Genomic DNA, 566,654 nt, shown 5'->3' with positions numbered 1-566,654 from the left:
CACGTGATCTCAGCAGCCTCTTCAAATGGCCCCCTTTGCGATTTCAGTCAAAACCACAAAAATGAACTACATTTTCGACTTCTGTTTCCGGAACACCCCGTGTTTACGCGGACAGCTAGGGCAGCTGAAACACCCAGATGCACTTTAACAGCACGGGGTTCATACCAAGGATGCCCCACGTCAAAGGCGCTCGGCAGCGGGCGATGGCCCGCCAGCACCATCCCGCGCCCATTTCGCTCAGACCCGCGCCTGTGCCTCGCGGAGTCTCGGGCTGATTGATGTGCCCTCTTCCTGCGAATATGGAAGCGACAATCCGCTGAACATTCGTTGTTTTCTTTTTAGTAAATGAGTATGTGCCGGACTTTTACTGCACAATAAACCCGGCATAAAGTGAATTTGTGCCCGTGCTTCCTCACGCTTTAAAACTCCCAGCCCACCCCCCGCCCTGGTCCTTGGTTGGCACCCAGCCTGGACCTTCACCAGGTTATCGGCCAGGCGATGGCAGGCAGCCTTGAGCCTCAGAGCCGTGGCTGAGCCTGGAGGCCCCGCTGTCTGCCCACTCGGGGTCCCCTCGGCCTTGGCAGAGGCCATGATCAGTTTGCAAGCCCCCCGGGGGCTTGGGCACTGCGGATGCTGCTTTTATAGACGCTGGTTGTTTCTGACCCTGTTTTTTATTGCATTCCTTTGCAATTCTAGCAGCTGTTTTTGTCAAGCGTCTTAATAAAGTTGGAACTGCTAAACAAACTTTATGGAAATTGGTCACAGAAGAAGTCTATAAGGCACATTTCAGAAAACCAGAGGCAAAAAGGCCCACAGGCTACCTTTCACGGTAACGGTAGTGGCCAAGCTAACGGAGAGTGTGGGTGAGGGCGGGTGGCTTGCAACTGATTCCTAACTGGATTTCCAGACTAGTTTTCTGAGTGACAGCTCTCCACTCGTATCCCTTGCTCTCTGTTTACCCCAATTTATCAAAAGTCCCCAGCGGCACAGGCCACGCTCGGAAGATGCTTAAGGACCCTCACCTCCTAAGAGGGTCAGCTCAAGTTTGGTTTTTCTTTTTTTGGATTTTTGTCTTCACCTGCTTCAACTGTATAAACCTAAGACAGTAGAATTAAACACACTCCGTTTTTTGGTCGATGAAAGGAAACTAAAGTATCTGAGAGGCTGTTTGTTTCTCCCTCTCGTGGTTTAATGTTACGGAAGCACTGCTCCCTTTTGTAAGGACAGTATTTGGCTCAAAGCTCACTTGACCTGCATGAGCCGGTGAGGAGCGGTGACCCTGTTCCAGACTCGCCGTGGGTAGAATGGTTGATCCTCAACCTCACATCCTGGGGATTCGGAAGAATGACTCCCCAGCAGAGCAAAACTAACTTCATCTGCTTGGGGTGTGACTTCACGCTCGTCTCTGAACCAAACAGACTTCAAGAGCAAGCAAGCGAGGTCTGAGCAGGCTTGACCGGGCACCTGGGCACCCTCCCCCCAACGCCCCCATCACAGTCTGTCCTTCATGTAACACGTCTTCGAAAATTCCTTTTGCCACCAAGACCAAGAAGTTTAAAAGTGGAAAGAGCTATGAGGTCGTGAGCAGCAGTGCGGCTGGCTGGGAGGGAGCATGTGCATGGAGAGGACAGGGTGACCTAAGACAAGTCGGCTCGGGCTGGCAGTGTGGAGGAGGGCTGGCCCAGGCAGCCTCGACCGCCCCGGACAGCCGGACGTCCAGGACCAGATGAGAGCTGGGCCACCCCCGCCCGTGGAGGGAGGGCCTGCCGACATCCCTCTGTGGGGGGAGAGATGTCACTCCATCCAGGGGGCTGTGGCTGAGCACCTGACGCCGAGGTCCCCCACCCCCACAGCCAACCGAAACCCACGCCCGTGGTTATGGGGCCAGTGCCGAATCCAGCTTCCTTTCGCCCTCGGGACCTGCACCTGATTTTGATTTTCTCTCTGTGGGAATCTCTTCCAAGGCAGAGGAGAAGGAAAACAGAATCACAGCAGAGAGAGCCTCCCGCTGCGCGGTGACGTCGCACGGAAACCCTGGGACGACGCAGCGGTCGGTGCTTCCGGACCGTCCAGAGTCAGCGGACCTCCTGTACTCCCGACTTGCAACCCCCCACCCCTCAAGGCCGGTTCCGATCACTTCCTTAGGTTCTGACACCCAGCGCCTGGGCTTCAAACAGACAAACGGTCTGGGTGAGCTCCAGCCGCCGCCTCCCGCCGGCTTCCCCAAGTTCGCGTCCCCCGGCGGACAGCGGGGGGCGCTGTGGTATCGACGTGCTGCCCAGCTGGAGCTCAGAAGGCTGGCCTTTCTCACGGAGAAGGGCTCTTTCCCATCCTAATGGGAACATGCTGTCCGGGAATGAAAACAATAGCTGCAGGGGCGTATTTTCCCCAGAAGCCGGGGACTTTCTTTCAGTTATGAGACCATGAGTGGCCCTTGGGAAGGGGCGGAAGTCCGACTGAAAACTTTCCAGATGAGCACCTGAGACCCAGGCCCTGCAATGTCACCACTTCCACTGCTGCGCATCAGCACTTGCACGACTCGTCTCTGCACTGCAGTTTAACGCTAACGGAGCCGCAATAAAGGAGCATAAGCAGCAAGATTAACATCTGGCTGCAATCAGAGTCTGGGAAGACGCTCCCTCCCGAGTCCTTCACGGGGCACGGGCCTGGCGAGAGTGAAACAAAGACAGTTCTCAGCGGCGCTGTGGCAGCTGAGCCTGAGCTCAGCCACCACCCTCAAGGTCGGATCAGCGCGAGGCCACTGCCCTCCCCCGGCCCGAACCCCAGAGGCCCACCGTCACGCTCGCCTTTGCTGCTTCCTCAGACCAAAACCTTCCGTGTGGTTTCTCACACCAGATCCTCCTCGTGGCACATAACAATCCGATAAGTCAACGCGGAAGCCCAGGCCTGCCGTGGCGCCCGCCAGACTCCAGAGCTAACGCAGCCCAAGTGCAGACACGTTTCATGACCAAGGACGGTCAACGGATAAACACAGGACACCCGTTTAAACTTGAGTTTCAGATAAACAGTAACGTTTTCTCGGAAGTACGTCCCATGGGATATTGAGGAGATACTTTTGCTACGACATTATTGTGGAGTTCCCTGGACGTCTAGAGGCTAAGGATTCGGCCTTGTCACCGCTGGGGCTCAAGTTCGATTCCTGGCCCGGGAATTTTCGCATGCATGGGCATGGCCAAAAAGAAAGCAAAACACATTATTTGCTGTTTACCTGAAATCCAGATTGAAACGTACTTCCTGTATTTTTATTTCAGTCTGGCTGCCCTTCTGCCTAAACACCAGGGGCACCTAAGCTGAGAATGGCTGCGGGATGCGGTCTCCGTAGAAGTTCGGATTTAAAATCCAATCTGTCTATGTTGCAGGAAGATAGAAAGAAAAGTCTGTGAATTCACATTTACAAACTTGCCAGTTTTTCAGCTTTTGAAGAAGGCAGGAGACAGGTTTTCTTTCCTTTCCCAACCTAGTCTGCTTCCAAAAGCCAGATGGAGACAACCTGGCTAATTTAATATTCTGTTTGATGGAAGACTCAGCTCAAGGAATACGGTCTTTGTGCAGCCAGGCTGACAGCTCACAGCAGGATTCAGCCCAGGATACTGAGTGTGTGTCATCTGCCAAAGCCAAGAGCCGCCTGCGGGTCACAGTGACGGCCTGCTCGCCGCGCCTGGGCCAGCTGCGGTCACTTGTTCTCTCTGCTCCCACCTCGGCCGTCTGAGCAGCATGTCCAGCTCTGGCTGCTTCCTGGTTTTTCCAGGAACAGGGCTAAGCAGGTGTCACGGGTGGTCCCTGCCCTAGGATGGGACAAAGAGTAGGCGGGTCCCGGCAGCCACAGGACCAAGGGTTCAGGGATGCAGCTCGGGCTTCTGACAGCGGGAGCAAGAGAAGGCACTGCAGTCCCTGAGCCACTAGCTCCCATGGGGTCATGTGCCCCAGAAACCCAGAGGAGCCCAGAGAGCAAGAACTGGGGGGCGGAGCAGGTGGCACAGGGCACAGAAAGCGAAGAGATCCAGACCATGGTAGCGTGGACGCTTAAGTCCCCCGAGATGCCACTGGGCCATGAAGTCAAGCAAAGTTAGCGCATCTGAGCTCCCGCAGAATGGGAATGCCACCTCGACCGGTCTCACCACCTGGTCCCATGGTGAAGGCGGGGCCCCTTTGGAGGGCTCTGGGCCTGGGCTCAAGCCCCAGAAGCTGGGCTTCCAACAAAGGGACGGCAGGGAGCACAGGGGACCCGGACTCTGGGGAGACATGGGATGCTTGCTGCCACTGACCTCCACCTGCAAGCCCTTCCTGCTTCCTGAGCCCCTTCCTTCTAGAAGATCACAGTTCCCTCTGCGCCCATCCCCGCCCCGAGAGGGGCCACGCTCTGCTCCGTCATCCCGAGGCGCGCAGCGGCGTCCACCCGAGAGGCCAAGGCCCAGCCTCGCCTCAGAGGCCCTCCTCCCGGCCTGGCCGCGGCGGGAGGCCTGAGACACGATCGCCCGGCGTTCCTAAGGCATTAGGAGGCCTCAGGCCGCAGCCACGCTCCCTTCCCAGTCTAATCCATCAAAACACTGCCGAAATCAAGATAACACTGATCCAGACTCTCAAAGTAGGACATGGAATTATATCTTGGTGACGTCCCTGACCCGAAAGAAAAATGCAAAGCCGGCCTTCTTAGGCTTATCTTCGTGTTAACGGAGGTGACGGCGTGTGTTTAAAACACGGAGCAGAATGAGGCCGTCTGACCTTCTCTTCGCAATCTTAGAGCTCTCCCGAGCTACGGTATTTGTTTAAATCATCAACTCCCGCGACCCTCCTCGCTGTATTTATTATGTTTGGGGTGAAATAATATTGTGGGCGTTCCTATTTTTTAAATTCCAGGCTACCATACAATATACACGGGACCCATCACGATTTTACCAATCTGCTTCTGACTGTGAAACCATAAATTTGTTAGCTTTCAAATCTTCCCTTTCTGAGAGAAATAAGATAAACTCTTTTTCATTTATGTTGGAAAGTGTTAGTGTCTTTGTTTTAAATGGACAGCTCAGATTCATGTTTTCTTTTTAATAGAAGTTTCTGTTTTTCTTTTGGACAATCCTCTCTCAAAAACAGAACCACGTTTGGATAAATGCTGGTGCCACAGATGAAAAGGGAGGAGTGTGATTCTTTAAACATTAAAGGGAAGATTTTTCTTTGTTCTTAATAACAGCAGCAATACAAACATCTTTGTAACAAGTATAACTTCTTTTTTTTTTTTCATCTTTTTAGGGCCGCACCCAGGGCATGTGGAGGTTCCCAGGCTAGGGGTCAAATCAGAGCTGTAGTCGCTGGTCTACACCACAGCCACAGCAACCTGGTATCTGAGCCACGTCTGCAACCTACACCACAGCTCAGGGCAATGCCGCATCCTTAACCCACAGAGCGAGGCCAGGGATCGAACCTGTGTCCTCACGGATGCTCGTCAGATTCGTTTCCACTGTGCCACAACAGGAACTCCTAACTTCATTTTTACCTAATCACAAATTATGTATCTATGATTGAGTTAAGCCCAAAACAGCCTAAAATACATAGGGTAAAATTTGCTGATCTTTCTTTTTAAAAAAGATGACATTGGTTTTATTCATTTAGGTGGAGATAAACTTTATTTACAGAGCTGGCGTATCAGTGTAAATGTCGACATGGTGTGTATTTGTGAACTGTTGGCAACACTGAAAAGAGCTGAAATAAAAACTGTAATATCTCGCCCGTTAAGATTGCCACTAATTAGAAGACCGCTTATATCTATTATTTCTCCCCTGTGCAGCGCGGGATCTCTTTCTGACTCGGTGGGGTCCTGGATCTTGAGATGCGACACTTAGAACACAGTTTCTGCTGTCGGCTGGACAAGGCAGCCTGGCAGGCGCTAAGGCTCCATCTCGGGAGCGAAAGATGCAGACGAAGAGGAAAGCACTCAGCTGGAACTTACTCGTCCCACTGATGAAACCACAACTTTTAGAAGTGGTACCAAAAAAATAGGTCACTATACCTGGCCCGTCTACAGGAAGAAAGTGCAGAAAAGAGACACGGGGTTGGACGACGTGATCGGAGTCACGGCCCAACGCGCCGCGCGTGTGTAGACAACCCCATCCTTTCGAACCAGCGTGCAGAGAGCAGACCAGCACCCGAGTTTTGGTAATCCGCAAGTGTGGGAACGTCTCTGCCTTAAAACAAATTGCCAGCGTTTAAATTCCGACTTTAAAGGCATCCCATAGAAGGAGTGGGGAGACAGTGTCTGGTAGGGGTCAGCTTCTACTCTGAATTTTATTCCAGCCGTTTTATTTTATTTTTTTTATTTTTGTCTTTTGAGGGCCGCATCCGCGGCATATGGAGGTTCCCAGGCTAGGGGTCTAATCCGAGCTACAGCTGCCAACATACACCACAGCTCACAGCAACGCCGGATCCTTAATCCACTGAGCAAGGCCAGGGATTGAACCCGCAACCTCATGGTTCCTAGTCAGATGTGTTTCCGCTGCGCCATGACGGGAACTCCCTATTGCAGCCGTTTTAGATGCTGGCTCCGAAGCCAGCCGGGCAGGTTTGCAGGCTTTCAGGCCAGTCGCCGCCCCCCCCCCTTGACCCCCCTCCAGCCCCACGCACTGTGAGTCTGCGCCCCCCCCCCAAGCCCCCGCAGCCCACGCTTCACCCAACAGCAGCTTCAAACTAGCACATCGTTTGTTTCTGAAATGCTGGCAACATCGAAAGCGGCTCTGTCTCACAAGGGGCACCATTTGTCTTCGGGAGAATTGTCAGCACAGGTGAAACAGCTGTGTGCAAATTAAGAGAAATTAGCTCTTGAGCCGAATTCCCGGAGTTCGGGGGTGACGTCTGCGGACACAGACACGTCCTCCCCGGTGAGACCCGGGGCGGCATCCGTGACAGCAGCTCACCTGTGACGGATGGTCCGTCAGAGCACGAAGCGGGGAGTCACAGTCTCCGACCTCGGGGCTCCTTCCACTCCTGGTAACGAGGGGCTGGGGCCCTTGCCGTTAAGTGGGGGGTGGGGACACGGATGGGGATTGGAGGACACATCGCAGGGCCACCGAAGAGGGAAGCTCTGTCTCCCTTCATCCCAGAGGCTCACCCTGCCAAGCTCGAGGCCGGCTCCATCCTCCGCGTGATTGAAGAGCTGTTGTGAGAGACAGTTCGGAAGGCGGGAGCGTAAGTCCTCAGCCCGGAGAAAAGCGTGAGTCCGGGCTGCAGACTTGGCTGCCGTCTGGGAAAAACAGTAACAAGGGCTTGCTTTGTGCCAAGAGATGAGCTACAGAGCAGGGCGTAGAAAGAAGACAACAGAAAAGATGAAAAGCCTGGAGTCGGAGTGGATGGAAGGGTTTGGGTGGCTGAACAGCCTGGAGAGAGATGAAAACACAGCCGGGAGAATGGGAGCATCTCGGGGCTAAACCGTGTGTTCGGGGCAGCATTTCCCGAAGTGTGTTCCCTGGACCACAAGTCACCTATGTTTAGAAATGCGTCTCACTCCCACTCGGTGTTTCGCAATGCCTGTCTCTATATGACATTTTCTAGGAGGCCCTGGAGGGCAGGACATTCTGCTGTTCGTTCACGGTAGAGGCCAGTCGTGTTGAGAGCTGGCTGGTAGCAGCTCACGAGAGCTGATGGTTAAATTTTCAGAAGTTTGCAAACAGGTTTTTAAAAAGAGCCACTAGTTTTGTTTTTTTCTTTTTAAGATTATACGCACATGTAATTTAATACATTATCTTAGAAACAGATTAAACCATCTTCTCAAAATTTTTTAAAACTGAAGTATAGTTGGTTTACAATGTTGTGTTCATTTCGGCTCTATGGCAAATTGATTTAAACACTTTCCCATTATGTTCTACCATAGGTTAAATTATCTTAATAAGTCCATCCAGTGAGTTTTTTATTTCAGTTATTATATTTTTCAGCTGTTTCTTTCTACATGTTTGAAAAGTGTTCACAACTGCTTTTTGGAACATTTTAGTAATAGTTTCTCCATCATCTTTGTCATAAAATTCCAACATCTGTGTCATCTCACTGGCATCGGGTGACCGCCTGTTGCCATGCCAGCTGAGAGTTTTCTGACTCTTTCTGTGCCAGGTAGTTTGGGGTCGTATCCACTTAACTACTATGTTATGAGACTCTGAGTCTGGTTGAACGCTACAGAAAATGTTGATACTTTCGTTTCGGAGGACAGGCAGCCCGGGTAGGTTCAGGCTGCAAGTGCCAAGCCAGCGTCCTGGCGGTCTCCAGACCCTTTGCTGAGCTCTTTGGACCTGCTCGGTGACTGGCTGCACAGTGAGGACCTGGTGGCAGGGACCCTGCATTCAGTCCTCAAAACCCTTCTGGTGTTAACGCCCGGCCACGTCTCCTCCAGCACCTCACCCCCGGGCTGGTCTTGAAGCAGGTCCCTGCCCTTTTCTTCCTCATCCTGCGCCCGCAGGGAGAGGCCTTTAAACCAGGAGAGAGTCTCCACGGAAGGTGACATCGACCCAAGAGAACGTGAACCTTGATCTCAAACGCAAGCCGAGCCCCGGAAGGAAACCTGAGGGCCAAGAGGAGACGAAAGGCCTGCAGTCCCAGGACCTGTTCTCAGAGTCTGACGGCGTTTGCCTTTTAAATAAGACACAAGATTCCATCACCACCCCTTTTTTTCTACTCAAACACCAGAAATCAGACAGTTAATTGAGAAACGAGACTGATATTAGGGGAAATCTAACCACCCCGAAAGGTTAAACATGAAAGAAACATGTTTGAGCCGCACTGGTCCGTGGTGACAACACTTTTTAAAATACATGGGCCGTGACCATATTTTTAAAGTTTATATTTATTTTGCTTCGTTCCACGAGATGTAAACTGGGATATTCAGTTATAAAACAGCGTTTTACTGCTTCTGGGTAGTTCCCCCAGAGAGGAAAATAAAGTTTATTTCCCCCCCAAAAAGTGATAAATGTGTAAGGAAACATCTAGCCCTTTCTCCTTAAAGGTCAGGCGTGACTTTTTAGACTATTTTTATAAGCATCTGATTTCTTCCACCCGAATTTAGCTGATGAATCAGAATCCAGGTGTGAGGGGGGTAGAAAAGGAAGAAATAGCTGGGCCTCTGAAGCAGGATTTATTCCTCAGGGCAGGGAATGGTCCCATCAAAAGCTGTTCTCAGGAAGGACCACAAACGGCTGGGACAAAACACCCCCGGAAACGCAGCGCAAGGTGCAGCACCTCAGCTTCCGCTCAGCCTGCCAGCGCCCAGAGAGGGAAGGCGTGCCTGTCTCATGTTTCACACGCACAGACACCTCCACACGCACACGCTGGAAAGGGCTTTTCGGGCATCAAGTGGTTTTTAACCCAACCCGTTCCCGGAAAGTATAGAAGAAGCCAGCACCCGGAACCGTGGTCGGGATCCCACGATTAAACCGTAATGGAAAAGAATATGAAAAAGAACAGATGAATGTATAACTGAGTCGCTGCTCGACAGCAGAAATTAACACATTGTAAATCAACTATGCTGCAATCAAAACATTTTTAAAGAAGTACAAATATTTAAAGAAAACAAATAAATAACACCAGAACAAATGTCAAATGTTTCTTAGAACAAACAGTTTTCCAGGCCAAGGAGGGAAAAGCCTGACCCATGCGGGCTCTGCCAGAGGCTACAGCTTTCCGAGACAGGTGTTCTAGGCCCGGGGGTGGCCAGGGCAGCTCCGACCCTGCCCGACGGGCGCACTGCAGCCACACCACCGGCCTGCTGGGGCCGATGCAAACTGTGCTCCGTGGGGAGGCACCCCTTCCTCCCTGTGCCCTTAGTTCCCGCGTGGCAGTTCTCTGCCATCTGTCTTCATGCCTCTTGTTTCCATTACGCAACAGCCAGGAGGAGTCGGCTGTGAACCTCCCGTGTCTCGGCTGCAGGGTGGCCAGCCTCCCCACTACCTGAGGACCTCCTTGGCCAAAGCCCTGCCCCTTCCACCCTGGGCCGGGGATGGGGACTCGGACTGGGCTGGGGGGCGGGGGCAGTGGGGGCGGGAGGGAGGCTCCAGCCCCAGGCCGCGGCCCCACGGTCCTCTCCTCCTCCGGTGTGTTTGCTCAGCTGGTGGCACGCGCTGTCTGCTGCAGCACCGCCGGGCCTGCCGAGCACGGCTTCCTCCAAAACCTAACGGTCCGTTTAAAGAGGTGGTTTGGAGCTGAGAAGGAGGCAGCCCGGGGGAGCCCCGCGCCTGGGCGGGCTTGGCTGGATCTGTTTTTCTCAGTCCGTGCAAATGAGGGCTGTGTGAACAGTTCCTTCACCCTCCACCTGCAGCAAAAGCCACCCGCGCAGACCGAGAGGCCCTCTGACCTTCCTCCGCCCCCTTTCCTCCCCCACCACACGCCTTTCCACGGAAAACACACCCATGGCCACCGCTGGCCACACCCCCGAGGAAAGTACGTGTTCCCCCCAGATGCCCATCCGCGGCGCCACCCCCAGGCCGTGGCTCCAAGGAGCAGCTGGAATGCTTGTCCCCATAAGGACGCAGGCAAGGGTTCATCTCACCTGTCTGTCTGACCAACGTCCGTGAAAGCCACACCACGAGGACCTGGCCAGCAGCTCCGAGCTGGGAGTCAGGAGGGCAGGGTCCTTCCTGGGCAGCCCTAGGCCAGCCCGTGCTCCCTGCCCATCCCCAAGGGTCAGCAGGTGGTCAGGGAGGACACAGCAGCGTTGGAAGCCCCTCGCCATGAACAGGACCGAGCCAGTCCACCTGCTGTCAAGGCCAGAACTTACTCCGCCCAGAGGTAGCAGCTCAGGGGCCTTGAGGGGGTCCATTGCCAAGGTCAACCTGCCTGGGACCAGCAGCCTGGACAGGCCACGTCCAGAGAGGAGGCAGAGGGGGTCGGCAGCGCCGGGTCCCCTCCAGGCGGCCTCTCCCTGCGGTGGAGATGGGCCGGGGCGATGCCTCTTCTTCGCGGGGGTCCGGGCAGCGTCGAAGGAAAGACGTGAGAAGAAAACAGGCAGAGGCAGCGGGAGGAAGAGGCACAGGGGCTGCCCGGGGACCAGAGCCGGACACCAGCTTCTAATTTCAAGTCGTCAAGATTCATCTCCCAGAAAAGCCAGAGCCGAAAAGAATGTGCAACCTTCCTGAAAGAGACCCCACGGTTTCTCCAGATGTCTCGGTTTATTCTGTGGGGAGGGGGCAGGCCTCGCTGAGAGAAGTGCATGTGCCCGTCCCCTGAAAGGAGGAAGGTCACGGGCGGCCCTGGCTTCTCCGCCTGTGGAAGTTTTACGTTTCAGCAGAGGGGCCAGGAGTAAGATATCATCTGTCAGCTTCGCTAATCCGTTAGGTGTACCTTGGCCGGCCGAGCTGTTGTTTGGGACTCTCTGCTACGTGCCCTCCAACAAGGAAACGACGTCCCTCCCAGGTAGGTGTGCTGTGCGCTAAGGCGGCAGAAAACTTTCAGCAGCTTGGTGCGAAGTTGATTTTTTTTAAAATTATTATTATTTTTTTTCTTTTTTTATTTTTGGCTTTTTAGGGCCGGAGGTTCCCAGGCTAAGGGTCTAATCGGAGCTGCAGCTGCCGGCCTACACCACAGCCACAGCAATGTAGGATCCGAGCCACATCTGCGACCTACACCGCAGCTCACGCAACGCTGGATCCTTAACCCACGGAGCGAGGCCAGGGATCAAACCCACATCTGCATGGATCCTAGTCGGGTTCGTTAACTGCTGAGCCACGAAGGGTCCGATTTTTATATTCAGGATCAGCAACATTGACTCAGGAGAGCAGAGAGGAGCCAACCCCGCCTCCCCATCGGGAAAAGCACCACCGGGATGTTGCCAGGTAGTTTAGACGGTGTTGGTTGATTCTGACCAAATCAGCTCCAGAACCCAAAGTCCCAGGACTTGGGACTTTGTAGGCGTGGTAGGTTTTCTCTTGAAGTGAAATATCCCAGAATCCTAGCAAGATTTGGAGTCAAGAGGGGTGTTCGTGTCACAGCTTCTCACTATGCTGACAGCAAGCCGAGGCCCCCGGTGGGGTCAGGGGCCGTGAGTGCACAATTAACCTGGGGACAGGCCAGCGCTAGAGACTGCCCCAACCAGGAAGAGGTTGCACAGAGGCAAGCCAGCAGGGTGGTCACCCAGCCACCCCAGGGCTCTGTCCACCGGCAGGGGCTGGTCGTGGCCTGGGGTGGGGGCAGGGGCCCTCTGTGTTTGCCTAACACCCCCTGGATGGACCGTCTAAAGGGGGAGCAAGGGCCCTGCCAGGAGCCATTGGAATGAGGAGGGCCTGAGAGGCGCCTCGCTCCCCGTGACCTGCCGGTGATTCAGGCCGGCCGGGACCGGGGGCTGCACTCCCCCTTCCCCACTCCTGTGACGGGGACAGGGCACACAGGGGATGACAGACACGCAGGCTGAAAGGGCCCTTTCTTGGACTCCCGTCCCCTGACAAGGACCCGTCCCAGGACGGGCGGCCCAGGGAGGGAATCGGAGGCGAAACCACAGTGGGAGGTCACGGTGCTGCCGCCAGCCTCGGGCGCGTCACCAGCCCCCACAGGGGACAGAAAGGGACAAGGTCCGTTTGCTGCCAGCACTCCTTGCCTCTCCTGACATGGGCTCCGTGCCCAGCTCCTGAGCAGGCCAGGGCAGGCCACCCCGTCCTCCGTGCTCAGCTCCAGGGGCTCGGGGACCGTCAGGCTAGGGACACCCCAGGGAGGACCCGAGGCTTTCTCCTGGCCTCTGCCGTCGGGCGTGGGCTTCGCTGGTTCTGAACTTGACTCAGTGGGTGGAAGCACAGGTGCTTCTTGGAGGTGGAAGGTGCTCGCCCTGGCTTCAACGCTGGTCTCCAGCCGGGCACGCGGCCCCACCTGTCTCTACGTGGCTGTGGGTGGAACGGCCACACCACCACTCTCTGCCACCAGACGCCTGAAATCTGGGTCCCAGGCGGTGGCCGTGAGGACCAGCACCTCCTCGGACACGTGTGCCCATGTGCTCAGCCTTGGGGGTACGTACCCGGGGTGGGCCTCTGGGGCTGCCCTTTGACTTGCATCCTCAGAACTCCGTCCTGTATGACAGACCAACGAGCAAAACCTGATAAACTCTCCTCGAACTCGTAAACCTCTTGTAGGAAGTTAAGCTCAGCAGGGTCGGTCTGGTGTTATCCATAAATATTCCTAGATCGATTTCCAAGCACGCGTTTCCGAACCGAAAGCTCAAGAGCAGAAGACACAGCCCTCTCCCTGGACTCACACTCGAGCTCCAGCGGTATTTCCTAAAAACCTCTGGGCCATTGCAGTAAATAAGGTAAACAGTCTTCGAAACGGATGAGACAGAATGCGGAGCCCTGGCTGCCAGGCGGGCTCAGGAAGACGGCCTGCGACGCCGCCGAGGGCAGGGAGGAGGCGCGTGTTCTGACGGACCTCCCGGGCACGGCAACCGTCCCTGCACGAGAACCACGTTAGGGCAGGAAGGGGCCCCAGTAGGGGCCCGGCAGAAACATGACAAGAAAGGACCCATCCAGGCACCAAGCTGGTGCTTTTCTCTGTGAAACCAGCTTGGGTCTGTACCGGCTGGAAGAAGTCGGCACCAGCAGAAGCCAAGGAGGCGTGAGAAAGGGCTTTGGTGGAGGGCGCCACGCCAGCCTGGGTCTGCCACCACCTCTTTCTCTTCCTAGTTCCCTCCAACGGTGGAGACTGACCACAAGGTTGAGCCTGAGTTTGCAGGAGAAGAGAAGCCAAGGAAAAGATGAAAAGAAAGGCTGGGTACGCCCCTTCTGGCTTAGACCCCAGCCTTTGTCTCCGTTCCACCTCAGCCATTCTCCCGGCCCCCTGCCAGCCCCCTGCCAGCCCCCTGCCAGAGGCAGGACCTGGGTCCATATGTGAAGTCAAAGAATTCTGGGGTGTCTTTCTAGGCCTCCTCCCATCCCCTCAGAAATCTTCCCAAGAGGAGAAGTAATCCCTTGCCCATCCAGCTTCAGCCACCAGACAAATGGTTAAGGAAATAATTAGCCAAGCTGCTGGTGGGGATGCTGCTGGTGGGTGATGAGGTTGAGCTCAAGGCCGCTGATCCCCAGGCTGGCAGCCACCGATGAGCAGCTCAGGACAAGCAGAGGAAGGGATGGCCCCGAGGGGGACAACAAACATGTCTCCTCTGACGGCCAAGCCTCTCCTCCGCCGTTGGGCTAAACAAGGCTGCGTGCATTCGCTGTCGTGCCACATGTCAAAGACAAATGAGGGTTTGAGAAGAAAACAGCCGGAAAAAACATAACTTTATGGGAAAGAGTGACATGGTTCTCACCTGCAGCCCAGGGATTTGTGGAACCGACAATCTTGGGGTCTGCGGAACTGGCAGCGGGGGGGTCTGCTTGTCCGCACTGGGTCCGTAAGCGTCCTGTGACACTGGGCCTGGCGGCTCAGAAGTCCCAGAGTGTATTTCTAAGGAGGCACAGGGCTACGGTGGCCACAAGCCCAGGAACACCACTGGTGTTGGGTGTCATTGGGGAATGGAATGGGAATGAATGCTGTCACCGACTGTATTTCTGCGTTGGACACTGGTCACCTGTCCTGAAACACCCAGAACACTGCTGACTTTCACACTGGCTCTCTCATCGTCCTGGCAAGCTGGCACAGAATGTCAGCGTCACATGCACACAGACCCTCATGAAATGGCAGCAAAAGCCAGACGGAGGGGAGGGGCTGCAAAGCCGGGAGGAGCAGCCGTGGAAGAAGCTACCGCAGCCCGCTGCCCCCGCCATCCTCCCCCCTCTAGACAGTAGCAGTTCTTCGAAAACATGGTAGAGCCAATGAAATCAGAAGGTCCCCCCAGAGAAAAGCACACAGATACTCAATAAGCGATGTCTCATTTGACGTGACTGTGCCTCACCCCGGCAATTTTAACCTCAGTTGGACATGCTGAAGGTCTCTTTCCTGAAGAATGAACCTATTCTTAAGGAAAATACAACCTCTAATAGCATTAAAAGCTTCTCTTAAAGGCAACCCTCCTACACTGTTGGTGGGAATGTAAATTGGTGCAGCCAGTATGGAAAACAGTATGGAGGTTCCTCAAAAAACTAAAAATTGAGTTGCCATATGATCCACTCATGCCCCTCCTGGGCATATATATCCAGACAAAACTATAATTTGAAAAGATGTGTGCACTCCAATGTGCACTGCAGCACTATTTACCATCGCCAAGACATGGAAACAACCTAAGTGTCCATTGACAGATGAATGTACTAATAAGATGTGGTACATCTATACAGTGGAATACTATTCAGCCATTAAAAAGAACAAAATAATGCCATTTGCAGCAACATGGATGGACCTAGAGATTCTCATACGAAGTGAAGAAAGTCAGAAAGACAAAGACAAACACCATATGACATCACTTATATGTGGAATCTAAAATATGGCACCAAAAAAAATAAAATAAAATAAAATATGGCACAAATGGACTTCTCTACAAAACAGAAACAGACCCACAGACATAGAGAACGGACTTGTCATTGCCAAGGGGGAGGAGGGGGGCAGGGGAGGGGAGGACTGGGGATTTGGGGTTGGCAGATACAAGCCAGTAAGTGTAGGATGGGCAAACAACAAGGTCCTCCCGTGCAGCACAGGGGACGACTCAGCGTCCTGAGATAAACCGGGACGGGAGAGGATGTACGCGTATAGCTGAGTCACAGGCCGCCGTTCTACACTGAAGCTACGCAGCGCAGCGCAGCAGGTTCAGGATCCAGCACTGTCACTGTAGCAGCAGGGGTGCTGCTAGGGCACAGGTTTGATCCCTGGCCTGGGAACTTCCACAAACTGTGGGCACAGTGAAAAACAACAACAGCAAACACACACAAATAAAAACCAAACAAAAACCTATACATCAGTAAAAAAAACTTTTTAAAGGGGAAATGGGGAAAAAACTCTCTCAGACCCCCATCTTCTGTTTCCTGCTCAGCCCCTCGAGTCGCCCACGAGATCGCAGTTGCTCTCCTGGGTGCATGCAGCCCACCCACCCAGCCCATGCTCAGCTGGGCTCTCCCTTCAGACTTGCTCAGCACAACATCAGTACTGAGTCACTTCTCAGTACTGGGCCTCGGCTCCTGTGCTTCTTGCTGTTTGGTCATATGTTTCCTTGGCAAAAACACAGTCTTGATTATGTCCAGCTCCCTAGAAACCTCTCTCTACGTCACTCACGCTCCTCCCAAACCACCCGTCCGTCACTCTCCTGGGCATTTGCCCGGAGAAGCTGAAAACTTGCACACAGGAGCTCAGAGCACCTTGTTCGTAGTTGCCACGATGTCCCTCAGCAGGTGGGTGGGCAAACACACCGGGGTCCACCCAACGGAGTGTTACCAGCTCCGAAAAGAAATGCGCCGTCAAGTGTGAAAAATGTGGACGAGCCTCGCGTGCATGCCGCTCAGTGAAAGGAGTCAATCTGAGGAGGCTACTTTGTATACTCTGCATCTATGTGACACTCTGGAGAAGACAAGCACGCAGATTCCGCGGCTGCTAGGCACTGGCGGAGAGGGGTGCCCAGGCAGGGCACAGGGGGCTTGGGGGCAGGGGACTTACCTGTGTGATACCATAATGGCGGGTCCTTGTCCTTAGCCATTTGTCCAAACCCGAAGAACATGCCACACCAAGAGGGACCCCCCCCCACAGAAACTGTGGTCTCCAAGGGATAATTACTGCCGCCAATGTCCCCCAGCTCTGGCTGGGGAAGCGCCGCAGGGCAGGGCCCCATGTGAGGTCTCTCACCTCCACGGCTTTGCTGTGAACTCAAAGCCACTCTCCAAATACAGCGGGGCTCCCATCGCTCTTTAGCTTTTTCAACGTCCGCCTCCAATTTGCTAACAGACCAGACAGGTCAGCCCAGGGGGCTCTGACGGGAGCAGGCAGAAGGGGGCCCTTCTCTGCGCAGTGGCCTCTGTGAAGGGCCAGGGCTGGCCTCCCCAGGGTTTCCCAAGGAGGTAAAGGCCTACGGTGTAACCCGAGGCCTAGTTCTTTGAGGAAATGCTATTAAAACTAACCGTTCAGTAACTCAGCCACCCCTTCTCCTCACTAAATCAGGTGCGGCTGAATTTCAAGACGACCCCACTCTCAGGTGCTCCTGAGTGAACACAGCTCCCCTCCCTCCGGGATCCCAGGACCCGGGTCCTCCTGCCCGCCTTCCCGAGGCCGCTGCCCTACAGCTGCCACTCTGACCCTCTGCGTCCCTGGCCTGGGCCATCCTGACCTCTCGGATCCACGCCTCTTCCTAATTTCCCAAATACTTGCTAAAGGAAAAGACGCTGCCCTGAGCAGCTCCAGCGCGAAGTCACGTTTCTCCATCCTGACAGGACCACGGCCCCACTGGCTCACCTGGGGCCTGTACCCCGCCCCCCTCTCCTATGACGGCCACGCCCAACTCTGCCAACACTTCGGGGTGACAACTCCCTTGCACTTTTGTTTTATTTTGGCCGCACCCGCAGCATGTGGAGGCTCCCGGGCCAGGGATTGAACCCCAGCCTCGGCAGTGCCCATGCTGGGTACTTAACCCCCTGAGCCACCAGGGAACTCCTCCTTGCACTTCAGAAGAGACCACAGGGCAAACGGGCCCTCCCTCGGCTCCCCGCACTCTTGCTCCTTTCGGAGCCCGCGCCCGCCTCCCTGTCTCCTGTGCCTTCCGTGTCTGTCTCTCCACCGTTTCTGCACTTCAGCCTGAACATACACACAGCAAACACATCCACCCAGCACCCTCCTGGCTCTGTGGTCCTCAAGCTACTCCGCCTCCTCCCCGCTGGACTCGCCAGCTTCCCGCACATGCTCTCAGGGGCTATATCACTACATTCTCACCTCCAAGCTCTGCCTCAACCTGTGTCCACCACCTCTTGTCCTTCAGGCCAGCGTCTTCACCTAACCCCTAAGCCAGCCCACGGGCTCTCACACCGGGGCTCAGGAAGGGCTGAAAAAACCCGAATGACTTCCTGCTCAGACCACTTTTTGTCTCCAGGCCTTGTGGACTATTGAAGCCCTGTCTCTCCAAAGCCTAGAGGCATCTCCACCCATCGGTCTGAGGCTTGTTCAAAACTTGTATGTATCAGGAGTTCCCGTCGTGGCTCAGCAGTAGCAAACCCGACTAGGATCCGACACGGGTTCAACCCCTGGCCTCGCTCAGTGGGTTAAGGATCCGGTGTTGCCGTGAGCTGTGGTGTAGGTTGAAGATGTGGCTCGGATCTGGTGTTGCTGTGGTGTAGGCTGGAAGCTGCAGCTGTAATTTGACCCCGGGGAACTTTCATATGCCTCGAGTACAACCCTAAAAATATTTTTAAAAAATCCTTATCAGACACGGTGGACAGACTCATGGTGGCCTCCCGGACCCCACTCCTGATATTGAGGTTCACGTCCCCGACCCCCGCCCCACGTGTGGGCAGAATCAGGCAGTGGCTCTGTCACGCTGTGTAGACGCTGCCTGGCTGGTGGCTGCTTGGCCGTCCTGCTCTCCTTGCTGACTTTGCTGGAGCAGGTCGCCTTGAATGCCACAGGCACCCGAGGAGAGGACCCGTGACAGCACAGCTGGGTGATGCGCCACCTCTGAGCGGAAGACCGGCTTAGCCCCGCCCAGACTCCGCCCCTGAAACTGGGAGCCCCCGAACTGGGATGCTTCCAGCCGCTTGGTTTGTAGGAACGGGTATGCAGCGTGGACCACCAAGCGATCGGGCCACAGTGCCCCCTCGCTCGGACCCTAGGCTCCGTGCCACACGGAATTAAACCTACCCTCTTCGAGGTCTGGTCCTACAGCCGCCAGGCCCACCTCTCCCTGCTAATCCTTCTGCGGCCACTCTCTTCATGCTCCTCCCCCAACGTCCACACCGCTTCTGTCTTTACTCACTTTCCCGCCCGGAACATTCCACCTCCAGATCCTCCTGTGGTTCCTCAGACCTTACTCAATACCAACTCCCCAAGGGGGCCTCCCAGTCCCCAGCCCCTACACCAGCCCTCAGCAAGACCTGAATTATTCAGGAGTGGGTACTTGGCAGAAATGGTCCGGATATAAAAGCGGAGACCTTGTCACCACAAGATAAACAACTCTCAGTCTTGTTGGCAGTGGTAAAATATGAGCTGCCTAGAAAATTAGACTTTAGGAAGCCTTGACTCTCCCACCGCGTGCGGCTTACCAGGGCCTTAAGACTTTTCTTTTTAAAAGGCCACACATGCAGCACATGGAGGGTCCCATGCTAGGGGTCGAATTGGAGCTGAGCTGCCGGCTCCACCACAGCCACAGCAACACCAGATGGGAGCCGCATCTGCGACCTACACCCTGCAGCTTTTGGCAATGCCAGATCCTTAACCCACCGAGCGAGGCCTGGCATCAAACCTGCATGCCCATGGATACTCTGTCAGGTCCTTAACTGCTGAGACACAATGGGAGCTCTCAGGGCCTTAAGACTTTCGATGAGTTTGGCGGAGATCCTGATACTTCGATATTGTACGTGAAATATGTCAACACTTAGAAAATGTGAAAGCTCAGAGAGCCACATTTTCAAAGTGATCAACAAATGATGGTACATAATCACGCATACAGGTGACCTAGAGCCACATACGCCGACCAGGGGACAGAGCAGAGAGCCCGGAAACAGACGGGGACAATGGACCTTCGACAAGGGGACCAAGACCATGCAACTGGGGAAATGACAGGCTCTTCACAAACAGTGCTTGGAAAACTGGTCGTCCACAGGCAAAGCTGGGCCCTTACCTGACACACCCCCACATTAACTCAAAGTCCTTTAAAAACCTACATGCAAGAACTAAACTGTAAAACTCTTGGAAGAAAACATAGGAGGAAAATGTCATGACCTCGGTTCGGCAGGACTCCCTGGACAGGCAAAAAGAGCAAAACTAGACAAACTGGACTGTATCCATGGATACGCCATGGATGAACCGAGAGGGCTTCATGCCCAGTGAAATAAGCCAGACACCAAAGGACAGACCCCGCATGACCCACCCATATGAGTCTCGAGAGTTGTCAGATTCCCAGACACAGATGGAAGAGTGGTGGCTGCCATGGGCTGTGGGAGGAGGAAATGGGAAACCGGTTTTAAATGGGTACAGAATTTCAATTTTGAAAAAAGGTGAGAAAGTTCAGGAAATTGGTTGCACAACAATGTGATTATACTTAAGGTCCCTGAACTATATACCCTTAAAACTGGTTAAGATGGAAATCATCATGTTATGCATTTTTTAATCACAGAAAAAATTTTAATTAAAAACACATCTGTAATCAAAGAATATAGCAAGAGAGTGAACAGCAGCCCACGGAATAGGAGAAAATATCTGTAAAGCATCATCGGATCAAAGGTTAATAACTAGAATATATGGAAACTCCTACAACTCCACAGCATAAACCCAATAACGCAATTTAAAATTGAGGACATAATGGGAATGGACAAGTCCTCAAAGGAGATCAACTGAGATCAACAGAGGAGATCAACTGAGGAGATCAACAGAGATCAACAGAGATCAACTGAGATCAACAGAGGAGATCAACTGAGATCAACTGAGATCAACAGAGGAGATCAACTGAGATCAGCAGAGATCAACTGAGATCAACAGAGATCAACTGAGATCAACAGAGGAGATCAACTGAGATCAACAGAGATCAACTGAGATCAACAGAGATCAACAGAGATCAACAGAGGAGATCAACTGAGGAGATCAACAGAGATCAGCAGAGATCAACTGAGATCAACAGAGGAGATCAACTGAGGAGATCAACAGAGATCAGCAGAGATCAACTGAGATCAACAGAGATCAACTGAGATCAACAGAGATCAACTGAGATCAACAGAGGAGATCAACTGAGGAGATCAACAGAGATCAGCAGAGATCAACTGAGATCAACAGAGGAGATCAACTGAGGAGATCAACAGAGATCAGCAGAGATCAACTGAGATCAACAGAGATCAACTGAGATCAACAGAGGAGATCAATTGAGATCAACAGAGGAGATCAACAAGAGGCTGATAAGCCCATGAAGAGAAGGTGCTCCCGCCATCAGGAACCACACTAGCTGACCAGGAAGGCTGCTGTGGTGATAACCTCATATGCCAACCTGACTGGTCCAGGGGCGGCCAGATGTTTGGTCAAACGTTATTCTGGGTGCGTCTGTGAGGGTGTTTCTGGGTGAGATTAGCCTTTGTGTAGAAGAATGGGTCAAACAGATTGTCCTTCTCTGTCAGGGGCCGGGGCCTCGTCCCACCAACTGACAACAAAACAGACCAAAATGCTGAGGAAGAGGATGCCCGACAGCCCGGAGCTGCCGACTCAGACTAACATCGGCTCTTCCTGGGCCCGGAGCCTGTGGCCCTCAGACTGCAGCTGTACCAGCGGCAATCCTGGGCTTCAGCCTCGCTGTCTGGGCACATGGCAAGCTCCATGAGCACGTGAGCTGATCCTTCCTCTCTCTCGCTCTTTCTCTACGTATATAAACGTAGGTGACATCGCGTATATGTCTCTCTCTTTATATATATGTACATAAACATAGATGATGACACGTATATGTCTCTCTACATACATGTATATATGTATGTAGACATAGATGACGTGTGTATTTCTCTCTCTGTATGTATACAGGTATGTAAACATACACGATGCATATGTTTCTCTGTATATAAATACGTATATAAACACGGATGACGTGTCTATTTCTCTCTCTATATATATATACGTGTACATACATATAAACAGAGACGACGACGCATATGTCTCGGTCGATATTAAATATGTATATAAACAGAGACGACATGTGTGTGTCTCTCTCTGTATGTACACACGTATGTAAACAGAGAGGACGAGGCGCCTGTGTCTCTCTCTGTGTATAAATACGTACATGAACACAGACGATGGCGTGTCCACACCCACGCGCGTATCCTATTGCTTCTCGCTCTGTGGAGGATGAGGACCCCTGACCAACACGGCTCCCAAAGCCAAAGGCTAACAGGCGGTGTGCGGATGTAGAGAAATGGGAACCACTGCACACCTTCGGCAAGAAAGTTAGATGGCACAGCTGCTGTGGGAAACAGTTCTTAAAATTTAAAACAGAATTACCATACACTCCAGCAATTCCACTTCTGATTAAATAACCAAAAGAATTGAAATCGGTCTCAAAAAGATATTCGCCCCTCACGTGACAGCAGCATTAGTCACAGTGAGCAAAAGGTGCGGGCAGCCCAGGCGTTCACACAGCAGAAGGGAGATGCAGGGCGTGGGGATGATCCAGACCTAAAAGGCAGGAGTCCTGACACAGGCTGCAGCATGGACGGATCGTGAGGACATGATGCTCTGTGAGATAAGCCAGTCGCGAAAGGACAAATACTGTGTGAGTTCAACGACACGAGGTACCGAGAGCGCGCCAGCGGACGGCGACGCAGCGGAGGTACCGAGAGTGCTCCAGTGTATGGTGATACAGTGGACAGTGGCTGCTGTCCTGGGCTGGGGGGCAGGGGAGTGGGACAGTATCGTTTAATGAGGACAGAGTCTCAGGTCTGCAGATGAAAACAGTCTTGGAGAGGATGTTGCAGTGACTGCAAATGGTGTGAATGCCCTTAAAACTCCTGAACATACCCTTAAAATTGGTTAGGGTGGTAAGTTGCATGTGAGTGTATTCTACCACAACTTAAAATGTCTAAATAAATAAAAATCATTCATGGGTGAAAAGATCCATTCAAGGTACAAAACACACCAGTGGACTTCACAGGAACATGTTCCAAAAGTCCACTGATACTGCATCACATTCGACATGACAACTTTTAAAAGTTATCATTAAACTTTTAGGAAGAGTCAAAGAAGCCTAGGTATAATGATCCAAAAGGCTATTAAAACGTTCCTCCTTTGGCAAATACATCTACTTGAGTCCATATTTTCTCCATAATTTCAACCAAAACAACTGACCGCAAAGCAAGCAGAAGAGTCCCACTGCCTTCCGCTGAGCCAGGAAGAGGGGGACTTACCAAAGTGTCAAACAAAAACGCTCTGCTCGCTAATTGTTTTGCTTTGGAAAACATAGCCATTTTCATAAAATTATGATTTCTATGTCAATGCATAACAGGTTTACCATTTTTATTTTTATATGAATTAATAACTATGTTTTAATTTGCTCAGTTTAATTTCTAATGTGGTGAATATCATATTCTTCTATTACAGTAGAGTGACTGTGTATCAAGAGACGCTCTTTGGGGTCTCCAGTAAATTTTAAGTGTGAAAGGGTTACCGAGGTCAAAATGTTTGAAAACCACTGATTAGGACTCATGCAGCACAGCGGGTAAGACATTCAGGCCTCTTCTCACTGGGTGGAACAAGGAGAACAGGTTCGGCCCTTGGACCAATACTCCCAAGTCAAACGGAACTGCTGGGGCAAGATGCCCAAGCTTGCTGACCTCCCTGCCGGACGGGTCCCAGAAGCAGGTGTGTGGACAGGCTTCCATCAGCTTTCAGAGCTCTGGACCCGCCCACTCTGGGCAGGCAGTGTGAGGAGCAGAAACATGTGTTATGACTGGGGAGCTATTTGTTACTGTAGCTAAACCAGCCTGTCCTGACTGATACAGGACACAAGGAATTTTCTGCTTTTACTTTGTAAAGCCTTCTCCTAAGCGTTCTTTAAAGATCACCTAAGATATTTTAATAAGAATTCACGTGCAGGCTTTCTATTTACATATGTTTTCAGGAATATACCTATCAGAGAAAGTAAACTATATTTTTGTTGCCTTCTTCATTTACGTAAACTTAAATAAATATTTACCACTGAGATGGAGGTTAAAACAGCTGAATGACTCCAGCTTTAACTGGCAGGTAGAGTCGAGACCCCAGCACCTGGGGACAGAAGTCTGTGCCTAGCGTCACCGGCTGAGGTCAAGGGGTCAGGGGACTGTGCCCCCTCCCGCCCCCAACCTATATGGGAGAGTTTCTTTCTTGTCTCTGGCAGTTTGGGAGGCGGACAGCCAGCTTGTGGCCACGTCTCTCGTCCCGCCTCTGCCTTCACACTGGGCCCTCTTCTGTCTGTCTAGGATCTTCCATGCCTCTCACTATACACACACACGATTGGATGGGATGCTATTTTCTTCACTCTGTAGGGCCAGCAAACCCATGATAATTATATTCGTTTAATCTGCTATGAAGTCCAGCACCAATAAAAAATTTTGATTAGTTCATAGTGCATTTGGGGTGCCTTTCTAGTCCTCTTTTTCTTTTTTAAAATTAAAGTTTAGTTGTTTTACAACGTTGTGCCAATTTCTGCTGTTCAGCAAAGTGACCCAGTTGTACTAGTACTTTCCCTCTCTTCTGTCTTCCGCCACGGTCTATCCCAAGAGCCTGGACACGGTTCCCTGGGCTGCACAGCAGGACCTCACGGCTCCTCCATTCTGAGTGTAAGAGTTTGCATCCACAACCCCAACTCCCTGACCCTCCCGCTCCCTCCTCCCTTTAGTCCTTTCTTAATCCATAATAAAAGGACACCAATAAGGGCATGGGTCCTGGCACCCAACTGCGAGCTGTGCCATGTCCACGTTGTGCCCTCAGGAAAGCCCCCGTGCCTCGTTTTCCTCCTCTGTGGAGTGGCAGCAATGGTGCCCACCCCTCGGACGCCTGGTGCGGGCTGGCAGGTCGGTCCCTGGAAAGGCAAGTCCCAACAGCGCCCAGAAGATGGCAAGCATCCGGTGAATGCTCGCTGTCTGGAAGCTCACAGGAAGAAACTGGGGAGGCACTGGAAGAGATGGTAGGAACTGGGACGGCGACGTGACTGGTCTGGGGACGTGTCTGTTCCACAGGTCGCAGGACACAGCCCCCGGTCCCGCCGGGCGTCACACTGCATTTCGGCACCAGAACCGTACCTACCTCTCAGAGGTGCCCCTGGCCCCACAACTGTGCCCCGTGGGCATCCGCACAGGACTGGGAGCAGCGCTTGGCAGCGTCCGAAGCCAGCGCGGGCAGGGAGGGTTCCCCCTCAGCTTCAGGCCCGGCCTCCTCCGGAACGAGAAAAGCACCATTTACAGAGAAGGGACAGCATAGTCTCTGTGACCGGCGGCTTTTATTCTATTTCCTGTTTCCACCACCCGGAGTACTTATAAAATTTTCCGCTTGAGCCTTTTTTGGGACAGACTGCTCGTTTGGGAAAAACGGATGGACAACCACAAAGCAAAGCAGAGCCGGGAACCCGACCTGAGCAGCCATACCAGCAGCATCCTCAGCGAGCCCTCCAGCCCCGGGGCAGAGGGAGGCCCCCAGGCAGGGCGCAGGGGCCAGGCCTGAGGATGCAAATCGGGCCCGTGGGGCAGGCAGCCAGCTGCCACTTCTGCTCCGCCTGGAGCTGACTTCCAGGATCACGTGTGTGACGTGCAAAGGCCCAGAGGCGGGCGGGCTTGCTGCAGGCGGTGCGGAGCTAAGCCTGGTTTCTCTCCCACAGGAACTGGACACGGGGGCTCTTCAGAGCCGTCTCCAGACTGTCCCTGAAGAGACCCTGTTGGCAAGAACTGAGCCCCGAATGTGAGTGATGAAGCCACGGGCCACGGAGAAGAACCCGGCCCCCTGCACAGCTGATCCCAGAGTGCTGGTCCCAGCCTGCAGCCAGCGGCGTCTCAAGGACTTGCCATGCCTAGCATGAGTGATCCCTGCATTTCCCAGAGCGAGCTTTCAACCCGCTTTCTCCGCTGCACTGGGGACGCACCCCATCCATCTATTACCCACTAAGCTCAGGGAGAGTGACAGCCGCCCAGACACGGCGCCCAGAATGAAACAGGGCCCCTTCTGGCGACAGGGCCCTCAGCACCTCCACTGCTCCAGAGGGTTAACGGGTCCTACTGACATGGCCTGGTCATGTCAGACACGGGGTCCCTTCCCTGTTGCTCATTTCGCCGTCCGACCTTGAAGGGGGAACATACCTCCAGGCCTGGCTCCCAACCCCATGCCCGCAGAAGGCAGTGGCGCAGCTCAGGGCCACCAGTTTTCCTCCCAAAAGGCACCTCCGAGGTCTAGCCACCAAGACCCGACGTTCCAGCCAGCCGCGCGCAGGGCGGGCCTTGTCAAGGCCCGGCTCACATGCGATTGGGGTCGGGGGGCACCAGGGGGACCGGGGAGACTCCGCACTGTCCAGCTCTCCAGGAGGACCAGGGGCAGTCCCCGGGGTGGCCCCCAGGGAGCCCGCTGGCCGGAAGGGTGACAGGTGCTCCGCCTGAGCTCGGGTGCGGTGCCGACAAGTGCACACACAGCACCAGTGCGCCTCGCGGGAGGATTTGAGGCCAATTCAGAAGAGGATCGTAAAGTCACAGGGCGCCGTCAGCGCTACTGAGCAGCCGGCGCCCTTGTCCCGGCACAGGAACGGGACCCGGGCCACCCGGCTTCGAAGCGGTTCATTCGAGGCAGAAAGACGAGGGGAAACACGTCCTCTGTCTGGGAGTGGCCACGTCCTGTTACTGTGAGAAGCCGCCGGGACCTCATTAGCGCCTAGGCAAACACCACGCGAAGGTACCGAGAGGCCACAAATCTCCAGCAGCCCAGAGAGAAGGCGGTACAGAGGGATGAAAAAGAGGCACAAGAGGGCAGCGGAGGCTCGGTGGCCCTCTGCGTTTTCCCCCTGAGCTGCAGGCCGGGCCGGCGGGCCGCCCCGAGGACTGTGCGGGGACAGCGTCCCGAGGCAGGTTGATGTGGTCGGAGACGACATTCGATAGTCCACCGTAAGGGCCCACACTTGATAAAGTCCCTTTCGGGATTTTCCCTCTTCAGTTTTCATACCGTAACCTCCCAGAAGCCCCTGGTCTCCCTTGGACATGGAAATTCCTGTCATGACCTTCATCCTGAGACTTAAACTGAGCCGATTCTGGAGACCTGAGCAGAAATCGAGGGGCGAAGGGGCAAGTGGCTCCGTTTGGACCAACGACGCGTTGTCCCCGGGCCTACTGCTCTTGACACCCAGCCGAGGAACCGCTCCAGGTCAGCCGTCTCCACAAGATCACAGGACCGGGCAGGTCGCTTATTCTCCCGTGGAGCTGAGAAACAGTCACGGGTGACAGTGCTCTTAAAAAAAAGCATTACCGCGGCGGCAGTGAGCTGTGTGGACGGTGACAGGCAGAGCAGTCACATCCAGAGGTGTCTTGTGAAAACCACCCAACTGCTCGATGCTCTAGCGTGGCCCCCAGGGGCCTCGGTGTTCCAAGAGCAGAGTCGCAGGCTCTACCAGGAAATACCTTCCTCTCAGCGCCCTGGTCCAGCCTGCTCGGAGGGGCTGGGCTTGGCCCGTCAGGACGCAGGGCCAGGCAAACGCCGGCCCCTCTGCTCACGTCGAGCTCTGAGGATGAACAGGAAGAGTCTTCTCTTAGCAGCTGGTGGTTGTTCTGCGGTAATCGTTAGGAGTTTTATTCAAAGCTTCCCCCACTCAGAGTTCCCGTTGTGGCTCATTGGTTAATGAACCTGACTAGTATCCATGAGGATGTGGGTTCGATCCCTGGCCCCGCTCAGTGGTTTAAGGATCCGGCGTTGCTGTGGCTGTGGTGTAGGTCGCAGACAAGGCTCGGATCTGGCATTGCTGTGGCTGTGGCTGTGGTGTAGGCCAGCAGCTGTAGCTCCAATTGGACCCCTAGCCTGGGAACCTCCATGTGCTTCAGGTGCGGCCTTAAAAAGCAAAAATAAATAAACAAATAAATAGAGCTTCCCCCTCTGCTAGCTGTGCTCCGAGGCCGCCGGTGGCCCCGCCTCTGTCTCGAGCGTGCTGCCCCTGCTCCTGCCCCCGCCCTCCGACCCTCCCATGGATCCTTCTGGGAAGAAGCCGGAGGACGGAGGAGAGGGCTTTTCCGACGGGCAGCCTTCGTCTCCAGCAGGACCTCTGGTCTTTGGGGACATTCAAGCCCTTTTTCTCGGGGCGCACTTGTGGGTTTTTCAGAGGAGGTCCCAGTAACCATGGGCCTCTCACCAACAGCTCCCTCCTTCCTCTGTGGGGCCACCGCCAACATCCCCACGTTCTGATGATCCAGTCAACACAGACTCTGCGGGTCCTGCCGGCCCACAGGCAGCCCTCCAACGTGGATCTGCCTAAACACGACTCCAGACACGACAGCCATCACTACGGGGACGCGAAAGCCTACATGAGTCAGCTCCCTTCAAAGAAGGAAAAATAAATGCAGTCTGGATAAATATGAACACAAGAAAGTAACAATTTTATGAATCAGCATTCTGGCAACGACTGAGGCGTCTCCTCAGAACCACGAGCGTCCAGTTTCCAAGTGAAGAACTGAGCCTGTGAACCACGGAAAGTGAGCAAGACCCAGAGCAGCCTCACCCTGAGCCTGTGCCCTGAGCTCCGTGACCTTCCGCTTCCGCTGGAAAGCTCCAGAGCGGCAGGAGAACCGGGGAAGAAGGCTGCGGCCCACCCGAGGCGGGTCACTAGGCACAGGTGGGGCCCAGGGCAGGGGCGGCCCCCGTCTCAGGGGCCGAGGGAGCAAGCCCAGCACAGACGGGCGGGGGCCGCATGGGGAATCCGGACACAGCCCGGCTCGCAGGGGCTGCCGACATGCATACGCCCTCCGTGCTTGAAAAAACGCAGACGGTTTAACCTCCACTCGCCCTGCGTCAGGCTCACTGCCAGGCCACTGAGACACGAGATCACCGATACCCTCCACGGAGCCCAACCTCAGTGCCCATCTCAGAGGGTCCCCCAGGCAGTAAGGCCTCAGAGGCAGGAAGGTGGACGAAAACAAGGTGCCCCAAGTGAGAAGCAGCAGAGCACACAAACCCACACCCCCACACACTCACACAGGTGTGCACACACTCACACACTCTCAAGCATACACACTCAGGCATACACACACAGACTCGTATAAACACACTCACACATACACACGCACATGCACACTCACGCATACACACACAGGCACACACAGACTCATACATAAACACACACATACACTCACATGCACACTCACATATACACACTCACGCATACACACACAGGCACACATCATACATACACTCACACATACACACGCTTACATGCACACACACACATACACATACTCACACACGTACATATGCACTCACACACACACTCAAGCACACACACTCATTCAGGCGTGCACACACACATACGCTCTCGCATACACACTCAGACATATACACATTCACACAGGCGCACACACATACACGTATACACACTCACACATACCTTACACGCTCACACATACACACACACTCACGTACCCACACCTGTTGCACACTGGGTTTTCTGGAAGCAGCCGCCAGGCCAGAACTTGGGACCCAGTTGTCTCTTAGGAAAAGCAAGACCGAGAAGGAGACTTGAACTCTCTGTGGCTCTGACATGACCTCACCAGCCCAGCAGAAAGCACTAGTGAGGACACTGCCCATCTCAGCTGCCCTGCACCACGGCCACCACAGCCACCGGGGCCAGGCCTGGCACCTGCCCTCCGCCCCCAGATACGGGCTGCTGGGGGGCGGGCACCAGGTGAGGTAGGGCTTTGCAGGTGGGGCGCCTGCCGATGCCATTCCTCCAGCCAGATGGGCATCAAGTCTTTCCTCGAAGAGGAGGTTGGGCACACTCCGGGTCAGAGAGCGGGCTGGCCAGGCGGATGGGTAGATGATGGCAATCGCTAGAGAGAGACACAGAGGTGGCTGGTTGCGTAGGTAGGTAGGCAGAGAGAGGGAGAGAGAGGGAGAGAGATGATAGAGATGAATAGATGAGCCACAGAGATGAAGATACATCGATGGAGATAAAGGCACAGGTAGACAGACAGATCGATGCCCACCCAGAAGAGGCGGGTCAGGTGGAGTTTTCAAACACACAAGTTAGCAAACAGAATACACAATAAGCATTGTACTCTTTTAGTAACTATGTTCATCTTTTTAGAGATTTTTAATGACCACGCGTATTTGTCAAGGGAGCCAAGTTTGAAGAGAGGAACTTCTAGAAACAGAAATTATGATCAAGCTGAACGATCCATTAGACATGTCAGATGGCAGACGTAGCACGACCGAACAGAAATGACTAAACTGGAAGGTCGCTATGGAGAACTTATTCAGAGCGCAACCCAAGGACACAAAGAGAACGCAGGAGAGAATGGGAAAATGGGATCTATGTTTCACTAGGGTTTAGGAGGAGGTAAGAGAGATTAACAGAGAAGAGGCACTACTCAAAAGACAATGACGAGGAATTTCCAGGTTTGTGGAAAGACTCATCCCCCATCCATTCCGTGTGGGATAAAGAAAGACATCCCAAGGGAGACACAGCATCAGATGACTCAGAAGGTCAAGGACAACGGTGTCAAGTGCCGGTCAGGAGAGAGGCAGCAACCTCCAAGAGGAGGAGTTATACCAAAGGCTGCCTTCCTGTCCCAATACCAGACCCCAGAGGGGACGCCCAGGCAGAGCACAGGCCTGGGGGTGAGGCAGGGAGGCCATCGGCACAGTTCCGCCCATGCCTGGACCTCGCCCTGCCCCAGGGAAGGAGGTGAAGGACGCCTCTGATGTAGACGTGGACCCAGCGGTGCGGGAGCGGGCTCGCACGTGCTCTGCGTCTCTCACCAACGTGCAGGCAGCGACCTGGGGCCCACAGGTGACCGCGGCCGTGGCGAGAACGCTGGCACCCTGGAGGCAGGCACAGGCCGTCCCTGGGGTGCTCCCCTCTGGAGAGCTGTTTGGTCCTGTCCCCCAACACACGCCCTTGGGACCAGGAGGGGTCGGGTCTGGGTCACGCCTCCCGCGGCTCTCGCTGAGCTTCAAGAACGCAGCTCATTTTCCGCTCGGAGCCCGGAGCCTAAGCAGGGACCTTGCTCCCACCGGCCCCCTAAAGCCGCCTGCTGCTGACACACGGACGGCTGCCAGACAGCTCAGCCAGCCTGGGGGTCGTTCTATGAGAAAAGGAATGAAAAAGAAACGTTTGTGGGAGAAACCCCGTTGTCCTGTTTTTGCCTGGTGGTGCGGCACGGCGCGGGACACCAGTGCCCCAGGCACCTACACACGTTCCCTTTACCGCCTCTGGGGCCACCTGGACCTGCTTCCTTCGCAGCCTCCGTGGCCTAATGCCGGCCCTGTGGACACCAGCACGGGTGGCGCCTCGTGCACACCCAGTTCGCCCGGCCTCCCATCCGGCACAAGCACTGGAAGCAGAGCTGAAAAAACACAGCGGACAAGCTGCCCTCAAAGAAGGGCGTCCAGGGCTGGGGGGCAGCAGCCGCCCCACCAGCAGGAGGTCCAGGGCCCCCTCCCACCCCCACCCCCAGAGATCCAGCCCCAACGGTGTGACTGTTATCACAGCACTGCCTCGGGGCTGGGACCGGCCGGTGTCCAGCGTCTTCACACTCCGTCTCAGCCTGCGTCTGTAACGGCCCCATGAGTCAAAGGCACGAGTGTCACCAACATCCTCTGTCTGACAAACGCGGTGACCAAGGTTCGGAGAGGGCGGCTCTGCAGCCACTCAGTTAGCGTGGACCACCCAGCGACACGGTGCTGAGTCGGCAAAATTCACCCCGAGTGCTTCCCACTCCTCTGCTACCGAGCGCCCTGGGCTTTGGCAAACTCACTCTCTCCACCTCCGCAGCTTCCCTGATTGGAATTCCAGGCCGTGGAATTCATTTGTGCTTATGCTGGAATATACAATTTATATTTAATTGTATCTATTAGCAACAGTGCAGAGCTGGCCTTCTGAAACATCTAAACAGACAGACTGCTTTTCTATGAAGTCCTAAGAATTCCAAGCATGTGGAGCCATTCCATCCATAACATGTCTACATAAAAAGTGATTTTAAAAAGAAGCGTCTTCTAATTAGAAAAGTAGTGCATGTGCTCATATTACAAAATTTAGAAAATCAGGAATAGTCTTTCATAATTATTATTCAAAACAAAAACATTTGATGTAAGGGAAACCCTGGGACAGATGCAGCCACCGAGACAGTGGTTATCTGGAAAGTGCACTCATTTGAGTATAAAAACAACAGCATTCACCGCGCGAGACCACTGGTGTGCACGCGCTCACACGTATGCATTTCCACGTCTCCTCCTGCAGACCCGCCTCACACGCACTGGAGATGGAGTCTCCCGAAAGCCGGGAGCCGACGTTCCAGGAAGTGGCCGGGACACGTGCCTGCTGTGACCACCCCATGGTCCCTGCCACGGAGCAGGCTGCCACCGTAACTGACAGGACACTCCAGAAGTGACCAGTCATGATTGCCAAGGCTGGATAATGAAGCAAAGATGGGGGCCCACTGCTGGCCCAAGAAGCCGAGTGGATGCAGACCGACAGCCCTCTGCACGGGGACCAACCCAAGGCCAGGCCGGATCTGCGGATAAGTCTCCAAGAACGACCCACCTCCTACCCACAGCGGCCACTGCAGAGGGCATTTCAGAGAATAAACGAAGGAGTCTTGAGCGAGTTTTCTTTCTTTTCAAAAAGGACGACACAGCCAGGGCTGGACCGCTTGACAGACCCCAGCACTCAGAGGATCTGCTGTATTCGGGGGCTTCCACCGCAGCTACTGAACTACCCGCAGCAGACAAACCAAGGGGAGCCGGGCAGACGGGGCGACACACAAGAATGATGAGCAGCTGGCCCTGGGGCCAAGGCGGGGAGCACGGGCTCGGGGCGGGAGAGAGCGCGTGTGCCGCGGAGGCTGGGCTTCCTGCCAGGGGCGCCTACTGCAGGCATCGCACGTCTCGTTGGAGAGAATGTCTTCCAGAAATCCAGGCACCCCAACATCTGGTTTAGTGCTCTTTCCAGCAGCCTGAATAAAGCGACTTGCTGCGTTCAAATCCAGGTCAAAGTAAATCAAGAGGAAGGACATTCTGACAAACAGACTTCATTCCGCCTGATAAACAAGAGGAAAGGGGGAAGAGGCAAGGCCCAGCCTTGTAAAGAGGAGAAGCAGTGAGCAGGCAGCCTGCAGGACCCAGGGTGAGAAATCAGTGCTGAAATCCAGGCTCTAAGAGAGCTTGTCCATGAGGACGCTGAGCGGGCGGGAGGAGACAACGTTTGCACCGGCCGGCTGCGCCAGGAAGCAGCTGCTACGGGCTGCATCTGGAAGCCCCGCAGCACCCGTACGTCTCCAAGACAGCACGAAGCCTCAAAGCAGAGAGCGCCGGACCGGGCAGCGGCAGCCGCCCTCGTGGAGGGAAGGGAGCCAACATGAACCGAATGTCCTTGTACTGTCACAAAAATTCTTTGATGTCATCCTGGCAGCAAAGCAGAGAGGTCAGGGGTATCACCCCACCTTAATGAATCAGACTAAGCAGCTTAACTGCATGCAGCTGCCCTTGTTCTCGGTAAGCGGCCACCTCCAGGCCACGACCATGGCACCGACCACCTCCACACCAGGGGCGGAATCACCCTGTTCTCTGGCTGAGCACAGATTTCCCTGGACGCACAGCCCAGTATCACAGGCCATTGATCAGACTTCTCAGCAGGCACGAGCCTCGAGGCCAAGCCAGCTCACTTCTGCAACCTGCCCTCGGCGATAATGGACCCGAAATATTTTCCATGAGACAGAGAGAAGCAAGGTAACTACATAAAACTCACACTCACTTATGCTTTTTTTTTTCCTTCAAATTTTAAAGTCCAAATCTCCCATCTGCTGCTCAAGAGCTTTGTCTGGAATGAGCCAGATGGAGTGATAGCCTTACATTATAGAGTGGGTGCAGAGGCAACTGCGGGAATTGAATTCACAGCAGTTATCCTTTTTTGCCAAAAAAACTCATCCAACTGGGGTTGGAAAACCAATCCTTGCATGTTGGGTATTAACTGGACCCTTGGCCAAAGCAATCACTTGATCAGCAAACCAAGATCCTCGGAGCAGGATCTTACTGTGGTCCAGAGCCAACACACACGCCTCGTGCTGGTCACACGCCGCTGCCTCCCTCTCCCCTCATCTCCAGCCACTCGAGCTTCCATATTCAGTCTGCCGGCAAAATCGGGGCCCTTGGAAGGCTCTCCAGGACCAGCTACCCAGGAGTATTAAGGAAGAAGCCACGGCTGGTTTCTGAGACCTGCGGAAAGTTGAGGAATCTTCAATGCAGATCCTGGAGGAGTTTGTGTTCTTCTGGAAAGAGAAAGAGCAGTGGGGAACCAAGAGGGGGAAGCTGGGGAGAGAGGAGGGTGGTCCCAAAGCAGAGAAGACAGTTTCTCACCGTCTTGCCTTCCAGGATGGACAGGAATATGCCTGGTCAGACCTGCACTCTCCCTGCTGTGACTGTTTTCAGCTCAAAATGTACTAGTCACAAATGGCTGCCCATCACTAACTGGTAAGACACACAGACCAGAAGCTCTAGCATCCCTGGATTTTGACTGGAATCCAGCCTCTGTCACTTTCCAGTTAAAAAGCCCTGGGCAGGGCACTTAAGTTCTCAAACTTCCATGCTGTGGACCTCGGTTGCCAGACAGTTTAAGTGAAAACTACTCCACACACTTAACACATGGTGTGTACTCAACACCTGTTAATCGCTACCGTTATTGTTCTCTGCTGCCCATTTCCCCCAAATCCTCCCTCTTGCAGTCGGCAACTTGACTCCCACTAAAAAAAAAAAAAAAAAAAGCAAGTGTAAGATTGGATATTATCTCAAGCCCCAAATCTGGATAACTAAGTGAGGCGGATGCATTCCTACCACACACATAGGGAGACTCGTTAAGCCCTGGGAGATTTTCTGGTGAATTTCCGGGTATGTCTGGGCAGCCCCGTGCGTAAGAAGCAGTAAGACTCTTGTGATGCAACCAGCAGAACAGAGAATCAAGGCGAAAACAATTTTGGCCAAAGAGAACGGTTCACTTGAAATACTCCAATCCACTAAAGGAAAAGTGAAAGTTTTTTGTGGGCTGAAGTATCTGGAAAATTGCTCCAGGCTCCCACAACTGCAGCATCCAGGGACTCAACTTCTCCAGGGCACAAGACCCTAGGGGAAGCCCATAGATAGAGCCATGGCCATTAGGCTGGCCTGAGTTGGGGGGAGGCAGGGGACATCCCTGCCTGACGGTTATCAGCCCAGGGGCTTGATGGTGCAAGAAGTCATCATTGGCCAAGTGGCAGCTCCATGGGGCAGCATCAGCACAGTCCATTGGCTGGAAGAAAGCCAGCTGTGATGTCAGAAGCAAAGAAAGTTTTCATTTTGACCTTTCTGGTGTTATTCCTGAGAGTTATCCAAGATTTGGCACAGTTTTGTCCAAGAAAAATTTAGTGGCTACCACTAGGGCAGTTCATGCAGCAGCCTTGGAATTCTTTGTTTCCAAGCCAAACACAAGAGTGTATTCACTACGCTCCTCGACGTCCCCCCTTTATTAAACGACCTTGTCATATGACCTTGCCATCTGTCCAAAACCTTGTCAGTCTGCCCTCCCCACACCCGCCCTGACCATTAGAGTAACAGGGACACAAGTGTCCATCGACGTAGATGTGAGATGAGCGAGCAGGAGGGGACTGGGCTGGGAGCACGTCGGAAAAGAGCATCTGGACTCACAAGTGTCCAGGGCTTAGTGACAAAATGATTCATCTACGCAGAGGGCAGAGCCGCATGCCAAAGACTTTGAGGATCTTGGAGAAGATGGAAAGTTCTCTTCAAGGCGGAGAGAAACCCATCAGAACAGACTACAAACTGCAGAGAGAGCACAGGGGATTCACAGGTGAGCAAGGCTCGTTCTGGGCTGACGTCACATCCCCCTCACTGGGTGCGCCTGCCCCCCGCCGCCGCCACCGCCCCCGTCACAGGCGCCCAGTTCTGCTGCCAAACCAGGGTCTTTCAAAGCCCTTCTCCAGCTACTAGACACAGTCTGTGTGGCGTTTGTGGCCTCGTATTCCCAGACATTGAGGGCAGGATGAACCAGCCCCTGCTCCACCACACCGGCTCAGAGGGCCAACAACATATAATAGTGACTTTTAAAAACTAAAATTTTTAAATTTGTCGCATTTACAAACTGGAAACTCATGAGTTCTTTCAGCAGCAAAAAAATAACTGCATTAGTAAAAGTCCTAATGAAATAATAAAAGCTGCCCCATTGCCATCAACACCTTGGGTAAGGCAGGCGAAAGGCAAGGTGAGCAGAGTAGAGGTGGGGCAGTTATCGCTCCAGTCCCGAGTCCAAGAGGTCTCCCGCTAAGAGCACGCGTCTGTGTCCAGGTGCCGGGAGGGTGAAGGGGGCGAGACCACCCACTCCCCATGCCCTGCGGCCAAGCACCCTCTGTCTGCTCCATCCAAGGAGCCCAAAAGCCCACAGCGTAGGTACTTGATGGAGCCCAACAGCCCACAGGGTAGGTTCTTCCTGCACATTTTACAAATGAGGACTCAAGACTCCAAGAGATACAGAGTAACCTGCCCCAGCTACACAGTTAATATGTTGCAGGATTCGCATCAGAATCAGGGCCAGGACAGCTGGACACATAGTATTTGACAGAGTGAAAAGCCACCAGGGGCACTGTATCCCTGCATCTCAAACCTGCCTGTGCATTCCAGCCATTCACAGAAACTGTCAAAATGCAACTTTGGAGGGAGTTCCCACTGCGGCACAGCAGAAAGGAACCTGACTAGGATCCAAGAGGACACAGGTTCGATCCCTGGCCTCGCTCGGTGGGTTAAGGATCTGGCGTTGCCATGAGCTGTGGTGTAGTTTGAAGATGCAGCTCAGATCTGGGGTGGCTGTGGCTGTGGGGTAGGCCGGCAGCTGTAGCTCCAATTGACCCCTCACCTGGGAACTTCCATGTGCCACGAGCACAGCCCTTAAAAAAATAAAAAAAATTTTTAAATGCAGCCTTGGAGTCTATAGGTCCAATGGGCATGAGTCTGCATTTCTGAGCAGCTCGCAGGTGATGGACGGGGATGCTGCAGGACTGGGAGGAGTGCTCCTCCTGTGTCTAAAGGGGGTGCCCACAGGTGAGGTGGGGTGCAGGAGGAGCAGGAAAGGAGCACACTCTCCTGTGTAGCAAGTCCATGCTTCTCTGTCGGACACTTGGGCCTCAACAGACTGGCCTGTTTTTGCATCTCAGGGAACCAGCTTTCAGGAAGAACTTCTCAGGGTGAGACCAAAAGACAGGGTAACAGTCACAGCTGAATAAGCCTGAGGGCTTGTGCCAGTCCTGCCACCCACTCAGTGGGTCAGGAAAGCTGCCTCCCACTGGGGACACCCCAAAATCACTCGAGGTCACCCAAGGCTGGCCTCTGCCTGAGGGTGGTACCCACTTTCAGTGGCATGTCCTTCCCTGTGGAGTTTTGGGGACATGTCACAAAAGATGCATTTTATTTCCCCAGAGAACATCAGGGGCGGCTCCTGGTCCTGAGGTCAGGGCACAGAGGCACAGGCAGAGAGGCCACTGGGCCTCTGACGCTTCTGCCCACACACAGGCCTAGAAGTCACTCGAAACCCAGCAGTGTGCCTGCTCCGGCCACCCCTGCTGGCTTCTTGTGTCACCCCGGCTCCCTCTGACGTGTGGGTGACCTCCTTCTTCCCCACACCTGGACGGCAGGGCTAGACTGCCTGGCACTGCCCGACACCCTCACTCCTGGCACGAGTTCACCCTTCTTGGAGAAAACGGGCAGTGCCGCGGCCTCCCTGAGGACCGTGGTGAGGGTTGGGCACGAAGCATGATGTGTTGGAAATTGGTGAGCGACCCTTCCAAGGAACTGTCACCCTTGGGGACATTTATGCAATGCGTAGTGAGCACCTACACATCGCGTGCCAGCACTGAGCTGGGCCCCAGCAACACGCGTAACACGGCCCCAGGCTGGAAAATCTCAGGCCCAGAAGTGAAGGCAGACAGGCAAACAGGTAATGATGCACACAGCACACCCCGAATTCCCTCCAGTCCTGTGTGCAGGGTGGGTTCCCGCCCTGGAACAGAGCCCTGCTCAGCAGCGGGAGGTGGCAGCAGGGGTGGCACCTCCACCCACTGAGCACCTGCCATGTGCTGGGTGCTTGACAGCATACTCCAGGATGTCCCCTGCCACCTCACATCACCCCCCCCAAAAAATGACAACAGCTGGGGACACGCTCAGGGGACAGCCGGGGACGCACTCAGGGACACGCTCAGGGAACAGCCGGGGCCACTCTGCCCGAGCTGCAAGGACCCCGTCTCAGCACCTCTAACCCTTTCTCAGGTGCTTTTCTGGCTGCAGAAGCGGGCAGGACGGCACCCGCACAGCACTGAAGACTCGCGCTTCCACCACCGGGGAGAAAAGCCTGCGTGAGTTTAAGCAACGGGCTCTTTTCCTTTCTTTTTCTTTTGTTTTAATGGCTGCGCCCATGGCAAATGGAAGTTCCCAAGCCAGGGATTGAATCCAACCTACACTGAAGCTGCAGCAACCCCGGATCCTTTAACCCACCGTGCCAAGCTGGGGATCTTAACCCACCACACCACAGCGGGAGCTCCTAAGCAACTGGTTGAGACATCACAGCCCAGAAGAGGCGAGATGAGAGTCAATCCCAGGCCTGTCTTATTCCAAATCTGTTGGGTTTCCCCTGGGTATTGCATTCTCTGGGCTCTGCCCTGGGAACCCCCCACCCCCCGCCGAGGAATGAGCCCCAGGAAAGTTCTTCTCACAAATGAGGTTTCGTCTGGGAGAAAAGATCCTTGAGCCCAGAAAAGGGCAGGTCCAGACACCCAGGGACATGACGCAGGCGTCTCCGCATCCTGAAGAACCTCATCACAGCCTTCGTCCGTGTGTCTACCGCGGTTACAGTCCTTGGGATCCTCCCCCTGCCCATCTTTTGAGCAGAGGACCTGCCAGGCATGGACTGGGGGCTCCACGGGTTCCCAGGTCCCTAACTGAAGCAAGGGAAGGTGGAGCAGAAGCAGGCTTAGTGGGATGGTTTTGGTTTCCTGGTCCTATTACCCTCTTAACACGTGTTCAAATTTTTGTTTGTTTTATTTTATTTTTTAGGGCCGCACCCGAGGCACATGGAGGTTCCCAGGCTACAGGTCGAATAGGAGGTGCCGCTGCTGGCCTACACCACAGCCACAACAATGCCAGATCCAAGTCATGTCTGCAACCTACACCACAGCTCATGTCAACGCTGGATCCTTAACCCACTGAGCGAGGTCAGGAATTGAACCTACACCCTCATGGGTGCAAGTTGGATTCGTTTCCGCTGAGCCATGTTGGGAACTCCGCAAACTTATTTTTAATCTAAGTCAGAAGGACATTCCTGGAAATTGTGATCAGTCAGAACCAGTGCCATCAGTGCTGCTACAAAGGAACCGAAGGCGGAGAACTCCTCCTCTGAGCCCAGAGACCTATAACACACACACCTGAGATGGCGCAGGTGCAAAACGAGGGTGATTTTTACCGTGAATGTAGTTTGTGTGTACATGTGTAATTTCTCATGGAGAACAGAAATAAAATATTGCCTCATATTGAAACTAGTTAGAATTTATGCTTTTTTAGTTAATAGGTAAACTGCTCTTAGAGTTGCTAGGATAATTAAAGGGATGAAAAAGAATTGGCAAAATCAAGAATTCACGGAGTTCCCGTCGTGGCGCAGTGGTTAACGAATCCAACTAGGAACCATGAGGTTGCGGGTTCGGTCCCCGGCCTTACTCAGTGGGTTAAGGATCCGGCGTTGCCGTGAGCTGTGGTGTAGGTTGCAGACGCGGCTCGGATCCCGCGTTGCTGTGGCTCTGGCATAGGTCGGTGGCTGCAGCTCCGATTCGACCCCTAGCCTGGGAACCTCCATGTGCCGAGGGAGGGGCCCAAAGAAAATAGCAAAAAGACAAAAAAAAAAAAAAAATATATATATATATATATATAAAAGAATTCACTGAGAGGGCGAGCACTGATGCGTAGAGAGGCGGCAGGCAGTAAAAAGATGGTTCCTATGACTGCTAGAACAAATACCACAACCTGGGGGCATAAAATGATAGAAATGCACCCCCCCACAGTCCTGGAGGTCCAGGTTTCGACAGGACCACGGGCCCCGCCAGGGACTCGGGGAGAACCTGTCTGTCTCGGCTCCCGGTGCTCCGGGGCCATTGGCTGCCTCGCTGCAACCTCTGCTCTGTGGTCACGCATCTCTCCCCTGTGTGTCTCCTATGAGGACCCCTGTCACTGGACTCAGGGCCACCCAGGCGATCAGAATATCCCCGTCTCCAGATCCTCACCGATCACATCTGCAAAGACCCTTTTCCAAATGAGGTCACATTCCCAGGTTCTGGGAATTATCTTTGGAGGGGTCGCCAGCTCGGCCCCCACTCCAGACAGTTAATAGACAGGGCCTGCAGGTGTAGACTGCATTTTATTAAATTCCATCCGGGGTCCAGTCTTATTTATTCTCTTCTCCTGGTTGCATGACTACTGCAACTTAAGCAGCAAGGAATCCCCAGTGTTAGTTTTACCATATCGTTTTGGGCCGCAAGCTCACAAAAGACCACATTTTTAAGAAGATGATTGTCAAACCAGATGCCAGGAGCTCTCAGGAGACACTCTATAATTCAAACCACAGGCTCCTCAGGCTCTGTTTTAAGAAAGACAGTCCTATAATAAAAACGCTGTGTGTACTTCCCCTTGGCCTTCCACAGGCTTAGTCGCACAAAGCCCGTCACCTGTGAGCAGGCAAAGCTTCTGGAACCCGATGAGTGGCTGCAGCACAAGCACTTGCTTGAAATCTGTCTTCCAGCCATGAAAGCGTCACCATGCCCGCAGCCCCAAGCCCGAGGCTGCAGGTCACAGCTATCGGGTGAGGCGCGTCTGTGGGGAAAAGACTGTTGAAGAGTATCCCATTCCTTTAACCTTCTAGTCCTCACTGCTGGGGAGAGAGAGAGAGAGAGAGGGAGAGGGAGAGGGAGAGGGAGGGAGGGAGGAGGTGGGAGGGAAGGAGGGAGAACTGGTTTCGGGTCAGTGGAAGAGGAAGACCGAGGTTTGCTTCTGCCCAATTTCCAAAATGCAAACAACCAAAAGAAAACTGGACTTTTCTCTGCACCCCGCGCTGGTCAGGGTGGAAGTCGGCGGCTGCGCGGCTGCCCGCGCCCACGGCCGGGGCAGTGATGCGATCAGCAAGAGGCCACGTGCCCAGAACAAAGGGGGGAGGGGGAAGGACTGGAAAGCGAAAGGAGAGAAAAAGACGTTCGTAATCCGAGAAAGAGTCAAACACACAGCAGTTGGGTAGAGTAAATACATGTGTTCATTGGAACTGATCAAACATCTCTAATTTGTAACTTGTTTTTCTGCATGTGCGAAAAGTCTGCAGCTCACATATGAAATAGCTCGCAGTGCTTTTATCGCCATAACCCAGCAGCCGTATTTCAATCGATGCACCAAAGTACAACAGAAAACTCGTGGTTATTGTCTTTAAAAGAATTCGCTCCAGCCGCTGTATCGCCTCTCTGGCAACATTCGAGTGACACGCAGCCCAGTTACGAATCCCACGCCCTGTGGCGGCAGCTCTGGCTCTGGCACCGGCTGACGTCTGGCTTCCTTCTGTTCCATTTCATCTTTCACTTTAGGCAAATACTCCTTGGTTTTCCAACATATTCTTGGAGAGAGCTACACACACCACCGTACATGAAGAGTTAAGGAAACGCTCCAAGTGAAAAGCACCTTCGCTTCTCTGTGGCTTCCTGCACATTTCAGGCAAAGAAAGTGCAGCCCACGCACGTCTTCACATCAGCGTCTCCGACAGTTCACACACATACGCATCTCAACACTTCCTCCCTTTAGTCTTTATGTCCGTCCAAAGCCTCGTCACTTAAAACAAGACGAAACTTGCAGTACAGCATTCCTTTGAGTAGGAATTCCATTAATAGGCCAGAATTATGTAGGAAATAAAGTGAGCTAGGACTAGTATTATTCACTTATACTTAGTTTAATACCATATTATTAAATTTTCAGTTCCTATTATTAAAATGACATTTATATCCTGTTCAACTGCCTGAACTAAAAAAAAAAAATCAGCTCTCGAGAAGTCTGGTGCCCAAATGCAGAATAAACTATAATGCTTAGAGTTAATTGCTTCTATTACTCAACAAAAATAAAAAGTATCATGTAAATGGGAAAGGTTGCGGGGAACAGCTGGAAAATATTGCCCTCCTGATAGAAGTTACCTTAATTGTGAAACAACTCCCAAGCCAGGATGTCATTATTTAAATTTGCTTTTCTGTCCCCTGGGCAATATTTTATTATTCTGTGTCTAACTAAGAAAGTTTACCTCAGTTGTTTATTTACAGTTATTGCTGTCAATCGCCAAGCCAATAAAATACAGAGTCTATTATGTATCACAAGAAATACATGTGTTTTATAGACACATATGGTACATTTTCTGCATTTTATAGGTTCTGTAACCAATACTGAGTCTCCAGACATCCACAGCCGCTTCTGCCCTGAGGGCAGGGTTTCCCAGCTGTTACGTGAAACATCAGTCACTACTGATTCTGCCAGGCTTTAAGTCAACACACCTTAGACTCCCCACTTAATCAGTGCACCACTCATCTCATCGCGCTCCTACTGGGTGCCGGTGCTGCGTCGGGTCTGGGGATGAACACGATCTTAGTGACGAGGGGTGGCTTCTGTGCTCACCTTCTGGACACTGGACCTTGAGGGAAAAGCAGTGAGGATACACCTGCCAGCTGCTACTTTAGCATAATTTTAAACAGAACTTCTCTGCTGTGGAATTCACAAGCCAGCTGCTGCTGCTAAAAGAAAATGACAAGGACGATGATTACGACAAGGATATTCGAAGAAAACCGCGGACGACAAATCAAGCTGAGAGTCAGATGACATCCACAAGGGATTGGTCACTAGGAGGCGGGCCCTCGGACGCTGGAGGGGCGCACGGCCCACACCCCAGGCCAGCCCTCCAAGCGGCTCTCTGTGCTAAAGAACGTCATCAGCCCTTCCCTCGAACAGTTAGTTGCAGGCGAGATGTGTTTAGACCTAAAATGCGGTTGGTTCTCCTTGTTTGCAGTATCTGAACCAGCCACGCTGACCACGGCCCCGGGAAACGCAGGGCAGGCCTCCTGCGAGCCTCGGGTCATTTCCACCAACTGATCACAGAGCCTTGCTCTGCGCTGCTTCCGTCTGGCGACGTCTTGTTTAGTGCCTGTTGCTAGTGCTCAGCAGTGAGCTCCCGGCCGAGCACCGTGATGCAGGCGTGGACGAGGTCCGTCCACAGCCCTGTTTTCTCCACGAGGCACTTCACGGCCTTCTTGCCCTTAGGAGGACCGGACGGACTTCATCTCCCTGCTCGGGGCCATCCATCCCCACGGAGAGGACAAAAGTGCAAAAACTGGGGCACTAAGTAGACCCAGGGAAAAGACAGCCGTCTGCCGTCTGAGAGTTGGACCAGGGAGCCGAGACGCCACCTCACCTGGACGGCCTGCGGCACCAGGGACCCCGTTCTCTGGGCACGTCCCTCAGGGACCACAAAACCCCGCAAGGGCCGATGAGCAGTTACAAATAAGCGTCAGCGAGTCAGAGGGTTCACCAACGCTGAGGGTCAGTTTTAGACTTTCAGACTTTTTACTGTGAAATTTTCAAACATACAGAAATGTGGCGAGAAGACCAGCAACTGGACTTACAACTCAAGTTGAGAAATTTGTCTCATTCGGGTAATTACTGAGGACGACGGCCTGGGAGACAGCCTCTCGGGGGCTCTGAGGACCTGTTCCAAAAAGGTAAAGAGACAGGACACAGAGGAGTTTCTGCTGGAAAAACCAAAACCAAAACATGCAGTTGACCATCGGAAGATGACTGCAAATCACAAAACCCTAACTACGCGGGAATGATTTCAGTGCCTTCCTATCAATGGGAAGAGCAGGAGTCTGGGCTCGCTGAAATCATCCCTCAGACGTGCACCTCTGCTGACCGGGGCCAGGGTCCCGCCTTCCCCGTCCCAAGTCCCCCCAGGGTGCACTGTCTGGGCACCTGCAGCTGCAATGCCCTTTGTTTACTGATACGGCAGGAGACAGTCTGTCCACTCATTAACATTTTTTTGTCTTTTTAGGGCCGCACCCACAGCACATGGAAGTTCCCAGGCTAGGGGTCGAACTGGAGCTACAGCTGCCGGCCTGCACCACAGCCACAGCAATGCCAGATCCAAGCCTACACCTCAGATCATGGCAACGCCGGATCCTTCACCCACTGAGTGAGGCCAGAGGTCAAATGCACATCCTCACGGATACTAGTCGGGTTCTTAACCCACTGAGCCACGATGGGAACCCCCTCGTTGATGCTTTTTCCATCTGAATGTCTTTTCTCAAAACTGCCTCTATGACCCACGTGCTTCATAAGGTGAAGTTCGCGCCTGTCCTTTTCCGATGACAGCCCAGGAGCACGCGGTCTCTCTGGCTGCTGCTCCTCGGCTGAGTTCTTTGAGAATCAGTAATGAACAGAAACCTGCTCAATTTGTCAGAACGAACAAATGGGAATGCCATAATACATGTCAAAAAGCCTTTTATTTGAAAAAAAGGGATTCATGGGTGAAAAGAGACTGTGTTGAAGGATGAGTAAATCCTGTTTCCCGACAGTCAGAGCCTGGAAGGAGCCTGGGGTGACGGGCCGAGCGACGAGGCGGCAGCGGCATCCTTGTCTGCAGGGGGCTTGGGTGGATTCTAAGGACCTGGTCCCAGAAAACCAACCCAAAAAGCTGGTCCAAGGAAGTGTCCCGCTTGGAAAAAGCAGATGGAAACCAAGTGTGGGCTACGTGGGTGTGAAATTACGACTCTGAGGAATCTTTTTAAATTTTAAACAGAAAACCCTTTACCCAGGAGTTTACAACGCCAACTGCCAATGCTAAAAGAAAATTATAACATGATGATAAAAATACCCAAACTGGTTAGAAAGAAAGCAAAAGAAATCCTTCTTTGGGGGCAAAGAAGTTACGGATTCTTTTTCTCAACGTTTCACGTTCATCTTTAAAAAAAAAAATGCTTCCCATAAAATGTCACAGCACTCGTACCATAAAATTTCAAGGATAATTTCTAAGCAGTTTTGTTTTCACTCAATTCCTGAGGCGAATACAGACACTGAACCGTCTGCCTCACGCCTGCGGGTGGCGGGCCCCAAACAAACGCTCGCGGACTTTCCCGACTGGCACGTGCTCACCCAGAGATCACTCGGAGTACGTTCCCTCCTCTGCTCATGCCTTTCTCCGGAGCAGGAAAACGGATCGCATATCGTATCGTTTGCCCCAACCAATTTTTCTGAGTTTCATGGTCATCATTTCCGTCCTCCTGGAATAGAAAGGCTCGCAAACATTGCCGACACCAATTCAGACTTCTGCCAGTCACTTCCTAGACAAGGCTGTCTTGACAACCGACGCCGGGGCGCTCGCTCCACCTCCCGGTCTGGGTAGTGAGATGCTGCTGGCCTGGCCTGCAGGCAGATGTTGGGTAGGACGCGAGCAAGAAAGGTTTACGTGCAGCCTCAACTACCTACTCCTGACCAGTCAGGGAAGAGAAGCAACTGGGATAAGGTCTTTGTGGAGGAAAAAACCAAAACTCAGGAAGCCAGGAGCTAAACAGGGCCCTGCGTGCGCACTGCAACACGCCTCTCTGAGGCACGGGGCTGGGGGAGGGCGGCGAGGGAGGAGAGGGGCCCGGATCAGGTTAGGGCGGCTGGCTTTGTCCTTCATCAGCCCAGGGCTGGCCCACCGCCTGGACCATTCAATCCACCTTCATTTTTCTGGCAGGTGACATTTCCCTGCAACAAGACATTCCTAAAACAATGTGATCCAAGAATGTCTTGTATTTACATTGTGATACTCAACACAGGCCTTGTTTCTTAATTCGCACAAGTAGAGACCTCTTACACTTCTCATTTTTGCATAAAGCAATATTCTGTGCTCGGATCAAAGATAGTAACTGTTGGGTTCCTTTCGCCCGGTTAATTTCAATACGATGTAGTCCTTCATATAATCAGCAGTTTTATTTCTAAAAGGAAGAATAATTGGGAAGAGCAGGCAATGAGACTACGACTTCAGCAATGACTCAGATGTCAAATTTAGAATAATCACCTGCAAATTAAATGTCCCTTTGGAAAGGCTCGGCAATAATTAGACGGTGACCACCTACCCATCCATCCAATTGGGTTACTTCCCTTAGGGACTTTTTTTTTTTAATGGCCATATCCGCAGCATATGCAAGTTCCCTAGCCAGGGACTAAATCCAAGCTCCAGCTGTGACCTATCCTGCAGCGGCATCAATGCCAGATCCTTTCACCTCCTGTACCAGGCTGGAGATGGAACCCATACCTCTGCAGCAACCTGAATCACTGCAGTCAGGTTCTTAACCCATTGTGCCACAGCAGGAACTCCCCTTGTGACATTTTTATCTTGGTTTTGGAAACTGCAGAAGGTCCAAAGAATGAATTCCTTATTCAAAAAATGTTAATATCAACATCTACTTCAATTTGGGGAACTATTTTTTCTACTAAAATTAGGTAAAAAATATCTATTTGTATAATTACTTGATATTGCTGTGAAAATTTCAGTGAAATTAGGACTTTTTTTAATCAAAGAGAAATATCATCATGATATTCTTCCCCCAACTCATCTCTTCCTCATGCCACACTCATTATTTCCGGCATCAAAGGCAATGTCTACGTAACGTATTAACTGTACGCCTGGCAGATCCGGCCACCATGGTTTGACTCTGTGTATATGTTAGAACTTCATTTACTTCCTCAGCCACGTCCTTACTGATTCCTTAACACAATTCAAGCATTCACATCTGTAGACATACACGTGTATTCCTGCCATGTAGACAAAATCTGGGCTTTATCTACTTGATTTTCCTGGGCTGAAGGTTCACTGGCCACAAGCTGTGTTCTGTTGCTCAATCTTTCCACTGACTAAAGCTATTGGGAAAGCCATTCATACTGGCTCTGTGTTTGCAGAGGGAACAAGATACTATAATTTGAGTTTAACAGAGCATGGCCAGAACATATGTACCTTACCCAGAGTGCAGGAAGGGCACGTGGCCAGGAGAAGCAGATGCACAGAGACAGGGAGCTCTTTCTACTGCCTGGGCAGTCTTCTGGGCCTCCTCTCTCCCTTGGACCACAGCTAGCTATCCCCCGGTGGAGCCCGCCTGCCTTGCTACAGCACAGCTAATGAAGAAGCGTGAGCGACAGCTTCAGGATGGCCAGGTAGGAAGAGCCTGAACTCACCTCCTCCCCAGACTACGTGCAAAGTAATTCCTTTGGCAAGACTCTGAAAACCAAATGAACAGTCTCCACAGCAAAAGGCAAAGGGCAGCATGGACGTGGGTGGGAGAGGCAGAGAAAGGGTCTCAGCAAGGAAAACCCACAACCGGGAAGAATCACAAAGGTGCAAATACTCTCCCGGAGGAGCAAGAGATCCACATCGGTCACCCTGGTTCTTGCATCCCGTGTGAGAGACAGTCCCCCACACCCCTGGCTTTGAAAACCAATAGGAAATATATCCAGGAAAACGAAAAGACTTGAAGGAACGGGAAACTCACTCTCAAAGGGCCCACATGCAGACTTGCTCAACCTAAAAGCCATCACAAAAACACCGGGTTGAAAAGCACGTGGACCTACTTACTAACCTTGAAGCACCTGCCAGAGGCAGCAACCAGCTGCTGGAGCCATTTCTGCAATCTCAGACTTACACTGTGCTACAGGTACCATTCTGAAGTTCTCCCTCTAACCTGTCTGCTCTAGGGGGTGCACCCTGCTGAAAAAGAAATCTAAACATAACACTAAAGAAAACCACAAGACACAAGGGAAGAGAAAACAAAAAGAGGAATGGAAGAGAAAGGAACTACGAAAACAGCCAGAAATCAATGAACAAAATGGCGATAAGTATGTACCTATCAGTAATTCCTTTGAATGTAATAGACTGAATGCTCAATCAAAAGACACTGAGTGGCTGAATGGATTAAAAAAGCAAGGCCCAGGAGTTCCCGTAGCCATGGCGTCATGGCACAGCGGAAATAAATCCGACTAGGAACCATGAGGTTGCGGGTTCAATCCCTGGCCTCACTCAGTGTTAAGGATCCGGCATTGCTGTGAGCTGTGGTATTGGTCGCAGACATGACTCGGATCCTGCATTGCTGTGGCTGTGGCACAGGCTGGTGGCTACAGCTCCAATTAGACCCCTAGCCTGGGAAACTCCATATGCCGTGGGTGTAGCCCTAAAAAAGACAAAAAAAAAAAAAAAAAAAAAGCAAGGCCCGTCTATATGCTGCCTACAAGAGACACTGTTTAGAAGAAAGAATACACATAGACTGAAAGTGAAGAGATGGAAAAAGATATTCCATGAAAAGGGAAATGAAAAGAAAGTCAGAGTAGTTCTACGCACATCAGACAAAACAGACCATAAAGCAATAAAAGCAAAAGAACGAGTTCCTGTTGTGGCTCAGCAGGTTAAGAACCCAACTAGTATTCATGAGGATAAGGGTTAGACCCCTGGCCGCACTTAGTGGGTTGAGGATCCAGCATTCCAGCACTATGTGAGCTGTGGTGTAGGTCTCAGACATAATTTGGATCCTGCATTGCTGTGGCTGTGGTGTAGGCCAGTAGCTGTAGCTCCAATCCGACCCCTAGCCTGAGAACTTCCACATGCCCTGGGTATGCCCCTAAAAAAAAAGACAAAGAAGTGCATTACATAATGAAAATGGAATCAACACAGCAAGAAGGTATAACATTTATAAATGTATATGCACCCAACAGAGGAGAACCAAGACATATAAAGCAAATATTAATGGATTTAAAGACAGAAATTGAAAGCAATAATAATAGGAGAGATTTTAATACCCCAGTTATACCAACGGATAGATCATCCAGACAAAAAAGCAATAAGTAAATACTGGCTTTCAATGATACATTAGAATACATGGAGGTAATGGATATATGCAAAAACAGACGAATGCACACTCTTCTCAAGTGCACGCGTATCATTCTCCAGGATAGATCACACGTCTGGTTACAATACAAATCTCAATAAATTCTAGAAGATTTAAATTGCAGCAAACACCTTCTTCAGCCACCTTGGTATGAGATTAGAATTTAATCACGAGAAAAGATTAATGAGAAAACCCACAAAAATGTGGACATTAAACAAGATGCTCTTTAACAACCAATGGGTCATCACAAGAGAAATAAAGGAAAAAATAAAAAATACCTAGAGAAAAATAAAAACAGATATACAACATACCAAAATCTGTTGGATGCAGCAAAACTGGTTCTAAGAGGTAATTTCATAGCTTTATAGGCCTGCCTACCTGAAGAAACAAGAAAAACCCCAAATAAACAATCTAACTCTATACCTAAAGGAATTAGAAAAAGAAGAATGAACACGGACCAAAATGAGTAGAAGGAAGGAAATAATAAAGATCAGGGCAGAAATAAATGAAATAGAGATTTTAAAATAATAAAAATTAAAAACCTAAGAGTTGGTTCTTCGAAAGTGTGAAAATAGACAAACCTTTAGCTAGACTAACCAAGAAAAAAATGACTCAAATAAATAATTTCAGAAATGAATGAAAAGTTTCAATTGATACTCCAGAAAGATAAAAGATTCTAAGAGACAACTCTAAACAATTACACACTAACATATAGGACAGCCCAGAAAAAATGGATAATTTCTAGAAATATACAATCTTCCAAGACTGAATCGTGAAGAAACAGAAAATCGAAATAACTAGCCAAGAGGTTGAATCAGTAATCAAGCATCTCCCAACAAATAAAAGCCCGGGACCAGATGGCTTCACAGGTGAATTCTACCTAACATTTAAAGAAAGGTTAACACTCATGCTTCTCAAACGCTTCAAAAACTGGCTACCCGGCTACAAATCTCCCCCAAATTGCCAGAGGCAGACTGATCTTCAGGCTTACCCTCCGGAGTTCCTCAGGGAATGAGATTTTGTCTATTAAAGTTCCCACTGTCACTCCTCCAACTATCTCTGTACTAAGTGACTGAGAACTTAATCATACAAGACTCAGATCCATGACTTGAAATTCAAATTTCCAATTTGGTGTCCATTCCCTAAACTGACGCAGGACTATGCTCCATTCCAGCAGGAAGTAGCCAGAGGAGTCATTGCCTCATCTCCTGAAAGCTCTGGGTGGGGAAGGATGAAGCAGGCTTGGAGATTGAAACTGAGTCCTCCTAAAACAAAGTTCCTCTGTTGAGTTTATGATTAACCTCTTTTTTTTTTTTTTTTTTTTTTTTTTGTCTTTTCTAGGGCTATACCCACAGCATATGGAGGTTCCCAGGCTAGGGGTCAAATCAGAGCTGTAGCCGCCAGCCTATGCCAGAGCCACAGCAATGCGGGATCTGAGCCATCTGCAACCTATACCACAGCTCATGGCAACGCTGGATCCTTAACCCACTGAGCAAGGCCAGGGATCGAACGTGCAACCTCATGGTTCCTAGTCGGATTCGTGATTAACCTCTTTATCCCAAATGTTATTCCCCTTTCTTGTCCAACACCTGTCCTCCTCAAGATTGAAGAGTATCAAAGCTTTTCATCTAAGGGAGGGATTGTAACCAGGCAGGACCTTATGGAGCCTTCCCAAGGCAGGCCCTTCCCCCATTTCCTCCGTTATAGCTCCTCTCTGAAGTACCTAGACAACAGTTTCTGGTGCACATTTTCCTGGTTGTTTTACAGATGCTAAAACCCCAACCAAAGGGAAGATGTTAACTACTTGGTGACCATGAGCTCCTGGACTACCTGGTGCCTAAGGACTGATAATGTCAACCTGGTGACACTGCCTCGTTAATTCACTATCAGCCAATCCAAGGATTATGCACAAGCTGATCACGCACCCTTCAATCCCCCCTCCCTCGCCTAGTCTTTAAAAACGCTTTGCGGAAACCCTTCAGGGAGCTCAGGGTTTTTAGGGTATGCACCACCCATCTCTTTGCACAGCCCTGCGATAAGTAAAGTAGGGAAGCCTTCCAAACACATGTTACACGGCCAGCATCACCCGGATTCCAAAACCAAATCAGGATACCACAAAAAAAGAAAATTACAGGCAAATATCCTTGATGAACACAGATGCAAATATCCTCAACAAAATATTAGCAACAATGAAATTAACTAAGTGCAACAAAACATTAAAAGAACCATATACCACAATCAAGCGAAATTCACTCCAGAGATGCAAGGATGGTTCAACATTTGCAAATCAACCAGTATGATGCATACATTAACAAAACGAAGGCTGAAACTCACAGGATCATCTAAATAGATCCAAAAAATTTTTTAACAAAATTCAACATTCACTTAATGATAAAAATTTTCAACAAAGTGGGTATAGAAGGAATGTGCCTCAACATAATAAAGGCCATATATGCCCAGTCCACAGCCAATCTCATTCTCGATGGTGAAACTCTTTGAAGGCTCTTCATCTAAGATCAAGGACAAGACAAGGATGCCCATTCTTGCCACTTTTAGCATACTATTGGAAGACCTAGCCACAGTAATTAGGCAAGAAAAAGAAATAAAAGGCACTCGAATTGAAAAGGAAGAAGTAAAACTGTCACTATTTGCAGACGATGTGTCATTATACATAGGAAATCCTAAAGACTTCACCAAAAAGCCATTAGAACTCATCAATGAATACGGCAAAGTCTCAAGGGGACTTTCCACTGCAGAAGCCACCCCTCTGCCTGATCTGTACATTGGATTTTAGTGGGGTGACTAATTTTTGCATAACCTCACCATTGGATGACAATCACTCATTCTTCTCTTGTTTTTAATGTGGTTGAGCAGGAAAAGACTTTGGAAGAAGCATGTTAAGTTATAAACATTTAGATACAAATTTATTTTTCACATCAGCTCACGTGGGGTGGGGAGCAGAACAGAGAGCTGGTTCCCTTTGTGGACACACCTCACAGCTCCAAGGCACAAGCGAGCTCACATCCATCCATTCACCCCACAACTCACAATAATTACGACTCAGGTGCCTGAAGCAGCTTTCCGTTTTGTTGGAGGGAGCCCCGTGGGACACGTGATTAAGTCCTCATGACAACCTTCCTGCCTTGGCTTCTAACTTCCAGCCCCAGCACACGTCCCGGGGCAGAAAGTCAGACTGAGATGGAACAAGATATCTCAAATAACCCAGTCAAGTTAACATGAGTGCTGCGATGAATGTCCACAAAGCAATCGTATGGTCTTGGACACCTGGTACCCATCAGGCTTTGTATACGTACACATCACACATCAACAGCGTGGGGCACTGAAAAAAAAAAAGCATAAACAGTGTGTGGCACTGAAAAAAAATGCAGCAGAGAAAGCTCTAAGTCTCCTACACACAAACAAACTGTGAAAGCTGATTTTCCAATGCATCTTTCACATACACACCACAGGTTCTGTCCTGAGTGGTTCTCGCAGTAAATTTGTGAGGGGCATGTGTCAAATGAGCAGCACCACATATCCCGCAAAGGGAGGCTGGGAAATGAAATTATGCATTTAAATTTACGATTTCTCTTTAATTATCATCACTATCAACTTCTTATAATTGGCAGTGATTGATATCTAAATATTTTATATGAACTTTATGTCTTGGTGATACCAGCTCATTTCAGGATGACAAAGATTTCTAGTTTATCAAACTGCTGATGAATTCCACTACGATCTAGGAATATAAGGATCTCTTATAATTCTTCTCGTAACTTCGCCCACGCTTCAGCACCTCCGCACACGCAGAAGCTTTACTAAGGTGTAATTCCCCTCACCTCCCAGCACAGAGCAGAGGTTCAACAGACACTGCAAGAAAGAACCTCTCACGAACCTGCTGCTGCGAAGGAAAATACGTAAGGAACCAGTTGCCTCAAAGCTATTAAGAACCCCTAGGATGAGACACACCTAAAAGAGAGCCCTGCCTCGCCAGGGCCTTGTTCAAAGCCCTCAAGGCCAACTCCGACGCAGACTCAACAGAGGAGCTCTGGAAACGGTGGGTCCGGGGCAGGTTTGGGAGACACGTGCGGGGGGGGGGGGGGGGGCTCTGAGCAAGAGCTGCAGCTCTGAGAAGCGCCGTGGGCCCAGTCCTTGAGCCGGAACTCCCTCAGGGCCATGCCTGCCTGCTCCAGCATCCCTCTCCCTGCTTCTCCTTCCTTCGTCCCCCTCCCTCTCCCTCTGCTCCCTCCTCCCTGTCTTTGTTTCCAGAAGTCCTCCCACGGCCGCAGAGGAGAGCTCCTTGCCAAAGGGCGCTGGTCTCCCAGGATGCCGTGTGCACAAGAGCCCAGAGCCCCTGGCCACCGCCCCAGGCCTGGCCTCTCCCGGGAAAGCCTGCTCCTCGAAACCGCAGGGAACTTACCTGCAGGGACAGGGTCACCAAGGGAGTTCACGCGTGGCCTTGGAGCAGCAGTGGCCTTGGAGCAGCAGCGCCCGGGGAAATTCTCAGTGGACGGCAGCTGCTCTCCTGGGTTATCGTATTGGTTTCTGAGGCCGGCCATCGGGCCTGAGCAAGCCTCCTGTGAAAGGTTAACTGGGAAACCCTTTTATGCGTAGAACACTCTTCTCCGGGGCAAACATTTTTGAATCGACCAACGAGCCAGCTGCTCCAAGACCTGCTCTTCTGAAACGCCTCTCACTGCGCCGCAGTGGGTGGGCAGCTGCTGGCAATTACAGCCGTCTATGTGGTCCACAGGTAAGCCAGGCTGGGAGTCTGGCGTTTTGTGGAATGTTTTCAAGTAACTGGCTGCCACACTGCCCTTGGCAGCCGACCACACCCAGGGAGCTAAAGGCGACGGGCAGAGTGGGGCTCCCTAAAAACAGAACAGTGACTCACGCTTGTAAACCGGCATCGCCATGGCAATTCTTCAAACACCCTGCCCCGCCTGGGCGGGCGGCAGGCCCTGGGGGAGCCGCGGGGCACCTCAATGGGCAGTTTACTGGCCTGTTGCTGAGAAGGTCGGTTTTCCCACTTGGGCCTCCTCACTCCTCGATGGTGTGCCCAGGAGAGACGCCACTGAGGAAAAGAAGGCCCTGCCCAGCGGCAGGAGCGAATCTCCTTCCCGGCTGTCTTGAGTCCCGAACACACGTGTCCCAGCACAGCTCAGCCCCCCCGAGAGTGTGTGCGGACGCTGGCGGGGTGCTTTAAAATCACGCAGTATTGAAACCAAGCAAATAGTTAAGTAAAAGATTTCTGGCAAACATGCCCTCTTTTCATCATTGTAAGAGCCGTCCAGCGTTGGAATATGGAAAAGGAGTTTGGGGAAACTATTAGAAGAGGGCCTCCCGCTCGTTAAATCCGTGTCCGTTCACACTGCCCCATTCCTGGCTGGGTCTCTGGGACGGATTTTCCCCGGCTGGCTGGGGGTGTGCTCACACAGCACGGGCACATGTGTGTGGTGCATGTGCACACACACGTGTGGAGAGGATGCGTGTGGTGTGCGTGTAGGTTGTGGGTATGACCGTGTGTGTGCATGTGGGAGGGTGAGAGTGTGTATAACAAGGGGTGTGAGTGTGGGTTGTGGGTGTCACCGTGTGTGTGTGTGCGTGCGAGTGTGTAGTGTGAGTTTATAACACAGGACAGATGCTGTTGGTACAAACAGGAGGGTTCCTACTCCAAATGAGAATGGGTCACTAGTCTGTCTGCCCACTGTCACGGTCGCAGTCACGGTCGGGGCCAGGCTCTGCGCTCACTCCCTCCTCAGGAGGCGAGCCCCGGCCCAGCACCCGCGGCGGCGGCGGGAGAAAGCGCAGGGCCGCTGACGCCGCCTCCTGCTACACCTGCTCGCCTGCGACGGTCAGATATCAAACCAGGACTGGGATCTCTACTGCTTCTTCCTAATTCGCCCGTGTTTACGGCCCGGCCCAGGAGGGGAAGACATGCAGGAGGCAGCGTGGAGAGGGAAGGAGACGGGCGGAAAGAGCAACACTGCGGACACGAGACCAGGAGGGGCCCAAGGAGATGCTGGGCCGACACGTGCCAAGCGGGGACCCACGCCACCCCCCGCCCCACCAACACTCAGAACCCCGGCCTTCGTGTGTCCCAGGACAGGTGAGTTAGCTGTCGTCACCCTCCCGCTCGCGTTCTCGCCTGGGCCGCACTGGCCGGCCCAGGTCCGCAGGTTCAAAGCTGGCTTCGTGTGTCCGTCCCTGGGAAACGTGCTGAATTTCCCCAGCGCCCACTTCCCCAAAATTGCTCAGGTTCTTGCTCTTAGTGAGAATAGCACTACGCTCCCGTCAAGAAGCCAGCTGTTGTGGAACAGTCGTCTTTCAGAAAGAGCTTTGGGAGCAGGACGGAGGACAGCCACGGGCATCGTCTGACAGACACACACCGACTTACAGCAGCCCTCAACGCCGGCTGCCCTTAAAATGAAACCGGCACTAACAGCCGACGGGCACACCTGACAGGGCAGGGCGGGGCAGGGCCTCGTGAGCAGGCTGGTTTCCCCATAAAACGCTAACTAAACACACAGCCGACCTCCGTTTCCATCTGTCTAGAGACTGTGAATGGGTTCAATGGCCTCATTCACAGAATGCAACAGCCAGAAAGGGCGGCAGAGGTCAGGGCTGCCAACGCCTCCTTTTCAGATGAGAAACCGAGGCCCAAATGCAGGTCTGCAGGGAGCCAGGCTGGGCCCTGAGGCTCCCACACCAGCTTCCTTGTGCTGCTGCTGCCCAGGACGCCTGTCAAGGACATGGGACCATGGCAGCAGGGCAGGTGGGCTCAGGACTTTCACCAAGAGCATCAGAGGCGCTTCCAAGTGAAGCTGGCGGCCCACGGATGGCGTGCCTTCGGCTGCAAGGACCACACAGACGGCGGCAGGGCTGCGCACTCGGATCTCACCCTCGATGCTCTTCCTTCCGTTAATCTCCGGCAGAACGCAACCCCCTGTCCGCTCTCCTCCAAGGCCCGAAGGAGGGAGAGAGAAACACCATCAAGGAGCAGCCTTGAACTTGGCATCAGGCACTCAAACTCCCATGAAACGCGTGTCTGCGCACTTGTCTTGCTCAGAGAGAAATACGAGAGCAAAGTTGCCCTTTTGGGGGGAAGGAGAGACAGGCCAAGGCACTGCAAGCTCAGAGCCTGAGCCACTTTGGCAGGTGCGAGCTGGCCATCTGCTTTATCACTTTGGGGTCCTGTGGAAACTAGGTGGGTGGGAAGCCGACTGAAACGGGTAGACGGCCTGCGGGTCTCCCTCGCGCCGCGTCTGTTGCTGGACGTCGGGACGTGGACCCCAGGCCGAGCGAGGGGAGGCTGAGGGCAGCGTGTCGAGGACATCGCGGACGCTGGGTCGGGCCAGTCTGCAGACACCTTCATCTTCCCGCTCCCCCCACTTTGCACCAACACACCTGGGCTCAGCCCCCTGCTGCCGCCCTTCCCTCGGCGGGTCAGGCTCCCGCACACACTCGGGGCTCCCCTGACAGCCGGCATCCCGACCGCGGGGCCCCGCCATGCTCAGGTGTCCTTGGTGCCCGGCCACCAGGCTGGGAGTGGCTGAGGGAAGCGCCCCGTCTGCACGGTCGTGCCCCGCGCCCAGCACACGCATCGCCGGCCAGGCACGCGCACGCCCTGCTTTCGGGGCCGGACCCAGGCGCCGCTCTCCAACCCACAGGAGAGAAGCCCTTGTTCCCGCAGGTCCCGTCTCCCCGACCGCGTTCTCCCCGAAGGAGCGTCCAGGGGAGCCCAGATGTGGCCAGTCAGGCGGCCCTTGGGGCCCTTGGCACTGGCCGAGAACTGAGGGCTCCACAGGAGGGCCGCGGCGTCGGGGCGGGGGAACACCCGGAATCTGGATTCCAGCCTTGCGATGAGGCCGGCCCCTCAATCCCATCTCCACACACCTTGCGGCAACCACTGCGTCCGATTCGCGTCCGGGCTCCCGGCAGAGTTTCAAGAAATTTTGTTGAATAATGGCCCTTTTTCTCCTACGCTGAGACAACATAACGCTCGTGTGCAGGTTAGACAAACTGTAAATGAGTTTGCTCAGCCGAGAAATTGCTCCTCTAATCAAACGACCGTCTACAGACCCAGCCTCTGGAAGTGAGCGTCCCATCACCCCAGGAAGTGCTCTCGGCGTGCTTGCACCCGGACGCCGGCCCCTACCCGGGAGCCGCCTCTGGATGCAGTGCCCGCTACTGCACTGGGCTCCACAGCCGCGTGAGTGCCCAGAGGTATTGCCTTGGTGCTAGTGTGCTCATGAACTAACAGGCCTATCGTGAAATCAGGGCGGACACACTTTCGGCAAAGGGCCAGCGAGGGAACATGCCAGGCTTCACAGGCCTTCTGCTTCTGTAGCATTTACTCAGCTCGGTGAGCACGTGGAGCAGCTGGAGGCCACACACGACGTGGCTAACGAAGTTAACGGCGTGGCCGGGTCCCCACACGACACCACCTACGAAACCAGGCCGTGGCTGGCTTTGGCCCGTCCCGATCTGAATGATGCCTCGAGGCAAGTGAGGGTGAGTTAGAGGAACACTTCCTAGCAGTTTGAAGAGAGAAGAGTGCTGGGAGGAGAGGATGATGACACTGAATTAAAAACGGAGACAAGCTAAAGCTTAATTACCACTGCCACATTCACCCTGAAGGCAGTGATTCTGTATAGACTCCCTCAGAGCACTGATTAATAGATAAATCATTACAAACATGTGCATATAATGTATGCTTACAATAAAAATTCTATAATGTACCTACAGAATTTAGTTATTTTTGGCCGCACTGGTGGCATGCGGAAGTTCCCAGGTCATGGATTGAATCCAAGCAACAGCTGGATCCTTAACCTGCTGAGCCACCAGGACAATGCCAGAATTTGTAAGTAAATGGAGTTTATACACAGTTTTCTGACTGGACAGGCTTAAGTATGAAAACAAAAATACTTCGCTTGAACACTGGTAGATTCTGTGAGAATTTCTTTCTTTAAAAGAGGTTTGTCTGGAGTTCCCACTGTGGCTCAGCGGTAACAAAACTGACTAGCATCCATGAGGATGTGGGTTCAATCCGTGGCTCGCTCAGTGGGTTAAGGATCTGCCATTGCGTGAGCTGTGCTGCAGGTCGCAGAGGTGGCTCGGATCTGGCATTGCTGTGCTACGGTGGAGGCCGGCAGCTGCAGCTCCGATTCAACCCCTAGGCTGGGAACGTCCATATGCTGTGGGTGTGGCCCTAAAAGGACGAAGAAATTAAAAATAAATAAATAAGTAAAAAGAGGTTTGTCTGGACATCCCTCGAGGCTGAGAACACTGGCCGCGGTGGCACTGGCCCACTGTCGAAGGGGTGCAACGGTCAGGAAAGCGCAGGAGCAGCAGCACCCAGCGTCAAGGACAGACTCAGGGCCGAGCGTCTTCAGGGCCCTGCACCCCATCACAGCAGCTCCTCGGTAGGAAAGGGCCTAAGCTGGTCACCAGGGGCTTTTGGCCAGTTTAGTTCTGTGTCCTTGGTTTCAATCATTTCAGACGGGGACGTGAGAAAACACTCGGGTTGGGATCTTTTTGGAGAGACAGTGTGACAAAGTCTACGAGGCTGAAACACGTGTGTGTGCAGACACACACACATGCATCAAGCAGACGAGATTTCCAGGTTGGCTTGGTTAAGGCCCCAGCTTCCCTGCCGTGGTCAGTTCCTGCTCGGAGTTTGGTGAATATTCTTGATCAGATTGGGGGGGGGTCCTTCCACCCCAGTTTGCTGGGGGTTTTATCACGAAGGAGTGCTGAATTTTATCACGTTTTTTCCCTTCACTGACCAAGATATGATTTCCCCGTTTTTCCCTAGTAATGGGAGGAACTGCATTGATGGATTCTCAAATGTTAAACCACCCCGAGTTCCTAGAATAAACTGCGCTCGGTGGGATGTAGCCTGCTTTTATGTATCACCGGATCTCCTTTGCTAATAATTTTGTTGGAGAATTTGGCCTCTTGTACTTTTCCTCTCTCGTAATGTCTTTTTCAGGTTCTGATATTCAGGGTAGACTAGCCTCGTAAAAAGAGAAAGTGTTCTTTTCCCTACGTTCTGGAAGAGTCTGTGTAACATGAGTACTGCTTCATCCTTCCATGTGAGGAAGAAGGAACCAGTGAAACCATCTGGACCGAACTTCATCTCATATAAAGGACCCTGGAACCCCAACTTCTTCATGACAGGACCGAAGCCGACCCAGGCATCGGGCTAGAGACGGGGGCACGCATCTGAGCACCTGCGCGCCCTCCCAGCGCCCAGCACACCCTCACTCTTAGCTGGTCCCTGGACCCGCAGGAACGTGGGCCCTGGGTCACAGCTTCCTCAGTGCCAATCCTCGGGCCCCTCCTCGCACAATGAGGCCCAAAGGCCAAAGCAGACGGCGTAACACGCCTCCCTCCCACCCGAGGGATCCAACCCCCTCCCAAGGCTGAAGCCCGGAGGACCGAATGGGTCAGAAGGAAGCACACTCTGCGAGGGTGACAGGCCAGCACAGACCCTGGGAGCGCCCCCGTCCGATATTTCATGTGCCCGCAGGCCTGTCCCAGGTCCTGCTGAGCCCTGGAGCTCCCCACTCCTGCCCCCCGCCCCCGCCAAGGCCTCTGTCACCTGGTGGGAGACGCGGGGGCGGCGAGCTTTACACACAGCGCGGGCCGCGCCGCCGGCTCCTCCTTCAAGTCTAACTTCCCTCAGTGTTTCTGTCGTTACCCTTGCACAGGAGACGTGCTGCAAAAGCGTGGGGGAGGGAGTGGGGTCTTTCCTTCGGCGCCCGGCGCCCAGGGCCTTTCTGGAGACGCCCGCCCGAGGGCAGTCGGCCCGCAGCTCCTCCGCTTCTCCTTCTCCTGCGGCCCCTCCTGCGGCCCGACCCGCCTCACCGTCGCCGCCCCACGCGCCCCGGAGACCCCTCCAAGCCACAGTCCCCTCCCGTCCTCGTCGCAGCACTTAGGTTAACCTTGGCCCTTACAACGAACAGCTTTAGAGACGGGTCGCTCCGCACGTGCGCAGGGAGGGCCGCAAAAACCCTCGAAAGGGAACCACCGAGTCACAGCGGTTGTAGTTCCGACGGAGAAGAACCCATGCGCTTTCGAGAGTTTAACTGACTTGGGCGCCTTCTGAACGGACACTCTGCAGGCGGGTGACGGTGCCGGCAGGTGGTCTCCACAGGCCCGTCTACCTTCCCAGGCCCGAGACCCGCCGCGGGAAGAGCTCGGTAGAAGGTTCATTCATTCATATGGACCCTCCGAGACCCGCCTGTTCTGATCCTGTCCCCACTTATTAAACTGTGGAAAAATAAATAAATAGTTGAAACTTTTTCTATTGATTATAAGCATTTTATTTTTTATTTTTTGCTTTTTAGGGCCACCCCTGCGGCATATGGAGGTTCCCAGGCTAGGGGTCGAATCAGTTACAGCTGCCGGCCTACACCACAGCAACGTGGGATCTGAGCCGCATCTGCAACCTACACCACAGCTCAGGGCAACGCTGGATCCTTAACCCACTTAGAGAGGCCAGGGATCGAACCCGAAACCTCATGGTTCTAGTTGGATTCATTTCTGCTGCGCCACGATGGGAACGCCTATAGGTATTTTAAATATTAAGATTAACCCTTTGCTTATGAAACAGTTTCTAAGTACTTTTCCTACTTTGTCCTTTAACTTGAACTTTAAAAGTTTGATGTATTTTGAATCTAGCAATCCTTGTTTTATGACTTCTGAGTGTTATATCCTATTTAGAAAGGACTTTCCCACTCCAAGATTATTTTTAAATCTTTTCTGCGATCTCTTTACTATTTTCGTTGTTTCATTTGTTTTACATTTAAAGTTTTGGCAAATCTAGAATTTATATGGAGCTAATATTTGAGACAGGGATCCAGTTTTATTTCGATGTTTGTCCTGTTGTCCTGACATCATTTATATGTGACCTGTTTATTCTTGGTGGATTCTTTACAGCTTCCTTTCATCAAGTACTGAATCTCTGGAGGTACTGGGGACAGTGCCTCCCACAATTTATCTGGTATAGTTAAAACCCATGATTTATTTCTCTCATCTAAGCGCATTGCCTAGTACCACCAGAGCAATGCTAAATAGCAATGGTAAATGTGGAAATCCTTGTTCTGCTACTAACTGTAATGAGAATGCTTATATTTCCCCATGAAGCGAGATGCTGGTTTGAGGTTGAAATAGGTACCTTTTCTTTTAAGGAAGGAAGTGCCGAAACATGGCTCATTTCAAACTCAAGAATCCACCTCTTGCTAATTTTAACTCCAAAATCTCAGTGGTTTGCACAAATAAAAGCGTTTTGTTTTTTCGGTCACTCAAAACACAGTCCACCACGGGTCATGGGCAGTGTGAGGGCTCTGCCGCCGCAGCCTCTCCAGGACCCGTCTACCTACTGCGCCACCACCTCCCAGGGCCCCCCTGGATCTCGGCATCTGGACGGCAGCAAAGAGAGGACACGGAGGGGTTTGCGGGAGGAGCTCCACGACCAGCCTAGAAAGGGCCGGAACCTCCTCTTCTCACATCTCACTGGAAGGACCCTTCCCTGTGAGAGGGTGAGCAATGCCACTTACCACTGTGCCCAGGAAGGCAGGGAGGCCATCTGCCCTCTGTCCCCGTCCTGTACCATCCACCTGCAGGCCGATGCCTGCGCTGTATGTTTCTGAACGTGTGGTTTACTGTACACTCAGCACTGGCTCGGACACGCCACACGGACGACCGCCTCAACCTCAACTTATTTCTTTCTAAAGACCCCTGACCCAGCGAGGTCAGAGGGTGACTGCCTGTCCCAGGTGCTCAGGGACCAGTGTGATGGTGCTTCTGTGACAGCTGTGGCAGGAGATGAAGAGGCTGGAGAATCAGGCCCCCCAGCCTGCTGACCCCGACTGACTGCCAGCATGAGGAAGTGCCTGAATGCCGAGGTGGCGTCCACTGTGGAAGGACCTGCCTGACTCATGTGCATAAAACTCTAAGTCTGTGCTCGGAAGCCTACCTCACGCCTAATCTAGGAGTGTTTTCATGCCCACGACGTGCATTAGTTCAGGTGGAAAAACCGAAATGCACCTCCCGCCGAGAGCAGGCTCACGTTCCCAGAGATGGTGAGACCTCAGCCTTCAGGGCTGTAGCAGTGCCACTTGCCACCAAACTCAGCAGGGCCTGTCCAGAAGAAGCGTCCCCACTGCCTTGTTGTAAAGCAGAGAAACCAGCGTTACCGGGTTGGGCCAAACCCTTCACAGGTCTCTGTTCCAGCGACTGACATTTACGGCGGCTCAAGATTCCACTTCAGCTGGAATCTGTCAAATACCACAGAGAAGCCAAAATTGAACTCTCTTAGCAAAGGTCAAGCTCTGGGGAAATTAAACACCAAAAAGTCCTGCTGGCAGTTGTATTTTCAATCGTCCTCTTCTTCAATTTCGAGGAACGAGTGGCTCCTCTTTTTTCTGTGTGGGTGATCGGGTACCAAGCATTACAACGAAGCGTATGTATTCCAGGGAGATCAATCCATCGAGAAGTGTGAATTAGAGTCTCACTATGCACAGCAGCTTGTGGAATGTGGGTATTTGTTTTCCTTTTCCAACCATTACTGGAGTTTTTAACCAGGACTTTCCTGGTTGTTGGATGGATCAGAGCAGGTCTGCAAGAAACCGGAGCTAAAAGCGCTACTGGGGATGGGTGACTTTCCAGGGTTCGCAGAAAAGAAGGCGGATAGAGAAGCACTATCAGCTGTCAATCAACCCCTCCCCACATTCTGTTCCTTCAGAGGGACCGACCTTTGGAAGCAGCAACTCCATGGTGGGCATTTGAGCAGAGGGTCTGGGGTGAGCCGTAAACCTGCTGCAGAGAGAGGAAGGGGTCTTTGCAGGGGCCCTCAGCGCCTGGTCTCCACCTCCCCCATCTGCCCATCTGCTCACACTTGCTGAGAACCTGGGAACCCCTCGTCCCAGATTCTGCACCGAAGGCGGAGCTCCAGAGCAGAGTGAAGGCGGTCAGCCTCTGAGGAGTCGCAGCCTGTGAGATACCTGGTATGTGCGGAGGGAGGCAGGTGACAGCTGACAGCCATGAGCAGGTGTCACCTTGCCTGCCGCACATCCATCCCCTCGGGCCAGCCGCCCTCCGACTGGCAGCACTTCCAGGACCACACGAGCACGTGCCTGTCCTCTCCCGACCATCCACCACCCTGGAAGCCTCCAACAGGTCCTCTTCCGAAGAAGGAGGGGAGGGGGCAGTGACCCCCCCACCCCCAGCCCGGCTCGCCCCCTGCCCCTGCTCTGCCCATGCAGCCCCCCAGCTCTGTCCACTCCCCCACCCCGGCTCCAGCAGCCCTGATTGCTGCCGCTCACCGTGCGATCCACGGGGTTCTTCGAGACCTCAGCCTCTAGGCCCCCTCCGGGCCAGTCCGCTCAGTCCCGCCACCCAACCCCCAGAGCCACAGCTCCCAAGGCTCCTCCTCCCCGACTCCCTTCCTGTGTCCCCTCCTGAGGTCTCCCTCCCCCCGCACCCCAGGGCACGAGCTTCAGACCTTCCGGGCCCACGATGAGCCGAGGTTCCCTCTCCCTTGGTGGCTCGGCTGCTTCCCTTCAAGCCTGGAAACCCTGGCCTTCTCTCCTCTCTCTCAGGCCCTGCGCTGGGACAGGCCTGGGTCTCGGGAGCACCTGGCAGGCGGCAGGGTCTCTTCCCGGACATCCCAGCCGCTCCGTCTGTGGTCTTGAATCAGGGCCACAGCCTGTGCTTGTGAAAGCAGCACGTTGCACAACTCGGGAGTGGGGTTGCTGGGCCAGAGGACAGAGGCCCACTCAACTGCATGTGGACACGGCCGGTCTCCAGAAGGACTGACCAGCGTGCACGTCTGTCAGCAACGCCCTGTCTCCCCACATTCTTGCCGACGCCTGAGTCACCCGGACTTCTAACCTGCATGTTCTGATGGGTCTGACGTGGTTTCCGTCGCTGTCATCTCTAAAGGGGGCCACCAGTGACTCTGGGATAATGTCATTTATAGTCTGTCTTGGTCACGAATCAAAGTCTGTGTGGGTCATTTGCAAATAGGTTTAATCTACACGGTGCACTTTTTTTCTTTTTACAGCTGCACCTGCAGCATATGGAGGTTCCCAGGCTAGAAGTCGAATCAGAGCTACAGCTGCTGGCCTACACCACCGCCACAGCAATGCAGGATCCCTCATCCACCATCGAGACCGGGGATCAAACCCACATCCACTCAGAGACGGCATAGGTCCTTAACCCACTGAGCCACGGTGGGAGCTCCTTACATGGTCTACTTTAAAGCTGAGGAACAGAGCAGACAGCCAGGTTCGCCCCCCAGCGTTAATTCTAAATGTGTGGTCCCCTAGGGTCCTCTCCGCAAGACCAGGTTCGGGGCTCCGCGTCCCCAGGAAGTGCAGGGGCAGACGTCCCACTGTGGGGGTCAGGACCATAGGGGACACAGGCATGAAGGGGGCACTCGAGCTCTGGAAGCTGACAGTGGTGACTGCACAGGGACGTGCGTGCTCTTAAGGCCACTGAGCTGCCCTCAGAAATAACCAAGCATGAATCTTAGGTATATTTCACCACAATGTTTAAAGCCTCTGGTTGCCAGTGGAGCGCTGGCTGGGAAGGCAGGGGTAGAAGCGGCAGGAATGCCAGCGAAAGCCACCGCAGTAGAGGTAGGAGGCAGGACTGAGACCGGACCGGGGGCGCACCTGTGGCAGCAGGATTTGGGAATCCTAGCGTTCCCTCCGCACGGCTTAGTTTGTTCCTGAAAATCCACGTTATGTGCAAAAGCTCTAAGAGTCAGTTTTCCTTTGTTTGTAAAGGGAAAAAACGTTATCCAATACTGCACAGCAACCAACTTCCTAAAACATAACCACGACAGTGAAACACCTGAGCCATAAGCAGTGTTAAGACGGAGAATGCTTAAGGCATCCTTTCCTCATCTTCAGGTGACGCCTGGGATGGCTACATGCCACGTGCTCATTTGGTCTGTCAGCAGGAACACGCACAGCTTGTCACACTACAACAGAATTGTCACATTACAGTGGGTCACGGCAAAGAACACAGCCAAGAATCCATTTGCTTAAAAAACAGAGACAAACATTTACAGTAAAAAAAAAATTAAGGCTCTTTCCTGCAACAAACTGTCACCTGCATTTTTCAGGGTTCCAGGGTTTGGGGTGTGGATGTTTTGGCAGAGGTATGGGGTGGGAAAGGGGTATTTTTGTGTGTCCTGCCAGCCGGAGATGCCCGCCCAGCAGGACGAAAAGAACTTGTGCTGTTCGTGGCGATACTGAGCTGCTGACACTGGAATCTCTTACCTCTGATTTTTACTATGTGAAATAATAGATTTCCAAATTATTTAAGAAAAATAAAGCATTTATATTAGTTTACTTTCTGGTTTTCCAACTGGTATTAGCAACATCTCCACGCTATATGATTTTATACTGTTGACACTTTTTATACTAAATTCACACTCGTGAACAGCAAAGTACTAGACTAAAATTGCAGGTGAGTTACAGGAAAGATCCCAGGTAAAGAAGGAAAAAAAAAAACCTTGTCTATAGAAAATCTGCCACGTTATGATCCCTACTTGGAGGATTTAAAATTAATCTTTATTATTATTATTATTATTTTGGGGGGGAAGGAAGAAAGACTTGCTGTCTTATACTTAAAGGGCTGAAGTAGAAACACAGCCACTCATACATGGACACATTCGTATGAAGTTTATACGAAGTCTAGCAAGGCAGCTTCTTCTCAATTTGCTGTTTCTAAGTGCACATCTGAGCCAGACGGCTCTGGGCCCGTGTTAATAAAACATGATGTTGCTTCTGAGAGGAAGGAGCCCTGGGATGGTGCTGAAAAAAGGGAAAAACAAGGAAACTTCAGAGTCTGATCTGCTTAAAAGGGGATTTAACATACGCACAAGAAGAAACATGAGAATTAGAGAAAATACCACAGCACTTTTTAAAGATGTCTCCTCTTTTCTCTTCCCATATATTATTTAGCGGAGGTGGTGTTGTTTTCGGCTCTTGGTAGGCACGGCAGATGTAGAAGGAAGGCGCGGTGAGCGGCGCAGTGAGTGGCGCAGTGAGCAAATGCGCGAGTGAGGGGAGGAGTGAGAGAGCGACAGGGAACTGCCAGGGACGGGGCAGGAGCCTGCAAGGATGCCTCGCGGGCCCTGCCTGGCTCCGCCGCTGTGGCTGCAGCCTCCTCCCCCAACCCTGCCGCGAGCAGATGGACCGGGCGCTGAGCGCCGGCCTCGAGCTGTGCCCTGGTCTCAGTGTGAGACTCAGTTAAAATCACATGGACTCCACGGGGGGTTCGTGTTGTGTATTTTTTGCATCAGCACACAGTACAAATAAGAAATATTTAGACTCCGAAAGATTTCTGCAATGTGATGGACACAAAGTGGGCCAATTGGTGTGTGAAGAGCAGAAAATGGCTGGTACCCTAGTGAGTCCACTCTCTGGAGGAGGACGTGGCGGCCACACGTTCGCGCTTATGTACACCTGCATCCCCGTCCTGACTCGGTTTAGATGGTGCGGACGACCTCATCCAGTCATCCCAACCTCCCGTTTCCCCACAGAAAAGGTCGGATCAGGCGGTTGCCATGGAATCTCTCAAAACTCACACCATGCTTTTAGTGAGAGTAGTGGGAACTGGTGTGTAAAGAGGTCCATCTGCCAAGCACTCTGACCAGACTGTAACCACGAAGTAAGAAACCCGGGCAGTTCTCCAAGAATCTCAAAAACTTGCTTAGAATTCCAAGCTGCACTGCCTCACGGATACAAAACAAATCTGTTTTTAACAGAAATATTTGATATGTGTGTGTATTTGTGCAGACATACCTTTAGTTGTCTATCCCACTTCCAACACTACAGAAGTTATTTTAAAGTCTAAATCTGTAACTGATAGGTTTGGGGGGGGTGTTTTCCAGCAACTCTAAAATCTGCCTCGGGACAGACTTACCTCCCGATCTTTCGGCACTTACGCTACAAGTTACAAGTGTTGGAACATGTGTGATGTTACCATTTTGTGCAGATTTAGATATTTTAGCTGATCTAAAGTCATAAAATACACAAAATGTATACATTTATGAAGATTTCCCTAAAGCAAGCCTCCCCTCCACCTCCATTTCAGTCCAAAGAATTTGCTCCATTTCAGCCACACACAAATGTTGTTTTTATGTGTTTCTTCCATGCAGCTTCTATGTTTGAAAGTATTTGCAAACATTCTATTCAAAACTAATACAAAAGGGATGTCGAATTCAGCCATATTACAGACGGAGGAGAAAAAAGTTCAGTAAATCGCTTTCCAAAATCGAATGTGTGGTTCCTGCACAATTACTGAGAAGTGGCTACAGTCAAAGGGTGTATACATACACAGGTGTAAAGCTCACGGCCTTAATGATTACGTAAGAGTAACTCCATCGAAATCAGTGTTCTGTACCAATGGAGAATGGCTGTAAAGCACAGCCAATCCTTAGTACAACACTGTAAATCAACTACACTTTAATTAAAAACTAAAAGAAGAAAGAGAGAAAGTAAAGCACTATGAACCAGTCCCCACAGACCCTCCTTGAAGCAGTAATTTTGAATGTTCCGCCCACCAAACATTTAATGAACAAGATGCAACCGTTAATGTAAGTTTTACCTTTTTCCTCAGTTTTCCTTCACTCTGGGCCATTTAAATGAAAAGACCAAAAAAAAAACTAAACAAAACAGCAAAATAACTAAGCTGGAACCAGATCCTTAGCACCACAACCATTCAGAACTCCCGTAACTTTCATGAGTATATTGGAAAGGGTTTGTAGCTGTGATCTCAGCACATATCAACTCATATAGAAAAATAAGCCAGCCACACACAAAGCACACCCTGTGAGAGCCACTGGTAAGAAGGAGAGAGTGAATTTCCAAGTCATAGAGCTTTGCATTCACCACGGTTCCTCGACTCGGCCAGCAGGTGGCAGTATTGACTGGCTGCCAGAACAGCCTGACCCTGGCGGGAACCTCATTGTTTCAAGAGTAATTCCCAAGAAATACAAATGAGTTAATCTTATCTGTGTTTTGAAACTTTCAAAGATATTATTCCATTCTATCAGAGACTACTGTGAACTCCCTTTGTAAAGCCCGCTGATCCCTCTATTTCTCTTGGCTCAGCGCAGAGCATTCAAGAGACGGGGGGTGTCTTTCATGTCCAGGTCGGGAACGATGGGATCCACGTTATCTGTTTCACAGGGAGACAAGCCCCACTGTTTACCTTTGCCCAGGACAGAGCTTTGGAACGACGTGGGAATTTTCCTATCAACATACACAGCAACATCTGCATGGGACAAAAACAAGCTTAAACCGGGAGTCACAAACCTTACAATGGTGCAGCCTGCGATTAGTTTAGACACCATTATCAAGTCCAGATCCGCTGACAAACTTCTCTTTCACTGCGTTTTTATTTGATATCACTTATCTGTGTGTGTGTGTGTGTGTGTGTGTGTGTGTGTGTGTGTGTGTGTGTTTAATTTGGTCACTAAGTGGAGCAATCTCTGACACGGGGACTTGGAATCAACAAGCTAGAAAGAAACTGGCCAAAGACATTTATCAACGTAAGTGCTGCTGGATCGTCTGAATAAAACTTCCCTCTTAGTAGCAAAGGTTTCAGGCTGGCTCCCACACTCCTCTGCTAGGCTCTGCGGGGAGGCTGGAGGGGTATTTATGGCTGTCAGGGGAGCAGCAGCGGGGCAAACTCTTCTCAAAGGGCCCGAGAGAGAATGCGCTGGCGCTGAGCACCACAAGGCAGCCCGAGGGTGGTATGTGGGTACTTGGACAACCATCTGAAGGTGTGTGAGCCAACCTTAACTCAGGCCGGGTCGGGCCCAGAGGCCGGGGTTTGTCCAGACGTTTCTAGAGAATAAACTCTGTTGTGGGTTTTTCCAGTCGAGCCCGTAAAGAATCTCAGAAAGATAAGACTTCAGCCTTGTATTCCTGCTAAGCTTTTTTCTATTTAATTTTTTTTTCCAGTTTAAAGCTATACAGTAGAATTTTACAGTAATCTTTTACATTTTTAAATATATACTGGATTCTTATCACAAAGAAAGAAAAATCCTGGACCTGAGATCAGAAAATGTGGTTCAAAAGACACTCATGACGCTGTCCAGTGGGTTAGGTTTGGTGAGGGGACCACAGCTGGGGAGGGGCTGGGAGCTGGCACGGAAAAAAAGGGCCACAGATCAACATGCAAATCACAGCACGTGCTTTTCATTAAGGCCTTGTTCAGAAAGCCTTTACACACTCCACGTTGATGAGTTTTCATTTAAATTCAAAATGGATGCTTTTGAAAGTATTAGCACGGCAGGCTTTTAAAGAAAAGATCCCCTTCTGGTGAACTGCGGGCGTCGCAGGGAGATCCTGCGGCCTGGTGTCGGTGTCCCTGGTGATCTGAGGATTAATGAACTAATCTGTAGAACTAACTTAGACTGAAATGTGAGTTCGGGGCTCACAATTTCTTTTTCTTTCCTTTCACCAGATCATAGGATATTTTGCAAAGTAGATTAGCTAGTAGGAAAGGAATGGCATACAATAACAGACTCAATAATTATTTTATCTCTGACCTTGCAGAATAGTGGGAAACATTCTCAGAATTGCTCTTTAGAAAGGGAAAGAAACTTGAGTAGGTGTGCCTGTGTGCTGGGCCCTGGCTGGGAACGGGAGGAACCTTCAACGGCCCACACAACCTCCTGTTTTGCAGACAGTAAACTGCGGCCCAGAGCACTGGTGTGACACAGCCAAGGTCACACAGCTGGGGACCGCTGGGCCTGGGGGTAGTCCCCGTAAGGAAAACTGGACACTTCCAGGGGTAGCTCGAAAAGCAAGTTATCTTTCTTTCAATGAATGGGTCTTAGACTCACAAGATAAGTATGAAACACAAGCTAATTTGTTTTGGGTTTCTTGGTTGTTTTTTGTTTTGAAGGAGAAAAAGAAGCTTTTACTGCTTTGCCAGGCAAAGGGGGCCACACCAGGCTAATGCCTTAAAGGCTGTGCCCCGAGACACAAGCTAATTCGAATGCCTCCTGGCATTGTCCCGAGAGCCATTAACAACAGGAATTGAGGGTACGACTCTCAGCCTTCCAGGCTGGTTCTGGTGCAAAGTGAAGAGAGTTTGGGGGCAGGTAGTTTGCTCAGCCAGCCTGTAGGTGCCCAGGAACCCGAATCCTGCCTCCTCCGGGTGGGAACCAATTGCGCCGTGCTGGAGGCTCAGACCGGCGGCCGCCTCAGACCACGGCGCACAGAGGGTCACGGGCCTCCCTGGGGGAAGGAAGGAAGCATCCCAAGCTCCCAGGCGTCCTTGAGCCGGGCTCTCCGCTCGTAAGGGAACAAAGACCTCTCACCGTTACAGAGGAACACCCGCCTGCTTCACTATAATCAAGTCCCATCAGCAGGTGTGGTTTCAGGTGTAAGCCTCTACTTTACGGGCCCTCTGTGACCCACAGAAGGAACTTTTATCACAAAGGGGTGTTGGCTCTGGGGTTCCAGGCTGCCTGTGGGCTCCTATCAAGACGATCTACATGCGGGAGTCCAAAGAAGGGAAGTTTCTTCCTTCCTTTCTTTTTTTTTTTTTGTCTTTTGTCCTTTTAGGGCCGCACCCGCAGCATATGGAGGTTCCCAGGCGAGGGGTCACATTGGAGCTGTAGCTGCCGGCCTACACCACAGCCACAGCCACGCCAGATCTGAGCCGCATCTGCGACCTACACCACAGCTCACGGCAACGCTGGATCCTTAACCCACTGAGCGAGACCAGGGATCGAACCCAAAACCTCATGGTTCCTAGTCGGATTCATTTCCGCTGCACCACGACAGGAACTCCCCAGACAAGGGCAGTTTCTGTTCTGAGTCAAATCACTTTCCAACCCACAACCTCATCCCACTCAGCCGCTCCAGACCTCTGCCCACCTGGTCCCGAAATAAACAGGAGGATTCTTTTTTTCATACTTTTTTTTTTTTTTTTTTTTTTTTTGGTCTTTTTGCCTTTTCTAGGGCGGCTCCCTCAGCATATGGAGGTTCCCAGGCTAGGGGTCGAATCGGAGCTGTAGCCACCAGCCTACACCACAGCCACAGCAACGCCAGATCCGAGCAGCGTCTGCAACCTACACCACAGCTGACGGCAACGCCAACGCCGGATCCTTAACCCACTAAGGGAGGCCAGGGATCGAACCTGCAACCTCATGGTTCCTAGTCAGATTCGTTAACCACTGAGACACAATGGGAACTCCTCATTCTACCTTATTTTCTGAGACTTCTTCCAGTGTGAAGGCAGACAAAGGCCGACATGACGCCAAGTGCAATGTGCGGACTGATCCGTCGTTGGCTCGGAAGAGCCACCCCCACCGTGCAGGCCCAGAGGGAGGGCCTCTTCCCTCCACAGAGGGAACCTCTGCAGGCCCCACCCGTGTGCCCGGCTCTCCCCTCTTCTCTGAAACATTCTTTCCAAGCGCGGGGCCCGGAGGGGCTGTCACCACGGAGATGGCGGTGCCCCGACATTGGCTCGCTTTTCAAAGGCCATCCCAGGACTGCTCTCAGCTGTGGGCGGCCTGGGAGAGCTTTCTCTCCTGCACTTGGAGGTCTTACAGAAGTGAGCCCACGTCTCCTGGGCCTGCCCCTGGCCCTGAGATGGGGCCCGACAGAGGCAGGAGAGGCGGAGACGGGAGGTGGGCGAGCGGCAGGGCCAGCGCGACCCAGCGCCTCACCGGATAGGATGGTAAGAGCAAAAGGCGCCCTGCCCACAACAGGCAGGGAGGAAGGTGCCCGGGAAGGCGTCCACGGTCCCGAAGCTTTAAAAGAAGCCTAGGAAGCGCTGTGGCCCAAGTGCAGGTGACACACCATGGCTGTGGGCTGGGCACCACCTGCCCACACTCTGCTTTGTCTGCACACATTGGTTGATTTTTCAGTGAATCCGTTGCCAGCATTTACAGACCAGCCTTTGCTGGGTAACCTTGGATTCTGGTGTCTGAGCGACAATGTGTGGAGGACACGGTACGGGCCTGCCCTCTTCCCAGCGTTCCCTGGCTCAGGTCCTGGGCCCCCAGACCAAGCAGGCCCAGTCCGTCACCCAAGCGTCCCTGTAAGACTTGGCCACCACGCCCACAGCACCTAAGGCAGGAGAACAGAAGCCTTGCAGTCATCGGCCCTGGACAGCTTGTTCCCATTAATAGTCTAATGCAAATAGCAGTCTCTCAAATGCAAGGTTACACTTCTCAACTAACTGTTAGGCTCCCCAAGCTTTTCCTTTTAAGCTGAATGTAAACTGGCCGATATTTAGGACTATTCTTATTGGACATGTTTATATCACACATATACTCTACCGGCTGTTATGGGGAATAATGTCATATCCACCGCTTTCTTTTCTTTTTTTTTCTTTTTTTTTTTTTTTTTTGCTGCTTAGGGCCACACACAGGGCATATGGAAGTTCCCAGGCTAGGAGTGGAATCGGAGCGCAGCCACTGGCCTACACCACAGCCACAACAACGCAGGACCTGAGCCGCATCTTCACCTACACTGCAGCTTGCAGCAATGCCAGATCCTGAACCCACTGAGTGAGCCCAGGAATCGAACTTGCATCCTCGTGGATACTAGTCAGATTCATTTCTGCTGAGCCACCATGGGAACTCCCCATCTACCAATTTTTGCCAAACAGTTCCAAGTGTTCTATCAAATCCTAGACCAAATTTCCCCCAAATTGAAATTGCCTGTGATCCTTATCTGCTGTCTGCTTTAGATTACGAGGGGGCAAAGCCACACAGGAGCACAGAACTTGATTAAAACAGAGGAGCTCTCCTGGACCTCAGGAGCGCATCTGCCATCACAACTCCGTTTACAGAGTAAGCCTCTCTCTATTAAATTCGCAGGGGTGGCGCACAGGGCAGAAACAACTGTTTTTCAGCCAAAGACCCAAGGGTTCTATTTAAGGGCTGGGGTACTGGGAAAACAGTGGGTTATTTGAATTCCCGCCACCTGTGTGGTCTGTCTACTCCCAGGAAGAGGCAGACTAGAGGTGGCTTAGCGTAGAAACAGCATGTAACCGCCACTGACGTATATAACCTGCTGATCAGCGGCAGGATATTGGGCCTTTTTCTTTTCCCTCCTTGGGGGACTCTTCTGTCTTCATTTTCTGTTTGTTCTGTCTGTGTGTCTTTTTCTCCAGTTTAGGAGGTCTGCAAGCATCCTTGTCAGTAGGAACTGAACCACCTAGCCGTTTGATCTGCTAGCTGTGACTTTGATTTCGACTTGGTCTCATTTTGGTTCTAAAGCCCTTTTCAAAATGTTGTTATCAGATTTGCAGCCCGTAGTTCCCATTCTGATTTCTCTTTTTCAAATTAGGTCTCCAATTTCAGGCTCAACTCCACTGACAAAATAAGATGAAAGCACTGCTGTTACATCAGCATTATTAACTCCCAAACGTTGGCCAAAAGAGTATTCTAATGTGTCCTGAAAGTCTCCCATAGTTCCATCTTGCTCCGGTTTTGTTGTTGCTGCTGTTAATGACATATAATTGACACATCTCCTTATATTGGTTTCAGGTCTACAACATACTGATTCAATATCTGTATACACGGCAAAATGACCACCAAAATAAGCCTCATTAACATCCACCATAGTACATAGTTACAAAAACTTTGCGATGAAAACTTTTAAGATCTGCTCTCTTAGCAGTTTTCACATACACAGCCAGCGTGTTAGTAGCTACGGTCAGTGTCAGGAACCGGTTTGTCGCGTGGCCGTGACTGTGCAGATCTGTGCCTTTCGACCCTCTTCCCGCGTTTTGCTCACCCTCAACCCCCGTCTCTGGCAACCACCCACCTGCTCTCTGTACCTGTAAACTTCGTTTGGGGCTTGGGGGTGGGGTGTTTCTTTTAGATTTCACACATAAATGAGATCAGAGTATTTGGGTTTTTGCTGCCTGACTTATTTCACTGCACATGATGCCCTCGAAGTCCACCCATGTTGCTGCAAATGCCAAGGTTTCAGCCCTTGTTGAGGCTGAGTGATACTCCTTTGTGCGTGTGTGTGGATGCAGAGAGAGACAGAGACAGAGATCAGATGGAGAGACAGATGGAGTACTTTCCTCACGCATCATCCGTGAACACTTAGCTCATTCCCATGTTTTGGCTGCTGTAAATAATGCTGCAAGGAACACAAGAGTGCAGGTAGCTTTTTGAGTTACTATTTTCATTTTCTTCAGACATATACCCAGGAGTAGAATTCCTGAATCACACAGTAGTTCTGTCTTTAATGTTTTGAGGGACTCCAAAATGTGCTCCACAGTCGATGCACCAAGCTGCGTTCCCTTCCCTCCGCAGTCTCGCCAGCACGAGGTCTCCCCGCGTTTCTGACGATGGCCATTTGGGCCGCTCTGACGTAACCAGGGCTGGGGTTCTGTCTCCCTGGGGCTCGCGCTGCATCCCTGATGCTCCTGATGTTGAGCACCTTGCCCTGTGCCTCTCTGCCATCCACACGTCTGCTCTGCAAAATGTCTACTCAGATCCACTGTCCATTCCTACAGGATTGCTTGGGTTTTGTTGTTGTTGGGTTTTATCTTTAGCTGTTTGTATGAATTCTTTATATATTTTGGAATATTAATGCCTTATCAGATATATGATTTGCAAATATTTTCTCCCATTCTCTAGGCTCCCTTGTCATATTGTTGATAATTTCCTTTGCTACGCAGGAGCTTTTTAGATTGATGTAGTCCCCCTTAGTTATTTTTTTTGTTTTTGTGTCTTTTTAGGGCCTCACCCATGACATACGGAGGTTCCCAGGCTAGGGGTAGAATCGGAGCTACAGCTGCCAGCCTACACCACAGCCACAGCAACGTGGGATCTGAGCCACATCTTCAACCTACACCACAGCTCATGGCAACACCAGATCCTTAACCCACTGAGCGAGGCCAGGGATCAAACCCACGTCCTCATGGATACTAGTCGGATTCATTACCACTGTGCCACCACGAGAACTCCTTATTTTTCCTTTTGTTGCCTCTGTTTTTGATATTAGATTTTAAAAAAATCATTGCTAAGATTAATAGCAAGGATCTTATTGTCTATGCTTTCTTCTAGGAGTTTCATGATTTCAGGTCCTAAATTCATGTCTTTACTCTGTTTTAAGCTAACTTCTGTGTTTGATGTGAGAGTGTGTGCCAGTTTAATCCCTTTGCATCTGGCTGTCCAGTTTTCCCAACTCCACTTATTGATAAGACTGTCCTTTCCCAACTGTATATTCTTGGTTCCTCTCTCATAAATTAATTGACCATACACACATGGGTGTATTTCCAGACTGTTTATTCTGTTCCATTGATCTAGTGTTTGTCATGGTTTTCTTTCCAATATCATACTATTTGAATTACTGTAGCTTTGTAATATAGTTTGAAACCAGGGAGCATGAGAACCTTAGCTCTATTCTTCTTTCTCAGGATTACCTTGGCCATTCAGGGTCTTTAGTGGCTCCACACACATTTTAAGATTGTTGTAGTTCTGTGCAAAATGCCACTGGAATTTTGATAGGAACTACACTGAATCTGTAAACTGCTTCGAGTAGTATGGGTATTTTAAAAATAGTAAGTCTCCCAATTCAAGAGCATAGGTGTCTTTCCATTTTTCTACATCTTCCTCAGTTCTTCCATTGGTGTTTTATAGTTTTCATTGCATAGGTCTTTCACCTCCTTGGCAAAATTTATTTGTAGGATTTTTATTCTTTTTTGATGCAATTATAAATAATATTATTTTTGCGATTTCTTTTTTTTTTTGATAGTTTGTTACTAGTGCATAGAAATGCAATGGTTTTCTGTGTATTTATTTCATAGCCTACAACTCTACTGAATTTGTCTATTCTAACAATTTTTTGGTGGAGTCTTTAGGATTTTCATGTATAACATTATCTGCAAATAGCAATAATTTTATTTTTCTTTTCCAATTTGGATGACTATTTCTTTTTCTTACATAATTTCTGTGCATAGGACTTTGAACACCATGTTGAACAAAAGCAGTGAGAGTAGGCATCCTTGTCTTGTTTCTGATCTTAGCGGAAAATCTTATAGATTTTACCACTGAATATGGTGTTACCTGTAGACTTGTCATACATGGCCTTTATAGTGTTGAGATGCATTTCCCCCATACCCACGTTGCGAGGGTTTTTTTAATCATAAATGCATGTTGAATTTTGTCAAATGCTTTTCATGCATTATTGAGATGACCATGACTTTTATTCTTCATTTTGTTAACACAGTGTATCACACTGATTGATCTGCAGATGTAGAACCACCCTTGCATTCCCAGAATAAATCCCACTTGATCATGGTGAATGATCCTTTTAATGTATTGTTGAATTTGATGTGCTAATATTTTGTTGAGAATTGCTGCATCTGTGTTCATTAGGGAGACTGGCCTACAATTTTCTTGTGGAAACCCTGTCCAGCTTTGGTGTCCGGGTAATGCTGGCTTCATAACATGAATTTGGAAGCATTCTCCTCTCTTCTATGTTTTTAGAAGAGTTTGAGAAAGACTGGTATTAATTCTTCATTGAATGTTTGGTAGAATTTACCAGTGAAGCTTTCTGGTCTGGACTTTGCTTGTTGGGAGGCTTTTGATTACTGACTCAATCTCCTTACTAACAATTAGTCTGTTCATATTTTCTATTTTTTCACAATTAAGACTTTGTAGATTATATGTTTCTAGGAACTTATCCATTTCTTCTACTTTGTTTTATTTCTTGGCATATTATTGTTCATAGTAATCTCTCGTGATCCTTTGTATTTCTGTTGTATAAGCTGTAACACTGCTTCTTTCATTCTGATTTTACTTATTTGAATCCTCTTTTTTTCTTGGTAAGTCTATCCAAAGTTTTGTCAATTGTGTTTATCTTTTCAAAGAAACAGCTTAGTTTCATTTATCTTTTGTATTGTCTTTTTAGTCTCTGTTTCATTTAGTTCCACTCTGATCTTTATTATTTCCTTCCTTCAGCTAACTTTGGGCTTCATTTGTTTTTCTTTTCTAATTTCTTGAGGTATAAAATTATATTGCTTATTTGAGATTTTTCTTTTCCTTTTGTCTTTTTAGGGCTGCACCCACAGCATGTGGAAGTTCCCAGACTAGAGGTCTAATAGGAGCTGTAGTCACCAGCCTACACCCCAGCCACAGCAACATCAGACCCGAGCCACATCTGCAACCTATACCACAGCTCACAGCAAGGTCGAATTCTTAACCCACTGAACAAGGTCAAGGATCAAACCTGCATCCTCATAGATACTAGTTGGGCCACAACGGGACTCCTTTCTTGTTTCCTGATGTAGGCATTTATCACTATGAACTTCCCTCTTAGAACAGTTTTTGCTACATTCCCTAAGCTTTGATATGTTTTCGTTTGTCTCATGGTATTTTTTTTTTCTCTTTTGATATCTTCTTTGACCGATGGTTGTTCACCAGCATTTTTTTTTTTTTTCTTTTTGGCCACATCTGAGGCAAGTGGAAGTTCCCAGGCCAGAGCTCAAACCTGGGCCTCAATAGCAACCCAAACTGCAGCAGTGAAAATGCCAGGTCCTTAACCCACTGAGCTACAGAGAAACTCCAGAAGCATCTTTTAAAACTCCATGTATTTTTAGTTTCATCTTCTTTTTGTTTGTATGATTGAATTATGGCCCAATCAATTTTTACCAAAAAAATTTGGATATGACTTTTAGGAACTATATATTTTTGTCATTTTCTTGACCTTTGAGTTTATAGAGAAAAGAAGGATCCTACAGGTCCTTTTCCAGGTCAGTCCAATCACCTTTCTAATTCAGCATTTGGCATCTGAGGTTCTGACCCACATGTGCACAAGCTGATAGAGGCAGTTAATCCTAGGCCATATCCCTCCAACGGAATTCTAAGTACTTTGGTAAATGTTTGCTGGTCTTGTTTGAGTTGACGGAAATTTTCCTTATAGTTCTTAACTCAGCTCAGGCCCAAATTTAAATTCTACAGTTGTCTGAATACCAGACTCAAGGGAGGGAGGGCTATCTAGAATCACCTGCACTTGGGGCATGAGGAGAGTCATTTGGAAAAATCAGGGCATCTGGACAAGGGGAGGGTGAGAGGCCAGTTGGCAGAGGCACAGGAGGAGGAGGGTCAAAGGATAAGACAGAAGAACAGCTAGTACTGAAAGGAGTTTAGTTCTCTTTAAGTTTGCTGAATGGCTCAGCAGCTTTGGTCAAAGAAGCTTTCAGTGAAGACTTTTGACTCAGAATTTTGTCTGGAGACCAATCAAAGAATGATGCCCGTTGAGCCTGAGAAATATAGTTTCCTTTCTTCTTCTCAAATAAATAATTGTGCTCAAATCAAATGTTCCCCAGAGTGGCCACTGAAGGCCCAAATCACCGTGGTGAAGTTACGCCATTTAGAAAGACGGGCGTAAGAGTTAGGGTGAGAACACAGCACATGAAAGAAGCAGGAGTTTTTCCAGGAGGGAGAGGATTCAAGACACTGCCCCTGTAGATGATCAACTGGTTTCCTGGGCTGCTTGCTGCAGGTTCAGGGTCAGGGCTCTATTTTTATACGGACAGGGGTCTGGCCATTGTCCACTGGTGTGTCAGTCAGAGCCCTCAACCCAGCAATTTCGCTCCTGGGAATTCGTCCTATGTGGATGAAACAGGCTGTGTACAAGATGACACGTGGCAACATCGTTTAGAGAGAAAAAGCAAAGTCTGAAAACGACCAAAATGTCTCTGCTCAGGACATAGGATACACAATGCAGGTGCACCCGTGCAACAGAAGCTTCCTGTCCCCAGGCCCCTCACCCCAGCTTTGCCATCACTCGCATGGCACCCGTTATAGGTCAGACTTCTCTAACGTGTATTTAAGGACCGAAGCAAAATTCAACGTTATTGATCATTGCGTTCTCTCAAAAAACATTTGTCAGCTGAAAGTGAAAAGCCAGGCACTCCGCTCCAGCCAGAGGCTAGGCAGCCACAAACCTCACCAAGAGAAAAGCACACTTCCATACAAGAAAGCGCTGTGGTTGAGGAACGAGTTTACTGCTGCAATGCATTTGGATGTCACAGCACATTTACAGAAGCACTGTGGCTGTTCGACTCGAACAAGCTTCTTGGGACATGATCTAAAAGAAGCAGTCGGCAGATTCCCCCTCCGAAGGCCCAGAGAGCATTTTAGGTTTCGAGGATCACACGGTATCCGTCGCCTGTTCCTCTTGTTTGTGTTTAACGTTTTAGAAATGTAAAACCTTCCTTATTCCTAGGGGTGTGGAAGAACCAGTCACAAGCTGGATTTGGGTTCAGAGACCCCTGTCTAAAGGCCAAAGTTCCCTGACCTCTTTCCTAAGAGAAGAGAGAATAGTGGGGAAATGCCTACGTCTGAATACCCGAGTATCACAGGAAGGGGACATCGCAGACTTCTGCAGGCCGAGAGACAGTGCAAGAAAGACTGGAGCGACTGAAGCTTTAGACTCAGAATCACCTGGAGGACTTGCCGAGCCCAGATCATGTGGCGCCCGCGTCCCAGTGATGCCGGTGTTTCTTCTGGGGGCGCGTTCTGAGCACTGCTGCTGCAGAGGTGGAGATGCCGAGTGAAAGCCTCTGGCCCCCTGTTTTGTGCAGTCGTCCCTTTGCTGCATCGCTAAGACTCTTCTCATGACTAAAGCAATGTTCGGGGGCATGAGTTCCTGTCTCAGCTGCCACCGTATCAGACCCCCTCAGATGCTGCACTGAGATACCAGAGTCATCTCCTCCAAGGACCAGGGGGCGGCGGCGGGGGTGGGGGATGTCAAGCCTGCAGCCTCTCCCAGGGGCAGCCCTGGAACAAGAGCACAGCAGGAAACTGAAAGTGTGGCCCCTTTGAACCAGGACCTCTGTGCTGCCCTCAGGCTGCTGGGAACCAGGGAGGACTTGCTGGCAGCCTGAGGGACCAGTTCAGCCAATCTTCCAGGGCCGGAGGCCCGAGACAATATGGGGTGTGAACCTTTTTTCCCCTCTTTTTCCATGCATTTATTTCATTCTATTCACTCCGCACAACTGTCATACAACTTACAAAAGGTTGCAAAGCCTGATCCATTTTCCAGGGCCGGGTCAGAGCTAAGTTGTGAAACAGGAAACCTGTGGGGGAGTTTCGGGAAGAGCTGCAAGTCTGGAAGGAGCCTGGCTGCGCGGCACGTGGGGCGTGGGAGTGCAGAGCCCACCGTCTCTGCAGCCACCGCAGTCCCTGCCACGAGGCCTCCTTAGTTCAATGTCCTCTGCTTCTGAGGACAGGGCCAGGAGGCTCTGAATGGGTCTGACAGGGATGCTTCTATCTGCCCGGCTAATTCATTTGGTGTCTGCAACAGAGTCGTCTCAAATAAACTTGATTTGTTCCCAAATGCACCACATGGAATCGATGTCCCATCTGGTCTCAGAATATTTACAGTGAAAACGGCCCCACCTTGGAGCCAGAACTGGAGGCTGGGCTTCCTGAGCAAACCCGTGGCATCTCCCTGGGCCTGTCAGCTCTTGCTCTCCCAGCCCTTGCATCCTGCCACACGTCACCTCTGACCTGACGCTGGCGTTGGCCACGCTGATGGCCCCCACCCCCTGGGCTGCAAAGCCGCCTTCCTCCCCAGGTCCTCCCATCCTTCTGCAGCTGCTTCAAGCCCCTCGGCCCATCCCACCTGGTGGCTGGTGCTGCCACGGGGAGGTGGTGGAGTGCAGTCCCAGGCCCCAGGGAGCACAGGGGACCTGCCCACCTGTCCACGTACCTCCTGGGTGTGGGCCTCACACAGCCTCATGTGCATGCCGGGCCCTCCTGGGAGAGACCATGATGGAAGATGATATAAAACAGCATGTACGTCTATATACGTACAACTGAGTCGCTTCGCTGTACAGCAGAAATCGGCACATTATAAATCAACTGTGATTTAAAAAAAAATGTAAAAAGAAATGTATTCTGAACACACGCCAGAAGAGCATTCAGCCGGGGGAGAGAAGGGAACGGGCTACCCCGTGATGAACCACGAGGATGGTCTGCGAGGGAAAACCAGGGACAGAAGGACAAACCCCACCTGATGTCAGTTAAATGGAGTATCTCAAGCTGCCAAACTTGCAAAAGCAGGAAGCAGACTGGTGGTTGCCTCGGGCTCAGGGTAGAGTCAGGTGGACAGCCGCTGTCCAGTGGTCTAGACCTTCCGTCATGAAAGACGGAAAAGCTCTGAGATCTGCTGTACAGCAACGTGCACAGCACGTTAACAGACTGTTCAGCACACGGAAACTGTGCTGCGGGTGTAAGAATAAGTTGTCATCTTGGCAAATATCCAAAGGGCTGGCTGTCGACAAACTGCTGCAAAGGCTGCAGGGAAGCAGGTGTTCTCACACGTGCTCATGGGAGTGCAAAACTCTACCATCTTTTTTTTTTTTCTCTTGGTGACACCCACAGTGTGTGGAAGTTCCGGGGCCAGGGATCAAACCCCCATCAGAGCAGTGACCCCAAGCTACAGCAGTGACGACGCCAGATCCTCAACCTGCTGAGCGGCCAGGGAGCCCAGAGCTGTACGATCTTTCTGGAGGTTTGGCATCCTCTGGCGACGTCACAGCTGTGTGTCCTCCACGTGTCCTCTGACCTGGCCATCGCAGTCCAGCGCTCGATCCCATGATGTACAGGCAAGGAAAGAAAAAGACACACACACAAAGCGATGCTCGGCCAGACTGTGTGCAACACCAGTAACTAGAGCATGATGGAGTACTGAGCAGCACTGAAGAAGAGCAAGGGACATCTCCGCTGCTGTGGACAGAACACTTGTGCCCCCCTCCACCAAAGTCACATGTGGAAAGCTGACCCCCACTGTGATGGCATTTGGGGTGGAGCTTTGATCAGGTTTGATGACGTCGTGAGGGTGGGGCCCCCATGGTGGAAGCAGCGGGCCCAGAAGAAGAGGAAGAGTGCGGATCTAGAGGTGCAACGAAAGAGCTTCTTGGATTTTCCCCAAAAAGGACGGAGGCGGAGGAACAAGCGAGGGTACAGACGAAAGGAGGTTCGTCCCGGGTGGTAACTGCTGAAGGAGCGGCGGGCACGCGGGAGTTTAGGGCCCTGTCCGCCCATCTCTGCCCAGACGAGGAGGACCAGCTGGCCCACTCTTCCAAAGCAAGTCAACGCCCTGACGTCACAGGGGAGGGAAAACCGCTTTCTCCCCCCGCCCTCTTCAGTCCAGCGATCTGTGAACCCAACTTATCAGAGGCATGTGAATAAGAGGAAGATGTCTGTTCTTTACACAGATGGGGTCCTCAGAGGAGTCAAGTGAAAATCCCAGAGAGGCGCTCGGACCCCGAGGCTTGTAACCTGCTGTGCAGAGACGAGACAAAGGAGAAGGGTCTGGGCTTCGGGGCAGAGTATCTGGGGAGGTGAACACGGGACGATAAGAGTCCCCAGGAAAGCGTGTTTGCCGAGACTCAACTTGTGAGGTCCCTTCCCACTGCGAGGGCCACCTTCGCGAGGGAACGTGCGGCCCGCTCTTAGGCAGACACGGAGCTTCCTGGTGTCTGCTCTTTCTCAGTCATTTTCTTTTCTTTTTTTCTTTTTAGGGCCACATCCACGGCATATGGAGGCTCCCAGGCTAGCTGTTGAATCGGAGCCACAGCTGCTGGCCTACAGCACAGCCACAGCTACGCAGGGTCTGAGCCGCGTCTGCAACCTACACCATGGCTCATGGCAACGCTGGATCCTTAGCCCCCCGAGCGAGGCCAGGGATCGAACCCACATCCTCACAGATACTAGTCAGATTCATTTTCGTTGCATACAATGGGAACTCCTCTCAGTAGTCTTCAGTTCAAGTAATCCTTCCGCCTAAGTGGTGTATTTGGGGGGCAGGTGCTGTTCCGACCCCTCGAGGTCTTCCTCAAGGTAAGAGCCACCCGGCTGAACACCTGGCCTCCCCTCCAGCATCCTGGGCTGGGCTGGCAGCTCCATGACCCCCAGCAACCAGAGCCCTCCCACCTGGCTGCTCCGCTGTCCCCAAGACACCACTTCCTCATCTCGCACACTTGCTCCTCGACCTCTGGCTGTGACGGCCACGGTCTAGGCACAGGGCAAGCCAAGGACAGAGGCCGGGGTGCCTCCCGTGTCGAGAGTAACCAGCTAGAGGATTCTCTACCCCGGCCCCGAGTTCTCAGAACTCACCACCTACCTCAGCGGAGCCCAGAGGCCTGGTACATGGGGCTCCTCCTGCAAAGTGGGAGGTTTCTCACATTTCCACCTTATGGCTAGTATTTTCTGGTAGCAATAAAGTAAGATTTTGCACCTTTTCTTTCCAATCCTCTTTGCCAGTGCTCGAACAGAAACACACCCTGGTATTCAAATAAAGTGACTTCTGTATGGAAAATGGCAAGCCTTATGCCATAAAACTTCAAACCCCATCTAAAATTGGTAGAAGAATTCCTAAAGAGCCCTTACCTCACTAAAGAGGGAACGGGAATATTAAAATGAATTTTCAAAGCCCAAAGATACGTGGTCTTTTTATACAGATGTAAGATGTTTCAATGGTTCCATCTTGAGACAAATAAAACAGGCTTGATGTTTGTATGTATCCTCATGTGCGCTTTTTCCTGGACTCTCATCATCTTTAATTTTCTTGTTCCTGGAAAAGGCTTACTCAACCCTGAGGCCTTTTTCGTAATAAGACCTTTCCAAAGGTCTCTGGTTCAATGGCACTCAATAAATTTTTGAAAGTAGTAAAATTGAAAGCAACATTTTTTAAATGCCCCGGGCCAATATCCTGTCTCACAAATATCAGGATTAGCACTCAAGGTGGGGAACTCGGCTCCACGCACTGGGAGTAAGGACGCACTTTCTAAACAGGAGGTGACCAGATCACAAGGACACGCTGGTCCAGTTGTGATTCTCCGCCATCAGCACCCTGGTGACAGGGAGGCTGCGAGGAATCATAAAGCCAGAAACGAGACGCTCCCTGCCTCCCGGCCAAGGCGCGATGTCCAGCTGCTAGACGTTTTTATCTGAGCTTCAGGAGAGGAATAAAACATACGCTTACAAAGTGTTGCACCTATTTGTGGAAAAGATATCCTACTTTACATTTGAGAATAAAATCATTTTGTTTCCCTAAAAACCTGAACTTGTAAGGTTCGAGGTGTGACTAAGTCAAACCCGACTATGGGGGGATCCACTGGACCCCCCCCCCCCCAGTTTGTACAAAGATCATTTTCAAGTCAAAACATCTGGGCCCAATGAGACTCAGGGCAGGCCACCCCGAAATATACCACTTTGGTGTATATTGGTTCTGTTTAATTAAAGTTACTTTAGAAACACCCAGCGCACACCTTGTCTCCCTGAAAGCATGAACTAAACCTGCCTTGTCAAAGGCCCAGGAGGTAGAGTGACCTCCTTATCTCAGAGAGAGCGCGGAGAGCCAAGGCTGCCATGAGACCAGACTCCTACTCCACTTTCTTTCTTTTTTTTCTTTTTGTACTTTGTCTTTTTTTCTAGGGCCGAACCCGCAGCACGTGGAGGTTCCCAGGCTAGGCGTCTAATCAGAGCTGTAGCTGCCGACCTACACCACAGCCATGGCAACGCAGATGCAAGCCTGGTCTGCGACCTACACCTCAGCTCACGGCAACAACGGATCCTTAATCCACGGAGCGACTCCAAGGATCCAACCCCCAACCTCAGGTTCCTAGTCAGATTCCTCTCCACTACCCCACTTTCTAACTCGAGCCCAAACTTCTCCATCTGCAAGGGGCAGACGCTGCCTGCTCTGGCCACTTCTTTGAGCCTCACGTTTCTCTCAGCTCCCACATGTAGGAATGACGTTTTATTTCTCCTGTTGATCTATCTCACGTCAATTTAACTGTCTGGCCAGCCAGAGAACCTACAAGAGAAGCAAGGAATGGCTCTCCTCTCCTTTGGTCCCGGCAAGTCAGCCCGGAGGCCTCACTGGCCGGATGCTGCCCTCTCCAAAGCCAGCAGGTCCGGATCCTGGGACTTCTGAGAAGCAGGGCAGAAGATAAAAACTCCTACTGCACTGGTCTCCAGAGTCTCTGCACGTGGGGTGTGCTGAAAGCGAGAGTGGTGAGAGTCCTTTTCTTTTTCTGAATTTAGTTCAGCAGGAGAAAACACCTGCGTGAACCGCTCCTTGGGTGGTGACTCTGGCAAAGAAGATCTGTTTGGAGCGTTTCGTTTCCTTTGCTCTCGTTTCCTTCTCTCTCTCTCTCTTGTTTCCTTTTCTTTTTTTTCTTTTTTAAGGGCCGCAGCTATGGCATAGGGAGGAGGTTCCCAGGCTAGGGGTCGAATCAGAGCTGCAGCTGCTGGCCCACACCACAGCCACAGTAACGCTGGATCCGAGCCACGGGTGCGACCCACAGCACAGCTCACAGCAACACCGGATCCTTAACCCACTGAGCGAGGCCAGGGACTGAACGAGTCAGATTCATGTCCACTGAGCCTCGTCGGGAACTCTGAGTATCTTGTTTTCTATTGATTCTGTTCCTCGTGGAGACGGCAGTTGTCTCCTTTCATTTTTTGTCCCTCGTGCTGTGTCCTAAGAAGGAAAACCATAAAGTAGGACATGGGCATAAGTCCTCTACACTGTCTTTCAAGCCAGCCTCACACACAAGCAGTCATGGTTCTCACCAGACTGGTGTCTGTTGGGACAAACTTCCCTGTGGGTCTGCAACGTAAAACCAGATGCGGTTTTCCTTCCACGATGGTCTGTGTCCCGAGAGCTTGGCTTTGTGACCAGTGAGAATACGAAGCCTGGCTCTGCCTTCCAGAAAGGACATACCCCGGGCTGCACCTGGTGGCTGTTCAAACAGGCTGGGACTCCAAGAGAGAAAGTCACAATCCTTGTTCTTTGTCCACACAGGCCAGCTCTCCGAAGTCTGTCACTGGGGTCACAGTCCATACAGGACCTCTGTCATCTCCACCTCCACTGCTTCGCTGGTACTGGAAAAGTCCCACCCGCAGCCCCTGCCTGGCGTCACAGGCTGGAGGGTCTAAGATGGGAGGCATCGCGCGTCCCCGAGAGAGGCCAGAGGCACTGTTTTCTCTGCTCCATTCTCACGGCCATGACAACGGAGGCCTCTGCCTTCTGAGGCCAACTCTGGGAGGGGACCCTCCAGTTCTCGGGAGGGTTTTCTCTTTTCTACCCTCTTGTGAGATGCCTCTTGGTTAAACCATAAAAAGGCTTACTGGTTTGCGTCACTACAAGATTAATAAATACAACTTGTCAATGGCCTGATGACAGGTCTTCTGAATTGGAAAAACTTCTATCTTAGAAAGTAAGTTTTAGAGAACTCTCATTCTCTCTTTTTTTGCAGGGGGTGGGGTGGGGTGGGGGGGCACCGTGCCTGTGGCACATGGAAGTTCCCAGGCTGAGGGCCTACGTGAGCAACAGCTACAGCAATGTCAAGATCCAAGCCATGTCTGTGACCTACACCACAGATCAAGGCAACACTAGATCCTTATCCCACTGAGCGAGGCCAGGAATCAAACCCACATCCTCATGGATAGTAGTCAGATTTGTTTCCGCCGAGCCACAACAGGAATTCCACTCCATAGAGAACTCTCATTCTAAGCAATTGTCCTATTAATACCTAAGGAAAGGCCAAATTAAAAAGTGGATACAGGGAGCTCCTGCTGGGGTGAAGTGGATTAAGAATCCCACTGCAGTGGTTTGGGCCACTGTGGAGGTGCAAGTTCAATCCCTTTATTGAACAGCAGTGGGTTAAAGGATTTGGCATTGCCGCAGCTGCAGCAGAGGTCCCAACTTTAGCTCGGATTTGATCCCTGGCCCAAGCACTTCCATGTGTCATGGATTTGGGCATAAAATTATATATATATATATATTAAAACACATTTACATTTATATATATGGTGTAATATGCTGTTGTTAAAGTGGATACAAAGTATAATGACTAGCCTTAGGGACTCCCTTAACAGGATGACAAAACAGAAGTTAGACAAACAGAATTCCACCATAAACACCTCTTCTGGAAGACTGCCCCAACTCCTCTGCAAACCCCCAGGCCCTCCTACACATAACGAGGAAATGGAGCAGCTGGAGCCCAGGCCATGCTCAGGAGCTAACAGAGCCTCTACCCTTGTCTCAAAAACCCACAAACACTTCCAGAAATATAAAAACCTAACCCAAATGTTTTTCGAGTTCACATGATCTGGGATAATCTTTGGTAAATAAAAGCTACTTTAAGTTTGTTGATTTAGTTAAACATGTCTTTAGAAGAATCAGCATTAAATACAATGCAGAAAAAACTTACATTCTACTTGGGTCTACTAGTCAAATAAGTTCATGTTATTTCTGTTGCAAAAACGTGTCAGCAGGAAAAACAACTTGGGATAATGGCTGACTTTGTCTAACAATATCTCACGAAGTTTTCAGGGTAGTTAAAATATCAACGTTGGGAGCAAATGATTTAGACAGATGTAAGTGGGAGAAGAGCTTTTAGGTGAAGTTTTTAACAATAATCATGCTTTATGTTCTGTGTACTTAAAAATAGTTTTCTAGGAGTTTCCGTCGTGGCCCAGTGGTTAACGAATCAGACTAGGAACCATGAGGTTGCAGGTTCCATCCCTGGCCTCGCTCAGTGGGTTAAGGATCCAGCGCTGCTGTGAGCTGCAGTGTAGGTCGCAGATTCGGCCTGGAACCTGCGTTGCTGTGGCTGTGGTGTAGGCCGGCAGCTACAACTCCAATTAGACACCTAGCCTGGGAACCTCAATATGCCACAAGTGTGGCCCTGGAAAAAGACAAAAATTAAAAAAAAAAAAAAAAAAAGGTTTTCCAGATCTCTTTGGTAACTTGAAACATTAGAGTTTTTGGAAAGTTAGGTTAAATGAGGAATACTGATCATTTCCAAATAAGATATTAATTACTAAGTTTACCTACTCTTGTCTTATTATAGGGAAAATAAAGATATATGCGTCTATTAAAAAACATGTCTTGTACTACATTGAAAGCCTGCAGTATGAAAAAAGTGTCTTTCTAGAGATTATGAATATATTTATAAATTTGCCAATCTAAAGAATGTTGTTATAACAGACAATACACAATCGCTTACTCCTTCGTTGTTCACTAGAAATTAAGATTTCTAATGGTAAAAAATTCTAATTAACATATATAATTAAAACTACTAGAAATAATAAGGGAAATATCTCTGTAAGCAAGAAAAACAGGATATGTGTTTTTTTGTAAGAAAAGGGATGAGGAATGGAGATGCATTTCTATTGAGGGAAATAAAAGTGATTTTGTCCTAAAATAAAGCTAGTTATTTAAGAACAGGAAAAAAGAAAATGAAAAACAAACTGAAATAGAAAATTACAGAAGGTTTAACTTCTTTAATCTTGGGAAAGGAATTTTATGTCAAGCTAAGACCGGAATGAGTGTATTTAAGTTAAAAAACTGTATTACTCTTGGAAGTTCCTGTTGTGTCTCAGTGGTAACGAGCCTGATTGGTATCCATGAGGATGAGGGTTGGATCCCTGGCCTCGCTCAGTGGGTTGGGGATCCAGCGTTGCCGGGAGCTATGGTGTAGGTCACAGATACAGCTCAGCCCCATATTGCTGGGCTGTGTCTGTGGCCAGCAGCCGTGGCTCTGATTCAACCCCTAGCCAGGGAATTTCCATATGCCGCAGGTGCAGCCCTAAATTAAAAAAAAAAAAAAAAGAATTACGTTACTATCAAAAATAAGCTGGTACAAAATTAAAAATAGTTTCCCTTTCTGTTAAAAGGACAAAGTTTTCTTAGATAATGGATCTGCTCCTGATAAGATATTATTAAATGTTTTTCTTTTCCTTTTAGATGATCTGCCTAGAAAACAAAGATTTTGCGTCTTATCAAAACTATTCTCTGTGCTTTATCAGGTCTTCATTTGATTTTGCTCACAATTACGTGACCTTCTGCATTTGCCCTGCAATCTTTTACTGTCACTTTGGTTAAATGGATAATTAGATACTATTTCATAATAATCTGTGATCTTATTTAGTCAAGTGTCCAAACCTTTTCACATTTTTTACAAACGTTCCCAAATTCAAGTGCTAAATGAAGTTTTGGTCTAGAACTAATTTGGGATTTTTCCAGAAGGCCCCAGAACATCTTAAAATATTTGTTTTCCCTCCTTATTAAAAAAAAAGGGAGGGGGGAGAGTTAAACTACCTAGGCTTCTTTGGCGTATTAATTACACAGGAAGCATTGTTAAATATGACAAACATTGTTATATTGTATGGGTGAATTTTATTAATACAAATCTTGTAAAAATGTATAAAATTCCTAAACTTCTGAAGTCCTCATATAACATTCTGTCATAATTCTAGTTACTATCTTAAAATTTGTCACAGGAAAACCTAATTTCTTTATCGATTACATTGCAATGAGCTCTCATCAGATCTGACACATGCGGGAATCAGATCTCTGACAGAGCAGGATCAGGTCTTCGACACAGCAGGAGCTCCACACAGGTTTCTAGTATCTCTAAGATCATCAAACTGAACTGGGTAAGAATTTCCAGAACTAATGGAAAAACTGGGTTTAAGCAGAACAAGAATTAATGACATGGGACTAAATGAACCGATCGATGATTATAATTTTTTGACTTTCTTGTGCTGAAATATTGCTGGTTCTTTAATCTTTTATTTTTCTGCTAGAAGGAAATCATTCCTCTTAACTTATAGCAATTTGGTAAAATATACCTTTGCAAGCAGCATTAAAACTTTCTGTTTCTCTCCCTACCTGATTTCTCCAGAATTTGGAAACTCTTAGTGAGATGCTTATTTTCACATCTAGAGTTATTTGCATACGTTCAGTGCGAGTCAGTTCGCCTTGGATGGGACACAGGTGGAAACACAGCTCGGTCGTCAAGGCTCTGACGGGATGTCCTACGTGGGAGACATGGACGGACCCAGAAAGGACCACAGCTCACCTCACGAAGCTAATAAGGCCCCCGAAACACCCACCTGGTGCCTCACTTCCAGGATTCCCGAAGCCTCACAGGTGAGTGAGGAAAAACCACAAAATGGGGCAGAAGGCAGGACCCTTATGAGATATAGAGCAAGGATCCAAGAAGAGACAAACAGAAAACAGCCCACGGGCCGGGCCCGCATATGCCCTTGTTTGGGGTGAGAAGGCCCAGAGGAGGCCTGTCATCTGGAGACTGGCTAACTGGGCATTCTGGTTTCCAGTCAAGCACAGCATTTAAAGGGACACAAAAGTCGTCAATATTTTGGATGGTTGACTCCCAGGTAGAAGCAACTCCATCTTGAGCCTAAAAATTTTTTTTTCAACAGACTCCAAAGCCAGCCACTCCCTCAGCTTCCAGTTGGACATTTTTTTTTAGATTGCCTGTCTTTCCCTTACTGATTTTGTGTGTTTATTATCTCTACTAGGTTACAAGTTCTTTGCCAGGTACACACTCTGCAAATATCTACCTCAGGTCTGTGGCTGGCCTTTCACTCTTACGATTGTATTTGTTAAGGAATTGCAGCTCTTCATTTTAACATGGCCCAATTTACCAATCTGTCATGTTTCCTTTATGGTTAGTGCTTTTTATGAAGTCTACACCAAATTCAAGGTCATGAAGATAATCTCCTGTGCATTCTTAGGAAACAAAAACACTAACTTGAAAAGATCACTGCAGCACTGTTCACAACAGCCAAGACATGGTGACAACTCTGCGTCCATCAGTGGATGAACCGATAAAGAAGCTGTGGTGTACACATGCCATGGGAAATTATTCAGCCACTAAAAAAAAACGAAACTGGGAAACCTTGCCATCTGTGTCCACACGGATGAGCCTGGAGAGCCTTATGCTAAGTGCAATTAAGTGAGACACAAAGACAGATGTGTTAGATCTCACTTTGATGTGGAATCTTAAAAAACAAACAAAACCAAACTCACAGAAAAAGAGATCAGGTTCGTGGAAAGTGGGGGGTTGGGGGGAGAGGGAGGGGGCTGAGGAAGGTGGTCCAAAGGTACAAACTCCCCACTAAGACAGGTAAGTTCCAGGGATGCGACGCACAAAAGGCGACTGCAGCTCACCCTGCAGGATGCCACCTGTGAGGATCGTTGGGAAAACAAGCTTTGGGAGTTCTCCATACAAGAAGAAATTTTTTTTTCTTTTCCATTTCTTTTTATTGCATCCACATGAGATGATGGTTGTTAGCTAAGCTTATTGTGGAAATCATTTCACGTTATGTTTTACACCTGAAACTCAGTGACATATGTCAATTAGATCCCGTTAAAATATGGGGGGGGGGGATCTTTGTTATTTAAATCATTTACATTGAGTTCTACAGTCTTTCCCAAACAGATTTTGCTGTAGGACATGCAGAAGGGTTGCAGACATATTTCTTTTACTTGTGGATATCGAGTCGGCACGGCAGCATTTTTGAAAAGACCATCCACAGCTGGTTAAGCCGCAGCATCGTCCTTACAACAACCAAAGGCAGACTGTCCCCGCATTTCTATTCTGTTCTAGTGGTCCATCTTGCCTACCCTTGTGCCAGCGCCACCCTGCCTTAACTGCTAATCCCTTGAAGTCAATACCTCGTAGTAATACCAGCGACTTTGTTCCTAAGGAAAACTTTTGCTATAATGGCCCATTTGTTTTCGTATGTGCTTTAGAATCAGGTTGGCTGTTTCTATGTAACCCTAATGGGATTCTGACTGGGATTAAACTGAATCTGTTCATCAATTTGGGGAGAACTCTAATCGTGACACTATTGAGTCTTCCAATCCATGAACATGGTATAACCCTCCATCTGTTCAGGGTTGCTTCAATTTCTCTCAGTAGTGTTTTGTGGGGTTTGATGTAGAAGTTGTGTACATTTTTTATTAATTCCAAGGTTCTTCATCTATTTTCGAGGTTATTATAAACTATTATCTTTTAAATTTTATTTTTCTATTAGTTTTGTTGCAATATTGAAAATACAATGTTATATGCTGACCTCATTTCATGAACTTGTTAAATTTACTTACGAATTCTAATAGGTTTTCATGGAGTCTTTTGAGTTTTTGTAAGTACAACAACTTGTTGAGTGAAGATTTCTTTTACCTTTTCTTTGTTAATGTGGCAATTTATACTGACTGATTTTTAGGCAGTTCTGAAATCAACCCTACTAGTTTATGCTGTATTAGACTTTTGTATTTGCTAATTTTTTAAGGATTTTTTTTTCTAGAGTTTGGCCTATAATTTCCCTTTCTTGTATGTTTTGGAATTAAGACTATAATGGCCTTAAAGAAGAGTTGAAAAGTAGTCCCTCTCTATTCTCTGAGACCAGTTGTGGAAGACTGCCACGGTTTCTTTATTAAAGGATTATTAGAATTCACCAGTGACATCATTGAGTCTAGTGGGATTTCTGTGTGGAGAAATATACATATACACACACACATATATGAGTTTTCTCTTTGTGTTCATTTTGATAAGCTATGTTTTCCTACAGATTTCTGAATTTCATCAAAATTTTTTTGGCCCATGGCGTGTGGAAGCTCCTGGGCCAGGGATCAAACCTGCACCATGGCAGCAACTCAAGTCACAGCAGTGACAATGCTGGATCCTTAATCCACTAGGCCATCAGGGAACTCCTGAATTTAACCAACTTTGTGTGTGTGTGTCTTTTTAGGGCCACACCCACGGCACGTGAAGGTTCTCAGACTAGGGGTCGAATCAGAACTGTAGCCACCGGCCGACACCACAACCACAGCAACATGTGATCCGAGCCACATCTGTGACCTACACCACAGCTCACAGCACCACTGGATCCTTAACCCACTGAGCAAGGCCAGGGATCAAACCTGCGTCCTCATGAATGCTAGTCAGATTCGTTTCTGCTGAGCCATGATGAAAACTCACCAGAATTTTTAAAAAATTTTTATGATTGATTTACAACGTTCTGTCAATTTCTGCCGTACAGCAAAGTGACCCAGTTACACATACACACACATTCTTCTTCTCACCTTATCCTCCATCATGTTCCATCTCAAGTGATTGGATAGTTTTCTGTGCTGTAATACCACAGGATCTCAATGCTTATCCACTCCAAATGCAATTGTTTGCATCTACCAACCTCAAACTACCACCAAAATTTTAAATAGCATCTGGTTACTCATTATTTTATTAGATGTTCGTATCTGTAGAACTTTAAGGATATCCTATTTTTTCCCATTCGTATTGGCAATTTGTGTCTTTGCTTTCTATTCACAATGGCATGCTAAAGACACTATCAATTTCATTATTCTTTCCAAATAATACATTTTTTGGGTTTCCTATTTTCTCTGTTGAACATCTGGTTTTTGTTTTATAAACCTCTGCACCTAATTTGTTATTTTAATTCTGCATGTATTTTAGTCCTTATAGGACACTAAATTATTGCTTCATACGGGCAATACTCATTTAGATTTGCCCTTGTGTTATCCTTTTTCATTTTCTTAAATTATGATCCTGTGTTTCCATGATTCTGTATGGGACTATTTTTCTTCTTCCTGTAGAATCCCTTTTAGTGCATATCTTCTAGGGATGAATACCTTCTGACTTTTTTGTCTGAAAATGCCTTAAATTTGGTTTTTTTTTCTTTTTAAATTATTTTTATTTTTTTCTATTATAGTTGGTTTACAGTGTTCTGTCAATTTTGCCTTAATTTTGAAAAATATTTTTGTTTGGTGTAGTATTCTTGCTCAACAATTATTCTCTTTCAACACTTTTAAAAATTTATTCCAGGGGTCTTCCAGGTCCCATCATTTCCACCGAGAAGTCACCTGTCACTCTTTCATTGCCCTTGTGCCTACAGTGCTTTTTTTATCTAGCTGCTTTAAAGATCTTCATTTGGTCTTTGGATTTAATAGCTTGATTATAATATGCTTAGGTGTTTTTTTAAAAATTCATCCTGCTTTTGGTTTATAGGCTTAAATCTGAGGTTTCTTGGTTGTTGTTCATTAGTTTCGGATAATCTGCAGTCACTTTTATTAAAATATTGCTTCTGCCTCAATCCGGTATTTTTCTATCTTGGATACTTGAATTTCAAGAATACATAATAAAGTTGACCCTTGAACAACAGGGGTTTGTACTGTGCAGGTCCACTGATACGTGAATTTTTTCAATAAATACAGCAACGCTATGTGATCCACAGCTGGTTGAATCTACAAACCAGGGCTCATGGGTTTGGAAGACCAACTATAAAGTTATGCATGAATTTTCAACTGTGCAGGGTTTGACGCCCCAACTCCATCTTGTTCAAGGATTCGCTGCACCCTCTTTTCTGTATTTTCCTCCCTTTTTACTCACTAGGTTTCAGTTTGCATATTTTGAATTGATCTTTCTTCTATTTCACTAATATTTTGGTCTTGTGTAGCTAATCTGCTTTTAAACCTATTTATTTACTTCTTAATTGCAATTATTGTATTTTTCAGTTCTAGTATTTCTTTTATTTATTTATTTTTATTTATTTTTTTTTTTTTGTCTTTTTGCTATTTCTTTGGGCTGCTCCCGCGGCATATGGAGGTTCCCAGGCTAGGGGTCGAATCGGAGCTGTAGCCTCCGGCCTACGCAGAGCCACAGCAATGCAGGATCCGAGCCGCGTCTGCAACCTACACCATAGCTCACGGCAACGCCAGATCGTTAACCCACTGAGCAAAGGCAGGGACCGAACCCACAACCTCATGGTTCCTAGTCGGATTCGTTAACCACTGCGCCACGACGGGAACTCCCAGTTCTAGTATTTCTACTTGCTTTTTTTTTTTTTATAATGAATTCAAATACTCTGGTCAAAGTCTCCATTTTTCCCTGGTATACTGATATATTAATCACAGCTATTTGAAACTCTTTTTCCAGTAATTCTAATTTCTGGGTTTCCTTGGGATGGTTTTATTGACCTTTTTTCCTCCTGTTTTCCAGTCATAAGGTATGCCATGCCTAGCAATTTTTATTGACTATTGGACATTGTTTATGAAAATGTCTACAGGTTCTAGAAAGTGTTATCTTCCTTTGCTAGCAGATGAAGTGGGCCACTAATGTTCAGTCCCAGTGAGGAACGGGGATCGCTACAGGCTCCATCTTCCTCTAGGTCAACTTCACGCCGATCATAAGCTCCAGGTGTTCCAACTGAGGGCCCGTGGGGCCTGAACTCCAAAACCTCTCTCCTCAGCCCTGAGTGATTACTAGAGCATTTGCTCTCTCTCAGATACTTTTATTTGGCTTCCAGCCTCCATCTCTGCACAGTGAGAGTTTAACAGACGCCTTGAGGGAAATCCTACAGGGTATGGGGATCTGTTGCCGAACTCTCTTCTCACAAAAATCTAGCCTCTGAGCCTCTCATTTGGTCTCTCCAGCATTAGACTGCGGAAAGCTCTGCCGGCTTTTCCACTCTGAACAGCAGTCATTTCCTCAACCCTCTTGCCTGAATTCTCACCTCTCGCTCCACACCCACGATCAACACAGGCCCCGAGGAAAGAAGTGGCTGCACAGGCAGCTCAATTCTCTGCAGAATCTCCTCTAGGATTCTGTCCCCTTAACTCCTGTTTGCCTCACCAGTCCTGTGAAGCTTTCCAAACTATGTATTTATCTTACTTCTCTAGCTGTTCTTAGAGGAAGTACTGTTCAATGCAAGTGTTATGCCATACCTGGAAGCTGGTTATCTTTTAAACACTAGGTTTATCGCATTCTCGGCAGCCTGAGTTCCTCATTGCCCAGAGAATAAAATCCAAACTCCTTATCAGAGCAGAGAAGTGCCTTTCTGCCATCTGGTCCTAGAGTATCTTTCTAACCATATCGCCTGCTGTCCCCTGTCACTCACTCTTAGTCAAACTGAACCATTCATTAATCCTCAGAGACATCAAGCTCATCCACCTTCTGCACCTGCTGTATCTCCAGTGAGAAACTCACTTTCCTTTCTCGACTCCTGCCAAGTTACTGCTGATCATTAAGGCTCATCTTAAGTGCCACTTGCTCTATAAAGCCACTGCCAGGGCCGCCGACACAGTTAGATGCTCCTTCCTGTATGCACCTATGTTGATGGCCCCATTTCAACACTCCCATTGATACAGTGTCTGTTACTGCATCTGTCTTCTCCAGCAGACTCTTGAGATGCCGCCTCAGGGCTGTGCTATGATGATGTGCCCTCAATGACCAGCATGGTGCTTGGCATATAAAGAGCTCAGGTTTCGGGGACTTGGTTTTGCACATGTTTCTTTGAATCAAGAGCTCTTGACCTTGTTTCCACTTCCTAGCCTAACAATTTCAGTCTCCCTCCTGCCTTTCCAAGCCAAACACCTGCCACAAATGGCCTCTGCATTAATTACCTCAATTTCATCATCCAATATTTCTTCCTCTACTGAAATATGGCACTGCCCTCCCTACCTCACAGAAACAGATCCCTTGAAATGTTCAATAATTTCTTCTCATTACATAACTTGTTTTAAAATAATTTGTATACAAGACATAAAAATAGCCAATAGGTTCACGAAAATGTGCTCAACATCACCAATCATGGGGGAGATGCAAATAAAACCTACAATGAGAGATCACTCCACACCTGCCAGAAAGGCTATCATCAAAAAGACAAGAAATAACAAGAGCTGGTGAGAGTGTGGAGAAAGGGGAGCCTACGGCACTGTTGGTGGGAATTGAAAGTGGTGCCATGCTGTGGACAACAGGATGGATGTTCCTCAAAAAACTAAAACTAAAACTACCATACAACCCAGCAATTGCACTTCTGGGTATTTAGCTAAAAGAAACAAAATCACTAACTCAAAACAATCCCTGCACTCCCATGACCACTCCAGCATTATTTACAACAGCCAAGGCATGAAAACAACCTGAGTTCACCCATAAACGAATGGATTTTTAAGATGTAGAACACACATGAACACACACACACACACACGGAATGTTATTTAGTCATGAGAAAGGAAATCCTGCCATTTGTGACAATATGGATGGACCTTGAGGGCATTACACTGAGATAAATCATACAGAGGAAGACAAACACTAAATAACCTCACCTATTGTGAAATCTTTTTTAAAAACTGAACTCAAGAAGGGGAAGAGCAGGGTCCACCAGGCTTGCAGAACGTAAATCAATGCAGCCACTATGAAAATTAGTGTGGGAGTTCCCGCTGTGGCTCAGTGGTTAACAAATCTGACTACTATCCATGAGGACTTGGGTTCGATCCCTGGCCTCGTTCAGTGGGTTAAGGATCTGGCGTTGCTGTGAGTTGTGGTGTAGGTCACTGACAAGGCTTGGATCTGGCGTTGCCGTGGCTGTGGTGTAGGCCAGCAGCTATAGCTCCAATTCGACTGCTAGCCTGGGAACCTCCATTATGCTGAGGTGAGGCCTTAGAGAAAGGCATTAAAAAAAAAAAAAAAAAAGAGAGAGAGAGAGAGACATGCAACCCCGTGTTCACAGCAGCACTGTTTACAATCGCCAAGACATGGAAGCAACCCAAGTGCCCAGCAGCAGACAAATGGATAAAGATGTGGTACATGTGTACAATGCAATATTATTCAGCCATAAAACAGAAGGAAATAATGCCATTTGCAGCAACATGCACGGACCTACAGAACACAACGCATATTGAAATTAACCAGAGAAAGGTAAGTACTGTATTATATCACTTATATGTGGAATCTGAAAAATAATGTGGGAGTTCCCATCATGGCTCAGTGATTAACGAATCCAACTAGGAACCATGAGGTTGCGGGTTCAATCTCTGGCCTCGCTTAATGGGTTAAGGATCTGGCATTGTCATGAGCTGTGGTGTAGATTGCAGACGTGGCTCAGATCCTGTGTTGCTGTGGCTGTGGCATAGGCCAGCGGCTGCAGCTCTAATTAGACCCCTAGCCTGGGAACCTCCACATGCCACGGGTATGGCCCTATAAAGACAAAAGACAAAAAATACAAAAACAAAAAATAATGCAAACGATTGTATATGAAAAACAGAAACAGACCCCTAGACACAGAAAACAAACTACTGGTGACAAAAGGGGAGAAGAGCAAATAAGGAAGATGATATATAGACAAACTAGTCTATATAAATAGATGAGCAGCAAGGGTATATTGCAAAGCACAGGGAAGCATGGCCATTGTTTTCAATAACTACTCATGGAGTATAATCCGTAAAAATATCGAATCACAGTGCTATAAACCCAAAACTGATTTATTATAAATCAGCTATACTTAAATTTTCTTAATTGAACTCAAAGATACAGCAATCAGACTGATGCTAACGATCGGGTTGGGGATGGGCAAAATGGGTGAAAGTGGTCAAAAGAAGCCACCTTTTATACATTGTAAGATAAGTAAGTCCTGCAGTGTAGTGCATGGCGACGACACTTGACACTGTAGAGGACACTGGAAAGTTGCCCAGAAAGTAAATGCCAGATTTCCCACCAGGAAAAACTAACTCTTAAGTACGTGTGGTGATGGATGTTCACTAAACTTACTGTGGTAATTATTTCTCAATAAATACACATGTCAAGACATTATGCTGTGACTAAAACGAATACAGTGTGATGTGTCAGTTACACCTCAATTGAAATGAGTTACGATTCATCTGCATATGTTTCCCTGATGCACAGCCAGAAAACGCGGGGCTATTTCTATCAGACGACCTTGCCCATAGTAGGTCAGATAAAGAATGAAGGGCACCTTCCAAGTCTGACCTTAGTCCTGTCCCTCCTCGTGGCCACTTCGTCAGCGAGGACTGCTGAGCCTCAGCTTGTGACGACACTCCACTCCTGTGTGTAAACCGTGTGGGGCTGCAAGAGAAGTCAAGAGAAAATGGTCAAAAGCGGGTCGGCTGAGAGCAGCTGCAATGCTGCTCTAACTAGACCCCGAGACAGCAGAGGTGATGGCGCCACGGCCTGGTCAGCCAGGTGTGCAGCCTGCCCGGGTATGGCCACAGGTGTCCACAGTCATGAGGAGAGGCTGCGGGTCTGACGACTGGGTTTCTAAGCCAAGATCCTTGGTGCCAATTTGGGGGTCCTAACAGGTGTAACCCAAATTACTGGGAAACGGAGCTAGAAGAGCAGTCAAAAGAATGAGGGGCCTTCATGGCTCTGCGGTAAGGAACCCCACTAGGATCCATAAGGCCGCAGGTTCCATCCCTGGCCTCGCTCAGTGGGTTAAGGACCCGGCGTTGCTGTGGCTGTGGTATAGGCTGGCAGCTGTAGCTCCAACTCCACGCCTAGCCTGGGAACCTCCATATGCCCTGGGTGCTGGCCTAGAAAGGGAAAAAAAAAAAAAAAAAGAATGACGGGGAGCTTCCGCTGTGGTGCAATGGGGCCAGTGGTGGTCTTAGGAGCGCTGGGACCTGGCACAGTGGGTTAAGGATCCGGCATTGCCCCAGCTGCATCTTAGGTTGCAACATCTGCTCAGGTCTGATCCCCAGCCTGCCAGGGAATTCCATATGCTGCAGGGTGGCCAAAAAAGGAAAAAAAGAAAAAATAGGAATGAGAGAGCGTTCCCTGGTGGTCTAACGGTTAGGACTCAGCACTTTCACTGTTGCCTATGGGTTCACCCCCCAGCCGGGGAACTAAGACCTCACGTGAAACCATTTTTAAAAATGAATGAGGGAAAGCTGCCCTGGGTGACAAATCACAGATGCCACCTACCAGTAGGGGCCAGGGCGGAAGTCAGGAAGGGTGGGGCCGGCAGGAACCAAGGAGCCCCCCGCCAGGCCCTCAGGTGGGTGTCCCGGCTCTGGCTCCCCTCCTCTGCGCGCTCAGGTGGGTGTCTCCGGCGCAGTGGCTCCAGGGCCCGGCTGCCTCCTCCCAGCTCGGTTCCTCCCGCCCTCTCCTCCGTCCTCAGCGCGCAGCTTGCAGCCGCCTCCCGGCCCCGGCCCCGCCCCGGCCCCGCCCCGGCGGGCGCCCCCCAGCTTGCGATGTCACCAAAGCCAGGTCTCCGGCTCTTCCTCCGCACCGAGAGCCACGTGCTTCTAACTTTCTAGTGGAAACTTCTGTCACCGCGAAGTCCATTCACAAGTCGGGAAATAAAAACAGAATCCCGTTACCCAATAAAACCCCACCTTCTTCTCTCCGCCTGTGCTGAGACCCTCTGCCTCACAGCGGCCGCGCGCAGAGCCCTCGGCCCCGCCCAGAGCCCTCGGCCCCGCCCCTCGACCAGGGTTCCGGGTGCAAAACGGTGGCGCGGCCCCTCCGCTCAGGACATGCGCAGGAGCCCGGCGGGCCCTCGCGACGCAAGATGGCGGCGGGGCCGTGCGCAGAGGCTGGGGTGGTGTGCAGAGGCTGCGCCCGTGCTGCGCGCTGGAGCGAGAGCTGCGCATGCGCCTGCCTGGCGGGAGGGCGCGTGCTCTAGGACCCGCTCCAACGTCGTTCTCAGCTCAGGGAAGTGCGTTTGTTCTGAGCTGGAGTTGGTCTTGGTCGGTCGGCTTGAGTGACACGAGAAGGGGGCGCTGTTGGGAACCCTTTTGGGGGACCGACTGGAAAGGGTTGGAAACAATCAACTCATCTTCCTCTGCGAAACTTCTTCCGACTTCCCTATTCCTTTGACTGCTCAGCCAGTCCGAGCTTTGGTTTTCTCGTTTGAAAATGAATGTTCCATGCAGCATGGAAACACTTGCACAATCCCTGGCATGTGTTGGAGCTCAGGAATAGGGGTGGTGGGTGCATTCTGCTGGTGTCCTGACCGGCTGCGCCCACGGGTGCTCCTGCCGGTCTGCAAACCTCGCCCCCACCTCCATTAGGCCAAGCTGTCGCATCAGCTTCTAAAACACCACCGGCCTCAGACTTTTCTGCATTTCACCATGAAAATTTTTGAACATAGAGCAAAGTTGAAAGGACTTTGTAGCAAACACCCACATCCGCTGCCTCGGTTCTCCCGTGAACATTTTACTGCGCACTTGCTATATTACTTATCTTTCCATCCATCAATCTACTTCATTTTTTGAGACATTTCAAAATAAATCAGACATTAATACTCTTTCTCTAATAATGTTATTAACTCGAGTTCTCTATTCATTGAGTTTTTCTTGTATATAAAACTTTCGTATGGTGTAATGTACAAATATTGCTGTACATTCGCTGATTTTTGCAAATGAATACATGCTTATAACCCAAATCCTTATCAATGTGTAGAATATTACCAAAGACCATATTAATTCATGTCAACCTGGACCACTAAGTAGTCCTCTCATTAGTTCCTCTGCCTCAATCAGAATTGCTCTTTTCCTACCACAAATCAGTGCTCATCCAGAAGCTAAAATAATCTCCTGAAATGCCACTTTGTCGTCACACCACTTCACCCACGCTGTGTCATAATCTCCCAGTCGCCTGTGAAGAGCAGGTGGCTGACACTGACCTTAACCAGGTGATTCAAGCTTCAGCTCCATCACTCCCGCAGTTTAAAGCTTTTGAACCTCACTCAAAGCATCACACACTGCCTTGGGTTTCATTAGTTGTTGGTTGTAGAAATCTGGACCAAATGCACCTTCAAGGCCACAGAATTATCCCAAGGATCTTTTTCATCTCACAATATATGAGATTTTTTTCTTGCACATAATTTGATATTTGTGGGATAAACTGGTAACAAATTTGGGGGGTACCCTTCATGGCTCAGCAGTTAGCAAACCCGACTAGGATCCACGAAGATGTGGGTTCCGTCCCCAGCCTTGGTCAGTGGGTTAAGAATCCGGCATTGTGGAGTTTCCATCGTGGCGCAGTGGTTAACGAATCCGACTAGGAACCATGAGGTTGCAGGTTCAATCCCTGGCCTTGCTCAGTGGGTTAATGATCCAGCGTTGCCGTGAGCTGTGGTATAGGTCGCAGACGCAGCTCGGATCCTGTGTCGCTCTGGCTCTGGCGTTGGCTGGCAGCTATAGCTCCGATTCGACCCCTAGCCTGGGAACCTCCATATGCCATGGGAGCGGCCCAAGAAATGGCAAAAAGACAAAAAAAAAAAAAAAGAATCCAGCATTGGTGTAGGGGGCAGCTGTAGCTCTGATTCAACCCCTAGCCTGGGAACTTCCATATGCCGTGGGTGTGGCCCTAAAAAATAAAACATAAATAAATAAATAAAATTTTGAAAAAAAGACTGAATGAATTGAAAAAGGGAATGTCCTTAGTTGTCTGACACGGCCCACCATTAACCTGAACTAGTTATACTTTTTTTTTTTTTTTTTTTTTCGGCCACCCCATGGCATATGGAATTCCTGGGCCAGGAATCAGATCCAAGCTGCAGTTGTGACCTAAGTCCTTAACCCACTGTGCTGGGCCAGGAATCAAGCCTCCATCCCGGGACAGCAGAGACACCGCCAATCCTGCTGTGGTATAATTCCTCGTTATACTTATTGCGTCTCTCTTGTAAGAATAGGCGTGCAAGGTAAGGGGCTCTGCAAAACTCCCCAAGGAACCCTGCAAAGTTGAGAGATGAGAAAAGGAGAGACAGTCAGCCGTCAAGAAGGGGAACGCCGAAAATTTTTGATTAGGAGTCTAAAATGTAATCTTATGCCTCTGATAGGGAGACTGAAATTTAGATTTTTCTAAGTCGGTTCTTGCCAACGAAAGACTAATTTTCCAGTTTCAAATGTAGGGCTAAAGCCGGGGTCTCAACCTTGGCTGCAGACTGGAAGCACCAGGGGAGCTTTAAAATCTCCCAGTGCCCAGACTCCACCCTCAGCGATCCTGATTCCATCGGCCTGGGCTCTGACTCCAGGCACTGGGATGTTTTTAAAGCTCTCTGGGTGATTCCAGCATGCAGGCAGCACTGCCAGAAGAATGGTTCCTTACACAGAGTCTCAGCCTCACGGCCTGTGATAAATACACGGGCAAATTTACTGCCACCTCCCTTCCCTCCAGAGACCCAGTGGGAAAGGAAAGAGAGAATTCCTAGCCAAAGAAGAGAATTAGGGTTATTAGTCTTTTACCGCTCCTGGCAGAAGAAGGGCATGTGTGTGTCGATAAAAAGAGGGGTGGGTTTTCCCAACAGCTCCGGGTTCTCAGAAATCCCGTCCCTTACTCTTGAAACAGGAGGCAAGGGGGCAGGGCACATCCTTTAAAAAATGACACGGCCTTGAGGACATGACCTAAACTGGTTAGAAGAAACTAGGTCCAAAATGGCAAAAGACTCAACTTCCAGGGGACCCTGAGCCTTGTCATATGCTCCTTGCAGCACCTTAACTGCTAAGTGACACGCCCACCAGCACCAGGACAGATCTAAGGCCGACCACGAAAGGCCAAAAAGTGGGTGGTGGGCCAATTCCTGGAAATCACCACCTCTTCCCCCAAACTAGTTGGAAGTAGCCTCTGAAATTACCCAGCCCATTAAAACTCACCCCACCATGTTTCGGGGCCTCGCCCCTTCTGAGACGGCCCACACTCTGTCTCTCTCAGTAAATCTACTTCTTACCTATCACTTTGCCTCTCGCTGAGCTCCTTCTGCACTGAGACATAAAGAACCAGAACTTTAGTTACGTCCTGAGACCAGGTGTGCGATTTTAATTAAAAGACACTGGGGAAGTTCCCGTTGTGGCGCAGCAGAAACGAATCTGACTAGGAGCCATGAGGGTGTGGGTTTGACCCCTGGCCTCGCTCAGTGGGTTAAGGATCCAGTGTTGCTGTGAGCTGTGGCGTAGGTCATGGATGAGGCTCGGATCCCACGTTGCTGTGGCTGTGGTGTAGGCTGGCAGCTGTAGCTCCGATTCGACCCCTAGCCTGGGAACCTCCATATGCACCCCCCCCAAAAAAGGCAGTGGGTTCGAGTCCCTATCTGATTTGCGCAGTTCACTCCTAGGTCTGGAAGAAGGGCAGGTCAGCAGCTGCCAGGCAGAAGCCACATGAACAGTGAGAGTCATATAAAACCCACAGCCTCAGGCTATCCCAGGCACAGGCCTGTGTGGTCGGCAGCCCAATCACGTGGGAAGTGACAAGAAGGCAAGGGTAGCAGGGTGGCAGCAAAAATGCCATCAACCTTTGAAGACTACATAACCGGAAGGCAGCTCATATTGTACTTCTGGTGGAGATGGAGAGATGGGCCTGCCTTCTGGAAGGGCTGGCAGCAGAATCCATCCGTCAAGTTTCTACCTCCGAACGCAAAGAAATCCGCGCTCCTGACCCCTTTCACTTCATGGCCGTCGTGGAAAGTGGTCTAGTCACTGCACACGGGAAGACTGCAGGGACCATGAGACGGCGGCTGGATGGACTTAGTAAAAGCACCATTGCATTGCTTTTGTATTAGTAAAAGAAAATTAAAGAGATAAGCATTCAGGAAACTATTAAATACTGAATCTGTTTCAAATTTCCAAATAAAATCTGATTAAAAATTTTAAAGAGAAAGTTGAACTTGTTTTTCAAAAACAAGCAGGACCCTGAGGGTCTTTCCTGGCACAAATGCCCCTCTGTGTCCCCCGTCTCCTGCCCACAGACAAAGAGCTGTGGTCTTCAAGGCCTTCCCCACTTCCAAAGGGCAGACTCGAGCAGTTCATAGGACAATAGTGTCACAGGACCCCTTGTTCCTCCTGAAGGCAGAGAGATAACAATAAGATACTCGTCTCCGAGCTGTTCTGCAGAGGCTAAGACCCCAGCCCAAGCCAGTGGAGGCTGGTGAGGACATGCTGACCACAGGCCCACAGACCCCTCTGGTTGCATCCAGAAGGCTGACAATTGAGATCCCTGAACTGGCACCCTGTCACCTCTCCACCAACCAATCAGAAGACAGTCCACGAGCTGATCAAGCACCCTGTGTCCTTCTCCCCAACCCTGTCTTTAAAAACCCTGACCCGGAGTTCCCTGGTGGCCTAGCAGTTAAGGATCCAGCCTTGTCATTACTGTGGCTCAGGTCACTGCTGTGGTGCAGGTCCAATCCGTGGCCTGGAAAGTTCCACATGCCTTGGGACTGGCCAAAAAAATAAAAATAAAAGTCAATAAAACCCCTAACCTGAATGCCATCAGAGATGTTGAGTTTTTGAGCATGAACTGTCTGTTCTCCTCATGTGCAAATAAACCCTTACTTGCTGCAAAACCCACTGCAGGAGTTTGGCTTTCTGTGCTGCAGGCACATGCTCAGTAGTCATTTCTTTAGTGAAATTCATCTCTTTCAAACCCAGTGGGGTGTTTTTTTTTTTGTCTTTTTCTTTTTCTGGGGCCACACCTGTGGCATATGGAGGTTCCCAGGCTAGGGGTCAAATCAGAGCTGTTGCTGCCGGCCTACACCACAGCCACAACAATGCGGATCTGAGCCACATCTGCGACCTACACCACAGCTCATGGCAATACTGGCTCCTCAACCCACTGAGCGAGGCCAGGGATTGAACCTGCAACCTCATGGTTCCTAGTTGGGTTCATTAACCATTGAGCCATGATGGGAACTTCCCAGTGGGTTTTTATACCCTTCAGTTATATCATTGGTCCTTTCAAGACTTACAGCCGCCTCATCCCACTCTCACCATGCTCTGCCCTGCCTCTCACCCACTCTGCCCCTTCCCCACTGTCACCCACTCTGTTCTTTCTCTTTTTTTCTTTTTCTTTTTCTTTTCTTTTCTTTTTCTTTTTTTTTTGGTATTTTTAGGGTCACCCGTGGCATATGGAATTTCCCAGGCTAGGGGTCAAATTGGAGTTGTAGCTCTGGAGCTGCCAGCCTACGCCCCAGTCACAGCAACATGGGATCTGAACACAGCTCACGGCAAGGCTAGATCCTTAACCTAGTGAGCAAAGCCAGGGATCTAACCTGCGTCCTCAAGGATGCTAGTCGGGTTCATTACCGCTGAGCAACGGGGGGAACCCCTCATCCACTCTGTTCTTGATATCAGAAAGATGATACTGGAATCCGCTCTATTGTTCACGGTGGTCGAAGAATGAACTCCGCAAACACACAGGGGGCAAGGAGGCAAAGTCTTTATTAAAGAGAAGCAAATAGCTCCCAGGACAGCTGGGAAGGGGGAGAAGCGCCCCCCTTTCTCTATTGTCCCTTAGGGTTTTATTTCTTAAAGTTGGGGTGGCACCAACGTAGGGTCCAGAAAGATGTGGTTTTCTCCCCTGGCCTTGTTCAATCACTATATCAGTCCTTGTCCAACAGGGCTTTTAGGGTTGGTTGGAAGTGTCCCCAACATTTGATGGTTTCTCTGTCCTTTTCTTTCCTTAGATTAAGTCACCCTTCCTCTCATTCCTTTCCTATCAGTGGAGGAGTGGGCTAGAGATTCGCATGTCCTACAGTAAACAAAGCCCGTGGGGAATGAACATTTCCTATAATAAACAAGGCCTGTGGAGGTGTTGCTCCCTGGAGCCCTTAAGCCGCGCAGGTTAAACAACATCCATATCAAAAGAAAGCACCGGAGCCCAGGCTCCTCCGGGAAGTGCCTCAGTTGGTATTCTGCCTCGTCTGTTCCGCGGACACTCCTTGGTGTTCCTTGGTGTGCACGCGCTTGGGTGAAAGTGCTTTGCGGGGCGTCCCGTCCGTCCTGCTCCTTTACCTTGTTTTGAGTACGTGCGGTTTGTTCAGCCCCTTGCAGGCTCTGTGTCTTTAATCCATCAATTCTAATTGTGGTGCCGCTGCAGGGGCTGTCTGCCCCTCCTTTCTTCCAGTCCCCCAGCTGGAGGCACAGTTTGCTTTTAACACCCTAGAGCCACGGAAGAGTGCCCTTTATGCAATTGAGAGAAATTTCATCACTGCTATCAACCAGAATTCGGAGCACCCAGAGGCTGTCAATAAGAGAAAAATCAGATCTCTCAAGTTAAGGACGTAGTGCTTTTCTCCTTGTGGGAAGATGCAGGGTCTGGGCTCACTGAGACCCCTCCTGCGATGGGCGTCTCCGCTCTCTGGGGCCAGGGTCCTGGCTCGTCACACCCTGAGGGCTCGCCGTCAGGAGTGGCTGCCGTCTGGTGGCTGTTTCATGGCAGGTGTTCTTGGTATCCTTCCCGAGTTCCCTCCGGGCTCCCCTGCTCCCTGTGGCTGCAATTGCAAGATTGTGACACCCTTTGTTTCCTGATACGACAGGCAGTACCTTATGTCTCAGGAGCCATCAGCATTCCCCTCAGTCTCATTTCCAACTTGCCTTGTTAGATCCAATCTCTTTCTTTACCTTTGGAGGCCATTTGGTGCGTTTGTTTTAAGAGCCTCTCCCTGTCATTCCCGATTTAATCCTGAATAGCACAAAGGATAAAGAACCGTTTACACCTAGTATAATTCCTAGGTTCCCTCCCGACAATGGTCCTCCAGGTCCAGCCGGGGACCCACAGCGACGACTCTGAAAGGATGAGGACCTGTAGAGAGGCTTGAGGAAACCAGCGCCTCTAGAAATAAAGTCTCCCGTCACAGTTGCTGGAGAATGGAATGCAGGAGATCGAGTTTGGGACATCTTGGGTTTTGCAAGCGGCTGAAAAATGCCCCCATTAGGTTCATTGTGATTGTGGAGTTACCGCAATTACCTAATTGCTGAGCCGAACTGTTGCTCTCTAAGGCTTAGTTTCATTTCACGCCACCCAATATGGGTGGAGAAAGGCGCCCAAGGCTTTGTCTCATCCTATCAAACTTTGAGATCTGTTAACGCCTCCTCAATCAGAAGGCCTGAGAGTCCCCTCCTGGTTTACGATGCTTAGGGAGTGGCAGGCAGAGAGTTCCATTTCCTGCTAAGCCTCCCAGTCAGGGTTGTTGCACTGCCACAGATCAAAGATCTGGAAGCATCACATGCTGCTACTTGCCAGCTAACCCAGCACCCGCCGTTCCTTCCCGCGTGGCCTGGGGCGCAGTAGGCACTTAGGAATGTGTTCTGAGGGCAGGATGAAGGGGTAAAAAGTTCGGCCTGCGTCTATAATGTGGGTCCCTTCTGTCTTTCGTGGGCTCCAGCAAAGAGAAACCCACTCCGGCTTTTTCTCGAAGCCCTTCGTTGGACTTGAGAACAGGAATATCTTTTCTCTCCACAAAACGACTTTTAAAAGCTTTTACTCGGAGCCCTTGTTTTTGCTTGTAATTTTTTATTGTAATGCTGGTCACCAGTCTCTGAATTTTAGGGAGGAGCAGTGAACACAATGAGCTGAAAAGGCTTCCCAAAAGGAGTGAGGAAGAAGGAAGAGAACATTCTGGAATGCCGTCATCTGGGTGGATTACTGTTTAAGGGACCCCATAGCGTGGAAGTAACAGAAGAACAGTGTTGCCTGTTTCTCATCAGGAGGCAGCTGCGCAGTTGCTGAGCATCTTCCGCGCTCTGGGCAGGTGGGAAGAACCAGAAGGCTCAGGCCTGCTCTCAGGCGCTGGCGACTCCAGAGGTGCCCCACCCTCAACGGCTTCCTCCTCCACTAAGCACGCTGTTTTGATGCCGCTTAGTCTGAGAAGGCTTTTGCAGGAAATGCTCATTTCTAGTGTCCACGTGCCTTAGAGCTTTGCTCTGGAGGCAGAGAAAGACAGGGAGGTATATTTTTTAAACTGATCAAGAGTTTCCACTCACTCTGAATTCTCTCTTTCCTTTTTGCTACTTCATGCTTTTTTTTTTCTTTTTTTCTAAATACGATCAAAGTTTATGCTGTCCCAAAGAAGTGCATATAAATTTCGCAAACATAAATGAATTCCCTGTGTGGCAGAGTGGAATATCTGCTACTGCGAGTCAATGCTTTCTGGCTTTTCCTTCTGTTTATTCTCAATGCTCTTAACAACTCCATGAATTAGCTCTTTATGTGACTTTTTTTTCCAGGGATTTTTTGTTTTCGTTTTTGTCTTTTTTATATGTGAGTTCCCAGGCGAGGGGTCACATCGGAGCTGCAGCTGCCAGCCTACACCACATCTTTTAACCCAGCGAGCAAGGGCCTTACCTGTGGGCTCTGATACTGATAGGGCTGAGTGGGCACAGGTAGTTGTAGAAGTCCTGATAAGAGACCACAGGCAGAGAAGGAAACCTAGGGAACTGTGGAGACGGCTGTAAGTTAATAAGTACTCAAGAAAGCCATCAGAACAGGCAGGCTGCTTGACTAGCGGAGGTGCGAGATATGCCACAGGCCATTCGGTAGGGACGGGGTGAGGCCTGCACTCAGGTTCAGACCAAGGGCAAGAGTTTGAATACACACCTTACTGGATACTAAGGAGGAGCTACTACTTGAAGAAAGAGGAAGAGGCAGTCTTTTCCCGCCCCCTCTCCCCTTGGAGGGTGAACCTGTAGCCCGCCTGATCCCCGGGCAGAGCCGCCTCGCCCGCCCGCTTGCGTCCCTCGCAAGCGTCCCATCTTAATAAATCTGTTTCTTGCCTGTCACCTTGTCTCTCGCTGAATTCCTTCTGCGTGGAGGCGTAGAGAACCTTAACTCACCGATGAGTCCGGACACTGGATGAGTGATGCTAATTTAAAACTGGGTTCAAGTCCCAGTCTGGGTTTGGGCTGGGTTCTGGCCATTAGAGCTATCCGTTTCAATACCACCTCCAGGTGGACAGCGTCAGGACTGGGCTGAATGGGGAGCTCCCGTCGTGGCTCAGTGGTTAACGAATCCGACTAGGAGCCGTGAGATTGCAGGATTGATCCCCGGCCTTGCTCACTGGGTTAAGGAGCCGGTGTTGCCGTGAGCTGTGGTGTAGGTTGCAGACATGGCTGGGATCCCGCGTTACTGTGGCTTTGGTGTAGGCCGGTGGCTACAGCTCCGATTTGACCCCTAGCCTGGGAAACTCCCTATGCTGGGGGAGCAGCCCAAGAAATGGCAAAAAGACAGAAAAAAAAAAGGACTGGGCTGAATTGTGTGACACCCAGCTGGCGTCTGAGCCATGCTCCTTGATAGTGTGGGAACTCCCCTTAAAAAACACCCACTAGAATTGGGTCCAAAACCTTATACTGTGTTATCTAAGAGTTATTGCAACTTGCAAAAAGCTGCAGCCTGTCTTTAAAAAAAAAAAAACCCTGGAAATGGGGTTCTCGCCATGGCTCAGCGGGTTAAGAATCCGACTAGTATCCATGGGGATGCAGGTCTGACCCCTGACCTTGCTCACTGGGTCAGAGGATGGTGGTGTTGCCATGAGCGGCAGCTCGGCTCTGGCACTGCTCTGGCTCTGGCATAGGCCAGCAGCCGAAGCTCCAATTCTACCCTTATCCAGAGAACTTACATATGCCATGAGTGAAGCCCTAAACACACACACACACACACACACACACACACACACACACACACACCCTGGGGGGAAAATCACATGAAGAACTAATAATTCGTGGAGCTGTTGAGGGCATTGAGTATGAATAGAAAAAACAGTCCATGAGGATGCGGGTTTGATCCCTGGCCTCGCTCAGTGGGTTAAGGAACTGGCGTTGCCAAGAGCTGTGGTGTAGGTCGCAGCCAGGGGCTCAGCTCCTGAGTTTCTGTGGCTGTGGTGTAGGCCGGCCCCTGCAGCATGGATTCGATCCCTGGCCTTGGAACTTCCATTTGTTGCAGATGTGGCCCTAAAAAGTGAAAAAGGAAAATTAAAAAGAAAAAACCCAGAAACCCAGATGTGGCAGGAAGAGGCTTGTTATGAATAAAAAGATACCCTTTGCACCTTTATGGTGAAAATTGCTCTGAAGCAGCTTCAGGAACGGAGGATGAGAGCAAAGATGAACAGAAGATGCTTGCCTGCTCTTTGCTTGGGAAATTCCAAGGATCTGAGGAGCTGTGAGCCAGGAATTGTGCACTGAGACCAAAGACATATGAATGATGTATTTCGATCGCCTGAATGACCAAATGTATGTTTATTATAAATCACAATATCACACACATTAAACCAGAAACACAAAGTAAAAAACATTTTAAAGTATCCATTTAGATCACATTTATTATTATTCACTCAACTCCATTGTTTAAGGTCATGTTTCTTTCTCTTTTTTTTTTGTCCTTTTGCCTTTCCTTGAGCCGCTCCCAGGGCATTTGGAGGTTCCCAGGCTAGGGGTCTAAAGGGAGCTGTTGCTACCAGCCTAGGCCAGAGCCACAGCAACACCAGATCCGGGCTGCATCTGTGACCTACAACCACAGCTCAGGGCAACGCCAGATCCTTAACCCACTGATCGAGGCCAGGGATCGAAACCGCAGCCTCATGGTTCCCAGTCAGGTGCATGGGAACTCCAAAATCCTGTTCCGTAATTACACGAGTTTTCCCCTATAAGTGAGTTTAAGGGACTTTCTCAGAATTGACTTGGAAGATATACAGTAAGCATTAAGGGGAAGTTTCAGTAACATTCTTAGTTTAGGATATTAACAAACAGCAGTAAAGTTTGGTCCAGTTTATACCTCAGTTTGTTTGTTTCTTTGTTTGTTTTCTTGCTTGTTTGTTTTTGGCCATGCTCACAGCATGCAGAAGTTCCTGGGCTAGGGATCAAACCCACACCATAGCAGTGACGACATAAGATCCTTAACCCACTGCGCCACCAGGGAACTCCTCATGCCTCAGTTAATTTAAATTCATTCCGATTATAACTTAAAGGGAGCCAGCTTCTTCAGGAGGTAGTACTTTTTTAACCATCATGGATTTCAGATTTTAGCAGAGACTATAGGGTAGAAAATCTTCCCCTCTTGAAAAAAACAAGTTTGATGTATGCATATGAGGGCTCCATGAGAACGTGAGCCCCAAAGGGCAGCAAGCGGCTGAAGCTGATGCCACCTCCCCAGGGAAGGAGAGGTGGGTCTGGGGTAAGAGGGAGGGCCGCTTGCTGGCAGGCATTGGAGGTGTTTGGAAAAGCAGAGTTTACCTTGTTAGGCAGGGCCACTTGCTGGCAGGCATTGGAGGTGTTTGGAAAAGCAGAGTTTACCTTGTTAGGCAGATGAGCTTCTTAGACAGTGGCGATCTCTAGTGGGTGCTCCCTTCCTGCCCCCCTTCCAGGGCACATTTAAGCAGTTGAGGGGCGGCAAAGAGCTTTTCCGGAATCTGCTGTGGTTTGATTCCCTTTAGCTGAATGTAATCTTCACGCCAAAGTGGCCTTTTCAGGGAAACTTGTTCTGAACCGTCCGGACCCAAGCTGATAATTTCTCCAGGACCCTAAGGCCTTAGCCCCTTGAGGGCCAGGCCTGAATCTTGGTTTCCACGTGCTCAGCAAATGGGGGGGAGTGGTTGGGGGGCAAGCATTTCCTCCCCATTAACCAGGAGGGACTAAAGGCCAGGAACTGTCCTGAGATGACAAAGCAGCAGGACGTCCTCCTGACACACCTTTTGCCCTCAGCTGCTTCCTGCCAGACGGTGTCTCCTGACAGTACTTCTTCTGCAGACAGACCGCACCCGTTTCCGCCTGTCGGGATGGGCAGAACTTCGGTCCAAGACTCTGTCTTCCTCCTCCTCTTCCTGGTGGAAGTGCTTGAAGGAAACTTCTGGCTTGTACCTCCACCTCCTTCTTCAGTCCTTGCCCAGGAAGGAAGTACGATGAATCTGATTGTTTCTTGTTGGTTTGGTTTGGTTTGGTTTTTTTGCTTTTTAGGGCCGCACCCACAGCATATGGAAGTCCCCAGGTTAGGGGTTGAATCGGAGCTGCAGCTGCCGGCCTACACCACAGCCACAGCAACTGGGGATCTGGCCATATCTGTGACCTAAACCGCAGCTTTTGGCAACACTGGATCCTTAACCCACTGAGCGAGGCCAGGGATCGAACTCGCATCCTCATGGATGCTAGTGCCACTGAGCTACAACGGGAAGTCCTGAATCTGATTGTGATGGTGACAGGCCCCAGGTTACTGTGCCCCAACGCAGGAACCAGGCTCTTCTGGTCTCTCCCACTGTGTGTTCAGGCTCTGCAGCTGCTCACTTCCTGGGCCTCCTAGGATGGTACCTAGGCTCTCTACCCACACCCATCCAGGCATGAGAGCCAGGCCCTAGAAGCAGGTCAGGACCTTCGATTTTTGTTCTCATTGGCATGAGTCCCATGGTGGGGGCTCTGAGCTTTCCATGTGGGCTCTGCTCCTCCAAGTAAGGATTTTTCGAATCCCAAGCCCAGCTATTTGAAGGGCCTGGTGCCGGTCCACCAACTTTTTCTTTTTTTTTTTTGTCTTTTTTTGCCTTTTGTAGGGCCGCTCCTGGAGGTTCCCAGGCTAGGGGTTGAATCGGAGCTGTAGCTGCCAGCCTATGTCAGAGCCACAGCAACACAGGATCCGAGCTGCGTCTGCGATCTACACCACAGCTCACGGCAACGCCGGATCCTTAACCCACTGAGCAAGGCCAGGGGTCGAACCCGCAACCTCATGGTTCCTAGTCGAATTCGTTAACCACCGCGCCATGACGGGAACTCCATTGTCCACCAACTTAACGTCTTCCCAGAGCCCACTGGTTCCTCAGTCACTAATGGGGAAACCGTTGGTCCCTTTGTTCTGCCAACCAGTAGCCAGGGACAAAATGATACGTGTGCTGTGTGGACAACTCTACATGCTGGGCTGCTTCCTCGGCCACGGCTCTCCGGCGAAAGCAGCCTTCGTGCAGCACATCTGGCTTTAAAGGCCTAAAGGGGCTCTTAGACCGCAACCCAGATAATCCGGACGCTTCCCTTTCCCTTTTCATGAGCCCCTGGCGTTTGCTCCTCTGTTTTCATAGATACACGTTCATACATACAGTTATGTCTTGAAGAACAGATTGTGGTGAAACCTTCTAGTGTGAAGAAAAAAATCAAGACATAAAAATTACTGGTTTGAGGAGTTCCCACTGTGGCATAGTGGGTTAAGGATCTGGCTTTGCTGTAGCTGGGCCGTAAGCTGTAGATGTTCTCAGGTTTGATACCTGGCCTGGGAACTTCCATTTGCTGTGGATGTGGCCAAAAAAGGGAAAGAAAATTAATGGTTTGAGGTTTCCTGTTTTCTTGTAATAAACACGAAATATTGGGAAAAATAAACTCCCACTCACAACAACATCATAAATTATAAAACCATGGCATGATTCTAATAAAAATAGAATTTGAACTATGTGACCAAAAACTATAAAAGTTTAAAGTCCTAGATTAAAGGATGGGAAACAATTCTATAAAGACATAAGTATTTTATATTAGTCTACGCATTTAATATTTCCCCATTAAAAATCCCAGTGAAAAGGATTTGAGAAGACGATTTATATATATGAATACTATATACATATATAATATGTGTGTGTGTGTGTGTGTGTGTGTGTGTGTGTGTGTGTGTGTGTATAGGATTTTTTTGGCTGTACCTGCAGTGTGTCGACGTTTCCAGGCTAGGTACTGAAACTTCACTGCAGCTGTGACCTACGCCCCAGCTGCAGCCATGGTGGACTTTTAATCCTCCGTGCCACATGGAACCTCCTCTGATATTTTTAAGGAAGAGAAAATTATAGGAATAGGAAAGACAATTTGAAAATGCAGATTTGTAAAGAGGAAAATGATACAACAAATATAATGTATTCAATAAAGCTATTGTATTGAAAGAGTTTGGTATTGAAAAAGGAATAGATAGTTAAATTAATGAAACAAATGAGCTTATAGTATGATTCATATATAAATTGTAATTTGAAATACAATGAAAGAAAAATAGACCGATTAATCAATAGATAGCTTTGAGATAATTGGCTATTTGAGAAAATATATGTATTTAAATTTTTTTTTTTTTTTTGTCTTTTTGTCTTTTCTAGGGCCGCTTCCTATGGCATATGGAAGTTCCCAACCTAGGGGTCGAATCGGAGCTGTAGCCGCCGGCCTACACCACAGCCACAGCAACGTGGGATCTGAGACTTATCTGCGACCTACACCACAGCTCACGGCAATGCCGGATCCTTAACCCACTGTAGCGAGGCCAGGGATCGAACCCGCAACCTCATGGTTCCTAGTCGGATTCATTAACCACTGTGCCACAACAGGAACTCCGTATTTAAATTTTTTATTTTATTTTTATTAGAGTATGGTTGATTTACAGTGCTGTGTCAATTTCTGCTGTACAGCACGGTGACCCAGTCATATCCATACACACACACATTCTTATTCTCATGCTAACTTCCGTCATGTTTCCCAAGAGACTGGACATAATGCCCTGTGCTGAACAGCAGGACCTCGTTGCTCATCTATTTTAATGTAATAGTTTGCATCTACCAGCCCCAAACTCCCCATCCATCCTATTTCCTCCTCCTCCCCCCTCTTGGTAACCACAAGTCTGTTCTCTATGTCATGAGACTCTTTTCTGTTTTGTGGATGGGTTCATTTGTGCCGTATTTCAGATCCCACATATAAGTGATATCATCACTAATTATTAGAGAAATGCACATCAGAACTATAGTGAGGTACCACCTCACACCAATCAGCATGGCCACAATTAATGAGTATGCAAATAACAAATGCTGGAGAGGGTGTGGAGAAAAGGGAACCTTCCTTCACTGTTGGTGGGAATGCAAATTGGTACAACCACTGCGGAGACCAGTATGGAGGTTCCTCAGAAAACTGAATATAGAACTACCACGTGATCCAGCCATCCCACTCCTGGGCATCTATCTGGACAAACTTTCATTGAAAAAAATACATGCACCCCTATGTTCACTGCATACAGCACTAGGCACAATAGCCAAGACATGGAAACAACATAAATGCCCATCAACAGATGAATGGATTAAGGAGATGTGGTGCATATGATGGGATACTACTCACTCATATAAAAGAACAAAATAATGCCATTTTCAGCAACATGGATGGAACTAGAGATTCTCATACTAAGTGAAGTAAGTCTGAAAGAGAAAGATGAACACCAAATGATGTCACTTATATGAGAGAAAATATATGTTGTTATATTTTCCTAGAAATACAAATACAGAAAAAATGGGTTCTACAATCTTGCTGTGGGGAATGACTTTCTAAGTCAGTACTAGAAACAAAGGGAAATGAAAAGCAGCTTAACAGGAGCGAATATTTGTCACAAATGAAATATCAGAGTATTATTATCCGTAATATGTAAAAGGCAGAACAACCCAACAGAAAAGGGAAAAAAAATCTACAACTCCGTGATTAAGAGAAAATAAATAGAAATGGTTAAACCACCATTTGAGGAGATGATCACCCATAAAATTATGTAAATTAACACCTGATGCCATTTATACCATCAGATTCTGAAGAATTCCAGATTGAGCAATCGTTTGGGGAACAGGCTGGAGAATCAGGGAGCTTTAGGCCCTGAGAGAGGACGTGTAAACGCTGACACCTTCGTGGTTGGCAGGCTGGACCTTCTGGTCTGGCGTGTGGCATATGGCAGATGTGTGATAATTGTTGACTTAATGTAAGGTTGCTTTTTGGAAGGGAAAGAGCCCGGACTTTGCAGTCAGAGGGCGTTGAATTTTCCTCCTGGCCCTGCCCTTCATTTACTCAGTAAACTTTGAGCAGTTTACTTAACTGCTTTATGCTCCAACTTCCTTTTCGAGAAAATGTAGATACGTCCCACCCTTGAGAGGTGTGAGGAGTAAGGAAACAATGCTTGCGGTGTTTCATCCAAAGGGCTGCCAAGCCTTGTGCTGGGTACATCAGCGAATTCATTTTCTCTCGTGATCTTCCTGGCCACCCAGGAGCACGCCCCATCCTCAGAACACCTGACCCAGGCTCGTACATTCCCCTTCCCAGCCCACCAGTGCCCTCTCTCTCTAAACCCAGACGTCCTGCATCTGCCCTTCGGCTCTTCGCTCTCCTGCTGCCAACCGTTCATGCAAATCTCCCAATTAGGGATACTTTTCACTATCACATTAGTCTTTTAAGAGACTCACCAACACTGCCTTTTGTGGGTTGACCTGTGTCTCCTCCCCGCCCCAAACAAAGATGTGTCGCCAATTTGGAAATGAGGTCTTTGCAGATGCAACCGAGTTAAGATGAGGTCGCACTGGACTGAGGGGGACCCTGAATTGGACAGGACTTGGTGTCCTTGAAAATGAAGGGATGCTGGACACAGGCGCAGGCGCCCTGGGAGAGTGCCACATGATGACAAAGGCAGAGATGGAGGCCCGCATCTGCAGGCAAGGAGGCCCAGGGACGACGGGTACCTATGGGGAGTGAGGAAGGGGCAAGGAAACATCCTTCCCTAGACCCCTCAGCCGGCACAGCCCGGCTGCCACCTGGACTACACAATTCTAGCCTCCAGCACTTGGGGGGTTGAATTTGTTCTTTTTTTTCTTTATCTTTTTAGGGCCGCACCCGCGCCATATGGAGGTTCCCAGGCTAGGGGTCGAATCGGGGCTGTAGCTGTCGGCTTACACTACAGCCATAGCAACGCAGGATTCTAGCCATGTCTGCGACCTACACCACAACTGATGGCAATGCCGGATCCTTAACTCACCGAGCAAGGCCAGGGATCGAACTTGCATCCTCATGGATGCTAGTGAGATTCATTAACCACTGAGCCATGATGGGAATTCCTTAAGTTTGTTCTAAGGCATCGAGTCAGCAGCCCTAGGAAGTTAACACGATAATTCCCAAAAGGTCACTGGACTCCAATTTTCAGCTTAGTAATAATCTGTGCAACAGATGGACGTAGCCCCAGGTTTTAGTAGTTCTGGATCATTTCCTAAAATGTAATCTTGGTTTCCCAACACAAAGCCAGGCTTGGAAAAGGGGGAGAATATTTGGGAATTAGATGGGTTAGAAATAGTTGAAGGAAACAAAGCGAGTTCTCTCAGGCTACTTGGCCTCAGGAGTGATGTCCGGGGTGGATTCGCAACCTGAGCACCCCAAGGGCCCCTTTCCTGGGCAGGGTGCCAGAAGGTGACAGGCTTTTAGTGGCTGGTCAGGCTCCCTGGGGCTGCCCAATTCCCTTCTGCTGTGCCGCCTGGTGGGAAGGACACTCCCAGGGGAGGGGGGGCACAGCAGTGGGACAACTGCAGCCCCATACCTCCTGGGAAGGTTGTACCCCCGGTACACGTCAGCCCCACACTGACAAGGGAGAGGGAGCGCCGGTGATGAGTCCAGACCTGCCGACACTGGGCCGGAGCCCCTTTCCCTGGCACTGACTGAGCTGTCTTTCTGCTGGGAGTCAAGCCACAGTGTCTGCCCTGTGACTGTCATTGCTACAGTGCAGTGCCCATGTGAGTGCTGGCTCTGATTCGGCCTCTGCTCTGCTCTCACTGCCGCTCGCTGGCAGCCAAAGCTTCTGTCCCCTCATCCTTGCTGCTCTTCAGTGAGGTTCCAGGGGACCCCTTGCTTTCCTAAGGTTCAGTTTGCTCTGAGAACTTGGGACGAATGGCAGTGGAGCTGCAGGAGGGCACTGGGTGGCTCCATCCAATGGCACATCCAAGTGAGTCTCTAGAATGATTAGGAGCCCAGGGCCTCCCCAGCCCCCCTTCCAGTCCTACAGAAGATTCCTCAGGGCAGGCCGCCCAGGGGTCGAAGGACACTCTCTTGGTGAGGAGGAGGGAGCCATTAAAAAAATACATTAGGGTCAAAATTCTTACCATTTCTCCCAGGAGGTCTAGTGAATTCTCCAATGCTTAGGCCTTGTGGTGCTGGCCTTTATACTCCTACCATCCCCTGTCCCCTGCAGGGGTACCCCCAGCCAAGACCTTCCTAGGCAAGCAGGTGCTGGAGGGGCACTGGAAGCCACTGCTGAAGGGGACTCAGCCTGGAGGAGCTGGACGCTTAGGACAGCATCTCGAAGGTGCTCAGCATGTTAGCACAGAAGGGTGAGGTTTGCTGGAATTAGAATCCTTCAGTGAAAAATGAGACCTCTCTCTTAACCTTGAGGCCCTTTCGACAGAAGGATCAGACTAGCAGCCAGGAAGGGAAAGTTTCCAAGGGCGGTCGAGGGTCTTTGTTAGCTCATCTAATTTAAAGACGAGTGGATCACTTGGACAACGAGTGTTTTGTGTTATTGGAGAGTCACTTTTGATGGAGCAAAAGGCTTTAGGAAATATAAGGAGGGGAGTGAGCACGACGCGTCCCCGAATCTGGAGCGGAGCCAAGGGAGACCTAAGACTTCATGTGTTCCCCCTCCGGAGTGGGGCTCCAATCAGACGGTTCAGCAGGGACCTCACGGCTCTGCTCCCTGGGATCTTCGTGAATTAAGAAACCAAGATTACAGGGTGGAAACATCTCCCAATGGACAGCCCTTCTGGCTTGAAACCTACTAATCCAATCACAAATATTAGTTTTAAAAACAACAGAGGCAGAGGCAGGGTGATGTCACACAGGTGCCCCGCCAGTCTGACCCGTGTGGATAAGGGCCCAGGAGACGCCCTTCCCACGCACACTTGCCGAGGACAGAGAGCGCTCCGGTGGAAAGCTGTACGTGTGAGGGTGCGAGAAATACGCCGTCAGTTAATTTGAATACATTTTCCCTTTTCTGTACAGCACAGGGAGCCACATCCAATCCCCTGTGACAGAAGGTGATCGAAGACCTGAGGCAGAGATTGCACAAATACCTGGTCGCTTTGCTGCACCGCAAAAATTGACAGAACACTGCAAGTCAACCACAACGATAATAGTGAAAATACCACAAAGTCACGCAATAAATGTTCTGGTTTAAAAGAATCATAAGAATACTAATCATAAACCCTCAAAAGCCTGCCACGGTGTGATCTCAGCAGTCGAGTGGGAACCCCTAGAGCAGAGGTGATAGATTCAGGAAGTCCTCGCAAACCTCCAGGCTGTCTTGGTACCTTCCACTTCTGTTCCTAAAACTCTGCTCTTGCCACGAATCCTCAAAAAAGAGACCCACAACGTAACTGGATTCTGAGGAGAAACACAGTGAAAGAGCAGAGCTCTAATTTGTCTCATCTCCTGTGGAGTTGGATTTTCTAAGATTTTATTTAAAAATTCATGACTTTTGGAGTTCCTGCTACAGGACTGTGGGTTGAGGACCTGACTGCAGCAGCTCCAGTCGCCATGGAGGCACGGGTTTGATTGACACAAGTGTACATTTAGGGAGGGTTTCCCGATCACCAAGGAGCAGCTCTCGGATATCAGCTGGGTGTTCCATGCACCTCAGTTCTGACTCTGGGGAAGTTCCCGGGCCAGGGATCAAACCCACACCACAGCCAAGACAGCACCGGATCCTTAACCCGCTGTACCGCAAGGGGTTTCTAGTTTTGACCCTTCTTACTCTGAGGCAGCTAAGAGGAGAGGCTGCAGAAGGAACCAGTCCTGCTGACCCCTGATCTTGGACTTCCAGCCTCCAAACTGTGAGGAAACAAATTTCTCCTCTTTAAGCCCGCAGCCTGCGGTCCTTTGCTATGGCAGCCTCAGCAAACCCACCTGCTTCCCTCCCACTGGTCCCAGGCCCTCGCCAGAGTCCTGGACAGCAATGCCATGGAAACGCGCATCACTCCCACGGACCCTCAGGCAAGCAAAGCTTTCTACCGAAAGGAGAGCCTGCGCATCAGGGAGAAGGCGGGAAAGCGTGGGAAGGGTCCTGTGGGGAGGGGCCGCCACGTCTCTGGCCGGTGGGCTTCAAGGTGAAGTTTCAAGCCTCCTGGCTGCAGCCCGCAGTTTTCGTCTCGTTGGGGGTCTGCTTCCCGCAGGAACGACTTAGGAATGTGTGTCAGGCCTTCATCTGTATCTTTCAGGGAACTGGGGGGTCCCTGATTCTGTCCGGTGGCTGATTTACAGCCCCACTTTTGTCCTTTGGAAACTATGTACACGTGAGTGGAACAGAGATTATTTTTTGTTCCTGTGGGTCTTTGGTTACTGCCTCAGAAGCCCAAGCATTTAGGTGCTTTGTTTTCCTGCAACTATCAAGCCCACCTGCTAAGGCCGTTCCGCAATGGCTGTACTCTGGCCTTCCTGCCTCACCACCTTTCTTCAGAGAAGTTTCCTGGAGAAACAGCCTTCATTCCGAAACCTTCCGCCACATCTCTGAACTACCATTTCCCTCAATACTTTGTAATCATTTTATGTACAGGCTCTAACATATAATTGATTTTCTTTTCATGGGGCTTCTACTGTCAAGCTTCTTGCCAGGACAGGCAAATGTCCAGTGCCCAAGAGGGTGATGGGAGAGCTCAGCTGTGTGATAAAAGTGTCACATCCTCCCCAAGTATCCATTTTTCCAGCACATTTGGAGACATGTTACATAATTTATCTACAAATTAATTCATATCATATGTATATTAAAACGAACACATTTTTAATAGACTCGAGTACATTTCAGACATTTCTGGCTTCTAGTGAGGTGGCCTAAGGGAAAGTGTCCCCTCTCCCCACCTCAGGGCCTCTTCATTCACTGAGGCAGCCTCCGTACTTGGTGGGTTTCTGCATAAAACGGACGGAAGAGGGCCAAGGGAATCCACGGACAAGGCTACCCCTCCAGCTCAGGAGTATTCCTGACAGGCCTAGGGGACAGAGGGAGTTTTAATGACATCCCAAGCTTTTCTATTTTGGGATTTGACGTCTGTAAGGGTGTTGCGGGTTAGGTTGGGCACCTCCGAGTCACTCATTTGTGATCTGACGTGCTGCTCTGCAGTAATCTTTTGGGGGGGGGGCTAAGACAGTGCAGAGAAGTAGAGCAGTGGCCATCAGGAAGTCCCGCGTCCGCCCTGGATTCCCGCCAAGGCTTAGGTACACACACCTGCTACCCCGCCAGTGTCTGTGTCAGCTCTGCTCCCAATGGGCAGCCGCCACGTGGAAGCCAAATTCAACAGCCATCAAGCTAGGGCCCCACTTTGCTTTTGAACTATTTTTTGCAATTGGACATGTCAGGTTTACTGACCCATACAGTCTTTTCAGTATTTCCTTATGCTGCATGTGGGTGAGGCCAGAGACTTTCTCCTCGTGCCCTGCTAGTTCTCAGTTCTTTTTTTTCTTTTTTGGCCACACTCAAGCCATGAGGAAGTTCCCCGGCCAGGGATGGAGCTCATGCAACAGCAGCAACCCCAGCTGCAGTAGTGACAACGCAAGATCCTTGGCCGGCTGGGCCATCAGGAATCCAGTCACTTGGAACCTCCTGCTAGGTTCCTAGCCTCAGAAAAATGCGAGAAGAGCCAGAAAGCAGGTTAGAGGTGAGCCTGTCATGGCCCACATCCATAACCCTTCCAGGGCCTTGTGAGGGCAGAGCCCTTCCCGGAAGCATAGAGCCAGACTCCCCAGAAGGCACTGCAGCAGGTTCCCAAAGCAGATGGTCTAGGGCCCTACGCCTACAGTAGGAATTCAGGGCTTTCTCCTAACGGGAAGATAAGCCTCGAGTTTGTCCCAGCATCCTCGGGTACCACGAGGTCTCCTGGGAGATTCGAGAGGGTGAGATGGTGAAGCCAGTCCACCCCCGGTTCTCCAAGGACAGGCGGGGGAGACCAAACATCCTGGGCCCCGCAGAGGATGCGGGCCAGCCAGAGCAGGCCTCAAGGCCCCGCCCCTCGGGGACAGGGCCCTCCCCCAGACTCAGGTCCCGCCCACCGGCCACCGCGCGCCTCCAGCGAAGGGCGTGGCCTGCCGCCGGGCTGCGCGGCCTCCAGCGAAGGGCGTGGCCTGCCGCCGGGCTGCGCGGCCGCCGGCGGGGGCGGGGCTTGCCGCCGGCGCGGCGGCGCGGCGCGTTGACGCGACTGACGCGGCGCCCGCTGGGCCGCTGCCCCGCCGCCCGGCCCGCCCCCGGCCCGCCCCGGCCGGCCTCCCGGGCGGCCCTGTCAGTGTGGCGGCCGGCCGCGAGGTGCGCTGGTCCTGCAGCCGGGAGGCGGTTCGCGCGGCACACCCCCGGCCCTCCGCGCCCTACCTCAGCCCGGACATGGCCCACGCGGCGGCGCGCTGCCCCAGCGGCCGCGGCTCCGGGGACGGCGAGACCGGCAAGCCCAGGAAGGTGGCGCTCATCACGGGCATCACCGGCCAGGTGAGCGGGGCGGGCGCCGCGGCACGTGCGCTCGGGGCCGCGGGGGCGGGGGCCGCGGGTGGGCTCGCCGCCCGGCGGATGCCCGGCGCGGGGCGGCCTCCGCGCTGCGCGGCCCCCTCGCCAGGTCGGCTTCCAGACCGAAAAGGAAAAAAGGAGCGCGGGCTGTGCAGTCACAGACCAGGAAACGTTTTAAATAAAAGCGCAGCTCGCGGAAACTTCCGCGACCGCGGGACGCGTGGGGCCGGCCCAGGCTTGGCCCCGGCGCGGCGGGACCGAGCTCTCCGCGCCGCGCGCCGCGGGCCTGCGCGCTGTCGGGACGCGGTTCTGCAGAAGGGACCGCGGGCCCGGAGCCCCCCGGGCGGCGGCCGCTTACCGTGGACGGGGGACGGTCGCCTGACAGCGAGTGCACTTGCGCCCCTTGTCGCTCAGGGTTCCCAGCAACTCCTCGAGGGCGGCAGGTGTGACCCCACCCTGCAGATGTGGAAGCTGAGGCCCCAGGGCTCGCGACGGGCAAGTGCCCTGCAGGGCTCCCAGAGCTCTCCAGCATTAGGACGGAGGCCGAAATTGCCTAGACGGGGTCAGAGAACGTGGGACAGCTTTAACTGGTGGATCCTGCCTGACTTCTGGTGTCTCGTGCATCTCACCGTGCTGGAGGTGTTCCAGTAAACACGTCTTTGGAAACCGGTGGGAGGCCGTGGCCGCACGAGGGTCTGAGGTTGAGGAAGAGAAAGAGAGCCCTGCAGTTCAGTCAAGGGCCTGCAGAAGTTCGATATCATCCAGAAATGAGTTAGGCTGTTCACGTGGCTCCGTGGGCATGGCTCATGCCAGGCTAAGTGACCTGCCGTAGGAATCCTTGCAGATTAGAAGTGAAGCCGCATTCAGAGCTGAGTGCAGGCGTCGGGCTGGTACTGAGTGGCCAGGAAGGCGCTCTGGCGGCCCACTCTGCTTGTCCCCTGGGCTACCCCAAGGGTGTCTTCCTAAGCCCATTTCAGACACTTCTGCTCCCACCCTTCATTCCAGCTTTAACCCCTGCCTGAGAGTCGGTGTCCTCGTAGCCTCTGCCCCAGTGCGCCCCACTGCCTCCAGCACCCACCCTTGCTTGCTGGGTGCCCTGTGGGCTTCTGCAGCCCCTGGCATAGTGCTGGATTTTGGTTGGCATGTATGCCCTTGCCGATGGAGTTCTCGGCTCTGCTCCGCGTTTATCGTCTAGGACAGTGACGCCCACCGTGTGTGTCAAGGGTCACCTGAGTCCCTTGATGTTCAGGCCAGGCTCTGACGATGCCAGCTATTGTCCATTTCCTCAGTAACGTCAGGGGAGAGCTTGCTGAGCCACCCACTCTACTACGGGGCATTTTATATTTCCCTGCGTAAGAGGCAGGTACAATTTTTGTCCCCTTTTATACCTGGCTAAGTCAGGTTAATATGTCCCCCCAGGGCGCACACCTCAGGAGTGTCAGAGCCGAGATGTGAACCCAAGAGTTGCTCTAAGCCATTTTGTTATCCTGCCCGTGGTAAGCCACACACCTACCACACACGCTAAGTTACAGCCGTGTGTGTGTGTGTGGTGTGTGTGTGTGTGTGTGGTTTTTCTCTAAGAAGAGGCCTCAGATTCAAGGTGGCTGTTGTGCCAGCATCGGCTTGGATGGGTTGTCCCAGGTTTCCACGCGCTCGTGCTCCGTGTGTGGGCATCACCAGTCCTTAGAGCGGTCACTCCAGCTTTTTCTTCTTTCTGTCTCTTCCTGGCACAGCCTTGGGCATCATTGCCCAGGGTTTTTATCTTTTAAATCACCTTGAAGAAAATAAGGCTCTGGCTCAGCGCTGCTGCCTGTAGGCCCTCTGCCAGCCACCCCAGGGCTCACCTCAGGGTCTGCTCGGGTTCACTCCTCTCTCCTCCACAGGAGAGAAGCTCCTGCTTTTCTCCGAATGTGGTCGCCTGGTACCTGGTCAGGCTTGGTATTTTGTGGCCAAAGGCCCTCGCAGGTCTCACTCTGTGACTCAGCTGAAGTCTCTGTCCTCACCCTGATCCAGCCTGACGCAGCCCTTGCAGGCCTTGTAGTTTCTTTTCTGTGTGTTTACGGAGTACATCCCTGTTGGCTTTGTAGGTAATTTACATCTCTCAGTTCTTTGGTTTGTACTCGCCTTTAAGCTGGAAACCCTTTACGCCTACTTCCTCCCTTGTGGTTTCACGTAGTGGGCTCCCAGGGACAGTGGCTCACTCTTCCCGTTAACAGGACGCGTCTTTACCGCGCGTCTGCAGCGTGCGAGCCTTGCTCTGTTGCTGCGGGGAACAGCGGGATGTGTTGTACTGCGCACTCTCTCCTCCAGGGTCTCACGGTTTTCCAGGACTTAATGCACATGATAAAGTGCGTATGTACAAGCATGTTAGGGACCCTGTGACTGGTCCATCCAACCTCAGGACACTGGGAGAAGTCCCTGAATGCTGGGAAGAGCAGGGACTGTCTTTGGGGGAACAGCATGTCCAGGAGTGTGGAGAGGGGGAGAGTTTGGGGGACAGTGAGAGCCAAAATATAGTGATAATAGGAGGAAAGATAATGAATTACATTTTATACCCCTTGCTTATTTCCAAAAAGGTTCTGAGGTGACCTCAATAAAAAACATCATTAGGAGTTTCCTGGTGGCTCAGTGGGTTAAGGGTTGTTGAGGATTTGGCATTGTCACTGCTGTGGTGCTGGTTCAATCCCTGGCCTGAGAACTTTCACATGCTGTGGACATGGCCAAAACAAATAAATGAATAAGTAAGGAAGGAAATAAACAGCTTAAAAAAACAAACAAACCCAAACACGTCAATAGACCATCCTAAGGAGAAGGAAAAAACCAGCCATCTGCCATGAAGGCAGTAGAAAGATGGAGGTAGGGTATCTGGGGCTGAGAGCAGCGGTCAGGTGGCATGAGATTCAGCTTTGAACTCCTGACTGTCCAGACCCGTGGGTAGGACTTGTTATTGGTGCTGAGCTCCCCAGGTTGGGGGGAGGGGTGTGTGTGACTCAACTACAGATGTTGAGCCACACGGGAGCGTCATCGCCCTGGGCACTTGTGTCCCCTCCAGGCAGTGAGAGCACACCTTTCAGTGGGTAGACACGCTAGAGAATCGAATGGTCTGTGTTGGTAGATTCCTCTCTTTTCAGTATCTGTTGTGTCACTCTAGGCTCTGCCAGACTAGGCAAGTTGAACCGTAGATGACCCGTCAGGTGTGTTGCTAGTGAGTTAATATTGGAGTTTCGAGTATGGACGAGTGTGACACACGAGGTCCTTCGCGCCTGCAGGTGGCCTAGATTTTCCTCGGAAGGTTGTTTAGATCTGGTCAGACATGGATGCAGGTGCGGGTTCCAGAGTTCTGCACCATGAGGCATGGGGACACGCGGGGACACATGTTAATTTTACACGGTTGAGTAGTTAGCCCTTGTCAAGCGGAGTTCACGTGTCTGCCGTTGGAAGACAATGTGTTTTTGGTAAATCTTGCACAGATAACAAAGAGGGACCCTTTGAGTTGTCAAGGTCAGCTTATTTAAGACGTGATATTTTGTGTCATGATTTTATTTTTGTGGACTTATTTTTTTATTTTCACGAATTTCATTATTCTGAGCATATTCTAGCTGCCGTAAACCTACCGTAGCCTTCAAAGAGAACACATGCAAAACAGATAACAGGAGTCCCCAGACTCAGGTGTCTCTCACGGGCTTTATCTAGAATTAATTTAGGGGAGTTCCCCTCCTGGCACAGCGGAAACGAACCCGACTAGTATCCATGAGGGCTAGAATCCGTGATCCCTGGCCTCGATCAATGGGTCGGGGATCTGGCGTTGCCATGAGCTGTGGTGTAGGTCGCAGATTCGGTTTGGATCCTGTGTTGCTGTGGCTGTCGTGTAGGCCGGCAGCTGTAGCTCTGATTTGACCCCTAGCCTGGGAATTTCCATATGCCTTGGTATGGCCGTAAAAAAAAATTAATTTAGGATGTTAGAAAGTGGTAATTTAGAATCGGCTACCATTCTTTCCACCGTTTCCCTGAACTCTTTTAAGTAATGCTTCTGCTGAATCCTACTAGATGAAAGGGATATTACGTGTTTTGGTTTTACTTCTCGTCCATATTTGATTTGCCACACATTTCTTCCTTCCAACATAGGTATTAGAATCACCACTTGTGTTGATGGAGATGTAGTAAAATGTGGTGAGCTCTGTGAAAATGTTTGATCGGAATCCTAGCCAAAGTTGTGTCCAGGTCAAGGGGAGGCCCACGCTTGATTCTGACGTCTGCCTGGGAGGGGTGGGCGTAAAGGGCCGGAGCTGGGTCTGCAGGATCGTGGTCCTCGATGGTAGGAAGACACTGTCTGTGTCACTTGCCCCCTTATCTAGTGTCCCTGACACAGGTTAATACTCATGATACTTGATCATTACATTAATCTTTTCTTACTGGTTACTGTCTTGCAGAAAGCTTGCCCGGAAGCCATAGACGTGTGTAGGAATGGGAGCAGAGTACTGCGATGCGTTTCCTGTTGGTCGGGTGGAAGCAAGGCACCGTGGGGTTCTGGGGAGCACTGGGTCGCATATACCTAACAGACACCCTGCAGTTTAGGAGATAAAATGATGTAGAGGGCGTGGGATATACCCGTTTGAGGGAGAAAAAACCCATGGTCCAGTTTTGTAAGAAACTTTTTTTATATTCATATTAACCACTGAATTAAAAAAAAATTCCGTTGATGTTGGGATTTTAGTGTGGAGTTAAATTACCATCAGCATGTGGAGGAGGCGGCGAGGGAGGCGGTGAGCCTGGAGGAGTGTGACACAGACAGTTAGTGCTGGGTTAGGACGGGGGCTGCTGTCCTTCCTGGTCTAGGACTGGTCCACGTTGTCCTCCACCGAGAGTAGGGACAAGGCTGCTTTGAGCTAGAAACTGGAGCAGGAGCAGTAAATGTACAGTATGGTGTTGGGTAAAGTTGAATAATAACAAGTTACATCTGGAAAGTAATCCAGTCTATTTCAGTATTTAAGGAAAGGGTGACTTTATGTTAACTTTATATAACATTTAACATCTTATTTTAACAAAGCATTTGCAGTTTGAAAAGATGGAGAGGTAATTAAATAAGACTCTTTAGTGTTTAATCTACCAAGGAAGATAAATAAAGGATTAATGCAGCTAAAGGGAGATTAGCTTTGGACAGGACACACTTCAGAGAGCTCGGACATTCGCGGTTCATCCGAGGCTGAGTGCTCTGTGCACCTGAGCTCGAGGGTGCCTCCGGCCCTGCCTGGTCCACCCAGGATGTGGGGCCCAGTGCCGCCAGCTCGTGCCGGGCTCCGGGACTCCTCGGCTGAAGTCCAGGCGAGTGTTCTTAGTTACTGCCGAGATTGCTGAGCTGAACTGGAAGACCGGTTAACTGTCCTTGTGATCCTCAGTGGCTTCTCACTGACATGCGGAGGCCCCACTGCCTGTCCTTTGACGCAGCCTTCCCTGAACTTTTCTGGGACAGAAGTTCTCACTAAAGGGGAGTTATTTGCCTGTGATTCCATGTAGAGAATCAAGCTTAAGGAGTGAGGCAGAATGTTTGCCTTGCATCAGGATTCTAGATACTTGGAGATAATTATTTGTGGGGAGGGCACAGAAGAAAGTTACTGGCATTGACAGAATGTTACTGTGTGCCAGGCCCTGTGCCCCACACTTTAAAGACTTTATCTCGGGGCACTGCCCGGGCTTTGGTTTTTGCTGTCCTGTCCGCCTCAGGTGAAGCAAGGACACTGAGCCGGAGAGAGCGCCCCTTGCCCGAGATCCCTGCTGCCCTGGTCTTGTCCCGGGACCTTTCTCCTGTGTCCTGGCAGACGGGCCCTGCGGGTCAGACTGTTGACAAACTGTGGAAGTTCCCTGGTGTCGGGAAGCAAGCTGTGTTTACCCGCTGCTGTTTGATGAGTGCTTTGCCAGTTAGGTGACGTTGACATTAAAGCTCGTCTGTCTCAGGAGCCGTCCGCGGTGCGGGTGGGAAGGGGAGGGCTGTTCTCTGCAGCTATTGAGAACGCCGTGGCCGCTCCTCCGTTCTCCGAGGGGTCTCACAGGAAGGGATGGAAGTGGTGGGAGCAGAGGGCCCTTCTCTGCCGTCTGCCGGGCTCTTTCCCCCAGAGGGTCGCCAGCCGGTAGCCTGCTTCTGCTCGGCGAGGCGGGAGGGCCCTGGGGCGGCGGTGGCAGGGGCGAGGGGTTCTCGGGCTGATGGCTGCAGAGCTTCCCGTGGGCCCTGGTGGGCGCATGGGCGGCGAGTCCTCGCTGGGGGAGAGGCAGGTGAGCGGGGACAGGCTAGAGCATGTGGCCGCCACGGCTTGTCCTCTGGGGTCCACAGGGCTGTGCAGACCTTTCCACCGCTAGTTCTGGGGTGTGCTCGTCACCTCAGAGGGCAACCCTGTACCCGTGAAGAGGTGGCTCCTGCCCCGTGTCCTGTGTCCGGGGTCCCGTCCCGGAGGGTGCATGCAAACGCGGCAGGCTCTCTGTACGTGGCTGCTGGGACTTTGCGGTCAGGTCCGCCCCTTTGTAGCCCGCGCCAGGGCCTCACTCCTTTCCTTCCAGGGCTGCGTGCTGTTCCGTCGAACGGCCACGTGTGTTTCCTGCTCACCTGTCCAGGGACATCTGGGTCGTTTTTACCTCCTGGCCGATGCCGGCCATGCTGCCGCCAACGCCCCCAGGCAGGCATGTCTTGGATGCCTCTCGTCAGTTCCGGGGTTCCTGTCCCGGAGGGGGACCACGGGCTGGATTTCCAACGTTGCAAGAGCTCCGAGGGCCGTCGGGAGGAATTAGGACTGAGGAGGGCTTTTTGACCTCGGCGGTCCTTTGGCGGCCTTCGGTGGCGCTAAGAAGGGACATGGGTCAGGCTGCAGGGTGGCCGCAGGGCCAGGCGGGGCTGCGGCCCGGGGCCCAGAGTGGGCGGCGTGGCGGGGAAGGAGGCGCGGGGTCTCGTGGGCGGAGGGCGTCCGGGCCGCTGAGGGGTCTTGCTTTTCCTGATGGAAGGGCTTCTTGTCAGGTCGGAGGGGAGCCGGGTGGAGGTGAGGCCCGCGGGGCTCCGGAGGCGGCCGAGGCGGGAGCCCCCGGGCAGAGGCGCGGAGGAGAGAGCCGGCGATGGGGGCCGGGGGCGGCGCCTTGGGTCTGACCGGCGCCCGCGCACCGCGAGGCGGTGGCGAGGGGAGGAGGGCGGTCGCGGGCCAGGCTTGCGGCCCCCGAGACGCACGAGGGCGCGGGGCGGCCGGCAGCTGCGGCTCCTGCATCTGCCGCACCGAGTCTCGGTGAGAAGCCGCGTGGGGGCTCGATGTTCAGCCGCGGCCTCGGGGCGAGTGCGGGGCCCTGGCTGGGCCTGTTCGGGGTCCGGGGCCCGGCGAGGAGGCGTCCCGAGTGCCGGGAGAGCCCAGGTTTTCAGCTTTCGGGGGCTGACGAAACCTTGAGACTGACGGGCTGCGGCCGGGGTTTGGAGTGAAGGGCGTTTCCCACCTGCTCTCAGTCATCCGGATGCCGGAGACATTTCGGCCCAGGCCGCAGCCACGCGGCCGGGCTCCCGAGCCGTCGCCGGTCAGGGTCTACTCTCTTGGCCGCCTGACCTTCCGTCCGGCTGCTTTGCTCTTTCGGTGAAAGAAGGGGCCGAACGTGTGCAGCGGCGTTGGCGTTGGTCTGTCGGCTGCATTTGGGAGCCACCATCCAATGCTGTTTCATTAAATAGCAGTTGTTCCCTTGTCCGATTCTCGGACTCGGCTATAGGCCTGCCGTGACCGTTGCTTCTGGAGCCCAGGGCTGGCCGCGTCTGCAGACTGTGCGGAGGGCAGGGCTGGGCGTTGAAGCCAGGGCGCCGCGAGGAGCCTGGGGTTAAGGTGCCGGGGGCACTGGACCCTCCCTCCCTGGGTACCTCGTACGTGGAAGGTGAGGGTGCCGCCCGTGGGTTGGTTGGTTGAGATTCCATTTTTGCCACATTCTTCGGCGGGCTGGCCAGACCCCTGCCTCACAGAGAGGGGCTCCCAGGTCCCCCAGGTCCCCCTGGCCCTGCTTGAGCAGCTGTCCTTTGTCCTTGGGTGGGTTGGAAGGAATGTGCAAATGGTTGTGTTGTTTCAGATTTAACTGGGAACCGGAAACCGAAATCAAGTTTTGGGGCGCCTCTGGAGGTTTTGACTGGGTTTTGTGAGGTCGGTCAGCCCTTGGCGGGGTGGGGAGGAGAGTATTGAGTGCATTTCTCAAGGGTGAATAGGAAGATTTTCCGGGGGTTGTTTTTGAGGGGAAATGATAATACATAATGGATTTTTCAGAGAGTGTTGCTTTTCTACATTTTAATATAAACCTTGGAAAGGGGACATAGACATTGGAACAGATATCGGACTGTTTCTATTATTACTTTTTCTTTCAGCTTTCTTTGTGTACTGTAGTGGTTTTTCATTTTACCCCTTTATCCATTTTGCTGTTTTGACTACTTTTGGACATTTTTGAATTATTTCAGCTCATAATATTTTCTTTCCATTGAGTTGTCTTTCAATCTTTACTGCTGTTTGAACATGTCGATTTTAAGCTATTTAACTATCACCAAAAGTTTCTACTTTCGCCAGCCTGTTGTGGGAATTTTGATTCTTTTTTTTTTTTTTTTTTTTTTTTTTTTTTAAGGGCTGCACCTGCAGCACATGGAAGTTCCCGGGCTAGGGGTCTAACCTGAGCTCCAGCTACCAGCCTACACCACAGCCACAGCCACACGGGATCCAAGCTGCGTCTGCGACCTACACCACAGCTCACGGCAATGCTGGATCCTTAACCCACTGAGTGGGGCCAGGGATAACATTGGGTCCTTAATCCACTGAACTGCAATGGTAACTCCGGGAATTTTGACTTCAATTCCTAAAAGCAAGGGTGTGTTTTAGAAGGGGTTCTTTTATGGAGCCCAGGCTGGTGATTGGGAGCCAGCCTGTCTTGGAAGAGCCCTGTGTGGGGCCCAGAGGCGGAAGGGTGTGGAGCGGGCCCCGGAGCCCCGGGATGCCTGCTGGGCTTTTTGAGCTGCACAGATTGGTGCTCCTGAGGGGCTTTGGTTTTCTTCCCTTTGACTGTGGCCGTCCTGACCTCGGGGTCGGAGGTGACCCCCCCGAGGAGTGGCATTCCTGAGTTCCCAGTGGGAGTGGGGCAGCTGCATGAGGAGGCCATTGACCCACGTGGATGATGCGTCTTGGGTTTGGGCCGTGGGGCACCAGCCTGCTGCAGGCTCTTGAGGGGTCTTCAGCGACCCTGGCTGGGACGGGAGGAGTGGGCCTAGGAGGTGGAGTTGAAGGCGTAGGCCCAGCTGGTGGCGGCCCGGCTCCTCGGCGACCAGCAGAGGTGGCTGACCTGCAAGTTTCTAACCTGATGCTCTGACGTTCTGTTCTGCTGCAGTGAAGTTGGGAGTATGCGGCTTTTTCTGTCAGGCAGTTTTGGTGACGTCGGCCTTTCTGGTGGCCGAATCCTGGCCTTGGAGTCGGGAGAAGCCCTTGCTGAGGGGGAGGCGGCCCAGGTGGGTCTGGACCTGAGCACGGCGCTCTCTGCCCGCCTGCCTGGGTGCGGGGGTGTGGGGGCAAGAGGCCTAAGCGGTGGCATCCGGGACAGGGCCCGCTCTCCCAGGGGAGTGTTCTGGTTTTCCAGCGAAGCAGGCAGGACTCTCAGCCCTTAGCTTATGTCGCAGAGGGCCAGTGCTGAGTGACAGCCAGGGTGATGCGGCCTCCCTGTTTGCATCCGGGGAAAGCCAGGCCTGCTCGGACAGGGTCTATCCTGTTTCTGTGGGGCAAGCCCCGAAGCTGAGCGGTGCCTCTGTGGCTGGGGCCCCGCAGGTGAAGCTGCTGCTTTTCCTTGTGCATTGAACTTCCCAGGGTGGACTCTGCTGGCGAGCAGAGGGGCTCAGGGTGGGGGTGCCTGGCTTCCCTGAAGGGCGGGAGGCTAGATGTCCACATTCCCGGAACTGCAAAGGCGAAAAAGGTGCCAGGGCCTGTGCCAGGAGCTGCAGGTGAGTTCCGGGAGGTTGTGCCCACAGCCGAGCCCCACCCTGTCCTCACGTGGCCACTGTGACTCAGGCGCACCTGTGCCAAATGGCGCTTTATTCTGGAAGCCCAAGGAGACAGCCCTGTGCTCTGTCCACCCAGCCCTTCAGCTCTGCTGGGGTTAACCTTTCACTCCTTTGCTGCTCCCACCTTTGTGGTTCCTGCCGAGGGCTCCCCCCGCCCGTCCCTCTCTAGGAATCACTGACATTCCCCCCAGAATCAGAGTTTCTCTAGATTTGGGGCTGGTCCGCTCGTTCCAGAAGGATACTTTGTTTTTCCTTTTGCTGCTTCGACCTTCGACCTTCGCTTTTAGTCCTCGCTGAAGAAATTCACCTTTTGCAGCTGAAGTTGGAACTGTCTGTAAAGCGTGGACAGCTGCCAGCATTCGAGGCACAGCAGAGTCATGTGCGGAGCTTGGAAGGTCTTGGCTCTTCCCCTGTTCAGTTTGGTGGGTGTTGGGTGGGCTCTTCGCAAGAGCTAGACTGGCTCTTCGAAAAAATGTTCCCGCTGATGCAGAAGTGAGAACCTGTTTTTTTTTTCTTTTGGCCACACCGTAGCATGCAGAAGTTCCTGAGCCAGGGGTCGAACCCTCACTACAGCAGTGACAACGCCAGGTCCTTAATGGCCAGGCCACCAGGAAACTCCAAAACTCCATTTAAAGTGAGGACCTTCGGATCCAAAACCTTTGAACTTTTCTGATCCGATAACCACACTGAAGGGGACTGTGGTAGTGACTTGAAGACAAACTAATTTTTTTCCTTAACGCTTTCTCAGTTAAAAAAAAAATACCTGCTCACTGTAGAAAAATTGGGAAGTTTAAGACTTTTTAAAGTATCAGGGAAAAAAAACCCGCCAAGATTACACCCGTCAGAATCAGCCACCGACAGCGTTATTAGCATCTCTAGTTTTTTTTTTTTTTTTTTGGCCTTGCCCAGGGCTTGCAGAAGTTCCCGGGCCCAGGATTGAACCGGCGCCATAGCACCAACTCCTGTTAGTGTCTTTTTTTTCATTGTTTTGTCTGTTTCTGATTCACATCACTGCTTTTCAGCAGGCATTACTGGCCTAGAGTGGGACATGGCTTTTCCAGGTCTGGAATTGTCCCCGATGCTTCTTTAGGAACCAGCACATGCTGGCTGTGTACAAGGCCTGTGGGGCCGTGGACACACCTCAGGGCGAGGGAAACCCATCTTCAAGATCTCTTGTCACGTCACTCAGGTGGCACCTCCCTGGGCTCCGTTACAGTTGTCACAGACATCTGCTTGTGTGTTTTGGTTTAAGTGTTTTTTTGTTTTTTGTTTTTTTAATTGATTTCCTATTTTGAGTGAGATTATGTAATTTAGGGGGATACATGCAAACAGGATCAGTTCATTAATTTTTCTTTTTGGCCGTGCTCTTGGCATGCAAGAGTTCCTGGGTCAGGGATCACGCCCAGCCACAACTGTAAACAGAGCCACAGCAGTGACAACTTGAATCCTTAACCCATTGAGCCAGGAGGGACACCGCATTAATTTTGGCTGTTAAATGCAAAAGCTTTGGGAGTTCCCACTGTGGCTCAGTGGGTTATGAACCTGACTAGTATCCATGAGGACATGGGTTCAATCCCTGGCCTTGCTCAGTGGCTCTAGGATATCGCATTGCTGGTTGTAGACGTGGCTCGATCCCGCGTCGCTGGGGCTGGCAACTGCAGTTCTGATTCCACCCCAGCCTGGAACTTCCATATGCTGCAGGTGTGGCCCTAAAAAGCAAGAAAAGAAAAGAAAAGAAAAACTCTTATAATGTTCATTGAAGACTGCAGTTTCAGATGTTCCTATTTCAGCCCTGCTTGTCCTGAGAGGGAGGTATTGATACTTTGCTGGTGGGACCGTTGCTCTTGGTGTATTTTTCAGTTAACTTCTGTTAACGGTGTGGTCTAGGAAGGCACCTGATTAACTCGATTCCTAATATTTCGGTGTCATCATGACGCATACCAGTGCCTAGCTTGGCTGCACTCTTATTTGAGGGACAGTGACAGGAAGTGAATGTAACTCAGACCTAGCTGGTGGTGTCGGAAGGCTCAGGGGTCGTGCAGTCCTGACGTGTTCTTCAGAGATTGGGGGCTGCACCCCGGCCCTGGAGAGGGCAGACCCGCACTTCACAGGGTTACGTTACTTCTACCCGAGCACCAGGGTCCTACCCATGGCCAGTCCCGAGAAGAGACAGGATGCCGTTGGCAAGAGCGTAGGGCGAGGCGGGCGCCTGGTGCTAGGAGTTGGAGGTGGTGGGCCTCACCCGGGCAAGGGGCGAGGCTCCGGCCCATTTCTCAGTGGGCCTCCTCCTCATGGAAGTTGACCTGGTGTTGTGCAGACTCGTGAGCTGCTGGGAAATGCAGAAGCGCAGAGCAGGTGTCTTGACCGCCAGCCTGCCTGCTGTCAGCTCACAGAGCAGTATTTGCCTTCTCCTCCTCCTCCTCCTCCTCCTCCTCCTCCTCGCTTTCTCCTTCTCTCTCCCTCGTTATAGTTCTCTGCCCCCCCCATGCACACCCTTTCCTTCTTCTTCAGGGTGGGCCTTCAGGCTCGGAGGGGGCCGCTTATCCCTGGGGCCAGAGCACGGCAGATCTGTGCCGGCAGCCTGGCCGCCCGGCCGCCCGTGGCCCCTCCCCGACTGCCTTGTGGCTGGTGATTGTGCCTTAGGAGAGTTTGGAAAACAAACACCGGGTTCTTATTTCAGTGGTTCTGGAAGGAGTGTTGATGATGTTTGCAGATCAGGGTCCAGGTGGAAGCTGGTGCTCTCCCCACCCCACCCCACCGCTCACCTTTCAGCGTTTCCTCCTCCTCCTCCTCCACGTTGGCGCCTTGCAGTCCTTCCTCCGGATCCCCAGCTCGACGTGTAACCACAGATGCTCTTCTCCCTCCTTTCCGTGCAATAAGGATCATTAGCGTTGGGCTTTCACAAACACCCTGACCCGGATGCGGCCTGGGAAACCCGAGGGTGCACCCTGATGCAGCGTCTACGCAGAGCAGCCGGGGGGAGCGAGGGGCAGCAGCGGGGCCTTGGCGAAGGCCAAGGGCAGCTCGCTCTGGGCTCTTTCACAAAGGCAGCGGGTACCGCCTCCTGGTCACCCGGGGCCTGAGTGTGCAGACCCCGCTGTGTTCCGACGGCCTGTTCTCCTGGTTCCCAGCTCTGTGGCCTCGGGCCTCTCTGGGCATGGCTTTCTCTTTGTGAAACGGACACGACACCCCACCTCCCTCCAGGAGAGGGTCGGGTGAGAGCGCCGCCGTCTGCCCAGCCCGGCTGGCGCTTGCAACGTGTGCCTTGCTTCTTCCCTGCAGCCATCCTGAACGCGTCCCCCTTGTTCCAGAGTGATTTTCCTGAGGCTGTGCTGTCATCCTGAAGGGCATACTCCATTAACTTCCCTTTTCACGCCCCGATCACATGTTTTTAGGAAGGTGCTGGTGCTCGTCACCCGCCCGCAGGAGTCCCCTCATCGGCATTTGCGCAGAGACGCTGCGCCAAGCTTGGACACAGATGTTCCTGACCGCCTGTCCCTTCTGTGTAAACGTGCATGTTGCTGAAAGGCCTGGTCACACTGTTTTCCCCTGAGAAGACGCGTGAGCTCTTCCAAATGGGAGGCAATGCTTCAAACGGACTGTAGTTTTCAGCAGGGTGGCCCATCACCAACGTCCAGTGTCCTGCCGCACTGGCCGCCCAGCCGCCCGAGCCTCGCACTCAGAGGTCACTGTCGCCTCGTGGCCAGGATCCTCTGTAGAGACCCCTGTGGGGAAGCGGGATTCGGAAGGGCAGGACCCGGTGTGTGTCTGTAAGGACGAAAAGGGCTGTTCCAGAAGCTCCCAGTCCACTTATCCCAGAGGCGTGTCACGGCTGAGCGTCCTCGGCCCCGGGTCCACTTCCTCCTCTCTCAAGTCCTTTCCAGCCACTGTCGTGGTGATTTCCCGTGGCGCCCTAAGACCTTCCCATCCAAGATCGTTGGTGACCTCTCGTTGCTCTGCGGGTGTCACTTCGGTCCCCTGCTGTCACTCAAGGCCCTTGATCTTGATCTTCTCCTCCCTCTTTGCTGTCAGCCCCCTCCTCCCAAGGTTGGTGCATCTCGGATCCCACTGCCGGCTTCTTTTCTGCCCTCCTCCCCGGAGGAGCCTGGATGCCCTGTGCTGCGGGCCGACCGTAGACGGGGGGACTCGGGCTCGTGGCTTCCAGTCTCCCTTTACTTAGGTTTTGCTTTATTTAAAAAATTTTTGGGGAGTTCCCGCTGTGGTGCAGCAGGTTAAGAACCTGACTGTAGTGGCTGCGGAGGTGCTGATTTGATCCCTGGCCAGTGCAGTGGGTTAAGGATCCGTGTTGCCACAGCTGCTGTATAGGTTGTAGCTGAGGCTCGGACTCAATCCCTGGCCCAGGAACTTCCATATGCCATGGAGGAGGCCATAACAAAAGAAAAGAGGGAGGGAAGGAAGAAGGAAGGAAAGAAGGAGAAAAATCACCTGCTTTAAAGCACAGGAGCTGCCGGTGGGGTGGGGTGGGGTGGGGTGGGGGTCAGCCTCCCCCCTTCCCCCCCCCCCGTCCTCCCACGGCAGCTGCCTTTCAGCTCACAGCCGAGGTGCCCCTGCAGGCCCCTCGGTGCAAACTTGGGGGAGCCTCGGGCCCTGTGGGTGGCAGGTGGACACGAGTCTGCTGTTCACGTAGCTGATTGGGTGCAGGGCCTTTTGTTCCGTCTCAGACAGTTATCTTTTAAGTACATGGTGAGAATAGAGAGGCAGCCTTATGTTTCTGGGCTTGGCTCTGGTGAGCACGGGGACTCTGAGAGATGACAGGGAAAGTGGCTGCGTAGCAGGGAGGGCGCCTCCCCGCATGGGGTTGTTCACGGGCAGCCTTGGCTTCTGCGGCGCGGAGTGAGAAGCCAGAATGAGCTGCAGTGGCTTCAGCTCACAACATTAGCGGTCGTTGTATGATCTTGGCCATGAAATCATCTCAGCAAACACCTACAGAGCATTTAATTCTGAGCAGTTTAAGTGCTTGTTCATCTTCTGAGATGGGCCCCAAATGTCCCCGAGTCCCCGAAGCCTGGCTTTGTTGTTCAGGGAGGTAGGGGTCTCCTTAGGCAGTGTTATCTCTCCACGGCGGTGGTGGCAGGTGAGTCCCAGGGCGTCCGTGTGGATGGGGGAGGCGCAGGCCGCGGCCGTGGAGCCGAGGCAGTAGATGAGCTGCGAGAGCAGGGCCCTAGGTCGGGTTTGGGCTCCAAGACCTGGAATAAACTTGCTTCTGGGAACCTTGGTTTCTTAACCATCGAATAAGGATAATTAACCCTTAATTGTAGGGTTGTTGGCACACAGCAGAGTTTATAGTAAGTGGTATGGCATTTATAATCGAAAACACTTTAAAATATTCGCATTAAAATGTGGACAGTATCCAGACGACAGGTGTACGTATTTGACTATATTGAGAATCGTCACTTGGGAGGATACGGGGAAGGCCTGTTCGTGTCCCGTGTCTCTGACACTAGAGCAGAGGGTAAACACCTCCTTTCCGGGAGGTGAAAGCACCTTGCCAAGGCGAATCCCTTAATTTCTGGCAAAGAGGCCAGTCCTTAGCTTTCCCGAATGACCCAAATGAACCACCTGCCCCTCCCTGGGTCTTCCTCAGCGGGACTAGACCGGGTTGATGAGCGGCCCAGAAGGATGGGGCTGGCGTTGTGGGGCCAGTGTTGTTGCTTATCCTGTTCTTTCCTTTCGCCTCCCAGGTTGTGGGCGTCTTGGTATCAGGTGGATTCCATGTGCCCTTCAGCTTTCCTTTCCTCCTCTTCCCTGAGGTTTGCATTGCAACTCTGCAGTTTTATTTAATTGATTAATTTTTATTTTTATTTTTGCCTTTTCTAGGGCTGCTCCTGCGGCATATGGAGGTTCCCAGACTAGGGGTATCTAACCAGAGCCATAGCAACTCAGGATCTGAGCTGTGTCTGCGACCTACACCATAGCTCACGGCAAGGCCGGATCCTTAACCCACTGAGCAAGGCCAGGGATTGAACCCGCAACCTCATGGTTTCTAGTCGGATTCGTTAACCACTGAGCCATGACAGGAACTCCGCAACTCTGCAGTTTTAAAGAAGAGCTAAGAAAGTGGCTCATCAGCCTTGGGATGGGGGGACTGCCGTGCCAGCTGAGGGTGCTGCTGTGGGGAGGTGGTGACAAGACCCCGTGGGCCTGCCCACAGGCCGCGTGTAGTACTGTCCTTTACCGGCCGCATCTCATCGCGGCTCCTTTGCCATCAGAGAGCATCTGTTTTCAGTCACTTTGTCTCTCAGACATAGTTAAAATAATTCCAGAGCCTGAATGAACTTGATTCAAGTATTGCTTGACTTTTTATTGTCCAGAACAAAGCCAATCTTGTCTTTTTCTTTCAAAGAAGGACTTTGTTTCCTGGTGGCTTTGGCTCGAGTTCATCTGAGTGTCCCATATGTGCACAGGGCTCGTGGGGCTGGCGGTTCGGAGAAGGTGAGAGCTGTCTTGGCCCCAAGGAGCACTCTCATTTGTATTCAGATGCCCTGAGGAGTTCCTGTCATGCCCCAGTGGAAATGAATCTGACCAGCATCCATGAGGACGCAGGTTCAATCCCTGGCCTCACGCTGTGGGTCAAGGATCTGGCACTGCTGCAAGCTGCAGTGTAGGTCACAGACGCGGCTTGGATCCCATGTTGCTGTGGCTGTGGTGTAGGCTGGCAGCCGCAGCTCCAATTCTGTGCTGCGGGTGCAGCCCTAAAAAGACAACAAACAAACAGTCAATGCCCTGAGGTTTTAGTTACTCCTTCAAAAGCGTTATAATCTAGGTAGTTCTAAGATTATTAACAGCAGTTAAAATGTATAGAGTGCTTATATGTGCCAAGCCCTGTATGTACTAAGATCTTTGCCTGTTCAATCCTTAGCAGAGTGCCACTACTTTCTAAGTCATTTACAGAATTATTATAAGCATAGTTTGATGTTTACTATTTAAAACAGGGTTGGGAGACCTTTTTCCTACCTTATACCCCAGTAAAAGACTTAGTTCAAAAGCAAGGTGGTGAAATTCTGTAAATCTCCATGAAACAACAAACCACACATACAAACCTTTGCTTAATATTAAAATATCATGTTATATATGATTTGCTCTTATATGTTATTGTATGAATTTTATGTTGTATTAGAACAACATTACAGTTTAGTGAGACAGTTTTTTAAACTCTTCTTAGGTTACAGACCCTCTGACTAAAGCCTGGGCCTTTGTCCACAGAAAGCGTGAGTGCAGTAAGCGTGTGCACGTGCACACTTACACACTCCCACGCGCTCACACGCGCGGCCCTCCGGGTACCCCAAAGGCTCGCAGGTCTCCTGGACACATGCTCGTCCCTCTGATTAAGTTGCAGTCAGTTTCATGTTGACTTGAGCTGATGGAGAACATGTTTCTCTTAAAATGTTTGCGTTTAGTTTCTCAGTGATCTAGGAATTATGAAATGAGACTGGCTCTTCTAACAGAATTTAACAGCATTATTCACATATTTCTGAACCTTAAATTTTAATTTAGAAATTAAAATTATTTTACGGTGAATCCTTAAAGTAGTATATATTGGGTTTTTTTTTAGCTCCACCCACAGCGTGCAGATGGTCTGGGGCCAGGAATCGAATGCACACCACAGCAGTAACCTGAGCCACAGCAGTGACAATGCTGGATCCTTAACCCACTGAGCCACCAGGAAACTCATATAATGCCCACTTTAAAAAACCATTTAAATCCCAGATATTTAAAAATGTTAATTATATTCTGGTTATCCTGAAAATGATTTAAGGCAATTTTGTTTACATATTCTGGTTATCCTGAAAATGATTTAAGGCAATTTTATTTAGCATTTTAAACTTTTTATTAAGGAAAATTTCAAATATTTACTAAAGTGGAATCATAGCATAATGGGCCTGTATGTACTTGTCACTTAGATGCGACAGATGCTCGCTTTTAGCAAAATTTACTTCATGTATACCTCGGTGATATTTTTCCATGATCCCCCGTCCCAGGTTTTTAACAGTAAATTCTGGGCACATTATTACAGCTGTATTTGGTATAGTATTTGTCTGTAAATGATTCTTTTGAAAATTAGCTATACTGGAGTTCCCCCTGTGGCACAGTGGGTTAATGATGCAGTGTTGCCGCAGCTGTGGCACAGGTTGCAGTGGCAGCTTGGGATTTGAACTCCTGCTTGGGAACTTCTGTATACTGTGGGTGTGGCCATTAAAAAAAAAAATCCAAAAACTATATTGCCGTGATTGTATATAATAACTTAATTAGTACAACTAGATATCCGTCAGTATTCAAAATTTGTCTTATACTTGCGTTTAATGGTTTGTTTGCAGCAGGGTCCTGATGGACGAGGCCCGTGTGCTACAGCTGGTCACTCTCTCTTGTCTCTCCGTCTCCTTCGGCTCCCCTCCTCTGCTGCTCCCCTTCCTCTCTGGTCTTTGTCTCTGTCTCATCCCCTGCTTGAAGATACAGCCTTCTGCTGTGTCTGTCCTGTGAGTTGGTATTTAGGTTTCAAGCCTTGATGGAGGTCAGTCTTGGTTTGGGGGCGGGTGGGGCAAGGTCATGGCCGGCTGGTCCCTGGTACTTCCGAGGGGAGGCTGTGGTGTCGGTAGCCATTGAGGGTCATCATCAAGATCCATTATGTTTGGAGTTTCCACTGTGGGCACTGTGGCTCGGGGGTTAAGGACCCAATGTCTCCGTGAGGACATGGGTTCGATCCCTGGCCTCGCTCAGTGGGTTAAGGGTCTGGTATGCTGTGAGCTGAGGTGTAGGTCGTAGACATGGCTCCGATCCAAGTTGGGTTAAGGATCCGGCATGGCAAAGAGCTCTGGTGTTGGTCTCAGATTCAGCTTGGATCCCGGGTTGCTGTGGCTGCGGTGTAGGCCGATAGCTGAAGCTCCAATTCAACCCCTAGCCTGGGACCACCCATATGCCACAAGTGCGGCCATAAGAAAAAAAAGAAGAGATCCATTATTTTCTCAGAGGCTGCAAAATGCTGATAACTGAACTCCGTAGCTCCTTCTTCACTAATCCGCTGAAGTGCTTCCGTAGAGAGAAGCTCCTGAGTACTTGGTACCCAGGCTTTGGGGACAGCAAGTAGATAGGCTCTTTCTTCACCGTTCCGTCCTCTCGTGGCCAGTTTTGTTGTATCACTGTCAACTCTTGGAATGAGACATCTGAGTGTGCTCTAGCCAGCGTCCCCATGTCACACGGTCTGATCTGTGGCCCACGGAGCCCCTGGGCCTCTGCGTCCCCTGCCTCGCTGCTTCCTGGGGTGACAGGATGGTCCATGTGGTTTTCTGCTTCAAATCTGGAATCAGTTACCTTTCCATGGAGCCCAAGGGCAAGTTTATTTTAATTTTGAAAGTCTTTAACTAATAAATGAAGTCTTTACTATGTTTATTCTGCTGCTGCTGCTCAAGTGCTGATTTGGGTGAAGGTTTTCAGTCCGGAAGCTTCGTGTCCCCTCTTGGGTTCAGCAGTCGGCATGGTGTAGGGACTTAATACATATTAGGGGCACGTAGTAGGGGCTTAATAAATAGTTGCCAAATTGTTGTGTGGACTATTTGACCAGAGCTTCAGGAATGGTCGTGGGCCTGTCCTCTTCTGCCTTTGACCGGGAGCCCGGCCCCCTCCTCTGTTGCTCAGCAGCGAACGGGGGCCTGGTCGCTCGGCTGGCCCGCGCGGCATCCGTGGCTCGCAGTTTCTCCTTCGGCTACAGGGCCTTTGTATCCGCTCGGGCGCCACCGTGGACACCACCCCTGCCTCCTAGCCTGGCACTGCCGGCTCCCGGTCTGGGCCCCCCCGGCTGGCCTGCTCCGAGATGCCTCTGCCCACACTGCCACCGGCTCTTGCAGGCTCACCAGGGTTTCATTTTTCCCTCTCCTCGGGCCCCTGCCCCCGATTACAGAGCTGTTTTCTGTATCTTTAGGACTAAGTTCATTTGCATTTTTCTTGCTCTGTTTTTCCAAATTGAGTTCCCATCGGTCTCATTTAATTCCCCCCTGCCCTCTCTAGACCCTCGGGGCAGCTCTGTTGCTCTGTTTTACGAGTGGAGAGAATGCAAGGCCCCATTAGCCAAGGCCTTGTGGGGTGGCGTCCCAGGGTGCTCTGCGCTCCCTGACGGAATGTTTTCTTTGCATTTTGGTTTTGTGATTTTGAATGCATATTGTGAACGGGGATTTGCAGTGAGAGCCTGTGCTCCTTCACTGAGTCGAGGGCACTGGGGAGGAGGGTCCAGTGGGGAGCACTCTTCATTTGGCTGACCCGGCGGCTCCCGGAGGGACCTTACAGAGAGCAGTCAGGACCACGTGTGCCCACAGAAGAAATGGTAAGAAAAGCTGATAGGCTTCTCTTTACAATTTTAACAGTGAATTTTTTTTTTTAAGGGCCGCCCCTGTGGCTTATGGAGGTTCCCAGGCTAGGGGTCCAATTGGAGCTGTAGCTGCAGCCACACTGCAGCCACAGCAACACAGGATCTGAGCCGTCTGCAACCTACACCACGGCTCACGGCAACGCCGGATCCTTAACCCACTGAGCGAGACCAGGGATCGAACCTGCAACCTCATGGTTCCTAGTCGGATTTGTTAACCACTGCGCCACGACGGGAACTCCTTTTTTTTTTTTTCTTTAAACAGAACGATTCAGGAAATAACTGCTCTTTACTTTTAGGACAAGGGCTCCCCATCTGAGGTCAGAGCTCAGAGTCCCCTTCTGCTGCTTAAGTGCAAGGTTATCCCAAGGTCGTTCTCTTGTAGCAAAGTCAGAGCTTCTTAGTTTTTCACAAAGTTAATGTAACTTTGGAATACTGACAAAGAGGGTAACTGGAAGACAAAGAGCAAACGGTCCTTTCTAATGCAAAGGCTTCCTGCAGAGAACTTTTCCTCCAGCAACCACACTCTTTAGTTCTATGGAAGCAGGGGTTTGGGGCCCTGCGATTTCCAGAGACTATGCATAGTTCACTGTAGATTGTAACATGTAAGGAGTATCCTGTAGCCTGTATCCTGTTATGAAAGTTGTTGGAATGTTCATGAAATTTCGTCCCTTTGGCTTTTTCATTTCCTTTTCTCTCCTACGTATTCTCCAGAATTGCAGTCCTGCAGGTGCTTTCTGCCGAAGCAGTCTCTTGCCCAAGTTTGGGAAAAGTCGAAGTCACTAACGTATTCATCTGCTTGATTTAAGACATTTGAGGAAGAGCCTCTTGAACTCTTAACTTTCCCAAGTAGAAAATAGCATTTGAGCCACTTAAGGAGTTAGTTGAGGTGTTGCCATGTTACAATTAAATCCAGATGCTAAGAAAGGTCGTGTCAGAGGGAGTATAACTTTTCTTTATCACATCACAAAATATCACATGTAGTTGACTTTTTAATCAATTGAATTACGGAGAAATTTAACACAGGTTCTAAATGAAAAACAAGTAGGTACTCTAAAATTCTCCCACTCAATTCCAGTCTGTTTAATTGAATGAACTATAATTCAGAAGGGATGGGTTAAATTATCAATTGTTGAAAGTTTAATTAAATTTTAGGCGATTGAACTGGGAAAAGTGATGGGAAAGTTGCTTATGTGTTATGTCTCACAAGAGTGCTTGATTTTAATCCCCATCTTGGCTTACCTGACAGATGAGAAGTCGCGTTTCCACGCAAAGTACTTCATGGGAAGGTAGAGTCGGTAGCCGCCTTCTGGACTCGTTTTCTCTCATGTTTTCTGATCCTGTAGCACGGAAGCTTTTCAGAATACGAACATGAAAAATTACTATTTTTTTTTGCCTTACAGGTCTTTGGGAGTTTAAAAAAAAAATGGCTACTGCTTTTTTGAGGGAAGAATTTCACTAAAAAGGAGCATCTTTGGACAGAAGCCCCACTTCTGTGGGCACAGATGCTGTGTTGTGTGGCACAGATGTGCACAGAGCACCAGCGTGTTGGTCTGATCTAAAGTTAAAAATGCGGAGCTCCTGTCGTGGCTCAGCAGAAACGAATCAGACCTGGGATCCATGAGGACGCAGGTTCGAACCCTGGTCTCACTCAGTGGGTTTAGGATCCAGCATTGCCGTGAGCTGTGGTGTAGGTGGCAGACTCGGCTCGGATCTGCCATATGCCACGGGTGTGGCCCTAAAAAGCAAAATAAATAAATAATTAAAGTTAAAAATGCAAATTAGAGGATTATAGGAAAAAGAGTAAATGAAAAATGCCATCAGGAAGTTCCCATCGTGGCTCGGTGGTAACAAACCCGACTAGTGTCCATGAGGATGCGGGTTTGATTCCTGGCCTTGGCGAGTGGGTTCAGGATCCAGTGTTGCTGTGAGCCGTGGTGTAGGTCAAAGATGCAGCTCAGATCCTGCATTGCTGTGGCCAGTAGCTATAGCTCCGATTCACTCCCCCTAGCCTGGGAACTTCCACATGCTGCGGGTGTAGCCCTAAAAAGACAAAAAAAGAAAGAAAGAAAAGAAAAGAAAGAAAGAAAGAAAGAAAATAAATGCTGTCAGAACGCATTGAGCATCATTAGATGTTATTTGAAAAATGGATACTTTGTCAAACATGCTTGCCCCGAAATGGGATCATTTTAATCACTTCTTCAGCACATACTTGGTGTGGCTCGTTGGCGGTCAGGCCTAGTGCTGAGGACTCGGCGTAGCAGTCGGAGGCCTGGAGGATACCTTCCCATGTACAGGCCTGACAGGCACCCCGAACACTCTCCTGTCCTGGGGTCCTGGGGGGCAGACATGTAACAAGCAGTAACCGGATCCGGCTCCTGCTGGGTAGTCGTCCGAGGGCATAGCCTGGCGAGAGCCCTGCAGAGCTGGGTCCAGGGGCCAGGTGTCCTGCCGCTCTGTGTCTCAGGAGAGGGACAGCCCTTCCCCGAAGCCCCAGCCGCCTTCTCGCACGTCCCCTGTCTGTGTGGATCCTGTGTGCTCCTGACCCACCCTTGGCTCGTTCCTGAGGCCGAGTTGCACCGGGAAGGATGGGTGGACATGTTTGGGATTTTGTCAGCGGCTTGGAAGTTAGCGGACACCAGCGGCGGGGTTGTTTAGTAACGGCTACCGGTGTGCAGGCCGCGTGTTCTCAGTACTTGTGTATGCGCCACACCTCTGTGCTGAGGTGGACGCAGGCACTTCGGGGGCACAAGTGGCCTTGGCCAGGGCTGTGCTGTGGACCTGGGATGCTCATCGCACTCAGATCCCAGCCCTTGCCTCCTCAGCCTGCCATCTGTAGAAAGGAAGAGAGTATTTCTGAAATAGTCTACACACATTTGTTAACTACGATGAAAAATCCAGACTGGTCTACCTTCAGTAGCGGGGAAACTCAGTTTAGGTGAAGCTCCTTGTTTCTGTCCAGTGGGGGACTCACAGTTACTCTCCCTGTCACCTGCCTTGTGTGCAGCAGGCCGTGAAGAGCTGCGTGTCTTCATGCTGCTTTTACAGCGGTGGCGCTGAGCCGGATGCCTCGCTCAGTGAGCCCGTGTTTCATCAGAACAGCTTCAGAATCAGTCTTAAGCCCATGTTAAACACGGTGATGAGTCTTGGGTTAAAAATCCCAAGATTGATTTTCTCCTTAGTTTGAGAGCTGGTCTGCTTTTCTTTGTCCTTTGGGCCACTGATGCAGCTTCTAGAGGTTTTTGTGAGTGCGTGTGCTTGATGACACTGAATGTCAGTAAGACAAGCAGTGGAAGGTTTTCTCAATTCAGTTCTTGGTGTGTGACAGCTGTGCGACAGCTTCAGGGTCTGAACAGTTTTGTCCCTTGGCCCGGGAGTCTCAGAAGGCAGGTGTTGGGCTTGCCTGTAGGAGGAGGTCTTGGCCAAGGATGCCTGCATGTTGTGTGTCACCCAGGGGTGGGGTCAGAGGTCAGCCTGGAACTCAGGGAGTGTCGGCAGCACCCCCCCCCCACCCATGTGAGTTGATTTGGGCCCCGAGTGGGCAGCAGCGCTCTGATTTGTCTCCCAGGGGTATTTAAAGTGACAACACAAACAAAACCTTGTCATACACGAATACCGAGTATCACCGTTATTTAAATAAAGACTGTCTAACTCCAGAGGAGTCAGCAAAGGACCTTAGAGGAGAGAATCCCTAGGAGGTCTGGCTGAGGCGCTGTGGGCTTCTCGACTGTATCTTCCGTTCCTTGCAGTGGTCTGGGGACACTCACCCGGGGACCTGCACTGTGGGGGCAGAACCCGCATTCACAGGTGAGGTGACGGGGGTCCCAAGGGGACGGCCCCTCGTGCATTGGAAGGGCCTTCTAGAGCTGAGCTTGGCGTTCGTAGCTTCAGGCACATCCCTGCTCAGGTCCTTGGGCAGGGCGGCAGGGTCAGGGGAGTGTCTGTGCCACCGAGAAGGTAGCGCCCCTGAGCCAGGGGCATCCTCATGCGTAGCGTGGGGAGTGAGGGTTGAGTTGAGGTGGGTGTTCCATAGCTTTCTTGACTCAGTCCACTCCACAGCCCTTAGAGTCCACTTCTTCAACAAATGTGTGTGAGTTTTACTGGAAGAAAATAGTAAAGCATGGTTTTTCCACGGAGTTCCCGGCATGGCTCAGCGGAAGCGAATCTGACAAGTATCCATGAGGATGAGGGTTCGATCCCTGGCCTCGCTTAGTGGGTTAAGGATCTGGTGTTGCCGTGAGCTGTGGTGTAGGTCGCAGACACAGCTTGGATCCCACGTTGCTGTGGCTGTGGTGTAGGCTGGCGGCTACAGCTCCGATTCTACCGCTAGCCTGGGAAACTCCATATGCCCCGGGCGCAGCCCTAGAAAGCCAAAAAAAAAAAAAAAAAAAAAAAAGGTTTTCTAAAATTGTGGGTTCTCAAATGACCACATCTTGGTCAAACTATTTTCTGAAATGCTTTTACGTACCTTTGGGAACTGTCAGTTTGCAGGAAGGTGTTTTGAACAGTCTTGCAGGCAGTTCTCTGAGAGCCTTTTAGATGGGCTGTGGGCAGTACCGCCTCTTTGAGGCCCTGAAGGAGGTGAGAAAGCTGTGTGTGCGTCCTGGGTTAAGGATATGTGCTTACGCTTAACTTCCTGGTTCCTGAGATGCTGTTTTAGGGACGTGATCTCAGGCTTTCCTACCTACCCTGAGGAATTTACTTGTGTGACTTCTTGATTGTTAAGAAACTTGCCCTGGCGGTGTTGATGTGCAGCCTTCCCGTGATAACCTTCCAGTGGGAAGCCCTCTACGAGCCGGAGAGAAGGAGGGATCTAATCTGAGACCATTTTTATTTTTATTTAAAGACAGTGTAAATTGCTCTCACAGAATATTCGTTCCTTTAACAGACGTTTACTGAGCAGCTTCTAGGAATGAAACGCTTCTAGGAACCATGCAGATAAGCTCATGGGGAATTTGAACCTGATACAAGTTTTTAAGTTTGATTACAGTTCCAGACGCTGTCATTATGACCTCAGCGTTTTGTTTTCGCTGTGGCAGGGACGGCCAGCCAGTTCATTACCGCCTTCTCCTCTGACGTGTAAACACAGTCCCTGTGTTACTCGGCGTCAGCTCTGTGCTTGGTTAGAAGACGGCATTTCCAGCTTCCATGGCAGCCAGTCTCGACAACTCTGTACTGAATTTGGCCTTTTGGGAGGGCTGCTTAAAGGGAGTCGGGAGAAGTGCCCCCTTAGCCTTTACCTTCTCTTTCCACTACCTGGTGTGCGGATGTGATGTCTGGAGCTCCAGCAGCAGTTTTGGGTGTTGAGGTAAACTTGAAGACAGGTAAACTTGAAGACAGAAGCTAGAAAGATAGAAGTTGGATCCCTGATTATTGTCGGCCTGATAGTCAACAGCCACACCAGCCCTGCACGGACCATACTGCCAGACTTCTTTTATGTGACACGTGTTAGGTTTTAACTTACACGCAGCTGCCACTAATTTTGGGGAACTTAGGTTTTCATGGTCATCTTGACTTTGGGGGCGTGACTGTGAACGTGATCACTGAGCCGACCTCTGAGGCTTCACCAGTGTGCGTGTCCTCCCCTCATGGCCCCCGGAAGCGGTCATTCCAGTTGGCAGGTAAGGAGCTCCTCAGATGAAGGAACATCGCTGCACGCTTCCTCAACAAACATGCCCGGAGAAGCTTCCTCGGGGCTCCCCAGGCTTGCTCCCAGCAGCGGCCCTGTGATCTCCAGGCCGCACGCTGGACCTCCTGAATAGAACTCTGGAGGCAGGGGTCCAACAACTGGGGCCTCAGCGAGTGACTCAGACTAAAGCTTGAGTCGGACTCAAGCTGCCTGAAGCTTGGGAACATTGCTTTGTGACCGTCTGCCTCGTGTCGCGCAGATGCACGTGGGGCGGGCAGCAGCCGTGGGCCCGTCGGGTTTGAAGCGGATGACTGCGCCGTTTGGTTCTGCTCGGGTTACTTCTCATTACCTACTGTGGAGCTGACAAAGGAGCCTCAAAAAGATGCACGAATTCAATGCAGGAGGAAAGTGTGCCAGGCCTCTAGTGCCCTCCAGGGCTCCCCAGGGGCACCCCTGGGCTGTGCCATCCAGTGCAGCCCACTTGGGCTGAGAACCCAGAGCCAGCCAGCAGCAGAGGAGCAGCGGGAACAGCATTGGTCTGGCCGTCTGGTTTCAGATTTGGGTGTCTGTGCTTTTCTGTGTTCTCTCTTCTACCCTCAAACTATTTCAATGAAAATGGACAAATTGGTTGAAAAAGACTCTGGAACTGATGCACAGTGAAGCGGAGCACAGTAGTATATCTGTTAAGGAAGTCGATACCATCCCCCCAGTGCAGAGGCCCCCCAAAGCAACAGCACGCCTCGGGGCTGGGCAGAGCCGTGGAAGGAGCCAGCCATGGGGCGCTGTGGGGGAGCAGAGCACGGGCGGCTCGAGGTGCCCAGCAGTGATGCCAGAGCCCCTGGCGAGGTCTCCGATGGGTGCAGAGCCCATGACACCAGGACCCGCAGGAACGCAGCAGACAGCTTGGTAGCGTCGTGAAACTGGAGGCCAGTGGGGGATATCAGTGGGAGACCAGTGGGTGTGCCAAGATCTGCCTGCAGGCTCCATAAGCCTGTTCCAGCCGCCGCGTGGGGGTGGGCTGGAGGGGCCGCAGTGGAAGGCGGGCCAGCCGGGTGCCGTGAGGCGGGATGCCGACAAGGAGACGGTCGTGGTTGGGAAGGTGTGGCGAGTGAGGTCAGGTCTGGAATGCATCTTGGGGGCAGAGTGTGTGGGTGTCCTCTAGGATTGGACTTGAGGAGGTGGCTTCTCAGCGAGGAAGTTTCTTGTGCAGCTAAGGCGCCTCGAGCCAAGGAGTAGCATTTCGGGCCGCAGACCTCACTGCTTGGAGTTGGATGCACCAGCGTGGCCGCCTCTCACCCGTGTGGCTCGGGCCCACTTCAGCGTCTTCGTTTGCCAAGTGGAGATCCAGCTGCTTTGGAGGCTGCTGCGGGAGTCAGGTAAGAAAAGGCCCGCGCGGGCATTGGGACTGATCCTGTCCGATGGTAAATGGCCAGGACGTGGCCGTCACGACCGTTTCCCTGTGAAACATTTCACATAAGAAATGTCAGTGGTAGAGGTGCAGAGGACAGACCTGCGGCTTCCAAGGGGGGCTGGTGGGGGGAAGACTGGGAGCTTGGGAGCAGCAGATGCAGACTGCGCAGGCGGTGGATGAACAGCACGGCCGCACCGTGCAGCACAGGGAGCTCCAGTCAGCGGCCTGTACAAACCCTAACAGAGAAGACGAAAAAGACGAAAAAGAGTAATGCACGCGTGGGTATAACTGAACTGCTTGGCTGCACAGCATTGTGAATCAGCTGTACGTCAGTAAAATCGGAAGGTCGTGTCACGTCAGAGTCTGCAAAAAGCCAAATGAGTAGAAATTTCCCAGCAATAACGGCCAACCCTGGGCTCTCGAACACTCAAGAACCAACCAGAACAAATAAACACCTTCTGTAAACTGAAAAACGAAGAAGGTTGCTGTTAGGAAAAGCTCTTTGTCAGGAGACACATGTTGCAGGTTGGTTTTTGCACGGGCTGGTGGGTGTCTTCGCTTTAGGCCTCGTGGGAACCGCAGGAGAGCCTGACGCACGCGTGGCGGGGAGGAGGGCTGTGCTCAAGCCCTGCGCCCAAGTGCTCCTCTGCCGCGTGTTCGCAGCAGAGTGGGGGCAGGTGCTACGATGACCCTGGTTTTCTCACCCGATCCAGAGCCAGCAACACAGAAGTGACCCCGCCTGCCGAAGGGCCCGCGTGGAGGGAGTGGGTTGGCGACCTCGGCTCCAGGCCGGTCCGGGTCGGGTCCCAGGAGCTGCACGCCCGACATGCTCTCGGCACTGTCAGAGTAGACACCCCAAGCGCTGGTCTTGGCACGGCCTGAAACAGCCTGCTTCAGGAGCGCGTGTCACCCAAATTAAGGCAGTTTGAAAGTCAAGTTTGAAGGCACCTCAGCTTTATCCCAAGGGAAACCAAAGCCTTACCTCACTGCCCCGCTTAGGAAAATGTTAAATGCAGGTATATTTCGGCTCACACGAATTTTATCTTACTGGTATTCTTTATTTTGTTCAAAAGGCATTGGTTTCTTTGGAGTTCCCGTCGTGGCTCAGTGGTTCACGAACCTGACTGGCATCCGTGAGGACACAGGTTCAATCCCTGGCTTCGCTCCGTGGGTTAAGGATCCGGCGTTGCCATGAGCTGTGGCGTAGGTTGTAGATGTGGCCTGGATCCTGTGTTGCTGTGGCCCTGGCCTAGGCTGGTGGCTACAGCTCCGATTGAACTCCTAGCCTGGGAACCTCCATATGCTGCCAGTGTGGCCCTAAAATAAGAGAAAGACAAATAATAATAATAATAATAATAATAAATAAAAAATAAAGATCTTGGTTTCTTGAGGAATGACGTGACCTCTGAAGTTGTTCGTTTCTGTGTGAAGATGTGTTCTCTGCCCTGAAGGGCCCCGTAAGGACTTCCGTCCACGTGGGCCACCCGCGACGACAGTGCGCTCCGCTGGAGACACTTACGTTACCTTGGCCTGCTGGTTACGTGTGGTTTAAAAACACAGTAAATTCACTTTAGAGTCAACGCTTTCTCCAAAGCCATTATAGAAAACTTTGGAGGGACGCTTTACAAATCACTAAAGGGAGTTCCCTTGTGGCCCAGCAGGTTCCCTGTGGCACAGCGTTGCTGCAAGTCACAACTGCAGCGTGGGTTCGATCCCAGGCCCGGAAACTTCCACAGGCCATAGGTGTGGCTAAAACAACAAATAAAAAGTCATTAAAAAAGATCTTGACACATAAAACAGAAACTGCAGCCTAAATGTCACAGCGGTGCCCACGCTGGGCTGTCGCAGCGGACTGCTGTGCTGTGAAGGACTTGGCCTTTCGTCGAAGACTAAGTCAATAACAGGAACTGCCTCGTAAGGCCCGGTTTCCTGCCGGTGTCGGCCTCCCCACTGCCCACTCGCGCGGGCGAGTGCTCGTTCAAGTAACAGCTGGCAGCAGAGCCTGACAGGGAAGGCAGTAGTATTTTTAAATTGGGGAATTGTTTTTCATAAATTTCTTTTCTTACATATTCTTTTCCAATTTCACCATCATTTTTCATTTCAAAATGGAATAAATGTCCTCAACGTGACAGGAAAGACTCTATTGAATCAATGACTGTAATTCCTTCCAGCCCCCTGAGGCCTCAAATAACTTCAGTACCTAAGCATCAGCCGCTTGTTCGCTGGACAGGCCTTCAGAAACGAGGAAAAGTAATTTATGTTGGCAGTTTGGTTAGCAGGCTTCCCATGAACACGCATTCCTATAAAACTAACAAGTACGAACCATTCAAGACGCACCGAGAAAAGTTCTCAGAAACCTTTCAAGTGAAAGCACAGCAGAGAGGAACTCAAGGCGGGGGGGTGGGTTGCACAGCATCCCCCCCACCCCCACCCCCCGCAACCCCGCCGCATGCAAGGGCCTCTCCCGGTGACGGGCCGACTGCGGAGCCTGTCACGGACCAGAAGCCAGGGTTGCTTCTCCGGGACTGTGCACGTGATCTGGGCCCGTCTTTACTTCCTCCTGTGGCCCAAACATTGTCCCCCATGGTCCAGACACTGTCCACTGGGTCCAGACACTGTCCACTGGGTCCAGACACCGTCCCCCGTGGTCCAGACACTGTCCCCTGTGGTCCAGACACTGTCTACTGGGTCCAGCACTGTCCACTGGCTCCAGACACCATCCCCTGTGGTCCGGACACTGTCTGCTGGGTCCAGACACTGTCCACTGGGTCCAGACACTGTCCCCTGTGGTCCAGACACTGTCCACTGGGTCCAGACACTGTCCATGTGTTCCAGACACTGTCCACTGGGTCCAGACACCATCCCCTGTGGTCCAGACACTGTCCACTGGGTCCAACACTGTCCCCATGGCCCAGAGCCAGGGCACAGCTCCTCCTCGTTAGGCTGAGAGGAGCTGCAGGTCAGAAAAATGTCTTCCGCTGTGATAAACCGCAGCCGTCTTGGTGCCTCATTGATTTCAGTGGCTCCCCTGGGCCTCTCTACCCCGGCCGGAGGGGGGTCAGGAGTCCCGTCTCCTGGCCCATGGACTGTCAGGACTGTCCCCCCCAACCCCTTACCTGGTTTTTAGGGGTTGGCTCCCTTCCCACGTGCGTGGCCACACCCCTCCTCCCAAAGGGCAGAGCATTACGAGGTCGTCAAAAAGGTTTGCGTTGAGGTCAGACATTCGAGCACCTCGATGTCAGAGAACACTGTCAGGTGGAGGGAGAGGGAGACAGAGAGAAGTGGGGTAGCCGGCCCTGACCGTGACCGTGACCCTGAGGTGGTGGAGCCCGAGGTGCACCTCCCACTTCGTCATGTCGTCACTTGCTGTCCGGCTAACAGCACGCGTGCTGGCCGGCGTCAATGGCATTGGAAAGGACCCATGATTGCTGCTGAGCTGAAAATGAACACGACTCTTTTTGAAAGTTTTCTTCTCCCGAAACTATTCCATGAGGCCTAAGTTTTTAAAACAACCGCATCTTTTTCGTACTTGGAACACTTAAGTATCTTCTGGGCACTGGCTTTTTTTCTTGTCGCCCCGTTGATCGTCTGCACAGGGGATGGAACCATACTCTGAAGTTAAACACATCACGCGAGAAGAGCTTGGGCCGACATGTGGGCCACGAGAGCTGAGGCCACCTGAGGGGTCCTTGCGGTCGGTGCGCCTGCGCAGTCATGTCGGAAGGTAGGCCGCGCACTGGAAGTGCTGGTTTACAGACGCAGGCGAAATCTCCCGAGATGATTTGTGGTGTTCTTCTCAGCATCTTAGGGTAAACCACCTGAATTCACCAACATCGGCCATTTTGACCCATAAAAATCACAGCACTGGACAGCTCAGGATAAAATCTGGTTTTCAGACCGCAGGTGGTTGTTCTGGGTCACTCACTCAAGAATTCTCCCAGCTTGAATCCTGTGTGCTGAGTGGGCCGTGGGACCCGAGGACAAGCCGCAGACATAGTACCCAGGAGCTCTGTGGCAGCAGCCCCTTCGCACTGAAGTGCCGGCTTGGAGTGTGACAGGCTGTCGCCCGCAGCTTGGGCTCTTTGGAACCGGGGTCTCACCCGGGAGGCTGCACTGGCCGACCAGCGGCAGGGAGCCTCTGGGAGGCGGCTCTGCCTCCTGCAGTGTATACTGACTACTGACCTCCTTCGTGCAGCTGTTGTTGCTGAGAGTGTGTTTGCAGCCTTGCTATTGGGTTCACACTTTTAAAGAAAGGTTGCTTTTTGTTTGTTTGTTTTTAATGAAGTCACCTGCTTACCATTTCGAATGTCCCACCTTTTCCGGGGTAGCATTCCTGGTTTGAAATCTGCTCTGTCTGGTATTAATTAGCCCCTCGGTTTTCTCATGGTTCGTATTCATAGTTATGTCTTCAAGTGTTTGTCGCTGAGTTTAACTGCACACTGATCTATTTATTTGGAGGTTAGGCTCCTGGAAGTCCTAGTTATTGGATACATAACTTTTGTTTGGAAGAAACAGCGCTTTCTAAGTCACACTTGGTCCATGGCAAAGGCCCTCACTGTGCAGCATGGTTCCTACGCGCCTGTGTCCCCAGCCTTGTGCTTGTCCCCCGTCCTCCGTGTGGGGATTGGAGTCCCATGGTGTCATCCTCTCCTAAAAGCCATCCACTGGCTTTTCAGGGAGAGCCAGAGCCCTTGCGGTGCCTGCAGCCTTTCAGGAGCTGCTCCTGCTGCTTTGACCCCATCCCTCCTGCTTTCCCCTCTCTGGCCCCCGCCGCGCTGGCCCCCTGTGACTCAGGGCCTTTCACTCCAGGGATGGGGGGCCGAGTTCTGTCTTCATCATTGGCCCTCCCCCACTCCGTCCTACCTGGTGTCTCTGCCACACTTTCACCCCAAAGCAGATTTGTCTGTTGTCCGTCCCCTACCTGCTAGAGTGTGCGTTTCTCAGTTAGGGACGAAGGTCTCTCTCCTGCCGAGACCCTATGCCTGGAGTACTGTTGGCACTTAAGGTGTGCAGTAAACACTTGTTTAATGAATGGGCGAGTGGGCTCGAGTGGGCTCTGTACCTAGAGTGAGGCTTCTGGCTGACAACATTCATATAAAAACATGCAGGAGCTCCCTGGTGGCTCAGTGGCGTAAGAACCTGGTGTTGTCACGGCTGTGGCACAGGTTCCCTGCCTGCCGCAGGTGTGCAAAAGCAAAGAAACAAAACTCATGTCGATGTCCAGCGGTTTCTAGTTGGCTGTGGGCTGGAGTAGCATTTACTCTGCAGTTTGGGATTTTTTGCCCTCTGTCTTTTGGAAACCCTCAATTCTCAGGCTTAAACCCGTGATTCCCTGTGTCTGCTTGGCACTAGTTCTAGGTGGCCCAGGGGCAGGTAAGAGCCCTGCTGTGAAGAAGCTTGACCCTGAAGAGTCGAGGATGGTTTCTTTGGTGAATGCCGTGGACGTCCTGTGGGCACGGAGTCCCTCGGGCTCGGGCTGCGGGACTGCGCTGGGCAGATGGGGCGAAGCCTCTGAGGAGCTAAGGCTGGAGGGGAGCCAGCGCTCGGAGGTGCTGTGGGGTGGGGAGCGGGGCTGGCGGAGGCGAGGGGCCCCGGGGCTGCAGGTGGGGACAGAAAGCGAGTCGGGACCCCCTGCGCTGGACCCCGTGGGCTGTGGTGGGAAGTTTACATCCCCGTTCCCGCTGAAATGAGAAGCCAGTGGGATGACAGCTGATTCCCATTTTATAAGGATCTCTCGCCGCCTGTGAGTTGTGTCAGGGAGTTCATTTATGTTGGGTTCCTGTTAAGGTCTAATAGGGAGATTTTAGTGCAACACTTAATTTTTATTGCTGTCCATAAAACTAGAATTTTTTCATTAAATGGGTTTTAGGAAAATCTCAATTATTAAATAAAATCACCGTGTATTGTGGACATGACAGTTAAAAACAAAGTAAATTAGACTCAATATTTATGGCATTGTGACCAAGAAAAAATGAGCAATATTGGATTATAGTCTTTTATGTGACAAAATAGGAGACCGCATCTCACGTGGTCCGATCATTGGAATTAGAGACCCCGCTCTGTGACAAGGAGAGGCGGTCCCTCTCAGTGGCAGCAGCACATGTTTGCCTCCCTGACTTTCCCGCTACGGCCAGCCGTGGTCTCGGGGTGGCAGCAGGTCCGCGCGCCCTGGTGTAGCCCTTGGGCCCAGCATCCTGCGTCTCTGCTGCTCAGGGTCCAGGCCCCAGGAGACACTGCCTGTCCCTTCTCCAGCTCGATGAGGCACCTCACGTGGGGGAAGTTCTCACCTTTTCTGGTTTCGCAGTGACAATTTTCCGATTCTGTAAAAGGCCTCCTATCATTACAAGGGCTGTTTCCTGCTCAGTTCTTGTCTGCAGCTCTGCTTTTCTCTCTTGCTTAGTTCCCTCATTTTTCGTTTCTAATCCAGTGATCTCTGGGGCATGATTACAAATTATTGCTCTAACCTTGGACCTTCTAGTCATTGACGAGTCCTAGCTTTCACATGGTAGAAAAGAAAAATAAACAGATTGAAAAAGCCGTGTCTCTGAAGGAGAGACAAAGCCCAGGAGTTCAAGGCGGGGCCCGCCAGCCTCCCGGCATTTGGACATACTTCCTTTCCCAGCGAATGTGCTTTCTCACCCTGGGGTGGGCAGTGCTGAGACGCCTGTTAACCAGGCGGCCTCTTCGAGAGGAGACCTGTGGCCTGGTGGGGGTCACGCGCGCTCATGTGTGTGTGCGGGCATCTGTGCCCATGTGCCCGGCAGTTGCCCGGTCGAGGAGCCCTCACTCCCAGGCCAGGCCTGTGTCCTTCGTCCCTCTGTCATCAGGCTGATTCCACCCTCCTGGGGCTGGTGCCGGAGTCAGTTCCACATCCTCCCCACCTGCTGTGGGTGCTGTGACTGTGTCCCCATCACAGACGGGGCAGAAGTGACTGCGCGGCGTCTGATGGTAAATGTCCTTCCACTGGTACCCTTGCTGCTGCTTCGGAAAGACCTCTGCAAGCTTCCTCAAAGAGACGGGGGAGCCCGTGGCCATCCGCCCGCTGCCCTGCAGACCGAGAGGAGGGTGCTCCTTTGTCACCACCTTGTGCCGCCCGCCGGCCTGCCCTCCCAGGTAGGCAGCGTCCTGTTTGTCGCAGGGCTGTTACTTCCTGGTACCGTCTCGTTAGGGCATTTCAGGGGCCGAGACCCTTTAACTTGTGCTGAGGAGGTGTCTGAACCACCCGCCTGTCCCTGGGTCACCTGCTTACAGCAAGTCAGGCCTCTGGCTGCCGTGCCCGTGAGGGCAGGTGGCATGGGACAGACAGGCTTTTCACAGAGCTGCGGTGGTTTGCAGACCTGGCCGTGGCCGTGCTCGGGCTTAGCTGCCTCCAGACCACACGAGGAGCCGGAGAGCCTCCACCCCAGCCCGACGGCCGTTTCCCAAAACTGTACCTTCCTCAGGAAACCAGGCTTTTACTAGCAGCCTGGCTGCCACCACGGACCTGGGCCGGGGACGGACGGCGTGTCCTCTGAGGGCCTGTCCACTCAGAGTTTCCACTGGCGACTTGTGTGGCCTTGGTCGCCGGCTGAGTCAGGGCCGCCGGGTCCGCCTCCTGCTGCACTGGTCAGTGGCGACCGGTGGCTGTCCTGCCTGGCTCCGGGCAGTGCTCGGACACCAAGCTTCTTCACCGACGAGTTCACAGAGCTGCGGGACCTCCCCAGGAGCGTGCGGGGCTGTCTCCTAGGTCAGAGTGTCCGCCTAGAGTGGCCTTTTACGTGATCTGAGCACCCTCCTCGGATTGTCGAATGCCCTCCAGGCCAGGCTTTCCTGTTCGGAGGTAATAAAGGAGCTGCTTTCATCAAAACCCCGAGCACCTTAAGAACCTCTTTGGGAATTCCTGCTGCGGGCACGCCGGCAGGTCACGCAGGCAGACGACTGACCTGAGGCTGTCCTCTTGTCGACAGCCTCCCCCTCTTGAACTCTTGCTGTGTGTTGAACCCGCGCCTCTGAGCACATGTTGCCACCTTGCCGGGGGGAAGAGGGTCCTGTTGGGAGTTACGCTGGCTCTGGTCTGCTGCGCAGACCCAGGCAAGCGGTAGGTCTGTGTGATCCCAGTTGCTTTGGATTTGTTTTGGATTCAGCGCCTGGTGTAGGCGTCAAGTCCTGTTGGAAAGACATGAACACTGACAGAGACCTGCCAGGGCGAGATTTTAGTTGTGGGCTCCATGCCTGGCAACAGTTAATTTTTCAAAGAGCTTCTGGGTGGAGCTGTGCCTTGCAGCCCAAAAGTTTCTAACTTCTGGTCTGGGCACCAGCAGTGAGACAGTCTCAGTCCGGTTCAAGGTCACGTGCGCGGCACGGATGTTTACCGGTGCAGTGAGCGGGACTGGCCACCAGGTGGCTCAAGTATGTAGCGTCTGCAGCGGTGCCGTCTTGCACTTCAGACGTCATTTCATAAAAACCTTCTGAGACCGGATTCCCCCACGATCTTAGAATGTGAAAGCGGAAGGTTGCCGTTTTAAATTGTGTCCCTGGCTCGCATTCGCCAGTCTGGGACCCAGACCCTGTGTCCTGTGTAGATGTGTACACACGCTCGGACCTTATTTCCCTTCTTGGCGGAAGTGCGTGCCCTAAACTGTCATTTTAGAATGTTTTGATGATTTATTTATCTGTTTATCTTGACATATACTTTCCATAGCTACAAGTCAGATTAATAGAGGTTTTGAAGTGTAAACTGTCGGCATGGTTAATATTGTTTTATTTTATGCTTTTGTTCTTTGGGAAATGAAGAGACACAGAGCACCTAAGAAGTCAACACATAACTTTCATGGACTTACTGTTTCCCAAGAAGAATTTAAAATCCTACTTTACTCCTTGAGAAGGAAGTTACTGTGTAGCTTCCCACTAACACTAGACAGAAAGCATTAAAAGGCCAAAGTATTTGCTTTATTTTAAGATCTGTGCAGTGAAGTTCAAGTGAAGTTAACCCTTGGGAATATGTGCTTTTTTTAGCTGATCAAGACATGGAATCTTAACTTTAGTTCTTTGTATCTTTCAATCACAAATTTCCTGGAATTAGGATTTTTTTTTCTGATAAGCTTAAGGCATATTAGAAAATAAACCACTTCTTCAAAAACCTAATATCCAGTTTCCTATTTATGTGGGCCTTTCTGCTTCAAAATTTTGGACAAAGGCATAAGGTAATGTCACTTCTGTTACATAATGGGCAAAGGGAAAAAGAGGGGGAAATTCGCATCCAGCGTCTTTCCCCCATTGTCCTAATTCTAGTTAGAACTTTAGCTGGAGAAAAGATGAAATAAATTTTTTAAAACATGTTTTGAAATTTCCGTGGTTTTACCTAACTCTCGTTACCTTCATGTCCGTGTCACTACCTCAGAAAGGAGGCCGACGTCTGTGTTGGTATCATTCACCACGAGGTTTTCCCGTCCTTCTTTGCAAAGCAGGGGCTGACGCCTCTACAGCTGAGGCGTGCGTCTGGCCCACAGACCAGCGCTAATTGCACATCGGCCTGCTGTGGTTGGTCGGAGGCAGTGTGACCGTGTCTGAGAGTCTTGATATATGTCCCGGTGACGGTACTAATTTTTTCTGCTTCTGTACACGGGTAGCCATGTGGTGGCCAGGAGTCCTCAACAATGGATCTTTGTTAAGGTTAATTTCTTTCAGGGAAATCGATGTGATTTAAAAAAACCATTACTGTGTGCGAACCGTGTGTGGAGCTGTGTGCCTATACCACCACCCTGTTGGGAAAATGAAACCGCAAAACTGTGTGTGTGTGTGGGGGGGGCACTTTTTAATGCTACTTATCTTTTTTTTAATTGTTAGGTGGCTTGGTATGAAAATGGAATCTTTTTATCATAATAATAAAGCAAGCTGATAAAGTAAGGAGATAAAATTGGTAGAATTTGGTGTTAGAATACTTTTAGATGTGTTTTTATTTGTTGGGTTTAAGTAACTTTATGTGTGTGCATGTGTTTCAAAAATATTCTATAAAGAATTGACCTTGAAGACCCGCGAAGCAGGGCTCGCTTTTCCAGCGCACATCCTGAAATCGGAAGGACGCAGAGGTTATGAGCATGCCCCGGGCAAATTTGTGAAGCATTCCATATTTAAAAAAAAGTCTCATGAAGCGTATTTGCCCCAACTTATATTTTTTATATTTCTTTATCTTTTTTTAAATTTTGCATTGTGAATATTTTGATGCAAGTAAAATATTCCTCCTACTTTAAAATTCATTTAAATTAGCTTTATTTGGTATGTGACTTCAGAAAGTACAGTGAATTTACAAGTTCAGCTCTGACGTGTGTAGATTTCAGAAGTGTCAGTGCCCGCTCCTGCACACAGTCCAAACTGCTGACGAAACTGAGATTGAGTCGGGATTTCCAGATGCCTTGGCCTGCCTGGCGGGGACCATGCTGAACTGAGAGGCAGGTAATGTTCATGGGCCCTTTCTTTTAAAATAGCATTTGCATTAAGCTTCCACTATTTCCGGGGTCCGTGTGGCCATTTCATATGTGTTTGATGCCCTTAAAAAGTTAAAATGAAATTCCTGGATTACATATCGGAACTACACACATGGTGTTTTTAAATCCATATGATGTTTTTACTGTAACCATAAACTAAGGGAAAGTGATTTGTCAGGAGACTCGATTCTGTGGATCCACGTGAGACGCTGCTGTGCTGGGACCTGGGATACGGCGCTCAGATGCCTGTCCCTGCTGCCCTGACCTGACAGCCGCAGGTGCACCCTGCGACACCCGTGGCAGCTGGCCAGGCACCAGTGGCCATGCTGTTGGTGTCACTATGTTTTGAAATGGTCCAATTTGGTTAAACTTGGAATAAATCAGTCGCTTTCCTTAACACATACTTTGTAGCACATGCCTTGGGCCTGTGCAAAAACCCAGTTAGCTTCTGTGCTCAGATGGTAAGAAGCATTTTTTTTTCTGCCCAGGCACATCCAGCAGGACTTTTTTTTTTTTTTATTATTACTCAAATGAATTTATCACATCTGTCGTTGTATAGTGATCATAACAATCCATTTTCACAGGATTTCCATCCCACAGCCCAAGCACATCCCCCCACCCTCCAGCAGGCCTTTTGAAGGTTGCGAGGGACACAGGACAGCCTTTGGCTGTGCACCTGTCTGGGGCGTTGCGGTACCTCCAGCGCTCCTGGTCCCCACCCGCTGAGGCCGGCAGCCTCCCCAGTGGTAGTGGCAGCTGGGACGCCACCGTCCCTTTAGGCCGAGGTCGTGGGCTGTGGAGCCGTGGTCGAGCCTTAGCAAATGACTCAGCCACGTTCATTCCCTGCACCGTTCTTTCTGCTCTTTGTTTTGTGGTCTTACCTGCAGCACGCAGGAGTTTCCAGGCTAGGGGTCGAACCCGTGCCACAGCATGACCCAGCTGGATCCTTTCACCGAGGCCACTGGGAGCTGCCTCCACAGTGCGGCCCTCGTCGTCTTTGGGGCAGGCAGGGGTGGCCTCTGGGTGGCGGGTGGGGGACGCCTTTCCTTCCGGAGGAGCCCAGCCGGGTGAGAAGACACAGGCATTCTCGGGGGCGGGGTGGGGTGGGTGGGGGTGGGGGTGGCGGGGAGCCGGGTCATCGGATCCCGTGCCCACCCTTCCCTCCTGTCTCGTTGTCAGTTGGCTGAGGCGCCCCGCTGCCTTGATGACCGCTTCTGTCTGAGACTGAGGGAGGAGGAGGAGGAGGTTGGCCCGGGAGGTTGGGGTGAGGCGGGGTCTGTGGAAGTGCGCACCGACGTCATCGGAGTCTGTCGGAGGCGCGCCTTCATCCTGCACGTGACCCTCATCTGGTGCTGTCAGTGCTGGGGCGCAGGTTTGATCCCTGGCAGGGTGTGGCTGAAAAGTCAAGTCCATCCCCGCCATGGGCTGAGCAGCCGCCCCTGGGCCCCCATGACTCTAGGTCACTGTCTCTAAGTCCTCCTCCTCTGTGGACGCGGGCGTCTGGCCGCCGAGGGTGCTGCAGGCTGTCTGCCTGGTTGTAGCTAGTTAATTTGCCCCTTTTTTTCTTTTTTTGCTTTTTAGGGCTGCGCCCTTGGCATATGGAGGTTCTCAGGCTAGGGGTCGGATCAGAGCTGCAGCTCTCGGCCTCCGCCACAGCCTCAGCCACGTGGGATCCGAGCTGCGTCTGCGGCCTACACCACAGCTCATGGCAACGCCAGATCCTTAACTCACTGAGCAAGGCTGTGGATCGAACCGGCATCCTCCTGGTCAGATTCGTTACTGCTGAGCCACGACGGGAGCTCCAATTTGTCCACCATTAACGGACCTGGATCGAGCCCTGTGGAGCTGCCGGCTCCGCTTCCGGGGAAAATTGCCTGTGGGTCTTGTTTTCCAGTGTTTTAGAGGCAGGAATCGAACTCATTGCCTGTGAAATGGGAGTGCCGGTTTAAATCTGTAATTTTATGGTCTTTAGTAATTGACTGTGCTGAAAACATTTTAAAGTAACCATCCCTTTAAACAAAGTGGCTTCGACTTGAAAACCATCTCTCGTTCCTCCTAATGTGGCTGTATTTTATATTATCTCCTGCCGTGAGAGAAAGGCGGATAAAAGCCACAGTCCAGGGTTTTAATCTTTACTGTTGGACTTGCTTGACATGGCGTCTTAGGCAAAGGCTTCCTAATTTCATTTTAAACCCCAGAGTTCCCTTTGAAAAATGGGATAGGTGTTGGCAGCACCCTGTAGGCTTGTGGGGGCGGGGGGTAAAATGAGCTGGTGTCCAGCAAGCTCTTAGCCCTGAGTCTCTCACGATGAGAGTTTTCTCCACGGAGCACGGAGAGGGCTTTTTGTGCTCCCATTTGGCATTTTGCGAAGAGCCTGGTGCCTTTCCAAGGAGTAGCTTAGGTCTCCTGGTTGAGAGTCAGGTGTGTGACCGTGAGTGATGGGGCCACAGGTAAATCAAATCTGGAGAACTGTGGATGCTTGGTGATAAATAAAAGAATGGGATGGATTTTCCAAGTGTGTCATGGGTCCTGCTGGTCCCTGGGGCTTCGTCCCAGACCAGGAGGGCGGAACTGAAGCAGAGTCTGAGATGCGTTCTGGTCCCTCCTTGGCCTGGGTCAGTGGACCCGCTGGAGGGTCCTCCTCCGACCCCAGTCCAGGAAGGACCAGCCGAACCCCACTTCTTTATCCCTTTATCCTGTGAACTTGACTGAGTGAAGAAGATCTTAGGTCCTGACCGATGCTATTGCAAAATCAGTAAAACAGACCTGATATGTAATAAGATAGAAAGTGTGTTCCACTGAGCAGCCATCCTGTAGGGTGTTTTAATGATCTGGCAGTGTTTTCAAATATAGAGTATCACTAATGTGTTTTTTGTTTGTTTGTTTGTTTTTGTCTTTTGTCTTTTGTCTTTTTAGGGCCTCACCCGCAGCGTGGAGGTTCCCAGGCTAGGGGTCAAATCAGAGATGTTGCTGCCGGCCTACGCCACAGCCACAGCAATGCCAGATCTGAGCTGCGTCTGTGACCTACACCACAGCTCATGGCAAATGCCGGATCCTCAACCCACTGAGCAAGGCCAGGGGTTGAACCCACAACCTCATGGTTCCTAGTCAGATTCGTTTCCGCTGCACCACGACGGGAACTCCTCACTAATGTTTATTAGTAGACTTCACTTTTAGTTGAAAGTATCAAATTTGTCACATACATAACATTATGTATAATTTTTTTTTTTTTTTTTTTTTACTCTTTTTAGGGCCGCCTCCGAGGGAAATGGATGTTCCCAGGCTAGGGGTCCAATTGGAGCTGCAGCTGCTGGCCTACACCACAGCCGCAGCAATGCCAGATTCGAGCTGCATCTGTGACCTACACCACAGCTCACAGCAACGCTGAATCCTTAACCCACTGAGCAAGGCCAGGGGTCCAACCTGCAACCTCATGGCTCCTAGTCAGATTGTTTCCACTGTGCCGCGACAGGAACTCCTAAGTGTATATTCTTATATATGTATTTATTTGTGAAATGTGGCAAATACTCAAGTACAGGTTTTTTTCCTTGCCCATTTGGGTGAGAATGCCACCAGCTAGAGAATGTTAGCCTATGCCCACCAGTCATTTGAGTCCTAACCCTTGATTAGTCAGAGCTGATAAGGGATCTGCGTAGGTGGTTGTGTGGTTTTCAGTCCTCATTTGACAGAGTGGGTTTTTTCCCTTTGAATTAGTAAACACCAGCCAACAATGGGCCTCAGTGTGCATTAGAGCGAGTGTGTGAAGGTAGCTGGAGGGGACAGCAGACACAGAGCCGATGTCCTAGCAGGCTCGACTTGCTGGAGGAAGGCTGGTGAACACGTTTCTGTAGAAGCAGCTGCAGGGGCTTGTTACAGACCCTGTGTCCGTGTTGTCTCACGGAGTCACGTGCTCCAGTGGAACTCTCTAAACAGTGCCCCTGGCCTCATTTTGGGAATCAGCTAAGGTAAACACGGAGACTTATGCCAGGTTCGTTAATTGGCACTTTTTCCATTTAAAGGGATAGGCCCAGCATTACTTTGCGACACCATCAAGTGGATCTTCCGAGTTGCAGGCATAGTGCTCTAATAACATTCTAACTTAAACATCTTAACAGTCCGGCCCATCTTAAAAATGAGCACCTTTCGTCTTCCTATGTTTCCCTTCCTGTTTTGTCCACATGCTCTCTTGGTTTGTACCTGAAGTTCACTGATTTCCAGCACCAGTTTGGCTGTGTTGGAATCACCTGGCAGCTTCCGCAGTGGCAGTGTTGGTGATTTGCAGGTGTGAGACCTGGAGTAAAGTTTTAGCCAACACTGTGTTAATTGATTTACTTTGACGGCTGTTTACTAAATACCTCTCACTCTCTGCTTTCTCCTCTGTAAAATGGGAGTGCAAACGTCCTGGGGACCCTGGGGACCCGGGGGAGATGTGGATAGAGCTGGTCCCACAGGGCTGGGGAGGGCTGGGCCCCTCGCACCGCAGACCCAGGCCTGCCAGTTAGGCACACGTGGCCGTGGCCGTGTGCTTTGAAAGGGCCTTTGCTTCCTCCCAGGCTGGCGGGTCTGCAGAAACCAAGTTATGTGCTTGATCTTGGCCCAGTTCTCTAAAAATAGCCCGAGGGCAGCAGCTGGCATTTTGTGCTGCAGCACTGATCGTATCTCAGGAGCAATTCTGGGCGTCTTTATTACCGACCTGGGAAATGGGTGAAGGGCACAGGTAGGGTGGGACAGAGCCTGCAGGAGAGACGGCTGCAGGTCCTGGCAGCTTACTTGTGGGAATGAGGGCAATGGCTGTTGCAGTATCCTTGTTGGTTGGAGGCGCTGATGGAAGGTGTCGTTTAATTCTTCCACACTGTTGGGTCCTCAGAGGCGATGCCTGAATAGACACACATTTGGAGGCAGTGATTGGATCAGACTGACCATTGTGCGCTAGAAAGGACGCGCCGTTAGCAGAGCGCAGTGTTTTCAGAAACGAAAGGGGGATACGTGTGAGCACCTGCTGGCCCAGGTCAGGGCCGTGGGCCACAGGAGGCCCAGCACTCTTGTCACCACATTAAAACTGGAGGCTTGGCCTTGGCTTTGTCCTCCCTTGCTGCGGTGCGTCCTCGTCCCTCAAGGCTAAGTGATGCCCGTTTTACGGGACCCAGGAGGAACCCGGAGTCGGCAGGTTCACGTTGCCTCGTTTGCCTTGTCGTCCTGGCCAGAAGTGCCCTCCCTGGGCCTTGCCACGGGGCCCACGGAACCTGAACTCCAGGAGGGCAGTGCTCTTGCTCTTTGATCTGTGGCTGTGAGTCCAGTCCCAGAACAGTGCCCGGACAGATGCACGGACAGACGGTGGCGAGCAGGGATTCTGGGGCGGGCTGCGGGCCGGGGGTGGCCCGCTCCCCTTACTCTGCACCTTCCCTGGGGCTCTTTGCCACCTGCCTCCAACTTTCTGAAACCTCCTCCTTCCACCTCCCCACTGCTCAGGTCCTTTCCTGCTGCTCTGCCTGCCCTGATGGCCACACCTCTGCAGGTGTGTTCCCACCCTCGCCCCCTGCAGGGCCCTGCCCTGTGGCCCAGTGTGTAGACTGCTGGAGCCCTGGGGGAGGGGCTTCAGCTGCGGCTTCTAGACCAGCCCCCACTTTGTTCCCTTGCTTACAGGTTGAAATGATGGGAAGGTGGCCTTTGAGTGCTGCCCACCTCGCCCTCCTCCCCCAGTAGCCGCGGAGCCCTGGAGCTCAAGGCCAAGGTGGCCAGTCTGCTTGGCGAAGGGTTTCCTCTCTGAATTCAGTGGTGCTTTGATTTGGCTCTGTCAAGCCCAGGAACCTTGTTTTTGTTAGTCTTAAACTGCTTAAATTGGCCGAGGCTTTAAAAGGCTGATGCTATAGATCGGTCACCTTGAAAACTCACCGTTCCTACGCGGCTGAAGATGATCTGTGCCCTTTGTGAATTTGTGCTTTTTCCATGAACTTATGTTCATAATGAAGACATTTTTTTCAAGAAGCAAAAGCGCCATGATTTCTTTAGGTTCCCCAGTCTGGCCACAGCCACGCGACTCCTGGGCGGGCCGTGTGTCATGTTGCGGGTGCCCAGGTGACTGTGGCCCTCGCCAGCTACGGGTCTTTTCTGTCTTCTGTGGTTTGAATATGCCACGGAGCCTTTGAAAAGTAGGCTCCTTTCAGTTCTCTTTTTGTCTGTTGTCCTTTGACCATCTGAACAATATTTGAGATTAAAACAAAATTTAAGAAGTTAGGACGGTCATACTCGGAAAACAGAAGAATCGTCCTCATGCAGAAAAATGGGAACTATTCTGCAGGCATCGTTTAAAAAAATGAAGTGAGCGGGTTTGAGCCTGGCCTTCTGGATTTTCCATGTGAGACCGAGGAGCCTTTAACAGGAAGGTTGGGAGAAAGTGCTTTAAACGCACTTACTCATCTGCAAGTGCTTGCTCATGTAGCTCCAAACTTTTTGACGTGGATAGTAAATTTGTGTGCTTTTTTTTTTGTTTTTGTCTTTTTAGGGCCACACCTGCAGCATATGGAAGTTCCCAGGCCAGGGGTCCCATTGGAGCTGTAGCTGCCGGCCTACTCCACAGCCACAGCCACGCCAGATCTGAGCCACGTCTGCAACCTACACCGCAACTGACGGCAACGCCAGATCCTTAACCCACTGAGCAAAGCCAGAGATGGAACCCGCCACCTCATGGTTACTAGTTGGGTCCGTCAACCACTGAGCCATGACAGGAACTCCAGTTTGCATTTTTTGAAATTCGAGAACTTCGCGCCTCCAGCGTCCGGGCGCAGATCCTCCACACAGAGATGCTGGGCAGGTGTTTACGGGGTGAGTGGGGCGTCCAGGGCCGTGACTGGGTGGTGTTCGCCTGGCACCTGCTGCTGAGCCTCCGCGTGCTTCTCAGGAGCTCAGATGTCCTGCCGCCTGGGCTGCAGCCCCGCGCCACCCCGGTGCTGGCCGCGTGGTCTTTGGCCAGAGACGGGGTCCGGTTTGCTCCGTGGCGACGGAGGGGAAGGTTGCCCAGGTCCTGACACACTCAGGTCCTTGACGTGTGGGAGCTCCTCGGGTGCAAGGCCGCCGACTGCTCAGTGTTCACGGAGACGTGCGCTCTGTGACCTCAGACCCCAGGCTGAATGTTCCCCTGGGAGTGCTCCCGAAGAGGCTCGCAGCCGAGCCGCTCCCCGGGCTTGTGACCGGGCCGTCGGGCGGTCATTCCCTCCTAGCTCCTGTTGGCGCTTTGGCTCTTGGCTCTGCGAGCCTTGGCTCGTGCCTGCTGCGGAGGATGAGCCCGCCGACGCTAAGCGAAGTGAGTCCGTATTCAGCTCCTGCTCTGTCCTCCGTCTCTGCTTCTCGGACCCTCTGGACGCACACTCTGCCTCCTGCCCTCTCTGCCTCCCCGCCCCATGAGCACTTGGAAGCATCTGGTGCCGGTTCATTTTATCAACCATCCACTGGCACGAGTGTCCTGAAACTGGTTCATTCTGAGGTGTGTTATCGAAACTATGGACTTGTGCTGTAACTTGTTTACTTTCTTACTGTGAATGGAAAATTCCCACCCCCACCCCTTTTTGGGAAGAAACTGTAGTCGACAGGGAAATTTTTGTTTGCCTGATAATGCCAGGCTGAGGGCCATAGATTCTCTTTGGAGCATCCAGTTATATTTCCTAAGTAGTCGTGTCTTATTTTTTTTTTTTTTTTTTTTGTTTTTTTTTTTTTTTTTTTGTCTTTTGTCTTTGTTGTTGTTGTTGTTGCTATTTCTTGGGCCGCTCCCGCGGCATATGGAGGTTCCCAGGCTAGGGGTCCAATCGGAGCTGTAGCCACCGGCCTACGCCAGAGCCACAGCATCGCGGGATCCGAGCCGTGTCTGCAACCTACACCACAGCTCACGGCAACGCCGGATCGTTAACCCACTGAGCAAGGGCAGGGACCGAACCCGCAACCTCATGGTTCCTAGTCGGATTCGTTAACCACTGCGCCACGACGGGAACTCCCCCGTGTCTTATTTTTAACATAAGCTCTGATTGCACATTTGATTTTCTTTCTGTCCCACGAGTCACTTAAGTGTTGTGTTTTTAAAATTCTAACATTTTAAATTTAAAATTGGTGACTAATTTTATTGATTTGGACTTTGAGGCTGCAGCTTTGTGCTGTTTATATTTGTTAGGAATTTTTTGAAATTTTCTTTGTGTCCTGCTATATCACCAGTTTTCATAAATGGTCCATTAATTCTTTTTTTTTTTTTTTTTTGCTTTATGGGGCTGCACCCGTGGCATATGGAGGTTCCCAGGCTAGGGGTCCAATTGGAGCTGTGGCCGCCGGCCTACACCACAGCCGCAGCAACGCTGGATCCCAGCTGCGTCTGCGACCTACACCACAGCTCATGGCAACGCCGCATTCTTAACCCCCTGAGCGAGGCCGGGGATCGAACCCGCAACCTCATGGTTCCTAGTTGGATTTGTTTCCGCTGCGCCACAACGGGAACTCCCATTAATTCTTAAAAGGAGGATGTATGTGAATTACAGAGTCTGACACAGACCCATTAACTTTATCAGTTACTGAAGGCCAGTCCTCTGTGCTTTGTAATGTTTTTCCTACAGATACGTTGATGGGGGCGAGGTGGGTGCTCCTTGCAGCTTTGAGGTTTTTGTGGGGCTGCTTTCCAGGCACATCTCCATCTAGTAACTTCTGCTTCTTATCTTTTTAGTTCTTTTCATTCTTTCGGCTCAGGGATACTGGACACAGAGACGCAGGACTCTTACGTCTTGGTGGTGGCTCCACTGAGTGCCTTGCCCCGCAGAGCTGCTTTTGCTCTTGCGCTGATTTTGCTACTTCCTCTTTTGTTTTTATGTGCTGCATATACTCGAGACCTGCTTGTTTGGAGAGGTGGTATCTTATTTTTTCCCTTTAATCCGAGAGACTTTAATAGAGGGGAGTTAAAAATCATTTATAATGACCTTTATAGCAGGGAAGCTTGGGTATACTTCTGCCTTCTTATTTTTTATTGTTAGCGTATTTTTTTTTTTGGTCTTTTTAAGGCTGCACCTGCAGCATATGGAGGTTCCCAGACTAGGGGTTGAATCAGAGCGTAGTTGCCGGCGTGTACCACGGCCACAGCAACGTGGGATCTGAGCCGGGTTTGCAGGCTATACCGTAGCTCACAGCAATGCCAGATCCTTAACCCACTGAGTGAGGCTGGGGATTGAACCCGTGTCCTCATGGATCCTAGTTGGGTTCGTTAACCACTGCGCCATGACAGGCACTCCCTGTTAATGTGTTCTGGGTTGGGAGGTTTTTTCCCCCTCATATATGTGCATTTCTTCGGTGCGCTGTGGTGTCTGGAAGGTACTGTTTTTAAAAATTTGCGCCGGAGTCCAGTGGTCGACAGTGCCGTGTTCGTCTCAGGCATACAGCGGTGTGAGTCAGTTACTCATGTGCACGTGTCCCTCCTTCTCCCCACGTGAGATTTCCAGAACGCTGAGTAGACCTCCCCGCGTACAGTGGGTCCACGTTAGCGCTCTGTGTTACGTACGGCGGGAAGATGTCTTTTGAATTCCACACTCTGCGAAGGCCTCTCGGGTTTGTCTGCTCTTGGGTGGTTCTTCTGCCCTCACTGCTCCTCTCATGGGCCTGGATACAGAAGTCAGGTTGACGTGGGCAGGGCTGGCTTCCCTCGGAGCATGCTCCTCTGCTCACCTGCTCTGGGGCCGCCTTCGACTTGTCGCCCCTGCTTGGCGCTTGGCGTCGGTTGCCTGTGTCCTCGTGCTTCCTTACAGGGACACTGGTCTGTTGGGTTCAGGTCACCCACGGCCTCTTTGTACTTGAGCCACCTCTTAAGAGGCCTGTTTTCTGGTCAGCACTTTCTGAGGTGTCGGGGGCTGGACTGCAGCACGTGCATGTTTTGGGGTGAGGGGGAGGTGGGCACGGTTCATCTCATAACCCTCATGGCCTATGAGGGTGGAATTTTTTTAAGTGTCATGATAGACGCATTTCATATGCTTTAATCCATCACAGTTCTCACCAAAGATGCTCAAATTTGGCCTCTCGTGGGTCTGTTTAGGTTCCTCCAGGGTCCTTCAAATATAGTTCCAGGATTCTGAGATACTTCCATGCTTTCTCACATCCTTCGAGAGCAATCTCACTGCCCAGATCTACAGTCAGATGTTTCTTCCAGGTGCCCTGTTTTTTTTACAGCAGAATATGGTGCCAGATGATGCTAATAAGCACACTGGTATTTGGAAAATGTGGGCAGGTCCTTTGTATCACCAGGGCGTGGGAGGCGCTGTGCTGTGTGGTTAAGAAGCGTGGGCTCTGGACAGTCCTGCTGTCCAGGTGCAGCCTGGCCCCCTCGCTTATAGGCAGCCAGGCCCCCTGACTTACTTGGCCCTGGGCACGCTTCCTAGGTTCTCTAGACTTGATTCTGCAGCATGCTGAAGTCCCCAGCTGGGGACTGAACAGCATTGCAGCAGCGACCCGGCCACTGCAGTGACAGCACTGGATCCTTAGTCCCCTGAGCCACAAGGCAACTCCTCTCTGGACTTAGTTTCATCATCACATCATTTCATCCCTGATGGCAAGGACTTCCTCACAGCTCTATTTTGAGCACCTAGAACGGGGCGTGGCGCATAATTGACACTTGATAAATATTTGTTCAGTGACTGCGTCTATGAAATGAAAGTAATAGAAATACTCTTTACCGCATGATGGGCTGCTCAGGGCATGGCACCTAGAAAATGCTTATTGCTGTCATTGCTGTCTGCTTATCGCAGACCCTGTGGAGGGTCTGCGAGTTTTCCCTGCTTACCAGCTGACACGTTAGTCTGCCGCTTCCCTGGGTGCTGCTGGAGGCTGAAGGCCTTGAGGCAGAGACGAAAGACTGTTCCCTGTGGCAGCAGCCGTTTTCCTGCTCTCGCCGCCGACGCCCTGTTTTCCCAGGGCGGAATGAAGACGGCGGGGTGTGCTCTGTGTGTGCGGTGGGCCCCGCTGCGGAAAAGGAGCCCTGGGCTCAGGGAACCGAGATCTCTTAGGACGGAGGTCCTTTATCTTTACAGCGGGTCACGGTCAGACACCTCGGAAGACAGGTTGGGCCAGCAGGCCCTTGGGTGCCTCTGCTGGCAAGCTCTGCGGGGACAGCAGCGACCAGGAGAACTGCTTCCCAGCAAGTGGCATTGGCGGTGGAGGCCGTACCTGCTGGCTGTGGCGAATTGAGGAGGTTACCAGAGGCCCGCGGCCCAGCCTGAACGCCGAGGCTTTCTTCTTGCTGCCTTAATCCAACCCTTGGTTAATCCTTGTCTCCCCAAGTTTTGTTCTAGGACTCCTGGATGTGTAGTCTGTGGTTTCTGGTGTTTTCATCATCATTTTGCTGAGTAATTTTGAATGCTTATTAATTGTAAACTGTGTGTGTGTGTGTGTGTGTGTGTGTGAGAGAGAGAGAGAGAGAGAGAGAGAGAGAGAGCGAGAAATCATAGCCCTGTACTCTGCAGTGCCCTCTCTGTACTGTATCTCTGGTCTTTGTGGGGTAGTTGACTAGGCCTGCCTCTCTCTCCCTTTCCCTCCCTTCACTCCTTTGTCTTTTTTCTTTTTCTTTTTAGGGTGGCATCTGTGCGTATATGGCAGTTCCTGGGCTAGGGGTCGAATCAGAGCCGCAGCTGAGGCCTACACCACAGCCACGGCAACACTGGACCCAGCCGCATCTGTGACCTACATCACAGCTCACGGCAATGCCAGGTCCTTAACCCAAGGAGCGAGGCGGGTACTGCGTTGTGGTCTTAACCCCAGCTGAGCCACGACGGGACCTCCCCCCACCCCTTGGAGTTCTCATGGAATTTATCTGGGGTAGATTAGGTTGCATAAGTCGTTCTGTCTCGCCAAAGGGACTCCTGTTGAGCAGGTTAAATTTCCCCGTCCCCTCTTCCTCCTTTCTTGTTATTCGTGTTGCTGTTGGAATACAGGTGAGAGCTCATCACGCCGTTTCTTAAGAGGGCCCTTGGCGCTTGTGCGACAGCCTCATATGCTTTACTCCTCAGATCACAAACACAGACTCCTGAACTCAGGGTCATGAGTTCCTGAATTCCCTGGCCATTGTGTATTTGTCATTTGTAACGCTATCGATTTGATGGAGGGATACTTATGAGTCGTAGTTTTTGTTTGCTGTGTGTTGGTTTTTAGAGCTTGAAGTCTTCAGAAAGGTAACTGGCCCATCGGGTGAGTCTAGAGCGTAGGTAAGCTCTGTTTACCGCATGCAGTAGCCAGGATAAAGGGCTGCGGGCTCTCTGAAAGGAACGGGGGCTTCCTCCGCTGATGCCGAAGGGACAGTCACCACCGTGGAGCGCCTTCTGTCCTGGCAGCGTGTGGCGGACCGGACGGCCGTCTGCAGCCATGGCCGAGGGTGCCCTCGTGTGGAAGAGGCGTGAGGTCCTGCAACTGTTTTATGGGCCCTCGGGGAGAGGCCTCGTCCGGTTGCAACTGGGCCCATTAACTTCTTGGTGTCTCTGTGTCCCCAGCAGACTTAAAATGATACTGCCTTTTGGGGCGGGCTGGAGCTGCCTGGTTGCTTTAAACCGTTACCTGTTGTTGAGTGAGCTGGTTTTTGTGAGCATTTTGAAGCTGATTTTTGTATCAGCTGGACCTTGGTTCATCACCTTGGGGAAATGTGACTTCAGGTTTTTAAAGTGCCTTCTGGGTGCCAACTCGCCCTCGGTTTCTGTCTGGTGAATGTAACACTGCCTGTGTTTGAAGTTACCCCAGATGTTCAGATTTTTAGTTTTGCCCCCGCACCTTTGATTGTGGAACCTAAAGTGAAATCCATGCATTCTGTTTGAATCGCAGCATCTTTCTCAAACACTCGACCGCTTAACCTCTCCGCATTCATGGGACACGATTCCTAATCTCCGCGCTGCGTCTTGTCAGGACCGTGCGTCCAGAGGGAGTTTAAAACATCAGCTGCTGTTCTGCTCTCCTTTTGACTGTGAAGGCCTAGAGCCCGTGAAGATCGAGGGTGGCCTTCCTTCCTCTAAGTATTCGGAGTGGCGCCCCTTCAACGATTTCGGTCCTGCCTTCATGGCTGTTTGAAATGTAGCCTTCGAAACAGAGCCCTATTTGGCATCTCTCTTGCCCTGTTTCGAGACTGTATTTTAAGATAAGCTGTCAGTGTGTCCTGGCTGGTATCTGAAGAATGTAACCCATGCCTTCAACTTGAGAAAGTACAGCAGAGAAGAGCGGTCAGGGGCTCGACTTGTGGGGCCTGAAATGAAATCCCGGCTGGGCCTTTTCTGCAAAGGATCCCCTCTCTGAACCGTGTCCAAATCACATTTGTCACCTACGGCGAAGAGATACGGAGGCTTGGGGACATTTCTTTGTGAGCAGTGAAGCTTGCGTTTTGTTGGCCCGGAGCGGGGAGCATCTGCTCCCGTGAGCCTCAGGCCTTGCTGTGGTGCAGGTGCAGCCGTCGGGCCTGGAGGTGGCTTTGGTCCGAGGTCCTTCCCTGGGGAGCAGCACCCTTCGCTCCCTGCTGTTTGCAGAGCCTCCCGGGGCCGCAGACAGGAGGAGCTGCAGCATCAGTATCACCGATTCATCTGTTCTCCTGAGGGACAGCGTGGGAAGAGGGCAGGAGCAGAGGTGCCTGGGCCAGCTGTCCCGCCCAGGGTGGGGGCCTGGAGCCGTGCCTGGGGGGCCATGGCCACGCTGCTGTCCTGGACACCGCGTGCTCTGCGCTGCGGTGCTCGCGTGCCGCGGTCGGCAGCTGGCGGGACCGTGGAGATGCTCCGGTCCAGGCTCCTTTGCTGCTGGAAGAGCGACTGCTGCCCACGGGGTGCAGCCAGCAGTCAGTGGGCGGAGGAGCTTCCCAGAGGCGTCCCAGGGAGTTGGGATGAAGACAACAGCGTAACAGGCGGCAGGGAGGTGGAAGGGGCTGTGCTGGGCTGGAAGAGGCCGGGGTGCTCGGAGGAGGAGGCCTGTCTTGGGGGGCGAGCGTGCAGGGAAAGGCGTCACCTGGGGGAGGGGAGGGGCAGGAGACGGGGCGGGGGGGGTTCCTGTGTGTCTTCCTGTGGAATGACGGTCTCCTTGGCCGTGGGGCCGCCAGGTTGCAGAGAGGGTTGGGGTTGAGTTAGCAGCCGTCAGACCAGCCTGACCCGCTCTCATCCCCGCCCCCCGCTCCCCTCTGCGGCTGGTTGATGCTCGGGCTCCTGGAAGCCGCTACGGTAGGAAGGCTGCTACAGCCTCGCTTGACCCGGGCGAGCAGAAATGTTCTCGGTCAAGTGGACGGAGTCGAACCTGAATCCTAAAAGCAGACTCATCCCCTCAGCTGGCGAGTGGGCCGGAACTCCCGCAGTGGGGGGGGCCAGCTCCCGTGGGAGGGGGGCAGTACCCCGCCTGAAATGTCTGCTCTTAGTCTGGCCCAGCCTCCACCAAAGGGACCTGTGCCTTCCACCAGGGGAAGAGGAAATAGTTGGGTTTTTCATGCCCTGAGCTGATCCTAAATCTAGGGGACCCCAGCTCTGCACTGACACTAATTCCAGGAGACCCCCAAGGTCATTAGTCGGAGTAGGACTCAGGGCGGTCAGATGATCCGCGGGAGCTCACACACGTCCGTTCCTGGTGGTCCCTGCCCCGTCCTGGCAGTCCTCCCCGTCTGGGCCTGTCTGCTTGGAGATGTACGTGGCAGCTGGCACAGCCCTGGTGCCGGTTCCTTGACCAGTGGGAAGGGCCCGCTGAAAGCCACCAGAACTGCTTGGACCAAGGCGAAGAGTGAACCTGGAGGGGCGGTGTGTCCTGGGGTGCAGCGGGGTACAGAGATTAGTGCCTCTGTCAGGACCTTGAAGGATGCAGGGGTGGCTTCGGGCACACCCATCGCCTGGCCTACTTGGCCTGTGCTAGGACCCAGGGTGTTGGGGCGAGATGGCGCTACCGTGAGCCTCGCCCGGGGAGAGGGTGTGTGGCTGCTGTGCAAGCTGTGGTGTCCTTGCTTGAGCAAAGCAGCAGGTGCCAGGCCCTCAGCTCTTCGTCTGGCAAAGTCACCCGACGTGGAAGTCCAGACTCACCCGGCCACCTGCGGCTCCTCCTGCCTCTGGGTCAGCAGGTAAAGAGGGAGTTACGGTGCTGGCTGGAATGGCCGACCTGGCCACCGTGCCGGACTGCTGCTCTAGTGGAGGCAGGGAGGGACATCCTGGAACAAGGGAACCCGGTCCGTGGGCCTTAGACTCAGCAAGCTCTGTGTTGAGGTCCATGGACAATTACAGCAGCCCCATCGGGCAGGGCTTGCAATGGTCTAGGCCCTTGAGGGGTGACGGTTTGGGTCACCTCAGCGGGTGAAGAACCACAGCAGCCGAGGTGCTCGCCGAAGGCAAAGGGATACAGAATGGGCACTGAAGGGAGTTGGGTCAACGTGCCAGCTACAGCCCCGTGGCCAGTGATGGGGACAGGACTGCAGTTGTCGTGAGGATTTCCTCCTCCTTTTTTTTCTTTTTCTTTTTTTTTTTTTTTTTTTTTGTCTTTTTGCCTTTTCTAGGGCTGCACCCGCTGCATATGGAGGTTCCCAGGCTAGGGGTCTAATCCGAGCTGTAGCCACCAGCCTACACCACAGCCATAGCAACATGGGATCCGAGCTGCGTCTGCAACCTACACCACAGCTCACGGCAACGCCGGATCCTTAACCCACTGAGCAAGGCCAGGGATCGAACCTGCAACCTCATGGTTCCTAGTTGGATTCGTTAACCACTGCACCACGACGGGAACTCCCCTCCTCCTTTTCTTATGAGTCTGCGTGTGTGCGTGTGTGTGCACACCCAGTGTGTACGTGTACATTTTACCTCCCTGTCTGTCTACCCCCCGTCTCTCTCCCTGTCTGTCTACCTGTTTACCTACCTGTCTGTCTACCCACCTACCTGTCTGCCTACCTGTCTGTTTACCCACCTACCTGTCTGCCTACCTGTCTACCTACCTACTTATCTCCCTGTCTGTCTTCCTACCTGTTTACCTGTCTACCTCCCTGTTTACCAACTTGTCTACCTGTCTACCTACCTGTCTACCTGTCTACCCACTTACCTGTGTACCTACCTGTCTGTTGACCTGCCTATCTACCTGTCTGTCTACCTACCTACCTACTTGTCTGTCTGCCTACCTCTGTTTTCTTCCCTCCTTTATCATGCAGCTTAAGATGTATTACCTTGATATCAGAGTATTTAAATGTTTCGGGTTTTACGTCACGGGAGGTACCTCGTGGCGCATTGAGGAGCAGAGCAAACGTGGCCTGAGGACTCCCTTCTCTTCTGGGGAAGGACCAGAGCCTTTTCACTTGTACCTGGGAGGCCGTGTCAGGTTAGGCTGGCTTATGACTCAGTTACTCTCTGTATTTGAGATTAGTTTTGGTTTGAGGAGCTGTGCTGCACATGGGCGCCCCCCAGTCGAGGAATATGCACTTGGAACAGTTTCTCATGTCTGCTGCCTGGGCCGCGGGTGCTCAGACACTTGGTCAAACAGGATTCAGGATTCTGGGTGTTTCTGGATGAGATTAACCTTGAACCTTGGACTGAGGAAAGCAGGTGCCCCTCTTGTGGGGTAGGTCCTCCCTCCAGGTCCTCCTCAAGCCTGAGCAGAACCAAAGGCTGACCCTCTTGCAAGTGAGAGAGCTCCTCCTGCCAGGTGGCCCTGCGCTGGGACCTCTGGTGGCCTTGCATCCTAACCGCAGGCTCTGACTGAGAGCTAGCTTTTGGGTCCTGACCTGCTGGCTTTGGACTGGAGCCTCCCATGGCCTCCCCTGGGCCTCCAGCTTTCAGACTGCGTGTCTTGGAACTTCTCAGCCTCCTTACTTATGTGACCTGGTTCCTTGTGCTAAATCTCTTACACACACACACACACACACACACACACACACACACACGGTTGCTGCCCTGGGGGGCTCTGACTGATACAGCTCTTTAGAACTTGCCTCTCCCAGGCGTGAGAATTTGTGTGACATGGCTCGGTTTGGGAATCTGACTTTTCATTGATAATTCTTTTTCTACCTGAAGGTCAAGGCAGATGACATGTCTTTCTCCTGGCAGTTTTTGTTTTGTTTTTGGTTTTTTTTGGGGGGGGGTCCTTTTTTTTTTTTTATTCTTCATCTTTTTAGGGCTGCACTTGTGGCATATGGAAGTTCCCAAGCCTAGAGGTTGAATCAGAGCTCTAACCGAGGCCTACACCACATCTGACCCACATCTTCGACCTACACCACAGCTTACAGCAACGCCGGATCCTTAACCCACTGGCCGAGACCAGGGATGGAATTGGCGTCCTCACGGGTACATGTCTGGTTCGTTTCTGCTGAGCCACGGCAGGAACTCCCTGGCAGTTTTTCTAGTCCCTGGTCATTGTCCGCAGAGTTTCTTGCTGTCACCTGAGCCACCCACTCACCATCGCTGGTTACAAACTGAGCCTCCTGGGCGTGTGTCGTCCATCTCGAGTGTCCCAGGCCCCTGGTGGCACTTTCACACCAGCCTCAGTGCTGGGATCAGTGAGAGGAGCAGAGGGTGTTGTCCCTCAGTGGCTGCCGCTCCTCTATGTCTTACTCTTAGGGGGTCCCAGGCGTGTGGGGTGACAAGCGGTGGGGTGGGTGAGGTTGCAGTGGCCCCAGGACTGGAGACCAGGGTCGCCTGCGAAGCAGTGAGTCGTCTCCTCTCAACCCACGGCTGAGGTTTTTTTTAATGAATTTTACTGGAGTGTAGTTGACGTACGAAGTTCTGTGAATTTCAGGTGTGGGTCGAAGTGGGTCAGTTACGCACTTACATGGCTCCTTTCCAGCAGAGTGGATCAGTTATACACGCACATGGATCCTTCCCAGCTTCTTTTCCCGTATAGACCATTGCACAGTATTGAGTAGCTTACCCTGTGCTCTATTGCTTTTTAGGTGCAACTAACCCAGTGAGCCTCTAGTCTGACCCCAATCTCAGAGTACCAGGAAGGGCTCTGTGTGTTTGTGTATGTGTGTGTGTGTGGTGGAATGTGAAAACCTGGTATCTTTTTTTTTTTTTTTTTTTTAAATGGCTGCACCCATGGCACATGGAAGTTCCTGGGGTGGGGACCAAACCCATGCCTGTGCAGGACCCGAGCTGCTGCAGTTGGATTCTTAACCCACTGCAGTGGGAACTCCCAAATCTGGTACCTTTGATTCTATCAGTTGAACCAGGAGTAATTTCACTAGCAATACATGAAACTGTTTAAAGTATGAAGTTAAAAAATTCTGACCCGGAGGAGTTCCTGTCATGGCTCGGCTGAAAGGAATCAGACTAGTATTCATGAGGTTGAAGGTTCAATCTCTGGCCTCGCTCATTGCGTTAAGGATGGTGTTGCCTGAGCTGTGGTGTGGGTTGCAGATGCAGCTCGGATTCCCCGGTTGCTGTGGCTGTGGTGTAGACCGGCAACTGCACCTCCAGTTCGACTCCTAGCCTGGAATCCTCCGTATGCTGCAGGTGCGGCCCTAAAAAGCAAAAAACCCAAAGAACCAAAAAACCAAAACCCAACCCGGAAACACAAAAGTAAGTTTACTCTTTTCCGTTAGACAGTCTTTTCTGCTTGCTCATGGCACACAGTTTCAAGCCCCAGCGGTGTGAGAAAAACTTATGGGCAAGGCCTTTGTGAAAGGCGTCTGTTACTTGATTGAAGCTGCAGAAAAGCATGTCTTCGCCTGTGGAACACTGGGTTCCATGGGAAGAGAATGTGAGGACCACTGGATTTGTCCGATCAGTTCCTTGGCACCAGAGCAAAACCTGGCCCCTTACCCTGCGTCTTACTCAAGCGCAAGGTCGTGTCGCTGGAGGCAGGATCAGGACTCGCTCGGCACCCACACTGTCTGTCAGGTGTGCTTTGCATCTTCGGAAAACGGCTTCCTTGCGTGTTTTAAATCGACGCTAGAATATTTATCCTGGTGTGGCCCTGGGGCCAATTTATTCTCCAGAGGTTTTGCCTCGGAAAGCAGTGACCGTATCCGGCAGAGACAATTTCCTGTGTCATTAAGATGTTCCCTGGCAGAATGCTCTTTTCCTTGGTGGACGGGGTGTGGTGTAAAACACACACCTAGAGCCAGCCCTCTGTTCCCCCGAGTGAATTAGCTGCACTGTAGCTTATCTGCGGCAGATCTTGCTTGTGAGTTTATTGACAGCGACGCCTGTCCTTAGCGACTCTGGCTTTGGTTGAGGGCTTGGCTTTCTTTTCCTTCTGCCTTTTTTTGCAGCTGAGTCACAGCCAGGAAGTCCTTTGAAACCAAACCCTTATTTGCGTTTCAGGGAGAGTTCGGGACAAGGTAACTCGGCTTGAAAGGGTGCTTTGGTTCCTCCGTAGGGCCTTCGTCGTCTCCCCGGCCCGATGGAGCTCTTGGTCTGTCCCAGAGAAGCTGACCACGGGGCTCGCAGCCGCCTCTGGGTCAGCGCCTCACAGCGCAGCTTTGTTAGGACGGGGACAATGAATGTCGGCTCCCCAGGCTCACCCGGACGGCGTCCGCGTCCCAGGGAAGCCGTGGGGGCGCACCTCTCTTCGCCCCTGCCCTGCTTGTCCCCACCGGCCTGCCAAGTTCAGAATGGTGGCGCTGGGGGTGCTCCGTGAACACCTGGTGGCACGCGCATCATTCATTGCTGTTTGAGTAGCTTGTTTCCGTCGAGGGGTCGACTCCAACTCGAGCAGAATTGAGACTGTACAACTATCTTAGTGTATAGTGCTGCGGACCCAGTTCATTGAAAGTGTCTCAAAGAGCTGAAGGGTTGTTTTACTCGCCTCACAGTACATATTTTAGCTGTTTGTGAGCCTCTTTGTAATCCGTGTTGGTTTCGTAAACTGCGTTGTCGCTGCAGAGTTGATTTCAGGTTCACATGTAAATGAATTCCCTGGACGTGGGGCTCAGACCTCGGCTGAGTTCGTTCTGGGTGCGGGGGCCTCCGTGTTGCCTGTGGGATGTCCCCGAGCCCACTCTGGTCTTCGTGAGGGTTACGAGAGCACCTGTGTTCGTCACACACCTGCACAGCACCCGATGTGCCACCCGTGGGAGCTGCTTTGTGTCGTTCTCCTGGCGCAGAACCACAATCCAGATTCGCCCTCCCAGGGCCAGATATAGAATGTGATGTAAGTTGTGGTTTGTGAAGGAAAAACTCTCGTAAAAATATTCTGGAAAATACAGTGTGACTTTTTTTTTATAGGTAGAGAAATTTACGTTTCTTTTAAAATTTATTTTAAAATATGTTCATTTTAGGCTTAAATGGATCGTAGTTGCTTCTGAGTACTCTAAAAGGATGGTTTGTAAGTCGTAGTTAATTTTTGTTGGCTTTCTTGCTCATTTACACTGCCGTGTGTGGAGCTGATATAATATGACTGTAAAACTGCATGTTTGCGCATATTACTTACACGGAATTTTTAGGGAGTCCCTGGTGGCCTAGTGGTTAGGAATTTGGCCTTGTCATTTCTGTAGCTTGGGTTCAGTCCCTGGCCTGTGAACTTGCACATGCCACGGGCAAGGCCAAAAAAGAAAGAAAGAAAGAAAGAAAGAAAGAAAGAAAGAAAGAAAGAAAGAAAGAAAGAAGTTTAAGAGATTACTTTTTGGTCCACATTTAATACTATACCCTCAAAGTTAGGCTTGGTTTAACTTAACAGGAGGTGGAGAGATTTGGTTGTATTTTGTAAAGTGTCGACACTTGAAAATATCGAGGGAAAGTGTGCCCCCTTTGAATCTGGCCAAGCGCCTGTGCTTGTTATTTCGCACCCTGGTCCCTCCGCCCGCTGCTCTTATTTTCCATGGCTTCTTTTCCTGCCGACTTAGCTCTGAGATCCTTGGTCTCCGTGGCGCTGTTGGTGGCGCACAGCTCGGGACTGGGGCGGGGGTGGCGGAGGCCCCCTCCCACCCTGCTGGTGTCGGGGTGGTTCAGATGCACGGGGGCGGCGGGGGCAGGTGGCAGATGCAGTTGCTGAAGGAAGAGCCCAGGGACCCACCTGGATGCAGCGGTTGGTCGTGCGGCGCCCCCGCCCGCCTCTCTCCCAGCGTGAAGGAGAGGCGGCGTGTGGTCTGGGTGCCGTCAGAGGGTCAGCAGGTTTCCGACGGGGCTTCTCAGGAAAGAGTGACCAGTGGTGGCCAGTGATGCTGACCAGGGGTGAACTTCCTACGCTCAGGTCCTCGGAGGCATTGTCCCCTGGGGCTGCCGCTTCGTGTTGCTGTCAGGATGGTAGGTATTCGAGGTCAATTAGAAAGTTTACTTCATGTTTCATCTTCATTTTTCAGCGGGAAAAAGGCCCAAACAGTGGTCACAGGACATGTGTGCGTTCTTCGGTGTTCGGGCCTCACCGTGCCCTAGAAAGGCCTTCCTGTGAGTTGGGCCCCCTCTCGGGGAGTTACTGGCAGGTCGACTGGGGCAGCCTGTGGTCTCTGTCTCCATTCTGGATGCAGCTCAGCCATGTGTGGTTTTTTATGGGCTGCCCCGAGGCACACAGGAGTTCCTGCCCGGGCCGGGGATCGAACCTGTGCCGCAGCTGTCAGCCGCTCTAGTGACTGCCCTGACCTGCTGTGCCCCAGGAGGCTGTGAAGGGAAGTCGATTTGGGCCAGGCAAGGTGGCAGGAGGCCGCCGTGGGAGCCGAGCCCGGAGCAGGCCGTGGTTTGGGGCCGAGGTTTGTTTAGGTTTCAGCGATGGGTTCAGAGACAAGCGTGGGTCGGAAGGGCGTTGGGCAGGCGGGATTTAGGGTGCTCTTCCAGCAGTTGTCCGTCCTGGAGAGACGCAGGGCAGGGCCTCTGCCTCGCTGGGCCTGTTTGTTCTGCTTCTTGTTTTACCTGCACGCAGCGAAGGAAGCCTGCCCAGCGGTGCCAGCATCAGCTTAGGCGAAACACATGATTGTGTTGGCTAATAGAGGAATTGAAGGATTCCTGTTTTGTTTCTCCCCCGTGGCGCTCTTCCGCAAAGCGGGCCGCCGGTGAAACACGTTTGCAAGCGTTCCATTCACCTCCGACCGCTGCCCGCTGCCCAGTGGCTCGCGGTTTCCTCGGTCCCAAAGCCCTGTCCCTTTGGCGGGTCCCCCCTCTGCCTGCAGATTTCCTTTCGCAGCGAGAACGTTTACTCCCACCACGGGATGCGCTTGGGGATCTTTGGCGGAGGCAGCGTTGGGGCTGCGATCTGCATGGGGGTGGGTGGTCTTGGGGGTCCGGGCCTTGGTCACTGGTCTGGTCTGGGGGCTTTACCACCTGCGTGCCCCTGGCTCACTGAGCATGGCTCTAAGGCCCATGGCTCCCATCGGTCTTGGAAGCTGCCGTGTCACGGTGTCCACCTTCGGAAGGGAGGCAGAGGGGTGCTGTGTGCTTGAGCGAGCACTGGTCAGGGGATCTCGCTGGACCCTTCGGCCTGGGGCATGGTCGCAGAGGGCCTGTCCCTGTGAGCCTGTCTGCAGGTGGCAGTCCCTGCCCCCTCCCCCCCGGGTGGGGACTGAACGTGCTGTTTGACAAGATGGCCTGCCCTGGAAGCTCTGCCCTGGAGCATGAGGAGCTTATAAAGGCAGCCTGTGCTCTGCTGCTTTTGTAAGAGAGTTGAGCTGCTCATTCCTGCACTTTACACAAAAGCAGGCTTCCTCCGTAACATGGAGGGACACGGCTTAGGATGTGCATAGGTGGGGAACAATCGGAATTAGTTCTGTGTTTTTCTTGAATGATCACATTTTGGTGATAGTTTTATGTTCTCTCCGGCACATTGAGCAATGTGGGCAAAGCTGTGGCATTTGGCTCTTTTTTAAAACTCAGTGCTTTTTGCTTTCTTCTCATTTTAACAGGACACGGGAGAAAGGATGGGTTGGTATTTGGTGTGTGGAAAGAAAATAGGAGCATATTCAGTGTAGAAAGTTCTCATGAAGAGAGGCAGAGCTAATACCTACTCCTAAAGACACTAAGCCTTTTTAGAAACAGTGGTATTTAGTGTATTTTTTTTCTTTTTTCTTTTTTTTTTTTTTTGTCTATTTGTCTTTTCTAGGGCCGCACCCGTGGCATATGGAAGTTCCTGGGCTAGGGGTCTAATCGGAGCTGTTGCTGCCAGCCTACACCACAGCCATAGCAACGCGGGATCCAAGCTGCGTCTGCGACCTACACCGCAGCTCACGGCAACGCCGGATCCTTAACCCACTGAGCAAGGCCAGGGATGGAACCCGCAGCCTCGAGGTTCCTAGTCAGATTCGTTAACCACTGAGCCACGACGGGAACTCCAGCAGTGATAGAATCATGTTCTCTCTTCCTGACCTGAGTTTGTGATAAGAAAAAGGTCATTTCCTTTGATGGTCACATGATGAAATTTAAAGGTTTTTGATTTTAAAAACCCCAAAGTATCAAGACAATCTTATTTGAAGAGTTATCACTCTAAGACTAGAGTCTTTAATAGTTCTCTACTCTAAGACTATATTTTGGAAAACCAACACCTTCTTGCTTCCTGTGAAAATCGGTTTTGGGTGTGTGCCTAGTCTTCTTAGTTCACGATTTGCTTCATCGTTTGTTTGTTGGGCGATGTGATGGGCCTGCACTCTGTGTGGCTTGGCCCTCTCCCTTCTAGGACTTAGGAGTCATCATTAGATTTTCTTCATAAAAAATCAGTATCATTTTTTTTCCAGTAAGAGCTTTTTTGGAAGTCGCAGCGATAGGAACATACATAGGAATGAATCTCCCCAGAAAGCTGCTTCCGAGTGATTGAAAATCTCTTTGCCCGGTGCTTGTGCCCTTCACGCTTTGCCTTGAGATGAGACACACAGCTTACAAGTACGGGGAGCCAGTTTTCGGAGGACTGAGTACTGTATTTGATTTTCTAAGCCCAGGGCAGCAAGCGCTGTCATCTGAAAAGATACAAAGGAAAGCCACTGTACTGTCTGTTTAGATTTTCCCTAACATTTGGCAACAGCTTGTCAGTTTCCCGCCTTCCTCGAATCTTCAAAACAGGTAGTCCTCGTACGCTCTTGTAATAAATGCCAAACATTTCAGAATTTCCTGGGGGCTGGTGTATTCTTTACAGCTGTTTGATTTTGTAAGTAGGTCGGTCTAAAATATCCTTTCGGGAGTTCTCGCGCAGTGGGTTAAGGATCTGGGCGATGTCGCTGCTGTGGTGTGCGTTCGATCCCTGGCCAAGGAACTTCCACGTGCTGAGGGCATGGCCAAAAAACAAAAGTCTTCTGAAATGATTGTACGCGTTCTGTGGTTTCATAAACCTACCTTTCAATTCGTAGTTGTTAGCTGGTCACAAGGACACTCTCGGCACCTTGCCCCTCCCCCTGCTCCCTAGCTTGGGGGGGCGGGGGAGCTGCTGCTGCAGGAGAGGCGCCAGGGCACTGCCCCCCCACTCATTTCCCCCAAGGAGCTGGGCTAATAGGAACTCCTGTGCACGTGGTGCCTGCGTTTGAAAACTTTATGTTCTTTTTTTTATTCTCTTTTTTCAGGGCCGCACCTGCGGCACATGGAGGTTCCCAGGCTAGGGGTCGAATCGGAACTGCAGTTGCCGGCCTACACCACAGCCACAGCCACGCTGGATCCTTAACCCACTGAGCGAGGCCAAGGATCGAACCTATGGCCTCATGGATACTAGTTGGGTTTGTTACCGCTGAGGCACGACAGGAATTTGCTATTTTCTTTTTTCAGAGTTGTTTGAATGTTATTTTTTTCAATGCATTTTATTGTATTTATAGTTGCACAGTCCCGTTCCTCTTTGCTGCCGGGACAAGCTCTCCTGGGGGTCAGATGCAGGGAGGCTGCAGCGTCGAGCAAGCTGCTGTATGTTGCTGGTGAGGACAGAAAATGCTTTCTTTCACAGGAGAGACTCAAAATGAATTCTGGCCACTTGGTCACAAGGTTTCGCCCCAAAAGATATACAGGGCAGCAGTAGTTAGCTCTCAAGGCGCTCAGGGCATCTGCTTCATTTTTGGAAACTGTCCAATTTTCTGATTTCTTTATTAGTTGTCAAATTAAGAGAAAAAAGTCATTGTCTTTTTGCACGTTCTCATCTCCTTCTGTGTGTTGTCTGTGAAATGTATTATTGAGAACGAGCAGAGATAGACCTGGTTATACGTAAACTTTTCATTGGGGATAAGACGCCCCCGTGATTTGAACCCCTGCGCTGTGTCTCTTTGGGCACATGAAGCTCATTTGCAGAAGTTAGTTGGTGTCTTTAAGATGAAAGTGTTCACTGTTCCTCGCCTACTTGGGCCAGGACTGAGGAAGGACCTGAGAACGAGCATCCCCTGAGCAGGAGCCTCACCTGTGGTTTGGGAAACATTTAAAAAGTAGTCAGTTTACATATATTAGGAGTTGAAAAATAAAGAAATCGATTCAAGTGTTGAGTCTCTTTAAAGTTTGATATTACGCTGAGCCACAGGAAGCAGATGAAGAGCTGTAGGTGAACGATTGAATGCATTTTGGATGGCTCAGCCATTTACAGTGCTCCTTGGAATGACCTGGCTTGGTCTGAGCTAAACTTTAAAAAATAAAAAAATTTTTTTTTTTTTGCATCTCCTCAATCAGAGGCTTTTATTGAACTTGCCTTTAACCAGATAGAACACAGCACACAGGTGGGTCTGGCTAGAAGCTCAGGTCCTTTGTGATAAACAGTTTGAAAAATTCAGCTTTTATGTGGCCATTCTTGTAATTACATCTCAATGCATGCACTTATTGAGATTTGTTCGGCTAATGCTAAAAACCTAGAAGAAGTTTTGAATGGCCCCAGACAACAAATATCTGGATGTTGAGTGGCCTGAGTTTAGGTGGAAACATTTTTTCCTGAGTTTGAGTTGGAAAACGAGTTGGTACATACTTGTGGTCTTGACTTTTTTTCCTGTTTTATGTGCCAAAATCAGAATTATGGATCCCAACCACTTCCCAGTGTCTTAATTTCATTTTGAGTATAAGAGTGCTTTTCAAACATTGTTTTTGTGCATTAGTTAATGAAAATTATTACCAGAAATCTGAACCAAGCAGAAAATTTATTTAGTATGCCATTTTGATAGCGAATAGAGTATCTGAAATAGAAGTAAGATTTCCCAAATAGGATCTTTGTGTGTCTTCACAGGCCGTTTCTTCTCTTTAGTCCAGGAAAATGTGGGCTTGGCCAGCCTCTCAAGGAGAAAGACTAACTCTGCTGCACGTTTTTCCCCACCTTTGTGTCTAAAACACGCCATGAAATAGCGTCTTTTTATTTGAATTCTTAGAAAATGTGATTGCGGCTTGGCGTCATCTGTGCTGTCGGGAGCAACGTGAGAGAATACATAGGGATGAACGCACAGAGGCAGCCTTAAGAATCACATCCGAACTTCTTGCCCAAAAGCATTCTTTAGACCAGACAGAGCCCGACCCCCGCAGTCCCCCCTTCCCCAGGGGTCCTCCTCTCCATCAGGGCACAGGTGTCGGTGCATCTTCTCAGAGGTGTTTTCCTGCGCGTCCCAGCGCATGGCCTTTAAAGACGTACAGAAATGTTACATTCTGCGTAGAAGTTGACCCCTTGCTGGACTGAACGTGTTCACGCACGTGTAAAATTGGGTAAAAAGTATGGTGTTGATACCCTGTGTTTTTTGTTGGTTTGTTTATTTGGGCTTTTTTTTAGGGCTGCACCCGCGGTACATGGAAGTTCCCAGGCTGGGGGCGTGAATCGGAGCTGCTGGCCTACGCCACAGCCACGGCAGTGCGGGATCCTTAACCCGCCGAGTGAGGCCAGGGATCCAACCCATATCCTCATGGATACTGGTCAGGTTCGTTGCTGCTGAGCCATGATACCCCGTTTGGATTTTATTTATTTCACTTTGAGTAGGGGTCAATGTCTTTGCATATATAGTGATTGTTTATATGTACATTTTCTCTTCTATGCCGTTTTTCCTATTGGACTCTTTGTTTTTCTTCTTAGATGAGTTTTTGTTTTTTTTTTTTTTTTTGTCTTTTTAGGGCCGCACCTGCGGCATGTGGAGGTTCCCAGCCTAGGGATCTAATCGCAGCTGGAGCCACCGGCCTACACCACAGCCACAGCAACACGGGATCCGAGCCGCGTGTGCGACCTACACCACAGCTCATGGCAATGCCGGATCCTTAACCCACTGAGCAAGGCCAGGGATCGAACCCTTAACCTCATGGTTCCTAGTCGGTTTCGTTTCCACTTTGCCACGATGGGAACTCCTTAGACGTGTTTTTAACATATGTGGACACTTGGTCTTTCTGTCGCATTGAAGATAATTTTTCCCTTCCATTTCCTCATTTGCTTTTTAACCATTTGATATTTTTTTGGCCCTAAAGAAACTTAAAATTTTTCTGTAGTCAATCAAGTCATCAGTTCTTTTCTTTATGGTCTGCTTCCTGTATGCCTTGCTTTAAGATTATAAATACATTTATCTGGTCTTTTCCTCATATGTTTAAGATTTCGTTTTTAAACTTTGTTGTCTCTGAAATACAGTTCAGTGTCAAGACTGCGGTAGGGCTGTACCTTTATTTTTTTCCTAAAATGCTCCTTCCCAGCGTCACTGCTGAATAATCCATCTCTTCTTGGTCGGTTGAAGTATGATGCCTTCATCTGAGCCCACGTGCCTGTGTGTTGTGGGGCTGCATCCAGGATGCGATTGCATCACTGATGCTCTGCTTTGTGGTGTCTTCATGAAACATCATTTTCACGACTGACTCCCCCGGGGGTCTCCTCCAGGGTTTCTAGGTTATTCCTGCCTGTTTATTTGACTCTAGCACATGGTCTTGCCGCTTGCTGTCCCGCACCCTGGAATCTGGCGTTGGAAGAGATTTAAGGTTAGTTAGGCTACAGTGGATATCTTCGCAACGTTGAATCTCCTAGTCCAAGAGCAAAGATTGTCCTTGGATATTTAAAAGTAGGTTTTCTTTACATGACTCCTGTTAATATTTTGTTAACTCTGCTTTTAGGAATTCAGATTTTCTTGCTAGTATAAATAGGATAGTTTCCCTCAGTATAATATTGGTTTTAAATTGGAAAACTCTTGATTCTGAATATGGTTTTGAAACCAACTGATTTAATAGAGTCTTACTTTTCAGGCGCACAAGGGCGTCATTTGCAAAGTCATGATTTTTATGTTCTTTCTCATCTGATTGCACTCATTCACTAGTGGCAGGAAGAAGTTCTTACTCTTTTAAATACTTTTCAGATTGACCAGTACAGTAATTGGAGTGAATTTAAGTTGATCATAAATAGCCTTTTAAGGAAGGTACTCTTGGATTTAGTTGTCTGTTTAGTAGAGAGAATTTAAGTATCATTTGAACAGAAATAAAGCTCAACTATAAGGAGATAAGAATGTGGGCTTAGGTGTTTGTTGACAACATTCACGTTTTCACGTCAGAGAAGTGTCCGTGTTTGTGGCGCTGACCTCTCAGCTATGATGACCTGTACGTATGGCGGGCTTTCTACCAGAAGGTTCCACCTTTAATTTGGAAACTAGCCCAGATTAGCAAATGCCAGTTTAAGTCAGTGTTCCTGAAAACTCTTGGTACCATAACATGAAATATTTTAAGGAGTACATTTTAAAATTTATAGTCATATTTTTAAAATTTTGTCTTAGGAAAAGAAGCATTTACTCTATTTATTTTTTCCCCAAATTTTATTTTGACCATTTCATACAGCATAAATGAAATAATTTTGCAGTGAACTCTCCCTTATTGTTCTGCCATTAGCATTTTATTGTATTTGCTTTATCGTATGTATCGTATAGATGATAAAGTGTGTTTGGCACATGATATATATATGTCTTCCTTCTATCCATCCGGTAAACCGTCTTATTTTTTACGCATTTGAAAGTAAATTGCAGCCATAGACTTCATTTCTAACATGTTTTCAAGGCTAACATTTTCTTAGAATGAGGTTAAAGACAAAGCAAAATAATCCAGAGAAAAAAGTAAAAATAACACGTGAGTGTGATAAAACTCGTGAGGAGTGCGAGAGATTGACTCAAAGTGTGAGAATGGCCGTTGGAGACCTCAGTTCAGAGGAGTAACATTGCATGTAGCCGCTCAGAGACGGAGAGCAGCTTTCTGTGCACATAGTGAACAGCAATGCCCAATGAAGACAGTAAGCCTGGGGACGCCACCGTGAGCCCGAGGCCACGGCGGGGGCTTCGCACGCCGTCGTACACTGACGGTAAGCGCTCACCACCTCAGCCTGAGCCTCTTAGCGAGATGGTGCAGCCCGCGTGCCCACGGTTACATAGCTAGCACCGGCTAGCCTGCGCGTTTATTGTAAACTTTATTCAGAATTCACTCGAACCCATTCCTATTTATGTGGTGATTATTTTTAAGGGTATATATACTTCTGTTGGGAGAATCGTCAATAAACATAAAATTAAATATTTTTAGGCTAATTTGCCTTATAAACAAAAGTGTAAAAATACATTTTTGGTATATTCTGGTATATCACTGTAATTCAGGCACATCCAAGGGAAATTCGCCCCTGTAAAACCAGTGTAGTCCTGTTTATATTCAAATTGCTAAATATTTAGATGGGTTGGAAACTGTGAACTTTTACTGAGTCTGTATCATTTTTTCGTGGGATGGAAAGAGATAATTTATACTTGGTGCCGTGTAACAATTAAAGAAAGAGGTATTAATACACTTAGAAATACTGGCTCCCCATAGCTCTTTTATTAAATATATTGAATGATCAGCATTCAGTATGTGGCCACTATCTACACAGTTGGCAGAACCATCCGGTCTGTTGAATGTGGTTTGATTATTGTGCCTGATTAACCTGAAACAGGTGCTTCTCTAGGTGGGCAAAATTTCGCTGATTTGTTTCACCTCTGCAGCAGGGTTTGATTTTGTTGTCCTCCCAGTCCGTTCCTGGTGCTGTTAGTCTGTATATACTGACTCCTAAAAAAAAAAAGGACAGAAATCATTGACATGTGTTTATTTTCCCCCAGTATTATGTCCCAGGTGGAATGAGCGACTCTGGCAGAAATGATAAAATACAGACTTTAACCGTGAATACTGCGTCATGGCAGGGTTAGCTTTGAGCACCTTGTTAATGAAAATTAAATTCGGCTCAGCATACAGAGCAGAGCTGCACAGAGGGTCTTCTAAGTATGTTGTCTTCCTTCTGGGACGTAGAAGGTACTTTTAAGACCTTTTTTTCAAAAAAAGGCAGCAGAAGAAGGAAGAAAGGAAAACTCCCAAACGGAAAAGCCCTGGGCTCGGCGACTGCACACAGCTTGGGCTGGGAGTGCGCGGCCCAGTCTGCCGGCGGCTTGTGAAGTCCGTTAAATATAGTCACAGCTGGATCCTGTGGAACAGCAAACAGGAGCAGGAGGGAGAGCTGGAGGCGTGCCGGTGGAAAACACTTCAAAGTAATTTATTTTGACGCTTCTTAAAGGCTTCTTTGTGAAGGCACTTTTAAATAGTAGGTCTGTTTCCTAATCCACGCAAGGGCAGCGAGCAGCCTGGAGTCGGCGGGCAGCTCTGGGGCCGCTGGTGCTGGGACCGCCGCCCCCTGCTCTCTCGGCCTGTCCTTCGGTGGCCGGGAGAGCCTTTCCGGGACGCCTGCCTGCTGTCGTCCTTGCGAGCGCACGCGTCGCGTTCGCCCGATCCATCTTCGGGGTTTGTGGCGCTTCTGTCGCCCCCGTGTCAGGTCGACAGAGAAGGCAGCGCGGGAACGAGCCGGTAGTTGGCAGCGGTTTGGTTGATGAATAAGAAGGTGACCCATCTTGTTGTCCATGTGGCCCATCTTGTTGTCTTCAGACCAAACTGTTGGCTTTCCTGTGGTTTTTCCCAGTTAAGAAGATAATGGTCTCCTCTTCCTGGTCAGCTGGTCACTCTGAGCTAAGGCCGGTGACCTCCTTAAATTGTCAGAGGCAGCCTTGCGCCAGCAAGACGCCAGGCCTGGGGTTTTTTAATCTCTCTGTATTTTATATTGTCAAGGTCTGGGATCCCCCGGTAGAGTGAGGAGATGGGGTGTAACCGGCCTGCGTGGCCCCTCCAGGCCCAGGTCTGCGCTTCCTAACGGTTCGATGGTGCTCTAGGGCCCACCTGGCGCATCCGAGGGCCTCCCGGACGGTCCGCAGGGGCCATCTGTCACCTCCCCTCCTGCTGGGTTTCTGCGCCCCCGCGGATGTCTTTCTGTGGCCCTGCCCAGCCCGTGACACGCCACCTCTTTCAGGAAGCAGAGGGCACGACGCCGTGTGGCAGCAGGTCAGAATCCCGTGCTCAGCGGCCACCTCAGGTGTGGGCACCAGCCGGGCTGGGGCTGTCCGTGCTCCCGCCCCCCTCGGGGCTTCAAAGAGCGTGTCGAGTCCCTGAATGGACCCATTAACTGGAGGTTTTCACACCACAAATCAGAATTGACCACACTCGGCTTAGTCACAGCAGCATTTAATTTATTTTGGATCAGCCCCTTTAGCAGGGAACTTAGGGTTTACTGCTCTAAAAATGCTTTTCAAACGTTATTTACCCTGTTGCTCGCTCCACATCTGACAAAAATGTGAAAGTGCTTCCAGGAATAGTAAAAACGTGTTTCAAAACACTGCACTGAGACGGGGGCTTATTAGTTCTCGGGTCTGGGTGCCTGGCTTGGAGACCGTCTAAGGCGCTGCCTTTAGAGAGGCTTGCACACAGGGGTGGGTTCCATGGGGAGACTCCTGACATATTTAAAATGTGAGTCAGTGTATAAATATTTTGTTAAGACATCTTGTCAGCAACACATCTATTTCATTATGCATAAAATCTAACTACTTTTAGTGTGTAACTTGCTGAATTATCTAGTATGCTCAGGGGAATTTCTCTAACGCTGAAATTTTACTCGGCTTGGCTCCATCTTGGTGTTTTTGAGACTCGTAGAAAAGGTCCCGTTTTGTAGCGCGATCTGCTTAGAAAGCCTCTCGCTAAGAATTGAACCCTCGAGGAGGGGGAGGTTGTTCTCACTCGGTGGAGGGCGGTGGCTCGAGAGCGTTGGTGAGGTGGGGGCCCTGCTGGTAAACGGTGGGGGGGGGGGTCTGGAGTGAGGACCTGCGGACGGTGCAGAAGTTTCCAGCATCTCGACGCGGGAATTAATTCCAGGGTTTCAAAGTCGTAGCAGAGTCTCAGTCTGGGTCTTTCCTTCCCTTTGGATTGTTGTCAAAATATCCTAAACATCTGGACCAAACTGCTGGAAAGACCAGGTTCAGGATCTCAGGCACCCTTCTCGGCCAGCCGTTCACGTCACGCGCACCGACAGGAGGCCTTCGAACGTGTGTGAGGTTGGTTTTCTAGTCTCCGCAGAGGTTACGGCAGATGTTTTCTGTCTCAGTTATCTTCCCAGTTTGTTTCAGAGCATCGCTTTTGCAGGTTGGCCAACTGGTAACTTTTTTCAGGTTTCATGAAAACCAAATAGTTTTCTGAATGTTTTATTTATTTATTTTGCTCCAAAAGACTGTCTTTGACTAACCTATCAAAAGAATACAGACATTCTAAATTTAAGAATTAGCTGCAGAAGCGTAAGTCAAAATGGAACCCTGCTTGCGTTTGCTGCTTGGTCCTGCAGCTCCAGAGCCTGGGTCACAGTGATGTGGCCTTCATGCCTTCATACCCACTTCCTTGTCTCTGCTCGGAAGTAAGTTTACACCTTCAGGAGGCTGGCCCCGGATGCATCTCGGCAGGCAGGCCGGCCTGACTGCTAGCCCTCTTCCTGCATATAAACCGCGCTTGGGAAAAATTAACCCGTTGTAGGAACCGCATGGTCCTGGAAAACACTCTGAGGAAAGGACGTGCAGTCTCATGCTCTTCGAGAGCCTGTCGTCCAGGTGAAGAAGCAGGAAAACCCCAACGTCCACATCATCAAGGCAGGTCCCCCTGGAGCAGGTGGTTAAAAAGCCGGCTGAGTGTGAGAGTGCGTCCAGGCCGGGAGGAAGGTAGTTGCAGTGGAGTCACCCGAGGGAGCCCCAGGCCTGGCTTCTTTGGCTATTTTCATAGAATCCTAGGTCTTTAAGAGCTGCAGGGACCGCCCGAGCTTATGTAATTGGATTGAATTCCAGCCCTATACAACCATAGATGGCCTGCTGGACCTGCCCACTGGAATGTGTTCTTATTGCCTGAAACTTGAAATGCCTAAAACTTAAGTATTATCTTTTCCCGCCAAACCAGCCCACCCAGTGGGACCATTTCTCCAGGCAGCTTGGCTCTTCCTTTCCTCCGCTCTGTAGCTGTCGACTCAGTCCATCTTTACGTGCTCGGCCTCGCGCCCCCCTTTGCTGGACGCTCGGGGGGGTTGGCTGGTGGCCTCCCCTCCTGGCGGCTGCTCTGGCTTCCGGTCAGCCCTGCTCAGCCCGGCAGACCCCGAGGCACTGCTTTTCCGCAGATGTGAGATGTCCTGGCTCAACCATTGGATGCGGTGGACAGACCACCACTGGCTCTTGGAGTGAAAAACAAACGGTTATTCAGTCCTTTTGAGGACAGTTGGGAAACTTACAAGCTGACTGTATTAGGGGTCCTGGGGTCACAGGAGAATCCCCGTCCCGAGAAGTTGCATGTCCAGGGGGCGTCCCCGAGGGTGAAGTGGCCACATGTCTGCAGAACCTTCCAAATGGTCCTCCAGCCAACAGCACCAGAAAAGTGAGCATGTGGACGTGTAAGCCACCGGGGGTGGGGGGGGCAAGCGCCCACAACTTCTCTTTGGTGAATCCAGGGTGTGGGTCACTGGTGCTTCATCAGCTTTCATGGATCTAAACATCTTCGCGATTGAGCGCTGGGGGGAATCTTAGTGATGACAGCAGGGATTCGACGCGTTGCAGGTCAAGGGACAGTGCCTGTGGGTTTATAGTGACCGCGGGGGACTCCTGGGGAAGGTGGGCGCCCCGCATCTCTGGGTGGGGGGAGTGGGCACCTTTGACCCGCTCTTTTGGGACCCTTCTTCCCGGAGGGAGGGCCGGGTCTGCGCTGCTTCCTGCCGTGGCTCTTCCGTCGCTCAGGTGGCCCCCTCCCCACGCCCCGTCTCCTCCCTGGTTGCCCTCCTGCCTGGCCCTCACTCCTGCCCTCCCCGGTCTGCAGCCCGCGGCCAGGACGCGGCTCGTTCCTGACCTGGTGCCAGAGCCCCTCGGTCCCGGTCTTTCCTTTTTCCCATTCAGACTCCAGCCCTAAATCAGTCTGAGGATCCTGTTCTCTCAGTACCCATGCTTGCGCCAAATTGGCCGCGTTTGGCACAAAACAACCCAAGTTCGTAGGTGGCCTCCAGCTTTTGTGTGGCTCCCAGTCTCCTGGGGGCCTCGCGTCGCCCTGTGCTGCCAGCCTTCCTGCCCTCTCCTGACAGCAGTGTCTCCCCCAGCCCAGCTGGTCTGCAGCTCCTGGCCCTTAGACAGCCTGGCCTTGGAGCTCCTGCAGTGTCGCCCCCCTCTTTTCCCGCCATCTGCACCCGACTGTCCCCCAGGTCTGTCCTGCTAAGACCAGGCCCCCTCCGCCCATTCCCTCCCGGGGCCTCGCGACCACTCTTGCTTCCCGCCCGTCGTCGGTCCTCCCCGCCTGTTGACAGGGTCTAACCCCTTCCATCTCAAGGGGTAATTTCACCACTTATTAAGGGGCTGCTTTATGCCACGTACTTTAACTAGGAAATGTTTGATATACGGACAATAACATGGAGTATCTGTGTAATTAAGAAGCACGACGAATGAAAACCTGGGTTAATCTACCCTCCGCTTGAAGAAATAGCCGAGTCCTGACGAAGCCTCCCCGCGTGTTCCGCCTGCTGGATCCCAGAGACGAGCAGCACCACAGCAGTGCCTGTTCTTCTGCTTCTCCTCACCGCCTCGTCCTGCTCGAATGCTGCGTCGTGTTGTGCGTGTGCGTTTTTTTAGTTTATAAAGATCATGTCATAGAGTATCTTGTGGCTCTGTCTAACTGGCCATGAGATAAAAGACGAGAAAACTTTGATTCATCGGATTATTTTCCAGTTTCGTTGAGGTGTAGCTGGCACGCAGCACACCGGTAGTTTAAGGTGTGCAGCAAAAAGACTCGCCCGGATGGTGAGACGACCGCCGCAGTAAGCAGTCCACAGCAGTCGTCTCAGGTGGAGACAAAGCGCGTTCTTTCCCCTGCGCGAAGAACGGCAGGTGCCCTCTTGGCTGCTGTCGTGTGTGCCCAGCGCGTTCCCCGCGCCTCCTGATATGTTACACGCCGCCGCCACGTGTGTAGAACTGCAGGTTTGTCACTTCTGACCCCTTCCTTCCATCCTCTCCTGCCCCCGCCTCTGGTCGCCACGGACCACAAACCCGATCTCTCTTTCTGTGGGGTTTGTTTTGTTTTCTTTTTAGGTTCCACAGATGAGTGTTGAAATCACACAGTATCTGCCTTACCTCACCCAGCGCAGTGCCGTCCCGGGCCATTTGTGCTGTTGGAAACGCAGGGTTCCTGCTTTTTGTCGTCGAGTAATGTCCCGTTGCATGGTGTGCGCCACTTGCCTGCCCTCCTCCGTCGTGTCGTTGCCGACGCCTGAGTTGTTCCCGCGTCTTGGCTGCCGTGACCGCGGGTGCAAGTCTCTGCTCCGCGCGGTGGAAACGTCTGATTCTGACGCCTTCCTTCTTTCTAACTGTGTGACCTGACCCCGCGCCTCAGGACTCTGTCCCTCATCCTTAAAATCGGGGTCGCCGCCAGACCGCACTTGGGTCATTCACAGGGCTGGGCCCGCAGCAGCTCCTCCCGTGGGTTTATTGACAGGTGAACACTGCCTGTTACCGTGACAGTGGTCCCGGTTCCTGCGCTGGTCGACACGGCTCTCAGCTAGCACATTCTCCCGGGTGAAGGGCGAGGCTCGTCTCTGAAACTCCGTCTGGCGCAGCCGTAGACACTTGGTTCGCGATGAGAGTGAGAACACACCTTCAGAGGGCAGATTGGGGTATGTGTGTGCCCACTGAGAAGGCTGTTTCCTTTGGTCAGGCTCTAGGGAGTAGACGTGACGGTTAATTGGGAGCTTGACTTCTTTACTAGAAAGTCAAGGTTTGGTGAAACAGGCCGTGGTTTCTCAGCTCTACCCTGAAGGGCCCCGGGTTGCCTGGAGGTGCCTCGAGCTTGGCTGAGGGGCTGGAGGCGGGGGTGGGGCACTGAGGGTGGGGAGGCCACGTCTTTGCAGGTCTCCCCCCGCTCCCCCGCCTGGGAACCAGAGCCTCACCTTGGGAGCCGTGTCCCCCCTCCCCCGGGGCTGGCCTGGCCGCTGGGGCAGGAGGGCGGGCAGTGCCCGGCGAGAGAGGGAGTCCGGAGGCAGGGGGTGAGAGGCCGTTTGTATTTCGTGCTTTCAGGCAGGGGTCCAGCAGTCGATCAGATGGTTTGGACATGAGTTGCAGACGCACAGGCCACGTCTGCTGCAGAAGAGGAACCCTTGGTCCTGTTTTCCTGGATTGACAAAGATGAGTAAGACCTGAGCGCTGAGAGTGCCGGGCCACAGCGGGCGCCATGCCGGGGTCCTTTTGGGCCCTGCTGTCCCCTGGGGCCCTGGGCCCTGACACGTGGGGCAGGGGGCCGCCGCTGTGGGGGAAAGAAGGGCGTGCTGACCAGCCAGGGCGGGCAGTTGGGGAGGAACTTGCTGAAGGCGGGCTGATTGACTCCACACCCCCACACCTGGCATTGTGGGTGTCATGCTAGGTGGCTGCCTGGGGGACTGGGTGGCGGGGACAGGGGTGGGGAGCCAAGGTCGGGCCTGCAGGAGGCCCGGGCGGGTGTGGGGCTCTGGTTCCCCATGGCCAAGTGTGAGTTCAGGGCCCATAGTCCCGGCCTCTCCTTCTGCTCCTCACTCCCTGGGCCTCTCGTGGGTTTCCCGGGGCCGCCCTCATGAAGCGTCAGCGGCTGGCGCTTAACCAGTGAGGCTTTATCTTCCTGCAGCTCTGGGGTCCGAGACGGAGGTGCCGCGGGTTGGTTCCTCGTAGGGCCCCCCCCCCGCCCTGGTGGTGGCGGTCGGCGATATTTGGCACCTCCTGGCCTCGGTAGGCCTCACCTCCGTCTTCGCCTGCTGAGGTCGCGGCGTGTCAGTATCCAGACAGCCCCTCTTTGTCGGGACATCGGTCCTCCTGGGTTGGGGTCAGCTTATGCTGGTGTGAGTGACCGTGTCTTAACTAATTTCATCTGCAACGACCCTCTTTTCAAATAAGGTCACATTCTGAGGCCCGGGAGGTATGAACTTTCAGGGGCACAATTCAGTCCGTAGCAGGTCCTGTCTTCAGTGTGATGCTCTGTTTTAGAAAGTAGTCCCTTCAAATGTGAATGTGAACTTTCTCTCCCCTCTGTCTTGAGGCCTAGAGAAAAAACCGTAGAATTGAAACTGGCTTGAGGTAAACACGCAGTAAAATTTACATAATAAGGTCTTTGTTCAAGTGCCATAATCCCTCCACCTTGTAAGGAAATACAAGTGCCCATTGTTGGCCATTAACCTGTCAGACAGCTGCTGCTGAATGGACCTGGTCAGCCTGAGTCCAGCGGGGCCTGCGGTTGTGCTTGGCGGGGGTGGGGTGGCGGGGGAGAGACAGAGACACAGAGAGACGTGGAGACGAGACAGAGTCAGAGATGTGGCCAGAACTGGACGCAGACATCCTGGCCCGTCATTAGCATTTGCAGAAGGTGCCAGGCGGAGACCGTGGTGCCCAGTGTGTGGCCACTGGGTGCTGGGCTTCGCTGCGGGCAGGCTGTGGTCAGATGTCCGGCCTGCGGGAAGTGGCCCCCAGCCTGCCTGGCCACCATTCCTTTCCATCCTGCGGTTTCCGAAGCCTGGGGACCTATTGTCAAGTCGAAGGAACCGTTTTTAAGTGGGGTTAATTTTTTCCTGCCTCCTCCGAGTGCCCTTCCGGCTGCGGGTCACTGTTGACAGCCTGAGGGGGGCCCGCGTTTGCGGGGTGCGTTCCCAGCCCCCCGCGGTCCTAGGGCTGGTACCTGTGCTGCTCTGCTTGTTACCGTGTTGGATTTTAGCCCTGGTGTGGGGCCGTCTTCTAGCTCTGCAGCGTCTGTGGCCCGGGGCCTCGGGGTGGGGACACTCCGGGCTGCTCCGGGTGGGCTTCCTCCCAGGGTGCGTCCCCCCCAACGCGCCTTGCTCCCGAGGGCCTCCTCTCTCCCAGGCCTCTTCCTGCAGGTGCCAGGCAGGGCTTCATCGCTGGCGTTTGCGGGCTCCTCTCGCGGCTCTGTTTCAGTTTAGCCCCTTGGGCTCTGCAGGCACTGCTGCCGCGTTTTCTCGGGAACAAGGCTTCTTTCTTTCTTTCACGCCCTTTCTCACGTGTCACGGTCCACAGCCACGCTGGCTTGTCCCTGTCCCTCAGGAGACCTGGGGCGCTTCCTGGGGTGGGGGTTGTTGTATGTTCTGCCCTGTCACCCCCACCCCCAGATCTGGCTCCTGTCGTCCAGGATCCCCTGACCCACGTGGCGAGTGCCTTGCAGCATTGCTCAGAAGCGGCCGCGGTTCCGTGTGGCTCTCTGGGTCTGCTTCCTCCTGGGGTGCGGCCCACACTTGGCCGCCTGGATTACGGCCTGGCAGAATGCGTCTGGGTCAAGATTTCCCACACTTTGCGAGGGGGCTGCGGGGCGGGGGGCAGATGTTCGCAGGCATTCCCTGTCACCGCCAGCCCTCCCACTGGGGGCACAGGCGTCCCGCCACCCAACTGGGGGACGCTGCTTCCTGGACGCCCCTTGCTCCTGGCTAAGGTTCTGCGTGGCCCCAAAGTGGCTCTCAGGTCACTAGGGCTGCTGTGACAGGTGTCACAGACTGAAGAACAGTGGGTCTGGAGGCCGGGGTGGGTGGGCAGGCACTCCTGTTAGTAAGGGGCTCTGGGCAGAGTCTGTTCCTGGCTCTTCAGTGGCTGTCGCTCACAGCCCTTGGCTTCTGGCCCCACCCCTGCAATCCCTGTGTCCTGGTGTGGTTGGCTTGGGGGTCCACCCGGCTCATCCAGGACAGTCCCCCCAGCTCAGGAGGCTGACTTGATCTGCCCCGGGGTATGCGATGACTCTCAGGCTTGCGGGGCCTGAGGAGGCTGTGCCTGTGTCTTTGGGGCCATATTTGGCCTGCGCCGTGACTGGACACCCAGCCAGCCTTCACCCTCTTGGGACCGAGGTGACATTGCTCCCCTGCTGCTTCCACTCCTCAGCCCCTCGCTGCGTTTCCGTCTGTCAGGCTCATCTTTGCCTCCTTCCCGGGCCTTCCCGTGCCCTGGCTCCTGCTTCCAGCAGCTCAGCGGCTTGGTTTATGTGGCGATGCACCTTGCGGCCCTTGTGTCCTCTCTCACTCAGCTCCGCCGTGTTGGTCAGTGGACAGTGGGGGGTGGGGGGCGAGTCCCAGGGGCCTGAATCCCAGGCTCCCTGGTCAACAGCTGTGCGTCTCGGGCTGAGTCCTTTCATTGCTTCTGCCCATGTTTCATTGTGTATAATAGGAGGTAGTTAGAACACGTACTCGAAAGTGTTGCGAGAGTGACCTCAGTTCATAAACGTGACCTGCTGAGTACACAGCTGGACGCCGTGCCATCCAGAGTTGTGGGCATAAGCCGCATGTGGCTGTTGAACAAGGAGATGTGCCTGTCGTGACTGGGAAGTGGCATTTTTAAAATGGGAGCAAGAGACACTAGATTTCTGTTAAACACACTCTCTAGTTTGGGCAAGACTGCAGTCCACGTTAACTGGTTCTTTTGCATAGCTTCTGTAGTTTACACAGACTCAGTCAACTAATTTATTCATTCTGCAAATGTGCTTTTCTGTGTTCTCATGTTGTAATGTATTTATTTGAATATTTTAGACTGTCAGAGTGACTTGCCATGGTCCGTGCACAATAGCATTGGTAATTAAATTGAGATGTTTTATTATTTTAATAAGATATAATTAATTTATTATAATGTAATCGAAACAAGATATAATTTTTTTCCAGTTAAATTAAGTCTAGACCCGTTTTAAAGTTTGAACCAAAAGCACACCCATCACTGCTACGGCGTTGAGCACAGATGAAGAGACCAGGGCTGTGCTCAGAGCAGTGCAGACAAAGAGACGGGGACATTGCATACGGAATGGCATTTGCAGCTTGCTGTGCCCGAGCAGAACAGAAAGGCTGTCCGCGGTGTAAAAAGCTTTAAAGGAAGCAGAGTGGGAGCTCTTCAAGGTGTTTTCAGCGAATTCACAGTGGATTCGATTAGAAGTTTCCCTCCAAGCTCAGAAAAGAAATGAACGCATTTACGTGCCTGACTTCTCAGTGAAATATCTGACACGTTAAACAATTTCAGCAGGATTGGATGTGTAACTTTGGCCGCCTATAAAATGGTTTGGACCGATGTACACAGCGGAAACTGTTTTTAGACGGAGAATTGACAGAAATGTTACCGCAGAAACTGAAGTTGTACGAGAAAATGATGAGAAAAGACAAGGTATTTCACAAGAACATAGAAATATTTAGTTAAATCATCAAATAATCGCCTGTGGAATACAAGGTCTCTTAACAGCAGCAAAGATCAATTCACTTAAAATTTCAAGTCTTTTTTAGCTTTGCACAATCTGTGCCATGGACACAAAGTCCCTGCTTTTAATACCTTGAACACCCTTTGCCTCAAAGATTTAAACATTCATAAAGAAATGTAAGCTTGGGGCCAGAAACACCAAATTTCTGAATGTTTTACATTTGTCAAAGAAGAATTCCGGGATATGAAAAAGTTAATTTCTATCATGACAGGGCTCTAGCTTTGTCGGGTCAAATGTTTTCATTTAGTAGAATTTCACATCAAGAGCCTGGAGTTTCTCTCACTGCTCGTGCCGCTGCGGTGTGACACACCCTGTCCCCAGTGTCCTCCGTACCCGGTGGACACTGTTCCCGCGAGACGTGAAGAGCTGGGTTTGCAGAGCCGGGGAGGAAGTGGCCAGTCGTGGCCGTGAGCCCGGGTCTCTGCCGGCCTCCTCTTCCTCGGCGGAGCCTCAGCAAGGCTTCCGTGGCCGTGAGCCCCGTGCGTGCGCGGTTTCCTTCTCCATCGTGAAGCAGAAGGCGCTCTGGCCCCGCGGTCAGTGGTCCTGACCACAAGACGCGGCACCTTGCGTTTCTCACTCGTCACACTGCGCTTGAGTCCGCTGACTGGGAGCCGGCGGAGAGGAAGGCTTGTCTGTGGTCCAGCGCGGAGGTCTGAGCGTTTAGGCTGCCGTTCAAGGCCTTCGTAATACAAATCAGTACTGGTTCCACCCGTGAATCAATAGGCAGGAAGCTGTTAGTATTCACAGCCTTGCATAAACTGGCTCTCAGACGAGCAAGAGTGTGGCACCTGTCCACTCTGCGGACGCTGCTTTGGAGTCACTGTTACCTCATGGGGACAGATGTTGGCTTCGGGCTGATACACTTCGATCCAGAGTCAAATCAGATGTTCTGAGAAAGGAAAAAAGTGCCCCAGTTTTGCCAGAAAAAAAGTGCATGTGAATATTAAAGGAAAGCGATTCTTTGCTATTTAGTTCAGTATTGGGAAAACGTTTAAGTGTGTGTATTTGATAAAACCTTGGTATGGGCATTTACTTTTTCAGCTGTCAGCTTTATGAAATCTAAACACAGATTGTATGTAATCTAATGTAGACATCTGAAAACGTATTTCTGAAGAAAATTTAGATCTCAGTTGAGATGTACGAGTGTGAAATAACAGATTTCAGTGAGCTTCACACGAAAAAGAGTGTAAACTGTCTCAGTAGCTTGTCATTAACATATTGGTATTTTAACATTCTGGATGTATTGGGTTAAATAAACATATTATTAAAATTAGCTCATTTCTTTTTACCTCATAAAAGTTGGCTCCTAGAAAATTCACAACGGGCACACGTGCCCCGTGTTTCTGGTGGGCCGCACCAGCCTAACACCCCAAGGACACAGTAGATGAAGGCAGCCCTGACGTGACAGCGAATAGGACGGTGACAGTGAGGGCGTGCTGGCTCCTGTCCCCTCGCGAGGTTGGAGATGCCGGAAGCTCGGGAAACACCCTTACTTGTATTTCCCGGATCGTATCGCGTTCTTCTCCAGATGTTCACCCGTGTCCATCCGTTCATTGATTATCTCAGGATCTGCTTTTAACAAAATACAGACCTGCTGTCTTTCATCCCGGGGACCACGGCATGGAAATACCTTTGAGTGAGGGCATGCACGCGCGCACACACACACACATGTGCGCACACGAGCATTTTGTGTCATATACTTGAAGGAGGGGATATTTTAGGCAGTCATTCTTAATAGCGGACTATTACTAAAGTGATGATACTTATCTAAAAATTATTTTATTACTAAACCTTACATGAGTTTTTATATGCATTTATTAGTTAATTGAGAAGCTTTAAGAAGCTTTAAAAAACTTGTTTTGGTTGGCACCTTGTTTTGGTTGAAGCATTTTTATTTTGATTGAAGAAGTAACATGGAAGTAACACGCAGTTAGGACCGGACAGATTGCTTTCCTGTTCTGCCAAGCTCTCTAAGTAGCTCTATGGCCTTGAACAAAGGATTTACGCTTTCTAACGTTCAGTTTTCTAGTCTGGAAAAACGGGGATAATATCAGCTATCTCACCAGGATGTTGTGAGATATCGATGGGAAGCATGTCCTCTAGTGTTTGGCAACCATAGAGAATTATGGGAATGTAAGAGATTGCTAATTTGATTAGAGATAATTATAAATACTGGGAGGAACCCATGTGCTTTAATGGCAGATTGAGTTGGCTATACATCTACCGAAAGGTGTCATGTGCAGTGGTAGCTTATCTGAATTTTAAGCCTGCTGTTTTGGTAGGAAAAAAAAAAACCTCTCAATTTCTGCAAATGGGTGCCCCATTTACAAGACGTTGTTAAGTATCCCTACTAGGCCCTACGGCGGGAGCAAAGCCGTCGTCAGAGGCAGGCGCGTTCTGAGGCTATAGAGCCCGGTGGGTGTGAGGAGGTAAGCGGGTCAGGGACTCCAGGGTTTCAGTCTGAGCCCCGGGCAAGTTCGGGAATTTGGAGCTTGGCGCTGCTGTGACCAGGATGGGAGTCAGGTACGTGGCCTGTCAGGTGGACAGTATTTCCACCCAGGGACCCACCCCACCCCCAACACCCTTCCGAGACCCCGGTCTTCGTTAGGGCGGAGTTGTCTTGGTGTTTCCTCCCAGTCCTATTAAGTCGAAGTTTAAGAAGTGCATGGTTGGCACGCACTTCTCTTGGATGAAAACATACAGCTTTGTAGTGCTTTTTCAAGAGTGCGTGGTTGAATAGTAGCTAAGCCCCATTGCTACTGCCGAAAGACAGCAAAATGTCAAGGTGACACCAGCCAGAGGTGTGAACCTGCACAAGTCGTGTGTTGGGCCGAGCTGGCTAGAAACACACCCAGATGAAACCTATCGGGGTGGGATGGGCCGAAAGGCCCTGATGAGGAGAGGGAGCTGCAGGCACGCTGTCAAGTGTCTGATCTTCCCCAAAGTGTTTCTTGACACCTTGTCTGAGTGGCAGAACCCCCATGCCAAACACAGCAGCCCCAGCAGATAAACACAGAGCTCTCCTAGTCCACGAAATGGCATTTGACCAGACGAACCTGCCCGCAGCCAGCACAGGCCACGAGGCGGGCGCAGTCCTGGGGCCGGGCAGGCACGCCGCCTTCCTTTATCTGCCTTCCTCAGTTTGATTTACGCAGCGCTGCTTTCTGGGCGGTTATGTACACGTGTGTGCACCCGCTTGCCCTTCACCTGCCCTTCAGTGATTTTGTTACATGTGTATCACGGTTCTGCGAGTTACAGTGTCTCCAGCCTGGTGGGGACTCCGTCCTGGCAAAAGCAGATCTGAAACGGGCAGGGTGCCTGTAAGTGACATTTCTGTCATCCGCTCATGGCAGAAACAGTCTGAGCTGATTGTGCCAACTAATGATATCCCTGAAAGAGATTGGGTTGAAGAGAACAGGAATCTTTGTAAATAGTTAAACCCTCCTTGTCACCAGCAGTGACTTTAAGTAACAACCTGATCAATGAATTGCAGTAAAATGAAAAAAGGTCTAGTCCTCTATAGGTGCATCCTTTGGTCATTCTCATGACCCTTATACAGCCATAAACAAAAGGACATTTGTCTTGCGTTCCTCCATCAGCCAGGGCACGGATTTTAAAAAGAAGTGTACGGGGAAAATTACTAAGTCGGGTAAATACAAAAATTTAATAATTCTCCTCTTTTCAGTATGAAGTTTTTTCCCGCTTCCAAATTTAGAGTTTTTCATTAAGCGTGGTCTTCAACACAGCACACAGAGCAGCTCTGTTTTAGTTAGAGTACCTGCAAAAAATCATTTCCTCTATAAATCACTCGGACGATTAGAGCTACGGAAAAAAGCATGTGCTTTGCAGAGAAACAGTCTTTAATTGCCTGGACTGTCGCTTTGCGAGATAATGAGAAAGGGAAAAGGAAAGGGAGAAACGCGATTTTCAACTTCTGCACAGTTTTAATTTATGCATCCACTTAATACAACGAGATTGTTTTTAAGCATGAAGGTTACTGGTAATTTATTATTCACTTCTCTGCAGACCTGAGCCAGTCTTTATCAGTGTATTTGGAGCCTTGAGTTATAAGCACTTCCAGTTGGTATATTGTTCTAGACGTGAAAGGAGGTATTCACAGCGGCACTGCCCTGGCCAGTCAGGCGGATCTTTAAAAGGATTTTGACACGGATCTGCTTCCTGCATCTCCTCAGTTTCTCCCACCTTGATGTCAGGCTGGAGGGTGGGGATTTATTTCCCGGGCCTGGTGCCGTCCAGGACAGACCAGGTCGGCGTGGGAGAATTTCATGGCTTTTCCTTTATCCAGCAGCCTGGCCTCTGCCCGTGACTCATGTGTCTACTGGAGTCGTCTGATAGCAGAGCGTGAGCTGTACAGGCCCCGTGGGGGCTGCTCTCACCCTGCCCACGTGTGGGTGTGCAGACGAGGGTGGGGTGTGCAGGGCCGAGCCCGAGTGGGAGTCTCCTCCTGTCTCGGCCAGGAGATGCTGGCTTTCCAGCTTCTTTCAGAGCAGAGGCACCAGGCCAAACTCTTATTTCCTTTCTGTCCAGGGTCCACACTACAGCAGAAAGAAATATAAAAGATGAGAATAAATAATGCCAGAAGAAATAGTATATAAATACAAAAAATGTTTCAGTCTTAATACTAATCAAAAAATGAAAAGAAAAACATTTTTTAATCTATCAAATGGAATAATTTTTTAAAAAGTAAACTTTTAGGTCATTTTTTTCCCTCTATCCCTTTTTTTTTTTTTTTTTTTTTTTTTTTTTTTTTAGGGCCAGGCCCTAGGCCTATGGAGGTTCCCAGGCTAAGGGTCAAATCAGAGCTGTAGCTGCCTTCCTGCACCTGCGCCACAGCAACGCCAGATCCGAGCCGAGTCTGCGACCTATGGCACAGCTCACAATGCCGGACGGATCCTTAACCCACTGAGCGAGGCCAGGGGTCGAAGCTGCACCCTCATGTTTGCTAGTCTGGTTCATGGCCACTAAGCCACAGCAGGAACTCCGGAATAATCTTTTTAAAAGTAACCTTTTAGGTCATTTTCTCCATGATGTTTTATTTTTAGTTTACTGTTGAACGCAAGACTTAACATTAGGATCTTTTGAAATTGAATGTTGATTTGAATTCTACAACAATTTTGAAAACGCTTGTGGGGAGAGACTTCTGGGTAGACCAGTAAGTCGCTGGATGGAGGTGACCTCGTCCTCAGCTGTGACTTTGATCCTCCAGGCTCGTCGTCGTTGGCGAGCGGGAGGGCCTTGTGTTTGGTAGCAGAGCAGTGTCTGTGTGTGTGTGTGTGTGCGCGCGCACACACACACAGCTGGGCACCTGCTTGGGGGGCTGGGGGGTTACCTGCTTGGGGGGCTGTGCCTTCTCCGCTGGGCACAGTCGGTTCCTTGTTGAGTAGGGCTTGGTGAGTTGGCTCAAGGCGCGTGTGGGACAGTGTCCTTCCCGTTGGTCCTCCCGGGGGAAAGGGAATCCACCACCCAAGAGCTCGCTTCTCTGCAGGTGGTAGGTGGGCGGCCACTTTCGTGTCTGGACCTGGGTGGGTATGAGTTCAGGCACGGCTGTTGTAACCTCTGTGGCCACTGGGAGAAAGGGAAAACTTTCTTTGCTTCCCTTAGCTTTTTATAGATGTGAAATTTCAGCTCATTTTTATCCTGTATTCAAGATATGGTTCAGTTAATTCCCGGAATTGCTCTGAATTTTGTGGGTGTTTATCTGGAACATTCCATGAAAGGCGAAGCACGGAGATACCCAAGGATTGGCACTGCAGTCCCCAGGCACCGAAATCTGGCTGTTGTGGACCCGAGGCCATGGCCATGCTGCTTGGGCTCTGCACCCACGACATATGTGCGCCGCCACCCAAATCCACTTGCAGGTGACATGATACCGCTCTCCCAGGGGTGCACCTGTCTGCCCAGGTGCCCTCCTCCGGGTGCTGGAATGTCCTAAAGTTACGGGACCTCTCTGCATTTTGGGTCACTTGATGGAAACGGGAAGACTGTTTAATCCATAAAATAGCCCAGCATGGAAAAATGACCCATCAGTTTGGTTTAAAAATCAATCTGTTCTGGTCTTCTTCTTCCTCTGGGGTTTTGGCATGTTCTGGTAGGTCTCTGGTGACGAGGTGTTTTCCCAGGTGAGAGCAGTGGGAGACCTGGCCACCAGTCTCGGCTTCCTCTCTCGTGGGTGGTTCCAGGTGGGGCAGCTGACCTCGGGGGCCAGAGGGCTCCTTGCCTTTTAGGCGAGTTCCTGCAGGAGTCGGATCGAAAAGCTTTCTGCGTCTTGAAAGTGTTACGGCCGCGGTGCTGGCTTAAAACTGCACAGCGCTGGATGTGCAGTGGAGACCTTTACCCGCGCACGGAATGACCTGAGGAGCCAAGGTGGGCGCGTTAGCCTCCAAGAAAGACGTTTCCTCAGGCAGCCACGGCAGCCAGGCTGCAGTCGGTACCAGGTCAGTTGTGTTCCTGGCAAGTGACTTGGAAATTCCGTCCAGTGGCTGTGACATCTCAGTCCTCAGTCTGGGGGAGGCGTTTCTCCAACAGCCTGGCGCTTCTGGGGGGTGGAGGGGCCGCGGTCCTCGCGCTGCCCGGGTTCCCACATAGCGCAGCCGGCCTATCGCTTGGGAGGCCTGGCGAGGAAGTGGGCAGGAAGCCGGTGCCACTGCTGGTGCAGAATGTTCCAGCGCAACTGGAAAGTGTGAGAGCGGCCTGAGTGAGAAGAGCAAGACCTGTGGACAGGGTTGCGTCCTGGGCAGGCCTGTTTCACATCAGCTCCTGAGAAAACGCACTCCCTCCCCACACCTCCCGCCCTCTCACCTCTGCCTTTGCACTTTTTTTTTTTTTTTAAACATTCTAGGCAACTGTGGTAGAATGCAAAACATTCTTTTTATGCCAAGAGACATTAAAACTGTGAAAAATGTAACGTCGTCTGCTTCAAAGCGACACCGCAGCAGCAAAAACACAGCGAAGGTGCACTTTGCCCGCTCTCGCACCTGCTGTGAGATCGTCGTTATTGTTGAAAGTGCTTTTTCTTGAGCTGTTTTCTCATGGACTGACTTAGAAGGCTGCTGATCCTTCTCGCTTTTCTGAGGGTCCCTGGACGGACCTGGCTCATCCTGGAGTGTGAGTAGCTCGGCTCTCTCACCCGACTTTCTTTGCACGTTGTATTTGTCACACGCCGCAGCTGGGCGTGTGTCTGAAGATCGGAGATCGAGGGGAAAGGGGATGTGCCAGACCACGTAAGCCCATAAACCAGAATATTTATGTCAAGACTCAGAGGAAGTTTGCTGGAGGTCTCAATGAACCACAAAATGTGTCCCCTGTCTATAGACCTGGCCTTGTCATGCTGCCTGAATTTATGGGTGATTTCCGCGTTCCTGTAGAAAACGCAGTCCTGGCAGCCCTGTCATTTTCAGGACCCATTGGGTGTCTCCAGTTCCAGCTTTAGGTCAAGCAATGGTAGTAATAAAGCCTGCTTTACTTTTTTTTCCCTAGAATATCTGGTAGGAACTTTGGAAGCTCAAAGGGCTATTTAAGTTTTTTCAACCGAGGAAACCAAAGAAAACCCAAATATTCCCAGCCAGTTCTGAGCACATGGATTTGCAGCGGCTGGAGCCTCCCGTTTTTAGGTTACGTCCGGACGGAGGGGACCTGCCTGGCCCGCAAGCCCAAGGGCCCTCAGGGGATTGGTTGCAGAATGTCTGTCCGCTCAGTTCATGGTGCAAGCGGGGCCGGGGACGTGTCCCGAGAACCGTGCTTTTGTGCCCGGTGGCCTCTGAATAGCTTGATTAGGTGACTCTAGTACTTCTTTCCCTCCAAGTGGCACATGAACTATTTCTCATGGACGCCTCCTCACACAGACCTTCTCAAAGTATTTTAAAAAACCAGTTGACAATCTCTGTGTCTAGTCAGACACATTCCTCTTGATGCAGAGATTAACTGCCTGATTTAGGAGGCACACAGATGACGTGCTTACTGTTTTAGGAAAAAAGGCACCCTCCTGTCATTTAAACGGAGTGTGGGGGCCTGTACCTGTGTTCAGAGGCGACAGCGGCCTGATAGCGGCCAGCAGCCCAGCCCACCTCGAAACGACCCAATCATTGGTGACTTTGCTGAGCCAGGGCCTGGAGGGCGCCCCCTTCTTCCTGTTTTCAGAGATGCCCACCCTCCCACGTCCCCCCCTTTGCAGCGGGACCTGTCAGAGCGCCCCCGTCGGGTGCGCCCAGGGCACCGAGGCCTTCTGCTTGGCCGCCCGCGCCCGGGTGTCTCACACGCCCTCAAAGTGGCGGAGCCTAAGCCAGACCCAGCTCCCCGGGCCTCTCTTCGTCCGGGCGCGGGCGCGCCAGGCACCCCTTCCCGCGCCCTCGGGCCGGGAGACCTTGGTGGACCGTGGCGCCCCATCGGTGGGGCCTGTGCCCGTTGTGTCGCTGCCCGCGCTCCTGCCTTAGGTTCATGGAGCCGCTGATGGGCGCTTCTGGGACCCGCAGGCTGGCCCCCCACCCCCGGCCGCGATGGCCCTGACCCTGTCGCTTTTCCTTCTCTTCCAGGATGGCTCCTACCTGGCCGAGTTCCTGCTGGAGAAGGGCTATGAGGTGAGTGCCCCTCGGCCGTGCCGGCCTCCCGCTTCCTCTGCTGCCGTCCTTCTGTGCGTGTTTTCCACGGAAACGCTGATAACGAGTCTGAATCCGGGGAAGAATGAGCCTCTCGGCTTGTGGCTGTGCCAGCTCATTGTGTGTTTATCTGCCGCCCGCGCTGGTGGCCCCCGTTCCCAGTGTTTCCCTGCTTTGCACGCTTCCCACATTCTAGATAAGGCAGCGAGTAGGGGAGCGGAGAGCCAGACTGCTGTTAGGGTTGTTCATGCTGTCCTGGGTTACCTAGAAACGTCCTGCTCGCGGTGAAGTCGCAGAAATTGCGCGGAGCAGTAGGCACTGAGCTGATCTCGGCAAGCCTGAGTGAGACGTGGACACTCCGGTGTGTGCTTTTGGGTCGGTAGCCAGTACTTCGTGGAGGCTGGAGCTTCTGCATTGCTGCTCGTCCTTGTCCCCTTCCCCCGCCTTCTCCCCTTCCACACCTTCCGCTCTCGTGGGGAGAAACAAGGGTTTTCTGTGCCAACGTAGCTGAGTGAGCCCGTGTTGCCCTCTCGAAGAGCAGTTCTCAGATACGCACGTCGCTCTGAAAGTGGGTTCTGCCGAGCACAGACGCTTGTGCGGTGACCCATGTGTCCTGGCCTGATTTGGCAGTGTTTACACGAATAATTTTGGATGCTTATTCCAATGGCAGGTGCACTGGTTCCTGAAGGTGCACTGTGGGCAAACGGAGAAACACCAGCAAGGAATCTGACATCCGGGTGCCAACAGGACTTGAAGGAAAGCAACCGGGTTTCGCACTGTAACTTGTCATCTTTTCTGTGAACTTTGAGACTTGAAAAAGTAAGAGCCGAGGTGTAGACCTGCTGGGCCTTCTTGGCCTCTTCTGGCTGTTGGTGTGACCTACACAATCCAGGCTTTTCGGAAGGCGGTGGCATCAGACGTCCCTGTGCAGCATCCTTGCCTCCCAGAGAGAGCGCAGTGCTGATGAGTGTAAACCAGTGGTGGCAGTTCTCTGTGTTCTTGTCTGTAGTCCAGTCATCAGTCAGTCAGTCAGTCAGTCAGCATTTCTCTGTTCTCTTGCCTAGTCCGACTCTGGGATTGAAGGTCAAACCAACTTTGTTCTGACATTGAGTGAACCTGAAATTGTCCTGTTTATCACTTAGATAAATGGGACTTGAAGTTTGTCAAAAATGTTCACATCTGTTTTAAGGTGTCAGTTTTCCAGAAATTCTGTTTTTGAACTGCTATTATTTAATAGCAGTTTTGATTAAGTTTATAGGGAATCAGATTTAGCTCATTTATCTTTTCACTTTGGTTTCCTAACTTATCCCCCCCTCCAAATCCTTATGAAAACAAACAAACAAAAAATCCTACCTACATCCTTTCTGTAAAGCAAAAGCCGCTAAGCTCAAATCCTTAACCAGATTATCCAGTTTGCACACATTCTGGCTTGTCTTTCCGTTTGGTTCACCTGTCTCAGAGGAGACAGGCTCCGCTTTCATGAGCTCTTAGAATAACACTTGCTGTCATGGATTAAGCAGTTGGCAGGTTTCTTTCTCCCTGTGCGCACATACCAAAGGTTGGGAGTGAGGGGAAATTAAAGCACACGTTTTTTTTTCCTTTTTCTGAAAAAAAGACCCCACACTCATGCTTAATGCTTTGGGTTATAAAGGTGACATTAAAGGCCTCTGTTATTCACTTGCTGTGACTTCGTGCAGTCGTCTCATTTTCATACTGGATCTCTCAATATCATTGAATAGTTTGGTCAGCCTTTTATATCAAATGTGTATTACCTGGCGTTTCTCTTCGTTTGAGTTGTTGGACGTGTCACTTATCCAAAAACCAGCAAGCAAGATAGAAAAATAGACTAAATCATATTATTACTTTTTTATTGTCAAAGCTAAATTACCTGCTTTTGGAGCATATAAATTCCTCTCTATCCAATGAAATAAAGTTCCACTGACGTCTGAGAAGTCTATATTTCAGAAATAACTTTGGTGGCAAACACCCGTTTTGATATGTATGAGTGTATAGGTAAAATTAGTTTTTATTAAAGAAAATTTATTACGTTTATAGGACAGTTCAGTTTTGTAATTAAGTAACAATTTGAAAAATTGTAGACCATGAAGTTGAATAAACTCTAAGTTTAATAGAAGTATTATTTTCTCTGCCTTTAAATTAAGTAATGGATATGCATGCCAAAATCTCAAGGTAGTGTTTTCCAGATTTTACTATTTGCCTTCCCAAATGTCAACCAAGTTTGCGATGTTCTCGTCTTAAAATATTTCCATGTTTGCAAAGTTTTCTTGCATTTAGTCCTTTTGGGAAATAATGTGGGTTTAGCTCTTTGGTAAAGCATCTGACCAACAGAATTATTAATTGTGGGCGTGCTGCACCCTTTGCAGGAGGCAGTTTCTATGCCATGTACAACGACCGTGACAGCTCTTTCTGTTTGAAAGAAAGTCTTATGTGCGGATAAGCTCCCTCCTGCATTTGGAATGCTTGAGTCATGCCAAGGATTAATTTTTGTTTGAAACAGACAGAAAGCAGTTGACTTAAAATATAGAAGTGTATTCAGCTGCAAATGAAATTACCCAACATTAGAAGGAGCACTTTTAAAATCTGTGAAGAAGTCAAACTGCCACCGGTAGTGCTGGGACTTGGGCAGCCGGTGACACAGGCTGGTTTAGCACTGGCCACACCGAAGCCACATCCCTGACACAGGAGTGACTGGGCCTGGATACTTTCTCCAAGGGTCAGACACAGGTCATCTTTTCTTAGAAACAGACAGGTGTGCGCTCTTGTCCCAGCAGCGCTCCCCTCGCACTTAGCGTGGTCGAAGGCAGAGATAAAAAGGTACAACCCCCCCCTCTCCATTTGGGTCTCCTTCACGTCGAATCTTGAGGAATGTCTTTCCCTGGCCCACGCCGTCCAGCTTCCCCAGCGCCCCACGTGGCGCCAGCACAGGGGCTGCTCTCCGACTCCGATGCACATGTATTTGAAGAGCAGGTGCGAGGTGCAGTGCTCCGAGGACCCTGGGGGCCGGTGGCCCAGGGCTCTCTCCTCATGCTCTGTGTTGAAGAGCGTCGGGGCCCAGGGACCGACTGACACGGCCTCTGTGGTCTGTCTTCAGTTGCAAACCGAAGAGAGAGTTTTGTCAGCAGTAGGCCTGTCAGTGTGTGTGCGTTTGCCAAAGGAGACATTTGAGTATCTACAGCTTGGCATTCGCTGTGCGTGTGTGTATAATTGAATCGCTTTGCTGTACAGCAGAAATGACCTCAACATTGTAAATCAGCTCTACTTACATAAAAATAATGTCTAGAGGTAGCATCATGTATCTTTTCACAAGGCTAAACATGAGCAGAATAGCCTCTGCGTTGCCGATTCATCTTCATCGGGTGTTTATCCTGTATTCCTCTTTCGCCCTTTTGTACACATGCAGGTCCACGGAATTGTACGTCGATCCAGTTCCTTCAATACCGGCCGGATCGAGCATCTGTACAAGAACCCGCAGGCTCACATCGAAGGAAGTAAGCCACTCTCTTTTGCTGCAGTCCCTGCGGGTACCCCCTGAACCATGCGAGGTGTTTTCCAGCGTGGCGTTTCTCAAAGCCACCAGCTGTGGTGAGGAGCTCACGAGCCGCCTGCCCTGAATGCTCTCTGCGCGCTCGGACAGCCCCTGCCGGCCTGCCCACGGGGCACAGTGGCCTCTTGGCCCAGCTCATGCGAGGGCACCTGTCAGGTGACGACGCTCAGGAGCCCGGAGGAGACGCGCCTTGGATCACCTTCTGCAGGTGTCCTGTCCCCTAAGGAAGGCCAGCGCCACTCCCACAAGCTCCTCTGCCTTTCACGTGTGGTCTGACAGAACTGCGCGGAGCAGGCTTTAATTTTTTGATTTGTAATCAAGATCACATAATCACGCTAAGCAATCTGCGCATTTATTGGATTTTTAAAACAGTTTGTGAAGACAGGTCCAAAAACCGATGGCAGTCAAAAATATATTGAACTGCCTTACGGGTGATTGTCAGTCTTTGCAGCGACGTGTCATTTTTGTGATAAGGTTGCTGTGCCAGGTGACCTCCGCCATTGCAGTGTTGCCTCACTTGACCCTCCCAGCAGTTGCTGAGGTCGTGAATGAGACAGTGTCTCAGACGGAAGCAGAGGCAGGTCGTGACTTGATCAAGGTCACACACCGTGTGAGAGGCAGACAGTGGAGACGGGTGTTAACTCCTCGTTCAGCCGGCCTCGCCCTCCTCGTCCTTCCACCGGGATGATTGGGCGGCTGTGTGCAGCTCAGGGCCCTGAATATTTGCGGTGCGGTGACGTGGACAGGTGGTGGCATCACCGGGAAGGTGGCCCAGCTGCCCCGAGCGAGGGCTTTCCACTTGGTACTGAGGTCGTTCAGTGCAGGCTCCTTGAACACGAGCCTCTGGTGCCGGTGTGGAAAGGAGCTGCCCCGGGTCTGGAGGTGGGCCTGTCGACGAGTAGGTAGTGCAGGAAAATAATGAAAATATCAAGTCAGCAAATCGCCCGCCTGCCCGGGTCGCCTTCTTCCACTCGTGGCATCGGTGTGAGGCTCTGCTTGGACCTAGAAGGAGCGAGTCGTCCTGCATGCGGCAGGTCAGGGATGGCCCGAGGGCTGCTGTTTGGAAGGACGCACATCCCCAGAGAGAAGCATGTGACAGCGCTGTCCTCGCCTCCCTCCAGAGGGTGTCCACTTGGCTTCCAGAGCCCCTTTGTCCCACTCGCACTCTTAGAGGTCTTAGGGCTGCCTGGGTGCCGTGGGACACGCTAATTGTGCAGTTGTGACCTTGGTTTTTTAAAAAAGGTCGCCTGTTTTTACCATCCTTTATAGACGTAGATAACACACGTGGCTGCCTTTCCACTCTTCGTTTTCTTTAGAGACGACGGCTTTGGTCTGCTGCTCCAGAACGCCTGGTTGTCAGGCTTTCAGAATGCATGTCTCAGTTTTGACAGGTTAGAAAATCGGGCACTTGTTGTTTCCTATCTGATGGTGTGTCTCTGAACCCTAAAGACATGAAGCTGCACTACGGCGACCTCACGGACAGCACCTGCCTCGTGAAAATCATCAACGAAGTGAAGCCGACCGAGATCTACAACCTCGGCGCCCAGAGCCACGTCAAGGTCAGCCTTCTGTGGGGGAGGGGTTGTCGGTTTGTTTGTTTTTAGGGTTGTACCTGCAGCATATGGAGGTTCCCAGGCTAGGGGTCAAATCAGCGCTGCAGCAGCTGGCCTACACCACCGCCACAGCCACGCGGGATCGGAGCCACGTCTGTCACCTGCACGGCAGCTCATGGCCATGCCGGATCCTTAACCCACTCAGTGGGGCCAGGGGTTGAACTCTCGTCCTCAGGGATGCTAGTCGGGTTCGTAACTGCTGAGCCACAACGGGAGCTCCAAGGTGAAGCCCTTTTCATCCTGAGGGCTTCTCTGGCTGTGTTCCCGAGTTCCGTATTGCACCTTCGTCTGTTGCTTCTGAAGGCAGTCGTGCAACCTCTGGTGCTGCTCCTCCAGTCTGACTGTCAGTGTGAGGCTGGTAGCCCTGCGTCCTGACAGAAATGCCGTATGTGTTAAAAAGCGTATTCTCTGTTACTGGACAAGGTGGTAAAATCTTCCTGCTCCCGTTAAAATCGCAGTACTTATTTATTTGAGGTTGATCGTATAGTCACAGACTCCACTTGGATCTGTTTTCTGCCATTTCAAGTCACTTTGTAAGTGAGATGTTTTGTGAAATGTTGGAAAATGTGAGTCGATAAAACTTCTATTGTACTGTTACTTTTTGGTAGTGATTCTATTCCTGGCTGAGAAAATACAATTTTTGAGCGCCAATGTGTTAAAATTAACGGAATTAACTTTTATGGTAAGTAGTAAGAATCATTGGAAGAGGGAACTCCTTTGAGCCTTTTGCCCCCTCAGAGTGACAGAGCTCATGTTGGCTTCCTCCTCTCTGTTCAGACTCTGGTGGTCTGTCTACGTCTCTTCCGTTTTTTTCTTTCTAGAATAAATCGCAGTAGACCTGAGGAGCCGGTGCTCTGGGTTCTAGGAGTCTGCTTCATTCATGTTTTTGCTGCTTCGTCCTGTGCTGCGTTACCTTAGTCTGAAGCCTGGGTGATAGGAGTTCTGTTTTCGGGCAGGGGAGTCGGTGAGGCTTAGAAATAAAAGCAAATACCGTCCACCCCCCAAAGGAGCAGAGCGTCTCTCCCCGTGTTTGCCTGTTTAATGAATGCATTCCGCCGTCTCGCTTCAGAGCATTCAGGGTGATTTGCCGCTTCTCTGACCCCCAGCCTTGGGTCGACGCTGTATGCCTTGTTTTGTGTGTCTGCCCGTCTAAGGGAGCAATTGTGAACGGGGTCGGGTGAACCAAGTGTCAATCACGGGGAGAAGCAGGGCAAGGCCCGTCCTGTAACCGACACCAAACTTAAAAGTTGAGCACAGGAGTTCCCGACATGGAACAGTGGAAACGAATCAGACTAGGAGCCAAGAGGACGCGGGTTCGATCCCTGGCCTCGCTCCGTGGGTTAAGGGGGGTTAAGGGTTCGGCATTGCCGGGAGCTGTGGTGTAGGCTTGCAGCTGCAGCTCCGATTAGACTCCTAGCCTGGGAACCTCCGTATGCCACGGAAGCGGCCCTAACAAGACCAAAAAACAAAGTTGAGCACCCGCCCTCACAGTGCGTTTCCCTCTGAGCTGTTAGCCTTGAGCGATGGCGCCGGCCGGCCGCCGGTGGTGATGCTTCTTACCTGTCTGCCGTCGGGGATGATGCCTTTCCCTCCCTCAGTCTCCGGTGATCCCGCTCTGTATCCAGGCTGACGCTGTGGGCTGGGGGAGGCGGCAGGTCTCAGGTTGGAGCAGAGCTGTTTTTCCATGTGCTTCTGAGTGTGTTTTCCATTGCAGAGGGCGTTTCATGCCCAGCACGCCTCGGGGGGCTCCCTCCTTCCTCCCGAGGGGCAGGGGCTGCCCCTCCACCCCTGGCTGAGGCGGTTAGTCGGTGCCCTTCCGCCCCGAGCTCCCCGGCTGCTGCTGTGGGTGTCTGCAGACAGCAGAGGAGGCTTAGGGGTGAACGCGCTCTTACTCACTTTCCTTTGGATTAAAGGGCTTCCTTTGTGACTCTACCTAGTTCGTCGTCTCTGGAGCTCTTAAGCTGGTGTGGTGGCAGAGGCAGGAAACTTGGTGAAGACTCGTTTATAGACGCCCCCCCTGTCGCTTCAGTGGGAAGTGAGTCGGTCTCCTTGCCCCTCGGTGTTTTGAGTCTTCAGAAAGCCCGAGACACTCTCCGTACTTGAAGCGGCCCTGGTCTGGCGGCTCTTCGGTGACGCAGAGAGCACAGGCGACGGACTTCACTCCCTCGCAGTGGCCGTGTGCGTGCAGCTTATCTGTTGTTAGTGTCTTTGGCTTGCGTCTCCTAGAGGCTGGTTCACTGGCAGAAATGATGCGTAATTGAATATGGATTTGGCTTGTGAGACAGCCGAGCCCTTCAGCAGGATTTGCGTGCATGGTGGGGCGGAGGCCTGGGGACTGCTGTGCAGGCTCTTGGCTGCGCAGGTGATTTGTGGCAAACGACAGAGGCTGGCACTGGTGTTGAGTCTTTAGAGACGGGGTGGGGGTGAAGGCTGGGGGTCAGGGGAGAACGTCGGTCCGAGATCGAGCCTGGCGTCCAGGAGGACACTCGGGGAGGATGTGCACAGACACCGTTAGCGGGAACAGGTGGTGAAATAGAGGCGATAAGACAGGAATGGGAGTCACGAGTGAGAAGACCTGGGACGTGTTTGTAGCGTAGGGTTGGTGGGAAGATGCGTGGTGAGGGTAGGTAGCAAGCTGGGCTGTTCGGGCAGCCTCTACATGGTTTTGGAGGTTTTTTATTCACCATTTTTTAAGCATTGAAGTATAGTTAATTTATAGGGTGTTCATTTTGGGGCACAGTAAATGATCCAGTTATATATACCCAGAGGCATGTATAAAATACATACACATACATGCATATAGATGTATTTTTTTAGGGCCGCACCTGCAGCACATGGAGGTTCCCAGGCCAGGGGTCGAATTAGAGCTGCAGCTCCCGGCCTCTGCCACAGCCACAGCAATGCGGGATCAGAGCCATGTCTGCGACCGGCACCACAGCTGTGGCAACGCCAGGTCCTTTGCCCACTGAGTGAGGCCAGGGATCAAACCCGTATCCTCATGATTACCAGTCTGGTTCGTTACCACTGAGCCACAATGGGAGCTCCGTAGATTGAGTGGATTCTGGTCTAGGAATTTCCTGGTGTGCGGACGAGGAGTGCCAGAGGTAAGCTCACTTTCACACCAGTGGCTGGGCCTTTCCCCAGACGCCTGGCAGGTGAGGCCCAGAGGGGCTGGAGCACTTCCATCCGGGGGCCACTGTGCGAGCGGCTCAGCTTTCCCGGCTCATCAGGGCGTGGGGTGCGCCTCGCACGCCTTCTCCCCGCAGTGCAGCCGCTGTGGTTGGGGTGAGGTCGTCCGGGTCCCTGCCTCTTCGGGACCAGAGAGCTTGGAGAGCTGAAGCTGTGCCTCCGCTCAGGAGCGCTGCGGACAGGAGACTGAGGAGGGTCTGGCGAGGGGTCCCCCTGCGGCTCTGCCGTGCAGAAGGCCTCTTCGGAGCAGCGTGTGGCCCGGGAGGAGGGCGCGGCCTGCGGAGGAAGAGGGTGAGTCCAGCCTGGCCAGAATGCCTTGGCATGTGCTCCGGTTCCTTCTGTGACCTCGTGTCAGACTGATTCTTAGTCACGGAAATACTGGGTGTGGGAGGGGCTGGGCCGATGGCAGCGGGCAGTGACGGACAGGGGCGGCTGGGGGACGTGGCTCTGGTCCCGGACACTCCAAGCCCTGGGCGTTGGGCTTCCGCCGTCTGTCTCTCCTCCTGGCAGCTCCTTCGGGGGTTAGGATGGAAAACACACACTTTGTTCCTTACGATTGATTTCTATTAATCAGCTTTGTAGGAGTTATTGTAATCACAGACAGTGTGTTTTTTTGTTTTTATGGCCGCACCGCGGAGTATGGAAGTTCCCGGGCCGGGGTTGAAACTGAGCCACAGTTGTGACCTAACTCCACCGCAGCTGCGGCACTGCTGGAGCCTTTAACCCACTGCGCTGGGCAGGGGCCGGGGTTCAAACCTGTGCTGTTGCTGTTGCTGCTGCTGCTGCTGCTGCTGCCACTGCTACCGCCACGCCCCAAGCCGCTGCAGTCGGGTTCTTAACCCACTGTGCCACAGGGGGAACGCCTCGTAGACAGTAGTTTTTAAGCAAAAGTTCTGACAGTGGAATGTTTGTAAATAGATAATTAAAATGCATTTCTTATTATTTGGGTTGGAGCTCTGTTGAATGAAGGTTCTAATCTTAGCACATGTTGTATTTAATTCTGAATCCATGACTTGCAGACTGGGCATTGTTTGTGTTGGCGTCTCTGTGTGCAGGATAAAGCCTGCTGTCCCTCTCACTTCCAGTTAATTTGATGTGGGCTATGGGATGCTAAAAGTAAGGAAAATAAAATAATAGGAAGTTGGTCTGGTTTCCTGTAGGAAACCAATGAAGATGAAATTGGTTCTTGGAATAAACCCACAGCAGTCTGGGAAATACTGACTGAGGACATTTTTCTGAATCATAAACAGAAAAATTATGAATCATGAAGTGTGGGTCATTGAGAGGCTGATTTGATCTTATGGAGGAGAAAGTGAGAGGTGCCTGAAGTGTCCTGGTTATTAAAAGTGGTTCAGCCGAGCCTGGTGACATCATCCCAGTGGGAACAAATTACCCAGAGTGCACGTGGTCCTGCCCGTTTGGATGGGGGGGTGGTTCCGGAGGCTGCTCTATTGTTCTTTTAAAATCTTTACTGTGTAAAGGAATAGGTTGTCAGCCGTTTCTGTCTCAGATTTCTTCTCTGTTCAGCATTCGTGACGGTCACGATTTTGCGTTTCTCCGCCACGCCTCACAGCGTCTTTGATCATCGTGCTTCGTGCTTGGCGTCCTGCTGCTGAACGAGGTTGTCCCGCGGGAGATCCAGTCCAGCATCACGATCCTTCCTCTCCCAGTGTCGTGGCGGAGTCGCCTTTACTGCTTTTAGTGAAAATTATCCAATCTGGAAGGAACTAACAGGAACTTAGAACTCATTTAAGTGAAGTCATCTGCTCAAAGTCACATGTTTGATTCCTGGTCAGTCCAGGATTGGAACTCAGATCCTTGCATTTGATCATTTATTTATTTATTTTTTGTCTTTCTGTCTCTTTAGACATGTGGAGGCACGCATCTCGAGGCATGTGGAGGTTCCCAGGCTAGGGGACGAATCGGAGCTGTAGCCACTGGCCTACCCCACAGCCACAGCTACGCGGGAGCCGAGCCGCGTCTGCGACCTACACAGCAGCTCGCGGCGACGCCGGATCCTTACCCCACGGAGCAAGGCCAGGGATCCAACCCGCCACCTCATGGTTCCGAGTCGGGTTCCTTAACCACTGCACCACGACGGGAACTCCTCGACCGTCTGCTTTTAAATGGCTGTCTCTGTTTGCGGCAGTTCTAACACAAGGCAGTGCTCGCTGTGCCTCCTTCCTTCTCCGCGTCGCCGCATTCCTCTCCGGCTTGGTCTTCTCTGCGTCTTCCGTGCAGCCGGAAGCCGATCTTCGCCCTCCGCTTTGAGCGTGTTGGCAGGCGCTTCTCGGTGCGTCTCCCTTTGACTGTGTCGTGGTTAAGTCAAAGGGCTCCGTCCGTGGTGGCAGTGGTGCTCTGACTCTTTATCCTGATGGTTTCCTTGTCAGCTCCCAGTAAGTCATCTGTATGGTTCGGTTTCACGACAGCCAGGAGGCAGGTGTGCCCAGCAGGTGACCTGGGGCCATGGGAGGGGGGGCAGCATTTCCTTGTCCAGCGGTGTGGGGCCAGTTAACAGGTCTGACCAGGGGGCACAAAGGGGCCGACTCGAAATTGTCCTCGGGTGGGACTTGCAGACCGGGAAGCCAGGCAGAAGCGGGGGTGATGGCGAGGTCCAGGCCATGCTGGTCCCTCACCCGTGGGGCCTGAGGGCTGCTGCCTGCGGGCCCGCACCTGCTCTGATGGTGGTACTGATTCCCAGACGTCCCCAGCCTCGTCCCCTTACCGCCTCATGGCCGCTTCTTCGCATGGCCCTCCTGTCGCCTGTGGGCAAAGTGGCTTTCCTGGGACCGGGCTGGCAAGTCACGGAGGGGGACCCTGGATCCCCCAGCAGGCAGACTGGGGACAAGTGGGCTGAGGTGGCTGTGAGCCAGCCTGCGTTGTCACCTGCCTGCGAGGGCCCTGCCTGTTGCCACCGCTGCTGTTGGGACGTCTGTGCAAGACCGTTTTCGTCGTTCAGATGCCTGTCGGTTCCAGACGTGACCTTGTTACGATGTATTCGAAGGAGGAAAGTGGTTTTGGAGCCTTTGGTTTTTATGAAAGGGCCGCGGGATTCTGAGAGGGATGAGCTCTTGGCCACAAGCCAGCGCAAGCCCCCGCTTCACAAAGTGCCGCCTGGAACCTGCATTTGGCCCAGATCCGGCCCTGCCGCACCGTCTTGTCGGTCTGCGGATCCGAGAAGCTGCGGTGTGGCAGCGGGGGTGTGTGTCGCTGACTCTGAGACACCAAGGCAGGGGCGTGGCTGATGCTGACGGCCCCATGTCACCCCCCCTGTCCCTGCCACCGCTTCACAGAGCACAGGAGCTATGAGTTAAAACCGTGTTTCCTTGCTCGGGAGGGAGGCGGTTATACCAAACCACAGGAGCGGTTGCATCGGGGAGGAGCCCGCAGTGCAAGCCCGCGAGGTGTCCCCGCGTGTCCTCGACGCCAGCGCAGGCCGAGGGCAGGCTCTGCACCGCGCTTGACACCGAGTGCCTCCCGTGCGGGCGTGTTTGCTAAAGGCTTCTACCGGAGACTAGCAGCGCTTTCCGCGGGGTCAGAGGAATTAATAGCTTGATAACTAGAAGGAGCACTTTGTTCCTCTGAGCGTGTGTTTCTTTATAGAGATGTTGCCAAGTCAGTTTACTGTCAGTTAACCCATTTTCTGAGACTTAAAAATAAATGCTTCTGTTTTAATACTGCAAAATTTCATCCACATTTTAGCATACACAATTATAACTCCATGTGGGGTCTCTGAGGACAACTTATTTTGCTTAGCAGATGTATAAATCGATACAGGCTTATGTATTTTATGGGTTTAAAATGAATTCTTATATTTTCATAAGTAATTCTTATATGTGCTCAGAGCAACATAAAATCCCTCTCGTGTGTTAGCAGACTATTAGCGTTGGACTTGTGAAGGTACCTCCTGGGCAGAAGGCTTTGCCTGGTGGAGGGCGAGTGTGACCTTGAGAACCTGCGCGTTTGCGCGGAGGCTGACATCCGCGTACGGCGGTGTGTCTGCTTCTGGAAGCGCCAGCTCCTCTCATGGGCAGAGGGTACGGGGGCAGACCAGTGGCCAGGGCGGCACAGACCTCTGTGCTCTGCCGAGGTGGCTGTTCTTGCTTTTGTTCCCCAGTCTCGTTTCTTTTCTTGTGGATCCTCCGGCCCGCCTGCCACCTGTGCCTTTCCCTGGGTTTTGCACGTTTGGTAATAAGCACTGTAGGTGGTTACAAGATGCAGTTGCAAAGGCTTTTTCATTTTCTGATTTAATGTTCGTGCTTGTGGTACGTGGACCCCACCGGTGTGCCTGTGGTTCCTGGGAAGATGCTTGGCCTCTTCATCTTACGTTCACGAGGGCAGAGGGGGACGGCTGGCTGAGAAAGGGTCCCTGGCTCAAATTCCGGCTCCACTTCTTCTTGGAAGCCTGTTCCGGATTGGAGCAATTGAATTCAAATCTAAAACCACTTAAAAGTCCTTTATAGTCCATTAAGAATTTATATGAGAGAGAAACACTCTATGAACCTTCTCCTCTCCCTGTTCAAACAGATTGTTCTGTTTTATTAGCTCTAGGTGGTATTGTAATTTTGATAACAGCTAATAATGTTTGGAATTTTTCTTATAATTAGTGGACCACACAAAGGTATGTTTGTTGGGCCCGGTTCTCTTAATTCGCTTTCAATAGTGACTTGTTTACGAAATAAAATCCAGAGTATTATTTCAGCTTTGCAACAGTTAAGCTAAAATTAATGCAAATGGCTAAACATGCATATCAATTTGTAGATATCTCTGTAAACACAAATAGTCAATGAATAGTAAGTCAGTGAAGCTACTATGAGTGAGGCTTTTTGTTTTGAACTTTTGATGACGAATGGAAAATTGGTTTTGGATCCCTGATTAGATTAGAACAAACAACTTACGTAAATTAAGACAGAGACAGAAATAATACTTTGTTTAATACAAGGTAATGTAGCTGTCTCTCTTCCCCACAATAAAAAAAAGTGTCAATTTAAGAATTTAAACTTAACTGTTCATTTAAAACGCCAAATAGAGTTTGGTATCCTTTTAGTACGAATGGAGTTTCTAGAATTCTCTTTGTTCAGATGGGATCCTTGAAGTTGGCCTGGTATGATAAAATGAAACCATTTCTATTGCAAAGAAATTTAATGTGTAGTAACTTTTTAATAAATTTCTACTGTAAATCATTAATTCTACTCTCAATCATTATTTCCACTGTAAATCATTAAGCAGTGCCAGTGGGAAATAAATTACCTGAAGCTTTTATTTAATTTCCATTTTTCAAAAATATCTGGCACCGAAGACAGCAGGCTTGTTATGTTACCCCTTCTAGTGATGTCACATGAAGTGTATGTTGTTTAGGGATGGTAACTAAGACATCATCCGTGACGAATTTGAATTTGCTTCATTTACAAGTTTTACGCAGAAGGGCTTGGTCTGGCTTGTCAAGCTTGTCCTTGTCCTTGGACGGACGGGTCCTCGGCAAGAGTGGAATTCTCAGAGGTGCGCTTGCTTTACAGGCGACAGCGCTGGTGCTCGTGCTTGAGGTGACAGGCATCGCCTTGGTGGCCGCTGTGTGGTCACCGCGGGGCGGCGGCAGGTCGACGGACGGGGCAGCCGTGCTTTTCCTTTTGTCTGATTTTCAGGGGAAACCCTCTTCCTGAGTCTCCTTCCCACGCCCAGCCTGCAGGTTTTATTGGCGCTGGTTACTTGCACAGTAAAAAGTCTTCGAGAGCTTGGCAGTGTTGACACAATAAACCTTTAAGGCGCATTCTGCAGGCTGGGACTCCCCTCGTTAGCCCCGACGGGAAATGTCGTCTCTGCCTTCGCTGTGTGGCTTGATGGCTGTGAAATGGTTCGTAGAGGAAAGCTCTGTTTTGTTTTTTGGGTTGTTTTGCTTAAGGGACTTGTGTGGCTCACCCCGGCGTCTCTCCCGGCTTTGTTGGTTGGTGTGACACGCGCATTTGTCAGACAGCTCAGAGCTGGCGCGGTCAGGTCAGCACCGGGGAGGCCCAGGGGCTCTCGAGGTCTGTGTTCCCCTGTCTCCGCCCGAAAGAAGCATTCGAGTGTTTGGCAGAGATCAGTGCGTTATTGGATCAGTATTTGCGTTATTGGTAGTTTAAATAATGTGAGTAGATACTTTTTTATCTTGTTTCTTTACATTTCCCTTATACCAAATGTTATGAAAGTGTCACTCCGTCCTACGGTGTGGCAGGATGTTTGGACTGCAGTCTCGTGGAATGAATTAATTTCACTGTAATTGGTTCAGTGACCGAATGGAAAAAACTGCTGGTTTTGGTGTATGTTAAATGAGGCATCCCGGGCCCTTTCAGTTTTGGAGGGTTGCTTCGCAGAGAGAGAAATAGGAGTTCCTGGCAAGCGGCTGTGTTTTCGAAGGGACGCAAACCACGGCAGCCGCCTCTCTGGTCGCCTGTGCCGAGGAGAGACGGGCCTGCTTGGGGCGCGGGCGGTTCCGGGCCGGGGAGGCGTGTTATGCGCCGTCGTGCACATAGGTGGCAGCAAAGCGCCGCAGACAGCGGAAGTCAGCCTCGCCGCTGCGGGCGCTGAGTGACAGCCGAGCCGGACTGCCATCGGCGTGGCTGCCCCGTGCTGCAGTTGAACGCAAAGTAGGAAAGAAAGCCACTATTGATAACACCAGAGTGTTCCCAGGACAGTGAAGAAGGCTGGGAGGAGCTGTAACACACTGAATTTCTGGACAGATCCCAGGTGGGAAGGCTTAATCTCTTAAGGTATGTCTCCCACCCCGAGAGAGGACAGGCGTCCGCCGAGATGATCCCCGCGTCCAAGGCGAGAGGCCACAGAGGGCCAGGGCGCAGGAGAGCGGGAAGCGGGGGAGAAACCGGACGCCCGCTGCCGAGGCACGTCATGGCCTGCTGCCTGCGGTGCCTCTGGCCGGCTCGGCTGCTCCTGACTTGAGCAAGTTTCAGAGGAAATATCCGTCCACGACCAGGCAGGCCTTCCATGGGAGCGCTTGCTCCCACGTCAGCGTTTTAGAAAGTAGAACTGCAGCTGGAGCTGCTGTTCAGCACCCAAGCACAAGTGCCTGTCCTCCGCCTGCGCGTGCGGTTAGTGCGGCCCGCTCTGTCCCGAGCCTCCCGGTAGTGACATCATCCGTCTCCTCGGTGCCGGCCGTCAGAGCCATTAGTGGGTCATCCGCGTCTGCTGCCCAGGGCCGGCCCGCGGCTTCCCACCCGTGGCCGAGGTAGCTTTCGACTTGGAGCTTTGAATTTGGGGAAACACAGCCAGGAGGGTCCAATGCAGCACAGTGGTGTTTATTAGAAACGGGAGAGAGGAAGCAAGTTGTAAAAAAGCGGTCAGCCGCGAATCGGGCTCCTCACGCGCGAGCCGAGGCCCCTCGACACCTCCGAGGCCGGCGACCTGGCTCGGGACGCCGCGGCCGGGGGCTCGTCCTCCGCCCTGCCCTCCTGTGCCTGCGGCCCGCCGACCAAGGGCCGCGTCGCCGGCTGAGCGGAAGGTGTGTGTGTGGAACCACTTGCTCGGGCCCAGCGTCTGGCAAGTCTCTCGTGACAGCGACCTATTTTTTCACATCATTATTTTTTTAGTGAATGCGATATCTTAACAACCCCTTCCCTCCTTTCTGGGTTCAAAAAATAACACTTCACATGATTTATTTCCCCTGCTGCATGAGGGCCCGGCGGAGAGGGAAGGGATGTGGCTGCCGGGCCCCGTGGCCCCGGCCCCCCGGCCGCCGCTGCAGTGGCCGCGCTGCCTTTGCACGGAGCAGAAGACACACCCCGGCCGCTGGCTGCTTAGCAGGGATCGCGTGGTTGGGCTCCCCACAGTCTCTGCCCCCGTCGGCAGGGAAGGAAGATACACGCGTACACGTTTGCTCGTGCTCTCTGGCTTAAGCGAGCCCTTGTGTTAATGCCTTCAGTCCGTGCACACAGATGGGTCTGTTACTCGGTGTTCTCGTAGGCGGGTGCCAACGTACAGGGACCGAGAACAATGTGAGCTCATCCACATTTGAATTTGATCCTACACGTGTCACTATTTTTATAATTTTGTGGGCTTTCGATTTAATTAATTCAGTGGAATTTTTATAAGACAAACGTTTACCACCAAACGATTTTTAAAATCAAAGTCTGCATTGTTTGAATTAGTCACAGTTACCCATAAATTGCTTTATAACCCATTATCCGAAGAGCCAATGTATTTGTGGCAGATTTAGACACAAATGTGGGAGCTGTGTCCTCGGGTGACGTGTGCTGTCTGTAAACAGCTTTCTTCCAGAGGTGGTTCGGTCTTGCAGGTGTCTGTGTGCGTTCTCTCTCTTACATATTCGCTGCCTTTTCGGCCACGTGCTCTGTCACGATGGGGCAGCACCAGGGAGGTCCTTCACGCCCCCTCTTCTCTGAAGCAATTCCCCCAACGCAGGGACGACCCCACTTCCTCTTGACTGCGTGATTTCCGAGGGTCCTGTCAGGGTGGGCACATCTAACAGAAGAGTGTGGTCTTAAAGCGTTGCTTTTAAACCCGAGGTTTTCGTGGTGTTGGCACCAGCGTGTCCGTTGTCCCGTGGAAGTGCTGTGACTGTCCTCCCTCAGTCAGTGCGTGCGGGTACTGAGACATCCTCCAGTTTGCGTACAGCCTTTCACATGGATTTTAGAAAGGATGCACCTTATCAGTAATTTTTGATGCACTTTTCAAAGAGAGAAACAGATTTTAGGTGAGTTAGAGAGGTCTTTCAAAATTGTATGGTGTCTTTTAACTAATTGCAATTTGTGATGGCTTAACATTTATGCGATGAGTCTTGCAAAATCGTAGACGTGAAAATTTGTGCTGTAATATGATATTAGCTTATGCAGTGCTCTTGAGTGCTTCTTTTTTAAATTGCGTTACCGTGCGTGCAGTTAATAGGTAGCGTTCTAGTTGATGAGCAAGAGAGTGCCCTCTGTTTTTAGGATTACCCTGTCAGGTTATTCATTGTCTTAATTCTGGCTTTTCATTCTAACTCTGCGCAACTTGTGCTTTAAAATCTGATAAACTATTTTTAAATGTGTAAATGTTTACAATTATGTATACGGGTAGACAGAGCCCATAATCCTCAAATGCACTTTTTCAGGCCTCCATTGTTTTCTGTGACGTATTAATCAGTGGGAAAATTTAACTAATTTACTATAAATGCCCTGAAGTCCAATTTTGGCTCCAAATTTATCCTTTAAAAAATGCCTTTTTTCTTTTTTCCAGGTTGCATCTTTCTTTCTGGATTGAAGACTTAGCTTCACAAACGTGTTGCCTGTAGTTTGTTTTCTCTGAGGGGCGCTTTCACGTGGATCTGATGTAGGGACTGGCTCAGGCCTCTAATTGTCTCTGTCTCTGTCCCGTCAGCCTGCTTCTTTCTCTCATGGTTTCTTCTTGAGGATTCCAGTCTCCAAGCTGAACATCTTTTATGACAGTGAGTCTTGGTGGTGTAACTTCCCTGGCACAGGATCAGAGACTAACCCATAGAACTCAATTAAAAAAGTCTCTAACGTGCGAAATATTAGCTTGTTTATCATTCATGTTTTTTTTTTTCTCTTTTGACAGGCTTGGTTGAATTTTCTTTTTCTTTTTCTTTTTTTTCCTTATGTTTTCTGCCATGCTAATTTTGAGAGAATTTACAGATATATCATTTGGGAAAAGATGTATTTTAACTGGCAGCATAAATATCCTGGTTACAGAGCTATCTGGTCAGAGATTTTAAATCGCAAACCAGTGAGAATTCATTCTTTATAATGTTGCATGAATTACACTTAGTGCTTTCCGTCAAATTTTGGCATAAACACCGTCACGTTTTTAAAAAAGGAAATCTCAGAGTCCGTTCATACGCTCATGGAATATTCAATAGAAGCACTGCAGGTTAATTTTATCCTCTTTCATCAGAAAATGGAAGTTTACAAAGACTTTTGGCTCATCTGCCTGTTTTCTTGCAGTTGCTCAGACGGTTGAGAACTTTTCGTGCCGTGGCTTCCCCAGAGAAGAACTGCCTTTCTCTGTGTAGAACAGCGACAGTGACGTGCGGAGATTGAGTGCCGACCTCCGCTTCTGGGGGCACTTCATTTTCTCCACGGCAGTAAATCTTAATTCCAGATGTTAACACATGACATTCATGTGCTGTTCCAGTCACATGTGGGTTTGGAGGTTTTTTTTTTTTGGGGGGGGGGGAATATTCACTCTGTGACCTGATGCTCTGTGTAGTGTCATGATTTCTCAGTAATGCGGATTTTGTTGCTCTTATTTACTTTGTATTTGCAGCCTTCCATCTGCATTAGACTGAAGGCATCTGTTTACGGCCACCTATCAAATCCCTTCCTGAATCACCTGTCCTTTATTGAACTTGTGTCATGAACATAGAGCATTATGAATAGAGCGTCATGAAAGTAAATTAGTTTGTTGTGTATACAGATAATGTTCATGAAACATCACTGTAACATGAAAATATTGATTGCTGGAACATTTATGACATTAAGAAAATATTTAAACACGGACTGATGTCTGAAAATTTGTAAGATGTTTATCTCTTAGAAGTTTGTGATAAATCTAAAAGATAACTAGGTATTTCACTCTATTGAAAATGGATAGATGTGTATCTATTTGACCCATCCTAAATACAGTTATTCAGCGATGTCAGCTTCGTTGGTCTTATGTCTGTGGTCACTGTACTGAAACGTAAAACGTACTGAATACGAGGTACTTTTCCTTCCTGGGGAGAAGTGGAGGCAGTTAGATTAGCCTGAGTCCTTTTCGCCGGGAAAAGCAAAACTCGTGAGCCAAACACGTGACTCCTCCGGGCCTCGGTTTCCACATCTGTAAAGTGGCGTGTGGGACTCGGAGGGCGAGGGAGAGTTGGGCAGCTGCTGCGATCTCTTTCAAGCCCCAGACTCTCTGCTGGTGTGGCTCGTTTCCGCCGTGGCGTCCTGGCCGCCTGAGGTTTAGGTCTTGTCTGGTGTAAGCAAAGCGTCCATGAAAACTAAGGAAGAAAAGTGCAAACAGTCTCTTTCAGAAGTCGTGCTTTGGGGGCGAATCGGTTGTCAGGTTTCAGCATGGGATGGCTTTCTCAGGAAGTGTTGGAACTCTTCCTTCAGAGCCGGCTTATGTTTAAACAGTGTAGCACGAAGAGCAGGCACTAGGTGTCTGATGTGAGGCTGAGTTTGTCACCTCAGTCCTGGCGACTCTCCTGGAGATGTGCCGAGGGGCGTCCGGCGGGGGTGTAGTGGTTAATGGAGAAAACAAAAAGTGGAAGTTTAAAAAAGCCTCTAAACGATAACAAGATAATGTTACCAGCACGGCCCAAATTCATCAGCCGGCAGGGAAAAAAAAGGAAAGAAAGGAAGAAAGTTTTTATTTCCAAGATGGTTTTTTGGTTGTTAATTTTTATTTGAAAAGGAGTCATTACTTATTCCTAGGGTTTATAAAGGTCCCTCATGCTAATAAAAACATGTCTTTTCCTCTAAGCTATTGCTGTATTTAAATATTGTATTCTCAGGGGAAAGGTTCCAGCATTATAACTGGCAGAGGTTCCGTTATTTTCAAATTTCCATTCAGCGGCGCTTCATGCGTTCAAGGAGGCGAACCTACTTTTAGGTTGGTTCTCGAAGCTTATCATCAGTCCTGTTTTAACCCCAATTAGGGCATTCCTGAAATATTTACCCTGAGCTTTTTACAAGTTTCCTTATATGACTTGTGGAAATCCTAAAAGTTTTGAGCGGGGATCACTGTTAAGTGTAACTCAGATAATCATGTAAAAACTTTCCCTCACTCTGCGTCTATGCGATTACTGTAAGTATTTAAAATTTTGTTTCTAGATGGAGCTATAAATTACATTGGTATCCTTAGATTGTTCTTATCTTTTACGAGCTACAATAAAAGTGTTAAAATTTTCAGATAGATTACTCTGTGTCTAAATTATTTGAAGAGCAATTATAAAAGTAACTTATGTGTAATTAAAAAACATCATGCTAACTTACTTGGTTTTACTAACGTTAAGGAACTCATTAATCAGCTTTATGTGGGTGGTTTCTCATCTTTTGGTAGCTCGTGAAGTTCTTTTTCTTTTTTTTTTTTCTTAAGGCGGTGGCACCGAGTTTGGAAAATACGTGAAACTGAATTGTGGAGTATAATCAATGGCAACAGTGTGTCTGTTTGACATTTCCTTTGTTGTCGCCATTCCAGCCCCCGAGACTGCTGTCCCCCGTCTCACGTCTGGGGGGCCCTGGGCTCATCCCTCGCCTTTCGCACTGGGTAGCGGACCCTCAGAGCGGTCCAGCTCCGCGCCGGGCGCTGCCCTGCGTCCCCAGCTGGGCTCTGAGGGGCAGGGCCGGGGCGAGCGTGAAGCCTTTCTCGCTCACTCCCTGGGGTGAGATCTCCTCTCCCCGCTGCCTCTCACTTGCGTTGTCGGAGTCTAAGTGGATGCATTGCTTGGAATTCTTTCAAAGCCCTTCCTGTGTAATCATGATGGCAGAGGTTTCAGGCGTTTGTCAGGGGCCACTAATACATGTTGTGACAGCAGTTTAAGGGGGGGGAGCTGGATTTATTACTAATAAAACATGAAAACGCTTCTATTTAAAGCCCAGCATAATTTACGTTCCGTTCCCCCTCGCTGCTCTACCTGCCCGCCCTGATTGGAGCGCGCGCCCTCCTCCCCGGCTCGGCTCCCCGGCCACCCCCACGCCGCCACCCTCGGCGGAGAGCTGCCCGGCGGGGCTGGGAAAGGGCGCTGACTAGAACCATCTGTTTTGCTCGCTTGCAGAAGCAGTGGGCCGGGCATCGTCCCGTGGGGTTGTGCGTACCCGTACCTCGAAGAGTAAAAGATGAAAACACACAGTTTTCGGATTCCGAAAACCCAGTGTCCGGAACGCGGCTTTTGGACGTCTGGGTGTGCTTGCAATTCTTTCATTCGTGGCTGACCTGGAACTCGCACACTTGCACACTTTATTTTGCCTGCTCCTTTTCCTTTCAAGGAACATTCTTTGCTTTGTGTCTTGCACAGCACGTGATAACGTTAAGGCGAACCCTGCGGAGTAGGTTCACGTGGCCCGTCAATATCCCGACAGCGTATGTCTTTAGAAACTCGCCTTTTAAAAAAGACAGAAAACTTATTACTCTCTGATGGAACCATGTGGCCGTTTTAAAATCGGAAATCTCCGGTCTCTGGCTAAAGCAGTGTGCGCACGGCTAAAACGCACACTGATGGGGCCTTTCTGGCGGGACCGTTGTGAGGTGATCGGCGTTTTCACGAGCTGCCTGATCTTCAGAGCGGCTGCCATCGGCTTGGGTTCGGGACCAGCTCGTCTGGCCCAGGCCGAGGAGGCGTTTTCCTGAACCCCGGGCCGGTGAGACTTGCCGTCCCCCCCTCCCGCCACTTTCGATCAATGCTGGAGGTATCGAGCAGTGTCTGCACTTCACAGCCCGAGACCCACTGAGAGGTTTGGAGAACCGCCCATGTGCCGCGCCTGACGATTGTGAACTGCGCTCGACCTGGTGACAGCTGCCACCCGACTTGTCCTTCTCCTCAAACGGCAAACCTTTGGTGAGGGGATTCCCCTGCACCGGTTACCAGGAAGGTTTTTATTTCTGAAACAGGCACCGTGAATAATCCCCCCCGGGTTGTGCTTAAACTGCGCCCAAGTGTACAAGTGTGTTGTGTTTTCTTAAAACATAAGCAAATTCTAGTCATAAAAGAAACATAATTTCCAAATAAAAAAACAGGAACGTGACGGAGGATAACGTGAGAAAAAGCATCTATCTGTCTGTCTGTCTATCTGTCTGTCTATCTATCTATATGACTGGGTCACTGTGCTGTACAGCAGAAATTGACAGAACATTGTGAATCAACTATAGTAGAAAAAATAAAAATCTTAAAAGAATGAAAATGATAAAATGTACTTTATTTCTCCGTGAAGTTATTATGCCACTTCACAACAGCCTGATGTGCATAAACGCTAACTTAGGAAAGAGGAGGTTTTCGTTTTTAACTATAAAATGAATATTTACTTTGCAAACTAATTCGCTTGGGGGGGGGTCCCTTTAAATCAGCCTTCCGTGTCACTGTGCTGAGTGGTCAAGTCTGTCCTGTGTCCTCTAAGTCAGAGGACAGTTGCAGACCGTCCACGCCGAGCCTCTGGTTGGGAACAGGCATGGACTCGCTTCTGTCCTTAGGTGTTCCGGCGCCTTTTCCTCCTCGTTCCCCGTTCAGCTCTTTTATCCTTGTCATTGCTGGTTTCTAGGAAGTCCTCTAAACCTTTTCTCAGGGAAGTGTGTTGCAGATACACGAGTCCAGTTCATCACCTCCGAGCTCACTTTGTCCTTCGTGGAGCATCTACGTCTTCTTTCTTCTCTCCCGGGGCGAACCTTTCTGGGGTCAAACCTTCACGTGACCTGCCTGAGGAACCCTCGTGCGGGTGTCGTGCTTCCGTAGGTTCCACGGCCGAAGGGGCCCTTCCAGCCTCTTCAGGAGTTGTCATCGGTGTGTCCTGTTGACAGGATTCCTACTAGATCGAGTTAGCTCGGAGGCTTCCAAGCTTCCTCCCCTTGCTCTGATCCTCAGATTCCATTATTTTGCAGATGGGTTAAAAGCAAATGCTGTGTGGTCTGAAAAACACACCGGATTTGCAGGAACCATGTGGTAGTTCGTTGACTCTAAGACACCGCTGGTTTTCAGAGGCGTTGTTATTCCCTTTCTGTACCAGTAGGAAAGGGCGAGCTTCTCTAACTCACTCATGACACAGTTCTTTCCCACCCCTTAAAATTTTTAATTTTATACTTATTGAAAAGTTTATTTAGATTTATTGATTCATAGGTGTGTATCGTATCTTACTCTTCTGCAATGAGAAAAACAAAACGTAAGTGAAATAAGAGATGGAATTATAGACGTGCTTCTAGTATCTGCTTAAGTTGCTGCCAGATTTGTGTCCACTAGGTCCTTTAGTTCCTTCCTTTGTCAGGGACTTGTTTTCATGCTGGACGAGCCTGTGATTGCAGGGAGCCAGCCGTGCGCACGTCCAGGCACCGCCAGCCGCGCCCGGTCCGCCTGGCTACCCGCGGCCCTGCGGCTCGACCCTGCAAGGGTGAGGACGTGTCCTCTGCAGGATGTGTGGCTCCTGTGCTGCGTGGTGACGCCAGATGCATGAGTCCAGTGCTTGGAGGGAGCCTGCCGGCTGTTCTAGTTTCTGAACTCCAGAGCAAGGGAAACAACCAGTTATCTTGTTTTATTTTTTATGTATTTATTTATTTATAAAAAATTTTAATGGAGTGTTGTTGACTTACAGTGTTGTATTAGTTTCAGGTGATCAGTTATACATACACCAATTGCCTTATTTTTTTTTCCTTTTCATGGCCGCACGTGTAGCATATGGAAGTTCCCAGGTTAGAAGTTAAATCGGAGCTGGAGCTGCCAGCCTTGGCCACAGCCAGCGCAACACGGGATCCGAACCACATCTGTGACCTACACCGCAGCTCATGGCAACGCCAGATCTTTAACCCCTGAGCGAAGCCTGGGATTGAACCCGCCTTCTCATAGAGACCACATTGGGTCCTTAACCTGCTGAGCCACAACGGGAGCTCCCAGCGGTCTTGTTTTTAATGAGAAAATTCTGTGCAGCCTTCTGTTTTATTTTCAGCATTGTTTTAGTTGTGGCTGTGCCGTTCCTTGCTTGGCTTAACAATCGGAATTTTCCAGGTGGTCCATTCCTGCCTTCTGTGCTGTGAGGGCGTCTTCTCTGGCTGCGTGTGAGTTCCTGTGCTTCTCTCTGAACACGGAGCCTCGGAGCTGCCCGCCCTCCGGGCCCCTCTGCCTCTGGGCCCCTCTGCCTCTGGGCCCCTCTGCCTCTGGGCCTCTGCCTCCGGGCCACCTTCGTGTCAGCGAGGTCTCTGCTTCTTCCCACCCTCTGGCCATTCTTGCTCTCCCCAAACCACCAGGCTACACCACAGTGTCCACCCACTGCTGACGTAACTCATGCTTCCAGTGTCAAATGTCGCCTAACCTCTGTCCCCTTTTCCCCGGGTGCTCATTTTATTAAAGTCCTTGTACAGTGAGGGCGCAGAAGAGCGCCTGGCGCTTCAGGGCCACCCGCCTTGCTTTTGCGTCTAGGATCTTGTCTGCTACCGGCCCTCACACTGCGCTGACGAGTGACAATAAAAGCGGTGCCTTTTTCTCAGGTAGTTGGACCTCCTGGTGGGCTTCAGATTTGTCTTTAAGTTGCCCTCTGGCAGGTGGAAGTTACATGTTCCCAGCTGTAGTGAGACATCAGGAGGCCCTGTCCTGTGACGCAGCGTCCAGTCCAGCCGTGGCCTCCGGCGTCCTCCCTTCCCGAGTGGCCCAGCGTGTGTTCTGGGCGCGGGTTCACTTCGCTGCCGTGTCCGTTGAGCAGAACGGACTTGAGCAGAGCCTGCAGCGCGTCCAGCAGGACGGTCCCCACAGAGGCGGGGCGGGGTCCGCGTGGGTCCTTGGGGCGGGTCGGTCCTCGGACCGTCCAGAATCTCCTGTCTCCTCGTGCTCGCCTCGCCTCATCCTTCTCCCCCGCCGCCAGGAACCTCTTCTAGGCTCGCAGATTGTGGGACTTAGCACAGGATGGCTTCTTGAGAAACGTATTCTGCTTTAAGGACTGTTTCCATTATACAGGTCTTTAAAATTTTTTTAATGAAGTTTTTGTTTTTAAATGGCAAACATCACAGCATCAGAGCAAATTTGGAAAATCAAAAAAAAATTGTTTAAAATCTTAACCCTAGAACCTGTTTGGCTTTTCTTTTTTTTTTTTTTTTAAATCCGTTTTTCTTTCTAATCTATTGACTTACATGGAATCATAATATGCATTCAATTTTGCGTCTTTTTTTGAATTAAAGTTTTATAAAATAATTTTAAAAATCAGCACTTGAATGCCTGTATAATCTTCTGTGTCTTTGAATTTGAAGACTCCTGCGGAATGATTTTTAACTTTACGTTTACGTTGAGCAGTGTAGTTGAAATGCTGCTCACGCATTTTCCTTGTTTGTCTGGACCCTCCCTGACGATCTGTAATGGGTCCTGTTATAGTCGTTAACTACTCCCTCTAGTTAGGGGATTAGTGCATCTGTGCTAACCCCATGTAATGCCTTGGACGTTACTTTTAAGACAAGTCTGTGGCTTTATTTTCTCGTCATTTTTTCTCTCTCCCTTTACAAAAACTAGAGTAAAGTACATAATGCAAAAAACAGGGTTTTGGTCTGTTTCTTTGTTTCTTTGTGTTTTTTTTGTCTTCTTAATGTTTTCTGGTCTTGTAGGCCTATTTTTCTTTTAAAATAGATTTGTAAGTGCCCGGCAGCATTAGCATAGGTGAAATCTGTCTGCACTTAATTCTCAGTCCATTTAATTACGTTTGGGAAGACTGGTCGCGTTGCAAATAGAGTTGGTGGTGAGACTGTAGATTTCCTGCTTTGCCCACTTTTATAGTTTGGGCATATGTCAATGGGCAAGTTCACAGGACAGCCTAGAAGATAGAATCATGAATAGTTTTGTGCTATGAACTTGTGCAAGTGTAGCTGTTGGCTTAATCCATGTCCCTCTTTTCCCGACAGCCTTGCGGTGGGGCTCCTTATCCATCAACCATGCTGCGTTGTTGGGAATATCATTCGCATCGCCATTGAATGCAGCTATTCCTTCTTCGGGATGTCCCACCTCCTGGCTAGGCTGTTCTGAGCGAGCTTTTCCTTTTTGCTCTCCAGAGGCGCCACCGGGCTCCAAGTCTGTGGCATCGCCAGGGCATATTGGCAGCTGCTCCTCCACGCTCATCGGCGGAGCTGTCAGGGCTAGAGCAGCATCTGTGCTCACTGAGGAGAGGCCTGAAGCGTGTCCCTCCATTTCCTAGAACCAAGAATCTCAGTGTCCTCACAGCTCATCCAGCCCGACTCTGCACCTGGACCTTGACTCTTTCCTGCATTCAAAACACTTCTGTTCCTGACAACATGACAGCCTAAAACCCATACCAGGCCCTGCCTAGGTGCCCAGAAAGTACAGGCAATGGCGTAGCCCTTCGCTCTGCCGCTGCCCTTCAGCCTCGGTGGTCCGTGCGGCAGTGGGACGCAGAAAGGGCTATGTGACCTCGGGGGAGGGGCAGGGGGCAGGGGAAGGGTCTAAGGATGAGGGCTGTCCGAGGGGAGGGCCCCCATTGTGGTGGGGGGCACGTGTGCCCTGCGGGTGAGGGGGCTGCGGGAGAGCTGGAACGATGGAGGCTGGAGTTCGCCAGGCTCTCCAGGTAGGGAACTGGTTCAGGGGCGGAGGCGGACCGAGGGGAGGGCCCCCACTGGGGGGGGGGCACGTGTGCCCTGCTCCCGCTGCTGCTTGCCAGGCAGTCCGCTTCCTCCTTGGACAACTCAGTTTGAGACTCTCCCTCCCCGGAGCTGCCTTCGTTTGTTTCTAGCTTTTTCTTTTCAATTCTGTGCAAAACAAATCCATTATTTTCCTGCATTTCTAGTCTCTCGGTTTGGAAAGGGTTGTCCCTCCGGCTGCCCTCGAGGGCCTGCAGCCCCATTTCCGTTGCTGCGCTTCCCGCCGCATCAGGGTCCCAGGCCTGCCGGGCTCCCGTCTGCCCTGTGCACCCCTTAGGACCTCATGCTGGGAGTTAACTGTTTTGTGCTAGGTTGTGGCCTGACTGGTGTGCAGAGAAGGCTATGCTTTTCTTTGTTCTAGTGTCTGTAAACTTCCATTTTTTTCAGACCAAGATTGTGGAAGCTTATTTTCGTAACTATATCCAACTCTCCCATTGTCCAGTCGTATTAAATGTACTTTAACTGTGCTTATTGTGACTTGGTATTTTTGAGGATCCTGAAAAAAACCCCACCAAAACAACAAAAAAGCGAAAACTAAAAACTGAATGGAATTTGAATACCTAGCAGTGGCAAATGTAAGAACAAAGTTGACTTCCCCTGAAAATGTTTGAATGTGGTTTTTTTGGGGTTTTTTTGTTTGTTTGTTTGTTTTTTGTCTTTTTAGGGCTGTACCCTTGGCATATGGAAGTTTCCAGGCTAGGGGTCGAATTGAAGCTAGGATGAGCATCCAACTCAAAATACGCACTCATCAGAGCCTTACGAGCAGTAGCCCAAACCACTTCATATGAAATAACACTAGCAATCATCCTGTTATCATACTCCTAATGAACGGCTCATACACTCTGTCCACCGTAATTACAACACAAGAACACATCTGAGTAGTCTTTACATCCTGACCCTTAGCCATCATGTGATCTATCTCAACCCTGGCCTACACCACAGCTCACAGCAACACCGCGTCCTTAACCCACTGAGCGAGGCCAGGGATCGAACCCGCTGGTCACGTTCATTCCTGTTGAGCCACAGTGAGAGCTCCTTGAGTGTGTTTTGCTCAGCTGAGCTTTTGTTAAATGTGCGAGTCATGTATGAGGCAACTGATGGTGTTTTGGGTCACCTTTGGCTATGTATTGGTTTCACATCCATCCACACATCTGATGAGGATATTTCAGACTCCATTGGGCTTTCTACCAGCCATACTTTATTTTTCAAATTTTTTTTCTTTTTTCTTTTCTTTTCTTTTCTTTCTTTCTTTTTTTTTTTTGGGCTGCACCCATGGCATATGGAGGTCCCCAGGCTAGGGGTCGAATCGGAGCTGTACCTGCTGGCCTACACCACAGCCACTGCAATGCCAGATCTGAGCCACATCTGCAACCCACTCCACAGCTCATGGCAACGCCAGATGCTCAACCCATGGAGCGAGGCCAGGGATCGAACCTGCATCCTCCTGGCTCCTAGCCAGATGTGTTTCTGCTGCGCCACGGTGGGAACCAGCATACTTTAAAAGTAAGCAATTCCAGCTAAACATCTTGAAGGCTTCTCTGCTGTAAACGTGGAAGCAGTTTAGTTGGCATCTCCGAAGTGAAGGGGAGAATGAGCATGAAGTGAGAAAAGTGCCCTCGGGGGCAGTGACCTGCAGGGACGAATGCCGATACTGTTTTTGTGCCTGACGCCTGCTCTTACCAGAGCTTCCGGGCATTTGGAGTGAGTTTCCGGGCATTTGTCGTGGCCGAGCTCTGTGCTGAAAGCGCAGAATGAACGTGGCGCCCTTTTCCCTGGGGTCTGTTAGGCCGATGGTTGGAGCTAACAAGGACGAGACCTGGAGACCTCAGCTAAGCCTCCTTCGATGCTCTCAAGCCCTACTCCCCTTCGGTCGTGGAGGGCGGGTCAGATCATTTTATGCCATTACCAACATGTTGTAAGTTCAGATATTTTTAAATATTTATTTTAATTTGAACGAGTATCAGTATAAATCAAGTGCCATTCCAAAATCTTTGGGTTTTATGCCACTGTAATTAAGATTGAGAAACAAGGGTTTTTGCTTTTGTCATTCTAGCTTGTGAATGAAATCCCAGAAAGCAACGTAAAACAGGTCATTTTATAAACTTACGAGTTTCTAAAATCGGTTCTTGTTTATTCAGGTTGAACGCTGCTTTGAAAGTTTAAGATATTTGTTGACATTTGGAATGCACATCATTAGGAGTGTTTTCCCTGTGTTTGCTGGCAGCTGGCCTAGCGGAATAATTAGTTTTTAATGGTAAATAACTTTGTTTATAACCATCAAGTGAACATATTCATCTCGGTTTTGCAAATACTTATATTTTTCTCAGGGTAGGAATTTCTTACACTTGCTTCCTCCTCATTTGCTGGGAGATTTTGTACCAGATATTTTTCTATTGAAAACTACTAAAAACAGTGGCTAAAGACTATGTTATATCGCCGTAAGATCTTTGAGTGAACGAGATCGTAAGCAGGTCTCAGGACAGTGGGGGAGTCGAGCCGCACATGCAGGCAGGTTCAACCCCCACCCCCCAGCCGTCGAATCTCCCTTCCTTGCCTCTGCCACGGCGCTGTGTCCCCAGGCTCTCGCCAGACCTGGGCATCGGTTCTGGTCCTGGGGCTGGTGTCTTGTTGGTTCTTCCTCGCCACCTCACAGACAGGCTGCTTGTAGAGCCTTCTAGTCGACTTTAATTTCATGTTTTCCTCCCAAACTCACTGTAAGCCAGGTTCCGGCCAATTAAGTCCCTTCTCGAAGTCCTTCAGTCCTTTCTCCATGATCTGGCCACGTCCTTTGTTAGGTGACAGTGGCTTAGGTCTTGGGAGCTGGAGTGGCTGAGAGCCCTGCGTCCCCATGGCCCTTTCCACGCTGGGCGGCTGACTTGAGACTAACTTAAAGCTCTTTGCAGAGGGGGCTCTCTCGTTCCGTTCTGCTGTTGGCCTGGCTCTCTTCACAGCGTGATTTACACGTGATGGTCGTCCAGGAACCCTTTGCTCAGGGAAGCAGCGGTGGAGGGAAAGCAGGCAGCAGCTTGGCTGAAGGAGCGTGTGAGCCGTCCAGGCAAAGGTGCCCTCACCGTGCCCTTTGGTTTGCAGGACTTCCCTCCGCAGGTGTTATCTGCCGCCTTTCACTTTATGCCGACCTCAGGGTACAGGCAGAGCAGGCTCTTGTTGGTGCATGTTACAGGTGTGTTAATTTCCAGCCAGACTTTCTTTTTGCAAGTGAGTCACCGGGTTCACTTCTAGAAGCATTAACTAAACCCTCACATATCTCCCGCATTCTGCTCGAGACTGCAGGTTTTGTTGCCTCTGATCTCTGCTGCTATCACTCATTTAGCCTTGTAACCTTGACGAGACACTTGGCCTTTTTCTTCCATAGCATTTTCATTTGTAAAACTAATGCTCCGTGTCACCGCGTTTTATTATAGCTGTCTGTTTCTCATCTTGACCTTTTTAACCACCTCTCTTTCCTCCATTCCAGGGTTTGAATAGATTACGTTTCTCTGCAGACAAGTAAAGTAGATAAACACTGAATTAATTGTTAAGTCCAGAGTTCCTTTTTCAGCTCTCGCGGGGTTAGAAAAAACAGAGGCCTTACTTGTACAAACAAAATATGTCCACAGAGTATATACCGAAATGCCAACGGGAGTCTTGGGATACAAAACTTGGGCAAGGTAGAGAGTCTCCCTTGACACAGAGACTTCACTCCGTCTAAAATTTTGGCAACAATAACAGCGTCTTTGATGTTGACATTATTTTAGAACAAAGAGTCAAACTGTGTTAGGTCTTGGGATCATTAAAAGTTCAAGACCGGGAGCTTATTCTCAGTTCCAGAGGAGAGGCAGTGGCGTCAGGGAACCCTGGGACAAGGGACGTGGTTGATTCGCTGCAGAGCGTTTATTGAGCGCCTGCGGTTTCCAGGTATTCAGGTCAGTATCGCAGTCTCTCCTTAAGTTTGGGAAGTGAAGGGGAAATCACTTCAGTTCGGAATCTTCTGTGGGAGATTTTCTCAGTGAGAGGGGCTCCTCTAAGACGAAGTTTGGCGAGAACTCACGGATACCAGAAGGGTATTTCTTTTCCCAAGGTGGGGCTCACTTCCTCTCCCGTGGGTAACTGTTATTTCTGGGAACTTGTTACAGTTGCAAGACCACGTCCTTCAGCTGGAGAACATCAGCCTGCAGTTGGGATGAGGCAAAGAAGGAAACCGTGCCTACATTTCTCATATTCAAGAAAGAAAGAATTTCAGTTCTTTAAATAAAGTTGTGAAGGCCGGCTGGTGGTGTGTTAAATGTGCTTTGATTCAGGATGGAGTCCCATGATGCACTTGTCATTCTGACCTTCCTGGCAGAACTTCCCAGGTTCCCCGGACCAGCGCAGTGTCGTCGGCACGTCCGTGTCGTCTAGAGGGCAGTTGCCACACCTGCGCTGGCCGGGGTGCTGGGATCCTCGTAAATCACACTGGTGGTAGTAATTCTGTAGTATTTTAGCTCACCATTTCAACAGGGTTTTTATGTTAATATTTTATCTGGATCAATATTGTAATTTTCCAAATGCTTTCTCTTATGGAAACTCCCGAGCCCACAAAGGACGCGGACAGCTATTTCAGAGCTTTTTTATTGCTCCAGACAGCAGCAAACACATGGCAACAATAATGAACTAAAAGCAGAACTATTAGAGTCAGCCTGAATGTTCCTCGTCAAAGCCCTTCTTTCATGGTCTTGACCATGAAGGGCCTGGAAGTCCCTCGGCCACCTCTTCATCCCGTGACTCCCGGCCAGCGCGCAGCCCGAGGGGAGTGAAGCGCGCTCGGCCCATGTGTGCAGGCAGAAGACCGTCTATCAGCAACTTTCTCTGAAGTGTCTGTAGCGGAACTGACTCGTATGTAAATGCGGGGGCAGCCCTGCTCCCTGGCTGCTGCAAGGTCCCTCCCGCTGCCCGTGGAAGCTGCGAGCGGCCCCCCTCGCATCCTGGGTCCCTGAGGCTGGTGGTTCTGCGTGGAGACGCCACCCGGCCTGTGTGCTCAGCAGATCTGGGTCTTAGTGAAGGAAGTGTCTTGTTGTGTCAGCGAGGTGGGAACCGCGATGTGTGGGGCGGGCGGGGTTTTCTTCTGCGGAAGCACCCAGGCCGCCTTGCTTGCGTGGTGGGATGGAAAGAGGAGAGGCAGCCCGGATGGCTTTTGTCGCTTCTGCCGTCGTGCACGACGGTCCAGGCTCAGACAGACGCCGAACTGCGGAGGTTTTAGACTCTTGGCGGGCGCCCTTCAGCTCTTAGTTGTGGACGCGAGAGCCCGCCTTTGGGACAGCGGGTGGATCAACCAAACCCCATTAGTACGTAGGGCGGCTGCCGGATCAGGTCCGTGTGGCTGCAGAAATGCCTGCATTTCTTTCCTCTCATGAGATGACGTGTGAGAAAGTAAGAGAAGCTAGATGAGCCTATGATGCTGAAAATGTAGGCCCCTCGGCGGACGGCGAGTTGCGGGGTGATGCCCCTCCTTCGAGGGACAGCTCATCGTCATTTCGTCGGGGAGGAAGAACGTCACCCGCAGCCACTGGCTTGTCTTAGTGAGAAAACAAGCCTGATGGATTTGTAAGGCCAACCAGCTGTGGGAGAAAGAAAAAAGAGAGAAGTGAAAATAGTGTAGCCCATGTCACATACCTGGGGCGATGGGAGTGGGCCTTGGGGTTGTCTTAACGGTTTCTGGGGAAAGAAAAATAAATTTTGCTTTTTCTGAGGAAGAGGGGATACTCTCAGGAATCTAAGGATCCCATGACACTGGGCAAAAAATGGTTGCAGGGGAGGCAAACTTTCCTGAGTGTGGACGTGTTAGTTCAGGGTATTTCCTGGGCTTCTTTGGCTTGCCTGGAAAAACTGGTCAAACCTTGAAAAATGATAGGCTTGCTCGATTTTGCACTGACTCCTGAATTTGATTACGGTTTTATCTGACTGATGGCAAGGCTGCGTCTCACTTTAGTCGTGTTAGATGGTCTCTGATGAGGGGGCGCTCTGCCCGGCTTTGCTCGGTCTCTGTGTAAACCCACACTCTTACTTATGGGAAGCTGAATTCAGGAATTTTATTTGGATTATTTTATTATAGCTGCTTGCTGAGAAATGAAGGGTCATTGACTAATCTAGGATCTGGTAGCAATTTTAGAGATTGGAAAATTGAGTCTCCATCTGCCACTTGAACAAATAAGCAGCTTCTCAAATGTGTGACCAACCAGTTTCTTCAAAACAGTGTATTTACAGGTCTGCCCCCTCTCCACTGGTTTGTTACGGACTCTGGGATTTAGGAAAACTTTTCCCTTCCTTAAACCTCCCCAAGCCAGACACGCAGATAGCTCTGTTTTAGGTGGAGGTCCTTGAAAATGCATGGGCTCACGCGGACAGCGTCTGTGAGGATGCAGGCAAAGTTGGGTTACGTGATCGAGTGTAGCTGTTATCATCTGGCCGGAGGATTCATGCGGGAGGAGGAAGTCACCTGCATTTACCTGAAATACAGAGTCTAGCACCATATTTCACATTTTCACATTGGATAAAATGCTGGATAATTTGGTTTTTCTACCCAGAACTGTCCCTGAGACATATAATTTTCAGTGACTTACTTATGATTCATTGTATCTCAAGTATTATTTATTTTAGCATTAGTTGTTTCTTTCTATTCAACTTGAAATAATTTCTGTTGATGTGGGATATTAGAATGCCTGGTCCCCAATTAACTGGCATGTTTTGGGAAAGACAGACCTCCCCTTGGGTATATCTGTCAGGAATCACCGGCGAATGACAGATACACCCTAATTGTGAAATTACTTGATGAGGGGCTTGTCCAGCCGACTGTATTCTATTTAAGAGCTCTCAGTGCACAGAGAACATGAGAAATTGTTGGTCAAGGCAGACAGACGTGCCTCTGAGCCACTGACCTTCAACCCCCAACTCTGTCACGGCAGCCAGAGTGTCAGAGAGGTGGGTGGCTCGTCCTCTGAAGTGACATTTCAGGTTGGATATTTCTGCTTTGACTCCTGCTTCCTGAGTGGTTGTCACACATTGTGTTTTTCTACCATTTCACTTCATTTTAAATCCGTTCGAGTAACTCAGGGTGGCCTGTGGATTTTGAGGTTTCTTAGGGGTGTCGCCGACCCTGGAGTCACCTGATGACGTTTTTCCGTCTCACTGTTGATGAACTCAGCTACCGCAGCTTTCGGGCGGTTAGCTTAGGTGTCCCCTGGTGACCTGGGCTCTGCGGGTGGGGAGGAGTGATGGGACACAGACGGACACCAGTCAAGCGCCCACGCGTGTGGGGTGGCCTGTGTGAAATGTGCCTAATCCCCTACCCACTGAACCCACGTCTGTTCCAAACCTCTGTCTGGAGCCCAAATTTGCCAAGTGATTTGGACAAGTTGCTTAAGTTGTTCCTGCTCAGTTCTCTGAAAAATCTGTGAGACCCTGAATTTTGCATTTTAGACAAATGCTGATTTTTGAGACTTCAAAAAAAGAAAAAGAGTCACAGGAAATGGAGATGTGTTGTGTGTATTTTCTTTTTTTTTAGGACACTGTAGGAAGAACAGTTAGGGTTGAGTCCTTGCCAGTAACAGGCCGTGTAATTGTGGGTGAGTCTTTTAACCGTTTGGAGCTCCATTATACTCTGTCAAATAAGAATATCAGGTTTGATCAGCGTTGTAAAACTTCTGCCCACTGGCACCCACAGCAAGAAGTGGATCTGTGAAGAACTCTCCTGCATGGGTGTGAGCGTGTGTGTACATGGGTGTGTGCGCGTGAGCGTGTGTGTCGAAGAAAGAGTGATGTGGGTGACACACACTCAGAGGTGACACGTCCTTCCTTGTATGTTTCACATGGACCTCGTGGTCCTCACCGGTCATGTCCAGTTTGGGAAACACTGGACTAGATGCTCTCAGCCCCGTCCACTTTAGGATTTACTTTTTTTTTTTTTTCTTACGGCCGCTCCCACAGCACATGGAGGTTCCCAGGCTAGGGGTCCAATTGGAGCTGTAGCCGCCGGCCTACACCACTGCCACAGCAACACCAGATCTGAGCCACATGTGCAAGCTACACCACAGCTCATGGCAACGCCAGATCCTTAACCCACTGAGCAAGGCCAGGGATCAAACCCACAACCTCATGGTTCCTCGTTGGATTCATTTCTGCTGTGCCACGATGGGAACTCCCATTTTAGGATTTGAAATTGAACTTTCGGAATCAGTTTGGTCATTTTTTGACCCAAAATGAGTTATTGGCAGTGATAAGCTGTGCTTCACTGGCCCATGCAGGGGGTGAGTGTGGTGGGGAGTCCGTGTCCCCGGGCTGCGTGGGCAGAGCTGGTCCTCTTCAGGCCGAGGGTTGCTGCTCCCTGCCCCCCGGCCCTGTCCCCACCCCATCCCGCCAAGCGGAAGTCACCAGAATTCAGGGCGCCAGAGCCCAGCAGCAGGAGGCTGAGGCAGGAGCAGAGATGCGGGGGTTTCTCTCAAGCTGCCTGACTTCCTGGTGGGAAGGGAAGCTTCGAGGCGCATCGGGAGCGGCCGTGCTGTCCCAGCACCAGGTCCTGGAGAGTGTGCGTCCCGTGTCCTCAGATCTCGTTTCGCTTCCGTTCGAGTGTCGTTTCCATGCACGTCATCATCACAGGTCCGATGAGTGGAAGTGCTGGTTTTCAACCCCGCTGGGGCAGGGACGTGGTTTCCCGGGTGTGGCCGAGTCTCCCGAGCCGGCTGGCGCTCCTGAGGCTGAGCTGCCCATGGGGTTCTGCTCCTTTGTCCTGGGAGTCGGGCACCTTGGAAGAGGGACAGCCACCTGCTCCTCCAGGGATCAGCCTTCCAACCTCCTGGGGCGATGCTCACCCGCCCCCGGTTGTCACAGTCAAACCGTGCTCTCAGGAGGCCTCTGGGAGGCAGGGCCCCGGGCGCGAGGAGCAGGGCCGCCCCGCAGACCGTGGACCGTCCACCGTAGACGGCAGAGCATCGCGGGCCTGAGGGCAGAGGCCTGAGCCGCAGAGCCTGCGAGGAGGGGCCTGAAGGGCCAGGCAGCTGGGCCGTGTGCCCCCCCCCGCCCCCCGCCGTGGGCTCTGGCTTCCGGGGCTGCAAGGCCGTTGTTCTGAGCTGCTCCGGGCAGGGCCGGGGGCGCGAAGCCCCTGGAACGAAGTCCCCGGGTGCAGACTCTGTGCTGCCAGAGTTGGGCCCATCGCCCTGTCCTGAGGGGTTTTGTTTTTCCTGCACAGTCATGATTTGACCGTGATCTTTTTCTCCCTTCAGAAGTTTAATAAACAGAACACGGGTTTCTCACTGAGAACCTGACATCCAGCGCGTACTCACCTACCTTGTGAACGAAGCTTTCGTGAAAACAGTGAGTCTTTCTTGTGAGGCTCCTGCATGCACTCCCTGCAGTTGGCGATACTGTCTCAGTTCTGCTGAACATTGAGCTCCTTTTGGTTGTGCAGTTGAGTCGTTTGAAACGGCCATCAGTGGCCCCTGAAGAGCTGGCCTCCTCTGTCCGAGGCTGTGGAGAGATTTCCTGCCCCGAGAGTGATTCCAGCTCAGCTCTGATGACGCCAAAGCCCTCTCTCATTTTTTCCCCGTCCCGAGTGGAACTTAAGCACGTTGAACAAACCCGCTCCATGAATGGTGTAAAAGCCAGAAAGAGGTGCCATCGTGATGCAGAAGCCTGAAGGCTTCCGGGTCGTCCCGGAAGTGGGACAGGGAGGTCGAAAGGCCCGCTTCCCCGTGGTGTTGAGATTACTCTGAAGGTTTCGGAGGACGGTGACTGCAGGTTCCCAGGACACTTGTTCCTTGGCTCCCGAAGGGGAGCGTGTCTCATTTGCTGGATTGGAGCCTGAGGCGTGGTGCCGTCGTGGTGGGGCGACCGCTTTTCCGTCCCATGCCTCCACGTCCCGGAGCCGGTGCTGTGCCCTCCCGGGATGCAGGACAACCACGTAACCAGATACGTTGAGCAAGGATGCCTCCCGCGGCCCAGATGCTCTTGTGAGTCCAGCCCACAAGTGGCATGTGCACAAGTTAACATGAGTTGTGGCAGGTGGCAGCTGTATTAATTTTCCCTGTGCAGTGACTGTCTAATCTAAACATTCCAACGCTGAAAACAAAACCGAGAGCTGATATTTCTAGGGAAGGGTCAGTGAGCCTCAGATGGATAAAAAGAATGTATGCGAAAGAAAACAGTACGTTAGGGCGGAATATCTGAACCCGAGACAGAGGAAGGTCACACACTCGTCTCGTTTAAGGGGATAGAAATTCACAGATGTGTTTGTGATTTCACCGGCTGTAGAGACTGCAGATACTGAGATGGCATTTGGAAAAGGAAGGTAGGGTTCAGATGAGAGCGCAGTGAACAACAAAGTGAAAATGTTGTTATTCTAGCGGCTTACAGATACTTCATTGTATTTGCCTCTGCTGAGTCCTGATGAAATGATCTTGAAAGAGTGATGCCTGTTGTTCTTGGCCTTGTTGATTCTGTCCCATGCGGTGTGAAGGGTCTGCTGCTTGTCCTAAAGTCATGAAACGGAGAGAAGGTTGATTCTGGATGCCTTCCAGTATCTTTCCTCCAACTTCAGTTTGCAGAAGTCGGTCTCTCAGAAACAAAGCCCTGACTCCCACAGTCCACTCCCTACTGCCGAGAAGCCAGCATTTACAGTTCATACGCCTAAGAGCTTCGAGAGAATTGGAAATTCCAGCCTATTTTGGAGCAAAAATACCTCCACGTCCCCTCAGCCCAATTACAATAAAAGGGGTGGATACCCAAAGCCTTCTAGATGCCCTGCTTCTCGCCATGTGTCCTGCAGGGCGGCCCTGGGAACTGGGGGCGTGGCGGTGGTGAGAGCAGGGGGGGCGGGCTCCCCCATCCTTGCAGATCTTCACATTTTAGGGAATCAAAAGTATAGCGACAAATTAATGCCGTTTTTTACATCCGTTAATACCAGCTTTATCCTCTGGCGTGCATTTCCTGTTTTATAAAGGAAAGGTGAAATGTGCAAAATATAGTGTGTGGTTCCCCCCCCCCCCCACATGTGGATTTCTGCATTGACAGAAGGCTCTGCCATCCTTTTTACTCCTTTTTCTTTTGAGGTCTTAATGGTAGTGTTTGCGTTGGGAGACCCAGGGAAGAAGGCCTGGGCATGTGGCGTGAACTGCCCGGGATCCCGCGTACAGTAAAGAGCGCAGGTGTCGAGGCCCAGACGGGACCATCTCAGGCGGCCTCACCTTTGTCGTCCTGTTCACCATTCTGCTGTCTCAGAAGTTTTAAGTGTGGCAGTGAAGGTAGCTGAACGGGGTTTGGGGTTTGAGCATTTAGAATGTCAGCTCCTTCACTCTCTTTACCTGAAGCCACGGTTTTCTCAGCTTTTCCATCTGCAGTTTTGCTCTGCAGGCGCATGGAAGGCTCTCTCGGTCACAGAGCCAGCCTCTGGCCGCCTTCGGACTCCTGTGTTAACGTTGCTGTCCTTTTGCTCATTCAACATTTAAGGAGCCCCTTTGGTGTGGGAGGCAGCTGGGTGGCACGTCTGGAAGTACACAGCCTCGTTTTTGTCCTCAGGAAATTCATTGTCGGGGCAGACGGGCTGGGGTAGGCCCGCCTCTCCTGGCCCATGGGCTGCAGAGTGAAGGGGCCCTGCAGGTGCTCGGCTCGGCGCAGCCTGCGCCCCCCCAGTGGGAGAGCCAGGGGACAGCCCCTGAGCCCTCTGCCCCAGAAACGTTGGATTTGGCAATTGTAGGCGGTAGAATGGGGTTCAGGAGCCACGGCTGCAGTTCTAGTTTTGGCCCACCTAACAGCGGGGTCTGGGTCATTGGGGTGCATCCAGTGCCCCCAGTACTGGATGTTACTGGGAGAATCTGGAAGGTCAGAGCGGCTGTAGGTGGAGGGAGGGTTGCCAAGGGTGAGTGGACGTTGCCCCCGCTCGGCAGGTGTTTGCTATGTGGGGCGGGGGGAGTGGGGAGAGGAAGGAGGGATGGGGCTGGGCAGTGAGTCCAGAGGCTGCCAATAACTTATGTACATCCTCCCCTACACTTGAGGTTTTTTTGGTTTTTGGTTTTTGTCTCTTCTAGGGCCACACCTGCGGCATGCGGAGGTTCCCAGGCTAGGGGTCTAATCAGAGCTGTAGCTGCCACGCCTACGCCCACAGCCACAGCAATGGGGGATCCGAGCTGCGTCTGCGACCTACACCACAGCTCACGGCAACACCGGATCCTTAACCCACTGAGCGAAGCCAGGGACCGAACGTGCATCCTCATGGCTACTAGTCAGGTTCTCAATCTGCTGAGCCACAGCAGGAGCTCCTCACACGGCGTTTTGTGATTGTCAGTTGGGTATTTAAAAAAAAGAATGTGAGCTTGTTGCTTCAGGTAAACTGAGACAATGAACATCTATCCGCAGAGGCTCCTAAGTGCCTAGGATCTGGCGGGCATCCGTTACTTCTGAGTGATCTTTTTTATCTGCCACGTGATAGACTTTTCCAGTCTCTGGCTTTCTGCTCCGCGTGCAGCCTTCGGTATTGCTGGTTAGCTCTTTTGGAGAAGTTTTGCATGTGTTGAATTTAGGTGTGCAGAGACGCTTCTCAGTCTTAATTCTGGAGAAACTTGTCTCCTTTTAACGTAAGTCTTTCTTCCTCCCTCGAGGAAACGTACCCCCTTCCCCCCCACGTCCCCGAGGCCCCGCCCGGCGCTCCGGGCACCTCCGAGGACCCGCAGCAGCCGCCTCCCCTAACCTTGACTTGTGTGGCCGGACGGCTTGGTAGCTTTTCTGATTTTTGCGCCCCCTGAAAAGACCTGTGCACTCTGGTCTTTTCCACTTCGAGGACTGCTGTCGGAGGGCGGCTCTCCCTCCCGGAGGTGGAAGCGGGAGTGACGGTGACCGTCGGAGGTGACATTTTCTCTTCCTGACTTTGATACAAAAGCGGTTTAAGATCGTCTGACTGACTGGTTTCTCTCGGCTCTGAAACTCAGAGGAGAAACGTCACCCCAGCCCCCTCCTCTTCGAGTGCCTGGAGTTTTTCATGAATTTGTCCTTTTTTTATCTGGATTTGTTTGGTTTCCCATCGTCTGTTTTTTTGGTTTTTTTTTTTTTTTTTTGTCTTTTGTCTGTTGTTGTTGTTGTTGTTGTTGTTGCTATTTCCCGGGCCGCTCCCTCGGCATGTGGAGGTTCCCAGGCTAGGGGTCGAATCGGAGCTGTAGCCGCCAGCCCACGCCAGAGCCACAGCAACGTGGGATCCGAGCCGCATCTGCAACCTACACCACAGCTCACGGCAACGCCGGATCGTTAACCCACTGAGCAAGGGCAGGGACCGAACCCGCAACCTCATGGTTCCTAGTCGGATTCGTTAACCACTGCGCCACGACGGGAACTCCCCCATCGTCTGTTTTAGTAGTGGGCATACACTGTAGGGAAGGCCGACCTTGACCTTCCAAGGGTCTCGGGCTGGGCTCGAGACTGAAACGGACTGAAGGCAGGTATCTGGGCAGGGGAAAAGCCCAGGATTCTCACCTGTGCCTGGAGCCCCCGAGGGACAGCGGGGGCCAGAGAGGGGCGAGGCCTCAGCATACAGCGCAGGTCGAGCCAAGGGGCTAAAACCCGTGGGGAGACTCGGGGGGGGGGGGAGTTGTGTTGACAGGCGCGGGGCGGGGGTCTTCCCCATGGGAGTTTCTCCTGCTTTCGGGAAGAAAAGGGAGGTCAGGGTGCCCGTCTCCTTCCACTGTCTTTCAAGTACCTTTGGCTCAAAACAATCCGTGAGCCCAAGCTTGGGGTGGCGACATGTTTTCCCACCCGTTGGCATCCATCTGAAATTAGGTCGGTATCATAAGACTTTCGCGCGAAGATACTTTATGCCGCATTTCGGGGCCGTGCTTTCCTGCCTGGTTTGCCTGTATGTGCTCTGAGCAGGACTTCAGAGAAGCTTCAGGACAGCAGGGTGTGTGGTTCCGAGCAGGGGTCCGAGGCTGGGGGCCGGGGCCTGGCCTGCCCTGCCTCCTCTGGCTTTGGTGACCTTAGACAAGTCCCTGGGCCCTTCTGCGCCTGTTTCCTTACCTGTGACACGGAGGTGACACAGGCGTTAACTTCAAGGGTTTGCGAAGTTTATGGGAACCTAGGGGAGGTGCTTAGAATGGCTCTCCCTCCAAAAATAAAAAGCACCCTGCAAGCGGGCTTCCGTGGATTCCTAGAGACTTACCTGTGGAATCAGCCAGCTTTCTGGAAGCTGGGAGGCAGGTGGGTGGCCCTGACCTCGGCCCCCTAAGTGCGGGTGGCAGGGCTGGACCACACACCCTGGCCTGGGGAGGGGTGGAGTGGCTGGAAGAAACAGTTCGGGGGCGTGGGATCGGGGCCCCGGGGAAGCCAGGCGGCCCCAGGCGGACGACAGGACTGTTATTTGCCCAGGACCTGATTCGCTTGCGGGGTGCCCGTGTGGCTGCTCAGAACGTCAGGGTAGATCTTGTCCTTTCTCCCTCGTGGCCGGTGCCGGCAGCTCCCTCCCCCCCCCCCGCCCCCTCCCCTGGGTTTCTTTTAAGCCTTCTCTGGCCTTCGAGCTTTCTTTTCCTCCTTTCCAAAGCACTTTGACTAAATGTTGACAAACTGAAAAATGCAGTAATTATGGTCATACAGTTGTGATTATTCACTCATAACGGTTTTTTTTTTTTTGCAGGTCAGAGTATTAAAGCAGCGTATTGACTAAGCTTGAGTTACCTGTTTGCATCAGTTTGAGGTCTGATGACATAACTTATGACAAGATCTGCTTTCCCGGTGGTGGAAAGTAGGAGCTCTAGCCTTTGTATTCTGAGCACCGTTTATTAGGTGCCGTGTGTTGATGTGTGAAGTTCGAGAGAGAGCCTTTCCCCAGGCCTGTCGTTGACTATTCCTTCTCCATATCTTGACGTGTAGGTCACCTATTCATAGACCTCAGTCCGCCTGCCACCTGGGCCTGTAGTGATACTGGAGCATCTGTCAGTCCGCGGCTGTTTCTGACCAGTGGCGTCAGGGGCCTTAACGTGTTGTATTTATTTTGTATTTATTGCCGTGCTCGGAGGACTCCCGCTGCTTCTCTGCGCCTTTGACAGCGACAGAAGTGACTGTTGTCTCCTCCTGGAAGTGGCCCAAGTGGTGTGACCTCAGGCAGGTGGGGTTTCGCTCAGGGCTGCGGCAGCACCGGGCTCCAGGCCTTGTCCCCTGGGACTGTGTCCCCGTCCGCGTCTCTGGCAGCCATTGTGGCATCAGCTCCTTGATTGAATTTGGAACGTGCCCGCCGGGTTTTAGCCTCAGGGTCATGTTTTCTGAAACATTTTCTATATTGGTAGCTACTAGCGTTTGATTGTGTTGGTAGTACTAGCATTACTCGAAGCAGTTGTTACAGTTTGTTTTTGTGTGTTTGGCATATTTCCCGTGATGAGAAGCACAACCATTGTGTTTATGGTTGTGAATATTTGTGCCTTTTGGTTTTTTGGTCTTTTAAGTTCCGCATATGGATATGTATTTACTTGCACTTTGAAAAACATAGCAAGACATTTCTAGCACTTGGGGCAAATGGATTCTTAAAGAGATTAGAGATCTTTCTTATTGGTTATTGGAACTATCAGGGTCCGAGTTTCCTGGTGGCTCAGCAGGTTAAGGATCCTGTGTGATCACAGCTGCGGTGTGGGTTCAATTCCGCATGCTGCAGGTGTGGCCAAAAAAAAAAAAAAAGAGGAAGTATTAGGGTCTATTCTTAGAGCAGGAATTGATACAGAAGTTAAGGCTGATGTCAGTGTTTTTTTTGTTGTTGTTGTTTTTTTTTTTGTTTTTTTGCCTTGCCTGCAGCATGCAAAAGTTCCCAGGTCAGGAATCGTCAGGGATCGAACCTGCAACACAGCAGCGACTCCAGCCACAGCAGTGAGAATGCTGAGTCCTTAACCCAATGAATTACCTGGAAACTCGTGTTCCCAACTTTATTAAGTTTATTAAAACATTTTTCCTTTTTCTCTTCCAATCAAAGAAGATACATATTCAGTATTTTAAGTTCCGTACTTTGTGCTCTGCAGGGGAAGGTAGCAGTGAATCAGAAAAAAAATCTCTGTCGTCCCAACACTTTGGCCCTGGGCTTGTGTAACGGCCTGTGCGCCCGGCTCCCTGGGGCTCAGTCCGTGTCTGTAGGATCTACCCGGAATCTGACCTAAAGCAAACTGGGGGCGATAACTACAGTTACTGGGAGCCTCGGGCTTTGTGTGTGATGTCTCCATACAAGTGAGGAGGAGCAAGAATACTCTCATCTCATAGGTAAGAAAAACGCGAAGGCTCGGAAGGTTTGTCGACAGGCCCTGGGCGTCCCATGCTGGGAGGTGAAACTGCAGTCTGCCCGTCCCTGGCTGATCCTTCCCACCGGGGACCCATCTCTCCGAACAGCTTTGAGGCTCAGGCTGCTGCCCTGTTCTGAAGCTGAGCTGGTGCTTTACCGTGTCCTCGGCTTAGGAATCCTTCCTCCTCATTGAAAGTTTTGAGTTTTTTATTGCAGTAGTTGATTTATGATGTTATGTTAATTTCTGCTACACAGCAAAGTGATTTAATTATTCAATTATATATGTATAAAATTATGTCTAACTCAGTTACACACACACACACGTACATATTATTCCTGTCCATTACGGTTTGTCACAGGAGACTGAATACAATTCCCTGGGCTGTGCAGTGGGACCTTGTTTATCCGTCCTGTATATCACTGTTTGCGTCTGCCAACCCCAGACTCCCGGCCCTTGCCCACCCCTCCCCCTCGGCAACCACGGCTCTGCTCTCCACGTCTGTGAGTCTGTTTCTCTTTTGTAGATATGTCCATTTGTGTCATATCTTAGATTCCACATGTAAGTGATATCATATGGCATTTGCCTTTGTCTGACTGGCTTCACTTAGTATGAGAATCTCTATTTATTTATTTCTTTATAGGGCCACACCCTTGACATATGGAGGTTCCCAAGCTAGGGGCTGAATCAGAGCTGCAGCTGCCGGCCTCCACCACAGCCACAGCAATGTCAGATCTCAGCCACATCGGTGACCTACACCGCAGCTCACAGCAACGCTGGATCCTTAACCCTCGAACCTGCATCCTCATGGATACCAGTTGGGTTCTTTACCCACTGAGCCATGTAATGGCGTTATTTCACTCTTTTTTATCACTGAGTAGTATTCCATCATGTCTGTATACCTCATCGTCGTAGGCCCTTCATTTATCACTGGACATTTGGGCTGTTCCCGTGACTTGGCTGTTGTGAATAGTGCCGCTGTGAGCATAGGGCTGCCTGTACCCTTTTGCGTTGTCCTTTCGTCTGGATGTGGTCTTCCTCATTGTGTGTCCGCTGCAAATGTTCTAGGCTAACTGGGCAGAGCACCCACAACACAGTCACCCCGTGAGTTTTCCCCCCCAAATTGGACCTGCGTCCCGTTGTCCCGTTCGGCTCTGCGAGGGCCCTGACACGTAGGCGATGTCTCTGGAAGGTGGAGACGGCCAGGAGGTGCCTGCTGCCCGGGACCTTTCAGACTCCCCGGGTCTCCACCCCACAGGCCCCTGCCCCTTTCAGTGCACGAGGGAGAGGCTTCTTTGGGGCCCTGGGACAGTCCCCGGCCCCTGGGCTTGAGGCCTGGTGGCTGTGGAAACACCTCAGGGCCAGCCACAGGGGTATTGCTGGCTGGATGCTCTCAGCATCGTTTGTGCTGATTTAGGCATAATTTTGGGCAAGAGAATATTCATGCATGATTACCCCTGAGCTGTCGGTTTTATTCAGCTGCCAGACTCTTCGCGGCAGGTCCTGACCCAAGGCCACCGCCTGGCACTGGCTTAGCGCCCAGGTGTCGAAGTCAAAGCTCGCTGCTCGGGCAGCGTGGAAGGCCTCCATGTCCTGCGAGGGTACGAGCGAGACGGCGGGTAAACCGCGTCGACTTCTTCCTCCGTCATCTGTCCCCTCGTTTCTTTGGGGCTGGGACAAGCGTCCCGACAGAGATGCGGGCTCACTAACGTAGGTTGGTAACCACCTGGGGTCTTTCAGACGGATCAGCGTGTCACGTCGCTCTTTAGAGTCACCAACGCTCCACCAGAAGTCCGATTCGGGGAGCTGCCTCCGCAGGAAGCGCCCTCCTCTTCCCAGGACGCCAGCATGGTCTCCCGGGTGACAGCTGAGGACGGGGCTTGCGGCTGGGGCCCAGGACTGCGCTGTGAGTCCCCGGGAAGGCCGTGTCTCCCAGGCTCTGCAGGCCCGCCGCACCCTCGTCCCCTGCCGCTTCCCCTGCAGCCCGGGTGCCACCGCTCTGGCCTCCTCAGGGGCACTGGACACGCCGGCCGTGCCCCTCCTGCTGCCCCTTCGTCCAGGCGCCTGCACGGCCTGCCTCCTCCTCCGGGGTCCTGGGCCAGGGTCACCTTCCCAGTGAGGTGTCCCTGCTCCCCAGCCCATCCTCGGCTTTGGTTTTTCTCCGTCGCACTCGCCGTTATCGTGCCTTCGGTGTCCTTAATGCAGTCACCTTGTTCCTTGTCCTTCTGCCCTCACCCAAGTGTAAGGTCCCCAAAGGCCGAGCCTGTGTCTGCGGCGCCTTCTAGAATGGAGCTGGGAAGGTGGTTCTCGGTCAGTGCTTTTTCAAGTGAATCGCTGAAGATCGTAAAACAACCACAGACCTTTTAGAAACTGGCTTCCTTTCGTGTCACTGTTAATTTGCTCCTGTGTTATCCTGAGCCGAGGGCCGGGCTGTCCGGGAGTTGGCCTTCCTGACAGTGTTGGGAGAAGGGGACCCTCCCTGGCCCTGTGCTGGTCTCTCCCTGGCAGTGAGCTTGGCCTCCGAGACTCTCCCCAGCCCCTTCCAGTGACTCGGCCCTGGGGGGAGCTGTGCTGGATGCGGGGGGTCGGGCTCACGCCTTTCAGGACAGTCCTGCCCTCCGACGGCTCTGTCTGAGGGTTTCTTCCTGTGCCTCTGCCTTTAGCCTTTTCCTCAGGAGTGAAAAACACTGACTTTCTCTCCTACTGGGCTCTCCCCAGATGCGGTCGTCGCTGCAGAGCTCTGCCTTTATTCCGAGTGAGCCACTGTGGCGCTTCTCTAGCCGTCCGCAGGCCTGGGCTGAGGCTGCAGGGGCATCCTGGTCCTTCTCCATGAAACCTGCTTCCCTTGGGGCAGGCCCTGCTTGCCCCGACGGGGGCAGCTCACCGGCCAGCAGGGTGGCGGGGGTGACCTGTCCTCCCTCCCCCAGAGTCTGCTTGTCCGTATGGCTGGGATGACACTGGCTTCTTGGGTAGGCAGTGTCCTACTGTTGACGCAGTCGGTGAGTTTCACTTAATTAAAATTTGTGTTGTTTTCTTTTTCCCGCTTGTGTACCGGTGGTTCCACGCCGCCCTCGTCCTGCCTTCCTGAGCTTTTCGGTTTTGTTTCTCCATTTGGGGTTTAGTGTCCTGGTCTCGTAACCCCAAGTGAATGGCCCCAGTCCATCAGCAGCTTAGCCTGACCTGAGGCTGAGGGATGAGATGGTGGAGAAAGAGGGAAAATGATGTGACGTTCTGGAGGCGAGATTGCGGGCGGCGCAGTCAACACCAGATGGCCACACCCGGGCCAGCCTGTCGAGGAACAGAAGGGGCCAGGCGGCGGGCGGGTCTCTGTCTCTGGTTCGCAGACTGACGTGCTTGGTGTGCTTGTCTCTGTGTTTATCCACGCCGGTGTTTGCTGAGCTCTGTGGATATCAGAAGTGACGACTTTTACCCTGTTGGGGTGATTTATTCTGGCTGTTTTCCTTCTCTGGGAGCCCAACTGCAGGGACATTTTTGTAGCGCCCGCTGTCTGTCTTTTCAGTAGCTTTGCTCAGCTCCCAGGTCCCATCACTCCTTTTCCGTGTCCGCACTCCGCCCACTCTCCCCTGTCACCTGCTGCTTCACGGAGCCCCTTTCATCTCCACAGGATGACTTAGTTCTAGAATTTTTGTTTGGTTCTGTTTTAGGACATAAGTTCCATTTCTCCAGTGAGGTTTCTTTTCCTTCGCGGTGAGTGTTTTTCTAGATGTCCTTGGTCAGCGATACAGTGGCGGTTAATGTCAGCATCTAGGGTCATCTCAGCATCCACCTTAGTAAGCGTCTCCTTTCTGGATTCCCTTACATCCCTCCCGGGGGTGTTAATTGGTTCTGTTTTTGAAAAGAAAATGGACGTGGACGGCTCAGACTGTAAGCAGGAGTTCAAATCACAGCGCCTTTCCTTCGGTCGTATCCTGGTTTACAGGCCAGCGCGAGGCTTGGGCTGCTCTGCATGAAGCTGTGCACCGTCTTCTCTCTGTCTTTTCGGGGGTCACCTGTCCCTGCCAACCTTGTTGCCAGTCGTCGCCCTAACCTCTGGCTCTTGGGTCTTCAAGGCAGTAAAACGGTGGGGTTTCTGGAAGTTCGGCTGCCTCTGTGTGGTACAGTGGGAGCCTGCCCTCCGGCTAGAATCGATGGCAGACAGGAAAGTCACTTAGAGTCATTTCTTTATTTCAAGTGTCAGCTCCCCTCCAGAATCTGCTTTTGGATGCTTTCAAATATCTTAGCAGGTGTGTGCTGTTGTGTTGATATTATCCAGTGTTTATAGTTACTATCTGCAAGCAGTTCAGAAAGTAGGCATTTTTTCTTTCTTTGTAAGAGAATTCTTCTGGGCTGCTTTTTTTTTTTTTTTTTTTTTTGGTCTTTTTAGGGCCACACCCACGGCCTGTGGAGGTTCCCAGACCAGGGGTCAAATCAGAGCTATAGCTGCCAGCCTACACCACAGCCACAGCAACGCAGGATCCTTAATCCACTGGGTAAGCCCAGGGATCGAACCTGCATCCTCATGGTTGCTAGTCAGATTCGCTTCTGCTGAGCCACAGCGGGAACTCCCAGGGCTGCTTGCTTTTTAATATTTGCAGATGTTTCTTGTGATGGAGACATGTTTAAAGGCTACATTTTGCCTTTGGGAAGACAATGAGATTTCTGATTTTTAGTGTGCTGGAATGGGGGTTTACAGCTCTTGTTTCATTTTTCTGAGACCTGAATGTACTGTTGATACTTTGGTTTCTTTCATGAGTATAATTTATTCTGAATTCTGAGTGATCACATTTGATGTATTTCTTGTAGAAATTAAATTTTTTTAAATGTATGAAAACATTTGATTTGCTAATAAGTAAGAAACTAATTGGTTCCCACAAATCAGGTGTAAAAGCTCTGGCCGGTCAGTAATTCCACGGATGGAGGCATAAGCAGAAGTAATTCATGCTTGGAGAAATTGTATAATCATGGAAAAGGTGAACTCTGATTGTTTTGCTTCGATAATTGGCAATGCAGAGTCATCAACAGAAGGACTGTATTTTGTCTTTTGTCCTTTTAGGCCGCACCCACGGCACAAGGAGGTTCCCAGGCTAGGGGTCCAGTTGGAGCTACAGCCACCAGCCTGCACCACAGCCACAGCAATGCGGGATCCGAGCCGCGTCTGCGACCCACACCACAGCTCACGGCAGCGCCAGATCCTTAATGCACTGAGCGAGGCCGGGGATCGAACCTGCATCCTCATGGATACTAGTCAGATTCGTTTCCGCTGCACCACGGCGAGAGCTCCCAGTAGAAGTATTTTAAATTGAGTTGTTTTGTGATTAATATAAAAATCAAGATTTTTTTTTTTTTGCTTGATCATGTTGAACCTGAACAAATTTACTTTCTTAGTGTATTTAATCTCCTTCTTAAAACTATGTGCTGTGAAATTTTAGTCTGTTGTGTAATTGCCTTATTGGGTTAGAAATGTGTGTCCCTTTCTCCCATAATTTTCTCAAGTTTGAACTATTTTGATACAAGTATTTGATGGGACAGTTATAAAAAGTTAACAGATATAAGTGAGGATGTAAAAAATTATGAAAAATTTAAAACAATTTGACTTTGTTTTTATATTTCCTAATTTGTTGGAAATCACAGAAAAGCCCATTAGAGCCCAAAGTGGTGTGAAATGCCTCATGTTAGCCTATATTCCTGTGTGAATGCATGTGTGTTCCTGGGGTTTACTCATACTCACTTTTATGGATTATTTCTTAATTCTTTGTATTTCCACTTCATCGTGACCAGACCTGGAAACTTTGTTTCAGAAAGAATCCCTGTATCCCTGTAAGACTATGAATTTTTGAGGATTATGGAATGGTAATTTTTTATGATAATGTTGTAAAAAAATAAATGTAATATTTTAGACTATCATAAAATGTATATGTACATCAATGTTTTAAAGAAAAGTAAAAAAAAATCCTTTATAAAGATTATTCAGTTTGGAAAATTTTCAGCAGTCTCTTGTCATTTGAAACTACGGATTAAAAAAAAAAATCAAGAGGCGGTATAACAGGATGCATCAGCTGCAAGGAGCAGAAACCCAATACAAGTCCCCTGAACAATGAAAAGTGTTTAAACTTGCATAACAGGAAGTCTGGGCACAGGGCCAGGTCAGCGGTGTCAACAGAAGGTGGACAGACCTCCTTCCATCTTTTGGCCCAGCAGCCTTATCGAATTAACTTGGTTCTAGGGCTAGTGCCCTCATTGTCACAAAATGGTTGCTATAGCTCCAGACATCCAGGTTTCCGTCCATGAATGTGTACTGGAGGGGAAAACCTTTTCCTGGCGTTTCCTCATATCTCCTTGGCCAGGGAAATAGAATGATCATAATTGGTTCGCAGCAATCTGATTTACCTTCTCAAGCCAGACAGTGTGTTTCCTGACCGCACAGCAGAGTGAATACCCAACAAAGTTAGGACTTGGGCGGCCTGCGAGGGAGGGGTGGAGGCTGGAGGCTGCTGTTCTTGCGAACAGATTTTAGATCACCGAAGATTTTCAGTTCCTTGAAAGAGCCCTGTTTTCCCTTGCTTCTGGGACCTTCTCATTGCTCCCTGGAACTTCCCTGCCCCCCATATGTAACAGATTCCCTCTCATCTTTGAATGTCCAGCTTAGATCTTAACTCTTTGGGAAATCTTTCTAAATATGTGCCCCCAAAAATGAGGCTTTAGGGCAAAAACCCTGCTGCAAATATATTCCCTTTATAATAATAAAGGTTCAGTTTGCAGGCAGTGGTAGCAATTCTGAATTTGTCTGCACTTAACAACCTTGCATCAACTCTATAGAGTTGAAGTTGACCAAATAAAAGGGAAGGTGCACAAACTCATGACCATAGTAGGAAATTGTAGGCTACGTTCCTTATAACTAGAGGCAGACAGGGACGTGTGCGAACCCAGAGGCGCTGAGCGGGCATGGTTAACTCACGCGAGCCACGTAGCACATCAGGTGGCTCGATGCACACTGGGGGCAAGACAGATGGCGCCCGTCTCTTCTGGGGTGGGGGTGGGGGTTGACTCATTTTAGGAAGCAGCGTGACTTTGCTGGAAAGGGGTGTTACAGTCCACACTCCCCGGTGACCTTTCATGAGAACATGTGTAAACAAAACAATTGCAAGCCAAAGCCAGCAATATGTAATAGGAGTAACGGGCTGTTAGCAAGTTGAGTCCCTTTCAGGAATGCAAGTATTTAACATTTGAAAATCAGTCTCTATTTTACCCCGTGACTTAAACAAAGGAGAAAAATATTTCGTAATAACGGGACTTGTAAAATGTGCTGCCGTGTAGACGTCGTTTCCTGCGGCTGCTGTCACAAGTGGTCACAAACTTATGGCAATGACAGTGATGATAAACGCCTGACCTCATGGTTCAGAGGGCGGGCGTCCAAGGTGGGTCAGCAGAGCGGTGGTCCTCTGGAGGCTCTAGCGGGAACTTATTTTCCTGCCTCCCAGCTCCTAGAGACGCCTGAATTCCTTGGCTTGTGGCCCAGCGTCCCTCCACCCTCTGCTTCTTCAGGACAGCTTCACCTTCCCAGCCCTCTTTCCCTTAAAAGGGCCTTAGTGATCATGTGGGGCTCATCCAGGACTCTCATCCTTTCAGAAGCCCGAGCTCAACCCCACGTGCACACGTTACACACGCACAGGGTCCTGGTCCCGGGACACGGACGGCTGTGGGGGCCTTTCGTCCGCCCAGCACGGCATAGCTAAAAAAGTGGGCAAAGAACACTGTGCTTAATTACGAAGATCCTTCTGGTTCCGGAAATGGGGGGCTTCGCAGTCGCGTCCTGTTTGACATTCTCGTGGGGCTGCAGCCTGTGCAGTGAGGCACAGAGGTAACTCCAAACCCAGACAATTAAAATCGCAGTTCGGAGAGGCGGAAATCTCCCTTATTGCTTACAGATGAACGTGGGTGTGGACAAAGGAAAGTCCAGAAGAATGTATAGATAAACTTTTAGAATTAATAAGTAATTCTCGTTGACCTAGCTTGGCTTCTCATAACAACATACTCGGCGGAAATGCACGGTCTCACGGCTCTGGAGGCTGGGACGTCTCAGCTCCCGTGGATTTGCTTCCTGAGGGCTCTTTTCCTGGCTCGCAGACCACATGGCGGGAATGAAGAAAGATCTGTGTTGTCTCTTATAAAAACACGGATCCCACATGAGGGCCTTCGCGACCTCCGCTGACCCCCACCTCCAGATGCCGTCATGCCCGAGGTCAGGGCTTCCACAGGTGAATTTGGGGAGCACAGACATTGGGGCCATAGCAGGAGGTTGCTGGATACAAAGTTAATGCTTCGAATACAATCGGTTTTGTTTCTGTTACAACAGGGACAGACAGCCAAGAGAGTATTAAAAAGATACTGTTGACAACAGCAGGAAAATGCCAGATGTCATAAAAAATATACAGTATCACAATAGGAAAAAATATTGAGAGGACATTACAGACGGAGGTAAAGTCTCTCCTTAAGACACGGATTCTCCTCTAATTCATCTCTCGATCATCTGTAAGGAGTCCGACACGTGTGTGTGCATAAACCCGTAAGCTGATTCGAAAACGTATGTGGAAATGCAAAGGAGTAGAAACAGCCAACACACTCTCGAAAGCAAACAGTGTGGGGAGGAACGGCTCGGTGGGTTCCTGAGCTTTACTTGAGGTCATGTTAAGGAGACCACTGAGGGGTCCGCTTGATGGCGCCGGGGGTTTCAGAGGTTGTCGGTGCCCTGGGGAGAGAGCCCTCTTTTCCCTCGGCGGTGACGCGTCCAGCGCGTGGCGTGCGGGGTAAGCCCTGCGCTGCGCGGCGGGGCTGAGCGCTCTGTGCCTCGGAAGGCAGGCAAGGTCAGGGGTCTCCCGGGACTCCCAGGCCGCCGTGTTCTCGTGACCGCAGGGAGCGGAGACCCCTTCTCCAGGGCGTAAAAGGTTTACCAGGCTAGTTGCTTGGTCTTGGCAGTTTGAACTAGTTCTTGACTACTGGCCGTCAGACAGTATTAATATTAGTAGGTGAGAAAGTGTCAGTCTTGACCTCTTGGTTACGAGCCGTGTGGGTTTTGTACCTGCCGGCGCGGTGTCGTTATTCAGTGTGAACGCGATGACGTAAGCATTTGTACCTTATGGCCAGGGCACCTTCACCTGCCAGTGTCTGGAGTGTCCAGTGTCCGCTTGTCAAGCTTTGATGCCCAGGTTTCTAAAACTGCATGTAGTGAAAGAAAGTCACAGTGCACTTGAAAATATTCAATATGTGTGATCTTGTATACATAGTGATTTTCCTCTTAAAAATTATGTGAATGACTTGGATATAATTCAGTTAAAACAAAAAAAAATTGCACCGGGCAATGTGCTACTTCAGAGGAATTCTAAATTGGCTTTACAAAGGCAATGGCCCCTAGGGGCCTGGTAACCCTGCCCTCTTCCCATTGGGCCAGTTCATTGTTTTGTAAAGTTAGATTGTTTGAGTTTGCAGGGAGCTTTGTGTTCAAATTTTAGTACAGTCCGAACCATGCAAGATCATCTAAGGAGAATTGCCGGAAGATTTGAGTTCTAGTGGATTTTACCAAAGGTCCTTTGCAACGAGACTGTAATCTAGTGTGTGAATTGGGTATTGGTTTTAGTATATATTCAGGCTGCTTCTGATTTTTTACTGTCTGGAATTGATCCAAGCATAACTGAAAAGTGAAGTTTGTTCTCTTACAGTCAGAGTTCCCAGTAATTCCTGTGTGTGTGTGTGTGAGCACGTCTGGGAGCCCCACACAGGCCAGAGTATATGCAAAGATCTTTGCTTACATGTGAAACTGACTCCACAATCGCTGTTTCATCTAAGGAATGTGGTGGATTTGGGAGGATGCTTTTAATATTGTAATCCCTGCCCGTATTTCTTTATCACTGTCCCCAACAAGTGTGAAAAAAAGTGTCAGAAAAAGAGTTGGCTAGTATTGCTTTATTCAACTATTTTGTCACACATGATATGATGGAAGATCTGAAAAATGAGAGAGATGAATGTCAGGAAAATATAAATTATGTAAATTATTAAAATTGATTCAAGAAAAATATGTAAAATATGTAAAAATATATTGAAAGTTATATACACACATATATATTCACAAAGCCTCTTTTTCTAGGTGGTTTTATAAGCCTTTAAGTGAATAGATAATTCTTGAAATTTAAGTAATTTTAATGTTGGGAGAGCACCAAAAAGTGGTGAGACAGTGGGTTCCTAATTGAACTGCAAAGTTAACAGAGGCCAAAAAACAGGAAAAAAAAAAAAAAAAAAGATACAGGCTAAAGACATCACAAATGACAAAAATCTACCTGAAATCCACAGATGTGTTTCACCATGAAAACACTGGAGGTGTTCCCATCAAAGATGGCCTTTCCTGTGTGGACAACATGCTGCACATAAAACAGCTTTAGTTTTACGTCTTTTTTTTTTTTTTTTTGTCTTATTGCTATTTCTTTGGGCCGCTCCTGCGGCATATGGAGGTTCCCAGGCTAGGGGTTGAATCGGAGCTGTAGCCACTGGCCTACACCACAGCCACAGCAACGCGGGATCCGAGCCGCGTCTGCAACCTACACCACAGCTCACGGCAACGCTGGATTCTTAACCCACTGAGCAAGGGCAGGGACCGAACCCGCAACCTCATGGTTCCTAGTCGGATTCGTTAACCACTGCGCCACAACGGGAACTCCTAGTTTTACGTCTTAGGGAAGCGGCCGGGCTGGCATTGCCCCATAGAAATACAGTGTGAGTGGCATGTAGTTTAAAATTGTCTGGTAGCCACGTAAAGGAGCAAAAAGAAACGGGAAGGTTAATTTTAATAGGACATTGTATTTAAGCCAGGCTGTCCACGCGACAGCCTGCGGCGGGGAACGCATTTCTGCTGGTGGTCTGCCCATGCGCTCGCTGCCGTGGACAGTGCAGGTGGCTGTGGGGCGGTGCTGCCCTGCCCGCTTGCCGTCTGGCTGGCTGGCCGTCCGTGGCTCTCTCTTCCTCCACCCAGCTTTTCAGGGTGTTAAGACTGTTGCGGTAAAAATGCGGGCAGGAGCGCTGCAATCCTGTGAGATACACCGCATACTTGTGCGAGATTTCTTGGATTAGCCAAGCGTCGTAGGGCTCTGTTAAGTCACTGAATCACTGGTGTGGGCACATCAGTTAGGAAGGTCAGACCTGTGAAGCCAGGAGAGTCCACTGCGGAGGACGGCAGGTGCCATCCGCGGGGCCCCAAGGCTGCTCAGACTCCGGAACTCAGCTCCATCCCGCCCCTCGGGCTTCAGAGCGCCAAGGGACGCCTGGAGCGAGTTGTGTGGTGGGTGGTGCGTGCAGATCACTGGCGTCCGGATGCAGGCAGAGCCCTCAGCGCAAAGCAGGCAGCTCACCGGCAGGCTTTGAGAGTTAGTGAGTCGCATTGAAACGCCGAGGGACCCGACAGGTGAGCAGTTCTCAAACCCGGCTCCGAAGCCCACCTCCTTCCAGGTGGCCTGGGCCTCCCGTCGGAACGCAGGCTCCGCTCGGCGAAGCTGGACGTTGTCAGGGAGCATCTCAGCTGGCAAGTCTCGTCAGTCCGAATCCGTTTCCGTGTGGGCTTAGGCTGTGAGCTGCGGAGAAGATGCCGACTTCCCGTGGTGGTGGCTGGCCACACAGGGTGGGTGGGGGGACGGAGGGGGCCTTGAGGGCCTGGGGTGGGTCAGCTATGGGGCATGAAGGGACGCAGGGGGTCCGGGATGACTTGGGTGGGTCATTTCTGACATCTCCATCTCTGCCTGCTCTGGGATATTAAGGTGTTCGTTTCCTTCCTCCCTCCCTCCCTCTCTCTCTCTTTCTTTCTTTCTCTTTCTCTCCCTCCCTTCTTTTTGTCTTTTTAGGGCCGCACCTACGACATACAGTGGTTCCCAGGCTAGGGGTTGAATCGGAGCTGCAGCTGCCGGCCTGCACCCCAGCAGCTGGGGATCCAAGCCGCATTTGTAACCTACACCACGCTCACGGCAACACCAGATCCTTAACCCACTGAGTGAGGCCAGGGACTGAACCCGTGTCCTCATGGATACTGGTCGGGTTTGTTACCGCTGCGCCACGACAGGCACTCCGTAGGTGTTCTCTAATCAAGGTGGTGATTGTTGAAGCTCAGCAGAGCAGGTGGCAGCACGGAAGCGAAGCGCACGCACGACTTTCCAGCCCGTGAAGCGTTTTGATTGTCCTCTTCCTCCTTCTCCTAAAACTTGAAGTCCTTCTGTCGTGATTTCCCACTGTTATCTCAGGTCCTTCAGAAAGACACCTCACTGGTTGTGGGGGTGTCTTACCTGAACGCGGAGTGGTGTCCCTTCCATGGTGAGGTGGCCTGCAGGCGTGGCGCGCCGTGGGACCGACGCCCAGTTGTGGTCGTGTGGTCCCTGTGCCAAGGGACGCTTCCTCCCAACGCACTTGGTCTCCGCGCTCTGTACCCTCAGTTTCTGTTTCTACCTCCCTCTGGAAGCTTCGCTGGGAGTCTCCAAATCTGTGTGTTTTTGCAAAGTCTTGTTTAGGTGTAAAATTTTTTTTTCAATTTTATGGCAGCACCGGATCCTTTAACCCACTGTGCTAGGCTGGGGATTGAACCCTGAGCTGCTGCAGTCAGGTTCTTGGCCCACTGTGCCATGGTGGGAACTCCTGAAATTGTCTCTTAAGACATGCCTGAGCGGTGTGCTCATCAGACACCCTGAGCCTTACTCGCGCTCCAGACCCCACCTCCCTGCCCCCACCTGGGCTCAGGCCCACCGATGGGAAGGGGAGACTCAGGGGTAGGACCAGCTGTCTCTAGTGCATGTGAGTGGATGATGATTTAAAAGCTGAAAGTTCAGTGCTGTGCTTTTCTTAAGCCCAGTCAAGGTGGCCTTGGTGTCAGACTGTCTCTGCAGGAGTGGCCTGGGCGGAAGAGCGTAATCAAGTTGTCCGAGATGACCGTTACTACTGCAACGTGTGGCCCTTCCCTTGCGGCGCCGTGCGCCCCAGCTTTCATTTCTTTGTTCATTCCTTTTTGGGGCAGGTGTCGAAGCGGTCTTGTAGGCGTTATTCCCCAATGTACGCTCGCTTCTGTAGGAGGCCTTCCGCGTGCAGAGGCTCGCGCGTGTGCCCAGTTCTGTGCAGAAGTGGACGTGCCTTTGGACGGAGGCCGTCGTCCTCTTCCCGCCTCAGAGCCGGAGCCCGAGCCCCGCCGCTCGGCTCGCGCCTCCGCCTGCGCTGCCGCCTCCGCGGCCTTTGCTGCTCTCAAGGCCGGTACGTTTTCCTTTCAAACCGCGGGGCTCGGGGCTCTCAGGCGCCGCGACGGTGCCGATGACGAACGCCACGGTGCTGTGACCCTGCGGTCGCGGTAACGTGCCGTCCTTTCTGAGCAGCTCGTCAGACGCTCATAGGACTGTTTCCTGATACGTGTCCCGAACGGAACCGGGCTGTTTTCACCGCCGCAGTGGTTCCGTCTCTCGGTACCACGCATCTGAAGTTCCGTTTTCTGTAGGCGTCCGCCAGGCACGATGCCCTGGCTCCTTGCTAACCAGTTGCCAAGCGTTAGTGCTGGGCTAGCACCGCTGCGGAGCCCCTGCTCGCGTGCCCCCTGTGGCCTGGTGGCCAGGCCCTGCCCCCAGCGCCCCCCCATCCCCTTCTGCGGGGAGAGGCTGGGACGGGGTCTGTGCTCTCCTCAGGTGTAAGGAGCGCTGGGGCCACTCGGAGGGGGACACGCCCTCGGAGGCCAGTGCCCGCTGGGTTCCTGGGGGACCCCAGCCCCTTGGCCTCTGCTAAGCCAGAGTACGCACGTGTCACGTCTCACTTGAATGTCCTTTGGTCCATGCACGCTGGACGGCATGACTGTCTCTGGGTTACGGAGCAGGGGCTCGGTCGGGGTTGGGGTGGGGGAGCATCTGCGAAGCAGCCGCGTGCGGAGGTGTTTCCTGGGAGGGGCAAGTCTCAGATCCGCTTTCCCCCCGTGGGACCAGGACGGGCCGCTGTCAGAGACACCTTGTCACAGGGGCCGCCACGTCGCTGGGGCCCCAGTCTGTCAGCCAGCAGCCGCTTTTCCACACGCACGCCCACCGCCCGTGCAGGGCTGGGGACAAAACCCGCTTTGTGTCCCTGCCCCGGCCGAGCCTGGCTGCAGCTGTGCGCGTTAAGGGCTTCTCTGGCGAGCCGGTCCTCCCCCGGCTCTCTTTCAAGGTTCAAGGTTAACTTGAAAAGCATGGCTCCCCAGGGCAGGGCCACGTCAGATCCGCGGGTGAGACACGGCCTCGTGGAAACGCTTGTGCTGCGGGGGTTGGGGGGGGCCCTGCCGCCTCCCGCTTGCTCCGCTCCCCACCCCTGGCCTCCATCCCCTCGTCTTCACGGCAGGCGGCTGGAGCCCAGCGTGCAGGCGGCAGCTTTCAATCCCAGTGCGGAGCAAGGCCCACTCCGGTGACGGCCAACCCGGGCAGCAGAACCGAATCCCAAGACGGGCAGGTCCTCCTGTTCTGGACGTTTCCTCACCGTGCAGTTGAACAAGACGCTGAAGCTCAGCTTTCTCCTGGACACGAGAGGGTCCAGCCTCCACATCCACCTGATCTCTGACCTCCCCGAAGCCCTGAAGCCGGTTTCCTTTGCTGCCCCCACTCCCGCCCCCATTGTTACAGAAGCACCGGCCAGGATGCAGCTTCTTTGTTCCTGGGGGTCCGGGTTCTGCTGGTCCCAGACCCCTGAGGGGCCTGCAGGACAAAAGAGCTGCTCTTAGGGTGTTTATTTGAAGGCCCTGTTCCTGTAGCACAGAGAGGCTTTCAGCTTCCATGGGCTGGAAGTTAGCCTGGTTTGGCTTCCCTCTGGACCATGTGTAATTCTCCTACTTTTCTTTTTAGGAAGGCAGCACTCAGGCTTTGTGCCTCCGCCACCGGGTGGGGTGGGCTCCAGGCCTGCGAGTGCTGCCGGCAGGTGGCTGCCCACTAAGCGCTCGTTCAGAGGTGCCCCCGTTAGAGGAAGGTGCTGTGCTTATGCGCCTACTCAGGTTCCTTTATGCCCCAGTTCAAGTGTTTACCACCTTTCTGCCTCCAGAGAACAATTCCGGGTAGAACAGAAGTAGAAATTGAGGCCTCTAGTGAGTACTTGTGTCCAACCTTACTCCTGAGAGGGTGCTTTTTGGCTCAGGTGCCCCAGGGTGACCCCACCCACTTGATCTGGGGGCACCGCTTGCCGAGCCCACAGGCAGTAGAGCATCCCAAAGGCTTTACCTTACGGTTCATTTTCCTACAGAATTCTCTCTGTGGGGGAGCTGCCCAGCCTCAGTAAGTCCAATATTTGCTTCCTGGCCTTTACAGGGAGAAAATGATCACTCATCAGCAAAATGATTCCGTTGTTTCAAACCCTCTTGGCCATGTTGCCTGGAGCCCTGCTTATTCGGGCTGGACAAGCACCACCACGGTGGTGCCGGGAAGATTGCGCAGTGCGGCCAGCGAGGCCTGGAACCGTAGCTTTACCTGGGGTTTCTGGGTGCCGGTGGCTAAGCAGCCTGACGTTGAGCAGTAAGGCCCTGGAAAGCAAGGCTTTTGTCTCCAGTTTGCAAATTAAGGAATCAATAAGCTAGTTGATTGCTGCGACGTGCGTTTATAAAAGACAACTTCATAATCTGTTGCTGGGCTGTGTTTAGATCTTTATCCCGCTAAAGCCTAATTTATCAACACCTTGCTATCTTAAATACATGACACAGAAGGGCCATAAATCCTCCTTAAAAGGGCTTATTTCACCCGTTAATTAAGTCTCCCTGATTTCCTCCGTCGACTCTAGAAGGGAGTTCAGGGTTTGTTGATTTTCATTAGGCCAGGAATACGTCAATTAAAGTGGGGGAGGGAGAGCAGGGCCGGCTCCGGCCGCGGGATAAGTGGAAGGCTGAGGACGCCCGGTTGCTGGAGGAGGGGGTGGGAGGGTCTGGAGTTCCCTTCTGCTCCCTTGTCTGGGGTTCTCTGTGTCCTTAAGACCTGGAGCATGGGGGGCGCTATTGATAAAATTGACCAGTGGGAGCGTGCCCGGCGCAGAGCCCTGGGGGAGTGCGTGACGGCAAGGTGGCCGAGTGGGATGAGTGGATGGTAGAAGAGAAGGGGGGCCGCTCGGGGGCGGGGGGTGGGGGGTGTGTCTTGGGAACCAAGGGAGACCCGGGTGGAGGGGCGGCTCCTGAGTTGGGTCGGCCTGGGAGGATGAGCGCCCAGAACGCTGTGATGATGGAAGGGTGTGCAGATCAGAGCGAGCGTCCAGAGCAGGCGGAGGGCCTGGGCGGGGGGCTGACCTGGACGGCCTGCTCTGCGAGGGAATTGCATTGCGGGGGAACGGCTGCTGCACACACAGCAAGCTCCGGAATCCTGGAAAACAGCTTCACCAAGCACCTTTTTCTCACATCGGAGGTTTGGAAAAGGTGTAGCCTCCGGGGTGGGCAGCTGCTTGTGTCCCCCTCAGCCGCCCTCCCCCAGCACCCCTTCTTGCGCCCTCCCAGGGGTGGCCTCCCTCCGGCAGGGGTTCCCGGGGGCGCTTTGAGAGCTGTGGCCTTAGGCGAGTGGTTGGGGCTGTGGCCTGGGGCCCAGATGCAGCCTGATAAGAGAGAAGCCGCTCCCTGTGCTGACGCCTGTTTAAAGCGCACAGTCCAGCGGTTTTGGTGCATTCGCAGAGCAGGTGCAGAATGGAAGGAAACCCACGCCTGCTGGAGATCGCCCTCCAAGCCCCTCCGGCCCCTGGAACCCCCAGTGTCCCTTCCGTCTGTAGCCTGGTCTGCTCTGGACATTTCACATAAATGGATCATGGAATACGAAGTCTCATGTAACTGGCAGTTACTGGATTTGTGAGAGTTTGCACAAGAAGAACAGAAGGTATACATGGGAAGAGGTCGGATGTGGCCTGCAAAGTTTAAGTTACTCCCTGCCTGACTCTTCACAGAAAAGCCTGCTGGCTCCTGTTACAGATCAATGTACGTTTTCGATCAGAAAGATTATTTTTGAATGGATACCCCACATACACACATTCATGCACTTACGCAAATACATATGTTTATAAGCTGCATACGCTTAATCCTGTACCACGTATTTGTCTAAGTTATTCAACTCAAAAATTGAAATGGAAGTGGGAGTTCCCATTGTGGCTCAGTGGTAACAAACCCGACCAGTATCCATGAGGATGAAGGTTCAATCCCTGGCCCCGCTTACTGGGTTAAGGATCAGCTGTTGCTGTGAGCTGTGGTGTAGGTCGCAGACACGGCTGTGGCTGAGGTGTAGGCTAGCAGCTGCAGCTCTGATTCGACCCCTAGCCTGGGAACTTCCATGTGCTGTGGGTGCAGCAAAAAAAAAATTTGAAGTGAAAGTGATAAAAAGAAATATGAAATATTAAACATTTTTTCATATCTCTAGGAACCATTTTATATGCCTCTCACAGTGTACATTATCCACTCAGGATTGGTGATGCCAAAATATTTATTTATCAGTAGACTGCATCAGAAACTTTATCAAAAATACAACATCCAGGCCTCCATCTCAGAGCTATTGAAATACTCTTTATAAGCTGAACCCGAGAACCTGTGTTTGGGGAAGAACACCCCCCACCCCCACCCCCGCCTGTGACTCTGAAATCGGCCAGGGTCCGGCTCTGATGCTTGGTAGCTTTAGGCTCTAGGTACCAGGTGTGGGCACATTGCAGGAAGACAGTGGCACAGAACCTTGGAAACATGACTCCTTAAGAAGGTCGCTTTGCAGAGCACCCTTCTGTCACAAGAGCACCCTTTCAAGAGCAGAGTTTTCTTAGGGGTGGGAGGATGCCGCCTTCTCCTTGGGACGTGCTCTCGGAGGCGTTCCTAAGAGGGAACAGCATTCGGTCAGGGGTGCAGTGCGGACGTTGCCCATGCCTGGCCACTTCCAACATTTGCCTTTTGCAGAAGGCCCGTGCAGGTTTCCCTGAGCCCGGGAGAGGAAGAGTGGAGGCCCTCCCTCCCACCTCCCATCAAGCAGTGTGATCCTTTTTGAGGGAAATGGATCGTGCCCTGGTTTATCGATTTAAAGTGTCGCACGATGCCGTGGGAACGTCTCGCAGAGCTCCTTACTGGTAACTGCACGATGCGGCCTGTGGCTTCTGTCAGCATTTATTATCAGTGATTAATGGATCCTTGATTCAGTGATTATGCCGTTATTATTCCACTGGTCATATGGTTTGGCTCAGATTACAGATGAAGAAAATATCAATTTAAAATAATCCAGGAAAGGAAGCAACTGGCGTCCGAGGGCCTTGTCGTTCTCTGCCCGCGTGATTATTCATTCAGCGGATCGCAGGATTTAATACAGTCTTTCCTTTGAGTAAATACGAGGAACGCGGTTCAGCCACATGTTACGTGGGGTTTGTTTATTTTGCTTTCATTTTTATGACTTTTAATTTAGAGGTTTTGAAAATGAAGGTTGAAAGATCCCACACTGCTGTGAGCGTTTGTGCTCCAGGACTTCAGGAGCCAGCGGGCTGGGGAGCAGGTCAGAAGGAGGCATCGCGTGGGGCCGCCAGGACAGGTTCTGTGCCAGCTGCCGAGCCTGCGTCCGTGTGACCCCGTGGGAGACGCCGGCACTAGCAGAGAATTAGCAGTTTCACAGTGTCGGCTGGAGGTCTTACTTCCTCTTAGGCTCTTGGTTAGATCGACTCCTGAGCAGGTGCTTCTTTCCTGTTTGCTGTGTATATATTTGCACTTTCCTCCCTAAGGGCAGGGATCTCTCTCTCTCTCTCTCTCTTTTTTGTCTTTTTAGGGCCGTACCCATAGCATGTGGAGGTTCCTAGGCCAGGGGTCAAATCAGAGCTACAGCTGCTGGCCTACACCACAGGCGCAGCCACACGGGAATCCTTAACCCACTGAGCAAGGCCAGGGATCGAACCTGGGTCCTCACGGCTCCTAGTCTGGTTTGTTACCGCTGCGCCACAACAAGAACTCCAGGGCTCTCTGTTTTGCTCCCTGATGGGTGCTGAGCACCTAATGATACCTGTCGCTCAGTAAATACTTAATGAATGGATGGATTCTGCAACTCATCCTGAAGAGATTTAAGGCGTACTGAGTGCGAGGATGACGTAAAATACGCCGGGAGAAAATCCACGCCCTGTTGCTAAGGAAGAAGCTGAGACAGCGGGACGGCAGAGGCTGCCCGGCGAGCCCGCCCCAAGGCTGAGATCAGCGCACGGATGGCAGGCATGGAGTTCCGGACACTTCCCAGAGCAGGCTGCAGACTTGGCTCCGAGACCTCCAGCTGCTCGGGATCTGTGTCAGGAAGATGCAGGCAACTTAGATTTACTGTCTCCTCAGGCATCCGTGGCCTGGCCCTCGCCAGAGAGATGCCTGACGTTGATTACGGGGAGACAGGAGTAGGTGTGCGTCCGGCACAAGCCGGTCACTGCCCCCAGGGCGGCTGGTCCGGACGGTGCACAGACTCGTGGATGAAGGCCGCTGGATGCCCACGTTGGCTGGGATTTAATTCTGCCCTTTGGCCTCTGAGGGGCTAATGTCGACACATGTTCAGTAATAAGTAAAAAGTACTGTCACGTTACGGACTTTCGGTGTCGTTGAAGCGTTGAGAAGAAATGAGGCTGGGATAAAAATGGCTATTTTTTTTGGAATGCATTTTACTAAAATGTTAATTGTATTTTTCAGAGTCTTAAAAGTATGGAGACCAGAAAACGATGAGCCTCACATTTCCTACACATGGGACTCATGGTTTCACACCTAAAACTCTGCAGAGAACACGTGAAGCGGTTAGGGTGTAAGATGCCCCTGCTTCTCGGCCCCGCCTCACCCCTGCCCGTCAGCAGACCCCGGGCTCCAGCGCGTCTTCCCAGCTCGGCCGCATCTTTCCCCAGGGTCGCCCTTGCTGCTTTCTTCTGCGCTGTCTTCAGGTTCTCAGTGAGCCCATCCCTGGTCACCTCATCTGGAACTGTACACACACACGCACACACACACACACACACACGCACGCTGACCCTCTCTCTTTCTAAAGCCTCGCGCTGGCACATCCGTCACACTCGTGTCTCTCGGTGGGGGCCTCTGTCCCTGCCTGTCCCTGCTCGCTGCTGTGCCCTCAGTGCCCGTAGACGCGGTCGGCCCGCTTGTGGGATGGGTGCATTTCCGGCTTCTTTTGAGACATTGGTCCCACCGAGCTGGGCTGATTCCTGCGCGGAAACTGTCATCTGAGGCAAAGTGGCAGGACGGGCAGAGGGCTGTCGCATTCCTGGCTTCTCGGGAAGCTTGTTTGTGGCCCCCGCACTCCTGCAGGGGCGGTCTGTAGCCAGGGGGTCCCCTCTCACACGTGGGCGTCTGGGACGCCTGCGCCGGCCCGCCTGGCTTGTCCCCGTGGGCGTTTGAGTGCACGACCGACCGCGGTGTGGAGTAAAATGATCACCTGTCCGTGGGAGAGACTGGACGCGGTGACAGCTGGCTCTGCTCATGGTAAAGGAACTGGAGAAGAGCCTTGCTGTCTCGATACTGAGTCGCGAGGGTGACACTCGTGTTCTGGGCGTTTCCCATGTTACGGCAACGCGGGCTCCACATCACTCCGGGGTTTCCACCTGCAGTGACCCTCACGGCGCGGTACATGCTGCAGCCGCTTTACTGTGTTTGTCCAATGCACGCTGCCTTGCTGGGAGCCAGTGCATATTTTGGCAAATGTGCTATACTTTAAAAAAAAAAAAATCCATTGCTTTTCCCAATCAGAAAATAATAGTTCCCAGGAAACTGTTACAGGGAGTCTTAAAAATTCTTCCCTGCGCACATGTCATTGATCCCTGGGGAGCGGTAGAGCCTTTGAGACTTACTGTGGTCCAGTCTGTTGTACAAACTCTGCCTTGCTGCAGCTCCTCGGGGGAGTTCCCGCTAAGAGAGCATTCGATGTGCGTTTTGTACATGGAACAAGGTCCGTGTAAGACAGCCGTCGGGGCACCACTCGGGCTGCGCTTCCTCCGTTAACCTCTCCTGCAGAGTCTCAGGTGCAGAGCTGAAAACAGCAAACACCTTCAGGTGCTTTACAGACACCAGATTGCAGTGTTACTTAGTCGCCTCCGACTTCTTTTTCTGGGCTGCGCAAATCTGGCCCAGGGAGTCCCATCCTCGGAAATACTCTAAGGAAATGTGGATATAGGCATCTTCTTGTTCAGTCTCGATTTGAGATCGTCTTTTTAAAAAGTCCAGACCAAAGGCACAGGCCCTGGCAGAAGGATGGACAGTAAGCAGCAGTGATGCAGCTGCAGGCTCTGCAGGACACGCTGGGGGGGCCCTGTGCGCACCCACCCCCCACCCCGTCCACCCGGCTCGACTGTCCCAGGGGAGACACAGCACCACGGTTAGATAAAAGTCACGCAGTCTGTGTTACAACAGAGGTTTGGCCAGGACCTGATTAAAATCCTGACAGGACCCAGAGCATGGAAAAGAGTATTGCAGGCTGCCTTTTCCACACCCAGTTGATAATTCAGAATGACACAAAATTTAAATTCGTGACTACATCCAAGTAGTTTCTTTGAAATGTTTTCATGTCAAAGTTCTAGTAACTTCATTGCGGTAAACTTTTTTCTCTGGGGTGACACGTGGAACCCCAAGCATACACTTCTGCAGTGGTCGTGTGTCCAGCGGGGCAGCCCCCGTCCCTCCAGCGCACAGCTGGGGACGCTTTCAAGTAGAGGCGATGCCGGGCACTGCCCGGTGGGATGAGCGCGTGCTTCTCACTGAAAGTCACCGCCGACTTGGTGAGGAGACGTGGGGCTGGACTGTACGTGCAGTTTGTCACCGGGTCTCCCGACTGTCGGGGTGCTTCTTGGAAGCCCCAGTACCCTGGACCAGTGGTAATGGGTTTTGCTACCGGGCGATGGATCTGTTTTTGCGCACCTCTCGGTGGAGGTGCTAAGAAACAGCAGAATGCCCCGGGCTTGTCAGTGGACGGTAAGGAGGCATAGGGGGGCGGAGGCAGGGCAGGTGGCCGCGTGGACAGTCTTCAGCCGAGTCATTAGGGGAGGGTTGTCGTTTGCCTGGTTGCGATTGAAGAGTATCTGACTAGGGTGTCTGTGAGACAGGAAGGGCCGGAGAGATGGAAGGAGCCTACAAGGCAGGGCCAGAACTGACTTGAAATTGGTATTGGTTACAGTATCGATTGGATTTATTTTCTGTCTTGGAGATCAAACTTTAACAGAATGCTTTACATTTCTTCAACATATACGGTCTAATCTATTTTTCAAGTTGTGAAAAGTCTGAAGAAATCTCCGCCTCCTCATCCCCTCTGGTTTAAAAAAAAAAAAAAAAAAAAAAAAAGGCACAGCGAAGCCATCTATCTTGTGTAATTATCCTCATAAGCCTCTAAAGCGCGTGCCTCTCTCCCCAAACATGACTGGCGTGGATCCTGGCGCACCGTCCTCACACCAGTAATTACAGGTCTTAAGAGGAACGGGGTCTTCAGTATTTACTAGCCTTTATTATGAACACATCAATCAGACTGAAACAGCGAGCGGACACTTGACTTGTCGTGGTATTTATGTTAGGCGTGCTCAGCAGGCAGTCCACATGAAAGGCAGAGCTTCTGAGCGCTTTTTGCAGGCTGCGCTTATCATTAATAGAAAGCAGCCTGGGTGCATCCTGCAAGCCCATTTCCTTATTTAAAGTGGGCCTCCTTCCTCTCCTGAGATGTGCTTCCTCATCTACGGCAGGGCTGAAGACCGAGCCTTTGTAAACCCTTAAAGGCACATCCCTTCCAAATGACCTTTTGTCCTGAGCAGCCAAGATGTATTGTTTAGTCCACTCAGAATTTCATGGGGTGTCCTAGGAATTTTTGTTTTGGTTAATTAAATTTGGAAATGTGTCATTTTTTCCTACTATCAAGCATAAACGAAAGTTCAGTCACATTGATTTTGGAGTTCTGGAAGATGAGATAATTGCAGAGGGAAAATGATTTAGGATTTAAAAATACCTTTTCTCCACCGAGACAAACTTGAAACATATTTCACCTCTGTTAAATTATCTTCTTGTCTATGCTTCTTTCCACTCGCAGGGTGTTTTCACCCCTGTGTTCTGCCCGGTTGCACTGAGCAGACGGGGCTGGTGGAGTGAAAGTTTTCTCTTTATACATGGAGACATTTGTTAAGGGAACCAAACAGAGGTTCGTCTGTTATCTCTGCCCTATTGTTAGCCCTGAGATTGAGAGCCGCAGCAGAGCTTATTAAATGGTGAGCTGCTGTCTCATAAATAAGACCTCAGTAGGCACTATCTTTTTTTCTCTTTTTTTTGGTCTTTTTGCCATTTCTTGGACCGCTCCTGCGGCATAGGGAGGTCCCCAGGCTAGGGGTCGATTCAGAGCTGTAGCTGCCAGCCTACGCCAGAGCCACAGCAACACGGGGTCCGAGCCGCGTCTGCAACCTACACCACAGCTCACGGCAACGCCAGATCCTTAACGCACTGAGCAAGGCCAGGGATTGAACCCGCAACCTCATGGTTCCTAGTCGGTCCTTTTGCCAAGAATTTCTTGTTTTTCTGTAACTATTCAAAGTTTTTTTTTTTAAAAAAAAAAACAAACCTCTGTTCAGAGAACTATAGACACTAGAATGTTTTGGTCTAAAGGTGTCGAAGGAAAGGATTCTGTGTTAATTGCAGCCCCGTGGAAAGCCAGCCTGGCCATGCAGATGCTTCCTGACGTTCTCACCGTTCGTTGATGATTTCTTTAGTAAAGGAACCTTCCGTGGGCTTGATGAGACGGCAGTTTCTGACTTCTTGTTGCTGTGCTCTGTGTGCGTCTCCCTTCTTTGTCAGCAGCTGCGGTGCTCTGCTGTCCTCGGGCTTCTCGCATCTGCTGCTGGAAGGATTCCGTCTCTTTTTGCTGCTCCGACATCAGTAGATGCCGCCGTTGGCTCTTACTGATACACCCACCATGCTTCGCCCTGTGTCCCTCACTCCCGGTCTTATTCCAGACCCAACACGCTTCTCTTGCACTTGTTTTCCTTCTAAGACTCCCCCTCTGTGGGCTCCCACTTTAAGGAGAATTGCTTACGCCCCCTTCTGTGCACACCAGGCACCAGAGGAAAGCCGGGGTTCAGGGCTTCCTGCTGCCACCCCCCCACCCCGGGCTCTGCCTTTGTCTCCTCTACCGCTTCTCCCTGCACTGCTGAGTGGACCCAGGTCACCCCTACCTGCCCCCCACCGTCTCGGCTATGCCGGGACCACTCTGGTGGGTTGGGTCAGAACACCTGGCTCCCAAAGGGTCAGCGGGCATCGCATCTTCCTCAGCCGTCGTGGGCCAGCCTGTCTAACGCCGTCGTCATCTGGTTTCAGCTCCTAGTTCACGGTGTCTCGATACCATTGCATGCCATTGTGTTTCATCGTTTCTGAGTTTGTTTTTCTGGCTGCGTTGTGCAGCGGCTTGAGGTGGCATCTCGGGTCCCAGACCAGGGATGGATCCCCGGGCCACAGTGATTGCTAAAAGTGCCTAATCCTATCAGCTAGACCACAGGGAACTCCCAGGGTCTGGGATTTTCATTTTGATTTTTGGTCTGTTTTTCTTTCACCTGATTATTGCTTTATTTCTTATATGATCCATATCCTTCTTGAAAAAAATCCTTTGGCTCATTTCCTGTTTCTTGATGACATCTCAGAATTAGTACAGAGAGCTCTTCCACAGGCAGCAGTCAGTAAACTCCCGAAGATGTAGCATTCGTCTCTCGAGTAGCTGTTGAGACTTGCTTACAACGCACTTGCGTCCAGTGAATCTGGTGGCAGGGTCGCCCTCTGCTCCGTCCATCCTCGGGTTCTGTGGCGTCCCCCTTGCAGGGCATCCGTGGGCGCCATCCGCACCACTCCTTGTGCAGGTTCCTAGCAAGTTCTAAGCGGGGCTATGAGCAGTTTACGAAATGGAAGGGCTTGCGAACTCCTGCAGATTGTACCAGGGACAAAACTGATTTTCCCACCAAGGGCACACCTGTTGCCAGTGATGGAGAAGATGAAACTGATAACTGCAGGTGGTCTGAGCAGCATATTCTCATCTGCCAAGACAAATCCTTGCATATTAATGCTGAGCCTTCTTTTTATGTTTCATGAGTAAATTGCAAAGGTCTTTTCACATGAGTGTGTGTTTGAAAAGTCCTCATCGTCCCATTTTCCACGTCGTTAGACCCACAGTGCATACCAAAGACAGCTGTGCTGGGCTGGACAAGCAGTGCCAGCCACCCGCAGGGGTGCAGATGGAGCCCAGTGACTGCGGAGTGAAGGTGTGTGGGGACCAGTTCCCACCCTGAGATAGAGCGCCACAGGGCCACAGGGCTGGGGGTGGGGGGTGGCGACACCAGGTGGTGGCCCTTTGACCTTTGGCCTCCCTGTGCCTGAGCAGCATTGTTTTTATTTGGCAGCTAAGCGGTGCTGATTGAACCAAAGTTGATTGTTCTGAGGGTTAAACTTTTGCATAAGAAATAACAGAGTACAAGTTGAGCATTTGAGCGAAATGGGCTCCTCCATCTTAAAATTAATTTACGAAGTTATTTGATCATGTCAAAAAAGCCCTCTAAGGGGTCTGTAGCAATTTAAACCCCCCCCCTTTTTTTTTAAGATACCGTTTTTGAGTGAGGGAGACTTGGTAATTTTCCTTGTGACTGGCGAAACCTTTACAAAGGTGATTATTCCGTCGGGCAGGCATTATTTTCTACACAGGCTCATTAGGATTAAAAAGGATGTGTCCGTTTTTCTTCTCGTTTTTCATTTTCCAAATGCTGACTTCAGCTTGAAGGGTGTTCAGGTTCCCAGAGAAGGCCTTGGCCCGGCCCCTGACTGCGGAGAACATCTCTGTTCTCTGAGTGATCGTCTGTGCATTCCCAGACCCGAAGGTTAGGGTGCAGGTCCAGAGTCCTCTCTTTTGAGCATCATTCGTGCCAGATGTGAGGTGAATTTACTTGGCTAAGAACAGGATATGTAAAGTTGATAAATCCTTGATTTGAAAGTTTTTCAAGTTTAAAGAAAGATATTCCCCATTGGGGGGGGGGTGCAGATGCACATAGTAGGAGTTCTAAATATTGGAGTTCCCGTGGTGGGGCAGCGGAAACAAATCCGACTAGAATTCATGAGGCTGGGGTTTGATCCCTGGCCTCGCTCAGTGGGTTAAGGATCTGGCATTGCCACGAGCTGTGGTGTAGGTTGCAGATGCGGCTTGGATCCTGCACTGCTATGGCTGTGGTGGAGGCTGGCAGCTGTGGCTCTGATGCGTCCCCTAGCCTGGGAACCTCCATAGGCCCCGGGTGCGGCCCTAAAAAGAAAGAAAAAGTTCTAAATATTTATTTCAGCAGGCCCTCAGTGCACCACGTAGCCGTTTTTATCCTGGCCATTTAGCAGGTAGTCATTGCATATTTATGAGGCGCACACACCTTGTTCAGGTTCCGGGAGTGGGTAGGCGACCTGTGGTCTCCTCCGGGCTCTCTGTCAGACCCAGGCTCGTGGGCTTGGCACGCGTGGCTACTAAGGGACTTCGCACATCAAAACAAAAGTGTCCACTGCACTCGAGGCTGCTTTTTTGGGCACGTTGTTCTGTTGCATATTCTTTAATGTTAAGCTCATTTATTTTAGTTTTTATTTTTCCTGAATGATCACATTGAAGATGATAATATTCCCACAAAGTATTAAAATCTCTCACTGTCATTGTGGATTTATCTGTTTTTCCTTGCTTCTGATTATCATACCTTTGGGGGGATGGTTTTACCTATGTGTTGTGTGCCTCATTACTTTTGTTAATACTAGGATTTAAAGGGAAAAAAGGGATTAATATTACGGAATTGACTTTCTTTTCCAACCAAGTCGTCCCCTGGAATTTCTTTTTGTGTTCCTTATATTGCCAACAATCCATTGTCCTTTTTGCTTCAATATGTATTTATTAAAAAGTATGAGGCATTTCTTTTTTTGTAACTTTAGTTTCATTGTTTGTCACGGTTATAGGGAATTTAATGTATTTACATTGTCACAGCCCATGTGTGAGTGTTTTTACTTCTGTCTCAGTGTGCGCTTCCTACTTTTTCTTTGCCCCGCTCTTTTCTTCTTTCTTGCCTTTGGTTATGTTGATTTTTGTATTTCTTTTTCCTCAGCTGCTGGTTCAGAAGTTATACTTTGAATTTGTCTTCTTCCTGCTGCTGTGCTCAGCTTTAACACAGGAGTCTGTAAGGTTTAAATCTGCTTCATGTTCTCTCTTCCTGCTCACAACCCTAAGCCCATCTGCTGACCGTGACCGTGACCCAGGTCCTGTTGGCACAGCTCTCAGTCGTCGTTATTTCCATTCTGTTGTTTTATGCATAGAGCTTGTCAGTGTTCAGATTTATCTATATGTTTGCCAGTTAATCTGCTCACTCTCCTGCTCCCATGCGGCTCCTGCTTTTTGGGTTTAAGTAGGTCCTTTCGTGGTGATGTCAGCGCAGGTGTGGGAGAGTGCATAAACTCTCTACCTTTGTCTCAGATGCCTTCACTTTGCCTGTATTCTTGCATGGTGTTTGGCCCGTTTCTGAGTAGTTCTGTCTGCTATTCAGCCCGTCCCCTGATGCCTTTTATTATCATTTTGCCAACTAGATGGAACTTCTGTTTAGTGCCTTCTTCAAATCCACCTGTTCTTACTCTGTGGCTTCTTTTATCTCTTTGAATATTTCAAGTATGCTCACGGGAGGGTCTCTCACATGCGGTTATTTTCTGTTCTCGGAGATTCTCCTGGGTGCGGCAGCTCTGCTTTCTGTGCAGTGCCTGTGGGACCTGGGCTGTGGGAGGCTCCCAGGGAAGGCCGTCCCCTGTGTGGGCACCGCTCCACAGGTTTCCCCGTTCCAACCAAGCTTTTTTGGTTTGGACCTGAAAATTTAAGCACCCCACAGTTTGTTCCTCCAACAAATAGTGAGTACCAGGAAGCGACAGATGCCCTGTCCCTTTGTAGCTTGTCACCATTCTAATTTATGACACATTTAGAGGGGTTTCAAGTGTATGTAAATACTACAGGAGAAGCTTTATTCTAAAGTCTAAATGAAAATGAGTTTGACTTGGCAGCACAAGTACCTGTTAGGTGGTCGCCACACTTTAAATGTTCGAGTCACTCACATGGGAGTCTGAGCAGAGTCTTCAATGTGATTTAAGATAAAATTCACGTCAGCGATTTGAAAGAGGCCTGGAACACCTCTGGGGACACAGTTCGACAATCATGCACCCAGATTCTCGGGCCTCCGTCACTGTTGGCGGACGTGGTATGCTACGTAGGCCCACGGTCTGTGTGGTCAAGGAAAGAAACCGTAAAAGTTGATGACGAATAATTTTTAAAAATTCTCAGTTCTTCAAAGACAAGTCCCAGAGTGGTTTTATTGTTCTTCAGAAGGAAAGCTGATTCGAATTTGTGGAGGGTTTTCTTAGCATGTTCTAACGCTTTAAAATCATTTGCCTGGCATGCTCTCATTGTCCGAATGCCAAATTACTTCCACGTCTATGAAGTAAAACCCTGTCTTTTTCAGGAGTGCTGTTGTTGTGTATAGTCGAATATGCCGTGACATTCAAAATATATATTTCAGTCTGAAGCATTTTGTGCGCCAGCACCTGTGGCATTTACACAACAACACATACTGTGTTTCTGAGTTTTGCGTTCACCAGTGGCTCAGCTGGTTAGGGACCCGGTGTTGTCACTGCTGGGGCACATGGGCCCATCGATCCCTGGCCTGGGAACTTCCGCATGCCTTTGGGTGCAGCCAAAGAAGAAAAAGAACTCAGTTTTATGCCGTTGAGTGTGGGGTGGTTTTCATTTTGTAATCTGCATGATTACGAGCAGATTTAACAAGCAGTCTCATTTGTGATCTTCCCCTTCCTTTAAAAATTTAAACTTTAAACGTGATGGGATCTCTGTGATATTTTGTATAACACGTTACTGTGCTTCTTTTTACCTTATGAATCTCACAGACGTAAAGAGACAGCAGAAAAATGCGACGAAGCCCTCGCTTGGCTTTCAGAACAGGAGCTGCTGCCAGTTAGGGGTCAGGAGCCGCTTTTGCTGCGCAGGCGTCGAGACCCCTGCGTTTACACCGTGTCCCGAAGCTGTGCCCTTGGCCCCGCTCCTGGTCGCTCTCTCAGCCCCTCATGAAATTAAAACCGGTTTGGGGCTCGACTTTGGGTTCCTCAGGCCTGTTCCTGGCTTTGCTGTAACTCACGTGTGTCGTCTGTTGCACGCACTGTCGTCCCACTAGGTGCAGGGACAGTCGGGCCCCAGGACAGAGGCGAAATTCGGCTCTCAGCACTCCCGCGCCCTCGGGTCCAAGCCCTTCTCACCCGCTGGCTTCCCGGGGCACAGCCGGGCCCTTGGGTGCCGGGCTTGCTGTGTTTGCGGTCGAATGCTGCTGAGAAAGGGCGGCACGGGGACCGAGCGCTAATGCGCCGCCGCCGCCGCGTTTCACAAGTTCTAAATCAAGGCGACTCGGCCCCTTGCCACCCTGCGGCGGTGGTGCGCGTGTCCGGAGGGTCCCCTTGCCGGCTGGCCGGAGCTGGCGCGTGCGGTGCGGGCGCGTGTTGGGGGGCGGTCCCGTCTCGGGGACGGGAGCTTGTCTGGAACCCCGGCGGCCGCGGACCTCCCCGCCGTGTTCCTCCACTGCAAGGGTCCCCGGCCTGTGGGGCTCGTCTGGGGCAGAGGCTGAGGAATCGAAGCTAAGGCAGGATCCGGAGGCCGATCGTACAGATTTTGCTCATTGTGTTAATTTTTGGCTCTTCTTTTATCTTGAGTTCTATACTTACTGCTTCCAGAGAAGGAAGCCTTGGATTCTGGCCCTCAGCCTTTAAGTACTTGTTTTCTCTTTAAGTACTCATGCTCTCATCACTTTTATTTTTCAATTTTTAAAATTACTATTTTTTTTCCTTTTCGGCCATGCTCAAGGCATATGGAAATTTGAAGGCGAGGGACTGAATCTGAGCTGGAGCTGTGACCTACGCCACAGCTTCGGCAACGCTGGATCCTTAACCCACCAGGCCACAGCAGGAACTCCTCTCATCATTTTTAAAGGAGGGGGAGAGGCACTTTGGTCTCTTAGTCTGCTTATTTAATATTTTAATAGTCCTGAGACGGCTGCAACTCGCACCTCAGCTTCGGTCACTGCTGTTATTTCAGCATCAGGCAGGTCATCCACTCTTTCTCCTACGTTTTAGGTTGCGTGGATAACTAAGGAGGAGCAGCATTTGGTCCCTTGGAGTGTCTGGTTATAAATAGACCGGAAAACAGCAACCGGGGGGCTACCGCTTCGCTAATGGCCCTTTTCAAATACTTAAAAGCAAATGATTCATCAACTAGAACCACTAAAAGCAGAAACCTGCCAATTTGTAGAATCTGACTCCTCCTAATCAGAGTACGGCAGCAGGATGTGAGTTCCTGCCCTGCCCTGATTAAAGCCAAACGCAGGGGCAGCCGGCCAGGAGGAAACGGGGACTGCTCGGCCGGGGCACTGGCGCTGCAGACATTGAGAGGAAAGTGGCTTTTCAGAAACCTTTGCATGGCTTGATTTTTCCCGATAATTGATAAGCACAGTTGCAGCTTCAGATTTTCAAAGTATCATTCCATCTACGATTTAAGGAAAACCAGGCCACGTATGGTTTAAGCAAAATGGCTTCCTATAGAAGTAGATGTGTCATTTTCAGATAATTCTGTTAGTATCCTAATTTTGCAGACTTTCTCTTAGGCATCCATTGTAACTGTTAAAACAGTCATTTCTTCGCTTTTATTAAATATTAATGATTTCCCCACTGCATTTGTTTCATTAGGCGTTTCCCATTAAGGGGTTCTCTGATGATTTTGATGAAAAAAATACACATCTGAGATCATTGTAGTACTTTCTGATTATGAAGGCATTGCAGAATTGCTACCTATAGTTATTTCAGTATTTTTATGAAGTTCAGCTAAAGCTCTGCCTCCCTAAAAATACATTTAAAAAAATGGAAACTTTCCACCTAATCTAAACAGTAGAACTGAGAAATTATGAAAAATTAGGATTTTTGCCTGATTTTAGTTTCTCTGTACTCCCTATTTTTCTCTGACAGCACCACACCACCTGCAGTGGCTGGGAATTCCAGGTGCTCCAGGCCTTCCCCGCATCCGTGTCGTCAGCGTTATGCTTTTGGTCATCCTCATAGGCCTGTGGTGGTGTCTCTTGTTTTAATTTGCTTTTCCTCGATAACCTGATAGGGAGCATCTGATTTTCATACACTTATCTGACTCTCTGTTTATCTTTTTTTGTGTGTGTGTCTTTTTGCCTTTTCTAGGGCCGCTCCCGCGGCATATGGAGGTTCCCAGGCTAAGGGTCGAATCGGAGCTGTAGCCACCAGCCTGCACCAGAGCCACAGCAACTTGGTATCCGAGCCGCATCTGTAACCTACACCACAGCTCACGGCAACGCCAGATCCGTAACCCACTGAGCAAGGCCAGGGATCGAACCCGCAACCTCATGGTTCCTAGTCAGGTTCGTTAACCACTGCACCACAACGGGAACTCCCTCTCTGTATATCTTTATTGGTGAGGCGTGAATACTATAGTGTAACCTTTTTTTGTTCTTGGCCTTATCTTTTTTTTGCTTTATTTGGGTCGAATGGGTATTTTAAAACATTTTAAGGAGTCTCCATCGTATGCGTTTTTACGCACCGTCGTCTGCATTTTCAGTGAGGGCTCTAGGGCTTCCGCCGCGGGCGCCGCTTGCGCTTGTGGACATGGTGGTAGACCCTTCCCGTGTCGTGTAGGAGGCTGGCGACACTGCACTTCCATTTCCCCATTCTGATGGGGTGCAGTTGCTGTCATGGATTTTCTTTTTTCTTTTTGGTTTAAACAACTTTAAATAAATCTTTAAAAGAGTCAAAAAGTCTTAATTACCTGCATATTTATTACTTTTAACATCTTTCCATTCTTTGCATAGATACAAATTTCCATTTGATACAGGTGTTTTACTTATCTACTTTTTTTGTCTGCACCTGCAGCACGCAGAAGTTCCCAAGCCAGAAATTGAACCCTCACCCCAGCAGTGACAGCACCAGGTCCTTAACCCACAGGGCCATGAGGGAACTCTCATTTGATAACGTTTTTGTTCAACCTGAACTCCCAGTTACATTTTTTTTTTTTTTTTTTGTCTTTTTGCAATTTCTTCGGGCCGCTCCCGCGGCATATGGAGGTTCCCAGGCTAGGGGTCGAATCAGAGCTGTAGCCACTGGCCTACGCCAGAGCTGCAGCAGTGCGGGATCCGAGCCGCGTCTGCAGCCTACACCACAGCTCACGGCAACGCCGGATCATTAACCCACTGAGCAAGGGCAGGGACCGAACCCGCAACCTCATGGTTCCTAGTCGGATTCGTTAACCACTGCGCCACGACGGGAACTCCTCCCAGTTACATTTTATGTGTACCTGTCTGCTTTCAATAAATTGCCTCAGCTGTTGTTTGTCGGAAACAAACTCTTTATTTCACTTTCTTTTTTGAAGGTTATTTTAATTGGGCACAAATACCAGTAACTTTTAGCCCTTTTAAAATCTTGCTTCTTTTGTATTCTGTTTCACATCATTTGACAAGTAGTCTCCAGTTATTTTTGACTTGTCTTCTGACAGATCTTTTTTTTCTCTGCTTTTAACATTTTCTCTATTGTCACTAGTTTATAGTAATTTTGTTATAATGTACCCTAAGCTGAGTGGTTCTTAAGTGTTTCTCTTCCTTGGGATTCTTGGATCTGAAGGATTCAAATTATGGTCCTTCATTAAATTATGATGATTTTCGTCTATCATATTATCTAGAAGTATTTGCTTGTATTTCAGTCACTTGTATATTAGGTCGCTTACTGTGTTCCCATTGGCCAGTGAGGCCGTGTTCAAAATAAATCTAAATATTGTCTTTTGACAAGTAGCATAACATGTATTTTTTTCATTCTTTGTGGAGTTTTGTTGATTATACGAAGACTGCTTTCTTCATTTTTCCTTCCTAGTGGAGTTGAGTAACTTTGATCATATTTTAATATTTATTTTCCCTCGCATTTGCAGTATCTTTTCTTTACCAACTTTCATCGTTTCCCTCTCTCATTTTTGGGAACACAGACTGAATTTTTGCGGCTGGATTTTCCCTTCTGTTAGACCTGCCTCATCTCCCTTGACCAGGATCTGCTGCTTTGAACATGTCAGTGCATTCATTGTACAAGAACTTCAGTGTCCTTTGAATTAAACCCAAGACTTTTGGGCTCAATTTACGGTCTGTTTAAAATCCCTTTCCGTTATATTTTGCTTTTTCTGCCCTCGTCTGCCTTTCTTCTCGCCATCGCTTGCTTTCTTCCTTAGGTCCCTTTACCTGGCTCCGAGTCAACACTTCTATTGAAAGGGGGGAGGCTTTGGGTAGAGGTTTTTTTTCTTCTTTTTCTGTCTTTCTTTTTATTTTTTGGCCGCCGCACAGCATATGGAGTTCCTGGGCCAGTGGTCAGATCCAAGCTGCAGTTGTGACCTACCCTACAGCTGTGGCAATGCCATATCCTTAACCCACTATTACTGGGCCGGGGATCGAACCTGTGTCCCAGTGCTCCAGAGGTGCCACTGATCTTGTTCCAGTGGGAACCCCGTCTTCTGCCTTTCAAGCCCCCTTGCGGGACCTGTTTCCTTCAGTGATTGTTCTTTTTTCAAGAAGATAGAAATTGGAAATCCTTTTGGAATATTCCCCTGACGCGTCCTTAGTTGTGAATTATTTGTCCTTTTCTTGAAATGTGGAAGCTAGGAAAATGACCTCTGTCGTGCTGAAAAAGACCAAGCTTCCTATACTCCGTGCAGACCACCCTGTTTCTGTTTGGTGTCTGTGTGGTGGCCTTTGCGTGGATGTGGGCTGGTCCTTCCTCTGACTTGAGCACATGTCTGCTGTGTCTTCTTCCCCCGCAGGTCCTGATTTTATATCTATATGCGTATATATTTATAAATATATGTGTATACCTTCACCTCATCTCGTTACACAGCGACTGTGCCTGCAACATGTTTCCTAAGTCATTTGGGACATTTTCAAGACGTCACGAGGTGACCGGGTCTTTTTTCTGCGTCTTCCTTGTCTCTGTAAACACCCGTGAGTTGTCTAGAGCTGAAGTCTCTGCAGCAGAGACGATGTGAGAGTCACTGTGGGACACCGAACGAGGTGGCTTTGAAAACGAATTCTACAAAAACTAAAAGGCGATTAGTGGGAAAGCAGGCATTTGCTGGGGGGCCCTCCCCAGCCTGTGCGTTTCCCCAGCGCCTCATCCCCCACCCCCACCCCCACCGGCTTTGGGATGATTAACGAGCTCTCTGAGCCGTCAGCGCAGCGGGCCGTGGGAAGTCTGTTTAAAACGAGTGATGCAGACACGACTGAAAGGTTCCCTGGGCTCTGATGTGTGGCGTTTGTGGAACAGATCCCTGCCTTTTAAAAGTCATCTCCCGTGGCCTTGTAGGAATCCCCAGGGCTTCCGGCCAGAGTCCTGGATTCTACCCTGGCTTTGCCAGCAGTCGGTTCGTTTCAGGTCCTGAGGTCTGGGCCGCACAGGTTCCTGCCTCGCTGCACATCCAAAGATACTGTTCCCCACTCCTCGAGTTTCTGATTCGTGGGTCTCGTGTAGGACGCGGGAGGGCGGTGTTCGTGCGCATGGAGCCCCCCCCCGCCCCCGCCCCCCGGCAGCGCTTTGCCCTGTGGAGCGGTGGGCTGGCCGCTTCTCATCGTGGCTTCATGAATGAATGTTGGGAGGTGCCCAGCGTAGAGGTGAGTGTGTGAGGACGGACCTGCGGGGAAGTCGTTTGGGAACAGATGGCCTGAAATGTGTGCTCAGGTGGGACGGGGTCCTGCGAGACACAGGCTCGAACCATTTCCCTCATCTGTCAAATTAGAAAATAACACCCACTTCATTAGGTTGTCATGGAGATGAAACGGAAATGCCGCACATAGAACAGTAACAGTAGGCCAGCACTTTCATCTTGCTTCCTGTTTCATTTTTGCCAACTCAGTTTCCAGTCCAGACAAGCTGTTTTGCTGGTGCAGCACCTGAGATAGAAGAGCGCCAACCGGACAGAGTGGCCGTGGGGGGTCCGCCTGCGGAGACGGGCCCCGGTGGGGGGGTCCGCTCGCGGGGACGAGCGCCTGGAGAGCTTGGCCTGCAGGCCTTGGGGCGCGCGCCCAGACTGTCCCGGGGCTGCGGCACTTTGGCGGGTTCACGGGGAGAGCAGGAAGCGGTGCTGCTCTGAGGTTGACTCATGATCTAAAATGTTTTGCTCTTCTTTTGTCTGATATCGTGGCCTATAGATGTGGCTTGAGGAAATGTCAGCCAAGTTCCGTCATTTTCAGTCTAGTATCTGTTTGATAAGCTTCTGTTTTTGTCCATCAGTAAAACATACCAGCATTTTCGTCACTTACCTGTAGGCTCCGAAGTGAGCTGAACTCTGTCACGAGGCGGCGGCCTGAGCCGTGTCTGCAAGAGGCCCCTCGGGGCCCAGCTCCCGCTGCGTCCAAGGCCAGCGGGTCCCGGGTCCACTCCGCTCGCGCCAGCCTGCAGGTCCTGGAGGAGTCACGTCGTCCGGCGGGAGCGCGAGGCGGGAGCGCGAGGCGGGAGCGCGAGGCGGGAGCGCGAGGCGGGAGCGCGAGGCGGGAGCGCGAGGCGGGAGCGCGAGGCGGGAGCGCGAGGCGGGAGCGCGAGGCGGGAGCGCGAGGCGGATGATGCGGTCAAAGAGGTTCGCGTCAGCCGTGCGCCTGTGCTGCTTCCGTCGAGGAGGAGTGCGAGGAACCGTGAGAGTACTTTTATTCAGAAAAAATGACGTCGAGCATAGTTTTCTTCGAGGTTTAGTGTCAACAAGATTTTTCTGCCTAATGAAGAACTAACGTGCATCCGGTTGATCAAAGAACGAGAGGGCGGTGCGGTTTCTAATCTAGCTCTTACACTTGTTTCCACCGCACTTTTAGAGGTAAGTAGAGTGAAGCACAAAATCTGGAATTTATACTTCCGAAGCAAATGGCCGAAGAAATGATAATATTTTAAGTATTCTGAAATTAAAATATTCTGAGGTCCTAGTATACTTTCTTTATAACGCATGGTAATGAGCATTTAGGTTTTGAGATTTCATTTACAGATGGGCGGGAGAGGAGTTGAGTAGCCAGATATGTAATCAATGAGAATACCCACTGACACAGCTGAATGCACTGCTTTCCTGGGAATTCTACAGTTATTTGAACATTTCCCCCTAAAATGTCATCAACTTAATAACTTGAAGAGCTAGAAGATGTTTTCAGCAATGCGGGTGGCTTTAAACTGCAAACACCAAGAAATGAAACGTTTAGTCTGTTTTATGTGAAAACCAAGTAAATTTGAGGACCTGGTGTGTAAGCAGAGTGCTAAACTGTATACTCCTCATAATCTAGAGTTCCAGAGAGAGAGGGAACAAAAAAGGGACAAGTGGCTCGAGCACACGAATTACCGGGACCGGCTTTTCGTCAGAAGTGGCCAGGAAGACCCTGCTCTGCAGGTGCGCAATCAGCGCTGCGAGGGGCGCCAGCCTCTCGCTTCGGGAAGCTCGTGGTGCAGTGACGGCTCATCTGCTCGTGGCCTGGTGCCCCCTCGGCAAGCTGCACACCTAGTGTTCCCCACGGAAAAGAGAGACCTTGAGGGTGTGCACTGGCGGCATAGGGAGTTTCCCAGGCTAGGGGCCAAATTGGAGCTGCAGCTGCCAGCCTACACCACCGCCACAGCAATGCGATCCGAGCCGAGTCTGCAACCTCCACCACAGCTCACAGCAACACCAGATCCGTAACCCACTGAGCGAGGCCTGGGATCGAACCTGAAACCTCCTAGTCGGGTTCGTTAACCACTGAGCCACGATGGGAACTCTGATGTCAAGTAATTGTGTGATGATTGATTCATGTGGGAAAAGTAAAACACTTTGATAACTTTTTGGTTACAGAATGGAGAAAGGGGTGAAAGGTTATGGGTGGGCAGACACAGTGGAATGACGTTGAAAAATGTTTTAGTTACTGTAGAGAATAGACGTAACTAAGGCAGGACAAAACCGACATGCACAATACTCATTTTTGGGTTTACCTGTTGATAAGTACACGTCTCCCTTGGGGTGGTTGTTAACGGTGCACTGCCGAGACAGGGACCAGTTAGTTCCCCTGCGCCCCGGAAGCCGGCCATCAGATGATGTCTGCGTTTCTGGCAGGTGCGGCCAGCGAGGCCGTGGGGAAGTTCAGGCTGGCGCTCAGCAGAGGTTAGGGATGAGGTTTACAGGTGATTGCAGGCGGCTGATGAGAGGTGAGTCTGATGGAGTGAGTTCCTTTGGGAAGGAGAGGTGTCTGGAACAGCGAGCCCTAGGGGTGTCCTGGGGATCAGAGCCTGGTGGGGAGAGACGGGAGGAGGTGGAGGGGAGGTGGGGCAGAAAGCAGGCAAGGGGCGGGTTGTGAGACGCTGGGAGCAGGCTCATAGAGAACGTGTGTTCCAGGGCGTCACCGCGCGGCCAGGATCCCGCTGGGTCTGGGAGCCCTGCATTGGCAGTGTGGTTGTCTGTGTGGTTGTCTCCACGAGTTGAACACACTGGCTTTGGAGCAGGGCAGACAGATGGCTGGGGTTTAAGTGGTCGAATGGAGCACGGGGAGGTGGGGTTTGGTCCCGAGAGACAGAGGCCGATCGGGGTTCCTCTGTCCCAGGCTCTTGAACTGACCGGAGGGAGGGCTGTCAGACGCCGTCCCACGCATCAAGATGCCAGCACCTTGGGACGTGGACTCCCGCGTCTGTCCACCCCAGGCCACGTAGGTGTGTCCGTCCCCGTGGCTTTTCGGAGTTGAAGTCGTTGGGCATTTGTTTGCTGCGGGCCGCGTGGCCCTGGTGGCCTGACGCTGACTCGTCCTGCCTTCGCCTGGACCACACGGCGGCGGAATTCCCTGAACCCTCGTGACACTCAACATTTTGCACGAGCCCTTGTGTTTGGAGGTCATTTAAAACCGTATTCATCCAGGGCCTGTCAAGTCAGGATTTGAGTGGTTCCAGACACGGCTCGTCACAGCTCAGCGTAACCGTCTCTGGACGAAACCTCCGCCGAGCAGCCTAATGCTGCAAACCAGCTTTTGGGGAGAACGTCGGACCACTCAGGGCACAGGCTTGTTGGTGCGCCCGCGGGAGTGCTTCTGACCCCGTCCGAAGCCTGGCTGTCTTACAGCCCGTGCGAGCGCGCTGCCGGCTGCCCTCCTCTGCGTGTCCACGCCCTGGCTTGGTTCTAGGCAAGGGTCCGTGGTTCCGGCCCAGGTGCCGTACGTTGCCGGCGGTTCCCAGCGGCGCTTCTCCAACGTGAGCTCCATTTTACATCCTGACCCCAGACACCCCCTTACGCGGCCTCAAACCAGGGCCTGCCCTCTCCGTCCTCGTGGCTTTATTTCCGCCGGTCCTGCCTCTCCCACCAGCTGTGAGAAATGTCCGTGGATGAAGGGTCGGGGTTTCTTTCCCTGCTTCCGGGCCGACAGCACCAGGGCTCTAGAACTTGGGTGTCAGCCTCGAAGCCCAGTGGGATTTATTTCAGAAAGCTGCACCGGGGGCAACACGGGAGCTGCCTGGACGGCGGAGCCTTTCCAGCCAGTCCTCTGGGTCTCGAGGCTCATAGGCGGGAAGAGTTCCTCGGGGTCATTTCTTTCACCATTTGGAAGGACTTCAGATGAGAAAAACGTTATTTTTTAATTTTTTTTAGGGCGGCATCTGTGGCATATGGAGGTTCCCAGGCTAGGTATCGAATCGGAGCTGTAGCTGCTGGCCTACACCACAGCCCCAGCAACGCGGGATCCTTAACTCACTGAGCGAGGCCAGGGATGGAACCCGCGACCTCATGCATACTACTCGGATTCCTTTCCACTGCGCCACATCACCAACCGCAACTTTAACTTTTGGAATTAGTATCCCAGTAAACTAGTAAATGGTTGTAAAATGCAAAAAACATGATGACTAAATTCTGTTCTCAGGTGATGGGTTTTGAAGTTGTAACAGGGAGCTGTTTTATGGAAGCAGCCACTGTAGGAACAGCGGCTTGATGCCCCCTCCCTCCGCTGCCCCTGGCTGCCCCTGAGCCCTCCCTGGGGAGGGGCAGTGGGGGGGGCTCTGACAGTTCTGCTGCATTAGGTCCACTTCTCTCCCTTTAGGGAGCAGGTGCAGCAGGAATGATACTTTCTAACCGTTGGTAGCCTTTGGCAACATTGTCTAAAAAGGATGGAAGCTGGGAGTTCCCCTCCTGGTGCAGTGGTTAACGAATCCGACTAGGAACCATGAGGTTGCGGGTTCGGTCCCTGCCCTTGCTCAGTGGGTTAACGATCCCGCGTTGCCGTGGCTCTGGTGTAGGCCAGTGGCTACAGCTCCGATTCGACCCCTAGCCTGGGAACCTCCATATGCTGCGAAAGCGGCCCAAGAAAATAGCAAAAAGACAAAAATAAATAAATAAATAAAAAGGATGGAAGCTGAGAGAGGTACACCCAGATGCTGTTTATTTCAGTGACCCCCATGCTCTGTGCTCTTTAGAAGAGAAGGGCCTGCTGAAGTGTGGCTGCCTGTGAACCTCTCATCAAGAGGGGTGTGTTGTGGTTCAGGGTATTTCTTATGTGACTGTATCATCAATTGTTTATTTACTTATTGGCTTATTTTTTTTTTTGGCCGCCCCATGGCATATGGAGTTCCTGGGCCAGACGTCAGATCTGAGCCACCCTTGTGACCCACGCTGCAGCTGCAGCAACGCCAGATCCTTTAACCCACTGTGCCGAGCTGGGGGTCGAACCTGTGTCCTGGAGCTGCAGAGGCCCTGCAATCCCACTGCGCCACAGCGGGAACTCCCAGGTCTTGATTTAACATGTGGTGTCTGTGTTTAAATGTCACAATATAACTACCTACCTTAGGTCTTTACCAGAAATCTTGAGCAGACCTAGCATTGGAAAGGGGTTGTAATAAACAGGATTTGGGTGCAGCTGAAGCTTAGAATACCGGCTCGAGCCCTCTCCGGGGCAGTGTTTCCTTTACCTTTGAAAGGTGTCGATCTGGTCCTGAGATGATGTTTATCCCTGTGTAATGCACGGCGGGTTCCAGAAGTCACGAACTTGCAGAACTCCGCTGTGTGCCATTTTGACCGGTGGGCGATTGTATGTTACAGTCGAGGAAATGGGGGCCCCCTGGGCTCCTCATCCCCAGCCGTTACTCACCTTCCACGTGCCACATCTTTATCCATGTCTCTGTTGTTGGGCATTTAGGTCGCTTCCATGTCTTGGATGTCATGGGTTTATTTCTGGGCTTTCTTTCTTGATCCATGGATCTGTATTTCTGCTTTTGTGCCAGTACCATGCTGTTCGGATGATTTTAGCGTCAGTATAGTCTGAAGTCAGGGAGACTGATTCCTCCAGCTCCATTTTTCTTTCTTAGGATTGGTTGGTTTGCTATTTGGTTATTTATTATTTATGTTTCCATACAATTTTCTCTTCCCTTTTTTTTTTTTTTTTTTTTTTTTTTGGCTTTGGCTTTGTCTTTGTCCTTTTAGGGCTGCTCTTGACACTTGGAAATTTTTGCATCACTTTTTGTTGCGGATTCCCTGGGGAGCAGGAGGTGGGCTGTAAGTGACAAGTGCTTTCTGAATGTGCGGCTTCGTGAGCAGAAGGCTCGCTGGTCGCTTAGCTTGGCAGTGCTTGGACTCTTTGGAATTTTAAGTAAATTGTTTTATTTATATTTTCCTAGTTTGTAGAATTGAAATGACATGTGTCCTCTCCTTACTTCAGGGCTGTGAGAGAAATTGGTAAGATACTATCGAAAACCTCTCCGAGGTTCTGAGGCAGCCGCACAAGTAAATGGTGGTGTTGCCTTCCCCCAGCCATCTCACCATGGCTTTCCCTCTGCTCGTGGACTAATTATGACGAAGCGGTAAATCCGCCCACGTACTGCTCTGGTTTTCTTTCTCATGAGCCTTAACACGAGTGTCAGCTTAGGAGACTCGCACTTCGTTATCAGACTCTTGTAGAAGACGGTCTTGTGGTAGCCAAGATTCCGCATCTGCAGACAGAGACCCTGCAGGTTAGATGTGTTGTTCTTAATCTTTTTTTCATGACTTTCGTTAGTTAGAAAGCGGTTGCAAAAAACTCCATCTTTTCAAAATAACCTGTGTATCAAGAGCTTTCCCACAACCAGGTAAGGCGAATAGATTTGGAATTCCCGTCGTGGCTCAGCTGAAACGAATCTGACGAGCATCCGTAAGGTTGCGGGTTTGATCCCTGGCCTCCATCAGTGGGTTATGGATCCCGCATTGCCGTGAGCTGTGGTATAGGTTACAGATGGGGCTCGGATCCCGTGTTGCTGTGGCATAGGCCAGCAGCTGTAGCTCCCATTCCACCCCTGCCCTGGGAGCCTCCATGTGCTGTGGGTGCGGCTCTAAAAAGACAGAAGACAAGGAAAAGATTAATGGATTTTTCTGGCATTATTTCAAACACCATCTGTGAAGCACAATCTATGAAGATACGAACGCTCTGCCGAGTTTGACCTCGTTTTTAGGGGAGGGCTTTGAAGGTGCCAGAGCCTCAGCCAAGAGCTGGTGGAGCCCGTCGTATTCCCTAAGCAGGGTTTGTCATCTCTGCTGCAGCTCTAAACGTCCTTTCTTGTGTGGACACTGGGCCATGAGTCTCTGGTTTGTTTCCGAGGCTCTTTGAGACTGTTACGAAATACAGCCGGACGGCCAAGAACTGTCTTCAGCGTTGAAGCCCCTCGTCTTGGTAGAGGGTAGGATTTCATAGAAGATATTTTTAGCTTTAGGAATAAATCATAGGACGTGGATGGAACTGTTCATCTTCAGATTGATGCTTTTTCATGATATTCAACATTAGTTCCTAAAATAAACCCCTCAGAGGGCAAGAAAAGAAAGACCATGAAAAACATTGAACTGCTAACAACTTTTTAGAGTATGTTTCCATTTTATTGTTTAAATTTTTAAATTTTTGTTTGTTGTTTTTTGTTTTTTAGGGCACTACCCACGGCATATGGAAGTTCCCAGACTAGGGGTCCAATCAGAGCTACAGCTGCCAGCCGACGCCACAGCCACAGCAACTCGGGTTCCAAGCCACGTCTGTGACCTGCACCACAGCTCATGGCAACGCTGGATCCTTAACCCGGTGAGCGAAGCCAGGGATCAAATCTGCATTCTCATGGAGGTTCAGTTCGTTTCCACTGAACCACGATGGGAACTTCCCATTTTAAAGTAAGTCTCTATGTATATCCCTCCTCCATCCTGCTTGTCTCCGAAATGTTTGTCACCACCTGGTACGTAGCTTTTGTTGATGCCTCCTTTCAGTAGCACAGAAGAGCCAGGACTGTGGGGCCCCGACTGTCCCCGTTATGATGTCATGTACAGGGGACACATAACAGTATGTGTCACATGAATGAATGAATAAAACCCTTGGTTCCAGAAGGTGGTGGAGCAAAGGAAAGTAAGATCTAAGAAGCTGACGTAAATCCAATTTTCCCTTTAAGATTATTTTTAGACAAACGTCTGAAAACAAAGACAGGGTGGGCACTCTCTGGAAAACCGTTTGAGAATATGGTTTCGCCAGCAAATCGAGGACTTGGAAAAGAACATCGGAGTGGTAAAACTATAGTAAAAGGAGTTGGTGGCGAAGAATGGGTCGGCTTAGAAAACCGTGGCTGCTCCCTTTGGGCCTGTTTGTGTGGGGCGTGGCCGTGCCCGGCGTCACTGCTCTTCCATGCGTGTCATCGAGCTGTCCCAGGGCCACTTGCTGAGGAGACCGTTCTTTCCCCATTGGATGGACTCAGCATCTCTGCTGAAAATCAGTTGGTCTTAGGATCCCCGTTTATTTCTGGACTCTGAGTTCCATTCCATTGACTTATTTCTATGTCTGTCCTCTTGCTGCATTTTCTTGATCATTGCTGCTGGTAAATGTAGAATTTGGAAAAGTGAATTCTCCAGCTTTGTTCTTTTTCGAGATTGTTTTAACTCTTCTGGATCCTTTGTAATTTCATGTAAATTTTAGAATCAGCTTGTCAATTTCCAGTACCTGAACGTAAGAACAAAAAACGACAGAACTTGGAAGAAAATACAGCAGTAAGCCTTCCGTTGAATTTATCGATGGATAATTAGGTCTGACACCAAAAGCACAAATCTGAAGCAAAAAATTATTAAATTGGACTTTATCAAATTAACATGTTTTATGCTTTAAAGAATACCATAAAGATAATGAACGGAAACTCCCATAATGAGAGGAAGTATTTTCAAATCATGTATCTGATAGATATGGACTATATATATCTAGAATAAATAAAACCCTTAGAATGTAATAATAAAACACAAGTAACTCAGTTAAAAGTGGGCGAAGGATCTGAACAGACATAGCTCCAGAAAAGATGGACAGATGGCTAATAAGCACATGAGAAGATGTCTGGCAGCGAACGTAGAACCGTGGTGAGGTTCCACTTAACATCGGTTTGGATGTCTGCGGTCAGAAGCCAGGGAATGATGAGAATTGGTGCAGAGAGGGGACGGTTGGCACCCTTGCACTGGTGTGAGATGGCGAGGCCACCTTGGAACCTGTTTGCGGGTCGTCAGGCCCTTAAACGCAGAGTTGCCGTCGACTCCACTGTCCCCACTCCCAAGCGTCTGCCCAAGAGAAATGCCAACACGGCTCCCCGCCCCGATCTTGCGGCGTTCGAGTGGCCAGTCGGCAGGGACAGTGCAGACGCTACCAGCTGTGACTGGACAAACGAAATGAGATGGCCCGTACAGCAGAATATTATTTGGCTGTGGAAAGGGCTGTGACCCGTGCTGTGACCAGGATGAACCTTGTAGACATTATAGTAAAGAGCAAATGACAGAAACCACATTTTCATGAAGTATCCGAGGTAGGCGACATGGCGTGGATCCGCGGTTACTGCTCTGCAGCGGCGGGTGCCCCTCCCTCTGCCTCTCCCACCCGAGAGGGCAGGCACTCGCGCTTCTGGTCCCCACAGGGAGGGACACGAGGGCAGGGACTCGCGCGTCTCATCCCTGCAGTGTTCCCCGTGACATGACCCCGGACCTGTGGCCGACTCAGATAAAACCTGTTAATAAAACTAGTGGATCTGGTTTTATCACCCTACTTGGAACTCTAGTCTTACTGAATTCTCGTTCTTGGGAGGACGCTCTGTTGCCTGAAGAATGGTCCCCCCTGTTGAAATGGTGAGAAGACTTCCTGACTTGCGGTCCTGGTGTGCGGTTGAGATGCAGCTCCACGTTGGGGAGGGACAGTGGGACTGTTGAGGAGCAGAGGGGACAGCAGGGTGGGCGGAGTCTTCCTAGACCCACCGAACAGGATCCCCGCTGAAGCCGGCCTGGGGTGAAATCTCCATCTTTCCTGCTCCAGGTACTTTCTGAGCAAACGAGGTGGTCACACCTCAGCTAAATCTGCGCTGTGTGTCGTTAATTCACTGTTCTGGGTTCTGAGTTCTGCAAACGCACATGGCAGGTGTGACTTCCTTTGAGTCCAAGCTCATAAGCGCTCCCGTGTGGGGTGAGTCCTTAAATTCGCTGACCCCCAGGAGGTTCCCTGATGAAAAGGCCCGTGGACTCGACCGTCCTGCTGATTCACCCGGAGGGGTGTGTGGTGCCCGTGGGTGCCCGGCTGGTCCATCCGAGTTAGGAGCTGGTGCCTGTGGCTCCGGTTGTCGTGCTGGCTTTGAACTCCAGCTGCTACTGCACCTGTGGACAGGCTGGGAGTCACACACATCAGCCTGAGGAGGAGAAGCTGCTCTAGGGGGGACGGGGATTTTGAGTCTCGTGGTGGGTGGACGAGGAAGAGGGGCTGGAGTGCCTGTGGTGGGAGCACGCAGGGGCTGGTTGAAGTCACGTGGAGACCCGCCGTAGATGGTCTGAAGGGCGAAGTGCACCCAGCCAGCTGCGGGGAGCCTTTGAGGGACTTCGGGCCCGTGGAGACCGGGGCGCAGGTGACCCCGGCCAGGCCCGGTGAGGCCTCCAACAGAGGCACCTGTTTCAGGAATTTGATAACTTACTTCCAAAGAAGTTTTTCTGCTTGTAAAAATATACACCAAGATAGTAACTTGTTAATTAATGCCTATTAAAAACATTTAATGTGTTGACATGCTTTTTCTTTTTTCTTTTTATAGCCGACTCTAAAGACTATAAAATATCTTTTTCCTGACTCGTGCTGTTTTCCGAAGTTACACCGTAATCCATGTCAGCATTACTGCTTTTACTTTATTTTTTTATCTCACCATTTGTTTTGTTTTCAATCATTCTGCTTCAGGTTTGGGGTCTTGAAACAGCGTCCAATTAAATCTTTTAAAATCCTAAAGAACTGTGAGTCTTTTTTTTTTACTGACCACACCCATGGCATATGGACATTCCCTCTGAGCCGCAGCAGCTGCTGCAAGAGCAGGTCCTTTAACCACTGCCCAGGCCAGGGTTCAGACCCACACCAACACCGCGGCCTGGGGCGCTCCAGTCGGATTCTTAACCCACTGGGCCACAGCAGGAACTCTGAGCTTCGGGGTCTTAGTAGACGAATTCAAGGCATTCGCGTCTTTTTGGATTATTGATCTGTTTGTCCTCGTTTGCCCTAATCCCTGCCATTGTATTTTATGTTTTAAAAACTTGTTATGTTTTCTCTTTATTTCTTTCCTTCCGTTTCTGCTGTCTCTTATTTATCTGATTTTCTTTAAGCTGTGGTCCAGGACAGCTGTTTTGGAGTCAAGCATTCCAACTATACTTTGCTGGTTGTTTCTCATAAGAATATTTGAAACTCTGCATTCCTAGAATTTAATAGTATCTGTATCGCACTGCATCCTTGCCAAGGATGAAAGGAAGTCTGGTGCGTGTTTTTTGCTTATCTCCTCTTTCCTACTTGCATCCTAGTCTTTAGAAATCATGTATTTTTTTAAAAAAAACGTCGATTTTTTTTTTTTTTAAAACATCATACCTCTTTTATTTTACTGTCTTTCTGAACCATCGCAGCGAGTTCTCCAGCTGCGTTCTTGAGCGCGGCTTGGGCCGACCGTGACTCGTGCTGTCTCCTGGGTGCGCTGCTCTTTGCCTGAGGCCTTCATTACCGTCGTCTTTGCCGAGGGACGGACACCCTCGGGTTCGATTCTGCCCGAGAGGGATGCACCTGTGCGCATCCACGGCTTTCCGTTTTCGGCCCTGGTTTTCTTTCATCTTCACCCCCAGTGTTCTTCCTCGTGTCATCTCTGGGCCCTGACCCCTCCCTTGCTGCTCTCCCCTCCTTCCTCCCTCCCTCTCGCTGGGGGCCCGTGGCCACTTTCTGTCCTTGTGTTTAGACCCCACCCCACCCCCCAGCCCCGAGTCTGCGTGACCTTGGTCCCCGGGGGCGCTTCCCGTGACTCCCAAGTCCTGCTCTTTCCTCCTGGCTGTGGGACCCCAGGCTCACAGTGGTTTCCATGTGTTCTCATCATTTTTCCTGTTCATTCTGGAAGGTTCTTGAGTCGTTGTTCACATCAGGAGTCTGGTGTCCTTCTGAAACCTCCCACGAGTAGCTTAGCTGAGCTTCCTGGAGCTCTCTCTTGGCTCTTGGCCGTTCTTTCTTTTGCGCAGTAATCCTGTCCGGTTTGCGAGGCGACGTGTGTTCAGGTTTCCGAACTTACTGGCGAAGGGCCTTTCCTTGCGTGTGTGCGGCTGCTCAGCCCTCCTGGTTCTGATTCTGACCCTGCAGGGTCCCTGCCGCTCCCCCACCTGTTCTTTTGGCGAAAGGGAGCTGTAAACGGGTCAGTGCTGGTGGCTGGCGAGCCCCTCAGCCCTTGTGGCCTCCTTGCTGTCTCCAGGGGAGCTGCCCACCAAATGGCCAGTGGGGACAAACTCCACAGGGGTCCCCAGGCCAAAAGGGGGCCTTCCCTGCAGGTGCGTCTCCTGGGAAGAGACCTCAAGGCCACAGCCCCTCCCAGGGAGACCCCCCCTCCCCCAGGATGCTAAGCAGAGATCCTGGCAGGATGCAGCGGCACGTTCTTAAGAGGGTCAACAGCTGAGACCCTGCTCCTTCCTCAGGCCTGAGAGCCAGCTTCCTGCCCTCCTGGCACTTTCTCCCTCTGCCCCGATTGCCCCTCCCTGGCTGTCAGTGCAGGCTGCAGCCTGCGTAAGGAGGGAAAGAATTGTTAGGTGGGCGCCCGGCCTGCCCTGAGCACTGGGCTGCGTTCTCCTCTCTCCAAGCTGGGCGGGGGCACTGCCAGAGTTACAGGAAAATCCCCGGTGCTCCCTGCAAGACTGGCATCTCCCGCCTTGGTTGAAGAGCTGCGTGGGTGTTACCGCAGGAGCTCTCGGCCGTCCCCCAGTTTCTGCGGTCTCCTTAACTCTAGAATTCCGAAGTTTTATCTGAGTACAAGGTCTTCTATAATGGTCACATTCCAGCTCCCCTTATCCTGGGCGTGGCCTCGTGACTACATTCCAGGAAATTACTTTTAAGTAGCAGTGACACGAACTACGGGCTGAAAATATGTGTGCAGGCGTGCGTGTGTAGAGGGGAGGGGACGACTCCTCTTGGCGGGAAGGTGGATGGGGTGGCAGGAATCCTGGCAGCCGCTTTGGACCAGACATGTAATGACCAGCAGTAGAAGGAAATGGCGGCCTTGGCCACTGTGGGGCTGCCACCCCGACCCTTGCTCTCGGCCAGTAGACTTAGGTAAGTGGAAGGGCAACTTTCATCTTGTTTAAGCTTCTCGTTCTAGCTTTCCTGTCACTTTCCTGTGAGTCCACCCCCAGCTCATCGCGACAGTCTCCCTGCCTGGAGGGGACGAGACTGGGGACAAAGGGCAGAGAGAAAGGGCAGCCCTGGAGTAAGGACCTCTCGCGGGCCTGGAGGACTGCACCCCCTGAGGAAGCCCAGCACTGAGACCGCAGGGAGCGCTGCTGGTGGAGGCTGGTGGGGAGGGCAGCGTGCCAGAGCCAGACTCCCCCAGGGACCAGTGTGGGTACAGCTGCTCCTGCCTAGGCCCCTTGAGGAATTCACCCTGGCAAGTGAGGCCTGAATCAGCCTGTGTCCCCTGCCACCCGGTGACCCAGTGGGTTGTTAGGCAGAGGAGCAAAGGTCATGAAAAGGCGGGAAACTGAAACCGGCCCCCAGCAGTGAAGCAGGAGCCAGGAGTGTCCCTGCACCGGGTGGGGCTCCGCTCCCACTCACAGGTGCTGGGGTGGGGTTGGAGGGGGCGCAGAGCGAGGCCTGGGAGCCCAGGGCCCCAGAGCAGAGTCACAGGCTGGCCGCCCGGGGTGGGGGGGAAGAGGAGGAAAGGGCCCCAGGACCCAGCGAGGCCCAGGCTCTGCTGAGGGCCAGTGCTGGGTGTTGAAATCTTGCCAGGTGCACAGCCTTCTGCAGACAGGTGTGTAGTACCTGGCAGCTACTGATGGGGTGGAGTGGACTTTTTCTGTTCCCCCAGACGAGACGCGGCAGAGTCTGGGGTTCTGGGGGGACCCCACAGCCTGTTCCCTCCCTGTGCTCAGCCCATCTGGGATCTGGGGGGGCACAGGCTTCCTTAACCATCAGAGGCATGGGGACAGGGGCTCCAGTGTTCCCTCTGCCTCCCCGTGGCCCCATGGCACAGAGCGAGTCGTGGTCTCCAAAAGCTTGGGGACGTCTTGGTGGCAGCCCCCAGCTTCCGTGGCCCTCACCGTCTCCCGGGTTGTCGTGCTTGAGCAGTTACAGCTGGAAAGGCGAGTGTGTTTAGGGAGGAAGATTCGAATGTGTTGTAGTGGAAAAAGAACAGGAGAATCACGTCAGCAGTGTGGGTTTAAATGACTGGGGTCAAAGACTCTGAGTACGGATGGAATGAACCGGAGAACTACTCAGGCTCTGACTATACTGTCCTCATGAGACCCCCTTAAAGTCCGTTCTTTCTCATGCGCTCTCCTTGCTCATCACAGCAGGTGCTGTGGTGGAAGATGCCACAGGTCTGTCTCCGTTTCCTTCTCAAGCCGGGAGCTTAGGTCCTCATGACAAGTATCAGGACAGTGAGGGGGTGGGGGGGGCAGAGGAGGACGGGAGGGGGAGGGGAGGGGTCAGAGGTGGTCAGGAGGGGAGGGGGAGAGGGGGTCAGAGGAGGACGGGAGTGGGTGGAGGTGGGGGTGGGCTGGTCAGACACGGACAGGAGGGGGGAGTCAGAGGAGGACAGGGTGGGGGGGTCAGAGGTGGTCAGGAGGGGAGGGGAAGGGTGGTCAGAGGAGGACAGGAGGGTGGGGGGGTCAGAGGTGGTCAGGAGGGGAGGGGGAGGGGGGTCAGAGGAGGACCGGAGGGGGGGGTCAGAGGAGGACAGGGGGAAGAGGTGGTCAGAGGTGGTCAGCAGGGGAGGGGAGAGGGGGTCAGAGGAGGATGGGAGTGGGTGGAGGTGGGGGTGGGCTGGTCGGACACGGACAGGAGGGGGGTCAGAGGTGGTCAGGATGATGGGGGGGTCAGAGGTGGTCAGGAGGGGAGGGGGGTCAGAGGAGGACGGGGGGGGTCAGAGGAGGACAGGAGCGGGGAATCAGAGGAGGACAGGAGGGGGGTGGTCAGAGGAGGACGAGGGGGGGGGAAGAGGTGGTCAGAGGTGGTCAGGACAGGAGGGAGAGGGGTGGTCAGAGGAGGACAGGAAGGTGGGGGGGTCAGAGGTGGTCAGGAGGGGAGGGGAAGGGGTGGTCAGAGGAGGACAGGAGGGGGTGGTCATAGGAGGACAGGGGGAAGAGGTGGTCAGAGGTGGTCAGGAGGAGAGGGGGAGGGGGTCAGAGGAGGATAGGAGGGGGGTCAGAGGTGGTCAGGATGATGGGGGGTCAGAGGTGGTCAGGAGGAGAGGGGGAGGGGGTCAGAGGAGGACCGGAGGGGGAGGGGGTGGAGTGAGAGGCAGAGGCCCAGGAGGACGGCTTCTTGTCACAGTCCCGCTGGGCTGGGAGGACACAGGAAATTGGCAGTCAGAACTAGCTTTTTAAAGTGGAATCCACTTAAGTTCCAGACATGACTAATAATAAGTCTTTGTCTGTATTTTTTTTTATTTTATTTTTTTGCTTCTTTTAGGGCCGCACTCGCGGCATCTGGAGGCTCCCAGGCTAGGGATCTAATCGGAGCTGTAACAGCCGGCCTACACCACAGCCACAGGAACTCGGGATCCGAGCCACATCTTTGACCTACACCACAGCTCACAACCTCATGGTTCCTAGTCAGATTCGTTTCCGCTGCGTCACGATGGGAACTCCTGTCTGTAATTTTTAAAAAAATTTTTTTGAACGCATACAAACCTCTTACCCTTTTTGCTCTCTTCTTTCTCAGAGGACTCAGCACAGAGTGTGGTCTGGAGAATAAATGAAAAGAAGCATCTGCCATCAGAGTTAACCTAGACCCACACTCATTTAGAAGGCGGTGTCTGACCACGTAGCAGAGGGAGGAGCAGAGCAGGCGGGCGCAGGTGTGGTTCTGAAGAGAGGGGCGCAGAGTGTCCTGTCCGCACACTCTGTCTGGGGCTGATGAGCCTTCTCCTCGTGGGGCTCCTCCCGCCACGGCCCGGCAGGTGCTTGCAGACCTCCGCTGTGCAGGGTCCTGGTGGAGGGGGCAGTGCGCCCCCTGATAAGGTGGCGTCACAGGTGTCAGTGGGGGAGGTGGAAGTCAGCTCCTGGGGTTTAGGGGCCACGGGAAGGACGGACGGTCGGGAGGGGCCTTGGGAGCGAGGCAGTGCTCAGTGCGCGGAACAGACTGCAGCAGAGGTCGCAGGGTGGGGTGGACGGGCTGGTGGGGGTGCCGCGGGTTTGGGGAGCCTGTCCTCTCTGTTCTGCAGGGAGAGAACGCGCGTGAGCGCCGTGGTCCCCAAGCGAGAACACTTGCTGGTTGTGTTGAATTATATCCTTCTGCTGGGTTTTAGATGGCAGGGGAGCATTTTAGAAATGCGAGTAATTGAAAGATATGGGTATTGTTAACCTTCGGTTATCCAGGAAAGCAACTCACTTCCCCAGCACCTTGTAGCTTAAAATGGGTGTTTCTGCTTGTCGGAGAGCTTCTGAAGCCCCGTGCGGGGGTCCGGGGGACCGGGGGAGGCCCCTCTCGGCACCCTACAGCAGTCCCTGCCCTGGAAGCCGGCTCCCTGCCCCAGTTATGGGGGCCTCAGGGGACAGGTGGCGGTCCCGTCCCGAGGTCCTCTAGACACTTGGAGGATGTTTTTTTCAGACTAGACAAGGTCTCTTGGACTCCTGAGAGTTTTCAGTGTCAGTGTTTCCAGTTGAAAGCTTCCCTCTGCGTGAAGACGCTGAGTGTGAGAGCCAAGCCTCCGGGAATCCCGGGGCTTCCTTCTTGGCCCAGGGCAGGCCCTCCATCTCCCTGCCCCCGCCGTTCTGCTGCGAGGTGCCTGCGCCCTGGCCTTGGCGCTCTGACCCACCGCCACACCCGGAGGACGCCCTTTCTCAGCTCTGGGGCTCTGATGATGGGGCTCCGTCCATTTCTTTGATGGCGACACTGCGGCTCCTCAAAAGCGCTGCATCAGCCCCTGGATTGTAACCTGGCGGGTTCTCCTCGGACCGTCCAAGACGTCGGGTCTGTCTCGTGGGATGATCTCTCATTAACTTCCTACGCGATTGTGAGAAGGTCTGAGCTCTGCACCCCCTCTGCTCTGAGGCCCTTAGGAAGCACCCTCCATGGGCCAGGAGACCCCCTTCCGCCCTCACTGCCCACCCCCCAGCCCAGCCCCTGCTGGTCACACGTGCTGCCCCCGGGTCTGCTTGGGGGTTCTGGAAGGTCTGTGGTTTTCTTCACTTATCTTAATTCTTTCTTTCCGTGCCGGTGTCTATATCCTACCCCTTCTTCAAAGCCAGCTAAGAAACATTTAGCATGTTTTAAAGTCCATTTTTTATTTAAAGGTCTTGGTTTTCTTGTATTTTGTTTTCAACACTGATGGTTTCATTACGTGACTCAGGTCACTCTGCTCTGCCTCCACGTCGTGGAGAATCATTCTCTGTTGTTCAGTGCATGGGGTGAGGTGTTGCCTAAGCTTCCAAAAGCCGCGTGAGGGTGCTGTGCCCTGGGGGGGGGGCACCCCGGGCTGGGCTTGGAGCCCCCAGGGAGCAGCTTCGAAGGTCTGGAGTCCCTGCGGGGCAGACGAGGTGGGGCTGGGCGGAAGGAGGGGCGCATGGCTCTGAGGATGTATTGTTGCCTCTCCAGCCTTTTTAAAGTGGGATTTGTGTATTTTTAGGTGTATTCTCCAGCTACGTAGGTGTGTGTGAAGATTAAGTTATGGCTTGCAGTAGTGCACGTATGGACAAAGATGTTGCAAATTACGGCGAACAACCTAAAAACATGCTGTCACACTCCACCTAGTTCTAAATCACGGCCACCCGGCTTTTAGAAGAAAGCGGGTGTCATCCTGGTATTAAACTGCACAGAAACAGGCCGCCCGTTCTGGGTGGCGGGCGTGTGCTTATGAAAACGTGAATGTGAGGGTGCCGCTGGGGGGTCGGGTGTTTCCCGTGGCGGTTGTCTTTTCCTCGGCCTTGGCCCCAGCTCGGTTACTCACTGCTGGGACCTGGGCGAGCTCCTTAATTGCCCGAAGCTTGCGTTTTCCCAGATGTGAAATAGGTGCCATGGCAGTTTCTGACTCACAGACGTGTCATGATGCTCAGATGACCAAGTGCTGGACAGGCGCTGGGCCTGGCGTCCGGCCCGGGGCTGGTCTCAGACGCCGGCTGGCCGGCCCCGTGGCGTCCCTCAGCCGGCCTCTGGGGCCGCGAGGGGTCCGGTGCTCACGCGTTTGCTCAGGAAAGCCCGGCCTCGTCCGCACGGGCAGCCGCGCTCCCGTCTCCTCGCCTGCTTTCCCCGAGCGCGTCTCCCTCGCGTTCCAGCGTCTCCTTCCTGAGGGCGTCTGGTCTCGGCCCCCGGCCCGGGAGAGTCAGCCCCGAGCAGGCGGGTGTGTGGTCGGTTCAGGGCCGCCTCCTTGGGGCCTCGAGCGGTGCTGGGCCTCGAGCGCTGCTCTGTGAACAGGTCCCGGAACAAAGCAGCGTGTTTAAAGAAGAGCGGACGAGAGGCGTGCAGCTACGACTCAGTGTACGAGGGGAAAAGAGGGAAGTAAAGCAAAGCGGGAAACTTCCAGCCCCAGACACGCGCCTTGGGGGCTTTTGAATTCCGAGTGTATTTTGCATCATGTGTATAAATGGAAGGGAACCCAGAATAGTCGAAAGGGGTTTAAAAGTTCCTTTCCCACGTTAGTCAGGCCTCCTCTGCCCTTGACACAAATAGGGGATGAAAGGCCCTCTCTGCCTCTTGGTCCGACGTCCTCCTGTGACTTCTCAAGCCCTTCCGGCCTCCCGGCTTTCGAGCGGCCCTCGGGCCTCTGGCACAGCGGCGCTGGCTCGTGTGAGAGGTGCCCAGGGCCCCGGAGTCACTCCCCGAGGAGGGGGCGCTGCCCTGCTGTTTGGGGCCTAGTGGTGGCTCCGGGTGCGGGGCTTCCCGGCAATGCTGCCTGGGAGGGAAGGGGGGTTGCTTGCCGCTCGGTCTTACCCTCCATCCCCACCCGGCGCCTCACTCACCACGTCCCTGTCGTTTGAAGCCGAACACTTTCAGCTGCTTTCAGAGAATATCCCTGGCAGCTCCCGGATCCCCGAAGAAATGGCCGGGAACAGCCAGATCAAAGCTCCCTGCCCCGGCTGGAGTCACTGCGTCTGGCCGTCTCAGCGAGCAGCTCCTTCTCCCCCGTTTCGCTTCCGCGTTGGCCTTCCCACAGCAGGTGCGGAGACGGGCTGACGACAAGCACGTGGGGTCCTGCACAGCTCGCCCTTGTAAGCGTCAGGCAGCCTTCTTTGTAATTCACCTCCTCGTGCCCTCTCGGCCTCTTTAAGGTAGCGGGAGGCAGGGTCCTGGGGGATGTCGCGGCCGCTCCCACATCGAAAGTTCCAGGTCTTCAGGGTGGTAGGAGGAGCCGTGTCGCAGCACTGGTGCTGGTGAGGGTGCCCTGCTCACACCGTACGTGCCCCTGCAGAGTTCACCCCCGGAGCAGCTGTGACCCTTCCAGGGAGGTGGAGCAGGTGACAGCCTCTCACTTTGCCCTGGATCTCCCAGCTAAGGTCTCTGTCTGGGTCAGCTTTAAGAATGCAAGGAACATCGTGTGCAGGTGACCTGTGACGTAAAGCCTTGTCTTACTGTCGTGTCTTCACAGGAAGGCGATGTGATGCTCTTTCGAATAAGAAATGCTGGAACTCGAAAGTGCTGGCCCTCGAGAGTGCTGGCACTCACTCGTTTGCTCGCTTGTCTGCTTTTCACACTGTCGTGAATATGCCTGAGCTTTGGGCATCCGGAAACCAGAGAAGCCCTGTGGTTCTGCTCAGATGCAGAGGCGCCTTGCAGGCGGCACTGTGGGGCGGCTGGCCCCCTTCCTGCAAGGCTGTCTCCACACTGGCAGGCGACCCCACCCAGCGCTGGGAGCCCAGATCTTCTTGTTTCATTGCCCGTCCCCCGGCTCCCCTTTCCGCTGAACCTGTGCGTTTTCTGGCCGCATCCTGACCCTGCTACAGATACTGAGGACTGAAGAGAGACCAGGTCCACACAAGATCCACTGGTCTTTTGGCACCTGTTCCGGCTGTGCTGTTGCTAAAGACTTCTGTTCTTCTTCAGTCGTCATAGTTGGGGTTTTCCAGGCTTTTATTCCTAGAACAATGTTGAGTCTTTTTGACTCTTGTTCTTCCTTTTGCCTCTTCTTAAAAATTACTTATTGCTTTTAGCAGATGTTATTTTTTTTTCTCAAGAAAGTCAGTGTTGCAGAGATACTAAAGAGAAACAGTTTCAGGTCATTTTCAGAATGCAGTATTATTTTCATTTCCTCTGGAGTAAACTCTCCCTCGAATTGTGGATCTTCTTGGTTCTCTCTTTAACAGTAATACTCTTTTTTAAAACTTTGGTTTGCAGGCCCGCATTCAATAGGAACCCCCCCATCTCTGTACTGTCGCTATTGTTGACGGTCCTGTGGCTGCCCCCAGCCAGCGGCTGTAATAGTCTAGTCCAGAACTGCGGGTGGCTTCGAGCTCCCATCCAGCTCTAATGCTGGGAGTCGGTCGGTCTCACCACGTGAAGCTTTGTGCCTCTTGCTTTAGACAACTTCACTTTCTATTAAAACAAAGAAAAACCCATAGTTTTAGGCCGGCAGAAGCAGCAGGGCTGGAAAGGACTTTATTTCCGAGAAAGAAACTGCTGCTTAGAGAGACGGATTTGTTGGTTGTTGACACAATAAGGACTAGAGCTGTAGTGTTTTCATTGGTTGTTATTGGTAACTTGCAGCATCAGCTTCTTCTTGTTTCCCATTTATCCGTCATACAAACAGAAGCGGCTTCTCCTTACCCGAGGGATTCACTATCAAAACAAGTTAGTATTTTTCTGCTCCTGAGAACTCACAAATTCTAGTTCTTCTTTTCCCCACTAAACTCTGACTTGGATGCTGCGTATTTTCCTCTTTGCCGCTGACATCAGTTTCCCTTTGGTTTTGTGTGTCTGTGTGTCTGACCTGCCTCGGGCCAGCCCCTCATTCTCTTCTGCCCCCCACACCACCCCCGGGTCCCTGCTTTCTGACACCAGCTCACAGACCTCAAGGGAATAGACATTGACCTACACGCAGCAAGTATCTCACTGGACGACGTTCAAAAGAAAATAAGACTTGTATCCTGTCCAGTGTGACCTTTGTTTTCCTGTAAAATCTAAATTTTAGATGACGCAGCGGTTTCAATGTAGAAAAAGATATGAAAGCATAGCATTTTTTTTCACGTTTTGAAAGCCGGTAGCTATTACCTTCCCCATGTTTTTGTTCTAGAAAGATACTGCTCTAAGCATGCTGTGCGAAGCCAGTGTGCGTGACCGACTGTGCTGCTCTCGTCAGGGGTGTTTGGAGACTGAGGCATCCCGCCACCTGCCTTGGTCTCCCGTTGACATCGCGTCTTTATCTCGCTGGTTTGTTGTGGAAATGGTGCTTCTTTCCAACTAACCTGTGGGATTTAGGGAAAGGCATCAGAGACGAAGGGTTGTTTTGAACCCCTGTCATTTCTGAGGATTTCTGCCCTGTCTGGTGGCCCCAAGCTCCTCTGCTCAGTCTCACCCGTGACCTCCGGAGACAGCAGAGACCTGCCCAGTGCCAGACGCTGGGCTGGGCACCAGTGGAGAGCAGGACGGGGTCGGTCCCTGCCTCTAAAGTTCACGGTTCCTTTTCTGCACGGTCTGCTCCCAAGAGGATGGGTTGCTGCAAAGGAGGTGGGTTGAGCAAACTGTTTTGCAGACAGCGCTCCGCTGCTGCGTGGCAGACCTCTGTCAGCTCAGCGCCTAATCACCCTTAAATGGAGGGTGTGCCTCCTTCAGGCCGCGGCTCCTAACCAGCCGGTTTATGACCTTTCTCTTCAGTCCTTTATTATTTTTCAAAGCCTTAGTCATCGTACCACTTCCCGGCGGAGAGGGCACAGGCCTGAGAAGTCCAGCTCTTGTCTACCCTCTCCCCATATGACAGCCGCCCTGTCCCTGTGAGCGTTTTCCTGGCGTCCTGGACCCCTCAGGCCCCGAGGACCTCGCACGGGGTGGCCCCCAGGACCCCTGCCCCCGGCGCCAGCGGCGCTGCTCTTCCGGGAGACGCCGCCTGTTCTCGGTCCCTTGGGAGCAGCCGGAGCTCTGGGGACGTGGCCCGAGTCCGTGTCCTCCCTCGTCTCTGATGGTCCGGTGTGAAGGTCTGGCCCGTCCCCAGCCGCCGAGCCCCGCAGACCTGGCCGTGAGCTGTTTCTGCTGGGCCTCGCCCTTCTCTGGAACCACCAGCGCACGCTGGGGCGGTTCGTAGGGAACCTCCTTTCCAGAATGTTTTCCGGACATTCCGTAAAGACAGTCCCTAAACCAGCCGTGGGCAGGGGCTGCGTTTTGCGTTTTGCTCTCCCAGCTTGTACGTTTTTGTTCCTGCCTTTAGTTTCTGCCTGGAAGTTCCCGTCTGTTGGGGTGAGGGCTCTGGCAGGGCCCTGAGAGGGAGCAGGGAGCCCCTGCTGTCACTTGAGACAGAGAGGTTTCTCCTCCTGGCAGAGGTCCTGTGACTCCTTCGCTGAGTCGGGCATCAAGGCCTGTGCACCCTGGGGGCGTCCCCGCCGCCCCCACCCCGGGCTTCCTCCTCCCCAGAGACGTGGGCACAGGTGATGCGCAGAGCAGCTCCCACGGGCCAACTTTGTTTCCTGCCGCGACCGCCTCTCACTGCACATCGATTCTTTGCAAGATTTATTCCTATAAAATGACAGCTGTCGTCTGAGGCCCCCTCGAGGGCCTGTCAGTTACCTCTGTGGATCTGCTGACACTCCCGTCAGAGGGGCTGGGGGCTACGTGTGACTTCTCAGGCGCCCGTCAGCCTCAGGAACGTGTCTGCACTTTAGTGTTTCTCTGAGATCAGGGCAGCTCCCATTGACCGCCGTTCTGCCCACCTGCTTGAGTAGCAGTTTGGGGACGAGAAGACCCTTGTCCTCAGCCGCAGGCAGAGCGTGGCCCCCGCCTGCCCCTCCGGGGCTTCTCCCAGCCCAGCTGGCAGGCAGCCCTCCCGCAGCACTGCTGCACGTGCTGACCTGGCCTTCTTGTCCTTGAGCCCCTGGTTCTTTCCTGGGCATCATTCTAGATGATCCCGCTTAGTGAATGTGCCTGCTCTGCTGGCCAGTCCCGGGCTTCCGGTGAAGGAGCTTCAGCAGAACCGCCGGCTCCCTCGGGAGGCGCTCCTCTTACTGCGCTCGGGCTTGGCTGCTCGGGGCCCAGAAGCCAGTAATCCGAGAGGCGGGCGTCAGGAGGAAGGAGAGGTGCTGGGTCCAGGAAGGTGGCAGCCTGGGGAGAAGGCGGACTCGGGTCCAGACCTCCTCCCAAGACGCTGCTCGGCCGGGACAGCTTTTCGGGGAAAGCGAGGAAGAATCTCACTCAGCAAATCGACCGGGAGGTTGGTTCTGATTCCTCTCCACCCTGGGCAGACTGGCCGACTCTAGATGGGACATTCGTTGATTGATTGATCTATAAGTGGCCGCGCCCACAGCATTGGGAGGTTCCCCAGCCGGGGACTGAATCCAAGACACAGCTGTGGCCACACGGGATCCTTGAACCCACTGCGCCTGGCCCGGGGATGGGATCCGAGCCTCCACGGTGACCCAAGCCACTGCAGTCGAATTCTTAACCCACGGTGTCACAGCGGGAGCTCCTCTAGATGTGATCTTGCCTGTGCGGCTTGGGGGCCCTGTGGGGTCAAGGACTAGTCATTTCTTACCTGCTTAATTCTTCATTCTTCTTTTTTATCTGTGAAAAGAATCAGCAGGTTAATTCGGTCCTTTCAAGGTTAGAGGGGAACAGAAATGAGCACACAGAGAAGGGGCAAAAGAGCTGCTTTCAGCTCCCCACTGTCCCGTCATTCCCCTCGGGGGGTCAGGGGCCAGGGTCCCTCTTCTGAACCTGCTCCTGCGCACACCGGGCACTGTGCCAGAGGCAGGGTGTGGCCGTGGTCCCTAGCATCCCTTTGCTGACGGCCGTGGTTGCCTGTTTACATATACGGGTGGAGCAAGCTGCAGTTGGTGTGGTGCCCACAGATGGAGAGTTTACTGGGAGCGATCGTGTGAGTCCCATTGTCCTGAGGGCGGTCCTTGGAGTGGTGCTGGCCAGACTCAGCACTGCCCAGGAGGGAGCAGCTTCTGTCGTGGATGCAGTGTGCTCACCATGCAGGTAGCTGTCCCTCTGGTGGCAGTTAGAGTCTCTGTAAAACCACTCAGGAGTGAGCATCAGACGCTGTCTGTGACTCTGTTGTCCTAACTGCACGGTTTTGTCCTTAGGGGGCCATGCAGGTTCTGCTGGGTTCTGTTATTTTTTTTTTTCTTTTAATGGCTGCACCTGTGACATATGGAAGCTTCTGGGCCAGGAGTCAAATTGAAGCTACAGCTGCAGGCCTACATCACAGAAACAGCAACACCGGATCTGAGCCGAATCCGCAACCTACATCACAGCTGCGGACGCTGGATGCTTTCCTTGCTGAGTGAGGCCGGGGATGGGGCTGCACCCTCAACCTGCTGAACCGCGATGGGAACTCCTCCTCCGGTTCTTAAACAAGCCTTTGCGTACATTTCCCCCAACGGTCGCATATTTTTCCTTGTGCATATTCCTTCTAAAATAGATACACCATATGCTGTTTCGGGAAGAAAAAGTAGGGAGGCCAAAAGGACAGAAAGCAGTTTGTTACGCAGGTGGCAGGTCGTTCTGTAATCAGTCTTAAGCTGTGACGCACAGCCACTCGGACGTGCCAGTTGCCGTGGGGTTCAAGCTCCCTGAGTTCTCTCCCTGCCAGAAGCTTCCCTTTGCTCCATCTTAGCAGCGCTTCCCTGGGAAAACAGCGGCCTGTGTCATCGCACCTGCAGCACGCAGAAGCTTCGCAGGCTCACTAAACCGTTCAGCTTCCCGCGCTCTCTTTTTTTTGTTGTTGTTGTTTAGAAGGTCTGTTCACTAAAGAATGCTTAGCCATTTAGATGCGAAGGTGAGCGCTAATTCCACCTCCCGTGTTGTGGTGGCGACCATTCCACACGTCCTGACAGCGGTCCTGCGATAAAAGTGAGGCTTTATGGTAACAGCGGACGCTCCTCCTGAAATGCCTGCGCGTGGCTCTGTCCCGCCTCACATTCCCATCGTCTGAGTGTGACTGGCAGCTGGAATTAAACCCTGTAGTCATCACTGGATCATCTTCAGCAAGCAGTTGTAACGCCTTGGTTAAGTGCCCAGCCCTCCCTAGTCCTCTGGTCTCCCTGTGCTGCTGCTCTTGCCAACCCAGGGCTTCAGGACCCAGATGGCGTCGTGTGTGCGCGACCACAAGGATTCAGAAGATTCAAGTGTAACCGGAAGAGAGCTCAAAGCTGATTTGGTTATTCACTTTCCGCCTGTGCCCAACTCCGGGGTCTCATGGATGCCTCAGGGGCTTCTGTGGTTTGGCTGCCTGGTCCCCGAGGCAGGTCTGAGGAGTGATGCAGAGGGCGAAGCTGTTGCAGGCGGCACCTGCAGGAGGGAGCTTGTTAGACCTGCCCGTGGGTTCTCAGGCAGGCGCAGGCTTTGCTTCGTTAGCGCATCCTGAGATCCCGACGCCCTGTCACTGCCCCCAGCAGACAGCAGCCCTTTCCTGTGCCCTGACCCCTCACGGCTCAGGAGAAGTGGGCGCTCGAAGGATAAGCTGGTAAAGGATGAAGCACGGCACTGAGGGTGTTGGAGCAAACCGACTCGATTCACCTGTGGCTGTCGCAGTGTTTAAAAGTCAGGTTTGTGCCGCAGTAACATGATGACGCACTGTGGTGTACAGCAGAACCCGGGGTGGGCCTGGCCGGGCTGGGGCTCTGCCCCCGCAGCACCCCTGCTGCCGTGTCCAACGCTGTTGCTCACACTCAGAATTGAAGGAAGACCTTAGAGGAAACGAAGCTATCGCTTTCACTCATCCGATCGATCCCCACGCCCGAGTTCTGTCCGTGGACCTGCAGGCCCCTGGTTCTGTGCCCTAATGTAGTCACTTCCGTGAAGTGGCTTTGTTTATTTCTGCTCATCCCCAAGGAACCTCTTGAAGGACTGGGTTTTTTCTTTGTGTTTTACCAGCTGATGAACCCTAAAAAATAGGCAGGAAAGGATATCTGATGTGGCTCATTTCTTATCGAATCACACAGTATTTTTAAATTAAAGATTTTCTGCAAACCAGGAGTTTAGTTTAATTGTTACCCTTCTTTTGAGTTGTGATCTTACCTGGGAAAGCAAGAACATTTTCAGGAATGGGACAGGGACTCTTGGAGTGTACAGAAAGTGGCAGAGTGTTGTGACCCAGGGACTGTCACAGAAGTGGTGGCGAAGCCAGCACGTCAGACCTGGAGGCTCTCAAACTGAAGGAATGTCCGTGAGACTGCAGCCAGCTGGGCACTGGCAGGTGTGGGGACCTCGGAGCAGAGCCGCGCCCTGGAGGAGGGCAGCGCTTAGGGCCCCCGGGGACCAGAAACCCTGCAGCCTGTCCTTGGGGTGAAAGAGGTCAAAACGTGCCCTTCGTCTGCTCCCTGAACGTGTTCCTGTCCTACTGTGCGCTGCGCAGTGGGGGCGAGCAGGGCCGGGGCGCGGGCACCAGCAGTGTGGGGTGGTGGCGGCTGCCAGGGGAGTCGCCAGGGTGCGCAGCACGTGGGGATTATCTTGTCCACACAGCATGGAAGTTCTGACCCCCTGGAGTCCTTCGTCGACTTTGAGTGTTTCAGCAAACGTAATGGAAACTAACTGCTCACTGACTTCTGTTGAGCTCACGAAGGCTCACGCAGACGTGACGGTTGTCTAGTCTGGCGATGGCCAGAACTCATCACCCTTTTGATTGTTCGATGCTTCAGATTATCATTATGAATGTTTTTGACCAAAAATATAACTGCAGTAAAGTAAGGAGAAAACATATAAACTTGGGCTTATGAAGGTCGGAAGCACAGGTTCTGGTCTGGGCCGGAGGCAGATGGAACTGGGACTGGGAATGAGTGCAGCGTGAGCGGGCCCAGCGGAAGTGATGCCCAGCCTCTGTTCTAGCATCATCGCTGGCTCCCCAGGGCCCCTGGGGACGGCCTCCTCCAGAGCGCCTTCTGCTGACACTTAAGAGTGTGCGCTTCCTGGAGTTCCCGTCGTGGCGCAGTGGTTAACGAATCCGACTAGGAACCATGAGGTTGCGGGTTCGGTCCCTGCCCTTGCTCAGTGGGTTAACGATCCGGCATTGCCGTGAGCTGTGGTGTAGGTCGTAGACGCGGCTCGGATCCCACGTTGCTGTGGCTCTGGCGTAGGCCGGTGGCTGCAGCTCCGATTCAACCCCTAGCCTGGGAACCTCCATATGCCGCGGGAGCGGCCCAAGAAATAGCAAAAAAAAAAGACAAAAAAAAAAAAAAAAAAAGTGTGCGCTTCCGTTTCCTCTCCTCTTCTCCATCTGGGCTGGCGTTGCCTCACTGCCCAGACATGGCTGGGGCACTGGTCTGTCCTTCTGAGCCCTTAGGACGGCCCACCCCCGTCACCTGCTCACCCAGGCCGTCTCCTCCCTGAGCCCGTCCTTGCTCTGTTCCTGTCGTCTCTCCCTCCTCCAAGTGTCTGCCCCCAGCCCCCGACTTTGTGCCCCTCAGTCCCTGTGGCCCCTTCCCTGTCCTTTCTGATCTGCACCCGCAGGGCTGGCGGGCTGGGGGCTGCGCCTTCGTATTTCCCGCATTTCGTGCTCCACAGACCTGCTCCAGGGGGCCCCCAGCAGCAGCCCCTCTGGCCCGCGCTGGCCTCTCCCATTGCTGCTGGGCCTCTGCCCCAGGGCCTCTGCTCAGAGCCTGGGCCACAAGGACACCGACGCCTTACTGTCCTTGATTAATAGCTTTGCTCGCTTTGCCGCAAAATCGAGGGTCACATAGAGCTTCCTCTGTCTTGCTCTTTGAAGTTGCACCTGTCTTGGTTCTGTCACGTGACCACCTTCTGCTGGTAGCCCACTCTTTTTGCTGGTTTCTGAAGTTTTATCGCGATAGTTGCATGTTTGGCATTTACCTCTGGCGGCCATCCCCGCCCATCCGACACGTCCTGGGACGAGCGGGAGGCTCCCTGCCGCCAGGGCCTCGCTCTAGCACAGGAGGTAGAGAGTGAGAAGGGTCAGGTAAAGCAAGCCCGAGAGGAGGAGGATTGGGCAGCGTGCAGGCCGGCTGGACGGCGGTGAGAGGCTTTGGGGTTTTTAGGAGGAGAGAAGGCGGAGCAGGATCCAAATAGCCAGAGGAATCTCAGGAAGGAACATGCTGGAGGCTTCATGTCAGACGGTGTCACGGAGCTGCGCTGATCCAAAGCGCATGGCCCCGGCACAAAAGCAGACACAGGGCCGGGGAGCAGAACAGAGAGCTCAGAAATAAACCCACGTACATGGAGTCAGCTAGGGAACAGCCAAAGAGGTGAGGATGCCCAGTGGGGAGTGGGAGTCTCTTCAGTAAGCAGTGTTGGGAAACCTGGACGGCCCCATGCAGAAGAAGGTGCCATCTTATCCCCTGCACAAAACTCAACTGAAGTGACCCTGGTGGTCTCATGGTTAGGACCTGGTGCTTTCACCACTGCAGCTGGGGTTCGGTCCCTGGTTTGGGAACTGAGATTCCACATTGAGCCGACTGCACACTGTGGCCGAAAAAAAAATTTTAGGAGTTCCTGTTGTGGCTTAGTGGGTTAAGAACCTGACACAGTGTCTGTGAAGATGCAGGTTCAATCCCTGGCCTTGCTCAGTGGCTTAAGGATCTGGCGTTGCTGTGGCTGTGGTGTAGGCTGGCGGCTACAGGTCCAATTTGATCCCTCGCCTGGGAACCTCCATGTCCTGCAGGTGTATCCCTAACAAAAAAAAAAGAAAAAAAAATTCAAAGTGGATGAAATCTGAACATAAAACCTGAAACCACAAGACTCAAAAGAAAACATAAAGTAAACTTTATCAACTTTGGCAGTGATTCTTTTGGATTTGACACTAAAAACAAAGGCAACAAAAGCAAAAATAAATGGGACTGCGTCAAACTGAAAAGTTTCTGCACAGCAAAGAAATGAAACCAAATTTTCAACAAAATGGAAAGACAACCTATGGAATGGGAAAAATATTTGCAAATCATGTATCTGTTAAAGGGTTAATATATATGAAGAACTTGTACAAGTGAATAGCAAACAGAAAAATACCACACAGACAGTCCAATTAAAAAATGGGCAGAGGTTGGCATTCCCGTCGTGGCCAATGAACCCGACTGGCATCCATGAGGATGTGGGTTCAATCCCTGGCCTCACTCAGTGGGTTAAGGGTCCGACATTGCCGTGAGCTGAGGTGTAGGTCACAGACGTAGCTCGGATCCTGCATGGCTGTGGCTGTGGTGTAGGCCGGCAGCTGCAGCTCCGATTCGACTCCTAGCCTGGGAACCTCCTCATGCTGCAGGGACAGCCCTAAAAAGATTTAAAAAACAAAATAGGCAAAGCCTATGCATGGATGTCTTTCCGGAGAGAACATACAGATGCCAACAGGCACCTGAAAAGATGCTGAGCATCACTGATCTTCAGTGAGGTACCACCCCAACCTGTCAGAACACCCATCATCAAAAAGACCGCAGAGAACAGGTGTTGGTGAGGCTGGGGGAAGCGGGAGCCTCCTGCCCTGTTGGTGGGGATGTAAATTGGTGCAGCCGCTGTGAGAAACAGCATGGAGGTTCCGCAAAGAGTTAAAAATAGCACTGCTGTTATGATCCAGAAACTCCATCTCTGGGTGTTTACCAGAAGTTAGGGAAACACTAACTAGCAAAGATAGATGTGCTGCCGTGTTCACTGCAGTGTGACTCACGAGAGCCAAGATGCGGAAGCAGCGACCACGGTGTGCGTCCATGAACGCGTGGGCAGGGCAGCTGAGATGTGTGTGTCTGTGTGTGTGTCTGTGTGTGTGTATATGGGTCTCTATCAGGAGGAGAACGTCCCGCCACTTGCAACAACGTGGATGGCCCTTGAGGACATGTGCCGAGTGAAATCAGTCAGAGCTCTCACTTAGATCTGGAATCTGCACACACCTAGTTCGTGGGGACAGAGGACAGGTGGGTGGTTCCCAGAGCAGCAGTGGGGGCAGACAGGCAGAGGGGGTCACAGGCACAATGAAGAAGCCGTGCCGACGTGACGTACAGCGTGGCCACTGTCGCTCAGAATACTGTATTGTATGTTTGAAAGTAGCTAAGAAAATAGATCTTAACAGTTCTCATAAAAAATTTTATAACGGTGGTGATGGGTATTAACTAGATTTATGGTGGTGGTTATTTTGGAATATATACATAGAGCGAATCATTATGCTGAACACCTGAAACTAATATAATATGTCAATTATATCTCAGTTTAAAAAAAACCCACAATGACATACAACTTCACACCCACGAGGACGTCTGCAACCAGAAAGACGGACCACAGTGAGTGCTGGGGAGGCCAGACTGGGAAAACTGGGCCCTCACTCGATGCTGGTGAGAGTGGGAAGGAGCTGCCCGTTCCTGAGAGTGTTCCCAGTGCTGCCAGCTGACTCTGGGTGCCCGGGAGAGACGGAAGCGCGGACGGTGCAAGAAGCTCGCCCCAGGGCCGTGGTCTGCGATCCCACTTGTGCGAAACGTCCAGACCAGGAGGCCACCGGGAGACAGGAGGGGGACCGGCGCTGCCCACCTGGGTGGGTGAGGGGAGGTGATTTTGCTAAAGGCAGGCTTCCTGTGGGGGATGCGAGCGTGTGTTCTGGAACCCGACGCTGTGATGGTTGTATGAGGCCGTGACTATACCAAAAACCACGGAGCTGTAAACTTTAAGAGGGTGAATTTTATGGTATGTAAATTTTATTGCAATAAACTGTTGCATAAAAAGAATAAAACAGCCCCAAATGTTGCTTTCTTGGCTTTGAGAGACTGCGGGCAAAGGAAATAAGCTTGTTTCTCTTTTGTCTTGAGGCTGCGGTCTGAGTCAGTGACTCGGGTCCGAGCCAGGCCCCGCCCCTGCCGGCCGCGTGGAAGCTCCCTGGCCGCCCTGAACGTGCACGGTCTAGAGCGCCGCTGGGGGCGCCCTCGGACCCGGGCCAGTGACCGCCCTCGGGCCACAGCGGCCTCCGGGGAGAGCTCGCCCTCACCGCAGCCAGAGGGCCCCGCCGCGTCTCACCAGCAGACAAACCAGGGACAAAGACTTAAATATTAGGTTAATTTATTTATTGTGCTTCCCCTTCGTTTAAGAAAAAAGCACATCAGCCGCTTTTACTTCTGAAGAAAGTGGTCGAGACACAAATTATTCCTTAGCCGCCTCTTCTTAGAGGTCATCTGACTCCATATCTTGCTGTGTTCACGGGCTTGTGTCATCCAAAGATACGCGATGTGTGTAATATGATATCCTAAAAAGTCATCTTAGAGCTTAATTACAAATAGAAAACAATCTTTTTTAAACTCAGGTGTGTCCTGGAGTCCCGTCGTGGCTCAGTGGGATACAAACCTGACTGATACCCACGGGGACTCGAGTTTGTTCCCTGGCCTCACCATGTGGGTTAAGGATCTGGCATGGCTGTGGCTGTGGCGTGGGTTGGCACCTGCAGCTCCGATTCGACCCTTAGCCTGGGAACTTCCGTCTGCCGCAGGTGCGGCCCTAAAAAGCAACAACAACAACAAAATCAAATGTATCCTAAAGCACATGTTCTCGACCGTCTCTGGGCCGAGAAAGCCGCTGGGACTCACGAGCAGTGAGCGTGTCCTAGGCCTCTCGTGAGATGGGTGCCGCCTGAGTGTTTTAGGCACAGCCGGGAGAGTCCGAGCAGCAGAGGTTTGCCTTTTGCAAACCAGGGCCCCAAGGGACTCCGGCCTCAGGCCGAGGCTTGTGAGGCGCAGCGCCCTCATGGCCCTCGGGGTTATTGCCACCTATTTCTGGAGGCATTTTCCAGCCGCTTGATGTTAGAAGTAGGTGCCATCCCCGCCCTCGTCCTGCTTCTAGAGAAGAACGCTCTCTCACACACCTGGTGCCTCCAAGTCGGAGAAGTGGCGGGGCCTCGGCCTGCGGTGTCTTTGGTGCCCACCCGGTCACGTGGCCCCTTTTCTGCCGCTGTTTCCAGATTTCTTTTGACCTGGCTGAGTACACCGCGGACGTGGATGGAGTGGGCACCTTGCGGCTTCTGGATGCGGTGAAGACCTGTGGCCTGATCGGCTCCGTGAGGTTCTACCAGGCCTCGACTAGCGAGCTGTACGGGAAGGTGCAGGAGACCCCGCAGAAGGAGACCACGCCTTTCTACCCCCGGTCGCCGTACGGTGAGACCTGCCGCGGAGGGGTGGCTCTGCCTTAGGCCTCTGCCCGTCCCTCGGCTGCCGCCACCTGCTGGGGATGGCGTTGGGATAAGGCTGAAGGGACTGCACTTGTCCAGCAGCGCGCCTGCATGCTGCAAGTGCAAGGACTGGCTGCCACGGCCTTTGGGGTGAAGTTACCGCCTCACTTCACCCTTCCGTGCAGACCACGCCAGGAGGAAGGTTAGATCCAGCACGAGTCTTTACTGAACGGTCGTGAGCTCGGGCTAGCGAGATGCGGTTTCGGGGTTGTGATGCCGCTTCCCTGGTGGACGTCTCCCTGACGTCAGCCTCTTCACCGAGGGTCCATTGCTTCTCGTGTCGAAAGACTCCGGTGAGAAAATGGCAAAGCAACCACGATATTTAGAGCCCGCCTGTTCCGCCGCCTAATTCCTTAAAACTAAGGAAAAGGGGCGAAGACCTGATAAGAAAGGCCCGTGTGATGATGTATTACACACGCCCGAGGGGAATGGCCTTGTGACGGCAAGAACTGCTTATTCCAGAAGCAAGGAGTTTGAAGTTCCCTGTCACATGATCTACGGGCAAAGGAGCCTCGCTTTTGATTCTGTTTTTTTCCTGTCTTGATACAAGTTGCTCACTTGGCAAGCTGCTACTTGTTTGAGTGAAAAATCGCTGTCTTTTGTAGTAACTGCTGTCATTTCTTTGCTTTAAAAACAAATTCCGACAGGGGCGGCGAAGCTCTACGCCTACTGGATCGTGGTGAACTTCCGGGAGGCCTACAACCTCTTCGCGGTCAACGGCATCCTCTTCAATCACGAGAGCCCCAGGAGAGGTGGGTGCAGGTGCCCGGGGAGGGGCCCGGGCTGGGCAGCAGGGTGCTGAGCGTTGTGCCCTCGTCCTGTACACGGGGGGCGTCTCCCGTCCGATGTCCCTGTCTGAGCGTCCCAGGTGGTAAAGGAAGACGTGCTCTTGGACCCAGTCAGGGTTTTGAGTCGGCGATGCCGTAGGTGGCTCTCATCCAGCGTGTTTGCGGCCTGCGTGTCGGGAGGTGTCCAAGGGCAGAGCAGGGCCCAGGGCTGGTCACCCACGCGCGTTGGCGCCACGGCGGAGCCTTTCTGTCTCTGCTCTGAGTCAGCTGGATGCTCGCTGCGTTTAAACAAACCCCCAGGAGTCACTGGGCCTCTCGGGTCTGTTTCAGATAAACTTGACATCACTCCTTGTGTTCGGGACACGGCGGTTCTTTTCCGAAAACCGTATTTGTTCACAGCGCTTGTTGCCTTTTTGTGGTTTTCACTGAGGTTGTTAACAACCTGCCAACGCTCCTGTTCCAAATATTAGGTTTTAAATAAGAAAATGTCTCCTCCCTTCGTTATTTCTGAATTACTGGAGCACGAGAAATCTTTGCAAAACCTGTGCATGCTACAAAGGAAACGTTATCTGTATCACCTAAGACGTTTCATTCAATTTCACTGTCATTTAGCGTTTCAGCTTGAGAATGAATGAGAAATCCACAGGTATATGTTGTTTCATGCCCAACAATTAGTAATGCCTATAACTTCTTCGCTGAAATTTTATGTGACTGTGCAGCCACATCATTAAACCAGCAAGTCACGAGGAAAGATTAAAGTGCCATTCACGCTGGTATGTGTAGTGTCAGTACGTTTTTATTTTGTAGTTGCGTAAGTCAGGAATTCCCACGATGGTCTGTTGAAGCCTGAGAACCCAGCCTGTCATCTCTGCTGTCAGAAGGGACAGCCAGTGAAGGCAGCCGGGAACATTGCTTTCTGGTTCTGGGTCCGGGCGGGGGCGGGCGCGGGGCGCAGCCCGGTCGCCACTGCCCTCCCCGCCAGCACTGGGCGCGGGGGTTGGACGGGCTCGGTAACCCGAGGTGCCGGCCTCCCCAGTCACAAACGCCGTGACGCAGGCTGTCTGCCTTTCTGTGCTTCCTCCTCCGCTTTCCCATCTGCAAAAAACACCAGCTAAAAGCTGGGGGTTAGGTTAGGATAGGGAAGGACACGCTTCGCTCTAGAGCAGGAGATGCATTTACATATAGTCCGCCCTCTGTTTGCTTACCGCCTGGTGAGAACTGCTTTCTGCCCAGGTTAACCACTTTTGAAAAAACTTATTTTAAAGGCAATACTTCTTTTTTTATTGAAAAGAAAAGCAAACAGTAGAGGAAGATGTGAGGAGAAAGGAAAATGTTTCCCGGCCTGTCTCAGGCCGCTGTTCAGACTCCTCCAGGAATGTTCCCAGCGTCTGTCTCGGACGTGCAGGAAGCCTTCTTCCGAGCCTAACGGTCCACATCTAAGGTTAGATGTGTGCTAAAACCTGACTGTAGCAACACCGCTTTGTTTTGTTTCGTTATAGACCTGAAAGCCAGTGCTGTCTCATTTTTCATTTTGTTTATGTAATTAATGAAAAATAATGAAAATAAACATGTAAATGATGCCATACTTGTTTGATGAGCTAGCTAATCCTTAATACTGATAGCATTTCCTGAAACTTGCAAGTGACTTGTCATATTAAATTAATCCAATAATAGAATAACTATTTTGTCACAGTTTTATTTTTGGAGGAGATTCTTTGCCAGGATGAAAATTCCTTCATGGTAGGCTCTGTGCTATATTCGCAAGTCTTCAGCATTTAAAACAGTGCCTATCTGCTAGTAGGAATTCAGTAGATACTATAGTTATTGTAAAACATTGGCTGTATTCCCTGTGCCGTAAAGTGTATCCTAGCTTGTTTTTATACAGAGCAGTTGGTAGCCAGCTGTTTTGAAGTAAACACGCGGGCCGATACACTTCAGTAAACGCACAGAATTCCCTGTGACCGTCCTCGGCTGCGCACCGGCTCGGTACTGAGTTTCTGTCTGAAGCTGAGCCTCTGCTTGGACACCACTGCTCTTTTGCCCTCTTGCCGCAGGCACACTTCTGTTCTGATGGGACGGTGGGGCGTCTCAATCTAAGGTGCATCGTCCCGAATGCCCGGTTCAGTAGAGCCCAGTGGATCAACCCTTGGGGGACATGTGCCTTTCCTCTGGTAACCGAAAATAATTGCTTGGCCCCCTTTGACTGCATGAATAACATCCCGTGGGCATTTCTGACTTCAGAACGCATGGGGAAGGCATTCTTTAGTATAAAGATATGCTAAACCGGAGGCTGGCACACCATGGCTCCTGGGTCCCACCCAGCCCACCTGCTGATTTGCGCAAGTGGAGTGTCATTGGCGCCCCGCCACGCCCAGGTGACACGCGTCAGCCGCAGAAGAGGCCTGAGGAGGCAGAGCCCCGGGTTTTTACTGTCTGGCCCTTTAATGAAACGTCCCCCCGCCCTCCGCCCCCCGGGGGGAGAGTTGGATCCTCAACATCCGGAAACTTTCATTTGGGTTTAGCAGGGGTTTCTCCCAAGACCGCAAGGCAGTCTTACAGAGGGAGTTCCAGTGGACATTGAACGTCACCCCCAGTCAGCAGTAACCCATCCTGGCAGAGTTCCAAGGGGTGGCAGTGGGCCGGGGTTCCGCTGTGCTTCACCGAGGTCCTGAGGTGGCACCCAGGGGACCTGGTGGCCCTGCGGTTGTCCTCTTAAGGACGCTTGCTTTGTCGTGTGATGAGAAGTCTGCGGCACCCCCAGAGGTGATTGGGGTCACCTGTTGGGGCTCAGAGTCGGGGGCGGGGGGGGGCTGGTGAAGAAAGCCCTGGTCTGAGGACATGGCCCCTGCCCCAGCCCACCCTCTGGTCCCTCTCGGGGGGGGGGTGCAGGATGGCCTCTGCCCTTGTGCTTCTGCAAATCAGCGGTGAGGAACAGCTGGGATTCCAGACCCAGGTGTCCACGGGGCACGAGTGTGCGCGCGTCACTGTACGTTCTGTGAATGGCCCTGCTCGGGGTGCGCGATGGCGGGCACAACCATTAGCATGGCGCTTTTATTCCTAAGCCCTCAACTTATTATTTATTATTGTTTATTTGTTTTTAATTTTTATTATAAGTTTATTGGAGTAGAGTTGACTTACAACATGCTAGTTTCAGGTGCACAGGAAAGTGCTTCAGTGATGTGGGTAAAATATGCATATTATGTGCGTGTTTCCTATTCTTCTCATATTCTTTTCCGTTACGGTTTTCTCAGGATGCTGAGTATGGCCCCTGTGCTGTGCAGACGGACCCTGCTGTTTACCTGCTTTATATATATTCGTTTCTGTCTAGTAACCCAAACTCCCGGTCCTTCCCTCCTCCACCCGCATCCCTGGCAACCACACGTCTGTTCGTTACGTCCGTGAGTCTGTTTCTGTTTCATAGATAAGTCTGTTTGTGTCATATTTTAGGTTCCACATATGAGCAATACCATATGGTATTTGCCTTTCTCCGCCTCACTTTGTATGATAATCTCTAGATCCATCCATGTTGCTGCAAATGGCATTATTTCATTCTTTTTAATGGCTGAGTAGTATTCCATTGTGTGTATGTATCACATCCTCTTTGTCCATTCATCTGTCGGCGGACATTTAGGTCACTTCTGTGTCTGACACGTGTGAGTAGCGCGAATGGTGCTGCAGTGAACACTGGGGTGCTTGGGTCTTTCAGATTCTAGTTTTGTCTGGATATAGGCCTAGAAGTGGGATTGCTGGATCCCATGGCAACTCTGTTTTTAGTTTTCTGAAGCCATCGTCGAAAAGTCTACAGTAAATGCTGGAGAGGATGTGGGGAGACGGGACCCCACCAACCCTGCTGGTGGGATGAGAATGGGTGCGGCCGCTGTGGGGAACAGTATGGAGGTTCCTCCAAAAAAGCACTCAGGTTTTTAAAATAGAAAAGTCCTTTTCTTTTTCATTAAAAGAGTGGTTGCTTTATAAAGTGCCCCAAACTGGACATGTTTCTGGAAAAGCTTTTCCTCCGCTATTGTTTCTCCAAACGTGGGATTCTGTATCTGCTTCATTTACATGTTTCTGTATCTGCACGCGCAGAAGGACACGTGGTGTTCTTGCCGCAAGTGTGGCGGTGGCCACAGCTTTCTGTTGGAAATACGGATTCCTGTGTGCTTTACGCAAGCAACAAAGGCTGTGTTTGTTGTCTAGACCTGGTACGTTTCTGTGGGAGACTGCCGTGTGCAAAAATCAATGTTTGGCTTTTGTTGCTAAGGTTCTTTGAAAAGCTAATCAGTTAATAAGCTTGAGGTCACAAAATTGTTAACAGTGTAAATTGAACTATGAAAAAAATACTGAGAAATGTTTTAATTACTTTAAAGTAGCTTGTGAAAAGAAGTGTTTTTTTTTCAGATATATTGTTTATCAGTAATAAAATCTGAGATGATATGCTACACATCAGAATGTTAACAGCAAGCCTGTTAAGGAAGTTATTGTACCTCTGAGCCGTTTTTGTTGCATTTGACGTACCGATTTAATACGCTAAAGGTCCTTCTAAGACAATTTTGACAAACTCGTTTAACTTTCACATTTTTATGTGTTTGGAAATTTATACATACTTCTAGTTTTTAAATTTTTTAGTTGAAAATATATGCTCCCCATTGGTCGTATCCCTTTCTGTGGAAGAGCTTCTATTTATTTATTTTTAATGTTTTATTACAGTCGATTTACAATTTTCCTTTCATTTCTGCTGTGCAGCAAAGTGACCCAGTCGTACATGTGTCTACGTATGTTGATATATATATATATATGTATGTATGTATATATATGTATGTATGTATATGTATGTATGTATGTACGCACATTCTGTTTCTCATGCTGTTGTCACTCGTGCTCTCTCGTACGTGGTTGGCTGCGGCCCCCTGTGCTGTCCAGCAGAACCTCGCGGCTGAAAGAGCTTTCAAAGCGCATGAACAGTCCACATCCGCCTGTGTGTATTCTCCCCAAGGTTCCCGAGGATTTGTGAGCTGGAAAGGGATTTAGAGGTCCTTCCCACCCATCCTCTCCTCCGTGCGGAAACTGAAGCAGCCTGGGAACGGGCCGTCCAAGGTCACAGCACTGACAGCTGCTGATGCTGAGGTGGGGATGGTCCCGGGCACGGTGGGAAGATGTGAGCCTTGCTCACGTCTGTGAACGAGCACGTGGACACGTTTCCAGCTGGACTCAGAGCAGGTCACCTCCCGGGCAGAACTGCCGCTTGCCCGCAGAAGGACGCGTGTCCCTTCTCTTTGCTAATGACATGAATTAATTTGGTTAAATGCAATATGCCTTCAGATGTTCAGCAGAAATAATCATGAGGAAACATTCGTTTTATGATCAAGTGCAGACATGATATGAAACAAAAAGTTTACCTTGAAGCTCACCAGGAGCCGGCAAGGAGAAAAAGAGTGAATACGCAATGCATTGAAAAGCTCGTGGCAGTAAGAAGTGATAGAGCACCTCAAAGATGCGCCTAGTGAAGTTGGGGACCCCCACAAAGGGACCGTGTCCTGCTGCTGTTTAGGTGTCCAGCCGTTTTTAGAGGCTGGGGCACATTCCTTAAATACGGGCTTCATAAGAAACCACACGTACCAGTCTAAACACAGGATTCACCTGCCTGGGAGAATCTGGCATTTTAAGGTTCATGAACTTGTGGTTTTAAGTTTTAGACTTGAGCCTTTTTTTTTTTTAACTGCCAAGTGTTTTGCTTTTTAAAGTGCCTCACTGTATTTATTATCCTAAGTTAATCTTCAGATGTTTAAAAAACTGTGACTCATGAAAAAGTTTACTGCTTAAGTCGTTGTAAAACTTTGGATACCTTTCCCCTTTATTTTTTCTCAAGACTGTCCTTTATGCATTGCTGTGAAGAGGGGATTGATGCCCCGGGATCCTGGCTCTCAGCTGGGGCTGGAGGAGCGGATGGAAGGGCAAGATCGTGCCCTGCAGGACGTGCGGTGGTGTCTGAAGACGTGTTTCGTGGTTGTCACCAGGCAGGGGGTTGCAGCCCCCATCTTGTGGTGGGGGAGGGGCAGGCTGCATCTCAAGCACAGGTGCCCTCAGCCCAGGGTCCTTAGGAGTGGCGCCAGCTGTGCAGAGGGTGACAGGTCTCCCCGCCCCAGATGTCGCGGTCCCCACATCCAGACGAATGTCATCTGTAAGACCGTATCACGCTTACTTTGCGACAAGTCCATCCTAGAGCTTTAGCGAGCATGTCCCTAAGCACGGCAGAAAATAAATGATGTGAATCGCACCGGTGACACTGTTTAGGCTTAGGTGTTGTGGTAGCTGCAGGTCAGACCCAAGTCAGGGAAGCCAGGGAGCAGAGCTGTTAGTCCAGCGCCGGTCACCATTTGGGCCGGTGCCCTTGGTCCACAGGCTCCCGTCAGGGTGGGGACATGCCCTTCTCTCCCCTGGAAGATGAGTGCTTTTTTCTTTTGTTATCAGTTATTACCAGAAGAAAGCTCTGCTCTGGGAGTGAGCGGCGGATTGCCTGGCCCAGCTTCGGCGAAGGACAGCCGTTGAGATGGGGTTGAGACCCTCTTCTGGGGCAAAGGGTTGTAGCAGGGGTGCCGCGAGAGGCTCACGGGTGTGGGAATTTTCCCTTGGGAAGAGTCAAACCTCGCGGGAAAGCACACGCGAGTGCTTCCGGGGGCAGCTGGACCCTCCTTTGATCTCACCCGAATGGACAGAGAGCACGCCTCTTTCTGTATGTGCGTGTTTGTAAAGACAACCATCTGTGAAAAATTACCAAGTGTTTGCCAATCCGGCTAGCAAATTTAAGTCATGCTTCTAGAGAAGTACCAAGAGTCTTGCAAACCAGTGTCAAGCAGCCCGGTGTTTGGCTTGTGTTTCTGTTGCTTTGTGGTGCTTCGTGGTTTTTAGATGAGCTCTAGTCTTTATTGCCAACAGCTGAGCTGAAGGCAGGGCGTGAGTTGAGCAGAGCGTTTCAGGTTTGACAAAGAACCCATTTGTCTGGGTGTTGGCGTCGGCTCATTGGCTGCTCACTTTGGACTCGCCAGGTTCTCGGTGGCCCTGGTCAGGCACGGAGGGCGTCTGGCTCGCTGCTGCGTTTGCAGACTGTGGCCCTGGGAGCTCCCACAGCAGCCTGCCGGCGTTATCCTCTGCGCACAGGGGGACGGGGTAACTGTTTAAACACGGAGACTTCTGGAGCAGTACTTGGTCTGTTGAGGTGGTTATCACCACAAGTAAAGCCACGTCCCCCCATCTGCGGAGGTGAGACTTCTGGTTAAGTTGACTTTTTCAGTGTTTTGCACTTTTTGTGACACTTACCTTGGACACAGGCGGACAGCTGGTTCCACGTGGAGAGGCTCCCACGGTGGAAGCAGTCTGTGCGCATGGGAACCCCAGGAATTGGTGAGGGTGGACTCAGGTCGGGCACCGGTTGGCAGAAGTGCCTCTGATCAGGCAGGTGCAGCCCTTCGGTGTCCGGGATGCGTTCAGGCAGAATGAGGGTCTTATTCGAGTCAGGCCCCTGCGACAGGCCCTGTCGTCTTTGTCCAGCCCTGAGTTGAGGATGCGTCCCGCCCTGGTCTGGACCGGCTACTGATGGGTCTCGTGGAAACTGCCAGAGTGAGCGAAGTTTGGATTAAAGGTGGCCCGGACAGGCTCGTTGTTACAACAGGACTTTGCAGGTGGCCAGTACGTTTAAGGTGCCTTAAAAGGCACGGAAGCAGGATGCTAGTGAGCATCCTGCTACTGAGCAGTGCTCGCCGGGATGCGACTCAGGCGGTGAAAACGGTCTGATCACAAGGAAGCGCCTCCTGGCGGCGAGAAAGGTCGCCGCTCAGTGTCGTCTTACCAGCGAGGTGGGTCCCGGTGCCCAGGAGGTTGCCGGCATCTCAGGCCTGCCCACGGGCCTCTTACAATCCCAGCAGTGAGTCTGTACAAAGGGCGCAAGCCTCTTGCTAAGGAAGAGAAGCGGCTTCTCAGAGGCACTCTGGGGCGTTTTCTCAGCGGAACCTCAGTGCTGCTCTGTGCCACGTGGGCAGCGGAGGGCGGGGTCTCAGGGTGGGGGGCACTTCATCGGAAGCACTGAACATTTAGGAAGGTTCCTTATGGGGACAGATACATTAGCAATGAAAATATTTTAGAAAATGCATCTACTCTTCTCTGCCCCTCGTTATAATGAGCCAATGCGCCATGGAGAACCCGTTTGACCCCCACCCCCACCCCCCTGCAGGCAAATGGGAGAACTTGGTAGACGCAGCCACACACCCCCCCGTGTTAATTGAGATTGTGGTTATGAGCATGAAATTGCTTTTCTAGAAAGAGTTTTGCAGGAGCTGAGATTTCCACACATCCTGGGGTATAGACAGCGCTCTGCCTGGAGGAGGGGCCCCTGGGGGGCCGGTCACCCTACCCTTTGGAGCCCTGCCTGCTTGGGGGGCCACGCTCCCCTTTCGCAGCAGGTGGCCCACGCTGCCTCGTGGCCCCTCCCCCAAGGCCTCGGACAGGAGCTGACGTGTTTGGTGGCTCTCTCTTCCCCTGGATTCTAAGTGCTTCTGAGACTGGATTATTTTTTCTTCCAAGAGACGACTTATAGTTTATTCAGCGTGTGTAAGTATTATTTTACTTAGATTGTTTTTAAATTTTGTAGAACACCCATACTTCAGTATTTTAAGCAGGATTGTTTTGATTGTTCTTGAGAGGACGAGGACCCCTGGGATAAGGATGCAACGGAAAGGTCGCGGCTCCCGGGACCATGAGGGGGCTGTGGCAGTCATGCGACGCCGTGCGCAGCTCCCTGCTCTTCACCCGTTTCTGTAATCCTCTGTCCCGATGTAGCAGGATTTTAAATTGGAGTTTAGTTGATTCCGGTGTTGTGCCCGTCTCTGCTGTACTGCAGAGACGTGGGCATCCATAGGTGCTGCACTCCCTTCCTGGTGGCCTCCTCCGTCCCCTTCCACCCGAGACTGGGCTCGTGCCCTGGGCTGAACAGCGCGACCTCGCCGCTCATCGGCTCTAGATGTGACAGTTTGCATCTCCCAGCCCCAAACTCCCCGTCCATCCTGCTGCCTCCCAGGTTTTTTTTGTTCTTCACATTCCTGGTTTTTCTTTTCAGTTTTACTAAATCCTATATTTAATTAGTGAGAATGGAAACGATGAGACGAAGCATGGAAGCCGAGTGTTCCACCTGGCTTGTGTCACATGCACTTGCTGTGGGGACAGGGCAGCGCCGGTCCTCCCTTGGGGTCGGGCGTCAGGCTGGGGAGGCTCTCCGGCGACATTCCAGCTGCATGGCTGCCGAGAGCTCCCCTCACGCTGGAGAATTCCTTCTGCTGCTGTGTTTTTTGTGACTGTAGGGCCGCTGCTTTGTGGACAGTGATGGCCTTTGCGCCTATGAGCGGATTCAAGGAGGGCGGGCTCCTCCAGCCCAGACGCTGCTGCAGCACAGCCCAGACGCGGGCCTGGAGAGCAGCGTGTGGCGGGGCGGGGGGGGGAGGCCGGGGACCCAAACAGATCTTTGTAAGAGTGCGTCCCCTTCTACGTAACAGTGTGTCCCCTTTCCGTGTGACGGTGTGTCCCCTTTTCGTGTGATGGCGTGTCCCCTTTCTGTGTAATAGCATGTCCCCTTTCCGTGTGACAGCGTGTCACCTTTCCGTGTGACTGTGACAGCCTGCTGCCTGCCTGTGAGGCTCTGGTGTTGGCATGACTTGAAAACTACTTGTCTGGTGCTGTCCAGGGAAGTGGGACAGGTGGCTGCATCCGTGCAGTTACTCCTGGGGGAGGGTTGGTCAGGCCTGTGACCCGCTGTCCGCAGGCTGGAGACCCCGGGAGCTCGAGTGCCAGGCTGGCCCCGGGCAGGACCCCAGAGGCCCCCCCAAACTTCAGGCAGAGATGGGGGGACTTTCCTTTCCTCCAGGCCCCAGGGGCTGGCCGGGCCCGCCCAGGAATGGTGTCTGGCCCAGCACTGGGCACCCCCTGGCCTGGTCAGGTGGACGCGGGAAATCAACCACCATTCGCTCCCTGTCGTGGTGCAGATACAGTCTCCACTGCTGCCCTGGCGGCTCCCAAGCCGCCCGGAGAAGCCGGGTAGATGAGGTGAAGACGGGAGCACCCAGGCTGTGGTGCTCTGCCTCCCCGGCCTCCTCGGGGGTCTGTCCTTCCCGGGGCCCCGAGGCCATGTTCCCGGGGACACGCAGCCCCCGGAGCTGTTCTTTTCTGATGGTTCTGGTGCTTCTGGAGAAGCTTCTCAGAAACTGAGCATCAGCAGGTCGTCACAGCGGAGGCGACGCTGCCGCCTTCTGTGCACCTCTGGCCGCGTTTTCCATCAGGGGAAGAATTTGACTCAAAGCCTTTTCAAGATTTTCTTCCTTTGCAGCCTTTGCACTGGAGTAGCTATAAGCCAAGACTGTCTTGTCCCCAAGTTACTTTGACCGTGGATTTGTCTGAAGCGGCCCTGCGCCGCCTCTCAGATGTCAGGACAGCTCCGCGTCGAGATGCCGGCTGAAGGGGACACGCAACCCCGAGGTTTAAGTGCCAGCATCGCGGAGAGAAGCCCCGTCACGGGCAGCAGCTCTGAGCCTGATGCCCAGACGCAATGCAGAACCACGTGGGCTCCAGCACTTTTGAGTGATAATAAGTCATTTCTCTGGAAAGGAGTGGGTTTCAAAAGATGATGCCCCTCCATTCCCGCATCAGTCGCGTGTTCTCTCCCGTCTGACCCTGCGTCGTGGTGATCTCGTCCAGCAGCGACTCGCAAGAGGAAGAAGGGGCTTTTCGAGGCCAGCGTCTGGCACGCGGGTGGCATCGCCGAGAGACAGACCCATGGCGTGGCCCTTGAATCGCGGCCCGTGTGTCTGTGAGGGATCACCGTTTACGATGGCAGAACTCACACACCTTCGGCAAGACTGGTAGAGCTGGGGGCGCCATGTCCCCCCCGCCCCAGGAACTGGGGCTCAACCTTCCCTCTGCCTCTCCCTCCTGGTTTTATCTTTTCCAGCCACTTTCTTCTGTGAAGCCAGATGGGGGCCGCAGTGGCTTCAGTCTGACTGCCTCCCCCAGCCTCCTGTCCCTCAGCCTCCTGCCTCCCCAGCCTCCAGCCTCCCTGCCTCCTGCTTCGCTTCTTTCTCTGCTTCCTGCTTGCTCATCCTCCTGCCTCCAGCCTTCTGCCTCCAGCCTCCCTGCGCCCCTGCCTCCTGCTTCTCTTCTTCCCCCCTCCTGCCTCCCCACCATCCTTCCTTCTTCCTGGCTCAGGCTCCTCCATTTCCAACAGCTCCCTCCTCCGTCCCCACGCTTCCTCGATGTGGGGTCAGCGGATTCCGTGTCTATTCTGCCCACTTCCCTCTCGACCTCTGGACTTGAAACTCCAGCCGCACATCCATGTTCCCACACGTGTGCCCCCCTTCCTCCCCTGGCCTTCAGACCAGACCCGCCCACTGGGCTGGGAGCTCAGTGTTTCATGTGTGTTGGTCCGATGGCTCAGGCAGCACAGCCAGTGAAGAGACTCCGGTCGCACAGTGTGTCCCTGGGAAGGTCAGCCGCACGGGAGCCCCCAAATTGCGGGGCTGCTGTCTCTGTGCGGGTAGGTTTGACTGAGGCAGGACTCTCAGTGGACACTTTGTCTCCCTGGGGGAAGGTGCTGTGTCCGCAGACAAGGACAGTTGTCATGACGGGCCCGGGGACAGCTGGCCCCTGGCGGACAGACGCTCCGGGCCCAGGATGGCCCCGACAGAAGGCATCACGCACTCTGGGTGCCAGCAGCCAGGTCCGGGTCCGGGTCCAGGTCCGGGAAAGGCTGGAGCATTGGATGCAAACAGCAAGTCCTTGATTCTTTCTCTGGATTCGGCACAGGGATGAACAGCCGCCGGAAGGGGGTCACTGCCCGACAGACACAGCGTGACCGTGAACCCGGCTCTGTGAGCCAGGTTGCCGCCGGCGGGCCTTTGGGTGTGAGGAGCTGCGGTTAAGCGGCGTTGCTCTTGGCAGGGCCGCACGGCGCTCTGATCTGCATGGTCTGCCCCCCACCCCACCCCCCAGCCATGACCTTTCCCGCCCTGCCTGCCTGAGCCAGGCCCCGCACTTCTCAGTGGGCAGCAGGGGTGACCGGGTGCAACACAGGCCAGGCCGAGGTCTGTGGGGTGCAGGATACGCTGGGCCACTCTCTGTTTGCCAAGGAACAGTGTCCAGACTGTCTTTGCCCTTCATCTAATTCCAAAATATCTTTGAATCAAAGGGTGAAATGCTGGGCAACCGGATAGAATTTTCGTAAGAGAAACCACGGTTCGTTCAGATACTGTGGCTGCTGCAGGGACAGTGACACTGTGTGTGTGTGTGTGTGTGCGTGTGCCTGCACACTCGCAGTCCCGGGCTTGCCTCCCAGCAGAAGTCTCTGCACACTCAAACCGCTTCTCCTTTCGGGAGTTGGTTGGTGTGACTGCAGGGCCAGCAGGAAGCACGTTTGCAGGAACCGTTTTGTTTTGCATAATGGGCATCGTGCCAGGTGGGCACCGGTTTGTCCAGTGTTTGTCCCTTAGACTCGCCAGGTCTCCAAAGATGGTCAGTGTTGACTTTGCGATTTAAAACAGGTCTGTTAAGGAGCTCCTGTCATGGCTCAGCAGAAGCGAATCTGACGAGCATCCATGAGGACACAGGTTCGATCCCTGGCCTCACTCAGGGGGTTAAGGATCCGGCGTTGCCATGAGCTGTGGTGTAGGTCGCAGACGTGGCTTGGATCCCACGTTGCTGTGGCTGTGGTGTAGGCCAGTGGTGGCTACAGCTCCGATTCGACCCCTAGCCTGGAAACCTCCATATTCCATAAGTGTGACCCTTTAAAGGTTAAAAAAAAAAAAAAAAAGGCTGTTAAGGTGATGCACCCTGGGAGATTCTGCGATTTAACCAATGATCTAATCCTTTCATTTTGCCGAGTGTGCTTCTCTTCACGTCTTGAAGTTGCATGCTGGTGGTTTACGGCGCACGCGTTGTGCATGTCGGCAGTTCTCCTTTCCCTTCGGCTTTTAGGTTAGAAGCCTCTGACGGCGAATGTGACATGGGCATAGACTTTGCGACCCTGGCGTAGGACGTTACATGGAGCCAGGACGGTGTGTACAGGCGCGCACGTTGATGGGAGGACTGGCCGGGAGCGAAGCCAGGGACTTGGGACCTGGCGTCGACGCCTCCTCTGGGCCAGAGTGTCCTGCTGCCCGGCCTCTCAGTGGGTCCTGGTCTCCGGCCCTCGTGGGCGGCGAGGCCTGGCGGGGAGGGCCCGGTCCACGAAGACACGGGGATCGTGTGGGTCAGAAGTTCCTAAGGAAAGAAGGGAGAGTGTGCCTGGTGTGTGGAAAAGGTCATTGACCATTGTCCTGGAGCCAGAAAGTAGACACATTTCAGAGTTTCGCCTAAGTTTTATGCGCATGTATATCCATTGTATAGACATGCTCATAGAGAAGAAAACAGAAAGGTCGAATTTTTCCGAATGTATAACATGAAAGCGAAAGTACATGTGTGGCTGGTGGCATGTGGCTCGTCCGGGACCCAGACGCTCAGAGCAGGCAGGTCTCTTGTTCTCCGAGCCTCCCTCTTCTTCCTGGCATCCCTCCCACTGGTAGGTGGGGCCACTCGGGACAACAGCCTGCTGCCCACTCTGTCGCTTAGTGGGAGCGGCGACTTAAATGGGCCTTTCGCCTGCCCTCTGCCTCCAAGTGGAGCGCAGGAGCGCGTCAGGCTGCGGCGGGCGAGGAGAGGTGGCGGGGCCTGGCCAGAAGGGAGCCAGGCCCTCTCGGGAAGGGACTGTCCTTCTCAGCCTGTGCCCTGGTTTCCAGCAGATTGAGGTTACTAACCGCCAACCAGCAGTGTCACCTCACGCACAAGGAAGCAAAGTTCTGTCACTCAGAGTCAGCAGGTAAAACCGGAAATCAGCCCCTAAGAACTTCATGGACTAGAATTATTGAGTCAGAAGGTAAAATTACTAGGAGACGTTTAAATAAAAAATGAAAAGCCATAAAGAGTAAGCAATAACAGAATATAAAAAAATACCCAGGCAGGAGTTCCCATCGTGGCACAGCAGAAACGAATCCGACCAGGAACCATGAGGTTGCAGGTTCGATCCCTGGCCTCCATCAGTAGGTTAAGGATCCAGTGTTGCTGCGAGCTGTGGTGTAGGTTGCAGTTGTGGCAAGGAGCCTACATTGTTGTGGCTGTGGTGTAGGCCGGCAGCAGTAGCTCCAATTTGACCCCTAGCCTGGGAAGCTCCATATGCTGCGGGTGTGGTCCTAAAAAGCCAAATAATAATAATAATAATAATACCCAGGCAGATCTGAAAAAGAACCAGAGAGAACTTTAGGTATAAAAAGATTAGTAACATAAGGAATTAAATGTGTGAGGCGTTTCATCATAGCTCAGCGGAAATGAATCTGACTAGCATCCCTGAGGGCGCAGGTTCGATCCTTGGCCTCACTCAGTGTGTTAAGGATCCAGCGTTGCCGTGAGCTGCCGTGTAGGGCACGGACGTGGCTCGGGCCCTGTGTGGCTGTGGCTATTCTGTAGGCCGGCAGCGGCAGCTCTGATTCAGTTCCTGACCCGGGAACCTCCATGTGCCACAGGTGCGGCCCTAAAAAATAAATAAATAAATAATTTTTTTGTGATTTAAATATTAGTCTGCTGAGGGAGCGCTGGGGGGAAGGAAGAGTCACCGTATGTGCAGAGAAAGTCGAGGAGATGAAAATTACTCAAAGAAGCAATGAGAGTGGGCGGGTGAAACGGGAAGGAGCAGCAGCACTCGCTCCTGGGGGCAAACAAACGGGGAGAGAGAAGAGGGAGTGAACACAAGGCCGTACGTGGAGGCGTGTTTGCCAGGACCGTCACGTCATCATCGCTGTTGCTCCCATGAGCTGCCCCCTCGCCTGTGGCCAGGAGGTGGCGGTGCCCAGCCTGGCCCTCCTGGTGTCTGATGCCGCCGGCAGGTTCGGGCCTCCTCTTTCCTGGCTCCTGGGGCGAGTTGGCCTCGCTCTGCCCTCTGGCTCCGTGGACAGAAGACCCACTGCCCCATCGTACCTGTGGTTCCTGCCTGGTGGCTGTATGACCACCTCACCCGGGGCCCATGGCTTCCATCCCCTGTCACCTGCCTGTCTGGTGCAGCCGCCCCAGGCCGGCCCCTTGCCCGAGCCTGAGGGCCACCACCTGTGGGAGGAGCTTTGGGCTGTGACCACACTGGCCTCCGATACACTAAACTTCTTCCGAACATCCTCCCGAAGCCTTGCTGTCAAACTTGCTGTCTTATTCCAGACTCCCGAGTGAATGCCGGGGCCAGCAGGGCCTCTCCTTTGACGCTTGACGTAGCTCGTGTCCTCTGCCCCGGCCTTGGGCTCCTGGAGGAGAAGGTCATGCAAAGGGAAATGCAGAAGAGAAAAGACTTAGGGTTCTGAGGAGTCACGGCAGTAAAGCTCTCCAGCTCCAGGACCATCAGCCTTGATACTCTCAGGCGCGGCCTCCGCAGCCTTTGAATTTCATGTCTCCTCGCCCCTTAGCCTAGGCGATCATTCCATCTCTGATAAGACAACGGGCAGGTCAGGACACTTGTCCAAGGTCACAGCACTGATCAGAAGAACGGAAGCAAAAACAGTCCACATGGCCTGCACCCTGTGTCCAGCCTCTGCCCGGAAGCTCTCAGCCTTGGCCTCACATTGGAAATGAACGCTGAAGCTGTTTCCAGGCCTGCGACCGCCCACCCCTCAGTGCCCGCCAGGGCCTCGAGGCTTCACCTGGGCGGTTGGTGGAGACTCAGCCTTGAAGTTAAATAAATAATGGTAATATTTTACCAGCATCGTGTACCGTCTTGAATGTGGTAGCTCTTCTTTGCCATTTTGCAAAACAGCAGTTCTATTCTCTCTCCGTCAACAGCAGCACAGCTCAGACCTCAAGCTTAGAGCTGATCTTCAGACCAGAGCCCCACTGGTCTCTTTCTCACTAGTTCACATGTATGTGGTCCTTCTCCTTTTCCCTGGTTAATGAGTTCACCTCGAAAAAGTAACCTCCAGCCATTTCAGAAACGTTGGCCAGCACTTTTAGCGTGTGAGTCCTCACGCCTGCCTCCAGCTATTTATTTTCATCTGTTCTCAATCTCAGACTTTTAAAATCAGAGAATTGAGAGGCTTAGTCGTAAAAGAACTAAGGAACCTGAACTTGTCATTGTGGCCTAATTACAGGTCCCATTTACAGTGTAATAATTATAATAACAGGTAACATTTATTGAGAACTAGCCAATCATGTTTCTGGGATTTTCTTACTCAGGCGTCAAATCTACACGCAACTCCTGTTACTGTCCTTGTTTGTAGACAGGACGGGGAGGTATTAACTCCTTGAGTCTCGGCGTTGATTGCCGGGTTGCCCCATGTCCCTGGCACTGGGCCTGGCATCTGCTGCTGTCCTGGGAGAGAGCAGAGGGCTATAGCTTCTCGGCTGCTCAGCAGTTTCAGTAGCACAGCCAGGGACCAGCAGCTGGCCTTTGGCCAATTTGTGCTGGGCTGACTTTTCATTTCTTGGTCTTCCTCCTTGCTCGGTCTTCTAATTTAAGGCTTTAGAAATCAAGTCTCGTTAAGATAATTATGGGGGTGCCATCATTCGCAGGTGCTGCAGTAGCGCAAGCACTCGGGTGACCTCATCCCTGCATTGCGGGGGCTGGCAAAGGCGCGGCAGGCAGCCAGTGAGCCCCGCAGGCTGGGGTCCGGCTCGGCGGCTCAGCCCGACCCTGTCCGCGGGCAGACGCTCAGGGGTTCTGTGCCTCTTTCTTCTCTTGCACTTGCGGGGCAGTTGGACAGAGCGACCTCTAATGAGGCCTCAGCCGTCAGGTGTAGTGATTTTCTAGAGTTTTCTCATAGAGAATATCCTTGTGTGTGATAAGGGGGGAAAATGAAGAGACAAATTGAAAAAAAATCGTTTTAAGCCTCTCCCAAGAATTAATTGTGAAACGCATGGTGGCAATAAAAATGTTTCAAATTAATCTGGGAGTGAAATTAAGAAAAGTTACACTTAGAATAACTTTAGAGGAATAAAGGCTTAGGGAAAAAATTTAACCCAAGAAGTGCAAAGTTGTTGTTTTTTTTTTTTTTTAATTTAAATATAGTTGACAGTCTTGTGCCAGTTCCTGCTGCATAAAGTGCAAAGCATATTCTCTAGAAACTGCTGAACGTTGCTCAGAGGAACTTAAGAAGACCCGAATCACAGTTCCCGTTGTGGCTCAGGGGGTTAAGAACCCGATGTAGTGTCCGTGAGGATGTGGGTTCGATCCCTGGCCTCCATCAGTGGGTTAAGGATCTGGCGTTGCTGCAGGCTGCAGCATAGGTTACAAATGCCGCTCAGATCCGGTCTTGCTGTGGCTGTGGTCTAAGCCAGCAGCTGCAGCTCCGTTTCAACCCCTAGCCTGGGAGCTTCCATGTGCCGCAGGTGCAGACCTGAAAAAAAAAGAAAAGAAAAAAGAAAAAAAAGCCTGCATCGCTGGAAAGACATCCCGTGCCCCTGCATCAGAGGGTGCACGCTTTGGGAAACGCTCGCCCCCGTGACCTGCAGGTTCAACACAACCCCACACAATCCCAGTCGGCTTTTTGGCAGAAAGTAACAGGCTGATCCAGAAATTCATATGTGAATCCAAGGGACAGAGACTAACTGAAAGCGACTTAAGAACGAACGCAGTCGGCACGGACACGGACAGACCTGTGGTTGCCGAGGGGGAGGAGGGGGAGTGGGCTGGACTGGGCGTTTGGGGTTAATAGATGCGCTCTGCTCCATTCGCCGTGGCCGAGCCCTGAGGTCCTGCTGCACAGCTCGGGAAGCACGTCCAGTCTCTGGGCGTGGGCCAAGGGGAAGATAACACGGGACAGGAAGCGTGCATATGTATGTACACGTGTATGTATGTGTGACTGCGTCGCCCTGCTGTACAGCAGAAGTTGGCACAACGTTGTCAATGAAGTATGGTTCAAAAATGTTTCCAGTTTTTTAAAAAAGAGGAACACACTTGGGATCTTCGCACTTTTAGGTTTTAGCACTTTCCGTAAAGCCGTGGGGACGAAGACGGCGTGGCGTGGTCCTCACGCCTTCTCTTCCCATCAGCGGAGGGAACCCAAAGTCGGGGATAAACCCCCGCACCTGCGGGTGGTTGGCTTTCAGCCAATGGTGCGAAAGGCGGTTCAGACGGGAGGAAGGAGGACCTTGTCACAGACACGCAGAGCCGCCATGGCCCCACGTGAGTCCTGTCTTCTAAGCAGGCACAAATCCCGCCACGTAAGACCACAGTCACTAGAACTTCATTTAAAGATACAGGAGAAAATCTCGAAGCCCTTCCTGGGCTGGGCAGCACCCTTCTGGATACGACACCCAAAGCTCATACTACCAAAAAAAAAGACAAATCGTACTTCTTCAAAATTAAAAAGTCTTTTGTGTTCAAAGGCCCCATCAAGAAAGTAAAAGATAACCTGTACACAAGAGAAAAGAATGTTTGGTGAGTATATGTCTGATAAAGGGCTTGGATCCAGAATAGACAGCTCCTACAACTCAAAAACGTCGAGTAACACACTTTAGAAAGTGGACAAAGACTCTGAATAGACATTTCTCTAAAGATGAACCCGGGCCAGTAAGTACATGAAAACAGAGGCGCCTAATATCCTCAGTCTTCAGAGAAACGCAAACCACAACAGATGAGGCTCCGCACACCTGAGGCCGAGAAGCCCTGGCGCTGCTGGCGTGGGTGTGGAGCCGTGGCCCGCCTGCCCGGGTGGGGTGGCAGCTGTCCCGCTGCCGGAACAGTCGGGCCCTTCCTCGTCGGGTCGACCCATGAGCCGCCCTGCAGTTCCGTCTGTGGGTGTTTCCCAGAAGAAACCAGCATCTAAAACCCACCCAGAAACTCGTGCACCACCATTCTCTGCAGCCCTGCTCACGACAGCCGGAGCTGGAAGCCGCCCAGGTGTCCCTCTGCGGATGCAGGGCTGCCTCCGTGGGAGGGTCCTGGGCACCCAGAAGGAAGGAAGTGCTGATTTATGGGCATAGAGGGACCTTGAAAGTGTTATAGGCGAAGTGAAAGAAGCCAGACCCGGAAGACCGCCTGCTATATCAGCGTTCAGCATCGGCACATCTCCAGTGATAAAAATAAATCAGTGGTCACCCAGGGTCGGGGGCTGGAGAAGGATGGGTCGGGACTGCCAAGGGTAGGGGCTTTCTCTGGGGGTGCGCAGCCTCTGCGATCCCCGGCGGGCCAGCCAGCCGCAGCGTCTGCAGAGGCGCTGAGCGCCGTGGGCTCTGGCACCATCCGCAGCTGACTGTGCGGGTGCGGGTTCCGTCTCAGTCCAGCTGTTACACGCACGAACATCACGGTTGAGTTTGAGGAGCTAGAGGTGTCAAGTCACTGACTAGTTTCCCCAGGGAGTTTTGGGATCCGGGGAAGAAGGCCACGTACCTCCTGGCGGGCTCGCCCTCCGTGTCCCGTGAGGGGAGAGCCTGGCGACGTGGATCCCGGTGTCGAGTGGCCGTGCGCGCAGCGCTCGGAGTCTGGAGTCTCAGCCTCGCCGTCTGCACAGCGGGGGCGGTGCGTCTCAGCTCTGGTTGTTCTGACGCGGGGTTCCTGCATCCAGAGAGCTTAATGCACTGGCTCTCTTCAGAGGGGTGGTGCTTGTGGCCTGTGGCCGCTGCGGTGTGGTGTGAGGTCCTGGTCATTGTGTCATGTGGCGTCGTGGTCACTGTGCTGTCGTGTTGCGGTGTCATGTGAGGTCCTGGTCACTGCAGTGTCCTGTGAGGTCCAGGTCATTTCAGCGTCCTGGGAGGGTCAAAGCAGAGGCCTGCAGAAAGGCCCTTCCTCTCTTGGCCTGTGCTGTTCCCGCTGCCCGGGTCACTGTCCCTGCCCCATGAGGCCATCGACCCATCACAACCTCACTAGGACACGCAACCCAGGCTCTTTTTCTGGTGGGTGTTTCCTGAGTTTGGGCCCTGACTGTCTCTGTCCCGCGGGCCTGTCCTTGCCCTTCTGGTGGCGCCTGGTCACCCGTGCATCTTACTCTCTGTGCTGCTTTGGGGCGGCGCTGCTCGTTGGCAGTGGTTAGGGATAAACCGTGCGGTAGGGTGGCCCTGCTCATTGGCCGTGGTTGAGGGGCGAACAGCAGGCCGTCTAGGATGTTTGAACAAGGCCTCCTGCTTCCATCGTTTTCTGAGGATGGAATAACCTGAACTGGTCTGTGTGGGGATGCCATCCAGCGATTTGGCTTCACAGGTTTATCTAGTCGACTGCAGGGATCTCTATAGTCCTGACATGAAAGCTGGGCATCACGCCTAAAGTTAATTATCAATTTAAATTGTTACAAAGGAATAGAACAACTCCCTCTGAATAGGCTCTGTTTTGAAGCAGCGCCTGGATTTCTACAAACTGCCCTGCAAAGTTGAAGCTGGATTTTAATGTACTTTATGAACGGCTAAGAGACACTGGAAATGCGCGTTTCTGGGGAGTCGATCGTCCCTGCTGAGGCCGTGGCGTTGGTGTAAATGTGTGTCCGAGGTTGTGCAGTGAGTCAGTCTAGTATATGTTTGAACTTGTGTCAAAATATAGAAAAACCTATTTAGAAAAATTCCCCTTATCTCTGTGCCAGTTCCTCTGGAAGCCACAGCTTTTGTCCTGACATCCCCCCCCCCCCGCCCCCTGTTTCACCTGCAGAAGAACAAAGCCGAAGTTACTGAACTGTGATAAATTGTGCCGATTATCTGTCTAAACTGCGTGACGCCGTTACTGACGAGCTCGTATGTGTGCTATTCACTCCAGAGTCTGCCTGACCCGGAGTTCTGGGAGAGCCTCGCCTCGACGTGGGGGCGCAGGTGGAATGGTCTCAGAGGTGCTTTTTAATTGAGTCCCTCTGCGTGATCTTTTAAAAGGAGGTAGAGGCTTTCATCGGAGACAGAGGACGTGAAAACAGTTTCGCCACTTTAGCTCATGACTCTTGCCCAATCATTTCAACATCTTTATAGAGAATTCGGGAACCCTGTCCTGCAGGTGACACTGGGAGACTTAGAAGGTGACCCTGGAAGTACAGAACAGTCTAGAAACCTGTGACTTCCCACTGGGTGGCTGTGCCGGTTTCCAACTAGAGCAATCGCTGCTTGTGGGCGACCCAGAGGCGTTTCTCGCTTGCTTCTTTCTCTTATCCCCAGTGAGCTGTTACTCTGCCCTCCCACCCCAAGAACCCTCAAACAGCTTTATTAAGAGTAATCTATCATGTTTACGTTCTTTAAAGAGTCAGGGTGGTCTGAGATTCTGGCATTTCCCTTCATGCAGCCCTGCTGGCTTTTCTGTTTAAAACTGGCATCTGAGAGCTTTGCTCTGGCTCAGAGCCTGGGTCGCCTGTTGCAGCAGCAAAAGGGGAATATCTTCAGACAACCCCTAAAGAGAAAAAACGTTGGTTAGGAAAGTAGAGCTGATGTGACACCCGGAGTGACAGCTTCTCAGCTCCTCTAAAGGACCGTTAATGACCTTTTTCTTCTTCCTTTTATTTTATTGTTATTTTAAAGGGGAGGCGGGCATGGAGGGGGGAGAAATGCCTGGGGTTGGGTTGGGTTCGCCAAATGGTTGAATGTCAAGTGTGCTCTGCTGATAATACATCTTTTGTGTCTTTTAGGAGCTAATTTCGTTACTCGAAAAATTAGCCGGTCAGTAGCTAAGATTTACCTTGGACAATTGGAATGTTTCAGTTTGGGGAATCTGGATGCCAAGCGAGATTGGGGCCACGCCAAGGACTACGTCGAGGTAGGAACTGACTGGTTAAATCCTTTAAACAACCTGTGCCAGCCGGTGTCTGGGTGCCAGGCCCCCGGGGCCGAGCTCCAGGGTGGCTCGCTGGCACAGGTCACACCGAAACCACGGGAAGGGGGGCCTGTCACAGCTGTTCTTGTAATCGCTTAAGGAGGCGCCGCTCGGGGGCCGGATGACCACTGGACAGTGTTTGGGTGGTGGTGGTTCCTTTCTAAAGCGGCTCCCCCACTTGGGCCCCCCCCCACCGCCCCAGTTTCAGCCGGAAGAATCTAGGACCCTCAGGTGTAGGTACCAGGCTAAAGAGTCTCTCCGCGGGGATGGTCTTTATGCAGCGACCGGTTTCTGCTGCCCTGGGCTCGGCGCCTAGGCTGCGCTCATGGCGACCTGCCCCTGACAGCAGTGGATTTTGTCCCCTGGGTGGAGGGAGCGGGGGAAGCTGTTCTTGGTAAGAGCGCTGCTGCGGAATAATGGGTGCAGTTCGGGCGTTCAGGCGTTCACTCCCGGACTTAAACGCACTGAAGTTTTGGTTTGGGTGCCACGGGTTGCGCATATAAGTTGTGCGGTTTTTCCTTTAACAAATCCTTCCATTTTCCCTGCCCGGACGGGCACGCTTTTAAATATCCGTGGTGGTTCTGTGGCTGGAGGTGAAGGGGACACTGTCGCTGGGGTCTGCTTGTCCCTGTTCAGGTGCTCGGGGGTTTCCTGTCCTTCAGGATGCCTCCTTGGGAAGCCGGGTCCCGCTGCCTCGTCCACTGACGGGAGTCAGAGAGAACCCCCGCCCCCGCCCCCACCCCCAAAGGAGAGTAAACAAGCAGCTCACTTGCTCGCCCAGGCTGTAGCTTCACAGTGCCATTGTTTTGTTTATAACACTTGAAATGTCACACACTCAGACACCCAATTCTGATTGATATTCTGGACCAAAAAATATATTTCTGACTTAAAATTTTGAACCTAACATTTAGATCATTGAACGTGTTCTTCCAAGGTGTAAATACAGTGAAGCATTTTATGCTGGTAGTACCCCCTAGATATATTTCACGAACATGACATTAGATAACATGTACGGCCAGACTTTCAGAAATGACGAGAAAGTGGGAGAAGGGAGTTGTTTGCGAGAGAAGTTGAAAGTTTCTTCCGTCTATAGCCTAAGTGGTCTTCCCTTCCGAAAACAGGTGGCAAGTTTTGTGAAAAAAATATGATTTTTTCAGCGGTGCCATTCTGCTGTATAGCCTTCTGTGTGTACATGGAGCTGTAGAACTCAGAAACAGATTTTGACAGTGAAAGAAACTATATCCAAATGTTAATACCTATTTTTGGTTACATTTATCTTCTGTATACTTCTGGATTTTCCATATATTTGAAATGAGTTAATGTTTTCAATCAGGGAAAAAGATAAATGACATTTTAAGAACAGGCCCCAAAATCCAGCCAAAAATGTGTGAGACTCAAACAGGTACGTAAGGAATGAGAAGGCCTGGGAGATAGCAGTGGGTCTGAAGGGGGGGCCGTGTTACCATCTCGCCCCCCAAACGCCAGGGGAGATAGCAGTGGGTCTGAAGGGGGGGCCGTGTTACCATCTCGCCCCCCAAACACCAGGGGATGCCCTGCTCCCCGGTGTGGCTCAGACCTGGGCACCAAAGGGCCCATGTGTGTATTTGTTCAACATGAAAGTATTTCGGACACATTTTGGCTCAAAGACTCCAAAAAGGCCATCCCAAATGATGCCCTTTTGAAGAGTCCCTGGCGAGTCATGTTGCTGTGGCAACCCCAGAAGCCAGCCCATCTGTGTAGTGAGACGTCCCGGCTGCTCGGCCTGTGTAGCATCTTCAGACTTTACAGACGCTGCCCAAGGCCCCTCCCGTCAGCACACCATCCCAGGCCTGATTTGCTCCACATACAAGTGGGTTTTGAGAATGGGGGGTCCCCTGGGGTCTGGCGGTCGTGCAGGTTGCTGATGCCAGAAGCATTGCCTCGTGAACGGGCTCTGAAAGAAGTCTGCATTCCACAGGTGCTAAAAACATGTCACACTGAATAAGAAGTCATCATTTGCCGTCTCCAATTTTAGAAATATTACCATCCTTTGCATTTTAAATATATCAAAATGAGGTTACTTCACAGACTTGCGGCTAAAGGAGGTGTGGCCAAAACTTAAATCAACAAGCATGAGAACGAAAGAAGAGAAGCATTGTTTCTTTAAAACCTGGCTGCAGGAGTTCCCGTCATGGCTCAGTGGTCAAGGATCCCAACTAGTACCCATGAGGATGAGGGTTCGATCCCGGGCCTCGCTCAGTGGGTTACGGATCTGCGTTGTCATGAGCTGCAGTGTAGGTCACAGATGCAGCTCAGATCCGCATTGTCGTGGCTGTGGTGTAGGCCAGCAATTGCAGCCCTTTCAACCCCTGGGCTGGGCCCTAAAAAGCACAGCAAAAAGCAAAAAAACCAAACCCGTCTGCGTCTTGGCACAGTGACCCGCTTTAGCGTAAAGAGCCTTGGCGAGCGAGCGCAGATTGGACAGGTCATAAGAGCATCTCATTTACACACGTGTTAATTACACGTCCTCCCCACGCGCACATAAACACGTTGTACTGGTGAGTCTTTAGATTAAGCGGTTTACACTTTTTTTACTTACGGATGACCCTCAGTGATGAGACCAGCAGGGTCTGATGGAGGGTGGAGGAGAGCCCAGCGTGTCAGAGGCGTAGTCCCCAGTCTTACTTAGCCAGGCTTTATGTGCCAACTTACCCATCCGAGAAGAGGGCATGGCAACGGCGAGTGAACAAGTTAGCGCCGACATGCTCTGCCTACGAGATGAGACGCCACCTCTGTCCTGTGAACACTTTTCCCACAGTGTCTACAAAGCCATTTGCTGATGCAGATTCGTTAGCGTCTGTTGATGGTCTTGTTTCTTAGATCAAAATGATGTAAAAAGTGTTTGGGTGGGGAAGCGGTTTCAGCTTGAAGAATGGAAAAACTACATTGTTACTTTGTAGTAACCGAGTCTTCTGCAGTTACCTCTTTTATAACATTTTATTATAAGCATTTTTAAAGATGCAAAATTGTTGAGTGAATTACCAGGAACAGCCGTTCACCCATCACCCAGATTCTGTACTTAACGTCTGCAATGAGGGTCGCGTTTTGAGAAAGAAAAAAAAAAGTCACTGTTTAAAAATGACTGTAGTGCTGAGGCCCGGGCTATAAATAGACAATTTACGCAAACACAGGTTATCGAAAATTTGCATTTCTTCTGGGCTACGGTCAGTTGACAACTCATGCTTTTAAAATCTTTTCATCGTCTTAGATGTTTCTGTGCTCCACCAACCCCGTTCTCACGCTGCTCTCCTTTTCATGACAACACATGGGGCCGTGGGCCTGGGGAGGAGGAGGGCCCGGCAGTTACGGGCCGGCTCAGACCCCTCCCCGCCACCCTCGAGGCCTCACGCTGGCTGGTTTAGGCCACAATGCAGCAGTGCTTTGGGGGAAGTGCGTAGGGCTGCCCATCCCTGCCTGTTCCTTGGCATCTCAGCGAGGTTAGCTTCGTGACAGCTCTGGTCTCAGCTGGCGACAGACCTGGGGGCTGAGCCCGGGGAACCTCTGGGGAAGGAGGCTCTGGACGGGGCTGGGGAGCGGCCGCTGTGTCCCAGCCTGTGGTCCCGTCTCCGGGCTGCGTGCGCATCCGGCACGAACTCCCAGAAATCTGGGAGGAAAGGTGTCGGTTAGACTCGCCGCGATTCTGTTTAGGGGGAGCCTTGCCTGATGCAGCGTCGTCAGCAAACAGTTGTTTCTTCTTCACGTTCACGGGGGAGCTTGACTTCTTGCTGTGTCCACCTCTCTAAGTGGCAGTGGAACCTCGTTCCAAGGCCTCACCCAGCAGAAGTGCCCCGTTTCTGAGGCCCGGTCTTGGCTGTTTGGGGAGACGGCCCCGGAGCGGCCCTGCCCTGTGGTCCCAGAAGCCGTGGGCCCCGGAGCTTCTGGGACGGCTTATTCCCAGATAAGTTAGAAGCACGGAGCTGGGTCTGTTGTTACCAGGTTTTCGGTGGGCCTTTAAAAACAGAGCCTGGGCATCTGACATTCACCGAGAAGAGGGGTTCTTGGCAAAGGCGTGTGTGTGCAGAGGATGTGCGCGGAGGATGGGGCCGTGGCTGTGGTGCCTGGTCAGGCGTGGACGCCCTTGCCGGCCTCGGGGGCCGCATCACCACGTAGAAAAGCGTGGGCCCCGCCCTCCTCACCCACTGATGCTTCGTGTCATCACACGTGGAAGGTCCCCACGAAGGTTTGGGTCTGTTCCTGAAAGTAAACCCTGAAACCGCGTGCAGAGTTGCTCTTCACTCGTAGGGTGCATTCCCTCGGGTGAGAGGGACCCGCGAGGGTGCCTGGGCATCCTCCCTCGCCATCGGCTCTGTCCTTCGTCCGCCCCTTCTGTCCCTGCTGTCACCCACTTCCTGTCTGCGTCCACCCCGCGTGCAAACGGGCCATTGAGGACCAGACTCTTGGTGTGGTGGGGGTGTAGGCACCTCTCGGCGTGACCCCACCTACGCTCCGTGACGATTTCGCAGGAGAGGGAGGCTCTCGATTGGAATAGACGCCGAGCGGGAGTGAAATGCCGACACGCTGACCTGCTCGTTAAACGGCTTCACAGCGGGGCATTGGCTTTGCTCCTGTTCTTTCTGCCTCGCTGTAGGAACAGACTCTTATGGGACCACAGTTTGTGGCCGGGGGCTTCCTCCGGGGCCGTGGTGGTGCTCCACACGCAGGCTCAGCTGCCCCACGTGGACGGGGACGGGTTTGGGGGCCTGTCGAGTCAAGACCGCTTTCATTTTTGCAAAGACACGATGGTCGCGTGGGCGTCTGCTGACCTCGGTTCATTGCCAGGTGCGGTTTTACAGAAGCAGCTGTCTGAGGGCAGAAGTGAGAAAGCACTTGTGAAATTGTCTTTGCCTTCTCGACCTCAGCCTCACGTGGAAATCGTTAGTAAAGTTCCGAGAGAGGTGGGATGACTGAAGAAATCGTATCACTTGCTCAGCGCGTGCTCGGAGCTGTCAAGTATTTGGGATTGTTCGGCTGCCTTTTCCGTGTTATATAGAAACCGGGTGGAGCTTAAGTCATCACTGTTCTTTGCTTTGGCCGGATCTAAGCTCTGAGATCTCCGAGAAGAAAATCTCTCCCCAGCAAAGATGGGGACCAGAGTGGCCCGTTTTCTTGAGTCCGTCTCTCGCAGCAGCTGCCGGAAGTCGCTCGTGGGCTGGACTGACTCCTCTCCCCTGGGATCGTGCTGCCGGCGAGCCTGGTGCAGGGCAGGTGCCTCCAAAGACCTGCGTCTTCCTATGTGATCACCTCTTTATAAAGCGGTTGGAAGGGAATTTATAAAGCAGATGAGGGTGTTTGTTCCTCTTCCTATGAAGATACCGTTTCCTATAGTCGGCATCGGACGTCTTCCACCGGGCAGGATCTTAGCCCGTTCAGGCCTGAGTCGCGATGGATTGCTTTGGCTCCCCTCGTGGGTCTCAGCCCTCAAGCCCTTTGCGGTCCTGTGCAGACGGCTCACGCGCTGTCATACGGGATCGCCGCTCTCCTGTCATCAGACTTTATTCCTGTTTCCAAAAGTGGATCTGAGCAGGTGGAAAAAGAGAAAGAATGACGCGGTGGCCCTGATTTACAAGACAGAAGCTGCAAAGGACAGAAGTAGCATCGTGTACAAGGTCAGGTGCCCCTCGTGCGACTGCGAACACAGCCACCTGCGGTTCGGACCCTCGCACGTGTTTCTGCGCAGTTCGGGACCTGCGCCTGGACGCGGAAGCCTTCTCGGTGGAGCACAGTTTGCACCACAGATCCTGGTGTCTTGGAGACGCTCCGCCACCCCTTCCCTCCCCCACCCCCAAGCCCACGGGCACCTCGGCGGCTCACGCTGTCCTCGTGACACCTCTTCCTTCACACGGACGCATGGGCGTTGGCAGAAGCCAGGCAATCTCTGAGCTTGAGAAGGCAGGTGGCCCCGCAGTGCCTTCGGGTCCACTGAGTGTGTCCTGGCCTTTCCTCTCGTTCAGCACAGGTGCCACTTCCCAGGTCTGTCCCATGAGTGGGCGTGTGAGGCAGCCGCGAACAGAATGTGGGTGCCCGGGCGGGGCCTGGGAGGCAGGTGACATTCCTGGCAGGTGCCTGGGCCTCATCCATGCAGCCCGCGTGCTCCTCCTGGGCGCGGCAGCTGCGCCCCATCCTCTTCACCGGGGCAGAGGCGAAGGTCAGAGGCCCGGGCTTCTCGGGGTCAGTGTCTCCTCTGCTTCGAGAATTACCTGCTGGTTTTCACTGGATCTGAAATTTCAAGCTTGAAAACAGAATACAAAGCGCTCTCAGCAGGCCTTTTTAGAGCCCTGGTGACCCTCCTGTGCTGGGCAGACTTTCTCACCTCCGTCTTTGGATTTGCTGCTCCGGGCGAATCTCGGCCCCTGCTCAGCAGAGAGGCTGCAGCTCTTTCCTGGTTGGTCTTTCTGTTTTCTGGCTTTGAAAGGGGCGCCCCGCCTGCGGGCCCGGCCTTGGGACAGTGCGTTCCGGTGGGTTCCTTGAAGGTGGTACTGCCCGGCCTGTCCGGGCCAACCCTCGGTCCGCCCCGTCTTGCCTGTGCGATGAACGAGTCATTGTTTTCACTGACTTCCGGCGTGGACCCTCACCAGGGGTTGGCGAGGGCAGAGCCCCAGCCTGGGGAGCTGGTTGGAGAGAAAGGGAACCATCTCCAGAGCCCGCGCGAGCAGGCGGCTCCCGAGTGGAACAGGAGACTTCTCTGCAGTAGGTGTGAAGTTCATGGCTGTGTAGCCATGTAATTTGGAGGCAGTATCCACTCTGTACAGGACAGACAGGTTTAACAGAATCATCTCATTTGATCTTTATCTTCTAAAAGCTGAAGTGAGAAGCTGGAAGAAACGGCCTCTGCGGCCTGAATCCCATGGCCTTGTGTCAGCGGCAGCTGAAAGGCTCATTGTGGTCCAGCATCTGCTGGCGGCTCTGGGAACCTGAAGCGTCGCTGTCGCTGGCGGGGCCAGATGAGTCATCCGTTACAATTAGCCCTAATGAATTACCGGTTTGCTTGCTTAATTATGCGTGGTGTCGGGCTCTGGGACCTTGGGAGGCTTGGCGAGGCTGCGGTGGCTGAGGGAATCTTTCCGTGGGCCTGTCCTGGCTGGCGGTGACCCTCCCTCTCCTCCTCCCTCCCCCCCGCGGTGGGGGGGCACAGGATCAGAGTTCTCACTGGAGAGCATCCTTGACGGGGTCACCAGCATCTGGAGCATGAACCCCTGGCTTTGCGCCCTGAAAGCCTCTTGCAGCACCAGGAGCCTCTGGGGTCCTGGCTGCTCCGCTGCCCTCACTGGGCAGGTGTGAACCGTGTTTAGTGGCCACAAGATGGCTACCGGGCCTCCTTTCCTTCCCACGGGAGCAAAACCTCCTGATCACGAAGGGCTGCCTTCCGTGGAAGCAGGGGAATCACTGAGCTTGTGGTCCACACGTTATGAGACAGGTGGCACAGCAGAAGTAGCAAAGACCTTCCTGCCCTGGGGGCCGTGGACAGCGGCCAGCCCATCTGTGGCACAACTGGGGAACCACCGTCTCCCAGGATGCCCCTTGATCGTGAACTGCTCTCAGGGTCAGTTATGTTTTAAAGAAAAGGCCTTTTTCTGGATCTGAAATACCATTTATTGAAATATGCCTTTGCGTTTATTCCCAAGTTGAAGCCTTCCTGAGCACTGACATGGATAAACTCCCTGAACTTTTTAGGAGCTTTCATCCAGGACACTCAGTGAGGTGGCTGCTGTCACCCTCTTCTCCCCCAGAGGCAAAGAACCAGACTCGAGAGAACATGGCTTGGTTTGCCCAGACCCGGCGCTCTGCTGGGGCCCTGCCTTGCGGGGCGGCCTGAGGCTCACTCTGCCCCCCGCCGCTGCCCCCCTCAGCACACAGAGCCTCCACTCTTCTTCAAGCCACAGCATGTCCACTGCAGAGTGAAGGCTGGTGATGGGAGGGTGACCCTCGAGGTCCTTGCCAGGCCCTGTTCCCCCAACCCCGCCTGCAGGTGCTGGGCGCATGGCCCTTGGGTCTGGGGGCTGAACCTAGCCTGGCCCTGCTCCTTTCTTCTCAGGCCTGCTCTGCTCACAGGTCCCCCCAAGTGTCTCCTCGACACACCCTCTCACCTCGTGGGGCCCCTACCGGAGCCCAGGCCACCCTACCCCCGGAGCCCGTGTCCAGCGTCCTATGTCCAGGGCCGCCTCATCCCTGGGGCCAGGGGCCAGGACTGTCTCTCGCCTGGATCCTGTGTCCAGGGTCCTGTGTCCAGGGCTGTCCCATCCCTGAGGCCAGTGTCCAAAGTCCGGTGTCCAGGGCCACCCTGCCCCCAGGACCTGAGCCCAGGGCCACCCACATGGGCTTCGTGTGTCTGTGAACACTGTATAGAGGGACCGTGCCAGCAGCCAGATACAGATGTAGCTGCTTCAGCCTTGGACTGACAGGTTCATTTTCTATTTTTATGGTAATCCGTAGGTGCTCCTGTGTCCCAGAGCTCTGCCTCCTGAGAGCCTGCTGGTGGTGGCTCTCTCCCCATCCGGGACACAGACCTGCGGTGTGGACCTGCTGGGGTCTTTTCCTGCCCTTCCCCCTGCATCCATTTCCTGGCGTTGGTGGGAACATCATGCAAAGCTATGCCTGTCTGATTTACATAAATCTCCCTGTTAGCTTTCCGTTTTACCGTATCGGCATTTTTGTGTTTGACCTCTTACTGCTTTTTTGGTTTTATAAAGGAAAAAAAGTGCCTCCTCAGCAGAGCCATCTGGCTTCGTTTCCTGTCCCTGGGCGACTGTGTGTGCGTGTTCTCGCCAGGCCAGCCCTGCGGTTTTCTGAGAGCTGCTGTTACACTGGTGGTCTCGGAATTCCACGGGGCTGACGGGAACGCTGCCCTACAGGCTTCTTTCAAGTCTAAAGTTTCCAAGGTGAAAAAAAGGCGTATTATTGTCATTTTTGACATGGCATTATTTTTTTCCTGTAACTGGAATAGTCTTTTAAAAAGAATTATACCATTTTGTTCTTTGAGGAAGGAAAGTTGCTTCTGAATTTTCTTACGATAGTGGGTGACCAGATCTGCCCGCCCACCACCTGGGCCGACGGACTGAATGGACTCCACATGATCTCGACAATATGGGTTTTTTCTTAAATCAGGTCCCTGAACAGTCACTCGGGTCTTTCTTGAGTGAGAGGCGGTTGGCACATGACGTCGTGTCAGTCCGACGTGTGAGTCCAGCATAATGATTCGGTTTCCGCATGTGCTGCAGAGCCATCACCACCGTGCGTCTCGGTAGCGTCTGCCACCTTATCTCGCTGCACAGGTTCCAGTGAGGAAGTGGCTCGGGTCCCCTCCATCCCCCGCGTTCCCAGGCGGCTGAGCGCTGTTACCACCAGCTGTACCCTCACCCATGACTGTTTAGCTTATACCTGGAGGGTGGGGCCCTGGACCTTCACCCGATTCACCCCCTTTCACCCCCCCAGTACCCCCTCCCTGTTCCGTGTGTCCGGGAGCTCCGGTGTCTTTTTTTGCTCATTGTACTTTATTTATTTATTCATTTATTTATTTATTTATTTATTTATTTTTAGGGCTGCACCTGTGGCACATGGAGGTTCCCAGGCTTGGGGTCGAATCAGAGCCACAGCTACCGCCTCCACCACAGCCACAGCAACCAGCAACGCGGGATCTGAGCCTCATCTGTGACCTACACCACAGCTCATGGCAACACAGGATCCTTAACCCACTGATGGAGGCCAGGGACCAAACCCACATGCTCATGGGGGCTAGTCAGGATCGTTAACCACTGAGCCTCCCTGGGAGCTCCTCGTTGTGCCTTTGAAATGTTCTGCAGTGCTTGTCTCTCTGTATGATTTACTCACTTGGCACCAGGCCCTCCAGGCCCATCCATGTTGCTGCAAAGGGCAGGATTTCCTTTTCATGGCCGAATAATATTCTGTTTCCTCTTTATCTGTATTAACCACAGTATATATTAACTTGTTCTCTTTCTTTCTTTCTTTTTTTCCTCTTCAAGGCTGCACCCTCAGCGTATGGAGGTTCCCAGGCTAGGGGTCAAGTTGGAGCTACAGCTGCCTGCCTGCGTCACAGACACAGCAACTTGGGATCTGAGCCACTTCTGCAACTTAACACCACAGCTCACGGCAATGCCGGATCACTGACCCAGTGAGCCAGGCCAGAGGAGGAGTTGAAGGGAAGGCGTGAGGAGTTGAAGGGAAGGCGTGAGGAGGAGTTGAAGGGAAGGCGTGAGGAGTTGGAGGGAAGGCGTGAGGAGGAGTTGGAGGGAAGGCGTGAGGAGGAGTTGGAGGGAAGGCGTGAGGAGTTGGAGGGAAGGCGTGAGGAGGAGTTGAAGGGAAGGCGTGAGGAGTTGAAGGGAAGGCGTGAGGAGGAGTTGGAGGGAAGGCGTGAGGAGGAGTTGGAGGGAAGGCATGAGGAGGAGTTGAAGGGAGGGCGTGGGGAGTTGAAGCGAAGGTGTGAGGAGGAGTTGGAGGGAAGGCGTGAGGAGTTGAGGGAAGGCGTGAGGAGTTGAAGGGAAGGCGTGAGGAGTTGAAGGGAAGGCGTGAGGAGGAGTTGAAGGGAAGGAGTGAGGAGTTGAAGGGAAGGCGTGAGGAGGAGTTGAGGGAAGGCGTGAGGAGGAGTTGAAGGGAAGGCGTGAGGAGGAGTTGGAGGGAAGGCGTGAGGAGTTGAAGGGAAGGCGTGAGGAGGAGTTGAAGGGAAGGCGTGAGGAGGAGTTGAAGGGAAGGCGTGAGGAGGAGTTGGAGGGAAGGCGTGAGGAGGAGTTGGAGGGAAGGCGTGAGGAGGAGTTGAAGGGAAGGCGTGAGGAGTTGAAGGGAAGGCGTGAGGAGTTGAAGGGAAGGCTTGAGGAGGAGTTGAAGGGAAGACGTGAGGAGGAGTTGAAGGGAAGGCGTGAGGAGGAGTTGGCGGGAAGGCGTGAGGAGTTGAAGGGAAGGCGTGAGGAGGAGTTGGAGGGAAGGCGTGAGGAGTTGGAGGGAAGGCGTGAGGAGGAGTTGAAGGGAAGGCGTGAGGAGTTGGAGGGAAGGCGTGAGGAGGAGTTGAAGGGAAGGCGTGAGGAGTTGAAGGGAAGGCGTGAGGAGGAGTTGGAGGGAAGGCGTGAGGAGGAGTTGGAGGGAAGGCATGAGGAGGAGTTGAAGGGAGGGCGTGGGGAGTTGAAGCGAAGGTGTGAGGAGGAGTTGGAGGGAAGGCGTGAGGAGTTGAGGGAAGGCGTGAGGAGTTGAAGGGAAGGCGTGAGGAGTTGAAGGGAAGGCGTGAGGAGGAGTTGAAGGGAAGGAGTGAGGAGTTGAAGGGAAGGCGTGAGGAGGAGTTGAGGGAAGGCGTGAGGAGGAGTTGAAGGGAAGGCGTGAGGAGGAGTTGGAGGGAAGGCGTGAGGAGTTGAAGGGAAGGCGTGAGGAGGAGTTGAAGGGAAGGCGTGAGGAGGAGTTGAAGGGAAGGCGTGAGGAGGAGTTGAAGGGAAGGCGTGAGGAGGAGTTGGAGGGAAGGCGTGAGGAGGAGTTGAAGGGAAGGCGTGAGGAGTTGAAGGGAAGGCGTGAGGAGTTGAAGGGAAGGCTTGAGGAGGAGTTGAAGGGAAGACGTGAGGAGGAGTTGAAGGGAAGGCGTGAGGAGGAGTTGGCGGGAAGGCGTGAGGAGTTGAAGGGAAGGCGTGAGGAGGAGTTGGAGGGAAGGCGTGAGGAGTTGAAGGGAAGGCGTGAGGAGGAGTTGGAGGGAAGGCGTGAGGAGTTGAAGGGAAGGCGTGAGGAGGAGTTGAAGGGAAGGCGTGAGGAGGAGTTGAAGGGAAGGCGTGAGGAGTTGAAGGGAACGCGTGTGGAGGAGTTGGAGGGAAGGCGTGAGGAGTTGAAGGGAAGGCGTGAGGAGGAGTTGAAGGGAAGGCGTGAGGAGGAGTTGAAGGGAAGGCGTGAGGAGTTGGAGGGAAGGCGTGAGGAGGAGTTGAAGGGAAGGCGTGAGGAGGAGTTGAAGGGAGGGCGTGGGGAGTTGAAGCGAAGGTGTGAGGAGGAGTTGGAGGGAAGGCGTGAGGAGGAGTTGAAGGGAAGGCGTGAGGAGTTGAAGGGAAGGCGTGAGGAGTTGGAGGGAAGGCGTGAGGAGGAGTTGGAGGGAAGGCGTGAGGAGTTGAAGGGAAGGCGTGAGGAGTTGAAGGGAAGGCGTGAGGAGTTGGAGGGAAGGCGTGAGGAGGAGTTGAAGGGAAGGCGTGAGGAGTTGATGGGAAGGTGTGAGGAGGAGTTGAAGGGAAGGCGTGAGGAGGAATTGATGGGAAGGCGTGAGCAGTTGGAGGGAAGGTGGGATTTTAATTTCCAGAGGAGGAGGAAAAGTTAAAAACCGAGTCAATAAAAGTTAATGAGGAGCATTTAAGCCGTTTCCTGGGTGGGTTTGTGCTGCGAGTTGAGGCCCTGGGCTGCTGTGGTCCGCCTGCCGCAGACCCTTCTGGAGATGGTGTCCGCCCTTGGAAGGAGCCCGTGGCGGTGGCCGCCCTCTGCCCGCTCGTGCGGGCTCCGCGTCTCCGTCGGGGGGAGCAGCCCGCAGCAACTCAAGTGCAGAGGTTCGGGTTTGGTGCGGTGTCGTTTGTTGTTTTGCCGCGTTGCCCGTACTTGACAGATGACTGAGCAAAGCAGTGTTGGGCGTGACCACTTCTGCGTCTTTGCGGGGCCGTGAGCCTCGGGTGCCCCGTCTCCGGGCGCAGAGGGCACGCGCGCTCTGCCGCTGTTCGCTGGGCGGTTGCAGGTGTTGGGGCCGCAGCCCGGCTCGACGTCCAGCAGCAGCGGTCAGAGGCGGAGCCGCCCAACGAGGGGCCGCGCCCTCTTTGGGATCCGTGGCTGGTCCAGGCGGCAGGTCCCCGGCTCCGGCTCCTGGAACCCGTACCCAGATCGGACAGCGGGTGTCACCGCTGTTTCCCTGGTGTTGGAGTGAACCTCACCCTCTGTGCGGCCCCGACGGCGGAGCCCGGGCTCTGTGCCTGGCCCAGTCCCTGAGCCGCTGGGAGGAACGCGGAAGCCGGGCCGTCCTCGCCGCGGGCGCAGAGGGGACCCTCCCAGGCAGGGGTGATGCCCGGAGCGTTTAGGTGGTAAAATTGTTGCCCTTTCTCCAGACGTACCGCTGATTTTTCCTAAAAGCACACCACCAGTTTTTCGACGGCAGGTTTTTAAAGCTCAGTCGTCAAACTCGGATCCTTCAGGGAAACTCTTCTGCTGTATTTCCTAGAGCACATTAGCCGCGTGAGCTGTTTTTATTTAAAAGAATGTGTGCTTGTGGCGCTCGAGTCGGGTGTTGGCGGCACGGCTGCCCGGCCTGTGTGTCCCGGAGGAGCATCCTTCCGGCTGCCGCCTCCAGCTGCGCAGCGCGAAGCAGCCCACTTCCCAGCCCGGGTCCTGACTGCCCGCCTCCGAGGGGCGAGAGTCGCGTGGCCCTGAGAGTTGTCAGCTGAGAGCTTGATCCCAGTTGGATAAACGCTTTTTGCAGAAAGTCTCATTACCATCCAGTGTAGAATTTATATTGTTTTGAATGACCCAGGGTACACGCTTTTATGTCTGACGCTGGTTCAGTGACTTACACGCCGCAGCGCCGTCTTGGTCTTCAGTGTTCATCAGTTACTGTGCACTCCCGTCAGCCGGCATTTATCTTTTTGCATGCTGGAATACAACACGTTGCAGAGCATGCTATCGATAGAAAAATTAATTCAAGTCACACATGCAAGCTGTTTCGTCTTATGTCATTTAAATTTTTCTGGTAGCCTCATTTGGAAAAGTAAAGAGAAACAGGTGAAATCAATTTTAATATTTCATTTAACCCATTATATCCAGAAGGCCACGTAAATGTGTTAAGAATACAGAACGTAATCAACACATGTTATATTCTTTTTCTCTGGACTAAGTCTTCATGAACTGGTTTATCTTTCTGCCTTATGGGTTGGCCCCCTGCGGGTCGCACCTCAAGCTAGGCCCCAGGGAGCACTGCCTGGGACTCTGCATATTCGTAGATTGGGAGTCAGCCTTCTCGTGCCCAGAGCTGCCTGTGCTAGGGTTAGGGTTAGGGTTAGGGCTAGGGTTAGGGTTTAGGGTTAGGGTTAGGGTTAGGGCTCTCGGGCGTAGCTGTGCAACCTGAAGGGTTGCGGGTAGGGCTAGGGCTAGGGTTAGGGTTAGGGTTAGGGTTAGGGTTAGGGTTAGGGTTAGGGCTAGGGCTAGGGCTAGGGCTAGGGTTAGGGTTAGGGTTAGGGTTAGGGTTTAGGGTTAGGGTTAGGGTTAGGGTTAGGGTTAGGGTACGGGTTCGGGTTAGGGTTAGGGTTAGGGTTAGGGTTAGGGTTAGGGTTAGGGCTAGGGCTAGGGTTAGGGTTAGGGTTAGGGTTAGGGTTTAGGGTTAGGGTTAGGGTTAGGGTTTAGGGCTAGGGTTAGGGTTTAGGGTTAGGGTTAGGGTTAGGGCTAGGGTTAGGGTTTGGGTTTAGGGTTAGGGTTAGGGCTAGGGCTAGGGTTAGGGTTAGGGTTAGGGTTAGGGTTAGGGTTAGGGTTAGGGCTAGGGCTAGGGTTAGGGTTAGGGTTAGGGCTAGGGCTAGGGTTAGGGTTAGGGTTAGGGTTAGGGTTAGGGTTAGGGCTAGGGCTAGGGTTAGGGTTAGGGCTAGGGTTAGGGTTTAGGTTTAGGGTTAGGGTTAGGGCTAGGGTTAGGGTTAGGGCTAGGGCTAGGGCTAGGGCTAGGGTTAGGGTTAGGGTTAGGGCTAGGGTTAGGGTTTAGGGTTAGGGTTAGGGTTAGGGTTAGGGTTAGGGCTAGGGTTAGGGTTTAGGGTTAGGGTTAGGGTTAGGGTTTAGGGTTAGGGTTAGGGTTAGGGTTAGGGTTAGGGTTAGGGTTAGGGTTAGGGTTAGCGCTTAGAGTTAGGATTATGGTTAGCGCTCTCGGGCGTAGCTGCGGAACCTTTAGTTAGGTGGCCGTGAGAAGAGAAGCCCGGACCCTGGTGTTATTGTTTTGGATGAGCAGTTGGTACTTTTTCCTTGTAGTGATCATAGGACTGGACAGTCTGTGGCCTGTCCTTGTCACAGTGAGGAGCTTATGTGGACCACGGCCAGTCAGTCCCTGCTGCCACAGGGCAGGCAGAAGGCTCTGTTTGCAGCCTTCCCAGGTGAGTGTTTTCCGGGAGTTTTGGAAGTGGCTGCAGCCAGCGCCAGCATGGCCGTGAGTGGACACTGGCGACCTTTCCGACTACAGTTCACCCTCGGGGACCAGCGGCGACACTGGGACACTGAGGGCGCCAGTTCAAGGAACGGAGCTCAAGCATCAAAGCAGATCCTTTTGCAATTCAGGGAATCCTAGAATCTTTTAGGCGAAGGACCTCAGAAAGCATGTAGTTGTTGACACAGGGTTAACCATTGGAACAGAGTGTATATCTGGGGGCCTTTGATGTAGGTCAGACAGGTCATGGCGGCGCTGTACTTCCAGACAGGTAATTCCGAGGTGGGTGTTTTCTCGGTTGGTAGGCAGAATCCTGGGCTGAGAATTCACTTACGTGCTTTCCCTTCAGATCAAGAACCCATGGACGTTGGAGAGCATTTTAGATGCACCTTTGCTGTATGGTGTGTCCCACTCAGTGTGGAGGCTGCCGGACGCCACTAGTCAGCAAACCCAAATGTCTGTTTAAAGGGAACTTCAAAGCTCCGAGCGTGCTCTCTTCGTGCTTAGGGGCAGTGACACAGACGCTTAAACACTCAGAACCTTAATGGCGACGGATACCCTAGGTTTTCCGAGAGCCCGTGTCGTTCTTTCCCTTTACGCAGCATCTTCGTCGGTAGGATCGCAAGCCAGTCTTTTGCAGAAGCTGGCGTGGCTTTCCCCATTACAGAGATGCACGTGCTCTGACGCCCCTGGGCTAAGATGGCCTGCCTTCAGGGTCAGCGAGTCTGGGCAAACCTGGGATTTCACCCCAGCGCTGCTGATTCTTGGCCTTCTGATCTGGATTTTAGTTACTTAAAACTGTGAAGAGACAGGACACTGCAGCTGCTTGGGAGCGGACAGCCTGCAAAAGCCCAGCCGCCGGTCCCCTACGCCGTCCTGGAGCCCAGGACTGCCGAGTGCCTGGTGGGGTCAGGGCGGTGACCGGGAGGAGGGGGAGATACGGCTGGACGAGGGGCCTACGTTCCAGGGTAGCTGTCAGCTGGGCGATGACGTTCGAGTGACCCAGTCTCTGTGGAAGTTTGTAGCTCAAATGTCATGTGTCCCGCCGAAAACTTTTTACCAACAGATTCAGAACAAAACCGATCACCTCATAAACTACTTGGCAAAGTGAACCTTTAGATGAAACTTGTTGAGTGAAAAAGAAAAGGAGCGTTTGAAAAACGGTATTGTCCACGCAAGGATGGGTGTTGCCTCATATCTAGGCGTACAGTGTATTATTTATCCCCGTGTTAATTAAGAGCTTTGCATGTTTGTAAGTGCACTCCCCTCCCCCAAGGCTGGCCCTCGGCGAGCAAGGCATTCCGGTTCCTTCTGTGACTGCTGTGCTTTGGACATGGGAGCCAGCCACGGACATTTGCTCCGAGAGTATTGGCCTGTCCATCTGGGAAAACAGAGACGGCACATCCTGTAAGAGAGGCGTTCACCCCATTTAGCTGGAAGCCCAGTTGGGGTGACCATTCCTGGGACAGTTTGTTTCATTTCCCTGCTGTTCTCGCTCTACCCACCACAATAGGTATTCAGTCTTTGATTTCTTAAAGCTTTAAAAATATTTTTAGAACGTTATCGCTATTCATAAGTCACAATAAATTACTTTGTGCCAGGTCCGCCTGCCTGTTAAATTCTACTCCCGTTAAGCGCTGGAAATCGTTGGTGGGACTGTGTGGCCCCTGGCCTGTCAGAACCCCCCCATCCCCTGGGGCTTGAAAGCACCTGTTGACCGAGATGCACAGGGCGCCTCCCCCCAGCAGTGGACCGTCAAACGGGAGAGAAGCCACATGTGCACAACCGGAGACGCGGCTTGGGGAGCTTCCGGCTCAAGAGTGCGGATGTAGGGCCCCCACCTTCCTTGTCCTGCTCACAAGTGACAACGGCAGTGACGGCTCCCGACGGATTTTCCACGTGTCTGAGCACCCACGGTCTGGGGTCAGGCGGAGGGGCGCTGCCATCTGGCCCCACACGCGCCTCCAGGGCCAGCCCGCTCTGCACAGGTGCAGAGGCCCTGCTGCAGGTGCTCTTCCCACTGTGGGCGCCCTGCAAAGGTCACCCACAGTGGGCGACGTGCAAAGGACGTGCAAAAGTTCTCACCCACCCCAAAGCCCCCAGCTTCCTCGGCATCTCTGAAAAACCAAAAAACGTCAAAGAGAGGTGACGACTCTTGTTTCCAACATCTGTGAAATGTAGTCAAATAAATCTGACTTTATTTTTAATTTATTTATTCATTTATGTTGTCTTTTGCCATTTCTAGGGCCGTTCCCCTGGCATATGGAGGTTCCCAGGCTATGGGTTGAATCGGAGGTATAGCCGCTGGCCTGCACCAGAGCCACAGCAACACGGGATCCGAGCCGCGTCTGCGACCTACACCACAGCTCACGGCAACACCGGATCGTTAACCCACTGAGCAAGGCCAGGGATCTTACCCGAAACCTCACGGTTCCTAGTCAGATTCGTGAACCACTGCGCCACAATGGGAACTCCGATCGGACTTTAGATTTTCTTTAAAAAGTCACAAAAAATCGACGAGGCAGGCTCCAGTGACAAAACAGATGCATCCCCGGCTGGTAGTTTGGGTGTGGCCTCAGCCCCCAAGAGTCGGGGGATTCTGGGGATTCTGGGCCCACCGCATCCTGGCGGTTGGTCATAAGCAGGAGTGGGACCCACAGGACCCACCTCCCACGCGCGTTGCTAGGAAGCCAGCTCAGAGTGAAAGGTCTCCTCGCAGCTTTCCCAAGGTGCTGCCCATTGCCTCCGCCGCCACCCAGAGCGTGGGGGCTGTGGACAGGTGCACAGGTGGGCCCCGACCTGTCTTCCCACCCGTCTCTGGCAGCACCAGGAGTGCCCCATGTCCAGCGTGGGAGAGTTGGACAGCAGCGCACAGAAAAAGAGTTTTTGGTCCCTGTTTCAAAGAAGAAGAGGGGGCCGAGCTGGCCAAGTAACTTGGCCGGAGCAACGGGGGGTGTCCGTGGGGTTTGCCTCTGGGGGGCACTCGCCTGCCTCCTCTGCTCAGGTCGTGTCGCCTGTGCCCTTGTCCCTCCCCTCTGCCTCCGGCCCATCTCCTGCTGTCACCTCCCTTGGGGAACGGAACTTCTTCCTCTGATGGGTTCTGACACTTTCCTTTGCCGGCCGTGCGCTCCCTTGGACACTGGGACCCTGCGCTCAGGCAGCTGCCCTCCTGGGAGGGCCCAGGGCCTGCAGCCATCAGAGACCCTGTGACGGAGGCTCCTGCTGGGGTCGGGCACTCTGCTGGGCCAGGGCTGGCATCTGGACACCCTTGTGTGGCACTTTGGTCACTGTCACCCACAGCACACACAGAGGCCTCAGCCAGGAAAGGGCTTGCTGGGAGCCCTCCAGGACAGAGGCAGAGTCACCCCTGAAACCTGCTGGCCCTTTGTCTTTGTTCAGTGGGATAAAACATCTGCTCTCGACCTGTTCTGTGGGCCTGACAAAAACTCAGCGCGGGAAACCTGCCCTTGCTTCTCAGCCAGAAGCCGTCTGGTGCTGCTGCCCGCCAAGGCCAAGGCGTCCTGAGGGTTCTCCCAGAGAGCAGGGCGGGAGGGAGGGGCTGGCGGGCCCGCACCCTGATGGAGCTCCCGGCCCCCGAATCCGCCTTTGCCAGCCGGGAGGCCTGGGCCAATCAGCCAGCTCTTCAGGGCCCTTACCCGCTCGTCCGTGATTGTGTTTGTTTAGTTTTGTACACTTTTGTGTTCTTTCAGTCTTAGATCTTTTTAAAAACGGCTTTCTCGGAGACCGTTCGATCCCGACCGTGTGTCCCGCGGCCCTTGGACGTCTGGGGGGCCTGTCCCCACGTCACGTGCTCTGCCTTCAACAGCGCTTTTCTGTTCTGAGTCTGCCCTCCTCCCCAAAGCTGAAATAAATCAACGTTGGTGGAGACTCAGTCGCAATAAATCAAGGCCTGTCCAGAGCTGGAGCCGGCCCAGTCAAAATGTCATAGCTTGGCTTTCACTGAGGATTAATTAAAGGTCTGATATAAAGCCCAGATGTGCCGCGGGAGAGCAGCGAGCTGCCTGGTGGCTGCGTCTCCCCAGGTCTCTGCCCACCCAAGAACCGGCTGCGGGCCGACCGGCGAGCAGGGCGCAGGGGGTGGGAGGCGCACAGCCTGGGGGGCTTTATCTGCTTTGGAGGAAACAGAGGGGGCTTCTGGACCGGGAGGACCTTCCCGGCGCCGGGCTCCAGCGTGCAGTCCTGAGGGGAAGCTCAGCCGCTGGGTTTCACGGAGGGAAACGGCCTGAACCAAGTAAGGTGCCTCCGGTGCTAGAAGGTCGTGAGGCACCGAGTGCCCGGTTCACACTTGGCCTCGAGAGGGTTTCAGCTGAAGACGCTGTGGGGTGGACGCTTCCGAGGTGTTTGTGTTCACGGACGCCCAGTTGTCCCATCGGGAAGCTTCCAGATTAGTCTTGCTCCCAGCCCTTCCTCCGGTGCCACAGGGTTCCACGGGGCCTCCTCAGAGGGCACTGGATTAAATGCCCACAGAGCAAGTCTAGCGAAAGGGAGCCTGCAGCGTGAACCGGCTCCCCATGTGTGCAAACACCATACAGTACTGGAAGCAGAAAACAAGAAATAGCTTGTAATTTAAAACCGTGCATAGTGGCCATTAAACTTAACGTTAACTGCTGTAGAAATCTGATTCCGAAGTTGGAAAAAAAGACACCTTCAAAGCCTAATGAGACATGAACAGTCTTTTCCGGCGGCAGCCTGTTCACTTTCTCTCCTGCAAGTTTGAAAATGTAGAAACGTCATAAACAAAACCAAGTTAATCTCCTGCTTGTTCCGCAAGCGACAGTGAATAGATAGCTGGTGCTAACGAGCAGAATACTTTGGTAGGAAGAACGGAGGCTTTTGCAACTCTGAGAGCTTGCTGTTTTTTATATCCCGTTTTTATTAAGCTTCTCTCAGTGGCGAGGTCAGCTTCTCCCAGAACGCTGGATTTTCTCACAGTGCCCCCTTGATGTTTACATTCTGGACGTGAACTTTTAGCTTTCTATGAGCTTAAATCATGGAATAGCATGGACATTAAAGAGACTTGAGGGAAACGTGACGTGATCTGAATATTTTCATATCTGTTATTTGACCCAGATATTTAAATATCCAAAGATAGCCAATTTTAAGGATTTTTTTTTAACCTAATGAAATTTTTTTTTTTTATGGCCCCACCCGAGGCATGTGGAAGTTTCCGTGCCAGGGATTGAATCTGAGCCACAGCTGTGGCAACTCTGGATCCTTTAACCCACTGTGCTGGGCTGGGGATCGAACCCGCACCTCACAGAGACCCAAGCTGCTGCAGTCAGATTCTTAACGTACTGCACCACAGGGGAACTCCTAACCTCACGAGTTTTTAATAGCCACCTTGTAAATGATCATATGTGGCTTCTTAGTATTTTTATTCTTCAGTCTGGTTATTTTGGCTGAAGTAGTCATTTAAATAGACTTTGTAAAGCACACCTGTGCCATTTCTCAGAAACACCAGTTTCAGCTATTTTCCTGATGATCTGTGGAGGAAACGACTGGTAGGTCATATGGGCTTATTAAGGGTCTAGCAGCATGATACTTGGCTTTTTAAAGCTTTCCTCAAGGACTCGAGTTATTTCAGTCAGTTATCTGGGAAAAAAAAAATAATTTATTGCAAACTCACGTTTCCATTCGTCCAGCTAAGTGCCATTTTCAGAAGGGTTGCTGTTTCGTGCTTTCCAGCTTCGTCTCAGCAAGGTTCCCGTTTGCCAGTGCTTCTGGTCCTGCAGCGACACCTCACCTGCTCTGTGCAGGGTTGAACAACCCAGATCAGTGTCTCGAGAGTGAAACCTGGGTTTTAAGAGTCGAGGAATGTAGAGAAATAAACCTTCCCCGTTTCTTGTTTTAAATACTCTCGCATGCTCAAGTCCCCAAATACAACAGACCAATGGCACTCTTCTAGAACTTCAAGTTACTTGGGGGTCGGGCATTTGACGTAGCTCGCAGCAGGGAGAGGCACTTGCCAGTCCATGAGGCGAATCTTTTATGTTTCAGTTTATGTAAAATCGCCTTTATGTAAGGTCTCTCTCTCCCTCTTACCTGTGGACTCTGGTCCTCCAGCCCATAGGAGGCCTGTCCCCGGTCTGGCCTCTTAGTTCCTGCGGCCTCCACTGCAGTGACTGCTCATTAGTGGTTCGCATGTCTGTCTACCGGGTATTTGCTTTCTTCGGTGTCTAAGCAGCAGCCGCACAGGAGAGCTCAGTGCACTGGACCTGACGATGGAAGAGGCGGGACGAACGTGTGTCTTTTCAGACCGAGAGGGACCACTCGACATGTTGCTGCCGGCCTGCCACGGCCACCTTGGCAGCGTCCTAAAGGGGCGTGGAGACGCCCGGCAGCGGAGCAGTGCGCCCTCCTGGTCCACACAGTGTTTGTGGACGACGCAGCGCCTTTCGGTGTGGGTGCCTTAGTGTCTGCAAACACATATATGACCTTCCACTGCTCTGAACGACTTACGGCGCTTCCCCCAAAGAGGGGCCTGGCTCCTAGAGTCATCTTATCCATTCTGTGTTTTTCCCTCCGTATTTTCAGCTGCACTGAGGTGAAAAGCTCATGGGATAGGCGCCGTGCAGTTTAAGCGTGAGCCCTGTTTCAAGAACTGTCTAGGCCAGCGAGGACCTCACGTGAACAGGCCTAAGTATCCGCACGCTATTGAAACTCAGAAATGACTGACCACAAACTTGCCAACCTCACGAATCAGAATCATGTTCCACGGCGGAGGCGGGGAGTGGACTAACACAGGCCGGCTGCAGCGTGGCGTATCGGCCAGGCAGGGACTCCCCTGCCTGGCCTCGGGTGGGGGCTGGGAGCAGAGGGACCCGGGAGCCTGTGGCTCATTGGAGACGGTGGTCGGCTCCGGGGCCTGCTCGGGCCCTGTGGCGGGCACTCGGCCTGCTCTGGTTTTGCTTTATGCTAGTGAGACGCCTGGGGAACCAGGCTGGGAAGGGGAAAGGGCCAGGGCGTAGCCTGACTCCCTGGTCTGGTAGTGCGCTGGCGAGCAGTCAGCACTCCTGAGTTGCCTGGAACCTCCGAGTGTGCCAGCCACAAGCCCTTTTGAGAAGTCAGGCAGCCTGTTTCCATGTGTCGCATTTCCCACTGGATGGTGTGCGTAGGACTTGCTCTGATTGGCTGTGGGGATGAAGACCAGGAGAGGTCCGGGGCAGGCCAGCCGTCCAGCCAGAGCCAAGAGGAGACCTAGTAGCTCCTTGGCTACTGCGTACTCTTCCCGCTGCTGTCTCATCCGGTGACGTCATTTTAGAGATGGGTGGAAGTTGACCATAAAACTTCATGATTAGCCTCTGAAAATGCACCTGGCCATTTGTTTACAGTACGTGACCTCTTTAGTTGTGCATTACACTTCGGTACGTTATCTTTAAAATACAATGATTTGTGCAACGTGACATCATACTTAGCAGCATGGGTTCTTTCTGAACATGTAGTCGTAACGACACTAAGTGCTCAGCTCTTAGATTCAGGGTGCAGTTAGGAAGGATGGCTTTTATTGCTGCCCTGAGTTAGGTGCTCACGTATCAGAAGGGCTTTCCTTCCTGCATCGTTGGCTGCACGCGGTGGAGGCTTTAGATTGTTCGATGTGAGCCAGTTTCCTGCTGCATCTGCTCGGGAACTGCCTCCCCTGAGGTGGGCATCCTCCTCTCATCTGACCCTAAGGATGCCACCCTCTCCTCTGCCCCTCTTCCCAGAGGAGGGTCAGCTCCAACCAGGGGGGCTGCGTGAGTATCCTGTCCCAGCTTCTGCATCCCTTTGCCCAGCTTCTTTGCCCGGATCCCAGCTGACGTGGTCTTCAGCAAAGCTTAGGTCATGTTTACAAAACAGTCTGTGTTAAGGTTCCACTGAAGCCTTAGAGATTGTTTCTGGGCTTTGAAATTTAATATTTTTTATAATAAACTTATTAAAACTTCTGCTTTTCCCATCATTTCCTGGAATGGCTGGAGGGTTTTTGTCGGTTTTTTGCAGCCTTAGCACTGGGCTTTCTTAGGCAAGTTCTTGCTCTGGGGGAGGCGGCCCCACAGAGATCCTTAGCTCTTCATTTCTCTTCACCACGTGGAAAGTTGCAGCCACACCTCACTCACCTCTCTCCACCGAGCCCTGATGCGCGGGGACAGTGGTTTTAAATTTCCTCTTAGTTAGAAAGTGAGAGATGGTTCGATATCCTAGTTTGTAAGTTTTAGATCGAGTGTGCAGAAGAGCAGTAGCAGTGGTAACATTTAGGCCTGATGCCCTAAGTATCGTTTTCATGGGACATCTCACAGCTCCACAGCCGGGCGGGGTGGATGGAGGGAGAAGGGGGCGTGGGGGACAGAGGAAGCCCGCCTGCTCGTCTGTCCTCCCACCCACTTCCCAGCACAGCCCAGCATGGACGTGGTCGCCACAGCTGCCACCCGCTCACTGTGTGACCTGTGCTGCCCCTTCTCCACTATACTGTGACCTCTGTTGGGGTGTCGGCCTCTGTCCTGCTCCCTCCTAAACCCCCAGCCCCGCCCTTTCCTGGCCCATCACAGGCAGTGTGAGAATTCGCTAAAGAGCACCCTCCCCTTCCCTGTGGCTCCCACGAGGCTGCCCTGACCCCTCAGCGAAGAGCCGGTGGGCTGGCTCCCTGAGTCCTGTGCTTCAGGTACCTCGAGCGAGGAGTGCCCTCCTTCTTCCAGACTCGGGAGTGCTGTTCCTGGCCAGTCCCTGCGCCGGGCGTGGCACCAGGCACCTGTGGACGCCTGCTCCCCGGTTACTGAGCCAACAGCAAGAGGAGGAGGGAGCCCACCGCTCTTCTGCCCGATTCGCGGGACGGGGACCCGGACCTCGGAGCGGGGGAGCTGGGCGCCCCGCGTCGCAGCTGCGTCTCCGTGCCGCCACCCCGACTCCTGGTGGCGACACCCACCTCTTGGCCGCTCTCTGGACCCGTCCCTGTTCGCCACATGTGTAGTGAAGAAAAACGGGTGAAGTCCCCAAAAGACAGAGATGTGCTCGTGTAAAGTGCCAGTCCATCCGAATTTGGCTTCTTCAGGATTCTCAAAGGTGTTTGGTGCGGTGATTTTCTTAAACGAAAGTCGGTGGGGAGACGGACGAGACCTGTCTGTCCTGGCCGGTGCTACCACGTGTTGGGACGGAGAGGGACCGTAAAACTTCCGGTTATCCTGTAGTTCCCGCCCATCGAGGCTCACAGGCTGGCAGGCGGCTCAGGTTGTCCCAGGAGCCCGCAGGGGGCTGCGTGGAGCCGCCAGGAGGTGGAGGGCAGCCGGTCCAGCTTCCTTGGTGAGGCTGTGGTGCTGAGACCCAGCATCCAGGTGCACAGGCCTTGTTCAGGCCCATCCGCCTGCGGGATCCTGAAGGGCGTTGCTTCCCGGCTGCAGCGGACCCTCAGGGCCCAGAGTAGTCGCCTGCTGAGAGCAGGTGGGGTGGGTGGGGCTCCCTGGTGGGTGGGGCTTCCTCTGCAGAAGAGAGCTGTGCAGGTCCTCTGCCCAGGCATGGCCTCTGCTTTGGGGTGGAGCTGGCCACTCACCCCTTTACCGGGGAGTGCAGACCCAGCAGAGCCCCCGGAGGCTGGGGGTGACGGTGGCGGTACAGTCACTGAGCCTCTGATTTTTATTTATTTATTTATTTATTTATTTATTTATTTATTTTTCCTCTTTAGGGCCATACGCCCAGCATATGGGGGTTCCCAGGCTAGGGGTCTAATCAGAGCTGTAGCCACTGGCCTACACCACAGCCACAGCAATGCCAGATCCCAGCCGCGTCTGTGACCTACACCACAGCTCATGGCAACGCCGGATCCTTAACCCACTGAGCAAGGCCAGGGATCGAACCCACAACCTAATGGTTCTTAGTCGGATTTGTTTCCCCTGTGCCACGATGGGGACGCTGAGCTTCTGATGTTTTAAAACGTGAGCACTTTCATTCAGAAAGTCCCTTTTCTTTAGTAGGTTTCGCTGTGCGTGCTGTGCTCAGAAGCAGGAGGAAAGGCTCTGAGTGCCTCGGCTGTGGGGCACAGTCGCCCTGCGGTCTGGGCCCCAGCAGAGAAGGAGGTAGAGGGGCCTGGGTCCGCGTCCCGCCTCACAAGGGGCCAGGAGCTTCTTCCCGGTGGAAAGCTGCCGAGGAGGCCCCCCGTGTTAGACCAGGAACGTCTGTCCTGAGAACAGGGGCCGCACCAAGGTCCCCGGCCAGCACTGATGGCCGTGTGCTTTCGGCCACAGGCCCCCCAGCCCCTTTTCATCAAGAAAATTCCTTTTTAGACGGTGCGAATTGTTAGTCTAGACTTAGAACTGTGTCCTGGGGGACAGTGAAAAAAAAAAAAAATCACAGCAACTTAATTTATAAAAATGAGTACTTCTAAACTTAAGGATAGAAGTTCATTTTACCAAGGGACACCCCACAGGCTGCTTTGAAATCACGAGATCTCCCAGCACCGTGAAAACCATGTTGATTTACACATTTTGAAAACACACATCCTTTGCCTCATATGATGTGTCAGACTTTCATGAAATTTAAAGCAGCCCATTCTGAGGTAAAACATCTATAGCCTAAGAAAAGACAGACAGCATCCTGGCCTAGGAACTGCCTGGCAGGGGTGTCTGGTGGTCTGGTAATTGGCAGAAACCTACTCACCCGCGCCCCCAAGGTGAGCCTGCAGGCTTCCCGCTGCGTGGCTGGTTGTGGCCGTGGCTGTGGCCTTGCTCTCAGAGCTGTGCAGCTGTGCACCTCTGCTGGGGTTGAAAGCTCGAGCTGAAACTTGCCATCCAGAACCCCGATCTCCTGGGCCCAAACCACCTACTGACTAGCCACCTGCTCTTTGTTCAGTTTTTGGTAACGTTGGACGTGGCGGTCCTGCAGCAGAGACCGAGCTCGGCTCTCACTGTGAAAACGATGACGTGACCTCATCCTAGTGACCTGAGGGCACCTCCCAGTTATAGTTCCTGGATGCTCAGCAGAAGATGAGGATTAAAGAGGCAAATCGAGGGCATTAAGGAGGTTTGGGTTGGCATTATTGATAAATTTTAGGCTGTGTTTATCTGTTCAGGTCATGTTTGGTTATATGTAAGTTTTTAGATGAGCAAATCTGATGAATCACAATAGTTAAAAATTAAAAATCCCCAGGTATAATCTCACCCTCTTTACAGCAAACAGTGGAAGTATGCTGTGTATGATTCGGCTTTCCAGCTGCGGCGGAGAGTTTAGAAATTAGCTTTGTCTAAGATTTCTACTTTGAATGCTGATGTTTCGTTTTACTTAAAAAAAAAAAAAAAGTGGAGTTCTTTCCCTGGATGGTATATTCTGTATACAGCGCAGCTGCCCTGTGAGCTCAGACAGGCTCTGATCTTCAGCGGAAAAAGGAAGCCTAAAATCAAGTGCATTCAAGTCAGCTGCTGTTTTATTTATTTATTTATTTATTTATTTATTTATTTTTGGTCTTTTTGTCTTTTGTTGTTGTTGTTGTTGTTGTTGTTGTTGTTGCTATTTCTTGGGCCGCTCCCGCGGCATATGGAGGTTCCCAGGCTAGGGGTCGAATCGGAGCTGTAGCCACCGGCCTACGCCAAAGCCACAGCAACGCGGGATCCGAGCCGCGTCTGCAACCTACACCACAGCTCACGGCAACGCCGGATCGTTCACCCACTGAGCAAGGGCAGGGACCAAACCCGCAACCTCATGGTTCCTAGTCGGATTCGTTAACCACTGCGCCACGATGGGAACTCCAGCTGCTGTTTTATTGTATGGAATGCATAGTTTTTGTGAGAATTCTAAACATAAAGCAGTTGAGTCAGTCAGAAAGATTTCTTCACCAAATCGCCTTTTCTACGTGTTGTTTTCCAGAAGTAAACTGCTTGTCAACGCTTGGCATCTTTTATGTTAATTCTTAATCATCCCTTTTTAATGTACCCTAGATTGGCAGAAATATCTGCTCTAGAGCCAAAAACCCATCCACACTCAACTTAAGAGTGAAGCCATGGGAACAGTTTCTTCTCGACTTTTAGAACTTGAACTTGTGTGAGAACCCTTTCAAATTTAAAAAATGGTATTTAATTATTTATTTATTTATTTGGTCTTTTTAAGACTGCACCCGCGGCACGTGGAGATTCCCAGGCTAGGGATCGAATTGGAGCTGCAGCTACCGACCTCCACCACAGGCACAGCAACGCCAGATCCAAGCCTACACCTCAGATCATGGCAACGCCGGATCCTTAACCCACTGAGTGAGGCCAGGGATCAAACCGGCAACCTCCTGGTTACTAGTCAGGTTTGTCAACCACTGAGCCACAGCAGGAACTCCTAAAACATTTTAAATAACTGGCACGCAAGTTCATCCCATTATTCATTTCTACCCTGTGTTAACTAGAATTTACATAGAAGGTGAGCGGAATAATTATTGAAAGCACCACCGCCCAGCAGAAGGCTCTGTGCTGCTAGAAGGTTCTGTCTGTGCTGTCGGCCCCACATGTCTCAAGCACATGAAGTGTGGCCAGTGCGACTCAGAAGCTCAGCTTTCAGTTTTGTCCATTTTAGTTAAACCTAAATGGTCACGCGTGGCCCGCAGTTACCAGAACAGACGGAGCAGACCTGCGGGCTGTCTGTGTTGAGGCTGCCCCACCACCCAGGGCCTGGGAACGTTCCGTCGGCCTCCTGGAGGCCCGTCCGGGGGCAGGGAAGGGCGCGGAGTCCTGAGAAGGGACAGCGCCGTGGAAAAGAGCCCGTCTCTCCAGGGACCTCGAGGTTGTGGGTCCCTTCTCGGTGTGTGGCTTAGCCCACAGGAGTCAGAAGGATGACAGGCCCCAAGTTAGACTCTCCCAGACCCACAGCCCGTGAGCAAGGCCACTCCCCACCCAAACGGTGCTGCAGCCGTGCACCCAGGACCCCGGGCCTCTGACCTTTGGGCACATTCAGAGTGTGGCACCTTCAAATGAGGTCAGAGGGCGTCGGGTGTATTAGTAAGTTTTAGGGCCCAGTGGAGAGAAAACAGTGTCTTTGGGGTTTACTCTGAGGGATGTGTCTCTCTCTCTGTTAGCATGTAGAATAAAATCTGGCGTCTCAGCAGCAAATATATTTCAAGTGCCTCTTGCTGTGACCCCACTGTTGCTGGGCGCTTGGGACATATTTGAGGGGACACCATCCCCGAACTCCATGAAGCTCGAAAGCTTTTGCCTAAAAACTAGGTTCTTACAAACTTTTTTTTCCCCAAAATGCCTTCTCTCTAAAACTTTTGGCAAGAGCTTTTCGGTGTAGGTGGCTCCCCTTACCAGGTGAGAACAATCTTACTAGATTGTTTTATAGACGCAGTAACAGGTGTAACCGCTTACTTTCTACCTGTGCGGAGAAGAGAGATGTAGGTGAAGATGAAACTGGGAGTTCCCATCGTGGCGCAGTGGTTAACGAATCCGACTAGGAACCATGAGGTTGCGGGTTCGGTCCCTGCCCTTGCTCAGTGGGTTAACGATCCGGCGTTGCCGTGAGCTGTGGTGTAGGTTGCAGACGCGGCTCGGATCCCGCGTTGCTGTGGCTCTGGCGTAGGCCGGTGGCTACAGCTCCGATTCGACCCCTAGCCTGGGAACCTCCATATGCCGTGGGAGCGGCCCAAGAAATAGCTAAAAAGACAAAAAAAAAAAAAAAAAAAAGATGAAATGTGTGTTTGAAGAAAGCCCTAAGCCGCATTCCAGAAATTTAATAGCATATTCTAGTGTATTAATGTTTTGATATTAAAATTAGATGGTTATTTAAGGAAGGGAAGTTTTTCCACAGCCAGATGACTTGACTAGGACAGGAACATACATGTCCGTAAAAGCCTTGGCTCGTAACCGCAGCCTTTCTTCCAGCCCCTGCTTCCCCGCTTTTGTCCAAGGGGCAGTGAGATCAGATTAGAAGTGTGAGTAAAATATTATTGCAGTCAATTAAAGCATTAGGCTCATAAATCGATCAATAATTTTTCAAGAACACGATAGGTCCTGATTTCTTTCCACTGAAGAAAACTGTGATAGAGAAGATGAAAAGACAAGTTTATTTTTCTGTCAGGGATTCTGTGATCAGCTAATGCAAGACTTTCATCGGCCCGGCTGGCCGCTCCTCTGGCCGCATGCTGGCTTTCACGCCTGCCTCCCCCCCACCGACTCCTGCCTCCCGAGGCCCCCCAGCTCGGAACCTCTTCCTTCCCCAGGGCTCCCCGCCCGGCTTCCTTGGTCGAAACCGAAGGTCTCGGGTTGTGCGAGGTTCACGGCAGGTCAGATCGTCTCCAGTGGGTCTTTTAAAGGGTCGGTTGAGCTAATTTAATTTCTTATATCATTAATTCCTCTCCGTCCACCTCCGCCCCCCTCTGAATAAACGGCCCTTCACATGAATCCAATTTAGCCTCAATGCACCTTATTCACAGGCCTTTATTGCGGCGCCTTCCCGCCAGCTGTGCGGCTGCCCGGCGGCCTCAGGTTTCCCGATTTAGCTCTGGAAATGATTTCAGCATGGCAAAAACTTTTCCCTGGCCAATTTGGAAAACAGGGTTCAATTTGTGAGGAAGGCCCAAAATGGCAACTGAACTTGAAAACGAGGCTGGGGAAGGTGGGGCTGTCCGGAAAGGATGCTGAGAAGCCTCTGGCACCCTCCGCCCAGCCGCCGGGCGGTGCCACCTTCTTCCATGGAGGTAGGATGGAGGGGAGGCCGAGAGGCAGCGTCTGGCCTTGCACTTGTGTCTCTCCTTGGCAGCACTGCTGTAAACAAGGCTGGAGGGGACTGGGCAGCGGTGCCAGCAGGAGGCTCAAGCAGGCACAGTCACGTGTCTGCCTGGGCTCGGCTGGGGGCGTGGTGCTTGCAGCTGTGAGCGAGGCGGGCGGGGGCGTGGGCTACATGCAGGGTGTACGGGGTAGGAGAGCAACCTGCCCTTCACCGACACTGCTGAACTTAAACCCCCTGCTAAGTCTGGGTCACCTGTTAGCTCCAAAGGTTATTTGTAATTCATACAGGGTGTTAAGAGTGGAGTTAGGCGCTCCCACTGTGGCACAGTGGGTTAAGAACCTTACTGCAGCAGCTCAGCTCACTGCCGAGTGCGGGTCTGATCCCTGGCCAGGCGCAGTGGGTTAAAGAATCCAGTGTTGCTACAGCTGCTGTGCAGGTCGGAGCTGCAGCCCGGATTCAGTCCCTGGCCCGGGAACTTCCATATGCCACGGGTCTGGCCGTAAAAGAGAAAACACGGGTTTACTGTGGGCTTTGGTAGCAGCTCTGTTGCACACAGGCAGACTCTGGGCTCCGCAGGCTGGCCGGTGTCGTGGCTGAGTGTGTGCATCCTTCAGTCCCTCCTGAGAGAGAAGGAAGGTTGCATTTAGCTGTGAGTGTAGCTTCTTGGTAAGCACTGCTTCTCGATGCTGCGTTGCTTCCGTTATATGGAATTTGTGATGTATCAAAATCAGCAAATGTATGTTCATAGTTTTTCCTGCCAAGAACACTCAAGTTTGAGTAATTTCAAAAGCCTGATACCTTCAGAAGTTAACCATTGTCCGTACAGCTTCCGTATTTCGTATTTCGTGTGGTCATCGAGACCTAACTGCTGCGTGTCTGGAGATGGACTATGAGCTGCTTTGGTTGCACCAGTCGTTCGGCATCTAGACGAGACCCTGACCTCGACCTGTAAGGTCTGACGCTTCCCGGGGCTGGGGAGCCTCCTCTCTGTCAGCCTAGCTCTCGGGTCCTCAGGCTTCCAGCAGCCTGAGCCTGGCTGGGAAGCTTTATGACAGCACAGATCTGGAGGCCCACCCCCAGAGGTTCTCATACAGCAGGTCTGAGTGGCTCCTGAGAACGTGTACTTTTAACAGTTTCCCGGGTGCTGTGGAGCCACAGCTGGAGAACCGCCGTCCCAGCCGCTGCCCCACATCCTGCCCGGCAGCGGGGAACGGTGCTCCCCGGGGTTTAAGGTCAGCAGGCCTGCAGCGCTTGTGGAAACCATGGCAGCCTCGGAGAAGGCTGTGCCTGCACCTGCAACTTGCAGAGGTAGACGCAGGAAGCTGAGGTGACAGGTGTGTCCTTAGCATGGTTGCAGTGCAGTGTCACAGGGTGGGCCTGGATCGCAGGATCCAGCACAACACCCAAAAGAGACCCTGTTTTTGTCAGTTGCGCCTCAAAAAAGCTGAAAAAATTAGCCTGGCTGGTGAAATTAGGAGCTGACATGTTTATGCCAGGTTGCTCATTTCTTTAAAATAGTCGGAAGCTTACCGGTCATCCAGGACCACCCCTGACACTTTCCAGAGCAGCGCCGCCTGCTCTGGGAGTTAGAGATGAGGCCAGAAGCGCGAGGGCCAGCAGCGCCGTTCACCGCCCCTGAATTCCACACCCCGGCCGCCAGAGGGGTGGGTGCGTGGACTGGGAAGGCTTAGGCCGCCTGGCCCAGAAGGCTGTCCCGAAGCCCACAGTAGGGAGGGAGCATGCGGCCCAGGACAGTGTCAGCGAGCCTGTGCGGCGAAGCAGGAGAGGGATTTGAACAGCGGCACAGTTGGGTGAATCTGTGTGTGTGTGTGATCTCTGGTCCGACGTGGTGAAATGATGGCCTCTGCTCGCAAGGCTTTGGTTAGGAGTGTGATGGCGTTAGTGGGGGTGGAGCTGCTGAATAATTGGGACAGAGTAAAGCCTCGGAACAGACTGCATGGGTTCCAGTTCAGGGTGGGTTCCTTACCCGCCCTGTGCCCTGTTCTCTCCTCTGTGAAATGGGGACAGTGGAGCTAAAACCTCGATGCTGTCTTGGCGATGAAGATGCACAGAGCCTGGCACCTCGAAAGGGCTGGTACCCCCCTTGGAGTGAAAATCTAAGAGCAAACGCAAGCAAAGAAGAGACAGTTCCCCCAGGGGTTAATGAGAGCTGACCAGTGCGAGTGGGCTCTGCTGGGTTAATCGTTTCTGCACATTCAGCCTGAAGCTGCTGTGACAAGTTGACCATCTGCTGAAAGAGTCAGATCTAACTTCTTATTCCTGGAACCCCACAGCACCAGCTCTTTTCACCCCAGTCCGTTGTGTTGATAAATGCAATGAAATAAACATCGTTTTTGTCGGGATTTTTGAAAAAGTGTAATTAACTGCAGTGAGATAGATAAACACAGCGTGAGGCTATCCACTGCAAAGCTCCGGGGTCCGAGGAAGGGGCATGAAGGGTGCCCTGCCCAGCCTCTGCCGTCTGGGAGGCTCTGCAGGCCGCTGTCAGGGCAGGGCCCACAACAGGCTCTCTAATTATGTTTACCTTTCCTTCTCGGAGACGTGGTGGGGTTATTTGATTTATCACAGAAGAAAATCTGTGCCATTTCTGGTCGTGATCCTTCCCCCATTGATATTTTAGTGCTTCTGGCAGTAAAATTCCAGCAGAATTACACAACTGAGAGAGAAGGATTTGATAGGTCCTAAAAGGCCAGACCCTAATGGCTCTTTCTGATGCAGATTGAGCTCGATGCCAGAATGTTAAGTTCTTGGAGTTGGAAATTAATGTTGTACTTTTAGGGGACATTCTTGGCATTGCTCTTACCTTTTGGGAGGCAGGAGGAGGAATATCCAAACTTTTCCTCTTTCTCAGACAAATGACCAAGCAGGACAGTTTTTTACAAGCTGCAGAAAGGTTCCCTTCCCACCAACACCGCAGGGCGCTCTGAGCACCAAAACTGCCGCCGGGTCCCCCTGCCTGTGCGTCTCCACGTGTCCCAGCGCTGCCCCGATCCTCCCTGGTACGTGAAAGGGACACGGAGTTGAGATAAACACTTGACTTCTTTACTGGGATTCGCAGACGCATTAATTTGATGTGTGATGAAGATAAAGAAGCAGAAAGAGGGCGAGTGGGAGGACCCACTTATTGTAAGAGAGCCTTCCCTTTTCGGCTTCGAAATGAGAAATAATTAGATTTATCTCTGTAGCATGGAGATAACTGGGCTGTAAATGCATCTCCATGCGGGCTTTTCTAATAAATTAGAGCGGTTCACTTTTCTCCAGAACCAGGAGTCCAATACGATGTTTCTGGGTCAAGTGCTCAGGGCCCCCTGACCCCTGTTTCTTTATAACAAGGGTTTTGTCCCCTTAAATCTGTAAATTATTTGAAACATCCTTTTAACTTCTCAGGAGAGAGGTGCCAGATTGCTTAAATATTTCCTGTTTTATCAGAGTTCTATATTCATTTTTCACTCGTTTCAGCGTCAGTTTCCTCCTATAATTAAATCAGCATTTCAAAATTTAACATTGAGTAGGGAGCTCACAGATAAATGATAGAACTTTGTGACTTAAAAGATAAATCTTGGGCCCCTGCCAGGAGGTGAATAACTAACTTCTATTCAGGCATTTAGAAGCCATCCGCTCCAAGGTCGAGCTGCTCAGAGCACTGCAGCTTAATGCACTTTTTAATGAGTAAATCATGGCTAACTGGTGCTCTCATAATTTAACTCCCTTTTTAATATACTGCCTGTGAATTATGCCCTAAAAGGCCAGCGCGGTACCCTGCGGGCTGACCGGGAACATGTACAAATGAGCGTGACACTGATGTGAACCAGCGGATGGTTTGGCTCCAGGGCGTCACTTGGCCCCGAGTGGCCGCAGGGGCCGACGGCAGGCCTGTGGGCTGCGTTACGTTAGCCTCAAAAATAAATGCTAATATCTCTGCTGTTTTCACATTCCCCACCATATTTGGTCAGTTTTCCTCGTCAAGCCCCCTAAGGATGCCAAGAGTCTTCTTGGCAAAAATGCCACTTTGGTGAAGACGTAAGTGACCACAGGTCTTACTGGGCTGCCCCTGCTGGACCTGCATCACTTCCTCCCCAGGCTCTGGGGTCTGTGCTGTTTATTAACTGCGATGATTTGAGTTAGATAGAAATAGTGCCCTCCTCGGTGGCAGCGCACTGACCTTTGCGTGGGTCCCATAAGGGGCTCCCTTAAACGTCCCAGGGCCATGAAGGACTGTGCTGGTCTGTTTTTCACCAAGATGTTTGCTCGGGTGCTTAGCACCGGGACCGGCAGTGAGCAAAGTTAGACACCAGGGGTGGAGGGCCAGGGACTGCAAGGTCAAGTCCCCACCTGCAGGTCGATCGAGCCCTTTTCTTTAAATCGAGGCTCTTGCTCTGATTATAATTCCATTGTATCCAAGCCTTGGCTGGTTGAAATTTATGTGCTAAGTATCACTTAGGTGGCCGAGTTTCACGCATCCATCAATTGTAATTGAACTAGAAGTGAAGCTGGGCAATACATTTTGTAATCATTAAAGAAGACTTAGTTTTGATTAAGTAAACGTAACAATGTATTTATAATTTCTAATATACAATGTCTTAAGGAAGCATAAAACACGAGTTCAGAAATCCTTTTTGGTGTATTTTATATTTAAATTAACATTAAAATGCAAGTGCTAATATTTTATATTTAAATTAACATTAAAATGCAAGGGCTAACATTTAATGATGCAACTTCGACCTTGGCTGAGTAGGTGGAAAATATGAGTAGGTGTTTAGACAGAAGGAGAAGTCTCCAGGCACCAGGAAGGCTGATTTTTAGTCTCACACCTGCTCTTTAATGTGTGTGTGTTTCTGCAAGTTACGGAGGCACATGCATTTTTTCCAGTAAATACAGGATTTTAGAATAGATAGATGATATATCTGAAGGCCCTTCTGAATTTCAAAATCTGTTTGTAATATATGCAGAAAGATCTTTTTATTTTTTAAAATCGTTTTTTAGATAATTTGTGTTTAATTTCCATTTTTAGTACTAACTGTAAAATCCATTGATCAATATATAAAAGATAGATCAGTGGACAGTTGTGATTAATTGTTAAGAAGTAAAGTCTGATGTCCATATTTACTTCTCATGCTGCACATTGGATTATGTGGACAGGGTGGCCCTTTTCTCTGGGCGGTGGCTCGTGCCGCTCTGGCCAGCAGACCCTGGTCCCTGGTTCCGTGGCTGCCCTGACCAGCTGAACGCCGCCCCGCGTCCACCCCACCCCACACGACACGCATGGCAGGTCCTGGTAGCTCTGCTTTGCAGGTGGGAAATGGAGTCGAGCCCCACGGTGTGTGACTAGGAGAAGGCGCCCTGTGCAGGCTCACGTGCCTCTTCGGTGACATCATGTTGCCACATGCTCACGGAGCCACGTTGGGTGTCATCGCCTGATGGACCTGAGAGCCAGAGGGTGACCGTCCGTGTAGCCGGGGCAGTGCTTGTCCAGTCTGTGCTGGTCAAGGCAGCAGAGGCTGGTGGGCATGTCTTGGTCACTGCCTCCCTCAGACTGTAGGTCACTCACGGGGTGTGGCTAATGGCGTGGGGGTTAATTTTAATTTCTCCCCTTCCGAGCCGCATCTGGAATTTCTTTGTTTCATTATTTCTCTCTCCTTTTTTTTTTTTTTTTTTTTTTTTGTCTTTTTAGCTATTTCTTGGGCCGCTCCCACGGCATATGGAGGTTCCCAGGCTAGGGGTCGAATCGGAGCTGTAGCCACCAGCCTACGCCAGAGCCACAGCAACGCTGGATCCGAGCTGCGTCTGCGACCTACACCACAGCTCACGGCAACGCCGGATCCTTAACCCACTGAGCAAGGGCAGGGACCGAACCCGCAACCTCATGGTTCCTAGTCGGATTCGTTAACCACTGCGCCACGACGGGAACTCCTCTCTCTCTTTTTAAGTGATCTTACGTGGCGCTCATTCTAATTGCAGGATAGGGATTTTTTTTTGTCACTTTGAGCACTTCAGATCACAGGCTGGTTTACTTCAACCTTTTGTGCGTCTGGGTGCGTGAGTGTCGGTCCGCGTGCACATGCAGGCACACACATGCACGTATGCACACGCACACAGGCACATCCTCACACGAGCTCGACCCAACGGTGATCGTCATTGTAACCAATATTTCTACCTCTTTTTTCTGTTTTACGGCCACACCTGTGGCATATGGAGGTTCCCAGGCTCGGGGTCGAACCGGACCTGCAGCTGCTGGTCTACGCCACAGCCACAGCAACACAGGATCTGAGCTGCATCTGTGACCTGTGCCACAGCTCACAGCAATGCCGGATCCTTAGTCCACGGAGCAAGGCCCGGGGTTGAACCCGAATCCTCATGGAGACTGTGTCAAGTTCCTAACCCACTGAGCCACAGCAGGAACTCCCAATGTTTCTGTCTCTAAGTAATATTTTATCTTCAGTGAAAAAGCCGGTTAAGTAGCCCTCTGGTCCACCTCCCTCCGAGGCCTGGGCAGGAATGTTTCCTGCCTCCAGTTCTGAGGGACCAAGGGCCGCAAGGAATTCCCAGCCCCCTGCTGCCTGGTGAACGTGCTTAATTTAGACAGCGCAGACTGTGTGTTCCAGCTGGAAATGCCACACCGTGTCTCCAAGCCAGTGCCTTCCTTGGTGGGTTTAGAAAAGAAGTTCTAAAAATAAAACATTTACCATAAATAGGCCTACTTATATGTGTGCTCAGAAATAACCGCTTTTGCGATCTCTCGTGGACGAAGGTTCCCCCACGTGGGACCTCATCTGGGAAAAGGCCTTGCTGACGTCGCCGTGGCTGCAAAGCCCTGCGTCACCTCTTGCCCCCTTGGCTCCTCCCGCGGCTCCGCCAGCACTGCTCAGACTGCGGCCGCCGCCACTGGGCTGAGCGATGCTTTGCTCACCCCGCTGTGCGCCTGCCGCCTGATGGTTGTGGTGGGCTGAGTAAGAGTCCCGCTGTTTCCAGTCGGCCCAGCAGGGCTCGGGGCTGGGACTGCAGCCCTGAGGAGAGGCGGACGGTTCAGTGAAACAGCGAGCAGGCGGCTTTTGGTAGATCAATCTGTCTCGTGCGCACGGCTCCCACTTTCCTCGCACCTTTGCGGTTTTAAGGAGATGTCACACCTTCAGCTGCCCCTCGGTGACCTGTGTGCAGAGATGGATGCGCCTGCACTTCGGGGGTTTTACTCAAAGTCTCGCTGCTGAAACCTTCTCGTTTCCTAGACAGTCAGCCATCTGCACGTCTCGTCTCTGTTAAAAAAATGGAAAGAATTTTTAAATTGAAAGAATCTTTCAATTTAAAAATGAAAGAACTTTCGGGGCTTGGCTGCAAGTAGGTTAAAATGGAGGTGGCGTTTTGTAGCTTCCCCTCTCCTAGTTTCAGCTCCTCGTGCATTTCTTCTGGGTTCCGGACACACCTCCAGGCTGGTGGCCGTGTCACCTGTTCACTCCTGCAGAAAAGCCTTCTCGTCCAGCCTCTTTGGCCCTTCGGCTTCTCTGTGCGGACTTGTCCTCTTGCCCATCTTTTGTCTGTGTGTTTAATAGATGGATGTCGTCTCTACTGAGAGCAGCAGGCTAGTCTTGTCTAAAGTGTCTTCTAGAAAATATACCTCAGGAATTATCTTGCCTTTGTCTAAAAGTTTCACGATAGCAGGACGTTCTTTTTTGCGTGTCTTCATTCTTGGTCGCTCCCGGTCGTCTCGCCGACATGTCCCAATTTCTAGTGAAATTTCTGCTCAGGGCCCCGTGCTAGCTCAGAGCGGGTAGGCTTACCTGTTTGCTTCAGGGCTCCCGGAGGACAGGCAGGGCTTGGCGCTTTCCCGCTGGAGGTGGGCCGTGGCTGCTGCTGCTGGAAGTTAGTTATCTTTGCTCGGAACTGGGAACACACTGAGCCGAGCCTGTTGCTTCTACCTTCGTGTTGAAAGATGCCTGTACGTGCACGCTCTCGGATTACCCGGGCCGAGATAACGGCGCCAGCCGCTGTTTGCACGTTAGCGGAAAAGGCTGGGCTCCGAACCAGCGCGTTTACAGCGCTGGGTAAGATAAGGGCAGCTCGCCCCACCTCAGCCCAGCCCCGTTGTCAGGGTTTTCCTACAGCAGTAAAACACGTTTGCCAGCGCCCCTTCCCTTCCTCTTCATTGTCCTGCTCTGCCTTCCCGCCCCGTAACCAGCTCCACTTAGAAATAGATCATCCCATTTCGGCTACTTGCCAAAGCACCAGCCCGATCCCCGGCCTCTCTCCTCGAGGTTGCCTCACGCCCCGCACGTCTCAGATGGGGACCAGGTCCTGTGCTCTTGAAGCGAAGGGGCCAGGGCCTCCCCAGATCCTCGCACCCAGAGCCACCCCCCACGAAGGCCGTGCTGCCCGGGCGGGGCCTCTCGGGACCTCGCCTGTCTCCTGCGCGGCATCCGCAGCAGAGCCTGCTACCCAGAGACGGAGTTTAAGGGGCGCCCTGGAAATACAGCGCCTTTCCATCTGACCCGCAGAGGCCGTCTCTCCTGTGGCCACCGGGAGGTGGTGGATCAGCCCGTCAGGCTGTTTACCGTCTGGCACTGGGTGTTCGGCTGCTTAAACAGAAGTGAAAAGCACCGAAGATCCACAGTGAAGGAACTTGTCTCTCATTATCTCCATATAAAAAACGTGGGCGACACACTGAGCGAAAAGAGTAAGTTTCTCTCCTCCGGAAATATTTAGCAGGAGTTCCGGTTGTGGCTCAGTGGTAGCAAATCCGACTAGTATCCATGAGGACATGGGTTCAATCCCTGGCCTCGCTCAGTGGGTTAAGGATCCAGAGTCGCTGTGGCTGTGGTGTGGGACGGCAGCTGCAGCTTCACTTCGACCCCTCGTGCTAAGAGTTTGGCCCTAAAAAGAAAAAAAAAAAAAAGAAATAATTAGCAAATGTGCACAACCTTGTAAATCAACTATACTTTGGTTATAAAAAGAAATATTTAGCTTTTGCCCAATATACCTTTAAAGGGTTTTAAATTGTTTCATATCTGGTCAAGTAGAGACTTTCAAGAACCTAATTTTGTAATGGAGAAAACATGTTTTTTAAAAAGAAATATTTCACTTTTTATTTAACGTGGAAGCGCTTATATTGACCGATCATACCGAAGTCCCTGGGCTCCCTTTGCTGGGGTACCCACACCGTCCAGGGCTGCATCTCAGGATTCCTGAGACTCTGCGATGCCCTCCCACTTTCCTGGGTTGGCTTTCAGTGGATTGTCCCTCTTACAGCCAAGTCTTCCTTCTCACCTAAATCTGAATATTCTTTCCTTTTTTTCTTCTTCTTATGGCTGTACCCACAGCACATGGAAGGGAGTTCCCAGGCTAGGGGCTGAATCAGAGCTGCAGCTGGCAGCCTCCACCATGGCCACAGCAACTCGGGATCCTTGACCCACTGAGCAAGACCAGGGAGCAAACCCGCATCCTCAGGGACACTCTCTTGGCTTCTTAACCTCCCGAGCCACAACGGGAACTCCAGTATTTTTCTACATTTTGCACCCAATATCTGTTTAAATAGAAAAACAGTTGACTACTTTCTTTTCTGCGTGCATAGATAAATTTTAAAAGTAATCCTTGAATTATTTTTCCCTCCTTTCTTTTTCTTTCTTTTTTTCTTTTTTTTTCAGCTGACCTGCGGCTGATGGAGTTCCTGGGCCAGGGCTCAGATCTGAGCTGCAGCTGCAACCTAAGACGCAGCTGTGGCAATGCCGGATCCTTAACCCACCTTGTGGGGCCAGGGATTGACCTCTGTCCCAAAACACTGCTGATCCTGTTGCACCGCAGAGGGAACTCCTCCCTCTTTCTCTATTCACAACTTTTTATAAAAATGTATTTAGGACATATTTATTGAATACGTCACTGCTTTGCACTGGGAATTGAATCCAACAGGGCCTCTGACCTCAGGGACCCCCCCCACCCCATGAACCAGACAAGCCCCCAGAATCAGTCACAGTGAGCCATGTGATGTAACGATGGCCCTGGGCCCAGGGATAGTTAGAAAAAGTGAGAGCTGCTTCAAAGTCTGCTTTCTGCAATTCGCACTCTTGAGTGCATTTCTATTGGAAAAATATTCACCCTTTTTGAGACTTAAATTCTACTTTTTTTTTTTTTTTGTCTTTTTGCTGTTTCTTGGGCCGCTCCCGCAGCATATGGAGGTTCCCAGGCTAGGGGTCGAATCGGAGCTGTAGCCACTGGCCTACACCAGAGCCACAGCAACGTGGGATCCGAGCCGCGTCTGCGACCTACACCACAGCTCACGGCAACGCTGGATCGTTAACCCACTGAGCAAGGGCAGGGACCGAACCCGCAACCTCATGGTTCCTAGTCGGATTCGTTAACCACTGCGCCACCACGGGAACTCCTTAAATTCTACTTTTAAGAGCTGTTTTACAAATACCTAATCATTTGCCTGGTTCTCCACTAGATTCTGTGTGTGCTGAGTGACTAGAACGTTGTACTAATACGTCTAGTGTTTATATACATTCAGCTTTTTAACCCTCCCACTAGGATTGTATTGTACCTTCCCGTCCTTGTGTGTGTTGTGTGTACATGTGTTTATGCAAATAGAAAAAAGATTGAAACTTTTTGGAATAGGACTTTTTGGGTTATTCTTACGGTATTTTACAGTTTTGTATTCTTTTTATTTTGAATTACACATGCCCAAGAATAGGTAACCTCAAATATGAGGCAGTCCCATATTTTCCAAAGAGAAGAAACAAAAAATACTCTAAGCCAACTGAATGTTTAAACCTTTAGGAATGTGGACAAAATGGTCAAATGACTATAAATATTTAATTTGCTAAAACAAGTAGATATTCATATTTTAAACAATATTAGAATACTGGGAAATATGGGAGGCTTTTCATGTGTTTTATAAAACAATTGTATTCATTGTCCTCCATCTCATCTCTGGCAACTTTTTGAGTCGTGGTTTCCCCAGGCCCGTACGCCCCCCAGGGCTTCTGAAGCTGCCGCTGACCCAGCAGGGGCGTCCGTCCCCACGCCCTGGGCTCCTGGCTCGGCGCCCTCCCCTCCGGCTCCTCCGGGGTTCCTCGTCTCCTTGCTCCCAGTCATCAGCTCCCTTTTTACGTCTTTTTGAGAACAGATTCTTCCAGGCGACCCCTTGGGTCGCGGACACTGGGACTGACGCATGCTTTTTCAAATTCTGTCTTCCCTCTGGCCGCGCCACCTCGGTTGCTCTTGGGTCGTCCAGACGATGTAATTGTGAAGCTGCCCAGGTCCCCAGGGCTTAGGACTGAACAGAGGTGCTCCGGGAGGGGGGGGGGGGATGGCGTGGAAGCCACACCACAGGAATGGCACGTGGATGTCGCCACATGTCCCCTGTCAAGCGTTCCCGTGGGACAAGGTTACCAACCGGAAATGCGATCAGGTCGGCGTGGAAAACTAGCGTCAGCAACAGAGTGACTGCTGGCATGGGGCCTGGTGACCGCGCAGTCCTGGGGGTGACCCGCGCCCGTGGGAACCCAGAAGCACGGTTGGCGATGGTCTCTGGTGGGAGGTGGGCGAGGCCTGGCCGTGCGGGACCGGCCGCTCCGTCCAGGCGGGGTGTCCACTGCTGTCCCCAGCTCCCCTCATCCAACAGGCCGGCCTTCCGGGGCACCTGGGGTCCCAATAAAGAGCTGGGCCCGCTGACCCTTAGAAACAGGCAGCTGCCTGGCCCCTTGTCTCTCCACCCTTCTGCCCGCACCACCTGCACGCTGAGGGTCTGCACTCTTGGGGGCCCCTTGCTGGGGACACATGGCCCTGCTGTAGTGTCCTGGGGGGTCCCCCTGCCCCCTTCTCTCACAGGTGGAGTGAGGGCTGTGGAAGGCTCTGGAGGGAAGGCTCTGGGAGGGGGGTGGCGGCAGGACGCCGTGTGCTGGTGTCGCAGACCAGGACTTACACCCCCAGACACCCCCCCCCCAGCGGGCTGCCTCCAGCTCTTCCCTCACCCTGGGTGGTGGGGTCCTGCTGTCGCTTCGTCTCTGAAGAAGCCGATGTGAGTTGGAAGAGCCCCTGGCCTGACGTCCCTGGGCTGCGTTCTGCCCTTCCTGGCCTGGGGGTCACCCACCCAGACCCAGAAGAGGGTGGGGTGTCAGCATTCCCGGCCCCCGGCTGACTCAGGGTGGGGCGCAGGGTCTGCAGCATCAGCACCGGCCGCTGACAACAGCCGCGCCGCTGGAAACGCGTAAACAGCTGGGGGCTGGGGCGGCCGGAGAGGCCGGTGTAACCGAATCGGCTGCCAAATGCCTGGCTGCCATTTGTGCTGTGTAATGCTTGTCATCTCCCGTGAGTCATTAAAAGGCTCCCCTTAATGGGGCTTTGAAGTGCCGGGCAGCCTGAGCGCATCCATAAATCCCACAAACAGCCCTCTGACTGCGCTGGCTAATTGCTTGCTCTTTGACTTATTAGGATCAACTGAGTTAAATAATTTGTCACATGTGTGGCTCGTAATAAATAATGTGGCCAGCCGGTTTGTGAGCTGTGTGGGTGATAAATCGTACCCCTTTTGGGTGTTGTCACACGTCGCTGGCAAATGTGGGCTGTTTTATCCGCAGGACGAGTCCGTTCTGACGAGCAACTGGGAACAAAGTTTAGAAGAGTCTAGTGACAAACAAATGTGTTCACTCCTCTCCAGCTTCAGCAGCATGGGCCTGGTCACTGGGCGTGTACATCACACGCCACGCGAGTGGGAGGCAGAGTCTAAATAGTGTTGAATTGTTGTCCTTAACGTGGGCTGAATTATTACAGTGAAAATATCGTCTAGGCGCTTGTGGGGACACTTCCTGCGGGCAGCCTGGCGGCGTCCTCTGTCCACTCAGCACCTCCTGTGGGCCCGTGTCTGCTGAGATCGGAGGACCCGGTAGGGAGGGTCGCTTTTTAAGGGGATCTGGGAGGGTGACTGTCCGGGCGGGGGCAGGGGGCAGGGGGCGCGTGCGCTTTGCCAGCCAGCACTCCGAGTTCGTATCTCCTTCGCCCAGTGAGCCACCTGGAGCCTGAAGGTCACCAGGAGCACGAGGTCCCAGCGCATCTGGGCTCTCTGGCTTCGAGGCCAGTATCGCGCGTCTGTGCACGGTCGGAAAGAAACGGGGGCAGGGCACACTTCTCGCCATGCCGTGAATCTTCATCTGGACCGTGTTCTTGTTGAAAGTGTTGCGTGACTAATACGAAGAAAAGAATTGAGCTGTTTGTAGCTATTTTTGTATCCCTGCAAGAATACATCGAGTCGGGTCCTCCTCGGGGCAGGGCAGCCTCGCACAGCCATGCTGTGGCCTTCCGCGTGCAGCAGACACGTCCGAAATGAAGGTGCTTAGGCGCTTGTAGGTCAGCCCTCTCGCAATTTCACAACGTGTCTCTGTAACAGAGAAGGGGCAGGAAAAGGCCAGCTCGCCAGGGCTTGCGTTCAGCTTTCCATTTCACGGAATGTCATTTACAATGTATTTATTTGTCTCTGCTCCCCACAGCACTCAGTGGAAATAGTAATAGCCTTAACTAACACTTTTATGGCGATTTTAAAAATTAAAACACTGCATACTCTGTACCTGCTACTTCAGAATTCATGTGTTGGGGCTCTTTTCTCTAATGGCCCATTTTTTCTCTCTCTTTGAATATATTTACTTAGGGTTTTAATATATCTCTATGCTTGCACATTATCACTGAGACAACAGGCAATAAAAATGCCAGAAAGTCTCAAACAGTGAGGCCAAGAAGTCACAGGCAGACCCCAGCTGGAGGGCTTCCCCGCTCGTCGCCCCCGCCCGCCCCCGCCCGGCCAGCCCTCTCCCAGCCCGCGATCCCGCCCCCGTGCGATCGGGTAACGGGGTGGGGGGGCGGGGGACCGGTTGGAGGACACGAGGGGCAGCCCCCAGCCTGGTCGTGTTCGTGTTCTGTGTTCTGCCCCGGCGAGTGGGACAGCTCCCGGGCCCAGGCCCGTGCACGGATCCGTGACCTGGTGACATGATCTTGTCTGCTTCTAGGAGACGTGGTAGGAGGAAAGTCGAGCTCTTCTCCCGGCTCTGGTTTAACTAGACGGTGTTCCCATCGCTGCCCCCTAAATGGCTCGGGGAACTTCTCGGTGGGTCTCGGTGTGAGGCAGATAGTGAGTGAGTGGAAGGAAGAGTGTGTTTAGATCTTTATCCGGGCGAATGGCCCTGGAGTACGTGTCCTCCTCTTAAAAGACAAAGTGTGCTGAGATGGCACACACCCAGCCATCCGAGACAGGTTGGCTGTTGTCATGGCCACCATGCTGCGGGTGTGTGTATTATGTGTGTATATATGTTGTGTATGTGGGTGTGGGTGTATGTGTGTGTGTGTGTATGCATGTATGTGTGTGCTTATGCATGTATGGGTGCGCTTATGTGTGTGTGTGTATGTTGTGTATGTGTGTATGGGTGTAAGGGTGTGTGCATGTGTGTGTGTATGGCTGTGAGTGTGTGCTTGTGCATATGTATGTGTGTGTCTCTCTGTATGTGTATACACAGTGTGTATTTGTGTGTGAGCGCGTGTGGTCAGGGTGTAAGGTGGTGGGTCCGGGTTGACCGGCACCAGCACACATTCTGCCCCTCAGAGGGTGTCAAGGTCCCTGGAAGTCACAGGGGACAGTACTCTTCTTTAGCACGTCCTGATGGGGCTGTGGAGACCTGTCCTGGCTGCCTCACTGGCCCAGGGACAGCACAGTGACCGCCCTGTGCGCTTCTCATGCCAGCCCATCACACCCGGTCGTTACTGCTTGTCATCCGGCGCAGGAGCGGGAGCCACTGGGGGACCCAGCACCGACTGCCCTGCTCGTTCCTTCGAGGTGAGCCACTGGCAGAACCCCAGCCCCACGGGGCGGCCCCGCCGGCCCGGTCCTCCGGATGCCCGGGACGCAGGCACCTCAGCCCACAGCCCCTCCCGGCCAGAGGACCTCCGGGGTGCCCAGACCTCCTTGCTGCCTCGGTGGCGGCCGTGGAGGAGCCCCCCAGGGTCCACACGGGAGAATCCCTGGTCCTCAGCCAGAGCCAAGCACTGCCGGAGCCGGCGCCTTCCTCGCTCACCGCCTATGTGCGGGGCCAGGTGGGGTCTGACGCCCACGGGCTCCCCTCACGCTGTCCCTTCTCCTTCTCCAGGGTCCTTTCCATGTTACCCAGTTCTCGGCATTCACGTTATGTCTCAAATCACTTTTCAAAGGCAAGTGTGTATTAATTATGAGCAATTAACTTAAAGTATTTTAAACTCAAAATACACGTAAAGAATCTACTGTCAGTTTCTTTTTTCCCAGTTTTGTTGAGATGGGATGGACACAGCCCTGTGTCAGTCTGAGGGGGGCAGCCGTAGAGACGAGATTCAGATATATTGTGACATGATAACTTTAGTTAAGATCCATCATCTTGTATAGATGGCAAGAAAAGTCTTTGCTCATGATGAGAACTTTTAGGATCTGCTCTCTTAGCAGCCTCCACATACAGCACCCAGTGCTGTCCCCGCGTCACCGCGTCGTCCTTTGCACCCCGGGCCTCCTGTCCCTGGAGGGCCCTGGCACTAGGGAAAGCTCCCTTCCGCTCCGCAGCCGCCGCTTTACCTGGATGCTGAGTATCGGATCCGCGGTCGAATGCGACGTATTCCTGCACTTCCTGCGGCGCAGCATCCACCTGTAGCCTCCACCTGTACCCTTAGCAGAGCGGCTCTCTTTCTTGGATTCTTTCTCCTCTCCCTTCCCCTAGACCCACCTTTCCCTTTTTCCTGCCCTTGCCTCCTCTTCTGCTGCTTCCCGTCGGTCTTCTCTTTTCCTCGCCTTCTTCTTTTTCCCCTTCTCTGGTAGCCTTCATCTTCCCCCACACCCAAAATGTCCTCTTCCTGAAGGCCACTGTCACGTGGCGAGAGGCGCCTCGGTCACTCTCTGCCCACGTCTCCCTCGCAGCTGGAGCAGTGTTCCTTCACCCTGTCTTCCTAGCCGAGGCACATGTACATAAGCAGCCTGTTTGAAAGTGAATGACATTGGGGAAGAGGCCGAAGCTTCCGTCTGGGACGTAGGAATGAGCCCAGCCCTCGGGTGGGACTCTCTCAGATAAGCGCCATCGCCTGGGAAGCTCTTGACCTCAGAGAGCCTTTCCGACTCTCAGGTGAGGGGGGTAAAAACGCCCCCCGGGACTCGGCAGGGCCGTGTCTGGGGTCAGGGTGACCCGGTGACAAAGTCTCTCTGTTTATGGCACTAATCCTTCCAGCCCCAGTCCCCCCATCATCTGTACCCTCACCCCATCCACGCGGGAAAGTGTTTCCCGGATGAGCTGGGTACCCCCGGCCCCACCAGCAGAGGGGCCGCTGGAGGAGAGGTGGGCTTCGGGCCCCACGGCCGCGCCCGCCCCTCTGGGGGCGCCGCCCTCACGACGGGCTGGCTCGTGGCAGGGGGATGGCGCCTCTGCTGTCAGCACCCCGGCCCTCGTCCACTTTGACTTTCAGACTCAGGAGTTTTCTCAGAGTTCTCTTCCGATTTGCGGACCGATTCTGAGTAAACGTCCTCGAAGTGTGCCCCTTGGAATCTCGGAACGCCTCGACTGCTCGGGGGACGTTTCCTCCGCGGCCGAGCCGCGCGCGCACCTGTTTCTCGGGTCTTTGGGGTGGAGGCCCTCCCGGATTGGGGGGGGTGGGGCCAAGGCGCCCAGGCGGCCGTGTCGCGGCTGCTCGGGCCTGCGGATGCCGGATGTTCTGGTTCTGAGGGTGCCGTCAGGAGCAGAATCCCGACGGAGGGCCCTGGATTTGTCAGAATTATTTGTCTGTATTCGCCCACCCAGCTCTCAAACCTGTCAGGTGTAACCTTGTTGTTACCTTTTAAGATGCCTGCCTAGTTGCTTGCACTACCCTGTGATGCTGTAAATAAAATACATCTTTTTTTTTCTTTTTGTCTTTTCCTTTTCTAGGGCTGCTCCCTTGGCACATGGAGGTTCCCAGGCTAGGGGTCCAATCGGAGCTGTAGTCGCCAGCCTATGCCAGAGCCACAGCAACGCGGGATCTGAGCCATGTCTGCGACCTACACCACAGCTCACGGCTCCTTAACCCACTGAGTGAGGCCGGGGATCGAACCTGCACCCTCATGGTTCCTAGTTGGATTCGTTAACACTGCGCCACGACGGGAACTCCAGAATGTACCTTTGTTAACATTTCAGGGAAGAAAAAAACTTTCCTTTATGGAAAGCATGAAGGGATTATTTTACGACCCTAAATTGGCCACCCTTGTAAAGTCTACCTTATTTTGAGTCTATTAGCATATGCCCTTTAAAAATGCAGTAGGTGGACATTTTAACTTTAAAAATTGTTTAAAATGCTTGCATTTGTTAATTGAGAAATTTACAATGCTTTTGAGTTCAGATTAGCGTTTCCGCGTATTCAGGAATTCAGCAGCATTGCTGTCATCTGAAGGAAACAGAATCTCTGTAAAATTACTGCAAGTAAATGGAGAGACAAGGCCGACTATGTCCGTGCAGTTTGTCCCAGGCGTGTTTTCACAGAAACCGAAGGACACACTGACTCTTTGTTAACGTTTTAGGTGTTAATTCAAAAGTCACCCAGACGATCAGTGTTCTCTAAATGGAGGCTCTTCCGTTCTCGCTGCATGAGCGTGGGTGCTGGGTGGGGTGCTGGAAAGACTGGAGCAGACCCTCTGGACGGTGGGGCTGCTGGGGGCCACGGCCTGTGCCCCCTAACAGCGCCACCTCTTCCGACGTCAGGAATGAAACCTGTGCGTTACAGTGGTTTAAAAGAACCGCCGCTGTGCTCGTGGCCGTGGTCTCAGCAGGTTTTATTGTGAACTTCAGTCCGGGCACCGAGGCCTGCCCTTCCTCGAGGGTAAAACTGGCTCCTGCTTGCGTCCAGCTGCCTGCTTTCTGTACGGCCCCAGTAGCTCCAACCACTTAACATTTTTAAGCCTTTTTCCCTCTGTAATGTAAACTCTGGGAAGCCCAGGCTTTTTAAAAGCGTAGCCCCTTCTCTGAGTCAGCCTGACACAATCGGAGCTTTGTTCCCGGCCGCATTGCAGATTCATGTATGTATATGCACACATGCACTGTCTAATATTTATCTGGTCTGGAATAAGCATTAATCTTTAATTACTGTATAAACATTTTCAACAGGTGTGGAGTAACTGCACTCCCCAGAAGGCAGGGTTGATCTCCGGCTGCCGGTGGCCCCGCGGCCCGAGCTGGAGGGGCGGGCGGAGGGGCGGCGGGTCGAGGGCACCGAGGTGCCCGGATCCCACATGAATCACAAGTTTCCAGTTATAAATTATGCACCACCATAACATCCTTTACCACAGCGCCAGAGCCAGGGGTGCCGTGTGCGGTGGTTTCTAGCAGAAAAAGGTGTTTTTCTGTATGGGTGGGGGTGGCAGCAGGGCAGGGGGGCTGCGTGTGTACCCCTGCATTTTTCCCCTTCTTGGGGATCGCACGGCCTCCACCGCCTTTCCCGGGGCTGTGCGCGCAGCCTGTGGCGTGAGGGATACACAGGAGCGCTTTTCTCCCTGCCTCTGGGAACAATGAACGCTCTGTTAGCAGAGAGCCCGGCCTCTGCAGACGGCCTCGCCGGCCACGGGCTGGCGGAGCCCAGGCTCAAAGCCGTCAGCCTCCAAGTGCTTTACTTTCAGCATTATTTTTGCTGCTCTAACCTTTTTCTTTCTTTCTTTTTTTTTTACATGAACCTTCTGAGGTCTCCTTGTTTAGTGGGAAACCGAGCAGTGACTTTGTATAATTAGATTAAAGTTAATCAAATGAAGACTTGGATATTTTTAAATGTCATTTAATCCCCCTCTCCTCCTCTTCCCCCACGGATTTTATCACCTTAGCACAATTTGTTGTAAAATTTCACCTCGTTTTTGCCTAGTTCCAGGTTTTCCAGTTCGGGGAAAAAAAAAAAAAATAGACAACAGGTCGTTTCAGGCATCTTTGTCTCTCCTGAAAACAAACACCGGTCAGCTGTGCACATGCTACGTGTTGCCAGATAGCGGTCCCGTCCTTCCTGCTCTGTCCACGGTCGCACATCTATCAGGTTGAGGAAGAAGAAGAGGGAGGCAGAAATAAAAATGTGTCTGATCAAGGACAAAACAGGGCAGAAAGGTGGCGGGAGACGCTTGGTTGAGAAAAGCTTCTTGGAGAAGCCGTCCCTGCCTGTGTTGACGGCTCGGTGACCGGGCCCCTTTAGCTGCTGCCGCTGCGCAGAGCCGGCCTGCGGGGCCCAGATGACGGACTCGCTCTGCTCCAGCAATAAAAGTTTAAACACTCTGTCTTGTTCAGTCCAGATTTATATCCCCTATGATATGTTTTGCAAATGAACTTTGAAAGCCGAGGCCAAAGTCGATCTCCTGTCCGAGGCTGCCACAAGCTCAGCAAAGCGGGCGGAACTGGTCTCGAGGTGGAATCTGTCTTCTGGGCGGGGGCGGGGGCAGAACCGCCGCTTCGTGGGACTTGACAAGCGCCCTTTCTGCTCGGACGCGGGGTCAGGTTTCCAGTTGGTGGGGCTGAGGGCAGTGGGGGGGTGTCTGGAGGGGTCTGGTTCTCATTTTTAAGTGGTGTTAAGAAGGTCAGGGTTCACGTTTTTCCCATTTTCTCCCGGGTTCATCACCAGCACACCCACCTCTGCCACAGGGAGTAAACAGCCCTAAGTGGATGGGGGCGGGGCTGGGCATCGCAGCTCGGCTTCCACCCGGCCTGTGCTGGCACCACGGGGAAAAAGAAAACTCCACGGCCTTGTAGACCGACCTGCGGCTTCGCGGTTTTGCCCAGTTGTCTGATAATTAATTAAAATGTTCGGTTAACGTCTCTTATTTATAGTGAAGAGAAATAATTTACTCTTTCTAATCTTTGAAAATAAGAGGGGAGTGCCCTTTTATTAAGTCATCATTTTTCCTTGGTCACGGTTCCTTGAATTTAAAAGCTTCTGCTTTTAAAAATGCTGTTAGGAACTACATGAGGTGCATGGTGTGAAAATCCTCTCTTTTTTCCTGACACAGAGGTTAACTCTCCCCAGATCCCTACTCTGAAAGATGAATCAAGTGCCATTCCCGTGGAGGAAGACATTGAATAATAAAAAAAATTACAGATAAGGCTTCGACAATCTGTGTGATTTATCTTCGTGGAATTGTTTTTGAACTGATAATAAACGTAAACACATATTTCTTATTTTTGTAAAAAATCACTTAAATTTTTTATAAATAAAATATTATGACCCACCTCGCTTAGATAATTTAATCTTATCAATTGAAAATGACCACTTTTTTTCCTGTTGGTTTGTTGGCTAGTTTGTTTAAAATTGGCTAATATTTCTTTTAAGGACACACACTAGAAAATGTTACCCAGCTTGCTTTTTGATGTCGTCACAGCTTTAAAGGTTGGTGAGTTGCAGTGTGGGTACCGGGCAGGGACGGGCAGGGGCCAAGGAGGAGAGGTTTGCTTTCTGCTGATACGGAGATGCTTCCAGCGCTGCCGGCGGCGGAGGCGCCTGTCGACCGCCAGACTCTGCCTTGTGTGGGCGAGCGTGCTCAGAGGTTCTTCTCGGAGGAGCTGAGACACACGTGAACACGTCTAAGTCCTTAGTTTAAGAGTGAATTTGACTCATGTGATTTTTAGAAAGCTTTTAGGAGGTGTCAGAATCTTAAAATCACTCGTAATAAAATAGCCCCTTCTCATGCGCGTGAAAAGTTTAAGGAAAAAAGCTGTCGAGAGAGTTCATGTAAACTGAGGGTTTTGGGGAAAACCCAGGACGCTTTCCCTCCTCCTCCCTCCCCGTTTACAGCGGAAAACACTCACACACTCACACTCACACTCACACACACTCACACTCACTCACACTCACACACTCTGTCTCCCCGTGTTCCGAAGAATTGTGAGGACGGACGCTGCGCACACGTTACACGACACTTCGGGGTTCACAGCCAAGGGTCTCTGGGTGCCGCTCCCAGTTCCTGCTACCTGCACACAAAACGTACCAAACAGGAAGGACACACCCTCTAAGGTGAAATCCTGAGACCTTTTCTCTTCCACTTGCTGGCTTCCCACGGTGACTCTTCCTTGTGTGTGAAGGGAGACGAGGGTTGCGCCCGTAGCCCCGGGTCGGAGCTCCTTGGAGAACCCACCCGCCGTCACGGCTCTGCCAGCCCCCGAGCCACGGGTTAGCAAAGTCTCAGACAGCAGGCAGAGCAGCTGAACTTAGGGTCTGAAACCACACTCCTGCGAAATGTTTCCTCCTGTTGTGCAGAGAGAAAATCATCATTTCTTAGCTGTTAAAAAGCAGAGTAATGCAGTCAGTTTAGCTTTGAAGCAGTTGCTACCCACAATAAATTACCTATAACCCCAGGATTTAACTTCTCTCTTTTAGGGATATTTTCTTGATGTTTTGTGTAAGTTACGCAGGTTTTCTATTTGGAAGAAAGAATGCCTCTTAGAAAGACATTCTTAACAGTGTTAGAATCGTCATGTGCATAAAAATTACTTCTCTTCCCCATTAGCTTTGCAATTCTGCCCTTTATCTTAGCCTAAAGAGAAGTATCATTCGATAGTAGAAAGTAAAAAAATCCACATTTTCCCCCCCAGGGAGGCGTCACAGGAATAAAAGGTTAGATGTTTTCGAGTTAATCTGAGGCTGGCTGGGTCCAGCTGGGCGAGGTCCTTTGGCAGAGACAGGTCACAGCACAAACTCTTCAGCAAGTTGCAGGAACGCGTAAATCCTAGGTGCCTTGTAGGAAAGGTTTTAATGTTTGTCAGCCTCACTCTGGCCGAGGCAGAGGACTTGTCTGAGATGCCCATTTGAAGTAACCGCGCACTCGTCCTGGTAGCTTGTGTGCTGCTCCAGACCTGTGAGCAGGGTGTGTCGCCAGCGTGCTTTGGCGTTGCTGTTCTCCTGGAGGCTCAATGCTGTGCCAGCAGGAGCCCTGGTCTTGTCCTATTGTCTGTCGTCCAAAGCATGTTTCTGTAAAGAGAGAACCACGGTTTCAGTCTGAAATATTAAACAAAATAATTTTTATTTCTCTTTCAATACCAACGGATCACCCACAGGCTCTAAAATAAATAAATGAGCTGAACTCATCCAACAAAACACTGTTTTTATTGGTCTGGTTTGTGAAGAATGCGGGATTCTAGTGCAGAAATAGCTGTTCTTTCGTCGTCATCTCCCTTCCTGCCCAAGCTATTTTCTGTAAATCCCAGTCACATACTCAAAGGTTTCAAGTGTGACTAAAGCTTAGATCGTTGGGGAAGGGGTGGAGGCATTTTGGTTAAGCTTCTGCATTGTCTGTTCTCTGGCCTCATAACATCGGCGTTTCCGTTGGAATGTTAGCAGTGTGAGGTCTCAGCCTGACAGGTGCTGTGTGTCCTGTGTGGACTTACCTTTCCGGAGGGACAGTGGAACTGGAGCGGGACCCAGTGTGTCGATAAGCCCCTGACTCAGTGAGCCTGGGGACAGAGTGCGTCTCTCGAGGGCGAAGCTGCGACCACACGCCTGCCGGTCGGCCAGCTTCCCCGAGACCTGAGGCTGCCTCTGGCCTTTTCCCTTTTTGAGGGGAGAGATGGCAGCCTAACCTTGGCCGCTGAGATTTCTGCCCCGTGCGCTGAAATCGGAGTTGCTGGATCGGCCGCGTGGAGTCCAGCCCTGGAGGCTGCCCTCTCCGCAGGAACAGGCTCTCCTGCTGCGCCCAGGGGGCCCGGCCAGGTGCCGACGCCCTGGCTGCAGCACGGTGAGCCCCCCACGGCCCCCGGGCGTCCTGAATGGTCCTCCCCAGCCCAGCCTGGCGTAAATCGGAACCTTCTGGAACCTGGTTTTTGAGATCATCCAACTTTCAGCTCCCAGGGCTTCTGGGTGACCTGAGGCCAACCTGCTGGCCGCGGACAGAGAATGACACTTTCGGTGACTGAGGTCAAGGGCCTGACATCCTTTAGTCGGCGATTTTAAATACCCCTTAGAAACAGCTTCAGTATATGCTTTGTCCTAAAGTAGAAACTGGAACGCTGCATTTTCACGTTTGAAGGCTGTTATTTAGTAGAGGAAACAGGACTCATTGATATTGTTCCAAAGGTCAAAATCATATTTTATAAGACAGAGTTCTGTTTCCCGTAAGACAGACTTTTAACAGCCGGAGTTATTAAGAACGGGGGCGGGGGCGGGGGGGGGGTGGCGGATGCAGGACAGAGGCCGCCTCACGTCAACCCCGGTTCTAGAAGCTCGGGTTCTCGGTGCCGTTTGGTCACTGTGCACATGGGTTTGTGTAGGTGCCTTGCAGCATCTTCTCCCGCTTGGGCTGCCTGCGCATCCTCCGAGAACGAGCATTCGGTCAGCCCAGGCCTCTGTCCCTCACCTGCAGCAGCCCCTTCCTGCTGTGTGCACACGGCCTGCAGGGGACCGCAGGCCTCTGTCCCTCGCTTTCCGCAGAGGAAAGACAGAGCTTGAATGGAGAGGCCTGAGGTCAGTGGCCCAGGTGGGCTTAGGCGTGATGCTCCCCTCGGACCAGGCGCTGGTAGAGCAGACGGGACGGCGCCTGGCGTGGCCGTGGGGGTGGCCATGGCCGTCGGGGCAGGAAAGCGCGGATTCTCACCCCCTTCCCACCCGCATCTGGTCGTGTGCAACTCAGCGGGTTGGAGAACTCGACTTCCCGAAGCTCTTGAAGGGAGGCGTTTACCTTCCTGAGCAAGTTCCTGGAAACCCCAGCCCGCAGGCCAGGCTCCGTCCCACCACTGACACCCCGCGGCCTTCGGCGCCTCGCGTGGGGGTGTTACCCGCGCACGAGTGAGAACCGCCAGGTGTGCTTCTGAGTCGGGCTCCTGTCACTTCCACCGCGAGCCTCACCCTTTCCGGCCGGCATCGGGTTCTGTGTTTCGGGAGCGTGAGTCGTTGCGGGCACCGCCGTAAGCAGGGCTGGAGAGGCCAGCAGAGCACGTCCGTACCCCTGCCCCCGAAAACAACAGCAAACACGCGGACGCCCGTACAGCATGGTTAACCTCTCCGGGATTCAGAGAGCTTTAAACGCAAGCAATGACAGAGCGTTTGAAGGACCGTGGTCTGACGTTGGTGAAACCCGTTTCTCACCTGCAGTCGTGGACTCGGGCGTGGGCCGTTTGGGAAAAGCTCTTGGAGGGGCACCGGCGGGTGCAGCACTTCAGAGGGTATCCGAGCGGTCGTGGTGTTGAAAAGCGTGGGGTGGGGTCCGTCCCGGAAAACCCCCTCCTCTCTCAGCCAGTGTCCCTCTCGCCCCGTGTCTCGCTCCCATAATCGCTGATGTGTTTTCTGCCCTGTAGTTTCTCCTTTTACGGAATAAGGTATAAATGCCATCACACAGCAGCAGCCTTTGAAATCTGCTTTCTTTCACTTAGCTTATGCGTTTGAGATTCACCTCTGCATGTGTGTCTTCTTTAGTGCTGAGTAGTAGCCCATTCTATGGACCAGCTGATTTTTAACTGAAAAAAAAAAAAGACAACAGAACTTCCTTATAACACTTTAATTAAATATCTAATATGTATTGTGTGTGTTCCCAATATTTTAAAATATGTATCATTAAAGTCAGGCCAACGATTTATTTTGAATTTCTCTCTTCCTTTTTTTTCTCATTGGTTATCTTTTTTTTGTTTTTTTTTTTTTGTTTTTTGTCTTTTTGCTATTTCTTGGGCCGCTCCTGCAGCATATGGAGGTTCCCAGGCTAGGAGTCTGATCAGAGCTGTAGCCGCCGGCCTACGCCAGAGCCACAGCAACACGGGATCCGAGCCGCGTCTGCAACCTACACCACAGCTCACGGCAACGCCGGATCATTAACCCACTGAGCAAGGGCAGGGACCGAACCTGCAACCTCATGGTTCCCAGTCGGATTCGTTTACCATGTGCCACCATGGGAACTCTTGGTTATCTTTTTTTAAAAAAATTCAAGTAGGAGTTCCCGTCGTGGCGCAGTGGTTAACGAATCCGACTAGGAACCATGAGGTTGCGGGTTTGGTCCCTGCCCTTGCTCAGTGGGTTAAGGATCCGGCGTTGCCGTGAGCTGTGGTGTAGGTCGCAGACGCGGCTCGGATCCCGCGTTGCTGTGGCTGTGGTGTAGGCCGGTGGCTACAGCTCTGATCAGACCCCTAGCCTGGGAACCTCTGTATGCCATGGGAGTGGCCCTAGAAAAGGCAAAAAGACAAAAAAAAAAAATTATAGTTCATGTATGATGTTGTGTTAGTTTCAGGTGTCCAGCAAAGTGCATCACAGATGCGTGTGTGGGTGTGTATGCATTTATAGATATATTCTTTTTCAGGTTGTTTTCCATTATAGGTTATTACAAGATACTATCTCATCCTTTTGAAAAACATTATTATGTGGATGTTTTGTGGTCCTTAAGCTGTTACCTGCTTAGTCTCTTCCTCGCTAGGATGTGGGGTCTGGAAGACCGGCGGAGAGCCGTCTTCCGGTCAGTGCAGGTCAGTCTAGTCCAACGCACTAGACGAGGTATTCTAGTTTTGTAACATTTGGCCTTGGTACTATTTCCTGAAATTAAGGATGACCATGTTTGAAGGCGTTTTGAAGAATTAGGTGCTTGCTCTTTGAATGTTGACGGTCGGTGGTCCAAATGGGCGGTCACGGGGCTGAAGCATCCTCTGAGCAGCCCCTGCCCCTGCCCAGGGCTCTCCCAGAAGGGCTGGGCCACCCGTGTCCATGCGACATTGGCAGGGCTGCTGGACCCCACTGCCTGTGGTCTCAGGACAGATGATTCAGAAACCAGGCCTTTCCTGTCACTTTCCTCCACGAGGCAAGAGCAGAGGGCAGTTAGGAAGTCCCAGCCCGTGACAAGGGACAGAGCTTGGAGTCTGGTCTCGAGGGAGGGGGCTTCTTAAGGCAATTAGACCCGTTTCACTGGGCTCTTGGTGGCCTTTACTGCTAAAACCTTGCGATTTGGGGCCAAATTTGAGTTAATGTTTTGTATTAAACTTTTTCACCCAGTGTAGTGTGGTCGCGCCTAGTTTGATCTGCCTAAGAAACTTTGTGACTTAGTCTCTCATGAGACCCAGTCCAGCAGCTGCTTTGTCCAGGGCCTTTCTGTAAAAAGCAGGGCATCTGGGGAAAGAAGGCACTTCCACTGACAAAGCAGGAGCAGCACGAGCGCCCTCGTGGCATTTCTGTTTTCTGATGAAGCGTCACGACTGTTCATCTCCGTGGGAAGTGCTGGTGTGGGGTCAAAACATTCCCGCGACGATCTGCTAGTCAGTTGACAGCCTGGGCTGAGTCGCCGTTTCTTCGGGGGTCTGAGTGCAGAGTTCGCGAAGCATGACCAGCGGGCCAGAGTGTGTGTCCTCGGGCCCGAGACGCCGCGCCCAGTGTCTCTGCATCCGTCTTCGTCCTAGAAAATAAAAGGCTCTGCGCCGTGGCTGCCGGCTCTCCTTTCACGCAGCCACCTCTAGTGAGTGGTCTAAACCGCTGACATTCTCTCTGCGGCTGCAGCGATTTTAAGCTCCCGTGTAGACAGAAGCGGAATGAAAACCACCTCCTCGCCGAGCTCTCCTGGGATCAGTGGACGACCCTTCATGTCAACAGTGTTGGAACAGCTACAGAAATGTCCCAGGTGTCTCTCTCTCTCTTCTTTCCCTGGCTTCTTAGCGCCGCATACGCAGCATGTGGAGGTTCCCAGGCTAGAGGTCCAATTGGATCTACAGTTGCCAGTCCACACCCCAGTCACAGCCACGCCAGATCCGAGCTGCGTCTGGGACCTACACCACAGCTCACGGCAACGCCGGATTCTTAACCCACTGAGCGAGGCCAGGGATCGAACCCACATTCTCCTGGATCCTAGTTGGGTTTGTTACTGCTGAGCCACGGGGGGAACTCCTTAAAAACGCCTCTCACTTGTCGATGAGAGTGATTTTACGGGAGTTCAGAGAGCGCAGACTCGGGTCAGAAATAAACATCTGAATTTACTCATCTCTCTCCGTGACGTTTCCTTGCCGGTTTTACTCCTATTCCGTAAAATATAACACACTCCTCGGGGAAAAGTAATTGGAATAAGTAAAATCTAAACCAAATAGTGGTGTGAAGTAGTAGAAAAAGAAATGGAAATCTAGTGACAAGCAAAGCATTGTTACTGAAAGGTTTTAGAAAAGCCTCTTTCACGTTGCTGGCCTGGTTGGGGAGTTTGGTCCCTGGTCCAGAGCCACACAGCTGCACAATATAAAGGAAGGTTAATGGCATATTTGGTGCGTTTATAACTTCCCTGGGGCATTTTAACAGTAAAAATAGTGATTGTTAACCCGGCCCATCTGAACTTAAATATGAGCTTACTTTGCAAGAAACGAGGGTACCGTCTAGGCACTTTTCTCCAGGTTTTATTGTTTGAAGATTTTACATTATGGATCCTTGTTGTCTGATTTTATATGTATTATGCACGTGCTGAGATATTGGCATCAGAGTCCAGTTAAACCTCAGGCTCCCAGCTCTCAGCCCTGTGACCTTTCTCACACATGGAGGGTGTGGGTTTTCATCCACGTAAAACACACTGGGTCTGACCCCTGAGATGCTCATGAAGTAACACACGCTGCGGGTGGACGTGGCGAGAATTTCTCCCAAAATTGGTCGGCGAATTTTGCAGGATGGTGACCTCTGGGTCCTTTGCTCATAATGGCAGAAGTGCAGTTTCCAGCAGCAGCCGCCTCTCGACAGTCAGAATATTTACAACTTAGCTAATACGCAAAACCAAGTCTGCACCCGGGACCGGGCTCCGTCCTGCTGCAGGATGTCGTGAACGGCACAGCTGCGTGTCGTCATCTTATTCTCAGGGAGGCCACAGGCAGGGCCATCCGTCTCCCAGGCTCGGGGACATCACTCTGCTGCACAGTCAGGAGGCCATTCCTGATAAAAAGGAGCTTGGGGACACTTTCCAGTGAGCCCCTGCTGTGGCCCTGAGTCGACCAACCGTCAGCCGGAGCCGAAGCGCAGCTTCCAGAGGGTCAGGAGCCACGATTTGGGACCAGCGGTGCCTCCCCAGCCCCGGGCCGGTAGGAGCGGATGCAGAGCACGCGGCCCCTGTGCCCACAGGCCTTGTCTGCCCCTGGGGACCCGTGGTCGTGTCCCGAGGGCTGGCATTTCCTGAGCATGCAGAGCGCAAGGCCCAGGCCCAGCTCTGCAGCCAGCGCCCTGGCCGTGGTACCCGATCCCTCTGGGGCCTGGTCCTCCTCTTGGGAACCTGGTGACGGGGGGGTCAGTATCTTCCAAGTCAGAGGTCTCGGGCATGTCTGCCGAGGACGGAGCCCACGCATGTGGCCTCGGCGTGTGTGTTCCCTTGACCATGTGCTCCTGGGGGACAGGGCATAACTGCGGTGCTTGGCTACGGGTGGAGTTGGCACAGCACTGAGAGTGGCTCTGCTGCTCGGAAGCCTCCGCATGGTCCCTAGCTCTCGCTCCATCGCATTTACCTGCTGCCCCTCACCTCAGGGCAGGTGCAGCAAGGGGCCGGCAGGGAAGCGGCTGGTTTCAGGTCCGAGCCTCCAAACCCTCAGAACTGGGAGCCCTTCTGAGTCCAGCTCTGTGAAGCCAGGCTGGCGGGGGCAGGGTGGGCGTCTGCGTGTGGTACCCTGATGGAACCTCGGCTCCCGGGACTCGGTTGTGTTTTGTCCAGTCGGGCTGCAGCTGGCAGTGTAGACGGTCTTGAGCAAAGCTGGGCGTCCCTGTGGTGCCGCTGCGGACCTTGTGCTGTGAGGTGAGCTCCCAGCCAGGAAAAGCTCCTGCTGCGTCTGCGGTGCTGGTGGAGGCAGAGTCTGGTGCAAACCTGGTAGCTAAGCATGTTTTGGGGCCTGGAGCTTTGACTGGAAGCCATGAAGGAGAGAGAGTGGGGCTGAGTGGTCCGTGGGACTGGACAGGGCCGCCGCTCCAGGTGGTGGAGGCGGGTGTCTGGGTCCAGGTGGATCGCAGAGTGGGGCCTCAGGTTCAGCTTTACTCCCCAGAATCAGGAGTTGGAAATAGCAGAGGCATTTTAAACACACGGACACCACCGTTGCTGCTGTCACCACCGGCAGCTCCCAGATGTGACCTCACTGGCCCGCCCCGCGAGGCAGGCCTTGCCCCGGGGTGGTCTGTGCCCCGCGGGGCTCGGGGTGCAGATTGCCCACGTGGGCCGGGGTCTGGGGTCCCCGGGGGCCCTCAGGTTCTGGGGATGCGGGGCTTTGGGGAGGTTTGCAGTGGGAGTTGGACACAGACACGCAGGGTCTCACAGCTCCAGACGCTCCCTGGAATGTGTGTGTGTGTGTGTGCGCGCGCGCGCGCGCAAGCGCGTGCATCCTTACACGTGCAGGGGGTGGGTGGGTGGGTGTTACCATAGTGCCAGAAGCAGCAGTGGCAGCAGCGGGAGGAGAACGTAGGCCACACCACCTAAAGTGGGTCGCAACGTAAATTTTGACCTTCCAAACTTGGAAGGATGGCTTTGTGTTTGTTTTTTCCTGAGAAATGTGATTTCCCTGTCACTCTGCAGGTTGACCTCCCGCTGTCACTCTGTCCTGGTGACAGAGTAATGCCTTGCCTGCCTGGCGCAGCAGGAGTCTTTGCTTAACTTGTCCTCTTCTGTTCCGCCCCTGATTTTTGTCCCCCCTGGGGCCGGCTCCGGGCAGCAGGTGCAGGGGCCGCATGCTCTGAGAACGGTGGCGTTTGGGCTGCTGTCTGTGCTCCTGGGGGCCTGTGCCCGTCCTAGAGGGGACCCAGTTCTGTCGGCGCTGATGCCAGCTCTGCCCAGCCCCCGCCTCGTCCCCTTCTATGTGGGGTCCTCCCTCAATGGCAGGAATAGGAAAGAAAAGGACTCGGCCTTTAAATCCCCGAAGTGCGTCACCTGAGTGCGGTCACAGCGCCTGGAGGAGACACGGGGCCTGTGGCTGCCGACGGGTGGCCTCGGGAGCTCCCCCGTGAGGGGCTTGGTTGGCGCCATCCTCGCCCGGGTCCCACGAGGACCCCGTGCGCCTTCCCTGACCCGAGGGGAGGGGCTGGCTGGTGTGTGTGTCGTGGGTGTGAGTGGGAGGGATTTCCTGCAGAGGGACACTCTGGAGGTCCAGCCCCAGCCCCCCAGTGAAGACTCTGACAGGCGTCGGGGCCGAGCTCAGGGCCCCCTCCTTCCTCGTCTTTCTTTCCTCTGATTGTCTCTGTGCTTCGAAAAAATCCCCCTTCATAAGGAAGTATGATAAAGGAATGCGTCCCCGTAATCGGCCTGGGGTCTCGAAGTTTCTCCTCGCCACTAAATGGATGAAAAGACACACGGGTGTTTCAGGACCCAGGAAAGGGGGTTTGCGGTCCCCGGTCACCTGCCCCCCACCCCCCCAACGTCTGGGCCGTCGCTCAGCCCGTCCTGTGCAGCAGCACCCGTTCCTGTCCAGGCACACACACACCCCAGGGGCCTTGCCCACGGATGTCCCCAGTGTCACCGCAGGACAAGGGTGGATGGTGTTGCCGGAGGGAAGGTGTCACGAGTCCTCCTGTCGCGGTTTTTACAGTGACAAAGTCTGAGTTTTGAAGACTGAAATCCCAGTTGGCATGTGGCCTCTATATCCTGGGTTTGGGGGAGGTAGAGCCGCCGAGGTGCTTGTCACTCCGCGGCAGAAGCCTCGCCCCGTGCAGACGCCCCCCCGCCTCCCCCAGTTCTCTCGCCCGTGTCTGTGCAGGAGAGATCCTTGCACTTGACACGTGTGACTTTGGAACATTTACCTTTCCCAGTTTTACGGAGTGAAATTGTTTCTGCTACCAAATTTCACTCGGGTGTGAATTTTTACAACTGAGATAGGAATGTTTGCAAAGCGGTTTTTATGATGGAAATGCTGACACAGCCTTAGCTGCCCTGCTTCCAGTGGCATCCTATGTCATGCCCGCCTTGACCGTGCCTCTGCTCTGCAACAGAGGGGACGTTGTCTGCCTCTGGATGGTGCTGCGGCCCGGGGGCGGGGGCGGGGGTGGGGGTTGGCACTGATATCAGAGCTGGGGAGAAAAAACACTACGCACACTTTACGTGCATGACTCATTCATTCAGCTCCGGGGATTTCCTAGGATGACTAACTCGGCACGATCCACGTGCGATTTGTGCGTCTCACCCCCGTGTAAATCACGCCGATGGTTGTGCCATCTGGTTACGTCTCCCAGGCTGGCCCAGCGAGTCTTGAACCACTGCAGGGGTGGCGCAGTGATGAGCATGCTCTTCGGGGAGCTGACCCGCTCCCTGGGGCCCCCCTCGCATCCCCGTCTGCTGGCGGCCTGGCCTCCAGCTCTGAGCCGGCAGGGATGGACGGCCTCCTGGCCCCGCACCACCCCGTCCCCGCCTGTGGGATCTCCAGGCCACCTTCCACAGACAGACACGGCGCTGCGCTTGGTGTGGCGACGTCACGTGTCTCGAGCACGTCTCAGAAGTTCCTGTGCGCACTTGGAGACGGGGAGGGCCCAGCGAGGCACGCCCGCGTCTCCCCCGCCCACCAGGACGGAAGTGAGCACGTTCGCCAGGCGGTGGGCAGCCTGCGAGGCTGCGGCCCCTCCTTCTGCCATCCCCGGGGACAGAAGAAAGGGGGAGGGTCGAGGGTGGCAGATAACGCAAGTCAGGAGAGAAAAGTGAAAATGCGACGTCATCAAAATATGAATTACAAGGAAAAGCACCCTCTGAAGCTTGTGGAGATGAGCAGTGAACTACTGCTTTCGAGCTGGTTTCCTGCAGACTGTGACACAGCAATGCATCCTGGGTCTCGAGCAGGCTTCTCGACTTCTGTGTCTGAGTTTCTGCTCTTTAGGCAGAAACTTTAAAAAATTTTATTGGAATATAGTCAATTTACAGTATTGTGTTAATTTCTGCTATACAGCAAAGTGATTCAATTATACATATATCTTCTTTTTCGCTTCTGGTTTATCTCAGGATACTGAATAGAGCTCCCTGTGCTGCACAGGGGGATCAGGTTTATCCATCCTACAGGTGCTAGCTTGCATCCGCTCCCCCAAACTCCCAGTCCTTCCCTCCCCTGCCCCCGCTTGGCAACGACAAGTCTGTTCTCTATGTCTGTGAGTCTGTTTCTGTTTTGTAAGTAGGTTCATTTGTGCCAAAGTTTAGATTCCACGTAGAAGTGACGGCATATGGTGTTCGTCTTTCTGACTTACTTCACTTGGCGTGAGAGTCTCTAGTTCCATCCACGTTGCTGCGAACGGCATCTCTGTTCTTTTTATGGCTGAGGAGTATTCCAGCATGTGTGTGTGGGCACCACATCCTCTTCACCCACTCCTCTGTCCAGGGACTGTCACGTTGTTTCCACGGCCCGGCTGCTGTGAACACAGGGCTGCCTGGATCTTTTGGAGCTGTGATTTTTTTCAGGATAAATGCCCAGGAGGGGGTTGCTGGATCGTCTGGCACCTCTGTTTTCCGTTTTCCGAGGAACCCCCACACTGTTCTCGAGTAGCTGCAGGGGTTTACATTCCCACCAACAGTGCACCAGGGGTTTTCTCCACACCCTCTCCAGCACTTGCTATTTGTAGGCTTTTTCCTGATGGCCATTCTGGCTGGTGTGAGGTGGTACCTCATTGTAGAAAAAGAGTTTGTTATAGAAAACCTTCTTAGAGGATTTGACCTAAAGGAATCCTGGCAAGTTGAACCTGTTGCCTCCCCTGAAGTTCTGGGCGCACAGCCTGTTGGGTCCGGGCCTCCCCCTGGGGGTGGGCAGAGGCCCCCCCAGTCTTCATGAGCTGCTGCTGCTGCTGCTGCTGCTGCTGCTGTGACCCGGCGGTCTTTAGGCCTCGGAACAGCGGGAGCCGCGGCCCCAGGGCTCCTCCACGTGGCACAATCAGTGCCGCTGTCCACGAGGCCGCGTGGCACATGTGTGTGGCTGCATGCTCAGCGGCGTTGCCAGTGGCCCGGTGCTTTTTCCTCATATGACAGCATTCGTCTCTCCAGATAAGAGGTGCTTGTTCCGAGTGAGGAACAGAAGAGGCCCTGAGGTTGGGAGATGCGTGCGTACAGACCTGACTGTCCCCGTCCCTCGGGCTGTCACTCAAGCCTCCCGTGTTCCAGGGGGAGCGCCCCCGCCCCGCCCTTCTCTCGTGGATGGTTATCTTTAAAGGCGTGCTGTTTAGGGGTACACACTGGCGCGGGGGAGCCCCTGGCGGTTTCCTGGGCGAGTCCTGCTGTAGCCGGGGCCATAGCCCCACCAGCGTCTTCCCCGTTAAGCCTGGGTCCCGCCCTGCCTGCGGGCCAGCCGCCCCGCACGCCTGTTTTCCAGCAGTTGGACTCCACAGGCGAGAAGCGAATTCCTACCCTGAAGCCCCTAACGTTAATAAAGTCTGTTATTTCCAGTAAACCCCTTTAATGTGAGTTTAGTGTTATGTTATTGTTCACCGACCGCATTTAAGTGTTCACATGACATCAGCAAACACCTCAAACTGATTTCCTTTTGCAGTAGAATAGATGCATGTTTCTCCGTCTTATAACTCTCCACGTTGACAGTAATTAAAAGGTGAGACGATGTCTCACTCCAGCGAGGGGCTCAGGCCGTCCCCCCCCCCGCCCCGTACTGGGGACAAAGCCGTGTTTTCTGAATGTCCTCACCAAGTGGCTTCTTGTGTTCCGATTCCTCTTCCTCCCCGAGACCGAGGGTGTCAGAAAGCGTGTTTGAAGGATGGGCACCTCCCCGCCCAGCCCCTCCAGTAAATCTCTGAGCCCTTAACCTCGGCCGCCCGCCCGGCCGGCGCGCTTGCTGTTGGGTGGGGTCTCTTACCCGGGGTTGGCCTCCTGGGTAATAAAGCGCTCAGCCCTCCTCCAGGAGGGTCGACTTGGGTGTCCTGCGGGCTGCATGGCGGCGGTTCTGCCTGATTCCCACAGCAGAGCGGGGAGGCGAGGCCGCAGCTCGGAGAACAAAAGTCAGGGGCTGCCAGCAGAGGAAGCCCCCCCGCCAGTGGGTCGGGGCAGCGGCGGGCCTAAGGGGGCGGGGGCGCGGGCGGAGGCTGGTCCTGGGAAGCCACGGCGGGTCTGGATCCAATAAGGCATCATTGGCCGCGTCTGGAATAGATCGAGGGGTAAATTCAGTGAACTCTTAACCTGCTGGGCGCTCTGTACTTATTAGCCTTGTAGCCCCTGGTTTGACCCTGTTCCCTTTTTAAATTAATGCATCTCCAATTCCCTAATCTAGACATTTTTTTTAATCTCGTGTTTCTTTGTTTCCACCCAATTTGAGGAAATAGCTGAGGAGTTTTCAACTGTTTACCCAGAGGCAAAATTAACAGGTGCATTGGGGGTTACTGGGCGACTCCTCCGACGCGCTGAGCCCCGGCCCGGGTGCACTGTCGCTTAATTGAAAACCGACGGAAGGTTGAAGGGCGGAGCTTGGGGGCCTGCGTCCCTGTGGAGGGGCCTCCCTGCCTGCGTTCTCGGACCCGCGCTCGCAAGACGGAAACCGAAGCAGAACCTGCAAGAGCCCTGCTTGTAGCCCCGTCTGGGGTGTATGGGGACGGAATCCCCCCGAAGCTTGCCAGAGGTTTGCTGCCAGTTTAGGCCTTTCTTGCGTGCAGAAGGCCCTGGGGCCTGTGAGCGCTTGAGTGGAGGCAGTTCGGAGGAAAATGCACTGGGGGAGGTGGGATGGCCCTGGTGTCCTCCGTGGGGACAGAGGGACTGTTCACAGGGAAACAGGCGGTGTTCCACGCTGCAGAAGCTCTTTAGGGTCCAACTTCCTTGTGGTGAAAACCCAACTACATGTTTTGCAAAGAACACCCCCTTTTTCTGAGCACTTCTGGCTCCACGGAAGGATTTTTAAAAGTTCTTCGTTAGGGCGAGAGAAGGGACGGCACAACCGTCCTGCCAGTCCTGCCTGTCGCTGCTTCCAGGCGAGGAGCCTCCGCCCCGCCGTGGCCCTCGGGCTGAGAGGGTCTTCCCTGCCGGGCGCTAACTGTTCAGAGCAAGGAGGTTGTCCCGGAGATTTCAGAAAGTCCAATTCGGGGGAGTCCACGGCCACAGCAATTCTAGGATTTGTTTTTTCAGTGACGAAATGCCCTCGCCGCCTGCAACCTGAGAGCATTTACCTTGTGTTCACAAGCTCCTCCCAAATCAGAGGCTTCACATTTGGTGCTCAGTTGCAAAGCAGCAAACCCGTCTGCATCTGAGGCAGAAAGAAGTGACAGTTACTCCCCTCTCCACCTGCTCGTCTGCTCCAAGGAAGGACGTCCTCACGGCTGCCACCGCCCCGAGCTGTGCGCTCCCCAGCGCCGGGCTGTGGTGCCTGCACGACGCCCCGACTGCGCGCTTCCCTCCCCAGCACCGAGGGCCCGACTGTGTCCCTCCAAGGCAGCCTCTGCTCCATTCGTTTTCCAGCCGTGTGTTCAGCCTCCGGCATGGCCTCCAGTGCTGGCAGGAGGCCTTGTCCATCCAAGACGCACCCCAGGAATTCGCGGAGCAGTAACCAGCGAGCGACTCACTCACTGGAAGACCTCCATCCTCGGGTCCAGGTGGTGGCCCTCGGCAGGGGTGACCATGCCCCAGGGTCATTTGGCAGAGTCTGGACCCCGTCCTGGTCGGGGGCGCCACTCCACACCCTCGGGCTCAGGACAGCCCCCTCGAGGCGCCGTCCAGCCTGGATGGTGGTGAGGCCACTGCCACAACGCCCCGCCAGCCCCGCCGAGGCTCCGGCTCAGCAGCCACGTGCTCTCTCCATCCCCACTGTCCCCAGCCCGGGCCTCCCCTCCCGCCGGGGCCTGTCCAGCCTGCATCGTCCGTCCACGCTGGCCTCTCAAGGCGGCTCAGGCACAGCGTGGCGCTCCGGCGAGTTTAGTGCAGAGCCCTGTCCCCGGCCTGGGATGCGGGGAGAACCAGGTGTGCGACTTGGCCCCAGAGCCCGTCACAGGCGAGGCATTAAAACCCCAAGACAGGGAGTTCTGTTGCGGCTCAGCCGTAGCGAACCCAACTAGTCTCCTTGAGGACGCAGGTTCGATCCCTGGCCTCCCTCAGTGGGTTAGGGATCCTGAGTTGCTGTGGCTGTGGGGTAGGTTGCAGATGCGGCTCAGATCCTGAATTGCTGTGGCTGTGGGGTAGCTCTGAACTGCAGCTCTGGGAACTTCCACATGCTGCAGATGCAGCCCTAAAAAGGAGGCGGGGATGACCGGATGGGTGAACGTTGCTGAGAAGCGACGAGTTGTCGCTGCCACCGTCATCCTAGTTTTTCGGGAGCATTTGCTCTCCCGCCAGTAAAAGGCCCCGGTGACGCCTGTTAAACATGTCTGGAGAGTCAGGAATGATGTCGGCCGCGTCTTTCCCCAGGAAGAGTCTTTCCCCCGTAATCATTTGTTTTGCCAGAGCTCTTGCCTTCTGGGGTCACAGCTAGCTCTGCTGCCTCCTGCAAGATAGCAGTTGTACACGCTCTAAATTTAGGACGATCTGGACAGACTTCCCCGGACGCGGCCCAGCTCTCAGCTCCCACCCTGCCCTTCGGTCGAGTTTTCCAGAACACAGGCCGCGGTTGAAAGAGTTCCCTGGGGGAGACTGAGGTGTGTCACCCTGGACATCGCAAGTTGTGGGGGCTCCTGGGGCTCCGGACCCCGTGCCTTCCCCGCCCTGCCTCCTCCAGAGGTCTCTTTTCCCATCTCTCCCGCTCCCTTTGGAGAGAGCCTTCCTCCTGGCACCTCTGGAATAAGCTGCGGTTGACTTTCTGTGGGAGCAGTTAGTTGCGTTTCCCTTTGTTGGTTTAGAGAATTTCAGAGCTAAAACCCACCGGAAGTCCTGGAGTCAGGCTGCACTCCTCGTGTCACCCAGGGCTCACGGTGCCCACGGCATGTGCCGCCCCGGTGCCCGGCGAGGGCTTCGCAGGGCCTCTGGGGACAGACTCGCGTCAGGAGAGTCGTCTGGGGTCTGAGCCGAGCTGGAACATTCAGCCCACGTTAGTGAGCAGCGAGGTGGCCCCATCCTGCACGGCCGGAGTCCCTGTGCGTCTTCTGTGAGCCGGGCTCACACAGGTGTAGGCGCCGTGTCTTTGAGTGTGTCCGTGTTCACCACTGAGACCTGTCCCAGGGACACACGCTCTTCTGCTTACGGCGTCAGTTCAGTCTTGACTGTGGATCGTGCCTGGTGAGTACGAGGCTTATCGGGCTTTGGGCTATTAACTCAGCCTGTGACCTGCCATAAGCCACGTCGTTTGTTTTTAGCCCGGGCAAACCTCCGAGACCTGGCGGGTCCGTCCCAGGCCACCACGGGAAGGCAAACGCTGCAAGAAAGCGAATGAATCATGTGACTGTTTCGGTTTCCCAGGGCGTCTGGGGTTGTGTTTGCCCCGAGCTGCGCTCTGCGTGCAGTAGCAGTACTTCTAAAAAAAGTGCATGCCTTCAGAAAAACACACGTTATTGCTCAAAACTGCTCACCGTCATCTGACAGCGCACGTCACCATAAACCTTCGATGGGTAAAAACACAATGTCTGTGAACCGCAATAAAGCCGCGCTGGGTGGAAGGAGCTTGTGCGTGAAAGAGAAGTCACAGAGTCCGACGATGGCATTGACCGATTACCTCCGTCGCAGATGGAAAGCGCCGTGCGACGTGAACTAAGAAATGCCACCTTAGGATGACAGGTGCAGTCCTCTGCCATTCGTTTCTTCCGCTTGCACAAAATTGTCTGAGAGGGACGTTACCCCACTTCTTAAACAGTGTGTGCTTGGACTTAGACCCAGAGTTATTTTGAAATGTACGTTCACATAGTCGTTCTCCTAAAACCTGCTGGGCACATACAGTTGGGGCCGCGTGTGCCTGCACTGTCTTTGCTATGTTGCCAACCAGAATATTCTAAACAACAGCAATAGCAACACGGCCGATATCTGATTTTTTCAGATCTCTCCAAAAAGAGAGAGAGAGAGAGCGGTGTAGGCGGTTATATTTCTTGGTACAAAGTTTGAAAGATTTCGTCTGATAAGGAAGATTATCTGTCAGTGACTCTAGGAAATGCCAAACTAAATGTAAAAAAAAAAAAATGGCAAGTATTTTAAAGTTTAAAATTCAAGGTAAAAGCAAAAGGCGTGGTATGGTAAGCATTTTACGTTGAATCCTGAAATAGGTAAAAAGCGTTCGAGGCGGTTTGTCGTCACGAGGAGTGTGTTTAAGGCCCACCACGGTGGCGGGACTGCCGGACGCACCGTCCGCCCAGGCCTCAGCACGACACGCCCAGCGTCTGATTTGAGGGTGACTCATCCTGGGGTCGAGACAGCAAAGGAGGGAGGCGTGGTGCTCGCGCCCTCCCGCAAACGCAAGGAGGGTCACTCACTCCGCGTGGAGTTGGTCGTCGGTGGTGGTTTGTTTGCCTGCTTGTTTTGCTGGGTGTTTTGGTTTTAGCTTTTTTCTTTTTCTTTTGCCCCCACCCCCACCCTTGGGGAAATATAAGGTTTACAGACAGACTTGAAACCGGAGCCCAGTTCTGCCCTCACCCGAGTGGCCTGGAGCTGCGCCATCCTGAGGCCTTACTGCCCAGTACGCAGCAGGTGTCTGGCCCGCAGCCGTGAGTGTCCAGGCTGCGGGTGTCCAGGCCCAGTAATGGTCAGTCAAGGCTGCAGGGGTCCTGTGAGCAGGCAAGACAGATCCGATGTGCTCTCTGAGCAGAATGCTGGCTTTGCCGCTCACCAGCGCCTAGACGGCAGAGGACAGAGCACCCCACCTGCCCAGTGCCAGGTCAGGGGGCTGTGCTCGTGGGCTTCACGCAGAGTCCTTGAGTTGGAGGGTCCTGGTCACTGTGGCTTGACCTGTCCTGTGATGCGGGCTCTTTTGTGGGGTCGGGAGACACAGGAGGGCCCAGGGTGGTCCCACCTCAGATGGTCACGGCCTGCTTCGCATGATCGGACCTGCTGGCCAGGGCCACAGCCGGTCACCCCGAGGGCCACCCACTGGGTCGGGCAGTGGTGCTGTCACACTGGCCTGTGGCTCTGATCTACGCCACCCGTCAGTTGCCTCCCAGGCAGAGCCGGCCGTGTAGAGTGGGGCGTCCTTGCTGCAGACCCTCTGCCTGAGCCCAGGGTTCCTGGAAGCCTTGGAGGCCAGGACCTCAGGCAGCTTGTCATCTCCCGCCCTGACTCCGTCCCCAAATTAGGATATTTTTAGCTTCGAGGTACAGAAAAGGTGAATCTGGAAAAACGTTGTCCTGCACAACCTGACGTCCGAGGTGTCAGGGCCCCGGCTGCCCCTCTCTCTCCCCACGTCGCCGTGGGCCAGGTGCCCAGCAGAGAGGCAGGGTGCCTCCAGCTTTCCCAGCGGCCCCACAACCGCTCCCCTCCCACTGGCTCCGTAGTCAGGCCGGCTGCTCCGGGGCCTTTGCTGGTCGGTGGCGAGGGGCAGCTCCCTGGGCACGTGCTGCGGTGAGCACTCGGTCTGCACTGGGCTCCTCGGGAAGGGAGGAGGCGGGACCTCGCGCCCTGAAGACTTCCTGGAGGAGGGGTCCTTCGGGCTGAGTCTGCAGAGTAAGCAGAGTCAGAGGTTGCGGGACAGAGTTAGGAAACCCGACGGACGGGCCTGAGGTGACTGAGGACGGACGTGCGAGTCCCCCCGACCCGAGTGCCACTCCGAACCCAGGGGGTCCCCACGCCCCGAGGGAAGTTCCAGGCCGAGACCACAGTGGGGGACTGGGGAGGACGTGACTTTGGAGGAAGACTTCCGAGGCGGGGCGGCGGTGGGGGCTGCGGGGCTGCGGGGCCAGTGGGGGTGAGAGGGAGAAGAAAGGGGGCAGGTCCTGGGTCCCCAGCCTCCGTGACCCCTCGGGTCAGTGTCACTCCTTGTAGCGTGAGCCTCATGCACCCAAACGCACACATGCATGCACACACACAACCCCATATACACACTAGAGCACTCATGCACACAAGCACACCTGCACACACACACACGCTCACACATGCACTTCCACGCAGGGACGTCATGCCAGAATTGGGGCGTGTGTGCAGAATGCCCCACTTGTTCTCTCCCTGCTGACCTGTCAACCGCTTCTTCCTTCCCGACTGCCAGAAATGCTTTAAATGAACAAGTTTGTATGTCCGAGGTTTTGCAAGAAAGTGGCTCTTTTAAAGAAGATTTGGTGATTTCTAATCAGCCGTGACACTGGTCTTTAGACAGAGCTGTTCCTTTCAAAAGCCGGCGAGTTGGTCTCGTCGGCTCCCAGTTTCATTTTGCCGAGAGTTTGGAGGGAAAACGTGCTGTTTTCCAGTGTCACGTTTCTTACGAACGACTGGAGTCTTCACCCTCCTCCCCGGGTGACGTTCGCCTTTGACCCAAGACCAGCCTGAGAACCAGGAAGGCCCTGAAATGCTGAGGATGCTCCAGAGCCGGGCTGTGGGCCTGATGCTGGGCCGGGAGCTCTCGGGATCCCCAAGACCAGCCTCCAGACGCCGGCCCTGATTTTTTACCACCTGGGAACTTCTGTTACCAAAACCTCAGTTAGCAAAACCTGAACAAAATTCCAGAGAATTGGAAACAGAGGCCTTGTTCACCTCTGATGCCGGGAGTGTCTGCCGTGGTCACGTGTCGCCTGGGAGGGGGAGCTGTGGGGCTCGTGGATCTCAGGCTGCGGGTACTTACCTGATTCGGAACATACCTGTGGGGCGGCGTGACTGCACCACGGTCAGCCCACCCGGTGAGGTGGCTGCCAGACCCCGAAGCACCAAAGTGCCACTGAGGCATTGCCCCCCACCCCATCACGCCATTGGGACGACGCTCACGGCCACACAGTAGGGTTGCGGTCATCTGCCTGCATCAGCCGCTCGGAGAACAGGCTCGGGGGCAGCCAGACGTCGGCGCCCAGGGTCTCTGTGCAGTGTCCTCCGAGCAGCTGACCCAGGCTCTGGTTTCTTGAAAGAGGCTAGAACCTGGCGTCTAGCCCTAACTGAGACTCGGCGGGCGGGCTCCCCACTGGCTGCACCCACTTCTCTGGCCCCAATGGGCATGGGCCAAGGTCTGTGCCCTGTGCTCCTGTTTTTGTCACAGACCTGGTTGACATCAGCGCGTTTGCCTGCTGAGGCTGGATTTGCTGCCCACTCGGAAGGTCCCTGGGGACCTGCTAGGTGCCAGGCCCGTGGGTACCAGGGCAGGGAGAGAGGCTGGGGCTGTCACTCCCCAAGGCGCGGCCTGGCTGAGGTCCCGAGACGGCTCGGCGAACAGCGCCCGCCACCTGGGGCCTTTTCCTCCTCAGTTTCGGAAGGTCTGACGTCCGGAGAGCCCTGTTCCGTGATGGGCTGCTGTTGGGACTCTCAAAGGAGGGCCTCCATCCTCGGAGGTCGCCGCCTGGGAACGTGGGAGGGGTTTGAAAGGACGCTTCCCACGCATGTCATGCCTCAGTAACGGTGACGCCAGGCCAGCGAGCAGCTCCCAGAGCACCCGGTTCGTGACCGCGAGCTAAAGCGAAGCGGGTTCCCAGACGAGACGTCCACACCCAAGGCCGCGGGCCCAGCGGTCAGGGGCCGGTGCCCCCCCCGCCCGCTCTCTGCACAGGTAGCTTCTTGCACGCACGAGTGCTTTCCGCTGCGCCCCCACCCCACGGACCTCGTGGTGGAATGTGGTTTTCTCTCCCGTGTCGGGGTGGAAACGACAGCGGCCGTGGGCCTGGCGCCCCTGACTTGGCGTTGACCCCGCGGCCCAGATGATGGATCTGAGATATACTCCACGGGACCAGCGTCCCCGAGGAGTTTAAAGCTGGTGAATATGTAAGGGCCAGAGGTTAAATGTCAAAGCCACGGCGCTTGGGCTCGGCTCCATAAAGTATCAAGAATGACGGCTAATTAAATCCAGGGTGTATTTCAGCAGGGGGAAGTCCATTTGACAGCGAACAGCCGATCCTGGATTACCACCTGGCAGAGGTTAGGGACCGTGCTGTTGTCGACGGAGCAGGGCTCACCCCGTAGTCGCTGAGGGTGGCAGCCCGCGGTCCCAGAGGCCCGCAGAAGCAGCGTCCGGTCTGGAGTCAAGGGTCAGAATTAAAAAGACGTGTGTCCCTGGGTCCCTGGCTCACTTTGGGTTTGAAAGTAAAGCAAATGTACTCCAAGGACACGCCCGTTCTTTTCCCTGGGCTGACACGCGCTCTCTGTGATTATTCATCGCCAGCGAGCGCGATAGCCAGCTGTGAAACTGGATGAACTTACTTCCAAACCAGTACCACAGACCGAAAGCAGAAGAATGGGCAACCCCCTCCTCGCCACGCGCTGGCGGCGCTGAGATAATGGGAGGTTTTTCCTTCCGTTCAGCTTCTTCCACGGGCGGGTCCTGCGGACGCCACTTTCAGGGCCACACCTCGGGGAGAAGATGTTGGCCTGGAGATGCGCGCCTGAGCGCTGAGCAGACAGCGTGCTGGCGGGGCTTCCATAGCTGTGTGTGCATGCCGATCTGGAGATTATGCTGCCTTAGACGGTTTACAGGCCGCATTAAGTTCATCGCACTTGGGGTGCTGCTCCCCGGGTGAGTCACGGCCACGGCCACCCTCTCCTTCCGGGACGGAGCCCAGGGAAGGAGCGTGGAGGGAGCCTCGCCCACGCCAGGCCTGGTGCTCATCGAGAAACCACTGCTCACCGCCCCCTCTTTTCAGGGTCGACTTACACTGATAGGGCCGCTTAAAGTGGTCTAACCCACAATTTCACAGAGATAAATAAATGTACATAGAAAACAAAACGAGCCCGAGCCATCGCGGACAGCCGCGTCATTCCTAAGACTCCGGCTTCTGCAGGCTGAGCTAATTACTGGCTAATCTTTACTTGAGGTATTGGTTAAATCAATTAAGTCGTTAGGAGTAATTTCAATAATGCTAGTGCTTGAGAGAATGACACGCAAACAGGATTCGCCGTAATTAGACTTTTAAATGCTGGAGCCCCATCTCAGCCTGGAGCCAGGTTCTCTCTGGACTCTGCGTTCACTTAGTCGTAGGGGGACTTTTTAATATGTCTGGCTCGCAGTAATTAGCCTGCGAATCTGTAATGTGAGATGTTGGCGAGCTGAGCTTGGGACGCGAGCAGAGCCCCTCCCCTGCGTCTTATTGGCTTTTCCTGTATCTGGAGGCTTCCTGCTCGCTGGCTCGCTGGCTCGGAGGGAGCGTTCCTGTGACTTAGCTTCTGGGAGGTTTGCACCCACAGCAGAAATACCTCCAGACAGCTGCCTGCCGCTGCCTTCCTGCACCTCTGCCCCGCGACGCTGGCTCTGTGCTGTCTCTGCCCGGGGCCTGGTCCCCGGGCCTCCACGCCCCGCTTCCTCTGGGCGCTGGACCCGGGCTGCAGATCCTGCCCAGACCTGTGGGAAAGTGCCCAGAGCGCCCGCGGTTTCCAGGCCTCCCCCACCGCGGGGAGGGCCGGCAGGAAGGTCTCATTAGCCTGAAAGAACATCCCGCCTTCCTCTCCCGCTTTGGCTGCCTCGCAGGAAATCCAGGAGGCATCGCCGATACGAGGCTCTTTCTTCGGAGTTTTAATTGCTTTGCTCCCACGGAGGACTCCATCTCCCCCCCCACCCCGTAGGCAGGGCCTTGTCCCGATGCCCCCGGGGGCTCGGGCTGCGGTGCTGGGCTCGGCACCTGACCCGTCAGCGCCCTCCCGACAGGTCGGGACGCCAGGGCGTGCGCTGTGGTGGAACTGGGACCTCCGCAAAGCAGACTCTGCTTAGGTGTCAGCATCCTCCAGAGATGCAGGTCGAACCGGACGGCCCTCCCCGTGTGAAGAGGAAGTGGCTGTACCCCCCGCTTGGGAAAGGGCAATCTCTCGTCTCCCACCCACCCCCCGCCCCACTGCAAGTGCAGGAAAACCGCCACAGTGAGACCTACGCCGTAAACATTGAACAATCTGCGCTTTCTCTGGTTTATCTTATCGTCCAAACATGTGGCGAGCCCAGATAGGTTAAGTGTCTTTTCCCTAAGGTGCAGTATTTCTACACTTTGGATGCAATTTAAATTTTATTTTTAAAGTCTTTTGGTGACACGTTTGAACATTCTGAAAATTAAGCCTCGTATGAACGTAACGGCGCGGGTTAGCGGAAATTGAACAAATGAAATATAAAGACTTGCACTTCCTGTGTATGAATTTTTAGCCTTTTCCCAAACTTTCTCTGTTGTAAACTTAAAACAAAGTCTTATCAGCCAGCAGCATAGAGTAGCAGCTGGATATCATTAAATCCCTCTGTCTCGGCTATTCTTCTTCATTACTTTTTTCCTGACAAGCCTCGCTCTGCACAGAAATGTAACTTTAGGATAGAGATTTATGTAATTCAGGTGTCCTCTTTGCTGAGTGAGCGCTTGGCTGCAGAAGAAAGGGGTTTGCAAGCGTCCACAGAATGTTATAAGAGGAGGGAGAACTGGACAGAATTCGAAAGGAAACGCAGGGTCCCGTGACCTCTGCGTCAACCGCTTTTACCCGAATCTCGCTTTTATAGGCTCTTTTCATATGAAGGATGTTTTGGTGCACACGGAGGCAGCCGGAAGGTTTTATGCCACTCACGCAAGGCTGTTAGCCACTTTATCCTGAAAGACCCAGCAGCGCTCTCCAGATGCTTTCAGATCCTGCGAAACATTAAACTGTCCTCACTCGGTAGCGGAAACACTGACACGGATTGACCGCCGGTGCGCACTGGAAGCAGCAGAGCGGATGCCTCTCTGAGTTTAGTCAAACGGCAGCACGGCTGTCCGGTCGCCGGCGATGCGGGGACGCACTTTCCCCAGTCTGAGCCTTCGCCTTGGTCTCTGCGGAATTTATTGTGTCAAAATCTGAGTTCGGGGTTAGGCGCTGCTTCTGTTTTTCTTTTGGGTGATGCAGCAGAACCGCTGGGAAGAAAGACTTGTATCTGTTAGAGATAAGACACTAGGGAATCAAAAAATATATTTTAAAAAATAAAGCCGCTGCAGCCAGCGCGGCTCCGGCTCCCGTGTCTTGGCACCAGCAGCCCTTCCTGACCATGTCCCCACCCAGGAGAGACCAGCTTCTGTGCCCTCTGGCCCTCGTCCCTCCACCTCCTCTCTGTCCAGTGTGGGCCATCCCTCCCCCCGAGGCCAGAAGGGCTCTGTTCTGAGGGGGAGGGTGTCATCTCGTGGGGAGCCCCTGTGCGTGGCCCTGGTCCCCCACAGCAGGTGGAAGACTCCCTCCTGTTTGCATAGAAACAGGCCCAGACAAGCTAGAGAGAAGTTGCCCCAGATCCTGCAGAGGGCGAATGACAGTCTGCATTTGAACCCGGGGTTTCTGACTAAAACACCTGCTGCCTGAAACAGTTTTAAAAGATGTTTTACCGACTTAACGTAGAAACAGCTAAACTCATGCGACTTATTTTGACACGTGGTCGTGTACGGCTTTGCCCCCTTTCGGAGCAGCTCGAGGGCCTCTCTTCTCGACGACACGATGAGCCCCTGAGGTACACTGGGGGTGTTTTAAAATCATGCCCCCTTGTCCCCACCCCCGCCCCTGCCTTGCACCGCCTGGATACCGAGAGTTAGACCTATAGCAGGAGATACTTAACAAATACTTGCTGAAAATATTAAAATTAAAAATAGAATATATGGTATTGTTTACTTTGATTTGGGGATCGAATTCAAGGACCAGAAAATTAAACACAAGTGATCAGATATATCTCGTTAGAGCCACAAAACGAGTAATGCAAGATTCAAAAATCCAAAACCACTTCCTAATTTTTCTTTTTTTCGGGAGCAAAGGGTGGGGTGGGAGAAGCCCACATGCCCATCTACGGAGAACTAATTAGTATCTAAATTAAAACTGCTGAATGGATTACGATGCGTCTGTCATGGGGTTGGCTGCAGCTGAGGAAGAGGGCAAGGATGTTGGCCGTGAGGTGGAAACGGCTCCAAGCGATGTCCAGAGGAGAGGGCGGGAGCAGAACAGCGCACGGTGTCGCCGCGACAAGGCAGGTGGGTGACAAGGATGTGCCTGCGGCTGCCTGGCTGGGGGGCCGGTGTCAGGACTGGACACAGAGGGTTCAGGATGCGCCTTGTGGGGTTCGGAGATTTTCACCAGGTGCGCACAGTGTCCGCAGAAGACATAAGGGTCATTCAGGAGGCCCGCGGGTGCCGCAGCTGGCTGGGAAGTGGCCCTCGGGCCGCTCTCTGGAAGGCTGGGCCGCTCTGCTCAAGTCAGGGGCCTTGGAAAAACCGGCCCTCATGCAAGCCCGGGAGACAAAGGGTTCATGGGGCCTTGTCCTCTAGCGAGGGAGGGGTTGCTGGCCGTCCACTCGAGGTCCCGCTCCAGGACCTGAGCCACGGGCAGAAGACGTGGAGCCCAGCTGCGCCCTCAGCCCACGCTCGGGAAGGGCAGCGCCCGGCCCCAGCCCTTCCGCCCGATGGAAAAGGAGGATCCTGAAATAGCCCAGCTTTTTTCCCACGACCGCGAGCGTTTTAAACGGCATCTCATTTAAACGGGACCGTCTGTCGGCCGTCACGGACCTTCAGGAAGCCACCCAGGACCTTCCGCTGTCTTGGGCGCGATGAAATGAAGTGGCAGCTCATTCGATTTCAGAGCATGCCAGACATTTTAACCTGCCAATCAGTAACTTTCCCTTTTCAATTTTAACTCCTAGATTTTAAAACATTAACTCTCAGTAATGGCTTTGCGTTTTGAATACGTTTCAGCTGAGTCCACAGCCCCGCCTTGCTCAGCGGCTGTCTTTGTACACACGTGTCCCCGTTTTTCCGTGACGGGAGTCCTGGGGCTGAGGGAACGCGCGTGCTGGGATTTTAAGGAGAGCATCTGTCCCCTTTAGACGGCGACTAGAAGTACAGAAAGCTAACCAGCCGCTTCTTACTTACTTTTACTTAATGAGCAGCCCGGGCTCGCGTTAGCTAACGTCTGCCTCCAAAAATACCTTCCTCTTGAATAATGAAGATTCTTCTGCTTTTCAGACAACCCGGGTCATGGTTTTCTACTTCGCTGGCAGAGCCGGGTCAGCCCGCATGTGTGTGGGGTGCACAGATGGGTCAGGGTGTAAATGTTTTTCTCTCAGGTCAGTTGCTGTTTAATTACGTTGCGACGTGTCCCCCCCAGGAAGGGGGTGAGGAAGAAAACTCCGCAAAGGGAGTCGTTTCCGTGGGGCCTCCGGGAGTTAGAGTTCCCCTTGCAACGTCTTCACGACAGCGCCCAGCCTCCTGTGCAGGGAGCGGGCCTCGTGCCTCCTCTTTGCTCCCGAGGCCTCTGAGATGAGCTTCCACTGGGGCCTCCCTCCCCACCTCGGCCCCTCGACCCCCAGGCCACAGATCGCTGGTCTTACTTGCCTGAGAGGCCTGGTAGCACTTGCACGCCCGTCAGGACAGAACGATCCATCACGGCAGCTCCAGGGGCCGATGCTGCAAAGGACGGTCCCCTCTGAGGAGTTTCTCCTCGGCACCCTGTCCTTCTGCGCTCCAGCCAAGGCAGTGACACAGTCGTTTTCACAGACTTAGTACATTTCTGCAGTTATTTGCAGAACCACCCCTGGTTATTTGTTCTAGAACAGACCACCTGTGACCACAATGCAGCTTGACCTTAGAATTAGCCGTTTACGTGAACGCCGGCGTGCGGAGAAGGTGCTGGGATGGTGGCAGCCAGCACCCTGGCCATGGCCCCAGCCCCAGGGCATGGAGACCCCGTGGTGGGACCTGGGCCGTTTCCCGTGTGTCGTTTGCCCTGGAGATGCCCCTCGAAGCAGCTGCCGCTCTTCAAATAAGTCAGCCACAGGTGCAGGCCAGGCTTTCTGGATTCCATCCAAAAAGGGCTCCCAAAGCCAGAGCCGGGGCTCGGATGCCAGGGCTCCACACTCTCCGGCACCTGCCTCTGGGACTTGCCCTTCTCTGTGCAGAGAGCTTTGTGTCCCCATCAGAAATACCGACGTGAAAGGAAACCAGCATCTGTTCAGGGCCTCGCAGTTTGGTGGACCCCCCCCCTTAGAGCAGGCCGCAGAGCCCCCCTGGATCACACGGGGAGGGGCCTCTGGGCTCAGAAGGGGGACTTGCCCATAGGTCGGGGAGGGCGCTGTGGCCCCTGCGGTGGTTTAGAGGGAAGGGGCCGTGAGATGCCCACTGACCCTCCAGGGCGGGCCCACCTGTGCAGCCCGCCAGGAAGCCGTCCCACAAGCCCCACAGAGCAGCTGCCGGCCCATCCTGACCCGGAAGAGGCAAACCGCCTCCTGCCAGCCGAAGACAGCAGCACGTTTCTGGGTGTGGAATTGCTTCTGAAGAAGAAGCTGAAACTTGCCAGTCTTTTGGCACATGATTTTCTAGCTGTGAGTGCAGGGGCTTCATGTTCAGGAGTGGCGGGCAGATGGGCGCGTGCCGGGTGCCCAGCGCGCTTGGAACCCTGTGTCCTTGTCTCTGAGACGCCCTGCGTGCAGTGCAGGGATTCCACTGTAATCCAAATCAAATGATGGGAAGGCCGGGTCGACAGCAGTCGAGTTTCCGAACGTGCCAGAAAGGGCTGAACACACTTGTCTCTCAGGCAGAGTCCCCGGATCAGAGGGTCCTTGGGTTGTCTGCACTGGGGAGGTTGTCTACACTGGGGAGGAAAGGTGATGCACTCCTTCCGCAACCTCTCTGCTGTCCCTTCTCTTTTTCATTCCTCCAGCAGGTGGCTGTGGGCATGTGAACCTGCCGTTGGGCCTCTGAGTTTAGAGTGAACCTGTGACAGCCACGGGCTGCTCAGTGATGAACGCCGGCTGAACAGGGCACCGTGTCCCTCCCTTGACAGCGAGCGTCCGCAGGGGCAAGAGGGCAAAAGGGGAGCCCATGTTCTTTGTTACGGGTGCCGAAGCCACTACTCCCCCTCCCTGGGGAAGGTTTTGGTCCCTGCCTCTCAGCAGGGACCTCTGCATGGAGTGCCCCTCCTCGGGGGGGAAGCTCAGTTGTTCGTGTCATGAAATCGGTGTCACTAAAATGGATTTGTTTTGCTGCCAGTCCCTGGGTCGCTTATGGCTGTTTTAATTATGCTTGGAGGCTTCACCAGTCACATTGACACCTTTATTCACCAGGTTGGTGTGCGGGTCCTGCGAGGTGCCTAAATGCACCTCGTGAAGGGCCCCCCATGGGCACGCAGAGGTCAGGGCACGTCCGTGTCCTCCTGTACTCAGACGTTCGGCTCCGCTGTGGGGATGGCACTGAATATGCACAGGTTTGGGGTTTTAATCATTTGCAAGCATTAGCAGCATTAATGGAACTCATTTCCAGTGAGTCACCTGAGAACTGACTGCAGCCTCTGTAACTCCTCGGTTGAAAGGACGGCTCTGAGGGGCCCTCTGTCACCACCCGCTGTGCCAGGGCTTGGGACAGGAGGCAGGGCAATGCTCGATCTTCTTTTAAGAAGTATCGTCTAATGATGTGCACATTCTGGGGCTGCTGCCACAAGATCCACAGAACTGAATTTTTTTTTTTTAGTCTTAGACTTTTGTCTTGATTATTCTTGATCAAGTGTGAAAGTTCCCTCACCAGGGACTGAACCATGGGCCACAGCGATGAAAACACCCAATCCTGGTCCATAAGCCAGCAGGGAACCAGAACCGAAAATTAATGTCTTTGCTCACTGCGAACAAGAACCCAGGAAATGCTGCTGTTTGTGCTGTTTGTAGCATTGAGCAGAAAACGGTGCGGCTTACGTGTTACCCCCTTTTACATACGTAGTTACAACGAAGGGGCATGGCCATAGGTGTTGTAGACATCAGAATGCAGTTCGCATGGTGTGTGTTCTTAGCAGTCATCCAGATTCTTTAGAGAAAGTTCCAGTTTACTAAGCATTTTCAATTATATTTGATCGTGTGTTCCTCACTCTGACTCTGCCGTAGGTATTAACCCGAATTATCGAGAAAGAAAGAAGGTTCCGAAAGGCCAAGTGGCCAGCCGAGGGCTGGCAGAGCTGGACCCAGGTCCTTGCCTTGTCCCTCCTCATCCTTTTGTGTATATTCTGTAGACACTTGCCCCGTGGTTACCACGTGGATTACACTTGACGTCCTAGAGTTGCCATGATCTAATTGAACTTATACCAATTTAACTTCAGTGTAGTTGGTTCTGTTGTCATTGTCACAGATGACATCTTTACACATTCCGTGCCCAATAACATAGGTTAATAAGTAGTTTCTCACACACTTGCTTTTAAATAATGTAGGAAATGAAAGGTAGAGTTACCAACCCAAATTATGGTAACTCCAGCTTTACGGTGCCTCTGTGGCCACCTTTCCCGGGATCTTCCTGTCTTCAGAGGGCTTTGAGTTACCGTCAAGCTTCCTTTACCTTCCTAAGCTTTTGTTTATCTGAGAAGTCTTCATTCTCTCCCCCTTTTTTTGGTCTCTTTGTCTTTTCTAGGGCTGCACCCGTGGCATATGGAGGTTCCCGGGCTAGGGGTCTAATTGGAGCTATAGCTGCTGGCCTACACCACAGCCACAGCAATGTGGGATCCGAGCCACGTCTTCGACCTACGCCACAGCTCATAGCAGTGCCAGATCCTTAACCCACTGAGCGAAGCCAGGGACTGAACTCGAAACCTCATGGTTCCTGGTTGGATTCGTTAACCACTGAGCCAGGATGGGAACTATATTTTCTCCTTATTTTTGAAGGATAGTTTTGCTGGATATAGAATTCTATTTAACAGTGTTTTTCTTTCAGCTCTTTAAATGCACCCACCAATGGCCCTTCTGGCCTCTAAGATTCCTGGTGAGAAATTGACAATCTTTTGGGGACCCCCTGTATCTGATGAAGTTCTTCTCTCTTCTGCTTCCAGGAGTCTCCTCGTCTTCATCTTTTGACGCTTTTGGTCACGTTTCTGTGTAGACCACTTTGAGTTTATCCTTCTGTTTATCTGGCGTCTTTGATCCATAGAATCCTGTCTTTTGTTAAATTTATGCATTTTCAGCCATCATTTCTTCAAATATTCTTTCTGGCCCTTTTTCTCCCCACTTCTTCTGCGACTCCCACAGTGTGTAAGAATTCCTCATTTTATACATGCAGTTGACCCTCAAGCAGCATAGGGCTGAACCATGCAGGTCCACGTATGACGATTTGTTTGTGGTAAGTACTGCACCATCCAAGGTTGGTTGAATCCTTGGAGGAGGAACCACAGGCAAAGTGTCTGTGGATACAGCAGGCCAACTGTAAAGTTATACGTGGATTTTTGACTGCACAGGGGTCAGCGCCCCTAACTCCAGCCATTGTTCAGGGTCAACCGTATTTGGTTACCAACATGAAATAATTTTATAGCTGTTTAAAATTTAGACCTGGCCTTGGGTCCTCCTTGATAGGATTTCAAGATTGGAAACTACCCGGGTGTGTAAAGTCAAAGTCAGGCTCTCTCAACTTCAGTCTCTGCCTCGTTAGCTCGGGTCTGTAAGTACCCCTTAACAAGAGCCGTGGGAAGGGTTTACTCAGTGTGTTAGTAGCTTGAACAAAGTGAAAATGGTGCCTGCCTGTGCCAGGCTTCTAGGGATTTGGTACAAGGTTTGGAGCCTCTCGTTGTACAAGAGCCGCTAATGCCCATGTTGAACCTGCGTGTACGTTAGACCTCGTAAGTTCTCTGATTAGACGCCCTCTGTGGTCCTCTTGGCACAGACGTCTGAACTAGTTTTTCAGACAAGACTGGCTTTACTTGTTCAGCAACTTAATTGGGCCACTTTTTAATTATTCGTCCACTGCTTTGCAGATCTGAAGTTCCGTAATACATTTGGTCCAGGACAGTTTTTGAAGTTAAGGAAATGTATGTTTTGCGACATTTTTAGGTTTTCTGTGTCTCCTATGGACGTATTCTCGCCAGACGTAGGTATCTTGAAGGGTACTCCACACAGTAAGCTTTGTCAGGAGTTTTCTCGCTTTGGTCCGTGAAAACCTCAGGCACTGTGTCCCAGTGCGACTTTGAAGGTGACCGACCCCTACAGGGGATTTGTTCATTTGCAAGTAAAGGATTTCAGTGTCTAAAAAAAAGTTTCCAGACCCCCTGTGTGGCTCCCCTCTCTCCCTTCCCTCCACCTCTGTAACGCCTGGGCCAAGAAAAAGTGACTTCAGAGAAACAACAGTCTACCTAGGGAGCACCCACGCTCGGTAAGGCCTGTGCTGGACGCTGGGGTGGTTTAAATGAGCACCACCTGCCCCCAGCCCCTCCAGTCGTGTTCAGTGGTGAGAAGACAGCAGACGCCCCAGAACCCAGGGCCAGGACTGAGCACTGAAACGTACCAGGCATGTCGCACACACGGTTCCATTTAATTCTCACATCCCGCTGTTACCGCCACCCCCACTTTAGGACGAGGGCAGTGAGGTGGAGGTTACAGCAAGTGGGGGGGCCGCACGGGAGCTGGGTGGCCTGACAAGCCTGTGGAGGGAAGTGGGGAGCAGCTGAGGGCATGTGGAGGTGGCACAGCACGGCCCGCGGGCCTCCTGCCTGTGGAGTAGCACGGGGCTGGACGGGGCAGGAGCAGAACCATCCCAGAGTTCAAGGTCACGGTCGTATGGTGAGAGGCAGTGGAAGGAGGGTGACCTTGGCTGGGCAGCTGATTGCAGTTGTTGCGGGAGAGGGTGGAACCCAGCAGCATCTTCTCCAGACGGGGCTCGTGGGAGGAGCAGCTTCTGGGTGGCAGGTGCTGGATGGGCTCGCAGCAGAGGTGATGCCGGGCTGGTGGAAATGGACACATGACGAGAGAACAGGTGGGGCTCTGTTGTGCGGCGGAGCGTGCTCGGCGAAAACTGCGGATTCTCAACAGAAAGGCGCGTCTGTGTTTTAGGGGCCTCCCACACCCCCCAAGTCCAGCTCGGGCCTTGGTTAAAGATGCCCACGCCAGAACAGATACTTGAGGCTATGTTTTGGATGAATTTACTGAAAACAGTAGGTACAAGAAAAAGAAAGGACAATCGGGTGACAGCTTCAGGATCCGAGAGGGTGGGAAACCCTCCAGGGTGGCAGGGGTGGAGCACGAGACACTGGCCAGCGAGCAGTGGGCGGTCGGCTGCGTTTAAGATGATACAGTCGGGAGTTCCCGCTGTGGCAAGTAGGTTAAGCACCTGGCATTGTCTCTGCAGCAGGACAGGGTCAAACCCCTGGCTGGCGCAGTGGGTTCAGGATGCAGTGCTGCCGCGGCTGTGGCTCAGGATCCCTGGCACGAGAACTTTCACACGCCATGGGTGCAGCCAGGAAAGTGGGAAAAAAAAGGGTAAGTTGGGAAAGTGGTGGCTGGAAAACTGGAGACGTGGACAGGCAGACAGCTCTGCTGTTTAGTATTATTATTCCCGTTTTAAAAAAGAACTGCACGAAAAGAGGGTTTTTAAACCGAATGTGAAACACGTGGTCAGAAAGTAGAAATAATATGGAATTTTGTTAAATTTATGTGAAAAAATATGGGTTTTTTCCCCAGTAATTTCTGACCAAAGGAAAAAATAATTGAACACACACAGGTACCCACTAGTCTCTGTAAAGTTCCAGAGGGCATTTAAATATGAAAATTAGTAATCTTATGTATATTTTACAAATAAAATTTTATAATTACGTGAGTTTTGCCAAAAATGTTATTCTTGTATGACTGTGAAACCTTTTTAGTGAGCTCAGATTTTAAAAGTACAGGAAGTCACTGACACTGAGAGGATGTGGAGAAACCAGGAGCTCCTGTGGTCAACGTGACCCCAATACGCAGTGTTTCCACGTTGGTCGAATTTATGGGATAGCATTTTGTGCTTGAGGGAAGATTGTTGATTTCTTCTGACTCCTCCTTAGCAGGGAAACATTTGCCTCTAGTAAAGCACTTACACCCCAAATAGCCATTACACCGTAGGTCCTTTTACACCACATTTCACCGTGTCATAGGTCACTTTTTAAAGTTATCAGTATTTAAGTGGTGACAACACTCAAGAGGTATGTTGCTGACGTAAAGGTAGATCGTTGTGATTGATTTCACTTAGCCAGCGTGGAAAAGAGCAGGTCTCTGCGGCGTGAGTAGGTCTCGGACCTGCGTCTGCTGCGGCTCTGTCTTCTCCTCTCAGAGTCCTGAGCCAGAGAGCGAGTCCCCTGTCCTCCGTCCCTCTCTCCCGCGCATCCGCACATTAGCAGTTCAGCCTGAAAGCAGGCTGATGTTTTCCTTGCATTATCGCATGGCTGCCTGTTTTGTTTTGATGATTCTCCTCTGCTCCTTGAATTTGTCGAGTTATTCCTGGCTTCCAGCTCTGGTATGCGTGTTTCTCCCTCTTTTTCGTCTTAAGGAACTCACTTCCTATGAAAATAATCAGTGTGCTGTCAAGACTACCAGTAACATGTGACCTCGAAGTCACCCCAATACTTCTCAGAATGACGAGTTTCTTAATGTGTTTGGGCTTTGCCAAACCATCACATACTTTAAAATACAGCTCTGGTGTTGAATTTCCAAATGCATTCACTTTGAATAATTTTATAAAGCTAATACTTGTAAATGGGAACATGTGAATTGGGTCGGAATGCTTGCTTTTCGCAGGCGTCCCCCAGCTCAGGTTACCTGTCGCACGGTTTCATAACGCAGGACGCAGCAAACAAGAAGTCACTTGTCAGCCGTCTGTTTCCTGGTAGTTTACACACCAGAAACCGAAATCCGAGAACGGCATTTGAAGGAAAACAAAGAGCTTTACAGTTCTTTTTTTTTCTTTTCAGGAAAACACACAGAAGCTAATTTTAGCTTCTTGATCAGATTGACCCAGCCTTTAACCCTGGCAAACGTTCCCACCACACACTTCCAATAGACAATAGTTTGCATACCAGCCTGGCGCTGGAAACACACGCACACACGGGGCCAGCGCCGTCCTGAGCCCTGGAGCAGGTCCTTCCAACGGGGGCTCCTTTCAAATGTCACACTCCAAGCTTCCCTGACTTCTTAAAAATGTATTACGTCACAGTTCTGTTTTGACCCCGGTTCCCAAATGTCATTCACTGGAGCAACATCTCCTGGCTCCAGCGTGCATTTTATCCTGGGGAAAAGAAGAGAAGAAAGGAAGAAATTGTTAGCAGCTGCGCTGCTCTTGGGTGATGGTTACACAGCTTATATATTAAAACGTTTGGAATGCGAACAATTACCTCTTTTACTTTCTCACCAAGTCACCGATAGTTTATATAAATTGCATTTTTATTACCAGAGAAACGCCAGGCTCCCCCTCCTCACCCCCGCCCGTGCCGCCCTTGCCAGGCGCGCTCCGGGAAGCCCGCGGCCCGCAGCTGGCCTGCCACTGTCCCCGTCCCTGACCCCGTCCCTCTGCAGCGGGGCCGGGCAGCCCCCACTAGGACGGGGCCAGGAGGGATGCCCGGCTCAGGAGGGTTTGACGGGACCTCTTCTCGGAACCTCTGGGGAGACCCCCTAACTTCTGAGATGCTAGTGTTGTCCCCTTGTATCTGGGAGACAAGAAGCCAATGTCTGCCTCCTCGGGCGATGAGAAGGCAGGTTTCCTGTCTCGTTTGCAGTAGTAACTGCCTCCCCAGACGGCCTTTCACTCTGGGGGAGCCATGATCGGGGGGAGCCAGTGTCCAGACCGAGGGCCCACGTCTGCCGGGACTTCCAGAACTGTCTCGGTAAATTCCTGTTTGGAACCCGTCGGCCCTGAGACGTCGCTGAAATCAAAAGCAGGTTAACAACGGTGAGGTCTGAGCCGGGACCCCACGGCCAGCGTCCCCGCAGAGACCCTCAGCGGCTGTGCCGAGCGACCTGGTGACCAGCCCGAGCGTTCCTCAGACTTACAGGCCTGACGTTCTCAGCAATTGTTTGTGTCTGTAAACCACGAGGGTAGGGGCATGCGTGGTATTTTTAAAAAGCTGTGACTTTATACTACAGCGCGCATCAGAATTTTAGAAATAGGTGGGCTTATTCTTCAGTGTGCACCTAAGTCACCTTTAAAGCATTCTTCTCTCTTCAAAATAATCAGGAGCACAGCTTCTCCGTCTAGGTGAATTGTTTCCGTTACAATTTAAGTAGAATTCTAGGAGCTCATAATGCATCTGTTTGGGATTACGTGAAGTAAGTTGATGCTGGACGGCTGTAATAATAATTGCATATTAAATATATTTAATGTGCAAAACATTCATAGGGTGCATAAGCAAATATGGGTCAGATAGCCATATCAAAAGATTATTTCTTACATTTGCAAGTTAACAACCAATAGCTACATTTGAACTTTGTAAAGGGAATTTAAACTATTTTCCTGGAATTTTTGTTTGACTGCCAAAGGGGGAAAGTTCTCATTGGGTTTCGATGGTGAAATCCAATACTTTTTATGTATGTGTTTTTATTACCAAGGGATTCTTTATCCACATTTTATTTTTTCATAATAAAGGTCATAGCTCTTCTTTCAGTAACGCATAAATAGCAAATACCACCCTGGGCTCTTCCTCCTCAGTTCAAGTTTAAATGCCGACTGTGTTTCCAAGCCTGTGAGTTTCATTTCACCACCGCCGAAGCAGAGACCCCCGGCTCGCTCACTGCAGCAGGAGGGTGGGGCGCACAGATTCCCTCGCGACGGTCTGTCATCAGAGAGCTTTTGTCCTAGTTCCTGACGGGAGTTTTCGTGCGATGTGTGTAGTTACTGTTGTGCATGTGGCCAAAGGGAACACTCAGAATTGCAGCCGTGGATTCTGCTTAGCATGAAGCTTCCTACTGTGCGCCGTGTGATTCGGCTTCGTCGAATGTCCTCATTATCGCAGCGGGGCGATGAGGTCGGCATGAACTCCGCGGCCTCTGCCTGTCATGTGCTTGCCTCCGCGGACACCCCGAGCCCCAAGGACGGGTTTTTTAAACGGATGAAAGAAAGGTCTTGCGAGGAACGGGCCTCTTCCGTGATGCGACAAGTTACAGCCAGTGGTTTCCACAGGAAAGGCTGAAGTTGATCAGCTCTCTCTTGAGTTTTCTAGAATAAGCACCTACTAAGTGCAGGTGGGACACAGGGGCCTTACGTGTGTTAACCTGCGTGTCAGTGGTGCCCTCCTGAGTCTCAGCAGCGGGGGAAACGACCTGCCCAGGCTTCCTGGCGTAAATAGCGGGTCTGGGATTTAAACCCAGGCTCCCAAACGGAATCCCAAATGCAGGGTGCACTGACTTTATAGTCTAGCGTATGTGTATTCGAGTGCGCCATGCATGGTCTGAATGCGGATGCGTATAGGCGTGTGGATGTGTGTGTATCTATGTGTGTTTACATGTGTGTGTGTATATACATGGGTATATATGTGGGTTTCTAGGTGTGTGACTCGGTGCGCATTTACCTGTATGCACAGGGGTACTTATAATGTGTATTATGTGTGTTTACCTGTGTATATGGCTTCGTATGTATGTGTGTATAGGTGTGTTTATACATGTGATACATGCGTGCATGTACATATGTACGTGTATATCATGGGTACCTGTGTGTATGTGTGTACATACATGTTTATATATGCATGTGTATATGTATGCAAGAATGTGAATATGTGTGTGCTTACCTGTGTGTTAGTACATAGAATACATATGCACGTATACGTACATGTAAGTAGGCGTGTGTGTACATGCATGTACATGAGCGTGTGTGTTGCATGTGTACATGTGTGTATGTAGGCGTGTGTGTGCCTTGTCCCCACATGTACACGGGGGTGTGTGCACGTGTGTGTGTATCTGTGTACGTGCGTGTACGCGGACGAATGCACACATGTGTATGTCCCGTCCTAGTCCCCTCCCCCTCAGATAGCAGTTCTCTCTCTCTGGAGAAGCTCTTATTTAGAGAAACCCTAACGTTGAGTCATTTCGGAGGTGAGTCATTACGATAATCTGTCCTTGATGTTCTAGTTTTTAAAACTTCAGCTCTGCCTTCTCTTGGCTCATACAGCTTCTTTGCCCAGTCTCGTTTCCCGGACACGTCACAGCTCCGGAGGATCCGTGTAGCAATGCGTTGCCCACGGTCAGGTTTAGGCCGGGAACATGCGCGAATGGGCACTCCGGCGAGGGTTTTGCCTTCCCCGTCTTCTGTCAGTTCTGTAGTTTTCCGTCAGGCCAGTGACCACGGAGTGTGTCTAGAGACCAGCTCCACGCCGTGCCCCACAGGGACCTCTATCCAGTCACTTGTGATACACACGGTAGAAGATGACATGAGAAAAAGCATGTGTGTAGGTGTGTACCTGGGTTGCGATGCTGGGTAGCAGAAACGAACGGAGCGTTGCAAATCAACTATAATAAAAAATGCTTAAAAGGACCAGCTCTGTATTTCCGGGAACTGAATAGTAGGTTCAGGTCTCCCCGTTTGTCAGCGCTCTGCCGCATTACAATTTTTCTTCCTTTTGCATCTCCTTCGGAAAAGGAAGAACGAAGCTGCGGCTTCGTTTTCTTATAACCTGCTCTAGGAAAGACCCAGCCCCCCCGGCCCTCGCCCCCCGGCCCCGGGGTGACCTCCGTGAAGAGCTCGGAGGCCGTGAGCCCCCGAGAGCCGGGGGGCGCTCCCGAGCCGGCCTGCCCAGGAGCTGTCTGTCTGCACAAGGACAGAAGCAAGTGATTTGTTTGTTCTGCTGCAAAGTAAATGCCCTGCTGAGAACATGTTTGTATTTTTATATGTTTTTATGGTTAATGTTTTCAGTGACCCGTGTGATAAAGTAAAGCCGTAGCGACTTCTGTAAACATGTGACAGCAATGAAAGAAAACTGTATATACTCCTAGATATTTATATCGTTTCCCTCCAAGCTTAGAGTGAAACTTTAAAAAGAAAAAAAAAGATTTCTTCCCAAACATTTCAGTTAGAAACCCCACTTCAGACCCTTGGCAGCCTGATGTATAGGCTTCCTTACATGGTTGTTGAATAACATGTTATTATACGCGGGGAAGAATAGTTCTTTTGTTGGCTGCATTACATTTTGTGGTGAAATTGGAGAAAACAAATCATTAAGGAAGTCTATTTTGGTTCAAGACATTACACACTTGTGACGAGCCTGTTTTTTGACCTTGCCAAGTTAAAGGAAAATGCAGACCCATTTGTGCTGGGACAGGAAGGCAGGCAGTAGCTTGCAGCCCGCCGGCAGCTCGGGATGTGCGCGTGTGCGCGCGTGTGGCGGGGAGCCGTGTGCGACACACCTGCGTGTGGACACCTGCACGTGCTGCTGTCCATGCGTGCGTCTCTGCTCATTGGCCAGAGACGAACTTTCTAGCTCCTGCTCTGGAGGAAGCACAGCTGCGTTCGCTGGAGGAAGCACCGGCTCTGCGCATCTCTCCCAGCCCCGGTCCTCTGGCCGTTTCCCAGTCTCCCTGCAACACGAAGGCCACTCCTGTTGACACCCCACTGAAGCAGCGTCCCCTGGTCAGAGGACAAAAAGAACAGTTTTCGCAACTTTCAAAAAACCGTGTCCGCGTGCATCTGTCTGCTGTCATCAGCGAGCACAGAGACCGCGGCCTAAACCGACGGACGCCCGACTTGGACCTCGGTCTGCTGGGGGAACTCAACCTGCTCTGCGAGAGGCAGAGAAAGCCCGTCACGCCCTCATGCGCGCCCGTGTTCTTTGCTCTCTTGCAGTGAGAACGTATGACTTTTATGTTAAAGTTGTAAAAAGTGGGAAAAAAGCGAAACGGTCTCCAGTCGCTGTGCTCCGCGGGGAGCAGCCTGACACCCTGTCCTGCGAGGAGACTTAGAAGAGGGCGCCGTACTCGTGCCGGCATAAAGCCAGGGAGGTTTGTGGCGTCACCTCGACGTAGCCACCCGGAGCCCCTGGGCTTTGAAACGAGGGGACACGGGGCTGCAGCCACGGCTGGGGCCCTCGCTGCTGTGGGCGGAGGCCGGGCGGTGAGCTCCCGAGCAAGTCTCGCGCCGTCTCCCGGAAGGTCCCGAGGTGACAGAGACGGCGAAGATGCCAGTCCAGGGCAGAACCCCCCAAGGCCTCCCGCCGCATCGCGCAGGAGGCGCTCACCCCCGGAACCAGTGGGCCATGGGTCAGCGACGACTTTTCCACCTGTCCCCCCACCCGGCCATCTCACTGCCTGGTCGAGGCCGGGCCGCTCAGCTCGCACCGCCCATGGGACAGCGGCCCCTGCTCGGTGACTTCCGGCAAACGGTGGGGTTATTGGCCAGCACCAGGTCTTAGAGAAGGGAAACGGACCAGTGCCATGCACAGACTGCTTTCACCAGCTGAAGTTCCTTCTCTTCCTCTCTTCTTGGCGCCGCTCTGCCAGCCTGGGTTTCCTGGTGAATGAAATCTCCAAGAGTGAAAAGAGGGCTGGACCCTGGACTGAGGGCCATCCAGAGCCGCCGAGCAGTTACATGATAAGTCATCGCAGAACTCACATCGGCCTTTTCCTACTCCTGTTCTTTTCCATTAAAGAAGGAAGGAAGGAAGGAATTGAAAACCTTGTTCCTTTCGTCGTCTGAATTTTTAAATCTCCCTTGAACAGCTTATGGCTTCTCCTCAACAAGAGGTGGTTCAAGGTGTGTGGGTCATTACAAAGGAGGAAAAGAGACAAAGATTCTGGCTAATTTTCTCTTCGTTTTTTTAAGAGGTGGATCGTGCCATGGTCTTACTCACCAGAGGAATGAATGCCTCTTTCAAGCCTACGTGTGGGGCTGGTGCCTCTGCCCAGGCACCGTGTCACGTGTGATCAGTAAGGTCAGGTCCCAAGTACCTTCTCTTAGAATTGGGCAGCAAAGCAAAGGCACTGAGAGTTTGCACATAACTTTTCTTCCAAAAATAAAGAAGTTATCTAATGTTTGCTTTGTAAACATATCACTGTTCTCTATATTTGCACATGATAACCTGCTGGCTTAAAAATGCTATTTATGAGGTTGACTGACATGCTACTCTGGCCTCACACTGAGGTGAATTGCTGAAGTTTTCAATTAGATGAATAGCTTTTTTACCGCAGGTGCTATAGGCCCTGGGGAAAAAAATGTCTTCGCTGATCCTAAAGCATGTCGGGGACATAGACGGTCCCAGCTTTCTGCACTGAGAGGTATTCCTCGCACGTGGGGGACCTAACCCGCAGCGGAATTTATTTCGTCGTAAAGCAGGGTATTTCATGACGCCATCACGTGGGTTTTGTCTTAGAATTCATGACATTTTATTGCAGGCCTCCTGTTGTCCCCGAATGTGACCTGTTTTTTTCACCTTTGATTTAAAATAAACACCTTCCCTTTTCTTAGTTCAAATCAACTACCTACAGAACTATTCGTCCTGTCCTTTTCAGTTGGGCTCTGAAATATCCAGAAACCGAAATATCCAGAAATTTTACAAAATCACAAAACAAATGCCAGTAGTTTAATTGGTGTTGTATAACAAAGTTTAAAGCAGAGCTGCTTTCATTGTGTGAGCTTTGCACACACACCACACACACCACACGCACTGACTTTTGGTAAAAACATGAAATGCCTTCCAGTTAAGTCTGCTCATCTTCCACTTGGAGTTTAAGCTCCAGACGTTAAGTGGCTTTTCTGTGATGAAGTCTTAGCTGGTTGCGTCTTCATGCTGCTCCACGCGTTTAGACTGCTGTTGCTCCTCCCAGGCCACAGGGACAGGCCCGCTCGCGGAGGCAGCCTGGGTGGTCCCGATGGCCCAGAGGCTGCTGTGCTTGTTTCTCCGGGGACCCTCGTCTTGGGTGTTGATGTTGAAAACATTACAAGGCTCGTCCTAACGTCCCGATAGTCTCTCTGGCCCCCGTACCCTTCTTTTAGAAGGAAGCAAGAGCCCTCCAGCCTCTGGAAGGGGTGCTTCTGCTTGTGGGGCTGCATCCACCTCCAGGGCCGAAAACCCTCGGGCAGCCCCGCAGACGCTCCCGCTGCAGCGGACACTCTGATGGCTTGAAAAGCGCGGGGTCAGAGGTAGTTCTTCGCAGCATGTGCGAGCTGCTGAAATGAAAGTGGGAAGAGCAGGGGGCGGCTTCAGGCCCGCAGAGCTGCACCCACGCCCCAGGCCCGCGGTGACGCTGCGGTTCTGAGATTCGCTCACAAGAGGCCACTGTGTTTTATAATCCAGGCCCTGCATTTCTTTATAGGAAAAGCCAAGTATGACGGTCGGCGTTAAACCGGGCATGGGATTTCTCCCGTGCCTCTCCGCCCGTAGCCGGATTCCAGCTAGACAACAACAGGACGGAACAATTCAGTGTTTCGTTGACCTGTGCGCAGAAACATTTAAAAAGCCTTGGCTCTGAATCACTCTTGAAGAGCTCAAGTTGCCAGAGACTTCGTTCCTAAAGGAACGCCAGCGAATCACTTCCTTTCTCACACTTGAAGACCCGAGGGTCTCCCGGGGACCCGTGACCCCTGGGGGACGCTCCTAAAAGCTCCCGAGCTCTCTGTTCTCTCCGCTCTGCCAGCTTTCTAGACCCAAGTACTCTGAGGCCCCTCGTTCGGGATTTTATGATTCTCTGGGTCTCCTGGGACATCATGTAAAGTTTTCAGATGAACCGGGAAGCCCATCAGAATGCCTTCTTCTTCGAGCAGTTGAAAACAGGAAGGGCTTAGGAAAAGTAGCGCCTAAATAACTTCACTTTGGCGGCCGAGCTCTGGGTTTTCCTTCTGAACTTCTATCTAACGAACCCTTTATATGTTTGGTTTGGTGCTTCGTTTTTATTTTCCAAGAGTCTTAAAAATGTGCATTGGTGCTCAGTGGAGAGGCATGCAGTTACTGGGCGTTGGCGGCGGTAAAAGCGGGGCGGCTGGGGCAGAAGCAGCTCTGCTCCCGTTCTGTCCGTGCTGGCGTCAAAGAGGTTTGCATCAAACTGGAACTTTTCCTGTTTGAAAACAGGTGAAAAACCGAGTCTGCGAGCCTGAGAAATTCACCCCGAGGCCCCAGCCCGCTGCCGCCCGCCCTAGAGCCGCAGGGCCGGGGCCGGCGCTCTCGGGTCGGGTCGGGGCCCTGCGATCGCCCCTCCCTGGTGCCTCTGGCTTCCGCGCCTCCTCTCTTGCCTCTTGCCTCCCGCCCACCCCTCCTCATGTCCTGGAAGAGTCTACAGCTGCTCGGCTGGGAGCTTCTGGTCCTCTCTGCCTTTCTCCTCTCACTCCGAGCGCCAGCCCGGAGCCCCCAGTGGGGATCACGTGGCCCCAGTTTACCGCCTCCAGCCTCGCTTTCATGAGAGTGGCTGGAGAGCTGGGCGCCCTGGGGTCCCTGCCTGGGCGCCATGGCCCCCCTCGGGCCATGGACCCCCCTCACTCTCCTGGGGCCTCACTACAGTCTTACCTCGGTGAGCGTCACTCCAGCCCCCTTTTACCCCACGCGCATCACGCGCATCCTTGCTCCCCGTGACTCTGATTTCGGCGACAGCGGGAAGGTGGACCCAGTGCTGGACCAGGACATGCGGGGCACAGTAAACGTGCGGGAGGAATAAGATGAATGGACACCAGGGCTTCTAATCCTGAAGTGATGGAAGCCGGGCGGTTTTAAATCGGGTCCTTAATTTCAGTGGGTTCGTGTTCAATACCGAAAGAGAATTGTCCGGACACAGTGGTTACTTTAAAGGACAGTCATGCTTATTTGGAGGATGGCAGACAGCAGAATGGGAGCCTAAACCAGCGAGTCACTGTTACCAGACCGGGAGCCCCTCCAGGTCCCGAGAGCAGTGTCGCATCTTTCAGCTCTGGCGCAAAGGTGGCCCTGTGGGTGGTGCCCGCTCCGCTCCTTGTAACATCCCCGTCTTCCGTCCGTCAAGTGCCCCAGAGCCTTGCGGAGGTCTTCCGTTACAAACAAATTGAGGAACAATCAAAATATTGGTAGTGATTGTACGTATAAAATCTTATGTGCGTTGCAGATGTAGTAAAACGTAACGATCTCCTGTAAGTTAAAAGCAGCCTTCCTTTATTCGAGATGGATTTAGTCACATACCAAATGCAGAATGCCAGCCGGAATTGCGGGGCATAAGGGTGCATAAGCTTAGCTGATGATAAATTTGCGTCACTTGCTGCCCAGAGCAGCTCAGACTTCGTAGCAGCAGACTGAGGACCAGAGGAGAGGGTGACCACGCAGGTGGCTTCTGCCGGAGGATGCGTCTCCAGGGCAAAGGGCGAAGGTTTTTAAAGAATCATCGCATCATTTCAACCCCAGTGGGCCCGGGAGTTTACCCAGCACAGCAGCGCCTCTGAGAGCGAAAGGAGGTTTTATTCATTATTTATTAAAGTGCAGTTGCTTTACAATCTTGTGCCAATTTCTGAGGAACAGAAAAGTGACTCAGTTGTATATTCTTTATTATTATCATTTTTTTAATAGTTATTTCCCCAGTACAGCTTTTTTTCTACTGTAACAGCACGGTGACCCAGTTACACTTACATGCACACATTCTATTTTCGCACATTCTCAGGCTCCATCATAAGTGACCAGACATAGTTCCCAGTGCTACCCAGCAGGATCTCATTGCTAATCTGTTCCAAAGGCAATAGTTTGTGTCTGTTAACCCCAAGCTCCCCAACCACCCTCTTCCCTCCCCTCCCCCTTGGCAACCACAAGTCTGTTCTGCAAGTCCGTGATTTTCTTTCCTGTGGAAAGGTTCATTTGTGCCTTATGTTAGACTCCAGATATAAGTGATCATATAGTCTTTTTATTAATATCATTTTCCATGGTGTTCTAAACCGGGAGATTGGATGTAGTTCCCTGCGCTGTACAGTAGGACCTTATTCTTTGTCCTTTCTGAATGTGATAGGTTGCATCTCCTGACCCCAAACTCTCTGTCCATCCCCCCCTCCCCCTCCCTCTTGTCAGCCACAAGTCTGTTTCTATTTGGTTTTTTTTATTTTTTTTTTATTTTCCCACTGTACAGCAAGGGGGTCAGGTTATCCTTAGATGTATACATTGCAGTTACAGGTTTTTTTGTTTGTTTGTTTCTATTTGTATGTAGGTTCGTTTTGCCATATTTTAGATTCCACGTATAAGTGATACCACATGGTATTTGTCTTTCTCTTTCTGCCTTACTTCATTGGGTATGAGAATCCCTAGTTGTGTCCATGCTGCTGCAAATGGCATTATTTCATTCTTTTTCATGGCTGAGTAGTATTCCATTGTGTATATATACCACATCTTCTTAGTCCATTCATCTGTCGATGGACATTCAGGTTGTTTCCATGTCATGGCTACCGTGAACAGTGCTGCAGTGAACATGTGGGTGCATGTATCTTTTCGAATTACAGTTTTCTCTAGATATATGCCCAGGAGTGGGATTGCTGGTCACACGGGAGTTCTATATTTGGTTTTCTGAGGAACCTCCACACTGTTTTCCGTAGTGCTTGTACCAATTTATGTTCCCAGCAACAGTGCAGGAGGGTCCCCAAAGGAGATTTTAGCATCTGTCCTCTTAGCATCGGACAAACGAACCAGGCGGATTCTGGCTCCCACTGTGAGTCATTCCATAGGATACTGGAGGGACGGAGCCACACGGGACAAGCGGCCATGGCAGCGCCAGCCTGAGCCGCCAGGTGCAGCCGACACCTCCGTTTCCACAGAAAAGCTTTGGCCTCTCACGTGTCCCATACGCAGAAGAAGGCAAACAAGTCTCTCCTGCTCTAGTTTCCTAGTTTATTGCACAGAGATAACGTCTTCACTTCTAAGCATGTTCTGTTGAAAATGAAAACCCTTGGCTTTCATCATCTCTGTCGTGTGAGCTTCGCCAGTCCGCCCTCTGCTCACCTCCCTGGGGTGCCCACCCCACTCTGGGGAGGATGCCCCGAGGGCCCTGCACCCCCCCGCTTATCTCCCCGCCGGGTCCCTGGACAGCCAGGCTCTCGAGGCGGGCTTTGTCCACTCTCTTCCATCACGGGAAAACCTGTCCTCTGTCCAGCCCTTCCTCCCCCACGTCCCCACCCCCAGCGGAGTCAGGCGTCTTGGCCCCCCCACCCCGTCCCACTGGGGCCTCCCCGTGTCTCCTCGTCTCCAGACCGCGGATCGAGGTCAGCGCCCCAGCCCCTGGCCTCGGGCTGAGCAGACAGCACCTGTTCACTATCAATTCGGATCAATTTGAAAATTGATGTTAGTTTGAAAAGCACCTTCCCACTTTCACCTGCTGGGTACTGGTGTCTGATGCCCTGAGGTGCCCAGTGAGACTGGACGTGGTTCCCTGCGTCGTGTCCCCCGGAGCCACCGGCGATGACCCGACCCTCTTGCTGCCCGCCCAGCGGTCGGCGTGAGTCCCCGGGGTCTGTGCGTGGCTCTCCCTCCGCGCTCCTCTCTCTCCGCGGTTAATCCTGATCTGTTCTTAGATTTCAGAGTTCTTTCACTACTCTCTCCTTTGTCACTAGTTCTGTAATTTACACGTCGGGTTGGCTGGTTCCTGTTACTTGGCCTACAAATCTGTCCTGTGTCGTCTCCTTTGAGTAATTTATAACCCCCATAAAATGCCACGGAGAGACGCTTTTTTACGTTTTTGAGTAATGGTGAGAAAGAACTGCCCTGGGAATCAAAAATCCAATGAGTCATAGATTATTTTGTTATTTACGACCAGAGAGTGGTCATTGACAATATTTGGCAATTTTACAGCTATGAACCTGGGCTATTGTGCTTTAGAATGTAATTTATTAAGCAAATAAAACTCTTACTGGTACTGGGTCCTGTTAAGTCTGGGGACCACGTGGGCTGCAGGCCGGCACAGCTGTGCAGGTTTCATGGTAGCCACATACATCTTAGATGTCTGGACACTAATATTTTACACTTACTTCATGGCTTTATTTGTTCAGTTGCCTTTCTATTCTTGATTGGATTCTGACCAACCATTTCGGTTTAAGAAGTCATCAGCTTTGAGCAGAGAGGGAGGAGCCTGGCGAAAAGAGAATGAATTTATGGTCAAAAAGCATCAATCCTTCCTTCACTGGATACGACATTTAGCAACTTTGGGCGGTAAGGAAACACCAGACGTGTTCATGGAAAATAGCTGATGTAAAGTCATCTTTGAAAAAGGAAAAGGCAAGGACCGAAAACTTAATTAAATGTCCCCGAGGGAGAGGCTAGATGTCCATACAGAGGTTAGATGGGTCTGTGTGTGTGTGGGGGGGGTGCATAGACAGACACCCCCCACACACACGCAGAGACACACAGTCACACAGTGGACACTGGTGCAAACGGTCTGAATGAGCGAATTCAGGATTTCTTTTTTTTCCAATTCGTCGTTAATATCAGTAGTATTTTGTAAAAATGTTGATTTCAGTTCATTCCAGCCGTCCTTACCTTGTAATGTGTTCGCAAGAAAGATAACTTTCGAACTCAACAAAGCACGGTGATCTTTTTCCTGACAGCTGCGGTAAGCGGTACTTATTTCGTGATACTTTCTTTTTAGCTGGAGATGTGCCTCTTTGGGTGCACTTATCACACGTGTGTACCCGGCAAATTCCAGGTTAGAGACCTTCAGCTACGTGCCGAACAGCACGAAACCCGCTCTAGAAGTTCTCTCAAAAGCCAGACTCCTAATTCTGATGGACAAGAAAATTCCGAGAATGTTCCGTCCACTTGAAGTTCTGGCTGTTCGGTCCGCCTCTCCCTTGTGCACGGACTTGGCCAGAACTCCCCGCGGTCACTGCCTCCTGCCCGTCTGCAGGAGGGGGGGCAGATAAGACTTAGGGGTGCATGCTGGGGGGGCACTCCTGGCAACACTCCGGAAGGAGGTGGACCCAGTTCCGTGGCTCAGGGCTTCCCGCGAGTGGAGCCCAGCCCCCGAGGCGCTCCCCGCCGTTTTGCCCTGTCGCGCTGTCCCACTGACGTCTCCGCCTCCCCGATTGACCTGGAAGCATCTGGCCACTTCCTTTGCCAGCTGCGCACAGCTCCCAGAGAGGGCCGGGGCAGGAGGGCTCGGGCGAGCCCCAGGCTGCCTCCCTGCTGGCTGTTCTGATCCTCCTCCCTGGACAGATGATGGGTCCGCCCGTGGGAAAGGTCTCAGGCTCCTGGCTTTCCTTGGCTGGTCCGTAGGGTTCTTTACGTCGGCCAGGGGCAGCGCGAGCGCTTTCTTCTGGTCTCTGGTCGCCTTGTCAGGGCCTTGGCGGACTCCTCTGTGAGCAGGTTTTGCGTGTCACCAAGTTGAGGTGGTCTTTTTTCCTTTCCAGGTGAATGCCTTTGTGCCTTCCCCGGGAATCTGCTTGTCTCTGTGGTCCTGTTTCTCCAAAGAGCTTTGGAGTGTTAGGGTTCAGACCAAGGCCTGTGGTCCACCTGCAAGCCTGTGCCTGGTGTGAGGTGGGCTGCCGGCGTACCGATTTTGGCACGAGCCCCAGAGGCTCCACTGAAACACCTCCCTTCCTGTGCCGAATTGCTTTGGTGTCTTTGCTAAAAATTAGAATGGGGAGTTCCCTCTGTGGCACAACGGGAACAGCAGTGTCTCTGCAGCACCAGGATGCAGGTTTGATCCTCAGCTCAGCACGGAGGGTCCGGGATCCCGCACTGCCTCGGCTACAGCAGACGTCACCACTATGGGTCAGATCTGACCCCTGACCCGGAAACGCCGTATGCCTCGGGTCAGCCAAAAAATGAAAAATCCATTCATTCACTCATTAAAAAATTAGAATGCTGGAGTTCCTGTGGTGGCTCAGTGGTTAACGAATCCAGCCAGGAACGATGAGGTTTCGGGTTTGATCCCTAGCCTCGCTCAGTGGGTTAAGAATCCAGCATTGCCGCGAGCTGTGGTGGAGACTGCAGACGCGGCTCGGATCCCCGCGTTGCTGTGGCTGTGGCGTAAGCTGGTGGCTACAGCTCCAATGAGACCCCTAGCCTGGGAATCTCCATATGCTGCGGGTGCAGCCATCAAAAGACAAAAGACAAAAGACAAAAAAAAAAAGAGGAATGCTACATGAGCTTTTGAAATTTATTCTTCCACCACTAATTCTTCCAGTGAATTTTAGCTGAGTTCATGTTAACAGCCATTGTCAAAACAGCATGAAAAGTAGGCATGGTTCCTGCTTTCATGGGGTTTCCAGCCCCCACTTCTACCCTTGGGTTTAGATTCCCCGGGGGTTGGAGTGGGTGACCTTACAGGAGAGTGGCATCTGTCGTTGCAAGCACGAGACTCCTGTCAGTAAGTCTCACTTTCTTTTTTTCTTTTTTTGCCACGTCCTTGGCATATGGAAGTTCCCGGGCCAGGGACTGAATCCGAGCCACAGCAGTGACCCACACCAGAGCTGCAGCAATGCCGGACCCTTTAACCCACTGCGCTGGGCTGGGGCTCAAACCTGCGCCTCCACAGCAACCGAAGCCACTGCAGTCGGGTTCCTAATTCACTGTGTCACAGCGGGAACTCCGGTCTCACTTTCTCTAACCTGTCCTTTGCATGATAAAAACAAATATGAGGCCTAAAACAAGGCAATTAGTACAGGGAACCTGCTCTTTCAAAGCTCGCCGGCTACTTTGCCGTCCCCAATACCGAGACTCTGGCCTAAGTGACACGCCCAGGTGTGCAGAGGATGTTAGGTGGACGAGCTCGAAGGCTGCACAGCGGCAGGTCCGTGGGCTCTCGGTGGCTTCAGCTCTGAGGGGAGCCGTGACTTCGAGTGGTATCTGTGCATCTCTTTTTGAAAGATAACTATTGCTTAAATAAAGTCTGCTTCGATCGTGGCGCTCAGGAGGTGAAAACATCAGTGAGCCTTTTTCCTGTTTTGAAATGTAGGAATCTGAGGTTCTAACCCGGGCGAGTTCACATCCATTTTGTGTCACCGACACATACCAACGGCTGCAGCAGCAGAAGGCTTCTATGTCAAAACCCCAAATGGAGAGGGTTGAAATGGCATTTCCACAGGCCTGTTTGTTAGGGTGCAGATGGGCCCGGGACCCCCGCCCCCATGCCTGCGCGGTCGCTTTGGACAGCGGAGGGGCCGTGCGCAGCCTCAGAGGCTTGTTCCGGCTCGAGTTGCTCCGACAGCAGAAGCCCTCATCCGAAGGAATCTGCCTCTTGAACCACAACTCAGGTCTCAACTTATAAGAACTTTCAGGTAGCCCATAATAAGCAAATACGAGGACTACTTTACGAGCGGGAGCAACGCCCCACGCGCCCAAGTTGATTTTCTGAGTGGCTAGAACTCCTCCAGAAAGTGTTTCGGCACTAAATCTGGGCTTGGAGCAGAGGTGGCCGTCCAGGGGCACTTTACACACAGGCCACAGCGACAAATATCCACATTTCCACGTGACTCGAAACTGCGGTAGAGTCACCCCCACTGGAAACCGTCTGAGTGCAAATTAGCCCTCCTCCCCCTTCACACTCTTCACAGTTACGGAGGATCTCAAGCCGCTTCTGCCCTCGAGGCTTGTGGCTGTCGGTGTTTACCACACTGGAAAATAACGCTGGGGTCCTTCAGAGATAATCTGCTGATTCTCTGAAAAATAGCATGGTAACCTAAAGAATACGTTTTTCTGAAAAATAATAATAAGTAAAATAAGTAACACTAAAATACAAATAATAATCGATGTAACAACAAAAGCTGTAGTCAGAGGAGCGGCATCGTTTCCCCTTTTTAAAATCTCGCTGAGGTCTGGGTCAGTAGAAGACTGGACTCTCTGATCTGCAGCCTCACACGAGGGGCAGAGAGACGAGGAGAGAGCAAAGCAGACGTCCTCCTGCTGTTGGAGAAATAAGCGCGGGAGCTCCTGTCGTGGCGCAGCGGAAACGATCTGGCCGGTATCCCTGAGGAGGCGGGGTCGATCCCCAGCCACGCTCAGTTAAGGATCCAGCGTTGCCGTGAGCTGTGGTGTAGGTCGCAGACGTGGCTCGGGTCCTGCGTGGCTGTGCCTGTGGCTGTGGTGCAGGCCGGCAGCTGCAGCTCTGATTTGACCCCTAGCTTGGGAACCTCCGAATGCTGTGGGTGTGACCCTAAAGAGACCAAAAGATAAAAGAAAAAGAAGCCTGCCCTTGAGACCCAATTGCAGGGTCTCAGGCATGGAGCCCCTGGCTCCCAGGATGACACTTGGAGGACTGTGGCCTGAGCTGCCCTGGCCTAGAGCAGGGCAGCAGGGCAGCACGGCCTGCCGAGAGCGTGGACGTGTGTCCTCACAGTGCACAGAGTGTGCGTCTAATCACATGTGCTCCCCCACGTAGAAAACAGAGGATCTCGGAACCTTCTAGTGCGACTAGAACACAGCAGGGAAAAGCGGGAGAAAGCTTATGTTCCAGACCGCTCCCTGCGCCCGCACTTCAGGAAATCCCACGTCGAGACACGACCATCTCAAGGGGCTGAGCCCCTCAGGTACCACGGGGCATCTTGTGGCGAGAGAGCTGCAGGCGCCTGTGACGGGAGGAGACCGGTCGGCTCCTCGAGGGAGATGGGACGAGCGTGCGGCACCTGAGCGTGAGCGGAGCACGTCCGCACGGCCTCGCGCTTCCTTCGAGGGCGGCGCGGAGACCTCCTCCTCCTCAGACACAAGCATGAACTTTGCTGAAACGCTGGAAGCCTCTTCCCCTGAGACCGTACAGCCTGGCAGAGACGAGCTTCGCCTAGAAAGTATCAAGAGCGATGCATTTCTGTTGCCAGCGAAAACGACCATATGACATTCAAGAGCTTTGGAAAAACACAAACACATTTCTCTTATGCGGAAATGTCTCTTGGTGAGGATTAGAAGTTAGTCGTTAGAATTTTCTATTGGCTGGGTTTGTTTTCTGCTTTAGCGTATTTGTGAATTTCTGTAATTTCAAATGAAGGTGCGTCATTCATCATCAATAAGAGCGTGATGTGTTCTTGGAGCAGCGGAGCTGGAAGGGGAACCGTACCCAGCTGAGCGGACCAGCCAGCCCTGAAGCTCTGACTCACTGGCAGCGTCGTAGCATAAAGAGGTGCTTTTTACCCCAAACCCCAGAGGTAACGGAGAGGAAAGCTGACTGGCTGCAGAAGTGTCGCCGGCAGGGTGTGGTTCCTGGGGGGGCTGGCCGAGGGTCCCGGAGCAGCGCCCAAGGCCTCCCTGGCCCCGCTGGACGCATCTGACCTTCCCGAGGTGTACGACGCGGGCTGAGGGCGGCTTCCGTGAGAAACCGAGTTCACGTGCGGAAGCAAACCCTCCAGGTGGGCAGCTCGCAGCGCAGGCCCGAGAGGAGGCTCTCCTGATCCTCGGCGCAGGGGAGCTCAGCGATGCAGCCGGCAGTGAGGCGCTTAAAGGGATGAGGAGCCGAAGGAGACCCAGCAAGCGGGGTGAACGTCCCGTCCGACCTCGCGTCCTGGCCTGGGCTTGTCATCTGCCTCGCCCTGCTGGTGGACGGTTCGGCTCTCCTTTCCCTTCCTCGGGCCCAGGGGTCGCGGCAACTCTCCCTCGAGATCCGTGCTGCGTCGCGGACCCTCGCGGAACCCGGCAGCCAAGGCAGCAAAGACCGTCGGGCGCGGCCTCCGGGCCTTCCCGCGGGGTCCCCCAGGCTTCCGGCGCCTGGAGGTGGGGAGCCTCTCCCGCTGCCCCTCATCTCCCCTCACTGTAACCCAACACTTCGGGCAACTGGAGACCCAGATAGTCTTGTTAACTTGAAGTTTTCCTCCAGATTTATTAGCCCAGCGGAGCTGAGGGGGTGAGTGTTGATCAACGCCTCGCAGGTATTTCTTTAATTATTGCTCTGGCATCTCTCGGGCCTCATAAAAACCTGCCGTGCGAGTTAGTAATAAAGTCACTGTTTGTTTGTTTATTTATTTATTTATTTGGGGCTCCGGGGTCTCCTAAGGGGAACCTCTACCTTTGGCCATAAATCGTCGCCGCAGCCTTGATAATACTCTGCTTGAGCGGGAAGGCCCGGGGCTGCTGGCTGAGGGAGATTAAACTGTAATTAAACTTCGCTGTGAGTAAGGAGGGACAGAAAAAAAAAAAAGATTGTGGTTTCATAAAGCAGAAAAGAAATACATTGACTGGTGTTTACAGCCCAGAGACTTTTTTTTTTTTTTTTTTTTTGCCATCTCCCCGACTACAAAACAGTCTTATTTTTAGCCAGCCAAGGTTTTGCAAGATGCCGTATCAGCCACAGTTCTGTTCTTTGAAATAATTGCGCCAGGCTGGTCCTAAATCCCCAGGGACGAACGGGAGGCGGGAGGGACCATTTCTCAAGCCTATGGTGCCGATGAAATTTGCCACAACCCGTATGAATTAGGTCGGTGCCCTCACGGAGTCCCACCTGATGGGGAAGGCGTTTAACTGGATCTTAATTGAACGTCCAGCTACATAATATCCTTTTGTTTAGGCTCAGAAATGGATTTTTTCAAACCTCCTTATCAGCGCAGCTATTAAATATTGTGGCTCTCGTGCTATCAGTCTCCGATCAGCAGCACAGTTAGTGCCTTTTACCTTCCAAGGAAGTGTGCTGGAGCCAGCTGGAGCACGAGAGGCAGGAGCTGGGGAAAGTCGTAATTGAAACAGGCGACGGCCTCGGCACAGACAGGAAATAAAAGGAAGACTGGCCTCCAACGGATTAAATTAGATGTTTCAAACTCAGACAGTATCAGGAGGAGGAGGATGGGAGGAAGAAGGTAACAGTAAGTTCATTCAGCAGCTCCCTCCCCCGCCCCGCGGCCGCTCAGACCTGCCTCCTGCGAGAGGGGTGGCAGGTCCCGGCTAATGTCACACCCTGTCCCTGCTGCCTGCCCTCTCCCGCCCAGAGTCCTTTGGTATTCCATTTCCATAAATTAGGCGTGAAATTACGTTGGGCTGAGGATCCATGATTTCAGCTGTTTTCTAGTTGGGAAGGAAAATCTTCCAGACCTAAAGCAAAAACATTTTTTAAAATATGCTTCCTGCCTATTAGGTTGAGATATGCCTATTACAGAAAATGCTTGCTTTGTAGAAACCTCTCTTCTTTCTACGCTCACGGAATTCTGTCTGGTCTCCAGTTCAAGGAACGTGTGTTGAGGGCCCACGGAACACACGCCCCTCCCCCCGCAACCGGAGCCGCTGGCCCCTATGCGTGTCTTAAGGCAGTGCTGGCACGTGCAGGATGCGGATTCTCAGTGAAGACCGTGCTGGCTGGTTAAAGTCTTCTCGGAAAGGAGTTGATTGTACGTTGTCATGTTCCAGGGAAACTTGCAGCGTTGTTAGTTTTCACCTTCTGCACATGGTAGCTCAGGTTTTCTATTCAGGCAACTGTGGGGCTTCGTGGAACACAATTTGCTTCAAGATCCAAGTGCGAAGTTAGTTACTAGCGATGCCTGAGACTTTGCTTTGTAAGGTCAGCGCCTATTTCACGGTCACCTCCGACGTCACTTACTTATGGGGGCGGGCAGCCGCGGATGCCGAATTTTCTCTGAGATATAAATAAACACACTGAAAGCTCCAGCAAGCTCAAAATAGGATAGCTCTCCACCATCCCCTCTTGAAAGCTGGAAACGTCGTGTCTCATTGCAGCAAATGGAATTCCAGCTTCGCGGGCTGGACGGGGCCGCTCCGCTCGAGGCTCCTGTGTTCCTCCCGTCTGTTCTGGGTGGTGGGGCGGCCTCGTGGGCTCCTGCATTAAGCCCTGGGAGTGTTCCCGTGCACACATCTGCTTCGCTGTGGCTGCCTCTGAAGGTGGTGAGGGGAGCTGGGGTGGGGACTCCGTCGTGTGGGTGGGTTTGCATGGAACATGTCGCCAGCTGGACGGCTTTACTGCTGTATTAAGGTTCCGGTCAAAGGGTGTGAATCGCGGAGGGTCGCGGGCCGCCCGAACTGCTGCTAGTGACTCGCATACCGAGCAGCTGCCCGGCCAGCAGGCCGAGTGCGCTCATCCGCGGGCGTGGTCCCTCTCCAGCGAGGGCAGGCTCTTGTCCACGTAAATCGCACGGCTGCATTCAAACTCGAAGGAGGAGACTAGCCATGCATACCTGTGTCCCCACAAAGGCCACGTGCTGAGCGTCCTCCCGGAAAGCTCCTTCCAGCACGGGCCTCGGAAAATGGGCACGTTTTACAGAGAACCCTGGCTTCCACGCCGCAGGCAGGCTGTGCTGGCCGCCGGCAAGTGTTCCAGCGAGTGCCCGGAAGTGGGCTGGGCTCTGAGCAGGGACGGGGCGCCTGCCTGACGCCAAGATCTGTGGCCTCCACGGCCCAGAACCGGACACAGCCCTTCGGGAGCCCCAGGCTGCGGAGCCCTCCTGTAGAAGCTCTCCCCGAAGTCCTCTCGGCGCCTCCTTGTGACTGTTCTCGGGGCCCAGGCTGCCCTGTGCCCTCTGCCGGGCTCCCCTGTGGTCACTGCGCCCGGGCCCGGGGGCGAAGGCTGGGCACAGGATGTGCGGCAGGCCCGCTCTCACCCTGGGCACAGCCCCGGGGTGTCTTCTGCTTCAGGCCCCGCGAGGCCCGTGGCGACAGGCGCCTCATTCCCGCTGTCCCGGAGGAGGGCGCGGAAACCACGGGCGGTTAGGGAAGCCCCGGGTCCGCAGCGAGGGGCTCGGGGACCAGGAGCGTCTTTCGGAGCGTCAGGCACGTAGACCGGCCGGACCTTTTTACTTTGTCTTTTTTTTTTTTTTTTTTTTTTTGCCATTTCTAGGGCCGCGCCCACGGCATATGGAGGTTCCCAGGCTAGGGGTGGAATCTGAGCTGTAGCCACCGACCTACACCACAGCCACAGCAACTCGGGATCCGAGCCTCGTCTGCCACCTACACCACAGCTCACGGCAACGCCGGATCCTTAACCCACTAAGCGAGGCCAGGGATCGAACCCGCAACCTCATGGTTCCTAGTTGGATTCGCTAACCACTGCGCCACGACGGGAACTCCCTGGACCTTTTTACTTTGGAAAGCTAGTCATGCGGCAGGAGTGGTTCCGAGGGGCCATGGAGCAGCCTCGTGGGGAGGGGCCAGGGCAGGTGCTCTGTCCGCAGAGACAGCTGTGGACAGTCGTGACTTTTACTATTAAGGTACATCGACACCAGGTGTGACTGACACCCAGGTGGGACCCTCGGAGAATTAGTTCAGATTAATCTCTAATGGACAGGAATGCGGAGGGGCCGTTTGGAGCGGGGGAGTCCCCAGGCCAGGGCTGGCCCCTGCGGCCCTCGCGAGCGTCCTGACACCCGAGAGCGGTGAAGGGACAGCACACAGGCAGTTACAGCGCCCCCGAAGTTTCTCTTCACTCCCCTTTGCGTCCGTGCGGGAGGGGCTGCGACGTCTCTCCCTTCTAGAACAGGATGGAGGAGCCTGAGCCAGAGGCCTCTTCTCTTGCCTCCTTAGCCTGTTTTGAAGATAATGAAGCCCCTCTGACTTAAAATAAAGGTGTATCCTGATTACTGTTTTCCTGTTTAGAAATACTCCCATTTGGGGTCTCAGATTTGAGAATGAAAGCCAGAGAAAGCAAGCATGAGTCCACCAGGGCTGAGTCACACGTCACAACCCATCCTGGGAGAAGAGACACCGCCTGGCTGGAGCGTGGGCCTTGTCGGCACATGCACCTGACCCATGGCCCCACCGCCCCTCGCCTTATCACAGGGGCTTCATCCTGAGAAACTGGGCGTCTTATATTGTTCTTTCTTTTTTTTGGTTTTCTGGTTTTTTTGTTGTTTTTTTTGCTTTTTAGGGCCACTCCTGTAGCATATGGAAGTTCCCAGGCCAAGGGTCAAATTGGAGCTTCATCTGCAACCTACACCACAGCCACAGCAATGCCAGAACCTTAACCCATGGAGCGAGGCCAGGGATGGAACCTGTGTCCTCATGGATGCTGGTCGGGTTCTTAACCCACTGAGCCACAGTGGGAACTCCAAAACCAGGCATTTGAAAGTGACCCTGTTTTTTATGACCTGAGCAGATTGAAACCCAAACTGGTTAGGTGTGAAAAGTGCAGGTCCTTTGCGACTCTGTGAGAGACCTGCAGGAGGGCGTTTTCCAGGCGCGCCTTCGAGTGTGTGTGCACGCCAGGAAATAGCTCCATGACCTTCTCGCACTAATACCCAGTGAGTCAGAGACAAAGCTAGGGTGCCCTGCCAGCCATCAAAGAGCCAGAGTCCGACAGGTGACCAGACCTGTCCTGGTCCCTCGGAGGCTGGGGCACCGCTTTCCTCCGGGTCCATGTGGGCCAGTCGGTGGTGCATGTGGTGTCCACTCGGAGCCAGGGCCCCAGGTCAGAGCCGGCACTGCCGCTTCCCGCTGTCTCTCAACGTCTTCGTGCTTCCGTGTCTCCGCTCGTGCCGGGAACACCTCCCTGGGCTCCAGGGGGAGCAGCACGATGAACACAAGATTCTCGAGACCGTGAATGTGTCTGAACCTTGGCAGCTGTGACGGTGGTGCTGGTTTTGAGAGGTACTTGCTGCATCGTCTCCCAAACCAGAGCATCCAAAAATCACTGGAAGGAGAGCAGCACAGCGGACGTTTAGAATGATGAGCAGCAAGGTCCTGCCGTCCGGCACAGGGAGCCCCGTCCAGTCTCTCGGGATAGACCGTGACGGAAGAGGCTGTGAGGAAGGGAACGTGTATCTTGGTGTGACGGGGTCACTTCACTGTACAGCAGAAATTGACTCCACACTGTAAATCAGCTCTACCTACCTAAAAACAAGTCGCATCGTAGAAACAGGTCCGTCACGACATGCATTGCCTGAAGAGGGCGGTGAGAGGGTTCTTCCTGCCAGGCACGCCTGTGCCTCTGCCACCCCGACCCTAAGAGTCAGAGTACCCTCAGCACAATGATGAGCCCATGACCTTTGACGTGGGTGTGGTAGCACCATCCGTCCTGCTTTCTTGAGCCTTTTGAATAAACATATTTCATCAGAAGCGAGCGAAAGCATTTCCCTGACTTTTCATTAGTGAGTGGGCAGAGGGCCCCGCAAACGTGTCGATAGAGTGAAAATGGGGGCGTTTTGCCTCCTCAAGCCCTTTGCTACGACGAAAACAAAGTGAGCATTTGGATGTAAAACACAGCAAATGAATATTTTGTGTTTGTTAATTTTTAATTGAAATGAGGCAAATCAGTGGGTTCCTATGTTGCTAGGGGAGCAAATACACACAGGAGTTCAGTTTTCCAAATTTCCATGAAATTCGAAGGTTATGATTTGAGAAGTTAGGATCCCAAGGGGAGTTTCTGAAAGAGCATCAAATTTGAAAACCTAAACGTGGCTTGACCGTTAGGCGCACTGGGGAGCTTTGCAAAGCTCGGAGCTCCCAGGCTGCCCCCAGCCTGCCTGCCTGCAGCCCTCAGTGAGAAGCTGGGTGCTGCGCCTGCGCCCAGGTGACCCCGAGGGCACCCTTCTGGGAGAAGTGTGGTTTGGAACCTAGACCAGTTTCACTTTCTCATCGTGTCTTGGGAGCACTGGCTTAACGAGAAGTAACAAAGGCTATATATTTTGTCCTGCGTCTTTTCCTACTTGAGATAAAATGACCAGACACCCCAGTTCCCTGTAAGCCTCAGGGAGAAATCCAGAGGCTGGGTGGACTTCCGGAGCCCGTGTGGCAGCAGGTCAGCCCTGTTCTTTTATGAAGTCAAACTGAGGCCAGGCCCCTCCAAGGCTAGTGCACTTCTGGGAACTTTCCTCTGCTTGGTCCTTAGCTCTGGAGCCGTCACCGTTGACCACCGCATGGCTGTCCTTGGCTCTGGAGCCGTCACACTTGGCCACTGCGCGGTTTCAACCCCAAAACTGCCCCGGCTTCCTTTCCCTGATTTTGCCGACACAGGTGTATGTGTGTTTTCCCCTTGTTGGCACCACCTCAGCAGTCTATGCAGTGTTGCACTTTTCCAAGTCATTTCTCAGTGAATTGATTTCTTAGAGAATGCCTTGGATTGAGAAATACTCAAGGTAGAGTTGAAATAAATGTGAAGAAATGGGATCTGGAATGTAATTACTGTGGGAATCTCCGTGGATTTATCATAAACAAAAACAGAGCTCGGTAGGTGTTGGTTACCTTGTGAAAAAGCGGCTGGTAAATTCACTTCAAAAGTTAGGACAGGTGTCCCCTTGTGGCTCAGCGGGTTAAGGATCCTGCGTTGTCACTGCCGAGGCTCCGGGCGCTGCTGTGGCATGAGTCCGATGCTGGGCCCAGGAGCTTTCACGTGCCGGGGGCGTGGCCAAAGGAGAAAAGGTTAAGATAAACTCCTCACGTCGATCTACCTGCCGTGTCTTGTGGTTTTGTTGTGTTTCACTTTCTTCCCGTTAACACCCGCTCTCTTGAATACTGCTGTTTCGAAGTGTCCGCCTCCAGCCCCGTCCCTTTGCAACTAAGTCGTCCGTGCGCCGTCCTCTGGGCCCCCTTGTCCCGCCAGACCCAGGCCTGTTCTCCCAGGAGCTGAGTACAGGCATCTCCTTGTCTGTGCCCTGGACCATCCCACTCTGTTCTCTTGCGTCCTGAGTATTTGGGAGAAGCTCTGAGCTTTGGGGACAGAGAGTTTGTGTCATTCGGGTGCACTAAGCAGAGCGGGAGACCTGGCGTTGCCGGGGACCCTAACAGCACGAGCTGGAGGCAGGGCTGGTCAACACCCGGGGCTCTCCCTGTGGCTTTTGAAGGTGGGAAGATGAGCCTCGTTCACAGCGTTCTCCACGGTGGCCCCCACTGTCCCCCGGGGGGGCTCAGAAGCATCCAGATCACCTGGTCCTGACTACGTTCACTTAACCCAAGGCAGACCCCAAGTCCGGGCATTCTAAGGGCACACACCAGGTCCCCATTTCACGGACTTCTGGGAAGGGGCCATTGGTAATTTCCCACGCTGCTTCAAAGGGCTGTGGGAACTTATGTTCATCTGAGATTCGTGACTGTCCCGAAGGCAGCGGGAACTCTCAGGCGCTCCTTAATCCATGTCCCCACGCCCAGAACAGCCTCATACCTCCCCAAACTTGGTGGAGTAGAGAAGCCCACGCACATGCACGCTCGTGTGACCATGGGGTCTGAGACGGCCGGAGCGCCGGGGACAGAAACGTGGACTTTCTCACCACCCAGGACAGTGCGTCCCCCGAGGACACTTAGGAAGGCTTTTGTTGAGACTGGAAAAGCTCACTGTCGGGGCGAGTGTAGACAGAGAAAGGGGATCAAGAAGCAAGCCCTGGGGCACGCCCGCCTGAGCAGCAAACACAGGAGCCCGGCCCGAGGATGGAGCGAAGAGTGAAAGCGCACGGCGGGGATTTCGGGGCCAGAGCGGGATGTTCTCGAATGACCCCCGAGGACCATCTCCCAGCACAGAAGCTCGAGGCTCTCGGGGCTGCAAAGCTTTACGAGCGTCCAGCTCTGTGGGCGAACAGAGACCTCACCAACGACCATGACTGTGCAATTTCGACATCAGGATTAAAGAAAAGCTCCTGAAACGTCCGGCAGTGCAAAGATCAGGAGTGAAAGTGGCGCTGTCGCTCCAGCGCTGAGACAGGAGCCCGTGGAGCAAAGCCCTCTACACTCTGGAAGTGATGTGTCCTCTGCGGTTCTAAACCTATTCAAGGCGTAAGGGACATTTTCAAGCATGCATCTGCTGTGTGTGTGTGTCTTTTTAGGCCACACCTGCAGCATGTGGAGGTTCCCAGGCTAGGGTTGAATTGGAGCTGCAGCCGTCAGCCTGCACCACAGCCACAGCAACGTGGGATCTGACCCATGTCTGCAACCTTCATGTCAGCTCACGGCAACACTGGATCCTTAACCCACTGAGTGAGGCCAGGGAGCAAGCCCGTGCCCTCATGGATGCTGGTCGGGGTCATTGGTGGTGAGCCACATGGGAACGCCCAAGCATGCATCATTTTTAAATTGTCCTACCCGCGCTTTTCTGAGCAAGCTGCTGGAGAATGTACCCCACCGAGACAAGGGGGTAAACCAAGGAAGAGGAGGCAGAGGACTCAGGAGGTGGGGACCTGACACAAAGGGAGGAGAAGGGCACTCGCTCTTGGGGCGACAGCAGAGGAAGCCGGAAGAGTCTGGCTGCAGGTCGAGAGCACACAGCCAGCCACTAAAGGTCGAGGCTTCAGGAGCTCCGTCTCTAGCAGAAAAGCTAAAGGAACAATGAGTGTTCTGACGGGTCTCAGGGCGGGAGAATGGCATCTTTTTTTTTTTTTTTTTTGTCTTTTTTTTGTCTTTTTGCCTTTTCTAGGGCTGCATCCACGGAGTATGGAGGTTCCCAGGCTAGGGGTCGAATCGGAGCTGTAGCCACTGGCCTACGCCAGAGCCACAGCAACGCGGGATCCGAGCCCGTCTGCAACCTACACCACAGCTCACGGCAACGCCGGATCCTTAACCCACGGAGCAAGAGCAGGGATCAAACCCGCAACCTCATGGTTCCTCTCGGATTCGTTAACCACTGCGCCACGACGGGAACTCCGAGGACAGCATCTTTACAGAGGGCGAAGGGTATGAGGAAAGGTACGAGCAAAAGTCATCTGAAGGAGAACCTCTCGTGATCGAGGGCGGCACGGAAAGGGAAGGGGTTTCGAAGGGCTGAGGTCGGGATTCACCAGCTGAGTCAGGAGTGAATAGTACCGACGTAGAAGTTAACAACGGCTCCTAGGAATCTGCATTTCACCAAAACTCGGAAAGTAACTGTAGAGGGAAAGGGGGGTTAAATTCTTAAAAGGTTTAAAAAACATGCTCCAAATTCCCTCGTGCTGTATAACAGGACGTCAGTGGTTAATGCCTAGAATGGATTCATCAAGCGATATAAGAGTAAGTATAACGACAATTAGCAAACGGTTAAAAGTGTTGAAAGGGGCCCTGGAGTGTCTGGCAAGTTGGGAGGAGCGGGGAACAAGGACGTTTGTTTTTTATTACAGGTCTTTTAGCACTTTTTAATTTCTGACATCATTTACATGGAATATTTTGCTTAGTTTAAAAATTAATTAAAAAACCAGTATAATTTGGCTCTATGTTGTACACAGCATTAAATTTTAAAAATGTATTCAGTTTTTATCTTCACTAAACATACCAGAATGCACCCTATATTCCAAAAACAGGAAGTAAGGTTTTTGTTGGTTTTATTGTTTTACTTAAGAGCTAACTGACAAACAAGGATACATTAGTCTCAGAGCTTTTTAACGTTATGGACGCACAGTAGACTTAGAGTGTCGTGTTAGTCTCTGCCGTACAGCACAGTGATGCCGTCATTCGTACTCTCTCTCTATATATATATGTACATTCTTTCTCTTCCTTTCCGTTCGGTTTATTACAAGATCTGACTGCACTTTCTGAATCCATCCTCTGTATGATAGTTTGCATCTGCTAACCCCCAGCTCCCAGCCCTCCCCCCCGGCAGCCGAGTCTGTTCTCTTGGGGTGCTAATGTTTGAAATCTCAACCACTTTTAACATCCAGGACCGCGTTATTGACTATCGTGAGTCTGGTAAGACGGGAATTCCACCTGCCCGGGAAGGAAGCACGTGAAGCTCTTGTTGCTGTCGACACCAGTGAGCACCCTTAGCGGCTGGGAACAGCCCCCCCACCGTGGCCCGAGCCAGGGCCCCAGGCAGTGACCTTGGGAGGTGGGCCTTGGGGAGAGAGCTGGACTTAGATGAGGGGGCGGCTGTGGGGATGCCCCTTGGGCTTAGTGCAGGAAGACGGTGAGGAGATGACCTGCTCCAAACCAGGAGGAGGCCGTGGCCTCCGCCCTCTGCCACTGTCCAGAGAGAAACGCCGGGTCTATGGTACTGCGCAGAGGCAGCGCGAGCCGGCCGAGAAAGACAAACGCGAGTTTACTGTCTTGGGTCTGGGGACTCCAGGGGGGACCTGCTCCCCGCCTCTCCCAGCCCCCAGAGGTCCAGACTCTGGGCCTCGGGCCGCCTTCCGCATCACATCGTGTCGCCGCGGCCCCTCCTGTGTCCCCTGCCCTCTCCCATCCCCCCGATTCCCTCAGAAGGACCTGTGATGAGGTCAGGACGGCCCCCCACCCTAGACCCTTCGTCACATCTGCAGCCGCGTGTGCCGGGTAAAGCCCCAGCTTCTCAGGGGAGGGGGTAGCACGTGGGCATCTGTGGGGACCATCGCTCAGCCTCTGGAGGTAAAAGGGAGCCAGCACCCCTCTGTGAGCAAACGGAACTGCTCCACCTCACCCCCAGGTGTCAGGACGGCCGTCACTGCAGTGACGTTTGCTCAAAACCACGTGTTCCCGGTGATATTCAGGTACAGAAGAAAACTCTAATTTCAGTTATAACTGTTGAAAACCTTGATATTTTAGAAAAATTTGGAAATTTTATAGATAATTTACCTTCTCTCCGTTAAGACGCGCAATAAGTCAACGGCAGTTAAGCGTTAGCTCCTCGCGTCAAAGGGCAGAGGCGAAGACCCCCGCCCGCCTCCTGCCGCTTTGGAGGAGCTTCAGGTGCTCTCCATCTGCACCTTCTCATTTGTGAAACGAGAGACCCCCGGCCTCAGCCTCGGGGGCTTGTGGGGGGTGCCTGGGAGGACATTCAGTGGGTCCGAGCTCTTACTGTTGTCACTTATTGATGGTTCATCGTCTTGACAGAGGGCTTAACAGCTCCTCAGCCCCTAGAGACGATTCCCAAGCCGCGTGCTGAGCGGTGCTGTTTAGGTTTTGTCAGCAGGCAGCGGGGTGGGTAAGGGTGTTGATGGAGAGGCTGAGGGAACGTTTCGAAGATGCAACGTCCTGTGCTGAAGTCGGAGAAAAACGTCTCTTTACAGATCCGAGGTGGGTGGAAACAATAAAAGCCATCAGCGTGCGTCGAAGGCATTTTAATTATAGGAGCTGGTGCATGTGAGTGTGACATAAGAAGGCCTGAGATCGCAGGGCACTCTTTTGAACGCAGCCGTAACTGAGCTGCGCCACCGACAGCAAGGTGTCCCGAGAGCACTTCGCTGTCCAGTCTCGTTAACCAGGGCGCTAAAGAATTGAGCTGGCCCGTGTCCCTCTGTCCTGGACGGAGGTGCCACGTCCTGGGCATCAGCAGGAGCTCCTTCCTGATTCCCGGGGGGGCTGCTGGAGAGCGCAGGGTGGGGCCCCGCCGTGCTGGGCAGCCCACCCTCAGGATCAGAGGGCTGGGGCTCTGAGCCAGGGGAGGTCACCCGCCTCTCAGCCTCAGGGGACAAGAGCGCTGGAGACCGAAGCTGAGCACATAGCCAAGAATTCAACCCGTCAGGTGCCTGCCGAGCCCCCAGGAATAACACCGGGCACCACAGCGGGGCTCCCTGGTTGGTCACCACGTCGATGTGTGGGAGGGTTTTGTGTCCTGAGGACACGGAAGCTCCAAGCTGGACCCTCCCGGCCCGTCCTTTGTGTGTCCCCATTGCCTGGTCCTGGTTCGTGTCCTTCACATACCTGGGGTTCTTTGCTGAGTTCTGGGTCGTTCCGAGGAACAGCAAACCTGCGGGGGGTCGTGGGAAGCCCGGTTGGTTGCTGACCGGTCAGGATCACAGTGGCTGGACTGCCCGTGGCTGACCTTAAACGGAGGGCAGTCTCCTTGGGAGCCGTGCCCTTTAATCTGCGCGCTGGTTCCGGGCGGGCAGTGCCAGGAAGCTGCAGCAATCACGCGCCACCAGATGGAGGGGGTGAAGGAAAGGCCAGAGACCCGGGACGGTTGACTAAGTCGAGCATAGGGTTTTTGGACATTATTTGACCCAAAACACGGAGTTGCATCAGAGGCCTTTGCACCAGGGGAGGCTCCTGCCCTGTGGCCCAGAGAGGGCGGGCCTAGAGTCTGGCTGCTCTTCTCTTCCTTGGAGCCATGCTACCCTCCCTCGCAGCCCTGTTATCCGCCCTCCTGGCTGGTTCCCTATCAGAAATGGCCTCTTCTCCAGTTTCCCCAGATCTTCTCAGGCGTTTCTGCCAGAGACAGCATCGCAGTCACCCACGCCTCTCAGGAACCAACACAAAAGCCCCAAACCGGAATCCATGTGTGCGCCCCCGCCCCCGCCTGCTTTCTGATACACGCTGCACCTGTGCCCCTCCCTCTGGGTCCTTCAGCCCGCCCCCGCCCTCACCCCCACCCCCACCCCACCCATCTGCACACTGGGCGCCCCCGCACCCCGACTGCGCCCTGGTGGGGGCCGCCTGGGCCCTGCCTCATGACTCACGGTTTCCTCTCTGCCTGCGTTTGGCCGGTTTGCCAAGCCTTTTCTCCTTGCCAGTTCTAACCTCTGGGTATTAGAATTCCAATTTGACATCTGCGCGACTGGGACTTGAGAGTGTAGGGACCTGCCAAGTTTGCCTGCTGCCCCCACTGGCTCCGCCCCTTCAGGATCCGCCACACCAGGCCCCCCCCCAGGATCTGCCCGCATCAGGCCCCAACGCACAAGGCTCCACTCAGCAGTGCCCCCCCCCAGGCCCAACCCCCTATGGGCTCTGCCCACACCAGACCCCGCCCATCAAGTCTGCCCCCACCAGGCCCCGCCCAGCAGGCTCCACCCCCACAGGCCTCGCCCCACAGACTCCACCCACCCAGCCCCCCGCCCGCCCGGCCCCACCCCTCTAGGCTCCACCCCCAAGGGGCCTGTGCGCACCTGCTTTCCTGGGGTGGGTGGGGACGGAAACCTCAGTCACCAAGCCTACAGAGGTGCGAGTCCCGCAAAAGATGCGCCGCACAAAACCCCTCTTTTTGTCTAACCACCCGTTGCAGACGACTTGTGAAACTGACTTTATTTCTTCTTTAGAGCTGAATTCTCTTTTTGGTAATTGGAGAAAGTGTCCTTCTACCTTCCTCACATTAAAGACACGTCAGGCACCGGGGGCTTCCTTGCCTACCGTTTTCATGTGTTTGGGTCTAGAGACTTACGGTTAATTTTGTTGTAAAAAACAGGAAAGCCAGTTGACGTTTAAACGTTGAACGTACCCGTGAACCCGAGGAGCGTCTCAGGGCCTGTGGCTCCCTTCTGGTGGGTGAGGTTCCCGTTAGTGGCAGCCAGGACTGAACCGCCTCGGGGACCAGGGATGGGGCCTCCTGTTTGCGGAGATGGACTTATCACATGGTTAGCAGCTGGGATTTATGTGGAGCCTCGTTAAATAAAACAGCAGTGCAGCCACCTCCTGCTGGAATACACTTGGAGGTACAGTACCTGCGTTTTTCCAATTCTAGCTGGTCTTTTATACTTTGTTTTATGTCTCTCTCATTTTTCTGACTGTTCTTGACATTTTCTGACCTCACAGTACTTTTATTATTATTTTTATTGCTTCTATAACAATGATAACTTAAGGGCCTGATTTATAGGATGACAGCTTAGCCAAGGGGGAGATTAAGGCATACCCCAAAAGCACGCCGTAAATGCTCAGGTCTGTCAGCCTTTCCTTTTCATTAAGTGGGAGACTCTCGTTCCGACACACATGGGTTTGGAGGGTCACGCGTTAACTGCGGGATGGTGTTTGCAGGGCGCGGGGCCATGGGCCGAGAGCTGGGGACAGCTCATGCTGTCTGGGCTGGCCATCACGCACACCACCAGTTTACTCAATTTCTGTCTTTCTTTTTCTTTTTTCTTTTCTTTTGTGATTTGTAGTCCTTCTTTCCTTCTTCCTCTCTGAAGTCATTATAATTTTCAGAAAATTATGAGGAAAATGCCACGAATTATGGACAAATTTCCTTGATGGTAGTAATTTCCACAAGTAACTGTCTTGTTTGGGAGGCGCCAGACCTCCTGCACTCATTGCAAAAGCCAGTGTCCCGGGAGGGTAGGTGGCGCTGCCCTGAGGGCTGTCAGCCTCCACGCTCAAGTGGCAGCACCTGGGCCCACACACCCACCAGCAGGCGAGGCCGAGCTGCGTTTGCTGGTGAAATCTGGGCGTGGACCCTGAGACTGCGGTGCCCAGCTCCCCCTCCTGCCCCCACGCCTCAGCCTTCCTCTGGACGCTGCCAAGTGCCGGCCTGGCCTCCGAGTGCTTCTTGGGCCCGAGCCCAGCCCCGCCTCCTCTCCCCAGGTCTCACTGGTGCCTCCCCCGCGGGCTCCACTTCCTGCAGGCCTCGCCCGGTTCTCCACCACCTGCACTGCTTCTCTCTTTCTGAATCATAGTTTTCAGCCTCGTCGATGGTTGTGATTCCATGAACTTTGGTGAACTGAGTTGAACTGTCTGTGGCTTCATTGTTTTACCACTCCCGTGGAGTTACTAAAATGCCGTCGTGCGTGCGGACTAGGCGGTGCGACCTTGAGTGCCCTTGGGCGGACTTTCCAAGACAGCCCTGGACGTTGGCATGCTTGCTGGGTGCCTTTTCCCCGTACCCACTGGCGTGTCCAACATCTCACGCTTGTCTAGTCTTTCCACTTCCTGGCTGAGAACGCCTCTGCCGGCCCTTCAGCTCCTTTACCACTGTCCTGGCTTCATTCCTGGGAACGTGTTTTACCTCCTGGCAGGAGGGACTAGGCTTGAGCAGAGAGCAGGCCCTGCCGGAGCTCAGAGGTCTGAGCACGTCACTCAGTGTGACAGGTCACAGTCCTTGGATGGCCGCAGTCACAGTTGCCACCCGCGCGCTTCTCGGAATCTGAGCTCGCAGCCGCAGTCAACACACACCTCTGGACACGGGAGTCCAGCCACCAGCCTGGGCGTCGTCCACCTCAGGCCCAGACAACAGCCCTGTCCACACTGCCGACCCAAAGCATCCAGGAACGAAGAAAGTACTTTTAGGACTAAGGTTTGGGGGAGTGTTTTGCAGGCACAGTGACCCTAACAGTGACAGGGGGACCAACCCAGACGCCCCGGCTGCACAGAGTCGCACCTGGTCACACGTCCACAGCATCGTGCTCCACGTGTGACCGCCCCCTCCCTCCGATGGGGAGCAGCCGCTGGGAAGGTTAGAGCTCATGCTTTGCTTGCTGGTGAGAAGAAACGGAGGTGGGGCCCGGCTGCCCTCTGCAGGGCCGGCTCCCCCAGACCTGTCCCTGGGTCGCAGCAGCTTGCTCCCGGACGATGGCTCCCGGTGCCCGTGCTTCCCTGGGACCCAGGGCCTGCTCCGGAGCAGAGTGACCCGTCAGTCCCCAAGCTGGAGGCCAAGGTCCTGAGCCACTGGGGATGGAGAACCCACGGTCCCTGAGTCAGCACCGGGGCCGCCAGTAACACCCAGTGAGCAGAGGCCGCAGGGACCCCTCGCTTCTGTGTGTTCCCCGCCGTGCAGGGCTGCGGCCGCCGGCCTCAGGGCTACTGAGCACCTGAAACGGGGCCGGTTCTGCCTGAGATCGCGATAAATGTAAGCTGGACACTAGATTTCAAAGAGTACGGAAAAGGAGTTCCCATCGTGGCTCAGCGGTAACCAGTCTGACTAGGATCCATGAGGGTGAGTGGGTTAAGGACCTGGCGTTGCCCCCAAGCTGCTGTATAGGTCACAGATGCAGCTCAGATCTGGCAGCTGCAGCCCCTATCCACCCCCTGGCCTGGGAACCTCCATTTGCTGCAGGTGTGGCCCTAAAAAAAAAAAAAAAGACCAAAAACAAACAAAAAGAGTACAAGGAGTTCCCGTCGTGTCTCAGTGGAAACGAATCTGACTAGGATCCATGAGGATGCAGGTTCGATCCCTGGCCTTGCTCCACGGATGCAGGTTCGATCCCCGGTCTTGCTCCACGGCGTTGCCGTGAGCTATGGTGTACGTCACAGAAGGGGCTAGAATCCTGCATTGCTGTGGCTGTGGTGTAGGCCAGCAGCTACAGTTCCCATTCAACCCCTTAGCCTGGCAACCTCCACATGCCGTGGGTGCAGCCCTAGAAAGATTTGTTTTTTTTAAAGTACAAAAAAGAACTTCAGATAGATATCTCAGCAATGGTTTCTGTGAATAGTAATAAGCCTTTGGGTATATTAGATTAAATAACATCATTAAAATTCACTTGACTTGTGTGTTTTGTTTTGTTTTGTTTTGTTTTTAATGGCAGCTCAGTGGTGACAGAGGGTGTGTGGTGACAGGGCTGTGCTGAGACTTTGAGATGCAGGCTTGCCCCCCAGCACACATCCCCCCGCCCAGGCCCGGTGCCATCCCAGGGTGCCTGGCCTTGACCTCCACGAGCACAGAGTGGGCTGTCCTCAGGTCAGGACTTCGCTACGCATCCTTGACTGGATTTCCTGCCTGTCACTGAGGCATCGGAAAGCTCGAGAGTCCATCGCGGGCCTCAGTGGCCGGGATCCCTGGTCGGTTAGGCTCCTCAAGGCAGTGAGGCTGTGACGCCACCTGTTACAACTGTGCTTGACATCAGGCTTCCAGCTGATAAAGCTGCTCTTCTTCCTGCTCGTCAGAATGCTTCTTAAGCCACCATCTCCACAGCTCTGTTTTTATTCACTTGTACTTCATGCTGAAGGTTTATTAAGAGTACAAATAAAACCATGTTTTTAGTCGTGTTTTTCAGTCATAAAGCGTCTGGATTCGTTACGGCCAGAGACGGTCATGAATGGCTTTGCTAACCCTGTTTGGCTCATGTAAGTCTCTGCTGGAAACTAATGGCTCAGCTCTTAAGCCTGTGGGGTTTTCTGGAGGCTTCAGCCAGCATGCTTTTATTTTGATCCTTGCCTTGCTACACTAAAAAGTCAGTGTTTATGAGAATAAAATGCATGCTGTAACACAGGTTATTTCTATATCAAAACAGCTCCGGCCAACTCTTTTTCTCTCTGCGTGGTTTCTGATGGTCACGTTTCAGACCGAGTTGCCCAGTTTTGTCCGTGTGTAGCAGTGATCCGCTCTCTGGACCTGAAAGGCATTTCTGGGATGGAGCAGCTTGTTTTACCCGTGACGCAAGGGAGACGCAGCTGCCCTGTGCTCACTCACATACAAGAAGCAAAAGTCCAGCCCCTCGTGGGCACTGCACCGGCTTGCTTTCTTCTCTGTGGCCCCTCGAAGGGGCGGCGGCGGTGGTGGGCGTGGGGGATGCCGGTCTCACGAGGCGAGGCGGTGAGTCCCGCCGGCCTCCCAGCCTCTCCGCCAAAGGTCCACCTCCCTGAGCCCTGACCTCCCGCCTGGGCCGCTCGCCGTCGTCCAGCCAGGGTCCCCCCAGCGCTGGACAGACACTGGACATGCTCGGGCCGGGGGTGGGAAAGGAGGATTGTGGGGACTCGAAAGGGAGCTTTGCTGGACTCCGTTTCATATCATTCCTGCTTAGAGGGTCCTTTTTTTTAAAGTCGGCAGTCGTAAATAGCCCACCTGTAGGATGCAAAGTATAACTTTTATTACAGCCACTTGAACTTCCCAGTATTTTACTGGTGTCAGGGCCCTGAGTCAGGGTGAGAAGTTTCCAGGGTTTTGTTTTTTTAAGACTGGCCCATCCAGCCTGACCACCTGCCTAATGATCCCAAATCCAGGGCTGGCCGTCGACCCCCGGAAAGGGGCAAGACTTGTAAGTCCCAGGTGGTGACCTTGGCAGGTTAACATTTTCTGCCGCTAAAGCCAAGGCGCCTGGTGTCCTCCGAGCGTGTGTGTCTGAGGCGCACGTTCCCGCGAGCGCCCCAGCCGAGCTGCGTGGTCAGGCGGCGGCACCGATGCCTTCAGTGCATTTTCCGTCGTGACGCCATCACTGTCTCTCCTGGGTGACACAGATGGCACTTCTTAGGGAACAAGGCGACCTTGGCTTGGTGCAGTGTGCGTTTCATTTCGGCTCACACCTGGTGTCCGAGTGCGTGTTCCAGAGTCTGTGCCTGCCGTTTGGATCATTTCAGTCAAGCGGCTCGAGACCTGTGCGTCTCATGTTCCTCTGATGTTTATCAGGTCAGGCCCAGGGTGTGGGCGCGGGGGCCCCCTGCCCCTCAGGGGCCCCAGCTCCAGAGCCAGCGTCCAGCGAGGCCGCACCGTCCTACTTTGGGGACAGCGTCCCAGAGTCTTGGAACTGTGCCCTCAGGCCCAGGCTGTGCCCGTCAAGCCAGTTCTCTCCCCGCCGACCCCGCTTTCTGATGGAAACAGCAGGGCCTCTCTCAGCGTGGATCTGGGAGTTAAACGAACTCAAACCCAAACCCGAGCAGCCGAGGCTGCCCACGCTGGCCAGGCAGGCGGTGGAGACACCCTGGCCAGGGCCCGGGGCCGCCGGCTGGGGGTTAGGGAGGAAGGCGGGAGTAGGGGTGCGGCAGGGCCTGGCAGGCGCCCTGCAAGCGCATAATAACCTTGCTCTGGAAAAGGTTTCACTTCGCTTTGACGGGCATGCGACTTCCCCGCATCGCCTCCGTCCTAGCCACCTTCTCCTTGCCAAGAGGGAGTTAAAATCGGCAACTTTCAGAGTCCGATGTTGAGTCTGAGGCACCTCTGGCTCTTGGTCCCCTGCTGTGGGTGGTACCACGTCGGTGTTTCGTGATATTCCCACTGGCTCCAGAGTTTTATTGGTCCTGATAACCGAGACTGTCAAAGAGGGTATTAGAAGATTAAGGTTTGGGGGCATTTCATGGCCTCTACAGAGATGAAAAATAATGATAATTGTCCTTGCCCAAGATAACCTCGAAAACGCATGTTGGCGAAGTGTGGAGATTACTGTGTCTGGGTCTGCGCATCTAGAAGTGGTGACTCTTGGAAGTTCGGTTTGGGCGTTTTGTTGTTCCTTCTTGCTTTTTTATACATGTAACTAGGTCTTTTGCTAGAAATGTCTTTGGGCTGAGTTGGAGTAAGGAAGTCAATGAAAGAGTTGGCCCCAATTCTGTGAGTCTGGACTCCACCAGGCCAAGTCCCCTTTCCTCCCGTGCAGTTTCAGTAGAATTCCATTGAATTAATTTCACTCGTAATGAAATCGGCTCTATTTCAAGCCTGCAGCTCTCAAGTGCTTTGATCCAAGCACAACAGCCAGGGCTGCTCAGCCTGTTGGCCTTGGCGCGGGTGGTGGGACAGGATTTGTGTTTGAAGTTAGCCTGTTCCACCCTGCTCATCAGTATTGCAGGACAGCTGGGATTCGCTGAAAATCAGCCTTTACCAAAGGGGGGGAAAAATTGCTGGTTTAGAAGATCATGCTCCCAAATCCTTCCTGCTGTGATACCATAAAACTGTGAAAGTCTCCAAAACCACTGGGCTCGTTGGAACCCAGGGACCACGGCAGATTTTGCTTCCTGAAATGACGGTGTAGCAGGGTCCAGCCCCTGGGGGCCAGTGGCCGCCGGATCCACATGAGGTGACTGGGCAGGGAGGAAGATGGCAGGGGACAGCAGAGGGCCGCCCACGTTGCCGGGCAGGCGGATGGAGCGGCTCGGGCTGGGGGCGGGGAGGAAGGCAGGATGTTTCTGTCTGATGGCCCAGGCTCCTCGGACGGGCTGAATGTCCCAGGGGCTGGAGACAGGGACACAGGCCCTTCTGTGTCCCCCAGACCCCGCCAGTGCAGTGGATCCCCTGGAAGTCGTTTGGTTGGTAGCAGGTGTTGCAGTTATGGGATCTCTGTGTCCCCCGTGCTGGGACTGGCTGGTCCCAACAGGACCTCGGGCCACTCATGTCGTCACCCTCCCCACAGGGGACCGATTTGCCCGTGTCACACATTTCCAGAGATCAGAAATTATTATTTAGAAAACAGAGCTTTTACTTATCCTCAAAATATCTTCTCATCTGGAGCAGCACTGGCTGCACGTAGAGCAGGTGCTAAACCTGTTTGGGTGACCACCCTGTGCCGTGTGGCAGGTCCAGGCCAGCTGCCTGGTGGCCTGGTTCGTCCATGACCCTCAGAGGTGTGAACTTCGTCGCTGGTGTTACTGTCCTCTCTGGGTCAGAGGGACAGGGCGGCTCATGGGCCTGGGGGCGGGGGCAACCAAGGAGCATGGCCAGGACACCTCCTGTCCCGGGGCAGCCTCCCACGGACGGACGTCCCCACAGCATCTAGTCCACTGTGTCCTGGAAAACCGCAGCCAGGTCGTCATCTCTGGAAGCTTCTCAGGTTGCTCCTGGTTCTTCCGTCGAGTCTGGAAAGGGCCTGGGGCAGAAGGCTCCCGGGCTCTGACCCTCAGAGGCAGCTGCCCAGCTCCAGAGCAGCAGTCAGGAGACCACACCGGGTCTGCGGCAGCAGGGCCAGGGCTGGAGGGTGGCTTAGAGTCAGAGGGGAGCCCTGGGTCGGAGGGCAGCCAGGTCAGAGGGGGGCCCTGGGTCGGGGGGGGCCCAGGTCAGAAGGGGGGCTCTGGGTCAGAGGGGTCTCAGGGTCAGAAGCGGGGGCCAGGGCCTGGGAGGAACTCTGGGTCGGAGGGGGCCCAGGGCAGGAGACACCCATCCTGAAGTTTCCCAGTGGGTGGCACCGTGGGTCCGGGCTGGAAAGTAGCCACCAGGGAGACCTGCCAGAGAAGGGCCAGCCTGGCGTGTGCGCTGGGCGGTGGGTCCAGGGACAGCCTGGGAGGCCGTGGCAGCTGCGGCACCGGGCAGGGCAGCCTCCTGAAAGGCCAGGCACAGCAGGAGGAAACCTGAACCGGGAGGGCCCAGCGTGTTGGGCTTGGAAAAACATTTTCAAGCATTTTTCTGCCTTAAAGGAAAAAAAATCGAAGGGGCCAAGTTCTGTTGGTGGAGCTGGTGCAGGCCTGGCGCACGCCGGTCGGGCCTCCGGTCGCCGCCTCGCAGAGGTCTGAACTGCGGACGTCAGCAGGCCTCTTCCTGGCTGGCAGGAAGGGAGCGTTCCCTCCGGGGACAGCAGGAACCGTGGAGCCGGGGCAGAAGCCTGGGCCTCCCTCGCGAGGCTGCAGCAGAGTGAACGGAGGCCCCCGCGCTCGCTCTTACTCCTCTCGTCCTGCGGCCGGGGCGCTGGCGGGATGTCTGCTTTATGGCGTGTTTTGCAAACGGGCCTGTTGGAGATGCTGGGCCGCTCGGGCCGCCCAGGCTCCGGGTCAGGAAACGGGCCCCTCCCTCCCGCCGCGGGGCTCCAGCCGCGGGGCGCAGGCCTCGTGCGCTCTCTGCCGTCGCCCTGACCTTTCAGGTGTCAGAATCATTGGCTCCAGCCCATGTCCCCTGGTCCTGAGCAGGCAGTGATCTACGCTGTCACTTTAGCCCGTGCTCTCTTGACCCGGGGGTCACAGGGGCCCGGGTGTAACCGAACCCAGCGAAATTATTCCCTCACCTGTCATAGAAATAGTCATCCTAGCAAAATGAGACCCAGGGGGGCTTTTGGAGAGGTGTTGAGAAGGCCAGTCTAACTCGATCCTTTATTCGCGTTTTAAGGAATGCAGTACTGTTTTGGCACCCTATCAAAATAAAACAAAGTTCCATTTTTCAACTTCTTTTTTTAAAGCGTGCACCCCTGAGCTTACAAATGCTTCTTTGTGGCCTTCTTTATTGAAATTTCCATTCAGCTCTTCCATCTGTTAGCTGTGTTTACCACTATTTCTAGGGAAAGAATTCAGCATTTCACCTTTATTTGGGGTGTAAGGTCATAAAACTGTCTGGATTATTTCAGCTATATTTATACCAAACTTAATATTGCTCCTTTAACAGGTTTAAAGCTTTTGCTTCCCTGGTTCATTATGCAGGGTGAGCAGCCTGAAGAGACCAGTTTGTGTTTGAAACGAGGAGGGCGCTTTCCCCTCCTCGCCGTCCGCCCCGCGCCCCCAAGGAGGCCGTTTCCACGCTGTAACCTTCACCCAGAGAAGCCCCCTCCTCCCGGCTGCAGGCCCGCAGGGCTGCGTTTCTGGGGCGCATGCTTGCTCACCGGGCGCCCTCTCCTAGGAGCGCGGATGCCCGTGGGATCGTAGAAAACTCCTGAGGCCACGGGTGTAGCACCCACTGCTGAAGCGAGGTCTCCCAGGCGGGGTTGCTCTGTGTGCATGTGTGCATTGCATAGATGTACATGTGCATGTGTGTTGTGTGCATATATGTGTGCACGTGTGCATACATGCTGTGTGCGTGTGTGTCATGTTCCCGTGAGTGCGTGTTGACATGTGCGTTGTGTGCATGTGTGTGTAAGTTGCACGCATGTCCCCAGCAGCCTGTGCTTTGAGGAGGCAGTCTGGAGCAGTGAAAGGAATGTCACCTTTGAAGCGGGCGGGCAGTTGCCGGCTTCCCAGGCTTATCGGGAGTCATGTTAGCACAAGGATGCATCTGACCTCACATCTGCGCTCAAACAGGAGTGACGCAGTCTGGGTGAAGGCAGAGGGAGGGCTGGGCGCTTGTGGGGTGCGAACCCCGGGCCTGGCACCCACTGGGGCTCGCTAGTGATGGGCTCTCTTATCAGACCAACCCGGTTAAGGGTGACAGGACCTGTGTCTACACCTCGCTTCACACTGGTGGTTGTCTGACACCTGCTGTCGCGACCCCAGCCCCCTGGCCCCTGCAGCTGTCCTCCTGTGTTGCTGCTCCCTCGGCTGCTGAGCTCAAGTGAAGCCCCTGCCGTGTGGCCCGTGGTGGAGAGGAGGGTCCCTCTGCAGCATCTCCTGGGTCATTCCCTGGGGAACAGGTGGGAAGCCGAGTGCGCGGATGGAAGAGCGCTTATGGGGCGCTCGAGGCTGCGATCCGGGAGTCTGAGCTGGAGCCTGGGAGCCAGGCGGCTCGGGTGACACTGCGGCCACAGACCGCTCGGGCCGTGTGAGGGGAGGCTCTGTAACCATAGGAGCAGCTTAGGTGTAAGTGGGAACACACACATCCTAACAAAACAGGCTCAGAGGACGGACGGCAGCCGCCCCAGGGCTCTGCAGACTCCCGGGGAGCAGAGGCGGGGCTCGGCCGCTGCCTGCCCAGGACCCTGCTTCCCGGCCATGTGTCCTCACGTCCCCATTGTGCCTGGCTGTCCGTTCACAGACCGATGGAGGTTCTGAGTCCAGGTGTTTCCTAACCTGGGTGCCCTTGTGGCTCCAGGATGGCGGCAGCACCAAGGCCTGTGCTGGCCTGGCGTGGGAGGCGGAAAGCAGACGCCAGAGGGAGCCGAGACCCCCTCAGGCCTCCCGGGCCCCCGGCTTTATTTCACTATAAAGCCAGAAAAGACTAAACATTCGCTTTAGAAAATTGAGGGAGTCCCCTTGTGGCTCAGTGAGTTAAGAACCTGACTAGTATCCATGAGGACATGGGTTCGCTCCCTGGCCTCATTCAGTGGGTTAAAGATCCGGTGTTGCTGTGGCTGTGGTGTAGGCCGCAGACGTGGCTTGGATCCCGCGTTGCTGTGGCTGTGGTGTAGGCCGGCAGCTGCAGCTCTGATTTGACCCCTAGCCTGGGAATCTCCATATATGCTGCAGATGCAGCCCGAAAAGACAGAAAAACAACAACCAAACCCCAAAACGCCCAGCACTTAGAAACAACCGTCTCTTTGAAGCTTGTGACCTGACATGGAGTTCTGGAGATGAGGGTTCTGACTTGTAAGAACACAAGCTTCTCGAGGAAGAGACGCTGCCCCTTCAGTCCCCTGGACGGGCAGCAGGCTGGCCAGTGGGCTGCTCCGTATGTGTGGCCTTTGAAGAAGTGATGTGTTTGGGGCTAAACGTAAGATCAGGGAGGCGTCAGAGTGGGGCTGGTCCACGTCCTCCCTTCCCGCCTGGGCGCCGTGCTCGCACATGCTTCGATGCGCGTCCGTGTGGTGAGGGAATTCTGGACGGTGGCAGGAGAGGCCGCGCTGTCACAATCGACACGTCGGAAGAGTTTTCCGCAGGAGCAGAGGAAGGGCCAGCTTCACCTCCCCTCTGGGCCGGCAGCCACTTCAGCGCGTGGCAGTGGCGTGTGGGTGACATTCGCGCCATCTCGGGCCTTGGAGGGTCTCCGGAGACTGCGGGTGGCCAGGGGCCCTGGTGCCAGCAGAAGCTGGAGGTCCTCCGGTGCGGCCCCCACCAGAGAGGCGTCTGCCTGCCCGCAGAAGGCTTGGGTCCCAGGTCCCGAGCTGCTCGGTTTGTTTTCGTGGTCATGTCAGGTGTCATGTGGTTTATTCAGTGGTCGCCCCCGGAGGAGGTGTCCTTTGGAAGATGCTGAACAAGAGGCCACTGAGCGGCCTCCGTGTGGACGTCCCCAGCTTCCTGCCACCGCTTCCAGGGACGGGCTGTCACCTGCCTGGCCCCAAGGAAATCCTCCCTGGTGAGGTCCCCGCTGTGCCCAGCTCAGGGCTCTGCCTTCCACGCCCCGGACCTCAGCGGCCTTCCTGGCGTCAAAGGCCAGGGTTTGCTGCCGCTGAAGTGCTCCCCTCCTCGGGATTCGCCGGCGCGGCCGGTGAAGGCGACCACAGCAAAGCGCTGGGGAGACGGGCTTCCTTGTCAGCACAAAGGAGAGCGCTGGAAGCTCTTCCTTCTTCAGCGTGGGTCCTGGGGCGTCTGCCCTCACGTGAGTTGCCGGGCTTTTCTGAATGGTAACTTGGCGCACGTGCGTTTCCCAGATGAGCCGTGGTTTGAAGCATCTTTGCAGCTTTTTGGTGTGTGTCTCTGTGCTCGTGTTTGTCTGTCTGCACGTCTATGCACAGTCCTCACGCCGGGGTGCTGATGGGCCCACATCCGCTTCAACAGCCCAGCGAGAGGCGGCATCGTGTTTTGTCTTACGAAGAGGAAAGCTTTGAGGCTCTGAAGGGATCGCCGTCATAACTCCTCCGCGGCCTCTGCTGCTGGGGTGCCTCCCCTCAGCTCCTAACCGTCTCCTCCTGGAGCACAGAACCCCTGGTGATGCGATAGATGCTGGGATTTCTCGGCTGGGGGGCGGGGGGGGGGCTTGCCCGGTGACACAAGAGTGATGAGGCGAGAGTGAGTCAGGACAGCGGTGTCCACACCAGATGACATGCGTCTTTATCTTGCAGCCCTGTGGACACGACCCACGCAGCTCAGAGAATTCTGAGGGTTTTGATCATGCATTTATAAGGCCTTGCCTCGGCCATGTCCATGCCCTTTGAGAGTTTGATAAGAATCAGCAAAGGCCGAGACTTTCTTCTCTCGGAATTTCCTTTAATTGCTTTTGTTTTTGTTGTGCCACCCCCATGGCATGTGGAAGTTCCTGGGCCAGAGATCAAATCCAAGCCACAGCAAGGACCTGAGCTGCAGCAGTGACCATGCCAGATCCTTAGCCCACAGCACCACAAGGGAACTCCTCCTTTTATTGGTTTTCATGTTATGTTGATTCTGAATGGTCGTAGGCATTTCTGTGCTTTTTAAGGAAATTTTTTTTATTAAAGCTTAGTTGAACTATATTATTGTGCCAGTTTCTACTGTTCAGCAAAATGACTCCCTTATACATGTATTTACACTATCTTGGTATTCTCTTTCATCACCGTCTGTCCCCGGAGATTGGACAGGGTTCCTGGGCCTTGCTGCTTGTCCATTCTCATGGCACAGTTTGCATCTGCCAACCCCGAGCCCCCGTCCATCCCTCTTCCCATTTCTGTGCTCTAATTTGAAGCAACTATTCAAAAAGTCCAACGGCTTCCTATTTTTCAAAAACGCATCGTGTATAGCGGTTTTAACTTTTGCCCTAATCACAACACTCTAAGATAAATCTGAGGTACAGATAACTGTGAATGGATTTGCCATTTCTTAAGAACGAGCTGCACCCTTTTGTGTTAAAATCTCCTAAATGCACTCCCAGGAGGCGAAGCCTCGATGGGCTCACTTTCGGAAGGCGATCTGATGCCTCCATGGCCTCCCTTCCCGCACTCTCTCGAGGGAATTGGCCCCTTGGATCTCAGAGTTGGACCTGGCCACCTGAGACCGGGGCCCACGCACGCCATCAGCCGCCGCACTGCCCACCACGTGCCCTCAGTCCGCAGCCAGCCGCCTCCAGGGCACCCGCTCTCCTGGGTGGCCCAGGCCCACGCGAAGCTCTCGCACCAGCTGTGCTCACACCTACCGCCGGGCCCCCGTCTGAGTGGCAGCCTCTGTCTTCATCTGTGACTCTGCTTCTTGTGGTCCTGACGCCACAAGGACATTCTGTGAAAAAAGGGGTCACAGCACAAACAAGGACTTGATGCCCCACGTCTGACGCTGTGGGGCCCCGGGTGCTCTGAGCCAGGCAGGCCTCTCGCTATCGCCCCGTTAGAGGAGCAGCGTCTGTCCGGGGAATTACCCTGGGAGCACGTGCTGACCCTTCCCAGGAGCCGCCATGGCTGCTGAGAAAGTCCTTAGTTAACCCAGGGACTCGGCTTTTTCTCGAAGAGCACACCTGTCCTGAAGCTGGAGTAGTGGACCCTCGGCGTCTTCCGACGGCTCCGATGGCCACGAAGCATCAAGCCCATGTCTTGCTGCCCCCACCCTGCGTGTTCCCGTCACCAGTGGGTCGGGCCACGTCCTCCCCACTGTCAGCGGGAACCCACGCGTTGAGCCTGACGTTTGCCGCGAGGGTTCGCAGGCACCGCTGCGCACAGAGAAGGGAGGTCACCGCTGGTCGGTCTTGGTCCCGGCGACTGACCGTCAAGGCTTCCCTGCGGGGTTTTGCTCAGCAGCTCAGCTCCCGGCTTAAACGTGAGGATATCAGCAGGAACACAGAGGTGATGCTTTCAATCAGCCTTGCTTCCAGAAGGGCCTGCGGACAAGCCGCCCCCTGCAGAGAAGCTGAGAGGAAGTCAAGGATATACCTGCGTCTGTTCATTCTCGGTTCTCGCTTCAGTCGCGGGTAGACCTCGACCCGCTCCGTCCCCCATCACCGGCCCACAGTCACCGGCCGTGTCCACGGCTCTTGTCAACGAACCCTGGTGCTGGGGAACCAGCTAGAGGGTCCCGCTGCCCCTCACAAGGGTCTCCGTTGTGGAATCTCCACGCAAGCTGTTTCCGTTGTAAGGGCGGAATGGGATTTGTAAAATGTTTAGCTGCCCTGAGGCTGCAGTCCCCGTACGGAGGGGCCCTAGATTCTTGGAAGGTGCCTCTGTGTGTGAGCGGTACTTCCCGTCAGCCACACGCAGATGCCGAAGGTGAAGGCGGAGGCCTCGTTTTCAGTGGAGGGGAATGAAAGGCCGGGGGTGGGGGGAGAGTCCATCACCCCAACCTCCAGTGGAGGGGGTGAAAGGCCTGGGGGGGGTCCGTCACCTTGTCCTTCAGTCGAGGGGGTTGAAAGACTGGGGGTGGGGGGAGTCCATCACCCCGTCCTTCAGTGGAGGGGGTGAAAGGCCTGGGGGGGGTCCGTCACCCCCTCCCCGTACAAGCAGCTGCTCCCCCGCGTGAGGCAGGCCTTTCCCTCCTTCCCAGCCTCGCCTCATCCTTGGGTGAAACGTGCGGTTCCACCCAGCCCCTTGTCTGCCCGCTTTACCCTCCTCGTAGCCGTCACGGAAAATAGCTGAGAGCCCGGCGCGGCCGTGCACGTCCGCGCTGCCCTGCTCTTTTCACAGATGCCCCCACTGGTCCGCGTGGCCGCCCTGAGCACCGCGGGCCTCCCCTCCCCGCGCCGCCCCTTCTCCTTCGTGTGTGTTCCCGGCCCCCAGACGGTGCTTCCCTTCCCTTTCCCTGACGATCTGCAGGATGAAAGCTCACAGGGCCGCTGGCGCAGGCCGCCCTGCTGGGCACACAGCAGGTGTCGCGGGCCAGTCTGCCTTCCATGGAGCCAGTTCTGTGTCCGCTGTGTGACTTCAGCAAATCAGTTCACATCTTTGGTCCTGGGAGAAAGGACAGCCATGGTGCAGCCGATTTAGCTCGGAGTTTACGGTGAGGGTTGAGCGACTGGCTGTGGGGCTTTACACAGCGGCTCTAGCTGCGGCACGGTGGCACCTCATTTACTCGGAAGCCGGCATCAGTCGCGGGGATCCATGGCAGCTCCCGTCTTATTGACCCTCTGCTACGTGCTGACCGTCGTAACAGGCGCTTGGCACGCTTTCTCATTCGTGCCTGTGCGTCAAGCCCGTCGAAGAGGCACCTTCCTCCCTGCAGGGCAAGTGACTTGCTTGGTCTGACCAACGCCCAGGCTTCCCTTAGGGTCTCCGTGTCCTTTGTCGGGAGGACGAGGGGCCCTCCCGGGGACTCAGAACCTGCTGTCTTGCAGCTGACGGGCTCTGCCTGAGTCAGTTTTCAAGCTTAGACACCTTAGGTCCCAAAGCGTAGAGTGTCTGCATGCCAGGCAGGCAGGTGTTTGGCACCTACTGTGTCAGAAAGCATGGGTTTCAAAGGTGATTCTGTCTCATAAACCCTGGACTCGCTATCTCTAGTTGATTTCCGTTTATTGTATTTATGTATCTTGTGAACCAAATGAAGAATGCATTAGGCGAGTCAAAGCCCCATGCTACACGCTCCACCAAACACTGCTTCATTTATTATCTTGGCAGCTTTGGTTTTTAAAGGATCCTCACTTTAAAAACTTCAAAACATTGCGAGTTCCCATTGTGGCTCAGTGGATTACAAATCCAACTAGGAACCATGAGGTTGTGGGTTCGATCCCTGGCCTTGCTCGGTGGGTTAAGGATCTGGCGTTGCCGTGAGCTGTGGTGTAGGTCGCAGACCAGGCTTGGATCTGGCATTGCTGTGGCTGTGGTGTACGCCGGCGGCTACAGCTCCGATTCGACCCCTAGCCAGGGAACCTCCACATGCCCTGAGTGTGGCCCTAGAAAAGACAGAAGGACCAAAAAAACAAAAACAAAAAACAAAAAACTTCAAAACAGTTGATTGGAGCTTCTGGTTAAATGATCGTCTGTCTTCATTAAGACTGTCATGGACGCTTCTGATTAATAATTTTCCTTCTTGCTTTCGCTTTCCTGGTGTAATTTTTGCTTTCCTGCTCAGTGGATGTCTCTCGAAACAGCAATGCAAGTTTGACTCCTTCAAGCCAACCCCTGACACGTGTCCAGAGTTGCCCGTGACTCAGGGGACAGTGTCCATCCACTGTCCCTGTTGAGGCTCCGAGGCCGGTCCTTGGTGGCTCCGGGCAGGTGCGCTGGCCCTGGGCTGTCACCTCCCTCAGCCTCCGCACCGAGGGACAGGCCCTTCACGTCCTGAGTCCCGCTCTGCTCCCATCAGCCTTCCCTCGGCCCGAGGTAGCCGCGTACCAGGCAGAGGCTCGAACCAGTGAGGGATGCGAGGATTCCCCCGTCTGGTCTCTGGAAATCAGCAGTTTCTAGCCTGGTGTCCAGAGGGGCCTTTGGGGACATCTGTGAACCTCGGAGAATCTTGGGCAAAAACGTGCCATGTGCGCTTTGCAGGAGGGGAGGCACCGCCTCGTTTTCCATCGGGTCCTCCGGGGGTTTGTGGCCCCAGTCAAGTTAATAATCTCTGCTTTAAAAAGCTAAACAGCCCCACATTCTAAGGTTTTGTTTAGCGTTCACAACAGAAGTTAGCCGTCGCAAGAAAGTTAGAGCTAATCGAATATGGTTGTTAGAGTTTCAAATGAACGAGGCTGGCCTTGGGTTTCAGGCCTCCCGCGGGGCCACCTCACGGCTCCAGCTGGGGGCTGCAGGTGTCACCAAGCCCCGGCCGTGATGGTGGAGAAAGGGCAGGGGGCCGGCACCCCCCAGACCCGGCCGTGGTGGTGCTTCCTGGGCTGTTTGCGCTTTAGACTTCGGGCTGAACTCAGCTTCTGCTTCGCAGGGTAAGAGATGTTGTTTGCCCAGCGTTTTTTGACATTCAGGGATTTGATTTCTGCACAAGCGCTGCCCCAGGCCTCTGCCAGGCAGAGTGTTTGCCCTCTTCTCTGAACACAGCGCTGCCCTGGAGCCCGTGTCCGCTTAGTGTCCATCAAAAGAGAGGACTTTCTGGGACCCGGTCACGTCGGTAGAGAGCCTGATGCCAAGCAGAATATGCCAGCGGGTCATTGTTACCGCTCCGCGCTTTGCTGTCGCGTGGTGGAACGTGGTGGAACCAAAGGAAGCCGTCGTCCCTCACCGGACGCGGCAGTCTGCGACCTTTATCTGTTATGTAAGTCAGGGGATAGCAAAAAAGAACGAGCGCAAAAAATGTCTGAAGGGCAGAGCAATGCGAACAGGCGCACGGCACAACTTTTGGTCGGCAAGAGGTCAGTAGATGAGTAATAGTTTGCAATAAACTGCCAGGTGTCACAAGTTATGAAAATGAGAGAGAAACAAAAGATTTTTTAAATCAAAGCAAACACAGTACATCATGGCGTCGTAGCTAATGAGAAACATTTATTCATCAAAGAATTAATAAGCATAGCACTTCCTGGGCTGGAGCGGAGCAGCTCCAAGCTTTGCATCCAGGTTTGAATTCTTTAATATTTTCTTGGTCATATTTTATAGACAGGCTACATTAATGCCTTTTTTAGAGTTGTCCTTCCAATCAGAAATTTTTAGAAGCAAATGATGAAATGTCACCCTTGCACTTTTTCAGCATATCTCCTGAATTATACTGTCATTCTAAATATTTACATTGTGTCCTTTCAAATATTTGCAGATGTAATAGGAGGGCGCCTCTCTGACATTGTGTGGCTTGTCGAAGTGACAGTGATGCTCCCCTGTTCACACACACACATATGGCTGATGACTCGTGTTACCTTATTAAAGTTTCCTGTTTCCCTATTTAAGGGATATTTAAAGGCCGAAGTCCTGAAATGTTTATTTTTGGCCTCGAGACCTTCCTGCTTCATAGCGTCTCACATAGACAGGCCCACCTTTTACCTTCCTTGTGAAACTCAGGCTTGCTCAGTGGAGGTCAAGGTGGGCTCGGCGTGGCCGGCGTGGCCGGCGTGGTCCCCGGTGTCCGGGGAAGCAGGAGGGGTGGAGACAGGTGTCTGCCGCAGCCCGGAGCCGGCGGTGCTCTGTCGCTGACGCTGATGTAGCGGTGCCCCCTGGAGATGTCACAGCCTCGCGACCTCGCGGGAGGCTGGGGAGCAGGACACATTCCAGAGAAACTGGAGACCAGCAGCCCCCAGAGAGCGTGGGGGGACCTGGCTCCAGACCGGCCGCCAGATGCGCGAGTCCCCTTTTCAGCACTTGCCTGACGTCTCTGTCAGCCCGTCGGGCTGCTCCCGGGGTCAGCCTGGGGAGCGGGATTGGTGGCAGCTCCCAGAAGCCCAGTGGGCTGCGGCCGGCACTTTGCAGAGGCGGGGAGAGCCTGGCAACCGCGCCGCTGTGCGCTCGCCCGTCCCTTCTTTCTTCTCAGCCCGGATGTGCTGTGGGGGCGGGTGTCTTCATCCCGCAAACAGCATTGCCCGATGTTTGATGACTGCGGTGTAAGGGCTGCTGCTGGTGGGAGGGGTTTTTCAAACAGGCTGATTCTTTTGTGACGCTATCAGCTACTGTACAGAGGGTGCTTTTTCTGGGGCGTTTGCTGAAACGGGAGGCAGGAGCGGGGGGAGGACAGTTTCTGGCGTTAAGATGATGTCCACTTGCGGTTTCCATTTCCCGCGCAGCGGACGTCAGAAAAGCGGGAAACAGGAGGCTCCTGGGCTGTAACCAAGCCGGGAAGCCCCTCTCCTGGCTGCCTGTGCGACCGGGGTGGGGCTCCGAGTGTCCTGCGGTGACCACGGGGAAGAGTCTGGAGCCCCGGCCGACGCGACCCTGGAGCCGGGTTCCTCGGCAGGTGCTCCCTGGGGCCTCCCCATCCGCCCGCCGGCCGGGCTGCTGGGCGCCTCGTTCAGTCCGGCAGTGTTTTCAGCTTTTGTGCCTAACAGTTCAAATTTGAGAGGTTTTGTTTTTGTTTTGAACGTAACTCAGCCTTTAGCATTTCAGGGGCACGGCTTCTCTTCTAGAACCAGAAGTTCTGGTGAGACTGGTTCCCAGCCCGGTGTGGAACCCTGCCCTGCCCGGAAGCGCCCGGCCCTCCCGAGGACACGGGGCCGCGGCCCTGGCTTTCTCCAGTGCTGTCAGAAAAGAAAAATCACTTTTCAGAGGAAAGGGCTTTGTTCACTGGCAAGTCCTTCCTGGTTTTTCTGAAAAAGCAGATGTATAAACACTACGCTCATTTCTTTCACATTGTGATTCTCTAGATGCCTTTATCGCCTGCTTGGTGAGCTAGAAGGCCGGGTGGCCTGGAAGTTGGAAGTGGCCCCGACGCCAGGCTCATCGCCAGCGTCGGGGATGCCTCTGTGGCCCCCAGTTTCCTCTTCCCCAAAACCAGCTCCACTGCTCTCCAAGGCCTGTGATCTCAGCCACCGCGTGGTCTCAGCGGCTCATGCACACAGGCTTCCTGGCGGACCAAGCTTCTCTGCCAAAAAAAGTAATCATTGGAGCTCCCTGGCAGTGCAGCAGATTAAGGATCTGGCATTGGCACGGCTGTCTCTTGGGTTGCTGCTGAGACACGGGTTCGATCCCTGGCCTGGGAACTTTCATGTGCCCTGGGCGCCACCAAAAAAAAAAAAAATCAGTCATGAGATTGGGCCTGTCCATGCATTCAGAGGGCGTTGCAGGTGACCCACGCTCCGCGTTCTGAGTGTTTCCCTTTGTGAAGACAAAGCTCATTCAGATAATCCACCCCCCCATTCCATCTCTTCGTCTGCCCGTGACCCTGAAGCAGAGTCGTCACCAAGGGGACCCAGGAGAGCTTCTAAGGCTGGGAAACGGGGGAGATGGCCCCGTGGCCTCTCCGGCTCCTGAAGCCGCCTGTGCTTCCCCCACCCCCGGGGGCATCTTGGGCACCGGACAGAGGCTGGCACGGGGTATGTTTTCATGGAGCTGCTTATCAGGACTCAGCTTCTGCCGTTTCATCAGCCGGGGCAGACCGGTTGGAAAACTGGCCCCGGAATCAGGAAACCTGCCTTCTCTTCCTCATTCTGCTGCCCCGCGACCTCTTGAAGGTCATTCCCCCAACACGTCTCTGTTTCTCCATCTGTAAAATAAGAGATGAAATTAATGTTCTTTATAAGAAATGTTAGGGAAATCCTTCTGATTATTTTAATCAAAGCTACGCAAAGGCACATTTCTCGCCTTGATCCATATTCTGTGGTTCCCTCCAGAGCCTGTGTCTTTCCTTGGGGGGTTCTCAGAACAAAGCCTCCTGGCCGCCTGCTCATGGCACTGATCCCGCATGACCCCGTAGGAGAGGAGGTGGGGATGGGAGCGCTTTATGCCAAAATAAACCGTAAAGTTTGGCAACATTCGAACCAAAGCAATTGGGACAATGCTGCCGAATAGAAGACGGCATCAGACGCATTGCTGTGCTTAGGTGGGAATCCAGTTCCAAAGGCGCCCTCGAGGTTAGTGGATCCGCTTTAAGAGGTTTGGTTGGTTGGTTGGTTGGAAGATTTCGCTTGTTGAAATCCTCTGATGGCACCTCGGTTTAGGCTCTGTTTGTGGGCTTTTCTGCGTCCTGGAGAAGTGCGGGGAAATACCTACTTTTCTACCGAGGACGGTTGGCCTTCCCGGCACAGCAGGACACAAAGCAGCACCACCTGACGGTGGTCGAGGAGGCCAGGTACCTAGAAAAGAGCTCAGGCACTGAACCATCTGCCCACGGGCACAGTTATTTTCCTGAAACAGCGGAAACCCACTTCTAAGACAAATGCATAAAATAGCAGGATTTTTAGGCTCCTTTAGGAACAGACCTGCTTTGGGCAAGGAATCAGAAATTCTCAGGGGCAGAAATGTTGAGATCGCGGATTCCGTTCTCAAACACCCTTTTAAACAGAGTCAGTGCTCTGACTGCTGTTTTAACAGCACGGTAACAGTCTGTGGAATTAGCACCTGTGTCACAGTGATTGGATCCCATTAAACCAGGAGTTTTCTCCAAAAATGTTATCATTTCTGACAGCAGAGACCTTCAGTAATCAGCCCCAGTGCGGTGAGTGGGCTGGTCCTAGGGCTTCTGTCCCAGTGCTTTTCACTAGGTAGCCTGGGACTGCCCTCAAGACCTCGCGCTTTGCCGTACAGACCCCTCACTTGGGAAGATGCAGCCCTGTGCGAGGCCTTCACGCCTGCCCGCGACCCCAGCTCCACCTCGTCAAGGTGAAGCCGACCACGGAAAGGCTCCTCGCTGCTGGTGCCCGGCGCTGCTGGTGCCCGGCGCTGCTGGGCGGGACCGATGCTCTCCTCCCCCAGCAGCCGCGGCAGCATCCTGAGTGCGGCCCTGCCCCCCCCCAGGCCCTCTGGGGGGCAGGGTCTCAGCAGACATCCCCCAGGGAGTGGGGACATCAGTGCCTTGGCTGGGCACACTCTTCACTCATGGGAGCAAATGCCCCAAACGCGTTCCTTTCTCAGCAGCCCTAACTAACCCTGAGTTGAAGGCGAAGGTGACCAGTGCCAGAGGTGCCAGATCTGATGCCTTGGTAGGTGGCAGTCCCTCACTGTCACAACTGGCTTGCTGCAGGTCCCCAGCGCAGACCTACCTCCGTCTCCCCGTGAGAGGCACGTGGCGGGTTTCTCTTTCCAGCCCTGTTTGCTCTGAGTTGGTCCTATAGAGGCAGGGGTAGGGGCAGGAGCCGCAGCCTGGGCACCTTCCAGGCTCTCCATGGGGTGGGGGCTGCCGTGGGGACACGGGGTCCCCCCAGCTGTACCAGGCCCTGGGAGAACCGGCTTCCGTGGAAAACTCACTGAATCTTCAGCCCTCTCGCGTGGTCCTCTCTGGACTCGAAACCAAATGTATCCTTTTCTGTTTTTGCTCCAGAGGCTCCGTTCTAGCAGGTGCCTCCTGGCAGGGGAGGGGTCCCACAGGAAGGACCCCGTCCACGTCTGGTCCATGTGCACCTCTGAGTGCCCTAAGGTCTGACAACGTGGCGCCCTGGCCACGTGGTCCCTCCCTCTGTGATTCTAGGAGGCATTTGGGACAAATGGGCCTGCAGACGTGGTCTTGTCTGAGCGGAAAGTGTGGTTGTCTCCCTGGCTCGTTGGCAAGAGCGGCAAGGGGCCACTGAAAGTTCCTCCCGCGTGTGTGTTAGTGGCTGAAAGCACCAGCTTCTTAGATGAATTTATGAGTTTTGCAGCAAGTGAGCGGTAGATGTTCTTGAATCAATACTATTGTTTTAAAAACAAAATTATCAGCATCACCTAGGATCTGACCAGGAAGGAAAACATCGGGGGTGGGGGTTGTTTAAAATTTCGTTTTGGGTTGTCATCCGTCGTCGGTTTTCCAGGCTCGCTTTACGTGCGACAGGTGCAGTGAGTGCACTAGCCTGTCCCGTGTGGGACGGCCGGCCCGGCCCATTCCCAAGACCCAGAAGGGTTCGCCCCACGGAGTCACCATCTGCCTTTCGTAAACACCACCCAAAGTGCCCTCCTTCTCGGAAACTTGGCTGCAGAGGGAGCGAGACACAGATCCGCTCGCAGCCAAGTCTTGCGTCATGAGCCTCCGTGATCAATGAGGACATTGTGGTGGTGATTTCATAGCTGATTGACTTACTCGTCTGCAAGCCAGCACTTGACTTGAAAGGCTGGTTGGGTTGCTCTCCCGGCGAGCGTGGCCTCTGCTGGCCTGGCCTGGCACCCAGTCCCCAAGCTTCCCAACCGCAGCCAGGCCGGGCCCTTCAGTTTCGTGCTGAGTAACCCATCGGTGGGGCTGGCGCTCTGTGTGTCGGGTCAGACCCGCGGGGCGGGATGAGCCGCGCGAGGCAGGGCAAGAACCCGGCAGATCCCCGCCTGAGAGCCAGAACCCCTGGTGGCCCTGTTTGCCTCAATCACTGGGACAAATGCAGACAGTTACAGGCAGTTGAGCATTGAATGAAGACAGGATGCGGAAAAGCAGGGCTTAGGAAAAATCGTCCATCTGTCCCCAGGCCGTCGTTGAAGCACCGCCTTTCTGGGCTCCTCTGTGACCGGCCGAGGTGGGATTGTCTTTGGTTCCTCCCGGACTTCTTGCCTCTCTCCCTGGAAGCTTTCCTGTTTCATTTCAAGGGAAATGGTAGCCGGCCTGCGGCTGAAGTACTGTTTTGTTGTGTCCGACGCTGCTCTTCACTTCACCCACCGCAGGGTAGATAAACCACCGTGGGCTTGGGGAGAAAATGGGCAGAAGGGCGGAGTGTGTTGGAGGCTCTGGCTTTTCATTGCTGGTGGGCTTTCCCAACTGGAGCTTCTCCGGCTTACTTCGCCTCTGGCTCCCGTCGACCGCTCCGTCACAAAGCTCTGTGCGCATACTTTCTTGTATTGGAAGAACAATATTTTGACGCTCGTTGACACAGCAGAAAACCACCACACTAAGTCAGTGTTCAGGAACACAGTGAGCACATTGTTCATTCACGAGAAAAGGTTGTGAAAACGCTGCGTTGTGGCAGCAGAAAAGATGGCCGCGCTCTCGACAGGCAGCCTTTGCCGGGAGGCGGCTGCTGGGCTTTTGCTGCAACAGACAGCGTTTCACTGAGTCGTGGGTCTTGAACAGTCCTTGGCACTAGTCAGACTGCGAAAATCCTTAGTCACCAGGAATGAAGCTTTATTCTCCAGAGTCTGGCGGCTTGAGTTAAGCTTCTCTAAGGTGTTTGTTAGGGGGGGTGTCGTTTTACAATTTTTAAATACTTAATATGTTGAAGTTTTGACAGTGGTCTTTCAGTTTATCAAAAGCTTGCTTTTTTAGATTTCATCTAAATTATATACACACACACAAATCTCCTGTCATTATCTCTTTTTAAAATAATCAAACTTTTTTCTCTTGATTTTTTTTTTTTTTTGAGGCCGTAAAGATTTTTGTTTAATCTTCAGTGGTGTGGAGGGCCGTGTCTCTAAATTATTATTTTTTTTATATGTAGTGGAATCACTAGGCTCAAATATCACTGTCCCAAGAAATGTTTTCAGAAATCTGCCCAGCTCCCCTTCCCACGTCTTTCGTCCAGGCCGCCGCTGGGTCGGCATCTAGGAAGGCCTCATGTCCGTGGGCAGGGCAGTCGGCAGGAGCAGCCGAACCCAGGAGAACAAAGCTCTATACTGAGCTGCTGGGTTTCTGTCGGGTTACTTTCAGACGTAGCAGCCAGAAATTAAAGGCAGAATGATTAAATCTGAATCAGTTCAAGCCTCGTTTTAAGGGTACCGGGTGGGAGACAGTTTGCAACAGGAATCCTGATTTCTGTGAATGAGGGCGTTGGGGAAACACATTTGAAATGAGTTGAAATGAAGGAGTTGAATGGACAGCAATCTCCATGACAGGAATGGCGGGGTGGGGCGGGGGGGGTGCCGAGGTCATCGGGGCGCCAGGTGGGCAGACCCTTGCTCGCTCGCTCTCGGGTTGAGAAGCCGACGGGTGAGAAGTCTCCAGAACCCTCTTGGCCTGTGCCGTCCCCCACCCCTGTCCCCTCCCTCCTGCCGGCCATTGCCACCCCCAACCCCCGCCCCGTGGGCCCTGAGCCCTGCCCCCTGCCCCGGGCTGAGCACAGGGCCTGATACATGGCTTGTCCCACCCACTCAGGCAGATGAGGCCTTGGGAGGTCCAGTTTGGTCCCCAGCTGTCCCCACCCCAGCCTGGGGCACAAGGCGCAGAAGCCCAGCAAAGCGGGTTCACCCAGGGGCATCGGGCACCCTGTGCTCCCCCCCCACCCCCGCCCGGCTGCCGTCCCCTCTGCCACCGCCTGCCTCTCCACCCTGCGGTTCCCACCCTCCCAGGGCACCACCGTGCAGTCAGGCGGCTCCAGTGCCCAGAGGCATCCTGCTGGTCCAGTCGCTGCGCCGCATCTGACGGACTGTGGAGACTCTGGGTGGCCCAGAATCTGTCCGTCTGTATCCTTGGCTGGGGAGCTGGGAGGCAGGAGCCTTGCGGGGTAGGGGGGCGGTTCTCCCTCAGGACGAAGGTTTTACAGCTCCCATGCCTGACCTCTCGGGGATGCTCCCCCAGTGTGTCTCAGATGCAGGGCTTTGAAAGCCCTCCCCCGTGTACATTGAAAGCCCGTAAGCCAGGCGCGGTGCACCCGTGGTGGTCCCACCTGGCGTCCTCGGTCCCCAGGCAGCACCTGACAGCGCCTGGCACCTCACAGGTTCTGAAAGTACTGCCTGGCTGCTTGGGTCCCCAGGTGGCCGACAGAATCGTCAGTGGTTCCTACCCGCTGTGGGGCAGGTTTCCACAGCAGGTGCTCCCGCAATGCAGTGAAAAGAGGACAAAGCGGGGTCAAGGCGCTGGTCCCCTCTGGCCACACGAGGCGGAGCACATAGCCTCTCTGGTGGTAGCCGCTTACCTGCCTTGAAATGAGCTGAATCGAATGACAGCGTCTCCGAGGTCCCTTCCAGCTATAGTCTGTGGCTCTGACTAACAGACTCGGAATCCGGTCCACTCCGCCCTTTCAGCCTGGCTCCCAAGCCAGCCCAGTGCCGTTTGGTCCCGAACGCGGGGCTCTCCAGCTACGTCAGCGCAGTCCTCGCGGTGCACAGCCCTTGGCGCCCTCTGTCCCAGGCGCTGTCCAGACACTTGCATCCCCAAAACAGCCCTGGAGGTCGTACCGTATTCCTCGTCTGGTTTTGAGCCTCTGGAGGATTAAGGAACTTCCCAGGAGTTACCCAGTGACCCCGGAGCTGGGGTCTGAGCTCACACCTGGCTCGGCCCACAGCCAGCCCTGGTTCTCAGCAGGTCCCTAAACCAGCAGCTTCGGCTTCACCTGGAACTTGTGAGAAATGCAGATTCTCAGGCCTCCCCCAGGCCTATTGCGTCGGCCTCTCTGGGGCCAGATGAGGCCGGCCGTCCAGAGGATTCTAACATGCCACCTCCTCCCTGAGTGCTGCGTGGACTCAGCTGTCAGGCTCTGTCCTGGCATTGCCCCGCTGCACCAGCTGCAGTGAGTGAGGCTGGCATCCCCATGTCAGGTGGGCCTAAGTTGGAGCTGGTTTTACTGCTTCTCAGGCTCTAGAGTTGGCACCACCAACGACGTCACTCCAGGAAAGGGCAGGAGGCAGAGACGCCCCTGGAGGGGGAGGGGAGGGGCTATCCCCCCAGCTGGGCGGGGCCAGGAGGCCGCCTCCAGCCCCCCCCCGCAGGCTGAGCAGCGCGGGCCAGGGCCCTGCACCCACGGGGGTCAGCTCTCCATCCTTCCAGGAGGCCACTTCGTGGCCCCCACTGTCCCACGAGCCACACGTGTTCCTGAGTCCTCGCGGGCGCCCGGTTTGAACAGAGGTGGGCTCGACACACGAGATGGTCGCTGGACCCTGAGGGCCAGCGGGTGGAAAAACAGCGTCAAGGCCTTGGTTATGTTCTGCACTGAGATGGCTGCGGACGGTACCAAGAAATTGGCCTCAGGTTTCTGTTTCCTTTTTCAGTGTGGCTCGTAGAAGATTTTATGTTATGTATGTGGCTCTTGAGCAGCCCTGTTGTAGTGAGACCTAGTTTGTAAAGTCCTGCCTGCGACTTTCTTACACTCATAATGGGGGGGGGGGGTGCGTGTGCACGAGCGGTTGCGGGTAGCGATGCTCATCAACCCTGGAACCCAGACGTGTGCGGTGTGGCCGGCCCTGCCCCGACCCAGGCCCAGAACCCGCCCAGACGTCGGGTTCCAGGGTCAGAGTCAGACCAGGGGGCACAGCCCGGTGGTTAGGACGAGGGGGGAGGACAGGGGAAGGGCAGAGCCGCCTCTGCCCGCGGCCGTCGAGGCATCCACTCCGGAGCCTCTGGGGAGCCAGGGGCGGGCGGTCACGAGCGTGGACCTGCTTCCTACGAGCACCCGAAGCTTCTGCAGGCTTCCCGCCGGGCGGTGGGGCTCTGGGTGGCTCCCCTGGGGCTGCGAGTGAGCGCAGGTAATTGGAAGCACCTGGTGCGGGAGGCGGCTGGGCACGTTCCAGGAAACCCTCTTCTGGGAACTGTGTTGTGACAGTCCTGGGGTCCGGCCAAGTCTGAGCTTTGTTCCAGCTCAGGGGCTGGGAGCGCCTTCCGCCTGCAGGTGGTAGTGCCTGAGTCGGGCTGCTCTGGTGGTACCTGGGGCTGCAGGCTGCGGCCGAAGTGCTCACGGCAAAGCAGAGAAGGATTCAGTGCTCGTTTGAAGCAATCAGCTGATGCTACAGTCAAGACGGGGCAGCCCCAGCCCCGACCGCCCTCACCCAAGGTGAGCTCACCACGCTTCCCCCAGGGGAGATGCCTCCTGCCACAGCAGGATGGGCACGGGGACCTTGTCACATCCAGCCGTGGCCTCGTGAGCCCGTAGGAGGCCTTGCAGCTCGTGCTACAAAGAAGCTGAACAGAGCCCAGGAGCGAGGCTTTCTCCGTTCTCCAGTCCCATCAGATCTCCTCGGCCACCAGCCCAACCCTCCCGGACACTGAACACAAAGTCCTGAGTGGGAAGAAGGTTCGGCTGCTTCTTAAGCAGCAGTGGACGAGTGAGACGTGCTTTGTGGGTGCCTTTCTCGCCATGGTTCTCCAGGACACCACTCATGTGGCCACCGGACTTTGGGTCCACGTGCCCCACGCAGAATATATGAGCCGAGCCTGCGTGTGTGGCTGGAGAAGCAGCTCAAATTAATCTTCAGCCTAAAAGCCCCACAAAATGACATGGCAGCGGGGACTGTCCAGAGGCCCAGGTCCCTGCAGACGGCTGGCAGGTGTTGCCAGAGGGGGAGCCGGGACGGATCTGGGGGGACTTCGGGCTGGGAAGCGAGGGCAGCCGTGTCCTGGGTCGGAGAATGTCCTGAGCTTGGTCGGAAGGTTTTGAGAGAACTCTGACCTGGGCGCAGGCCGCCCGTCCTGCATGCCCGTTCCTCCTCAGCCGATTCTGCAGCAAACTCGCAGCCTCGTTCAGACGGCGATGATACCGGAAGGGCATGTGGGCGGGGCGAGGGCTGCGGGGAGACGAGGAGGACGAAACAGAGGAATGGCTCGGAGTGTGAGCCGGAGCGCTCACAGGAAAATAGCACGGATCCCGAGGAATCACAGGCGACGCAATTTTGTTCTGTCCGCTGAAAGCCGAGGTGGACAGAGGCCGTCTTCCGTGCTGTCCGAGGCCGTCTCTGTGCTCCAGCAGCCGGACTGAGTGGTTGTGGTGGACGCCTCGGACTCCCACGTCTAAAGTGTGTGCTCTCCGACCCTTTAAGGAAGAGCCGACTCGAAATGAGTGGAAGAGTTAAGCAAGAAGTAATCAGGAAAGACGTGGACACAAGAAGGAAAATCACCGCAGGGATCGAGGCCCCGTTAGCAAGAGACTGTAACGTAGACGCCACCGGGTGCGGGAGAGCAGGGAGGAGCCAGCACGTCGCACAGAGGAAGACCGGCCAGGCGTCTCTGCGACAGCAGGCGTGGCAGAGAGGGCGGCAGAAGGAGGCACAGCTAGTGCCCGGCTGAGGCCTGAGCCAGAAACCGAGCCCGGGGGAGAGCTGGGCTCTTCGGGGGCCAGAGAGAAAGGCCCGACCGGAGACTGCGTGCTGGGAACAGACGGTGCCCAGAGAGACCGACTGGGAATGACTGGCACAGGCCAGGGGCCTTTGGCGTGTGCTGCCCCAGCCTTGGACTTCGTGCCTGCGGGAAAGGACGAGGCCCTCGGGGCTGCCCGGCCTCCTCAGTGTCCAGGATATGTGACCAGCAAGGGCGAGATCTCTGTCAAAATTGTTTTATTCTTGGAGGTGTTTTTATTAAATTACTATCTAATGATTTTTTTTCCTGTCCATTAACCTTGTATCTTTAAAACGTCTGAAAAACCCCCGACAAAGGAATCCACAGAACTCAGGATTTTCTCCTGGGGAGAAGTTACTGGACTGAGTTTTTGGTCTTGTGCTGGATGATTTTCTCAGTGTGGTCCTGTTTACTAGCCACTTAGCACCTGTTTCCCAGCTCTTTCAGCGTTAGGGCCCTGTCTGGAGCGAACCTTCTTTCCCACTGACCTGAGAGGGTCCCCCCACAAAGCACAAGGCCCGGCCTCGCCCAGGGCTGCTTGATGTCCTGACTCAAACTGAAAACGCCAGGCTGTGGTCAGGAAAACAGCTCCTGAACCAAGAGAATGTATGTGAGCAGATCCACACCCTGCGTTGGGAATTTTAATTTCCGTGTGTTCCAATGCCTGTGATTTTTATGAGAACTTCTCTGTAGACCTTCTCCCCATTACATATGTATGTGTGTTTACACGTGTGTGCAGCTGTGCGTTTAGAATGTTTTTACAACGTCAGTTCGTAAAGCACAAACGCACGGGGCTGAAAAGGCAGCAGGGCAGTGAACGCAGTTAAACATAACCTCGATTAACAAATCTTGTTATTCATGGGTGACAGCTCGGTTAATAAGTGTCTGTGGCTTGGGTGCTGAACCGGGGCTTGATGGCGAGGTGGCAGCGATGGTAGAATCCAGGTTTTCAAGACAAACACACATCGCAGCCCAAAAGGCATGCGTGGAATCAGGTGTGGCCAGTCAGCTGGGCCGAAGCACGCTGGCTATTCTCCTGGCTGGTCCAGCGTGAGCCGCTCGGGACACCGAATCCAGGAGAGAAGCCCTTTCCTGTGACTGCCACTTCGCCGTCTGAACAGCCAGAGGGTGGTTTTCTGGAAAAATTTTCAGGTTTTATTTCGACATCCATGAATCAGAACGTGAAGCAGATCGGTCAGTCGTGTAGCTGCAAGAGAGCGCCCGTCCGAACCGAGCGAGTGTCTGTAAGCACCCAGACGTGGCCCCAAACGTCGGTGACCTGGAATCGGATTTCACCTGGCCCTGTGCCCCGACAGCCCAGTGAGACGGGGCGCGAAGCCGCACCGTCCCTCTTTGCGTCACGGGACACGCCTGTGTCGAGGGATCCCAGCCCGGGGCCCTCTGAGCAGTCGGTCTCTTCCCGCGGGGCAGGGGTGGAGAGCGTCCGTGGCCGGGAAAGCCGGCCAGACCCTCCCGGGGTCCCTCGAGCCAGGGACGCGGGGAGGGACCGTCTGAAGCGCGTGCAGCCTCGGGAGCGTTTCTGCACCGGCCGCGGGGCTGGCGGCCGTGGGAGCGCAGCGTGGGCCTGGCCGGCTCACGGGTTAGGGGTCCGGCGTGTGAGCAGGAAGGAGAGAGGAGGGGAGCGATTGCCTCAGTTGTGCGTCCATCAGAGAAGAAAGGGACCAAACCCCGGGTGCAGCCGCAGGGGCCTTCGTGTCCCGGTCGTGACCCAGCGGCACGCTGGGCTGCCTGGCCTCAGCGCTGTGGCCAATGACTAACCCACTGTCACTCCTCTGCCCTGGCGTGTCACCTGCCCTACCCCCGCCAGCATAACCATTCATCATGTTTGGTGGAAATTTAAACAAAACCCTCCCCCGTTAAATCCCAAGAACCATCCGGTAAAACCACGAGTAAACCAGGAGCTGAGGTCCCTTTCCCGCCTCATCCCGCCCGGAGGCTGGTGCAGCATGCCCTTTCCAGGAAACGCCTGGAAGCTGGCAGGTCAGGGGCCGCAGAGAGTCTGCTGGGAGGGGACGGATTCCGGGCACCCGCTCTCGGGAAGGGAGAGGCTGCGGGATCCCAGGTCCCGCTCACGCGCCGCGTGTTCAAAGCGACCCACCGGGCACCGGCGACCACAGTTGCTCCTCTTATTTGTAGCGAGCCCTGGCTTTCTTGCGCATAGCTGAAAATTTCATTTTGTTCAGATCCATTCCAGCCCAACATAGTGTCGCAAAAGAAGTAAAAGAAGCTGAGTGGTCCTGGGAGACCTATTCAGAATGTTATTTTTAGAATGGAAATTCGAGTAAAACACATTGAAATTTATACACTAATCCCTCAGAAAAATGTTCAAATAGAAATTCTAGCCAGAGGATAATTTAATTTTTCCTGAAAAACTTTCAAAGTACTTTGAAGAAAGCCAGAAACGTGTGTGTGCCTGCATGTGTGTGCGTGTACGTGTGCGTGTGTGTGCATGTGCACGCGCGTGTGTGTGTGTGTGTGTGTGTGCACGTGAGAGCACACGCGCGCTTGCACAGGGTGTGGGAAGCTGGAGGGCCAGCTCTGCTGGGGAGGTGGCCGAAGGCCAGCTGGGCCCCAGTGAGGCCAGTGGTTCTGAACCGTCACCACAGGGAACCTGGGGACACAGGCCAGGCCAGGGCCCAGACTGGGGACCCCAGACCGGTCCAGAAGCAGGGCTCCGTGGTAGAGTTGCTGCCCTGGATCCAAGGAGAGGAAAGTTCACCAGCAGCCGACCCGGCCTCCGAATAAGGCAGCTGCGTACCCTTATCATAACCAATCGATTCCGCTCTGTGGGAGCCTGGCCCCTCCTGGCCCCGACCCCTCTCGTCTCCAGCTGCCCTGCTGGCACCACGTGTGCTCGGACCGACCCTGAGGCCTCTCTGTGCCTCGTGCCCTGGGATGGGTGTTGGGGGCGGCGTTTCCCGCTGGCAGCTGGGCGTCGTCTCACGCCTTCCTGCCTCTCTCTTTGCAGGCCATGTGGCTGATGCTGCAGAGTGACGAGCCCGAAGACTTCGTCATAGCCACGGGGGAGGTGCACAGCGTCCGGGAATTTGTCGAGAAGTCGTTTTTGCACATCGGCAAGACCATCGTGTGAGTGTGGCTGGGGGCTGGTCTCGGCTGGGCCCTGCAGAGCTTTCCTTCTCGCTGCTCTGCTCCCTGTGGAGCGTGGGACGTGGTCACAGCACGGAACAACCGTCACCACGTCTCCAGAACCCGGACATCCTCCTCCACTGAAACTCCGTCCCCACTGTTCGCTGATTCCCCACCCTCCTCCCCCAGCCCCGGGCCCCAGCCTCCTACTTACCATCCCTGTGAACCTGAGCGCTCTTGGCACCTCATATAAGTAGAATCACCTGGCATTTGTTCCTCCGAGGCTGAGTGTCCGCAAGGTCCCTCTGTGTCATGGCCATGTTGGTATCTCACTCTTCAAGGCTGAGTGATATTCCATTATGTGGCTGGATCACGTGTTGCTTAACCATCATCCGCTGTTAACACTTGGCTCCTCCCGCCTTGCAGCTGCAGTGCACACACAACAGACACCTGTTTCCATCCCTGCCTTCAGTTCTTCTGGGGTCTGGACTTCGCAGTGAAATCCCTGGTCTTATGGCAATTCTATGTGTAACTTTTTGAGGAGTTGCCAAACTTTTTTCCAAGATTCACTTTGAAAATAGAAGAAAGGGAGTTCCCATTGTGGCTCAGTGGTTAACGAATCCCACTAGGAGCGATGAGGTTTCGGGTTCAATCCCTGGCCTTGCTCAGTGGGTTAAGGATCCAGTGTTGCCATGAGCTGTGGTGTGGGTCGCAGACGCGGCTCAGATCCTGTGTTGCTGTGGCTCTGGTGTAGGCCAGCAGCTACAGCTCCGATTAGACCCCTCGCCTGGGAACCTCCACATGCCATGGGGGTGGCCCTAGAAATGGCAAAAAAGACAAAGACCAAAAAAAAAAAAAAAGTAGAAGAAATACTTTCTGCTTCTAGCTATGGTGGAGCAACAGAAATCAGATTAAACCTCCTATCTTGAAAAACTAGGTTGTTTTATAAAACATATATAGATTTTTATATAAGTATAAAATATATGTTTTATAAAATACATAAAACAACCGTTGGACAACAGGCCATGATCCCTGGTAGAAAGAGACTCATAGGTGAGCCTGCAAGCACGTGGCCTTCTTCCCGGAGGCCAGCCGTGACCTTGGAGCCCGGAGGAGGAACTCCAACAGAGAGCAAGCACGTGCAGCATCTGGATGTTGTGGGGCCAAGTTCTAGAAAGGCGGGAATCTACGAAGGAAAAGAGCTCCAGAAATACGCGTAAGGAGCCCACCATGGCTTTGTAGCATGAGAAGAAGAAATTCCCCAAGCCTGGAGAAGGGACTCCCTGGGAGCCAGGAGTTGATGGAGTGAGGGCGCCCAAGCTCGGGGGTTTCAGCCGTCACGCAGCGACCTCATGCGTCACGCAGAGGACGCGGCACAGGTTCCAGAGGGGCCGGCCAGCAAGGGGGCACTGCTCCCTGAGTCATGGCTGCTCTAGGCCCCGGCGAGCAAAGCTTCACACACGCCGGACACGAGGAGCTCAGCCTCCTGCCCTGCGAAGGCTACTCTTCTTCCCAGGAGGACGGTACAATTGAGACTCGGCAGCATAAAATTCGTAGCATTCAGCTATCAACCAGAACTTGGGAAGCGTGTCACGAAGCAGGAGACGGTGACCTGGGATCAAGGGCAAAATCCATCAATAAACGCAGGCTGAGGAATAATAAAGATGAGACGCGAGGTCGTTGAAACAGCTACGATAAGGTGTCCAAGTCCCTGAAGAAGAACAGAGCACGCTGTTTTTAAAAGAGCCCGACGGAACTTGCAGAGGTGATACGTTAGAGAGCTGAGAGGAGCTCCTGTCGGCACCAAGAAGAGAGCATGTACTGCGGGGAAAAGAAAAACTCGTAAACTCACAGACCTAACTAGTTCCTGAGATGGTGCAAGATGAAGCACAGAAGATGAACGTCTGAAGGAAAAACAGAACCCGACAGCGTCTGAGTTACCTGTGGGCCAGTGTCAGAGAGCCCCACGTGCGGAACTGGGTCCGAGGGAAGGAGGGGGCATGGGGCAGAATTAAATAACACCAAGGTTGCTGCTTCCGGACCAGAAGGGACTTGGCAGCGACGCTCGGCGGAGACGCAGTTTCAGGAGGCCAGCTCGGCGCCCGGCTCAGCCGGAGGGAGGTCCTGGCTGCTGCCCCCACCCCATGGAGCCCAAGCCCTCACCTGCTGGTGTTCTGCGAGCCTCCCGGGCACCCTGCCAAGAGGCAGCTTTGGGATCAGTAGGTCGGGGCCGAGCCTGAAGTTCCAAGTGTCCAGCTGGACGCCCAGGGGCGCCCATCCAAGCTGCGGGTCCCTGGGCCGCTCGGTCGCAAAGCCTGTGGCGTCATGGACGCGCGGGTCAAATTGAACCTCCCTCGACACAGTCACCACGTCCAAGCCCTCGGCCCTTCGACGTGGCGGTTAGTCAGCCTTCCCTGCTGGGCCCGGCCGTCCGCTCTCGCAGTGGGATCTGGGCCGGGCCCTTTCTGACCTCGCCTTCCACCCGGCCCGAGGCAGACGGGCTGAGTCCGTCCAGGTTTGCTCGTGTCAGGAACGGAAAGAGGTTTGCTAGTCGGGAGCTGGGTTTCAGGGTTTGCGTGTGTGGCATGTGGGATGGGGGTGGGGGCAGGTTGCCTGAAACGGCAAAAGCTATACCCTGCAGGTTTCCCCGGGAGGCCTGTCCCGTGGGCCCCGGGGCAGGTTTGCCCCCCGGGGGTCACTTCTGTGCAGTTGACTTTAATGGGCGTCAGGCAGAAGGCACTGCCTGGACGGTGTCCTCTGGGGTCACGTTCCAGCAGCATAACGTTGGGTGCTCGAGGGACACGAGGGACCGAAAGCTGGAGGCGCACCTGCTTCGCTTCTTTGCTCCAGTTTGAAAGCGGCCAGCCGAAGATGACAGGGTCCCTTGGTGCAGAGCAGGGCGTCTCAGCAGGAGACGAGACCCTCGGCTTCGAGGACAGAAGCCACCCCAGGGCCGCGGAAGGAGCCTGCGGGCCCTCCGGGAATCCTCAGGGGCTCAACCCCCCAGCTCGCAGGAGCTCCCCAGCAGCTTAATTGAACTTAGAAGCTACTGTGCTTCGGGCGGAGACTGCGGCAGCCGCCTGTCCAGAGTAGCCCTGGAAACGGGAAAGTCCAAGAGCTCGTCTTTCAGGGAGCATTTCACATGCTTTCCTAGAGCGTTTGGCATCTTGAAACATCTGATGCTGTTTAATCTCAAGAATAAGTGAACGTTGTAAACCCGTGACCAACATCCTTGTTTGCAGCGGCTTCAGGTAACTTTGCTTCCGAATTGCAACACGAAGAGCGGAAGTTTCCGTCACGGTCCCCTTCTTGTCGCTTGTCATTCTCCTGCGTTTTCCTCCTTGCGTCACTGCCCGACTTACAAGTTTGTTTTGCATAAACACATCGTGCAGGAGAATAATTATACTCCTTAGAGAAGATGAAGCGTAGGGACTTTTTAATTTTAAGTACAATGCTGGGAGTTGAAACCCTAAGTAAGAAACAAAAAGCAGGAGGGTGTAAAATAATCTTTTCGAGGCAGTTTGTCGTCTAGATTATCTTTACACCCTCTGTTTCATTTTTTAAGGAAAACATTTCATGTTTCAAGAAGATTATTCATACCCTTTTGTGGGTTTGCAAATGTATTGTGGATCACTTGTATTGGAATTGAGGTTTTAAAAGTATCTTTTAAGTAGAGAATTCGTGTTGCTTTCAGATAACCCTCCAAAGTTTCTGTTAGAATGCTACACGGCTCACAACTCAACATCTTACTTTCTAAAATAAGTAGGCTTTTTGTGTTTTCTTAGGGAATAAAGCGTGACACTTTATTGTTAGGAGTATTCGCTTAAGCTCCCAAAGTTGTGAGGGATGATGTGTATAAATTCTGATTTTTAAGTGCGTGTGAAATTTCCGTGGAAGAAGGCACAGCCTTAGCGTAAGGACGCTGGCTTTGTTGGGGGGCGGGGGGGGAGAAAGGGAGGGAGCGTTTTTTCCTCTCTAGATCAGAGTTCTTCTGTCTTTAAGGGACTAAAAGTGAACCCCGTGCGGCCCCAAGACATGCGATCCAGGGCCTGCAGCTCTGTCACTGCCCCCACCCCTGCGCTGCCACCCTCGTCCCCCCTGTGTGGACCTCGGGCAGAGAGCAGGGTTGGTGGCATTTCTGGGGATGTAGCCTAATGCAGAAATAGAACCCATCGGTAGCGGGTCACTTGGAGACATCACTGCAGCCGTCCTGCTGTGCAGGGGAGGCGCTTCTGTGCAGCCCAGGGGACCCACCATTTCAGGGGATGGCCCCCCTCAGCAGGTGGTGTTTCAGGAAGAAAGGTGAGAAGTGGGCGAGGCAGGCAGAAGCTCGTCCCCATGGCACTCGTGGTCATCAGCCTGAGCCCAGAGTGTGTGTGTGTGTTTATGTGTGAGTGTGTATTATGTATGTGTCTGTGTGTATGTGTATGTGTGAGGGTGTGTGTGTGAGAGTGTGTCTGTGTGTATATGTACATATGTATGTGCATGTGTGAATGTGTGTGGTGGGGTGTGTGTACTTATGTGTCTGTATGTGCACGTGTGTCTGTGTGTGTGTACATGTGTATGTATTGTGTGGCTGTGTGTGTGTATGTGCACGTGTGTCTGTGTGTGTGTGTGTTGTGTGGCTGCGTGTGTGTGTGTGTGTGTGTGTGTTATGTGTATGTATGTAGGTAAGTGTCTGCATATGCACGTGTGTCTCTGTGTTTGCAGGGGTCTTGTTGTGAGTTGTTGTCAGCGTCAGGCTGTGCCCCTCGCTCACTGTCACCTTATCACCACGTCACGTGCAGGAAGTGCTTTTGCCTGCGGTTAAAGTGATGGCATGAAGCAGACAGGCCAGTGCGTGTCCCGACTAATTTTCTGTCATTAGTCGTGTTCCATTTGGGGAAGAGGTTGCAGGACTAGCCTGCCAGCACCACTGCTGCTGGGGGCGCGTTCAGCCGGTGGAGATACGTATCATGGTTTGCGGTGCCCTATCTTCATTTTCAGTCAAACAACAAAGGCAAACATTATTACAGCGTTTCAAAGAAACGCGTTTCTAAGAGCCTCCTGGCTGAGACAACAAGCGTCTGTGTTCGTGCACCTCGCCCCTAATTGGGGCGTGTGTCCTGGTGGGTGGGCGTCCTGGCCCAGGGCCTGGCGGGGGCGGGGGGCGGCCGCAGGGCCGGGCTGGGCTCGGGCCATAGCCGCGCCCCGATACGCCTCCTGCAGAAGCGCTGCGCCGGCTGCTCTTGGGGAAACGCACATCCTTGCAGTCAGGCTTTGTGACCGGTGTACTTTAAGGGCAACGTTTGGGGGGCGTCGGAGGAGGGAAGCCCCCTCAGCCTCTTCCTCTGGGAGGATTTCATACCTGTACCCACGCGCACGGTGCCCGCTGCATCTCAGACCAGCCCCCGAGGCCACCCACCCGCTCCCTGCCTCCCGCCCCCTGCCCGATGTCCACACCCTCTATCCAAGTTGAGTCCAGTCCGGGACACTGGGCATCTGCGTGGGGCCCAAGACTGTCCCCGAGGGAAGCTTGCCTGGAAAGTCCACCCTGGGTGTGGGCGCCCTGAGAACTCCACGGCGACAGCTCCGCCGACCCAGCCTTTGAGGCCTCGGCCAGGCGTCAGTCGTGGCGCAGAGACAGGGTCACCTCACCGTTGAGACAGTCTGCCCACTGGGAAGTCCAGCCACTTCATGCTGATGCACTTCTGAGACACCAGGGGGGCTACCCCGTTCTTTACAGCCCACCCAGAGCAGCCTAACGGCACATGGACCCGAGCTGAAGCGGCAGGTGTGTGAGTTGGTGACACGTCCGGGTTAGATGTGCACCCAGCTCTTTGACTAGAGTGTGTCAGATCCTCGGAACTACTGCAGCCCCTGAAGTCGCCCCTTGAATGGGGGGGTGGGGGGACTGAGCCTGAGGCCAAGGGGATGGTGGGCCCTCTCCCACTTTCTTACTCTAGGGCCAGGCTGCCCTGGACAAGTAGAGGCTCCTAGGTGACAACAGAACACGTGCTGTGCAGATGTCACAAAGGATGAGGGTGTTGGGCCCGTCCCTGGATCAGCACAGGAGTCACAGCAGCGTGACTGGCGGGAGGGCCGACGTCCGAGGGCCGTGGGCGAAGCGGGACGTGGGTGGAGTTGAGAGTCGGTTTGCATTCCAAGTGGGTGGGATGGCATGAGCGAAGGCCCGGAGGCGCCCCCGGCGGACCGGTCGGCACGGCCCTCGGGGTCTCCGGGTAGATCGTGGAGCCGCCCCTGCTGGGCGCTGCCAGTCACACCATCGGCTTTCCTGAGGATGACACCTGAGACGAGACGGCTGGAAAGTGGGGCTTCTCTACTTCACCGTGTCCAGGGACCCTGGCAAGAAAGCAGAAAGCAAGGGAGATGCGGGCCAGGGGCCACGGCGTGCTGGCAGCGGCGTCTGCGAGGCCCCGTGAGGACGCCCCGCTCTGTGGCCCAGGGTGCGCTGGAGGCGGCCTGCGGGCCCTTCCGCAGACCCGGCCCCCGGGGCCCCTCCCGGGCGACGCTGTCCGAGGCTCGGTGTGGACTCCGCGGTGGACTTTACGGGGACGTGGGTGTGGAAGGGCAGCGTGAAGGCGGCCGTCCCTCGACCGTTGGCATCCCCTGTTTTCCAGCACCTTCTTAAGACTCCGAGGTTTGAAGCAAAATCTTGACAGGTTTCCTGAGAATGGTGCACACGACGCAGATATTTTTTGACCAAGCACATCTGAAAATGTCCCCCTCTGTCCTCAGAAGGACCAGGCGAGCTGGCGCACATTTCCGGGTGGAAGTCTCTTCCCTGCAGAACCATGAGGCCTTGCACTGGGGCTTTGATGTGTGTGTCCCTTTGGCGCGGGGCCACGCCACCTCCCCCTCCCGCTGGCCCTGGGACCTTCTCCCTGTCCCCACGTTCTGAAACGCCCTCAGGGGCCCTTTCAGTCTGGAGGTGCACGTTCCACTCTGACCACTTTTCTAGATGCGTTTGTAAGATACTTGTTCTCTGTTCTCTTTCTGGAAATGCTGCTACACTGGCCTCTCAGGACCACCTCCTGCTGTCCTCTCTTCCTTTGTCAGATTTCCGTCTCTCTGCTCTGCTTTCTGGGAGATTTCCTCAATTTTATCTTCAGAATCTTCTCTTGAATTCTTAATTTCTGAACTTGTTTCAATTTCTAAATCTTTTTTCCCCCAAACTGTCCTTTTAATAGAGTGTCTTGCTGTTGCTTCTGTGGCAGCATTCCCTGTCTCTCTGAAGACACCAGCACAAGTACATGCGAGGGCTTGGGTTTGTTCTTCCCCGTTGGTTCTGTTGCCTCCAAGCTGCTATCTTTTGATTGGTCTGTGGTGGCGTCTGTCTTCGTACAGGTCTGTCTGTCTGGTCATCCTTGGTTTTCTGCTTATGTTTGAAAGAGGACCCCAAAAGCCGATTGGAGATTTTGAGGACATAATCAGAGCTTGGGGGGTCCTGGTCACCCTGGGTGCCCCCAAGGGCCCTTTAGTTGGAGAATCTGAGTCCAGAGGAGAGTCAGAACCCCCAGAGGGGGACCAGCCTCACCCCAGCCCCCCAACCTCCCTGGAGGAGGACCAGTCTCACTCCATCTCCCCCCCCCAGGAGAAGCAGCCTCACCCCAAGGTCGGGGCTGAGGAGCCCTGGGGCCCAGCAGGCAGTCCACCTACCTTTGCTGTTCTCTACGTGGTGGCCCCACCCCCACCCGGGGCCCAGTGACCTTCAATCCGCCCCCTTCTTCCGCAGGGAGGGCGAGGCTGCTGCCCTGTGATGGGGACCCGGGAGGGGTGGGGCGTCAGACTGCTCTGGGGGGGGTTTCACCCACCTCCCGCCCTGAGCGTCCGGGGGCTCCCCGAGGGCCAGGTGGGTCCAGGGTCCGTGTTGCTGCGGCCGGCTCGCGCGTCTGCCTCTCCGGCTTCTGCTCGTCCTGTAGCGCTCGCTCACCTGCTCCACAGCCCCAGACCTGGGTGCCGCTCGCCTGTCTCTGTCCTTTAGCCTTGTGAGGCTGCTCCTTTTGCAGGGGCCCAGGGAAGGAGGCCACGTGTGTGCCACCACCGACCTCGTCCGGGACCTGCCGTTCCTCCCACGTGGCCCATGTCCTTGGCCAGGAAGTCGTAGCTGCTGGCGGCTCCTGTTTGCACACGTGTACCCTGTTGGAGCTGTGCTCTGGAAACGGCCCCCAGAGCGCCGTCCCAGCCCAGACTCGAGAGCAGCTGCTCGCTTTGCTCTGCTTGTTCCTGGGAGGGCTCCCGGGCGGGTGCGGTTGAAAAGCACCTCTTGCCTGACTGCTGGGTGCCGTCGCCCTCAGGCTGCCTCCTGCTATTTAATGCCCATTTGGAGCCCACAACTTATTTGAAAAGTTGGATGATCCAGGACCCCTGCTGAGGAGCTATTAGTCTAAATTAATGGGCATTAGTTGCGGTTAATGAGCTGAGCCGTCCGTCTGCTCCCTGTTGCCACTGTCATCTCATGAACATCGCAGCTCTGCTTCCGGCCACAGCATGACTTGACTTGTTAGGACAGGTCAGCTGTTACCTTTGACTTGTTAACACAGGAGTGTCTGTATGGCTGTAGCTCAGCATTTCGGGCCCTTGGCTGAGACGGCTGCTCACTGCCCTCTTGCAGATCAAGAGCAAGTTAGAAAGTGGATTCTGCCAACTCAGTGCTGCTTTCCAGCCCTTTCCTTGGCGGTCGTTGCTTGTCGGGGAGGCCATATCAATTATAGGGCGAGGCCACGATTTGCCATCCTGGGAGGGGCGGCCGGGCTGGTGGACGCATCTGCAGCCGGGGGCTCAGCCACCAGCATCAGGAGAAGGCAGGGGAGGCCTGCGGGCATCAGGTCACCTCAGGTACAGGTCCCTCCCGACTTTGCCCCTTCTCGGCAGAACTGCAAAGCGGCCCCGAGAGGCCCTGGTGGTCGGAACGGACCGCGCTGAGCCGGCAGCCGGCCTGCGGGTGTGGGCAGGACCACTCCCCTGAGCGAAGCAGGTGGGCGCGGTACCCAGCAGGTCAGGCCCCACCAAGGCGCGCCCTTCACTTTCCTCAGAGGGTGTTTCCCTGCGGACATGGGAGGATGTTGAGAAAGACAAGAGGGGGCGCTCTCCCACGCTGTGCTGTCGGAAGTGGATCAAGGTCGGACTCCAGGTGACGGGTCAGCGGGAAAGCCCAGGAGGTCAGGTTCCGTCTCCGCTGCCGCATCTGTGTCCATCCACAACCGCCATCAACACTCAGTGCCCCTTGGCAGTGGCACCTGCGGTGGACGAGCCAGCACCAGCACAGTGCCCTTTTCTTCAGATGCCCTCTGGGACTAGGGGGCGGGGGGCCCAGAACTGCCCCTTTGTCACGGGAGCTCTCAGGCGGGTTCAGCCGGCCCGCTCGGGGAGCAGGCCCTGAAATCAGGCATTTCTTTGTCATTTTCTTTCTTTGCCAAAAAGTTCCACTTGTAAAAACAATTCAAATGAGATTGTATTTTTCGTTGCTGGGGTATCAGTTTGTAGAAAGCCAGAGGTCAGCTGAGAGCCAGTGGCCTCGCTCCTTTTCCAAACGAGAGGGACGATGGAGCTCCGGCCGAGGCTCCTCTCGAAACTGGTGAATGCGCCCCTTCGGCCTATGACCCGTCGGGCTGGGCTCGGGGTCCTTAGCTGTTATCGGCCTTGCGTGTTGAGGGAGGGAAGCCTGAGCCCGCATGGCCTCGAGCTGCGTCAGAGGCGGAGCAGGACAGGAGCGTTTGTCGTTGCACTTTGTGGGATTAATCACCGTCGGTCTCCCAGTGGCCCGGCTGCGGGACAAAGCGAGGAGCCGCCGGGAATCGTGACGCGACGGTAACAAGGGCACGAAACTTACTAAGTGGAGTGCGCTGAATTTATAGTGAATTCTCTGAAAACTGCCCCCAACGTGTTTTTAAAAGGAAGGGACAGACAGAGGAGATTAATTTGTAGTCACTGACTTCATGAAGACCGATCTGGAGAAGTACGCAATCTCTGAAGTCCCCGAAAGCCGCCCGGTTCCTCCGCGTTCCCACGCCGCGCACCGCTGCGGGGAGAGGCCCGTCGGGGACTGGGCCTGCCGGGGGCCCAGCACGCCGGGCTGACGCGTCTTCTCTTCTCCGCAGGTGGGAAGGAAAGGACGAGCACGAAGTGGGCAGGTGCAAGGAGAGCGGCAGGGTGCACGTGAGGGTGGACCTCAAGTACTACCGCCCCACCGAAGTGGTAAGCGCCCCGCCCCCGCCGGCGCCGCCCCTCCGCGCCCGCGCGCGCGCTTGCGTGTCTCCAAACCGAGCCCAGGAAACTGAATTCGAGGTGCTCCTCTCCTCCCCACGGGCTCTGCGGCCGTGTGCGGGGAAGCAGCGCGAGATCCACCCCGGGCAGGGCTGGGCCTCGGAAGGGAGGCGCGGGTCCCCGCAAGTTCGTCTGGGGGCCTGACTGAGCCCGGACCCGCAGGAGCCCTGCCACACAGGGCCGTCCACGGCCTGCGGGGTCGAGAACCCGAGGCCACTGCCTCTCTCTATCTCTCTCTCTCTCACACACACACACACACACACACCCCCCACACAACATCCAGATACACACAACACAGACACTCTCAGACACTCAACACACAGACACACACACTCAGACGCTCACACGCACATAGACGCACACACACAGACACACAGCACACCCACGTACCTGTACACGTTCCCTTTCTGCGCACGCTGTGTGCCCTATGCACCTGTCGGCTGTACCGCCTGACCCTCTGCTGGGCTGCTTTGCCGAGGTGGTGTCTGTCTCCCAAGCGGGAGCTCTCCAGCGAGGCGCTAAGGGACTTGGTGCCTGGGAATGTTGACGGCCAGCTGGCCGGTGATCGCCAGAGGGTCCGGGTTGAGAGGTGACCTCTGGGCTGTGAGAACACAGCCTCTTCCTCTCCTCGAGCTAAACAGGCTTCTAGCTCGGTGTTGTCACGTGAACGGGGGCCGCCTTCGCGTGGCGACAGCTCAGCGCTTTCAGCGCACCTGAGCCGATGGAGCAGCGTCTCCAGAGACCGATGTTCCCTCGGTGGCTCTCGGATGCCGTGTGGCCCGACTGCAGGGACAGACCTGCCTTCTCCGTGTCTCTGGTGGCGCCTCCCGAGGTGGGAAGCCCGGGAAGGACGTGAACGTGCCCCCCACCCCGGGCACCAAACGGCTTGTTTCACACGGACGGACGCTTCGCTCGGCGCGTCCTACACACAGGTGGGGACGCAGAGGAGGGAGCCCGTCCGGCCGGGTCTGCCCTGGGCCCGCCTCCTGCACCAGTGGTGCCCATGCGGCGGGGAGGGCGTGCGCGCAGCAGGCGACGCCCGCGAGGTCCCGGGCGGGGGCCCAGCACTGTCCCGCCGACGCGGGGGGCCGCCTGTCCGGCCCCGACGCCCGCGGGAGGACCGTCGCTTTTCCGCACCGCGAGTGGGCAGATGGGTCTCTGCGCCCACCCGCAACCCGTCCTCTCTGAAAGCTCGACCGGTCGCAGCGCAGACGTGCCCGTTCCCCCTCTGACACCAGCACAGTCTCGAAGCTCAGGAGGGAGGAAGGCCCGCTCGGCCGGCATTCTCTCTGGGGCGCGGGCGGTGGAGAAGGACGCTGAAGGAAAGAAACGGCTGCGCAGGGAAAGGACCCTCGGACCAGCGGCCGGGCCTCGGAGCCCGGCCGGGCCCCTTTCCCGCCAGGCCCTGCGCCTCTCGAGCAGGCAGGCGTCCCCGCAGCCACCGGGCCGCACCTCCCGCCTCCCTCCTCACCTGCCGCTGGGCTTGCAGGGTCACCGAGCTGGACCTTCCTGGCCTCTGAGTGGCGTGAAGTCTGTCCCCCTCTCAGCTCAGCGCTCCTGGTGTCAGGAGACTAAACTGGGCCCTCGTTCCTCAGAACAGCAGCTTTTTCCCCAGCTCCTTCTGGCCTCGGCGGGGACAGTGCTCCCCGGGGAAAGGTGGCCCGACTGGAGGCTGCCCGTCAACCCGTGAGCTTTTGCTCAGGGCTGGGGCCCTAGGGGCCGCCACGTCCAGGAGTCGAGCAGCACTCGGAGTGGGCGGACACGGACACTCCGTGCCTGAGCAGTGTCCGCCCTCTCTGTCTGCAAGTGCGCCTGCAGGTGCTGCGGACTCTGCCCTCCCTTCCTCGGGGGCTAGAGAGCTGGTTCTCCCGGCCAGCTCGGGCCCTGTGTCTTCGGCACATGGGGCCTCTGAGGCCAAGCACGTAAACTGGATCTTAGGGTCAAATGGTCCCGGAAGGACTGAAAGAAAGAAAAACACCATTAAGAAAATTTGGGGGGAGTTCCTGTTGTGGCTCCGGGGTAAGGAGCCCAACGGGTGTCCACGAGGATGCCGTTCCGTCCCTGGCCTCGCTCAGTGGGTTGAGGATCCGGCGTTGCCATGAGCTGGGGGGCGGGTCGCAGACACGGCTTGGATCCCATGTGGCTGTGGCTGTGGTGTGGGCTGGCGACTACAGCTCTGATTCGACCCCTAGCCTGGGAACGTCCGTATGCCGTGGGAGTGGCCCTAAAAGGACAGAAAGAAAGGAAGGAAGGAAACTTTGGGGGGAAAAGGGGGAAAGGACAGACATATCGGGTCTCAGAGCACCAGTGTCCCCGATCGAGACTAAAGGGAGATGAAGGTTTACGTGGTTTTGGGGGCCAAGTTCCAACCGAGGACACGCAGCTCTGAGGGAAGGAGGCCATGGGCGGTGAGCAGGGCGAGGGCCGCCCCTCCCCGATGCTTTCCCTCGTCGGTCTGCCCCGCACAGGACCCGCACTCCTGCTCCTGCTCAGCCTGGCGAGTCCAGAACGTTTGGGTTTGGGGCTAAGGACTCTCGTGTCCAACTGGAGCAGAACAGAGTCCTATTTTTCGGGTCTCGCCCTATAAACCCCTGGGTTTCCCTTGAAGGTTTAGGAGTTTTGCCACTTGGAGAGGTTGGCCCTGGCAGTTAGACCGCAAAGCCCCCTTTGCCTCTGCAGCGCGGCATTCGGTGCAGGATGTCCCTGTTAACACCCGAGCCCCGTGCCTCTGAAAGCTCCCGCCTCACGGAGAGTGTGCCTGCGTGTGTGCGTGTGCACGTGTGCCCAGAGCCCGGGCGCTGTGTGTCCAGTGCAGAGAAGGAGCCGTGTTGCGTTTCAGAACAATCACCCAAGTTCCGAAGCTCCGTCTGTGATCTCAGGCGCGTCCCTTGTCAGTGCCTTTGTTTGCCTGCCTTTAAGAATGCGATGAATGATAGAAATTTCAAAGAGCTGTTTTCAGAATTCGCAGCCAGTTACAAGATGCTTCATTAGACCCAGGTCTGGCCCACAGTCACATACCCAGCATGGGTGCTGTTGTTGTTATTTATTCATTCATGCAGCAGGTATTTCCCAAACCCTGCGTCAGACTTCAGCGTGGACAAGGCAGACCCACTGCGCCCTCGTGGAGCTTGTAGATGGCGAGGGACCTGCCAATCTCCATCCAGTGCCTCTGAAAGTAGAGTCTGACATCACAGCGAATCGTGCGTGTTAACCACGGAGAAGCAAGTAGCACGGCTAATCCAGGCTTCTAGCGAACGTTAACATGTACTTTGATTTTTATTCTTTCCGATCCTCTTTCCCAAGATGCAGTAGCTGTTCCGTGGTGTGGAATCATCGTGTAAATACAAGAAAATTGATATCGATTTATTACTTAATTTAAAATAATAACAAAGATATCTGCTTTTTGCTTGAGAATTTTCAACTTGGAAAATTCAGAAAGGTTGGGTTAAGAAGTATTCCTCCTAGTGTGCCAAATTTTTAACCACACCAAGTGGTCATCTTACTTTAAAAAAAAAAAGAAAAAAAGCTAAGATTTTTTTCTCAGGAAAACAAACCAACCAAACAACATTTTTTTCCTGCAGCGCATTTTAGAAAATGGCCTGGAAAACGCATTCCCAGACCAAAACTGAAGTCGTCTATGTTTCGTGAGAAATGTTTCAGTTTCAACTCTACCAGGTGATGGAGTTCGATTTTCCTCCCTGCATTTTGTGTCTTGAACTTTCATTTTTCTTGCCACTGTACCGCTAACGTCTGCACTTGTGACTGGTTTTTGTCTTATTTACTTAGATGCTTAATGTTTCTCTCCATTCTTTATAGATACTAGAAAAAAAAAATCCTGAAAAAAAAAATCTAGAACTGGGAAAAGCAGCAACTTCAAAGAAGGCAGCAAGCTAGTTAAAACAACACCTTCTTTCAGTGAAACCATGTGGCCTGTTTCTAATCAAATTACCATATGCTTGTCGACCTGTCCCCTCCGCAAACGTCGCCTAATATTTTTCTGTAAATGATGTTAAGTTAAATGGCCCATAATTGCTTGTTCTACCTCGTAGCCCTGTTTAGAGTAATGCTGGGTAACACTTTCCAGACCTCAGGAATCTGATCTGTCATCAGAGGACGCGTCTAAATACCAGTTCGAGCTTCCCCCAGCGCCATCTCTAGGTCCCGGGGGGCTTGGAACTGTCCTTTCTTGTCCTGAGCTGCTCTCACCACCTTCTCACCCCCCTCCCCGGCCCTCATCTTCTCAGGCTGGGGGAGCGGGCAGCGGCTGATGTGTCCCTGTCCTGCTGCTCCTGACCCGGGGCTCTAAGCCCCCTCGGCCCCCGTGCTCCTTTGTTCTCGTCTGCGCAGTGGGAGCCCCCCGGGAGGACACAGACAGAGCGGATTAAGGGCCAGCCCCTCTCTCTGCGATCCTGGAGCTGTAGCCACAGAGGCCGGGCCCCTTGTTCCCCGCGGTTCGACCCGCGTGCCCGCGACCCCCACAGTGGAGTGTGCGGCCGCGGGCTGTGGAATACGCTGCTGCTAATGCCCCGTCTTAATGCTTCCTCTGGTGTAATTATTCTCTGAACTTCTGACCACTTGTATTTGATAAATAGTTTATGTCTCTAAGTCACTGTTTATGTGTTTTAAGCCCCCTCTTAGGCTCCTCATGCTAATCTTTATCCTTTCCTTAATCACGCTGGCCCTTCCTGCCCTCTTCCTTCCTTGGACCTAAGCAAGAAAGCTTTGTTTCGGCCCCTCCAGTTGGTTCTCGGATTCCCCCCCGGTGCTTCCATGCTTCGCGGGACCCCATGCGGGAACCCCAGGGCGGTGGCATTCCTCCCCAGGCCGGCCCTTCCCTCGGCCACGTCGCCTCCGAGCATCTCAGACCTGATGAAATAATAATTGGGTCCCGACTGAAATGCCCCCAGCTCCCTCCTGGTTTTCCTTGAAGGTTTTATGATCAGATCCGGATTAGAAGCGATACCACTCAAGTCTCTCTGAATAGTCGCAACGATGCACCTCCCTCAGCTTCTAAACGGTTTTGCTCGCATCCTAACACCTCGCTGGTATCCTTAGTATAGATGCCAGCATTCCTTGTACCGAGAGGGAACTCTTACCGAATCCGTGCCTTTCCCCCAAAGGCTGGCCGGGCAATGGCCACCCTCATTTAGAGCCTCAGCAGTGACCGCTTGACGTCAACAACATAGGCTCCGACGTCTCGGAAGCTGCGTTTAGCCCCTGCCACTGCTTTCCCGGGAAGCTCAGCCTCTGCCTGAGCTCGGCCTCTACCTGCAGGAGCTCTGGTGCCTTCCCTCAGGAGTCAGGACTGGCTCTGGCCTCTTCACTTGCATTTCTGACCACTGAGATCTGTGTTCCAGAATTTTGGAAATCCCTATTTGCTGTTTGTTCTTTAAACAAATCGACAGTGCTCTTCCTGTTCTATTAAGACTTAAAAAAAAAAAAAGGAGTTCCTGCTGTGGTGCAGTAGGTTAAGGATCTGGCTTGTCTCTGTGGGATGTGGGTTCAGTCCCCGACCCAGCACAGTGGACTCTTAAGGGTCTGGTGTTGCTGCAGCTGCCTCTCAGATTCAATCCCCGGCCTGGGAACGTCTGTATGACACGAGGCTGAAAAAGAAAAAAAAAAGACTTTTTTATCTTCCAAAAGAAGTATAATTTGAAAGTCTTCATCCGTGGAGACTGCCTGGATAACACTGCGTTTCCTTCTTCCACCCGGTGGCTTTGTGTTCCCAACGAGGCTAATGGTTCCTTACCACTTGCTCTTCCCAGCACAGTGTTCGTTGTGGATAGTGACTACTCTGGGTCTACCCACATGCCGTGCCCGTCTGCTTGGCACCCTCTGCTTTCTCTTGCCCCACAAGGCCACCCCCTCCCGCCTCACTCCCCCACCCTTGACTCAGGGAGGATGGGCAAAGTTGAGCAGTTGTCTGACTCAGAGCTGGAAGCCTCCCGGTTGGTCCACAGCTGATGGTCCCATTTCCTAACTCAGTAGCTCTGACCCGCCTCCTAACACTTATGCCCCATGTGCTTGGCCTTCTGGTACCTGTTCCGTCCCCCTGAGAGCAGGCGCTGGGCTTTAGAGCACGAGCTGCTTTGTGTATTTTGTGATGCTGGTCCCTGGGCAAGTCTGCTGGGCACTGCCTCACGAAGCCTGGCGTGGGGGGCGGGGGGCGGTGTGCAGAAGATACTCAGCGTTCCCCAGTGGTTCGTCATGTATGTTTATAATGTAACTTATTTACCTGCAGCTGCTCAGAATGCCACAGTATCCCTGTGTGACTGAGGTCCTGGGGATTCGGTTCAGGAGGGCAGCGAGCCCCAGTAGCACTGTGGGTGCCACTGTGGGGAGCAGGTGGATGAGGGAGGACCCTTGCCCCACAGTGCCCCTCCCCCAGAGGGGGGAGCACTCGGAAGCCGTGGGCTGGGCCGGGCAGGAACAGCGAGGAGCTCCGTGGGCCTGGGCATCAGAGGCGAGAGCAGTGACAGAGGCCAGGACGTTGCAGAGATGGCGAGCACAGGGTTAGGGAGCCGATCGATGGTGACGTGGGGGGCAGGCAGGAAGGGGGGGGCAGATGCCGTGACCCCGCCTGCAGGTTGAGTTCTGTTGCGTCGTCAGGGCCTCGAGCTGGAGCCGGCGGAGGCAGAAGGCCAGAGTCAGGCTCGATGTGCACGAGCTGAGATGAAGCCCCGGAGGGGCATGGGGTAGGGGTGGGCACAGAGGAGCTGGTCTCAGGCCAGCAAGTTTGGGTGCAGGAGGTCAGTCTCAGAGACTCGGGTGAGCACGCGGGTTAAGGATTCACATACTAAGCATCTGTATCAGGAGCCACAGGCCGGACTAAAGTGCCTTCCACCCTTGACACCTGACCCCTGCCTTCGAGGCTCCTCGGGGGTTTGACACCAAAGCGCTGATATCAACTGGCAGGTGATGCCTATCTGAGTCCAGGTAGCTGAGCCTCGGAGGAGACAGAGACCCGCCCCGGAAGTCAGGAGGCAGGCATTCTGGCTCTTGAAGATGAAAGGCTGGTCTAAGTATAAGCTGCTTGTGCTGCGTTTTCATTTTCCTCGTGTCATCATCATCTGCCCCTGTGGGATCAGCAGTCATCAAAGGCGTCTGGGAGGAACGAGCTCTTCAGCTCCGGGGGTTTTCTTTCATTGCGTGTGCATTTGGTTCTGCGCCCCAGCAGCTTCACGCAGGAAAGGTCGTTTGAATGACGGCTCTACTTCCTGATCTGGTGGAAGAAACCACGGCCACGGTGAAGGGAGGGGGTGGAGTCTCTCTGCTTCGCCGGGCTCTGAGCTCCTGGCGCTGACACCAGGCTCTGAGATCCAGCCTAGTCCACAGCTACCCTGCAACAAGGCATCCTGGTGGGCTGAGCATTAGGTACCTGCCGACACCTGCCCCCCCAAATCTCCCTGCAAATGCCCATCACTTTTGCAGCCCAAACCTATGTTGCTTTCCCATTGCTTCTCCGACAAACAGTCACAGGCTTAGCAGCTTAAAGGTGCACAAGCTTATTATCCGACGGTCCCAGGGGTGGACGGCTGAACCGACTTCCACTGGACCAAAGTCCAGGTGTGGTCAAGGCTGTTTCTCCAGGCGGCCCAGGGTCCCTGGACCATAGGGTGTCCACGGGAGCAAAATGCGGGGCTAGTCACCTTGCCCCCTTGCTGGACCGTGGTGTTTTCTGTTGTTGGGAATACACATTCCTGGTCCCTTTGAGGAGAAAGCAGAAACGGAAGATCCCAGTCAATTGTCAGTGTCCAGCGTCATGGTGTTCACACTCAAAAACGCAGCCAACACGCGCCTGGGCCGGGCTGTTTCTGAGTCGAGGGAGCACCGGGCAGGGACCGGACCAGGGTCCTGAGAGAAGGGAACGGGTGGCTTAGGAAGGAGACTCGGAGAGCACCTGCCAGGCTGGGAGGGGGCGCAGCCCCTCGACGCCTCGCAGAGACGCGGCCTGTCTTGCTGGGGGGTGGGGGGAGTGCTGGCTCCTCCCTGCCCCCAGCACAGCCCCTCCCCTGGGTGTGACCTCTTTCCCCCCCAGGCCTTTCGTCATGTGTCCTCCTTAAGCCCCACGGACGCACTCCCCCTTCTGAGACCACCAGCCTGTCCCCTGACACGTGTCCTCCGGCTGCTTACCTGTCACGCGTGGGGCGGCCCCTCACCTGCTCCATCAGGTTAGTTGCAGGAGTTCTGTGGTTGAGGCTAGAGCTGCTTCCGTAGTTAAAGGGCAGCCAGGCCCTTCCTCTCACACGAGGGAGCGTTCCAGGAAGGCTCTAAATTCACTTTTACTCCTTTTACACACTCTCCTATCCCTCAACAGCGATTTTGTTGAGAATGAAATTAATTGTGTGCAGAGGGATATTAAAAAGACAGAATCTTTTTTCTTCAATCAGTTATTTTTTATGATTTTGAGACAGAATCTTTTTTTTTTTTTGCTTTTCAGGGCTGTACCTATGGCATATGGAGGTTCCCAGGCTAGGGGTGGAATCGGAGCCGTGGCCACTGGCCTACACCACAGCCACAGCAACGGGGTCTGAGCTTCACTTGCGACCTACGCCACAGCTCACGGCAATGCCGGATCCTTAACCCACTGAGCGAGGCCAGGGATCGAGCCTGCATCCTCATGGATACTAGTCAGATTCGTTTCTGCTGAGCCACAACGCGAACTCCCAAGAGATAGAATCTTTTAAATTCAGATTATTTTTGGAGTTCCCGTCGTGGCGCAGTGGTTAACGAATCCGACTAGGAACCATGAGGTTTCGGGTTCCGTCCCTGGCCTCGCTCAGTGGGTTAAGGATCCGGCGTTGCCGTGAGCTGTGGTGTAGGTTTCAGACGTGGCTCGGATCCCGCGTTGCTGTGGCTCTGGTGTAGGCCAGCGGCTACAGCTCCGATTCGACCCCTAGCCTGGGAACCTCCATATGCCGCGAAAGCGGCCCAAGAAAATAGCAAAAAGACCAAAAAAAAAAAAAAGAAAAAAGAAAATTCAGATTATTTTTGGAAAATAATTCAGCAGAGGAAATGTTCCAAACACTGAAGCCCACCGTTGAATATTCTCTCAGGAATGTGTCAGCTTTTCTCTAAGGCACCTGAAGATACTGTGAAAAAGAGTTGTTTTAGTTTTAGTTTCAGAATATTAGAAGTTCTGTATTCCCTTCTTGAAATTCTAAAATTTAGAAGAAAGTATAGGAGCTCCTGCTGTGGTTCAGCAGGTTAAGAACCCAGCCACCATCCATGAGGATGCCGGTTTGATCCCTGGCCTCACTCAGTGGTTAAGGATCTGGCGTTGCAGCAAACTGTGGTGCAGGTCTCGTGTGCTGGTCAGTTCTGGCGTTGCTGTGGCTGTGGCATAGGCTGGTGGCTGCAGCTTCACTTCCACCCCTGGCCTGGGAACTTCCAGATGCCATAGGTGTGGCCCTAAAAAGAAAATTAATTAATTAAGTAAAAATCTTTTTTAAAATGTAAAAGAAAATATAGTGATAACCTAAGCTTATTCGAATGGCCTGAATTATAAATTGAAAAGGTATAAGTGTCAACACTTTTTAGCCCCAGGCCTCGAGCTTTTATAAACCATGCAGAAGCTCGCCAAGTCCTTAACCCACTGGGCCACCAGGGAACTCCTTTTTTTTTTTTTTTAAATTAATCTTCTTAAAGCTTCTGACCTCTCTGTATTTCTGTTCTTTCCCACCCGTCTCAGTGGGCACATTGAAGAGCTGAGGACAAATGCCAACCCCAAGGGGAAGCCCGCCCCCCGTCTCCGCCATGTGCCGTGCTGTCCTGTGGTGCGTCATTTCCCCCAGGGCTTGGGGCAGGTTGGCGTCTGTGGCTTTGGACGGCCTGGCATACAGTAGGGGGTGGACTCGAGGAGGCCCCCTCACGCTTGGCTGCAGCTGTGCTGTGAACCGAACTGCTCGGACCCCTGTGCAGTGTTCCAGCAGGATGAGTGCTGGCTCCTTCGCAGCCGCAGCGGGCATCCCAGCTGGACAGAGAGTCCCTCGTCCACGTGCCCCAGGCTCTGTGGCGCGCTGTTCACTGGCCCTTCATTTCCCGCCCTGGTTGTCTTCTCCTGTTTCTGTTCACGTTCTCTTCTGTTTCTCCATCGTCTCTGAAATGCTCCTCTGGGCTCCGATTCTTGCCCGCCCCCCTGCAGCCTCCTTTTAAATCTCTTCCCGCCGTAGCACCCAAGCTGAGTTTGCAGAGTTCCCTCCCCGAGCCCCTTGGCGGGAAGAGCCGAGGTGGTGACGTTCGGTACCCTCCGTGCCCACGTGGCACGTTCAGGGGCCCCCGGGTGAGAGCCTCCCCCACAGCATCCCACACGCAGAGCCCAGTGCGCCTCTGCCGAACGAACCGAACGAACCGCCCTCCCAGGCTGAGGGGGGACAAGATCGCTGCCTCCCTGCCCCCAGCAGACCCCGGGAGCGCATCGCGGGCCGAGGCTCACCCAGCAGGAGACACACAGTGACCCTGGGACCTCGTTCCTCTGCTCTTCCCTGCAAAGCTTTCTGAACAGAAGGGCTGCGAGCGCGGGTCCGGGAATGGCTTCACTTCGGAGCCGAAGTCCTTACTCCCTCCCCTCGTGTAGAAGCGTCAGTGTTTTCTTCGGTTTTGTCGTCGTCGTTTTTAACTGCGGACTGAAATGTGAATTTGTGGTTGGGTAAGATAAACGATAGTCATTTACAACAGGGCTTTTTAAAATTTCTAAATCGAGCATTAGGATTACAGAGATTTTCCTGGAAGGCTTTCGATGTCCTCTTTGTGCACCTGTTTTGGTGAAAATTTCAGTCAAATGCGCTGGAATAGGCTGGGATGTACTTTTCTAAAACAGGCATCTAGAAATGAGTTTCCGTTAAAGTCGTGTTTCCCAGATGAGGGGGAGTGGCCTGAATGTGGCTCTTTTGCTGAAATTGTTAAGTGGTGATGGGAAGAAATCAGAATTCCAACGGGTTCGTGGGTCGGGGGAAAGGGAGAGAACAGAGAGTGGGGGTCAGAAGGGCAGGGGTTTTCCTAGGAGGGCCTTGTGCCACGTGCTGCCCACCAAGATGAGAGCGGAGCCGTGGTCACGCAGGCTGGCTCGTCTGTGGCAGGTGGTACATGTCCGTGGACCTGAGCCTTTTTCTGGACAGTGACATGAAGTGCTCTCCTCAAAGTCAGCACCTCCCAGCTGCCCTGCAGGTCAGACGCTGCTGAGACCAAGGTGTCACCTCCCTATCTGGAAGCTCGGGAGGGTGTGCGGGGCTGAGCACCCAGGGAGGAAGGCTTGAGCAGGCAGAGCAGGGGAGCCTGGCTGGGTCACCGCCTGATGCCGAGCCTCCCGGCCACTCCAGAGGGAGTGACAGGACAGCCAGGCACCCACAGGGTCGGTGAGTGGAAGGCCCATCCATCCCAATGGGACAGCGGTGGCAAAGGAGTGGTTTCCTTTAATGTATTTACCGCGGGGCTGGCATGTCCCCCGTCATTGCGTTTGTCAGGTAAACCGGTGACCTGTCCACCGTGGTGGCCCTCCTTCCCTTCCAGCAGAGTCACCTCCGACCCCGGGCCCTTCGCCGTCTTGTGTTCAGTTTTCTCACAGCTACTGCGGCCATCGCTGCCAGCTTTCCTCAGCAGAAGGACCTTGACACATCAGCGCACAGGGGGTCCGTCTGTCCGTCTGTCCATCTCTCCGGCTCGGGGGTCTGCTCCCCGGCAAGTATCCTTTAGGTGGCTCCCAACCTCTGCTGACCCCACACCAAGCGACTGTTTTTGCCGGAAATACTCTCCCCCGTCTGCATCTTTCACGATGTTGCTTTTTTTGTTTTTTTTTTAAGTAGTTCCACCTCTTTCCCGTCTTCCTTCCTCCGTCTGTGTGATTTTTCCAGGCAGCTGAACTTCATTTCCGACGCCCTCAGACTCAGGGTCTGTGTCACAGGCGTAGAAGTCAGCGAGTACTTGCTGTCGACCTTGAGCTGCTGTTCCTCCCGCCTCGTCTACCTGGGGCGCCCCGAGCCACACGCGGACCGCAGGGCAGGGTGCGGCGTCACGGCTGTTGTCCCCTAAACCCTGGCCGTGGTTCTGGCTTGTTCACCTGAAGAAAATGGAAGGGAAAGCAGTTGTGTTGACGATGGGGAGTCAGGACGGGAGGCAGCGTTTCCTCTCCACCGACTCACACCTGCTCCCGTCTTGCAAAGGACGGGTGATGGTACCAACTGCACGGAAGTGCCGGCAGGTGAAATTCATGCTTAGGAAGCATGTTGAGGCCTCACGATCAAAGGTACCAGATTAGCCTAAATTGATGTGATTGCCATCAAGGAAGCTCCTCAGACAGGACTCCAGATTATCCGCCCGCACCGGTCAGCACCCTGTGCAGCTGCCCCGGAGCCCACGCGTCCCCTCGGAGGTGGCTGTCTGCCGAGCATCTGTTTCTAGGTGGAGGGTGTCAGAGCAGTCACGGTCATGGAGATTTAGACGGAGGTGAGGGACCCTCAGGCGAGGGAACAGGAGCTGTGCGCGCACGTCCTGGGGCGACTCCCCAGCAGAGCCTCCGTGGCTGGCACGTCATGTCGCCCTGACATCCACTGTGGTGCCTATGATGCTGTGTGGCCAGCACACCTCACAGGACCCGGCAGTAAAGATGGCTTTCCACCGCTCCCCAGGTCACTGAGGGGTGGCCCAGGGTCTCAGGTGGACAGCACAGAGACAGACGAGAGGCACCAAATGCGTGGAAACTGCCAGGAATAACCCCAACTGTGCAGGCCACGTACGGGGCGGGGGCTCCCCGTGCAGACTGCGGCAGAAGGGTTTTCTCCAGGGACTCCCAGCACTGTTTCTTCCTGGCTGTAAAGGTCCAAGCCCGACAGGTGTGTGAGTTCCCGTGCGTCTTTGAAGAAGGGGCTGGGGACCGCATGAAAGTCACGTTGCAGGCCAGAAGCAGCGCTGCAGGTGTGTTGTGTCGGGGCGCCCACCTGGCCTGCAGTTCTGGGCGGTTCTCTAGGGCTCATCCTCCAAGCAGGTGGATGGTGGTCTGGGCGTTCGACCGGAATGAGCGGGCGGGGCCCACGTCCAGGCAGCACGCAGGCGGAAGCACCAGCTCGGGTGTCCCTACCTTCCCAGCCTCATTCACCTTGTGGAGAATCAGCTGAAAGCTGACCGCCCCCAGGGGAAGGGCGCTGGGACTACCCCGGCTCCTATGTAATTGCAGGGACTCGGCATTCCCTTCCAGCCTCCACGCTGAGGAAGTCAAACTGCAGGCAGGGCCCGTCTGCCCTCCCCCCTGCTCCCAGCTGTGGCACAGCCCAGCGTCCTAAATGCTCGCTCTGCGTGACCCCAGCTTGGCTCCGTCGGATGACACGTAGCCGTCCCTGCACCAATTCCCTGGGCATTTCGAGTCCTCTTACTATCATCAGTATGAGCGTGTAGTTGACGTACGGGGCTGTGCCAGTTCCTGCTGTACAGCACAGCGACCCATGACACACTCAATCGTGCCCGACCCTTGGGGAGAGCGTGGCGGCCTCCCTGCCAACAGAACATGGACAGGTTTCCCGCCCGGGGCAGGGTCTTAGGTCCTGCACACGGAACTGCAGCTTCCGAGACATCAGGGGTTAGAGTCAAGGTGACGGTAGAAGTTCAGCGGTCAAGGGTCTGTGTCCGCCCGGCTTGGGCGACCCCCGCATCTTCGGGAGGCTGGGTGTCAACCTGAACCTCGCCTGCGCTCCCCTTGGCCGTGTCGCAAGGTCGTGTGTCCCGATGCTCGTGCTGGAGCCGCCTCGGCGCGGTCCTCTGAGGGGCTGGGGACCTTGACTTTGTGCCTCGGTTCCGTGCACGTGGCCCGGAGCGCTTTGTGACGGAGGAGAGAGCCCGGGGCAGACGTGGAAAAGCAGCCGGGAGGCAGCTCGCCGTCCGAGGCTCGCGTCCATCAGCTTGATTGATCGCCTCCCCGGGACCTGCCTCGGCCCCGCCCGACGGGGCTCAGCCTTGTCGGCACAGATGTCTCTCCCCATCTGGGGACATGGGCGGCGCTGGAGGCCGAGCCAACTTGACAGGCACGGCGAGGTAAACAGCCTGGCTTCCGCGGGCCGTGCTGACAAGTAGTGATTCTTGGGGAGGCTCCAGCTGATCGCGGGCTCGGACTTCAGGGATTTAGGCAACATAAAAACGATTTTTTAAGATGTGGAGTCGTTTACATTAAGCGAGCGTGTGCAGGTTGGGGGTTTATGCTATCGTTTTATACACATATGTAAGTTTTACTGTCCCCAGAAATAGCTATGCAGTTAAGCCACAAGCTGTGGCGTGAGGTGCAGACTCTTCAGTCCTGGGGCTCCGGCCCCGTCGAGCAGGCGGGTTTAGGGCTGAAAGACCATCTCCCTGGAAGGCGAGGCTCGTCCTTCCCCAGACTCTAAACCCGCAGTCTCTGCTGAGGCCTGGCTCCGCCTGGCCCCCTGGCACTGCCTTTTCTCCCTTTTTCCTGATTTTGGAGGGGGGGCATCTGGAGACCGTGAGAGCAGCTTACAGAGCCCCCCCCCCATCTTCCTGCAGATGCTGAGCCACTCACTGCCCCGCCCAGGGCTCCTGCCGACCCCGCCCACCAGCGCTCAGCCCGCTGTGTCACCTGTCCCTTTTGTGTGGGTTTGGTGCACACTGTCCCCACCTTGTGAAAAAGCAGGGCTCCTGGTTGGGTTTAAAAGGATGGAAGCTGTGAGCTGCAGCCCAGTAGGATGCAAACGCAGGGCTCTGCCTTCTCGGTAACCGGCATCTCTGGGGCTCGAGGGCGTGTTCTCACAGCCCCAAGGCCCAGCTGGCCATCCCCGACCCTCCTCCTGTGTGTCCCCGGAACGCTCCGACCCCTGGCTTTGACGTGCAGAGAACGTTCTGCCGGAGTTTGAGGGAGGATCCAGGTGCCTTCCCACCATCGGAGCCCTTGCCCCACTTGCCTGGCACAGGGGGACTTCTTCTTGTGCCTCAACTGCCGCTGCTCACGTCACACGCTGCAGACCACTGCCCATCTGTCTCTGAGCACGTCGGCTTTGCCCCCTGTGCCCTGTCACCGTGCTGACCGCGGGTTCCCTTGCAGGTACCGCCTCAGACCCCTCACCCGCCCTCCCTCGAGAGCCCCAGCAGGGCCCCGCACCTGCACTTAGAGCCTCCCCGCCGGAGACGCCCCTCTGTTCACGTGTCCGGGGCACGTGGGCTACTGGCTGGTGGCCACGGCCTCCACCCTGGCCTGGCTGGTGAGCACAGGGCCTCCTCTCTGTGCTTCTGGATGGTTCCTCTCTGTGCCGCTAAAAGCGGATGTGAATGGGGTTGCCGTGCGGCTCAGCGGGTTGAGGATCCAGAGTTGCCATAGTTGAGGCTCGGATTCCACCCCTGGCCCAGGGACTCCCACACGCCGAGGGTGTGGCCACAAGAAAAGTGGACGCGGATGCACGTCTTTGTCCTCATGCCGATCTTGTTTATACGCCTTTCCTCATTCTGGGAAACGGTCGGGCCGGTGAATTGCCTGTGTGAGCGGCGGGGGGCGGCCTGTTCTGTGAGGTCGGCAGCGCAGTCACGGATCGGTGCTGGAGCTTTTCTCCTCCCCAAGAGCGCGTTTTGAGTGACATGAGGGCCAAAGCCTCTTTCCCCAGTAATGTATCTGAGACACGAAATAAACAAGAGCACCCATCGGGTAGGTCAAGCTGTTTACTGTGGGGCAGGCTTCTGACTCCAGGTCCCGGCGCTTCCTGAGCAGGGCAGGTGGTCAACTCAGCAGTGCCCCCCGGACGGGGCAGGGGTCCTGGAGCAGGGCGCCTCCTGACGCCCCAGCCACGGGGCCTCCAGTCTGTCCCCCGAGCATCCTCCCCCCCATCGGAGGGCCGGTCGTGTCCATGCAGCACGTGGGTGCGTGGGTGCAGAGGCTTTTAAGATCACAGGCTTTTCAGCCCATGTTCTGACCTCGAAACCTCACGCCTGGGCCTCGCTGTCTTCGTGTCACATAGAAGCCTGGTTAGCAGAGACGCGGTTCTGGTGGCGCAGGAGATGCAATTTTAATTCCTTCTCCTCCCAACCAGTAATAATACCGAAATCTTGGGTAAACAACATTTCAGAGGTGCCGAAACTTGAGACTCAACTGCTAAACTACTACCCTCTTACCCGCAAACCGCCAGTTCTCAGCGTTCCCAGGCCCAGTTCAGTTGACAGCAAGAGACTGGAAAGTCATAAGCCAGGGACGGTAAGAGGTGCCCACACCTCCTCGCCTCCCCTGACAGCCTGGCTCGAGGCTTCGCCTGAAAAGTAGTGACCTTGGGGCTTAGAGACCTAGAGCTGCCTCCGTTCAGAACGTGGAATAACCGAGGGGAAGGCTTGAGCTGAATGCTGAGTGAAAAAAGAGGTATTGAAACCATGCAGCCAGGAGGTCCCGCTGTGGAGCAGTGGGTTAAGAATCCAGCCGCAGTATCCCAGGTCGTTATGGAGGCCAGTGTTCGATCCCCAGCCCGGTGCACTGGTTAAAGGATCTAGCCTGTGTCACAGCTTTGGCTCAGATTCGGTCCCTGGCCTAGAAACTTCCTTATGCTGTGGGTGCGGCCATAAAATTTAAAAAAAAAAAAAAAAAAAAAGATGCAACCAAGACGACCACCCCTGTGCAGGTGGGAGAACAGAGCGGGAGGGGCTATTCAGCCCTGGCCCTCAGCGTCCTCAGCAGTGGGGTCAGCAGGCGGCCCCCCAGACGCCCTGCCTGGCGCCCACCCTCTGCGGCTGGCTGCTCCGACCCTGGGGGACGGGGGTGCTGCTTCCTCCCAGGACTTGATGTCACCGCCGTGCCCCCAGCTCCCGACCCTCCCCGACACCCAGCGAGCGCCCTCTCCTGCTTCTGTGACCCCGCACGTCACACAGGAGCACTTGCCAGCCCACGCCGTCCACGGCCCCAACCGGGACCCCCAAATCCAGAAAGCTCTGGAGACGTCGTCATTTCCTCCTCACCCACCGGGCAGCAAAGTCTGGCCTGGACGGACCCGAGCCTGTTTGGCGTCTGTCTTTACGTCATTTGGTTGGATGTTCATAAGGTCAGACCCTGAGGAAGAAACGCGGGGGCATTTGCGAGGGGGGAGCAGGCTCTTAGGACCGATGGGGCGGGCGCCTCCGTTGCCTCCCGGCTTTCGTGGGGAACACGGGCGGGCAGGAGCCACAGCAGCCCGTGTGCACGGGCCGGTCCGGGTGGGCGGGGCAGAGCCGTGCCAGCGTGTGCTGCACTTGTGCTTCTAGAACCAGAGGCCTGCACGCCTGCCTCCCTCACAGGTGTGCTCTGACCGCGTGTCCCGCCTGTGCCCGGGCCTCGCCTCCGCGGGTAAAGCCGCCCGTGCTCCGTGGTCACGTGGGACGTGAAGGTCTGTCCCTCTGTCAGCGGCGCCTGTCAGGCCGAAGACAGGCTGGCCTCACGTGTCTTTCCTCCTCCGTGGGAAGAAAGCACCCAAGACGTTCAAGACGGCGGGGGCGGGGGGGCTGTGCTGTGGGATAATAAACACCAGTTTCGTGAAGAAGGTGGGCAGGTAGAGCCCACAGCCTGGCACCTTCACCTGCTGTCGGGTTGGTGGGGGGCACACAGGCCCACAGAGACGGACTGCGCATGTGGGAGGGTGTCGCTGTCACCGCACTTGGTCCCCTGCCGCTTCCCGACCAGACTCCTCTGTGCCCCGACCCCGCACACCCTGACTTTAGAGGCTCGAGGCCAGGCTCCCTGGCGCTGTCCCGCGCTATTCTGAGTCGTGACTGCTTGACTCCTGCCGCTGTTGGTCAGTTATCTTCTGAAGTGCAGAAGTGGCCTTGGGCTTCAAGATCGGGTGGGGTGGATGTCTATGTCTGGGGCACGGCTGTGCTGGGGCTCCAGTGGCCGCAGGTGGACGGGAGAGGCCTCGGTGCCGTGCGTGGCAGCACCTCTAGGTCCTGCAGAATGTCCGTCTCACAGAGCAGCTTCCAGGCTGCACAGCACTGAACGCAGGCGCTGCTGTCCTGTGATGTGGCCGGCTTCCTTCCAGGTCAGTGTCCCTGACACACAGAGGGCCTTTAAGGCACCCCTTTGAGCCACTCACAAGTGTTAAAAACGTGCACGGTTTCTGCCCCTGCTTGGAGGGCGTGGAAGCCAAACGACGGCGCATCTGCTCCAAGGGGGGGCCAGGAACCTGCGGTTGATGGTGCTTCCTCTAACCCCCCCGCCCCCGCCCCCCGCTCTGAGTAGCGCTGGGAGCTCCTTTTGATGTGAATATCACGTCTTTTTCAGTTTTCTTCTGATGGCTTTTCTGCATATAGGAAAATGAAATGAAAGCATGGCTGATTTTTCCCCAGCAAACATAGTACTTACATTCAGAATAGAAACAGAACCTCTGGGAAGCAGCTGAGAACGAAAGCAGCTGATGAAAGACTCTCACGCTCAGATAAGTTAGGAGGAGCGTGAAGATTTTTTCCTTTTCCTGCACTCCTCTGCCTTCAAGCAGCGCGGCCTCATCATTAAACACCACGTGTTTCACATGAAGCGCAAGCTTCCCCGTGAGTCTTTGAACCAATGGACCGAATGGATCAGCCAGGCGGTCCGATTTCTGTGGCGGTTTGTGCGTTTGAGGGCCTCCGGTAGAAAACAGTGCCCGAGCCCTGACTCCCCCGCAAGCAGAGGACCACGCGCCTCTTCGGGGGAGCTGCGCCCTGTGGCGGCTGCGGAAGGAGGGGCCGCTGGACCAGCCCTGGGTGGCAGGTCTCCCCAAGGGCCCTGTCCGAGCCCTGGGGCCCGTGGCTGCAGAGGGCTCTGCGATCCAGCTCGGGACATCCAGTCGGCTGGTGCCCTCCCTGTTCACCGGGGGCCTTTGAGAGGGAGGCAAGGAGGGGGCCCCGTCCAAGGATGCCTCCCCTCCAGGATCCAGGAGAGGCCGGGGGACGAGTTCCCCGAAACCTCGGGAGGGGCAGCCCGCCCACCGCGCCCAAGCCCCAAGTCCAGGAACCGGGCTCCGGTGTTTCCCTCGCGGCCCGCAGCTCCCTGCCCGGCCCTAGCCCTTCCCGCGGTCCCTCCTGGCCGCCCAGGCCTGTCTCCTCCGGCCCTCACCTCCAGCTCCCCATCCTTTTCCTTCTCCCATTTTCTTGACTCTTCTTTCCAGTCTCTAAACTCTTAGGCTCATTCTTCCAGCCTGACACCCAGTCTCTGGTTCCTTACCCGGCCCAGCCTCCGTGGGAGCCACACTCCTGAGGCTCGGCAGGCTCCCCTCTGGCAGCGCAGCTGGGTCTGTGCTTCTTCCTGACCCGATGCTGATGATGGCCGTGGGGCCTGGAGAGCACGAGGGATTCACAGTTTTTAAGGCACCCTCCCTCTCCCAACCCTCCAGGCAGCCCAGGCGGTTTTGCATGAGAATGGGGGCTGGGAGCTGTCACCCCTCCGTGGTGGCAGGCTGGTCTGAGTGTGAGAAGCTAGGGGCTCGTGGAATTTCCGTTTGGCCAGGTGACAAAAAGCTCGCACAGCCCTGAGGAGTAACCTCTGCTCCTTCCTGAGGACATAGCACCCCCACCGCGGAAGAGGAAACCAGGACCCTTCCCCGTGGGCCACAGGCCTCGCCCTGCCCTTCTGCCACCAGGCCCTGCTCCCGCTGGGGACACCCCTTCAATCCCGACTGCACGCACAGGCGGGGGCATCTCAGGGACGCGAGTTTGCATCCAGATCTGAGTGCTCCTGTCCTGGGCGCCTGCCCAGCGTGCAGACGCTGCGGTGCCCGCAGGGCCCGAGTGCACAGAGCGCAGGACCCAGGACCAGGCTCCAGCCGCGCACCGTCTCCCCAAGGCTGCAGGCCGGAGCCGGGCCTGGCACAGCAGCTGCAGAGGCAGCGGGCCGGCGTGCCTGCCAGGGAGGAGCCTCGAGCACCCTCCTCTCTCTCCAGCAACGCTTGCATGGGAGGCCATGGCTGGTGGATGCGTGTTACTTTTGGAGCCATGGGGCGTGGCGCTTTCCCAGGTCACCAGAAGTGGAATGAATGACACCGTTCCAGGGAGAAGCTCTCTTGTGAGCTTTCGAGGCTTTCATTTCACTTGGCGAAAGTCTGAGGTGAACTTCCTGTCTAGACCAGAGGTTCTCGAACGCGCTGGAGCATCAGGATCACCCAGAGGCTGGTGAGAGCCCGGGTTCCCACCGCGTCCCTGCAGCGTGACTCACTCGGCCTGGCCTGGGGGCCCCCAGTTTGTTTCTCTAACGTGTTCGTGGGGCCGCTCTTCGGGACCCCCTGGCGTGGGGAGTGCAGAGGCCCGTGGTCGCTGCACTGTTTTGGGTTTAGGAATATCCTCTGTGGAGTCTGGTGGGGTCTTGGGTTTTACTACGCGCTCGGTCTCTTGTCGATGGAGTGACCAGCCATCCCAGTGATGCTGAGGCAGGGAAGGTTCTGGGCCTACTGGCGGGAGCTGCCACCTCGGTTATCCAACCGGCTTCCCAGAGTGGCTCTGGCAAGGCCCTTCCACGGACGGGCCAGTCCGGTGGCTCCCTGCTCTGCAGAAAGGGCTGTGAACATGCTACCTGTGTCTCTAGGCCACATGGCGGGAATAGGGCCTTGGGACCCAAGTGGCACTTACCCGCTGAGCATGGCTGTGGTCTCTGGAGATGAACCTATTGGGCGCGTCCAGGGGCCAGTGCTGTGAATAGCCCAGCTGGACGCGTGTGGTCGGCACCGCCCGTGTGACAGGCTTGTCCCCAGAGCTGGCTTCTCTGGTCCTCACTCGGCCTGACCAGGTCCTCGTCACTAGTTCCACCTTCAGAAGTGGATGCCATGAGGGACTGTCATTCCCCCCAGGGTCACCGATCTCGTAGGTGGCCAAGCCACAGGCCACACCCTCCTTCTTCACCTCGTGGCCCTGAAACGCCTCGAATCTGGGTCTGTTTGCGGCAGTTCCCGTTACCTCCCGGGTGGAGCAGAGGGCAGCGGACTCGGTGTCAGGGCGGCTGGACCTCGGCCCTGCTCTCCAGCTGCTGCGAAGGGACCGCATCCCTGCGCCCCGAGCTTCCCCCCACCCGTGAGCCGGTGGCTGTCGGAGGATCTGGTGCATCAGCTTGCGGAGTATTTGCCGACGTGGCGTCGTCAGGAAAGCTCAGGAGAAAATTCTTCAGCTGTTTTTACCAGGATTGGCACCTTGCATGCCCGTGGCCAGGACGGAGGGGTGGCTGCTCGCTCTGGCTTTGGGACACGGGCGGCAGGTGTGCCGAAGCCGCCCGGCTGTCCCTTCCTCATGTCAAAGCGTCGAGTCACCTTGCGTCCCAGTCACTTCCTTCTTCTTGGACCCAGCCCTCGGCAGGTGTGCGTGTCTGCCTCTCCGGCGTTTCTTTCCTTTTCCTCTCTGCCGTGGGCCGGTGGCCTCACTGTCTAAGTGGATGAGGGTGGACCTGTCCTCTCATTTCCCCCGGCACCGTCTTCTCACCAGTCTTTACCTCAAAACAGCCGCCCAGGTGCGAGACGGTCTCGGCTCTGGTTCGGCCTGTTCTCGGGTCGGGTCACTGGGCTCCAGGCAGTGGAGGCAGGAGGGAGCACGTGGGCTCGGGGGAGCAGGTGCCGGAATCTCAGAGCCGAGGGCAGACCCCCAGGGAGCACACATCCTGCTCACGACTTTGGGGACGGCCACCTCCAGGCTCCGTCGCAGCCGAGGGCCGACTTGGAAGGGCTGACCTCCGACACCCCTGCTGCTGCAAGAGCCTCCAGCACCCCTGGGCCCGCGTCTGGAAAGCCGCTCCCTGGGCGTCACTGTCGCCCCTCCTGCTGCAGCAGGAAATGTTACTGACCCGCTCGGCGTGAGAACGTTGCCCGGCAGGGCGGGGTCGCCGCCACCTGCGCGTTAACACAGCTGTGACTGTGTGGCCAGCGGTACTGCTGTGACCTCCGGAGGGAGTGAGGATTTGTCCTATTGCAAAGCCCACCTTTGGCTCAGCGGTTCTGCAGTCCCTGCAAGGCCGCCCTTTTCGTGTCAGGTCGGTGCAGTAACGGCCCGGAGCAGATACCGCTAAGGACGCCGCACGAACGGGCTGACTTTAACCTGCGCGTTAGGAAATGTGAGCAGCTCTGAAACTGGGGTCCAGGCGACTCTATCTATGTGACCCTAAAGAGCATTAAATCCGAGTCTTTAGATTTCATTGAAATCAAATGTTTTGTTAAAACCTTTTCAGCATCTTAAAATGGATGTTCCTGACATTTAAAAGTTACTCGGACGCTGACAGCCCCGCATCCTGGCGCTTTCTTCCTCGGGCGGGTGGCTCCTCGGCTCGTTTCCAGGTTCCCGGGAGGGGCCCTCCCGGTGCGGCCTTTGCTCCTGGACGCCCCTGGTGGCCCGTGGGCTCCTCTTGCGTGTGTTCAGGGCTCAGGCCTGGGAACCAGACGGGCTCGCTGCAGCCCGCGGCCTGACGCTGAGCAGCGTCAGGACCTCGGGCGAGTCTCACATGCAGTGGGGGCAGCGACTGCGTGGGGGGATGGGCAGAAGCGCAGCTCATTGGGGGCATGTCCCCGCCAGCCCACGACGAAGGGGAGGCAGACACACAAGCACTCCTGCTGTGACACTGCATCCTTTGCCGTTTGACGTGCTTTTCTCTGAAGGAGGCAGCCGCTGGTGGCCGTGCCAGGTGACAACAGAGCTGAGCGTGCAGGGTGCCCACACCCAGCTGAGCGGGAGGGACAGGGACCCGACTCGCCGTCCTGTCCAGAGCAAGCGAAACAGAACGTATGGAACACGTGGGAGACTGGGCCTCGGTGCTCACGACGTCCGGCAGCAAGAAATGGGAACAAAGTGACGTGGGCCCTTGACGGCCCGGCTCACCGCCCTGCCCATTTCCAAGACACAGCACAGGGACAAGAATCGGGAGAGGCGGGGACGCCCACATTGAGGGGACAGAGGTGACAGTCCAGGAGGGCAAGCAGCAGGAGGATGCAGGGCAGAGCTGTGCCAGGCCCCCAGCACGTGCAGGAGAGGACTGAGCCCCACCCGTGTGTGAAGACTCACTGAGGCCGGGAAGAACCCCCAGAAGGGTTAGAGGCCCAGACTTTCACGTGTGGCTGGGAACAGAGCCAAGCTAGAAGAGCACAGAATCCACAGGCCTTGGCCGGAGTGTCAGAGGGTCTTGCCTCTGCAGCGGGCACTGCTCTAGACCTGTGTTCCAGTCCCTTGCAGGCTGTGGAAAGGCAACTGGCGCAGAAACCTGGGGATGAAATGGAAAAGAGGAAGGAGGTTTGCACATCAGCGAGGATGGCACGGCTGCTGGAGCCGCAGGTGTGCCTGCCCAGCTCGCCAGAAACGTGCTCCCGAGAGCCAGGGGCCTAGCACGACGGGCCAGTGTGTCCAGTGCACCACGGGGGTGTGGTCTTCAGTCACAGCTCTACTCAGCCCCACACCAGCTGTGACTCGGGGTGTCCCCAGCTCGCCCAATGCCCGGCTGGCGTGAGCCATGAGACGGTGTGTTCAGAGAATAAGTCGCTTCGTGATAGGTAGTGACAGCGTGGACGGCTCGTGGCAGAGTCGTTGCAGAGGCCTGCGCTCGAGCAATTTTATGGGCTCTCAGCTCACGTTCGCAGAGGCCTCCGGGTCTCCTCAGGGCTTGGAGACGTGTCTCTGGCCTGCAAGACGGCTCAGGCCGGAGCAGCCCCTGGCGCTGACGGTGGTCAGAGCCTCCTTCTCAGCAGCCTCCTTGCGGGACGGTTTTCTGGGAAAGTCCTCTGACAGCAGCAACCGGGAAAATACGCCTTCTCCGACGTGGCCCAGTGATTCCAGAGCGAACGACGCGTGCCGCAGTCCTGTTGTGGGTTTCCCGTCAGAGCTCAGGTGTGTACGTGGAGAGTCGATTTTTTTTATAACTTCATGGCCCTGAAGAGAAACCAGAGTTGGAAAAATCGCTCTCGCAAACCTGCACCGCCCTCAGGCTGATTACTTCTGCGGAGTCTCTCCTTCTCTCGCACCCACGTCTCCCCCATCAGCCCCTCTCCTTTATGAGGAAACAGGTGCCCAGGACCCAGCACCGCCACCTCCTCCTCCCCTGCCCCTTAGCTCAGCCCCGGGACAGCAGCCAGAGCGATGCTCCAGAGCTCTGGGCTCGAGGTTACTGCCCCCCAGGCCCTCCCCCCGCCCGCCCTCCACACGGAACCCCGGGTCGCCCACAGCCTCCCCTCCGGCCCCCACCAGGATCGGCCCTTCGCCCTCCTCCCCAGCGCCCTCACCTCTCCGCAGCCTCCTGGCCCGTCTGCTGCCCCGGGTATGTGGACGGGGTTGCAGGAAGCTGGAGGTCAGGGCGGCCCCTCACTCCCTTGGTCCCTGTGTCTGTGCCTCTGTCCATGGAGCCTCCGCTGAGGAGCCGCCCCCAGCACAGCCCAGCTTTGCCCACCTCTGTCTCCCGAGCGCCTGGCCAGCACCCAGCACAGCCGCCCCCTGCCCGCCTGCCAGGTGTCCACCTGAGCGCCAGCCCCACACCCCACGCAGCAAGACTCCGAGCATCTGGGGACTGAGCGCGGGTCCTGAGCTCCATCCTCGCCACCTGGCTGACCTTGGGCCCATCTCGCCCCGGAACGCGGGCAGCCTCCGTGCCTGTGGGGCGGGAGCCGCGCCCCCGGGCCCTGACGCCAGGCCTGTGCTCGCCGCTGCTGCGCGTCTCCCGGCCGTAAAGCCTCGGAAACCCGAGGCTGGCGGCGCTGGGAGGGCGCTGGCAGCTCGCCTCTTCTCTTGCGATTTAGCCTGAAACAGGGATGGACCGAACCCCCACCGGCTCCAGTTCTACCCGGGATTCCCAGCTGCCTGCCTTTCCTCCAAGGAGCTCTTCTTTGGGCTGGAGGAAGTCAAGTTTTGCCGTGTTTCAACAGATGGCGCTATTATCTGACTATAAAAAACCGAATTTCAGCTTCACTCTCTTTCAAAATCTCGTCAAAACTGAGTCACCATGTCCGGCGGGTGCAGTGACTGGTTTAGTCCCCTCACTCACTGACCCCTCGGGTGGCGAGTGGCCTTCACCTCCTGTAGAGCGAGGCTGAGGCCGGGCCTGCCAGCCAGAGCAGCGCCGCCCTGCTGCATCTACACCGCATGCAGCCAGCCTTAGACGACGGCCAGGGGCCTGCCCCGAGGGAGCGAGGAGCGCACGTGCTTCCCAGGGCGGCCGTTGGGGCATCCATGCCGAGCGAGGATCCGGCTCGGCCGCCCTGGGGCCTTAACCGGCTGGAAACAGCATCCTGGGAGGAGAGCTCTGGTGCATCGGAAGGGAGAGCACGCGTCCTCACCCGGCTGAGGGGATGTTTGCGGAGACGGAGGCCGGGCGTCCGCGAGGCCCGCGGGCCCTGGAGCCGCCTGCCGCTGCTCTGGAGGCGGAGCGGTGACGGCAGCCTGGCGCTGGCCGCGGGTGCGGCTTCCTGCTGCCTGGCGACTTGAGCGCGAACGGCAGATACTTGGCAGGCGTCCTTCTCTGGAGGGAGAACCAGACAAGTCCCAACACCAACTGAAGGCCCGCTCGGGCTGCAGGAAGGAGCAGCGTCCTCTTGGGTTTCAGGGACCAGAGCCTGGGAAACGCCGGCTCTGCTCCCCCGCGCAGCCACGGCCAGAGACGGCAGCGAGGGGTCAAGGCGGCAGGCCCCCACCCTGCTGCCGCCCAGACGGCCCCACGTCCTCAGCCTGCAGCCCCGCTTTGTCCCAGAGCATGGCCCTGTCCTCTGCCCGAGGGCACGATCCCCCAGAAGAAGAAAGAGATGCAGGGTTCGGGCGAAGGAAAAAGAGGGCTTCAGAGTGTGATAGTTGAATCATTATCAGTGGAGTTCCTGCTGGGGCTCAGTGGCTTAAGGGCCGGGCATTGGGGTAGCTACGACTTGGATTTGGTCCCTGGCCCAGGAGCTTCTATACGCCATGGGCACAGCTGAAAAAAGAAAAAAAGTCATTATTAATCAGCAACCTCAGATTCCCGTCGTGGCACAGCGGAAACAAATCCAACGAGGAACGATGAGGTTGTGGGTTCCATCCCTGGCCTCGCTCAGTGGGTTAACAATCCGGCGTTGCCGTGCGCTGCGGTGTAGGTGGCAGATGCGGCTTGGATCTGGCGCTGCTGTGGCTCTGGCATAGGCTGGCAGCTGTAGCTCCTATTAGACCCCTAGCCTGGGAACCTCCATATGATACCACGGGTGTGGCCCTAAAAAGACAAAAGACCAAAAAAAAAAAGGAACCCTAAGAAATATTGAGTGAAAGAACCATGATTTTTCCTTCGCCCTGAGCCTAAAGTGCCCACTTCCGTGCCCTGGGCCCCTTGCCGCGCTGTCCGGTTGGTGCCTCCTGCGGGACGCTGGGGCCAGCACCTGCCCCTCAGCGCCAATGGGGAGGCTCGAGCAGGCGAAGAGGCCCCGGCAAGGGAGCCCCGGTCTGGAGGTGCGGGGTCCGTCCTCTGAGAGCGCAGGAGAGAGCAGGACTTGACGCCGTGGCCTCTTCGTTCCTTCTGAAGATTAAACAGGGTTTTTACTTACTTTAGGGCTCAGGTGCAAGTTCTCGGTCGCAGGACCCGAGGTGCTGCATTCATGGACCAGCCTCCGCGGACAGAGGGGTGTTGCCGCAGCGCCATGGTGCCCGTGCCGCCTGTGCTGCCTTTTAAGCCTCCTGCCTCCTGGGGGCGGGTAAGTGGGTTTGCAGCGAGTGGTGTCGCGTGAGGAGGACGTGTCGGAAAAGCAGCTCTGGAGTCTGAGGTCAGGTCAGTGGGGCTCCGGCCCGCAGGTGAGCAGACCTGGCAGGTTGTAATTCCGGGTGACAGCCGAAGGGGGCAGCAGTTGGCCGACCCCAGCTTTAAGGAGGCGAACTTTCTTTCGGGTTGATGTGTTTTGGGGCCGTCGTCCAGGGTCCTCTCCTGCCCCTCGCAGCATCCCTCCCCACTTTGGCCTCTTCTCTCCTGAATGTCACAGAAAAGGGGTCACTCGCTTGGAGTCTGGTGTTGCCTTTTCTTCGTGACAGTGGCTCTCCGCGTCCGTCCCTGTGTCGCTGCCTCACATCCCCCCCCCCCCCGTGGTGCATATCAGAGCTGAAGGCCCCGGCGCTCTGCTGGGGGGAGGCGTGCATGTTGCGGGTTCTGGGCTCACGTGGACTCGTGGTCGGTTTCTGTGGGGTTGATTCTGGCGAACAGGATTCCTGGTTCATCATGGGAACTGCGTTTTCATCTGCCTCAGACTCGGCAGAACTGTTTTCCAAAACTGCTCGGCCCTTCTGCCCTCCAGGGGCACACCTGAGAGACCCAGGGGCTCCTCACAGCAATGCTGTAAATTGGGTGCTTTCGCCTCTCTTCTCACTTTACAAACGAGGGCGCTGAGGCTCGTTGCATCGCAGCACAGAGCTCGGAGACGGCAGTTCCATTTAGACAGACCCGGTCTGCGGAGCCCCAAGCCCACTCTTTGCTGTTCTAAAACATACTGGACTTAGAGGTAGAAAAACCTCTGTTGATGATCTGGGGGATTTTAGGACAGGTGAAGTATGGCTAGTTACACTTGAGAAGCCGGGGCCTGTGACCTCATCTTGTGGACTGTAAATGCAGTTGGAAGGACGCAAAGCGACTTTTTACAGTTAAATGAAGACAAATTTAGAGAAAACGCAAGTGAGATGAAAACACCTCTTACATCTAAAGCTTTCATTCCCCAGCGCCAGCTTACCGTATTTTATGTGCAGTCACCTCCGTCCTTGAAACCCCTGCAACAAAAGAACACACATGCTGGTGGCTGACTCGAAGAGCAGAACCAGCTCTGGAGCCGGCGTTCTTGGGCCTCGGACACCAGCCTTCCGGCCAGTTTCTGGGGTTAAGATAATGTGCCCCATGACAAGACTTAAAACTGACATCCTAGGACCCCAAACTGGAGCCATCAGTGATACCGAAAGACGTGATGGGAACAGCTCCCCCGAGCGAGGCGCTCGATGAGAGCCGCGGTGAGGTTGCCGGTCCTCCTGCACGTGGAGGTGCAGACGCCTCAGACTGGGGCCTCCCGGGCCAGCTGGGCCGAGAGAGACGCTTCTTCAATGAGCTGAAATTTCAGGAGGTCTGCCGAAGAGGCCACCGTGTCTCGGAAGAGCTTCGGTGTGGGGGGCGCCCTCCCGGCTGGCGTGTCTGCCTGCTTGCCAGGCCCTAGTCGGCCAGGGCCCAGAGCTGCCAGTGGGGAGGCCGGGCCCGTCCTGGTGGCAGGTCTTCGTGAGCCTGACCAGAAAGGCCAGCAGCCTGGCCGCCACTGACCTCGATGTGGGGGCAGGGCCAGGAGGGACCCTGCCAGGCCCTGAGACGGTGGCGGCCTTCTCCCAACGGGTGACCTCAGAGTGCGCCGGGTTCCTCTGGTCGTCCCTCTTCCTCTTTTCTTTGAGTTTGTCTCAGAATAAATTATAGAGTAAAATGAATGAATCCCATCCAATTTCTCACAACTGCACTAGCTGGGAAAAAGCGTCGGCGTTTAGGAAGCTTCGTGTTTGGGAAGAGAAGAGGGCCCCGCAGCCTGGAGCAGAGCGAGCGGCAGGGGCGCTTGGGAGGCCACGTGCCCCAAGCTCTGTGCCTCGGACCACAGCCTTTCTAGCAGAATCGGAAGGAGACGTTTCCACGTGACTAGGCCCCGTGGGTTTTTGGAAATGGGGTGCACGGCATTGCTGCTCCCCTTCTAGCCCAGTGCAGTGCTGTGCGGGGAGGCTGCTGTGCGGCCCTGGACACCAGGCCCAGCCTCCGAGCGCTGGCCGGCCGGGCCTGCAGGCCCGTGGGACCCGCGACTGAAAGCAAGCGACTCTTCCAAGAATGTGACAGACTCTGCAGTGTGATGTCACGCGCATCAGTCAAGCAGAAGCCGCGTCACATTCGACAAGCGCTGGCCTGTCCAGCAGGCAGGACGCCGCCCCGAGGCAGGTGCTCACATTCCTTCCTGCGTTGACACGCCCTGTGCCCATCACCTCTTGGGGTGCGTGTGTGGGTGGGCTTGTGTGTGTGTGAGAGCGAGAATGTGTGTGTGCACGTGTGTGCGTGAGAACGTGTGCGAGTGTACACGAGCACGCGTGTGTGTGCTGCTCCTTTCCTTTCCCGCCCTCTCCCTGGGAGCCGCGGTGCGTGCAGACCATCGGCAAGAGCAGACCAAGCGTGCGGTGCTCCCCGGCCAGCCGTGCCTTTTCTTCAGGAAGTGTCACTCGGCGCTTTGTCACGAGAGGCCACCTCAGGCCACCTGCATCACTGTCAGAGTGACACCGGGCTGGAGTCACCGGGTGCCCTCCGAGCGAGGGCAGTTAGGGAAACTGTTGGTGGTTCTGCCAGCCAGGCGTGGCCCCAAGTACACTTGGCCCTGAATATGATGGCCTCAGCGGGCCTTATCGCCGTGACATTCTGCGCCCAGGCTCAGTTCCCAGAACGCGGGGGCAGGGGCCAGAAGACAGGTGTCACTCCCGACCTAAGAAATGGAGCCTCGGTCAAGAATCAGACGGAACATCTGCTGGGGCCGCAGGCTGGACGGTGCTTTGGAAGAGGATGCCTGTCGCCTGTCACCGCCAGGGGCGTTCTGATCTCTGGGACGGATGTGGGCTGGGCCCCATTCGGTCCCTGCAGCCCCTCCTCCCCGTCCTGTTGGCTTTCCCAACTGCCCAGGGCTGTGTCCTGTCTCTTTGGAGGCCTCGGGAAGAGGTCGCCTGGGCACGGGGCCCTGGGACCTGGCATCAGCCACGGAGACGCGCTTCACCCGTGCAGTCTGGGGACCACGAGGACGGTCCATTGAAGGGCCTGACGTAAATACGGTAGAAGCCTCTCTGCGAGCTGCTGAAAGTGTCATCTGCCGAGGAGCCTTGTTTCGGTTTACAGCACCCAGGCTCCTGTGTGCAGCTACAGACTCGTTGAAACTAATGATCAATCTGGCAGGTATTTGTGCCGCGTGAACATGGTTTATCCGTGCTACAGCATCCAAGAACAATATATTCCATTGTCAATCTTTTATTTTGTTTTCTTTTCTTTTCTCCCCCCCTTGTCTCCAGGAGACCAATTAATTGTTCAAAGGTAATGGAGAGAGGCAATTTCAAGAGCATTTACTTTGGCACAGCCTCTGCCCCTTTGTGGTCTGGCTAACAATAAAGTTAAAATTTGTTTTGTAGTGATAGGTCCAGTTGGACTGGAATCCCTTTGAAGTTCCTGCAGTTTTGCTGTTGTGAGAGCGCAAGATATGATTTGCCTGCAATGAAATGCTCTCTGTGTGTTTTCACAGACGGCACACGCGCGGAGCTGCAGCAGCAGGCGGCGGCCCACTCGCCCTCGGCCTGCGGCACGCGGGAGCCTTCCTCCACCTCCGAGGGCCATTCGTGGGCTTAAACTCCCCACAGGGCCAATATCAGCGCGCACGGGGAGCTCAGAGCAGACCCGAACAGACCAGCGGCTGTAATGAGGGCGCTCTGGTCTGGCCTGGTGATGGATGCGGCCCTGGCCAGCTGCTGCCAAGGTTCAGCCTCTCAGCTCTTGCATCAGCTGACCTAATTGTTCCATGCTGTTGTCACCTCCAAGTATAGGCAGTCATTGTCCCCGGCTCTATTTATACTTTAAAGCTCTTCCCTGCCCACGCCAGGGCCAGGGACAGTCCCGGCGCCTCCCTGGAGGAGAGACCCTGAGCTCCCTCCCAGCCAGGGTTGGGACCCAGTGCAAAGGGAGCCTCGCTCAGGTCCGGGGCCCAGCATCCTGGCCTCAGGGCAGAGGCGCTGGCCGGTGGTGCCCTGCTCCATTTGTGCAGTGCGTGTGCGCGGGTGTGCACATGCACACCCGGGGGCTGTGTACACCTCTCGGAAAGCAGTCTCGTCTCGGGTTATTTTGGTAAAAACAGCTCTCACTTAGACAGTGTGTTACTTGGCTGTCAGAGCCGTACTCCAGGTGTTACAAGGTGCTGTGATGGGTGCTTGTTTTAAACAAATAATGAAACCCGTGTAGTGTTTAGTGACTCCGCTGACTGGGCTGTGTTCTGCTGCTCGTGTAAATGAAAATATTTTAAGTGATTTTTTACGATAAGTTTAAATAACCAAAAGAAATGCCTGAAAATAGATTTTGGCACAGGGAAATCCCTTAGTATAGGAATTTATAAATAGTTACAAAATCTCTGAGTCCCGAGCTCAAGTGTTGTGCCTGTCTGGTTTCAGCTCTGCTCCTGCCTGTGGGTGACCTTCCCGTGTGGGTCTGAGTTGCTCTTAGTTGAGGAGAAAAGTACATTAAAGGTCCATTGAACTCACTTCCAGCTTCCACCCTGCTGTGGACAGCGGGGACATCTTCACAGGAATAAAACGAGCCGAACAGACCAGAAGCCACTCCGCCTCCTGGCTCGCAGTACGAGGGCGGGAGGAAGCCACCTGGCACTTTGCTGGGCGGAGGAGGAGCGTCACCGCCTTGAAGTGTGTGTCCAGAGCTCTCTGCTCACGTTCCTCCCGGGAAAATGTCTCCCCAGAGCCTGACGCCGCGGGGAGGCAGATACGCACTGCCAGCCCCACGAGCCTCTGTCTCCCTGCAGGTGGAGAGGGAGACCGAGATGGCCACAGACAGGGACACGGGCCCAGTGACAGCATGAGGTTCGCCAAGTGGTTAAGGAGCATCCTCCCCCACACCAAGACCTCGCCAACGGGCTCCTGTGTAACAGCACGGGGAGAGCTACAACTGCAAGATTCAGACGCTGCTTAAGAAGGAGTCTCTAGGGAAGTCCAAAAGCACACAAGGAAACAAAAACGAGGGCACGGGAGGAAATGTTGGCCTCTGGCACCTGCTGCTACATCAGCCAATAAACACGGCCAAGTCCTCACCACCTGGACCCAAGACCGCACGCTGAAGGTCCCTGCCTCCAGAACGTGAGCCCAGCTCACAGCCGTGAGACGTGCTAAAGGCAGAAAGCACGGTTGTACAGCAGAAATTGACAGAACAGTGCAAATCAACAGAACAAAAGAGTGTAAACCAAAAAAACCACCACCACAGTCTGCAGAGACAAAGCCCGCGTCAGAACCAGACTCAGATATGGGAGAGATGTGGGGCTATCAGACTTTAGGTTCACACGCCAAGTGCCCTTGTGGGAAGGTGGACAGCAGGTGTAACAGAAAGGAAGCCTGCCTTTGATGGGTTTATCAGGGCGAGGCTGAGGAGAGAACCCGCTCGAAGACATGTCAATAGAAACTTCTGAGATGGAAAAGCAATGAGGAAAAGGAATGCAAGACGCTGGAGCAGAATATCCACAAAGCGTGGGACGCTGACGAAAGGTGTAACATTCACATGATGGAACTCGCAGGAGGAAGAGGAAGAGAGAGAACAGAAGAACCATTGAAGCAAAGTGACTGAGATGTTTCCAGGTTAATGACAGACACCCGGCCACAGATCCAGGAAGCTCAGAGAACTCCCAGCAAAGTAAATACCAAAAACCGTGGCCGGGTGTGTCACAGTCAAAGTGCAGAAACTGAAAGACAGAACATCTTGAAAGAAGCCAGAGGTGGGGAGAAAACCACCGTATCTGCAGAGGAACGGGGGAAGAATTATATCAGACTTCTCTTCAGAAACCATGCAGGCAATAAGAGAGTAGAGTGAAATATTTAACGTGTTGAAATGGGAGTGCCCGTCATGGTGCAGTGGAAACGAATCCGACCAGGAACCATGAGGCGGCTATAGCTCTGATTCGACCCCCAGCCTGGGAACCTCCACATGCCGCAGGGCGGCCCTAAAAAGACCGAAAAAAAAAAAAGACAAAAATAAGTTTCTCCACCTAGAATTGCGTATGGAGTGAAGTCACCCTTCCAGAGCAAAGGAGAAATGAAGACTTCCTCAAACGAATAGAAATTAAGGGCAGGTAATACCAGTAGGCTTTACCTTGCCAAAGAAACGAAGCTAAAACGAGCCCTTCATAAAGAAGGGAAGCGACACAGGCTGTATCTGTGGACACTGACGATGTGGTGGTCATGTTTACGTGGAAAGACAAGCCCGCCAGGAAAGCCACCCAACCTGGAAAGGAATGGGGGGTGGCCCTGCTGCGGCCGCTGCGGCCTTGGCAGAAGGGCGGCCACACAGATCCAGGAACGGACCCTCTGGCACACAGTCAGCTGGTCTTTGACCAAGGGGCAAAGGCCCTTCAGGGAGAGAGGGCAGCCTTCTCAACGAGCGGCACTGCAGCAACTGGACATGCACATGTTTCCCCCAAGAAACGAAAAAGAGAACCCGGACAGAGACCTCACACCCTTCACAAAAATTAGGCCGACATGGATCATAGGCCTAAATGTAACACGCAAAAGGAAGGAACTTCCAGAAGATAACATAGGAGAAACTCTAGATGATCCAGTGGCCTGGGAGTTTTTAGGTAAAACGCCAAGAGCATAGTCATGAAAGAAGAAGTTCCTAAGCGAGACATCATTAAAATCAAAACCTCAGCTTTGTGAAGCAGATTAAGGGAAAAAACAATCCAAAAAACTACTGACTTGGAGAAGAATCGTTGCAAAGTTTGTATCTGATAAAGGCCCTGTATCCAAAATATACAAAGAACTCTTAAAATTCAACAATAAAAAAAAAAAAAAAAAATGAATGACCAGAGTTCCCATCGTGGCGCAGCGGAAATGAATCCAACTAGGAACCATGAGGGTGCTGGTTCGATCCCTGGCCTCGCTCAGTGGGTTAAGGATCCGGTGTTGCTGTGAGCTGTGGTGTAGGTTGCAGACACAGCTCAGATCCTCCGTGGCTGTGGTTGTGGCTGTGGTGTAGGCTGGCAGCTGTAGCTCTGACTGGACCCCTAGCCTGGGAACCTCCATATGCTGCGGGCCTGGCCCCCCGCCTCCAAAAAAAGACAAAAAGAAAATGAATGACCCATTTAAAGTGGTTAAAAGATCTAAACAGACATCTGACCAAAGACATGCAGATGGCAAATAAGCACATGAAAAGATGCTGCGCAGCATGTGTCATTAGGGGATGGAAATTCAAACCAAAGTGAGAAACCTACCCACCCACACACCCATTAGCATATTGAAAATCCAGAACACCGCACGTTGGCAGAGCCGTGGAGCCGCAGGAACCCTCCTTCACTGCTGGTGGGAAAGGATTGTTTGGCATTTCTAAAAAAGCAAAACATAAGCTTAGCGTAGGATCCAGCAATCACACTGTTTGGTATTTGTCCAACTTAGATCCGCGTCACAGCTGCATGTGACGGTTTGCAGTGAACGTGCTTGTAATCCCCAAACCCTGGAAGCAAGAGCTCCTCCAGTTGATGTTCTGAGAGAAATGAGCCCTCAAGCCCCAAGGCGCTGTTAAGGGAGATGCTTGAAGGCATATTATCAAATGAAAAAGCCACCCGGCAAAAGCGACACGCCCTGTGATTCCAACTCTGTGACATCCTAGAAAAGGCAAAACTGTGGAGACCGTGGAAAGTCGACTGGTTCCTGGGGATTAAAGGGGTGGGAGGTCGATAAGGCAGCAGAATGATTCCGTACAACCCATGATGCGATGTCGGAACCCAGAGGGTCCTGCGCCGTAGAGAGTGGCCCCCGGGGTCAAGTGCAGACTGTGGTCAGTGCACCAGCGTGGGCTCAGCCATTGCAACAGAGATGCTGCCCTGACGCCAGGTGCTAACGGCGAGGGCGTCCTGCCCGGGGCAGGACGTGTGGTGTTTCTGCAAGTCTAACCTGCTCTCAAAAACAAAGTCTACTTTTGACCACCTTGCCAAAGCGTGGGGCTTCAAGGAGCCCAGAAGGGGCGGGGGGGGGGGCACATGCACATAGACACAAGCACATGCACATGTGCACATATGCACAGGCACACACGTGCACACAGACACATGTGCGCACAGACACCGACACACACACGTGCACACAGACACGGGCACACGTGCGTGCAGACAACGTGCACGCAGACACAGGCACACGCACATGTACACCCACACAGGCACATACGCACACAGGCGCATGTGCACACACTCGCAGGCCTCCCCCTAGTGCGGCCACCTCCTGTCGATGCCCCCACCCCCGCCCTCCCACTCCCTGCCCTTCCCGTCTCTCATCCGAGCATCATGTCATGGGCACCAGACCACCTTTATCTTGTGGGAAAACGTGGTGCAGAGTCTCTGTAGACCGGCTGGCCCCTTGGCCACCGTCCTTCCTGAGGGCAGCGCCCGCCGGGTATGGGTGTTCTGGCAGCAGGGACACAGGAGTGCGAGCTGGCGCAGAGGCCTGGTTTTGACCCGTGCACATTTAGGGGCATTGAGTGTGTTCACTCCGTGCTTCAATTTCCCTTCCAAGTGGCTCAGGCTGGACGCCAAGCTCTGGGGGCGGCGAGGGTGTCAGGTGTGATTTTGGCTGGATCACAGCAGGAGCCTGGGCTCCTGGTCACCCGGGGCTCTCGGAAGAGCAGCCGGCAGGAAGGCCCTTGGGTTTCGGGCGTCGAGGGCGCGGCAGCCTCGCACGCAAGCCCCAGCACGACCGCGTTGGCATTGCAGGAGGGCGGGTGAGCCCTCCGCAGGCAGGCGTCCCCGTTGGCTGGTCGCTGGGGAGGGGTCAGCACAGGGCACTGATGACAGCTCAGAGCTCCGCCTGCGGGCCCGGGGTTCGCAGGCCGAGCTGTCAGGTCTGGGCCCCCGTCTGCGGCCCCGCGCTTGGGAGCAGAGAGCAGGAGAGCCGCAGAGCAGCATGGAAATGAGCTCCATTGTCTAGAATTTCGAAGAGCCCTGCAGCTCCACGGTGACAGCAAAACAGAGCAAAGCCCGCCGCCCGCCACCCAGGAGGGCAGGTGAAGAGCTTGTCAGAGGCGTGGCTCCCCGAATCCAGCCTCCGAGCCAGAGTTTCTGTGTTTCAGAAGAAGGTGCGTTTCGTTAAGTGTGAGGTACTCGCCCCAGGCCACAGGGTGACCTGCGGATGACTTCAGCTTTTGGAAACATGGAATGCAGAGTGAAAACTAAAAATACAGCTGAAGACAGAAGGCGCTGCTGCGATGGTTATCAATGTGGGACGGCTGAGCTGTTGTTACCGGAGGAAGATTTGTGTTTTGAGAATCGAACTATTTAATCGACCTCCGTGTAAATGTCCTTTCAATTATAAAACCAATTTGGGGACAATTCTAGCTTTTTTTCATATGGATGCGCTTTTTCTCCACCTCACCCCGCACGGATAAGCCTGCTCCACTTGAGTGACGGACACTGAGCAGTGTTTCCAGTCGTGGTGCCTGGGCACCAAGAGGGCTGAGGGTCCCCCAGCGCCCGAGCCTGTCACGTCGACGGGGAACGGCACATCTGGTGGCCGGCGTGTCCCCCGGGCCTCAGGACAGGTGGGAGAGCCCACCGAGACCCTTCGTTCCGGGCAGCTTTTCAAGTCAGAGCAGGAAGAGTGTTGCTCTTGGAAGCTGAGTTCAGGGCGGCCTCTGCGTCTGGGCCTCCAGGCAGCTCGGAGCGGCCCTCGGCCCCCAGCCTCCGGCCCGGAAGGCCAGCTCCTCACCCGGGCGGGCAGTGCCCGTGGTCCTCCCCAGCTCGGTGGGTCTGAGGAGGCTCTTTGGGGGCTGGGGTCCTGGAAGCCTCCCGCCGACCCCAGATGGGCCGTGGCTGCTCTTGGCGGCCGGCCGGCTTCCTACGTGGAGGCCACCAAGCCCGCTGCAGAGGTGACCGTGTCATCTCAACACCCCCAGTCCCACAGCACAGGCTCTTTCTTCTTGTTTGAGGGACAGAGGGCGGTATCAGTCGTGAAATCATCTTTCTCTAAACAGATGCTGAGTCCTGAGGGCGGGAAGCACCGCGAAGACCCTGGGGTCTGACGGTCCCGGACAGCGAGGGTCTGGGAAGCAGCGGGTCCTCGGGCCTGGGGGCGCCAGCCAGGCCCTCACCCCCAGGCGCACATGCTCTCAGTCCCCCTCCTGCAGGAACGAAAAGGCGTGCAGTTCTTTCTGTCCTGCCGCGTCCTCGGGCCCTGGTGTATCAGGTGCAGGTGGACGTGGCTGGCTCTTCACTAAACCCAGGGGATGTGAGAGGTTCGGCGTGAAAATCCCTGTTTCCTCCCCGGCCTGGTGTCCTGAGCTGACAGTCCTGTGCTCGTGTGACTCGGCAGAACTCTGTGATGTGTCGCTAGAAGCAGCATATGTTCCAAAAACTTGTTTCTAAGTTGCTCGTGTTTGTCCCTTCACGCCGGATGTTCTGTTTGATGTTTGGGTTGCTTCCCTTCGCCATGTGTCTGAAACTGTTCCGAGTGTCTGCCTGTTATTTACAGTTTGAAGATTTTTAAAAATCTTTTTGGTAACTTATTTTTCAAAGCAATCTATTAGGGCTTATAGATCTGATGACTGTACATTTATTTAGAATAGGACCAATGAGCACTTTAGGAGAAAGTGACAGTTCCTCCTTGTTTGGAAGCTAAGCCACAAAGTGAATTCTCTTTTTATACAAAGTTAAAAAAAAAATTAAACAGATATTTCCAAGGTTGGTCTTCTCTTGCGAAATAACCTTAGGTTGAAGCGTATTTGCTTACAAATCATGAGGGGTATTCTTACATTTTATAGAAGGCCCAAGTTTCACCCACGGGTCACCTCAGTAAGTAAGGACAGGGTCGCGGTGGCTGCCTCACCCGCCCCGGGCACACGTGCGGACCCCTTCCGAGAGGGAGTTTCGAGAACGTCGCCTGGGGGCAAGGATGGGGAGAGGCCCCAGCCTTGGGCAGGACGAAGCCATACCAGGACAAGGAGCATGTCCGGTTCTCCTAAAGGGTCCACCACCGGTGAGCGGGGCCATTTTTCCCCTTTCTGCCGGCGTGGCCCTGAGCACAGACGGCGGAGGAAGAACAAGAGAAGCCGCTGAAGTCTGCCTCCTGAGGAGACAGCGTTTCAGGCCACCCCTCTGCCCGGCTCCTGTGCTGCCACCCCCAGCACCCGTCCTCCGAAAGGACTGTCATCATCAATTTCTCCTTCCTGAAGGATTTTAATTCTTTCAGCATGTTCATGTGGTTTATAAAGCCCCCGATACCCGGCAAATCCCCTTGGTGTTGTAGGACAAGATTTGCTGTTAAAAACGCTTCGGCCTCGTCAGCTGCTCCTCGCCCCTGACTTCACGAGGGGCTCTGGGAAATGGTGTTTATACTAAACCCACGTTGATAGGCCCGTTTAATGCAGTCAGGTCAGAGGACCAGCTGCTTAGCCGGGCCCATCGACCACTCAGGTTTCACCGTCGGTTTATAAGGAAGGTCTGTGGTGATAACATCTGGGGCCTGCAGACGGCATCGCCAGGTGTGATTGAATGGAATTTAATGGTGGGAGGAGGGGGCCGGGGCAAGCTCACTGTTGAGGTAGGGCTGCAGACCAGCCAGGCCAGGGGCGGCCGATCAGCGGTCAGCGGTTGTCGGCCACCAGGCGGCCTGTGGGGCGGACTGGCTTCCCCCAGCCCTGCCCCCACACGCCCCCAAGGCAGGTGAGCCAAGGGGAAGGTGGGCCTATCTCCCATCCTTCCATTCAGCTCACTTCATGCCAGGGGTCAAGGACGCTGTGACCTTGGGGGCCAGAAACGTATGCGTGGACGTGGCGGGAGGTCCCTTGGCCGTTGGCACCAGCACTCCCACAGCTGGGTGTGGAGTGCAAGGGCCTCTGCTCGAGGCCTTAAAGTTGTCCGCGATTTGGGCTGTTGAGTGTCCGTGCACCTTCTTTTTTGTATATGCATATACTCTTTTAAAATGAAAGAAGAGTTGATTTTCTGTAACTTCTTAAATTTGCAAGAACGCCATCTAAGGGTGCACAGGGCGGCAGGCAGGACCAAGGGGCGCCGTGGGGGTCCCCTGGAGACATCACAAGGGGCAGCTCTCCGCACTTTTGGCCATTTCTCCACACGCGTGGGTGGGGTTCCAGGTCTCGGTGCCTCTGTGGACCCAGGAGGGGCCCGGCGCAGAATCCAGCTGGTATAGGAAGGGACTCAGGCTTGTGGTGCGGGGGGAGGACCCAGAGCGGCCTGGCCTGGGGGCTCCCAGGCCCTCTGCTCCTTCGCCCCTCGTGGGCACAGGTGCTGATCCGCTGGTCTGCTGGGTCTTAGGAGAGCAGGCAGGCATCCAGGCAGAAGTGCTTCTGTAGCCCAAGCCTGCCTGAACAGAAGGGCCGCTGTCCCCTCCCCGTTGATGGTCCATTTGGCGGCACCTGTTAACGTGACCGAGTCAAGTGTGACTGCTCTAGGTCACTGAAATTTGAAATAAGGTCCCAGAAGGAAATCTTGTACCCCTGCTTGTAACCCAGCCCAGCACAGCCGCATGGCCAGGGTGGGAGTGGTGGCTGCCCAGTGGCTCTTATGGGAGCTCATGGGGTCCTCGGACAGCACGCTTCCTCCTCACAGAGACGGCAGCAAATGCACAAAAGTTCTGGTCTTTCTAAGGCCAAGCAGACACCCGTGCAGACCCCGCCCCCCTCGTCACCTGTCACTTTGCTCCGCCATCTCCACTCGGTGGCCATCCACAAAACCCGACCCGGACAAAGCATGAAGCAGGTGTCTGCGGCCCGCCGCAGAGGGAGGCCCTGTGCACTGGTCCCAGGGGAAGAGGAGAGCCTGCCAGGACCCCAACAACCACGAAACTGTCCTGTCGCCACCGGAGATGTGTCCCTACCGAGGGGAACACGGAGGAGAGCAGGAGTGTGCAGGGGAGCAGCTTGGGTGCAGCTGTTTCAGGAAACTCTGGGGGTTCAGATAGGGTGGAACCAGGGGCCTATTGGGGTGCTCTCTGGCCCCCACCCCTCCCTGCGTCCTGCCTGCAGGTCCCCGAACGCCCTGGGGTCCCCAGCAGGTTTCAGAGGCACCAAGGGGAGTCCCCTCTTCTCCAGGGAAGGCTCTGGAACAGCTGCCACCTGGTCTTAAACACCATCTCTGAGCAGTGAGCTCTGCGACACAATTCACTGCAGATTTTCTCCCCAAAGATCCTACAAGGAAACGTCGTTCATATGTGAAAGGAAAGGGTTGTAAAATAGACAAAGGCAAATACACCCTTGTTCTGTCGGTCCCTTCTGAGCATCTGTAAACCTCGCTATCAGTTAGTCGTTCAACAAACATCCATTCCTCCAGCCGACTGCCGTCAGCATCCTGGCAGGACAGCACGAGACGTTCTCAGGAGTAATCTCCAAACCTGCATTTTCATCAGACAAGCAGGAAAATGCTGGGACAGTTTTGTTCATCTTTTTCTTTTGACGTTGAGGCATCTTTCTGGGCTCTCGTGACAGCACCCTGTTCCGGTGGCCTGTGAGGTGATGGTTATGATCCGCTGGGATGTGACTCCTCGGATAGTCCAGCCGCCGCAGGACCTGCCGCCAGAGACCCACCTGGGGTGGGCCCTCCTGTCCCTGCCCAGCCCTGAGCACTCCCGGCACAGCCCTGTGCCGCTGACGTCTTTGTCACCTTCTCCCATCCCTGTGGCTGGAGCAGGCGGCCATCCTTACGCCCTACCTTCCCTTCCAAGTCCGCCTGAGCCCTGACCTCACTTTCTGGTCCCTGAAGCCTGGGATGTGGGCCTGCTGGAGCTGAGCTGAGTGGTGTCCACCCACAGAAGGTGTCCAGGAGGTGTCTGTGTGCCCCGGCCTCTCTGCAGCCTGCCGGCCACCATCCCCGAGCTCCAGCTCCAGCCAGGCTCCGGGCCTCAGGGTCTCCTTGTTCCCCCAGCCTGGGGCCGACCCTGTTGCTGCTGCTGTTCCGATGACCCCATGCTTCCTCTTTTCCTCGTCCCTTGTCCCTCGGTCACCTGCCCCTTAGATGTGACCCTGGCTCTCTGGCCACCTGCCTGCCCCAGCTCCTCCTCCAGCTGGACGCCAGGCACTTCCACGTGGAGAGGGCTGCGGCCGGGCCCCCCCGGACAGGCCAGAGCCAGCTCGCGCGCTGGGTCCGCCGTCAGACTCTTCCTGGTGACCTGGCTCGGGAGGTCACCCCGGAGCTGGATGGGCTGTCCAGACGGGGCTCACCCCTGAGGGCCCCGCCAGCACACCCGTGCGGCTCACGTCATTCATGCCCCAGACCCACCCGGGCAGGCGCGGGGCCTCTGGGAGCCACCAGGCGGGTCCGCCTCCTCAGCGTCGAGTGGAGACGATGGCCCAGCTCTGCGCAGGGTGTTGTGCGCGCGGGTTAATTACAGCCAAGACCTGGGGAGGCGCAAAGCTCCAAGTGTCTAAGGCCCTGGGCCGCCCCACCTGTTGCCAGACCCGCCCGGGGACACGGGGTTCTGACAGCCCCGCTGCGCAGTCCACCAGGGGTCTGAGAGTCTGAACGGACGTCAGTGAGACCTGCGCCAAATGTCGGCCGTCCCATGGCTTCCGGCGGTTTTCCGGAAGCCGCTCGGACCGCGGGGTGTGTCTCGGGGCCTCGGCGATGCCCAGGTGCTGGGGCTTTTGGTCCCTCGGGCCCCGTGTCCAGGTCAAAACAGGAGAAAACGGAGGCCATGCGGTGGGACCAGCACTGGTGACTCAGGAGTCGGGTGGCAAGGAGGGCCCGGGCTGTGCCCAGGCCGCTCTGAGAGGCGCGGGTGCCCTGCCCACCAAGCGGTGGTGGCGGTGGCCGTCTTAGGGAGCATTGAGGCGGATGTGGATCTGCAGCCTGTCCTCGCTTCCATGGAGGCTCTGCCTGAGCCTCGCCGCCCAGCGGGTGCTGGGACTCAGGCGCCAGCAGGCGCCCATCACAGGAGGGGGGGCGGTCAGCAGGGCGGCTCTCACCCGGGGAAGGGGCGGTTCCCGAGGCCTCCGTGTTCTTCCCCGGGGCGTGCAGGCCTCCTCTGCCTTCCTGGCGAGATGCAGGCGACATGTGCGGTTCGGGGACCACGGGCTGCGACGGCCCCTTCCCTCCCCCGGGCCGTGGGCTGCGTTTCCCGTCCTAGAAGTTGGAAGGCTTGTGAGCCCCGCTCTCTCGAGGTGGGTGTGAAGATTTTCTGACTCCTGTAGCGCAAGTCCTTGCTTTGGTGTTTCTCCGAAACCCTGCTGGGTCCGGCGGGGCCCCTTGAGCCTGTCGGCACGTGGGCTAGAGGCTCTGCCGCGGGCTTCCCGCCACCGTCCAGCCCTGCGCGGAGGAGAGTGTGCACCGCAGACACGCGTGTGCTCTGACGCCACCCGGGACCCGGCTTCGGGCTGGGGACAGTGCCCTCCGCCCTCACGGCTCCTCCGCGCAGCCCACACGCCCCCGGTGTAAAGGCTCCAGTTTGCTGGTGAACGCGTGTTAACGTGTAGACGAGTCAGGTGCGTTGGAAAACTGTTACTGTAACAGCAACAGTCCCGTTCCTGTGTCCACAAAGCGGACGCCACAGTGGACGTTACCATCAGCTTTTGCTTCACTTGCCAAGCGTTGTGCGGTGGCTGAGCTTCCCCGAAGGCCCCCTCAAGTGCACCCTGCAAACATGGGGTGGGGCGTCCAGCCCCATAAAGCCTTCTCACAGCAGAGCCCACACGGGCCAAGGACGCCCTGGAACTCGCTCCCCACCCCCTGCACCCAACCTCCCTTCGCCCCGACGTTGGGGGGCATCTGATGCCCGCAGCCCTCAGGAGTCGGTGGACGTGAGGTCTGACGGGGCAGGGCTCTGACACTGACGTGGGGTGACACTTGCTCGGCTGGTGGGGAAACCGGAGGCCTCTCCAAAGCAGGGTGGCGAGCACCAGGTGCAAAACCCGCACGAAGAAACTGGGAGCCAGCACGCGGGGTCCCAGGCCGCCCCACACAGGGGCCCAGCCATCTTCCCCGAGATGAAGACTCAGTCACAGCTCACGAGGCGGCCTGTCCACGCCGAGAAAGCTGCTGTCCTTAGAAAGCTAATTCCTTCTTTCCAGCTGAACCCCACCCCGCCTAGCCCTACGTTTCCCACCACACAGCCCGGTCCCCCCGCCCCCGGGCGTCTTTCCGGCAGGAGATCAGCCCCCCCCCAAATCGTCCCTCACCGCGATGCCTCCATGAGGAGCTCGGAGGCCGGGTGTGCAGGGACAGCCACTAAACTCTTCTTTCTAGTTTGGGGTTAAAAACGCTAAAGGCTTTCAACCTTTAAAAAAAAAAGCTAATGTAAACATTCCACTTAAGTGGGGAAAATCCTTCACTGAGAAGATACCCATCCCGCGTGTCCGTTGCACAAGAAGCATCGCGTGAGTCGCCGTAGGGATGGAAAGCGTCACCGGCGTCCCCGCAGCCCGCCCTGCCCCTCGTTTACGGCGCTGGGTCGCGTCTCTGGCCGGCACGGTGCTTGCTAGACACTGACACAAGGTCAGGCTCAGACACCAGCCCAAGGAGCGCCGCGGTGCCTCCCCCAGAGGCAGAGTTAGTGGCTCAGGAGAGAGGCGGCTTATTTGTTTCTAAGTTGGTGGTTTTTCCTATTGTGGTAACATATGCAGAGAATTTACCATGTTAAGCATTTTCAAGGGTGCGGTCTGGTGAAATACATCGTGTGTGTGTGTGACAGGTGCAGAGTCTGTATGTAAGTCTGAGTGTACGTACACGCAGCCAGCCTCTCCAGAGCGTCTTTCCTCTCCCCAAACTGAAGCCCTGTCCGCAGGAGCCTCTGACCCGTCATCCCCTCCCCCAGCCCCTGGCACCCACTCTCCGACCTCTGCCTCGGGGAGTCTGATTCCTCTGGGGACCTCATGTGCGTGGACTCCTGCAACACGTGGCTCTTTGTGACCGACGTGCTTTCACTGGGTGTCATGTCCTCACAGCTCTTGTGGCCCGTGTCAGAATTCCCTTCCTTTCCAAGGCTGAACAAGTGGATGGACCACATCGTGTGTGTCCATCGTCTGTGGATGGACCCTGGGCTGCTTTCCCCTTTGCCTGTTGTGAATGAATGTGCCGTGAACGCGGCGTTCAAATATCCATGCGAGACCCCGCTCTCAGTTCTGACCCGTACCCAGGAGTGGGGGTGCTGGGTCGAAGGTTAACGCTGTGATTTTGAGGAGCCTCCATGCTGTCTTCACCGGCGGCGGCGGCACCGTCTTGCTTTCCTCCGGGAGCGCAGGGTCCAGGTTCCCACCTCCTCACGGACACTTGTCCTTTTCTGCTTGGGCTTTAAGTAACCATTCTCATGCTCGTGAAGGCGCGTCTTGTGGGCTCGATCTGTGTTTCCACGCGTATTGGCAGTGGTGAGCGTTCTCTCATTGGCTTTTTGCCTATCTGTGTATCTTCTTTGAAGAAACACCTATTCAAGTCCTTTGTCCATTTTTTTAATCAGGATGTTTGTTTTGTTGTGGTTGAGCTGTTGGGAGTTCGTTATTTATTCTGGCTAGTAATCCCTTATCAGATAAGTGATTTTCAGGTATTTTCTCCAAATCAGTAGGCTGTTTTTTCACCCTGTTCACGTGTCCTTTGATGCATAGAAGTTTTAAATTTTGATGTAATCCAGCGTATGGACTTTCACTGCTTGTGCTTTTGGTGTCCCATCCAAGAAGTCATTGCCAGACCCAGGGTCATAAAACGTTTCCTTTATGTTTTCTTCTAGCCGTTTTCGCGTTTGCCCATATAGGCAAGGGTTGATTTCTGGGATCTGGGATCTACTCCGCTGGGCTGTTCATCTTCCTGCCAGAGCCAGACGGCTCTGACATCAGGAAGTGTGAGCCCTCCAACTTTGCTCTTCTTTTTCAAGGTTCTTTTTCTAATCCCAGGCCCTTGAGATTCCACAGGAATTTGCGGATGGAGGTTTATTTCTGCAGAAAGTGTCTACTGGGGTTTGGATAGGATTGCTCTGGATGGGCAGCTGTCTTTGAATAGTGGGGTCCTCTTAACACATCGAGCGTTCTACTCCGTGAACTTGGGATGTCTCTCCATCTACTCTGTCTGGTTTCTCAAGTCCCGTCGTAAGTACAGCCCCATCTTTACTCGTGCGGAAAAGGGAAGATTCATCTTTTTGCCTAGAGTGGACTCTAGTCCAATTGGAATAATAGCCAGAGTATAGCAGGAGTCAGAACAAAGGTGAGAAATGACCCCGGCTGAGGGTGTCAAGGGTGATGCCCTCAGAGGCCGAGGAACGGAGCCAAGTGGGGAGACGGGGAGGCAGGAACCCGGGGCTGGGAATCTGGGTGACCCCAGGGGGACTGGAGGCTAGAGTCGGTCACAGCAAACCTGCCAGAGGGACGGGACACTGCCACAGAAGTGGGCGACCTGGCCGAGTGTGGGGGAAGGCGGGGCAGCGTGCGTGTGTGCGTTGGTGCAAGCATGCCCACGCATCAACACGCAGGGCAGGGCCGCGGCGGGACGTGGACAGGAGGAGGCCGCCCACCGTGTCTGAGCAAGACAACTGGGTTCTCAAGGGCAGACTTCTCAGGATGCTTTTTCTCGTGACGGCAGACCCACCGGGTCTAGCAAACCGGGCTCCAAAGAAAGTCACTGAGGGAGAGCGTGTCACTGTCCGTGAGGAGAAGGTGACAAGTCCAGGACAGGGGACACAGGTGAGCCCCAGGCGTCAGAGCCCAGGGTTCTGCCTTCGCTGCCTGGGAGAAAGGAGACGTGCGTGGGGTGGCGGGGAGGGCGGGGGGACAGGAAGAAGAGTGGACGCTGTTCTGAGGTGACGGGGGCTGCAGATGCCACCCTACTCCCACCCCCCATCCCTGGAAACACGGGCACGGACAGCCGCACCTGCAGGACACTAACCGAAGACCCACATCTGCGCCCAAGTCGTGCGAGGTTTGAGATGGGGTTGAGTGACCTCGGGGGAGGGACCCTGCCATGTTGTCACCCCAACCCCAGATGTCACCACGAGGCTGTGGACACAGCAGAGTCTGAGACGTGGTGCCTGGGACCCAGAAACCCAGGTTCCTGGAGCACCTCGGAAGGGAGTCCAGGGCCCTCGCCTGCAAGGACCGGAAGTGGCTGCAGAGGCCCACATGCGTAGGGGGTGTGTGGGGAGGCCCTGCGCTCCAGGGCCCTCGATCAGCCCGACCTTCTGAACCTGTCATTGTTCCCTAACCTGCAGGACAGGTGTGAGCAAAGACGCAGAACAAGCCAGGGGTGAGTGTGGGCCGCTGCCTACGTGCTGGGGCAGGCCCAGGGCAGCTAGCCCCAGCTGGCTCCCTGCCAGCCTGATCCAAGGTGGGGCCCCCTCGCAGGAGAGGCAGAAGCCAGCTGAGCGCAGTCCTGGTCCCCCCCGACCAAGGCCCGGCCTCCGGCTGACCTGGCCTCCGCCCTAGGCAGCCAGCGGTCCTGTCCCTAGGCCCAGCCTTGGGTTCTTTCTGAGTTCAGGCGTCCGTTTGTTTTCCAGTCTAGCAAGACAGTCAGGGTTTTGAGGGTCCCTTGGACTGGTATCAAGTGAAGTGAAAAGCGTCAGAAGCCCCGCGGGTCCCTGGCTATGCCCGGTCACCGCTTGTCCCGGGTGCCACTGATCGAGCCATCTGGGGGGAACACTCAGATGGGCCAGTGCTTCCAGGAGCCTCTTCCATTTAAAGAAAGAGACAAAAGTGTGTCACCAGTTGTGTTCTCAGCTCGGGCCAGACCCTGAAAAGCCGGGGGAGCAGACCGGCCAGGACAGAGTCCAAGGCTTCCTTCCGCCTTTGCTATGTGTAGGGCGGCCCCATAGTTAGGGCCGTGCTGCGAGTGTGGCCCCATGCGGTTGACACAGTCTCCGCCAAGTCAGGGGGTCCTGGGGGGCAGAGCCGCCCACCGCAGATGCTGGGGCCACAGGAGCTGTCGGCCAGGTAGCTGGGCTATCCTCACCACCGTCCCTGTAAGGTGAGGCCCAGGAAGTCTGGCGAGGCGCATGCTGCAAAGTCCTCTTTGCTCTTTCTAGGGCTCCTGAGAGATGAATCTGGAAAACCTAGGAAGCTGGGACAGGTTGCAATTATTATCTGTTAGGACCTGACGCCGAGGGGTAGCCTTGAAGCGACACAGAACTGTCACTGTAGAGGATACAGTAAACTCACCTTCAGTTGAAAGAGAGGTGAGGTGGCCTTTGTCTGAGACCAAGCTGGAAGGTGGTGACATCAGCGAGACAGTCACGAAGGCAGGGACACCTGGTCCCTCGCGTCCAAACCTCGTGTGATGCGCCTCTGTGTTACAGGTGCCGCGGCGGGGTTCTAGGCCGCTGGGGATGCGGTTTTATGGGCCCATTATCAGGAAAACTGAGGGGCACACAGCAGGCTGCGTGCACAGCGCTGGGTCGTTTGACGCTGCCGGCAGAAGATGCGGCATTAGAGACTGAGAAGTTGTCAGGTGTCCTGCCTACGCCGGCCTCTGAACCCGAGCTCTCCCATCTGTTAACTAGCAAGTGGCCTGGACTTGACACCCAGGCTCTGGTTGCTCATCGCCAGGCGCACAAGCCCTGAGAGCCGGGCTCCTTCCCTGGCAGTGGCTCCTGAGGGGCCTCCAGAGTCCAGACTGACTGGACCCTGGGGGCCGGAAGTATCCACTCAGCCCCCACACCAGGAGCCCAACCTGTGGTTAGTGATGTCTAGCAAAACCCAAAACCTGGGGAGTTCCTGTTGCGGCAGAGCGGAGACGAATCTGACTAGGAACCATGAGGTTGCAGGTTCAATCCCTGGCCTTGCTCAGTACGTTAAGGATCCGGCGTTGCTGTGAGCTGTGGTGTAGGTTGCAGACGCGGTTCAGATCTGGCAGCTCCAATTAGACCCCTAGCCTGGGAGCCTTCATATGCCGAGGGTGTGGCCCTAAAAAGCAAAAAAAACACCAAAAAACAAAAAAAAACCAAAACCTATCCTGCAGAGGGTAGCCTAAAACAGTGTAAGTCCACACTTCAACAAAATAGGAATTCTGACCACATTTCTGTGTTTTTAAAAGGATGCCTTAACATTAAGCTCACCATCTCTTTATTTCTGATTTCGTAGAGTGTTGCCTTTATGGCCATTTTATCTGGGTATTCAAAGCGGTGAGTGCAAAGAGGAGCTCCAAGAAGACCGTTTGTGCTTTAGGTCCTTTATCAGCAAGGCCTCTGCCACAGGCAGCAGGAAAATCAAACACAGAGGCGGCAGCAGGGATTTCCACATTCTTTTCACACTCAGACCTATAAATGTGGCTATTTGACAAAACTGCTTTCATTGAAAATTGCTAACAGCTACAATGTTTCATTATTCGGGAGTGGTAATTAGCTCAGCTACCCATGAATTACAGGATTGCGAAACTAAGAGATCCGATCATTCTCTGAGCAAGACAGCTCTGCGTCTTTATTGAGACAAACACAGGAATAGAGGGAAACACAACTGCACATTCTTAACGTGTGTTCAGAAGTGTGCTCGACTCTAAGAGCCAGGACGATGGGTTTGGCAGAAAGTGATGCCTGTTCTGCATGTTTCTCATGTAAAATGGGTGACAATCAGTTGCAAGTTGAGAAGTGAAGCCACACCCTCAGCCTCTGCGGCGGAGGGACCCACAGGCCGGCCTGTGTTGCTGAGGCTGCTCCGTGCAGACCGAAATGTGTAGGCAATTCAGAAAGCGGCTTCACAGAGGAAGAGCCGGCTCGGGTCTGGGTGGGCGCTGACAGGGAGCGCTCCCCTGAGTCCACGCCCTCTGACCCTCCCTAAGGAACAACCACACTGCTTAGGCTGGTACTTCTACAGCAGTCGTGGGAGAAGCCTCTTTTACAGAATGCAGGCCTCTTCTCATCAAATCAGGGGAAGGGGCTTAAGACAAGGAGTGGGGTCACTAAGCGTCCCCCGGGCTGTGATGGGGGAGCAAACTGGACAGAGGTCCTGCACCCTTAGGTCAGGACCCCTGCACAAGGATGCAGGGATGGGGCTGAGTCAGTGACTTCAGGGCTCACTCAGGTTGGGCTGGGGAGGGGGGTCCAGATGGAGAGAGGGACCTTCTAGGATGGCACGGCCTGTCCCCACCCTGGCCTGAGAGGGTTTCCATGACTGCAGAGCCCTGTCTGTCCCACAGAAGAGAGGGTACCAGCCCCCCCTCCCTTCACCTCTCCAGCCCCACCATCGACCCTGTTGGTGAGCTGCAGCTCTTGGCTTCAGCTGTGAACTGACCTCCTCTCTGGCGCCAGGATGCTTAGCTGTCCATCCGAGCCCAGGCCCCAGGATGGGCGGGCATTCGATTAATCACTGAGTTTCTAGAAACGGGAAATAAACCTGGAGAAGTGGGTTGGGATCAAATTGTCAAAGATTTGACAGTCAGAACAAGAGTTTGGATTTTATTTGACAAATACTAGAGATTTCTTTCTGGGGGAGTGAGCAGCACCCAGGAAGAGAAGGGGCCCTGGGGGCAGGGGTGTTGGGGGGAGCTCTTGCCATGCAGGTGCATGTGCTGTTCCCGGGGAGCGCTGACGGGTCCACCAGACCTGAGCGACCCTCCCCGTGGGCCCAGTCCTCGCCCCCGACGGCACCAGTGCAGCTGGCCCTGTGCTTCACGTAGGCACTGCCTGCAGGTCACCGAGCAGGTTTTAAAGCCGCGACACTGCAGGGTTCTATCTAGGGGGCCCAGTCACCAGGAAACCGGGTTCTCCAGCCTTAACCTTAGGAGAGGGGAGAGTTTTGAAGGTGTAAAGGGGGACGTCTTCCTCCTCTCCCCCAAAACCAAAAAGCCAGGATAAGGTACAGAACTGACGGCTTCGGGGTGGTTGAACTGCTGGAAGGGGCCAGATGTCAACAGGAATGAAGCTGCTGCCGCCCCCCGGCCCAGGAACCTGACTTGCGAGCAGAGGGGACGGAGCCGTGAGGACAGGGGGTCTCCAGGCTGACATCAAGCCTCCCCTCCGACGCGGGACTGGCGGTGACTGCGTTTCTGGAGACAACACGGGACAAGTGCCGGCGGCCTTTCTCGTGACCGTGAGATACAAGGAGCCCCGGGACACAGGCAGAACCAGGAGGTGGCAGGTGGACCAGTATCTAAAAGCCTTTGCTTTAGAATAAAGGAATCCTCTGGAAGGGAAGGAGCGAGAAAGGAAGGAGACAGGCTGTTCAGGAGGAGCGGGGAGCAGAGGGCTGCTGGCACCGGGGCGTCTGCGTCCTGGGCAACACACACGGGTGTGGGCAGCGAGACGGGCAGCGGGTCTCCACCCTCCCCCTTCCCAGGCCTCGATCAAGGCCGTGGTGCCGGGGGCTCAGCCCCCGATGGAGATCAAAGCGGCCCTCGTTGGCCATCCCGAGCTATCTCCCTCGGGCAGGAAGAAGGCCAGCCTCTGCTCCCGGAGGTCCCTCTCTGCACGGACCCAGGGGCGCCTGCTGGGTGTCCGTGCTGCCCTGGCCTCCAGCCCATTCCCAGGACATCCCACGGGGAGTCCAATCCAACCGCCAGCCCTGGTGGCCGAAAGGCTCCCCAAGGGGACCCCCGAGGCCCCTCAGGCAGACAGTCTGATGAGAGCCCCAAGAGGAAACGTGCCTCGCAAAATCGTGGCACCTGGACCCACTGCCACGTGTGTCAGTGAGGGTGGCCTCCCACCCAGACTGGCCCTGTAGGCTCGGCCCCTCTCCCCAGGACCCAAGACCAGCCTCCTGAGTTGGGGTGCTTGGCAAAGCTAGGCCACTGCTGGGGTGACAGGGCAGGCTCTCATCTGCCCTCTTTCTGGTGTGTCTGCAGAGCCTGGCACACACATCAAAGAAGACAAGGCCTTGCTGGGCATGAGCAACCACTCCTGGGAGCGTCTGCATGGCCGTCCCCTACCCCGCTAGCCCTCAGATGCTTTCCGGCCTCTCTCTGGCTCATCTCAGCCTCGTGGTCCTGAGGCTGACAGCAGGTCCTGGGGGGCAGCATCCTGGGTGTGGACAGTCACGCGTGGGGGGAGGTCCTCCCACGTGGGCAGAGCTGGCTCTCCCAGGACACGCTCACACGCCCTGGAGCGCTACTCCACGAGCTGGCAGATGGGACCCCTCGTTTCATCTGCGGGCGTGAGAGCCCCGCCGGGTCACAGGCAGCGCACAGCTCAGGCCCGTTCCGTCGGCGAAGGCCCGCTGGCCGCACTGCACCTGCCGAGGGCGGCCGGGCAGCCTGTCCTGCTTGGAGTCCCCCCCAAGCTTCCATCAAAGTCAGCCGATTATTTTCCACTGCATTTTCCTGAAAGGATGTTATGATTTTCTAGATGTTTGGTGGCTGCGATAAATCAGGCTTTTATGATGTCATGTGAAAGGCCCCCCCGGTGCTTCCTCCTGCCGAGCTGCAGCCACAGCCTGAAAGGAAGGGACGTGTCAGCAGGGCACAGTGGACGCCGCCTGGCTTAACCCTTTCCTGGCCAGGCCTCGGGTCCTGGGGGAGGGGCCTTCCTCCCCCCAGGAAGGCCCGCAGCGGGGCGGTGGCAACCGGCCCTCTCTCGGAGCTTCTCAGGCTTCCTCCACAAGGAGGTCTGGCACCAAACCAAGACTCAAAACAAGAGAGAAGAAGAATGTGCTTACATGTGTGACGGGGTCACCCGGCTGTACAGCAGAAATCGGCACAACGCTGGAAGTCAACTTTAATAAAAATAAAAATTCTAAACATTTTAAAAAAAAAGACAGGACGTTCCATGGAACGCTTGGGGAGAGCCTACGTGATTCTACGAAAGCAATCTTTTGAGAGTCTGTTTCCTAATCATGAAAACGAGGTTTCCTGAGAAGGAGACGACACCGTGCCAGTGGGTTGGGCGAAGGTGTCACATGCTCTGCCCGCCTCGCTGGCCCCCGTGGAGGCACAGGTGTCCCCTGACCCCCCACCCAGCCCTCGCTGTTCCTCTGCTCGCTCTGCCCCCAGAGTGGGTCAGGCCAAGCCCATCCTAACCTTCAGAGGTCACACAGGCCTCAGAAAGTCAGATGCTAGACAGCATGAGGCCGCAGTGGCAGGTGACTGCTGTGGCCTTTGGGCTGAGATCCTCTGGGAACAATCAGGGACCACAGAATGAAGCCGCGTGACAGCATGGCCTTGCTGGGCTGACGAGCACTTTCCCCAGGGGGCCAGCAAGATGGCCAAGCTCCTCTTGGGCCCTGGTCCCTCGCCACCCGTCCAGACGCAGTGGTGGCCTTCTCCTCACCCCCGAAAGACCATGCTGCCCAGGCTTCAGTGACTTGGAGCCTCTGACAGATGTCACTGCTTCTGGAAGGGCCTGCCACCGTTTCAGGCTCACCTCCCCTTGGCCTTCTGGCCCACTCCCCGCAACCGAAAGGGGTCCCTGCCTGTCTCCTTCTGGACAGAAACTCAGGACAGCAGCCACGTCGTGTCCAGCACGGCCTTCCCAGCGCCTCAAGCAGTGAAGGTTTGCCAACGGTGAAGTGATCACGAGAACTGGGAAAGCCCAGTGCAGTCTGTCCCCATCAGCCAAAGGATGACAACCTCAGAAGACAGGTTGGGTTGGGCGCATCCTCAGGGTGACGGAGCTTTAAAGGAAAACCGGAAGACAAGCCACCTGAGGAGCTTGCGTCTCCTCGATGTCACACAGACGTCGGAAGGGGCACTGGGATTCAGAAAGGGTCACGCAGTGGTTCGTGGGGCTGCTTTCCACCCACGACCGGGAACCCTCCTGCAGCCTCGCCGGGAAGGCCGTGGTCCACTTTCACGGATTTAAAACCTGAGGCTCGGGGGAGTTCCCGTCGTGGCGCAGTGGTTAACGAATCCGACTAGGAACCATGAGGTTGCGGGTTCGATCCCTGCCCTTGCTCCGTGGGTTAAGGAACTAGCGTTGCCATGAGCTGTGGTGTAGGTCACAGACGTGGCTCAGATCCCGCGTTGCTGTGGCTGTGGTGTAGGCCGGTGGCTACAGCTCCGATTAGACCCCTAGCCTGGGAACCTCCATATGCCGCGAGAGCGGCCCTAGAAAAGGCAAAAAGACAAAATAAAATAAAACCTGAGGCTCAGAAGTGTTGGGAAACTCCCCCGAACAAGAGCTTTCCTGCGGCACAGTGGGGGAAGGACCTGGCCTGGTCACTGCAGCAGCCCGGGTCACCGCTGTGGGGGGGCTTCAGTCCCTAGCCTGGGGAACTTGCATCGTCTCAGGTGTGACCAAAAGAAAGAAAGAAAGAAAAAGAAACTTCCCCGGCCACAGGTCTGCATGGTCTGGTCTGACCCGTGTCCATGGCGCACAGCTGCGTGCCACGCCCTCCCGCGGTCCAGGGCCGTCCAGGCCAAGGGTCTCTTCCCGGGTAACACCCGTTCACCTGCCTGTCCCAGGACTTCCTGCGTGCGCACGGGTGCTCTCGTCGTCACGCAGCCCCCGAGCCCAGCTCCTTGCTGGGCTTGCCCACTCACTCAGATAACGTGGGCGCGGGGGGGGGGGACGGACCCCGCCTTGTGAGCACCGGCTTCTGGTCGGACACCCACCACTAGACGGCTTCGTGACACGGTCGGGCCGTGTGGTTTAACCACAGGTGTGTTCAGGGACAGGTCTGCGTTGCCCCGACAGAGCCGGCCGAGGAGGACGCCGGAGGGCCGTGTCATGTGGACACCCGGCAGCCTGGCAGACCCTCCATCGAGGGAGGCAGGTGGACTGGCGGGTGGACCCGCAGAACATAAAGGTTCGTCTTGGTGCTCAGCCTTCTGCGGCCTCGCGGACCCTTGCTGTCACACGTCACAGCAGAGGCCTTCACTGCTCCTCAGGTGAAACTCCCCAGAGAAATAACCAAAAAGCCAGAATTTGGACGTGCTCTGGGGCCTGCTCAGCTCAGCATTTCCTGAGAAGCTGCGGAGGGGCTGTATGTCTGCGTGACCGGGTCGTGTCATTTCGGACTGGGCTGGGGAGGGAGGATCGTGAAGCCGAGTGTCTTGAACCCCGGACGTGCGTGTGGGCAGAGTGTCCCATCTCGTGACAGAAGCGTCGTGTTCTCTGCCGCGCTCTTCAGCGCCAGTGTTCAGGGTGGGTGTGTTCCTGGGGGGCGGTGTAGACCCTGAGAACCGGGGAGGAACACGCTGGAGAAGAGTTGCCTTCCCTGGTGCCAGGAGGGGTCGTGGGTGCTGTGAGCGGGCCTCGGGGTGCGGGGGCCCAGGGCTGGGCCTTCACCCACAGGCGCGTTGCAGGTGCTCTCAGGCCCAGGGCAGAGGCCACCTAAAGCAGAGGCAGGATCTCTGGGTTGTGCCCGACTGTCTGATGTGGGCGTGGTGCTTGGAGGGTGACAAGCACCAAGCGGCAGCCTGCCTCGCGCTCCAGAGAGCCGCTGGCCAGTGGGGCTCAGCCCGTCCACTTAGAGGTGCTTTATCTCCTCTCCGCGGGCTTCGTGTCACCTCCTACCAGCAGGGGTAAAATCTTCACACCCTAGTCCAGTTCTTAACAGGAACCAGTAATTTCCGACCAAGATGGTGTGGCTTTGAAGCCGGGAACGCTGAGGTCACCGGCAATCTTATCTCCCTTTCATTAAGTGGCCCTGGGCTGCACTGCAAGTCAGCCCCTATCAGCAGGTGGGAGGGAAGATCGGGGCAGAATCAGAGTCAGGAAACTCCAGTTACGGACCTAATCCCACCCTCCCTGGGCTGGGATGCCCGTGAGCACCGGGGCGGAGGAATAAAGCTGACAAAGCAGTGAGCTCGGCTTTAGCTCGGCCACGCGGGGCAGGTGCAGCCCTGGGAGTGGGCTCCCCGCGAGGTGCGGCCCGAACCACAGCTGCGTGTTTTGCTGGAAGCAGCTGTGTGTACACAGCCCCAGGGCTCCCAGGCTCAGCTTCTCAGAGCTTCCCGCCGCCCAGTCTGCTCAGGCCAGAGCCTGGGTGAGCTGGCTGGGCCCCAGAGGCTTGCAGGCTGGCCAGCGCAGAGGGCCAGGGCGTCCCCAGACTGGTGACATGGGGAGAGGCTGGCCTCGGCGTGGGGCAGTGTGCGTCCGCTGGGCTGGGAGAGCACAGGGTCCTTTGCCTCTGCTGTCTGCCTGAAAGAACTGTCTTCAGGACATTTTTGAAGCTCTCTTTAAAAGGAAATTGATGAGTTCCCTTGTGGCGCAGTGGAAACGAATCTGACCAGTGTCCATGAGGATGTGGGTTTGATCCCTAGCCTCTCTCAGTGGGTCAGGGATCTAGCATCATGGGCTGTGGTGTAGGTCGCAGACTCGGCTTGGATTCCGAGTTGCTGTGGCTGCGGTGTTGGCCGGCAGCTGCAGATTTGCTTCAACTCCCCTGCCTGGGAACCTCCCCATGCCACAGGTGCAGCCCTGAAAAGCAAAAAAACAAAAACAAAACTATAGAAGGAAATTGGTGTTTAGTCCTGTGTCTCCTTATATAATTGTATCTCTTCTCTCTTTCTTCCCTTGTTTCTAATTACATCTCTCTCTCTCTGTTTTCTGTTGCTTTTGGGTTTTTTTGTTCGTTTGTTTTTTGCTTTTTCGGGCCTAACCCGTGGCATATGGAGATCTCCAGGCTAGGGGTTGAATTGGAGCTGCAGCTGCAGCTGCCAGCCTGCACCACAGCCACAGCCACACTGGATCCTCAACCCACTGAGCGAGGCCAGGGGTCAAACCCGCGTCCTCATGGATCCTAGTCCATGAGGGGAGCCCCATGCTTTTCTCTTTTACGCTGGCCCTATTTTCATTTTTTTTTTTTTTTTTTTGTCTTTTTGCTATTTCTTTGGGCCGCTTCTGCGGCATATGGAGGTTCCCAGGCTAGTCGAATTGGAGCTGTGGCCACCAGCCTACGCCAGAGCCACAGCAACTCAGGATCCGAGCCGCATCTGCAACCTACACCACAGCGCACGGCAACGCCGGATCGTTAACCCACTGAGCAAGGGCAGGGACCGAACCCGCAACCTCATGGTTCCTAGTCGGATTCGTTAACCACTGTGCCACGACGGGAACTCCCTTATTTTCAAAATACAGATGGTAGAAGATGCGTCTCCCTGGAGGTTGCCCACGCCTGCCAGTGGCCGCCCCTTTGTCAAAGGAGCCGCTCGTTGTAACCCCTTCAGCGCCATCCGCACGTGGGCACGCAAGGAAGTCAAGCTCTCGGTCACCTTCCCAGAAGGGGGTGCTGTGCTGGGGCGACCTCCGTCCTTTCTGGACCCCTTGGGGTGGATGATCCCTCCCCTCGGGTTGGTGGCTCTTCACAGCGGCGGATTCCCAGGGGCGCGTTCTTCCAGCCGAGAAACAGGCTCGGCCAGGGCGCACCGGTCCTGGAGGCCACGGGCAGAGGCGCCGAGGGGCAGCGCCAGGGCCCCGCGTGGCCTGCTTGGCCCCTTCCCCGAAGCCTGGACGGGCCGCCCTCTGCGCCCTGTTGGCTTTGCCCCTTCATCGCTGTGGGCAGCGGGCAGTGGAGCCGGGGCTGCCCGCTGGGCTCCCCCCACGACGGGCCCCGCGCTGTTGGAGCCGGAAGGCAACCGCTGGCTTCTCGTGGTTCATCACGATTGTCACTGAAGGAGGGGCCAGCCTCAGCTGCCACCTGTGCTCACGTTCGGCCGAAACGGGGGCTGCTGGCGCCGCGGGGATCGGGCTGTGGGCGCGACCGCTGCCTCCTCTGGAGCCCGTGACTCAGAGGCTGCCCACGGGAGGAGCGGGAAGCTGCGGGCGGCACTGCGGGTCTTTAGCGTTTGCCTTCCTCCTTCCTGACGCTCAGCCGCACATCTCCAGCCGTGCCCGGGACCGGCTGTGCGGCTCGACAGCTCTTCCCACGGACCGAGGGTGGTGTTGCTGCTGTTAGCGGTCCTGTCTTTCTGAAAAGGAGCCTCCTTCCAGGGTGAAGCTTTGCTGCTCCCTCTCCAGCAGCGTAATGTCGGGCCAAGAGCAATTCCTCTGGTCCCTGGGCACCTCAGGTCTTCCTCGGGGAATCCGACGGAAGCAGCGCGAAGGCCGAGCGCCCGCCCCACGGGCCCCAGTCCTCGAGGGCCTTTGCCCAGCGCCTCTGGGCTCTGGGCGCCTTCCCCCCGCCCCCGCTTCCAGCTCTGCGACCCGCTCTCTCCGCGGGCGCGCCGGGCTCTAAGCAGCACCCTTCTCTGGTACGTCTCTCACCTGCTCAGATGCCGTCACAAAACAGACGAGCAGGCAACACAACGCTTGGAATAAATACTGATGTTACACTTTCCTAGTGCGGCCTTGGTGACGGAGGGCGAGAGAGGTGCGACTGCGAACTCTGAAAACCTGTGTGACAGAATCTGCTCGACAGCTTCGCCGCGGTGGCTTTGAGGAAGGCGGGCGGGGGCCTCAGAGGCTTTAATGTGCTGAATAATGACCGTGACGAAATGGGACTGGGGGGGGGAGTCTGGGTGGCGCGTCGCAGGTGTGCCCTCACCGCCGCGAGAGGGCCGGTGCCCGGTGCCCGGAGCAGAGGCGAGGGGAGCCAGGGTGGAAGGCGGCCGGCACGGTGCCCCCTTTTCTGGATTTCATGTTAACTACCGTGGGCTCAGGGAGCGGCCTGATGACTTCTCCAGGATCTAGTCTGGCCCTTTATCAGTTCACTATACCAACAGCGTAAGCCAGGAAGGCCTGAAAAATCACTGCAGCCAAACACGCCCTCCCCAGCTGCTGCTGCGGGCGATTCTGCCCCCGGTGCCCGGGCTTCGAGGGTCGTGGCTGCCCAAAGCCGCTGGAGGACAAGCCCTCGGGGACAAAGGAGGCACGCGCGTCCCGGGGCCTGCAGACACTGAAGGGGCTCCGGCGTCCGGACACCCGCCTCCTGGCCGCTCGGAAGTTGTCGCCACGCGGGACCAAATCCGACCAGAGCACATCACAGGCCGCAGGCGCGGAGCTCACCTAAGGCGTCGCCGCGGGAACGCAGGACCCCGGCAGCCAGACCTCGGAGACGCTCCGCTGCCCAGCGCTTGGCCAGCTCTCTTGTGGAGAAAATTCGCGGGCCCCCCAGTGCGTACCACGCGTCTTGGAAACTACATAAACTCATCACTTGCATTCACCCCCTCCCCATTGTCATTCTGTGGCTTGAAGCCTATAAACAAAGAAGGAACCAAACCGTCAGGAAAGAAGAAAAGAGCAAAACAGACGAACTCATCCCCGACCCAGCGTCGGAGCTGCGCACACCCTGGTGGGCCCTGTGGTTTGTGAGACGTGACAGGCCCCTCCTGTGGGCTGTGACTTTGAGATGTGACCAAGCCCACAACTGTCCCTTTTCCCTCCGGGACACACGGGGGAGTAAGAACCCCCTCAGGAGGGGTTACGTGTGAGCTGGCCTTTCCCTCGTGTCCCCTGGACGTCGGCGGGGGCACAGGCACCGGGGCGGGTCTAGATGTCAGCTCCGGGCAGCTGGCGTCCAGAGCCGCTGTTTTGTTTTAATGGAACCTCATCCTTTTCCTTCACGAGATCTCTCAGACTAATTAAATTTCAGGGAGACAGAGCCTTGGCAGAAGAGGAAAGGTAGCCGTGCCGCCGAGCTCGACACTAAATTGGGATGTTTCAAGGGTGCGTCTCTGGTTTCAATGAACCCTGCACGGTAGCAATGTCTGTTTCTGAGCTTTTGAAAGCCATTTTCCTTTTTCCTTAATTGTAGTTCCCTCCTTGTTTTTATATTACGAGCTGCTTGTCGAAAACTGCAGGAAACAGTTACAATACAAAGCACCCCCTCCAAGCCTACTGGGGCCATCTGAAGTCACAGGGCAGGCGGCGTCATAGGGCCTGGCTCCCACCCTCTGCAGAACCCCCCACTTTCAGAAGATGTGCGGACGGAGGACGCCCTGCTCCTTCCGGCTGTGGAATTGAGGGGCCGCGTTTCCCAGCTCCCTCTGGGGAAGAGGCAGGCCAGTCTCTGTAGGACTCTTAGGATAGAACCAGAAGCGTTGTAGAAGTAGGTACACGTTGATTTGGGAAAGGAGAGAAATAAATGCATGTGTTTTTCCACTTACACTTCCAGCTCCGTGTTGCACTGTGTTAAATTGCAAATCAGTACAAATATTTGCTTCTGATTTCCCTGGAGACTCCGCACAGGGACCTGAGGCCAGCAGAGTAACTTGCTTAGCTGTTATTAACCCGGAGGAGTCGGTGAGGACTTGAGTGAGGAGGCAGGGCCTTTGGGAGCTTCACTTGGCCCAGCGCAAAATGCAGGGCTGGTGGCCGAGGAGCTGTGCGCTGAGGCGCTGGGCGCTGGGCCTGGTCATGGATTCCAGCCGAGCACCAGCTCGGGCCAGGCCGGGGCCAGGGTGGGCACGGCAGGTCCTGCGTCTTGCCCCGGGGAGTCCACCGCCCTGGAGGCTTTCACTTGCAGCCTGAGTGTCTGTCGCCTTCCTCCTGTGGCTTTAGGCTGCCGTCCTCACGGGGTTCGGGGTTCGGGCGTCCAGAGTTGGGCCTGCTGGGCCTGTTTTCCGGGGTTGGAGGGCTCAGGTCTCAGGGCAGTTTGAGGAGCAGGGCTGAACCCGGGCATGCGAACTGTTCATCTCCCCCCGACAGGGGCCGCTTTCCCGTCTTTTTCTTCCTTCTCTCCCTTCCTCCCTCTCTCTAGGTCTCCCCTTCCCACGGGCTGGGCTCCCCAGGAGCCCAGCAAGGGGTTGGGGCTGCAGGGCCGCCTCCCTCCCGCCCTCCACCTTCCTTCCCAGGAAGTCTCTTAAATGGAGGGAAGCTGGGGCCCTGGCGGTTTGCAGCTCCCTCCCTGTGCTGGAGGCTGTGGCGGCCCTTCTGCCTGAGTCACCCGCCTCCCTTGTGAGCTTGTCTCTGGATGAAGCCCCGTCAGCTGGGATGAGAAACGCACAAGTGGAGCAAATAAATGGGGAAGGGGGCCGCGGGCGGCGCAGAGGAGCACGCGGCTGCCTAGGTGGGGGTCCCTGCTCCTCGGTGGGTAGCGGGGAGGTGATGGTGGCGCAGAGGGACGGCATGTGCAGCATTGGAGGGTCAGCAAGGAGGCCCCCACGGGGCCAGGGCTGCGCCCCAGCGGGTTGGAGGGGCCGGGAGCCCCCCCCCACCCTGCCGGAAGCTCCGGGACCGGAGGGGAGGGGAGCGGAGTTGAGCACGAATCCCAAACAGCTCTCAGAGCGGCGTCCCTGACAACTTGTTGCATAAAAGAAAGTCACTAAGGCCAGCGGGACGTGGTGGCGGCCGGGCCGAGCGGCCTCCGGGGTCCTGGCGAGGAGCAGGCCGTCCTTAGACACTCCCCCGCCCGCCCGCTGGAGGGACTCGTGGAGCCCCTGCCCTGGGGGGGGGGCGGGAGGGGCCCTGGGACTGCCACCAACCCGTGTGCTCTGTCCCCGCCCCGCAGGACTTTCTGCAGGGAGACTGCACCAAAGCCAAGCAGAAGCTCAACTGGAAGCCCCGGGTCGGTTTTGATGTAAGTGCCTCTCCAAGCCTCCTAGGTCCCAGGTCCCTGCCGGTGGTCCGGGGAGGGAGGGACGCGGCGAACGGGTGGCTGGGCCCCCGGGGCGAGGAGGGCCGGGAGGCTGCGCAGGCTGCTGGGGGGGAGGGGGACGGGGCCCCCTGTGTCATTGCCGCCTGCACTGTCCCCGCAGGAGCTGGTGAGGGAGATGGTGGATGCCGACGTGGAGCTGATGCGAACCAATCCCAACGCCTGAGCGCCTGGGCGCCTCCGAGCAGACCCGCCACCACCGCGAGGTTTGCAGCAGCAGGGGAAGAGCCCGGCTCTGCCCACTTCCCTTTTGTCCGGGTCGCCTCTGATCAGTTTTGGAAATCAAGATGTTTTAATCACAGATTCACTTTTCTTGAAATTATGTCGCTGAGACAACTAAAATTGTGGGGCTTTCAGATGATTTTTCTTATTAAAAACGGCCTTTCTCTGTTAACCAGCATCAGCACAGCCCATGTCCGTGTTGTCTCCTAGTTATAAAAACAGCTATAAGGACCCCCAAACAAAACTACCCAAGTCCTGGCCTGGAATGAAGCCGCTTCCTTCTGAGAGCCCCGCCTGGCTGAGCCTGGCCTTGCCGCAGCGGCAGCAGCCTCCCGAGCCTCTGCCTGGGGCTTGGCTTTCGCCCCTCCCGGTGACAGCAAGCCACTCTCTGCAGCCCATCTGGAAACCCAGCTCCTGCAGAAAGGCGGCATTCACACCAGCTCTGGTCTCGGCGACTATAATTAGAACCCACAGGGCTCCCACCCTCTCAGAAGAAGCCTTGAGAAACAGGAGTTCGCAGAAGCAGCTTGCAGGAGGGCGAATGTTGCTGGACCGCCCATGCCAGGCCCCGGGTTACCCGGAGGTCTCTGAGCCCGCGCCTCTGCTGTGGTCTAGACGCACACTGCCTACTTCCAACCTATTCTCGGTGCGAGATCACTCTTTCAGCCTAATTTTGATTTAGGCATTCAACCAGTTCATACGAAGTGCCTAATGTATGCCCGACAGCGTGCGTGTGACCCACCTCAGGTTAATTAGAAACCCGGCTTGGGTTTGACTGAACGCATCGTTGAGGGGCCTGGCTTTACCCTCGCGTGTCCTCCCGAGCCGCCCGGCTTGTGGAATCCACCAGCATCAAGCGAGGGTTTGTGCGCAGGTGGAGACCTCTGCGTGAAATACGGTATTTCGCCCCAGAACAAATTAGGTCAGGACTCTCCCCCCCCCACTCCCCCTCCAAGGAAAATAAAACTTTACAGCAAATGGAATTCCAGCCTTCGCACATGCTCGTGTGAGCGCAGCCGAACTATTTCGGAATGTCTCCACGGCAGGTTTATGATCTGGGGGAGGACCCGGCCCGGCGGCGGGTGGCAGGAAAGAGGGCTCTTTGTGTGGCTGCCCAGTTGCTGCGGAAGCCTGCTGGCCGAGGCCCGGGCTCCGATGGCGCAGAACTGGGGGCCTGAGCTGGCCCACCCGGTTCTCAGGAGCTGCCCCAGGACCGGGCCTTCTCCCAATCGAGATGCTGCTAATTGGAAACAGATGGTCCCTGGAAGGCTGGGCCTCCAGGCCTAGGCAGGCTGGTGGGCGCACGCGCACACACAGACTCCAGTACATACATGCAAACACTCCCAAAGACACACGTGCACAGTCACACACACCCGGAGTCACATACACACACGGTCACACACAGACTCCAGTGTATAAGTGCGAAGGCTCACGAATACAAATAAACACCTACAAACGTGCCACCTCACACAGGGTGACTCAGAAGCTTACAGACACCACACAAACCCACTGTCACAAAAGTCTCACTAATAAACATGCTCGCACACCTTCCCCGTAGCCTCAACCTGATGGACAGGTGCCCCTCCTCTTCCTCTGACCCCCTGACCCCACCACCTCACCGCCGGGGCTCCCGTGCTCTGCGTCTTCTTACCCAGAGGCTCCTTGGGACGAGAGAGGGTCCGGCAGGGGCTTCGTGGGGAGCCAGGGATGCCCCGGTGTTAAAAGAGTGTCAGAACGGCCAGGAGCATCAGGTTGGAAGCCCCCGGAAGTATTTTGGTCGTGGGGCTCTCAACTCCTGCCCCTTCCATGGCGGGGGCGGGGGGGGGGGATTCTGCTTCCCGGCCTCCCTGAGTGTGTAAAAGGCAGGGAAGGGCGCACCCTGGCTTGAGTATTTCTGGGCTTTCTTTCTGGGTGTGCACTTCGTCCGGACACGCTTAAGACCCTCTCATTAACGCCTTTCTTCTACCCCAAATCTCAACTCGATTTCCGGGAACTTGTTCTCCCCCTTTGTCCTGCTCTGCCAGCGCCGACTGTTCATTTAAGATGTGATAAAACATCTTCCTCCTCCTCGATTTTGTAAGTACAAACTAAGAAGGGTAAACCCTCAGTGCCCTCAAATACGAGAGCAAAGCAGAGGGACCCAGGTTCCTGCCCCAGCGGAGCGGGGCCTCAGCTTGCATCACACCTGCTGCGACGGGGGTGGGCTGAGGCCGCCTTTTGTTGGAGGCTGGAGGGGGAGTTAGGGCTGCCCTGTAAACCTGCCACACCTCTGCGGCTGTTGAGGGGCAAAAAGGGGAAGGACAGGCTGCCCGCCTCCTGCTGAGGGAGGGCTAAAGTGCCCTGAGGCCAACCTCCGCCGAGAAGGCTCCTTGGGGACCGGGGTTCCAGGTCTATGATTGCGCTGGGAAACCAGGGTAGCTGCTGCTGCAGGCTCCTCTGGGGCTCCTGGAACCTCCGTGCCAATACCAAACCTCCAAAAGGCACCGAAATCCTGGCGGGTCAGCTTCTGGCTAATGAGACCTTCCCCAGTCATTAAAGCTCCCTGCAAGAGGCAACACCTCAACATTTCGTGTCAAAATAACCATACATTCATTGGCTACAAAAGACTTTCTAAGCAAGGACCCCAGGCACCTTGTTTGCCCTGGGAATTCCGGCAGCGCCTTTTCAGTTCTGAGATGGGTCCCAGTATGTCCCAGTTCACAAGGCATCTGTTTCCACAACCCAAGGCCTCTCCTCCCTGCAGAGCCTGGGGGGGCGGGAGGCTGCCAGTTTTAGCACAAGATTCTGTGGGGGTGGGAGGCGGGGGTGCACACGGGACTTTCAGACGGCTCTACACATCCCAACATGCCACCCGCACCTCTCCCAAAGTGCCAGCTTTTAATCACCGGGGTGCCCAGGGTTTTGACACTTGGCCGCGACCCCTGGGCTGAAAAGCCGCTCCGTGCGCTGGCCCCCCATCGGGCGTCCCCCTCCCCAGGGCCTGGCGCTGCTGCCCTGCCCTGAGCACTAGACCAGGCCGCCCGCGCACCCGCAGGCGCTGCAGGCACAGCGAGGCTGGGCCATTGCGATTAGCCCGCGACGGCCCCTCCAGCCCGGCCCCGGCCGCCACTGCTCCCCAGGCCCGCCGCGGGGTGTCCTGCCGGCGCCGCCGGTCCGGAACACGAAGGCAGGACCCCACCCACCCTCACGGCTTCCTCCGACGGAGCGTCCCCGCTGGGTGGCCCAGGACCGCAGCCTGACCCCAGGACCCGGCTCCCGCCCTTCCTCCAGGGTCAGGGGTCGCACGCAGAGGACGCCCCACTCTCAGGTGCCCCCTTTGATCACTGGATTCGGGGACCAACCGGGACGCCCCGCGCGGAAGCCACTGCGCTGAGCCCGCCTTGCTGCTGCGCGGAGAAGCCCCCAACGCGGAGGCGGGAACCCGGGCGGGCGCCCCTCCCCGGGCACGTGTCCCCACGGGCCCGAGCGCAGGCAGGAGCCGAGGACGCGGTGGTGAATGCGGTTAAGAAGGAGGAAATCCCGCGCTGTGCAGCTCCCGCCTCCGGCCTGATGCCCGTGTGCTCTGAAGGCCAAGGCCCGCGACTCAGGTGGCCCCGGGAGCCCGCGGCCGGGGGCTGGGGCGGGGGCGGGGAGGCTTCCGCGAAAGCCGCTCCGACGAGAGGCGCGGGGCCCGGGCCAGCCGGTGAGGCAGCCGCGCCGCCCGAAGCCTGCCTGGAGCGGGAGCGCTGGCCTCGGGCTCTACACTATAGTTGGAGGGGCCGGGACCTCGGCTGGAGTTTGGCTTTTCAGGGCGAGCCTGGCAAAGACGGACTGGCGAGGCCTTCCTGCCGCGCCGCTTCTCCCCGACGGGCCCTGGCTCCACCGACCCTCACCCGGAGGCCTGGCCCGCACAGCCGAGCTGCGTCGGGTTGATTCTTCAAACACACTGGAAGCCACGGCCCTGTGGCTCCCGGTGCGCAGGAAGCCCCGGCGAGGCGTCGGGGCTGAGCCGGGAGGACGGCCCTCGAGTTCCCTCCGGGAACGCCTCGCACGGGCCAGTCACGGAGGGGCCTCCTGAGTTCTCCCGGGGCCGCTGGGCCTCCTCCCGACAGGACCGGAACTGCCAGCTGCGAGGCCCGGCCTCGGCCCGCGCAAATCCCCAGGTGATCATAATAGGAGTTCTCCCGGGACGCAGGGAAGGCCCTGCAGCCGCTGCCGTCGGGTGCGGGCTCCCAAACGGCCCCAGGCGGCTCCCGCCGGGCCTGAGCCCTGGCGCTGCACCCAGGCGGCGCCGGCGCCAGCTCCAGTCGGGCCTCGGAGGTCTCAGGGACCCCGTACGATGTCAGGGACGCCGACGTCGCTCAACTCCGAGGACAGAGTTCTCGGTTTTTTCCTCTCCTGGCAGATTTTTAGACTCTGATCGCTGCCTAAACCTGCGCTCCCCACTCCTGTCTGCTTGGCTCACCTGTAGACAGACATTACCACAGCCTCTGGGCGCAGTGACCTGCTTTTCTACCGAAGGAAATGCAGAGGCCTTAAGGGTTAATGGTGCTAAAAGTGTTTTCCTGCTTTTTCCCCCGGGGTGGGTGATGGGGGAGGGAAAGGGTCTGTCTCCTCTCTCTCTCTCTGGCCTCTCTCATCTGGGATCCAAACTGTCCCCAAGGCTGTACAGCAAACCCCTTCATTCCCCAACGTCTAGCTCTGAGTCCTGGCGGCGCCCTGGCCAGGGCCTCTGCTCCCTTGGCCGTGGCTGGGGTCCCACCACCCAGGTCAGTGGAGAGGCCACACTGCCTGGCTTTGGCTGCCTGCCCACTGCTCGCTCCCTGGGTTCACAAACTGCGCTCCCAGGGCCACCCAAGTAGCACCAGGCTGTGTTGACTTCGGGGGGCAAAGGAGCAGCCCACCCAGTGTCCTCCCTGGATGCTACCTTAGGGACAGCGAGGGGGGGACGACGAGCAGGGGGCATGGAGGAGCCCAAAAGCCAACAGAGAAAGAAGAGACTCTGGAGGAGGAGGGAGGTGCTGTCTGGAAGAGAGAGAGGCCTGGGGAAGCGCCCCGGAAACCGTGGGGCCGCCTGGAGACCACAGGTGGGAAGACTCTGAGCAGGAAGTGATGCCAGGCCCTCAGCAGGACCAGGCCACCTGCCTCCCCGCTCCTGGGTCTCTGCCCCCCCCCCCCGTCTGCGAGAAAATGCCAGGTCCTATGGCACCCCCATAATACGCTCAATATGCTGCCAATTTGAAGTCAGCCGGGGAAAAATCAGGTCAACAACAATAATAATGTGAAGCAGAGGCGTCTCTGGAGCCAGAGTCAGACGGGAAAGGGCGCAGCAACGGCTGAGGCTGGCCTCACGCTCCCCACGCCGTATTTTGGTTTCCAATAAGGCGGACATGGTACATTTTGCTCAATTTTCCACTCCTAATCCTGTTGAGGACGTCGTGGAGAGGCGGCCCTCCTCCTCCTGAGCGGATCCCGGAGCTGGGCTCTCTTGGATTAAGGATCACTCCTTTCCCAACTGGGCTTGGACCTGGAACCCGCCAGGCCCCCCGTGTGGCCCAGTCTGTCCAAGGCTGGACCGAGGGCTCTGGTCACTGCCTCGGGCCCAGGCCCAGTGCAGGGTGGGCGCGCACGCCCCCAGGAGGTGGCCCAAGCTGGCGCAGGGACATCCGGAGAGGCTTGGGCTCCCTGGCTTTCCTGGGAGGAAGAGGGTGGGAGAAGAAAGCAGACAGACGGGGAGGGGGAGGGAGCTAGAGACGCAGGGGATGCCTGCCTGCCGGGCTGGGTTCGCGCGCAGGGGGCGCAGCAGCCAAGGGGCCTAGTGTCCCAGCGAGCAGCACAGAGCCCGCGGCAAAGGGAGACTGCGTGTTTAGGTGCGACCGAAAAGCCATTAATAAAAACCTCTTTGCGAGCAACCTCTTGGCCTCCTTATAAACTGAAATAGGAGCTTTCAGAAAAGCGGGGGGTTTGAAGCGTAGGCCCCTAGCAGATGTCAGCGGGCTTTTTTGCCGTGGCCCCTGTAGGAATCAGGCTTTGCTGCTGGGAGCCTCCCGAGCCCAGGGATCCCTGGCCCTCTGCTCCCTCTACCTCTGCATCTCCAGGGGTGAACGCTCCAACACCCCCCCCCCAAGCTGCTGAAGAACTGCCCACACAGAGTCAGATTCCGTCTGGGCCCCGCCAGCTTTATGACATGGTCACCATCAATCTTGCCCCTAAAGCGACATTTGTTTATGACCGGGTGGGAAGGGCTAATGGCTTCAGGACTGGCTCTGCAAACAGGGCGTCTAAAGACAAGGCCGAGATACCAGGCAGGCCCTCAGGGTGGGAACTGGGCTCAGAAGCAAATGGGGCCCCTCTGCAGAAGCTCCAAGATAGGGGGGGCAGGGGCTAGAGAGAAACTGTCCCTCCAGCGGCCACTAACAGCGAGGGAGAAAGAACCCTGCTCGGGGGGGTCAGGGCCGGGCTCCACTGTGGTTGCCTCATGTCCCGCCTGGGCAGCCCGGCCAGGCAGCCCGGACCAGGGCAGTGTTCAGGGCCTCTCTGGGGTTTTGTACCATGAGCAACAGAATTAATGGCTCTCCCCCTTAGAGACTGAGCCCTCATTGAAGGGACCAGGGCGGGAGAGAAAAGTCCTAGGTTTCACCTACCCAAGTTCGGGGCCACAGGGCTGCAAGGCACTCTTGGTTTCTGACCCCGCAGGAAACAGCCAAGAGCTCACCGGCCACCAGCACAACTGAGCCTTATTCCCCTGGAAACTTCAATTATTAATGACACAAGCTGCGTGGCATGATAAATTGTAAAATGCACGCTTGTTTGCATGCAGTCTGGTGGGAAGGGCCTGCTAACTACAGAACCCTGGAGACGGCACCCACCACGCATGCGACACACCAAAGGCAAGCGTGTAGGTGGCATGCTCCAAGCTGCCATTGACCCGCGAAACTGCTAAGAAGTGCCCACTGCCACATACAGGACAAAACACTCTCCCAAAGCTCCCGACTGACCGAGGCTGACTTCAAAATTAGCCAGGTCCCCCCACTGGGTCCTGCCTGCTGTCCCAGACGAACTTCAAACTGTGCTATTTGTTAAACTAGAATAGTTTACAGCGAAATGCTCCTGCTGCTAAAAAAGGTACGAATCAAACGTGCAAAGCACTAAGGAGTAAGTACTTCTCCCCACGGAATAAGGCGGCTCCAGCCTCCCCAGGGCTCAGGCTGGCAAGAGTTGGTGTTTCTTAAGCTGGATGTGAGAATCCGGCAAATGTTCTGATGGGAGCAAACATCCCATGAGCAGCTCTAAGAATCAGCGTCACGAGCAGAACTTCTGACCTGCCACTCAAACACGGATTCAGAACAATTCTGTGGGCAACTCGCGCAGAAATAACCTTCTCTGCGTCCGTGTCACGCAGGTCTTGAAGGCCTTTCAAACGCTGGAATCGAAGGCGGCAAACAGTATTGCTAAGAGGCTTCCCGAGCCGCGCAGAGACCCTCTCGGCAAGGGCTCCTCGCCGGCCTTCTCGAGAAGCCAAGCGCCCTGCTCGGTCCGGCTCCCTCTCGGGCCGCCGGGCCCGGGCCGGGAAGGAAGAGCCCGGGTCGGAAGCGCCTTCGGGCCCGGCCGACCCCACTCCCCTTGTCCCGAGCGCCGGCCCCGGGCCGAGCCGCAGCCCACCCTCCCCGCGGCGCCCGCGCTCCCAGGGCCGGGCCGGGCCGCCCGGGCCGCGGGGACGCAGGAGGGCGCGGGCCAGAGGCTCCGACGCCGCCACCCGCGCAGCCACCCCGGTGACCCGTGGTCTCCGCCAACCGACCGCGCGCACCGCGCGAGGACGCAGCCCGCCCGGGAGGCCGCCCGGGCCCCGCGCCGCCCGGCCGGGCCGCGGCTCTGCGGCCGGCGAGGGCGCGCGGGCGCCGGGAGCGGTGCCCGCCCGTGACCCCGCGGCCAGCCGCGCTCCCGCTCCCGAACACACGTGCGTCTCCAAAACAAAGGCGGCGAGCGCGGCGCGCAGCCAGAGCCCCGCGCCGGGCGGAGGCGCGCGGGGAGGCCGGCTGGCGGCGCCCCTCGGGCCCTCGTCCCCGTCCCGGCGCCAGGACTCGGCCGGGCGGGGGGAGCCCGGCGCGGAGAGGGGCGCGGGCGCGGGCAGCGAGCTGCCGGGCCGCCCAGGGCGGCCGGGCAGAGGCGCGTAATTACCCTAATTAGCCGAGGAGCGTCCGGTCCGGAGGCCGGCGTCGGGGCCGCGGAGACGC

General features: G+C 53.4%; 1 protein-coding gene and 3 long non-coding RNA genes across 5 annotated transcripts; 1 reads left to right on the top strand and 3 right to left on the bottom strand.

Moving 5' to 3' along the window:
• LOC110261650 lies at positions 65,338 to 99,899 on the bottom strand. The gene is made up of 3 exons (XR_002346085.1): positions 99,773 to 99,899; positions 98,409 to 98,504; positions 65,338 to 65,602 (listed from the first exon to the last, which is right to left on the bottom strand). It is a non-coding gene; the product is annotated as an uncharacterized LOC110261650 (long non-coding RNA).
• On the top strand, positions 122,152 to 558,627 carry GMDS (GDP-mannose 4,6-dehydratase). Of its 2 annotated transcripts, XM_021099748.1 has the most exons (11): positions 122,152 to 122,384; positions 209,221 to 209,265; positions 212,705 to 212,792; positions 214,298 to 214,407; positions 318,772 to 318,964; positions 319,686 to 319,790; positions 341,453 to 341,580; positions 487,867 to 487,985; positions 498,086 to 498,182; positions 558,076 to 558,144; positions 558,323 to 558,627. In XM_021099748.1, exons 1-11 carry the CDS (start codon positions 122,283 to 122,285, stop codon positions 558,383 to 558,385), a joined length of 1,119 nt encoding a protein of 372 aa, XP_020955407.1. In that variant the 5' UTR covers positions 122,152 to 122,282; the 3' UTR covers positions 558,386 to 558,627. The 2 variants fall into 2 exon arrangements, with proteins under 2 accessions (XP_020955407.1, XP_020955408.1); XM_021099749.1 differs by lacking the exon at positions 209,221 to 209,265 and having other exon boundaries at positions 122,172 to 122,384.
• On the bottom strand, positions 336,053 to 341,446 carry LOC110261651. The gene is made up of 2 exons (XR_002346086.1): positions 339,253 to 341,446; positions 336,053 to 338,275 (listed from the first exon to the last, which is right to left on the bottom strand). It is a non-coding gene; the product is annotated as an uncharacterized LOC110261651 (long non-coding RNA).
• LOC106504294 lies at positions 425,974 to 455,992 on the bottom strand. Its single transcript, XR_002346083.1, has 3 exons — positions 455,343 to 455,992; positions 437,948 to 438,048; positions 425,974 to 426,304 (listed from the first exon to the last, which is right to left on the bottom strand). It is a non-coding gene; the product is annotated as an uncharacterized LOC106504294 (long non-coding RNA).

The sequence above is a fragment of the Sus scrofa genome, chromosome 7, assembly GCF_000003025.6.
Source record: "Sus scrofa isolate TJ Tabasco breed Duroc chromosome 7, Sscrofa11.1, whole genome shotgun sequence".
In the NCBI taxonomy this organism is placed as follows: Eukaryota; Metazoa; Chordata; class Mammalia; order Artiodactyla; family Suidae; genus Sus; species Sus scrofa.
Note: the sequence above shows the minus strand (reverse complement) of the source record. Positions and strands in the feature narration are given on the sequence as shown.

Excerpts from the sequence above, each read along its gene's own strand:
- GMDS (XM_021099748.1), top strand. The coding sequence starts at position 122,283 with ATGGCCCACGCGGCGGCGCGCTGCCCCAGCGGCCGCGGCTCCGGGGAC. Across the intron at positions 122,385-209,220 it reads TCACGGGCATCACCGGCCAG|GATGGCTCCTACCTGGCCGA; the intron begins GTGAGCGGGGCG and ends CTTCTCTTCCAG. Across the intron at positions 214,408-318,771 it reads GCGCCCAGAGCCACGTCAAG|ATTTCTTTTGACCTGGCTGA; the intron begins GTCAGCCTTCTG and ends CGCTGTTTCCAG.